Source organism: Lissotriton helveticus, chromosome 9 (genome assembly GCF_964261635.1).
Source record: "Lissotriton helveticus chromosome 9, aLisHel1.1, whole genome shotgun sequence".
NCBI lineage: Eukaryota > Metazoa > Chordata > Amphibia > Caudata > Salamandridae > Lissotriton > Lissotriton helveticus.
In genome coordinates, this window is record NC_136070.1 from 327,139,957 (window position 1) to 327,716,672 (window position 576,716).

The 576,716-nt window shown below is 46.2% G+C and overlaps 2 protein-coding genes and 1 pseudogene across 4 annotated transcripts in view; 1 reads left to right on the plus strand and 2 right to left on the minus strand.

The window, feature by feature from the left end:
• Positions 1-3,019: 3,019 nt before the first annotated feature.
• Positions 3,020-342,355, minus strand: PTPN21 (protein tyrosine phosphatase non-receptor type 21). 2 transcript variants are annotated; one of them, XM_078660016.1, is made up of 20 exons: positions 342,171-342,342; positions 308,618-308,928; positions 239,884-240,053; positions 231,468-231,565; positions 217,591-217,658; positions 217,109-217,179; positions 184,897-184,984; positions 181,753-181,841; positions 180,222-180,309; positions 170,978-171,057; positions 165,103-165,201; positions 164,303-164,363; positions 162,985-163,066; positions 114,855-116,338; positions 92,533-92,673; positions 89,313-89,534; positions 61,472-61,600; positions 33,990-34,224; positions 12,457-12,617; positions 3,020-6,203 (listed from the first exon to the last, which is right to left on the minus strand). In XM_078660016.1, the coding sequence occupies exons 2-20, from the start codon at positions 308,795-308,797 to the stop codon at positions 6,075-6,077; spliced, it is 3,675 nt and encodes a 1,224-aa protein (XP_078516142.1). In that variant the 5' UTR covers positions 308,798-308,928; positions 342,171-342,342; the 3' UTR covers positions 3,020-6,074. The 2 variants fall into 2 exon arrangements, with proteins under 2 accessions (XP_078516142.1, XP_078516143.1); XM_078660017.1 differs by lacking the exon at positions 165,103-165,201 and having other exon boundaries at positions 342,171-342,355.
• Positions 342,356-360,624: 18,269 nt separating this feature from the next.
• Positions 360,625-361,257, minus strand: LOC144783184 (uncharacterized; annotated as a pseudogene).
• A 29,627-nt stretch (positions 361,258-390,884) lies between these two features.
• ZC3H14 (zinc finger CCCH-type containing 14) overlaps positions 390,885-576,716 on the plus strand; it is a 319,723-nt gene continuing 133,891 nt past the window's right edge. Inside the window, exons 1-9 of one of the 2 annotated variants that reach the window (XM_078660018.1) lie at positions 390,885-391,064; positions 441,831-441,873; positions 450,907-451,021; positions 458,370-458,410; positions 463,705-463,894; positions 493,075-493,513; positions 534,230-534,405; positions 543,168-543,268; positions 570,438-570,725. In XM_078660018.1, coding sequence (XP_078516144.1) covers positions 391,029-391,064; positions 441,831-441,873; positions 450,907-451,021; positions 458,370-458,410; positions 463,705-463,894; positions 493,075-493,513; positions 534,230-534,405; positions 543,168-543,268; positions 570,438-570,725 — 1,429 coding nt within the window. In that variant the 5' untranslated portion in view covers positions 390,885-391,028. The remainder of the gene's footprint in view (positions 391,065-441,830; positions 441,874-450,906; positions 451,022-458,369; positions 458,411-463,704; positions 463,895-493,074; positions 493,514-534,229; positions 534,406-543,167; positions 543,269-570,437; positions 570,726-576,716) is intronic. The other variant, XM_078660019.1, reaches the window with a different exon arrangement.

Here is a 576,716-nt window from a genome sequence, read left to right on the forward strand (position 1 = left end):
CTTTGGGACCCTTCCACTGCCTAAGGGGCACGCTAGCATCTGATAGTGCTTTCACACACTACATAAGGCCACGCCCCATGCCCTGGGAAGACTGATAGCTGGTGTGCATTTTGTGAGATGAGCTGCAACAGTCAAGCTGGGAAGCTACTATGTACCACAGTTTAAATCACACTTTACTGTTCACTGTATGATAAAGACTCCACATGGAACTTTGTGAACCCTGTAGTTACTGTGTGTACTCTTGGGTAGTTACACTTGGTTTGCACATGACTACAATCACCAAAAGTTTATTTTTTATTTTTATGCTGCTTGTTGAATGGATTACCACAAGCAATTCAATTCAATGATATTATTGCTTTTAAATTAGAAGATCGCTGTTGAATAAAAAAAAATGAATTGTTCACATGGTTGATTAACCAGTTACAAGGCACGTCTCTATTTGTACTAGCAGATTAAAAAGCAGGACATGGTTTGTGTTTAGTATCCAAGAGAAAACATGCAGGTGGAATACCAATTAGGACAACCCAGCCTTCCATCTTTCTGTGGTCAATCAACTGTCACTCATTAACTTGGGGAATAGCCTCCCCAGTGTTTACACCACTTATAAATAGAGGAGTAGCATGAACCGCTATAGAAAAGTTAATGTTTGGATTGTAAGAGGCTTTTGAAAGTTAATCATGGCTGCTAATATATTAGGTGTATCAAACCGAGGATAATCTGGCTCCTCATTAATGATTGCAGAAATCGCAAAAACGTTGTATCACAGAATGAAATAGATGTCAGTATATTCTGCTAAGTTATAGCTGTGGTTTGTACTCGCAGGTGATACAACAAGAGGGGTGCTGAACTGTTCCTGTAAGAAGGGAAAAGTTAGGTAAATCTGGCGTGACCGGAGGTGTAGACATTACACCCTTGGGCATCCATTTTGTTGGATGTTTTTGCCTCACACACCCCGAAGGATGTCATGCTTCATCATCGGCGGTTGCTCCTCGTCGGGGGGCGGTGCAATCCCCGACGGGCTCACCTCTAAGAGGGGCACTTTGTACTCGCAGGTCATACTACTGCTGCGCAAGATTTCTGAATTCTCGGGAAACACCAGAATGACCAGTGATGCCCCTTGGCAACAACTAGAAAATATCACTAGAAGATTACATTTTATCATGCCAACAGACATATTGGTGTAATGGGACCTCATTTAACGGTACCAATTTAATGGCCTCTTCTGCTCAGTTTCTGCTATTTAATGACCATATGGTAAACTGAATTACTGTATTAGTCTAGCACATACCTGTCAATAACGCATAGTGAGATTTCTTTCTCAAACTGGTCCAGAAAATAATAATGCATTAATTGGGAAAAACCCTATTAAGAGAGCCAAGTGAGATACAGATGATCGCATACAGAAAGCATCTTTTGCACAGCAATTCCTTACTACTCTTCAATGGCATGTGACAAACCAGAACTCATTGGCCCTTGATTAGTGTTTGCCAGACTTCACGCTTGTTTATCAGTAATAGTCTGCTCATGTGGAATTAACAAATTCAGCACAGTGGGCAAAGGTTGTTTGCCAAATTTCAAGACAATCATGTGTATGTATGTGTGATGAGTTTGCATATGTAGGAGTGCGCAAATGCTCCTTCTTTTGCTTTTTTTAAAATTGGGAGGCGCATTTGGAAGTAGGAAGTTGAGGGGAAACAACCTTTACAACGCAACTTTTACAACGCACTACCATTACAACGAAACTTTCACAACGCAACATCCATTACAACGCATGCATTTACAACGCAGTCATTACAACGCATGACACTACAACACACATCACTACCACGCATGCCATTACAACGCAGTCATTACAAAGCATACCATTACAACGCATAGCATTACAACACATAGTACCCTTACACTATCCAACACTTACCCTACTGTTGCACCCCCTGGAGTTAGAATAGTAATTTTTGCCCCTACACTATCCAACACTTACCCTACTGTTGCACCCCCTGGAGTTAGAATAGTAATTTTTACCCCTACACTATCCAACACTTACCCTACTGTTGCACCCCCTGGAGTTAGAATAGTAATTTTTACCCCTACACTATCCAACACTAACCCTACTGTTGCACCCCCTGGAGTTAGAATAGTAATTTTTACCCCTACACTATCCAACACTTACCTTACATGCAATGTAATGTAATGCGTTGTAAAGGTATGCGTTGTAAAGGTAGTATGCGTTGTAGTGGAATGTGTTGTAAAGGTAGTTTCAAAGAATTCGTTGTAATGGCATGCGTTTCTAATGGTGTGCGTTGTAATGGATGTTGCGGTGTAAAAAATGCGTTGTAATGGTAGGCGTTGTAAAATTATGCGTTGTAACGTCATACATCCGAAGTTGAGTCTTGCATCCTGTTGCGCCCACTCTGAAAATTAAGTACGACTCAAGAAGTGAGGTGCACGATGTGAGAAATTGCTCTACTGCTCAGAAGTAATGACTATGCCGGTGGATCTATGCCGGCGCCTAGACATGCTGCTCTCGGATACTCACTGGTATACAGAGGGGAGAGATGGGTCGGCAACCACGCAGGCAAGCTTTGAAAAGGTCAGATGAGTTTTTTTAATCGCATTGCTGTTTTCAGCCGAAAATTGTCACCTGACCACAAGTTGAATTATAACAATTCTCTTCACCATTCAGCTTAACTTTTGTGCAAAAATAAATTAGAGGGTGAAGCAAATCAGAATTAATTCTGTAGGTACAGAAATGCGGTTTTAACATATTTTCCCCACCTTCCAAGTACAATGACTGCATTTTCTAGGCGGTTTTCACTGTCCATTTTCTCCTGTTGTAGTCGGGGTTAAGATACGAGGAAAAAGTGATAAGCCCGAGCACAAGTTTTCTACATTTCTATCCATAAATGAGGATGATTGTGAAGAAGTGGCATCGCTTTTTTGGATCTCTTAAGAAGGACTGCAAATTCATCAAGGCACCTTCTCCACAACTGTTTAAAGTCTGTTGTTTTCAGGAGGGCCCTTTTTTTTTTTTTTTTAAACAAGCAGCTGCGGAGCATCATGTTCAAAACGTTTAGTTTACCCTATTTTAGGGGATATACTGAATTGTTAATACGCAAGATTTTTTTTAAAACTGAACACCCATTTAAAGATTCCTTACGATATTTGTAAGAAGTTACGATGATAGAGTCGAGCGATTAAAAATGTAGAGTACAGAAGGGTCTAAATATTTTGGGACCCCATTCAAAAACCATATACGAGTATCCCTCATAAAAGTGCAAATAGGGCACATTCCTTTCTATTTGTACTTATTGCATATGAATATTATCACAATGTTCCCATTTTATTCCCAGTTCAGATGTTTTGGGGCCACCTCACAAAGGCATGTAAGCATATATGAAAGAGTATTAAGGGGCTACTACTTTATGTAGTTCAAAATGCCTTAGTGAATAAGCCTGTTTGTCCTTTAATCTTTTCATTTCCAAACGTGGTGTTTGTTTGGTGCCATATTTTAAATATGTGCATGGTCTCTTTTCAAGCAGCAGAATTACCAGATTGTTGGTTTTCTTTAGCAGATTGTCGTTGACTAGGTCACCTCCAATGTCTCTCATAGGTTTATATTATTATCAGTGGGGTCATCTCTCTTTTCCAAGACCTTTTTGACAGAGACTCATCACTTGATCGGAGGGCCTGAGGGGGACAGCCAACTACTGGTCCTAACTCATTGATTTAACCGTTAGTCAGTCATGGCGTCCCATAACACAAGTGCTATGGGAGCGCAGCAGGTTTTTGGGTCTGATAGTTGCACTTCATGGGCACTTCTGTTGTGTGCATTGCGCGGCTCAACATTTTCAGCCTACTCAATGAAAAAGGAATGTTCCCTCATTTTTGTAAGAGTTCATGGCCCCATACAAAAGAAATATCACATGGGTGCCCTGACTGCAGACTACATATAAGTGGACAGTTACCGCTCTCTATAAGGGTACCCTTTGGTGAAATTGCACGAAGGGTCCCTTGGACATCCTCAAATGGAGGCAAGCCAAAGACTACAGCCCCTGTGTAAAACAGAGAGGCTGGCTCAACCTCAAATCTGTCTTTTGCAGCTACGCTCCTTTCGTTGCATTTGCACACAATAAGGGTATGTACTACACAAAACCGGTTACATCATCGAGCGTCTGCAATCTGTGTTCCCATACTCAAAATGAGAAAAGAACTACAAAACCCCAGACCCAAACTGGTAATGGGGGGAAAAAAAGGGAGGGGGGAAGTATAGGATTAGCTTATGGTGGCCCAGGCTTCATGACATGGTGAGAGTTGACAGCTATTGAAAATATCACTTTAAGAAGAGAAGTCACTATAGATTATGGGGCACGTTAGTTTTTAAATTACTTGCTGTAGGAAAGAAATAATTTCAGAAGCACAATAACATACAATGACTTCATTTCAAAAGCTTAGAGCAAACTTGCATATCCCATAGGAAAATAATAACAAAAATGTCTAGGTGTGCCATTAAAAGTACACCACATTCACGCTTTCACTTCCTCTTTACCATTTTACTACTTACAAATATTCCTTTTTCTGCACATGTTACAGTCATCAGTTTAAATTCTTCAGCTAAGAAAATATTCAGCCCTAATAAGGCGGGATAATCTAAAAAGATAGACAATTAAAATCTGTATTTTTAGCTATATAAATAAAAGAGTCCCAAAAAAGTGCTTTTGAAAGAAGCGCCCGTCCACTTGATTTTAACTAGTAAAATCAGACACTCAGTTCAAACGGAGAAATAATACTGATACAACTGTACTTCATATCACCGTTCACGCAGATTCAGATGCTGCAGGGTTCCCTGTGTAAGAATCAATATGGAGAACCCTGCTCGAAAGTATGCGCTCATTGGCCTGCCACACTAGAACAGTCAGCAGAAATGTGTTGCAAGTGCTGTAGACCCAACCTTGGGTCTTCCATTTGTCTTTTGTTCTGCTACTCCAGTTTCATTTTCAAAAGTCACAGGAACAATTGTTTTTATCGCCCAAGCACTGCCATCTTGATCATGCTTGTCCTGGGCTACATTCTCCTTGTCCGATTCCCGGTTCTGGGATCCAGGATGCCATAAGTCACATTTTTGGATCCTGTTGTGCAGGAAGCCCGCCAAAATCCCCACCCAGGGGGGTGTTACTTATTTGGAGTAAGGCTCTATAGGACATTTTACAGCGAGTTGAAATTGTCAGATTTCTAAGCCAGGGACTGTGGCAGGGTGAAACACATCAGATGTGCTGGACTGCTTGAGGAATCCAGCCCCTTATAGACTTTTAGAGCTACCAGCCTGTTAAGGATCCTCTTGATGATGAAGTGCACAACTGTCTTTAAACAGCCTATTGACAACTCTCCCGATTTTCCTAAAAGGTAGCTGTACTCTGTTGTGGACCGCTGTAAAATTCAACTAAAGTACATTGTGATGGCCATCAGAGGAGCATCACTGGCTAACGATGGTGCTACCATTCCTAAGCTTTGGAAGCAATCCCACAGTCAACAGGAAACTGGTTATGTGTATTGTACTATTGCTGCGTAGCGCAAATGAAACCGCTCATCCAAAACGTAGATTTTCAAACTCAGAAATCTCACCAAAACTAGTTGATACATACCACTATCAACCTTTGTAGCTCACTCTTCATTTTACTGAAATGCCTCTTGACCAATTCAATCCTAGGTTTAAACAGATCTACCTTCATGTTCACTCGTAAGAAGATCTTTTGCATGGGAGACTTGAGTATTAGCCATTGGGCTTGAAAGAGTTAACATTAACGCATCACTGACTTTCAGCTAAAGTTAACCAGCTTCCAAGGTGTGGGAGATTTTACTACCGCCTGCTCCATCTTCAGATGTTTAGTGGAGCCGATACTTCAGACTCTGCACTCACGTAAAAGCAAGCACATCACACCAGCATTTGAGTGGCTCAAACATATTCTTCACTCTTTCAAAAATCCCTTGTTAAGAAATTGCAAAGTTGCCTGCCTCAGCCAATTAGCACGGTTCCATAAACTCCAACTAGGTGTAGGTCCTGTTGGATTTGGCGGTGTTCAAATCAGTCTGGAACTTTTGAGGAATTCTATGAGCACCTTGTAGACAAAAGTGTACTGGCAGATAATCTGTACCATCATCATCCGCTGTTGTCTCAGCATGTCCAATACTTTTGGGATGTCCAGCATCTGAAACAAGAGATACAGGAAAAGGGTTTAATATATCTACAACAGGATGATGAAGCGAGTGTCATGTGTCAACTACAGGATAAACAAAGGAGCCACTAAGTCATAGAACAGGCATTTTATCAGTGGTTAAGTCTGACCATGGAAAGGCCCCATTCTGTTGTTCCATGTTTGGAATCACTATACCCAGCACTGAAGAACAAAGGAGTTGATTTAGTGTAGGGCGTTCAACCAAGTACCAACTTGTACCACATTTCCCACACCTACCAAGTATGTCCAACGTAAAAGCATAACAACTTTTCCCATTGACTCAACTATTTTTGCCATTAGAGGTAAGGAGCAAGAAAGAGAGAGAGGGAGATCATGCCTTCCAACTAACTATTTGATTTTGCTTATTGGTCAAATAATATAACCATAGTTTGTGGTTCCTATTTCCCCCTGAAGTTCTTATTCTGCTCGTAGTTTAAGTGAAAGGTCTTCCCTCAGTTTACTTTTTGATAATGTATGCAAAAGGTCCTAGGTGCGCAGAAGTAGTCTTGTACCACTTATTTTCAGAATTTTGCAATTGTATTTGTAGAACACTTTATATCCCACTGCAAGTCTCTAATGTGCATTATTGGACAGGAAGCACGCTACCCTGTAGGGCAGTACTTGGTTGGAAGGGCGTTGTTTTTCTATGGGCATGTTTGGGAAATGGGCATGGGCGACCGGACTGGTGCTCTGGTCGTCCCTTGAGTTGCAGGTCATGATGGAGGAATGATGAGCGAGAGATAGGGAGTATTGGGTTAAGCTAGGTGGCCGATACATTCTACTCTACAAGCCCAATATTTAGTTTTTGGTGCTAACCGAAAAGCTACCATCCACCTCCTATGCTGTTTACAGCGATAAGAACACCTCCTCTGTAAATTTTGCAAGTCTAGATAGGAGAGAAAGGACAGTGATCCACCTTGATGGACTCATTGCTTAATTTGTAATATAAAAAAAAGTGCTAGTGCTCTTGTCAGGAGGCCTCTGCAGCTTGCACCACCCATTGCCACGACCAGTTGTGCCAATGACAGTAGCTACACAACTACTAACCAGCACACTGCTACCAGTGTGACAATTCAGACTATTCCCAGCCCCCAAAGCTATAGAAACAGCCTGGGAGTCAGGTATTAGTTGTTTTTAATGCATACTGAATTAATAAACAATTGCTGTTCTTCTCACCTCTAAATTATTTTTAAAAAAACAGCGCCAACAAGTTTCAGCTGCCAGAAGTGCTCATGTGACAATTATGTGTTGGTCCTTACAATTGAGTGTTTTTGCCGAGCAACGGAAACCACTGGCTCAAATGAAGCACTGGATGGACCACATTACCGTCATCCATTATGTGAGCTCTTGTCATTCTCTAAGAGCTTGTAATGCTTTAGGGTGTTTACGTTTGAAGATGGTGAGGGACGAGTGCATGATCTGCAGGGATGGACTGCATTAAAGTTCTCGAAGACCACCAGCTGAATGTGGAAGATTGCATTGTGTACAAAGTGTCTATTCTCTTGATATTGAGTGGCAATGGTTTAGGTGGACTGATGTCACTTGACTGACCGCAAGGACGCACTGCAGATTACCTGTTGTAATAGTTCTATAGATTCGAGCCTAGGTCAGGGACTAAAGCTCCGGTCTGTTCTAATAACCATCAGCCGACCTACAAATATTTCAAAAGGGCTGCCAAAGGGGATATCAATGTTGTATTGTAAGCACCGATTACAGCTGCCCATTGTAAAATTAAATATAGTTTTACTGTGAATGTTGGTGCACTCTTGGATCTTGTGTATTCTGCTCTCACATTGAGAGCTGTTCATTTTTTCCATGCCAATGCACCAGAACGGTTCTGCATTTTTATGTTGAGAACAGGCAGGTTATTTCCTGCTAAAACATGAGATGCTCTTGTATATTTCATATCTCAGCAGGCTAGATGTTTCAAAGTTTCGCCACCTGTAGTAAGAAAGTTGTTCCACCAATGGTCTAGCGATTCCCAGTTTCCTCCCCAGCTAATTCAGCAAAAGCCTTAAACATTTCTCCCTTGACCCAGTTCCATGAAGGTGCTGCTCCACTTGTCCGGCAGATTCTTAAGGCAGCGCTGCTGATCTTCTTTGGAAAGCGGTGTGTGGTCTCTTTTCCTAGATGTCTTGTCTAAGTCCCAGATAAGGAGGGCACAGTTTTCCTTGGTCACGAGAGTCATCCTTTCCTTAACAGCCTTCGACTGCAAGCTGATGTTTCTGCATCCAACCTGCGCACCCTTGTTTCAATATTATGCACTCTAGAGGTCTTCGGAATAAAAGGCTGTCACCACCATTTTCCACTCAGTGCTAGCAGTACACCAGCCAGGTCTCAACATACAGGAACAAGCAGGCAACCCAGGCAGAACACCTTATGGGAAATTAGGCTTAATCTGAAATTGGCATATCTCGAAAAATGCAGGAGGGGCTATGCACCCTGCTCCCCAACGCAGGCTGCAACATTTCTGTTGCAAAGGAAAGAGGGGACAGGTATCCTGACGAAAAGGAGATGAGACACTATAAAGCTAAGTGTCCAGCAATCACAGGGTTGTTCAATTTATGCACAAGTATTTCCTTAAGTCAACCTCCTTTGACCTTCCTCCTCAATAAAGCCCATCAATGGTGTCACCTTGAGGACTGCTAGGGGACGCTACTAGGATCACTGGTGAATTCTGCCCCAGGGCACGATCAAGATTCCATTGTCTTCTATATCACGAACAGCTTTTGCCCACATACAACACTGCCCTTCTCAAGCAAGGCCCAGAGAGCGTGTTATCAAGGCACTCAGTGTTTCACGGGCTCTTTACCGCTCCTCTCAGTATGGTCACCCACTCCACTGCTGCCATGCCTAGCTACCATGCCACTGCCTTATCGAAGTATAAATTGTGTGGAAATGGAGAATCACAGATTCTCTTGATGTAGATATCATCTGCTATGCTCCAACTCTCCCAGCTGCAGAATGGATCCGGATGTATCTAGAACCCCTTCCACTTCAATCAGGTCACTGAGAATATAGGAAATTACATCTACCTGCGCTATGAGACCCACTGTGCCAGAGCTCTAGGGGTATCAAGGCATTTTTCTTTCAACCCTGTGTCGGTAAGATGGTTGTCACAGTTACCAGGAGGGGGTTGGGTATCTGCCTTGGAGAATAAAGCCACTTGCTGCACTTCCTCCAGCTCAGAATCCCACCTCTAGGATGCTCTCTATTTCTCCCACCTTCAATGCCATGTGAGATCCGATGAGGCTTGTCAGCTGGCACTACTCAGAGGGAAAGGGCTCACTGAGCAGGAAATCACACCTCAGAGTTGCTCTCAAGACTCAACTATTGATTGTTATGGATGGATAGCTATTGCTCAGTGAAAACGTGTAGAAGTGTGACGGAATTCTTGGGATCCCTTACAGTCAGTCTTAATTCCAGTGTGCTCTGAAAGAGAAAATAGTACCTCTCATATGATAAGCTACAATGGACTCTCACAATAACTGACAGACATAACATTCTCCATCACGGTCCTGACAGAAAAACGGTCTAAAGTAGGCTCCTTAATGTTTCTGAATTGGAAAACGTATCATATTCTAGAAGCGCAAAGCATACAAATCTACAAGAAAGATAGACCTAGCTAAGAATTTGCACCCAATTCCTTTACTGCCACATAAATAAAATAAGAATACAAATTGAGGGGGAAGCTAACAGTACGTTTGATTAGCTTCTCAGTTGCATGCATCCTGCTATAAGAAGCAATAAACAAAGCCCAAATATCCTACAAATAATCTCCCACGAGTCACTCATGAATAAAACATGCACAAGTTAGAGCCTCAGCATGGGAGCTTCCCTCTGCCAGGAATGTTGTTATCTGCCGCATTCGGAGAACGCTTACATGATGGTAACTACAGTACAAGGCTCCTCGTGGTCGCAACCCCTGAAAGGAAATGACTGTGCAACATGGCCTGCGATTTGAGAAACTCTGCCGCTAAACATTTAGCCTACACATTCAAGAGATCAGGTCTGCCCTGGAGAGGGATCATCAACTTGGAAACTACGTTATAATCGCTACAAGAGGCTGCAGGGATTGTAACAAATGGCCTGTTTCTGGTTGGGGCCATCTGAGCACTCCTCTGTCGGCATCTCCAACTGATATTAACAGTTAGTTTTCTCTAGATATGGATTCCTTCATCTTGTCTGATCTGTGTTATATGCAGGTTCACATGAGTTTGCTTTGGTCTTCCATATGCCTTACTAGAGGTATCCTAAATCTAGATGCCACCTTCTTATCTCCACCTCAGAAGCTATGGTAGAAAGGTTTGAGGGAAGACTGTCACAGACACCCTGACTATCAGGTCTGTTAATGTAGAAAGACCTTAATATATCTGAATGTTTTTACCTCACAAACAAAGCAAAGCATCTGACATCTATGTGCCCTTTCTCGACTCTTATTGCAAATAACTCATCATATTGACCAATGCTAGTAATACATCAGCCCTTCTTCCTGTTGGCTTACTGGATGTACTGATAATCTCTTCCAGCACATATGTAAATAATTTTTGGGGAGCAAGGATGCCTGCACTTCCAACGACCCTTTTTGGTGTCAAGGGAAATTCCCTGACTGGTCATTTTATCTCTTTCCATGGTTATAGGTTATATATTGAGAAGTGAAAATAAGGACTCATTTTGAGGAATGTGCAGCAAAGGAATATTGGTGCAATCGTTGTTGCAGTGAATACGGTACAGCCTGTCCTTGTTTCATCTACCTTTTGAGAAGACAAACATAACTATAAGAGGCCAGGAAAATATATTCTCATACATTTTTGCTCAATTCATATGAAGCATTTTTCCAAACTGGGCACTGAACCAAAGATTCCCAACCACAACATAGTGCAAGCAGAACACTTGTGCGTAGCCCACATGGCTCCCCTGCATATGGTCTCAAAGGATACATGGTACTGGAACAAGATAGATGTTTTGGCTCTTTCTTCAAGCCTATGGCTGCCTTCTAGATGATACTTTTTGTACCGCTTTTGGCCGCCATAAGTGTGGCAGGGTATGCTCAGACGTGAGTCCCTTGCTCACTTTGCCACTGGATTCAAAGCAAGCCGGGCTGAAGACGGCTGTAATGCCAGAAACCGGTCCTCTGAACCTTGTTTCCGGTCCAGGGAAGGCATGGCTTGGCAGTTCGGGCTGGACTGTTCCCATGAGGCACAGGGTCAGACTGATTTGCATATGGCCATGTCTGAACTGGGGTGGCAGAGTGGGCTAAAGAACGGTGATGGATTAAACCCAGATCTTTTGACTGGGTGTGCGTGTTTGATTGGTTCAGATGTTCCATCCATCACCACCCCCTTTTGTACCGCTTCTAGATGATACTAGCATCTTTGTAGCACTCTCAGATAGATACAAGAGATGATCCTGAGTCCAATCAACGCCTGGTTTCCCTGCTGATGAGGAAAGGATCCGCCACCAGTGACAGAGGATATAAGGGACTATTCCCATCAATAGCAAAGTAATTACCTCCACAGCACGGCAAATGCTGTGGAAACATATACTGTCTGATATGCAGAAAAATAACTGATGTGTGCAAGACCATAAAGTAGTGAAGCCTGCAGGTGTGTGCATATTCTGATACCCATTCAAATGTCAAACTATTTGTACAGCAGGAGTTGCTCTAGTACTTGACCTAAAGCCAGGGCATCCCCTGAGCCTGAAAAAAGGCTGATCAGACATATTAGCACAGCCACATTTTAGTTAGAGCGAAAGCATTCTGAATGCCTACACCTCAACCATGAAACTCTCTTTCCATGGCCCTCAGTCTGTGGCAGACCTTGCATTGTGCTGACAAATACTCTCTACATGGGTATTCCAGACCAAGTCAGCAACCACCACATTACCCTTCAGCTGCTAGCAGCACTATTATTATGTACTTCAAAATACAACTGGAACATCGGTCACAAATGCATCACTCCTACATATAACTGCTCGTTACCCAGAAGCACATAACCAGTTAACCACTAATTTGTACAATGGCTTAAGTGTTTCAGAATGAGATCGTATGTGGTAATGACGGATACAGACACTGAGGTACAGTAAATTATCTAGCATCCTAGCAATTGCGGATGGTAAACTCAGAAACCAGAATTGGTAAGAAAGTTCCACATGTGTGATGTATAAAATATAATATAATTATTTGGCATATTTCAATCACATTAACAAAGAAAAAAAACGTCACCTCATTGTGCTCCAAGCAAGCAATCATGATCTCAGACAGAATAACGACTCCAGTTCTTCCAACCCCAGCACTGCAGTGTACCAGCACAGGTGGGTTCGGAGTATTGGGATCGGTGGTGCTGTTAGTGTGGCGACGCACTGACTGGATCTCTTCTAGGTAGGCTATGGGTACAAGTGTGGGAAAGGAAAGAACAATTGCATACATCAAAGCGGTGAAGTTTTTAGGATACAGGCAACAAATATTTCCTTTCCATAATGGAATGTGGAATTTTCACACAGCTGCTAAATGAGTAGGGACTGCAAGATGGTCCTTCGGTGACATGTAGCAACATCTTGCATTTCAAATGGCAACCATGCATGTCAACAAGTCATTGTTTATACTTCATCTTTTCATAAAGTTTGCCAGTTACACCATAATTTACCAAACCAGTAATGCCAGAGTCTTTGGTACAGATTGAGAATAAATAAATCTGCAGCTGAAGAAATATGTGTTAAACTGCATGCTGGTTACAGAAGGTTCACGATTAACAAGTTCCACCATTTTGCACAAACCAGATGCGGGCCACACATTTTTCACTGGGACTAGCTGCATTTGTCAAATTCTATGCCTCCTATTTTCTGCAGGGACGAGCGGGGTGACTATTATTTTTGGACAGAACAGCTGGGTGCATCCAGGATACTTTAGACACCAGCTGCATGTCTCGATGACATACATGAACCAGCTCTGGGCCTCCTTTCCTTTCTGGATGAGGAAGGTGAAGTCTTACAAAGCAGTCCGATTTCCAAGGTATGTGGCCTGGCAATCCAGGCAGGACTGTTACTGTAGGAGCAGGACCAGATCTGATTCGCATAAGGATATCGTCTCTCTTTAATACTCCTAACGGCACTGAAACAAAGCATGTGTATGTATTCCGAGCTCAAGAATATTCTAACTAGCATCATTTGCATCTGTATAGATAACAGTTTCTGACCCAACGCCCATCTGCACTGGAAGTGACACCACTGGATTTACCATCAACCATCTGCACAGGAAGTGGCATCACTGGTTTCCAACCAAAACGAAGCAGCCAAGCGAGATGACTCCTAGGACCTGCCTAATGATGCTGTAAATCAAATGCACCACTGGTGCACCAAAGGCAAGTTCATCCACATCTGAACCACGCCCAGCATCAAGAACCCCGGTTCTCCCCTACCCACTGGTACCCTGTGCGCTCCTCCATTCTCTGAACCCCGGCCCCCACTAGCCACACCACTGCCACAACACAGAAGGAGTGTTCACATACTTCCTCTGCAAGTCCTCATGCACTCTCCCACACGCACCAATCCCGCACAGACAGCACCCCACTGCTCACACAAGCTAGCTAGCTACCTGATCATGCTCTCACAGATGAAACCCCATCCAAACACGCCATGCTCCCCTACATGCTAAACATATGCTCGCTCACCAAACACCATGGATATATGGGACCTACTGCAAGGCCATGCTCTTAGCCTTCTGTTTCTCAAAGAAACATGGCTAAACCCAACCTCGGTATCGGACAATGCTACAGCCATTCCCGCCACCACCTACAAGATCTTTAGGTACGACCGTAAGCACAAGCTTGTAGGTGTAGTCGCCATCATATTCAAAGATACCATCAGCTGCACCACCTACACGGACACCCATACCAGCTACCTGGGACACCTCACATTTAAGATACGCATCACATCGAATATGCTACTTACCAGTATGCATCTGTTCTTGGCATGTATGGCTGCTGACATTCATATCTGTTGTAAGATTGCCGCCTAGTGTTGGGTCCGGATGATTGCACATTGTTGTCCTGGAAGAGTTTTTCGAAGTATCACGAGATAGGTGGCTCCTCCCCTGGACTACAGTGCGCATGGGCATCAACTCCATCCCCAGATTGTTTTTAGCCATTGTGGCAAAGATGGAGTGTAACACTGTGAGTGATGACCATGCTAAGAGTAATTGTAAGTGCTGCAGCCGCTACAGGCGCCGGGGAGGAGGGCGGGCGATATGAATGTCAGCAGCCCTACATGCCAAGAACAGATGCATACTGGTAAGTAGCATATTCGGTTCGAGGCATGTGGGCTGCTGAATTCATATCTGTTGCATAGAATACATAGCAGTCCCTCCATTAGCGGCGGCCGCCTGTGCCAGCTGCAGCAGTTTGAAAAAGTGTTTTTAGAACAGCCTGCCCTACAGCTGCCTGCTGTTTGGAGTGCACATCTACACAGTAGTGTTTTGTAAATGTGTGTGTGGTAGACCATGTGGCTGCTCTACAAATGTCTTCTAAAGGAATATTTCCAAGGAAAGCCATGGAGGCCCCCAACTTGCGGGTGGTGTGCCCCCTTGGGGGGATTGTTAAAGTGCGCTTTGCTTTTTTATAGCAAATTTGAATACACTTAACGATCAAACTGGCTATACCTGCTTTGGAAATGGGGTTGCCTTTGTGTTGTGCTGAAAAGGCAACAAAGAGTTGTTTCTTCTTCCTAAAATCTTTGGTCCTATCAATGTAATACATTAAAGCTCTTTTGACGTCGAGAGTGTGGAGCATTCTCTCCACCACCGATTCAGGATTTTGGAAGAACACAGGCAGTTCAATAGTCTGATTGATATGGAACTGTGAAACCACCTTTGGAAGAAATTTAGGGTTAGTGCGCAGCACCACTCGGTTGGAGTGAATTTGTATGAATGGCTCTTGGATAGTTAGTGCCTGGAGTTCACTAACTCGTCGCAGAGATGTAATTGCTATCGGGAAAGCCACTTTCCATGTTAAGAACTGAATCTCGCATGAATGTAGAGGCTCAAAAGGTGGACCCATCAGTCGGGTGAGGACCACATTAAGGTTCCATTAAGGATCTGGTGAGGTCCGGGGAGGAATGACTCGTTTGAGTCCTTCCAGAAAGGCTTTAATGGCAGGCACTCTGAAAAGTGAGAGATGCTGCCTGTTTTGGAGATAAGCCGCTATGGCGGATAAATGTATCCGAATGGAAGCATATGCCAGATTGCATTTGACCATGACGAGTATCTTTATTTACAGGTTGTGGCACCTAAGGTACCATGTATGTACACGCTGCCTAAAATTCACAAATCTAGAGCTAATCCACCTGGAAGACCTACTATTTCAGGTATTGGAGGGCCTACAGAGCGTCTCTCCCAGTATGTTGACACCTTTGTACAGACATATGTTAAAAATGTACCATCATTCGTAGAGGATACCAAACATGTACTTAACTTGATGTGTGACCTAGCATGGGATGAGAAGATGATATTAGTGACGTTAGACGTCGTATCTTTGTACTCTAACATAGATCATGAGTTAGGAATCGAAGCATTGGACTTTTTTCTAAGTAACAGATCAGCTGAATATTATGATCATAATCAGATGATTCTTTCGATGACAAGAATGGTTCTTCAAAATAATGTATTTCTTTTTGATGGTAAATGGTTTAGGCAGCGCCTCGGAACTGCGATGGGTTCCAGATTCGCTCTGTCCTTTGCAAACCTCTTTATGGGGTGGTTCGAGGCGGAGAGAATCTGGGGCCCGTCGGGTAAAAAATGGATGCAGCATATACATTATTGGGGGCGCTACATAGACGATTGCCTGTTGATATGGACTGGTTCAGTTGATGAACTTAAAGGTTTTTTTGATTATTTGAACGATAACAGGCTGAACTTAGAATTTACAACCAATTATGATAAGCACAGAATCACGTTCTTAGACATTGAATTATATGTACAAGAGGGTAAACTGTGTAGTCGCATGTATCGCAAGCCTACCAGCTGCAATGCAGTTTTGCATGCCCGGAGTTGCCATCCTATGAGTCAAGTAAATGCCATACCCTATGGCGAGATGGTGAGGGCAAGACGTAACTGTTCTGATGATAGTGAGTTTAACTCTAATCTTACAGACATATCACGGAGGTTTCTCAAACGTGGTTACCAGAGGAAGGTGGTTGAAAATGCCGTATTGAGAGCAAAGAAACTTAAGAGATCCAAAACTCTGGATAAAAAAACATGTGAGAATATTGACAAGGATAAGAGAGTTCGTTTCATTACTAACTACAGTACAGATAGTGCTCAATTGTATAATATTTTGAGAAAGCATTGGAACTTATTGAGGATGGATAAGGATTTACTTCCATTTATTGGAGACAGGCCTGGACTAACTTTTAGAAAGGGTAAAACTCTGTCTAACTATATTAGTCCTAGCTATCCTGTGAAAAGAATTGAGCCCAATTGGCTAACTGATACATCTAAAGGTTTTTACAAATGTGGCAGGTGTAGCTCGTGCACATGGGCTAAGACAAAAATCAAGACAATTACATACAATGGTACTGGTGATTATCATATAGAAATGTTTATCAACTGTGATACTACCTTTGTAGTGTATGTTATTGTGTGTTCGTGTAACCAAATATATGTTGGGAGCACTATCAGGAAATTGAAGGAGCGGATGGCTGAGCACTTTAGAGCTCTAAAGACAGGAGATACTCGCTATCCCACTGCTTCTCACATGGTTAGGAATTTTCATGAAAAGGATAAACATGTATTTACTTACCATGGGATCGACCACGTTAAATGTGATCCCAGAGGTGGTAACAGACAGCTACAACTGCGACGTAGAGAGGTGATGTGGTTGATGAAACTTAAAGCTGTGGAGCGAGGTCTGAACATAGATCATGAATTTGAGTACTTTTTGGGACATGACTGCTAATACATACTGTTATGATTTTCCCCCACCTCATTCTTAGGTGACCAGCTGTGATAAAGTGTCACTTAAATATTATTGTTTGTAAGAAGTATACTTTTGTTAGTTTGGATGTATCTGTGTTTGTTTTTTACAATTTTTTACAATTTTCCTCTTCACACTGTGTTCCCTTTTCTTATCTACTCCTCCTTTCCTTGGTTTGTACTCTTTTTGTTTTACTTATGATTTTATTGGTAATGACTTTCACCCTACATTAGTCCGTAATTTCAGGCACTTTGACATCTATTTGGTTGTTGTACATAGCATTGGAAACGGCAGCAAGCGATTTTTTATTTCGGCGGCATTTGCGTGATCTATTGAAGTAAAGAAAGGACTTGGAGATTGTGATACAAGCAGAAAATAGGTTGATGTGCGGATGGCGCTTTCCGCACTCCCAGTTAGATTGGAGAATTTAAATAAGAAAGCAAATAGTTTGTTTAAGTGGATAATGCATATATTTACATATTGTAAGATTATACGAAAGGTCGTGACCACTTCAAGATGGCGCGGGATATGGTTTGTTATATAAAGCCATTACAAGATGGCGCCTGTGCTGTACGCCGAAAGTCTAGATGACAAGTCCATGCCGATGAGCGGTAAGCATTAATCCGTAGCCACGGAGAGTGAACTAGAGTATATACTCTTTATTTACGTGTAGTCAGTTATGTTTTGGCACAATTCCGGTAGAGCTTAATTACTGAGGTTACTATTTTTCGTTTTTTCAGTTATGGACCGCTATTTTCAACACTATTCTTAACCTGATTAATGGGAGATTAAACTGACAGGTAAGATAGTGGTCGCAACCCTTACTGTGTGGAATATAGTGATCGAGTGACTGTCATAGCTAATACTGGTACTAATGGTTTTAATATAATATTTATTTGCAGCAATTTGCTGAACGAAACTTTGAACTGCCTTGTTATACGCGATTGCGTATGAATATTTATATAAGCAATACGCTTTACTTTGGAGGAAGGAAACTTTGATTCATGTTACGCGATCTACTCAATCTCTAGGTGGTGAGTCTTAAGTCGTTTTGTTCTTGTTACTTTAACTGACCTGAAAGAAGGGTTGATGATAGGGTGTTTATAAATATAACTTATTTTTATAGATTTTGAAATCTATTATACTGAGGACCTTAGAAAGGAACGGAAGATTTAGTGGTACGTTTGTTTTTGCTTTATACTGATGCCTTTGTGTACATTGGGATTCATACTATGGTACTGCCAACTTGGCATCCTGTTCTGACACACTTGGGAGTTTTAGGTTTTCTCTTGGTATTGGGTACCTCTTCTGCTATACCTTGTCTTGCTTCACTTGTTATTCGGTGACGTTTTTATTTGTCATATGGCTGATTTTTCTTTTGTGGATAGCATTATTGATGTATTTAGACCTAAACAAAGGTTATTGTATATGTTTACAGCCCTGAAGAAGTCTTATTGTCGTAGACTGACAAGACGAAACACGTGTTGGCTGTGTTTTTGTGAACTACTGTGGCATTTGGACAAAGGAATAAAGAAAAGAAGATTCAAGGAGAATTAATTTATTTTGTGGACTTTGATTGACATTGAGTGCTTGGTGGTATTTGGGATTATTTTTAGCCTTAGGCTATTTATGAGAGTCTCGGTAACAGACTCTTGCCCACCTTGAGCACCGACTTGACTTGTATTAAGATTTGCTTACACACGCTGAGCGCTTCTGCATAACTGTTACCTTTCTTGTTTAGATAACAAATGAGGTTGTGCATAGACGGGTAAGCGGGTTGGTGTTGTGGTCTGCACAATAAATGACAAACTGCTTCCATTTTGCCGCATATCATGCTCTGGTGGTGGGCTTCCTTGCTTCCCGTATGATATCCATGCAGTCGGGAGGCAAATTGAGGTAGCCAAATTCTAAGACCTCAGGAGCCAGATCGCCAGGTTGAGCTGTTGCGGATCTGGGTGCTGAATGTCGCCATGGCTCTGCGTCAAAAGCCTGGGAGTGAGGCGCAGCCTTTGATGCGGTACCACGGAAAGTTCTAGAAACGTGGTGTACCATGGTTGGCGTGCCCACGTTGGAGCAACCAGGATGAGTGTCATCGAGTGTTGCTTCAGCTTGCGTGCCACCAGCGGTATTAGAGGTGCTGGGGTAAAAGCGTACGCAAATTTGTCTGACCAGTTCATCCATATCGCATTGCCCTGCGACTGTGGGTGCGGGAACCTGGCGGCAAAGCTTTGGCATTTGGCGTTTTCCTTTGTGGCAAACAGGTCTATCTCTGGATGACCCCACTGCTGGAAGTACGGGTGGAGTACTGATGGATGTAGCTCCCACTCGTGCATTTGGTGGCTGTGCCTGCTGAGCAGGTCCGCCATCTGATTGTCCTTGCCTGGGAGGTGTTCCGCCATGAGGAAGACGTTCCTTTGAATGGCCCACTTCCACATGCTCTGAGCCAGATGAGACAACTGTGGAGAGTGTGTACCTCCCTGCTTCTGAATGTAGTACATGGCCGTCATGTTGTCCGTCCGGATCAACACGACCTTGTTGCACAGATGTACCTTGAATGCCTTCATTGCCATGAATATTGCCATCAGCTCTAGGAGGTTGATGTGCATCTTCTTTTGCTGCGTTGTCCATAGTCCCTGCACCGTGTAGTGGAGTACATGAGCTCCCCAACCCTGGAGAGATGCGTCCGTCGTTAGGATGATCTGTGGCACAGGCTTCTGGAACGGTTGGCCCTTGCAAAGGTTGTGTGGATTCCACCAATGCAGAGAGTTGTATGCACGACCGGTCACCAACACTAGGTCTGTTAACTGTCCGTGAGCCTGATTCCACTGACGTGCTAAGCACTCCTGAAGCGGACGCATATGTAGTCTCGCGTGTGGGACTATGAAGATGCAAGAGGCCATCATGCCTATCAACTGCATGAACACTCGTGCTGGAAGCGAGTGTTGCGGACTGAATTTCTGTATCAGCAATTGAATTCTGTTGATCCTCACTGAAGTTGGCTGTGCTTTGGCTGCCAGAGTGTTTATTGTCGCGCCCAGATACTGCTGCACGTGGGCGGGCTGAAGGTGTGACTTTGGGTAATTTAGTGAGAATCACAGATCGTGAAGAAGGTGAATGGTGTGGGACATGTTGGCGGCGCACTGCTGGGCCGACCGTGCTTGGACAAGCCAGTTGTCCAGATAAGGGTAGACGTCAACGTGTTGTCTCCTGAGATGTGCAGCCACTGTCACTAGGCACTTTGTGAACACCCTGGGCGCTGTTGTTACTCCGAAAGGGAGGACTTTGAATTGGTAATGCTGATTCTGAATGGTGAATCTGAGGTATTTTCTGTGTGACGGATGTAGCGGAATGTGAAAATATGCATCCTTTAGATCCAATGTGGCGAGGAAATCTCCCTGATTGAGCAACGGACGAACCTGCTGCAGTGTTAGCATGTGAAAGTGTTCTGATAGAATGTACTGGTTTAGGGGTCTGAGGTCCAGTATGGGTCTGAGGGACCCGTCCTTTCTCGGGATTAAGAAGTACAGGGGGTACACTCTTGTGCCTCTTTCTTCCACCGGCACGAGCTCGATTGCCCCTTTTTGCAGCATGACGAGTACCTCCTGCTGCAATAAGTGCAAATGCTCTGTGGACATAGGACGGTGTTTTGGGGGTATGTTGGGTGGAGTGGATGTTAACTCCAGACAATAACCGTACTGGATAAGCTTTATGACCCACCTGTCTGTGGTGATGGATTTCCAGACCGGCAGGAACTGTTGGAGTCTCCCCCCGACCGGTGTTGTATGGTCGGGGGGCAGTGATAAGGCGTCACTGTTTGTTGGCGGCAGAGGATCGGGAGCTGTTGTTTCCACGACCTCTGCCTTTGGCGCTGTTTCCGCGATAGCCACCTCTACTTTGTTTGGTGTACGTGCTTTGCACGCCACCCTTATTGTACTGTGTTTGCTGGGACATCTGGCCTCTGGAAACACCTCTATTGCCTGAGCGACGAAAAGAACCACCCCTGAACTGCTGCGACTGGAGAGCCCCCATAGACTTCGCAGTTTCAGTGTCCTTTTTGATTTTTTCTAGGGTGGTGTCCACCTCAGGTCCAAATAAGTGATCAGGGTTTACAGGCTGATTTAGGATGGTGGTTTGTATCTCCGGCTTGAACCCGGAGATTCTCAGCCAGGCCTGCCGCCGTAACATCACACTGGTATTAATGGCCCTGGCCGCGGTGTCTGCTGCGTCCAGTGCACACTTAATAGAAGCATTTGAGATGAGCTTTCCTTCCTGTATGAGCATCTCTGCTGCCTCTTTATATTCATCTGGCAAATGTTGTAACAGGGTCTCAAGTGTATCGTAATGTGCCCTGTCATATCTGGCTAAGAGTGCCTGAGTGTTTGAAATGCGCCAGATATTGGCCGCTTGAGCCGCCACCCTTTTCCCTGATGCTTTTAGCACTTTAGATTCCTTGTCAGGGGGAGGAGCATCACCAGTAGTTTGTGAGTTTGCCCTCTTCCGGGCATTGGAAACAACCAGAGAGTCCAACGGCAACTGGCCCTTGATGTAGGTAGGGTCCCCAGGTGCCGGCTTGTACTTCTTCTCAATCCTGGGGTTTATATCCCTGGCCCTTGTGGGCTCTTTAAAAATGTCTCCAGCATGTTTTAAGACACCCTTTAGCATTGGCAGAGTTTTTACGGTCCTCTCAGAGGTAGAAAAGGTGTCAAACAAAAAATCCACCTCAATAGGGTCAGCATGGAGCTGGACATCATGATTTTTGGCTGCCCTTTCAATAAGCGCATTAAAGGCCGCTGAGTCCTCAGTGGGCGATGTTTTCACTTTATACACCTGAGTGTCTGGGGCAGTTTGTGGATCTCCTGGGCCAGCAGCATCTGCCCATGTGTCATGTTGATCCTCAGGATCAGTGTCGGCAGGGTAGTTGTACTCATCATAGTCACCTTCCCCAGCCTCCACATCTGAGTAAGTGGGCGAGATAGGAGCAGTGTCCTGTCCACGTGGAGCTATCAGTTCGACAAGAACGGGTGAAGCCGTGGAATCCTTCTTCTTCTTTAATGGAATTGTGTAGGACTCCATAGGCTGTGCCGGGGTGATCTTTCGTTTGTAAATAGAAAGTTTACCCGTGTCGGTGTCGATGAATTGTTCAGACTGCTCCTCAAGCAGGGGTTGTCGATGCTTTGTGCCGAAAACCGCAGGTGTAGGCTTCGGCCCCGTGGACACCTTCATGGATGCCTCGACGACCGTCTTAGGTGCGAAGGCCTTCGGCACCAATTTTGGTGGCAGCGTAAACTGAATGGGCGCCGGCGACTTTTGAGGTATGGTGGCAGGCTTCGGCGTGGAAGTACCCTTCGGACCGACAGCGGAAGCTTTCTCAATAATGCGTTTCAACGATTCCGACACCTGCTTCGAGAAGGAGGCAGACCGTTGCGTCGACTCGACTGGTTCCTTCGAGCCACCGCCAGGCGCGGACTCGAGGGTTGTATTGCTTTTGGCCTTGTTCGGCCGACGCGCAGGATCGACAACTTTTTGAGGTCCGAGTCCTTTGTCTGTGTCGACGGCCCTTGGCACCGATTTCTTCGGGTCGACTACCTTGACCAGTGTTTTCGGTGTCCCAGTCTTCGGCTCGACACCCTTTATCGACCTCACCGGATCGACAACCTTTTTAAGCTTTGTCGGTGCCGATAGGTCAGAAGACTTCGAGCCGACCAAAGCAACACACACTTTCGGTTTCGATGGCGCCTCTAGTGCTTTCGGTTGTGTAGACCCCGAAGCTTTCTCTTTCGGTTTCGATTTCACCATTTGTGGCTCGTTAGAAGTGTCCAAAGCCGGGCCTGGAGGCGAGGCTGTAGAACCAGTGTAAGATCTTGGGTAAGGCCATGTGGCGATCCCTCGACCTGAGCCGTATGAATTGTTTCGACGGTTGGGCATAGCTCCTCGCTTGAGCTATCTTCCATGGGCCCCATCGTCGTCTCCTACCTCGTCGACGACTTCTTCAGTATCGAGCATTTCAACATCAGCGTCGTAGCTGGAGTCGATGTCCGCTGCTGGATTGGACATTGGCTCTTGATCTTCCTGCTCGTCTGCCTCTTCCTCCTCGGTATCGAAAATGTTCACCGGGTCAGGTGCCGTCTGCTGGGCCCCCTGGCGCGCCGCGCGCCTAAGTCGAATCGTCTTCTTGGAGCGGAAACGAGAACAAGCCATACTGTTGGCTTCATCGTGATCCGGCGACAGGCACTTGTTGCACACCGGGTGGACGTCGATGTGAGGATACTTCGAGTTGCACACGGGGCACCTTTTGAACCGGCTCCATTCCATGATGGTTCGTTGAATAAGGCCTCTGGCGTCGACCGGGCCTTCAGCAACGATGAGCCACGCGACTCCTCTGGATGTCCGACTCGGGAACTGAGCTGGAACAGAACTGGGCACCGATCGCAAGACAATACCGACGATATAGTAAAGGCCTTTGGGCCAAAAAGAAAGGTTTCTATTGATTCCGAACTTGAGTGATCAAATAAGCATCCGAACCCAATGGCGGAAAAAAACGATCTGGGGATGGAGTCGATGCCCATGCGCACTGTAGTCCAGGGGAGGAGCCACCTATCTCGTGATACTTCGAAGACTCTTCCAGGACAACAATGTGCAATCATCCGGACCCAACACTAGGCGGCAATCTATGCAACAGATATGAATTCAGCAGCCCACATGCCTCGAACCTAACTTCTCTCTGGGCGGAACTCTTGTATACAGACCACCAGGCACCCACAGGCAATTTCGCCACGGACATCATATGCTTTGTCGCACCTCTCATCATCAATGCCATCTCCTTCATCCTCCTCTAAGACTTTAACTTTGACCTAGAAGACTGCACCGACCCAAACTCCACAGCCGTTCTAGGAAACTTCGAAAGCCTTTGCCTCACCCAGCATGTTATTGAACCCACCTACACTATTGGACCCGATTTTCTCCTCGAGCAGCAACAATCACATTTGAGAAGCCAGGAACTATAATTTGGACACACCACACCCTCGTCAGTTTTAGAATACCCATTCCGCACCATCACTGAGCTAACCACCACGGAAACATCTGCGGATTCTAGAAAAGCATGTCTAAAGAGGAGTGGACTTTCACCCTTTCCAAGCACAGGCCTGACCACACCAGAAACTTGCTGAAAGCCATCAAAAACGTAAACAGCTGGATCACCGCATATGCCGACACCCTTGCTCCAATCAAATGCATCCCAATGGCAAGAGCCCAACCATAGGCCAGTTGATATACAGAGGAACACAGACTAACAAAACGTCACTGCAAGCAACTAAAAAGCAAATGGAGAACAAGTTGAGACATCGCAGATAAAGACATTTTCAAATCAGCCATAAGACACTAACCCCAGCAGATACAGAACACCAAGCACACAGTTCTTTCAGATTGCATTAAGGCCAGCATGAACAGCAGTTAGGAAATATTCGCCATCAAAGATTTCACCATGTTTTCTGCCGCCTTCAGCAACATCACCCCCTCACGAGACCTTTGCAACAAGTTCTCACAATTCTTTTGTAATTAAATCACCTCCCTATACAACAATTTCCACCCTCAACAAGACCCATTCACCATTGCCACTCAACTTCCGAGCATAGCCGATAAAAGGACCCTGACCTCGCGGCCTGCCATCACCACCGTCAAAAGCGCTGCCATCAAGACCATCCACTCAGGAGCTCCACCTGACCCTTGCCCCACCACACCTTCACCAAAGGACTCCTACTGATTACCGAAGTACTAACACCCATCTTTAAGGCCTCCATCGACTCAGCCACATTGTCGTTCACCTGGAAGCATGCCACCATCATGCCCCTGCGCAGGAAACCATCTGTGAACCCAGCAATGCTTTCCAACTAGAGACCCATCTCTTTCCTATCATACCAGACAAAGGTCTTAGAGAAACTAATCAACCGAAGCGTCACTGACCACCTGGGCTAATAACACCTCCTTGATGCCACTCAGTCCGGAAAATTGACCTATACAGAGAAAATGGAAAAATAAAGCTCTGTCCCAGGGCAAGTGGGAGACATCCGTACTAAGATTGCATACGTTCTGCTTATTTCACCAACTGTTCTGCTGCTCTAGTTGTTACCACACTTATGTGATGTAAATGTACATCAGTAGGCAGTATTTATATCTTGAAAAGGTTACGTATATCACTTCTCATGTCACCATTTAGTCCTGATCTCCTGTGACTACACATTTTCAGAGCAAACATGCACAGCACTAGACTGCACTTCTGGATTAATTTGAGATAAAAACCGTGCCACCCTGAAATCACACACAACACAACCAACAGTACACCTTTGACAAAACATTTCACCTATATCCAACATGAAGCTAATGTGACCTCCAGCTGGCTATCACAGTGCTCCCAATAACACTTACTACCAAAATAAAACAAGCACAAACATTCACACAGCCAGTATCTCTAGGCTTAGACTATGTTAATCACATGGCAAAGGGCATGTTACCCGCTTAAGCGGTTGATAAGCATTTGGTATATGTCCACTGGCATAAATCTCAGAAACCGAAAATCACACAGCCACGGCTTACTGAGCTGACAACTGCCCTCCAACCAGAAACGGGCAGCTTTGCAGAACATACGTTATACAAATGCCATCAACATAACATTTGTCTCAGAGAAAGACATGCCTCCTCAAAAGTTCTTTGGGAACCAGCTCCTAAATTAGGAGGTATGGGTATTTAAAAGAACATGCGAGGACATATAAAAAAAGTGGAGGGCCCATGAACTTAGGTTATTGTTATAAAAAACAAAGTACAGAATTTAGAGAAGCAAACATGTAGTACGTCATCTAGTCTAAAATGCTTTAAATTGCAGATTCAAAGGTGCTAGCTACCACAATGTACTGCACAATGCCGTTTGATAATTGACACAAATATCTATTGTGGGGAAAGTAAACATTTCTGCTGCAGCCTTCTAAAAGCCTTAGATTATATATTGTAGTGTTGACGCATTAGTGACTGTGCCTCACACTGTGCTTGGCATTCAGGTATAGTGGGTATGTCTGTGGCTGATTTAGGTGCTGTGTAAATGGGATTATACAATTATTGAGCTCCTTCCCCTGGCTGTGTTTCAGGTATTTAAAAGCACTGTTCTGAGTGTACTGAGTGTCACAATCTGAGCCTGGGGAACACCGATTATTATGTGTGTCCATGGAATAAACAGTCCCCATGGTCTCTGCCTGAAGACCACAGGGTGCATGCGAGAAAGCTTATGCTGTTTCGCCCAGTCTGTAACTGCATTTATTCAGGACTTACTACCCCGGACAAGGCGTCTCTATCCGGTTCACCTGTTGCTGATGGTCCTGGTTGTAGGTGTCAGTGATGCGCTCTTTTTGCTGGCTCTGGCTCAGAAGCTTCTCCAGCTGCTGCACTTGCGCCCTGTAGCATGCTCTTTAAGGCTGACCTCTGTGACGTCTGTGGGAGCGGGCCGCAGAAGAGATAAGTGTGTACGGCTCAAGTCCTGCTCCCTTTCGGGTTCATCTGAAACAGGGGAGCTCAGAGGGGACGACTAGGGGCTGCACTCTGTCACATAGAGGTCCGGCTGAGGGTTACCCATCCTGTTGGGGGGTCAGGGCAATGCTCCCCGGTGTAAGATGCCCGGGGAGAGGAACTTCGGCTATCCCATGACAAAAGCAGCTAACACCGGCAACAACAACCAGCGCACCTCCTTCATCAGAGAATCTACTTCCGGGTCAAAAGCATCCAGGAATGGATGGCAGCCTGCACCAACAGTAAACGTTTGCAGCCGATGCTGTAGTGTAAGCCTTGATCAACTAGAACGCGCACTGCACAGAAAACGACAGACAACAAGCGCTGCAAGGGTAACACGCGTAGCAGCAACATCAAAGGCGAGCACTGTACGTGTAATAAACACATCTGGCAGCAACAACTGCACAGATACAATATGACACTCATTTACATAGCCAGTACGATACAGATTGAGAAACAACGGATTATCATACGATGCCTTTTTTAGGTTTCGCCTGGCGTCCACTGCGCAGCAGTGTTCGCGCAGGCGAAATCTTTTGAGTTTCAGTATGGGGCTTTAACCCGCCTCTCTGTTCCATTGGCTAGCTCCATAAATGGAGGCGAGCCATTGGAACAGAGATGCGTCAAGTCATTGTCCGAGCAGATTCGTGGGCGTTCCAGTGATTTTTTCGCTCCCCGCCCCTTTAACAACGTCATTGCGGCGGTGGGCATATATTTATTTTTTTTCCGTCAAGTTTTGGTCTTTTTTGAAGTGTCTTTTGCCGGAGTGGGCTGGAATTACTTTGTATTTGCGAACAGGTAAGCAGCATTTTCTTATAATTTTCTGATCACTTTGTACGTCTACCCCGTCTCATGTCGTCTCCGTTTGTTTTACGTCTTCGCGTGTCTCGTTGCTGTCGTCTCTGTTTTTTTTTCTAGGTCTGGTGTCTCCGTGTATTGTTGTCCGTGGCTCGTGGCTGTCGTCTTTGTTTTCTGTATGTGTTCTGTTTCCCGCTGTCCGTGTGCCCATTCCCGCCCCCCCCCCCGCTGTCCGTGTGCCCGTTCCCGCCCCCGCCCTCCCGCTGTCCGTGTGCCCGTTCCCGCCGTCTTCCCTTTTTGGAGCCCCAAGCTCGCATCCAGCTCGCTCTCCGGGATCATGGTTCCATTGCAGGCTGGGAGAAGCCCCTCTGGATTTTGGGGGGCCCGTGGGCTATGAAGGAGCTGCCTTAACCGAGTTGCTTCGCTCCTTTTTGTTCTCGGCAGAGAACTATTGCAATCGTTTCAGCCGCCAAAGCCGCCAAAAGGAGACAAGAGCTGGGCACGCGCCCAGCATTCCTAATGGGAGAGGGAGCGACAAGTGCTGGCCACGCGCGGATTTGGTCGCGCTCACGGCCCAGGCGTCCCCGCCGCGCGCCGATGACTGCTCTCTTTCTGGCCGGCATCGAGAAAGTCCTGCCGCTGCGCGTCGCCTGCACTGGGCATGCTCAGATCACGTATGCTGGGCTCTGATGAGGTAACCGTCGAACAGTGCGACGCGGTGAGGTGCTGGAGGAGTGTCAATCAACACCGGAGACACCGGGAGACCGAAGCAGAGGCTGTCACCCCCTGCCGGGGCTGCCGACAGAAGCAGCCGTCCTTTCTTCCGAGGAGCGAGCGGCCTGATGTGGGAACGCTGCAATGGTCGCCTCTGATGGCGAGTGGCTGGCTAGTGGGCAAGGGGTGAGTGGAGTGAAGTCTGCGCCTAATTCACTGCTTAACTTGTAACGTGGGATCCTTTCCCGTGCTTCCACCAGGCCTAGTTTTTTTACCCCACTAAACTGGATTGCAACGAGAAGACGTACATAGTTTAAAAGACGACAGAGCAAATCTCAACTGGGCACGAACAAGGCTTGGTTGACATCAGAGGGTAGTCGGAGAGTAAATGAACGAGCGAAGGCAACGGATAATAATTGGAAACAATGAATCATGAACTCGCAGCAGTGGATAAATGGAACGGGTGGGTGGAGAGAATCAGCGGGGCAGGTTTTTGACTCAGTCCTCGCTGAGAAGAGCAGGGATAGCGCCTGGGCGGATGATGCAGGTGTTACATAAGCCTCAGGGTGCTCCCTGCTCCCGGAAACTCTCTGCCTCATGAGTCGTGAACCCCCTCCCAGAGCCGGTCCCGTCAGCTTCCTCACTGGCTCTGAATCACAACCGGGCTGAGCAGGAACACACCCATTACCTGTGCACTAGCAACTCACGGGCCAATGCACACGCACGCACGAACTTGGGTGTGTGTGTGGTGGGAGGCTGAGAGGACCACTGGCCCCATGTCATAGACTGGCAGGGAGGTGCGGGGTGGACAGGAACACACCCATTACCTGTGCACTAGCACCTCACGGGCCAATGCACACGCACGCATGCACTAGGGTGTGTGTGGGTGTGGTGGGAGGCTAAGAGGACCGCTGGCCCCATGTCATAGACTGGCAGGGAGGTGCGGGGTGGACAGGAACACACCCATTACCTGTACACTAGCACCTCACGAGTGCACGCACATGGGTGTGCGTGTGTGTGGAGGTGGGGGGTGGTGGGGCTGAAAGGACCACTGCCCTCTGGTGAAGAGACTGGCGGGAGCTGCAGGACCCAGGTGAGGGCAGGGAGGTGCCACACAACCACACACACAACCATACACACAACCACACACACACATAACCACAAACACGACACACACAACCACAACCACACACAACACCACACCATCAGTGCACACTTTCACCAAACACAGACACCATCAGTCATCAATGCACGCTTTCACGGGCACAAACACCACCAGTCATCAGTGCACGTTTTCACCAAGCACACAAACACCACCAGCCATCAGTGCACGCTTTCACCAAGCACACACACACCACCAGCTGTCAGTGCACGCATTCATCAGACACACACCACCAGCCGTCACTGCATGCTTTCACCAGGCACACACACCACCAGCCATCAGTGCACGCTTCCACCCGGCACACACACCACCAGCTCGCAGTGAACACTTCCACCAGGCACACACACCACCAGCCATCAGTGCACACATTAATTGTTAATGCATCCACAATTAACTATTGTAGCAATAGCAGTATGGCACACTTTACTTTTAAACATATTAATCTAAAGCGCAGCATGCCACCATTGCTACACACATTTTTTTGGCGTGTAATTTATAGACTTTTGTTGCAGTTGGTGTTGCAATATTTAGCAATGCCAATAGCTCAAACTTAACTAACCCGAGACCTATTGCATTCTAAATGCTTGTTTTTCTTGCTTCCTGCCTTTTGATTGTGCCCGTTCCCGCCCCCCCGCTGTCCGTGTGCCCGGTCCCGACCCCCCTCCCGCTGTCCGTGTGCCCGTTAACCGGCCCCCCCTCCCGATGTCCGTGTGCCCGTTCCCATAGGACTTTTTAAAAAAATTATTTGTGTTGTAATTTGATTCCCTAAGGCTGCTTCCTTAAGTCGCCTTGTGAAAGCTCCAACGTTCCCCCCCCTCCCGCTGTCCGTTCCCATAGGACTTTTAATTTTTTTTATTTGAGTTGCAATTTGGTTCCCTAAGGCTGCTTCCTTAAGTCGAATTATTTGTGTTGTAATTTGGTTCCCTAAGGCTGCTTCCTTAAGTTGCCTCGTGAAAGCTCCAACGTTCCCGCCCCCCTCCCGCTGTCCGTGTGCCCGCTAACCCGCCCCCCTCCCGCTGTCCGTGTGCCCCTTCCCATAGGACTTTTTAAAAAAAATATTTGTGTTGTAATTTGGTTCCCTAAGGCTGCTTCCTTAGGTCGCCTCGTGAAAGCTCCAAACCTGGTGGCTTAGGAAAGGCATCGAAGCAGTGGGTGGCCAGGATACCTCCATTGCCTGGCTCCCGCTTCTTTTAGGTAATCTTGATAGATTTACCTGAAATCAGGTCGGAACTCTTTCAGACTGACCTCAGCACATGGACAATGAGCGAGCAGACCAGGGTGTGAGGCCGGTGGGAGAGCTCACCTGGCAGAGAAAGTAGAGATGCATTAGACAAGGTGAATGGGTTGATGAATCCCTGCCCCCGGCGTCCTTCGGGCGGAACGGTATGTAATTAGCCGGTGTCGGCTCTGAACATGAGGTGGTGTGTATAGGCTGTAAGGTTGAAATAGGCGCCGCTCTTGTTTCTGCTGGTTTGTCCATTCGAGCAGGAAATTAAGTCTTATTTAGATACACGGTTCACTTTCAGATCTTTTTCGGAATTCTGTTTTTTTAAAACAACGATAACTTTGTTGAAACCTGAAAGGTAGGGGTAACACTATCTCACTTAAACTCACCTTTATTAACTAGAACAGTAGATTAAGCTATTGCCATTGTAAATGACAGTGCCATTTATTTATCTGTTTTCAAAACCAACACATACATAAAACTGTTGTCATTTACAATGCCAATAGCTCTAACTTTTTCAAAGGCGAAACCGTTGCATTGTAAATGCTTGTTTTTTTAAAGCTTTGCCAAAGCAAATGTCTGGCGTTAGTTGGCACTGTTTAGGCTGTGTCAATGCTTGTTTTGCTTAATCAAGGTTTTTGTGGCACATTATTGTGGACGATGCTGCTACGGCCTAGTGAACCAAAGAAGCACTGAAATACAAGCGTGGCCCCAAAAGTTAATTGCGAGAGGGGGGGCAGGAGGTGAGCCCGCGAGTGATGAGTGATGCGTGTGCTGGGGAGAGCAGGGCCCCTCCAAGCAGGGAGAACACAGAAGGGAGTGGGGGCCAAGCATGTGCTGCTGTCGAGAGAGGAAAGCCAGCCGGCGCCTCTGCTCGTAAGCGCCCGCCCGCGTAACCAAAAGCTCTAGACCACAAGCGAAAGTGCGAGGTAGCATTTTCTGAAGCCCACTTAATAAAAGTCTTGCCAGAGCAGAGCATGCGCTGGCTCAGGCGGGACCTAAAAAGACAGCCTTTAATGCATAATTACACATGGGCGACTAATACATTTTGACACATTAAAATCAATAGTCACAAGTGCACAGAAAAAAGAATTGTGTTAGGATGCCTCAAACCAGGGTACAGGCTTTTTTTACAGAATCGATCTGCTAAGCTTCAGACAAATGTATTGCAGACTCTCTGTAAGGAACAAGATGAGGTGTGACCAAGCAGTTAAAGAATACTTTTAGACTAAAACATGGAAGTACCCATTTTCGATACATGACTAATGAACGTTTGAGCCACTCACAAATAGCACTTAATTTGTTATGGAGAAAGTAAATTTACAGGTTTTATTAGGGCTGGTGAATAGACATTCAAGATGCACCCAACAATGTAAAAGAAGCCAGACGTAACTAAATGGTCTCAAAGGAAGGGGCACTTGGAGGACGAGAGCCACAGCAAACAATATGCAAAAAAATAGCAATTTAGTCTGACTCCTAGGTTTTAGAACGTATTCTTATTTATAATATACAATGACATTCTAGAACTATAGAGTTTTTAGGCACATTCTACTTTTTATAATTGCTCTCCTCTAAATGAGTGAACTTTCTGACACACTGGTCAACTCAACAGCTCCATTAAAGTTTCATGGTTTTGGTATGTGCGTCCTAAAATAATAGACATCCTAAACACTAGCCTGAGTTTGATTTAATAAGAAAAGTTTACTAGAGCGGCTCAGCACTATAAACTGGGTTTTAAAGAAATGCGGACATCATTTATTTTTGCACATCCAAAGGTAAAAGTAGGTAATTTCTAAAATTCCAGACAATTCTGACTTTTGTGATTTAGGGCCATATGTATCATTGAAATTCGCATTCGCAAAGGTCGAAATTCAGAGAATTTCGGCCTTTGCGAATGCGAATTCTCAAAGGTCCAAATTCGGAGAATTTCGGCCTTTGCGAATGCGAATTCTCAATATGGTATGTATCATGCAAATGTGGTGCACAATAAGGAATCGCACAATTTGCGATTGCGATTGCATTTAAGGAATCGCAATTTTAATGTATGAAGCAAAAAAATATTGCAAATTGACCCTAAGGATTCGCAAATTACCACCAACTTCAAGTTGGTGGTAAGTTGCGAATTCCTTTGAAAAAGCATTTTTTTTTAAAAACAAAAGGTGCCATGTGACGCTCATACATGCCCCTTAGGCATGTTTGTGCACCATATGCGCACACATGTCATTTTCAGGGGTGCAGCTGGGTGTCCTTTGGACACCCCTGCACCTCTGAAAATATTTCCCATTTGCTATTAGCTAATTGCCCATTTCCCGAAATGAATGGGAAATTATTCCTTAATTGCGATTAGCAATTTGCTAATCGCAATTAAGGAATTGTAAGAAATCTCTAAAAAGAAGCTGATTTCTACATACATACCATTTTGCGATTTCTAAATAGCGATTCCTTAAAACTCGCTATTTAATAATCGCAAATGGTGATGATGATACATATGGCCCATAGCCACAAAATTATTTCAAAAAGCAAAACACTGTTTTAACTAGCCAAGGAAGACCACGAGAAAGACAAACGGTACAGTGTTGTTTCTATAAGTTAAGTTATATAACTGGATCTCACGAGGCCCTGCATAAATCCTCTGTTTGAAACAGAACACCAAGTTTCCTAACACAGCAATGGGTTTTATTTTTTGGGGGAGTGCAACCAATCAACAATGTAAGCTCACTCACTTAAATAAGAGTAAATAAGGCCGATGGTACAGCCACTGAACCCTTTCGCACAATAAGGTTAGAATAAAATAGCATTTAAGTGGGAGGAGGGAGGTGTGAAGAGCACATCTTCCTTGCTTTAAATGATAATTAGTAACTTGCAGTTGCTTTTGACAAGAGTCATGTTATTTTGTGTACACTGCAATTCTTCATTTTAAACAACGGTTTTATGATCATTATAGACAAAAGCCAAAATCAATGAGTGAAATACATTCATGGGTTAAAGGTAGTCTTGTAAACAGCAAGAACAACTAAATTATTTTTCAAAAGTACAGCCCTTTGCGAGTGTAGGTTTTAAAATATGTCTCTCGAGAGCTTTGACTAGGCAAAAAAATGACCGAGCCAATGCCTAATTTGTGTAAGGCTTCATCTTTATGAAGTCCCCTTTAACTTCCCCCCTAAATAAACTTCCCATTATAAGAATATGGATGTTCTCTTGCTGCACTTGAGCCCCTCCAGTATATCCATCACAGCCTCCAAAATGAATGTTTGGAGCCCCGGCTTCCAAGCTCTGCTTACAGAAGATTACTTGAATGATAGATACATCTATTTCCAAAATAAAAAGCAAATGTGCAAACTTACAAAGAAAGCCCTTGATATCATCTGGGCAGCCATGCTCTGGCCAGTCCGTATACTGGAGATGCCATACAGTCCTCTCCTGACCAGTTAAGAGGTGTTTGATCTTCAGACCAGTGGTGGCATAGCAACCTGAGTCGGTACGAAAGCGAGTGGTGATCTTGAATCGCCCGTAAGTGACCGTGTTGTGCCTGGAGCCGAGCCTTGGCCAGTACCTGAAGCTCTTCTCTCGTCCACCCTCCTTAAAAAAAGATAAAGAAAATGTAAGTCATTAATGAAAAAAATGCTGTAAAGATTCGACTGTCAAAGCGGTCATTTTTAGAAGTCATTCTTGGATGGCTCAAGAAAGTTTACACAAACAACCTACAAGCTTCTGAATCCTGCAGCAGCTTCAAGTATAAGCCATTGTGTAGGCTACTGCACCTGCTGTCGAACTCTATTAGTAATCTGGTTCAGATCCAAGCAGGAACAAATTACCCTTTTACCCTCCAGAGCTCAAGGAGTATCACTGATTTTAGCCACGGTACACTGTCTTAGGAACTGAGGTAAAATGCCTCACATAAATGCTCATTATTGTCATGATGACTACACTTCGGATATGCACCTCACTTGAAATAAGAGAGTTCCCCGATCTTAAAAAAGCTACTCGGGGTGGGGTGCTTTGGAGGGGGGGTGGATACAAACTAGAAAGAAAGCTCATCCATACATCAACATTGAAAACCGAATGCCTAGTTCCAAGTCTTAGCTTCGGGTAATGTAGCCCTTTGACTGTTTCAAGAAAATGTAAAGCTTCTGAACGAATCAGATTCCTTTATAATGTTTCTCTTAGTCTGAACAGCTTGACTGTTCATTTTTTTTATATCTAGTCTTATTTCTCTTTTTAACGGCATGGTACTTGAGCAATACACTATATTATTTCCATGCTTTTGCTATCAAACGAAACACTAATGGGGTGATTTTAAATAAACAGTCTGGGATGACATCATCAGATAAACATTTCTATGTACGGCAAATGAGTAAATGTTGACCTTGTTCAAAAAGTATTCCATTGGATACACATAGGCATAAGCAGTATTCAATGCATGCCTTCTTTAGCAAGAGCACCAGCTTGTCTGCAACACGAATATCCGATACATGGGAACAGAATGTGACTTCGCTGAGCTTTTGAAGGCAGTACTTGTGAGAGATCTGCACGCTCACTGATCAAGTTTAACAACAACTCTATATTAAAGAAATTATCAAATGTACTTTTTTTTTAAATACTGCAAAAAAAAAAAAACTCAGGCGGTAACACATTTAAAACCGAACTATTTTGAGAATGAGCTACAAAAAGGCAATGAGTCCCATTCGATTCTCACCATAAGACAAAAGGGACTTATTCAAAATGTTCCTCGCTTTACTTCATTACGCTAAGCCAGCGGACATGTCCTGGCAGAGTACAGACCATCATATTTAGAGATCTTCGCCAGGGTTGTGGAGATCTGTCCCACAGCAGCTTCATTGGAGGTTTGTGTTCACCATGTTCACTTTACCCACTCAGCACAGTTTTTGTTTTCAAAACTAATCTTCCAAAGATCTAGTTTTGTTATTGAAAAACAAAAAATAAATGTCTCTTATACGCAAGGATTTTTCCCCACAGTACATTAGTGCTATATCCTGGCAGACCAGCTCAGGTACCTTAACCCATGCCTAAATATCTGAAGGCTATCATTAAAAGTATTCCACCAGAGGAGCCATTGCTTGCTCTGCCATCAGAAAAATGGCTGGTCCCCATCACTAAGTGGGGTAGGAGAGCTGCAGGTTTTGCTAACTGGGTATTCCAACACATATTTAGTAGCTGACCATGATATGAGAGGATTTTGAAAGCACTTATGTGCTGTTTTGGAAATCTGCTATTTCTGGTATGCAAACCCATATAGCTGGTGTAACCATTTTCTTTAATTTCTTGGGAGCCAATAGCTGCCTATTTCTAGATCTTCCTATTCTAAGACATGGCTACCTCTTGGACCACTGAGCAAAGCTTTATTTATATGCAATACCAAATAATAATGTTGACTGTTTTTGGTAGGTGTGTGGCTTTTAATAGAATGAAATTAATGAGTGCAATGTAGTGTAGAGGAGGCAGGAACTCATGGAAAATTGTGTACTAGAACTGCTAGGAGGCAGTGGAGGAAGAGATAAAGGTGTTCTCAATATCCCGTTTTAATAATGAAAAGGAGATGGGGATTTTCCTACTGGTGAACAGTATAGCAGTTTTACAAAAGGTTTTGTTGATCTCCGATTGCTTTATGTCGAATCTAACTATTATCTGATATAACTATCAGGTCATTTTGGACCTGGTGGAATAAAGATCAAGGGATTTGATTTGAGTACTGTGTGTCACCAAGCTGAAGGGTCATATTCTTTTCCGAGTTACATTTTTCAAATGAGATTCAGAAGAAAACAAGGCTTGGCTCATGCTTTTTCATTTAAACATAGTGTACAATGTGTACCAAATGTTGATGAATACACATCAGGTGTATTTAGGGGAAATATAGGGCAGGGTTAGTGTTCACCGCTGGACATAATGTACCACAAAAACTAATTACTTACCGTTAACACTCTTTGGAGTTGATACTCTATCTAAACACAGATTGCCCACCTTTAAAATTCCCAGTGACAGACTGGATCTATAGAATTCTCTCTACAATGATGCTTGCGTGGCGCTAGGCTGCGCAGTGTGGCTCTGTGGTAAACTCGTACTACCTCTGAAGTGACAGATCAAAGCCGCATATAGGAAGTGCATGGACATTTCTTTTATTTTCCTTCCAGGAACTTCAACATGGATCCAGCTCTCTGCTCCTAAATTTGTTGGCCTCCCTAAAACCATTGTGAAAAAGTTGAGACAGTGTGATACGGAAGAGGTCTCCCCTGGAAAAAACGGTTTCAAGCTGTGCCACGATTGAAGGAAGCAGATGTCAGTCACAGAACCTCATAACGGAGTCTCTGGCCCTTGGGCTCTGGTAAACGACACACATTTTTGTGTGAGAATGTGTCCTCCTCCACCCAAAGGCCATCAGGGAGCAAAATGAAGCTCTATATTGTCAAACGCAAGAGATCCCGCTCAAAGCAGCATTTCCGTTCTAAGTTGCAGGCTGCACCTGATCACAAGGCTGTTCCCACGCAAGGTTCTTCTCGAAGTCTTCAGGTAAAAAAATGCCGTAAGAACAAGAAAGCTAAGTGGGATTCCAACCATTCTCACCACTCAAAATCAGGCGAGAAGTTGCATGGACAACAATACAAAGGCCACTCGTTTCCAGATCCTAGCTGGGTACCATATCTTATCCCAGCACACCCCGATTTCCCCGAGCTGTCTGTTAGACTGGTCAGCCTTAGGATGATGTTGGCCCAAACATTTACCTTTTGCCTCCATTTTTGCTGACCTCGTTTTTGCTGGCTATAGAACTCTGTACACTTTACCAATGCTAACCAGTGCTAAATTGTAGTGCTTACTCCTTAAAACTTGGTAATATTGCTTATCCCCAATCAAGTCATAAATGTTCAACCTGCTGGATTACTTAAATTCATTATATGTAAAACATCACTGCACAACAATTTCCTATGTACTGTTGAGAAAATGATTTATATTTGTATAAATAGTTAATTCTGTAAAATAGCTGCATAAAAAATAATATTAAAAGTTTCCTTTTGTTTTTAAATATAAAACACATTGTAAACTCTAACTATAGTGTTCATGTGCCCTAGGCAACCTTCAGGGATCTATTTGAGTGCAAAAAGTGCAAAATGCTTGTGTTACAACATTTAAATGACTAATACCTAGGAAGTTGTCTGCTTGCTGGTTAATAAGCCACTTTAGATCGCTTGCGATGGAGAGGACATGGGTATTATATAATCATAGACACGCAACCTGCAGGCCGAATAACATCTCAGAATCTCGCCAGCCTCCCCACCTCAGAGTCTGAAGTGAGCAGAGAGGTGCTGATCCAGTGCTTTTCTGTGGAGTCTGACCAGTTCTCACACTGGTGGTACACTGAGAAGACCGGATGAATAGAATCAGTGAATGTCCCCATCCTGGAAAGAGTTTTTGGAGAGCTGGTGGAGAAACATAGGTCTGATGCTTCTCTGCAAAGCCTAACGCCACTGGCCTGACATAAAGGAGCCAACAGACTATGTCAATCGCTGGTAAGTTTGGGACAGTAACAGCAGGTGGAACCAAGATTTTTTGCATATTCCACATAGTGTATCCTTGTCCCTTCACGCCCAGGTCCGTGATTGGCAGGGCAAGAAGCCTCATGTACATGATTTTCCTATGAGCCAGGGCTGAGAGAGCTGGCTGAAGGTATGGCTGGTGTTTCCCAGGATATAGGAGGCATCCAATGCCGCTAAGATGGTTCTATAGTTGATCCTTCATATATTCCGTGGGGTTTTCATGACCGGCTCTTTCACGTCTTTCCTCTAGGATGACAACGGTAATGCCTGCTTGCGCAGATTGGCGGTCAAAATGTTCAGACAACTAGCTGCCACTGTGAGCGCCATAGGGAGCCCTCCTCTTCAAAGATTGTTTCAAGTTGCGATTTGAGAGTCGACTCCGGGGCCCGCCAGGTTCTAGGGTAGTATTTTACTAGGTCGCCCAGGCATGTGAGATCCAGACTCCCAAGGTCCAGCTTCAGTCTTATCCTTGCTCTTCTGGCCTGCTGAGCAGCATTTAAAAATGTTTTGGACACTGAAATTTGAGAGTACATCAGATGTTTTCCAGTGCGCCGGGCAAGGCTGAATAGCCATAGTTTAGAGCTGGGATTAGTTTTGCTCGCAGGGCTTTTAGGGCTTTTAGGTCTTTCAGGCTAAGATAAGTGGGCCTCTCAATAAGCCATACACCTACAAAATTGCAGTTGGTGATGGTTGTTATTTGCAGGTCTCCTAACTGCCAATTTGTAAATTTCTTGCCTGGATATTTACCAAAGATGACTTTATTGGTCTTTCCCTCATTCACCAAGAGTTTGTTCACTCGATTGTAACTATGGAGGGCACTGAGGGCTCTCTGTAGGCTTATTCTGGAGTGGTCTATGATTACAGTATCATTTGTATACTGTAGGATTGGGAGACCCACCTTGCCCAGCCTTGCGGTTATCAAACTGGCACCTTCAAGTGATTTGCCCAGGTCGGCCGTCTGCAGATTGAAAAAAAGCACCAACATGCAGCCTTGTTTAAGACCGTTGTTATTTGACAATTTGGCAGTTGTTGTGGTTGGACTTGTTTTTATCCGGACCCAAGTCCCCAGATAGAGATATTATGGCCATGAAAAGCTGGAGGGGAATCGCCCTATGCGGTTAATTTTTACCTCAGCTTACCTCGGTCTACCTGGGCAAATGCTGCAATGTAGTCGACAAAGCAAAAAAATAGTGGCAGTTTCTTGCACTGGGTGGCTCACCGAGACAAATATGCCACTGCTAAGATATTGTTCATTGTGGAGCTAGCAGGCCTAGACCGTTGTTATTTGTAACTTTGGCAGTTGCTGTGGTTGGACTTGTTTTTATCTGGACCCAAGTCCCCAGATAGAGATATTATGGCCTTGAAAAGCTGGAGGGGAATACCACATGCGGTTCATTTTTACCTCAGCTTACCCCTGTCTACCTAGGCAAATGCTGCAATGTAGTCGGCAAAGCAAAAAAATAGTGGCGGTTTCTTGCACCGGGTGGCTCACCGAGACAACGGTGCCAGTGCTAAGATATTGTCCATTGTGGAGCTAGCAGGCATGAATCCTGATAGGAAGAAAGGGAGAATGACGTTCTCAGAAGCTAAGGATTCCTGCTCTGCCAATAAAACTCAGGCATTGCCTTTTGCTTCAAGGCTCCTCTCCATGTGTATGGTATTGTTGGAATGGTGAAGGTGTAGTTAAACAGAGGTGTGAAGAGCCCAGCCTAGAAGACATGTAGATTTGAAGACGGTGGAGGGAATTCCATTTGGTCCCGGAGCCCTGTTGTTCCTAATTTTTTTAATGGTGTCTTTTACAGAAGCCTCTGAGGTTAAGGTGGCTTGTTGGTCCAGACAAAGTGAGGTTGGAGGATTGAGTAGAACTGCTTAACATAAGTGACCCACACGCGTTCCGCCACGCTATTCTACTTAGTCTGGGCAGAATTGCTAAGGTTGTTGATGTACTTCCAGAGGTGAGAATGTCTCTTCTCTTTTAGGAGGGTGACATTATTTAGCCATTCCACTTCGATTTTCTTTTCTCTCATACTATCTTATCTGTGGGCAGCTCTCAGAGCTGCGATCTTATGACTTTGATGATTTTTGCCGCCTCTACATCTGGCCGTCAGGGCCCTTCGGAGACTGCGCTTGGTAGCAAGAAGCTCCTTGAATGTAATGAGAGGAGGAGATGTTCTAGCGAATGTAGGAAGGTAGATCCCCGACTATGGTTGCCCCCAACTTTTTGCCTGGTGTTTTGCTGGTTTTCTGACTTAGTTGACCTGGGGCCCTGCTATTCAGGACCCCAGGCCTACTGCTCTCTCTGTAAAATGGATTCCATGTACCTTAGGTACATATCTAATTGGATACTGAGTCACCTTATCAGTCCCTGTACAGTGTACCTTAGGTACCCAGGGCATAGGTGTACCCAGGGCCTACCAGGGGCTGCAGCATGTATTATGCCACCCCTGGCTGGCCATCCAAATCTGACACAACTGGCTGCTTGACAGCTGGGGCAAGGTGGTGTAATCACCCTTTGCTTTAGATATAGTATTCCTATATCTAAACCTAAAATGGACACATATATTCCTATCAGTCACTCCTATGGCAGGCCTTAACAATCCTGAAGGCAGAGTGCATGGAATGATGTGAAATGGTGCTCTGGCATGAGCTGAGCCCGTTTGCAGCTTGCGGAACCAAGTCCTAATAGCTGTTCCATGATAACGCTATACCATATACTCTTAAGTGCATTATTTGCCTCGCGGTCATATGCTAACTTTGGTATAACATTATCAAAACATGTCGAGTAAGGTGTCATGCGAATTGGAATACTAACCCCTCGCCAATTCTGGCGACGGGGTTAGCATTCCACCATTCTAGAGGGACACGACATGTTGGTAACCTGTAACCCCGGTTAAAGTCAGACATAGCCTCAGCTCCACAAGATGGATGCTGCCACCGAGACACAAGTCTGCCCTCCTGCTGCTGGGAGTCCTCCCAGCACAGGAGGCAAGGACAAAGTGTTTCCTGCCAGGGGCGGTGCTAGCACCGTCCCAGACAGGATTTTGTGTATCCTAGGTAGGCAGGGCTTTAGAGGAAGGTGACTGCAAGTGGCACCCCGGTGCTCACTGTGCATAGGCCGGCTTGAACCAGTGCCAGGGACACTCCAGCCCCTGAGCTGGGGAAAGCCCGCCAAAGGAGAGGGGTGTAACCACCCCCCTCCTAGTCCCACCCATAGGGCAGGACTTAGTCGCGTGCCAGCCCCCTTTTGCAGGATAAAGGTAGGAGCAGGCCCCCTTCCAAATTAGATCAATCTTTGAATCCTGAACCGACTTTCTACGAGAGGAACTCAAGACTCTTCCTAAGATTTCTCCCTTGTGACTAAGGAGTAGTCACCCTGCAGCAGCAGGCACCAACCAAGCTTCGCGGTCTGCTGTAAGTCTCTCCTCCGGATCAAGATTGCCCAGCACGACGAGAACCGGCTTCCCTGGCACCTCTGACCTCAACCTGCATCATCAGCCCAGCTGTGATCCGTGGGTGTGACGAGACCTCGAGGGACCGGCCATCTTTGAAGACTGCACGACGCTTGTCCAGCACGACCACCGAGTGACCCTCGACTGAGTGCTTTGGGGTAAGAGAAGCCCCGACCCTGAGCAGCTCCAGCACCGAAGTTCAGCCCCCCTGCATCCACGAGATCTACGTGGGGCCCTTCTGCTCTTTGCTGCTCACCGCGTTGTCCAGGTCACTTGCCCGTTGGCTAGTGGCCCTCTTACGACGCTTCACGACGACAAACACCGCTGGTCTGGTTGCTCCAGACTAGCCCTTGCTCCCCTCCAAAAGAGGAGCACCCTGGACCCTTCTGGTCCACTCCAGACTCCATTTTAAGTCCACCGCGTGGGCTTGCATTTGCCAAGACTTGTTGCCCCAATCCTGGGTCCAGCGACGTCAACAGCAGAGACCTTCGTGGGACAGCTCGCACCTCCATCCTGGTTGCCGACAACGCCTCCTGGTCCGAGAGACTGCAGAGCCTAGCAGCGCCCACTCACCTGGTCGAGGTGACTTCGTCCGGTGCCATCCTGGTGCCCACCTAAATCACTGGCTAGTGATTCAGAACTTGGTCCCCTCTGCTTACAGGTCTTCTTCTTCCCTGATCCAGGCTTGGATCACCACGAACTTCTTCACTGGCCGCCTGCCAGCAACTTCTTTCTTCAGGCTCCTGGTTCTTCAACAAGGGTTTCCGACGCAACTTGAACCCTATGCAGCCGCAGCCCCTGGGCTAGGTAAAATGAGTACTCCGGTGCTCCAGCATAGTCCAACACCCTAAGTGTTCGGATCCACTCTTGTTTTCGACCCACCTAGTCGGGTTCGCCCGAGAACAGTAACTTTGTGATTGCTAGTATCCATAGACTTGTTCCCGCATTACGCGTGAGAGTTCCCACTCTGCACACGGCGTCCCTAGGCCTCCTGCTTCTAATCCAAGGGTTCAGCATTGTAGGCCTAGCGTTTCTACAGTCTAGAAAAGTAGTACTTACCTGCTAGTAATTTCGCATTCCACTTCTTGTGTATATGGTTTTTCGTGCCCCTCGGGCATTTGTGTAAATTGTGCGACTTTAAGTATTTTCGTAAGAGTTTTGTTGTGTGCTTAGCTCCCTGTCTCATAAAGAGCCAGGGTAGTCTTGTTATAAATAAATATCTGTTTATTTTCATAACAACTTGTGTGGTGTCCTTTCACTTGGTGTTCAAGGGGGCTAGACTGATTGGCAACATCCCTTTTCGACATTCGATTTCTGTGTTTCGCAAAAAGCTCCATTGGCTTCCCATAGCCTCTCGGATTAAGTTTAAGATACTTACTCTTGTTTTTCGGGCTCTCAACGGTACCGGCCCAGATTACCTGAGAAAGAGACTTACATTATCTCATTCTGTGAGAGATTTACGATCCAACAGCCTACGCCTTCTGGTGGTGCCACGCTTCCGCCGCGCTCGAATGGGCGGCAGAGCTTTTGCTGTCCTTGCTACGAAACACTGGAACGGCCTCCCCCTGGACCTTAGATTTGCCTCATCTGAAGCACAATTTCGTAACCGCCTGAAAACTTGGCTATTCTCCTCATCTTGATTTTTCCTTATCTCTGTGGACAGTCTTTTAGCGCCGGGACACCTCCGACGGAGGTAGCTGCGCGCTTTATAAGAGCCATAAATAAATAAATAAATATGTGATGGTAAAACAGCTGGCTTAACACGCCCTCTAGAGTTTAGCCTAAAGACTGCACGTGTCCATGCTACTAGGATAGCTGGTCTATCAGGTTGACTTACAACCAAACATCAATAAGGGTTGTTTGGACTGATACAAAGTGTTCACTAGAATAGTGAACATTATATATCAGGCCAACTTCTCACAGCGAAGGGATCCCTTCTCCAAGGATCCAAGATCATCCGCCCAGTGCCTGCTGAAGTTTAGCGATAAGATCCTTCCAGTACCCCGGGGTAATGAATGTCCTGAAAGATGTGTGCCAGCTCCTTTTTTTCCAATCCACACGGACAGTTTTCTGCCAAGATGTACAGACCATTTAGTCCTCGAAAGGCCCTTATTGCATTCTTCCTTGGTAGATTCCCCAAACAACAGTGATTGCTGCAAAACATTAGAGTCTAGCTGCTGGACTGCCTGCAGGGGCTTGTGATCACTCTTGTCCCTGTTGTCTACTTCAAAGCTGCAAAAGCTGGAGGGCAGTGCATTATTGAGAAAGATATAGTCAATCGTGGATATATTCCGGACGGTTGGAAGAGGGTCTCTTAAGGATTATGCAGCAACATATCTAGGACTCTGGAGTGGTACAGCCTCTGTGGTTGGCCTGGAGTGTTTGGGGGACATCCACAGGGCTCTGTTGTTAAAGTTCCCCACAATTTTGGGAGGGTGGGAAGCGTATTTGTTTGGCAGATATTCCACTATATGTGCGAGGGAACTTAGAGCCCTTTTTTCTGATGCAGTGCAGTGTTGACGTAAGAGTTGATTAACGGCAGTTAGATGGGCTGGAGTGTGTTCTTTAGCCCTTTGATGAGCAATGCTTGAAGGTCGGACAAGTTGGTGCATATTTCAGTGGTCTCTATTTTTCAAACATATTTAATGAAGATGGAGAGCCAGATGGCCGGACGTCGATGTTGCACTTTATTGCTGGGGAGTGAAATTCGTAATATCTTGCGAGCGGCACTGTTTCAGGGGCCCAAGTCTCCTGAAGACATAAGAGGTCTCCCTTGTAAAGATAGTCAAGTGCTGAGTTGGCCTCAAGGAGTTTCTTAAGGCCTGCCAGGCTCCAGGAAAGAACTGTTAGATGAGAACTGAGGCCTGCATCCCTGATGTGTTTACCTTTCGCCCTAATGTTGATAATGTTAGGGATGCCATCACGGGGGGAAACGAGCCGTTGGGCCCCAATGCCCAGGTTCAAAATCGGCCATGTGATTGCAGAAAAACACTGCCCTTTTTTCGTTTGTGTTGATTTATTCTAAAGGCGTTGAAACGTTTCTACTCAGCTGGATTTCTACCACACTGGTTGTTCCATTTAAAACAGATAGAGCTCCCTTTCTCTGGGAAGGAATGTTAAGCCCATATGGATATATCTCTGATTGATTTCAATTCCTTCATTCTGCCAACTTAGGTGCTATCTCGAGCATGGCGGCTAAGAGAGGTTGTTGGCACAGGCCTTGACTCGCTGTGTCACCTGAGAGACTCTAGACCTAACCTAGGCATGGTCATCGGATCGTATGTGAGCCAGGGATGGTGTGCTTAAGTAGGCGGAGTATATTGACACTATTTAAGAAGTCGTGTTACCCACTGATGTAATGTCTCGAGGAGTTAGCTCTATCTCCAGGGCACTCAACCCTGCCCTTGTGGTGGTTGGTTCCGTGGCATGAGAAGCACTTTGGGTGCAACCAGAGGTAGACAGAGCGTTTGTCTGACAGAGATTAGGTGCAGGTGTGTTTGTAGGGTCTTAGGTGGTGCCCTCTCTGATATGTGAGTTGGACTCCCAGGTAGCTTCAGCCTGGGTGTTAGCATCCACCTTCTTCTTTGTTATCGGGGGTGGGGCTGTGTGTTCTATGGGGCTGGGCTTATTCCAGAGTCCTGCCCTCCCTTTATATGGCTTTGTAGGTAGGGAGGTTTTGGGGTTGGGACCTTTTTCCACGGTGGCTGTCGGGTTGCTGGTTCCCGGCCTTGAGGCAAATATCACATACAACTGGGCGGGACATTTGCAGCAGGAGCAGGCAGGTCTGGGTGATTAGCAAAGACGCCACACTTTTGGAAATTTGAGCCCTTTTGTGCTGTTTTCTTAGTATTTTCTTGGCCTTCCTGGAGAAGGGCACGCCTGGCTCCGTTGGACAAGATGGACCCTCATAGTGCCCTTGCCTGCTGGCCGAGTGTTGGAGCTGCAACTTGGTTCACTGGAACTAGAAAGTAGATTGTGCTGTGTAAGAAAAGGCCATCTGTGCCATGAGTTAGCTTAGGACTGTCTATCAATTATTGGTTTGGAGAGTGGGCCTGCTGAGTTTACAGCCACCATACTTTGGTTGTGATGGGCTAGTAATAATCTACTACCTGCAGGGGTGCAGACTTTGCCCTCCATTGTGGCAGCCAGTTCGGACAAGACTGGGGAGAATGACCGCTTATCAATGATAGCAGCACATGAGCAGGTACACAACCATTCCTCTTGGCTGCAACAAATTTTGTTTTCTATAAGGTTCACCTAAGTGCTCAAGTCCACTAAGCGCTGTGCAATCGATTGGCATGCAGGTTCAATTGCGTGCTATTGACGAGCCAATAGTGGGGAGCGGTTCTGCTGAGACGGCCGCTGCAGCCCAGCGATCATAAAAATCTTGAAAAGTACAGTAGTGCTGACGGCATGGCACAGCACGGAGCTGCGCAGCGGTACACAAAGCCTGTCTCACCTCTAACAAACCGGAACTCACAACCCAGGTCGGTACATGGGCGGCACACCTTGCCCAGCCCAGCCTTGGGGCTGGGCAAGGTGCAACTGGAACTTGCACCCCAAAACAGTACGCCAGTCACCAATTAGCATATTTAACTTACTTATAAGACACTAGTAAAGTGCCACTGCATGGGCCCGGGGACGATAAATTAAATGCTACTAGTTGGCCTGCAACACTTATTGTGCAACCTACTTAAGTAGCCCTTTAACCGTGTCTCAGGCCTGCCATAGCAGCCTGTGTGTGCAGTTTTATAACCAACCTTTTGCAAACCCAAACCATCCCTTTTTACACATGGAAGTCACCCCTAAGGTAGGCCCTGGACAACCCACAGGGGATAGGGTGAGGTATATTTAAAAGGTAGAACATGTACCTTTACGTTTTACATGTCCATAGCTATTTAGTGCCTATAGCCTGTATCTGGGTCACATGACTGGGTGTAGCCGACAGTTGAGCTTTGTGTATTCCTCCTGGACAGCCACACACAATAGGAAGCTTAGGTGTGCCTGGATGAGCAATCACTGGCAGGAAGGGAGGGGAGCTGAGAACAGCACCACTTGCACTTCAATAGGTTGGGTCCTGCCTCCACACAAAGAGCTGCATACCCCCTGTAGTTAGTTTAGAGCCAGGACAGTGGAAGCAGGATGCCTGTGGACATCAAAGGAAAACCTCTAGAAACCTCTACCCCACTTCAAAGGTACATCTGGGTATACATACTGAACCTCAGACACTACCACTTCAATACACTTCAGGATTGTGGATACTCTGTCAGGAAGGACTGCTGAGCTGCTGAAAGGACTGTCATGATGGCAGACTAGTACTCTGAAATAACTGCTGCCCTGCTGTGCTGACCTCTTTCTTGGTTGAGAAGATACAGTAACTACAACTTCACACTTGAGCCCAGGACACCAGAGTGGCTCCAAGGGCCAGTCTTCTGGCCTCCTGATCTGAGCCTCAGGGACATAAAAGGTTCCCCAACATTCTGTACCAGCCCCTGGACTCAGCTGCAGCAGGTCCCTGACCCCCAAGAACTGCCCCTCAGGTTCTGGACTCTTTGTGTGGCTTGGGGAACTGAAATCAAACTTTTGGGCTCTTTGCGACTGAGAATGGGCCTGTTCACACAGAGACCTCGCTGCTTGCATCGCCATTACATGCGGAGGTCTGGCTGCCCTCTCTTTGTGCTACAGCATTGACTTCTAGCAGGGGACTGCCAATGCGGAGCTCCAGCACGTGCGACACTCTCCCTGCTCCTCGTGGCCCTGCCTGGTGGACCTGAAACCTGCTTGGTTGGCAAAGAATACTCTTTAAGGAAAGGGAATTTACGGTTATCCAGAACAGGTTACTATCGACACTTTATGCTGCCTGTTCTAAATCTGCCCAAGCCTGCTCCTGAAGTTCCTCTTTTCCTTCTGGCTAGCATCATCTTACAAGTCATTCATAGATCCTTGATGCTTTCCCTATTTCAAGGGTTTCCTGCAAAGCCTTCCTTAGGGCCTCATTTGCTCTAGTGCATTGGGAGCTGAACCACCCTAGGTCTGTTCTTCTCTTCCCTAGGTCTTTAGCTGGGATATTTAGACGTATGGCAACTGCTTAAGTTATTTTGTGAAAAGTCTCCCATTGCTCCATAATAATGTTTTCATGTGTTTTTGGCTCATTTACACCAGCCTATTTTAAGGTAACCTATTTCTCCTCACGGGTTTAATAAGGGCTGCTATTTCCAATACCTCTGGTTTATTATGGACGATATTTAGGGTGAGATTTAACACAGCTTAATTACTAAGCACAGTACATTACATTTTGAGGGTTTTTATCAGATTTAGGTATTTTGCAGTAATCATTATGTGGTCAATGGAGGAAGTATGCCCCAGTTACATCAAACATAGGCACCACAGATCCATTTTCTTTTATTTCCTGCTCTATCAATTCCAGATTTAGTTTATATACGAGCTTGTTAACGAGTCCCTATAGGAAAGAGGGGTTCAGTCCTGTAACAACCTAAAAAGCCACAAACTGTGATATTAGTGTTCTGATATTTACTCGTGTTGAAATCTCCAACCCAAAGGTATAGTACTTGGAACCCATCTTATTTGCAAATGTCTTCAGTTCCTCTCCCAAATCTATAACAATCATATTACGCGTATTGTTTAAAACAACGTTGTAAAAGGTAATTAAACTTACCTTTTGGTCTATACTCAAGTAAGCCAGTTAGAAATACGGGGATTTATTTGAAGTTTTCTTGACAACAATAGGTCATAAATTTGAAATGAGTATTGCCAAGCCCCCTTTGGCTCGTCCATTAACTGAGGAAGTGGCTGGTGTTAGGATGGAGACAAATCCATTTATATGAAAATCTTCCCTGAGCCAAGTTTCCTGCAGACATATTAGGTCGGCAGACTTTATAATATTTTGCCAAAACAGATTATTCAATTTTGATTTCACACCCACAACGTTCCAGGACTTAATTAACTTAATTATTAAATGCTCATTCGTGTTGCCTATACTATAGTATTAGAGACCCCCAGCCTGGACCTTGAATGGCCAAAGAGATCCTGAGTCTCTGGTCCCTACTAACATGCTACATAACCTCCTCCTGTCAGTCCTGGTCATCTAGATGGGTTACTGGGGCATATCTGTTTTATTGTTGCCAAAAAAAAAAAATGGCGCTTACAGTTCTGGTTCTGATACCCGCCCTGTTGTCTTTCACTTGTCTGATTGGCACTTTTATTTACAGTAATCTTGTACTAAGGTCTTTGATATGCTATATCTATGGGGTCTATAAAAATATCCTAGTGGGAGGGCTTCTGTTTTACTCATACAAGGGGTTATTTGAGCCAGGCTTTGTAGTAATAGCTCAACAATGAATGGTCTTCTGAAATTTACTGTTATGCAATCGACTGCAGTCTCTTTTTGGTGAACAGCCAACCATGGCATCCTCTTTATTGTGCACCACCTCCTGTGTCAGATCCTCCACCCATCTGGAATTTATTTTTATCCAATCCACCATCTTGTTTTGTAGTGCTGTGTAATCCTCACTATTTTCATTTAAAAGCACTGGCACATCCTTTAATATAATGGTGTAAGGGGTACACTCAAAGATAGTTTGTGGGAACCCTTATTAGAGCATTGTTTTTTTCCATGAACTTTTCGCTATGATCCTGGTTTGTCATTTATATTTTTGTTTGGTGAGCAAAGTGGATGCTCTGGGAGACTATGGGGGCATGTATTGATTCCTTCTCCCTCCCTCCCAGTTATACCGGACCCTCAAGCAGTTGGGCATATACCCCTGGGATTGTGTAGGATAGAAGTAGGTCCACAGTGTTCATAATACCTGTCCCCCGTTTTTTTCTTCTAAAATACTTTTTAAGACCATTATTTGTGACTCCATATCATCTAGAAAAAAATAAGGGGGCGAGCTCCTGATTGATGACGTCTCTAAGGGACTCTACTTTTTTCTATAAAAAGGTCCACAAGGTCTTAGTTAGAGAAACAGGATGCCATGTCTTCACATGTAGGTTCACATGTGGATTGGAATACAGTAGCAATGGCTTTCACTGGCCCCTGATTTTCTGCAGCAGCATGTCTCTGCTATGTAGACTTATGAACTTTATGACTTATCTTTAGCTCAAATTGGGCCCTTAGGCTGTTTGCTCTTTGATGGGGTTGGATCTGCGCCCTGTTTCCAGAGCACTTTAACATGTCAGGCATAATAATAGCGTATCTTGCAGGGATGAGGGTATTGGCTTGGGAATTATCCTTTTCTAGCAATGCATCTAACCAACGGCCAAGGAGAGCCTTCTCTCAGACAGTTCAATTTCAGCGTTAACTTCTCCCTATTGTTCTTTCTAACATACGATCGATCACAGTAGGTTTTGCGGGGGCTCTGGACAGGCGTTCCCCTTCACCCCCCCCCCCCCCCCCCCCCCGGCAGCTTTCTTTTGCCTATGGTCTTACTAGGTGAACAAACCGAGAACAAAAACAATATTTCCCCATATAATATATAAACACCAGTCATCAGATGATTTTAAGCACACAATGTCCAAACAAAAGCCTCTATTGGAGAGGCAAGATCCCACACCTTTGAGATGAAAGGAGAGCAAATTTTAAAAAAAGTGTTTCGAATTACCCCAAAATGGTTGATGTTGCGGGGGGTGAGGAAGGGGGCCCAGCCTTATCCAGTCTCAGACGGGTACAGACTGGCCTACCCTTTCCTTTGGGTTTAGCCCGGGCACGCCCCGCGCTGCGGAACTGTAGCACATTTTTAAGAGCGATTTGGTGCTCCAGGTGGTGACAGGGGATTGTAGTCCCCCAGCAGTGGTCAACAGGCCCAGGATTGCAAATCAAGTTAGGAGTTTGGCTGTAACTCCTGAAAATACAATATTTTCCTTTTAGGCAAAGATGCTTTATTAACAGAATTCTTGAACAAGCATTTGTTTATGCTAAAATCAAAACATTGGTTCTCCACTAGTTTCAACCTTGAGATTTTGTCTAGTTTCACAGCTCCTTCCTACTGTACTTCTGGGAGGGACTGTTCCAGGGGATTCTGGCCCATAACATAACTTACAATGAGCAATGACATCTATGAAGGCAGTGGAGAGACTTGCAATATTGATACCCTCCTATTCTAATGCAATTTTGAGGACATGTTTATGCAGGTGTTTCGACATGATCCACTCCTGAAATTGAGTATAATTACAACAAAAAACCTTCTTTCTCTGTGGTACATTGAATCCCTAAAGAGGGGGAAAAAATGTAGGAAATATGATCGTAAATGGAGAAAGTCCAAATCAGATGAGGATAAACTAATTTTTTAATCTGCATTAAGATAATACCTATACTGCAAGAAAGACCTACATAGGTGATAGAATAAACTCTGCCTGGGAATTCTTCAAAAGAGCTTCATAACTTTTTTAATGAATTCACCAATCTGACTGTGAGTAGTTCTACTGTCCCAGCATTCCAGGCTTTCTGTGATGATCTAGCAGTACACTTTGAACAAAAGATCTTAAACATAAACCAATCTTAAATAATGTGGCATTGACAAAACTAGCCCTTCCAGAATCTTAGCTAGTACTCAGCCTACCACCTTGGAGTTTTTTTTATCCTGCTACCATTAAACAAGTATTGGATCTGCTTAAAAGGATCAAAACCTGATCTCCTGTAGATTTCTGCCCCCTTTATATTATAGTCACCTTGGCTCCAATACGCCTTTCTCCTATCATAGACCTGTGTAACCTTTCATTTAATTTAGCAACCCTTCCCATTAAATGGAATGCCGCTCAGGTCAGACCCATTCTCAAAAAACCTATGGCTGACCCTACAGACTTGCAAAACTACAGACCAATATCATTGCTCCCTTTTCTCGTGAAAGTTACGGAGTCTTGGGTAAATCAACAATTGGTATCTTTTTTAGAATCCAACTCCTTGTTAGATTCCTCCCAGTCAGGCTACTGTGCCTTTGACACAAACAGACTTGCCTTAGTTCAACGGAATTTGGGTATTGTGATTCTTCTTGATCTATCAGCTGCGTTTGATACCATATCCCATTCAATTCTTATCCAGATTTTGGTGTCAGAGGTTGAGCTCTGAAATTGGTGGAAAACGTCTCATACAGTACAAATGGATCCTTAAAACTCTATAACTATGGTCTTGGATAAAGAGGTGCCAAAGGGATTGATTTGGAGCCCTACTCTCTTTAACATATATGTGGCTCCCCAGGCCAAGCTTATCTGGTCATGCAGCTTCGATATGATTTCATTCGCTGATGACACACAACTTTTCATCACTATGGATTCTAATACAGAATTTACCAAAATAAATTTAAAAATTGCGTGCTACTAACTGCCTTCTGGATGAAGGCTAATTTTCTTCAGCTCAAGACTAGTAAGACGGAAGTCTTACTCTTTGGGAAAGTCCCTCAGTCTAGTCTACCGACTGGCGACCATTCAAACATGGATTGTCCCAGAATCCCAAAAAACTCGTAAAACAATGTGGGTGTTCTCTTGGACGATGATCTTTCCATGAATTAGCATGTTAAATCTATCTCTGGGACCCGTTTCGGCCTGATGGGCATGCTTAGGAAAGCCTTTCACTGGAATCCTTTGCATTCAAGGAAAACCCTAGTCCAGGCGTTACTAGAGAGCCACATGGACTATGGGAATTCCCTTATGGTCGCAAGGAAATAAGGACTTTTTTCTAGACTTCAGGTGGTACACAACACAGCAGCATGCCTTGTCTGTAATCTTCCTTGCGATATCCCTCTGAACCTTTATTAAGTTCCCTACACTGGTTTCCAATAAAAAAGCATGCACTTTTTAAACTAATGTGTTTGGTTTTTTAATCATTGCATGGGAAGGGACCATGCTATCTTAAAAACATTTTGCAGTCATATCCTGGCACGACTGCTCAGATCCAGTGAGCTACCATTGCTACACCCAAAAGGTATTCGTACAGCCAGATATGGTGGTCGTTCTTTTTCTGTTTTAGCTCTCAAACACTGGAATCAGTTACCCTTACCTCTACGTTCTTGCACAGACTTACTCTCTTTTAAGAAACCCTTGAAAACATGGCTGTTTGATCTTCAATCATCTTATGGAATTGTGACCTGTACTGACTGCTCCAGCACAGAGTAATCCCCTCGGGAGGATTAGTGAGCCTAACATCTCTAAAATTAAATAAAATATGCTAAACTTTGAACCACTTGGTGGGGAGCCCGGAGTAATCTAAAGTGAAAAGGCTTTCAAAATCTCCTCTCTCTGATGCCTTCGAATAGCTGCAACAGGCTTTCCTATATATGCATAGATCATCATTTGAGGACACAGAGGATGAGCATGCCCCTGACACTATCCCCACTGAGGATGATAATACCCTAAAGGGGGGATCTAGAGGATGGGGATGTTTTTAACATGACCTGGAAGACAGCCAGTGGATGAACCAAGTACCAGTAGACCCTGGCGACAGAACAGTGGTCTCAAGCTACCCAGGTTAGAGAATGGGCCCTTTGGGAACACAGTTGGGGCCAAGAAGCCAGCTGATATGCTATGCCCTGATTACATTTACCATCCATACTCAGTTGAGTGGTATCCGGCAAACAAAGTGGCCCAATGTGTGGACAGCAGAGGAAGGAAACCACTAAATAGGTCAGGGGCCCCCAAGGGCAGAGTATCTGAGATATGCCCTAACAGGTAGGGTAGCTCTAAGTCCGGAGACAGATGGCCACTTTCATCACCAAATTTGTTAAGAATCCCAAGAAGGAGATCAACAGATCCTGGTGGGCTTGCCACATAAGCTCCTGGACACACTAGGCCCATTGACTAAAATCCTGGACATAGCCGATGAGGCAAAAGAGACTGCTAATTTAATATTTCTGGATGTTCTTTAGGGTTGGGCACAACCTGCAGTGTTTCCTTGGCAATGCAGAGTGTGCCATCTACACAGAAGCATCGTTCTCTACCGATTAAGAGTGATCCCAAACTAGGGGAGTTGGGCTACGCGGAGATAGATTAAACAGTAAAGGGAGGCCTTTTCGGGGATCCATTCATAAAAGAATTGAGTAAATTTGTAACTACCTTTTCCTCATTGGAGAAAGCCCAACAATCGACGAAACTTGTCTTCAGACACAAAGTTTCAGCGAGGGCCAGGGCAGGCAAGGGGTGCTTATTTGGCCACGCCTTCTACCCACCTTCCCACAGATCACAGTTTCAAAAGTCCCAATGGCAGGATCAGCCAAAATTTGGGGGGTACTTGCAAATTAGCGGCGGTGGCAGATGTGCATTTTGGGTAGCCAACAACGCACCAGGTGGACCTTCAGGTAAGGAGTGCCCATTCTTTCAAACTACAAACATGGGGAAGGTTGGCAGATTACCACGACAACTGGGAAAAAATAACCGGGGACCACTTGGTACTGCAAGCAGTAAAAGGCTTTCAGAAAGAATTCAACAAGACTCCAGAGCAGACCAAACTACCCTAGGACTTTGCATTCTCACAAGCAATGCAATGCTCTTGTAGACAAAGGGGTCATTCACCTGAATGTTTTTGTCAGCAATGTGTTTCTAGTCCAGAAAAAGGGCTAGCGCTGCCACCTGTCAATCAAACGGAAGGAACTGAATTGCTGGATGGTGCATCACCACTTCAAAATGGAGGGAATGCTCAGGAATATCCTGCTCTTCAAACACTGAACGGTAGATCTCAAGAATACCTCATATACCTCACATTCCCGATGTTCTACCTTACAGTCTCTATTTTCGGCCCACACAGATTTCTTCAGTTTGTGTGGAGGGGTCAACCTTACAAACCGGGCTTTCTTTGGCTCCTTTGTGTTTCACCAAAGATCTCAAGCCGGTGGTGGAACTGTTCAGGTCACAGAGCCAGAGGATCATCGTATAAGTAGACAGCATCCTGTTCATGAATCAGGACCCAGACCATTTGACTCAGGAGTTGGGGTTTGCGAGATCGGTCCTTCAGGATCCAGAATCCATAATCAACAATGAGATATCAGAATGCACACCGAAAAGCAATGTCATTTCTGGGATTCGTCAGAGATGCCGTGCACGAATCTCTGACTACCAAAAAGTCAAACTAGCCCTGATCCGCAAGGAACTCAGGAGAATGATCACGAGGGGCCAAACCTTGCTCCCATTCTGGCACAAATATTGGGCCTTCTGGCGTCTTCAATTGAGGGCGTTTTTCCACTATCTGGTCCTCCAGGTGCTGAAGACCTTGCACTTCAGGAGGGGCATCTCTTATGACACTCTGATAGCTTTAACACAGAAGGCTAGAATGGAGCTGCATCGGTGGTTGCACCATATCGATGCCTGGAATGGCAGACCCATTTTGGGGTCAGCTCCGGAATTCACAATAGAATCTGATGAGAGTTGCTCTGGCTGAGGAGCATGGTGTGGAGACACAGAAATGGAGGACCTCGTCGCAATAGGAATCAATACTTCACATAAACTCTTTAGAATTCCTACTAGGATACTTTTCAGTGAAGTGCTTGACAAGGGACAAGGTTTCCTGCTCAATCATGCTCTAGAAGGACAATGTGCCTGTAGTTCGTTAAATCAACCGGCTGGGGAGCACCAGGTCAAAGATTTTAGCAGAGTTGGCCAAGGAGTTTGGCAGCTGTTTGAACAGGATTTCAATCACAGCAGAATGTCTTTCAGGAAAGACTGGAATTCTAGGCACCTCAGCAACTCCAGTGTTTGGTAGTTGGATCCCGCTGTATTTCAGCTGATCAAGAGTCAGTAGGGCCCCGGTTAGATAGATTTCTTGGCGTCAAGGTTGGATCACCAGCTTCCACAATTTTTCTGCTGGAGGCCACACCCGCTGGCAGAAGCTCTCCAGAACTGGTGACAGTCTGTGAATAACGTGTTTCCCCCATTCTATATGATCACAAGACTTACAGGCCGGATCAAGAGGCAAAGAGTGAATTTGGTGCTGGTGACACTGGCATGGAGATGGCAAGCTTGGTTTCCAGCTCTTCTGGAACTTTCCTTGGATTCTCCAATCTGTCTACCCCGGATGGCAACTGGCACCCATTGGTGCAGATGGGCAATCTTCACCTCATGGTGTGGAAGGCGACAAGAGATGGTTCAGCGTCCCAGGCCTTTAGGACCAGACTACAGACATCATCAGAAAGGGATGGTCTGGCTCTATGGTCAAGAGATGTGAATTAGCGTGGTGCAGATGGTCCTGCTGGTATATGGGAAGAGGTATCAATTCCCTGGGGGAAGCTGTATATCAGGTTGTGAATGTCTTGTCAGGGAAAGGTATTGCCTACCTCGCCATTCATGCCTGTAGATCAACCATATCGGCAAGTCATCTCCCCATACTTGGAGTCTCTGTGGCAAGGAATCCTTTTGTCTATAGACTCCTAATGGGATTTGGCTCTCAGTTTCCCTTGAGCCAAGATATGTGCGCCTTTGGGACTTCAGTGTGGTTCTGAGGTTCATGAAATGCTGGAAGAGCAATGAATTTCTTTCTAGGAAGGAGTTGACTGGGAAACTGGCATTTGTACTCCTGTAAATGGGTGTCAGACATTCGAGCCTTTCACATCTCTGCTAGAGGGTATACACCGGTTGGAGTTTCGTTAACGGTTTCCAGACATACAAAACCTCCTACCAGGATTGTTAACTATCCTGTTTTTCTGAGCAACCCCAAATTGTGCATGGTGAAATGTCTGCAGGCTTATGAGAGATTGACAGGGGAGATGAGGCCTCAGGAATGATGAAACTCCTCATAGTATTTAAAAAAATATTCAAACCAGTAACCTGGCAACCATAGCATGTTGGATATAATGGATAATGAGAGAAACGTCCTTTAGGACGAAGCCCCAAACATGCTGTGCTTTCACAGCGTCACAAGCAGAAAGAATACATCTTCAGCACGCAGTCGCTCTGCACGCAAGTCATTATGACGACTTGCATTAGGGGGGCGGGGCGTAATGTGGAAGTGGTGTTGGAATTAAAGTCCAACACCTTCCCTACTGGTGCGCAGACTGGAGTTGGAATAGTAAATTTAAACTATTGCAATATCCAGCGCCCCCCTAAGGCAAGTTGTTAAAACGACTTACATGCAGAACAAATGCGTGCTTAAGACGCATTCGCTCAAAAGACGCAGTTCCTAAAGCATGCGTGAAAAACGCATGCAGAATTCCGTCATACATTCGGATAATGAGTGAAATCAGAGTCTCTATTGTCAGGGCACACTCTGTAAGAGGTGCTATGGCATCTAAGGCCTATGCCTTGAGGGGCCGCCTGGTGGATATTCTATGGGCAGTAGATTAGTCCTCCAATTCTACTTTTACTAAACTTTATTTCAAACCAGGGGTGGGAGTAGCATTGTTGGTTGTTGACAAGCTTTAAATTAGATTAATTCAAAGCCTTGAGTCCTGAGATAGAATGTAAAATGTCATAGCTAACATAAAGGAAATTTCAATTCTATTAAGGACACAGAGACAAAGATTATCCCACTCAGTGAGACGAGGACTCAAATCCTCCCGTTTAGACAACACAGGATGGTTCATTGAGGTGGAGTATATTTTCTTGTTGACGCATTGAAATGTTATGGGTTGCTGGTGATTGTCTTCTTGGAATTCAAGTAAGCGATATCACAACTGTCAAGCATTGTCAGGGAGCAATTGATTAAGGTTGTTTCTTTTCAGTATCTGAGCAAAATTAAGATTTTCAGTAGGAGATGGCCCCTCATTCCCCGCCACCCTTAAGAAAAATAGGAAAACACTAATTTCTGACTGCTGAACAGCTAAAAAAGAGTGTTGTTCAGAGTGGGAAGTTTAACATGGAAAAGATGAATGGTTATTGGTGGACTGTTTTATTGTTGGGATTCATGGGAGTGGTAGTCCCAGATTTGTAGTGGTTATATAATGATAGGCTGCTGAGATTATAAAAGCGAAGAAATACAGCACAATGCTTGCCTGATATAATTGAAACTTTCCTTCACGTTAGCTAAGAAATATTACATTCACCTCTGCTGCAGTCACAAGGGATTTACCTCCCAAAGCCACCCTATTAATGTAATGGGTGATCGAGCAGAATGTTGGTTTCTGACATTGGAGAAGAAAGCTTGAAGGTAAGGCCCACTAGCATCTCAAGCACATCTATGTGCAAGCACTGCTGTTACATGGCCCAAAGTACTTGCATCAAAATGTTGCCCAGATCGGCAACCAAGTCCAGTGAGGAGGTGTGGCCATGGTATCTTGTCCTTGCAGTTGAAAAGACGACCTACATCAAGACTGGAGGGGTTCATCCATCCAGACAGGTCCAGATGAATCAACTGGAATATCTGCACCTGAGCCTTGGTGTTGGTGCCCCTAGCGTCACAGGCACGGCAGGACATTCATTCGTCATCTGATAGTGAGTGGAGTCAAAAGGATGCATGAGGCTGAGTATGTTTAAGACCTGTAGGACCGGGAGATGGGTTGAGTATGAAATCTCAGAATTATCTCCCGAATATCCACAATCCTCTGTGAAGGAGGGAAAGGCTTCATGTGGGTCATGTCTAGCACAGCATGTTTGAAGGTCAACCTCTGTTTCTGACTGACGTGGGACGTTTGGGCATTGAAAGTAAAGAGCAGGTTGTGAAGTAGATGCTCCTTAACCAGAACCGTGGACTCCGCCTTCACCACCCAAGTCATCCATTTGCAGAAACACATGGCCTCCTGAATATCTTGGTAAAGCTGCTAGAGCTGCTAGCACCTTTGTGAAAAAATGAGGGTGCAATTATCAAGCAGAACTGCAAGATTGCGAACTGATAATGCTGGGACCTCATAGTGAATCTCAAATAACACTTATGAAAATAGAGAATTGGAAGTTGGAAGTGGGCGTCCTGAAGTCAGAGAACACCAACCAATCTGCACCTTCAGGACAAGCAGACCCTGACTCAGAGACAGAATCTTGAAGTAAAGTGAGCAAAATGCTGTGACCCTTACATGCAGAAGCACCAACTAAATGGCCCCTTTGTTCAGCAGGGAAAGAACCTCGCCCCCAGAATTGAGGTATGTGCCAGACAGCACGTCCTGCCAGACGGAATGAAGGAATGGACAGGAATGATGGGACTTAGCCCCTGGATGACCCAGCAGCCCATCATGATCATCACTCAATTGGGTGAACAGAAGGAGATCCCCCCCCCACACCTCAAAGTAAGATGGAGGTGTATATAGAGGGAGGAGTCTAAGCTGTCCTGAAGTAGCAGATCTAGCCAAGATTTGTGAGGACAACATATTTTGCCGCTGCTGACCTTTAGGTACACCTTTGGTGTGGAAAAACCAGTAAGTTTGTTGATGTGTCAGGACTGGATGAGAGGGTTACCTCTGCCACAATTGAATTGCTGCAAAACACTCTACATTGCTGCCTGAACTGCCGTACAGACGGAGTCCGGTCTAGTGAGCGGGCCGTAGCCCTGCTATTCTTGCAGCGCTCCATGGAGGAGTTGGTCTTGTCACCAAAAAGTAACTCCCACTGAAGGGCATGTTCATCAGAGTAACCTCAAATCCCCAGAAAAGCCAGCAGGGCAAATTTGAGCATGTTGGCGTAAAGTGATGGCAGTGCCTATTGACTAACCCACAGTTAGCTGCAGAATCCATGAGGCAATTCAGGATGTACTGAGAAATTTTTAGATATTTGAGGGGAGAAAGTGGTCCCAAATGTCCATCTTATGGTCTTTGCGACCTATGTCCGTCAAAACCATAAAACAGTCACACTTTTTTGTCGCAACATCAGTTACAAGCATGGTATTATTGACATCCTAGCTGAAGCACCAGTAGAGGCACAGTGATGGATGCTCATGGGAAAATTAACACAAAAAAGGATTATTTTGGCAAGGAGACTTGGAATGCATTTACAAAATAGATCTGTCACAATATTGAAAAGTCTGTCAAAGGCCCATATCAGGATGTGGTAAAACTCTAAACTGTCATACAGTGTACTTTATAAGTAAAACAATAAGTGCAAGGCCCCAGAAATTTTGGTTAGCGGCCAGCGCAATGAATATCAGGGGTGCTGAATACCAAGGCTGTGTAGTCCTGATTCCACCATATTCCTCTTTCATCAACCAACAGACACCGCCTGCCTCTTTATCCCACTCTTGCAGGCTGTTTTTCATCCCTGCTCTACCCTTTGCCACAGTTTTCTGTCTTTCTCTTCCTCCTTTTGTTTTTGTTTTCTCTCCCTTGCTCTGTGTAAAATCTGAGGAGGAAAATTACGTTTCAGCCCCAAAATTGTATGCCGGTGGGCCCCACTGGCAATCACTTGCTCAAACTAAGCACTGGTCATACCATTCTTTGTAAAGAGATATATACATGGTTTATGCTGCACTCATTTCTGCTTGTTTCACTTTTCTTCTATACTTCTTTTTTAATCTCAGCCACTGGTCCTTCGTTGTTTATTGCTCATTGTTTATTGCACGTTAATGAAAGCTCCTTTAGGTACCAGTGAATATTTATATATTAATTTATGAGAAATCAAATTAATTCCATGGATTTTGGAGCATGTTTAAGTATGGTTAGGTAAAAACTCTCACAAGTGGCATATTGACATGGCAGATGAGCTAGTGCAGCTATACTCTGATAAGTGACTTTCTCTGCTTCCATGCACCAGTGTAGATTCTTGCTCCAGTGTTGGTATCACCAGTCTGCCTCAGGAGTGTCTCATTTCGCCTTCAACAAAGCTTAGTTAACACGTTGTATCGTGTCTGAAAATCACAAAATTTAAAAGCAAATCTCATTGCGATCACCAGTCTTCAGTTCTCTTTTCATTTGGAGGAGCCATACATTAGAGAGAGATTTCCTCTCTGCACTCTTTCCCACCACATCACAAGACAGGCCCACTCAATCTGTGATAAAATGGAAAGGTTGGGGTAAGAGCAATAAAGAAAGGGATAGGGAGGTGGCTACTGGCCTCTCCCCCATGAGTAAAACCATCAGTAGAAATATGGTATATCTCCCCCCACCCCTGAATACAGACTTCCTCAGTTGGTCATAGCACATTTATCCATTCTTTAGAGTCATCCTGAACTGCAGCCACTATGGGGCTCTAATATAAAGGGTGCAGCTTAAGGTGACAGGGCACTTCGCAAGAGCATTTCAATATGGACAGGTAATTACACACCACTTGCACAGAAGTATCATCGCAAACACATTCCCTATCTTTCAAGACATGATATAATGCAAAATATACACTTAACTGATAAAGAAAAGGGAAAACAGATGCCAAAATAAAGCACCAGGGGTCAATACGGCTTGAAGAGCAAAAGGGCCAATGTCCGCCGTAAAAGTTCTCCAATTTTAATCATAGAGTCAAATTTGATGTTGTAGATTTAGTCTTGGATTGCTTATAATTTGCTGTACAGCACAAGCACATATTAAAATCTATTTTTGAAAAGTATGAGATTGGATCACATTATGATGCACTGCTGGTAAGAACACAGGCATTTTATGGACGTTATAATTGCAATTGTATCATTTTTAAAAGTAATTCAGAAAATTGAATAAAAGCATGTTAGTTTAGCATATTAAGAGTTATTAAGCATATATATAGTATATTTGTTTTATTTTAATGGATTGTGGCTGTTAATTATTTAATGTATGATATGAAGTTTTATAAGACTTTTTTCGTTAAAAACCAAATACATTTGATTTTGCAAAATCTACAATTTTATAACTTCTATGCTGTGAGAAACTTCCAACTTGTGTACCGTTCAACGAAAATGAGACAAACATTCAACACTCCATTTATTCTTTAATTTCAATGGAAAAAAAATCTATTTTTACAGCATAGTAACTCACACAAGATAAATAGTATACTTCATGAAAGGGTACTAACCTCTTCTGCAGTTACCATGGCAATGATGGCAACGCCTTGTTCCCACACCATTTGCCAAAAATCTTGACAAGTATTCTGTAGTGGGCCTTGTGTGGCAATATAGTCCCATTCTTCTCCACCAACCGTGACCTGGAAAAAGTTCAAGAAAAATGTATAACAGTGAAAGGTTGCTAGGTACTAAGTGAATGCATGATAAAGTGTAGCTTTTCTCTAAGATGACATCATGCTTTACTATACATGGAGAAGAACTGTATGTTCGGTCTCCATGTTCACTCGCAGGAAAATTATGTTGAATGTGATTCAGTCTGGATTTATTTTTTTAATAAATAAATTTTTATTGATTTTCATCTGTAACAGAACATAAAAGTACAACTAAAGCATCAGCAAATATCCTGTAATGACTTTGTCAACTATTTAAGAAATAAAGAAGATGTAGTCAGATATTACCAGTCAATTCAACATTTAGTCCATTATCTGAGTGACTGTAACCACTTACGGCCCAGCCCCACGGAAGTGAGCCAACCATGATCAACATATTTTATTACGTTTCCTGGGGCATTTCACATGGTGGGAGCAACACTCCATACCCCGCAACTCAGTTTTTATTTTAATTCCAATTTACCACCCACTGCTCCAAGGTATATGTGTTAATTAACGACCTCCTGAGATGCACTGTTGGACAAGTTAGGTACCTTAGGTACCTTTGGTAATTCTCTATCTAACAACAAATTCCTTGCCTTTCAAATTGCTCCAGACGTTAGACTAGATCCGGAACGTTTTCCAACAATTGCTCCTGGAGCCGGAAGGCAATGCACTTTGACTCCCCTGCGGCTTTGTCCCACCTCAGAAAGTGGATATGGATAGAGGCACCATCCCTGCGCACCGCCGTTAGTCTAAAAGTGACCCCTACTGTGCCCTAAGATGAGGAGCATCAGTGACAGATTGAAAACAGTGATACGGTGCAAAACCTAATATGGAACATTATTAACATTCAGCAGCCCAAGCCAAAAAAACAGTGAGGACGGTGAGGAATCTGTAAATAGAGTATTGCAATTACAGTATCCACCAAAAGGAGCATTACCAAAGCTAAGCATCTTATTCTTCTAATGGATACTTCTAACTGTGGATTCCTATTTTTTTAATAGATACCAAAGCAGCACCCCATGAAAGTTGGTGGGTGTGAAGAATGGACTTTACAACAGGAGTCCTGCAGGACCAAGCAGGCAAACTGAGCCTTCATGTGGAGTTAATACAAGAATACCATGCTGTGGACAGATGCTCACAAAAGAGAACAGCCTAGAAGATGTCATGCACCGGACCCACCCCAACTAAAGCAGTAGTGGCAGCTTTGGTTATGGTGAAATATGCCTGAAGGTGCTCAGGAAGCTCCTTCTGGGGAAAACAGAACGTATCTTGATCTAGACAACAATTCATCATACAAGGGTCTTTTTCTGAACAGCCCTTCCCTTGGCCACCTGATGCTCCTCAAAGAACAACTACACATAGGCTCAAAGGATGTGAACATCAGTAAAGTAAGAAACTAATCAAGGTCCCACTGCGACATAATAAAAAGGGCAGGAGAAAACATGTATGTAAGTCCTTTTAAAAATGCATTCCAATTGGTGACTTACGATCATCCAAATGGAAAAAGGCCCAACAAATAACTAGGGAGTCCTGTTTTAGGTTTAAACCTATAATAACTGATAAAAACCAACCAAAAGGAAAATAGCCCACTGAAAAAACACCTTCGCAACCACAAACTAAATGTCATTCAAAGAAAGGAAAAGGTGAGTGAAAGAGTCATTTTTATTACTTCCTGAAAGGGCCAATACAATGTAACTTTGTTATTCAAGGCAGCAGCAAGAAAGACTGGGCTAACAGTGATTACACTAAAATAATGTTTCTTCTTCCTTTTTTCAGTTGTGTGATCTTTTGGTCTACAGATGCAGGGTTTAGAAGCATGTTTTAGATCTTATTTGGAGAATCAGGAAATATCAAAATCATATTTGATATTTTAGCTATGTTTGATTATTTCACTGATGGGTAAAATGGCTGGTCTCATAAGAATCTTTCACAATATTTTGAATCACATTTACCCACAGACAGAGAATGTATAAAATCCTTTGATACATCAGCTCCCTTTTCTAGCGAGTCAGTATTGATAGTAGGTGAATTGCCATGCAAACCATGCGTTAAACATTCAATGCAAGGTGTAGTGACAGGTATATGTGCTGTCACCAAGATAGTGGTGAAAACCTAACACCAGATGTTTGTAAAACAAGGAATGCAGTGTCACTTGGAATGCTGCTGCAAAAAGTTCTTACCAAGTTCAACAAAGACTGGAGTGATATTGTTTGTATTTGCAGTAATTCAGCTATGTATATGAAAAAGTTGTGTGATGACCTGTCAAAATAGATACCTTAGCTGAAGTGCTTCCCCATATGAGATCCTTGCCACTTGCTAGATGGTATGCTGAAAGCATTGTTACAATCTTCACAGTTAATGAACAATTCTATTGACTTTGTAGTCCATTCCGGTGCACTGTTTCATTATGTGCAGGAACTAAAACACAAACATTTCTCATGTTGTACTTTGTGTGGCATCAAGGAAAGAGTCATCCTAATTGTGTAATTTAATTTAGCCAGTGGTTCTCAGTCCTAGAGGCATTGAATGCTACATTATCCATGTGGCGACCGTTTAAATAATTTTTGCTTAGTGATGATGTCAAAGGCAAGAAATGTGAGGATCTCTGGTGGCATATTGATAGAGATGTGAAAAAAGTACACTCTACTGCATTCTTAGATTTTTAGGAAAACATGACTGCTGTAGTGAGCATAATAAAAAAACTAGAGTCTGAAAACACCCTGGTCTACCAAGCGTTCAGCATAACTGGTGTAGATGTGAAACATCTCCTTGAGAGTAAGCTAGGTGACACTTTTAGTGACTGGTACAACAACATGTTAGAATTATTGCCACTTGGTAAGCAAAGAAATGTTGAGGAGCAATTCAGGAAATTTTATTTTTTACAGTGCATGAGAAATGGCTTGCAATGATGCATTGAAATGTCCCTTCACCAAACAGGGCATTTGAAGTCAATAAAGTCTCACTGAGGTACTCTGCACAAGTTCTAGATCCCTTCCATAAAGGGAAATTTTCTTCGGACTTTGAAAAGCACTGCTTCATAAATGACTGCTTCAATAACTGAGGGCACATGCACCCAGTTCAACACATATGTTGCGCAACCTATCCCAGAGAGTTGCAAGCTTCAGGTGCACCAGTATTGGCATGGAAAGCTGTGTCAGTGGCCAGAGTTAGCAAATTGTGTACTGGCTGTTTTGGTATTGCCCATCTCCAGTTCGGAGGTTAACAGGGCCTTTTCACAGATAAATGTTTACTTGGGAAGGAAAGGCTGAGTGTGCATGTCCAAAGACTTAGTAAAGAAGTATTGTATGGTGTACTACAGTAAGTTTGATTTGTAAAAATATATTTGGATCTCATATACCATGTACGCACACTGTCTAAACATGCACAATCAGTGCAGAAAGAAAGCGATAATAAAAGCGAAACATCCCATAAACACCGGAAAAACACTGTTTCTGTTATTTTTAAAAGCGCAAAAATGTGTTAACAGCTGAGAAACACTGTTTTTTAAGGTATTTAAAACACTGAAAACCCCCACCAGAATTTACTAAAAATAGAAACTGAAAACAGGAAAGCCTACAAATAACTTACAATGGCGTCCACAGAAAAACCTTGCAGAGCAAAAAAAAGAACACACAGAAGTACCTCAGTAAGCTTTATTAGCACTAGATAGACCAGACGGTCCTCACACCAAGCCACAAACTCTGCCAAGTGGCGAGAATAGATCAACTTGGTAAAATGATGGCAATAGAGAACATCCACCTTCTCTGCATTCAAGTCAAAATCACTAACCCAGTTCCACATGTAGAGGAGTTGTTTGTAGAGGTTCAGATGAAGAACCATGTTCTTTTGTGGTACAGTACATCCTCCTGAAGAGGATAACGTAGTGGAGGAATAATGCACAAGCTCTGTAGTTTAGAGTACCAGACCCTCCAAGCCCAGTTTGTTGCATTCAGGATGATCTAAGCCCAGTTCTTGCTGGCCATCATCAGAATTTATGTAAGCATCATTAGAGAAAAACTCATAAAGGAGTCTGTGGAAACTTTAGCACCCCTTTACCAGCAATGAATGAACCTCCTTCACAAGAATGGTGGCATGACCTGCAAACTTCTCAACAGAAATGGTAGAAACAGAAAGGGGAGTAAGTAGTTGCACGCCAGTCAGATAGAAAAATTTATTCTGCCCTCCATTGGCTGCACATGACCACTGTAGGGGGAGTCAGAGTGGCTTGTCAGTGGTCGCTGCAGATGGCAAGGAAGAAGACTGACCTTTCTGGTGTCCACAGCCTCTGCATCCACCACACCCTCAGGAGTAAAAAAAAACATTAAAAAAGTACAGTTTGTTGCACAAGCTGGGATGGTTGGATATGGGGTAAGAAGTCCCCAGGACTGGCGGACCACAGATTTCCCAAAAGTGCAGGCTGAAGTACAGCTGTCTTGGAACCGCTACTAAGACTTAGTCACTCTTGCCATGAAACAGCTTGGATGCAACAAACAGCATGTCTATCATGGACGCCTACAGGTCCCTGGAAAAGCTTTTGGTGTGCATCCAAGCATGATGCTGAATCATCAAACTCATGCCCATAGTGCAGCCAATGCAGTCTGCAGTGTCGAACCCAGCTCATAAAATAAGTTTTGTTGTATCTTGTCAATCATGGATTACCTGGGCAAAGGTACTGCAGAACTCTTCCCGGAAACTGGCCAAGAATTTGCTCACCACGATCACCATGGTCTAAAAGAGCACGATTTTAGTATCCTAACAAGCAAACTGCTTTGTGAGATCTCAAAGTCTAGCTGTGAGCGAGGAAAACCCTCTTGCTTAATGCATCAATGCAACTCTATTCACTGTCATGAGGGGAGAAGAAAAGGAACTCAATTCGTTTTGCTGGCCCAAGCAAAAACCACAAAGCTCTTGGGTGTCAGGTGCTACATTGCTCTGCCAGAAAGACTGGGTTACCAGGAGCAGAACCATGGTGCTTCCCAATGTGGTAACTCACTGGTGGTGCCAAACACAGCTTTGGTCCTGCTGCTGGCAAGGCCTTTGTCACAGTTTCAATGAAGGGCAAAAAGGGCACTGAAGTGGAAGAGCCAGACTAAAAGATTTCTGTAAGCAGATCTGCTTTGGTCTCCACAGTAGGTAACTGCAGTCCTGCATCATTACAGGCCACCACAGCAAAACATAGACCTTCTCCCATCAGCTGTCCCAATGGGGTGCCAAATTCTATATCAGAGGAGGTATCAAGGCTACTGGGATCCTGGACATTCAACTACAGGCCAGCATTAATATAGTGAGAAGGTAGCAAGTAGTCAAAACCACCTCCACACCATCATTGTCATGTAGGGCATTCTGAATTCCCTGAATTGCATCTGAATCACACCCAAAAGTGTCCTCAAGCTGTCATTAGTACATACGTCAAGGCACAGACACAACTGCAAAATGTTTCCATGTGCTGTAGTAGTCTCATAGCGAAAGACTGGCCGAGATCTAGTCAAACTCAATTTGGATCCAAAAGTGGCAGTGGGTGATGGATCCACAACTGGCATCCCCGGAGCAGAGGCCAACACATAATAGGCTTGAGAAAGTATGGCCTCTGACACTTGTGGGGGTGTGGTCTTGCGGTGGCAGGGAGCCAGGAGGATTCCTAACATGGTCAGATGGAGCCGGCCCCGGAACCGGAAGTCTGACTGCAGGCCCTGACAGATCTATGGGGCCAAAGGAGCCCCAAAGGGAAAAGGGACCCAGAATCTTCTGATAAAACTGCAGCAACGCCTCTTTGAAGGCTTTGACCCACTGCGGAGTTAGGAATGGGCGGGAAATTTGCGGTGCATCTGCCCCAGCTGGGGAACGGGTTTGGAGTCAGAAAACTGACGTGGAGTCAGGCCCTTGGAGTGTAAACTGAGTGATCTTTCCTTGGAACACGAGCAGCAGGTCAAAACTCCCACCTAAGCTTCATGTGCTTGAGCGGAGGCTTGTCTTTTGACTTAATCTTGGACATACCAGAGGACATTGACCTGGATCAGTTACGACCCTTAGACTTGGAACACGAATGGCCTTATTTCTTGTGCTTGGTGACTTATGGTTTCGTCGCCTCCTCCGGACTGGCCTTAAGATGCATACGGGAACATTTGTCGCATAACTTTGAATCATATTTTGACCCAATACAAACGTTGTGCGCATCTGTAACCAATATGTGCTTTCTGCATGTGGAGTATGGTTGGAAGCCTGTGGTCTTCAGGTGAGACATTTTCCCAGCAGAAAGTCCAATAAAAGATGTTTAGGGGGGCGGCAAATCATCAACAGACTTAAGGAACAGAGCTCTCGATCAACGTTTTAGAGTGCAGAAGTAAAAGAAACTGAAAACAGCATGCCAGGGTGGAATCTGAATAAGGCTGCTGCATGTTACTTATGGAGGAGGGGACAGGGCCACCACGGACTCTGATGGTGTCACCTATCAACATGTGGGAGCACTTACTTGAAAAAGTTCTGGATCCGGTCTAGCATCTGGGAGTAATTAAAAATGTGAGTAATCCGTAGTCAGAGTAGAAGAATTCATCATAAATATGTAAACATCATTGGTGCAGACATAGGCACAACTATGAACTCTATGAACTGGCAATGTGTTGTACCTCTCATAAAATATATTTGTGTGTGTCTTCGGTGCATAGTGACATGATAGTAAGCATCCTTTAAATGTATTGCATCAGTAGAATCACATATGGTAGTTGTGATGTTGAGCCTTTATCTTCTGACTAATCTGTTCAGTGGGTGGAGGTTCAGAATAGGTCATTGTCTGCAGTCTTTTTAGGGACTGAGAAGGTATGTAGAGTACACCTCTTTATTCCAAAGTGACATTGTTGATGGCTCCCCTTTTGAAAATTGTTGCAAACCAATCAACTTTTCCCAGTCCCTCTCCTACAATAAAACCCAATGGAGTATTATGGGAGAAGAATTCATATCCCATTAAAGCCACACTAATGGTCACCATCCAGAATGTATAACTTTTACATAAAAAGTGAACTTTCTGACTGAGCTATTAGATGGCAGAATTATGCATAAGGTAAATCTGTGAGAGGTTCACATGCAAAGCCCAGGATTTAGAGTTACATAAGGCTGATGAACAAAATAAAGTATTTTGAATGTAAATCTCTGTATGGTTTTTCCCTCCTCTGTTTGGGTCCATGTATTTATTTATTTTTTATTTATTTATTTATAGAGTTTTGTATAGCGCGGACAAGACCCGTGGGTATCAGAGCGCTTCACAAGGAAAGAAATACACATATCGACATTCAAATAGCATTGATAATAACAAATTGATCTGAGGTAGCAGGTACTATACTCAACGCTGTGATTAGATATGAGTGTTCCTATTATCTGTGCAATTAGCAGTAGTAGCTTAACATAGAAAGAAATGACATATAGACATTATATTAACATTAATAGTAACAAATAGATATGAGGTAGAAGGCAGTGTATTGTAGGGACGTGAATTAAATATATATACCCCTATTAAATGCCCAATTAGCAATAGATGACGAGCAGGCTGAGCTCAGGTCAGAAATATCACATCTAGCTCGGTGGGGTAGGGTTATAAGGTATTCAAGTGCATCGCAAGGATGAAATGGGTAGATAAATACAATGAGGTAGCAGTTATAATGTTTGACTGTGAGATATAGTTATAGGTGTCTAGTCTCAGCTTGAACACGGCAACAGTCATGTTTCATGACGAGGAGTGACCTCCATTCTTGTAGGTGACCGTCTCAGTCATCTTAGTTTTTCTATGTCGGGTATTTACTCATCAAGTGGCTCTTCAGTTCCCGTTTGAATGTCATGGTATTTTGAATCATCCTGATGTTTGGAGGGAGGGAGTTCCATATTCTGGGGGCCGCTCCGGAGAATGCTCGGTTGTAGGTCTTTTTCTTGTGGAAAAAGGCTGGTCGTAGTAGTAGTTCTTTTGCGCTTCTGGTTATTCTGTTACCTCCTGAAAGCTTAAGTTTCTTAGCCAGGTATCTAGGCGTGTTGTGGTGGACCGCTTTGTGTGTAATGCAGGCCATCTTCATTTGGATTCTGGCCTCGTAAGGTAGCCAGTTTAGTGCTTTCAGGTGCGGGGAAATGTGATCGAATTTTCTCGTTCCCGTAATGAGTCTAGCCGCTGCGTTGAGGCAGGCTTTTAGTGGTGCTGTGGCTGTTTTCGGGAGACCCGCTAATGTGGTGCAGCCGTATTCGATCCTCGAGATGACTAGTGATTGGATAGCCAGTTTTAGATCCGACTCTGAGATAAAGGGTTTCACTTTCCTTAAGTAATTCAAATGGAAGCGGGCGCTCTTGGCCATTGCGTTAATATGATCTTTCATGTCGAGGTTTTCGTCTAATATAATTCCAAGTGATTTGACTGAATTAACTAGGGTCGGGGTACAATTTAGCGCCGTCACCAGTTTGGTCCATTCTTTAACTTCAGATTGGCTCTTTGTCGGTGAAATTAGCAAGAATTCTGTTTTCTGGGAATTTAGTTTCAGATGGTTTATTGTTAACCATCGCAAAGCTCTCTTTAGTGTTCTGTTCATTAGGTCGATGTCCTCAAGGGAGGCTATTTTTATGTATAGTTGCGTGTCGTCTGCATACATATGATAGGATACCTGTGATTCTTGAAGGATCTCCGTGAGAGGTTCAACATATAAGTTGAATAGATCTGGGGAGAGCGTTGATCCTTGTGGAACTCCGATTGCATTGGGGCTCGGGGCGGAGATTGCTTGGTTAACCAGGTATCGTTGAGTCCTGTTCAGTAGGAAAGAATTGAACCATTTCAGCACGTTCCCTGACAGACCCATCCTGTCTTGTAGTCTGGTCATTAGCAATTCATGCTTTACCGTGTCAAAAGCTGATGACAAGTCTAGGAGGATCAATAAGCATGTTTGATTGCGGTCTAGGGCTTGTAGGGCGTCATCGACAATATGCAGGATCGCAGTTTCAGTGCTGTGACCAGTTCTGAATCCTGATTGGCAATCGTCAAGTAGCGAAAATTTAGCGATGTGTTGACTTAGTTGGCCCTGCACGCATTTCTCAATGAGTTTGGCCAGTAGAGGGATGTTGGTCACTGGTCGGTAGTTGTTCGGGTCAGTTGCGTCAGCCGTAGGTTTTTTGAGGATGGGCATTATCTGCCCTGTTTTTAGGCAGTCCGGGAGGGTCCCTTGTGTAAGTGAGGCATTTATTATATCGGTCCATATCGGAACTAGAGTGTGGCTGATTTCTCTTACACATTTTCCCGGTAGAGGGTCTTGGTAGTGGTTGTTTGGCTTAAGTTCCGCCAGCGTTTTGGCTATTTTTCCCTGGTCGTATAGTTCAAATGTGTCCCATTTCGCCTTATTTTTTGTTTGAGGACCCTCTGCTGAGACAATGGCCTCATTTTTAGGTGGAGGAAGGGTCATAATGTTCGTTGCTGCATTTGTGAGTTCAACTTCTAGCACTTTGGATTTTTCCGTGAAGTGTGCAGAGAATTCCTCGCAACTTATGGGTGTTTTTGTCTTCTCATGAACCGTTTTGGCCAGTTTATTCGACTGTAGTTTTAAAATCTCGAAGAGCTTACGTGGTCTATTTAATGCACTGTCCAATTCAGATCTGATAAATTCTTTTTTGGAGTTGATAATCTTTTTGTTATATTCTTTCCTTGTTTTTCTGAGGGCTTTCAGTTCAGGGGAGGAGGGATGCTGTCTCCATTTCCTTTCGGCCATTCTCAGTTTGCGCCTATCCTCATTCAGTGATTCATTGAACCAAGGGTTTTTTGGTTTCTCTGCGACTTTTTTCAGTTTTTGGGGCATGGAATCATTAACGATATTGCCAATTGAGGTTAGGTAGTGGTCAGTCATCTCATTAACATTCTGCTTATTGTTGGGTGGTTTCAGGTCTGTCTCACACCTTTCGACCAGTAGTTCGATATTCGCCTCTTTTGTGTCTCTGATCAGTTTCTTGAGATTGCGTGGTTGCACGGTCTTGCCCTTTTTCATTGTAGGTAACGCGAATGTTATGGTATGATGGTCCGACCAATCACATGGGTCTATAGCGAGGATTGATGCCTCATCCTTTCTTGAAATAATCCAGTCTAAGGTCGCTCCATGTGAGTGCGTGGGTTTGTTGCAAGATTGTATAAGTTTTCGCTCACTGAGGAAGTCTTTGAGCGAGTTGACCAGTTTGTCATTGCCGTCATCCCAGTGGAGGTTAAAGTCGCCCAGGAATATGTTATTGACCTCCGAATTAGAGTTGGTTGTTATGATCTCCATCAGTTGCTCGGTGAACTTTGCGTTCTCTCCTGGTGGGTGGTAGAATGCGTGCAAGTTGCAGTTTTGATTATTTGGTGTTCTCACCTTAATACCAAGGTATTCGCAGGATTCTAGGGGGTCAGATTGGAATTGGCAGACCTCAATCTCTGAGCGGTGAATGCAAGCTATGCCTCCTCCCACATTCTTTGGTCTGTCTAATCTGACGATGTTGTATTGTGGGGGTATTAAGAGATCCATGGTAGGAGAAGAAGATTCATTGAGCCATGTTTCGGTGAGGATGGCCAGGTCAATTTCCTTATTAATGATGAGGGCAGCTATGTCTGATGCATGTTTAGTCGCCGAGCGACAATTAAGTAGTAGGCAATTCAGGGGTTTCTGTGCTTTAACGAGTTTTTCGCTATCGGATTTGGAAGCTGTTAGCTGGATATGTTGTAAGTTTTGGTGAATTGCTTTCCTGTCATTCTTTCTGTACATTCTGTTAGAGTCAATAGGTACTGTTTTGATGTTCTCCTCCCTATTGCAGGCAGGTTGTTCATACGATTCGAGTAAGGCAAGAGCTTCTCCATTTGACAGGGGCTTAGTCCTGATAGGTCTGTTGGGTCTGAGTACCAGATTCTGGATGTGTGAGACCTTAGTGTGCGTACTTAATGCCATCTCCCAGATTTTCCCAATTGTCTGTGAGATTTTTATCGAGTTTTGTGTCAGGTTGCCTACGAGCTTCTGGAGCTCATATACTTCTTTCTGTGTTCGGGATGATTTCTTATGTGCGATAGGTCTGATAGGATGAGTATTGCCGTTTGCTCTTCTCCGTGAGTGGTCTGTTCTCACTGCCACACATCTTTTCTTAATAACCGTAGATTGTTTGTGATTTCTGGCTCTTTTCGAGATGTCGCCATTAGAACTTATGTTATGGGATGTGAGGGGTCTTTTTGTGGATAGGGAACTATGGGACTCAGGACTAGCATTCGGTGGAGGCTGGAGGAGGTCGAAATCATTTGTCTTTTTCGTTTCGTTGGCATCCATGTGGGACTCGCTTGGGGCTGGGGTACATTCTTCTTCAGGCGCCGTGGAGTTGTGCATTGGCGTCAGCGATACTTTCCTTGGGGCCCGGTTCTTCACTTTGTTTCCAGGAATAGTGGCCATTGTTATCCTTTCTATCTCATTCTCTGTAGTTACCATCTCGTTGTCGGTTACGTCTTCGGTGAAAGCAGATTGGTTGTTAAGGTTGTCGGTTGGAATGATGTCTCTAGTATTGGAGTCGTTGTTTTCAAACGTGCAGTCTGGTGGTTTCAAGTTATTTTGGTGGTTTGGTCTTTCAATGTATTCCTTCAAGTTTTGAAAGGTTAACTCGAATTTCTCGAGTTCTCTATTGCTTGCTTGTATCAGCACTATTCCCGTTTTGTACATAGTAATGCATAATTCTGTCTTGCTTCTTTTGGTTAAAGTGGTCGTTATCTTTATGCCATATGGTATGTTTTTTATAGATTTAGTGCACAGCATATTTGAAAGGGCGTTGCGCCATTTGGCTGTTTTGTCTGTGTAGAAAATAAGATCATTCATCATGATGCCTTTGACACTGTCAAAATATGGGTCAGAGAACAGTATGTCCGGGTTTTTTCTCAAGGTATAATGTTTGAGTTTTTTGGCAGCATTTTTGGATAGCGTTGCAGGGTATTCTATGCTCTTTGCATACGACCCAGTCGATCCTTGGTGACTACCATCCATTTTCGCTTCACCTTGGGGATATGCAGGGGTCAATTGAACGTTGTGTAGTGAGTAGTTCCCAGCTGGAGGATCTTGGTGGTTGTAACAGTGTAGTAACTATTTCCTATTGTTACGAGGTGGAGGTAATAGCTCCTTAGTGGAATAGTTTGCTTATAGTGATACACCTTTGTATACGTGGGAGCTATCGTAGGTTCAGTTGACTTGCAACATAGTTTTAAATTGTTCCTTTGTTCGTTAATCCTTATTAGTTATGCTGCTTTATTCAGGTATGTAATTAGTAAATAGTTGTAGTTAGTTAAGGGTAATTAATTCGATTCGATTCGATTCGATAAGTCTTTATTTCGAATTAAAAATTCATAAAAGACAAAAATACAATCGTACACAATGTATAAAAAGACACTCCAGCAATATAATATTATACACAAAATATTCCTAAGAACGAAAAGATACTTTAGACATATGTATATAAAAACAGATGGGACAAAGATAATTTGCACAAAAGTTAATACCACTAAGAACCATACAGGGTGCTATATACAGCTAAAAAAAAAGGACATTCAACATACAGGGATACCCAATTTCTTGGATCGGATCAGCCAGGCCCATCTTAAAAATTTTGCAACACCTACCACTACGGTTTCTGATCTAATAACACGAAGTTTGTGGAGTGCGTCTCGGAAGCCACCACTGTTCAGAGTCAAGCAGATCGGCCTTAACCACTTACTTCTTGGTGCACGGTAAGCAGGGCAGCCAAAGAAGAAGTGGCCAACACTTTCCTCCTGGACTGCACACCAGTGGCATTTATTTCCTGTAGACATGTCCCATTTTGCTGTAAAAGAATTGATGGGCAGAGTGCCAATTCGGAACTGGTGGTATAGTTTACGATCTAATACGCTTGTGATTAGGTCCCAATACTGTTCTAATGAGGGAACAGCCTTAAACACTAAAAAGGAGCCAGTTATGTTAGCGTCCAGGGATTGGTTTACAAGGATAGATTTTCTCCAGGCCCAAAAGAGTGCCTTAAACTCAAGTTTAGAGGGAAAAGTTGCCCCCCCTGGGTTGGACCAAAGCTCCGGGAGACCCATCAAATTCAATACATTTTTAACTACCCAAAACCATTGTATTTTGTGTGCCCCCCACATGAGTTTTACCTCCTCCAACTCTTGGGTAAACAGGCCAAGCTCAGGAGTGGTCCAGATGCGGCGCCAAAAGGCCACCACCCGATACTGGGCCATCTCGTCGATTGGTCTGCAGCCAAGATCCAATAATAGGGGTTTAGTTGGAGTGGACTGAGGGAGACTAACCAGATTCCGTAGGAACCTGTTCTGCGCAGTTGACAAACTGGAGAGATTCTTATGACCCCAAACTTCTGCTCCATAAAGGGTTGCGGGGATGACCTTCGCCTCAAAAATTTTTAACACAGGGCTAACACACCTAGTAAGGGAGTTCTTCTGTTCATGGAGCAAGCAGCCAGCCAACCTATTAAATTTAAGTTTGGACGTTTCCACTTGAGGGTTCCAGCTGAGTTGGTAATCTAGGGTCACACCAAGATATGTCATGACCCTAACCTGCTCGATATGGACTCCGTTTAAAGAAACGGTACACTTAGGGGGAGTTTTCTTGCAAAAAACCATAAATTTGGTTTTGTCCACATTTATTTGCAAGTCATTCTTGCTACAAAACTCGGAAAATCTATTCAGGGCTACCTGAAGCCCGGCTCTAGTTTTAGAAAGCAGGAGGGTGTCGTCTGCAAAGATCAACATGGGGAACTTTCGACCACCCAGCATGGGAGCATCCGACTGTGTGTTGATAAAATGTTGTGTAACCTGATTAATAAATAAAAGAAACAACGTGGGGGCCAGGACACAGCCTTGACGCACCCCACGTTGTACAGGGAATTGCTTGGTCACCTGCCCCTGGCTACCCCACCTAACCTGGGCATAATTGTCCTCATGTAGTCGCTGGACTAGGATCAAGAGCTCAGGCGGAAATCCCATGCGGCTAAGGGCCTCCCACAACTTCTTCCTTGGCACCAAGTCGAAGGCCGACTTGAGGTCAACGAAAGCAGCATATAACGTGCCGCCACCCAACAGGACCACTTTCCAAAAGAGTAATGTGAACCGGAAGACTTGGTCGACTGTACTCGTCCCAAACCTGAAACCCGCCTGCATAGGGGAAAGTATGTTATTTGAATCGATCCAATCCAGAATTCTTGCTAGGATCATTCTCGACACAATTTTCTGGATTGAATCGATCAAACTAATGGGCCGATAGTTGTTGGGGAGGGAACGGTCACCCTTCTTATAAACTGGCAGAATTTCTGCACCCTTCCATGAAGGAGGAATCTCGGCCCCTGCAGCTATGTTATTTGCCAGTAGGGTTATATATGGGATCCAAAGGTCAGGTTTGAGTTTAAAAACGTCAGCGGGAATAGCATCGATGCCAGGAGCTTTACCCGACTGAACTGACTCGAGAGCGAGTGCAGTGTCAGATTCCAAAAATAAAAGTCTGTCTCCTGTGTGTGGGGGTTGGCACATCAGTGTAGTTTCCATCGAAGGAACTGCCACTATATTTGGGTCATTAAACTGTGCGGAGTAGAATTCCACCCACAGTTGGGCGGAGACATGATTTACTGGAACCTGGGCGGCAGGGTCCTTTCTCCTCCTTATAATCAACCAAAAATCCGTTAGGCTGGGGGAGTCGCATGCACCTAGGAGATCAAGCCAATAAGAGTCATCCCATTCACGCTTAGCAGCCTGAATGGTACGCTTATAGCATTGCCTTGTCATCCTTATGGCATCGGAGTTCCGGGCCTTCACAGCAGCTAATAAGCTGCTGTGGGCATCTCTACACTTCTTATTGTACCATTTTTTGTAAACTCTGGTTTTAGCAGGCCTGGATGGTTTCGTGAGAAGGTTTTTAAGGGTCGAAAAACACTCCTCATGAAGGTTGGTGATTATGGGGTCTGCAATATCAGCAGAAGATAACAAAGACATCCTGCTCCACACGTCCCTTACCTCTTCCTCTATCTTTAAAATAAGTACGGGGTCCTCCAGAACTCTAGGCCATTTTACACGGCGCCTGTTATGGCACAGAATAACATCAGATGTTAGGATGTTAGTCCTCCTGGCAGGTGCCCCCATGCCTGGGACCAATATCCCAAGTGAAAGGGGATTATGGTCGCTCTCCGGGCGGGGCTCTATCGCCATGTCTTGTACAATGGACCAGCACTCAATTTTAATCAAAATATAGTCGATACGGCTTGAGCACAAGCCGTTATCGAAGGTGTTGGACCCAAGGCAATCGGATCGTGTACGCCCATTGGCGGCCCGTAGGCCCCATTCTAAACAAAAACCCAGCCAGTGAATAGCTGCCTCAGTACCCTTAACACCCTTTGCAATAGTAAGCGGGGGGATTGCCCAAGCAGTGTCCTCCTCAGAACCCACATCCTCTGCCAAGGAGGAGATGGGCTCAATGGAGGTATTTAAGTCTCCCGCTACAATTACGATCTGGTCGGACCCGAAGTTCTTAAATAAAAGGTCAAGATCGTCCAGGGCGTCTTGTTTTTTCCCACCCTGACAGCCACGGGCATAGACATCAACTAAAATGATATCTGGGGTGTTGGGTTTACACAGGCTGATACATAGGAGATCTGCACACGCCACCGGTGTTTCCCTACCATGGAAACCCAAATTATTTTTTATCCAGATAGTAAGACCACCAGAGGCCCTACCCTTGGGGCTCTTAATTGCGGGTTTTGAAAAATTAAAGTAACCCAACTTATACAATGGGACGGTTGACCAGGTTTCCTGGAAGATGACGATATCATATGAATCAATGAAGTTGGCCCAGTCGTCATTCTCCAGACGTCCCCGTAGCCCAGCAATATTCCAAGAGATGACTCTTAAAGGGCAATCCATAGTTAGTACACATGGTAACTGTACCACGCTCTGTACTACATTCATTGCCAAGACAGGAGTGTGTGCTGGATCTAAAGCTGTGCCCGGATTGTTAGGCAACGGTAGGCCGACGAGAGATGGACTTGGGGATGGAGGGCTCCGTAGGTGGGGCGAAATCTTAGAGGGAGATATGTCTCCAGACCACCCAAGTCAGTCCACCTCCTCCAAGCAGCCAAACCTATTAGAGGTTGAAAACCCTTGCCACCAGTTTGGTTGGTTTTGACCAACAAAACTATAAGTTGGGCGACTAACATTCCTAACGGTGGTCCATGATCCCTCACTCACTGGTTGTTGTCTGGGAGGGTAGAAAAAAGTGAGGGGCCTCACCACTATTGCGGAATTGGCCTCAAAGGATGGCCATGCACATAAGTGCTGGGCTGTGTGGGGATCAGAAAAAGAAACCACCACACAGTCTCCGGCTATAGACTTGTGAGTGCGGCCGATCCAAGGAACTCTCCGAACCATAAGTACACTGCTTCTTTGATGGTCGGGGAGCTGTTTGTTGGAATTCAGCCAGTGAATAACTTTATTTTTTAACGAAAGATCGTTCTCCTGGGATTGTTGATCCAACTCTGGGACACCGGCTAATATAACAACGTACGGCCCTGCTTCAGGCGGGAGGTCAATAAACCCTCCTCGAAAGTTGTTGCGACTGGCCTGGCGTGATGGATTGCACACTGAGGGCGGCCTGAGGGGGTGGTTGACTGGCACCCTGGAGTCAGTGTTCGACCTGTGTGCTGGTTTGTACGGAAGGAAGGGTTTGGGTACTGCAAGGCTAGGGGTAGGTACAATAGTTTTAGCAATGGTGGTACGAGGTTTTGGGATGGGTTTGGGTATTGACAAAGTCTCGGGAACGATTGGTGCTGGTTGTAAAGGAGATTGAGCGGGTTCTGTAACTAAGGGCTGGGGAGTGGGTTCGGTTGCACATAAAAGCTTAGCGTCCATTTCCTTGAGGCTCAGGCTAGCCAGGGTGACTATGGTCCTATCCATTTCAAGGAGGTTATTCTCTATACGAGAAAGCCTTAGTTCTAGGGGGGAGAGTAACTGCTTAAGCGTGTCCCATACTAGTTGCAGGAATTCACTATCACCCTCCCTGTCAGACACCGGGCCAGTCACCCGACCCTCCGGGATATTTGTACTATTCTGACTAGGAGAGATGATAAGAACATCATCTACCACCGAACTATGTGTTTCCATAGTAGCTTCCCCATTGAGAGCACTTGGAAACGGTTGGGGGTTAACATCCTTCGCCCCAAGAGACCCCATAGCCCGCCTGTTATTAAAGAATTTTAATCTTGCTATTCTGGCTTTTTTCCTTGCGTGCAAGGTTCTCGCAAGGCATTTCTTTTTGTGTGCTGCCGCTTTCTTAGCACTACAAAGACTTGCTGCTTGGGTTGCTTTGGGAAGGGGAAAGGAGGTTGCGATGCTAAAAAGGGGAGCAGGGCCGGTATTTAAATGAACTGGGTTGGGTTGGGAGATTGGAGGGGAATGTAGAGGAATGATGGGGGGAGCAGGATGCATCACTACCGTTGTTAATAACGGCCGTGGAGCGATTGAACGGTCAGGGGTACGGGCAGATGCAATATTTCCCAGGGATGATTTTTTGGAGCTAGCAATATGCGCTGACAGCCTTCGTGCAGCATCAAGTTCTAAAGAGACCTTGTGCTGCATTTTACTGATTTCCTCATCAATAGCCAAATTGGTTTTGACTAGGAAATCGTCTATGGACCTGTTGGAATTGCTAGCTGCCATAAGGGTCTTGCTCCGACTACCCCGTGAACACATATTACAGAGTACAGGTCAATAAATTAATATACACACAACAATAAAACTGTAAGATGTGCCACACAGGAGTAAACCCAAAAACAAATAAAATTAAGGGGGGGTGGCCCAGCCCAGCCCTCTTAGACCTCGAACGGCCTCAAACGGCCCAGTCTTTGCCCTGTCTTCGCCCGGGCTGCGTCCCGCGCTGCGGGAGTGCTAAAGCAATAAATAGGGGGGGCGTGGCAGCAGGGAGAGCGGACCGGAAGCTGTAAAATGGTCTCGCAGGGGCTCCTGGGCAATGGAGTCCCCTGCACGCTCGCAGCCCCGCTGACCGCACTCACCCGGAAGCCTGCAGCCCCTCAGCAAAGTCCCGGTGTGCAGGTAGGCGAAGCGGCACCCGCGGAGCGGGTGCGGCGAGATGTGGCTCCTTGTCCTCAGTTAGCCGCTGGGTAGGGAGGTCAGTCCCTGAAATGCCTCCAATAAGCCTCTGTTGCCTGGAAAAGCGTCCCGCCAAAGGAAAGGGTGAGAGAGGTTTTAAAGTGCAGGGGGCGGGGGGCGGCAGCAGGGAGAGCGGACCGGAAGCTGTAAAATGGTCTCGCAGGGGCTCCTGGGCAATGGAGTCCCCTGCACGCTCGCAGCCCCGCTGACCGCACTCACCCGGAAGCCTGCAGCCCCTCAGCAAAGTCCCGGTGTGCAGGTAGGCGAAGCGGCACCCGCGGAGCGGGTGCGGCGAGATGTGGCTCCTTGTCCTCAGTTAGCCGCTGGGTAGGGAGGTCAGTCCCTGAAATGCCTCCAATAAGCCTCTGTTGCCTGGAAAAGCGTCCCGCCAAAGGAAAGGGTGAGAGAGGTTTTAAAGTGCAGGGGGCGGGGGGCGGCAGCAGGGAGAGCGGACCGGAAGCTGTAAAATGGTCTCGCAGGGGCTCCTGGGCAATGGAGTCCCCTGCACGCTCGCAGCCCCGCTGACCGCACTCACCCGGAAGCCTGCAGCCCCTCAGCAAAGTCCCGGTGTGCAGGTAGGCGAAGCGGCACCCGCGGAGCGGGTGCGGCGAGATGTGGCTCCTTGTCCTCAGTTAGCCGCTGGGTAGGGAGGTCAGTCCCTGAAATGCCTCCAATAAGCCTCTGTTGCCTGGAAAAGCGTCCCGCCAAAGGAAAGGGTGAGAGAGGTTTTAAAGTGCAGGGGGCGGGGGGCGGCAGCAGGGAGAGCGGACCGGAAGCTGTAAAATGGTCTCGCAGGGGCTCCTGGGCAATGGAGTCCCCTGCACGCTCGCAGCCCCGCTGACCGCACTCACCCGGAAGCCTGCAGCCCCTCAGCAAAGTCCCGGTGTGCAGGTAGGCGAAGCGGCACCCGCGGAGCGGGTGCGGCGAGATGTGGCTCCTTGTCCTCAGTTAGCCGCTGGGTAGGGAGGTCAGTCCCTGAAATGCCTCCAATAAGCCTCTGTTGCCTGGAAAAGCGTCCCGCCAAAGGAAAGGGTGAGAGAGGTTTTAAAGTGCAGGGGGCGGGGGGCGGCAGCAGGGAGAGCAGACCGGAAGCTGTAAAATGGTCTCGCAGGGGCTCCTGGGCAATGGAGTCCCCTGCACGCTCGCAGCCCCGCTGACCGCACTCACCCGGAAGCCTGCAGCCACTCAGCAAAGTCCCGGTGTGCAGGTAGGCGAAGCGGCACCCGCGGAGCGGGTGCGGCGAGATGTGGCTCCTTGTCCTCAGTTAGCCGCTGGGTAGGGAGGTCAGTCCCTGAAATGCCTCCAATAAGCCTCTGTTGCCTGGAAAAGCGTCCCGCCAAAGGAAAGGGTGAGAGAGGTTTTAAAGTGCAGGGGGCGGGGGGCGGCAGCAGGGAGAGCGGACCGGAAGCTGTAAAATGGTCTCGCAGGGGCTCCTGGGCAATGGAGTCCCCTGCACGCTCGCAGCCCCGCTGACCGCACTCACCCGGAAGCCTGCAGCCCCTCAGCAAAGTCCCGGTGTGCAGGTAGGCGAGATGTGGCTCCTTGTCCTCAGTTAGCCGCTGGGTAGGGAGGTCAGTCCCTGAAATGCCTCCAATAAGCCTCTGTTGCCTGGAAAAGCGTCCCGCCAAAGGAAAGGGTGAGAGAGGTTTTAAAGTGCAGGGGGCGGGGGGCGGCAGCAGGGAGAGCGGACCGGAAGCTGTAAAATGGTCTCGCAGGGGCTCCTGGGCAATGGAGTCCCCTGCACGCTCGCAGCCCCGCTGACCGCACTCACCCGGAAGCCTGCAGCCCCTCAGCAAAGTCCCGGTGTGCAGGTAGGCGAAGCGGCACCCGCGGAGCGGGTGCGGCGAGATGTGGCTCCTTGTCCTCAGTTAGCCGCTGGGTAGGGAGGTCAGTCCCTGAAATGCCTCCAATAAGCCTCTGTTGCCTGGAAAAGCGTCCCGCCAAAGGAAAGGGTGAGAGAGGTTTTAAAGTGCAGGGGGCGGGGGGCGGCAGCAGGGAGAGCGGACCGGAAGCTGTAAAATGGTCTCGCAGGGGCTCCTGGGCAATGGAGTCCCCTGCACGCTCGCAGCCCCGCTGACCGCACTCACCCGGAAGCCTGCAGCCCCTCAGCAAAGTCCCGGTGTGCAGGTAGGCGAGATGTGGCTCCTTGTCCTCAGTTAGCCGCTGGGTAGGGAGGTCAGTCCCTGAAATGCCTCCAATAAGCCTCTGTTGCCTAATTGACTATCTCTGATTGAGATGGGTAATTGTCCTGAGATCAGTAGCCAGTACACGAAGTCAGCCAAGATTTTCCTGATTAATTCCTGCGAGGGGGGAGGGTTTTCTCTCTTTTCTCTTGAAGTTGTTATTCCCTTTTTCTTTCCTTGGTCCTATCTTTCTTTCTACATTTCTTCTTGAAGTTGAATGGTGCCTTTTGCTTCTCTTAGTCCCTTCTTTCTTTCCACTCCATGACTTGTGTGTGCATTTGCCATTCTCCTTATCAGTTAAGAGGCTTCTGGGAGTTCTCCTTTCTCTTGTGTATCTTAGTCCTTTGACAGTTTCCTTTGCCGAGTTGGGTGGGTTCTGGGAAGTATCTTTTCTCTTCCCCGGTGCCAGTCCTATTTCGATTCAATTGTAAGATTGGTTGGTCTCTTTTCGCTGTCTGTTCGGTCAGGGTTAGGGAGGTCTTCTTTCCCTGGCTCCGGTTGCTAGTCCTTTCTCCCTGTCTGTGTCTCCAGCGTGAGAACAGTGAGTGTAAGAGTACGAAGGTCCTATGCGGCCGCCATTTTAAGGTCAGGCGAGCCGCATTTCTTTAATCCCCGAAGCAGTGATTCCCCGTTTTCTTCCAAATGCCTATATTCGGCGAGTTGTGGTCACGGGGGGCTCCCAACTGGTGGTGCCGCGCTGGGGATGCGGAGGATCCTACCTTTTTGTCCGTCTCCGAGATCTCCCAGCTCCGCCTTCCGAGCTGGACAGTCTATGTACACGGGCACCGGAGCCTACAGACGGCCGCCGATCGTTCTCCTCAGAGTCCTCAGGCTCGCCTACATCCGTCGGGATGTCCGTTGTGGGTGCTGCTGATGGTCCGCCTCTTGGGGGTCGTCGGATGAGTCCGTGGAGAGGAGTCAGCCTCCGGTCAGCCTCGGAGTCCGACTTGACCACCGCCCAGGTAAATGATTCACTCCAGTGTCTTGCTTCATTTAAGTTCGTTTCGCTGATACAACATACAGCAGTGGTTCCGCTTGGTGTAGGGTCGTGGATTAGGGGATGTTCAGGGATTTAATCCAAAATTGGAGATCCCAAGCCCCCGGAGCTCCTCCCTAGGGCTCTCTTACCGCGGCCATTTTTTGTGGAGTATCTGTTTGGGTTCCCTCATCCTTGAGATTTTCACTATATTTTCCTCTTCCCTATGTCCAATGTAACTTCTGCTTATTTTCCTAAATAATGCTGGTGCTTTTGAATAAACTGCATTTAAGTCCACTTGCCCCTCTGGTTCCTTTTCACCATCAACCCCCTTTTTAACGACAGTTACACAAAGAGTGTTTTTGTGATGTTCAAAGAGTGTTTTTGTGATGTTCCTCACTCTGCACTTTATGATGGAGAGAGAAAAGTAGTAGATGTTTTAAATGGGTTCACCTCAGAACCATTTCTGAGTTGCACTTGTGCACACACAGTGTGAATATTTTTCAAAGTACTTACCACGGGGTACCGATGCAGAAAGACAGCTGTGCTGCACTACAAGGTAATATAGGCATCTAAAGCTCTACAGAGATGTTAGCCCTTGTCAAACTGCATTTTTGCAATACATTTTGTACGGGGTATGCTCAAAACGTAGCAGATTATGCATAGTTGCATTCAGAATGACAAAGCAAATTTTATGAACCACAAAAAAAAGGTAACAGAACAGAGGACATGCATGTAAACATTTTCACTGATTGAATATTTGATTAAAAATAACGTTAGCCCGCAATTTTATGTAATAATTTGTTTTAGTCTGCATGCACACTAAATGAATGTGGCAAAGATTGAAAGCTAGTGCTGGCCAAGTTCATAGGAACAGCCGAGGAGCCTTTGTTTGCTTTTCATTTTTAACCATTCTAACACTCTGCAACTGAATTTGATTGACATTGTAATACCAAAGAGAATACGGTTGACTTATATAATGTGCACACCAAAATTAGTAATCATTTTATCTATCTCAGATGGATCAACAGCTTACTCTAACCAGGTAGGATTAGAATCTTGGACCTGTTGGTTAACTATTTAGCACTAAGCTCATTATCATTGTCAGTTTTTTACTTATCTTTCACCAGCCTGCTCCTTTTGACAGAGATCTAAATTCTACATTAACGGCAGGCTTCAGACTCTATATGAAGACTGTGCCCTGTTGCTTTGGACTGTAATTTAAGCAGGGTCAGGAAGGTGGCATCTGTCATGTGCACCATGTCGAGACTCATGCAAGAGAAAACAGAACATAAAACGGATATTCACTTAATTAATTCCCAAGAAAATACTTTCTTTTTCCACTTTCATTTTGAGTATTTCATCATTGATTAGCTTCTATCATCTGCGTGACCCAATGGCTGCAAAAAATCGATTTGTTTCTAAAATTGAGAGTTCGCTGGAAAATAAAAAATCTCACCGCTATGGTGACCAACATTTTATTTGCCGCAATTCTATGTGTTAATACAATAATACGTGCATCATGTTTAAACTGAAAACCACAAACACAATTCGCAAAATAGGGCAACCCAGAGTTAAGGTGCTGATTCAGTGTTTTGCTTCAGTTCTCCAGTGTGGTGCATCCAAATCTTCCTCCACACTGGTATAAGAAAATCTAGTGCATCACAAACTCACAAAAATATTTTTTACATTAAAATGTCACTTGGGTGGGGGAGGGGGGGGGAGTTCATGGAAATTGAGCAAATGTCTGCAAAGAGTGTTGGAATTTCAATAACCTATTGTGGATACTAGAACAGTACCTCCTAAGTAAGAGGTCTGTCAGTGCCCATATACAGTGTTTTCCTTGGAGGGCAGGTGGGGCCTACTAGATTAGGGATACCAAAGTCATCTTTTTTGTTGTAGTCCACCAATGTCTTCCAATGTGCTACTTTTACACTAGATGGGGCACCTGAGGTTCCCTCATCTTACTCATGATCAGGGAGGGGAAAGGATCACTTGTCCTGCTTAAACCCTGGTTTTGCAGGTCGAAGGGGTGGTATCTCCCAAAATATGACCCTCATACACGTGTATGTTGGAAACTTTCTTTTAGCGGTATATACTGTGTCCCCGCTTAGATACACGTGCGTGCGTAATCATTGGATCATTTTTTGTGTGTGCACCCTCCACCAGGAGGTTTTGCCTTAGGTTTAAGGCAGTAGTGATCGTGGAATAGTGGGGGATTTGTGGTGGTTTCGTTTTTTTTAAAAATCCGGACAGCCAGAAGAGGAGAAGTTTAATAAATCTGGATTCGGACTGTAAGTAAAATCTTAGGTGCACCTTCGAATTATTGAGGAATTCAAGTGCATATTTTGTAGGGTTTTAAAAAGAGGTCAACATGTTTCAGCCTTGGGTAGTCAGTAGATCTATAGGCTTTCGTCAGGACCAATGGGGGTGAAAATGGTGAAAAAATATTGTGAGAAGAATAAAGGGTTATTAACCTGATTCTTCGTGAATTTTAGGCTTCATTGAACCTGTAAAAGAGAATAGACAAACATACATACACACACCACCAACAAACAGGGAGATAGGGTGGGGGAGACATATAATTATGTACAATAGTACCCCTGTAAATTCAAGGAACTAGAAAATGGCAATGCTTTTCATAGAATCATACTCATTTCAGGCGTCAACTCTCCCGTTCTCATGCTTCGGCGGGCAAAAGTGATTCAATAAATACTGTAGTGGGGTGCCCATAGTTCTAAAGTATTACTTCATCTTGTGCGTGGTCTATGGTGTAATTATGGCCGCCTCGTGATAGCGTATAAACACGCTGCATACATTCAGTGGATATTTGTAGGTGTATCGTATTTATACAGTCCAGCTGAATTTAGCATGCTTGTAGTAACTCTAAGGGTTCTGAATACGTTCGTGAATCATTATTTTGTAATGCTGAAAATTGTGACTCAGTGCGTGATGAGTACGCTATTATTGCTTACGGTAATGTGGATTGTTCAATTTGTTTTCGTACCTTCATTCGATTAAGAAATTGCTTCCTCAGGGAGTAAGGGCTGGACGAGTGAGGCCTTACTGTGGGTTTGTTAAGAAAAAGAAGTTAAGGTACGGGGTCTCTTACTTGCGGTTGGTGTGGCTTGCACGGGCGCGGTACCTCCGATTACCTTAGTGCCTTCTGCTCTGTCCTGGCAGCATGTGCTGACTCTGCCTCTGCTCACCCGGAACAGTGACCACTGCGTTTCCGGGTGAATATGTACTCTGTGACGGCCGTCATAGAAAAAATACTACGAGAATTACAACCGCCTAGTTTGATTTACACAGGGGTTGCGACTGCATGTAAATGAAGTGTATTTACAAAAAACGAAATATACGCTAAATAAAAGGATTAAATTAGGAGCTGCAATTATTTGTTATTTTTGCAGATAGTAATTAGAGGGGTTGGTTGAAACTACCCATAGTAACATTGTTTCTTTTAAGGAGCTTTGTATAAAAAGTTTTTTTTAAATTGAAAGTATGAGAGGAAGTGTGAAAAAATTGTGATTCACTACTAGATGTAGATGGGGGGTTGTTTTATGTGCATTGTCAGTCTGGCGGACCATTTGCGGGGAAATGATGGTGGTTATAGATCTTAGACCACTGGGGCGAGGGCACATTTAGCCTATTATTGAAGGCGGACTGAAGTAAATCATTTGTTGAGAGACAACCAAGGGATGGAATCGTTAAGACCAAGGGTATCTGTATGGAGTCTATGGACCCAACGTTGTTCCTTCTCAAACAGGATTCTGGCTGCATTCCTGTCTACTGTCTCTAGAGTCTCTAAAATTACCCAACGTAGGTCGTCTACTGTGTGTTTCAGTTCTTTGTAATGAGACGACATTTTGGTTGTGCTTTTCTTGCAATTTACATTGCTCCGGTGTTCACAGAGTCTCTGTTTTGCCTTGCGACATGTCATCCCAATGTATCTCATGTTGCATGGACAGGTAATCTTCGGTGGTGGTCGGGTGTGGACCAGTAGGTCTTTGATGTTTCTGCTCCTTTTGTTCGCGAATTGGTCCACACCCGACCACCACCGAAGAAAAAGAAACAACAACCAGGTCTATGGAACAATCCTCCAATAACCGGACACTACCCATGCGGCACCTGTGTAGCTTGCGCAACTACAGAACCAACAAAAGAATTGCAGTTACTCCCTAACTTCCTATGGAAATTGAAGAGACATACCAACTGCAATACTAGTCATGTTGTGTACATGATTACCTGTCCATGCAACATGAGATACATTGGGATGACATGTCGCAAGGCAAAACAGAGACTCTGTGAACACCGGAGCAATGTAAATTGCAAGAAAAGCACAACCAAAATGTCGTCTCATTACAAAGAACTGAAACACACAGTAGACGACCTACGTTGGGTAATTTTAGAGACTCTAGAGACAGTAGACAGGAATGCAGCCAGAATCCTGTTTGAGAAGGAACAACGTTGGGTCCATAGACTCCATACAGATACCCTTGGTCTTAACGATTCCATCCCTTGGTTGTCTCTCAACAAATGATTTACTTCAGTCCGCCTTCAATAATAGGCTAAATGTGCCCTCGCCCCAGTGGTCTAAGATCTATAACCACCATCATTTCCGCGCAAATGGTCCGCCAGACTGACAATGCACATAAAACAACCCCCCATCTACATCTAGTAGTGAATCACAATTTTTTCACACTTCCTCTCATACTTTCAATTTAAAAAAAACTTTTTATACAAAGCTCCTTAAAAGAAACAATGTTACTATGGGTAGTTTCAACCAACCCCTCTAATTACTATCTGCAAAAATAACAAATAATTGCAGCTCCTAATTTAATCCTTTTATTTAGCGTATATTTCGTTTTTTGTAAATACACTTCATTTACATGCAGTCGCAACCCCTGTGTAAATCAAACTAGGCGGTTGTAATTCTCGTAGTATTTTTTCTATGACGGCCGTCACAGAGTACATATTCACCCGGAAACGCAGTGGTCACTGTTCCGGGTGAGCAGAGGCAGAGTCAGCACATGCTGCCAGGACAGAGCAGAAGGCACTAAGGTAATCGGAGGTACCGCGCCCGTGCAAGCCACACCAACCGCAAGTAAGAGACCCCGTACCTTAACTTCTTTTTCTTAACAAACCCACAGTAAGGCCTCACTCGTCCAGCCCTTACTCCCCGAGGAAGCAATTTCTTAATCGAATGAAGGTACGAAAACAAATTGAACAATCCACATTACCGTAAGCAATAATAGCGTACTCATCACGCACTGAGTCACAATTTTCAGCATTACAAAATAATGATTCACGAACGTATTCAGAACCCTTAGAGTTACTACAAGCATGCTAAATTCAGCTGGACTGTATAAATACGATACACCTACAAATATCCACTGAATGTATGCAGCGTGTTTATACGCTATCACGAGGCGGCCATAATTACACCATAGACCATGCACAAGATGAAGTAATACTTTAGAACTATGGGCACCCCACTACAGTATTTATTGAATCACTTTTGCCCGCCGAAGCATGAGAACGGGAGAGTTGACGCCTGAAATGAGTATGATTCTATGAAAAGCATTGCCATTTTCTAGTTCCTTGAATTTACAGGGGTACTATTGTACATAATTATATGTCTCCCCCACCCTATCTCCCTGTTTGTTGGTGGTGTGTGTATGTATGTTTGTCTATTCTCTTTTACAGGTTCAATGAAGCCTAAAATTCACGAAGAATCTGGTTAATAACCCTTTATTCTTCTCACAATATTTTTTCACCATTTTCACCCCCATTGGTCCTGACGAAAGCCTATAGATCTACTGACTACCCAAGGCTGAAACATGTTGACCTCTTTTTAATACTCTACAAAATATGCACTTGAATTCCTCAATAATTCGAAGGTGCACCTAAGATTTTACTTACAGTCCGAATCCAGATTTATTAAACTTCTCCTCTTCTGGCTGTCCGGATTTTTTTAAAAAACGAAACCACCACAAATCCCCCACTATTCCACGATCACTACTGCCTTAAACTTAAGGCAAAACTTCCTGGTGGAGGGTGCACACACAAAAAATGATCCAATGATTACGCACGCACGTGTATCTAAGCGGGGACACAGTATATACCGCTAAAAGAAAGTTTCCAACATACACGTGTATGAGGGTCATATTTTGGGAGATACCACCCCTTCGACCTGCAAAACCAGGGTTTAAGCAGGACAAGTGATCCTTTCCCCTCCCTGATCATGAGTATATACAACGGAGACTGAAAGGATTCTCACTCTGCCTCCCCCACCCTTATGATTATACACGTTCCATCATCTTAGTCAGATGTTCTTCCTTCCCTTCCCCTAAGATTGCAGTGCCCTACCCCAGAATTTACCTTTATGTGCGAGGCATTGATGTAGCCAGTGTTGTTTTCTTTGGTTGGCACCAGCTCCACCCTGCAGTCATCATAGGGCAGCACATCCTGGTATCGGTTTCGTTCAGCATTTTCTGGGAGCCGGGCCGTTGAGCATTCCCCACCGTCCACTCGCTTTTTCTGGATATTTTCATACTCTGTAAACAACATTGAGTGCTCCAGTCGCTGCTCCAATAGCTTACACTGAAAGTAAGGGGAAAATCTTGTCAGCATCAACATCTTTCTCTTCAAAAACAAACCATTTTTCTATTTTTAGCGTTTGACTTTTAACTTGTTCAAGAAATGCTGATCTGAGAAAGTCATGTATTGTTTATAGTCTTCAGTGTATAACTGTTCTGAGTTTCAACTGTAATCACTGATGTAATAGGCAAAGTACAAAGCACATTTAGAAAAAGCAAGCTTATGCAACTCTCTTAAATCTGGGGTGAAGTTTCACAATATTAGGGGGGGGTGAAATACGTTTGCAATCAGAAGAATGTATTTTTTTACCTTGGTGTCTAATGACGTGGATTTCCCCCCATTTGTTTTAGTCACCATTCCTGTGGGGCTAGCTGGTATCAATTCTCAAGGTTTCATTTTTTTTTATTGAAGTAGGCCACGTGAAGTTTATTTGCACACTGCTTAAACCCATGAGGGAATGCAGTGCCCTTTATGGTGCTAAAACCCAAAAATATTATGGTAAGTGAGGAGTTCCTTACCCAGAGTGGAAGGGCGTGGCTTTCCAACCAATCACATTCAGCCTAAAAAGAGTCTTGAGGGCAATTTTATGTAAGTTCTATTCAATAAATCAAAAGGGATGTATCCTTTCCTAATGAAGAATAATTGCACTCCCATCCCTTCAAGCAGATGCATTCAAGAAGCTAATTTACGGACTGGAATGATAGAAGAAGAAACTGCCAGAATTGTCATTAATACATCACAAGGACTTGCAAGCCTCTGACTGAATGTATGATCATATCATCATACATGGTTTACCAATCATTATGGACCAGATGTGCAATGATACTGGTTGTAACAAATGGTCACAATTGGAGACCAGTCTTTTTGCTACTAATATCTAATTTTGCAAACTGACCTATGTACTATTAGGGCGGTTTGCAAAATTGCAAATCATAGTGGATCGCAGTCTGACCTACCTAATGATATTCATTATAAAGTTTTCAATTTGAAATTCACTCTAACTGGTCATAATCAGAGGACTGACAGCCTGCAAGGGTCAGCAGACCACTATCCATGTGATTGCTTTTAAAAAAGCTTTTTATTTTAAATGGGATTTTACTGTGCTTTTTTTTTTACAGGGTTTTTTTTTTTTTTACAAATTTGGGAAGGTGGATAGTTGTTCCCGGGACCACTGGCAACTCCCCCCTAAAACATGTATCTCACTTCAGAAAAGGGAAGGAGAGTCCTTAACCACTGATAAATCTAGAAGAGATATGGTATTTGGAGGGGATGGCCAAAACACGCACCTTCCAAATATTAATCAGTATCACATCGTAAACCCATTTTAGGAGTCTGTAAAACTTTACAAACTCCTAATATGTGTTTTGCCCAAGGCCAAAAACTTTTTTTGCTATTGTAAACTTTAAATCAAAAAAGTGTTATAAATTTGGTGCCAAGTGCTGCTCTGTAAGCCACCAACAGCACAGTTCTCCTTTCAAGTAACCAATTAATCTCAAGCATGGGCACCATAAGGCAAGGGCTTCTGCTTGAACCTGGTTGCCATCCTTAAACAGGTCCTCAGAAAAGCCAAAGTGCGTACCTTGAACATGGTGGCTAACATTAGCACAGAATACCCATAGCCCAAAAAACATATACCACGCAGGACATCGAACACAAACCAAATTGTAGTTACCATCCTAGAAAGGCAAGGAACCAGCACAGCAAAACCTAGAAATCAAAAGGATACAACACTGCTCAAGACCCTTGGAAGAAATGCTGCCTGATACTACACACTGGCTCTGTGTGCATTCAACACCATTGATGATGAAGTCCTACTAAACTGAGAGAAGGTGAAAGGCATGGAGGGCATCATTCTGGTCAGTGTAAATCAATGCTGGATATCTGCGCCAAGCAGATTAAATTATTATCCTTCTTGAAGACCATCAAGATCGTGTGCGGAGCACTTTTTGGTTCGCCGCTCTCCTTGGCCGTTTACGATGAGCACAATGGCTCAAACTATACTTCTACAAAAACTACTTTAATAAGTACAACAACACTACACAGATCCACTTAAAAGTCTAAAATGGATGTGGGGGATTGACAACAAATTGGGATTACTGGGCAAGTGTCCAGGTCTGGATGCAAAAAAGCAAGCTCTCAGATCCAAGAACAGCTATATATAGGGCCAATCATGCTCAGTCCAGCAAAACTCAATTCAACACTCCCCCAACCCCATACCAAATACATTGCGCCCCACCTCCCCCCACACACATACTTGTATACTATATAACATATGATTGCTTGGATCTTAGCTGGAGTGAGTCAGGGCCTGGCTCATTGTGTTAGTATCGGCACAGGCATCTGAGCCAACTCCGTGATCAAACAACAAACGCCCAAAAACACACTATAACGCTCCAGAGAACACATGTAAAAACTCTACACCGTTCACAAGGTACTACATGGACCCGCACAGACTACTTGATATATCTTCTCACTGTACCAGATCGTCGGATACAGGTTTGCATATTATAAACTACTTTCTCGTTACCCAGCCAAGTACTAGAAGCTGTGGGGGATAGATATCTTAGAACACCGGTAAGTACTGTTCATAAATTGCCAAGGAATCAAGGTTTCGTAAATACCAGGTGTCACTTCCATTATCAACCTCGAAAAGAGTTTGTCATAACCCCAAGTATTCGAGCCGTTGCCTGCAGCCTGAAAATATTTCTGAGGTCCATGTGTGATGTACTGTCCCAGTCATGTTTTTACTTTATTTGAATTCCATTATAATACAGACTACGAGCCCCAGAATTCAGGAGGAACCCCTGGACTGCATGAGCCTTTGATTGAATTCCAATATAACACAGGCTATCCAGGAGTCCCAGAGTTCCAGAAGAAAACCTCTGTATGAGCAGATCAGGAATGGACATGGTGAAAACCTGGCCTCTATGTGCCAACCACCTAACTACCTCTGGAGGCGGGAGCATGTGAGAAGACAGAGAGATCACGGGCCCCCACATACCCGTTCGTCGTTGGTCGCTTGGGCGGGCTCCTCCTTTCCGTCGTCTTCTAAAGGCATGCGCGACAACGTCAGCCCGTTCAGCGCCGCCAGCTTCAGAGGCCCCATCTTTTTCGCCTCAGTCCTGTTGTTTTTTTTCATGCCCTAAAATGACAAGAACACAATGCTGTAAATGTAATAGCGAACATTCTCCGATAAAAACGCAGCCTGGAAAGAAACAAAATTGTGTTGGGAGAGTTTCTGAGATCTTTTAGAGAAAAAGTGAGGTTCAAAGGGCCTGCGCGCACCATCCTGAGGCAGCGCGGGTCTGAGGGCGCACTGCCAGTGGCACACGGGTGCCAGGTGGGCAGCGCCCAGATGAACTGCAAACTGCCAGAGCGTCGCAGGAATGAACGGAATGTTAAATCCTGGTCCGTCTACATTCCTGTTCTGCCTGTTGGAAAAGGAGTTAAACGCCCAGCTCCTTAATTTTCGACATATGTTCAACTGCAATGCGTCACCCCACGCTAGGAAAATGTCTCCTAAGTAAACTCACAGACCCTTTCCTTCCAAACTTCAGACTGATTCCAGCTGTGGATAGCTAACGATTGATAGGCGTGGTTCAGTGTATTCGGAGCCCAAGCCATGATGCGAGGGTGGGTGTGCTCTACTGATCAAATTATAAATCGGAGGGCCAGGAGCAGGGACATCCGGGTTCTAATCTCGGTTTTCTACCTCACCAAGGTGTGGCATTTTGTGCAAATCAGCTTGCCTCCATATATGCTTTTTTTCCTTATCTGTGTCGCAATGCGAGCGCTTAGAAAGAGCCCAACTACACGTATGGGGCGCTATACAGACAACACGCAAGGCTATAGCCAGTAGATTGTGTGCAGTGAATGCACACAGCTAACTAATAAGCAGTCATGTGCACAGACTAACACGTATAGAGAGGTATAAAGGACAAAAGACAGGTCACCTATGCTCCCTGAAAATAAGCAACCATGCCAGCAGGTAAAATATACAGAGAGCAAAGGTACCTACACTCGGGCGAACAGATGAAGGAATATGCTTGCTGGATGAGTCAGTACATGTCTAAACTGATACAAGGGACATGTAGGATTTGTATTTAGTCCCTTCTACAGGAAATCACATTTCAGGTCTAGAAACACGTATAATGTCAACATTCTGTCAATCCTCATCCCCCTCCCACCTCCCCCCACCCCTGCTTACAAGAATCACATTTATGGGTGCCAGCAGACATTATACCATACATTAAAGGGCCCCTGGAAAGAAACGGATAGAGAGGCACAGCAAGGAGTGAGACACTACTAAACCAATCAAAAACACTGCCAACCCCACCTTATAGTATTGGTATAACTCATAACCCTATGGAAAGTTCTGTATTCTTCAGCCAGAACATGTACAAAAAACTAATATATAGTTTTACCGTTTTGCTATTTTTATTCAACAGAGTTCATTTTTTGTCATACAGAAGTCTGTAATTATGTCCAAATTTATATGAATTGCAACTTTGCAACACATGTATTACAAATCATGTCAAAACAAATATATGTAAATCGTCACAAACTTCCCGACATTCCACTGGCGCAAAAATATTGCGTTCACATTGAAACGGATACCAATCATACCTCAGTCATTCATAGTCTTTCAGTCTGAAACACATTAAAACAGCATAGCTTCTGGAACCAGCCAAGATCATAAAATGTGGGGTATGTTCCCAGACAGATTTTGTGGTACAATACTATAGAATTGACTATAATGAATACACTTTCGCCAGTAAGTTATACCATATACCAATAAACAAATCAAACAATTCAATATTGCAAGGATTGTGCGTTTTCCTGGTTCCTATTTAGGCTATTAGTGCAAGACATTATGACATCCCATGAAAGCTCGAGCTAGACCCGAGCCTGAAGCCTGGCTCAGCTCGAGGTCTCGTTGGATCATCGAGCCCACAATGAGCCGAGCTTTCAAGTTGCTTCTGCCTGCCACGCCACCCCACCTATACCCAGAATGTGGCCTTATAGCCTGTGCGGCAGACTTTGGAACTAGGGAACGGTTCAAATCGCTGGTTCAGCATCCCGTGATTCTGGACAAATCACTTACTCTCACAATGCCTTTAAAAAATGAATGTGACTTGGTGTAATGTGATTGGTCAAGTTTGTTCTACATAAAAACTGTCGAAAATGCACAAAGAGGTGAAAACAAAGCGTTTACATAAAAAAAGACACAAAAAGACACTGATTTGTACAAAGTGAAACCAGAAAACCAGGATAAATCACGCCTTACCGCTTAAATTGTGTGAGTTTGTGCAAATATTTTATTTCAGCCAAACTCCGTTTTCTTCATTATCGCTTAAAACACTTTCAAATCTGTGATTCCTGAATAACAGTTGTACAAAACATATTGTGTTTGATTTAGAGGACTGTATTTTTGTCCTATTATAATCTCGGCCATGTACAGAGTTTACGTGACAACTGCCTTGCCTCCTAGTTCTCAAATGGTTCATGTTTAAAGGCGGGTCATATTATACATGTTTGTTATATGGTTTACAAAGCAAACATTTTCCGGGCTCCGCTCGTGAACAAGCTCTAGGATCCGAGCCAGACCCTTGGCTCAGCACTTCCTGTTAATTTGTAGGGTCTCCCTCCTCTATTGCTGCCTTGAAGGCCCCAAAGCTAGGGAAGAGGGGGGCTAAAGACTCTTGGGGCAGTGCTGCGGCCGCCAGAGCAGGAAGTGGTCAGTTGCAGGAAGTGCAGCACATCCATGCTACAAAGGAGGGGGGCTTTTGTCTCGGTCAACTAACCCGACTCAACAGATCCACCTTGAATGGATGGCACAATTCTCATGCTAAAATCAACTTTTTGTAGATGTTGCATGGTGTTGAAAAACATAAGCACAACATTCCACTGCAAAATACCTGTAATAGTTTCCTACACATCACTCATATCAAAAAATAAATGGAAGGAAAACGTTTTTTAAAAACAATCTGCTAAAATACTTCAAGATCATCTAGGGAGGACTGTCAGCATGACAGAGCTGGCTCTATAAAGAGCTCCCTAAATCACTGGGGCCCTGGGCCAGCACCTGCTTTGCCCATGCCTTAAAACATCACTTTTGGCAAGCCAGTAGGAGCAGCACCTGGCCTGTGCCATGCCTGTCGCCGGGACCCCTAAAGAAGCAGTATGGCAGCCTGCACGCACCAAAACAACTATCTGCAGCTGGTAGACCATGAGCACGGGTTTAGTTTAGCAGAAGGACCCACACGAGGGTGATGCCTAGCAGCGAGCGCACTGGAGACAACCTCACTTGTAAAAAAGTTCCTGGGCACAGAGAGATCCCTAGGGGCACTGGAAAAGGACAGAGCCACAAAATGAGTCTGGTCTGAGGCAATAAAGCAGCCAACAACTGTATGCATCATGACCACACACAGAATTGCAAAACATAACTGAAATGGCAACCTCCTAGTGGACTGAAGATGGATCACAACCTCACCAGTATCTCTAGAAGGGAGCAGCATCTCCACGTTCAGGAGTCTAGCAAGAAGACAAATAGGCAGTGAGGGTGGTATTTCACCAAAGCTGGGACTGAGCTGACTCCAGATCTAAGGGCGTGTCGCTGGGTAATAAGAAAATCACATACAGAGAAACTGATGCCTGATAGTGCCACATCTCTGTGAAATTAGTTAAGAAACGATGGCAAAGGTAAACAGGGCAAAAAGAAGTAGCAGTGAATCACATGATCCCTTGCTTGTTGGAAATGACCAAGTCAAACACTAGGCCAAGCCCTGCAGTGGACATGATGTATAGCAGTGCTTACCAAACTTTTTAGAACCACAACCCAATTTTTAGAACAAACGTTTGCGAGTCACCTAGTTTTAATGGGCCAGAAGAGCGATTTTTTAATGTAACTACAGCATCGTGTGGTAGAACTCTGTCATTTACAGACAGCACATTTTCCATTTAATGACCCATGAAAATTAGTCTCGCTTGGGAAACACTGATGTAGTATCATGTGTATCGCATGTTACGAAAGATATTGTGGGTGGATGGGTCATAAGGTGGAGGAGTGTGGCTCAATGGTGGAGGAGTGTGACTCAATGGTTAGAGCGGCAGACCCTGATGCAGAGTTCTGGCCAGGGACCAGGGTTCGATTCCCGCCTCTGCGGGGTCTCGGGCTCAATTTCCTCGGACTGTTAATTCTCGCCTCGGTGCCTATTCTAATCACAGGCCCCACGCTGCAACTCTGGGCAATAGCTTGCTTAGCCTCCACACCGGCGCTAAGGATGCCTGGCTTCACCCTGGGGGTACCCAGGAGTGGACACTTCACAGGGAAAGCCAGGAGGGGTTCCACAGCGGTATGAGTATCAGCGCCAGGAAGCCGAATAGGCGACACCGCAAGGTGACCGTCTGGTGACAGTGCGCTCTATAAGTACCATGACATTTACATTTACATTTACATAACAAACTGAGCTGGAGAGCACTTATAGGATGGCTAACTTAAGAAAGTCATGGGGTCAAACTCTGGGCATTTTGACCAAAGGGTACTATTTGCAGCTAAAGGAAAGAATCATGGAAGCAGCCAGAGAAAATGAGGACTTTCAGTTTCTGGGTTTCACAATCACCCCCTATTGAGATTTCTCTGAAGGGACACTCCAGAAATGTAGATCATTTCCCCTGTCACTGGTTTAAGGTGGGCCAACAATATAGCTTACATAGATGATGGCACCCATTCAGGACCGTACTCGAGTGGATGAAGCAGATGCACAAGTTAAGCCCTTGGCAGAAGGAAAAATATATATGAGGCTTTGTGGATGAAACATGGTACTGCATGAGGAGTGTGCTCAAGCATGGACTCAAAATATCACAAGGTGGATGTGGCTGGAATAAAGTGATGGGAAAGAAGGAGTGGATCAAGCCATCAATGGAGACCATATGCAGGAACAGAAGGCAGCCATACAGCATGCTATGGCAGGAGGTATCCCCCTCCCCTCCCCGGTGCGACTAGGCAAGAGAGGACTCAAACTCCCTCAAAGCGGACAGTGCCAGAGAGGGCACAGAAACCATGTCTGATAGGTACATAGCAATTATGTGAGCTGCAGGGGCTCTGGAGTGGGTGGATAGTTTAATGTTTACTCATTTTTAAATGGTCATGAAACAGGCCAGCAAGATTTATTAACAGTATATCTTAAGGAAAAAGTTAGGGGAGTTACACTCCTCAAAATCACAAAGCATGGGTGAAAGAGGAAGATGAGGGGCTGGGAAATTATGCACTGTCAGTTTGAGGGGATAGAGGAGCCACGTGTGCCCAGTTCCATAGACTGTTTGGTAGTTTAATATCTAGGGGTCTACTGGTCATCTCTTATAACATGCTGTGGTTAAACTGACAGGTGAAATGTCTCATGACTGTCAGTCATGTGCTTAATTTGTAAACACATAAGAGCAGGGGTCCAAAGTTTTGTTCAGAAGCTGGTGGCCAGTTTAATCGAAGGTTGGGTGCTGGATACCAGGGGTGCGTAGTCCTCATCACACCTTAGGTGTCTTTTATCCACACCAGACACTCCTTGCCTTTTTATCTCACCCCTGCAGGTTCTTTTTCATTCCTGCCTTTTTCTTTTGTCAATGGTTATCCATCACTCTCTTCCTCCTCCTTACTGCCTTTCATGTCTTTTTCTCTCTTGCTCTAGGTATAAGTCTGATAAGGAAAAAGCACCCCTACACACAGCAGCAGAATGAGAATGACATCAGATAAGATATGTAGTGCAACAACAGAAAATTTTAAGCTTATTATTTGAGCCCATAACCATCAAACAATGCGTAGGGAGGGATCAGTGAGGAATCTGCAGCTAGAAAGAGAATGCACCAAAAGGAAAATGTTACTTACCCAGTAAGCATCTGTTCGTGGCATGTAGTGCTGTAGATTCACATGGCGCACATACTCTTGTCTTGTACTGTTAGACCCAGATGTGTGCAAGTTGTTTTTCTTTCTTTAAAAAATCTTTTGAGTCATAAGGTACTGTGACTCCTTCTCTTGCTGGTACTGGTCATGGTCATCAACTCCATTGTTAGATTGTTTTCTCACATGGCGGACGAGTATGTAATGTGAAGCAAACCGATGTACAGAGAGATTTCCATGCAAAAAGAGGAAAGTGAGATAGGTCACAGGTGTCTACAGAGGAGGGTGGGTGCATGTGAATCATTAGCACTACATGCCATAAACAGATGCTTACTGGCTAAGTTAACATTTTTACATTCTAGGCATGTGTGGCTGTAGATACACATGTTGTGCACAGACTGTAAAGCAGTCCTCCCAAAAGTGGTGGGTAGCTGTGGGAGCTACAGTACATTTAAAAAGTGTTCGGAGTACTGCCTAGCCAACCGTGGCAGGCTAGTACATCCATAAAGTAATGTTTTGTAAAAGCATGTGGTGTGGACCGGAAAGCTGCATTATAGATGTCAGCTATTGGCATTTTCCTGAGAGGCCACAGAGGTCCGTTTCTCTCAAGCAGAGAGGGCTCTAGGAGGAATCGGCAAGGTCCTCTTAAATTTAGCATAGCATGTCTGGAAGCACTTTACGATCCATCTCACAATGCCTGATCTGGATAGGGCCTTCCCTTTGTGTGATTTGGATAAAGCAACAAATAGCTGTTGTGTCTTTCTAAATGGTTTAGATCTATCAATGTAGTACATGATGGCTCGCTTAACATCCAAAGTATTAGGAGCCCGTTCTGCAACTGAGTCAGGTTGAGGGAAAGGGAGAGGAAGTTCAATGAATTGAATAAGGAGGAACTGCGATACCACCTTAGGGAGGTATTTGGGGATGGTACAGAGGACAACCCTATCACTGCGTTTCTACAAGAAAGGTTCTTCCAAGGTCAGTGCATGAAGATCAGTGACACGCCAGAGTGAAGTGATGGCAACCAGATATGCCTCCTTTCAAGAGGGAAACTGGAGGGGGCAGGAGTGGAGGGGTTTGAACGGAGGGCAAGTAAGACTTGGCAGTACCATGTTGCGGTTCCCTGTCAGGCTGGTGGGACCTGAGACGGAAAGATTCTCTTCAGGCCCCCCCATAAAAGATTAAATTCTGAAGAGGAAGATAGGTTATCTGTTCTGAAGATAGGCGGTTACAGCAGCTAGGTGTTGCCGTATGGAAGTGAAAACCAAACCAGGAGTCTGCATGTGAAGTAGATAACAGACAATATCCTGCACTTTGGTTGCTAAACAATCAGTGTGTTTTGAGCGACAGAAGTACACAAACCTCTTCCATTTGGCAGGATAACAAGCACAGGTAGTAGCAGTGCATGCTTCCTTGAGAATACTCATACATTAAGGTAGAAAATGAAGGTACCCAAATTCTAGGACTTTAGGAGCCACATCGCAGGATTGAGAGACCTAGGGTATGGGTGCATGATTTGTCCATGGTTATGCGTGAATAGGTCCAGCCTGTTAGGGAGCCTCTCGTGCAGAACCACTTAGGGTTTGAGCAGAGTGGTGAAGCAGGGGTGGTGAGCCAATGTGGGAGCCACCAGGATGAGTCTGAGAGACGTTTGCTGAAGCCTCCGAATCTCATATGGAAGTAGTGGGAGAAGAAGAAAAGCGTAGGCAAAAATCCCTGCCCAACTCATCCATTATGCTTTGCTACTGGAATGTGGGTGTGGGAACCTGGAGGCGAAGCTTGGGGATTTGCTTTTTTCTGTCCAGGCGAAGAATCCTATCTCGGGAAATCCCCAATGGCGGAAGTACTGGCGGAGGACTTAAGGGTGGATTTCCCACTCGTGGAGTTGTTGCAGCATCCTGCCAGGGTAGTTGGTAAGTTGTTGTCCACTTTCTGAAGGTACACCGCTAGCAGATGGATCTTGCGGCAGCAAGCCCAGCGCCAAATGCTCTGGGCCAGGTGCGAAAGCTGGAGAGATCAGGTGCCACCTTGGTGTTGAAGATAATACATGGCTGTCATGTTGTCTTTACTGATGAGGACAACCTTGCCAGTCAAGTGACGAAGGAAAACCTTCAACAGACAGTGAACAGCTAGCAGTTTAAGGTAGTTGATGATGTGACCCTGGTCACTGTCCACGCTCAGTGTGAACCTAGTCAGGTCCAGTAGGCACGCATTGCATCCTGTAAGGAACCTTACTATGGTTCCATGTGGAACTGGGTCAAGGAAAAGCCACCTCTACAACAGGTTGTTGATGTTCCACCACTGCAGGGCACGCCAATTTCAGCGGCCGATTAACACTAGATTGTTCCAATCGCCCTCCGCTTGAGTGGTATTCTGGGGAGAGTTTGTGTTTGCCAAGTGGAATGGTGGGAGAAGCCCCCCACACTCCCGGCAGGAGTGGTGTGTTCAGGGGCGGGAATGGGGGGGGGTGGTATAAGCCTGGGGTTTACAGGTGGTGATAGCTCCATAGGGAAGCCACCTTTACTTGTGCCTTTTGAGTGGTTTCCTCTGTAGGACCCTCTAAGGTTGCCCCTGGGAGAGGACTGTTGGGGCTGTGGATGCGGGCAAGACATGGAGGCCTCAAGGGAGGTGGTCTTTGAGCCTTCATGGCAGAGAGTGCATCAAAAGGAGCAGGTTTCGGAAGGGTACCCATTGCTTTCGCCATCAATGTATCTTTTTTTATTTTTTTCCAGCATCTGGTCAACCAGAAGCCCAAACAGATGTTGGCAAAGCATGCCTGTGCAGAAGAATACTAGAGTTAAACACCCTGCCAGCAGTGTCCGTGGCACCTAATACACAGCGGATGGTGATGTTGGAGATCCGCTTTCCCTCAGAGACAATCTCAATAGCCTTTTTCTGTGCTTCTCTGGGAGATGCTGCAAGAGCTCCTCCATCTTGTCCGAATGAGCACTGTCATATTGGGAGAGCAGCCCAATAGAATTGCCAATCCAACACTAGTTGGCCACTTGCACAGCTACCCTCTTACCCACAGCGTCTATGTGTTAGCTTTCTTTATCTGGCATCAGCAATAGTCTGTGAGTTGGCCCCTTTACAGAAGGTAGTGACAATCAAGGAGCTGGCTACAAATGTAAAGGGGGTCAGTAGGGGTAGTTTTCTACTTCTTGTCTATCCTGGGTGTGATAATGCAGGTGTGGATGGGGTCCTGACAGATGTCAGGGGTGTGACGCAACATGCCCCAAAGCTTGGGGAGGTACTGGGTGGAGTGGTGGGTGTATGACAGAGTCTCAAAATAGAGTTTTCCTCCAAAGGCTCAGTGTGGAGATACACCTTGTGGAAGAAAGCAGCCCTACCAAATAGTTAATGGTAGGTCGTGGAGTCGTCAGGAGGGAGGGTCAGGCAGGATACAGGTTGGGATTTGTGTCCATCGGTAGGTTAGCATCCTAGGAGTCCCAGGGATTGCTTTGCGGAGGAATGTCGAAGGAATGCCCTCCCCTGGCCCGCCCCCACCAATGTCTGAGCGACGTGACCCATGAAGTGTATAGGGAAGTGGGTAGTTTGGAAGAGTGGTGGGGAAGGGGAGTGCTGTAAAACAGGGTGAGTTGGTGTTGGGCGAGTGACAGGCAAAGGGCTAGTAGCCTTGTCCACTTTTGTGCACTGCTTAGGTGAGTGGAGGTGGCATGTCCAAGACTTCCTTGAAGGACAGCTGATGTTTTGAAGGCTGAAATCAGGCCCTGGAGGGCGGGCGAAAATCTAGCCCATGTGGGGATGTATCGCTGAGTGCCTCTGTAGTGTGTTGATCTCCTCTTGGAGATTATGGAGGATCAGCTCAACGGCACCCGAGCAGAGGCCGGGCTTGCTGGTCGGCGCCGAGGCTCTCAGCTTAGGTGCAGATTTCGGTACCGAAGGTAATGGCTCCAACGGTCAGGTAGGCTCTGAGGTGGGTGCGGGCAGCACCAAAGTTGGCCTCAGTGGTTTCTTTGGCACCAAGACAGTGGTTTCTTTGGCACCAAGACAGAACTGGATGCTACATCCAAAGGTGGTGTTTGGTGCTGACCATAGCCCGAAGGCAGTGGTGGCCCAAAAGCCTGTCTCTGGTGCTCCAGATCGTCTGACCAACCCTTGGAGAGGGGCTGCTCAGCTTGCAAGCGGTGTCAAGGGGGAGGGAGTACTACCTGCGCTGGAGGAAGATCCTCAATCTCCAAATTGCAGCCATCGGCGGGGAAGAAAGCTTCCTTGTCTGCAGCCAACAGCTATGGGTGCTCTTCCCCCTCAATGTTGTTGGGACTGAAGAGGTTTGTGGTGTCATCCCCGCTTCTACACAACTTCGAGACACTGAGCAGTTGACAGTCATGGAGCGTCTTCCTGGAGAAGAAGGAGCAGTAAGCGTCACAGGCAACCTCGTTGTGCTCAGGAGACAGTCACAAAATATACACTTGATGGAGATCTGTCTGAGGATATTTCACGTGGCAGCAGTGGAATGGCATCCGCTCCATCATCGTGGATGGGGGACGTGGTTGCAAGACAAGAGGAGGCCCGAAGGGCGAAGGTCCACATGGGGCCGAATTCAACCTGAAAGTCGCCTGGTCTTAGGTAGAGTTGTCGGCCAAAGACAAAGAGAAAAGTGGAACGCGATTGAGAAACCAGACAGATGGGGCGAAGGAACCCATGAAGACCGAACAGAGCACTGCTATGGGAGCACAAGTCCGAACCAGACGGCGGAAAGAAAACAATCTAACAATGTAGTCAATGACCATAAGCATTACCAGCAAGAGAAAGAGTCACAGTACCTCGTGACTTGAAGACTTTATCAAGAAAAACAACTTGCACACATATGGGCCCAACACTAGATGGCAGGAGTATGCACAACATGTGTATCCACAGCTACACATGCCTCAAACATATAGTTACCAAACATAAGTAACTTTTTCTTCTGATGGATACTTCTACCTGCAGATTACTCACCTCTTGAATACATTCCCAAGCAATACCTATCTACAGAATGGAGGGCCTTGATGGATGGTTATGCCAGAAGTCCTGTAGTACAGAGCAGGCAAACTGCCCTTCATTTCTCACCTCTCAATCCAAACAATAGTACATGGTAAATGTGTTAAGGTTTGATCAAGTGGCTGCTTTGCAGATGTCTATACAGCTATGCTCTCGCAACTACAATAAGGTATCACATAAACAGTACAATGACTGATGAGTATCAATGAAACAGAAGCAGATTCTTTAGTGTGTTCTTAGTCACAGCAAGAAGATGGTTTATTCTCTCCAGACTTGAGGAATGTCATACAAAGCCGACACGTGTTTCGTCGTGTACAGTTGAGTCAACACGACTCTTCAGGGCTTAGGGCTCAGCTCAATAATATTGATTGAGATTAAGTCTGGACTTATGTTCGTGTGCTGTTTAGATAGATAGGAGAGAGACACTGGTTACTCCGTTTGTGACTAATTAGGAAGAGTGTGTTTCAAAAGAGTCACGTAAGAAGCACTTTTGTCTGAGTATTCTGCCTTATTGGTTAGGATAAAATCTTCAGGTTCGTACCCGAGAGACGACGACCGGGAACCATAGGAGGAGGGATACCTTATCACGGCGCACCGCCACATAGGAAACGCACCCGTTTCTTGCGAGCCTTTCCACAGATGGATCCCCTCCCGGCTACCACCTGATACACACCAGTATTCAGAGTGTCTAAACTTGAAGATTTTATCCTAACCAATAAGGCAGAATACTCAGACAAAAGTGCTTCTTACGTGACTCTTTTGAAACACACTCTTCCTAATTAGTCACAAACGGAGTAACCAGTGTCTCTCTCCTATCTATCTAAACAGCACACGAACATAAGTCCAGACTTAATCTCAATCAATATTATTGAGCTGAGCCCTAAGCCCTGAAGAGTCGTGTTGACTCAACTGTACACGACGAAACACGTGTCGGCTTTGTATGACATTCCTCAAGTCTGGAGAGAATAAACCATCTTCTTGCTGTGACTAAGAACACACTAAAGAATCTGCTTCTGTTTCATTGATACTCATCAGTCATTGTACTGTTTATGTGATACCTTATTGTAGTTGCGAGAGCATAGCTGTATATATATGTTTAGTCCTTTGACTTTTTTAGACGGTTAAGGGTGTTTTTCCGCCTGCTCTTCACGCACTACACACAAACCTTTGACATCACACACTGTAACGTAAAAACTGAGGCAGTGCGCCCTAGAGATCTGAATTTCCTAAAAACCCCTTTCCAGTGTATGCTTTGCAGATGTCACCCATGCACTCCCCTAGCCAAGGCAGATGTTTAGGACTTTGCTCTCATGCTTTCCTATGGTTCTTTTTGGGCCATGACATAGCTGATTTTAATGCACAAAATAATCCCCCTAGCCGAAATCCTTTTCTGCACCGGTTTTCCTTTTCTGCTACCTACATAGCCTATGAAGAGCTGGTCATTCAAAAAGAAGGCCTTCATGCAGTCAATATAAAAGTTCACTGCCCTTTTCAGATTCTGCTTGGGCAGCCTAGTTTGCTCCTTTGAAGTACAAATTGAGAGAAAAGAAGGATGAAATAGTGAACGATTGAACCAGATGGGAAAAGGGTCACCACTTTTGCGAGGAAGCAGCTCTGGTTCTGAAGACCAACTTGTCAGGATACAAAGTGGTGAAGGTTTGCTTGATGCTCAGTGCTTGCACTGACACGCATGGCCGAAGTAATGTGAACTAGAAAAAATGACTGCATGGCTAATGGCCTTAAGGATCAACAATGAAGTGGCTCGAACAGCGCTCCCATAAAGGTGGAGGAAATTCAGGTGGAGGACCTGCCCATTTGACTGGGAGAGAAGATGCATCCTGAGGGGAGGACTGATCAAGGGGGCACATGGAGAGATACATATCACACCCTTCTCAGCCAAGCCAGAGCCAGTAAGATGACTTGAGGCAGGTCTTGGCAGATTTTCCTCAGAACTCGAGAAATGAACGGTATGGGAGGTAACATGTAGTGAAGAGGAAAGTTCCACTTCAACTGAAACACATGTCCTAAGCCTCCTGCACCGGATGCTGGAAGGTACAGATCTTTAGGCAATGTGAAATGGAACGAGTGGCAAAAATATCCACACAGGGCATACCCCACTGGCCGAAGATTCTCTTTGTAACCTCTGTGTTGAGAAGCCACTCATTAACAGCAAGATGATGCTGACTCAGGTCATCAGCTATGGTGTTCAACGAGCCTGTGAGATTAATCACCACAAGCATGTTCTGTGCTGTATGCCCAAGACCAAAGCCTAGGAAGGTCTTGACAGAGAGACTGGAACTCTACTACCTCCAGTTTGTTAATATACCACATCTGAACACACATAGAAGAGCAGAAACAACTCATGTACGTCCCGCATCCTCTGGGTAGTGGAAAGGTTTGGCCGAAGAGGTTATTAAGTATAGCCCTATAAACAGGATATGAGAAGGCTCCAGGTGAGATTTGGTACAAAAAGGGGTGGTGATAGACGGAGCATCTGAATCAATCAAACACTCACACCCAGTCAAGAGATCTGGGTTTAATCCATCACCGTTCATTAGCCCACTCTGCCACCCCAGTTCAGACATGACCATATGCAAATCAGTCTGACCCTGTGCCTCATGGGAACAGTCCAGCCTGAACTGCCACGCAATGCCTTCCCAGGACCGGAAACAAGCTTCCTAGTACCGGTTTCTGGCATTACAGCCATCTTCAGCCAGGCTTGCTTGAATCCAGTGGCAAAGTGTGCAAGGGACTCGCGTCTGAGCATACCCTGCCAACTTATGGCGAACAAAGCAGTACAAAAGGGGGTGGTGATGGACGGAGCATCTGAATCAATCAAACACTCACACCCAGTCAAGAGATCTGGGTTTAATCCATCACCGTTCTTTAGCCCACTCTGCCACCCCAGTTCACACATGGCCACATGCAAATCAGTCTGACCCTGTGCCTCATGGGAACAGTCCAGCCCGAACTGCCAAGCCATGCCTTCCCTGGACCGGAAACAAGCTTCCTAGGACCGGTCCTAGGAAGCTTGCTTTCATTAGCCAGTCGTCGAGGTAAGGGTATACATGAATCCCTTCCCTCCGCAGGTACGCTGCCACGGCCGCGAGACATTTGGTGAAGAACCTTGGTACGGATTTTAGTCCGAAGGCTAGGGCTGTGAACTGGTAGTGTTCTTTTTTGATGGTAAATCTTAGTAGATGTTTGTGCTGCCTGTTCATGGGAATGTGCAGGTAGGCATCTTTGAAGTCTATGGTGGACATGAAGTCTCCGTCCCTTATCTGAGGAATGACTTCTTGTAGGGATGTCATTTTGAATTTTTGTGTCTTTATGTATTTGTTTAGGAACCTTAGATCCAGGATGGGTCTTAGCGTTTCCTCCACTTTTGGTACTAGGAAATAGTTTGAGTATACTCCCTTGTTCCTTTCTCTGAATGGAACTGGTTCGATGGCCTCCTTTTGGAGGAGTTCTTGTGCTTCCTCTAGGAGTAGCGCTAGTTCTTTTCCTGAATGCGCCTTCCTTTTTGGTTTTCTGTTTGGTAGTTTCTTTTCCAGTTCTATGCAGTATCCAAACTGTATGATGTTGAGTATCCATTTGTCTGTAGTTATCTTCTTCCATTCCTGGAAGAAGTGTTTTAGTCTGCCTCCTACTGGTGTTACATGGTCGTTGATGTTTGGTCCGTGTAACCCTCTCTTGTTGATCTTGTTGTGCTCCACACTCGGAGGGGTTGTGTGGGTGGGCACGCTTTGCGTGACAGAGTCACTTTGAGGTGGGTTGTTGGCCCCCTCTTCTTGTCTGCCCTCGTCCATTCGCCCTCCCTCGAAAGGACTGGCCCAGAGGCTGGTACTGCCAGGTTTGTTTTTGTTGTCCCTGCTGTGCCCGATTGTCGCCCTGGTGGGCCTGCTGGAATGTCTGGTGTGACGTTCCTGGCTGGTTACCCTCCCTTCCGTTTGGTCTCCGTGTCGGGGTACCTCTTCTCATCCCTCTGAAGTGTAAGGCCCCCATGGACCTTGTGGTTTCACTTTCCTTCTTGAGCTGGGTGAGCTTTTCATCCACCAGTGCCCCGAACAATGTTTCTCCATTGAAAGGGGTGGTCAGAATGTTGTTCTGCCTGAGATCCTGAGCCAGGCAAGCCTTCTTTCTGTGATTCCTATCATCATAAGCCCTCCTGCTGTGTCAGCCCCATCCAAGGCTGTTTTCAGGCAAGCATTTGCTATATTTGTTCCTTCCTCCACCATGTGTGATGCTCTTGGTTGGTATTACTCGGGGAGGTGCTTGAGCAGCTCTCCGACCTCGTCCCAATGCTGGTACTGGTGTCGGTTTAGCAGGGCATTGGAGTTCGCCATGCGCCAGTCTACTGCTGCATTCTCTCTACTTTCCTCCCAGTTAGGTCCATCCTCCTACTTTCCATGTCTGGTGGTGGGCCCGATGTTGTTGGGACGTGTGCCCTTTTCCTGGCTGTTGCCGCAATAGTGGAGTCCGCGGTGACGGATCCCTGGATGTAGGAAGGGTCCTTGGAGGAGTGGTTGTATTTCTTCTCCGTCCTAGGCGTGACAGACCTGCAGGTCGCTGGGTCCTTGAACGCCTTCCTCCCTTGGTCCTTGACACTCTGAAGCATGGGGAGGAATGGACTCCTTGTTTGAGTGGGGAGCAGGGTCTCTAAGAGGAAGTCTGCCTTTGGTTTTTCCTCCTCCAGTTTTACACCATAAGCCGCTGCCGCGTTCCTGATGACTATGTTATAGGTCCCAATGTCATCTGGTGGCGAAGGCCTCGAAGGATACGTCCCCACGGGCTCTTCCGGGTTTTCGGCGTCGAGGTCCTGCCACTCCAGGTCCTGCGTCATCGAAGATGCCGAGCCGAAAGTCGTTCGCTGGTCATCGTCGCCTTCTTCCTCATAGTATAGGCCCTCTTCCTCTAGGTGTTCCTGGGGCTGGTAGTTTTCAGCGGTTCTTCGGCGTCAAACCCCTCTTCCTCTTCTATTTCGACGATCGTCTTCGGCGGTTTCGACGTCATCGTGAACCTTTTTTTTTCTCGTCAAACTCTCTCTTCCTTTGCAGGATGTTCTCCATTTCGGCCTCGAGGCTTCTCTTTTTTCTCTCCATCTCGGCGGCATGTTCAGCGTCGAGCGTTTTGGCCGATCTCTTCGACGTAGTCGCCGACATCGAAGCAACCTTCGGCTCCTTCTCCTTCGAAGTCGAGCGGTCCTTTTCGGGGGACATGCTTCGACGACCTTGACTTTTCGCCGGTCTTCGCGGGCCGGGAGTCCTTTTCGAAGGATCTGCTGGGCTGATTGTCCTTGGATGCAGCTGCGGCCGTCGAGATTTTCGGCGCCAGTGCTCCCTTCGAGGACTTAGACTCTGTTTTTCGAGAGTCTGACTCAGGCTTTCGAGAGACTGTCGGGGGTTTAGGGGTAGACGCCTCTCCTACCTCCTTAGATGTTTTCTTCTCGGTCTCTACGACTGTGTAGTCATCTGGTCCCTCAGCGATGTTGTCCTCTTCGTCGCTGGAGAGGCCCAGGTCCCGAAGCGACAGAGGTTGGCCTTTTCCTTGCATGGTGTAGTTGGCTCTTCTTTGTCTCTCTCTAACCCAGAGTGTCTTCGGGGTGAAGGCGGAGCAGGCGTTGCAGTCATTGCTCTCGTGGTCGACCGGTAGGCAGAGGTTGCAGACCGGGTGCTGGTCCTTCTGCGCGTATTTGTGGTGGCAGTTACGGCAGAATTTAAAAGGTGTTTTGTCCATTCCTGCGCTCAGGGGGCACCCTGTGTGCGCATTCTCCGTTGGGCGTCGAAGATCTCGAAGTTCTCCTCCTTCTTCGTCATCCCGACTTGGTGATCTTGTTCCTCGGTATCTTCTCCAATCTTCTCCGTGTAAAATTAGTCTTTTTCCTCTTCTTTCCTCCAAAAACTCTGGAGCCCTTCGGCGACGATCCAGACCCAACGGCGGAAAAAAGAATCTGAAGATGGCGCCCAAAGATGGGAGCTTCCGCAGGAAGCGTGCCGACATCACAGGAAGTACACCAGAAGGTGGGACCTCGATGCCCACCTGGGCTACAAAAAAAAAAAAAGAAAGAAAAGACTACGATTCCAGACCCAACCACTAGACCTCGGAATAATGCACAGCATAGTGAATCCAGAAAGATTCACACTGCAAAACCTGTAATCATCAACCTCCTAAATTTTGCGCCTACCACTTCCATCACTTCTGTGAAGACTTGTGTAGCTGAAGTCAGCCGAAGGGAAGAACCACAAATTGACAGTGATTTGTGCCCACACCAAAACTCAGATACTTACTGCGGGACTTCAGGATTGGTAAATGAAATTACACATCCTGCAAGTCGAGTGACCATATCCAGTCTCCAACTTTGAGTACCATAAGCACCTGAACAAGTGACAGTATCTTGAACTTCTTGCACAGCAAGAAGTTGAAGACTCTGAGGTTCAGAACGGAAGGAGACTGCCATCCTTATTGGAACAAGGAACTAACAAGATTAATAACCTTGATCAAGCTCCTCCTCTGGCACCAACTCCACAGATCCTTTCTGAAGCAGGGCTGCCACCTCTTGCTGCAGTAGGAGAAGGTGTTCCTGCAAAACGTCTGAACAGGTAGGGGGCAGCTGGAATGGTAGGGCATATCTCTTTTCCACTCTCGGTAGGACCACTGGTCAGGGTTATGGTCCTCCAGGACTCTGGAAAATGGGATACCCAGCCTCCGACTAGTCTCAAATATCTCTCCTGAAGAGAGTGGTTTCCCTGCAGTGGCTGAGGGTTTATATGGCCTCTACCCTTTCCAAGGCCCATAAACTGTCACAGAATGGGGTTTCCCATTTTGCTGCTGGGGAGGGACAGTCTGACATTAACCTAATCCAAGACCTCTCCCAAATCCACAAAACTTCCAAAACCCCTGAAATTTCTTCCTTTGAGGCTGTAGACCAAGAGAACTTATTTTAAAACATTCCAAGTCTGAAACCGAACAGTTTGGCACTTCCATCAAAATAGATTGCCTACCGGAGGAAAAACAGGTGTTTCTCTACCAGGCAAATCTGCTGACAGCCACAGATATGCCAAGTTTCCTGGTAAATGAATTTGCCATATATAGGCCAACTCTGGTTAGGAGTGGTATCTGTGGAAAGGCGTAGAGAGGGCCTGAGCTCCACAAGAGATTAAATGCTTCTCAGAGCTAGAGCTGTATTGGAAACTCTAACATGCATAAGTGCTGACATTGCGCGTTCTCGTGGTGGCAAATAGATCTAATCAAATACAAGGAGATGATGGACAGAGAGCTGAAACTTTTCAGACACTCACCTCCAGTCACAGATCTTGGTTGAATCCATCATCGTTCTTTAGCTCACTTCGCCACCTCCGTTTAGAACCAGCTATATGCAAATCAGTCTTGACCCGTAGCCTCGCGGGAACAGTCCAGCCTGAACTGCCAAGCCAGGTCTTCCCTGAACTGGAAACAAGCACCCTGGGACTGGTTCCGGGGTAACACCCCTCTTCAGCCAGGCTAGCTTGAATCCACTGGCAAATAGATCTAACCAAGGTTTTCCCCTATCACAGAAGAGACCTATCGCCACCTCCGGGTGAAGACGCAATTCGTCATTCGCAAGTTCGTCTGCCCTGGCTTTTGGAGATCATACCAGTTCCTGCACGACCTGGAAAATGTCCTGAAGTGCCACCCATTCCAAAGGTGCTAGGCTTCTTTGCACACGGTGCAAGAGCCCATCCCGCCCTGCATGCTGCAATACCACATGGCAGTGGTGTCCGATATGGAAACGAGACTCCGCTGGAGACAAGAGTCCTCTTCTCGCAGATTGCCGTCCGAAAACAGGAGCGACGCATCTGTCTCTACTCTGAGAACTGGGCGAAGAAGGGAGAAGGGAGAAGGGTCTGCCACCACTGCAGGTCTTTTGCAGTTCCTGATGATATCTGGACAAGGTTGGAGAGGTTCCTCTTAAGCTGTGCCCATTGGGACTTCAGGTCCCACTGCAGAGCTCGCATATGCCAGCGAGCATGGTTCCCCAGGAGGGCATGAGACCCAGCCGCCTTAGAGTCAGTCTCACCGAAATCAAGGATAGCACTGAAACATTGAAATCATAGCCTGAATATCAGGGACGTGCCGCTCCATAGGATAGGTGAGAAATTGGTCTGTGTCTAGAATGCTTCCAATGAAAGGGAGCATCTGGAAGGGAATCAGGTGTGACTTTTGCATGTTGATAGTGAACACCAACAAATACAGGCGTTCCGCCATAGTCTGCAGGTGGATGATGATCACCTGGGTCGAGCCTGCCTTCAACAGTCAGTCGTTGAGGTAAGTTGAAGACTGGAACCCCTGACCTCTGCAGATGGAATACAACCACTGCCATGATTTTAGTGAACCCCCCGGGGGCACTGGTGAGGCCAAAGGGGAGACAGCAAACTGAAAGTGCTCGGAGCCCACCATGAGCCACAGGTAATGTCTGTGGGCTAACAAGCCGGGTATAAAGAAATGTGTCCTACAAGTCCAATACTACCATCCTTTCTCTAGGGCAGACAGCATCTGAGCCAATGTGAGCATTTTGAATTTCTCCTTTTTCAGGAAGTAGTTGTAAGAGGGCAGGTCTAATATAAGGCACGGCCTTCGTCCTTCTTCAGCACCCGAAAGTACCGGAAATAACAACCACAACCTACCTCTGATGTTGGCACTCTCTCAATGGCTTCTTTGGCCAAGAGCCTGCACTTCCTGACGCAGCAGGGAGAGGTGGCCCTACGTCAGCCGCTCAGAGGATTGTGGCACGGGGAGAATGGTTTCTGTGAATGGGAGAGCATAGCCCCGCTTAATCATTTAGAGCATCCGTTTGTCATAAGTTATGGACTAATTTTTCAAAGCAAAAATTCCCCTGTGGGTAGACTTTACATTCGCATCAACGCTTATACACACCTCATACAATACACAAAGGAGAAAAGAGTAAAGTGCAAAAATAATGCATAAAAAGTGTACAGTTTATTTCAACATATATTAAAAGACACAATAGACAATATTAAAAATTATACAATAATCCATACAAAGTTGGAAACACAATAAGGAAAATGATTCCAATTCTAAATTGAGACAGATACACTAGTCCAAAACACAATCAGGCTCCAAACCATGTAATACTATCGTGATTGGAGTAGTTGTTTCACAGACCTAACGTATTGTAACTCAAGATATTGCATCAACGCGTTTCGGTGGGCATATATTTTAAGGAGCCAACACCTTCTTCAGGATTAAAATTTTGAATCCCACATACAAATCATATATCTCAGGAACGGTCGCACAGGGACCTCAACACTTCAAAGCTCTTTCCACGATACTATAACAAGGTTATCTTTGCCAAGTTTGAAGCTCCCGTATTTACTTGATAAGATCGGGAGTTTGTGACTATACATTTTTTTTATCCTCAGTCTGTTCTGATTATTATCCTCTTTAAACGCATAGATGGATTTCAAACGTCCTTAGCCGTCTAATAAGAACGGCGAGGTATGTTGCGGGCTAAATTATAATCCCGGTCCGAGAGTGAAGCAAGACCGCCCGCCATCTGCTGTGATTTCGTGAAAACGGCACGTCGGGTCTAACGCCTCGAGTGATCTATCACTCGAGGCGTTGGACCGGGATTATAATTTAACCCGCAACAGTGCTTAATAAGCTCCATATCATCATCATCATCATCATCATCATCATCATCATCATCATCATGAAGCTCCTTCTACCATAGCCACACAAGGTGGAGAGACTAGGCTAGTGTCCGGGAGGTGTCTGACCTTTGGCATAAGTTAGTTCCTCATACCAGTTATCCTTGGCCAAGGGTTCCTCTATAAGGATCCTCATATCCCCCTAATTGTACTCACTACAGCACCTCTCAACAAAGGGAGGTGTTGTCTCCATAGAGGAGGGTTTTGGTCCGGTCAGCGCCGGAGTATATGTCAGATACCGACAGTCTAGCTCCATATCAGAGATCGGTATGATCATGTGCTCGTGGCCGCCAAGGAGCGTGGGAAGTGCTGGGAATGATGCCACTGGAACAGACTCCAATGCAGGTTGTGACCTTGCGTCCGGAGCCAATCCAGATCCAGGAACTAATAACAAAGGGCCCGACTGGCATCAAAAGTGAACCCGCCTGAGGGAACCCAGTCAGGGCACTAGACAAACCTATTGGGCCCTGAGGCGCTCCCGAGGGGTCGGCCAACCCAAATATCAGAAGCATGGCCTCAAAGAACTCTTCCAACTGTGCGGGGGCTTCTCCCGGAAACTCTGTGAGGTGTGAAACAGACTTCGGCTCTGTGGGGGACGTGCAGGAGCTGGACCTAGATTCTCTTCGTAGCAAGACACTCTGAAAGCAGCAGCTGCAGATGAAACCTGCGCATCCTGTGTCTGCATTCACGTGAATTTTGCAGTTTTTGGTGGCATGCAGAGCAGTGGTGGCTCCTCCGCTATGGCGGAGGAGCGTCACCCCACTGCTTTTAAGCAGTGCAAAGTACAAAACATAAAATGATAATACCTTTAAGTTATTATCATTTTATGCTTCTTGCTGCTTTGCGGGTGGGCGGGGCTGGTCTGCTCTCGGAGCACGGGCGGAGCGGTTTGCCCACTCCTGAGTGCGCAATGACTGTTTTGTCGGTCCTCCTAGGCCACCCAAAACAGTCATGCGCACTTTCCCTGTTCTCCATGTAGACTGCATTACAGACTGCGTGTAGAACATGCCCACCCCTCCAACCCCTGGCTGAGCGCCATGTCACAGCGCTTAGATCAATCACAACACTGCATTGCAGCATTGTGATTGGTCAGAGGAGCCTGGCTGTGCTTCCTGTTCCTGAAGGTGGACGTAGGTGTGACAGGTTTAATAATGTGTGTTTATGTGTGTTTATAATTTAGTCGTCCTTCATGTAGCACATTTGTGTAATGAGGTAATGCAGGTACTAGACACCATACACAGAGAATGTGCTACTTAATGACCGACTAGTAGCAGAGTATATTGTGCACAGTACTGTTAGGTTTATTTTAGCACCTGGCTTACTGCTTTACATCTATGGGGTTAGAAACTGGAACTAGCAAACCTATTCGTAAGAACAAGAGCATTTGAATAAGGAGGGACCAGACAACGCAACACCCTAGGAAAGCTTAAAAGAGGGAGGCAGCATTACTGTGTGACCAATGGGTATCAGATCGACTCGCTGTGGAAACAAAGGTTAAGTATGAGAAGTGTCAACTGTTACTTAAACATACTACTGAATATCTGTGAGTCTGGATATTGTGGCGTGAATTAACACAACCTTTAACCTGTTTTTCATTGTTGAATGAATACTTGACTATAGTATAAATATTTAAAGGGATTAAACAAAAGTTTAAAACAAGAATAAAAGCATCAAGAGTGTCTTTAACAATAACCATGCACTAGGATCACTTTTACTTACTCCGAGAGGTGGGAGCCCTTCGACGATCATTTTATTCCCTGAAAGTACGTCAGAGACAGGTCTCTTCTTGGTGGCATCTTTCTTGACTCTGTACCTCCCAGACATTGTTAGGTCTGATTCTGATACAGATGGAGCCATCGTGCCCTCTCCTCTTCTTTGAAAATAGGTACCTGCCACTAAGTAAGCTTGACTACTGTCAACCAATGGTCTGGCCTCCGTTTCGAGGTCTAGAGTTGCAGGCATCTGTTCAAAGACTTGCAAGGAGTCACCTGTCAAAGCCATTGCAGAGCTGAAAGGATAAGGTGGTGCAGGTTCATCGGGATAGCTCCCTTTGATTGCAGGAATCTTTGCTTGGTCATTGGTAAGAGATATTTGTGGTGGCTGCACTTGGCTTTCCTCTTCAAGGTCTTCATCATCCTCGCTGCTGTGTATCAGCATGGTGGCATCTGAGAGAGATTTCTTGTGAGCATACTGTGCATTGCTGTGAGCCTTGTGTGCTTCCTCCTTTGTCCTTTCTACAAATACATTGGGCTGTGAGCTGGCAGTCTTCACCCATGGTAGTCCCACATCAGCTGCAGAGGCTGACATAGTCCTCTCTTTTATCCGTATACCTTCAAAGTTGTGCACTAAGCCAGCTATTTCTATGCTGTTTCTTTTCTGGAGCTGCAGCTGTCTGGCAGAAGTGAGGGGTTCGCTCACTTCCTGTAGTGAGTGTGCCACTGGCAAGCTGTCTTCCTGAAACGTCTGCACAGAATGATGAACTCGCCTGGTAATGAGATCTGGGTTGCTGCTGCTAATGTAAAGATGTCGAGAAAGATCAGGCGTGCTGTTGGCTGGTCTTGGGTAAGGATATGGATATGGGGGAGGAGGGCGATACACCTGGGTCTTCATGATGTTCTGAGCTGGGTAATCCTGAGCTTGATGTTGAACATTGGTCAGCTCAGGAACACTAACTGCTCCAACCACCGGACGCCTTTCTGCAGGATGGGGATATGGAGTCTGGCTGTGAAAACTATAATTCAGGTTGAATGGATAGTGATTGGCCTGCGTTGTAGTAAACGGTGCATGCTCCCGGATTTCAGGCTGGCTGTACACCAGTGCATCAGGCCTGCTGTAGGCATACGAACTGCCAATGTTCAAATTCCTCATTGAGTGGCTCTGTCGTTCTGTGTGCATTATGCCACGGTTCAGTTGCCTCATCACAGTCTCATAATCCGGAGTGGGCCGATAAGATGGTGGTATCAGAGCACTATGTCGATGTGTCGGAACATAGTCCGGCCTCATAACATCGCTTCCGGTTATGCTGGGATTAGATGACATGGGGGAGGGTTGGATATATTGCTGTGGGTTATTTAAAGAGTTGGTGCTGTGAGCACTGTAGACACTGCCGTTGCGGATTCTCCCATTGTAGTCATGAGGTGCTCTGTCCAGACTCGTCTGAGAGTGATAGTAGTATCCATTTTGATTGTTCACATAAAGATTGTCTGAAAAATCAAAGGAGCAAAACAGTTAGAATATAGTCAGACGAACAAAACAGCAAGCAGTACTTTTAAGCGATTACTATTTAGAAACGAGCAGAAGGAAAGTCATGCTGTAATGCAACAGTTATTCAATAAGAGTAAGTGCAAAAAAGAAACAAGCATTTACAATGCAACGGTTTCGCCTTTGGAAAAGTTAGAGCTATTGGCATTGTAAAAGACAAAATTTTTATTTATGTGTTGGTTTTGAAAACAGATAAATAAATGGCATTGTCATTTACATTGTCAATAGCTTAATCTCTCGCAAACTGTTTAAGTAACTGCCAGTGAACAGCACATGGGTTCATTATAAAATAAAAACAAAAAAATACTGATATAAAGATTATATTTTCTTTTAAAAAATAGAGTGACACTTGGGACGTCACAAACATCGTTAATGAGTAAGTAATTTGTATACATATAGTGCCTTTGCAATATGGTGGAAAGCAATACATGTCTTTGTGCAGATACAAAAACTGGAAAAAATAGAAAGGTGCTTTTAAATGTGTGGTTATTTAAAATAAATCTGGAATACTGTGGTTAGACCTTGCATATAAAAAAAAAAAAACAAGCAAAGATTAACCCCAATTATGTCAGTCTACCTCTTCGGACAGTGGAAACTAAGAATCAATGCAGCAATGTTGTGTACTTGACTTGGGGCACATAGATGATGCAGATATAACATATATGAATATATATAACGGAACAGCTGTTGCCTTTAACAACAACACATATGTAATACCATACATGGTGGGTAATGCACCCCTGTTTGGGCTCAGCATGCCCTCTGGTAGTGATCAATGCCTTTTAATGATGTGTTAGAGCCTCTCAGCTGTAACTCTTGTATCACACAACAAAGGGACATGGCCTTAAACATAAAGTGGAGTACCGGCAAGTGAGAAAGTGTGGTTAGAAGATAAAGCAGAGTTAGGCAGAAAAAAGGCAGTTCGTAAGTGTTCAAGTCCTAAAAAACAGAAGTGGGGGGACTCACCAAGTTAGGCAGAATGTGTGTGACTCACAGGAAGTGACATCACTGCATGTGAGATGACAGGAGGTAACATCACTGCGCATGACATTGCATGTGGTATCACAGGAAGTGGCATTCCAACCCATGACCTCACAGGAAGTGACATCAGATCTAAAGACCTCACCTATGTTCAGCAGGTCATTCACGAGTACATTTGAGTGCATTACAATATTCTTCCCACAGATTGCTGAATACAAGTTTCGCAGTAGGATTCTTGATGGCATGGTTCCTCTTCTTTGCTTTCCAATTGACCAGCAACACCACATCCTGCTGGGGCTCTCTTACACGTAGTCGCTCTTCCACATACTCTGCACCATCCTTTTCACCCAGCAAACACCCCTTTCCTTGCAGGAGGTTACACCCCTTGTACAAGGGGAGTTTCTGAGTTGCCATTCACACCATTTTATGATCACCTTGACTTTATATCAGCATTTGTTGTGTTTTTTGTACCCTGCTTGCACAGATGGAGATGAAAGCTCATAACCAACCTCATTATAAGAGAACCAGGTAGAGCAAAGAAATTGTCCCATCAAATAAAAATCCAGTACAAAAAGTGACTATTTTTTTTAACAACACTACATTTAAAACAGGAGACGTAAAAAAGCAATAAAGAAATGAAGTCTCCAGCAAGGCTACTTTTGTAGGCTAAAAAGTACATGCTGTAGTTACTTATAGGACTGTGCTGACTAACAGGAATGCATATGTACAAACAGGTCCAGGCTTCGCTTTGAGGCAGTCTGTCACCACCTTTCTAAACTCTTCCCTCTTCTCTTCCCCTCCACCTCCCTTTTACTCATCCTAAGCCCCCTCCTACTATTATGAGCTCTCCAAAACAAAAACAAAAAACTATTTCTAAATCCTTCCCTCATCTATATCTCCACTGTCATTTTCAACCCGAATAACAGACTAACATATCCACCACTCAAATTACTTTCATATTTCACTATACTAATTCACCACTAATCCTTCATAGGTTCCAGGGTAGTGTGCTACTCACCCAAAAAGCCCTTCAACACCCCCATCAGGGGTAGCATGCAAACCTCTCCCCTCTTCTATCCCTCACTATCCTTCTCAATTCAAATAACTCACTAACACATCCACCATTCAAATTACTTTCATAATTCACTATACTAATTCACCACTGATTCTTTATGGGTTCCGGAGTAGTGTGCTACTCGCCGAAAAAGCACTTTGACACCTCGTCTCGGGTGGTAAGAACTATATAAATACAATTACAATACAATACATACATGTCATGGTGCAGCAGGCCTTCCACCAGGCTGTGACACTGAGCTTCCATTTATACAATCTACTTAGCTAAGAATGAAAACTGACATGTATGACAGGCCAGACCAGGCCTCGCTTGAATACAATCAATGGTCGAAGGCATCTCCTGGGGCAGCAGATCTTCAACGTGCTGTGGAAATACCAAATGCAAATCTACAAACAGCTTGGCAAAGGGTAGGCCACATAGTCCGCGACCACTTCTGACATCTCTACATCAGTTTTATCAGTAAACGAGATTATTTTTACCTCCCCCTGTGGATCAACCCCGTAGCCCTAACATCCCCAGTAGTGCGTCGAGAACCTTCAAGATACAAGAATGAAGGTGGCTGATGGAGAGCCCCATCTCCGTCAAGGGCATTAGCAGTTTGTCACAAGAAAAAGTGATGTAAGTGTACCTCACATAAGAGCAGGAGCACTGGAATTATGTACCTCTGTGGTAGTGGCATTTTCCACATTATGTATTCGCTGCATTTCCCACATAATCCATCATCTATTGCATAATTTGCAGATTTAAAAAAAATGCTTTTAGCTCGAATGGGTCAAAAACAACTAAAACGCTACCACACTTATTTCAGTGCAGTGGCAGGACTTTCGTCGCAGAGAAGCAAACCACTTTATAATTGCCGATTGCAGTATGTGGGTGCTAAACTGATATTTCTAAAAGGTGAATTAAAACTGCTTCAGAATATGCCTCATGACGCCGCATAATTTTCCTTTTCTTGCTGCATAATATAGTGAACTCTGATGCTTGAGTTGGTCTTCCCTTGCCACTTAATTCCTGTGGGGCAGGCATTCCCTTTCAAGCAAATAGATTTGATTTAAATTGATTTAAATTGCCGATGGTTGGTGATTTTCAGGTAAAGAACGGGCATGCTAAGAAGGGGAACTTCGCTGAACAATGCGCCTCAGCCCCCGCCCAACAGATTTTAGAACCTTTTAACCCGACTGGGAAAGATGTGCGGTTAAAAGAAACACGGGAACAGCTGTTCATGCGTGCATGCATCGGCTCAGCCCCGGCTTCCTTCCAGTTTGAAACCCTTCGTAAAGAAGGTGCTGCAAGAGAGTCCCGATGAGCGCAGCGCCACCCGCGTTGAAGCCATGAGAGCACAGGTGCTCTCCTTGAACGAGGAAAAGTTTGGGTACTCAATCGGAGTAAATGAAAAGGTGCCGGCCCAATTTTAGCACTGGATACTTCTGCCAGAACTACCCACTTTGGAATTGAGATACCTGGTTCGAGTCTCAGCTTCGCCTCTTACATCCTGTGATTGTGGACGAATCACATACTCTCCTTGTGTCTAAAAGAATAAATAAACAACGTGCGAGGTCAAGTGCACTCCTCTTTGCTTTTTAACTCTTTATCGATTTAGTCCATGTTTACAAAAGATGTAAAAGAATAAATAGCCAGATCTCCTGTAATTTAACTAGTGCTCATATAAAGAACTCCCTTGGGCCCAGTTCCGCACTATTCGAAATTGCTGCATTTTGAGTTCCCGGCAGACCAGGCTCATCCATCCTCTGTGGAAGAAGGGGCCAGAGTTACCCGTGATGACCACGCCCACCGTCAGCGGTGCACAGCAGAAGTCAGCCTTCAACAAAGCACGCGCAGAAATACATAAATCAGTTGCTGGATGTTTACAAAGAACATTTCCGGTGAGGCCTCGTTCGACAGACACGCGGATGTTGTTTCTACAGTCTGCACCGTTAACACGTTTCGAGTAACAGCTTTTGAAGTGCTAAAAGATGAAATTCACCTCACTTGACTTTTCCATCACGTCCCCGTGTTGCTTTTGCTTTCTGTCCATTTTGTCGCTGTTTACTGCCATCTAGTGGTCGTTTATGTAAACGGGAGGCAGAGAAACGACAGCATGCGATTCCAGGGCTTGTAAAGTAAACAAGAAACCACGCATCGGAAACATTTAAAACAAGTCAGGTCCCGGGCCGGCCAGCCAATCACAGCGCGGCCCGGGGAATGACGTCACGGGGGTGTCCCGGGCCGGCAGCCAATGACAGCGCGGCCCAGGACAAAGGGGCGGGACTTAAAAAAAGCCCGAGAAACGCTCCCGAATCGCGTTTTCACGGGGAAAGCGTGATTGACAGCCTCTGTCTCCCAATGGCTAGCCTCCATTTATGAAGCTAGCCAATGGGAGACAGAGGCGGGATAAGCCCCACACTGTAGGAACATAAGATTTCTACTGGGCGGAGCTAGTGCTCCGGCCCAGGCGAAACCTAAGAAACAAGCCCATAAGATTTTTCTATCTACGCTCCTACGAACTAGCACAACATCCCCATCTCCATCAGGACTGACCCAACCCAGTTCCAATTAAGAAAGGAGTTGAACATGCAACTCTTTAAAGAACACTACAGTACAAAAAAGAGCTACCTCTCCACACACTTGTTGACTGTATCAATGCCTTTTAACCTGTACAGTACTCCACTGCCAATTGGCTAGGTTTGCACTATACAAAAACAATCATATATAGATACATACATGATTCTCTAATGGCAGCACCAGGGGTTCTGTTTAACCAAAGTAGGTCTGCTAAGCTGGACAACAGCCCTTTTCTCTTTAATCAGCTCTCACTGGGGCATACTCCCATTTGGAATTAATGATACTTCCCTCATGCTATGAGCTTTTGAGGTCACACTCAGACATGCTTTGTATTTCCAGCATTCATGACACATTGATAAACACTACCTAATGTGGCCTTGGATGTCTATTTTTTATGTAATATTGTGCTGCAACAACGTTTCAACCCTGGGAGTTTCTTGCTCATATGAGGTACCAGCAGATATCAAAAAAAGCAAATAAATAAATGTGAGCTTGTGTGGCGGATGCAGCAAACACTACACCTGTGCACTAACAAAACTGCATACAGGGGCAGGAGGAGGTGTCAAGAGATGTGTCACTGTGTTCAAGGGTGAGGCAATGTTTGGTTGGAATAGCATGATGTCTGCAGGAAACTGAAAAATCAGCCATGCTTTCAAAGCTCTTTCAAGCCTTCTCCATTAACCCACTCCCACACCCTGGTTCTGTAAATACTTGAAGAAGGTTTCTATGGTGCTTCAAACTTAAAAAACTTGTATAGGTAAGAGTAACCATGAGAACATATTTTAACATTATGCTTTAATATGTTTTTGCAATTAATTCTATGCAGACTACACACTCCTGCATATAACAAATATATTTCCTTTTTATATCTCAACATTTATATATTGCAGCTTTCACTGCAAAGAGTAGCGAGACAAGGTAAATAAATGATAATTTCAGATATACAAGGGAAATGCAAACGTAAGTAGACTAAAAATAAATTATACATAGCAACAGATAAAATCAGCATTGGCAAAGCAATATATCAGGTATGTATTTTCTGTCAGATTTTTCAGAAGGCAAAATGGTATGCTAACAATGTAATGAGAGAGAAACACTCCTTTAGGGGGTGGGGGGGGTAGCAAAATCCGCCTCTGTATGTTTTAAAGAACCACTATCAAAATGTTATTTTATAAAATCAAGCTGTCGGCAGCCAGACCTAAAAATGACCAACACAAAGTGAGCCAGCAATTGTTTTGTTGCATGGGGCAGATAACTAGGACTGTCTTGTCCAAACTAATATAATTTTAGTACATAGATTATGCTCTGCGTTGCTCACAGAGCCTGAAATAAAGCGGTCTTAAATCTCAACTTGCAAAGAGATTATCTATCATTAAGAATATAATCAGGCAGGGCTGCATCATGTCCTAAATCTAAGTATCAGTATCATGAGAGTTATATATGCTCCTCCTTACTTGTAAAAAGGCTGTATCCAACGGTTTATATTTATAACAGCAAAATATAGGTTAATCAGAGAGACTTAGCCAGTCCCAGGCAGTACTCAAAGGCAAAGCCCTAACCTTAACCCTGGAAAGCAAATTCCTTAGTAACACATTGTTCATCAAATGCAGACAACTTTCGCTTACAGGTGAACATTTGATGGGTGGCTAAGCCTTTACCTGAGGGTAGCTCAGCTCTGCCCTTGTTGTGGAGAAAGTGTATTGTTATGTAAGCAAAAAACATTGTTTCCGAATTCAAATAAAATTCAGATTGCCTTGATTCTTTATATAAATTGCTCATATATTTGAAACATGGAGGATTACACCCACATCAAGTTGACAAATGGACATCAAGATAGCATTTTCAATGCTGAATACTCAACTCAGTCAATAACTCAAGAGTACCTTGCGTATGATGTAATCTAGAGAAAGGAGTGATAAGTCTATATGTATATATAATATATGTGGAGGAGGACGGAGGAATTCCCAGCAACCTTCTTATAAAATAATTTCCTCTGCCTGAATTCGTTAGATATTGGTGCGCCACAAAGTCTACTATCAAAGATGCCTGATTTAGAGTTCGGCAGACAAGAAGTCAATTCAGTCCACCTAATTACAAGTAACATATGCTATATAACTGCACTTGTAATGAGGCAGAGGAGATATCCATAATGTTTGTGATGAATTAACCCGTCAGCCAAACTCTAAATCAAGCCTAAAGGCCACCAAGTTAGGTCTACAAACTCTTAAATTCGCCTCTATTTGTTTTTATTTGCCAAGTGCATTCTAATTTACTATATTATTGGGGCTGAACTTGTTCACATCAAACCTATATACCAAATTAAAAAATAATGTATTCAGAAAGATTCCATACGATCAACATAAAACAACAATATTCGAAAATATTTCATCAAATATTCACGTCTATGATCTTTTATTACCATTTCACATCAGCTTCATATATCATAAAATCTAACTAACATGGCACTCTTCCGATAAGCCATTCTACATTTCTAGGCTCTTAAATAATTCTGTATAGACACAAAAACGTATTGAATACAAACGTTTTTACGGCGCAGAAAAAATTCTCTTTGCAGGAACACACAAATTCATTCAATAGCAACTTCAGGTATACTCTCCCGATCTCCTTGCATTCAAATATAAAGTGCAAAGAAACAACAGGAAAGAGTATTAGCAAGAGTAAGTAGCTGCTGATGGATATTTCTAAACGTATATCCTGCACCTTTAAAAGATACCACACAGTATAACCCACAGTTGGGAGTATCGATATGGTGAACACCAAAACACAAAATATTCCAAGCGCTTGGCATACACAGACTTCGTGGACAGAGTCTGGCTGCAGGAATGGCATAGCACTTCAGGCAGCAAGTTATAGATATTTAAATGGTGTCCCAAAATTTCCAGGAATAGAGGTGTAGGTTGTGGAGACTCCGGTGAAGGACTGTGCCCTACTGCAGAGACAGTTGATCCTCCCCAACTGAAAGCAGGATTGGAAAATAAATGCTCAGGCTCAAGAGATCTGGGTATTCCACTCTCTTGGCACTTTCTGGGGCTATTAGGATAGCTTGGAACTAGTCTGTTCTAACTTTCTCATAACTCAAATCAGTGGCAGGAACGTGTACACGAGACTAGGTGTCCCACCACAGATAGAATTATTCTCCCAATGATCTTTTTGGAGGAAACTCCAGTGTGTACAAGCATCGTCATCGCACATTCTTGACAGTGGCGAACAGATCTTACCAGGGCATGCTTCACTCACAGATGCTGTGAGAAGCTGGCCTGGTTATACGATGTCCACTAATGTAAGTGAGCACCCTGCACCAGTCCAGACAACCCTTATGGTGATTTAAGAGGTCTTAGACAACTTTAGAAAGCTCTCTAAGTTGTAGCTGTGGAGGGCAGCCTTCAGGCTTAGTCCAGAAGGAGTGTAAAGCAGCTTTTTGTTTTACCAGAATGTAATCTTATATGTATAGATTAAGTGAAAAAGAACCACACAAGGTATTTATAAAAAGATGTATTCATTATATAATACTCTCTAGCTCATACAAATATCTCCAACCAGAGATATGTACAATACACACAATACTTTGCAAAGAAATCAAGTAAATAGCACGAAATACAAAGTGGACCCCAGGGGGGTACCAAACCATATACTAAGAAAGTGGTATACGAACCACGACTCGGGTCAAGACAATGTCGAGAGGACGGAGAAGTGCTGAGGACCCAAGGACACACCCAAGGTGAGTGACTGGGAACCCCACGGAGAGCGTGTGCAGTGTGGGAACACAACCCCGTTGCGATTGGAGTTTTAAAGAAAAAGGACCCTTCCCAGTGGACCTTGAAGAAACCCAGTGGAAGACAGAAGGTCGGAGAGCCACCCCACATGTAGATGGTAGCTAATTCCAATAAAGGGGAGCAAGGTAGGAGAAAGCTTTCCCGCCCAACTTTGATTTCCTGATCCGAGGGCCTGGAGGAAAGATTTGGTTCCAGAGCAAAGGTTCCTGGAAGGGACATAGTGGTGAAATTTCTCAGTGAGGTAGGAGGAGCCGTTGTCATAGAAGGCTTGTGGACAGTGCAGCAGGTCTTGGAACTTAATATGCTTGTGCACTGGGAGCCAATGAAGCTGTTGGAGGAGAGGAAGGGAGGCAGTTCTGGGGGGGCATTCAAGACAATGCGCACCGCGGTGTTCTGAACTACTTGCAACCTGCAAGTACCCATGTTACTTACACCAGGGAAGCCGGGTGCGTAGGTGTGAAGTGGTGACGGACACCGCTGTCGAACCCAATAGAGGACTTCAGGAAATTGCCGCTGCTGAAGAAGGAGAAAGTGTCCGGTGGAATCCGAAGGTGGGCTCTAGTTGAGAGGTACCTGCAAGCAGAGGGGACAGAGTCTACGTCACTCAGGAGTGACCAGGAGACTTGGAAGACGAATGCCCTCCGATGTCAGGTGTTGCGGCAGAGCTGACGATGACCTTGACTCTGTAGTTGTGAGGACCAGGCGACACTGAGGAAGAACAGGAGCTGTGCACGAGCTGTCCCATGTCGGATGTCGAGTGCTGAGGGGGTCGGTGTCTGGCGGGACCACCAACAAGCCTTGGCAAATGCAAAAGTCGAAGGTGTAATGTCAGGACCAGCAAGGTCCAGGGGACTCAACACAAGCAGGGGAGTCAGGGCAGGCCCGAGCAATCAGGGGAGCCGAAAAGAAACAAAGGTGACCCTCAAATGGACCCACAGGCCGGAGGCACTGGAGTCGCGAGAAGACCTCAAGCAGCTCACCAAAAGATGCAGGCCACGATATAAAATGATGCGGTGTGGCTGAAGATTCTGGTCACTGGAGATGCTCGATGTTGGGGCTACTTGGAGCCCACAGATCTGTTTGGAAGGAAGCCAACAAGCCTTTCCCATTGCAAGTTGACACGGTACACAGGGGTTCGGTTACTGCAGCCCCCAAGAGGGATACTGGCCTCAAACTCAGTGAAAGGAAAGGGCAGGCCCTCAAGAGCTGTGGAAAACCACGACCTGTGTTGCTTAACCTTTCGGAATCTTGAGGAGCTCAGGATCAGCAGACCGGTTAACTTAGTTGTGGTGCATGCAAATGCAGGGAAGTGACTCCTTCAATTCAAAGGAGATTCCTTCAAGTGTCTTTGATGCCCACAGGCCTTGGAAGGTTCCTGTATGGTGCACAGACAATGCAGCGGACTAAAATGGAAACGAGGTCGAGCCCAAACAAAGTCCAGAGTGCCCAGACAGTAGAAGAAGAAGTGGTATCTGATATGAATCTTGTCCCACCACTAATCGAGGGACCGACCCACAGGTAAGCCCTTAAGTATCCTCAGGAAAGGGTTCTGACGATTCAGGGGACCCTCCCAGGTGAGGGTCTGGGCAGGGGGGAGGTTACTCCCTTGTCCTTTGGCCAGTTTCACGCCAGAGCAGGAGCCAATGGCTCCCAGAGCTGGTTTGAACTGGACTATGCATGGGGATCGTAAATGTGCCCCTCAGGCAGACTGAGTGGCGCTGGCAAACACACCCACCCGGCCCCAATACACTAAGACCTGTCTGGGAGGTTTTCACACCTCCCTGTGACAGGATGCTTATTGTTGTGCCTTCCCCTGCTCGAGCTTGGCTCAGCAGCAGGAGGGCAGAATTATGTCTCTGGTCAGCAGCAACCATTTTGTGCTGTCCGGGTCTTGAAGGCTGGCACCGGCAACACTAAGAGCCTAACGGAGGGCTCTTCCAGTGCTTGGAATCATACCTCCTACACCATTTACGGTGTGGAGGTATGATTCCAACATGTTTAATACCAAACATGATAGGATTTGTGGCAGCCAACTTTGAGATGGTCATCGCGTAATTACGCGGTGCACCTCTATATGGTATATGGCTGCTTCACTTACAACTCAGGAGGATGGACTCCGTAGGTGCAGGAGTGTCCTGGTCATGCAGGGGCGCCCTCACACTTAGAACCAAGCACCCTGCCTTCAGGATTGCAAAGGCTAGCTATAGGGATGACTTATAGGTTTTAAGTGCCGTGAGCTTAGATATAGGAAACCTAGATCTTTAGTAAGTGGTGCTAGCACCATCTTACACAAGCTGCAAGGCAGGTTTGTAGTTCCATTTTGAATGGCCTCCCATGGCTGGCTTAGTGCATGCTTCAGCCCATGGGGGATCTCTGGGGTACCTATGTCCTGGGTACCTTAGTACCATATATTAGGGACTGATAAGAGTTCACCAGTATCCAATCTGGGATGTACCTAAGTACTGAACACAACAATTTAAGGGAGAAAGCAGAGAGACTGGGGTCCTGATTAGCAGGATCCCAGTCTGACTAGTCAATACCAGCTTAGCACCAGGCAAAAAGTGGGGGTAACCATAAAGGCAGATCCTACTTTCCTACAGATGCTCATTGTCATCTCTGGATGAAGAAACCACTTGTGGTCCCACTAGCAGCATTCTGCTCGATTAGTCGGCTCCACATTCAGGGACCCAGCTAGGTGGGTGGCTACCAAAATGATATTCTGCTGTTCAGCCACTTTCAGAGACACAGCACCTCCTGGCGCAGAAACCAGGACACCACCCGCCCTGCTTGTTGCAGTATCACATGGTATGTTGTGCTATCCTTTAGGACCTTAACCAACCTTAACTTTGAAAAGCTTTCAGGGCCAAACAGAAAACCTGATGCTCTCTGCTGGAGAGCAGAGGCCTCTGATCTTCACTTCTCCTAAACGACCCTTTCACAACAGGAGTGACAGTTATGCCCCTATAGCAAAGTCAGGGTGGGCAAAAGAGACCGACCTGTCACAGGTGTCAGAATGGTGTCAGGATGGTGCTTGTCTGCCACCACATGAGATGATAAGCAAGATCTGGAGAGTGGCAGAGAGGAAACCCTAGTGCTGGGTTACATTGCAGGGTCAGCATTTGCTATCTGGCTTACATGATAAAGAGGAAGCACAAAGCCAGGAGCCCAAAAAGTCTCAGCACCATCCTCACTGAAATCCATGACTGAGCCAGAAATGTCGGAATCAGACACAAATGTCCTGAACTGGCTGCAGTGGGGGAACGTCCTAGAAAGCCACGTTGTCCAGGACAGCCATTAAGAAAGGAGTCCTCTGCGTAGGACCAAGGTGCGACTTCGCCTTGCTGTTTTCCAAGCAGATGAAGAGGCTGGTGTAGTCAGGAGCTGATTTGCAATGGACGGTGGTGAGGTCGTATTGATGCCTTGAGCAGCAAGCCACCGACGTGTGGGAATACATGTATACTGACATCCTTAGATTAGCAGTAACCACTACCATCCCTTTCATAAAACGCCTGAGGAATCAAGGTAAGACTGAGGTGCAAAACAGTAAATTGGAAGTGTTCCGATCTCACTGTGAACAACAGGTAACATCTCTGGAACTGCAGGACTAGTATATGAAAATACATGTCGACTGGATCTAAAGCAGAGAGAAAATAAGCCAGCACGAGCATTCTGAATTTGGCCTCTTCAGAAAGGCATTAAATGGCAGAGATCCAGAACAAACCAGAGACATCTGCCCTTCTTCAGTACAAGGAAGATTAATGCTGCCAGTAAGCTAGGCTTGTGGCATGGCCCCTCAATGTATGTACTACAAATGGAATTTTCTGGCATTGGGTTAAGTGCTACGTCAATCTTTTCTCTGAAAAGTCTAGAGCTATTGAATGCTCTGACACCTGAAAAACCTAGTTGATCACATCTACGTGTGCATTCTAACCATTACACTGGTGTCAATAGAATGGCGTATGCAGTCCTGTGGTGTCCAGGACTGCATGCAACACATCATTTGATAATTAAGGCTAGTCCTGAGGTCATCTGTGGCAGTCAGCAAAATCTTGCTGGATGTACCTGCAAAAAAGGCACACAGCATATAGAGAATGTAAAGGTAGGCTAGCTAATGAAATAATTATCACAGACCTCAATAAGCTTTACCTCCCTAATCGGGGTTTGCCGGAAAAGCATTTCAAATAACTGCACAACAAGGCTTTCAGATGCTGTGTATTTTGTCAGAAGTCTGTGTCAGCAGGGGTTGGCCTGTGCTGCCTGGACGCAGGTCAGCAGAGAATGGCTAGGGCTAAGTAGCCATGTGAGAGTCTGGTATGGCCTCATTAAATTGAAGTAGAGGCTCATAAGAAGCCATGCCTGGCTGAAGAATTTCCATCAATCAATTGGTTTTACTTTGCAGAGCAAGCAATTGCAAATCTAGTACTTCTGCTTCTTTTAGCATCACTACAGAAAAAGAGGCAGATTGGCATGGTGATGAATCCAGCTCTGTCTCAGGTGAAGAATCCAGCACACTGGTTCTTTGCAAGTTTAAGTACAGCCCTTGCCCTTTTTCTTGGCAGTTATGAAGAAGATGGGTATGCCGAAGGGCTTTATTGAGATTACTGCACTACTTTACATACACCAACCGCTAGGCTTAAATTGAACGGCACACTCTCCCCCCAGTTTTAGTTGATGTGTGGACCAGGCAAGGCTGCCCGCTATCTCATTTACTTTTTATCATAGCGCTAGATCCCCTAGTTAGGCACCTACAAGAGAGATATCTACACAGAGGAATCCAATTTAAAACCGGGCCATTATTGATATCACTGTACGCAGATGACGTCGTTTTGAAAGTTCGGCAGCCACAAGGGAATTTAGAACCTCTAATTAGAGAAGCTATGCGATTCAGTGGGTTTTCTGGGCTGGGCATAAACTGGATTAAATTGGAAATATTTCCGTTGATACCCAGTACAACTAGCGGTCCCGTGCTATGTACTTTAGAGCAGCAGGTAGAGAGCTGAATTAAGCTCCCTCTTGTGCTGGCTGGGAGAGTGGCAGTTATTAAAATGATTGTGCTCCCTATATTCTTGAACCTGTTCCAAAATAAAGCCATTCCGCTCCCCAACAGTTTTTTTTAAACGCTCCGATCCCATCTTATCAGACTCACGTGGGGCGGGAAAAGGGCAAGGGTCAGCTGGGATACTTTGACTCTGCCATATGAAAGAGGGGGACTGGGGTTCCAAATTTTCAAACTATTATTTAGTGGCACAGTGCAGTTTTTCCCGCTCCTGGTATTATTCCGATGCACGCATACCCTACCCCAAGCTGGAAGCTGACCCAGAGAGCCCGACCCCTCTCAACTCTATTTTACCCAAGGGATTTCCCAGAGACCCCCGTGATATACAAATTGTGTCTACAACTTGTTGGGCCTGGCGGAAACTGGCGCTTGCGACTGGGGGGCGCACACTATATTCCTCGGCAATCTAGATTGCCAATAACCCGTGGGTGCCTATCCCTGAAGAAAAGATAGTTCAGAAGACACTCACTGCATACTCCTTGGATACCTTTGGTGATCTTTTCCTGGGTAGACATATATTTCACAGTGCAGAGGATGAGAGGTTCAGCGAAACATCCTTCTTGGATAATTTCACTCTTAATAGGCTCCGCTGCACGCTGAGAGCGCAAATCGCTGTTTCCCCTAGAGCCAGAATCATATTTATAATGGACGGCCCTGATTACTAGTACTGGGGAAACCATCTTGTTTCCAAACTGTACAAATCCTGCATGCCGGATGCCAAAGTCCGGGTGGTTTGGGAGAGGGATCTGGGGCACCCTATCGAGGACTCCCATTGGTCCCTCTGCTGTTCACAGATTAAAGAGGTTTCTCTGAATAGTCGACATTAGCTGCTTCATTTGAAGTTTCTGTGGAGGGCATATATGTTGCCTGGGAAACTTCATTCAATAGATCCCTTGAGGCCATATGTATGCCGCAAATGCGGAGTGCACTACGCAGACTTCGCCCAAATGTGTTTGGAATTGTGTTAAAGTAGGCGACTATTGGAGAGCAGTCTCTGCTATTCTAGCCCTTATGGCCGGGTTGGACCTACATCCCACCCCGGAAGTAGCCCTCTTGGGGTATGTTCGGAACATTCCTAAGCAGTTGCACCAATTTGCTTCTATTGAGTTACTATTAGCCAAAAGGGAAGTAGCCATCTCTGGGGGGGAACAAGTGTATCCCTACCACTAAGGCCTGGTTAAATAATCATATACTGTAACACAAATAATGACCTGTTTGCAAGCACATTACCAATGACATCCAGGCCCAAGGATATATGGGGCCCCTTGAAGACTTATCTGCTACAGACTGTGCCGGCCACCCCTTCACAACTGCCGCCTGGGATAGTCCCTACCGGAGTGGGTTGAGCTTTCCCCTATTCTTCACTGCAGGCTGAATAAGCAATGTATGGCATATAGTTTGAGGGAAAGCGGTTGTCCAGATGTAAATGGGGCGTGATGAAGTGAATTAATAACGAGAATGGATGGTATTGTACTGTGTCTTTTACAAATGCTGCATTGTAAACATGTACCAGATGGTTTGTTTGTTTTAGGACAAAATGGTAAAAAAGTAAAAAAAAAAATAAAATGGACAGCCCTTCATTAGTGGAATGGTGGAGGGGGAGTAAGGATTAGATTACTTACCCAGTAAGCATCTGTTCTTGCCATGTAGAGCTGTAAATCGACATGCTTAGCATACTGCTGCCATCTAGTGTTGGGTTGGGATGTTTGCAAGTTTTGTTTCTTAGAAGAAGTGTTTCCAGTCACAAGGTGAGGTGACTCCTCCTTTCGGAGACAGTGCACATGGGCATCGACTCCATTGTTAGATTGTTTTCCCGTAAGAGGGTGAGAATGTAGAAATTGAGTGGAGTAAAGAATTGTACATGCTTAGAACTAAGAACTCCAACAACTAGAGGTGACCAGGGAGGTGGGGGGGTGCATGTGAATCTACAAAAGGGGTGTTTAAGATAGATTGCTGAACCTCGGGTTTAAACCCCGAAATCATGAGCCATGCATGCCTTTTGAGTAGAATGCTGTTTTTTCTCTCTCTTGCGTAAGCGGCATCTACAGCACATCTAATAGATGAGTTAGAACTAACTCTGTACTTTGCTTTTGTGTTTGTCTGGTAGATATTGGAGCAGTTGCTCCATCTCATCCCAGTGGCCCTCTCGTACCTTGCTAGTATGCTGTGTGCGTTTGTGATGCGCCACTGATTAGTCACTTGAGCAGCCACTTGCTTACTGAGGCATCTATAAGCTTAGATTCCTTATCTGGGGGAGGGGCCACCAGATGTTTGTGAATTAGCCCTTGTGCTAGTACTGACACCACTAGGGAATTGAGAGGTAACTGTCATTTCATGAACACAGGATCAGATGTAGAAGGTTTATATTTTTTATCAACTCTGGGAATTAAAATACCTGCTCGCACAGGGTCTTAAAAGAGGTCACCTGCATGCCTAATCATGCCCTTTAGCATAGGGAGTGTTTGACATGACCTGTGTGTGGACCCCAGGATTTCAACTAAAATGTCTTCTTCTAAGGACGCTCTATATAAGGCCACCCCATGATACTCTGCTGCTCTAGCAATAAGTTCTTGATCAGCCATATTATCATCTGGGGGTGATGATTTTGCGTGGAAAAAAAAGGTCTGGTTCACTATCCCCTGGAAGGCCAATGGTGTAATCCTTCCATGGGTCTACAGGTAAAAGAGTGTCTTCATCAGTATCATCCCATTGAGGCTGTGTATGTGGAGATCCATGAGGTGTTATGTGTAAGGGATCTTGAATTGGTAACTCTAGAGAAGATGGAGGTGGAGGGGATTAAGAGGCAGAATAAGCAGGGCTAGTAGCCATAAAAAAAATTCTTTTCAGAGGAATTTTGTGTTTGACTGCTGTTTTGGCTGAAATATGTCCTGTATCAGGCAGGATATAAAGCTTCTTCTGTTTAGGATAAATCAATTTAGCCTTGAGAACATCTAACATTGGTTTGGGAGCCTCATTGAGGCTGTCCTTTGATTTTGGCGCTGAAATAGTTTTGCTTTTGTGAGCAGAAGGTTTCGGTTTCGAAGCATGTTTTGGCTTCGGAGCAGAGAGTTTTGGCTCCGAACCAGAATTGCCCTTGGCTTGACGGTTTGTTTAGGTGCTGATTCAGGAGGCAGGAGTCGGAAACATTGGTCTGTATTTATCTGTAAAAATCAGTAAAAACGGAAAACAGGGAGCCTTAATCATAATCAAATGAGGATCCAAGGTCAACTGGCCACCAGTCCTGACCAGAGAACATATTGTTCTTCCCAAACAGATGAATTTCAGTTTCAGGTGATTACATTCCAGCCAATAGATGATTTGGGAAAACAATTCTTGACATTTAGTTTGGAACCGAAATAATGATTTTCGAAGGACAGGATCAACTGAGTGTCATCCACACATGAAGTGTTGAAGATTCCAAATGGCTCAATGAAAGAGAGATCAAAGGGACTAATAAATGTTAAATAGTGTTGGGCTAGGCGGTGAGCCCTGCAGAAGTCCTTACTTTCATGATTTTATTCCTGGAACGAAATTACCAATGGTACCCACCTCTTTCCTATTTTCATGGAAGGATTGTAACCAAGACCAAGCCTGATCACAAATACAGATGTTGGCAAGAAGCTGAAGTACAGCGTGCGACGCGTTGTTCAACTCTGCTGTCAGGTCAAAAAGAAGAAGTATAGCATTATAACAATTGTCCAGCGTGATCTTTACTGATTCCGAAACCTCAAGAAGGACACATTTGGTGGAATGTCTGGGCCTAAATCCTGATTATGATGTGTGTACAATCTTATATCTTTGTAAGTAGTCAATTGATTTCTCATTTCCTAACTACATTTTTGCAGGGAGCAAGGAAATGGGTCTAAAACGATATAGGATATTAGGGTCTGCAGACTGTTTCTTCAGCAGAAGTTTGACCACAGCTAATTTCAAGAGCCCCATAGAATTTCAAACTCATGGGACATTGGTTTTAGCAGTCTGTCTGCACTGTATTTTAAGTTCAACATTGAACTGTCAGGGATCCCCTATACAGCACATTGTACCTTTTGCAATACGTTTGCACTTTAAATAGCCTGTAGCTAGTCACCTGTATCACAGGGCAAGCAAAATAAGGGGAAAGCCAAACATGATAGCCTTAGCCAGGTCAATGTACTTTACGTTATTACAATACAAAGAGCTATTGGGCCACTCTTTTTGCACTTTGAATACAGTTTTAGATGAAGTGTTTTACTATGTCCCAATTTAAGAATGAAGCTTATGCTGATCTTGCCCTTGCCAGCCCTATGCACTTTACGCTTTTATATTATATAGAATTATTGGGCCATATCTGCACAATGAATTAATTTTAGATGACGTGTTTATTATATCTCACTTTAATGAAATGTGTGATTATCTTGCTTTTTTAATGTAAAAAACGATCATGTTTTAAATAACTAAACAGTATAAATGTATTCATTCATTCAGATCTCCAGCACTGAGCCAGATGGTAATGAGGCACTTAAAATAGAATTCATAAAAGGATTTATAATATCCATGGCCTTCCTAAGTACTGCTAAGGGGCATAGATCCATAGGGGAGCCAGATTTGCAGAGTGGAATAGCACATTCGGGTTGCTGAAGAGAAATTGATTGAAACTCTGCCATTGGGGGTTTGGAACCAGAAGTGGCAGAAGATGGGCTCTGTAAACCCACTAACTTAGCCTTACTACCAACAAACCCCAATTGGTTCGATTAAAATTTTAAAGAGCCTGTCACACAGGATTTGAGATGTCTGAATTTCAGTCATGGACACTTTGTGAAGAAGAAAACTCTTCACAATCTGGAAGATCTTCTTAGGGTCACTGTTAACGACTTCAATTTGTGATACTGGTGCTGAGTGGGAGCCCAAGGCTGAAGGTCTGCAGTACAAGCACAGCTTGATCCTTCATTATTTTGCAGCACAACCTAGGCATGGCTTAGGCCAAAATGAGCTTGGGATCTGTAGGAAAAGGCCCCTTTTTGTGTTATCACCACCATTTCTTTTGACTGATGCTGCTGGTCTTTTGATTGTGTGCACGAGGACTCTGCTAACCAGGTCCCCAATACATGTACTGTGACCTGTAAAACATGTCGGAATTGGCTATACTCCTAATTGATATACTTACCTTACTCATAAGGCACTAGTATATGGTAAAACATGGGACTTAAAAATGTTTAGGCTCCAAAGACCTCTGGAGAACCAGGACAAACCTGCCAAATTAATCAAACTAAGGTGTGCTGGCACTGGGCTAAAGATTCAGGTTGGTCGCGCTTTGAGCTTTTCCACAGCAGCAAATCAATTTCAGCTGGGCATTGCAGAGATGGTGTCTGCCTCGTCGAGCCCCATTAGGCTACAGTTTCCAGCCTGACCCCGCTGCAGGAGTCCAAGCTAACATGTGAGTAAGACCAAATATAGTCACTGGGTGAATGCAACAAAAGTATTCGGCCAGCAAGAGACATTCTTTGGGCATGAATTTTGAATTTCTGTAGCTCAGAGCTTTCCTGCACAAATTAGCAGCTTTACTAGGACCTCACCAATGGCTGCCCGGCCTTGTGGGCTCTTTTCGGCCACAGCCTGCTGTCTTGCCCCACTGAGAATTTTTGACTTCGCTTTAAGAGAATAAGTAAGAAGGTAACATTTCTGACCGGGTCAAACCGGGTTTCTGTATCTGCCCCATGCGCTGCTGCTGTTTCTTCTAAATTGCACCTAGGTACCACTCAAGTGCAACCAGATGACTGGATAACAGGATGACAGATATCCAGATGTCTGGATAATTTTGGAGTTGTTAGAAAATTTACAACGTTGTGAGTGGAGCTCTGGATCCTCTGTGAAGGGCGTGGAAAAAAGTAACTCATGACAGCATGCAGGGGTGGCACTTAAATGTGGCTGTGCTCTGTCACTTCCAGGGCAGTGTGAAGTCACTGTGAAGCCAACAAATTTCCAGATTCAGTCTGGTGCCTAAGAATATTCTATAGAAGAGGAATCTGAGAATAAAAGTATCCATCTGAAATATATTTATTATATGAAGGTGTTTATGGCAAATCAGTAAGTTGATCCTGACTCAGACACATGATTAGATGCTTCCTTTAATAAAACTACTTCTGTTCTTTCCTCCACACTAACAGATTGATCAGCCGAGACATTTTGTCCAATACAATTTGAAACTGCTTCAGTGCGATCGATTTATTTTTAGATGAAAATATATGCGTTGACAGAAACTTGACGGAGAGGGTGACAGAACCGGAGTGCTGTTGACTTGGTTCAAAACCAGTAGGAACACCAGTAGCTCAGATACTACAAATAAATACTGAGAATAGAGTATTAGTGTACTCAGAAAAAGCGATAGCCGACACCTCGTCACATCACTTGCAAACGGTATACACTAGCAGAGCTGGACTGGACTGGATCGAGACGCATTGATATCCTACTTAGACATGGTAGATCTCCCGTCCCTAACTCCTGAGGACCAAGATATTCTGAGTGCCCCGATTGACAAAGACTAAATCATTAGAGCTATAGACCGTCTCAAAACTGCCAAGAGCCCAGGCTCGGATGAGCTCCCTGCAAAGTTCAATAGATGTTTTGCCCCTCAACAGGCACCTAGAAGTATATAATGAGGGTTTCGATAAAGTTAGGTTGCCGCCTACAATGGGGGAGGCACACGTGGCTATGATATTAAAAAAAGATAAAGATCCTGTCCAGCCATACTCATATAGACTAATATCGCTGTTGAATGTTGATATGAAAATATTAGGCGGTATTATAGCGGATCGTCTCCTCCCAATGGTGTCGCAATTAATCCATTCCGACCAGGTGGGCTTTATCCCTGGCAGGAGCACGACTTGTAACTTGAGACGACTGGCACGCATACGGCAGGCCCCTAGACTGATGGAGATGGACAGTGCTGTGGTGCTCCTAGATATCGAGCAAGCATTCAACTCTGTGGAGTGGCCGTATTTATGGCAAGTCCTTAGGCGAATTAGAGTGGATGGCACCTAACTTCAATGGATTCAGCTACTCTACGCAGCCCCCACGGCTAGAGTTCCGATAGGAAGAATGGTATCAAAACAATTATCACTACGACGTGGCACCCGACAAGGATGCCCGCTCTCTCCCTTACTCTTCACAATCGTGATGGAGCCAATGGCCATTCGATTAAGAGACACGACTGAGCGATGGCAAATACAGTTGGGGGACACCACTCACAAGATTTCATTCTATGCAGACGACACTCTAGTCTATATGTCACAGCCGGAACGATCCACTCCGGTACTGTTATCAGAAATGCAAAGCTTTGGAATGATCTCAGGGCTCCATATTAATCGTGCAAAGTCCAGGGTGGACTTTTGTTTGTTTGTTTGTGCCTTGTGGCCCGTCCCTCCGCCCCGCTCCCGCCTCCCTGTTGCCCCTCCCTCGCACTGATACTTAAAGGCCGTGACGTAGTCGGTAGCGCTGTGACCGCCCTGACTTCAATCAGCAGCGATCGCTCCACCACGCTTCCCCGACCTCTGGGTATCGTAGCGCTCTGCATAAGCTCAGATTTAATTTAAACCTGCTCGGCGCCTCACTAAGAGTGCAGCGCTCTGCTTCTCTTGCCACAATCATAGCGCTCTGCCTCTCTTGCCACAATCATAGCGCTCTGCTGCGCTTTTAACTGTCTGTGCATTGTGCTGTGCTCGCATTGACGATAATTCATTTTGTGCCTCCTAATTATTCATACCGCTATATTGGTCGCTATTCTGAATAGAGTATTATACTTCATACCTGACTGTGGCCCCTGTCCTATTGTCGCTTGCCTTTTGCTGCCATCTTGTTGTTGTTTGTGCCTTGTGGCCCGTCCCTCCGCCCCGCTCCCGCCTCCCTGCTGCCCCTCCCTCGCTCCGCCCCCCTCCACTTCCCACTTATGACAGTCACATCTACGCGCAGCGTCAACGCGCAGCGGTCGCGCCCCAGTCGCGCTGAAGGTGCGCCAAAGGTAAGCCCGTCTACGCCCGTCCACGCCTGGACCGCGCCCAGAGCCAGACCCCCTGGTCCCCGCTTCACCCTTCCTCCCCGCATTACATACGACGCCTCCTCCCTCTTTGCACTCGACCCCGGCCGACTCACTAACTGCGCCCAAGCAGCACCAGGACACACCCATGGACCCTTTACCTGCCACTCCTGCAAATTCACCTGCGTCAAGTCCCAAACCAAATCCACAAACACCAAACAGAGAGCCAACACCAACCACCTCAAATGCATCCTTCTCAACACCCGCTCGGTCCACAAACACGCCATCGACCTTTGGAATCTACTCGACACCATTTCTCCGGACATCGCCTTCCTAACAGAAACCTGGATGAATGCCTCTTCAGCTCCAGACATCACCATAGCCATCCCGGACGGCTACAAGATCATCCGTAAGGACCGCCCCATCCAAACAGGAGGAGGCATCGCCATCGTCCACAAGAACACCATCCGCATCTCAACCAGCTCAGATGACAACCTCGCTATCGCCGAACACCTTCACTTCCAGATCCACACCGACCCCAAGACAACACTCAGAGGCACCCTCCTCTACAGGCCACCAGGACCCCGTACAAAATTCAGCGAAGACATCACTGACTTTATCACCCCACACGCCCTCCCTTCGGAAGAATACATTCTACTGGGAGACCTCAATTTCCATCTGGAAAAGAGCAACGACAGTAACACCACCACCCTTCTGGACAATCTCGCCAATCTCGGACTCAAACAACTTGTTAACACCCCCACACACTATGCAGGACACACACTCGACCCTATCTTCACTTCCAGCAAGCATATCTCCTTCACTCATACCACACCCCTCCACTGGACGGACCACAGCTGCATCCACTTTATTTACAATAAGACCTCGGTCCACAACAACCCTCAACCAACTCTGCGAAGAAATTGGAACAAAATCACCATCGACCAGATCTCAACATCGCTTCTTCAAAAAAACCCAGCCTACTCAACGAACCCTAACCAAGCCGCCATCAACATCACACAATGGTTAACCCAAACCGCCGACAAATTAGCACCCTTGAAAAAACATCAAATCAAGCAAGGAAGCAAGAACGCCCCCTGGTTCAACGATGACCTTAAGAAATCCAAGAAGCTCTGTCGTTCCCTTGAGAAAACTTGGAAAACAGACCCAAACACTATCACCCAAGCCGCCTTAAAAAACGCCACCCGCAAACACCACCAACTAATCCGAACAGCCAAGAAATCAGCACTCAAAGACCGACTAGACAACAACGCCCACAACAGCAAGGAACTTTTCAACATCATCAAAGAATTCACCAACCCCACCGCCAGCTCTAACGACATCACCCCCTCTCAAGTCCTCTGCGACTCCCTTGCCTCATTCTTTCATGACAAAATCGCCGACATCCATAACAGCTTTGACAACCAACCTGTAAACCAGTCCACTCCACTCACCTCCGAACCGTTACCTCCTCCGAATATCCTTTTCGAATGGAACCCAATCACCACAGAAGAGACCATTCGCCTGATGAACTCCATCCACTCAGGATCCCCTACAGACCCATGTCCCCATCACATCTTCAACAAAGCAGACTCCATTATCGCACCCCATCTCCGAGATGTCATCAACCACTCCCTTAACTCCACCACATTCCCAGAAAGCTGGAAACACGCCGAACTCAGCGCCCTTCTGAAGAAACCCACAGCTGACCCCACCGAACTCAAAAACTACCGCCCCATCTCGCTCCTCCCATTCCCTGCCAAAGTCATTGAGAAAGCCATTAACAATCAGCTCGCCACCTTCCTCGAAACCAACAAATCACTCGACTCCTCACAGTCTGGCTTCCGAGCCAAACACAGCACCGAGACCGCCCTCATCGCAGCAACAGACGACATTCGAACACTACTGGACAACGGAGACACAGTCGCCCTTATCCTCCTTGACCTCTCCGCAGCCTTCGACACAGTCTGCCATAGCACCCTGATACAACGCCTCAGAAACATCGGAATTCAAGGAAAAGCATTGGACTGGATCATTTCGTTCCTCCTGGAAGAACTCAGAGAGTCCGCCTCCCCCCTTTTAAGTCAGAGGCCACCGAAGTCATCTGCGGCGTCCCGCAAGGATCATCACTCAGCCCCACCCTCTTCAACGTCTACATGAGCCCCCTCGCAACCATCGCACGTCAACACAACCTCAACATCATCTCCTACGCGGATGACACTCAGCTGATCCTCTCACTCACCAAAGACCCAACCACCGCCAAAACCAACCTACACGAAGGGATGAAAGAAGTAGCCGAGTGGATGAAGCACAGCCGTCTGAAACTGAACTCGGACAAACGGAAGTCCTCATCTTAGGCTCATCCCCTTCCACCTGGGACGACTCTTGGTGGCCAACGGCCCTAGGAAAAGCCCCCATACCGACGGACCACGCACGGAACCTGGGCATCATCCTGGACTCCTCACTCTCGATGACCAGACAAGTCAACGCCGTCTCATCTTCATGCTTCAACATCCTACGCATGCTCAAAAAGACATTTCACTGGATCCCCACCGAAACAAGAAAAACGGTCACCCACGCACTGGTTACAAGCCGTCTGGACTACGGAAACACCCTTTACGCCGGTTCCACCGCGAAACTACAGAAAAACTCCAACGCATCCAAAATGCTTCAGCCAGACTCATACTAGACATCCCCCGCACAGACCACATTTCCGCTCACCTGAAAGACCTTCACTGGCTCCCCGTCAACAAGAGAATAACGTTCCGTCTCCTCACCCACGCACACAAAGCCCTATACGAACTTGGACCTGATTGTCTCAACACGCGCCTTTCCTTTTACACCCCCACCCGCCAACTGCGTTCGTCCAACCAAGCCCTCGCCGCTGTTCCGCGCATCCACAAAGCCACCATGGGAGGAAGATCCTTCTCCTACTTAGCGGCCAAGACCTGGAATTCCCTTCCCATCCACCTCCGCCTCACTCAAAACCACCCAGCCTTCAGAAAACAACTTAAAACATGGATATTCGATAAGTAAACCTCCCCCCCCCTTCTCAAGCGCCTTGAGACCCTATGGGTATGTAGTGCGCTATATAAATTCTAACTTGACTTGACTTGGGTGGTCCCACTGGGTAGGATGGCTCAGATTTCACCAGCGTTGCAACCGCCTATTGAGTTACCTTGGGCAGAAGAAGAACGATATTTGGGTATCCATCTGGCACATACAGCCAAGGCATATCAAGAGTTTAACATTAGTCGTGTAATACAGGGTTTTAGGGGATTGAATCAATTCTAGACGGAGTTGCCATTATCCCTTATGGGACGCATTCTAATCATTAAAATTATTGGTTTGCCCCGTTGTCTGCACACATTACAACACTCCCTCTATCTAATTCCTTGATCTTACTTCCTCACACTCGAAAGTCTCGTCGGGGACCTACTATGGGGGAAAAAATGCAGACACGTGCGATTAACAATCTACAGAGAACATGCTAGCGAGGAGGTCTGGAGGTGCCCCGACTTGAATTTTATGACACGGCTTCCCAGCTGCAACATGCAGTCCACTGGTTAGATAACGTGGAAAACTGGGAGAAATCGTTATTAGCCGGCACCTATGATGGTAGCTCGTTGGCCGAGCTATTAATCGAAATATCCTTATATAATACAACATGTGGCGACAGTGTGGGAGGATGTGGTCAGAAAAGTTGTGCAACGGTAGCGTATGTACCTGTCATGCCCCTATGTGCGATATGACCCTTTGCGGCCATAGCAGACTATGTCTGTTCGTCGCTGGAAAGATGGCAGCTGACAGTCGTTGGGAGATCTCTATGTAAATGGACAATTCCTGTCCCGGGAGGAGGCAATGAGTCACCTTAGACCTAGGGATAGGCCAGTTTCTCCAATATGGTAAAATATCCAGTGTAGTGCGGGAGCTATGGCAGGGCATCCCAGAGGAACCCCCTTCCCCCCCACCAACATATTACATACTCTACTCTCCATGGCACGAGGTGGGGGCTCGTCTCACATCTTTATCGGGCACTTCAGAAACCTGTCCTCAACACCATTCCCACTTCAGCAGAAGTGGGACATGCTAATGGCGAAACCCTTGACTGCAGGTGAATGGAAAAGTATGTTTGAAGGGGTGCAGAAGGTTAGCGCAAATGCACGATTTAAATCCTCCAAAATAATGTAGTGCATCAAACTTATTTTACTCCACGTACATTACACGCAATATATCCAACCCGTTTAGATTGTCGTCCTAGATGTGGAGCCCGAGGGGCAGATTTCCTTCACATGATTTGGCACTATTCATTGTTACACTCCTACTGGGAGGAGGTATTGAGTCGTCTAGGAGAAGCAGTAGGTTGGACCATTCTAAAAGAGGTTAAACAGGTCCTGCTTGGACTATTGCCCACGCCCAAAAACAAAAAGCTAAGCAGACGCTATGTTAATCTGGGGTTTGTCTTAGCCAAAACATGTATAGTAATAACATGGATGCACCCTCAACCAGCGAAATTCACAAACTGGATGAGAGATCTAAGTGAATGGGCAACCGCAGAGATGGTGCGAAATTTCATTCGCAGCACCTCTGCGGTTGCCCATTCACTCATATCTCTCATCCAATTTGTGAATTTCGCTGGTTGAGGGTGCATCCATGTTATTACTATAGTAAGAAAGGATGGTAAGAAAGGATGAAAAAGTTGAAGAGGACCGACTGGCATGGCCCATGATGCTGATGGATCTGCAGAAAGGTCTCAGGAAGGGAAGGCCTGTAACTACATCAGACAAAATGTGTGGCACATAAATAAGACAACAATCCAGAACAAACTAAAGTAAATTTGTACAGGGTTGAGACTCTGGACCGACACTGAATGGGAAGGGATGAGGGAGTGTTCTAGGGGAGGGGGGGTTGTTTATGGTTTGTTATGTTTATTAGTGATTCACTGTATGAGGATACTCAAAGGATATATGATAAGATGAAAATGTTAGATGATAGAATCTCTGGAACTACCAAATAGAACGACCTGAGAACAAACCACAATGCAAATAATTGATGGAAAGTACACAATGTATGCTGACATTCTTGTTCCAGGATATATTTCAAGATGTATAAGTGTGAAATGCCAATAAACAAATAAACACCTAAAATATATAGCTGAAGAGCTCTAATTAGAGCGAAACACTGTGTCTGGGGTTGCTTTTAATCATTTCAGGTTGGCTTGAGTTGGTATTTTATCAATTCAAAACTGTAATACTGTGCCTGGAGTGATAAATGGCTTTTGTCATTTTACAGCTCGGCAAGGACAGCACTGCTAGTCCTATGCTTAAAGACTTTGCTGTGGAAATGGCAAAAGACTTTGTCCTTTTCTATCTTGGCGTTTATGGCACTGTGCTAATCCTATGCTTAAAGACTTTGATAGAAAAGCAGACATTTGAGGTGAGCAGATCTAGAGTGTTGCTGGTGTCGAGAGTGCTCTAACAGGAGCTGCTTTCCACCTAAACTTGAGAACTACCCAAAGTTCTCTCCTTCTTTTTTGCAAATATATATATATATGCATTATACTTTATTTAAGCTACACTGTGAGGTGAAATTATGGCTTATTTTGTACAAGAAAACTGATCAATTCTAGTAAAATTGTGTCTGAAAATACACTCAAGAATGTCTATGGGTAAACCTTAATGAGATTGTGGAGACATGTTGGTGGCATTTTCAAATTTAAATATTACACCATCTACATGGACCATAGCTTAAATGATGTGTCCAATTTCATTTACTATCCAAGTACCATCACCAACCAATATATCCCCATTCATGTCACCCTTTACTGACTTAAAAAAATTCTGTGCACTCTCCTTTCAGAACACACGTTTCAGTGATCAGCAACTTTTAGTGGAACATTTGCAGTACTACATCCATCTCCATATTTAGAATCATTAAGCCACACCTTCAAAGGCGATGTGAGTTCTATGAAACCAAAATTAATGGTAACTTTTTAACTATTGTGTACTCCACATTTAAAAGATACATATTAAGGCACTGGCCAATAGCAGCCGGCATGCCCTGCTCTGAATCTATATTGCACATCTCTAAGAATAACCTTATTTTTTGCCCAAGATGGATGTGCTGCATAATAACCTGCCCATCAACATTTTAGTGGAAGATAGGAGATATGTGGCTAAAAAAAGTGGTTGGCCTTTTCGCATCACAATTCTTACAAATTGGAGCTGTAAGCGACTGGTTCCATGTCAGGACCGGAGGCGAGGATTATGCTGTACTTTCTTTATTTCCACTTCAAGCAGCCTTCAACGATACAAAAGAACTATCACTCCCAGGATGCACAGGGCAGGTCATCCAGGGTCAACCAATCAATGGTAGGTAACTCTCATAAAAGTACACACTTCCATATCCTCTTCCTTTCCTGCTTCCAGCAGATATGTCGCATTCCATATTACTTAGATTGAACTGTATTTATGGGATGTTATGCCTGTTTTTCTTCATAGGTACAGGTTCGCTGACGCTTTGAGGTAGCGGGCGCCGTGGGAGCTCTTCCTAAAGTACGCTCCATTCTAGTTGTGTTTCACAGACTTTGCCGCATGCGTGCAGTGAGGCTTAAGCCCGCTAGAGGGCGCTAAAGAGTGTCAGAGCATCTCCTTGCTCAGCGGGGTACGCGTACCTGCCTGCCACATCAAAAGTGATCAGTTGCATCCCCGCGGGGCGCCTCGCCTCTCCAGAGTCGTCTGGAAGCCCGGACGCCCTCAGTTAACCGGTCTTCATTTGCCAATTTTAAAAACACAAACAGCCTGACGCCCGTGTGCGGAACATCACACGGATCTGTAACTTGCTCATGATCGCTTCACCGCGAGCAGCATAGACGATGCATTGCCGTCCTCGGCTGTTCATGGAGGTGGGCCCAGGTGTTCTATAGATACCCTCAAAGTGTTAGTGCGAGTCTGCCCCCGGAAAGCAAAGCTTTCTGTGTGCTTTGCGTGCCTATACCTAAGGCTGGTTTCCAGTCGCCATACCCTGCCTTTGGCTATTGTGTAAAGCACTGGTTGCAAGCCCAACGTGAGCTGGGCAGGTAATTCCTCAAGCATCTGAGGGCTTAGTTTCTGGGGTAATTGCACTATGGGAAAAGGAATGGAGAAGTGCACGGAGGAAGAATCACTCCAGGTTCTCCCTTTGAATGATAAGATCTGCGAGGCGGTAAATACCTCTATTCACCAAGGGGTGGCAGCTGCCAGGGGGCCTTCCGAGTGCCACATCATGAAGTTGGTGTTTGCCTGTCTCTCTCAACAAATGGACTCAGATGATGGTCACTCTTTGGGGGCCCCCTCCCTCACGAGAGGAGCGCCTAAGTGCAAGTCAGAATCAGGCAAGGACCTGAGTGCATTTGAGCGCCTTAAAAAGGCCTTTTTAGCTCGCCCTCGGCTGCGCCAGAGTCCTTTGCCGATGCAGAACAGGGTTTTTTCCCCCTTCTTGGACGCAGAGGAGGATGACTACCAGGGCGATTTTCCCGACACGGCTGGGCCCTCGCACCTCAGGTGCTCATCACTGACTCCTGCCACTGTTGTACCTCTAGACCAGGATTCCTGCCACATTTTAGATCCTGAAGATCTAGTGCACCCTCAATCAGCGGAGAGGGTCCCTTCAGGGAAGGTCTCCAAGTATATAGCTAGTCACCTCAGAAAAACTTTAGATAAGAAGTCAGGGTGTGCCTTAGGGCCGAGTGTCCACGTCCTCCCTTCCTAATAAGGATGCCTTGACGCCGGAGCTAGATTCCCACATGGCTACCTTTCTCCAAAAGTATATTAGGGACCACAAGAAAGGGATAGACAGATCCCAGGGTTCATGGCAGGACAAACTGTTGGACATCTGTGAGCCCCTCACAAAAATCCTAGACCTGGTGGAGGAGGCCATGGCCTTTGGGTCCCCGATCTCCTTGGATTAGTTTTCTGGCTGGGCGCAGCGCGTAATTTTTCTGGGCAATGCCAACTGTACCCTGTCGATGAAGCGCCGTCGCTCCCTGCTGTTTAATATTGACCCAAGTAGGGGGATTTGGCTTTCACTGAGGCTGGCGGGGAGGGTAAGTTGGACTTGATGGGAGCCGTTCATTAAAGAACTTGGAAAGTTCACATTTACCTTTGTGGACAAAGCGCAGGCATCAATAAAGAAAATCTTCAACCCACACACGTTTGTCTGGGCCGGTTATGGTAAGGGGCGTGCGGCTGGCCACTTCTGCACGCAAGGCCCTACAAGAGGATTTAGAAGATCGTAAGAGCAACCCCACCAAGGGGGATTTTCCCAGTTCTGAAAAGGTCACCACGGCCGCGGCTCCAGATCTTCTGCCAGAGGACAAGCCCATGCAGGTGAGAGTTTTCCCTTCTTCCCAACTAAAAGTGGGAGGTCGATTGTTTTTTTTGTCTGAGCTGTGGAACAGCTCACTTCCGACATGTGGGAGCTGCAGGTCCGCAGACAGAGGGCAAGGGTGGTGCTGGTCATGCATTTTGGAGATCGCAAGTATGGTTTCCAGTTCTTCTAGAACTTTCCTGGGATTCTCCAATTCGTGTACCCCGTGTTCCAGACCTACTAAGGGATCCTCTGGGCAATCACCACCATTAGTCCTTCAGGGCCGTATGCCCCTTTATGGTGTGGAAGATTTCAGGCAACGCTGGAGAGTCCCTAGACTTTTGCAAGAAGCTGAGCGAATGTTCAAGGCAGCCTGGGTGGACGGTACAAACAAACGTTATAGATCTGCATGGACCAGATGGGTTGGTTTGTGCCTTAGGAACATACATGATCCCATGGGATGCAAGGTGGTCCCCATCTTGAATTTCTTGGCATCTCTGGCAAGTCAAGGTTTGGCATAGAGAACAATAAAGTGCTAAAGGTCGGCAGTTTCTGCGGGTCATTTCCCTATTCTGGGGTCGCCTGTGGGAGAACACCCGTTGGTGTGCAAGCTGATGAGAAGCATTAGCGCAAGCTGATGAGAGGCATTCGCCTGGCTCTTCCTCCGTAGCCTCGGTACTTGTCACTTTGGGAAGTTAAAGTTTTAAATGTCTTTCTATCTTGAAAACTGAACAAATATTTCTCACAGTAGGAATTGTCGGCGAACCTAGCTATGCTCTTATGTCTTGTGTCCTGACACCGTGTTTTGGATGTGAAAACCTTGGACATCTAGGGGAAGACTTTTACACCCCAGGGGGTTACCGTACACATTTTTTGCCGTACAAATACAAATTGCAGAGTAATCTCTTACCGGGCTTTTGACAGGAATCCCAAATTATGTGTTGTACGATGCCTTAACAAATATGAGAGTATGACGGAGAAACTTGGTCCACTAGGTGAGCCGCAGTAATTGATCTCCTTCAGGAAACCTTTCAAGGCGGTAGCTCCTCCTTCCATTGCTCGCTGGATACACTGGGTCATGCAGAAAGCAGGTATTGATACCTTGCGTTTTGGAGCCCATTCAGTTAGAGGGGCAATGACCTCAAAAGCGTTTTCCCTTGGGGCTCGTTTAAAAGACATTATTAATGCAGCAGACTGGTCGCCCAACTCAATGTTCCAGCGTTTCAATTTCAAACCTGTCATTGAAATTGCGTCTTTGGTGGCGGAATAGCTTTGAATCAGCATAACTGTCCCCTACAGTCCTGATGTAGAATGACAAATCGGCTAGTTGACATGAAGGAAAGTTTAAATTCTAATAAGGACATGGAGGTGAGGATTTTTTTCCCACCCAAGGTTCCTGAGGCTCTTTGTTTTCCACCCAGTTGGCCTTGGAGGTTCTGGATCCTACTCCAGGGCATACGGTGTCAGTTCAACGTAAGGTATACGTACTTGCTTGCTTTTCTTCTTCGGAGGTATAAGTATATTTGCACAGAGTAGTCTATGGCTGTTTTGGGGTCCTTGTTTGATTTGTAAATTGATTCTTGCGCTATGCGGAGTGATTTTGACATGAAGGTTCGATTAGTTCGGGTTCATGGTTTGTGTCTGGTTCCTTTCAGCTGCGGAAGGTGCTCATACGAAATAAAGGATGATGGATGCGTGTTCGTCGCAGTCAAGAAAGAGGAAGAAGATATGGAAGCATGTACCTTTATGGGAGTTCGCTACTGTTGATTGGTTGACCCCGGATGACCTGCCATGTGCATAATGGGAGTGAGATTTTTTTTTATTTATTTTTTATTGTTGAAGACAGCTAAAAGTGGACTTAAAGAAAGTACAGCATAATCCTCGCCTCTGTGTCCTTAATAGAATTTAAACTTTCCTTCACCCCTACTAGGAAATTAGGCTGATCAGGATTGCTACCTGGATTGAAAGGAAAGAAAGCCCTTAACTATAAATTGCATCCTTTGATGTATCCCTACGGATATTATTTAATTGAAATCTTTGTTTACATTTATGCACAATTGTAGAATAAAAAAAAAGTCATACTGTTTGATAGACAGGCCATGTATGTGAAACTGGATATTGAGATGTGCATATTGATGAGATTTTGAATTATATGATAAAAGATCATTGTCGAGGTGAATCCATCTCCATTTGATTTTAACAAAAAATGTTTTAATGAAATATGTTACGTTTTAATATGAATTTAATGTAATAAATTGATTACAATATATTATATTTTGTTACATAGTTATTTTGAGTGAAGGTTTTGGTTCAGTGGATACTATTTGATTGACACTACTTTAATAAATTGAAGCACAGAGGGGTAATTTGTGGTGTATAACTTTCCTACCCAGTCCCTTTTGGCCTAACTGGGGTAACTCTCTTACTTTGTAAGGTTCCTACGGTTCAGCCCATACGAAAAATTGTTATCATACTAAACAGTTGTGGCACCAACCAGATGGCATAGTGGATTAGGGCATTAGTGGAGCAGCCCAGCCAACGTCGAGTGTTAACAAGAGCACAATTGGGTTTGGGGGGAGTAGAGGGAAATTTTAGAAGTTTCTAAAGAAAACTGTATGTGCAAAAATAACTAAGTTCTAAAAACATTGACAAAGCCAATAGATCTCGGATAGGCAAGATCTACTGGCTTTGCCAATGCTTGCTGTTAATGGACGGAATGAATCTATTGTGTTACATTCTTCTTTTCTTGAAAATGTGTCATAAAAATTTGGAAGTCATAGAAATGTCCCCTGAAACCTTTGCTGTAGTAGCTAGCTAATTCCCTTGATTGGGTGTCTGCTGGCATGGTGAAATTAGTAGTCAATGTCATTTTTATGCAGTAATTAAGGCCTTTAGGAAACAAACCTATTGATTTTTCCCCTCCGATGTGTCTTCTTTTGGAGAAAGATTTAGTTGTTTTCACTGTTACATTATCTACTTTTTCTATTATTTGCGATCTGAGTTGACTAACATCGTACACTTACAATATGCATTAGAATATGAGGTGCTGCAGAAACATTTTAATCCATAAGAAGGGTAAAGGCTCCCCTCAATTGTATGCATTTCGTTAGTTTTAATTTACAGATGAGATGCATCTCAGCAAGGCTGTACTAGTTTGGAAATATCAACACCAGTGTGGGGGTCTCTAATTTCCCCAGTAGCTCGGCGTAAGGCAGCCTGACAGTACACTTTATTGTTTATCGACAACTTGACGTGTACCAAAAGCATCAAATATATATACATATGTAAGCAAATATTCCCCACTAGCTGCAGTTCAGCTAACCTGCAAAAACCATGAAAAATGTTGAGGAGATGGATTGCTCTGCACTACATTTATCATGTCGCAAATGGGGAGAACTGTTGTAGGATTGCCAATCAGCATGCCATCCTTCTGATGAAACTTGATGAAAGCCACTTACCAGTTGAGGAGCTGGTGGTGGGTGTGTAATATGTCTCGAAGCGCTGTTGGATAGTGCACCATAGAAACTAAAGCATTTGTCAAACGGCACATTTTGCATTTGCACCCCAGCAGTTCAGTTTGGACATACTGTGCACGAATACTTGGTGTTGCACGACCGGGTTTAAACAGTTTATGCTGATATGCAAGCAGCTGGATCCAGTAAACATAAACTGTTTAAACCGGGTCGTGCAACTGCAAGCATTATTTGCGTTGAAGTCTGAATGAAACCAGGATCGAGTCTCTGCATCAGCTCAACATCCGGTGATTCTGGGCAAATCATGTAATTACCCATGTGCCTTTAACCGCATGCGCGCTAGCGATTTTCCCGCTGCGTGCTGCGTTTAAAAAAAACCCGCGTTACGTGACGAGCTCAGCTCGTCATCCGCGTAGCGCAGGTTACGCCCATGACGAGCTGAGCTCGTCATCCGCCCCGAAGGGGTTAAAAATGTAATGTAACTGGCGATAATGTAAAGCACTCAGTCTCCAATACCCTTGGGTTGGGTTGAGTTTGTGCTACAAAAAAATGCACACAAAATAAAGTACAAATAGTAGTTCAATCAGGGTTGTGGCCTGACGCCGATGGAGTGAGCAGCGGTGCTCGTGAGCTCCGGCTGCCGTTCAACATGATCCTGACCCCACACACGACCTAATCCATGACGAGAGCGTGGTCCCGGAGTCCCAGAACGTGAGTGAACTGAGGGGATATGTCCCAGGAGTGAGCCCACAAGTGAAGAGGCCGGGGTGACGTGGATGTCACAAAATGGCGGCGCGCATTGGAGCTGGGAGCCGCTCAGTGTAATCCATCATAGAGGGCGACAGTCAGCGACGTGAAGACGGGGAGGCCGGACCGCTGATCATTGAGACCTGCGACGACCAAGAGATTCCCCTGCTGCAATCCGGTGGCTGAGGTGAGGACCACAGGCGGACCACAGACCCGCTGGGACCTGGATTGGGAGCTCTGACCGGGGAGAAGAGATGACAAAAGCGCCTCGCCGATGCAGGCAAGTAAGGAACAGGATCTGTGCCCCCCCTCCTCGGCCTCTATAATGGACACACCCCGAGGGGGCTCACGAAGAAATAACACCAGGGTGATTGGTCTACCCGAGAAAGTGGAAGTGGCAAGCATGATAAGCTATCCCGAGGACTGGCTACGTAGAGCGCTGGCGCCAGAATGTCTCTCATCATAGTACGCCCTTGAGAGGTACCATCGAGCACTGGCGAGACCACCTGTCCCTGAAGCTCCTCCGAGACCAGTGATAGCAAGGCTCATACATTATAGGGACTGAGACCACATACTGGTACAAGCCCGACAGCAAGGAGATATCAGAGTCAACAATGTGGTAGTGTGAATATTTCCAGACTTCTTTAGGAAAGTGCAGAAGCAGAGGAGCTCCTTCCAGAGAGTCAAACTGAAGCTTAGGCAGCTCGTCTACAGGTACGCAATGCAATATCTGGGCACGGTGTGGGTGACCACACCAGAACTAACTGAGTTTATTGGCTCCCCGCAGGAGGCGTGGAACTTGCTGGAACGCCAGTGAGGGGTATCCCCGCCTCAGGAACAGAGACGATGCAGAGGACGAAGTAGGTGGTCCTGCAGCAGAGTGACTAAGAGAGACAACCTAGCACTAACACAAGCAGAGGTACAGATGGAGCGGTGAAGCGCAATGCAAGTGGTGGCATTGATTAGTGGAAAAGACCCGACACCCGCCAGCTTAGAGACCGGTGGGTCGGGAATGGATTTGGGATCGGAGCCGGACTTGAGTGTTTCTGGGACCCCAAACAATGACCTGCCTAAAGTGACACCGAGAACGGCTGACGAGATTATCTGATGGAGCAGGTTGGGGAGTGGGAGCTGAGCAAGAACGGGATAATATGGCAAAGAAGCGCTACCAAAGCATTGTGGGAAAATGTAAAGTGGCATTAGATACTGTAGCTGAGCCGAGTGGCGAGCTGGCAGGTGGATGCACCTGAAGGACCACCTACTCCACCTACACACCCTGTGAGGGAACTTTTCAGGGACATTGACTATTAGGTTGGATGGGGGCGGGGGCACCACCTACTTGTCCTGGTGAAGGGGCATTGGGAAAGTTGTTCTTTGGTAGACTTCACAATGAGGTAACAAGTCACTTCTCACGTTTTCATCAACAGAAGAGAGATAATGCAGCAGCTCAGTAAAGAAGACCTGGAGGGACATGGGGGGACGGAAGAGGGAGTAGGGGGTGGCTAACACATGGCAGACACTATAAAGTATAAGTGTCTAACTTGGAACATACTGGGTATGCACACCATGGCCAAGCGCTACAAGGTGTTCTCCTATCATAATAGAAGGGGAGTGCAAATAGCGGTCCTCCAGGAAACACAATTCACAGCCAAGGAAGGGCAGGCTCTCCAGAAACAATGGCGAGGGCAGGCATACTACACTACATACTCTGCTTACGCTAGGGGAGTATTGATTTGGATACAAGCTGAAGTGCCATTCCAGTAAATAGACACTTTGGTTGACCCTGAAGGCAGATATATAGTAGTGCGAGGGAGACTGGAAGGCCGAACGCTGAGCGTAGTGAATATATATATGCCCCCGATGTCGACCAGATACACTGCCTGGCCCAACTAACCCAGTATCTAGCCCCATACTGGACTTCCACAGTGATCATGGGTGGTGACTTTAATGCCTTAGCGGACAGCACTCTCGATGGATCCCACCCGCCACTGCGAGACTGTCCGACAACACGCGCTGCATGGGCGTTCAGAAAAAAGGCAGGGACAGTGGGTGGACTCTTGGAAAACCTTACACCCCTTAGTCAAGGACTACTCATTCTTTTAAGTGACCCACGCACGTCTAGACACATTCCTATGTACCCCAGACATACACTGCCAGATTCACATAGTTGGATACTTGGCCAGAACTATATCAGATCACAATCTTGTCCTAATGGGACTTAGAAGGACATATCCTAACCCTGTAATCCTTACCTGGAGACTCCGCCCAGAGGCAATGGAAGACCGTGTATTCAGAGAAGGAATCTGGGATAAGATTACACAGTACTTCCAGGATAATGATGGGACGGCAACCTCTCCCCTACCAGAGTAGGATGCCTTCAATATGGTGTTAAGAGGCCACTGCATAGCAGAGACTGCAGGGGTTAGACGCACGGTCACAACGGAAGTCCTGACAGCTGAAAAGGTGCTCAGAAATTTGGAACGGAGATGACCAGGACACTCAGAGCTAGAGACGGGACTTCAGGAAGCACGGGAGACGGTAGGCCGACAGACTGAGCGGCTGCGCTGTTTCGGTTATTGACAGTACCTAGATTGTGCGCATGCTGAAAGAGACAAGTCTGGCTCCTTACTGGCATGGCTGGCTAACCCAAATAGCAGAGGGTCCCCAATAGTGGATATCGAGGACGAGGATGGGAACAAACAATATACGCAGGAAGGGCTCAACAATATATTTGCCCAGTACTATGCCAGACTGTACCGCAGGGCTCCCCAGTGTGATGAAGAGATAGTAAGGGACTATTTAGAGGGTCTGAGACTGTCACGATTAGAACCGGGAGAGGCGGAGGAGTTGGGGCCGGCTGTATCCCTGCACGATGTGAAAGCAGCCATTAAGCACATGGCACATAACAAAACGCCGGGAGCGGACAGATTACCTTCCAAAATCTGCTCAACTTATACTGCGGATCTAGCCCCTAGAGTGGTCTTGCTGTATGAGGCAGCTAGAGAACTGAAAGTACTACCTGACACCATTGGAGAAGCCCTTATCAATCCGGTACTAAAACTGGGGTAGCTGGCTTACAACCATACAGCCTATAGGCCGCTGTCCATGTTGAATATGGACTAAAAAATACTGAGCAAGATAATAGTGACCAGGTTGTTATCGTATATGTCCAAGTTAGTTCATTCAGATCAGGCTAGCTTTATTCCGCAAAGGAACACAGCCATTAATATCAGACACCTCATGGCTATACTGGATGCAGGAGACTATGTTAAAGACGATGCAGCAGTGTTCACTGTCGATATAGAATGGCGCTATCTGTAAAAGGTACTGGGGCAGATGGGTCTGGGCGAGGGCTTCTTGGGATGGGTGAACTACTCTAAGCAGACCCGAGAGTCAGAGTGCGCACGGAGAAGGTTATCTCCCAGAGTCCGAGTGGAAAGGGGTACAAGGCAGGGATGCCCTCGGTCTCCACTACTGTTTGCCAGGTCCGGGAGGTACACAATGCCCATTTGCTCCAGAGGTCCTAGACCTGGCGAGAATACTATTACAACTAAAGCGACGACCACGCACAGACACTGAAGAGACAAAAATGGTGTCCCGGTGCTGGACCAGATGGCTGCAGAGCGCTCAGTGCGGAGTCTCCTACCCCCAGACTTACCTATGGAAGTGCTCAGGTACTTATTGCATGGAAGGAACTGGACGGGGCTTGACGACTGGCGGGAGCAATTGTGGTGGGAGACCTATTCTGAGATTGCCAGATACTTCCTTTTGAGAACTTTTGCATGGAGTTTGACCTACCCCAAGGCCACTTCTTGATGCACAGAGCCCTCACTGCAGCGTTTAAGAAGCATTGGGGCAATGGATCCATGGAGCCATTGGCACTAGACTGCTGGAGATATGTGGCCCTATCGGCAGGTAGAATTAAAACGCCTCCTGTATTTACAGGGCGGTCGGGAGTGACATTCAAAGGCCCATGGAATGGCTTCAGTGGGAGGAAGACCTGGAAGTACCGATTCCGGAGAAGAGTTGGAGGGCTATTGTGGCAAGGACCCTCAGGACATCAAGAAATACGCAACTTAACCCCTTCCGTGCTCATGACGAGCTCAACTCGTCATGAGGCACGGTCGCGCTGAGCTCGTCATGACACGCACGGCGCTCACACGCGGGGCTAATTCCCCCGTTGTGCCGAGCGTTCTATAGAAACGGGCATGGTCATGACGAGCTGAGCTCGTCATGAGCACAGCGCCACCGTGCTGCGTGACGAGCTGAGCTCATCACTAGCACCGTGGCGCTGCACGCGACCCCTCCTCCCCCCAGCAAAGCAGGGGAATTAGCCCCCACAGGGAAGGGGTTAAGTTGATAAATTATTATATCTTACACAGAGCGTACCTCACACCTCCATGCGAATCAGATGACCTCGCATATATATTAGCTAAGCGAGACATAGCTAAGAACTGGAAGTCAGCTTGGGGACCGAGAAAAGGGACTTGGAAAAGAGAACTAGAGAAGTGGGCAGGCGCCGAAGGCAAAATCCTGCTGAGAGATGCAGGACGAGGTATAGGCACACTGAAGACTGCAAGGGCTTGGGGGAGACTAGTAGATGACGTCCGGGAGCTAGACTCGAATGAGAGAGTAGCCAATTGTTTGCGCCCACTGTCGCTGGACAGAGATGAAAGCGCAATAGCCCAAATAGGAAAAGGCAAGCGGCACATGGCCACTCTAGCTACAGCCTGACCCCAACATGAACAATAGATGAGCTTGTAGACGTAATCATGCACTGCTAGAGTTAACAGGCTGTAATACAGAGACTCGTTTGGGAGTGAGGGGGGAGAGGGAGTTGATTAAAACTGCAATAGAACAGAGATGATGGCAATGTAAGTTGGGAAGGTACTTATATGACATGAATAACCTGATAAATGCAATGCAAAAACCTCAATAAAATCTGGTTAAAAAAAAAATTGTCATTCAATCACTGTGCAGCAGCGGACATAGATTAGTTAAAATAAATCAATTGGTACTTTATGCTCCACACAAAGGACCGAAAGTGATGCAGGAGTTCTTTAAATGGAAAAAATAAGTGCAGGGCAAACAAATGATGGACGGAATGCTGAATAAATCATACATCCACCCACAGTCAAGAGACCTGGGATAAATCCATCTTTCGTTTGCTCACCATGCCAACCCAGTTTAGACCCAGTTGAATCCAGTGGCACAGTGAGCAAGGGATCCACGTCTGGGCATACCCATCCCACATAGGGTGGAAAGTGCTAGGCAAACAAACGAAGGATGGAATGCTGAACAAATCCTTCTTTCACCTCCAGTCAAGAGATCTGGGTTAAATCCATTGTTCTTTTGCTCACCATGCCACCCCAGTTTAGACCCAAAAATAAGTGCAGGTACTCACCAAAAGGAGCGGTGAACTGGGGGTGGAGTTTGTGGCCAACATAAGACTTTCAAAACTTTGTATGCAAGAAATCTGCATGCACTGTAAGAATGTCTCAGTCCATGAGTTATTACACTAATAACCATTATATAGCACTAAGTATTAAGTGTTTATTATTGACCAAAATAGCCCTTTCTTAGCAACCTTCGAATAACAAAATATTGAGAAAAAAATAACAAGGTTCCAAACATATGCCTTGAAGTTAGGGGTGAGGGGGTGAGCAGAACTCACGGAGTTCCATTCTGCGGAATTCTGCAGAGTAACCTAAAAACTCCACAAGATTCCACAAGTTCGGCGAGCAGCGTAGTTCAGTACGATGTGCTGATTTTTAGTGCCAGGAGTTTGTCCCACACTGTTAAATCAGCACGAATGGCACCACTCTGCAACAGAGTGAGCTACTACGTTATACCAATCAAGTACATTTTCTACTCGAGCTGCTGCTTTCTTTACGCGAGCAGCAGCTTTTCAACGTGAGCAGTAGCAACCTGCCATGACCGCAGTCTAGAACTCGATTTTTTTGCTCACAAACTTAATATTGACGTGCCGCGCGTGAGAATAAACTCTGCCATGCAGCGGTTGGCAGAGTTGTTCCAAACACTGTGCTCCAAGCAGACCGCGGTGTGGGCAAAACTCCGTGAAATCCGCCGGAGTGGAGTTTACCACCCACCCCTACTTGTAGTTTGAATGAATTGCCTTGATGCACTAAGCTATATGATAAGGATTTTAACTTGTGCCCTGCAGGTAACACTAGGATCTTTTCAACAAAAATAGAAACCAACTGGGCTTTCTACATAAAAAAAATAATCTGTGATCTACATGTTTCATGCTGTGCTTTACAGAGACATTGACACTCTGCAATTTCATGCTGCGTCGAGCCTTTGAGGAGAATGCACACAGGTCTTTCCAGCAAGTGCATTAATCACCAGAGTTATTAAAGTGCCAATGTACCCAGGAACTGGCTGGTTACACAAAGCTTTCTGTATCAGGTGATACTTCGAAATGCAGCATGTTGTGCTCAGTTAAGCAAGCTATAATAAAGTTATTATCACACTTGTCTTGTCAAATTTTTGGGGGCAGAGTGTCAAAAAATAAATTCAGACTTTGCTCTTTATGATTCTGCCCACTTCTGCTGCCAACTCTTGGCCCTTGACCAATTAATTAAACTACAGAGTTAATCTGCTCCCTCATTTGTTTAACAAAGCTGATATATTCTTAAATAAATTGACACCACAAAAGTTTAACAATTTCCCAACAATCAATTTAAGGTCCTCAGTCCGGAAATGAAAAGGCACTTCCTGCACCCAGGCTCTGACGTTTCTGAAGTCTGAGGTGCTGCTGCAAATATTTCATTTCCAACCTGCGCTGCCAAGGTAGCAGGTGTAATTACTTCTGAATACATGAAGACTGCAACTTGGCTACTCTGGAAAAGATGGAGATGGACTGTTTATAGCATGCCATGTGTGGACTCCCACAAAACATTTGAGAAAGAGCTTGGTAGTTCCCAAGTGGCACTATGCTATGAGACATGTTCAATGTGTCCTTGATTTTTGCATTAAACAATTTGCATGCTGGAATTTCTTTAATCTCTTACATAGAAGAAGCAAAGGAAACTACAAATTCCAGAATACAAAGGTATGCCAGTTGTTATCCAAATCCATATGAAAGCGTCACACATTCCGTGGCGCCTCATGTCACATTTAATTTATATCTGGTTTGCCATCTGAAGCAAGAAGTTGCCATGTGTAAAACACTAAAAAGAAATTTATTTTGACTTTTAAGTAATTTTTAGGTCTTGCCTAGGCAGCGCTTGCGCTGTCTCTTCGAGACATGGTGTATTCAGGTATGGACTTGAATCTCCGTCCACTCCACCCATATTTGTCATTGGCTTGCATCACTGTCCTTTGTAAATGTTGACTTCTGATTTGTTAATAGGCTTATTAGTGCCTCCTTAGTTCCTCCCTGTCTTTTGTTGTTTCCTCCCACGAGGATTGGCACTCTTAAATGTGTCCTTTCTCGGGAGCTTTCATTAGCAGTTCAGAGAACTATTTACTTAATTAACGTACACAGCACTCACGGGAATCCAGCTTCAGCAAATGTGGCTGCTTCCTGCCTAACAGGCTTGGCATTTGTATTTTTTTTGCTTTCCTACTCATACGATGCTTCCAACAGCTCTGTTTCAGCAGTTCGCCCTCCCCTGTTATGCTTACTGTGTGGCCAGCTTGTTTATTTTGAATTGCGCCAGCTCTCTGCACCATTTGTTTCAGATGCTTTGTCTCCCACACCCACCAACACTGCTTGACGTTGTTTATTTATTTTAAATTGCTTAGATCCCGGCAGGAGATTAAGTGAGGCGATGCCGAGCCTTGCTGTGCGCCATGGCTAAAAGTAAAGAAAAAAAAGTGCTACCGTGAGGCAGCACTCCGCCTCACAGCACTTCTTTTCCCCCTTGTTATACAGTAGCTGCCCTTCATTACAACATGGTTAAAACAAAATTACAAAGTCATTCGCTACCGTAGGCGAGATCTATCGGTTTGCCAACACTTAATATTACAGCAGCAAGACCTAAAAAACCAAATGTGAACATTATCCACAATAAAATAATTTTTGTCATTAGTAAAAAGAAAAAACACGTTTAAGTTGCATGCGTCTTGGGAAAAAAAGCATTAACACTCTCATGCAAGAAGTTTCACACACCATTATGAACTTTAGAGAAATACCTTTTTGACCAACAACAATACAAATTAACCCAGCTCATGGATTACAGCAAAACTGATATTCCAGCTCCAAGAGCAAAATAAAACATCTCATCTTATGTACCTCGTTCCTGACCTGGAACATCAGTGTTATGCCAGACCTGAGACCAACAAACAGCTCTGCTGATGTAACTTGTTACTGAGCTGCAGCACCATGTACCTGAGCTTCAGCATAAGTGTTTTGCCAGCCCTCAGACCAACAAACATCTCTGCTGGTGCACCTCTTGCCTGAGCTGCAGCATCAGTGCTATGCCAGCCCTCCGCGTAAGCAAATTCTCTGCCAATGTACGTCTTGCCTAAGCTGCAGCATCGGTTCGATGCCAGCCCACAGACCAACAAACCGCTCTGCCAATGTACCTCTTGCCTGAGTTGAAGCATCAGTGCTTTGCCAGCCCACAGACCAATCCACAGCTCTACCAATGCACCTGTTTCCTCATCTGAAGTATCAGTGCAAATGAGCCCTCAGACAACAACCAGCAATAATAATGTAACTTGTTGCGACAGCAGCATCATTGTTCTACCAGGTCCGCGATCCACTTCAGAACTGTAGCACCAGTGCTATTCAGGTCATGGTATATTGTCTATATATTTCAGAACCACTAAACTCTCGATGAAGCAAACCAGTGGTAACTAATGCTCACTGTATAGAAAAAGTTCTTGCAATACCCACATGATAACTTTATGTAATTATGCATTAATTGAATCTATTAAATAGGGCTCCCCACTTGATCCATGCCCTCCAAAAATTGTGCACTTGGCTCCCAGGATCTTTGGAACTCAATTCACCAAAATCCTAAATGAAGTTATCAGTACCAGTGACATTCCCTCTGAATGGAAGATGGCATCAATCCTACCTTTGTTAAAAAGGAATGACCTCAACCCCCAGGAACCGAGCAGCTACAGACCTATCGACACACTGCCTTTTCCGGCTAAGTTACTAGAAAAGGCTTTGAACATGGAACTCATGTCATGTATTGACAATAATAATCTTCTGGATTGCACCCAATATGGCTTTAGAAAGGCACATAGCATAGAAACTTCATTGCTAACCGCATCAAAAGAACTTAGATTCATTCTAGACTGCGGAGGTCGAGCCGCACTGATATGGTTGGATCTCTCGGCAGCCTTTGATATGGTCACCCACACCATGTTTGTTGACCGATTAGCTGAGCGAGGAATAGGAGGCTCAACATTGAAGATGTTGACAGCATTTTTAACAGACCGAACGAATCATGTAGCAATGGGTGATTTTATCTCTGAACAAAATATGGGGTACCCCAAGGCTCCTTGTTGAGCCCCACTCTTTTTAAACTTTATGTTATCTGTTTGGCGAAAGTTATAAAAGCAGTGGGTTTCTCAGTGGTGTCCTATGCCGATGACACCCAAATTGTGGGTTCAATATCCAACAACCACAATGAAGCTGCACATAGGTTTAGTGCATGTATGGCAGAGATAGAACAATGAATGATAGCAAACTGCTTAAACCTTAATGCAGGAAAGACATAAGTCCTTCTTAATGGTATTGGTAAGTACTTCTGGTCACCAAGTTGGTGGCCACAGGAAATGGGGCCCCATTTACACCAGTACGTAAAGGAAGAAATCTAGGAATTCTCTTTGATGATAAACTTAACTAAGAAGATCAATTCAACGCTATTGCTTCATTGGTGTCCTTTACTTTGAAAATAATCCGAAAGATTTGTCACCACATTCCACTGGACCTTCAAAAAACAGTGGTCTCCACCTTAGTCTTAGCCAAGCTTGATTATGGAAATGTCCTGTTCATTGGCATCCGAAAAACAGCCCTTCAAAAACTACAGATGCTGCAGAATGCTTCTGCCCAGCTTCTAACGGAGCTGCATTATATACATAATAATACTTCCTTATCCAGAGATAAACATGGCTAAAACAAGGCTAAACAGCCTGTTGAATACAAACTAATTCCAAACTAGATAAATGTGGTGTGCTGGGTACCTAAAATATATTGGCACTACAATGTTGTGACAGTACTGTACAGTTGAAGCATCAACAGAAAAAAGGTGTGTGCTGTGTGTACAAAACTATGAAATTCTTTCAAAATAACAAAGAAATTTTGTATGGCCTTTGTGGAAAACAAGGGATGTTATTTAACGCTCTTCTTTGCTATACAACCCTTTCTACCACTGCCCCGTCAGTGCACAGACAGGGTTCTGGCAGGTACTTACATCGGACAGTGCGAAAGCCACAGTCTGGCTGCTTCTGGGAGCACTCTCCAAGTTTCATGGCTCACTCCTTGCTGTTGAAAATGGAGATAGTTGCCCCACTGAGCAAACAACTGGGACCCACTGTCATTGCTGACCATCTGTTGCCACGAAAGGAGTGGGGTGGTAGAGTTGTTCAAAAAAACTTTCCCTTCTCAGCAGACAAACACAGCGTCTGTTGGGAGAGTGATGGAATGGACACGTGCATTTAGGACCCTAAATAATATATATACTAATTTGTGGAACTACTGGCTAACTATGGTCCATGACCATTACCGCACCTTGCATGAAGAAATGAAAACCGAACGGACAAACAACGCATGGAAAAAGTGTTGCCACGCATGAAAAGAGATGGTAACGAAGGAAGCGTCCATTCAGAGTTCCAGCATACTCTTAAAAAAACAGACACGCCAAAGGAAATGCAGCTACCAAACCGAAATTATTTTTCTTCTCTAAATTGTCATTTGTGGACATTTCAAACTATGCTGCACGCGTGTGAATCTGACTTCATGTTCATTGTGACCTGTACAAATCAAGCATCAAAGTGGGAGGGTGACGGAACAGGCTCCCTCGAAATACAGCTTCTGACATTTGTTCTTGGCAAATATGACGAGATAAAACAAGATTTACAGGCCTGTTTACAATAACGGAGCAGACCTCAAAGGGAGTGGAAACTGAGCGGATCATGTGAATTGCTTTTCAATAAAGAGAAAAGTAGTTCCTCAAACAGTTGTTAATATGGTGACCAGTGGATTGATATAGTAGTTGGTCCCTGCTCTCAGGGAGGGCTAAACACAGCAAGAGGCATGATAAATGCATGTCATGGACAAATGGGGAGAAAGAAAAGAAGAGCAACGATGGGGCCAGCAAAAGGGAGACTTATAAGTGGGCTGAAGCCCACAAAGTATATATAAAATGTCTCGAAGAGACAGCGCAAGTGCTGTCTAGCCGAGACCTAAAAAAGTGTCCAATCTTGAACTAAGCAGGGAATGTTGACTGTGAAGGAGAGTAGTACAGTGGCAACTCATGGTCTTTCAACAGAACAGGTGTGAACCCTGCGCGCTCACCATCAAAATGTATGCAGAATGTAAAACAACTTTTAGTTCAGTAAAGGTATACTCCTATGAACCAGTACAAATAGGGTTTTTATGTACTATCCAGTGTGGAAATAAACTTTTGGACGGCTGGCAGAAATTCAAAAGCTGAGAAGATAGCTAGATTCTACTCAGAAGAAGAAGCTCGAAGAAGCAGAATGCTTAATTTGGGAAACCTGTGCATGAAAAGGTGATATTCCCAAAAAGAAAGATTACATACAGTTGATGCAACAGCGGGATATGCAACAAGAGAAGAAAGTGGAGAGGCAAACTGTCTTTGAGTTCTCTAAAATGCTTGAACATCCAGTTTCAAATGGCACAAAGACAGCCCAAATCATTTACGACTGAGCAGCTGATCTGCTTGGTTGTAGGGTGTTAAGAACATTTTTGATCAGGTAAGTTACAATTTCATCTATTTTCGGATTTGTCATTTTTATTTTTACTTTCAATACTTGATCTCTATTGAGCATACCTTGCCATGGCCATCTGCAAAAGATGTTGGTGGGTGGGGTGGTGGAAGGGGGTGTATGTGTGGGTTTTTCTCTGTTGTGTGTTGTGCAAAGGGTAATACATGTTCTGCCTATGTGGCTATGCCACACTGAGTGTAGGGTTATGTACACAGGTGGCAGTATGCCTGCTGCCTTGGTATGAAAGTTTACCATATATGTATATTTCTGTGTACGCACGTTTCACTGGACTTACGTTTTGTCTGTTAGTGCAGCTAGCTTTGTGTAGCCTGCGCACATTCGCACACTTGTTTTTTATGTTCTATTGACTGAGCATTTTCACCACTGATCTAATATCACTTTCACTGTGGTTAAACTGAAGCTCTTCTGCACCATTTGTTTTGTCGCTTTGTAAATGTAACGTACACATGTATTGCTAAATAACTATTAGTGATTACAATATCTTATAACAAGGGTTATTTGTTAACGGTCAAACTGTGACATCTGTAATTTTAAGTAGTAGCAATCTTTATTTTCTCACATTTGCATATACAACAGCGAGACATCATTTACCTTGGGAAGTAGTGTACGGTTCATTGTAGTGTCCATTGTAGTGTAGCTGAGGTGGAGGGATCATGTACGGCTGAGGCTTGGGCTAGAAAAAATTTAAAAAGAAAACAGGTTTATGACTGTGCAGGGCACAACGCCACTGCAGGTCACAAGTGATGGGAACAGAGAAGCATTCAACTCAACATCAAGTAAAACGTCAAAGCCATGCGACTCAGCAGCCACTTAAACCACGTCACTCTGCAACCAACCCTCCCCCACAGACACACTGCATACTATTGCAACCACATACACATCATGCAACCATCTACACTGCAAAGGACAGTACAAAGTACTACAAAAAAGCCATTGTGTTTTACTTTCGACTACAACCATATACACCACGTGTACATTTAATTGAGCCAACAACCACAAAGGACACATGTAATCCAACAGCTAGATACCCCACATGACTTCTTACACTGTATGTGATCCAGCAACCATTTATTTACCTGGGATGAGACTTCAAATACATACACTGCATACATGAGCCTTTAACCACTTACACAGTATGCAGACCTACAACCTCATGCAAGTATGAAATGATGCAACAGCAGTCACAGATGCAACTATGATAACCACAAGACTCACAACTGTTTTTAAGTGCTTCTCACAAGAACAGGTCAAAACAAACAAAGTAATTACTAACATAATTCAAGCTCGACAATTATTAACAAGAGATTGGTGTACGGACTTCATTTTATCCACACTGTACAGCTGAACAGGCAAACGGAACTTGAAGCAAAAACCTTTAAAATTACAATTCAATTCAATGTAGGTACCTTTCCAGTGGTAATCTCATGCTTTAGGACCAGACATGCAACATTATAAAAGCAGTTTTTATTTATAAAGTTGTTTTTGTAAAGGTAATTTTTCTTTTTAACTCAAGTATTGTTGTATCCAATTTTTATCAAAATGTTAAAATAGATAGAAGAAATCAGACAGCATCAGCCACCCAAGAAAACGTGAAATAACCAGCTTTTATTTTCTTTTATAAACAAAAAACCTTGGATGACAGGAAACAGTAAATGAACTGGAATGCGGCAAGAAACTGAGGCACAAGTGGTAAATTAAAAAACACTGATCTAACCTCTCAAAGCAGCACTATATCTAAAATCAGAAATGTCAATAAAATAGAGTAAGCAGGCTGTGTAGAGAAAGCTAAACGTTTTAAATACTAGCACTGCCCATTGTACATGGTACGATCCACTTGTGGTAAAAGACATGAATTTGCCAAAAAAACTAATAAATATTTCAGTTGCTTAAATAAAATGGCCTATCTTACCAGTGATATTCTAGACGAAGACCCTCGTCGGACAGGATTTACAGAAATAGTCTGGGTTTGCCTATAAGGAAGCCACAAAAACAGAACCTTAGTTCAGGTCATTTTTAAATTTGCGACTATTAATATATACCAGTTTTCAATTCTGGAACCAGGTACAGTAGGAAAACAATGTGAGATTTACGGCCAGAATGTATGTAAATAAACCATGTAAACAGACTTTGTTAAAAGGTAAGTAGTGATGCACTCAATCTATTCACTGCTCTGCCTTAGTGACACAGTTACAAAGTGGCCTCCAGCTTTGGGATTAATGAAATCAAAGAGGCGTTTCATTATCTTGCTACTTAAGAACACTTGTATCGAGACCTTTGAGCAGACATTTTGTTTTGCTTCATAAATATTTGCCGATAATATATATGTTTTGATTGCACATATAGTTATAGCCAACTCGTAGATCAAAACCTCTGTTGCATCCAGCCTTCATAGCCAAAGATGTCCAATAAATGTGGTCTGTTTTTAAACAAATGTGAGAATCATTTTTTATTTTAAGTAAAATTACACTCTAAATTCTTGCAACGAATTCCAATGTGTCAACGGGAATGTACAATTAACTTATTTATATACTAGCTATGCCAGCAAATTGGTACATTGCCTTGTTAATCGTCCATGTGGCCCACACAAAGTGCAAAATTTTGTTTAAATCATAGAATAGGTTTATCAAGAGAGAGGCACCTCAAGTTCAAGAAGGACAGTTATACATAATAGACTCACAGTTAGAATGACAAAAGATTATTCTGGCTCACCCCTTGGGAGGAGAAGGACGAGACAGAATTGGAAAGCGTGGAAAGGAGAGGAGGAGGAAAGATTTCGGAGTGCCTTCCACTGGAGGGCTTTCGGAGTCTCTGAGGACAGGAGACATGTAGAAAAAGTTAAGAACTGAAGATTGCAAATTCATTCAAATGTGATAGGTAGTGAGGTCACAGTTTCCTTGCCAAGACGAAGAGAAAGCATGCTACAACTCTATAGTAGTCCTACATGTTAAGTATATTTTGTGAATACCCAGAAAGACAGAACTACAAGGACAACTACTGTAATTGAAACCATGGGTCCCAACAGGTGGTAATGGCTTTTGGAATTTAAAAGGTTTTTTAACTAGGTTTATAACCTACTACTAACTTTATACCATTTGTAATACTGATAAAGACAAATGAAATTCAGAACAGCAAAAGTTACAATGACACAGAGCACCAAGGCCACAGTAACAGAATAAGCATTACAGAAGACAGGTGATGAAAGCAAACTTTGAAGTGTAGCTGTAGCTTGAGGCAACAAATACAAGTCTTGCGGGATACTTTGGAAGTTTAAAAAAAGGAAACTAAATCCAACGTTATTACCAATGACGTATTGGATAGTAGCTCAGCACCATGTGCCCCCACAATTTGTTTCATATTTCAAGGTCCCAACTTTGAGTGAATGTATTTAACTCGAAGCACATTACAGAGGTAAACTAAGTGGTCTTCTGAAAAACGAAGTCTAGCTCTTCCAATCATCATTACCAACTACAAAAATCTCACACAGTTTTGTTTTAGGTAGATACTTCTCTATCTTGACATTGACCATAACAATATTGCAGGTTTTAGCTATACAGCCTGTGGTCATATACAACAAAATAAATGTTTGGGAAAATCACTACTTTTCATGATAGAAGATTAATGAGCCGGAAGCACTACATATTAATGCTTTATTACAAAATAACCATTAGTGTCCAATATCTTGAAGTCTGCGGCATCTGTCCAGCTGCAGAATTATGCCCACACCAAACTGCTTCTTAAACCATTTCTAATAAAGTATTTTATCCAATTTACTAGGCCATCTGCATCCTTTGTGTACATCCCACAGTTAACGTTTTTCATTTGACAAAATACATACTTTCCCCACAAAGACTGTCTGACGTTTGATAGATCCTTGCCTTCAACTATGTTTAACATCTAGATACATAGTTCCTACGCCCCCATTTGAAGATTAGATGCATGTCAAAGATGCCAAGTCACATCTGTGGCTCTAGGACAACTTAAGAAGAAAAGGAACCTCTGAAAATGTTAATTGCATGGTTTTCAAAAGATTTCACAGTGTGATGTTTCCTTCAGGTCTTCGGATTGCAGTGCACATAGGACAAACATTTAATTACAGTTTGTAAGTGTTTTTTTATACAACTGAGCGGGAGAAACCATGGACCCTCTTTTGTTGCGGTCTTAAGAAATACTCTGAGTTTATCAGACTCCAAATATCTATAAATGCAGTCTCTTGGAGCAAAATAAGTAGATAGGAGTACTGATTTGGGCGTGCTGTGTTGTCTCGGGAATTGAAGAAAGGGTGGGGATAGATTGAAAATGCACAAGTATGGGAACACCTTGTGGCTTGTGTTGACCTATATGTTGATATAACAGCTCCCTGATATCTCAGAAGGATTTAGAGGGTGGCAATAACTGACCCTGAATGAGTTTAAGGGTGGGACTTTGAACTACTCAACTTTGAAATACTGGACATTAGGGCGGTCTGTATTTGGCAGCTTGACAGGGTATAACTATAGGTAGGGATGTTAGTTCTGTTGTTATTAACTGCTACTTGGAAGTGGGAATTATTTAAAAAGTTGTTGCAATATGTTTTACACTCTGTATTAATCGTATCTACTAGCTTTCAAAACCATCTATTATTTGAATTTACATACTTAATTTTCAAGCTAACTTTTTAATTATCACATATATGTATTATTTGAAAGCTAAATTTGAAACTGTTATTTATTATCTATTTATTATATGTATTTGCTTGATAACCTTTTTCTGTGGACTTGCAGCTTCTGTTTTATGTTCAATATTAAAAATAATAAAATAATTTCAAATTGAGTACTGATCGACTTAAATCACTCCAACATCATCTGAAAAGTTCAAGCCAACATCATCTGAAAAGTTCGAGGTATGCTGGTTATCCAGTTCCTCAGGCAAGTTAGTAGTTTTGTTACTCCTACCAAGGTTCACACACTAGTTATGTATTTCAGGCAAGATTCTTAAGTTCCACAACAATGTGAAAGTTCTTCATTAGCATTCTGTTAGTGAGCATCTTACTAATCATCACAGACGTCTTTTTGACAAGTCTCTCTCTATGTGAAATGTTATTTAACATGATATTAATCACAGTTTGATCTAAAAGGACATATGAACTTGTCAATATACAGGATCAATTGTGTCTTGTTTGCAAACCACCATTCATTCAGTGGTTGGTGGTCAGCTGAGGAACAAGCAAGAGTCTAAAATCCTATCTCTAAAAGCTCTCAGTCCAATAACAGGTTTGGCAAGTTAGCGCCTATTAAAAACAAAAAATGACAATAATAAGCTGTGGTAACAACGTACACTGATAATTTAATTTCGGACATGAATCACTAGAAAAAGAGATCACACCTGCGACAGAACAGTCAAACATTTATAAAAATGTTTTCCGATTTGTCGTTCATTAACATTTTTTCACTGAAGCATAGAAATGTAAATTTGCCTTAATTTTCCTAAAATCTCCAATTTGCTTCATATATTGGTGTCAACATGAACTTGCTATCGACCTGATGCTTCCTTTGGAAGGATACCAGACATTCAACTAGAAACTCCTTACATTCTTGGATCACCCTGACAGGAAAATTCTAGGTGCTAAAACTTTGGGGACCAATCTCCAGATCATAGCCTTCTTCCAGGATATTCTCCCTCGAAATTGTCATCAGCATGATCAGAGGAGCCATGAGGGATGGTGGGGTTGGGACAAGTGGGTCTTTTGACCTAGCTGCCCTCCCTTCCTTGTGCCTCATCTTCACAGTCATGACAGGTGACAACTTACTAGACATTGCATCAGTCAATGTCATGTAGCACCAATGTCAGTGTATTTTTTCACCTCCGCGTAGGCTGGTGCCATATTATTTGCTGGCTTCACCAGCAGGCACGATGCAGTTCAGTGGAGAGGCAGAGTGGCATGGCACGGCCGACAGAGACACTATGGGAATCTTGGGAGGCTCTTCGTTTTCTTAGGATTTCCAACGGTGGCCTACCACTTGTCTCTAAATTCCAGAATTCTCAAAATACAGAAACTTCAAATCAGGGCATCATGTTGCCACCTACATTGTAAAATGCTGTCTTGCCCCATTTGGAAGGGGCCAAGGAGAAAACAAGGCCTACTAGGCCCCAACTGTGGTGGCTGAGGTTGTTCACCCTCACAGGTGATGCAGCCGCTCTCTACCATTCCTGATTGATTGGTTAAATTGCCACTTGTGTTTTGGGGTCCTCCCTAATATGGCTCTACAAACGCGGCCAAGTACGACTTTCCACACACGGCTCTTCAAGAGGGTGAGCAGTCACTGGCTTCTCAGGGAGGTAGTATGGGTGAAATGAGCTCAAAACTGTAAATCAACCAACAGACACAGTAACCTCAATGTTCAGACCAGTGCAATAAAACTTACGACAATAGGACAGCTCTAGACTTATTTTATTTCACTATCCTGTGCACTACACAGCTCTCACACCCGCACGCACCCTATTGCTTCCTCAACAGATCTCCACCAAAGATCCCTGTTTACGGGTGCCCTTCGGACATTGCAGCGCCGGCCTGATGAGGAGCATGGCCTAATGATGAAGCATGACATCTTTCGGGGAGTGTGAGGGCATCACTAAGAAAGACCTCCTTTCCCCCTCCCCTCTCACTACCTTTGATACACAATTCCTACACTGTCCCCTTTTCTTTAAACATTTCTTCAGGGACTGAAGCCAGGTCACAAGATGGCTGCCAACACTTTCTGGCTAAAGTGTTGGCATCCAATCAGATCTCAGCACGAGAATGGGAGGGTTCAGAGAGATATATATATATATATATATATATATATATATATAGATATATATATATATATATACATACATACATACATACATACATATATATATATATATATATATATATATATCCCTCCGATCTCGTGCGGAGATCTGACTGGCTGCCAACACTTGAAACGAGTAAGGGTTAGCAGTCAGCTTGTGAGTCGGCTTTCAGCTGAGTGACAGTAAAATCATTTATTAAATGGAAAGAGGGAAGGATGGACACACCCTGACCCGCCTGGGACTCTTGGGGGAGGAGGACCATAAAAGCGTTTTTTGTTTTCTCAAATTTTTGGTGGAAGACGCGTAGGATCTGAGACTACTGCAGAAAATTTAAAAAATTTAAATAAATAAATCAAGCGTGGGCTCTTGCACTTATTCATTAATAAGCCCCCCCAGTGGGCCAGTTTCTGGGATTATTATACTATTAATATAATAATATATAATATAATATTAATATAATAGGAGGGGGGAGCACAGGGATCCCCCATCTCAGGCTATTCAAAGCCCCGGGGACCGTCACCTCCCATGGTTATATTCCACCTCCCTGAGGCACATATTTAAATTAAAAATAATGCAGGGGAGGCCCAACGGCCTCTCCTACAGCCTCGGGGCCTGCACCCTTCCGGTTGCACAGGTTTAAATAAAAAATAATGTGGTGAGCCCCGAGCCCCGAGGACCGCCACCCCCGGGACTAAATATTGTAAAGCAATGTGGGGGCCACACAGTCCTCCGCATGCTACAGGGACTGCCACCCCCAGTGCAAAATGTGAGCAATGAAGGGGGTCCATCGTGGACGACCGGAAATCAAATCCCGGGGCTAAAAATCAATGGTGGAGGGGGGCCGCAAAACGCCCCTCTGAGAGCCATTAATGGCCTTACTGGTCCCGCCAGGCCAGAGCAAACACTGCTTCTACTTAAAAAAGTGCAACAGGCCAAATTTCAAATAACAGGGATTTACCTTTAAGTCAAAAATTTGATATTTTCTTCCCTCAGATCTCCTTTGCAAGCTGTTGCTAATTATCATTGTAGGGTTACCCTTATCCTCAATTTCTATCAATTTTTACAAAGGTATGCCATTTATAATTTAAATTAATGCATAAATATCTGTATATAACATCACTTGTGCATTGATGACATACTGCTCTCTTCGAGAAATACCACTCTTAAAGACGTAGTAAGAGTTGCCTAAAATTGAAGCGTATATTTTACAGAACATTAAAAATGGAGAAAACACTGCAGCTGGTATGAGTCCAACCTCTGACGTTCGCAAACAAAAGTGCTCTGAATCTAGTACATGCTTTGGCAAACTACTAAATAAATAAATATACATTACATAGACACATACATACACTCACAAAACAGTCTGCCTTTACGATTATAGCTAACCTACCAGTTTTTTTGTGGCCCAGTCCATGTTCCCTTAAAAAGAATTTCTAGGCATACCACTAACTCTTGACGTAAGAGTGTGCCGCCATACTGTGTACTCTAGTGTCATTGCAACACCAACTGTGACTGAAGAGAGGTGTCTTGATTTGGAAACTTAAAGGACCAGTGAAAAGTTGATCAAATGGTCAACAAATATATGGATAGGCACGTGGTACATAAAACAAGAGAAAATAGAGACAGCTATGGTAAAAGAGGGAACCATGTAGGTAATAACTAGGCGAGAATGAAGCAGTGTACCAATAAACATATAGACAAAAATATGGTGCAGCTGAGAAGAAAGAAAATCAGTTTATATTCTCCAGACCCATTCGTAGTGATAACTTACAGGCTGCACTTGTTCAGTCTATAAAATTTGTGCCTGGCAACACACATCCTCCACACGTACTTGGAAGTCTCCATGTCATCCTAAAAAACAAAAAAGGAAGCTTACATTACATTAAGAATAAAAAATAAAAGCAATAGTTGTGCATTGGTGAGTAACTACTTGCTTAAAAAGTACCATGATTAGTCTAACTATTTTGAAATACACCATATATGGAGAGTAGTACTCCACGCAGGTGTCTAGGTCTGTGGAACTGCACCTCGACAAGAATGAGAAAAAGTCAATAAAGAACTGTGTTGGAGGAAGGAAAGGTCCAGCTGACCATGAGGGAATATTTCTCTTCTATTAGAAAAAAAGACAGCAATTATTTTGGTTTGTTGATCTAGTGAAGTGAAGACTGTCACAAAACTAGTTTTGCAAATAGGACCCATGGTTAAACGTCCGTGTGAAAAACTGCCTCTTTTGACATGGTAAGCACCCATATTTTGCCTGGTAATTAATGTGGTTTCTATTGTAGTGCACTGGGTCCCTGCCAACCAGGTCCCAAGTGGCAGGGAACCTTCCCGAAAACATAGCCACAATTGGTACTTCTCCCCCCTGTAAGTCCCCAGTAAATGGTACCCTAGGTACCTAGGGCCTGGGAGTTGAAGAGGGTCCCCCGGGAATTCCCCCCTCACTAGGACCATGTCACTGTCCTTGCAGCTTGTGGGAGAAAAAACAACAAAGTCGACATGGCACCCTGCGTGGGTGCCATGCCAGCCAGCACTGCCTGTGGGTAGATATGCCTCTACAACAAATAAGTTCAATCTTAAATATTGTAAGTTCCAGGGAAGTCATAAGAAGTACATGTGCTGGAAACTCGACAACTAGTTCCCCAGCACCATGATGACTTCACTGAATCCAGGAGCGTTTGATACCAAACGGCTCCTTGTACTAAATCCACACTGATGCCAGTGTAGAATTTATTAAAACATGTACTCAGAAGGCACCCCAGAGGTGTCCCCTAAAAATCTACTGACCCTGCTGTGGGCACTGACTGGCTTTAGGCAACCTGACACACTGACATGTTTCGGGACCCCTGGAGGAGAGAGCCTTTGCTCTCTGGCACCATAATCAATGCACATCGTGGGCAGAGGTGTTGCAACTCCTCCCACAGGATGGGCCAGTGCTCCAATGAGACACTTCAAAGGCCTGCCGTCTTTGTAATGTGACCCCCCCCCAGTCTCTTCTGCTAGCAGGTGCCAGCCCCCGGTATACACACCCACGCTGGGTGGGAAAACCGTCAGGAAAACACAGAGAGACTAGGAGGTGTGCCCACCTTTGCCAACTCCACTCCTCAGGTGGAGGAGGTGAAGTTAGGTACACTTTTCAGCCCCCTCCATCTTGAAGAGGAGGGGACTCCTCCAACCAGGGCTAGGTCAATGCCCCCTCCCAAAGGAGGGTGGCTTAATAGTGGGTGTAGTCAGCCCTGTCTACTACTCCCCTAAAACACCACTAAATGTAGTATTTAGGTGGCTCCCCCAGACCTGGAAACTAGATCTGCGATGATCTAAGAAGAAAGAAGACGTCACTGAAGACAACAACTACCATAGCAGCCTTATCAGCCTCCAGCTTCGACAAATTTGCGGCCTGTCTTGAAGCCAGCGACCTCTGAAACCCTGGAAGGACTGCTGCCTTCGAAAAAGACTCCAATTTCCTGTGGACAGCGAAACTATCCAGAAGAAATCTACTCCAAGGGCTTCAGATCCAGCTGGAAACACAACTTCTGCCCACTCTGCACCTGATGCCCATCGCCTGAGTCTGAGTGGCTCACATGTCCAGTGAAGTCTCCCAGCAATCCTGACCTCGAATCCAGCGTTGGCTGACCTTGCCTGGCCTCCACGACGGCACCTGCCGTGTGATTCCTGAAGCTCCCACTGACTGCGACTGGCTCCAGTAAGAAGACGCTGACGTTAAAAGGCACCCCTGCACCCGAAGCCCCTGGGCCTTGGTGAGCTGAACTGACGGCGCCCCTACGACCCTCTACACCTTCACGCACCTCTGCTGTCATTGGTCTCCCTTCTGCAAACTTGGGTGCCACACCTGCAGCCTGTTTGTCGACAACAGAATCACCATTATAGAGCATTGGGTGCCCGACTCCGTAATAGCACCCTGCACGTGGCTGTCCTTGTGCCGCTGGAAGTGTATGTTTGGTGCTGCTTTGTTGTCCCCCCGTGCTTGTTCTAAGCCCCAAAACTTGGCCCCTGCAACTGATCTACTTACTTGCAAGCAGTGTGGCTTCGAGCACCCCCAGTCTCCACTGAAACGCACTGGGCCGAATTCAGATTTGTACCCCTCCACCCGGCAGCCCCTGTGCTGCTTGTGGTGCAGTTTTTGTACTTACTTAGCCCTTGCCCCTTGCTGACCTTTGGTACCGAAGACTATAACTGTTTAACAGCAATATTGTTTTCCCCATGGGATAACATTTATCTGTTCAGAAATTGCACTGTCGACTTTTGAAACTGAAAAGTATTTTTATTTAAAAACATAGTTAACTTATTGCGAAGATCTTGGTCTTAAAATAAAGTTAAAACAAAGCTTATTTTTCTAAAATTGGTGTAGATCTCCTTTTTGAGTTGTGTCTCCTTTATTGCTCAATGTTGTGCAATAAACGTCTTACACTCCTCTGTGTTAGGTCTAAGGCCGCTTGCCCACACTACCATGAATAGAGCCCTTTGGGTTTTACACTGAGCCATGTACACTTTCAAGAAACCCCAGGACTCTGTGCACAGTATGACCACCTAGTGGCATACCACATACAATCCCTAATGGCTGAATATATTTCACAGATAAATTGTATTGCTCACAAAGACCTTTTTGTAATGACAGTGCCTTGAAACAAGGGTGCTGTCTGCCTGTGCTTTGTTGATCAAGTGAAATCTCTTGATAAAAGGCAGTCAGGTGTGGAGTGGTATCTAGATTATAAAGAAGGTCCTGCATTGGAAATTACACAGGATAGGTTTGTATGATTTATTTCGTCTTACCACATCACTGAAACTATTTAGTATTAGCTCCATCCCAGTAGTTTATTACACAAAACGCACATCAATTACACAACTTTGACAAACCCACATTGGGTGAAATGATTCAAACAGAGCTATCTTTATGAGACATGTTAATTCCTCACCTTCCTTTCACTATCTGCACCCAAATCTTATTGCCCAGGTAATTTTTCAAAGCCTTTTAATGTAATGGCTATGAATGGAACATGAGCTTTAAAACTACCTGTAAAAATGTTTTTCTTCAAAGTAATCCTACTTGTTCATGCATTCTACTTTTTTGGTGTGGAACTGAGAATTTCAATAAAGCCCTCATGACGGATATTTTAGGAATGGCAAACAACTAACTAGGTATCAATATAAGAGTTCTGCGGCCAAAGATTAAAAAAATTAAAAATTTGCATTTCCTCCACAAAATAAAATGAAAAAACACTTTTCACCTTTGTTTGAATGGCTTATTAACAAGAATAACTGCTTAGCATAAGATTTCCAGGTGCTATATATCAGATAAAGTACAGCCTTTCATACGAAAAGGATAGAAAGTTTGCAAATATGAAGACTTTTAGAGAACATCTCTAGTGCACAATTAAACACATCGAAAATCAGTTGGATATTTGCTGCAAAAGTATATTATAATCAGTTTCATACAAGTCAGATTTAAAACAAAAACAAAACCCGCTGTAGTTCAGAATGTGTAGAGACCATGCAGAGAGAGCATATCTTTTCTATAATGTTCTAAAGTGTGCAAAGATTTTGCCAAGTTAACCTAAACATCTCTTATCTGCTTATTTCTGCTCGTGTAGAAAATAAAACAGCAGGAGGAAAAGTCTAGCTTCGTTTTCATTTTTTTTACACTGCAGCTTCAACTGTCCTTTCTTTCCCTTTGGGTACCAGCTCTCGCAGCAGCACTGAGACGGCAGAACTCAACTGTAACAAGTTATTACAGTTAACATCTTTTTTATTACAGGTGAATGGATGCGTCACAACTCGCCTGTAATAAGGATATTAGACGCAGGCTTACAGGTATTGCAGGATTCCATCAATTATTAAAGATTGAAGGACCAAACTGGCAGTTTACATTTAATTACATATTTACATCAGAAATCTAGCATTTATTTGGTTGATACAGAAAGCCAACATTATTGTATTTATAATTGGAAAAACTCAGCCCCTCAAAATAAAAAAACAAGCGTCCTGTGGCGGACATGCACATAGTTAGTGCAGCAGAATGGAATTTAACAAAAACTAGTCTTCCCAAACAAGAGATACCAGGAATGGGTTCTACCAAGAACAGCAGTATTGATAGATGAAAACAATCTATGATAGCTAAAGTGGAGTAGTAAGATTGGAGATTCTCCAATCCCCAGGCAATAGAGTGTGTCTGGGCTTAATACAGGGACAGGAATACAGAATAGGTCTGTGACACGTCAAGATTTTTCTTAATATATAAATTCAGACACGGGGCACATAGACTGGAGTATCAATAAGACTAAAAAGTTTACCACATAACACCTTATCACCTCACATATTGAAATAAAATCATTAACACACACAAACATAGTCAGAAAATATAATAAACTAGACATTAGGGCATCCATCAGCTCTTGGTACCATCAGCCAATTACTACACATATACATTAGTTGGCAAGATACATCAGGTCCAACTGAGAAACTAGGTAAGTAATTTGGTTCAGATCTCCAGTCTCACCCAGCAAAAGAGTTACAACTCTTTAAAATTAACATACTTGCTCTTTGCCGCGCAAATCCTGAAAATCGAATTAGAAACCTGAATGTAAAGGAAGTGTTTCACTATGAGGCACACAACGGTCTGTCTGCATAACATTGAAGTGTATATTATCAGTTAATAGTTAGGATTTCATTTTTTGTATAGCACCCTAATGTTGCCTTAATTATTAATAATGGGAAACATAAATGTAACTTCTGGAGAACAAAAGTATTTCTGAATGGTCAAGATGCCATTCCAGAACATTGGTTTTGCAGGGTAATTACATGCAAGTATACAGGGAAATAATCTGCAAGGGTTGGCCAATAAACGCTCTAGAGATACTCTATCCGTCACAAATAGGAGGAGGCATCCATCCTTACCCTAGTCACTTTTGGGGGGTGTTTTAAAAACCATCTCATTGGTGACGTTGGCCTCATTTCCCATCATACCAGTTCCATTGGCAGCAGAGGCACCACTGCAGACCCACACATGCCAACATGCATCTGTGACTAGGAAAATACAGTAAGTGAGCAGATTTAGGTATCTAAAGACCTTCAGGACAGAACTCGGAAGCTTGTTGGAAGGACCAAACCCTTTCTTCTACATATGCAACGGTCAATGATTATTCAAAATTGTAGGAAGTCATTCTACACCTTCATATACAGACTTGATGCTAGCTTTGTCAAAGAAAGCAAGCTGATTCTTCACGGAGAAGGCCCGACAAGGCTCTAACCAGTATACGATTGCTTGCATTTTGATTCAGTGGGTGCGCAGCCACGCAGATCCAGCTAGAGTGGAGTAGGTTGAAGCCGGATTTACATTGGGTTTCTCTCTGGAGTGCCACAGGGAGCAAATAAACACTGGAATAGAATGGGGCACAGAGAAATATGAACTGCGGCTGAGATTAATTTAAGCGCTCCAGAGCAGATTTGGCAGTGTTATATTCACTATTGAAGGGTTCAGAATTTGGATTAATCTGCAAGAGGAAGGTAGTAAGTAGACTTGTACATAAAAACTGACAAAAGTGGTTAGCCCAACCGCAAAGTACTTATGAAAGCACTGTTGTTCAATGTATCTGAAAAGCCCTTAAGTGCAAAGCATATTTTTCTTTCCGTTATTTCATTTATGATAGAGGAGATTAAACAGATTATGCTTCAACAAGACAACGTGAACGATATTTTGCACAATAGAAGCATAAATCAAAGATTTAAGAGAAAGTAAGTAAAGTCTTATAAAGCACATGAATGCCGAGGCGTCTTGGCGCTGAGAGGGCAGGAAGGTAGGGAAAGTTAGGAAGGTCTTGGTCATTGTTTACGAGGGAAGAGCCAGATTTTAATCTGTCTCCCGAACTGAGATCTAGAAGAGAGTAGCCTGATGTTTAATGGTGCGTGCCGCGGCATTCTGCAAGGATTGTAGTGTGGACAACTGACATTTATTTATACCCAGGTACATATCGTTATAGTAGTCCAAACGGGAAAGAATGAGGGCTACCACCACAGTTTTCCTCAACTCCATGGGTAAGAAGGGCAGGATTTTTCGGAGGAGCAAGCAGGCAGAGGTCAGCTGGTTTATTTGTCCTGAGGAGTTAAGTTGGGCATCCTACAGGATTCCTAGGTTCCGGACTTTGGTGGCTGGAACCGGGCATGGACCTGCCTCTGCGGGCCACAATGACTGGATCCAGATTGGAGGTCTATTACCAAATTCCATGACCTCTGTCTTATTAGTGTTCAGTTTAGATAGTTCTTATGCATCCAGGTCATAATATGGCCAACACAGCTATGGAATCTGTCTGCAATTGGATCTGTTGTTGATGAGATAGATATCATGATTTGAGTATCATCTGCATATGATACAAGTGAAAAGCCATGGTCCCTGATCAGTTTGGTTAGAGGGGGAGACATACGTGTTAAACAACATTGCAGAGAGTGCTGACCCCTGTGGTACTCCATCTGGCAGGTAAAAGTTGTCAGATTTCAAATTGTCCCAACAAACCCTTTGCCCTCTGTCAGAGAGGAAAGAGATGCGAAGGGCAATGGCGGTGTCTCAAATACATACTGCCTTCAGCAGTTGCGTAAGAACAGTATGGTTAACTGTGTCAAACGCGACTGATATGTCCAGTAGGATCAGAATAGCCCTCCCATCCATCAACGTATTTCTTCAGTGGCCATAATAAGTACTGATTCTGTGGAATGGCCGGACCAGGAACCATGTTGGGTTTGATCTAAGAGTTTATTGTTTTCTAAGTAATCTGTGGGCTCTGAATTAACAGCTTTTTCTAGAACCTTAGCTGCAAGGGGCAGACATGAAATCGGGCGATAGTTGGCCACCTCCAGAGGATCCAAAGAAGGTTTCTTTAGGATCGGCCTTACACATGCCTTCTTCCAGGAGGTCGAGAAAACTCCAGTACCAATTGCAGTGTTCAGAAGAGGGGTAAGCAACATACTGACTGTATTTGAGACCCCATGGATAATATCTGGTGGACAAGGGTCCGTGGGGAGCCCGATCTAATTGAAGATAGAAGGTGGTTTACCATGTTAGTGGTCAGGGGGAAAAAACTAGTCCGGATACATGGTGCAGAGGATACCTCCACCCCGGGTGGAGCCTGCAGGGAGGACGGCCCTGTATTCAGGCTCTCTAATTCTTGGTATATTTTTTTAGACCTTCGACTAAAAGAACGTAGCTTTTTTGTTGCACAGCTCTTGATCCGGAGCGAAAGCGTCGCCTTGTTGGAGTTTGGATAGTGTATTAACCGCCTTGAAGAGTTCTCTAGTATAATTTTTAGCCCCCTCAATTTTACTGGTATAGAAGTTCCTTTTGGGTCTAATAATAGCTATTTTGTAGCTTGTGAGTGCTAGATTATAGCTCTTTTTGGCTGGTGTACTGTAGTCCACCCTCCATATTTGTTCGAAGCAGCTGCAAGTTGCTTTAAGAGTTTTCAACTTGAGGTTGTGCCATTGGGCAGTGGGTTAAGACCTGAGTTGTTTAACCGTTTTTTCTGGGGCCAATTGCTCAATGGCAGACCTAAGTAAATTGTCATAGCTATCGGCCGCAGAGTTCGGGTCTGCCCCCAGGGTAGGCATGCTGTTATCTAACAGGATTGCTAGCTTGTCGGCTCTTAACTTGCGCCAGGACCGTGTCTTGGTCGGCAGAGGTGGGGGTAAGAGCGAATCTGTGTTGTGCCCAACCGGTAGGTTAAAGAAAATAGCCAAATGGTCAATCCAGGTAAGTGGCAGGATCCTATCAATACTGATCAACAGGTTATTGGTAAAGATCCCATCCAGGGTATGTTGAGCCTTATGAAAGGCTAGAAAATAGATAGTGCAGATACATGTATTGTTTATATAACAATTTTTAGGATGAAAAAAAAAGACAGAAAACAATAAAATGGGGAATATATACATTCATAAATCTCCGTAAAGTGATGGCAAAGGTCTTCAAAACTGTATCTTTAAATCCCAGCCAGAATTTCAAGAGGGGACTTCTATGTTACACAATGCAGTGGTGCTGGTACAGATGGCTCAAAAACCCTTCAAGACAGAACACTACTGAAGGATTGTGGGTTTGTGAATTTCTCCAACACTTTTAGAGATCAGCTTTGTTGTGGAAAATGCGGTCACTGTATGGTGTTCCACAACCACTGGTGTCATTATTTATTGATCTGCCTGAAATCCCTTGGACGATGGATAGGTCCCTCCAAGGGTGGGATGAGGAAATGGCTGAGTAGGTTCAGGCTCAAACAGTGATGCGTTCTATGTAAAAAATGTATATTTCCAGATCAGACTTTGGGCTTGATCTAAAGCGCAGCGGAGAAGCATCTCTGTCACAATAGTATCTTGACAAATGGAGCCTACTACGGCTTGTCAAAGTGAGTGCTCCAATGGCCCAACATAGTTTTTACTGTTGCTTGCCACCAGGTTAAAGCCCCAAGGGGGGTGGAGGGTTATTAGTTTTTGGTTTATCGAAATCAGACTCCTGCTTTGGGAGTTTTCTTTTGAAAAACAAAAAACATCTTAAAAGCTTGACGGATGCCAATCAATTTGACTGTACTGCCCATCAGATGTCTCTCACATTGACGCGAACCGATTTGAAGGTAGTACCTGCCAATGACTAAAGATGTTGGTCAGCCCAGCGGACATCTCCAAGTGCGGGAACAGGTACTTTGTCAGGGCAACAGCTTATTTTACTCTGTCGTCCTGAAGTACAAAGCGTACTCCGTACTCTAAATCATGCCCTTTGTAGTTAACCTAGGACTGCAACGGTTTCTTTAAAGTCATTTTCATAACATCTCAAATGTAAGGATGAAATTCTGTAATTAAAAAATTACTACCAGCCATGCAGACTCTTTCCAAATCCTAATCATAAAAACACCAGCTACCAACCCCAAGTACTTGATGTAGATTATAATGTTCCTAAATCAAGTTATTGTCCTAGAGATTGCTATTATGTCTTTGAAACCAAGTAGGAAAAGAAAAGATTCACTCACTGTTTGGAATTGAATGGTTTCCTCCTTGCTTGCAAGCTCTAGTGTAAAAAAGGACTTGTTGTGCGACATGTTCGCAATGTCATGCCACCTACAGACAGAAATGGTGAGACACAAAAGAAATAAAGTGCGTTTATATTGTTAGCAAAGCGCGGGATAACCAAATTTACTGATACTGACTGAAGTTGGGGAAAAATATTTCAAGTATTTTTGTTTTGAAAGTGTGTACTATCAAATAATGTATTGGCAATATCCTTTCATATATCTTTCCTAGATTTCATGTATGGAATAGGAGATTAAACAAACTATGCCTCAAATAGAGAATACACCAAACATTTTGCATTTAGAAACAAAAAAACATTTCAATCAAGACAATCCTCAGAAAACAGGTCAATATAGCCAATAAAAAATTAGCATGAGTGCATTTTTTTTTTACTGATGATAGGAATTGGCAGCAGTGCTTATTCCCCATCACTCAGTTTTCAGAACTCAGGGAATATGATAACGCAAAGGAGCTTTGGATAGAGAATACCATGCTATTCCACCTGACCATTTAGGAAAAGTGCAAAAATGACTGTTCGTCGTGGAGCCTGGGTACAAATAGGGATAGAGGTTTTCAACGACTTGAAACTACATCAGCCCATTTCTGAATATATACAGACCTGCCTGTTCTGTTACCCATGCCCTTTGGAAAACACTTTTCATGCCCCAAACAAATGCGATGTCCTCCCAAATATGTGTAGTTGCCTAGTTAACTCTACATTAGGAAAGCAATTCGGGTCATTTATAGAGCGATACTTGAGAAATCATCAACTTGCGGAGGGGTAGCTGCAGGGAGGTTTGTAATTTGGGGCCAATCATTTGTGATTGCACATTAAAAGTAAGCCACTAACATTGTAGAAAATATGTGCAAGGAAATCTAACTAATTACCAAAATGCAGCATAGCAAATATACTTGAAATATGACTATGCCAACATCTTCCAGCAAATCTCAGGAAGCTTTAAACAATAAGAAGCGTTTGTAGGGGAAGGGATCCAATTACTAAAATGACAGCAAAGTGACAGGGGACCATGTTGCTGAGCATGACAGTAGAGTCTAATATTGTTCCACGAAGGCCATATCTATGCCATAAATCAAGGATGTCTACAAGTTATATACTTCTATTTTCCAATTCCAAATGAAGATTTTTTACATGGTATGGATCCAGTCCTCCTCTACAAACACGCCTGTGATAAGTACTAATAAAAATCCAGTCAAGAGTAACCAAAATAAATCGAAGATGCACTTGCATGGGATATATTAAATAACTTTTCCAGGCATAATGTCAAAGACCCAGTATATAGTGGTAGCAGGTAAATGTTAATAAGGGAGCAGTCTATCTCTGAAACACGTCCAAATATTACTTTACAAACCATGACTAAGTCCTCTTCGAACAAATACGCAATTAAAGTACAGAACTCCTCTCCAAACTCAAACCACCCTGCAAAACTCATCCAGAGCATACATGTATTTTTTTATTGAGATTTTGCTCACCAAAACACCACAGGTGGTCTGCCATTTTTGTGCTTCACAAAGATGCCATCCAAACATGCTCCGATACAGATGTCGTATCCTCGACTGTCCTATAAGCAGCAACAAGAAAAATTGCAAGAACATAAAATTAAGTGGCTAGTATGACATCATAGAATACAAACTAAGGCAAAATCCCTCCAAATTACAATGTAATGCCAGTAAAACATAGTTCCATTTCACTACCAAAGAACAACTGTGATTGCCATAAGACCTTCAGACCAGTACCAGCAAAAGTAGAATCAGGTTTAGTTTGGGAGAGTGGCTGAATATGGATTCCTACTGAGTTAGTATGGAAAATGTAACAGGTGTGGGTGTGGACCTGGAGACTGTTGTCACAGCCAAGCACTTGGAGCAAACAAGCTCCATTACCTTCGCCTAAATTAAGGTATCTTTACCGTAACTTTACCATAACTTTGAAGAAGTACCCATTAATTCTAGTCAGTAAGTATTTATTGACTTCACAACAGCTTTTATTAAATCAGCTTGATGAAATTATAGGAGGATTATTTGTGAATTGTAACATACATTAGTCAAACATCCATGAAAAAACCTGCAGTAATTAAAATGCTTCAAAATAGTCAACCCTTCGAAATCCCTCGCTCTTATGAGATTGCAGTTGGATGTTTACCCTGGCACTCATCAACAAGTGACTGGGATTCTCCCTGAATCTATGTGTTTGCCTCATTGAGCTTCTTTTGTGCATGAAAGTAGAGACAACTGTATCCCCAAATAGTTACTTACTTTCTTTATGGACTATATCTGGGACACATCACATCGGTTTATTACCTGCAAAGGTCTGCTGTGCTGCAGAGAGCCCTGTGTGTTCCTAGGCTTTCCCTTATGATACACTCCTAGGAGTCCCACTTTCAGTGACTGTTAATTTAGGGCAGCTGATGTGGGGGAATTTGTGAATTAAGCTGCTGGGCTATCCAGAACGTAAGGAAATGGCAAGGAGGAAGAAATATCTACATCTACCCAATCATAGAGAACTTCATATTACCCTATTAACAGTGCATAGTCCTGTCTTTAATTCATATACCTTATTCAAAACAACAAATCACATACCCCAGACACATTTTTGGGAAAATAATCATCATTATTTTTGTTTCTCTTTTAAAACATACACACATATATACAAACAACATATACAAACAACATTTACATCACAAATCAACAAAAAACTAAATTCATTAGTTCCCTCTACCCCCTCAATTGAAAATTAATCAGTGCTTACAGACTGAGGTTGTCTATGCACACAAGGTTACCACCCCTCTGAAGACCTTATTTCAAATGTGCTTTCAATCATAGGAATTTTTTGCCGACTTCTACCATTCAGCCTGGGCCTGCAAAAAGGTGCATTCATTCTGGGAAGCAGTCACAAACACTATACAACTGATGTTGGGATTCCCTATATCGAGGGCCGGAGTGGGAACCAAAACCGGCCCTGGCAAAGTGCTCGGCCGTCAACCCCCCCCACCCCTCCTTCCCATTTGGGAGGGGGGTGTTGGAGGTGCCGCCGAGCTCTTTGTTGGGGCCGGTTTTTGGCCGATTTTGTTACAGTGCTGCAAAAACGGCCCTGTAACAAAATCGGCCCCCAGGGGCCCAAAACCACCCCCACCCGTGCGGCGCACCGGGGGGTTGCCCGGTTCCCGCTATAGCCAGTCTGGCCCTGCCTATATCATGTACACCACAAGTATGTTTACTGGGCACAGTTAATGATATTAAAGACTCTCATAGGAAGTTGGTTGCAGTGGCACTACTGATAGCCAAACATAGAGTTTCCATATGCTGGGGTGGCAGACCAGCACCAACAACTACAAACTGGATACAAGACCTGGTTTATTGTCGAGCTCAATTCACATGTTATGCCGAAGTATTGCCTAGTACCGCCAAACCTCGTGATATTTGTGGCCCTCTCACTGCATACCTGTTGACTATAACTGATGTCTGATTGTTCATGTCATTAATGTACTGTAATACTATGCTGCCACATTAATTACCTGCTTGATTACTTTCCAGAGTTTGTCTGTCTGTAAACGTCATCTATGTTATTGTCGATGTCTCCTGCCACCCTAACCGTACGAACTGTCAATGTGTCATCAATTGCTACAGCATAATTATCTGTATATGTTCTTTTGAAATTGAAAATAAAAAAAATACAAAAATCATTAAAAAAAGAAAAATCATAGGAATTTTTTTGTCAATTCCAGTTGGACTCCTCTTGTCATAAACTGTCGACGTGGACGCGTTTCGGCCTTCATTTACATCTTGGCCTCTTCAGGACAAGGGTAAGAGAACAAACTTGAGGCAAACAAAAATAACTGACAGTAAGCCTCTGGACAACTCAATCGGACCTTTGGCAATTTCCAATAACCCAACCACTAGTTACATCCCCTTAAAATCGGGGTAACAGGCAATCTGAAGTTAATTCACCAACACGTAAAAAAATGAACAAGCTTTTTCACTCCACTGGTTGCCTAAAGTCCTAATGCCACTCGCGGCATGCTAAATACTTTACTATAATGCACTTTAGGGAGTATCAGGCATTCCTCATTATATCTGATTCATCACAGATCTAGAGTCTGGTCTCCATTCAATCCGCCAGCAACTGCTATCCAGAATGGGCCATGCAGAATAAAACTTCATTTTTGTAAACTTCTTGATTTCTTCACCTCATTCAGAGGTTCTCATTCCTGCCTGATGATATCCTAAAATTAGAAGCCCTTCCACGTCCGTCTGTCCCCAGCATGCATGATCGCCAGTGGCAATTATACACAAGAAGCACACGTCTGGCCCTCTAGGCGCTGAACGTTAACATTGCCCTCTGCCACATTTCTGAAAATATGTCTCATCAACTTCCCAAAGCAATACAAATACAGCACATCATCAAAAAACATCCAACCAAAATCCTCCACTCTATACTGCAGTCATGAACAACCAATACACGCTTTGTTTATTTGTGAATGCATCTGCATGAAAGCATCCCAAATCAAAATAACAGTGCCTCAGAAACAAACTGTGGACAGCATTGTGCTGTAGAAATGCAAATAGCAACAAGGATACCTGCAAGCATACTGCACAGCCTTAAAAACAAACAGGTTATACCTTTGCAGGGTAGCTTTCTTCTCCATAGCCATCCATCCTTTCTACCTCCTGCATGTATAACATTTCTGTCTCAGGTGGAGTGAGGCCCCTTTAAAAGAGGAGAAAAGTCACATTTAGCATTTATTGGCTCTTGAAATCAATTAAAACTGTAATCAAGGTCGACATTGTGTAAAAGTTCTGGTATTAGATTGCGCTTATTAATTGGGTTCTAAGCACTCACGCTTGGTAAAAGCAACAGAACTAAAGCACAGGTATACATAATATCATTTAAGTGGGGAAATCTGGATTAGAAGTCTACTCGCTGAGGGTAGTTACTTAACCAGGAGACCACATCTGAGCAAGAGAATGTTTAGGCATCAACAAATAATCAGACAAAACGAATACTGTTTGCTCTAAATGACCAAATAAATCCGAGAATTTATCGGCCCGCCTACTTTACCAGTTTTTTACATGCAAAAGTATTCATGGTGCCTAAAAGGTCTCATAGCTAGCTATATATTGACTCGTGTGAATCCCTGAAATAAAATTGGTGGATACCGGATATAACACTTCACTGTAAGACTTCATAAGCACTGTATAACTCAGAGGCACAGAAGGCCCATGATACTGATTTTAAGTAATGAAACAAGATCCAGATTTATGTTATTGTGTACTGGCACTGAGAAATCCGAAAGGGTGCGTATAAATTAAATAATAAATAAAAGAAATATTAAATGTTGCTTGGCCGCTGATGTGGTTCTCCAGGCAGCTGTATTCTTAAGTACTATAATTTCATTAAAAAGGAAAGTCCTTGCAAATAGCCATTCCAAATGATTTTACAGCACACAAAATAACAGATACATGTTAATACATATTACCTACTGGCGGTCGCCAGTAGGTAATTATAGTTAGGACCTAGTTTTCATAGGGAAATCGTTTTTTGACTTGCTAATAACTTTGACACCATTTAATGAACCTTCACAAAATTTTCCCAAAAAGTACCCTCCTGATTCTAGTTGTACTTGGAAAGTTTTGGGGTGACCCATCAAGGGGGGGCGAGAAAAAGAAGGTGTGGGCGGGGGGCATGTTAAAAAAAAAAAGTGTGACTCCCATGTTAATTCCCATAGAGATTTTACACCCTACTGCAGCCCGAACTGCTGAACGGAATTACACCAGATTTGGCAGAAAGCTAGCTCTTTGCCCAGAAAGTGCCTTTTTTGTTATTTGGTGTAAATTTGTTCAGTAGTTTTGGAGATATTAAAGGCAAAGCAAATGTGTATATCTAGAGGCGCAGACCCTCCACAAATCTTACCGACCTCGTGCAGAGATCAGATTGGCTGCCAACACTTCACCACATTTACCTCTACCCAGACCCCTGGCTCATCGTATGGCCCGGCCTTGCCCTGTCCCTCCCCTTCCCCCTTTCCCCCCCCCCTCCTCTTTTCCTTTCCCCCTCCCCATTCCCGATTCCGCCCTTGTTATGTGACTAGATCAAGCTCGATTCCACCATAACGAGCCATCAACTTACAATCTACCTTGCCTATCACTATGTACGGGTATATGTAATCAATATAAGACCCCAGTCTTTTTATCCCCGCACTCAGTTATGTGATACTTAAATTATCGATTGCACGATCATTTGGGATCTTACTATCGTTTGGGATCACTAGGCTTCCAGGTTAAAAACATAACGCCTACCCTCCCAATATGGCCGACAGAAGTTCCACTCAATCCCTATAGATCGTAGCAAACGCTCTACGCTACCCTATGCGCATGCGCGGATTCTGATTGCGTGACCACGCCCACCATGGCAATCGCCGGAGTTTGGAGACGAGGGTACAAGTACGCTACACCCATGGCGACCTCGTTACCAGTCGCTCCGGATCCCGCACGGATTCCACATGGGGGTAGGTTAGCCGGCAGAGACCGCACGCCGTTTGGGTAAGTTTCGTTTGAATGGTGTCGGCTCACCAACGGGTTGAGCTTCATTGAAATACTCGTCGCTTCCCGTGCAATTGCATGCTGTGGGTTTGTGTGCAATCTGAGACAGGCTAACCTGGGGCACACGGGCTCTATCAGGAGATGGGGACCTTACTATGCTTCTCCATTTGGTGGATGTTATATTGGCAGGGGAACACAGGCGTTTCCTCCCCTCATACTCTCACGTCTACACTCCCTGTTGACGTTGCAGACCCTGGCGAGGCTCGTGGTTCTCCCTGCCAATCACCACTAAACACAGGAGAGGCTGTACCTCCGGAATCCTCTCCTTAAGCCTAATTCTGCTACAGTTACCACTCTGAGAACTGGACATTGGACATCAGCAGTGGAATTGGCTAGGGTAGCCCGGTTGTGAATGTTCTTTCCCAATAACTGAATACCGGCTCCCATTTAAGGAAACCAATTGTTCCTTTCCCCTTCCCTTACTGGGGTCCCTGACTCCTTTGTGCAGGTCCCACAGGAGCAGACTGCGGGGCACCTTAGGGACACACTTAGGGTAAGCACCTTTGATCCAATCTTCTATTGTTGTTTGACTCGGCTGAGTCTTTTAAATACTTTAGTGTGTGTGTTCTGTATATAGTGATATGCACCTAGGCTCAAGAGGAGAATCATGCTGACACTTTTCCTTATATGTTCTCCCTCTCTCTAGGTTGTACCTCTGGAGGCAGGACCGATTGGCCTGCCCACCACAGACCAAATAAATAAAGGTCGTATAAGTTTTTAATTCACTGTGTAGTACCTGACACCAAGGTCCTGAGAAATTGCTAGATTAGCATGAAACATGTCGACCTAAACAGAGGGTTGTAGATATTTTCGCCACCAACATTGCTAGCGTCTATCTCCCCTCCCACTATTTTAATCAAGGGAGCTAGCCACGCCATTAAAAATCCTTGTGGACTAACTTACCTTTTTTATTCAGTACCACTTTCCCACGACTACACATTCTTCTGCCCTCTCACACGCATGCACCATATGGCTGGAACAAAATATCTCCGCTAAAGAGCCCCTTCGCGGGTGCCCGTCAGACATTGCAGCGCCAGTCTGACGAGGAGCAGGACCCATATGATGAAGCATGACACCTAGCTTGCTGGGTGTGTGAGGGTTCTAGTTCCCAAGAGGGAAATTTCCCTTTCCTCTTTCCCTCTTGGTCTTCTCTGTCTACGCTTTACACACACACACACACCCCCTCTCTTTAGTCCTACTGGGGAACTTTGTGCTTCCTTTTTGTTACTAGTGTCTTGGACGTGCACACTGGACCCCAATAAAAATTGTCCTCCCGAAGTTCCCCTTTTTTGTTAGAGTATTGTGCACGGGATCTATCCCGCGGAACCATAGAGGCTACCTACAGGATTACCTTTACTGAGAGGACCACTGAGGCCCATCTGCTGACAATCCGTCATCAAGGGCCCTTACATTCAATACATCCATAAGTAATCTACTCCTCTTTCAATACCCCTACCCAATATGGAGGATGTTCCAGGGTTGAGTTTTGATGAGGAAGCTATAGCCGAGGCATTGAGAGCAGCCCCCTCACTCTCTGGGGTAGGAACTGTGACAGCCTCAGGCAGTACTAATGAAGATTGGACATCGCTCACTACCCTTAAAAAAGAATGGCTCCGGATCACCATCCACGGGGCCATGATGACAGAATATTTAAGAGCTAAAATAGCCCCCCAGGGTTTAATTGTTAACATTGTACCCAGACTCTTCCTTGAAGATGGGCAATTCAAGGTAGACTGGTGCCAGGTCTCCTGGAAGTGCACCAAAGATATACTGTTCCTTATCACACAAACAGCTAAGAGGCTGGCAGATGCCCTTATGGTTAGAATCACTGCCATGGAAGTGGCTATTAGGGGAACAATGATTAAAACCCCGTTTGCGACCAAATTAGCTTAAATTAACCAAGAACTCACAGAGAATCAGGATTTCCTACTTAAACAGAAGATGACCAAACTACAAAAGGATATAGCTAAGTTTGATAAAGAAAAAGTCTATCCCTACTTAAAGGATGGGTATACCAATAGTAGAAACAGCTACTCTTGTGACGAAAGTACGGACAATGGCAGCCGGAGGGGCTCCTCCGGCAGTGACTCTAGCGGTAGCTATCCGACTAAAAATAATCGCAACCAGCGACGTGGTAATTGGAATCAAGGAAACAACAATGGACCTTTATTCCACGGCCCGCCACAACTGATGCAACCCTGGCAATACCCCTTTTTCCAGCAGGGACCGCCCCAATTTTACCCTTTGAATCCCCCTTTTCACGACAGAGGAAGAGGGCGCAAGCGAGGGCCACAAAAGGGTGTACAGTGGCAGGATCAATCAGCCACAACACCGGTGGAAACCAGGAGCACGACCCGGGGAAGGAGAGTCTGATTGTGAACCTCTCGGACAGGATACTCACCTCCACTGAGACCAACATTCTTGAAAAAGGTCTAGGCTATGTCCCTACCCCTAAACCGGACAGCTTTAATGAAATGGTTGAGCTGAAACAGTTATTCAGGAAGGTTCGCCTCCGTTCCTTTTTTCAAGACAGACCAGACACTGAAACAACAGATACTGGCCTACGGAACCCCTCTACTTTCACCGCTACCGATAACATGGTTCCACATGCAGTGCTCGCTTTTGAGGGAGTTGTCCTGAAGAGCCTTGAAAACAGACCTGAGACACGTTGTTTCAACAACCTAAGCCCAATGGAAAGACAGGCTGTCCTATCCTTAGGAAATGACACCTCGATTGTCATCAAACAGGCAGACAAAGGGGGCGCCACGGTCATCCAGAACAGCAAGGATTACGATGTGGAGTGCAAACGTCAACTGGCCAATCACTTACATTACCTCCCCCTCACTGTAGATCCAACTAAAAGACTCACAACTTCCATTACTAGCCTTATTGTGGAGGGCGAGACTAATGAATGGATCACAAAAAATGAGGCTGCCTTCCTTCTAACAACTGAACCTGTCACACCCTACTTCTATACCCTCCCAAAAATTCATAAGGGCACGTCACCTGTCCCGGGGAGACCTATAGTTTCTGGAATTGGCTCTCTACTCGAACCACTCTCCAAATTTTGCGATGCCTTCTTGCAACCACTAGTCAAGAAAATTCCATCTTTTCTCCAAGACACCAGAGATGTACTCCGTTTGATAGACAACATTGAAGGGAGAGAGGGTGTTGACCTTCTGCTAACATTAGATGTGGAAGCACTATACACCAATATTCCACAACAAGCCACACTTGAAGCTGTAGAAGCCACCCTCCGACAAGAAGAGTGGTCTTCCCCTACTCCGATCTCCTTCATCATGGCATGCGCCAGTATAGCCCTCACCGAGAACTTTTTTCAATATGGGACCCAATTATACCACCAAATCCAAGGGACTTCCATGGGTTCAACTTTTGCTCCTAGCCTAGCCTGTATTTACATGGCTACTTTTGAGGAGAGAATAATCAGAACATCACAGAACCCTTTCCTGGGCAATATAACACTCTGGCGTTGTTTCATTGACGATATCCTAATTTTCTGGAGGGGAGATCGTATGTCATGTGAGGCCTTCTGCACTTGGATCAATGGACAAAATCCCTATCTTAAATTTACTGGGACTATCTCCGAGACCTCTATCCATTTCCTAGATCTGAAGATCAATCTAGAGGCTGATGGTCTTAACACCACACTTTATCGCAAGAACACAGATAGAAACAGTTTACTTCTGTACAACAGTTACCATCCTAAAGCCTTGAGGGACAATCTCCCGTTTGGACAATTTCTTAGAATTCGCAGAAATTGTACCACTAACACTGACTTCAGAAAGGAGGCTTCCACCCTACAGCATAAATTGAGAGACAGGGGTTATCCTACTAGGTTGATCAAAACCTCCTACAAAAGGGCGGCAAACAACCCAGAGAAACACTACTGGAGACTAGAATGAAAGACTCGGAGGATGTGATCACCTGCGTGACCTCATTCACAAATAACTCTGCCTTCATAAAGAAGACTATTAATAGACATTGGAACATTATCAACTCTGGGGGTTTGAGCTTCCCCTGCCCCAGATTTGTATTCAAACGCACACCCAATTTGAAAGATGCACTGGTTCACACAAGACCTAAAAAACAGAATACTAACATTCAGAGCACCCTATGGGACCTCCCTCCAGTAGTTGGCCATTTCCCTTGTGGCGGTTGCACAGTATGCCCGCAAACCAGTGTCACCAAAGAGATCCAGTTATCTAACACCTTTACCTGGCGATTGCAAAGGCATACCAATTGCAATAGTGCCAAGTGTATTTATCTCCTCACCTGTCCCTGTGACCAGCAGTACATTTGGATGACAATGAGACAAACCAAACTGCGCATTCAAGAACACAAAAGCAACATAAGATGCCTCAAAACGCATACCAGACTCTACCAACACTACACACAAATGGGCCATACAGCTGACAGTATCCGCTGGCTGATCCTTGAATGCCACCCAGGTATCACCAAAGAAGGCTTGTTCAGGATTGAACAAAGGTGGGTTAATCGCCTTAAACTGGATACACTGGGCCTTAACGACGCCGTACCTTGGTCATCTTTTAGCAACTAGACCATCTCTTTGCAATTAGACCATTCGAGCAACCTGCATTCACCACGTTTACCTCTACCCAGACCCCTGGCTCATCGTATGGCCCGGCCTTGCCCTGTCCCTCCCCTTCCCCTTTTTTCCCCCCCACCCCTTTTCCTTTCCCCCTCCCCATTCCCGATTCCGCCCTTGTTATGTGACTAGATCAAGCTCGATTCCACCATAACGAGCCATCAACTTACGATCTACCTTGCCTATCACTATGTACGGGTATATGTAATCAATAAGACCCCAGTCTTTTTATCCCCGCACTCAGTTATGTGATACTTAAATTATCGATCGCACGATCATTTGGGATCTTACTATCGTTTGGGATCACTAGGCTTCCAGGTTAAAAACATAACGCCTACCCTCCCAATATGGACGACAGAAGTTCCACTCAATCCCTACAGATCGTAGCAAACGCTCTACGCTACCCTATGCGCATGCGCGGATTCTGATTGCGTGACCACGCCCACCATGGCAATCGCCGGAATTTGGAGACGAGGGTACAAGTACGCTACACCCATGGCGACCTCGTTACCAGTCGCTCCGGATCCCGCACGGATTCCACGTGGGGGTAGGTTAGCCGGGAGAGACCGCACGCCGTTTGGGTAAGTTTCGTTTGAATGGTGTCGGCTCACCAACGGGTTGAGCTTCATTGAAATACTCGTGGCTTCCCGTGCAATTGCATGCTGTGGGTTTGTGTGCAATCTGAGACAGGCTCACCTGGGGCACACGGGCTCTATCAGGAGACGGGTACCTTACTATGCTTCTCCATTTGGTGGATGTTATATTGGCAGGGGAACACGGGCGTTTCCTCCCCTCATACTCTCACGTCTACACTCCCTGTTGACGTTGCAGACCCGAGGGGTATGGCGAGGCTCGTGGTTCTCCCTGCCAATCACCACTAAACACAGGAGAGGCTGTACCTCCGGAATCCTCTCCTTAAGCCTAATTCTGCTACAGTTACCACTCTGAGAACTGGACATTGGACATCAGCAGTGGAATTGGCTAGGGTAGCCCGGTTGTGAATGTTCTTTTCCAATAACTGAATACCGGCTCCCATTTAAGGAAACCAATTGTTCCTTTCCCCTTCCCTTACCTTCCCTAGGTCCCTGACTCCTTTGTGCAGGTCCCACAGGAGCAGACTGCGGGGCACCTTAGGGACACACTTAGGGTAAGCACCTTTGATCCAATCTTCTATTGTTGTTTGACTCGGCTGAGTCTTTTAAATACTTTAGTGTGTGTGTTCTGTATATAGTGATATGCACCTAGGCTCAAGAGGAGAATCATGCTGACACTTCTCCTTATATGTTCTCCCTCTCTCTAGGTTGTACCTCTTGAGGCAGGACCGATTGGCCTGCCCACCACAGACCAAATAAATAAAGGTCGTATTTCCACAGCAACCGGAGGTAGTTAGGACTGATCCATCCACTCGCTTGGCTGTGACCCATCCTCCTTTTTCTGGCTTCCAGCTAGTGACAGAAGACCAAGTCAGCATGCTAGCTGCCAAGATCAAATCGGGCTCTCCGCTCGATCCATGCCCTCCTGATATAATGAATCAACTTCACAATACCATTTCGCAGCCGCTCACCACTATTTGTAATGCCATCTTCAAAACAGGTGTCTACCCAGAGATCTGGAAGAAGGCCATCGTTAAACCTTTGCTCAAAAAGCCTTCCTTAGACCCCACTATTAAGGCCAACTACAGACCCATTGCATGCCTTCCCTTTCCCGCAAAAATCGTAGAGGCCATCATGAACCAGCAGCTCTCAGAGTTCATTGAACAACACGAACTCTTGGATGATACGCAGTTCGGATTCCGGAGGGGACACGGAACTGAGACAGCGCTGATAAAGGCCTCCGATGAAATTAGAGACATCTTGGATTCGGGAGGAGCAGCAGTGCTTATTCTGTTGGATCTCTCGGCGGCCTTCGACACGGTCGACCATGCCATCTTGGTCGACCGTGTTGCAGCCCTGGGGATTAACCACCTGGCCAAAGATCTTATAGCTTCTTTTCTAGCTAACCGCAAACAGGCAGTTAAATTGGGCAATTATTATTCACCGACTTCTGAACTGCCATGCTGGGTCCCCCAAGGATCCTCGTTAAGTCCTGCGCTTTTCAACATTTATGTCGCAGACTTGGCAAGGGTCATAAAATCTCATGGGATGCGTTTAACTACCTACGCCGATGACACCCAACTTGTGCTGGCGGTGCATAAGAACGGCCCAATGGTGGCAGCTAAGTTTCAGGAGGGGATACTGGAGGTACAAGCATGGATGCACAGTAATTGCCTAAAACTGAATGCGGAGAAAACGGAGGTTATGACCTTTGGTAACATCTCTCCAGAATGGTCCCCGACGTGGTGGCCTACCCAGATGGGTCCTCCCCCGGTCCCAGTCGCAAAGGTCAGGAATCTTGGAGAGATCTTTGATAAACACCTATCTTTTAAACATCATGTAAACAAGGTTGTCTCAGCTGCCTTCTTTATGTTGAAAAAGATAAAGAAACTGCTACCGTACCTACCAGCATCAGCTGGAAAAACACTAATCACCACCTTGGTGTTTTCCAAGCTTGATTACGGAAATGCCCTCTTTTTCAACACTCATAAATACATTCTGAACAAGCTCCAATCTGTTCAAAATATGGCAGCTAGAATCCTTCTCAACATTCCTAGGCGCCAGTCCATCTCGGCAGCTATACGCCATCTTCATTGGCTAAGAGTGGAGAGCAGGATCAAATTTAAAGCCTTATGCATTGCCTATAAGGCCATTCATCATACTGGCCCGAAGTATCTAAATGAGGCATTTCAGGTGTACACCCCTATAAGGAACTTAAGATCAGCAGCTAGTTGTCTACTATCTGTTCCCCGAACAAGAACTACCACCTGGGGTGACAGACGATTCCTGGTAGCAACTCCCAGATTGTGGAATTCACTCCCCTCACATATCAAAACCGCCCCAACTCTTATTTGTTTCCGTAAGGCCTTGAAGACTTGGCTCTTCAATCAATAAGTTTGTGTGCTGATCACTGTATCCTAAAGTATCTTACTGCGCCTAGACACCCTAGGGTATTAGCTGCGCATTAAAAATCCCATAAATAAATAAATAAATAAGTTTTTAATTCACTGTGTAGTACCTGACACCAAGGTCCTGAGGAATTGCTAGATTAGCATGAAACATGTCGACCTAAACAGAGGGTTGTAGATATTTTCGCCACCAACATTGCTAGCTTCTATCTCCCCTCCCACTATTTTAATCAAGGGAGCTAGCCACGCCATTAAAAATCCTTGTGGGGGAGGAGCCAAGATGGCGATCGAGATGGCTGCGTAACCGCTCGGCTCCGTGAGCCTCCTCACCCCGCACATACATCCTGGCACTTATCCTGAGCTGCAACGGCATCTACATGTAGGCGAATAATCTCTTTTACTTACCACTTGCTCCTGAGGCTTCTGCTTGCTGCAGACCCGTGGGAGTGTCCCCGACTGTTTTGAGGCCTTCACGGAGCTGGGACCGGGGTTTCGAGTGTGGAGAGTGGCCGGCCGCGACTGCAACAACAGCGGCCTCTGGTGATGGTGAGGACTCGTCCGGCGGGAACTAAAGTCCTGATTGCCGACGGCGACAGTGCCGGCCCAGCCCAACTGGCGGAGAACCATGTGGGGAGTGTGATGTGGCTGGTCGAGGGCGGTCCATGACTTTTAGCCCCCCATTCCGGGCCCATTACCGACTTTACCCGGAGTCAGTGTGCTGCCCCCAGGGTGCGGCGGAGTTTTTAGCCTTTTGGTGACTCTCCGCTGAGAAACCTGCCGTGGCTTGTGAGATTCCCGCTGTGCATCCTGTTCCTCCCTGATGTGAGACCCGTTCCCGCGGTGAGGTGGAGAAGGACGAGGCCGGAGCAGCTAAGATGGCGGAGAGCGCCCTCGTACGCACACCTCACCCGGGCAGAGAGGCCGATATGCGAGAGAGTCCTGGGGTCTGGCGACACGAGAGAGAGCGCCTACGTTTGTGGAGACACCGATAGCCCCGGCCCGTGACATCGCTCTGGATTGCTTTGTTGTGTTTGGGAGTGACTCGTTGGGGCCCTTCTCTATACGGCGGCGGAAAAAACAACATCGATCTATAGTTTGGGTTGCCCCGGCGGCGTTTCAACAAGTGTCGGATTGTGTGTCTTACTCCTCCTGGCTGGTGAGACTGTGTTCTGCCTGGGGGATGTTTCCGGTATCTGTATTGCCACATACGGAGTTCCGCCATGAGTACTTGACTGGGATTGGGGGGCTGCGGTCCCATGGAGTATTGGCGCTTCCCGTACCGCCCGGTTCGGTTGGGCCCACCACATTGTACTGTCAGCTGCTTGATGCCTGGCCGTATGTGGGTACTATTGACAGAGCAGGCCTGGGATGATAACGTTTAGGATGTGATGGACTATATTGTCGGCTGACGGTGTTTTGGAGAGACACTCCACGGGGATGTTACTGTTTGACTTTCTGATTCTTGCTTACTGTGGCTCTTCTGACTATGCTTCTGATGTATATTGTGCGCGATGGGTGAGGGTGGGGCCGGGTGGTCTGACTGATGGCCCTTCTTCATATTTTTTCCTTTCCTTTTTCTTCCTTTTTTCTTCTATATTTTGGGTTTTTCTTTAGGGCGATAGGCACGCTGCTGGAGGGGGGTAGGCCGTAGCCTTCTGCAGGGGTGCAGGGGTGCAGGGTGGGGGGTAGGAGTAGAGGGTTGTTTATTTGTCCTTCCTTTGTCTCTATGGCCCTTTGCTTTCTCTTTTTCTGGGTGTCGTCGTCTTCATGTTTCCTACAATCTGTTTTGTTCTTACGGGCTGGGGTGCTGATTCGACATGACGTGTATGTGTTGCTTACATTTATCCTGACTCGTATGCCTTGCCCCCGTGTCCTCAAGTGTATTCGCCCTTATTGCAGATTTCTGTTTCCTGTTGCTGTTGTGGGAACATGTGTGACCGTCTGGCACTTCTTCTGATATTTTTTTTGTTTTATTTTTCTTCATTATAAAATTAACCTTCTTAACTCCTGCTTATTACACTGTACGCTTAAATACGAGTCGTATCCTGGATATTTACCTGCTCCGGCCTTTGGACCGCCGTTTCTTTTTATATTGCTTTGCTACCCTTACGAAGTGTTTAGCGGCCGGCCGGATTGGTTGTAGGCCCATGCTTGTATTAACGTGACGTGATAATAAAGGTTTTACCAAAAAAAAAGAAATCCTTGTGGACTAACTTACCTTTTTTATTCACTACCACTTTCCCACGACTACACATTCTTCTGCCCTCTCACACGCATGCACCATATGGCTGGAACAAAAGATCTCCGCTAAAGAGCCCCTTCGCGGGTGCCCGTCAGACATTGCAGCGCCAGTCTGACGAGGAGCAGGACCCATATGATGAAGCATGACACCTAGCTTGCTGGGTGTGTGAGGGTTCTAGTTCCCAAGAGGGAAATTTCCCTTTCCTCTTTCCCTCTTGGTCTTCTCTGTCTACGCTTTACACACACACACACACACTCCCTCTCTTTAGTCCTACTGGGGAACTTTGTGCTTCCTTTTTGTTACTAGTGTCTTGGACGTGCACACTGGACCCCAATAAAAATTGTCCTCCCGAAGTTCCCCTTTTTTGTTAGAACACTTCAACCAAGAAGTGTTGATAGCCATTTTGGGACTCAGATTCAGCTGAATCCCAAACAAAAACTTTAAAAAGAAAAAAAAGAGAAGGGGGCAGGGTAGGATAACCCTGACCCCCTAGACTTGGTGCTCAGATCCCCCAAGGACCCACCTGGCCCAAAAGGCAATTTTACTAAGGTTTTTGCAGTGAAAATCAAAACGGATTTGCACAAAAAAAGGCAGTCTACCGTGCTTTTTGTATTTCGGCCCCTGGGTGGGCAGGGTCCCGGGGTCATATTTTAATACATATTTTGGGGAGGGGACTACAGGGCCCCCCCTCTCCATGGCACATATATGTTCTGGGGCTCGTCACCTCCCTGGGGTAGGCCCTGTAATAACAAATATAGAGGGGGATGGGGGTACGGCCCCCTACTCCTGGAGCCATTAATGGCCCTGGGGACCCCAGAAGGCTGGCTTTCTGTGTCCTGCGGTGCCAGCTGTTTGCTCTCGCTTGGTAGGAACTTTAGCAGCTCCCGCAAAGCAAGAGCAAACAGTAAGTCCGCTCCCAGCAGGCGGGTTCTGGAAGACTGATCCCGCCAGCTGGGAGCGGACTGTTATTCATTTTTCCTGTCCTCTGTCAAGGGGGCAGGAAAACAGATGAAAGGATAGCTCCCAAATGCATGAAGCAGCATTTTGTGTGCTTCCTGCATGTGGGAGTCATGAGGCTCTGCCCGCTTCCCCCCAGAGCTGCACACTTGGCCAGGCCCCAGGGGATGGGATCTATCGGGCCAAATATTGGCCTGTGGATGGGGGCCGCACGGGCCTCCTCCCCTTCAAAAACCAAAAATGATCCTAACTTCTTGGGCTTGGGAGAAGGCAAAGTGAGTGGTTTCTTTCGTGTTGTCTCCTGGTGAAAACAGAGTCCATGGTTTTACCTTTTAATTACCCTGAGTATGCAAATGCCTAAAATCATCTGCAAGCTCTGCCCGTTTGGCCCCAACCCATTTTTCTTAATAGTATGCAAAGATCTTCCCACCTTTTCACACGCTGATGGTCAGCTCACCAAAAAAACTGAGTTCTTGATGCAGAAGAATAGGAGGACATCACCATTAAACATAGAAGCACTTACTTCATATAGTTAGGAGGATGTACCCCTCTTTTTACTCTTATCCTCTTCTCTGAGGATGAGGATTCAGGTTATCACAGATTTATGCTCGAGGAACAATCATTTCCGAAATTACATGCAGACAAGGTCACTGGAGACATTTCCTTATGGTCCATTATGCAGCTGTAGTGCAGAACAATGACTAATTATTTGCCAACAAGGCAGAACTTACCAATTAACCAGTAGAAAGTACACCAGCTGGGTGGACTTTTTTGCAAAACTGTGGACTCTTGTTGGATAACGGGGCAGGTGAAGTTTTGTTATGGCTCAGTCAATCGCACAGCTACTGACAGAACCACACAGACACTCAGACACCCACACAAGCCCAATCAGCAACTCTCACATAAACTCACAGAACTACACAGCCAATCACTCACACACACCCACCCACTTAGACCCCCATAAAACCACTGACACACCCACTCACAGACCCATATAGCCACTCAGACATCCACTCAAAACACTGATACAGACAGTCACACAGCCACTCAGATGACATATGTTATAAATAGTATCACTCAGTAGTACAGAAAGAACAGTAATTTAACTAATGCAGTAGTTTAGTATATATCTTTACGTTTCAGAACGGTTTACGAAACACTCTCACTGGATGATGTCATTAATGATATCATTTGAGAAGTCATCAGTGATGTCATCAATGGTGTCACGGACCATTTCATGAGGGGTGTAATATGTGAGGTCATAAGCAGTGCATTGCAGGGGGCAAAAGTTATAGTTGGCTCAGGTTGCATAACTGCTGAATTCCATGGTTTTGAAATTAAATCTGAGCCTAACTATAAGTCCCTGTAACCTTTTATTTTTTTTGTCCAGTGAATATGTATTGTACACATACACACACACACACACACACAAAACCTTTCACCTTTGCTAATCACTGGTAGAAACATTTTTACTGTCTCTACATAAAAAATGGCTCTTCAAAGAACTACATTTTGAGATCTAGAAACAACCATATTTAAGATCTCGTGCACAGCTTTGAAAGAGTGCTGAAAGAGGTCACCCACCTTTACAGGGACACTTAATAGAGATCATATGTATGGACTGTTCAAAGATCTAGTGGTCATTACTGAATACTTGTGGTTGAAAAGGGGCGTAGGACCTGGCTTGTCCAGTGGGGTTATCCCCAGACTTTTTGCTTTTGGGCCTCCTGTTTTTGTTGGTTTCATTACTCTGGGCACTTTACCACTGCTAATCAGAGCTAAAAGCATAATCTCTCTGTGTAAATTGTTATTATGGATTGGTGCTTCCATTATTGGCTTGTTTGATTTACTACCAAGTCTCTAGTACAGTGCACTGTGTGTGCCCAAGCCCTGTAAATCAAATGCTGCTACTGGGCCTCCAGCACTGATTGTGCCATCCAAACCCACACAAACAGCCATGCAAAACGTTCTCAGAATTGCCAGCACAGTGTCTGCACACAGTTTTTATTGCCATGTCGACCTGGCAAGTGCACCCACTTGCCAGGCGCTAACCTTACCCTTTATTACGTGAGTCACCTCTAAGGTAAGCCATGGGACCCCTGGGGGCAGGGAGCAGTGCATGAGAAAGTGTGGACTTGTCCTGGTGGGTGCGACATGTCCGGATAGTGAAATAGAGATTATTTAGTTTTTCACTATTGAAAGTCTATCTGTCCCATAGGCAAGAATGGGAGTTTATTTATAACATCTTAGAAGTATAACTTCCCATTGGGACAGGAGAAAAATATGAAGTTTAGTGTGCCTGAACTCCGAATATAAAAATGCATCTTTTAGTAAGGATGATTTTTAAATTGTGGGTTTGAAAATACTACTTATAGAAGTGGGTATTTTCTTACTTAGCCACCCTGTGTCTCTCTGCTGGTTTGTGGATTGCCTGTCTGGTTTTGGAGTGACAGGGGCTGGGGATGTGCCTTCTTTCAGACAGCCACTGGAAGGTTGATGTGCATCCTGCCTTTCCTGAATGAGTCAGGGCTGGTCTGAATAGACCTGGGATACATTTAGAGTAGGGGGAGGAGATTTCCTTACACCTGAATGGACCTGGTCTGGTCTGCCTTACACAATGCTGTCTCTACCTCCTGCCGGGAAGCTGGGCCAGGGAGGACAGGTTTTGACTGAGCAGAGAGCCTCTCTCTCTCTCATCAGAGAACAAAGAGAAATGGGCTATAAATATTGGGGTTCAGGCCCCAGCACTTTAGATTACTTCTGGACTCAAGAGGAACCTCTGTCAAGGAAAAGAGCTGGGAAAGCTGTAGGAGAAGTACGGTCCCTTTCAGTGTGCTGTCTGGGGTTGCCCTGCAGTGGCTGTTTCTGCCAAGGAGAGGAAAAAGACTTTGCTGTGTGCTGTTTATCCTGTTTGAAGAATATCTCCAAGGACTTGAAGTAGAGCTTGCCTCATGTTCTGAAGTCTCAGGGACACAAAGACGTCACTACCAGCTCCCCTGAACTCCTTGCTGGGATTTCTGACCTGCCTCTGGAGGTTGTTCCTGCTCCTAGGAGCTGGAAAAGAGACGCAAATAAGATAAACACTACGCATCCGCACCCGTTTCCGAAGCATCGCCGCTGAAGAAACCAATGCAGCGGCTGCCTGTGGCTGGACGAACGATGCGACATTGCAGCCGCCTCATCGAGAACAGACGCATCCCTGATACCCACGCATCTCACTGGGGTGCCAAGTCAACAATAACGCCGTGGCTGCAGTTAGAAACAGACGCATCGCCTCCCTGCACAGTCAGAAACCGACACACCACCTCCCCTTCAATAAGGAACCGACGCATCACTTCCAGTGTGGCAGTAAGGAACAGACGCATCACCTTACCCAAAGAACTAACGCATCATCTTCCTTAGATGTAAGGAACAGACATTACCTTTACTGCAGCTGTTTTTGTTTATGATTGTGACACATCCAAGTTACTTTGTGTTGAAAGTGTAGCATCTATCGATTGCTATGGACCGAACTGTTTTTACCTTCTAAGAATCACATTTTGATTATTGTGTGTTGGATTTTTTTGTCATTTTGGTCTTGTTTGGTATAGATAAAGATTACTTATTTTTGTAAACTGGTGTGGCGTCCATTTATAGTGTTTTCACTGTATTATTTTGTGTGTGCACAAATGCTTTACACATTACCTATGAGATAAGCCTTTCTGCCCGTGCCAAGCTACCAAGTGGGGGAGCAGTGGTTATTTTAGAAGTGCATCCCCCTTATCTTGAATAGGAAGAAAGGTTCCTACTTGGACAAAGGTGCAAACGCTTGCCAACTAGAGAACCCCATTTCTAACATGGGGCTTTTATGAAAATTATGAATTCATCACCACCATAATGTTCTGTCACTATGTTGCATCTAATGGGTATGAACTGAAATCATGGATCCATCATGGCACTGACAATTCGAAGATGAGCAGCTGTAAATCATATCCTACGCCTGTTTGAAGCAGCTATCCATTATCATCGTGCAATTGCTCCACTGCTGCATCTGGTAAAGCTCAGTTATCATGTCTGCTTCACAGCTTTCCTCCAGCAAGGTACTGATGACACAAAACGGATTGCCAACAGTCTTATTACCCACACATGCAAATCAAAAATAGCTGTAATTACTTTCCCATTCATTATGAATTCTAAGCTGCGGCTTGGGCCCATAATTAAGGGGGCAGATAATTAACAGCCAATCTAACATGCAAGTGAGTGTAACAAAGAGTTACTTACCTTCAGTAATGCTTTTTCTGGTGGATACTCCAACTGCAGATTTCTCTCCTTTAGAATATCCCCCAGGTGGCAGATATTTTGGGTTTAACTTTGTTTTATTGATTTCCAGGCAAATGAAAATGCACATTACTTACAATGGACAATCCTGTGTTTCATCAACTTGGTCTCCCCCCCCATCCAGCCCAGCCACCTCGTATCTTTGAGGACCCTGGTGTGATTCTTAGTGCATTTGGCTGCCAGAGTAGGGTAGGGGCCCGACCCTAATAAGCAGTATGTAAGGCCTAGTAGAATAAAAACTCCCAACAACCCCTTACCCACTTCCCAGCCCCCCCACCACCACCGAACCGGTGTGCTGTATCCATGCCTTGTTAGGTTACTGCGTGAAAGGTCCATTTCATGTCACATATTAGGAGGCCACTACCGCTGGCTGATCGTCGGTGAGTCGAAGGAGGCGGAGGTATTTCGGACATGTTACTTCGTTGAACTCTAAAGCTAACAGGGATAGTAAAGAGCGCCAGATTGTATTAAATGAATCTGCTGAGTGCTTGAGGTTGGCTTGGATTCTCTCCATACCGATGATGTACCATAACTTGTGCAACCATCCCGTGTGTATCGGTCGGGTCTGTGTGCCTCATAGAGAGAGAATGTGTTGGACAGCTGCTCCCATCGCCTGGCCCTTTTGTTTCCCCTTGACTGACTTCAGTGGGTATGTAAGAGTGTTGGGGAGCCCCAGCAATGTGTAAGCAGGGAAGGAAGGTATTTCCGTCTCAAATTGTTTGTCGGTGTCGTCTAGGACAGCAGTCCAATATCCCGTCAATTCCTTACAGTCCCAGAGTAGGTGAGGCAGCGTACCCTCCTCATCATAGCCCCGCCAGCAAGTCGGGCTACGGTCAGAATTACCTCTATTCAGTCTGACGGGTGTCAAGTACCTGTAAGTTGCCACCTTGACCGACGCTTCTCGGCTTGCTATGTTACGGGCCGTATGGTTTGCCCTGAAGTAGATATCACACCATTCCTTCTCTGAGAAATCTCTGCCCACATCCTGCGCCCATTGCTTCTGCCCGGCAGTGGGCACAGAGGAAGCCGGTGGACGAAGCATATTGTAAAGTTCAGAGATTATCTTTTTGTCCGAGTATTTGGTTATAAGCCATTTCTGGTCCGTCATTAGTTTTCTACCGACCAGCAGGCGCATGTCGTGGTGCAGGAGCCAATGACGGATTTGGAAGTATTGGAAAAGTTTCCGTTCTTTGATCTCATTGGCTTGTGGCACGTCTGAGAACTTGAGGAACCCCTCTAGAGCGAAGAGGTGCCCCGCCAACTTGCAGTCCGAAGACCTCTATTGCGAGAACGCTCGCTCTTCTAGCCCTGTTGGTAATTCTGGTTTATCAAACAGGGGTATTAATGGTGAGTGGAACGATGTGAAACCACGTTTAACCACTACTGTGTCCCACACTCGCATTACTGTGCGTGTGAGTGGGAAGCCCTTGAGGTTCGGTGGTCTATCTGAATGCTTCAAAAAGGGCACCTTCCAGAGGGATAACTTCGCCAATGCCCTATCTTGAAACAGCCATTTCTTTTCAGACTAGGGCCTGCTCCATTCTACCAGATGTCTAAGTTGCGTCGCCCAAAAATATTCCAAGAAGTTTGGAACACCGAGCCTCCCTTCGTCAGGGGGTCGGTACAATAAATCTTTGTGCAGTCGAGGCTGCACTCCCGCCCAGATGACGTGTTGCACCGCTCCTTGCAGCTTGTGAATGGAGCCATGTCGAGATGGTCTGAAAAATGTATAACACTTTAGGCACTATGAACATTTTAACAGCAGATATGCGGCCAAGGAGCGACAGGGGGTGCTTCTGCCACTGACTGAGATCCCCCTGGATTTGTGAGAGGAGTTTAGTGTAGTTTTTTGCAACTGTTTGCTCAATGAAAGGGGCCAGGACTACCCCCAAGTATGGGATCGTGGCTAGGGGTTGGATTTCTCTGTACTCCCTGTGCCTTCCCGTGTGTAGGTTCTCATTTAGGCCTGGAGGCAGGATCATTGATTTCCCCATATTTATTTATAAACCGGAAAAATACCAAAGGAGGTCAATTCCCGAAGGAAGGCTGGCACCGAATGCTCGGGTGTCTCCAAGGAAGCCAAAATATCGTCCGCATACAGACTGATTGTGTGCCTTTCTCCTCCGAAGGGAATGCAGAGGATATTAGGGTTGTCTCTTATCCTTTGTGCTAGGGGCTCCACGTGGAGCGCAAAAAGAAGAGGCGACATCAGGCATCGGTGCCTCGTACCCCGTTGGATGTCGAAGGGCTGTGAGATTGTCCCGTTGACCTGTATCGTAGCTCTGGGCTTGTCGTGGCAACTCGCCAATCAGGCCCTGAACTGATCCCTGATGCCGAAATGGGCCAGGGTTTTGTCCAAGGAGCTCCAATCGACTCTGTCAAATGCCTTTTCTGCATCGGTCAACAGTAAGGAATATGCTACTTACCAGTATGCATCTGTTCTAGGCATATAGGGCTGCTGATATTCACATCTTATGCATTGATCGCCGCCTGGTGTTGGGTCCGGATGATTGCACATTGTTGTCCTGGAAGAGTCTTCGAAGTATCACGAGATAGGTGGCTCCTCCTCTGGACTACAGTGCGCATGGGCATCCTCAGATTGTTTTTCGCTATTGTGGCAGGGATGGAGTATGATACAGTATGTGATGTCTGTGCTAGAGAGTAATTCTGAATGCTACAGCTGCTACAGGCACCGGGGAGGAGGGAGGGCGATGGGAATATCAGCAGCCCTACATGCCAAGAACAGATGCATACTGGTAAGTAGCATATTCCGTTCGAGGCATGTGGGCTGCTGAATTCACATCTTATGCATAGAATGTATAGCAGTCTCCTCTTAGCGGCGGTTGCCCGTGCCAGCTGCAGTAGTTTGAAAAAGAGTTTAGAGTACAGCCTGTCCTACATCCGCTTGCTGTTTGGAGTGTACATCTACGCAGTAGTGTTTGGTAAAAGTGTGTATGGTAGTCCATGTGGCTGCCTTACATATGTCCTCTAGAGGAATGTTTCCTAGGAAAGCCATGGATGCCCCTAACTTGCGTGTGGAATACGCTTTTGGGGGAACTGTTAATGTGCGTTTAGCTTTTTGATAACAGATTTGTATGCACTTAACAATCCATCTGGCTATACCTGATTTGGAAATGGGGTTGCCTTTGTGCTGTGGTGAAAAGGCAACAAACAGTTGTTTAGTCTTTCTGAAAAGTTTTGTCCAATCTATATAGTACAGGAGAGCTCTTTTGACGTCAAGGGTATGTAGAGCTCGTTCTGCCACTGAATCTGGGTTAGGGAAGAATACTGGCAGTTCAATAGCTTGGTTGATGTGAAACTGGGACACCACCTTTGGCATAAATTTAGGGTTTGTCTGCAGCACTACCCTATTAGCGTGAATTTGTATGAATGGCTCCTGAATAGTTAGGGCTTGCAGCTCACTAACTCTTCTGAGTGATGTAATCGCAACTAGGAAAGCTACTTTCCACGTTAGGAATTGTATCTCACAGGAGTGTAGAGGTTCAAAGGGTGGTCCGATTAGTCTGGTAAGAACCACATTGAGATTCCAGACAGGTGAAGGAGGGTGCCTTGGAGGAATGATACGCTTGAGTCCCTCCAGGAAAGCTTTAATAGCAGGTACTCTGAAGAGTGAAAGGTGCTGCCTGTTTTGAAGATAAGCTGCCACCGCAGCTAAATGTATACGAATGGAGCTGTAAGCCAGATTGCATCTGTGTAAATGTAGTAGGTAAAATATGCTGTTCTGAGTAGATGCATCTAGCAGATTTATGTCATTATTTTTACAATAGATGACAAATCGCTTCCATTTCGCCGCATAGCATGCCCTGGTGGTAGGCCTCCTTGCCTCTTTGATACTATTCATACAGTCGGAAGGCAAGTTGAGGTAACCAAACTCTATGACCTCAGGAGCCAGATTGCAAGCTTCAACTGTTGCGGATCTGGGTGCTGAATGTCTCCATGGCTCTGTGTTAAAAGGCTGGGTGTTAATTGCAGCCTTTGATGTGGAAACACGGAAAGTTCTAGGAACGTGGTGTACCATGGTTGCCTCGCCCATGTTGGAGCAACTAGGATTAGTGTCATTGAGTGTTGTCGCAGTTTGCTAGTAGTATGAGCGGGGCTGGGGGAAAAGCGTACGCAAACCTGCCTGACCAGTTCATCCATATCGCATTGCCCTGAGATTGCGGATGTGGAAACCTGGCGGCGAAGCTTTGGCATTTTGCATTTTCCTTTGTGGTGAACAGGTCTATTTTTGGGTGACCCCACCGCTGGAAGTACGGCTGCAGCACTGAGGGATGTATCTCCCACTCGTGCATCTGGTGGCTGTGTCTGCTGAGCAGGTCCGCCATCTGGTTGTCCTTGCCTGGGAGGTGTTCCGCCATGAGGAAGATGTTCCTCTGAATGGCCCACTTCCACATGCTTTGCGCTAGATGGGACAACTGTGGAGAGTGTGTCCCTCCCTGCTTCTGTATGTAGTACATGGCAGTCATGTTGTCCGTCTGGATTAACACGACTTTGTTGCACAAATGTACCTTGAAAGCTTTGAGCGCCAGACAGATTGCCATCAGTTCCAGTAGGTTGATGTGCATTAGATTCTGCTGTCTCGACCATAGTCCCTGCACTGTGTAATGGAGGACATGCGCTCCCCATCCCAGAAGAGATGCGTCCGCCGTCATCACTATTTGTGGTACAGGCTCTTGGAACGGTCGTCCCCTGCAAAGGTTTTGTGGTTTCCACCAATGCAGAGAGTTGTATGCGCGACCTGTCACTAACACTAGGTCCTTCAATTGTCCTTGAGCCTGGTTCCACTGCCGTGCTAAGCACTCCTGAAGCGGACGCATGTGTAGTCTCGCGTGAGGGACTATGAATATGCAGGAGGCCATCATGCCTATCAACTGCATAAACACCCTTGCCGTGAGGGAGTGTTGTGGTCTGAATTTCTGAATGAGTAACTGAATGCTGTTGATTCTGGTTGAGTTTGGCTGCGCCTTTGCCGCCAGAGTGTCTATTGTGGCTCCCAGGTACTGCTGGACGTGGGCGGGCTGAAGATAAGACTTTGGGTAGTTTAATGAGAATCCGAGGCTGTGTAGGAGGTGAATAGTGCGGGACACGTGACTGGCACATTGCTGGGCTGACCTTGCTTGGATGAGCCAGTCGTCTAGATAGGGGTAGACGTGAACATGGTTTCTCCGTAGGTGTGCAGCCATTGTCGCTAGGCACTTGGTAAACACCCTGGGGGCTGTAGTCACCCCGAAAGGCAGTACCTTGAACTGGTAGTGCTTGTTTTGGATGGTAAACCTGAGATACTTCCTGTGTACTGGATGTATTGGTATGTGGAAATACGCATCTTTTAAGTCTAGGGTAGCGAGGAAGTCTCCCTGACTGAGTAATGGAAGAACCTGCTGTAAAGTGAGCATGTGAAAATGTTCTGACAAGATGTATTGGTTTAGGGGCCTGAGGTCTAGTATTGGCCTGAGAGACCCATCCTTCTTGGGGATTAAGAAGTACAGAGAGTACACCCCTGTACCTTGTTCCTGTATAGGGACGAGTTCTATGGCCCCTTTTTGCAGCATGCTGATAACTTCTTGCTGCAATAAGTTTATGTGCTCTGCGGACATAGGACGGTGTTTTGGGGGTATGTTGGGTGGAGTGGATGTTAGCTCTAGACAATAACCATACTGAATGAGTTGTCTCACCCACCTGTCTGTTGTAATGCTTTCCCAGACTGGCAGGAACTGTTGTAATCTGCCCCCGACCGGTGTTATATGGTCCAGGGGCAGCGACAAGGCGTCACTGCTTAGTATTGGCGGAGGATCTGGTGTTCTTATTCCCTCGTCCTCTGCCTTTACTGCTGTTGCCAGGGTATCCACCTCTGTTAGTTTAAGTATAGGTGGTTTGCGTGTTCCCTTTGTTGTATTGAGTCTGCTGGGACGCCTGTCCTCTTGAAGCTCCTCTGTTATTGGAGCGACAAAAGGAACCACCTCTGAATTGTTGAGACTGCAAGGCCCCCATAGATTTGGCTGTCTTTTTTTATTTTTCTAAGATGGAGTCCACATCAGGCCCAAATAAAAAATCAAGGTTTACAGGCTGATTTAATAAAGTGGTTTGAATCTCTGGTTTGAACCCTGAGATACGCAACCAAGCATGCCTTCTGAGCATGACACTAGTGTTGAAGGCTCTGGCTGCAGTGTCAGCTACGTCCAGCGCACATTTAATGGATGCGTTGGATATGAGTTTCCCTTCCTGTATTAGTGTTTCTGCTCCTTCTTTGTAGGCATCAGGCAAATGTTGTAGCAGTTGCTCCAATGTGTCATAATGTGCCCTATCGTATCTGGCTAATAGGGCCTGTGTGTTGGAAATTCTCCAGATGTTAGCTGCTTGTGCAGCCACCCTCTTCCCAGAAGCTTCTAACACTTTAGACTCTGTCTGGAGGAGGAGCATCACCAGTGGTCTGGGAGTTGGCCCGTTTATGGGCATTGGAGACAACCAAAGAGTCCAAAGGCAACTGTCCCTTAATGTATGTAGGGTCCACAGGTGCCGGTCTGTATTTTCTTTCAATTCGGGGGTTAACAACCCTTGCTCTGGTGGTCTCCTTAAAAATGTCTCCTGCATGTTTGAGGACATCCTTTAACATTGGCAATGTTTTACCTGATTTTTCTGAAGTTGAGAAAGTGTCAAACAAGAAATCCTCCTCAATTGGGTCAGCATGCATGTCCACATCATGATTATGTGCTGCCCGCTCTATTAGTGCGTTAAACGCCGCTGTATCTTCTGTGGGTGAAGTTTTTACAGGATAAGAAGGAGCATCAGGGATAGGTTGTGACTCCCCTTGGTCAGCATTGTCTGTTCAAGTTTGAGCCTGGTCATCTTGATCATTGTCCGCAGGGTAACTATATTGTTCGTCATAGTTGTACCCTAGCTCCTCAGTAGAGCGTGTGGGTGAGTACGCATAAGTGTCTTGGTCATGGTACTGCACACTTTCAAAAAGGACAGGGGATGTGGAAAAGTCCCTTTTCTTTTTAAGTGGAATTTTATAGGATTCCAGTGGATTTTCCGACCTGATCTTTCTTTGACATATAGTAAGTCTACCAGTGTCAGCGTCGATATGGAGCTTTGACTGTTCATCATAGGATGGCTCCTGATAGAGAACGCTTGCTTCTTGAGGATGACTCCTCTTCCCAAGTGTAACAGTTTTGGAATGTTCGATCCCTGTTGTCGGATCCGTTCCCTTAGGTCGTGCTGTTGGGGGCAGTCCAAATTTTATGGGTGGCTTTGGGCCTGGCATCGACAGGGCACCGACGGACTTTGCTTTGTCGTCGTGCTTTTTACCTTGCGTCGACTTTGGTGCTTGCGTCGGAGGTGCGCACTTCTATATGGATTCGATTTGCTCCTTCGAGGCGCCTTTGGCTTTCGGCTCGAGTGCTTTGACGAGCTTTTGTTTTCCGACTCGGTGCCTCGGTTCGAGGGCCTTTTGAGAGTCAAGTCCTTTGTTTGTGTCGCTGTCCGTCGACGCCGACCTTGTTGGTTCGACGTACTTGGTGCCTGTAGCTCACCAATCTTCGGATCGACAGCCTTTGCGGTTGACCTTTTCGGGTCGTCGACACTTGTTTTCGACGCCGATTTCGATGTGCTTGCACTCTTCGATCCGATGGCTGACTTTAGCAGTTTCGGTTTCGTTTTGTCTTCGATACCTTTCGGTTTCGCTTTCAGTTGGGCGACCGATGGCTCATGTGAAATATTCTTAGCCGGGCCGAGACGCGGGGCTACAGAATGCTTAATATGATCTTGGCTAAGGCCTTTCGGCGATGCCTCGACCGGAGCCTTGGAAAGTTTAAGAGTGTCTTGTTTAGGCCCAGTACCCACTGTTGGGCCTGGTTCATCACTCGAGTAGTCATCGACGGCTCCGATGGGGGACACGTCGTCCCTTACCTCTTCGATGTTTTCATCTTCAACGACGTGCTCCTCGTCGTCTTCATAGTAGTTGGAGCCGTGCTCCGAACCTGAATCCGACGTCTGTTCTGGATCCTGAGCGTCGACGATCTCATCGTCGTCTTCATCGAAGATATTCACCGGGTCGGGCGCTGGCTTCGGCATTGTCTGTCTTGCTGCACGTCGGAGCCTAAGCGTCTTCTTGGACCGGAACCGAGCACAAGCTAGGCAGTTGTCCTCGTTGTGGTCGGGTGATAAGCACTTGTTGCACACCAGGTGTACATCGATGTGCGGATATTTTGAGTTACAAAGGGGGCATCGTTTGAACGGGCTCCGTTCCATCGACGATCGGGCCTTTGGTGTCGTAAAGGCCACGCGACGCTCTTCGACAGCCTGCTTCGAAAGAAACTGGAACAAGAACTCGGCACCGAACTAAAGGAAAATACCGACGACCCCGAAGGCCTTTTGGCCTTGAAAAAAAGTTTCCGAACTGGAGTTAAGAAAAGTACATCCGAATCCAATGGCGGAAAAATACAATCTGAGGATGGAGAGAATGCCCATGCGCACTGTAGTCCAGGGGAGGAGCCACCTATCTCGTGATACTTCGAAGACTCTTCCAGGACAACAATGTGCAATCATCCGGACCCAACACTAGGCGGCGATCTATGCATAAGATGTGAATTCAGTAGCCCACATGCCTCGAACCAGGGCATTCATCTGGTGTGGTGGGCTTTGTCGAATAGATGCATGATGCGTTTGGTATTATCGCTGCTCTGTCGATTTGGTATAAAGCCAGACTGGTCTGGTTCAATGATGACAGGCATACGTGAGGCCTAGTCTGGCCGCTAGAACCCCTGTGAACAACTTCAAGTCCAGATTAAGTAAGGAAATCGGCCGGTAGGAGCCACATTGTGTTGCATCCTTCCCAGGTTTGGGGAGGACAACGATATCAGCAGCTAGCATATCTGGGGGAATAGATCCAGGGTCCTGGAAGGAGTTAAAAAGGCGAGTTAAAATCGGGGCCAAGAGTGGGCAGAACGTTTTATAAAACCCAGTTGAAAATCCATCCGGCCCTGGTGATTTCAGAGGTTTGAGACGGGAAGTCACACCTATTACTTCTTCAATCCTAATTGGTGCATCAAATGCTTCTGCCCCAGCTGCGTTCAAAGCCATCGTAGCAGCATGTTAAAGGTGTGCCCCACCCTCCGAATTCAGTTTCGGATCTTTACCATATAAAGAGGCATAGAAATCCTGGAAAGTTTCAGCTATCTGATCATCTTGTTCCACCCTTTTTCCCATGGTACTGTGAAGGGCCAAAATTTTGGAGCGCTGGGTGCCGGCTCTAAGTTTACTCGCTAGGAAACATACTGTTTTATCTCCCCCTATATGATATGAGTGTTTGATCTCCAGAGCCTCGTATTCCACTCTGTCAAGATCCAAACTTGCTAGTTGCGCACTGGCTGCTTTCAATTGGTGCCATACTCTAGGAGTGCCTGTTTGACTGTGCACTCTTTCTAGTTCCACTACGCTTGCCGTGAGCAGTTCTCTCTTTTCTTTCCGTTCTTGAGCTTCCGCAGCGGAAATAGCTATCAGTTCGCCCCACACTACAGCCTTGAGTGTCCCACATATTACCGCCAAAGGTGTCCAGAATGTTGTTTGTCGAAAGATAGTCAGTGATGCATTTGTGGAGCTGTAGGGGTACCCCTTTTCGTTGAAGCAAGTTCTCCCGTAATCGCCACATCCCCTTCAGTCTATGAGTCGGGGGCATGTCGAGTGTCACTGTCACTGCGTCATGGTCAGATAGCGCAACTGAGGTAATGTCCACCGCCTCTACCAATTCGTTTAGTGCGGTAGATGCTATAAAATGGTCAAGTCTGGCATATGTGTGGTGTGCATTGGAAAAGAATGAGAATTGTGTGCTCTGGGGATGAGCCTCCTGCCAGATGTCCTCCTGCCAGATGGCTACCAGCCACCTGTGTCCCAGCCAGTCCCTCCCATTTTTTGATAGGGCTCCCTTTTGGCCATAGCGTTGACCTGATCTGTCTTTCTCCTAGTCCATGACAAGATTGAGGTCGCCTCCCACTAATATCCTCCTATCTTGGGAACTAAGAACCTCCGGCATGGCTCCTTAAGGAAGTTTTCTTGTCCTGAGTTGGGAGCATACAGGGACCCCACCACCATGGCAGCCCCGCCCACCCATATCTTGTATGCCAGGAGCCGGCCCTTTACTTCTGCCACTTTATCTCCCACTTTGCCCCGAAACTTTCTGGCAAACAATATAGCTACCCCTGCCTTCTTGTCCGTTGTAGAGGAATAAAACTGTTGGGGAAAGGCGCGGGACCTCATTCTGTGGCAATCTTTGGAAAGGAGATGGGTTTCCTGCAGAAGGCACACCGCCGCCCGAGTTCTCCAAGTAGGACCGAATAGCTCGCCTTTTAACGGGATTATTTATCCCCTTCACGTTAAGGGTGATCATCTGAAGAGTGGATCGCGACATGATGTGTTCACGATTGGTGTCTGCGGTATCATTCGAAGCCTACTCCCTCCATTTGTATAGCCATACCCCTGGACCTTGGTTCTGTCCATTAGTAGCTCTGGCCCTCGTCCTGGTCCCACCCCACTCAGCACACCGGTCCCCATTCCCCCCTCCTCCCTCACCCCAACAACACCCCCTCAACCATTTCAGAGCACTGTCTCCCCTGCTCCTGTGTTCTGCTCCAGGTCCGCTTCTTTCTCACCCGCCCCCTCTTCTCCACTTGTGCGTCCCCCCTCTACCCCAAACCCCCGGGTCTTCCCCATTCCCTCCCGAACCCCAACTGAACAGTCCAAAAGTTTTACCATAGTCCAATGCCCATCATCCAAGAATGCGGACATGTGGGGAGGAAAAAGTCGGGGTGTACGTGTGACCCAAGTGACCTGGGCCAGCCCCAGCCCCCCACTCCCAGCCAGTTATAGTTCGGTGCTGTTGTATCCCATTGTGCAGATCAATGTCTGTCTGGTGATGTGGTATCTTTTGACACCGCTTCCAGGGCTGCCATTCTTTCTTGCGTCATGGTTGCGGAATCCGGCCATGATTCCAAATTAGGTGAGCGTCTGCGGCCTACTTTCTGCCATCCGTCCCCTAAAGATCGTCGTGTGCGGCTGGGTGACTCACCCAGACTCTGATGTTCTAGTCTAAGGATCGCACATGTTTCTTGGAGAGATTGCAGTTGGTGTAATTTGCCGTACCACTTAAAGATCAAACGGAAAGGGTGACCCCAGGAGTAGGACACTCCCTTTTCCTTCAAGAATGTTGTCACCGCCCTGAACGCTTTCCTCTTCTGTAAGGTGATGGAGGCCAGGTCCTGATAGAGTGTTACGGAGTGACCTTGATACTTGAGGGGTTGCTTCAACCTAGCTTCTCGTAGTATGCATTCCTTGAGTGGGAAGTCCGGCAGGAAGGCCAGTATGTCTGGCGAGGGGGCTGGCGTCCATCTTGCCAAGCCCAACCTGTGCGCTCGGTCAATGCGGATGTCAAAGTCAGAGGCCTCTCCCAAGATCACCCTAAACATGCCCTGGAGGTATCGGGCGACCTGGTCCCCCTCCTCTTTCAGCAGGACCCCCCTGACGTGGATGTAGTTACGCCTTGACCGATTTTCGAGGTCCTCTGCATGGGCCTGCAGGTCCAACTGTTGGTCTTTTAGGTGTATAAGTTCCTGCTGTAGTTGCTCTATTTACTCACTTTTATTTTGTTCATGGTCTTCTATAGCGGCTACTCGCTCCCCGATCTCGTTCACATTGTGGTGTATCTCTCTCACCTCTCCCGTCACTTCCTGTTTGAGCTTTTGAAAATCCTCCCAGAGCGTGCTGAAGAGCGTTTCAAGAAATGCGCAGGTGATTGGCACATCCCCTTCTCCTTGTTCTGCTTGTGAGTGAGGGACCGGAGACGTTCAACCCCCTTTCTCCGCTGACGTGGAGCCTTTGGCAAGCATCTCTTTGAGTGATCTGTCCCCTTTCTTCCTCTCTGTGGACATCTTTGGGCCCCCGACCAGTGGGAAATCGGCCCCTGCTCTTGACCAGCATGCGCGTCACAGGGGCAGCACCGCTGGATATAATTTGATTCAGACTGAGTCTTGACTTAATTCAATTCAGTTCTTTTCAAGCTCTGCCTCCCTCCGATCCTTGTTGCACGCACAACTGCTCTCTGGTGTCCCCAGACACCTCCAGCTGCTGTTCTCTGTGTCCCTTCGTTCCTCTGGGCTCAGGGGGACATGCAAACTACCAACACTGTGGCCCTCCCACACGTGCGTGCACCCAGGTAGCACTAGCCTTGCTCACAGCACGGTGATGGAGATGTTCATCAGGGGGCCCCGCCGGCCTGCCTCACCTTTGTCACTGGGTGCCCCTCTTGAACTCCCGCCCTGGCGCTAACTTCCAGTGACTGTTGCTCAATCCTCAAGGGCCTGCTAGGTATCCCTTTGGTGGTGATGGTGGGCACTACTCAATCCGGTCTACACTCCCCTTATGTCTCCCAGGTGGGGATTGTCGTATGCCGTTCTTCACACGCCCTCAAATTCCTTCGTATGCCCAGGAGGGGAGCCGCTGGCCTCTCGCGGCTCCGCTCAGCCGCCTTTGCTCTGCTGTTGCCGTTGCGGGCACTCACCCGGCGTTGGACAGGGCGACACCCAGACCTGCTCCTGCCCCCGCTGATATAAGGCTCTGTCACTCTTGCCCGCTTCACTGCACTTCGCATATCCCGGCCAGGGTGCCATTTCTTTTGTTGCCGGGACGGCCTTGTTGGATGTTGCCCTGGAGCGACTTTCTGCTATTTTTGCTCCCCGGTGCGCCGCTACACCTCCTCCCTCCTTGCTCCCTCCTGGGTTGTGGCAGTGTTCCGCAGGGGGGCCCGCGGGCCTATCCTGCCACCACCGCCGCCAGGCACCTCTTCTCTTCCCGCTTTGGCGCTAACCACCCACGGCCAACTCCCGGTCTGCATGGGCTCGTGAGGTGGCTCCTTGACGGCTGTGCTGGGCGCCCCCCGACTCGGTCTCTACTTTTCTTGCGCCTCTCCCATGGAAATTGCTGTGCACCGCTTCTTCGCGAGGGTGCCGGACTCGCGCCTGGGAAGGCCCACGATCCGCACCCTCGATTCCACCCTGCTGCTCAGAGGGGGATCGCTGGCCCCCGGCGGCACCACTCCCGGCCGCCTCTGCTCTGCAGTCGCCGCTGCGGGTACTCACTCAATGCTGGTCAGGGCCCCACCCATGTCCACCGCTGCTTCCGCCTGTGAGGGGCCTTGTCTCCCTCACCCATTCCGCAGCTTTACTCGGCTCCCGGCCTGGACTCCATTTCCTTTAGCTATCTGCCGGGCCGTGTATTTTGTCATTCGGGAGTGAGTGTCGTCTACAATCGCTCCCAGGGGTGCCACTTTGCTCCCTCCTGTTGTACCACTGTCAGTGGAGCACAACTGGGAAGCTAGATCAGGAATTTGGCTGGATTAGGGGGCCAGGAACGAGGGCCTACAAGCCCTACGACCGCTCAGATCGCCATCTTGGCCATGCCCCCGTGGCAGATATTTTAAAAGCAATGCCCCTGCATGCAGGTGGGTAGCATTGTGCAGCTCCATGTTGATTTTGCTCCTCGATGGAGCTACATGTAAGTGCCACCCCTGCAGTTCAACATCAGTTGCTGTTTTGACTGTCCCCTCCTTTGGACGCAGTGCGCAACAATAAGAGATAATAGTGGGCAGATATCTAAATTGGGACCTCTTTCAATGTAAAATAGACAATTCCACAGGACTGTGAGGCAAGGGGATGAACCAGCAGTTGGATACAGTAGCCCACCCCCCAGAAAGAGCTTTACAGAAAGTAATTTGTTCTGATAGATACTTATAACCACAGATTCTGCACCTTTAAGATAGCAAAACAGAAGCTCCCAAGGTGGTGGGTTTGTGGAATGCCTCACATCAAAATTTCCTGCAAGACCAAAGGGGGGTATTCAATTAGGACATTGCTGTACGGAACCAAATGGTCCCATACCTTGATTGCCCACAGAAGCAAAGAATATCAGCATTAAACACCTGGTCTGTGTTATTGTCCATTGCTGATGTGGAAGGAAAAGCCTACTACATTTGGCTATGACGCTTTATTCAAGTAATCCTTTGCCAATCCAAGTGAGAAAAGACCTTGATTCCTATCTTAGTTAAAATATGCAAACTAGTCCGTGTTCATGTAATGTGAGATAGAAGTATCTGCTAGAACAAAAGAAACAAGTTCACCACCTGCATGACCGAAGTCGCTAACTGGATGAAAGCCAACTGTCTCAAGATCAACACCAACAAGATAGAAGTAGTGATCTTTGGCCTGAACACTTTACCATGGGACTCCAACTGGTGGCTAGTCAAACTCAGACACACACCCATACCCAGAATCCACACCAGGAACCTCGGAATATTAATTGACGCCAAACTACATATGAACGCATAGGTCAACGTTATCACTGCATCCAGCTACTGCACCCTGAAAATGCTGAGGAAGATCTTCAAATGGCACCCAGGCAACATTAGAAAAAGTATCACTCATACCTAGTTACTAGCAAGTTGGGCTATAGGAACACCCTCAACTCAGGGATCACAAAGTAACACAGTAGAAGACTATAAACCATACAGAACTCGCCAGTCAGTCTCATCCTCAAGTTCCCACACATACAGTTGCATCTCCTACCACCCACCATCCAGACACCTCTGACCTGCAGGACTCCTACTTGCACACATCCCACACATACACAGAACAAGGTCAGGAGTAGTATTCTCTTACATCGCTCGTAAAGCCTGGAACAACTTCCATTCCACATCAGAGCCTCCCTCTTCTCTTCTTGAATTCCACAAGAAGCTTAAGACCTGGCATTTCAACTAACCAACCTACCCTAGGCAGGGCTAGGCGGACACACCTGCTCAGCGCCAGGATACCCTCGTGGGTGATAGTGCGCTTTACAACTACACATAATATCTTTCTGGAGGAAAAATACTCTGATTTATTACACCAACATGCAACAGGCTATCTATGTTGAAAGCCTCTTTCAGCTTATAATTACTTTAAATATCAAGTAAGTATCAGTTTGAAAAGGCACATACATCATCCACCCTTCTGACTGACTTTTAGCTTTTTGGGGTTATTATTCTTACCTGAACTTTTGATGGAGCAGTGCCACCTTTTGAGTAGCTTCTTCCAGGACATTTTCATCCTGTATCCATCCCTAAAGAGGATAGATCATTTTATATGAGAAATCTATTTGGAGCTCTTTAACACCATTGTTCTATGTAGACAAATACGTATAGTACATCTGTGAAGTTTGATCATTTAAAAAGCATGCCACTCCACAGGGCAGCCATGTAGTTTTTGAGATAAAATGCACAAAACCTATTCCAGGAGGTCTACGTTTCTGTAAAGAGTAGATACAGTTGAATTTAGGTAACCATATCCGTTTTAGCAGCATTTTCTGAAAGGCAGATAATCTACTCAGAAATCTGCAGAACTCCTCAAGTGGTTGTGGCTTAGATACACCATTTGAGGAGGGAAAGAGTCACTCAGGGAGGCCATCCTGCTCATATTTACCACCTCTCCTTTTCGTTGCAGTAATGTGAACCAAAGGAATGAAAATTCTTACCACAGGAAACAGGGCAAACCGTTGCAGGAAATCCTGCGATTCATACTGATCAAAGTCGCCAAACTCAGCTGTGGAAGAAATTAATGCATTACTAACAGGGCTTCTATTAACTACATTTCTTCTGGTTTCAAAAACAGATGATGCAAGTTTAGACATAAACATTCATCACTGGGATCAAGCGCAAGACAAACAATTGATTTCTATCGCCGCTGTCAGATTCTGAGAATTATAAACTAGGTTCCAAAAAAGGGTTATTGGTGCTGTCAATTCTTTCTTGCAAACCATTCCTTCCCACTGCACTTTCTGACTACACCCAATATCATAAGTGTTGAATTTGATACTCTGTCCAGGGTCATCCCCAAACGTCGTGCCTTCACCCTCCTGTTGTCTGAACTTGCTTTTGTTAGCTTTCAAGACTCTGTGCACGTTACCACTGCTAACCAGGGTTAACATGTTTGTGCTCTCTCTTTTAAACATGATGGAAATGGTGTGCACCCAATTTGCACATAAAATTTACTTATTTCTAGTGAGATATATAAAAGTTTTGGCATCAAGATCATCAAAATCATGTACGTACGTTTTGAGATAGAGATGTTTATAGTCGACACCGTGCAATTTCCAGAAGCAGCAATGTTATCCAATGGAGGAAAAACATATACTGCATACACATACTTCACAGTGACTTAAGAGACGAATCATCATGTGACTATGGGGCATTGTTCGAAGCAGCACCAACAGGTCACCTCAGGCAGCACTGGGGCAACTGGGTGCAGAGGTGCTTTACAGCATTGGGTAATGTAAGTCAACGGGGATCAGTCCAGTTGAAAAGAGGCAGCAAGCTGGGACTGGGGGACCAGTCAGGCTTAAAGAACTAGCGGGCTCAGGTCACATGATGCTTGGGGACATGGGGACACCTTTGGTCCTCTCTTCAACAGTCTGGGGAGCGGACTGGTGCAGAGGTGTTCTAAGGAGTTTGGTTTCTGTCACCGAGACACCTGCGGTAGAGGGGGCATGCACAAAGCCACGAATCCACTTTGGGCAAATCCAAGGTGGGCTTCTTCTCTGGAGGGTCTGGGGACCACGCTGGTACCGTTGGCCCACTTCAGCTCGAGCTAGGATGGTGTAGTGGTGCTTTCTGGTGTCAGGGTGATGCAGTCCAAAGACCTCACAGGTCTCTTGGGGTGCCTGCAGGATGTAGGAAAGCAGCTCCACTGCTCCACAGTAATTTCTGGGTCTTGGGTGATGTCTGGAGGTTGGAGGCACAGCAGCTGCAAGATGAGTTGTCTTTGGCATAATTGTTGAGGACATTGTCAGGGTTGGCACAAAGTCATTTGCTGATATTATGTTCTTGAGAATAGTCAGCATCTGTCTTCTTCTTTCAGGTCAGTAGGATCTCATTTCCTGCTGCTAGGGGCTCCCCTAAACACTAGATTTAGGGGCATAAGGAGAGTGTAGAGTAGCAGTCAATGGGGTAGTTAACCCAGGTATCACTAAGCCCCCTACATGGTCACTTCCTGTATGGTGTGGGCATAACCCTGTCTCAGAGTTCCTAATTCTGCCAGGACAAATATGGCAGACTTAGAAATGTTATGTCGACATCAGATAGTCCAATTTAGGGGTGGAACTAGCCTGAGGGTGCACAAGTCTCTCAACCTACTAATTGTCCCATCTCTCCAGGTGTCTAAAGGGCAGGGTGGCATCACCTCTGAGGGACGCCAGATGCGCATACCAAAGGCAGTGAACTCTTTGAAGTTCCCTGCCTTGGAATGCTCATTTACAGGTCATCCTGCTGGAAGGAGCGTAAAACACCCTCTGTGAGTGCAGACTTTATTCCGGAACTCCTGAGAGTGTGGGCCCCCACCCGTGGGGTTCAGAAACTCACCTGTGATGGCAGGCTGGTCAGAACCAGTCAGTCAGCACACTATTAATTAGTAGGTTTTCAGGGGGCACCTCGAATGAGCCTTCTGGGTGCATGTATTAATAAATCCATCACTGGAGTCAGTTATTAAAATAAGATGTTTGATACCAAACATCTGAGGTTTCAGTAAAGCCATCATGCAGCTAAGGAACTAGTGTTTCACCAGTGTCCAGCACATGCAGTTAAAATGGCTTCCCTGGTCTCTTATATTGGCAGAAATTAACTGGCCAGCACAGGGGCTTAGCTGTCCATAAGTCCACCAATGTAGTATAGTGATCCCTGCCTTAGGGCTGTAAGGCCTGCTGTAGCGGTGACTTACCTATACAGCATGCAGTGTCTGTAAGCATGGTATACAGGGATGTGTGCCATGTTGTGTTTTCACTTTTGTATGCACCAAGAAATGCAGCCTGCAATGGCAGTCTGCATGAGTTAGGTGAGGGGTCTCTTAGGGTGGCACAATACATGCTGCAGCCCTAAAGGACCCTCTTCCATACCCCCGCCCTAGGTACCTGGGGTACCATTTACTAGGGACTTACAGTGGTGCAAAAGGTATTGCCAATTGCTGGAACAATTGTAGAGTGTTAGGGAAAGAGATCTGGCACTGGGGACCTGGATAGAATGAACCCAGTGCTCTTCCGGTTATAATTGCATATACTACCATGCAAAAAGTTGGGGTGATCATGTCAAAAAGGTGCACTTTCCTACAAGGCTTAGGAGTCTGTGCTCTTGTAGGTCTCTGCTGAGGATTTGTTCCTCTTGTTGCTAGGCCAGCATTATGGTATTGTGACAAATTAGCGATTTGCAATTATTGGATGTTCATGGAGCAGGGCAGGTAACTTAATTTTGCAAGCCTTTGCTAAGAATGGAGAGCTCTGCTGGTGATGAGGCTGACTACACTCCTCATACTGGTACTGAAGCATAGTAGAGAAGTGGGATTATCTTGGAGACTGTAAGTAGAAAGGGTACTCAAACCTACACCAGAGCCTGGGTCGGCATCTTTGAATGCGTATTGAGCTGAAGACAGACAACAGAGTGTACCAGAAAAGAGCCAATTTCATGAGCAAGGGTGACTATCTCACAAAAAAAAAGACATTGAGAACCCACTCCTGCCTAAGCAAAGCAGAAGTCTCACATGGTCTTCATAGATATTGATGCTGCTTGCTCATGGATAAGGGAGTTCGTTGAAACAATGATCTTACCTCAAATCTAGTGCACAAGTTTAGATGGAGAGTTATCATTGGCACACAAAGTTGATGCAATTAGTGGGGCTTGATATCCTTTCTCAAGACAACAAGGTAGAGAAAAAGGAGGACTTCTCTTTTGCACCAAGTTCTGCTGATCGAGTAAGGATTCCTAAGGGAGGAATGAAGATTCCCTGTATTTTGTACAGCTGAAGAGAAAAGAACAAACCCATGTGCTCTACACTAATCGGGATTAAAAATCCAGCAAAACAGAGGCAGCCATATGCTCAAGGAAGGCGAAAGTGAAGGATTTATTTTCTCAAGTAGTGGAAGCTGAACCTGCAGCAGCAACATGCTCTATGGCAATTCTGGGCCTGAATAGCCAGACAATCATGGATGAACTCACAAGGAAGACAGAACTTACAAAATGTGCATTTGATACTCTGAAGTCTGTGCAGAGATGTAATGCTTGACAACAAGGAGGGGATTCGCAGCTTAGAATTCTGGGGTTACCGGTAACAAGAGCCGCACCTTCATAGGTTCGGACACTGGAGAAGGTTATGAGAGTCAGGATGGAGTGTATTGTGGGGGACTCACAAGTGTGAAAAAACTAAAGTGGATGGCAATGGGGCAGGCAACACAATACTGATTATCTGCAATTCTCCAAAGGGCCAAGAGGCCATAATGAGAGCGTCAGATTAGAGTACAGCAGGAATGCACGACAACAAATACACCCTTTACACAAATGTTTGCCACTTGGTCAGTAACAAAAAAAGAGCTAACGAAGATCAGAAATGAACTTCTGACGAAAGGCAATGAGTAATCTAGAAATGTCCTGTTAAACTGAAGGTGTCCTATTAAGGGAAGAGCTTTGTTAGGTGGCTACAGTGGATATGTGCATCTGTGGCTTCAGCCTCACTGTGGGGAGTGGAGTAGAACTGATCTTTAGTAGTCAATGTGGTTTTATTCCGGGGGACAAGGGGTTAGAGAATGTTTGGTTAATGTTTATGTAGCTATCGCTTCTGAACTATTTCTGTTATTCACTCCTTTCCCCCTATGAGTAACAAGTTAACTATCAAGTATGATAATTAGGAGGGGCGTGGCCACGCAAGCGTCTAAGAGGGCCGCTTGCTGTTGAAGCTCCGTCGGCTGGCACAACATCTCCGGCATTATCCAGCTCATCCCCCGACATCATTGTTAAGGAAACGGCTGCGCTGTGCGCCTGAATCAATCCTGATGCCAACGAACCGAGTCTGGGGCTCGGAGGTGCTCGCAATCCCCGTTTCTGACACCGGTGCTCTGTGACCGCGGAGAAGAGGGTGTGGCGACTTGGGCCCTGCCGGCGACGCTGGCGGATCGGTGAACCGCCTGGATGGGAGGTGAGTGGGGGCCTGTGGCTGCGGAGTCACAGCCGGTTGCGGACCGGCTATGGTAACTCCCCCCCTCCGATACGCCTAGAACGGGCTCCGAAGACGGCTTGGTCGACCACGCCCGTCCCGCACTACACGCACTCACCATTACCGGGAGGCTGCATTGAGGACAGGGACAACTGTATGCCTGGCTGCATAGCATAACAAGTGCAGGGGCATAAGGGACAGTGGGAGGGGGGAACCTTCTGGAGCCTGCCTCACACACGCAGCGAACCGGCCGCCCGGCTCCGTGGCCCCTTCTCCCCTCTCCCCCTGTGACCTGCTAGCTACCATACGGGCCTCCGATGCCGGGCGCCCGCCGGATCCTGCTTTTGGACCTGTGAGCGAGCCGCCACCACACGACGTCCCTGAACAGAGAACCTTCCACTGCGGACATCTCTTGACTCCTGCTGTGACGTCCCGATGCAACACCCTCCATACGTCACCACTTACCGCAGACAGTGGCTTGGCATATTACGCACTTTCATTGCGGCCCCATCGATCTCTGGTGGACCCAAGACTGCACATTCTTCCTGCTCTACTGGTCCTCCGGGTGGCCATGTGAGCACAGCATTGGCAGGGATACAAACTTACAAACAGCCCTGGACAGAGATATCCATCTGCGCAGCCTGAACTACACGCTACACATTGTGCTCTCTCCTGTCTGTTATGCCGGCTGTGACCTGCGCTACGGTAACAAGTATCCCCTCCTCCCACTACTGTGCACAACTTGCTTGACTTCTTGTGGTATCTGGATCTGCCAACTGCGCTCAGGGCCTGTCCATCACTCTGCATCCACATTGCACCATTACGCCGCGGCATGGGCCGCAAAGACCCTAAACAGAGAACCTTGCCCTTTGGGAAACTAGCAGACGGAACAACTGAAGAAACCCCCAACATGGCAGACAATGCTTAGTGTGCGGACCGAGTAGACAGCCTTCCTTCATAGTCTGCATCGATGCTTTAGGAAAGAGAGCGGGTTTTAAAGCCCTTGATGGGAGATTTGACGCATTGGACAAAAGCTTTGCTGACATGGGGGCCAAAGTCCAAGCAAACGATCGTCGCCTGGATGTCGTAGAGGTCCACGTCTCAGACATCGATGACAGCACGGCGCAGTCCTTGAAGCTCCTGGACGAGGACCTGGAAGCGCGAAGCCGGCGCAACAACATTCGTATTTTGGGCATACCGGAGACTGCTACTACAGGGATGATGGTCTTATTCGTGGAACACTTACAATCTTACTTGTTTGGTAGTGAGGCCTTCACCCCGGGATTGGTCATAGAACGTGCGCACCGGTCCCTTGGTCCCAGGCCTAGCCCTGGCCTCCCTACGAGACCCATCATTGCGAGGATCATGAATTTCCGTGATCGAGATTCTGTACTGCGCCTTGCCCGGGAATAAGGGGACAACATCTGGCAGGGCTCTACACTTTCCTTCTTTCCGGACTTCACGGTAATGATCCAAGATGCCCGCCGCAAGTTTAATGGGGTGAAGGCCACCCTTGGAAACTTGGGATTGAAATATGGAATGCTATACCCTGCCAGGTTAAAAGTTGGTGTGGGATGCCTTTCCCACATTTTCGACAATCCGACAGAGGCGCAGGAATTTTGCCACTCTTACAAGCTGAACAATAATGGGGCCAAGACAGGGGGGGGTCCCTCTCCTAGGCATAGCGGCTCTGATGCCAGTATGGAACTTTTGTCCAATCCGGGGACTGGTTGTCATGGCATTATTAACCTTTCATCCTGAATGTGTTGTAGTAACTGATAATGCACACTATTCTTCTGTTGTCATAAGTTGGTTGTCCAGCCAATGTGGCGTTGCCACCCCTCAAGGTGTACACCTTGTTCTTGTTTCGTTTTTTGCGGAAGTGCCCTTCTAGGGGTTCTTCATACATTCGGAAAGTTATTTGGTACTTCCAGTTAAATGTTTTGTCATGGTATTGCCTTACTTGGGTCAGGGTGAGGTGGGAGGGAAATTCGCGCTGTTTACGCATTTTCAATTATTCTCGTCAATGGTCACTCCCACACAATATTTTCTTAGTCAGCAATTTATTCACGTATTTCTTAATGTACACTCACTATGGCACAACTGGACTGCTGGACCCTCTGTATTGTCTCTTATGTCCTGGATCGTACAAGGCCTCAATAACACCCGCAAGCAACGCCAGGTGCTAAATTATTTACTGCAACATAATGTTGACATTGCCTGTCAACAGGAAACACATTTATCCAAAACCGACTCAACCCGCATGGCAGCTAGTTAGGGGGCGCACAGATACTTCGCTAATTACAGTGGTTATGCTAGGGGCGTTGCCCTCCTAATTCATAAGAGAATCCTTTTCAGCCCCGGCAAAGTGGTAGAAGATGGTGAAGGCCGTTTCCTTATTGTCACAGGCACAGTCATGGGTCAGTTTATGGCCTTGATATGAGTCTATAGCCCGAACGTCGACACTCCCGATTTTTCCCCTCCCTACATGTACACTCAAACCTAGCCTAATTATAATGGGAGGATACTTCAATTTAATATTAGATCCCAGTCTAGACTGCACCTCCTCATCCCCTGACTCCAAGCCACGTTCACGCCGTGCACTACAGGATATTTGCACACAGCTCTCATTAATAGATATTTGGCGAAAACACAATCCTACTTAAACTCAATATACTCCTTACTCTGGCTACCATAACACATGGACCAGGATTGATTACTGGCTAGTTTCCCTGGCAATTGCTGGCTGGTTCTGGGCCCTGGAGACATTGCCACCAACGTATTCTGATCATTCACCGGTAATGTTTCGTCTAAGTGTCCCTCGCCCGGAAGGCTTTGAGCAGCAGTGGCGGTTCCCATGCAATGCCCTGCAAGACAAAGTCGTTAATGCTGAGGTGCGTGAGGCCATCAAGGACTATTTCGCCATTAATTCAGGGTCGTTTGATATTTGGCTGGTCCTGTGGGAGGGTTTCAACGCATACATAAGGGGCGTCTGCATTGCTAAAAGCGCTGGCATGTTAAAAGACTTACGTACCACACTTGCTCGTATTGAACTGGACATATCGGCTCTAGACACTGAGTTACTTTGCAAGCAGTGCCAGGAAACTAAAGGACGACAATTAGCCCTTTTAGTCGAATTTTGCGAGGCCGCAGATAGGGAATTGTTGTATTTGGAAAAATATCAATCTGCCAGAAGATACGGAGAGGGCGAGAGGCCTGGTAGAGTGCTGGCACAAATGCTCCGACCTCCATACAGTAGGGCATACATCACTGAGCTGCGCACACCCTCCAATCAGCTAATCTTCCCTACCCCGGAGATTCGTGACACTTTTCTGGATTATTTTAAGGCCTTGTGCGCTCTAAGATAGGGCGTGACCGAAATGCTCAGGAAGATTATTTATCTGAAATCGCACTGGCATATCTGGAAAAATATATGTTAGACTTCCTAGCGGAGCCCATATATGAAGCGGATGTTGTTTGCGCGATAGAGGCACTCCGGGGCTCATCGGCCCCCGGCCTGGATGGATTTACCGGAGACTTCTATAAGGCTTACAAAGATATCCTTGTACCTCAGTTGATAGAAGTGTACGCAGAGGTGCTCAAAATGCTAATTCTTCCCCCCACACTCCGCAAAGTAGTTATTATTCTCCTTCTGAAACCTGGCAAAGACCCCTCCTTATGCAGTTCCTATAGACCCCTCGAACTCTTGAATCTGGACTATAAAATATTGGCTAAGGTAATCGCCAGCCGACTATCTCAACGAATGGAATTTATTACATCCCAGCGCAGTCCGTATTCGTTCCACACCGTTCCACTTTGCTAAATCTCGGAACTCTATTTGCTGTCATACACGGAATAGACTCGAAAGTCCCTGCCGCAGCTGTACTGTTAGATGCAGAGAAGGCCTTTGATTCTTTAGAATGTTCCTTTTTTCTCTCTGTAATGCGCCGTATGGGGATGCCAGCAGACGTTGTAGCCACTACTGCTTTGTTATCTAGCAGACCCACGGCGAGGCTCCGTATAAATGGCACACAACCTCAACCCTTTTTGCTGACACGTGACAGGGATGCCCTCTTTCACCCCTTTTATATATTGGGTATGGATCCGCTGATCCGACATTTTCAGGAGCCGCATCTCCACCAGGGATTACAATTTAACACAGGACCCTTATTAGTCTCATTTTATGCAGACGACACCATTCTTTATGTGCGACACCCGCAAGAAGATCTTAAGCCGATCATCAGAGAAATACTTAGATTTGGCCGCTTTTCAGGGCTGGGCATCAATAGTCACAAATCTGTAATTTTTCCGTTAACGGCTAGCACGACTCCATGGGGTTGTGAATTCCTCCATGAATGGTGTCATGATTCATTGAAATACCCAGGTATTCACGTGCACTTAGACACTGCTAGTATTATCAGCTTGAATTATGGACGTGCTGTAAACAACTTGGAAACGCTGGCTAAGTCTACTGTTATCAATAGCGTGCAGGGTCGCAACACTCAAAAGGATAGTACTCCCCAAATTTTTGTATCTTTTTAATAACATTCCCATACCACTCTCTAAGAATGTCTTTTTACAATTACGCACACACCTCATTCGATTGGTATGGGGGGCAAGAGGCTTCGGGTCCGCTGGCAGGTACTTACTGTTCCCTGTGACAAGGGGGGATATGGAGTTCCTGATTTCCACTTGTATTATCTAGTGGCCCAGTGTAGCTATGCATTTGCATGGTATCACCCGGATGCGCAAATTCCATTTTTGAGACCAGAGGCTGATCTTGTGCTTCCTCGAAAGTTGTCCACTGTGCTGCCAAAGGGCATCCCTAGAGACCCGTGCAACATACAAACCGTTTCCACCACTAGTTGGGTGTGGGACAGATTACGGAGACTGCTAGGTGCTACAACGCTGTATTCACCAGCCCTACCTCTCCCGAATCCTCTCTGGCTCCCTATTACAGGTGAAATGCTTGTACAACACACGTTAACCAAATTTAGCATTACAATGATAGGGGATTTATACCCAAACAACCATATTTCTTTGGTGACTGATAAAGCTCGATTCATGACATCTCCTTTATGGATAACTTTGTAATGCAACAAATTCACTCGGCATTGTGAGTCACGTTAACCACTTACCCAATTGCACCGGAATCTATTGCCCCACTCACATTGATAATTGAGAGTGAGAAAGGCACCCACCGCATTTCCAAACTGTACAGGCCCTGCTCTAGTCTGAGGCCGGTGAAAGATGATAGGATACACACAGCATTGGAACAAGATCTAGGCCGTCCCATCACGGACGATCAATGGGAAAAGTGCTGCCTGGTAACGAGAGAAATCTCCCTCAACAGTAGACATAAGCTTATTCACTTTAAGTTCCTCCGCCGACTCTACCATACCCCCGCCATGGCGCACAAAATTGACCCCTCCAGATCTCACCACTGTCTGAAATGTTCCGCCCATACGCGGACTTTGCGCATATTACATGGACTTGTCCCAAACTACAGATATATTGGGAACAAATTCACAACACGCTGAGTGCCATGACAGCACTGATGCTCATCCCCACACCAGAAATGGCACTCCGGGGGTACACTGTTAACTTTCCTAAAAAGATCAGGAGATTTGCGGCCCTTGGGTTACTACTAGCTAAACGTGAAATAGTGCTACTATGGGGCCGACGAACTGCACCTACCTTACAGGGATGGTTACATAGCCTGGCTTATTGCAATGTAAACTGTGAACTCTACGCTAACCTTATGTCTGGTTCTTCGCACACCAAGGACATCTGGGGCCCAACTAATTGAAAAGATGAGCCAGGCTCCTGCCTCTCAAGTAGAAAGTGGTATAGTCCCGGTGGGAGTGGGATGATGAGACATGACTCATTATTTGACACACATCCACAACATTCCATATGTACTGTGTTGTGGGTCTTTCAAATCCTGATGATATACGACATGGACTGTGTATGGATGGCCGCTGCGGTCTCGGGAGATGGGGAGGACAGACTAAGGGGAATGCATCAACATGTTCCGATACTGTGAATATCATGCCTGCTGTTGTGTCTAAGCTCCATTTTATCATATTGTATATATGTGATCATTTCTTCATGTTACGATATCTGACAGTGTAAGAAAATTTGAAAATAAAGATTAAAAAAAGAAAAATATCATAATTATCGTGTTCTGGCATGGAATTGTATTAAACTTAACTATAAGGGTCTACTATTACCAAATGCATACCCTCAGAAGGAGAGCAGCCAGCACCTTTGTAACACTCTAGATGGCTTTCTGGGTGCAGTATTGTATCTCTGAATCTTTGAGAACCGGTTCCTAGCATATTAGCTACTACAGGTGTTAAACTACCTCTATGGGTATCAAACAGGCTTGGTCCAGTCTAGACAAAACTCCAGACACTGTCTAACATCTTTTGAATTCTGGGTTGTTTTCACATCTGAGAATGGTTTCAGATAAAAGAAACAAAGCATAGTTTCCTAGTCATTGTGGAAATCCGACAGAGCGTTCGTTAGTAAACATCTACATGAAATTGGTGTGTACTGACCAAAAGTGGAGCTTGCAAGTGGCTAATTCAAAAGCAGAGTGAATCATCCTTATAGCAAGGTTTGATAATGGGGTCTCTAGCGTCTAGAAGACTGGGTACTGCCATCCTCGATATGCTGTACTCCAAAAGCTCCCCACCCCCCAAAACAGCAACACACTAGATAGTCTCTGGATAGACTCTTGGGGTATAATAACCTTTACGTCATGGGTGCAAGCCTGTAAATTAGTAAACATAAAGGCAGAAAAACTGATGCAAGTAGTTTTGGTCCCCTCTTTTTTCATCCAGGACATAGGTGTGTGTCTCCTGTGGTTGAAAGGGGAGCTTGTCCTGGGACTTTCTCTCGTCTAGAATTAGTTGAATGGTTTCCTTGTGCTTTAGATGTCCTGCAAAACTAGTTATATCTTGAGATGGGCAGCAGAGTTCTTCCAGATGCAAGAGGTCATGAGCTCGATAATCCCCCAGGAGTCAAAGCCAAAAACACAGTACTTACCGTATTTTCCGGCGTATAAGACGACTTTTTAACCCCTTAAAATGTTCTGGAAAGTCGGGGGTCGTCTTATACGCCGGGTACAAAATTTAAAGGTATGTTTTCAGGCGTTTTTTACATAGCGCGGACTTTACCCGAAGGTGTCAGAGCGCTTTACAGTAGGAACAGTATTGATAAAAGAGGAACAATTACAAATGAACAAATTACAAAAGCAAACGTTAAGTTACATGGATCAAAAGTGACAATAGTGAGCAACCAAAATACATGAGGTAGCAATCAGTACATTCCTGGAGAAAAAAGTGATAAGTGTGCAGGTTACAAAAGCGTACAAAGTACGAGCCAACTATGCAGAACTGCGTTGGACTGCGCTGGAAGTGGGGGTAGTCTTATACGGCGAGTATAGCACGAAACCTACATTTTATCAAGCAAAGTAGGGGGTCGTCTTATACGCCGGGTCGTCTTATACGCCGGAAAATACGGTAGTTGCAAAAAGGGCCAACATCACATGAAGTCCCAACATCTGTCAGGTGGAAGGAAGACCCTTAATAGAAGATCCTTCAGTCTATTCCAAAGACCAGTTAAACCTGGAGAAGATTCAACTGGACCTAATAAAGGCAACCCCTCTGCAACCTGAGCTCTGATCTATCAATCTTTTAAGTCGGGCTACAGGCTCCTACTGCCACCAATAATGCAGACAAGTAGCTACTACCTCCATGGCTTAGCGAAGATGCTGAGCTAATCTAAAAGGTGAGCATTTTAAGTTAATCATCTTTGGGAGAGAAAAACTGCAAAAAGAAATGGTAATTCTTGAAGTTGATCGCCAAAATAGATGACAGGATAAAAGGGAAGCCAACAGGCTTGCTCAAGCGAGGGTTTTGGACAAGTGTCAATTCTGTGCAGCTTTAAACACGCAGGTGATTTCCTGAAACTGAAAATGACAGGAGATTTGCGAGTTTCAGACAGAAGGTGCAGGAGAGTGGGCTTTAGCCTGTGGTGTACAAGCACCTCTCCCCAAAAATGTTTACCATTGCAGTATAAGTATGTACCGATGCATGTTCCATTCGGCTCTGGAGGTTTCATTAATCTAGCGGAACAGGTCTTGATGTGCAACTACTTAGTTATGAACGGATTCCCTTATCTTTCTACTTTGCAGTAAAATGATGAAAGCATATTTTTTACAATATTTCGTCTTCCATAGATGGTTATTAAGTCACACAAATCAATCTTTCCAGAAATGCACTTTTACAACGGAAATCACATATATGCTTTTCCTGCAGTGTAAAACTGTAAACCTTCGATAGTATAAAAATGCAGTAAATCAAACAAATCAATTTATTGTATAAAGCAATTTAGCAAGGCAATTTGCAATTGTACAACACATTCCTATTAAACTACAGATTTCAAAAATTTTAAAATCCCATCATTAGGTAACATTGCATCCTAATCTTCTCCATAGGTGTACAACAGTTGTAAAAAGTCCTCTACCTAAGCTGTAGGCAAAAGTCACTACCAAGAGAGCCTTCAATTACTGGTTTAGCCCGATGCAGGGGCAATATTTAGGGAAGGTTGTACATGCTTGATTCAGAAGGGACGTTGCATCCAACAGGGATCACATATACACTTAAAAGTATGGATCCTTTCGAAGCCTAGTCCAGTATAAAATTGGTCAGAAAGAAATGTCAGCGATGCAATTGATTACTTCACTGGACTAACGGGTAGCATTCCCTAGGATGAGTAATGTTCTCAAGAATGCATATTTGACCACTTGTGCATAGGAACGATCTATGCATCTCATTGGCTTTGCCCAAAACATTGCTGGTTGCTACAATGTTTACCTGGTACACCTGCAATATGAGGCTCACTGACTTGGCACCAACTCTTCCTAAAACTTAATATGGCACTTAAATTCTGTTTTAATATGTCAGGTGATTCTTTCTGCTGATTGTTTTTAAGTAAGCTTCCAATTAAATCAAGCCCTCAAATAACCAAACAAGTTACACATTCAAGCTTACTGTTATTATTAAAGGTCTCATAAATCTTGTTCCTACTCCAATGTACCATGCATTTGATTTGAGATCTATCGGTTGATTAGTCAAGGTAGGACAGAGTTAGTCAGATGGCTTACAAACCAGATATGTTAAATTTTGGTCTTTCAAAGTGACTATTGTATCTAAGAAATCTGCCAACTCTTATCATTCAGTCCTCTTTTGTACCACTGTCACAAATGCAAAATCAATTTGGTAAATCTCACCTTTAATTACTTTTAAGCCATACATCCCAAAGACAAGTCTTCATAGCAACAAAATATCCAAACTTATTGTTGTCACTTGCCTTGTACAGCTAACCCAGCCAGCTGCACCGCTTGATCCAGTGTACATGGAATGTTTCCCTCCAAGACATCTTTTTTTAACTGCAAGTAATACTGGTACCTACATAAAGAAATTCAATGTTAGAGCTCCGTTTGAAACAAGGCGCCTTTCCACAAACTACTGTTCCGTTCTTGCTGTAGAAGCATCTTTCTGCAAGTGGTGAACATGAATCTAAAACAGAACCATGCACTTTGAAAGAGGATAAGTGGAAGATATCCAAGATCCTATTGCAAATAATGAACTTTATTAAAGAAACGAGCTCATGGGTGGAGGGGGCAAACTACATCAATAATGGCTGGTTTATGATAAAAAAAATCAACCTTTCTCATGAGACGTGTATCTTTAGGAAATCCAGAGTTAGGACATGATGCTCTCAATATATAAGCAGCATGAAACAACTGAAAATAACGTTATTTTGTTTCTGTGTTAAGGGATGAGGCATTTAAGGAGTGTAGGAAATATGGCTATTCAGCGTGGTCACTACTTTTGCTGAACCCTTTATTTTTACTGGCTTTTGAACTCAGAAAAACGTTTCCCCTGCTAACCAGTAGAAAAGAGCCTGTGGCCCTATTTAAACATTGTCAAATAGGCATATTACTAATTAGTATATTCAACTTACCTATAAGTCCCTAGTATAAGGTACAAGATGTACCCAGGGCCTGTAAGTTAAATGTCACTAGTGGATTGCATTACCTATTGCGACATCCACTACAGTTATCGTGTAAACATGGCGTCAGGCCTGCTAGTGTAGCAGGATTGTAGCAGTGTAAAAACTGCAATGTGACCTGCAAAAAACACTTTCGACAGGTCAAAACCTCCCTTTTAAAAATGTATAAATCACTCATATGTAGGCCTTTTTGCCTACAAGGTAGTGTGCATAGTCATTGAAAGTAGAACATGTGCACATTTAATGTAAACATGTCATTACAGTGACTAGCACCCAAAAGCCATTTTACTTTGATAAGCCCAGATGTCCTATACAGAAAAGCACTGAACAGATTACAAATCCTAATAAAGTACCTCCGGAATAGGACTAGCTAGAAAAACATTAAAAACTATTTTTAACAGTTAATAAAAATACAACTCAATGGTGAAGTTGGATGTTTCATAAATATTAAAGAAAAGTAACTTATAGAAAGTTACCTTTTTCATGCCTGAAGTTTGTGGAGGCTAGATTTGCATTTGCTCTTCCATTCGTGCCAGCCAACAATAAGCATATGAATAGGTGTGAAAAAGATGCAAAGTGCTTCCCAGGAGCCAACAATAGGTTGGCCCGAATGAGCAAATGTGGCTTCTCTGAAATGGAAAGAAAATGCTGCGAGTATTCACTTTGACATTACAGTGTCAAATCTTGCTTGACTGGTTTGCTGGGTTTACATATAACACTGATGGTGCATTTAAAAGGAAAGTAAATAATTATCAAACAAATTCTTGTGTATACAGTGTGTGGTTGCTGGAAAACCTTACTTTAGTTTTACCAGACTTCTGTCTCTGAGTTTACTGTGGGTACATTGACAGCCCTAAGCTGGATTTTAGTGTTAGATGTGGGAAGAATAGAAATGCCATAGTGCATGCCCCACATACAGCCAGAGCCCACGTTTAGTGTGGTGGAAGACTTTCACCATCTTGAAAATTCCAAAAGTGGGCAGGGTTGGCCCCAGGAACTTTTACTCTTTGCTTTGTGAGTGTCCACACTGTCCAGCGGTCAGTGAAGAGGTTGAGCTCAGGTTAAATTAGTGACTTTAAGGGTTCACACAAGGGTTGTGATTAATCTTTGGGGTAGGTAGTCACTGTAAAGGGTCGCCCCCTCCCCCCCGGGCTCAGCGCTACTGCAGGAACGCCCATACGGGCGGTATCACTAACCAACAGCCAAAACCGGCTACACCTCTCTCTGTCTCCCTGCAGGCACCGACAGCATCCACGGAACACAGCGGACCGGAAGCGACCTGGATTGACCCCGGAAGGGCACCGGCTACCGACGGACCGGAAGTGACCTCGCCTGACCCCGGAAGCCGTTTCCCAGGAACCCAGTCGGATGATAGAAAAGCCAGCGACGCGGAGGAGACAGGGTTCCCAGCGGTGGACTCGTGGCAGGAGTTGGCGAGACGCGGAGAACCGACGGCGGAGTCTGCAGGAGAGAGGACGAGCCGAGAGAAGGAGGAAGAGGAAGACGTCTGGTGCGAGGATTGGTGGCATCCTCAGGAGGCGGCTGGAAAGCGGCCGTAACTCGGATGAGAGTTACGGCGGGGCACGTGAGTGAACTGTTAACATTCTCCGTGTTTACCCTTCCCCGTGTAGATAGTGTAATTAGTGTACAGCTGTTCTGCATGCACCAAAGACGCGCACCCCACTGTATATTATAGACACCCTCCACTGTACATTATCCTCCACCCCACACCCCCTTTTTCACCCTGTCCCTATATCCGGTCTGGTCTCTTCCCTTCTTTCCCTACCCTACCGCCCTCCCTCACGGTCCGTTTCCGCCCTCACACTCCCGGGTGCTGGTGTCAGTCGATCGAGTTCCATGTACATAGGAACTAACTGCCCTGTGTCTCTTTCCATTATCTCCGAGGGACGCCCCAAGGCCCGCAACCCGGAAGAAGCACCCAGCCCAGCAGTGGACATCCTGTCTGTGTTCTTACCTGCGGACGCTCCTCACAAGGGACCATCCCGAACCCCAAAGACTGTACCTAAAAACCGTGCACCAGAGCTTGTCTTTGTGAACTGCAATAAAACTCGTGCTAGCCATAGCCCATTTCATCCGGCCTCCACGCCTGTTATTCCGGCCCGCACAACCCCACACATCACAAGTGGTGTCAGAAGTGGGATCGCCAGGAAGCATGGAGGCCGCCGTCAAACAGCTTGCAGAGGGCCAGGAACTGCTCGGAAAACTGATGGAGCGGTTCCTCAAGACCGCCGAAGATGACCGGGGACAGCTGCACGACGTCCTGAAGGGGCAGGGCACGGCCCAGGACCAAGCGCTAGAAAAGCTAACGACCGTCATGGGACAGCAAAGACCCATGGCCTCTCTCCCCTCTGTAGTCCTACAAAAATATGTGGCTGGCGAGGATCCCGACTTTTTCTTCACCAATTTTGAACGCCTCGCCCAGGCCGCTGCCTGGCCCGCGGATCGTTGGGGTCATTATCTCGGGCCCCTCCTGACAGGTGAATTACAAGCGGCATACCAGCAAGCAAACATACAGGGACAGACCCCTTATGCTGACATCAAGAAGTGCATACTGGAACGTCTCGGGATAGACGATGAAACATACCGGGTGCGGCTCCGTCAGGCCAAGGAGGGACCGCAAGAGAATCCCAGGGCGTTGTCATATCGCATACAGGACTTGGCCGACCGTTGGCTAAAACCGGAGACTTCCAGCAAAGCGGAAATCATGTCCAAGGTCTATCTCGAACAGTACCTGGCCTCCCTGCATCCCGCCACACAGAAGTGGGTCCGCCAACACGCCCGGTTGACTCTCGACAGCGCCGTCGAAATAGCAAGTGCCTACAATAGAGCCCAAGAATCCCAGCGGGCGAAGGACGAACATCCCTCCCACCTACCCCGGGGCAACCCTCTCCGACCCACAAGACCCCCTCCGGTGGTCCGGAAACCAGAACCAGCCCCTCTGATGCCCTACCCTGTCATACCGAGACCCCCACATCCGGGTCCCCAATGTTATCACTGCGGTGGATACGGACACATAGCCCGCATATGCCCCCAGAAGGAGGAACCCATGGAAATAGGGCTGACCAGGAATTACGTATGTCTCACCACGGAAACATCCCCTCCACCCTTCCATTGTCCGGTACAAATCGAAGGGCACAGGATGATGGCGCTCGCAGACACAGGGTGTCGCCACAGTGTTTTGCGGCCACAAGAACTTCCTCATGCAGTGGGACCCGTGACAGGAACAGTGGCCATCAAATGTGTCCACGGAGACACGAAAAGCTATCCAACGGCCCAAGTACGGGTGCAACACCCAACCGATACAGGAACCCTGCTGACAGTAGGGCTGGTACCCAACTTACCCGAACAGGCTATTCTGGGGAGCGACTACAGCGGTCTACCCCATCTCCTACAGGACACCACAGAGTCCCTGAAGAAGTGGTGGGCGGAGGCCCCGTTCTCCCATGACAACCCTGCCTCAAAGGGGATCCTCAAACCCTTCAAGACCAAAGCCCAAAGGAAAAAGGAGAAGAGAGGATTCGCCCTGGCCTGCCCCACCCAGGTAGACCCTCATCCATGGGAAACCGACCGTGAGTTCCGGGCAACCCAGCAAGAGGATCCCGTCCTGCAGGACGCCTGGGGGCGTGCATTACCAAACGAAGATCCCTTACAAGTAGGTCCTCACTTCTTCATAAGGAATGGCCTTTTGTATCGGAAGGGGGGGACCCAGGCACCCGCTCAATTGGTTATCCCGGGGCTGTTCCAAGAGAAGGTGCTGTTTTTGGCCCACAGCCACTTGCTGGGAGGACATTTCAGTGACGTAAAGACGGGAGAAGCGATCTTGGAGAAGTTTTACTGGCCAGGCGTGTACGCCCAGATCAAACGTTACTGTCGGGAATGCCCGGTGTGCCAAAAGACCAGCCGATACCGGCCACCGCGAGCACCCCTCCAACCCCTACCTCTGATTGATGTCCCTTTCACCAGGGTTGGTATGGACATCATAGGCCCCTTATTACCCTCCAAAAGCGGCTGTAGATACGCCTTAGTGTTAGTGGATTACGCCACGCGCTTCCCGGAAGCGGTGCCTCTCCGTCAACCAACCACCCAGAACATCGCTAAGGCGCTACTTTCCATTTTTTCAAGGGTGGGTTTCCCGCGGGAGATCTTGACCGATCAAGGCACGCCCTTTGTCTCCTCTCTTATGCGACAAGTCTGTTCTACTCTGGGGATTAAACAAATAAGGACTTCCGCCTACCACCCCCAGACAGACGGCTTGGTGGAGCGCTACAACGCCACGCTGAAGACCACCTTGAAAAAACTGTTGGGCCTCGAAAGCAGAAGGTGGGAGGAGATGCTTCCATTGGCCCTCTTTGCCATTCGGTGTAAAGCACAAAGCAGCACGGGATATTCACCCTACGAACTGCTGTATGGTCGGGCCCCCCGGACTCTTTTGGACATGGCTCGTGAGGCCTGGGAAGCCGAGCCAGACCGGACCCGTCCTCTCCCTGAATATGTCAACAACCTGAAAACACATTTAGGTGAAATCAGAGAGATAGTAAGACAGAACCTGCTGGCCGCCCAAACGTCACAAAAACAACAGTACGACAAGGGAACCAAACCCCGGTCCTTCGCTCCCGGGGAGCTAGTACTGTTACTCCTTCCTTCCTCGGACCACAAGCTGCTGGGGAAATGGCAGGGTCCGTTCACGATCACAAGACAAGTGACTCCGGTCACGTACGAAGTCCAAACAGATGCCAACCGGGGGTCCGCCCAAATATACCACGTCAACCTCCTGAAGAAATGGGAGGGGCCTCGTCCCGTTATGACTGGTGTTAGCCCCCTCCCGTTCGAGTGCTGCTTTGACGGAGGGTTATCGGCGTGCATGAAACAGGACCTGTGCCGATCCCTGTCACCTGTACAAGCAGTGTTTTCATCCTTACCAGGACACACCACGGTCGTGGAGCATGCCATCCATACGGAACCCGGAAGAGTGGTCCGGCAACGACCATACCGTGTCCCGGAAGCCCGTAGGGCAGTCATAAAAGAGGAAACCAGTCAGATGATAGAAAAGCCAGCGACGCGGAGGAGACAGGGTTCCCAGCGGTGGACTCGTGGCAGGAGTTGGCGAGACGCGGAGAACCGACGGCGGAGTCTGCAGGAGAGAGGACGAGCCGAGAGAAGGAGGAAGAGGAAGACGTCTGGTGCGAGGATTGGTGGCATCCTCAGGAGGCGGCTGGAAAGCGGCCGTAACTCGGATGAGAGTTACGGCGGGGCACGTGAGTGAACTGTTAACATTCTCCGTGTTTACCCTTCCCCGTGTAGATAGTGTAATTAGTGTACAGCTGTTCTGCATGCACCAAAGACGCGCACCCCACTGTATATTATAGACACCCTCCACTGTACATTATCCTCCACCCCACACCCCCTTTTTCACCCTGTCCCTATATCCGGTCTGGTCTCTTCCCTTCTTTCCCTACCCTACCGCCCTCCCTCACGGTCCGTTTCCGCCCTCACACTCCCGGGTGCTGGTGTCAGTCGATCGAGTTCCATGTACATAGGAACTAACTGCCCTGTGTCTCTTTCCATTATCTCCGAGGGACGCCCCAAGGCCCGCAACCCGGAAGAAGCACCCAGCCCAGCAGTGGACATCCTGTCTGTGTTCTTACCTGCGGACGCTCCTCACAAGGGACCATCCCGAACCCCAAAGACTGTACCTAAAAACCGTGCACCAGAGCTTGTCTTTGTGAACTGCAATAAAACTCGTGCTAGCCATAGCCCATTTCATCCGGCCTCCACGCCTGTTATTCCGGCCCGCACAACCCCACACATCACAGTCACCCACCCCAAATAATTAACCAAATTCTTAGGTTAAACTAATGTGCTTAGAAGCCATCACTTTTCACTGAAAGTCTCACAAATCCATCACTCTCCCAGTATTATCTTGATGGGTCGAGCTGGACAGTGCAGCTGCTGCCAACCTCAAGCGATCAACAGGAAAAGGGCTTTAGAAAGCACTACTGGAGAAGGGATTTGTCTCTTCCTACATGTTGCTTCTCTAAACTTCAGCATTTGATTGGTCAGAAGCCGAGTGTTCCCCTGAAACAGAGTGCTTGTATAACAATGTATGCAGTGCTTGAAAGTTTATGCTCAATAAAGTAGGGTTGAATCGCTTATAGTGACAGGCCTATGTCATTTGTCAGTGTTACGAAGTCATCCTGTGTGCTCCGTGTGCTCTGTGCACCTTCATTATTTGCTGACTGAAAGACTTTAGAGTCTTGGTGTTCATATATTGAACGCCTTGCTGCAATCACCACACTGCCCAAGCCTCCCTAAAATGTTTATAGTTTTAATTAAATATATGGGTGAAACCTCTCGATTTCACATAAGAGAGGACTAACAAACAATACTTTGGCTATTTTGTATTTTTTCTTATGCTCAAGCTGACGCCAAATGTTACATACTAAGGGAAAACATTTTTTTTTTCATTTCAAATTAGTTCACAAACATGGAGTTCCTAGTGGAACCACTGCCACATATAGAAAAACATGTTAGGACATATTCACAACTCTGTTGGCTTTTTCCTGCAACTTAGCTACATAAAAACTAAATGTATGATTCTAAATTTTCCATACCACATATAGAATCAGGGTACATTGAAGGTTCAGAGTGTAACATGACCCTAGAATACCCACAAGTATGTCAACTTTAATTATTATAAAACTTTACAGTTGAGAAGGGAAGAAGTTATCAAGTTGTTTAGCGAAACAGGAGTCTGTAACATGTCTGTAATAACATGTTTGTAAGAATTCACAATTATTAGGATTTCCTATTATGTATACCAACAATAAGTTGGAGTAACTCTCTCCAGGGTGGGAATACAAACCCCAACACCCTCACATATCAAAGGACTGTAGAGACAGAGGTTACAAAAAAGAAAGGATAACAGTGTAATGTAAATTTATAATAGGATTAGTCAAACGTCCACTCGGGGCAATTCATCTGACATGAATATGGAGGAGGAAGTACATTACTCCCAGAAATGTACAGTTGTAACTTCCTATGAGCACTTTGTAATTCCCAAAAAGGTCAGAATTCTACTCCAAATGTAGGAATGAAGTTAGGAAAGTACATTTACGTTTTTACGTTAAAAGGTGAAAAAAGCGTTATTTAAAAAGTATGTTTACTGGGTGCTTAGGTTTCTGCTCGAATGGCCAATCCTAGAAAAACATACTCCTTTGCACCACACCTAGCTAGAGATCCATCACTAGAATGCTTCTTTTCAGTACAATTTAAGAGCGTTTGCAAACAGCTGCTCTGGAGAAATGTTATATCTTTTGAGCCAAGTGTCCGTAACAAATAGCAAACATTGGATGTATGACGTTACAACGCAGGCTATTACAACGCCTGCCTTTACAACGCGGTTTTTACATCGCATACCATTACAACGCATAGCGCTTTTGGGTGCTGGATAGGGAATAGTTTAATTTACTATTCCAACTCCAGTCCCCGTGGACACTAGGGAAGGTTATTGGATAGTAAATTAACCTATTCCCTATCCTAGAGCGCCCCCCAGAGCAATGCGTTGTAATAGTTTGCGTTGTAATGACCGCGTTGTAATGGTAGTGCGTTGTAAAAGTTTCGTTGTAAGTGATGTTTACCGCAAACATTCGCTTACAGTACAAAGAAAGAACACAGTAGCTGTTGTGCTCACCTGGTAATTTCCTGCTGTAGCTGGGAAACAGAAGGCACATAAAACACCACTCCAAAATACACTGTGGGCTCCACCGCATACTTGTCCAGCTGCTTTTTCAGGGGTTTATCTAAATCCACCCAGCGCCGCAGGTTCTGCTTGTTGTAATACCACAAACTGAAGTAGGTAACCTAAAACAAAAAGAAAGAATGATGACGCCAGGTATACAAATCATTAGGCTACATCAGGCAGCACTCCAGCACTAATAAATTATCAAGTCAGGCAACATCATAACTAGTGTATTAACAATTTAGATACGAATGACACTACTATATATATTCAAGAATGGCAATGCTAACAACCATGTTAACAGAAGATAGGTAGATGAGCCCTTAGTGCATGATCAAACCAGACCTTGATTAATAGCATGGATCAAGACAACAATCTTTCCCTGAACAAGAAAAATAAGCACTGCTAGGGCAGGAATGTCCCCTGCATGGTAAACAAGTATCTACCCGTGCTATGAATTTCCGACTGCAAGTGAAACCAGTATCATGAATTGTTTGGCCCTTGTGTCACACTGACCTAGTATGGACCCAGAAGCCTATGCCTGTCCCTAAAAATGCAAAGGCCAGGACCTATTCTGTTACCTGGAGGGGCGCAACATGCATGCCCTTGGAGTAGGCAGTGGACATACCCTGGATGAATCCTATGAAGTGGTGACAGCAGAACACCATGTTTCTGAATCTACAGTGTGACCAGACCTTTTTCCTATCAGTAACCACTACGGACCGCATTTTAGTAAAGTTCCGCTGTGATCTGTAAATCAGAATATTGAGCTTATAGCTCATGTGCATGTTGGTGCAGTGAGTGTCACTTGTATGGTAGGACCACTGTGTGTGTTAGGCGAGTCTGAGCATTGGAGGCAGTGGGATCCATTTTGGATGACCCTGGTTTAGTATGGCACAAGATGGGTGATGAGGACCTCCTCCACCCTTCAGTGAAAGTGTCTTGCTTCACTCCTGTGGCTTCCAGGTGGAGATCCAGACTCTAAAAGTGAGAAGGATGGAGACAGGACTACATTTAGAAATACCATGAGAGCCTTGTTAGCAATGGACTACTGATTAATTCTTCCTGACCCCTGTCATTTGGTAGGTGGTATAGGTGAGGGATGGTACTGCAGTTTCTAATGACAGTCACATGCAGAGATCTCACACTTCATTGTGCCCATATTTTGGATAATCCTGCTTGGAGTCAGAGCAAATGCTACCTTCGGTGCAAGAGAGCAATTTGCCCAAAAGATGGGTCTGGAGAGCATCCTAGAATTGACATTTGAGAGAGAACCAACACAAACCAGTTCTGAAACTTTAGACCGAGGATCCACAGGTCCAATCTGGAAAATGGGCATGGAAGTGCGATCCAAACCAACCCACATTGTCCCAGTTCCAAGTTATTCTTGACCAAGAAAGGGAGTGCTCCACTGAGTACTCAAGGAGCTGTTGTGCAACCAGTACAAAAAGCACAGAGTGGCAACAAAACAAATTTCTCGTGCATAAATGCACACCACAATCAGATCCAAATTCTTCCTTGATTTCACAGTGATGATTCTTTAATCATTACTTTTCGCCACATAGAATGTAAAGTGATGTTTCAAAACAGCCAACGCGTTTCGCCCCATAAGGGGCTTCTTCAGGGCAAGTTCCGCAACACTCAAACTCATTGAGTAGTTCACTTGTCGTCCCAAAAATAGTGATGTGTCAATACTTAAAATATGTGATGCATCAATCCATACAGTAAGGATGTCTGCAAAAGAACGCTTCCGACAATTTTCCTATTGATTAGATTCGCATTCGTTGTATTCTTGGATCGTGACGTTAGCGGTTCAAACTGTGAAAAAGTGTTTCCAAAAGCTCCAATATTCTTATTGGGTCAATGCGATGGTTGACTCCAGAGAGGCGTAATGGACCAGCCTAGCTGTGTATCAGCATTCCCTCACGTTGACTATATCAAAACACAACGGCTCTTAAGTATCCCTTACTGCCGCTTTCTTCTTGTTGAGTTTACTGTTGTGTAACCAGAACTGGTGTCTCTCTGACAGTCACTCTACCAGAGATGAAGGGACATATCCTGAGGTCATAACTTTCTACTGGAGAAGCTGATGATTTGCCTAAAGAGCCTAGAAACCTGTGGCCTGCTGAGAGGGATAAGGAGTGTGCATGAACCTTCTGGAGGGTAGTTAGTCCAGAAGAAGCCAAGTATTTGTCATGACTCGCTCCCTGTGTTCTCTTGTCCACCACCAAGGGGCTGAACTGTGGGACTCTCCAGTGTTCTAATAAGCTTCCAGACCCTCCCCTTCATGTACATACTGCCTTCCAGCCATTTGGACACTATTTCGGAATTGACATCAATTCCCAATCCATGCCGAGTTTTGTGGAAGCCATCCTGCTCATGCCTGAAACTCCATTACCTAGAATTCCCTGATCACTGCTTTGTCTCCACCCCTGCAGGCCAAGGATGGGTGGAGAAATTCAGCTCACCTGTGGCTGCCTGCTGCTAGCCTGCTCACACCCGATGCATTTAATTACAGTGAGCTCTTTTAAGCCCCAGCTCCCTTCAGTCCAGGGTTGGTCATTGTAGGTGTGCTCTGGTGAGACCAACCCTTGTTTCCAGTATTTCCTGAGCTTTTGATATCCTTGTTTCCAGGGTTTCCTTAACTTTAGTTATTCCTTGTTCCTGAACTGCAACAGTTTTCCTACTTACTGAATTAGCGCTGCCTTCAGTGCTACATTGACTCCTGAGCCTTAGCATTCCGTGTTCTTGAGCTACAGCAGTTTCCCTTGTTCCTGAACTAGCACTGCCTGCAGTGCTACCTTGGCTATTGAGCTTTTGCTAAATTCTTGTCTTGCTCCAGCACAGCCTTCAGTGCCATTTTGTTTTCTTGACTCCTGATCCAGCACTATTCTAGTATACCCTTGTAGTCTCCCCTTCTGTATATCCTTTTCCAGTCCCTGCTTTTCTTCCCATTTCCTTGGTTCCCGTTCCTAGTTTGCGCTCTTTCTATTCTGCTGTCTTGCTTCTATTACCTTGTATGTTTGTTACTTGCTTTCTGCCAAATGTGCCCTGTGATTTCCTTCCTATCCTGTTAAGCACTCCTCCTTGCTAGCTCCTTGTCTATTGTCTATTGTGCTTGTGTTTAGTTCTACCCCATTGCTGTTACTGCCTTGAGTGTTCCTGTTTGATCGTCAGGATCCGTGGGCACAGCGGACTACCTAGGCGGTGTTTCTTGTTCACTGGGAATATTGTCTTTGAGTTACATGTATAACATCACCATAGGTATAATCACACAGACCTTGCCTTTGCATGCATATCCTACATGTGGGTATTTGCAGTCACTATCTGTAACAGCAAGTGTGGGTGAGGAACTTATTGAGCTTCAGTCTCACTGTGTAGAGCTCCTGAGTGCTTTAACCCACACTCGTTGTTATTGTTAATATTGTTTTATATATGTGTATTGCACATCCGTACTGGGTGTAGTGATTCTGATTGCTGACCCGCTTCATGAGCGCCTGTCCTTTCTGAGTCTTAGCCATCTTGTTCCTTCATGCAGGCTTCCCCTTAGATTGGATCCCTTTTTCTCTTCTGACTTCCTGTGTGATCCTGGGCAGCGCTGTACTCCTCTTTCTGTGTGCATTTTCTATCCAGTTCTCAGTCCTTGCCCAAGTCCCTGACTGTGTCCCAGACAGTCCCTGACAGTCCCCGACAGTATTTTCCTAGTATGAGAAGCATCTAAATAAGATTGCAACCCAAAAGAGAGAGAACGAGGGTGATCGTGCTAGGAGGAGTTACCCCCTCAGTCTCTCTTTGCAGTTCACAAAATAGATTAATCTAAACTACACACAAGCATGTCTTCCTATGATGCCCAGCTGCCTGTCAAGGCTCCATAAACTGGTGGTTCTGCTGCCAACAGAGAGAGGAAAGGTGCATTGCCGCCAACACAGAGTCCTGTTTTCCACTGTCAATTGCTTAAAGTCTGTTTGCAGCCGCCTTTACCAAAACAAGTACTGACATGTAGTTCGAATCAGAGTCCGTCCCGCGGGCCCTGACCCAAGCAAGGATGCACTGTGGCCTCTATAAAGAAGAATCATTGCTATAACAAAAAGAATACTGCCCATATCCACTGCAAAGCCCAAGCTGCCAAGCCGCTAAACCACAGGGCTTATTCTGAATCCATTAATGAAAGACAGAATGCCGCCATACCCAAGTGACTTCATTTGCCTTAAAAATAAAAAAATTTAAAAGAATGAAAAAGACCTTGTACTGCGTTGCTTTTGAAACAGTGATAATCTTTACACCATCTGCACCGTAGTCTAATCCTATAATGAGTACTGGGGATTGTAATAGCGGGATCTCGACCCTAAGGGAGAGGAGACTGATTACAGAGGAAAGAGAGGTGTGTAGCACCTCACTGTTAGAATGAAACTTGTGATAACCCTGTATAACTTACTCGTCTAATTGTATAAAATTAACTTCTGCTGTGAGATTAAAGATTTTCTTTTTCCACAAAAGGTACATACTGGGCTGGTCATTATGTTAATGTGACTGGTGGGTGGCTAGTGGAGTCTGTAACTGTTCGCCCTTATTACCTTGAGACTCATGAGTGGAAAGGGTGATACTCGGCTATGTTTGCACAACCATAGTAGGGTAGACACCAGTACAGCATAGGAAAACATTCTCACGTCACAACGGGATCCGACAGGCACCTTCACCAATAAACTAGGATTACTCGAGTCCTATTTACCTCTACAGTAGTATAGAGAAGATACCTGCAAAACATTTGGATGATTATTCCTGGCATATGTTCACTGGTGTATGATCAAGGCAGGTCTCTCCACTAAGGCAGTGCAAGAACAAGGCAAACAAGTTAGCCACCCATTTAAGAACAAGGGAGTCACATGGCCACCAGTACATGATCATCGCAGTAACCAATAACATTAGTGTAATCATGATCTGCAACCCCACTACACATTATCAAGTCACCGCTAATATATGATCCTTCAAGCCATGTGCATCACTAGGCAGGATCAAGTTTGGTACTTGCACTAACCATTACACAATTTTCAAGTTTGTAGTACCTCCAAAGTAAGTATATATTTATGCAGCGCCTCCAGTCCTGATGCATAATCAAACAGTAGTCTAGCACTAGTGAATGACCAATAAAGACATCTTTTATCCAGAACTAGCATATAAGCTAGCCAGGCACATGCACCACCAGTGCATGTCCAAGACAACCACTTCCATCATTAGCTTACAAGCCAGATAGACAGCTTTTATCTATCTCAAAACCAGACAACCACATCACTTTTGTATGATGATACAAGCACCAACACCAGTGCATGTCCCATTCAGGCCCATATCAGTGTATTTTCATCATCACAATAGCGACTGTATGAGGAATGTAGTAAAGACAACAATTAGTGTTTGATTAGGATGCAACCCCGTGCAATATAAAACGTTCTATGGACATTGGAAACACGCTTTTGGCAAACTCTGAAGCCAGAAGACAGCAGAGAGCGCATTACGCTCACTAGGAGCTTTACAGCTCGATCTTTTAATAATCCCGATTTTATTTGTGTTAGGTAAATATTTTGACTTGTTTGCTCTGTTGCTCTGTTTTTAAAGCGCCACTTACCTGCACATTAAAAATTAATAAACACCGTGTTGGGGCGGCTCCTTTGGCCATTTGAGAAGCTAGCAGCTTCATTTCACTCGTTCTACATGACCGACTGCCATAGCGGCGGCCATCTTGGGTGGGGGCTGAGGCTCTGCACGGTCTAGTCGTCATAAGGACGCTAGACCGGTATTTAAGCCGACCATGCTTACGCGCAGCGGTCACGCGCTGCGGGATCGCCAGATCATCGCCGGAGTCACGCCAGAGTCCAGCCCGTCTGCGCCCGTCCGCGCACGGGCGGGCTCGGGGGCTTGGACTCCTGATCATCGTTATTCTTATACGGCGGAAGAGCTTCACCGTTTAAATAATGGTCAGCTGTTACTTGATCAAGGTACTATTGCTAGGCTAAAAAATTATGCCATACTGCAGCCCTACAGTAGAAGTTCTAGAACCCAATATCCAGTACTAAAGATAGCCAGTCTGAACACTAGGTCCCTTCATAGCCATCATGTGGAGATCTACACCCTACTTCAGGATAGAGACCTGGATGTCTTGACACTCTCAGAAACCTGGATGGGTGAAAACTCCATGCCGGACATCATTGCTGCCCTTCCTAATGGCTATGACGCAATATGGCAGAACCGTGCTGGGTCGGCACGGGGGGGGTGGAGTAGCGATTCTATTAAAAAAAACCCTATCTGTGGAGAAACTATTATCAGAAACAGTGGATCTAGCTGATCTGGTAGGAGTAAAGATCTCCCTAAATAACTCCTGCTGGGTGATTCTGTCGATTTATCGTCCGCCTAACTCATCGCCACTTTTTAATGATTTATTTGCTCCTATCATATCAGACCTATGTACAAGATATAAGAAAATCGTGATACTAGGAGATTTTAATTTGCATTGGGACAGCCCTCAAAGGGACTTGCCAACCCGCCAATTGGACACTATTATGTCCGCCTTGAGTTTCAGTCAACTCGTAGAAGTACCCACACACATCAAGGGTCACACTCTTGACTTAGTGTGGACCACAGACCCAAATGTTCTTCTTGGGGATGTGGTTCCCTGTGTCTGGACTGACCATTACTTGGTGACTTGTGAGGTAAATGTTAAAGACCATTTAAAGCATCTACCCCGGGGTAGTAGAAGGATCCGCAAATGGATCGAGGTTGATTTAAAAACCTTAACCTCGGTGTTCCCGAAGACAGCTTGTCTGATGAATTCAGATAAAAACATGGATGTAGAATATGCGGACTTAACTCAGAGCCTGAACAGAGCTATTGATCAGATAGCGCCGGAAAAAACTCAGTTAATAAAGGAACCTGGTAAAGAGGCACCATGGTTTACCCCACTATTAAGGGAACAAAAAAGAAAACTTCGAGCTCGGGAGAGAACCTGGAGGAAAACTAAACAGGATATAGCAAAGAACCAATATAAAGACTCACTCCATCTGTATAAAAAACTTATCTCACAAGCTAAGGCGGAATATTATGAGTCTCGCCTACAGAAGGCTAGGAATACCCAGAAGGAGACCTTTCAAATCCTGTCGGAGCTAAGTAGAAAACAGGAGAATTCTGAGTCTCCCATAAATTGTAACACCTTCCAGGGGTATTTCTTAGAAAAAGTAAAGACCATTATCCTGGAAATTAAGAATAGTATGGCGAATAGTGACACTATACATTCTGAGGCCCATACTCCTGTTCCCTGCTCTATAGCAAAGTTCCCTGAGCTGGATGAGCTAAGCCTAGAGCAGCTAATGGGAAAAACCAAATCTGGTTCCCCAGCGGACCCTTGTCCCCCGAATGTTTTCCGGGTGGCACTGCCGCTACTGAAAGCCCGGATTATCTCTCTCCTCAATAGGTCCCTAGAAACAGGGTATTTACCAAGCGATCTCAAGGAGTCGCGAGTTAGACCCCTGTTGAAGAAACCAGGCGCAGACCCGGCTGTCCTAAAGAACTACAGGCCGATTTCCCAGCTGCCTTTCCTTGCAAAGGTCCTAGAGCAACATGTGCTGAAGTCTCTGTCCCTGTACCTCGAATCCCATGGCTTATTGCATGAGCGACAGGCGGGGTTTCGAGCACACCATAGCACCGAGCTAGTGATGCTCTCGATGCTAGACGAACTGAGAGGCATGGCTGACAGTAAAAAAACGAGCGCCCTGATTTTATTAGACCTGTCAGCGGCGTTCGATACCGTCAGTCATGACCTGCTCCTGGGAAGACTGGAGGCCTTTGGGATCAAAGGCTTGGCCTTCAAGTGGCTGCAATCCTTCCTTTCGGGAAGGACACAGAGGATACAGCTGGGGGACTCGATATCTGAGGTGGGGTTTTTAGAGTGCGGGGTACCACAGGGCTCCGCACTGTGCCCACTTCTGTTTAATCTCTACCTGCAGCCTCTGATTACATCCTTGGGCCGAGATGGGCTGTAGAGTCTTCAATTATGCTGACGATACTCAGCTTGTGCTGAGCATCGATAACACAGGGACAGCACAATTTCAAGCTCAAAACATCCTGAGGTATACCGTAGGGTGGATGACGGCAAACCTACTAAAGATCAACCCGGATAAGACCGAGGTATTGGTAATTCCATCTACCACCTCACCGTGGAGTGATCTGTATTGGCCTGCAGAGCTTGGAGCAGCCCCAAAGCCCAATGCCAATGTAAAGAGCTTGGGGATCAAACTAGATTGTGATCTGTCAATGTGCAGCCAAATCTCCACCGTTGTTGGAATCTGCACGAACATCATCAGACAACTAAGAAAGCTAGTCCCCTTCCTCTCTCATTCTATGATGCGCTCAATTGTAGCAGCAACCGTCATCTCACGGATCGATTATGGGAATGCCTTGTATCTTGGCCTCCCAAAAATACTGACCAACAGACTTCAGGTCGTAATGAATGACGCCGCACGATTGATCTTCGGACTGCCCAGACGAACAAAGGCCTCCCCTCTACTTCAAAACCTTCATTGGCTCCCTGTTAAAGAGAGGGTTGAGTTTAAGAGCCTTTGTATAGCACATAAGGCGATCTACGGCCATGCTCCGGCCTACATCAAAGCTCGTCTGGAAGTATATAATCCAAAGAGAACACTTAGATCATCGGATTCTCAGCTATTGGTCTGCCCCCGCTACAAATTGGTGACCAAGGGAGGGAGAGCCTTTTCTGTTCTGGCCCCCCAGCTGTGGAACAAGCTGCCTGAGGGGCTACGCAGGGAGGCGAACCTCTTACGGTTTAGGAAATCATTGAAAACTTTGTTGTTCGGAAGAGCCCTGACTGCAATGTAGCCTGTAGCTGTGTCTATCTGAAGAGTGAGCCAAGTTGTTGTAATAACATCGATTTCCAAGCGCTTAGAGACCTGCAGGTGATTGGGCGCGTTATAAATCAAAAATAACAATAACATAACAATTACTGAACGGTTCTCCATTCAACTTCTATTCCATTTTCTATCCAGAGATACAAGACAAAAAGTAAAACCGTTGATTGTGCAGGACTTGCAGTTTTAATGGTGGCTGGGTAAACGAACGATAGACCAGGTTCTTGTTATCCTGATTTGCAGCTGAATGTGACTACAATTCAACAGATGGTGACCAAGAGCAACTGGGACTCTACTCTGGACGCCAGAAATGTTGAAGTGTTGGTTGTGCCTCTCTGGGATGGGGAAGCAGTTTTGGAAAAGCATAATGTTTCCCCATGTGCAACCTCTCTTCTATCTACCCTCCAAGGGCCTTGATAATAGGCAGTCTCTATACTTACAATGTCTTCTTCAAGCCAGAGGGCACCTTTTCGCACTAGCCATGCCCTTCTCCTACCAAGCCATTAAAAGATAAAAGTGACAGTGTGTGCTGCAGGTTCCTAGCCTATGCTCCTTTCACAAACTGTGGTCACTACCAAGTGTCTCCTCCCTTCATAAAACAAGATTTCAATCATTCCTGGTCATCCTATAAATGAAATGTTGCTTCCATTCTGGCACTGAAGTGCTTTCCGACTTACCATGCCATCACCACCTTTCTGCCTATCCACAGGTTTGGCACCTCCGAAAAGATGCCCTGTAGACAGTTTTTGCATCAACAGACCATGGTTATGTTACATCTTAAAAGCTTAGGCAATGTGTGAAGTATATTAACTATTAATTCAATGTGTCTATTGTGCAGGCCGTGTATACCAATCCCCTACTGCATTAAGAGGCATGTAGTACAACTAGGGGAAGAGGTTAAATGGAGGAACACTGAGTCACAAAAACATCCTAAAGAGGAGACCTTAAACAGAAGCTCAAATAAGTGTGGTCTAGCCTTCTGAGACTGAACAATTAACATGCGCCTAAGTCATGCATGGCTTTCTGTAGGTGAGATAATCGACAACCATCCTAATAGGAAAATATATTTACTTACAATCATTACTCTAGTCTAGGTAATGTTACACAGCGATGGCAAGCAAGGAGGTACTGCTCATTCACAGTGATTTAAATACCCCCACAATTTCACATGTACAAAATGATCGGTGTTAACCTTTAGTGCCACGCAGAAAAGCCTCAATTATGTCACGAAAGGGAGTAGCAGTGAGTCACTCAGTGGAGTCACTGACATTTCAGGATGCTTACTTACCATGGGCTGTTGCTACAAAAGGAAGGTCGAGTTCTTTTCCCCTGGATCAACAGGGCAAAGGATTGTGGAGAAGACGATCACAAGATGCATAACCAGCAGAGGGGGCAAAAAGGTAAAAGCAATAGAATGTGCTCCCCAGAACATGTGAGAAAGAGTAAAAGGCAAAATTAAATGATTATGGTGAAACAAAACCGAGTTTATACCCCAATCCAACTATTTATTTGTTCTAGAAAGACTTCTTTTAATTTCCAAAATAGGGTTAACACCTGTACAATGGTAAACAAAGGAAGTAAAGTGCATCGAAACAGGAAACGGTTTAAAAATATACATTCCTTCAGGTGCTAAACCAGTGCAGCGACTTTTAGGAAGGGCGGGGTGGGGGTGGTCAGGGCGGTGTGATGACTTCATATGCCACTTTGTACTTTGGGACTTTGTCGTAATGTTTACACTCTGTTTAAAATGTGGTTATAGACCAACTAACATATGAATCAGCAGGCCAAAAATAACACAGGGAGTTGTCCCTTTGCAAAAAATATGCACCAGTTATCTTACTCATTATGTTTTCTTGGTGATGCGAGGAGAGCTTAGAAAAGCTTTCACTGCAGCTTGGAGTACGGCTCTTAAAACATGTATTGCTCAGAGACCGATTATTTAAGGTATTTACACACCTAAGAATCACTGAGGTGTGCAAGCACCATCATTTACAAGTTCATATCTACTTTCGTTATTTACAGAATGTGAATTTCAGCTCGTACACTGACATTCTCACATGGGAAATATGTCAGGAATTTCTGTCAACAAGTAATTCCATACTGGAGCATGGGGGAGTTGTGAGCTTTTCAAGTTGAGGTCACTTGCCAGAGTTCAACAACCACAAATTCACAACATTGTGGGTATCACCACTTTGAAAGCTGCGGGACTTTACCAACTATAAAACGATCAGTGATTTACTGCGCATAGACGGATAGAAAGTCAATTTAGTTGTAAAGGAGGTTTAGTACAGGCCCCGCACCTGCATTTTAGATCTCTTGCATGTTTTAAAGTATATCGTAATACCACGTGCATTCAATCAAACACTCTACAGCAGGTTTAATTGATGACCGGCAATCTCAGAACCATGCATGACGCACTAACCAACAAGCTACATTCTCCCCAGTTTGTGTCAAATACAAAACTACACAACAAATAGTCCAGTCACCCAAACGGGCTAAGTGACCATAGCAGTGGCAGACGAGTAACATACAAATATCAAAAGAGAAATAATGTATGCAACGAAAACGTTTGCCATAATAGAACTATACTAAATAACCTTAGGTCTAAAACTATATGAAATCGGCTTCAAGTTGACAGCGATTCTATCCTTAACATAGTTGCTTCTTACCATTTAGGCAGCATTGCAAGCCACACGGTTCTTACCCAAATTGGACAAATTTCTGCACTTAAGATGGCTTACCATCGCACTGTATCCTTTTTAGGTCTCAGCCTGCGATGGCTGCGCTTGTGCAATCTCGCTGGCGAGACTTAATGAGATAGAGAGAACACCACTAGCGAGGTTAAGCCCCGCCCCTCTTTTCCATTGGCTGGCCTCCTAAACAATGGCCAGCCATTGGAGAAGAGGTCCTAGTGACGTTCTTCTTTCTCTTTAAGCCCCGTCTTTTTCAGATTGACTTCCCCGACTTACTGCTGGCGTAAAATGTTTCTTATCTTCTTTATGGGTCCAGATGGGCCCATAAAGAAGATAAGGTACCTTTTACTCCAGCAGGAAGTCGGGGAAGTCAATCTGTAAAAGACGGGGCTTAAAGAGAAACTTCTTTCATGTTAGTAAAATCGCGGCGCATTATACCAACATGAAAGAAGACAGCCTGCAGCTGTCAGCAGTTCTGCTGGTGGGAGAGGAGCGACGGTTCGGCGAGGCCGGCCCTGAGGTGATCGTGGGCTTTGCGATGCCGCTGCGGCCCTCTGCTGTGGAAGAGAGGCGTGCTGGCCCTGCATTGTGTGCAGTGGAGCTGCCGTGACACCTCTAAAGTGCAGCTCAGAGTCCTGGCTGGTTCCGGTGCACATTGGCTTGAAGCGCCAAGGCAGGGTCACAGCGGCGAATTCGCACTGCATGTGGGACTGAAGCAGTGTAGCCACCTGCCATCCCTGCCAGTGTTCATTCCGTGACTCTTAACACAAGACTTTTTGTGTGCGCGAGAGTGTGTGAGAGGCGAGGGGGCGGACGGTCTAGCGGCTCTCTTCAGTGGGGGATGATTTATCTGGAGGAACAGTGAGGAGGAAGAAAGGATATCGACGCTGAGGGACGGACACCGCCCTTGCAAGCCCCCCGACACTCGGCCACCGCCCGGGGGCCGCAGTAGGGAGCATGCTGGTCTTGCTCTTCTGGATTTTGACTCTCTCGGACACTCTGTCTCAAGGTAGGACCCGAACTTCTGCTGTCTTTTGTGTGGGGATGTGCTTTGTGCTCGAGTCTGGCCGACGTCCCCGCTGCCCGGCCGGGGGTAGAAAAGGCAGTGGGTGCCCCCGGTAAAGGGGGGGTATGGAGTGTGGGGGAGAGAGCCTGTAGTCTCTGAGTTCATGTTTTTCCACTAGAAGTGCCGCGCATCATGTGCTCGGTGTTAGACACGAGCTGAGACAGCCACAGAAGTTCACACCGATGTCTGGGCGCACATCGCTTGGGGCCGCCTTCAGTGCGCTGAGAGTGTGTTTAGAGCCTAGAGGAGGGGGTAGGAGCAGCAACGTGTCTGACAACCAAGTCACTTATTTACAGATCGGTTGTTGGGGGCATTGTATCCGGGCTTAGGGGGGTATATTTGGATTGGGGAGGTCAGAATGTTCCTAAAATGTAGTATTTCTGCTGTTAAGTGGTTTGATGGAGGGAGTGATGTTCCACTTCCAGGAGACTTCAGTGTGTGCCCAGAATGACCGTCTCTGTGCGTTAGATCTGTTTGGTGGCAGGGGGGTCACTCGGACCAATGGAACTCGAGAAAGGGGGCATGTTGTGCCAGTTTTCAAGATTTCGTGCTTCCCTTATTGTGCGGGTGCCAGGCTCGGGCGGGCTCCCTAGAAGAGGCCCCTTGAGGGTCCAGCGGTCAGTCCTGGTTCTCCGAAGCAGTTAGTGTCTTTGATATTGCCTCCCCGCTTCCTGTGTCTGTTGGGTGGGAGGTGGCGAGGTGGCAGGCCACGACAGGGTCTGAAACAGAGCGGGGTTGCCTTTACACGTGAAACTTTGCAACTCTTTTGCACGGCGAGCACTGATGGGTTAGGAGATGGAGTCAACGCTTGCTTTTGTAATTTGATCACTTGTAATTTTCTCCCCATGTATAACTACTGTTCCTATTGTGAAGAGCTCGGACACCTTCGGGTAAAGTCAGCGCTATATAAAAACGCATAAAATTAAAAAAAACACTGCTGATATCCCCACACCGGTGTCTCCAGCACAGGTGTGGCGTCCTGCATGCGGCCTGCAAGGAGGAACGCTAGGAGCCAGCTACGCTGCATTAAAGGTACATGCAGATCGGAGACCTCAGTCCGGCCTACTCCCTGGGTGCAGGCCGCTCCAGGTCCGTGCCCAAGCTGCACCCAGTCTGGAAGTGGCAACTGCCCCAGAGCGGCAAGCGGCCCCTCCCCTACCTATAGGAGTGAGCAATCCCAGGAGTCTGGAGCAACCGCGGGAACGAGGCGTGGGAAAGTATCCTCAGCGTCCAGGGAGAGGTAGTGAATTTACCCACCGGAGTGCGCACAGCCCCCGGATACAAGCAGTTGCATATAGCCTTCCGCGCCAGGTACGGGCACCTGCATCCCCAGCCAGCGCAGCCAAGGCGTCCGAAGCAGCAGTGACCATGAACCGCAGCTTCAGCAGGTCGCAGAACCTGCGCTTCCTGGAGAGTAATAGCACCGTGGAGGGGAAGAGTAAGGTGAGTGGGTTCAGCTCTCAATTGCACTGAGGTACAGGTACTCTCTTTCCGTGCAGCTCCTGCAGTGTGGAGACTGGAGGCTGCGGTGTAAATTATACCTGGGAATCCCTGGAATGTCAGGTGCCGGGGCAACTAGTACAAGCTCTCTTTCCCCACTTTGGACCTAACCCCTTCCATATGCGCCTCTGTGACAGGATACAGCAGAGCTGGAGACTAAGATCTCAACATTCTGTATGTTTCTACATTGTTATTTGCAAAGTATCAGTTTGCTTGATAAAGTTCATTGAATAGTGGGGTCTGTCCATATTTGTTACTTGCTGGTGTTCCTGGAGTACATGGTTTCTCAATTTAATTTTGCACAACATAGGCTGTTGCTCAAACATGGAACAGAAGATTGATTGGTGGATATACTTGCCTTTTGTCCTCAACCCATTTCTTTGTTGGTAGCTCCGGCCGCTTTACTAAGTCACTTTTTTTGGGTAGACTAAGTCTACAGTATTTACATTTAACTTTTGTTGCTGTAGGATGAGCGTGTGGGTGGCGGTGGTGTTACCAGTCTCAGTTCACAAGTCACTGCTGTCTGTCAATCCTCTGCACTGTGAAACGTTTGCATCGCTGTATTTGCATGTATGGGAATCTGCTGTTTGGTTCAGGTTTAAGTCATATGTCCCTCACACAAAATTACCACAAACACAATCCATTTAAGATGGAATCGATCCTGTATTCTAACTTTTTTCACCAGTCAGTCGCCTCTCACGGCCCACATCACTGTTAGTTTGCACATGCTGTATTCGTATGGCTCTGTCTATTACTTTCCCAAACAAATTTAATGCATTGCCCGCCTTGTGTAACATGCTGGTGCATTGCAGGAAGGTGTCATATGTTCTCCGTTCAGAGTAGGCACGTTTAATGTTTACTTTAGGGACGTCTGGTAGATGCACTTGTGTGTGTGTGACGCCGTGCGTGAGTAGGCTATGCACAAGGTATTGGATGGCATGGATACTTGTGGCATTGTCCCTTGTTTGGTGTGTGTATGTGAGGGTGCGCACATGGCACCTGACTGTGTGAGTAGGACGTGCAAAGGGTTATGAGGGTTGCATCTGTTGTGTGCTATGTGAGAGGATGTGCACATGGCACTAGACGGTGTGAGGAAGCGTGCAAAGTGTTGTTGGGGTTGTATCACTTATTTGATGTATGAGAGGATGTTCACACAGCACTGGTTGGAGTGAGTAGGGCATGCAGCTGGTTCTGGAGGCTCTATCCCCAGTGCTTAATTTGAGCCAGTGGTTTCCAGTGCTTGACAGGGGCACTTAATTTATCAACACCGGCACGTCTGACAGTCTGCAACATGGCGGCGCTCATTGTCTAAATTAGAGATGAGCGCACGTTGTTTCTTATTTCAATAGAGCAGACCTTAGAAGTAACTAATACCTGCCACCCAAGCCATTCTTACAGTTGTGGAGACCCGGAATAGTCCTAATTGTCTCACTTGTAAGAGCGTGGTGGTTAGTAGTTGTGTTGGTACGGTCTTTGAAAGCGCAGGCAGGGGCAACGGGAGGTGCAAGCTGCAGTGGCTTCCTGATGAAGGCCCTAGCACTTACTTATTTTACAAATTTAGCACCGTCTATCCCTCATCTGGCGCGGGAGAGGGTGTGCACAGGGTGCCCTATGGTGAGTTTTTGAGGCTTTGCCCCTCGTCTGGTGTGTCTGTGCACAGGTCATGGTGTGAGTAGGTCAATGAAAGGGTTATGAGGGATGTACCCCAGGTCTAGTGTGCGCGCAAAGTGCACTAGATATTGTTAACTGGGCGCGCACGGGGTTTGGAAGGCTGTATCCCTTGTTTGGTATGTAAAAGGGTGTGCACAGGGCACTGGCAGGTGTGAGGGGCTGTACACAAGCTTCTGGGGGGCTGTACTCCTCCTCTGGTGAGGGGGAGGGTATGCACATAGCTTTAGATGGTGTGAGGAGGCTTTGCAGAGAGTTCTGGATGGCGTGTAGCTCACCTGTTGATTTGATTTGGGTGTTAAGGTGGTACTGGGTGGTGTGAAGGCATACATTGCAGACACATCTGGAGGATGTACGTAGAGCGTATCCATTTTTTAGGCTGAGAGAGTAAGCTATTAGCATTGTAAATGACAATGCCATTTATTTATCTGTTTTCAAAACCAACACAAATAAAAATGTTGTCATTAACAATGCCAATAGCTCTAACTTTTGCAAAGGCGAGACCTTTGCATTGCAAATGCTTGTTGTTCCATATAGGGAGTCTTACCAGCACACATTATAGGGAAGAAAACCAGTTGGATAACAACAATTCCTGAGCGGAAGGCACCCATCATGAAATTTGAAATATGTCCTCATTAACAGATTTGACCTGGTGACATACAATTGTGTACACATATCACTAGCCAAATGCAGTGAGCACTTAAGTAGGGACATCAGGGGATCTTTTAGAAGTCACCTATGCGATTGTAACATGTTTATATGTTTATCGATTGTTTTTGGGCATCTATCTTTAAAGCCTTTGTTTCTAACTGATCTGACCTGGTGATATAAATTGGTTTCACAAATAACTAGTCATATGCATTGAGCAATTCAGTAGGAACCCTTGGTTGTTTCTAGATGTCACGGATGAATGAGATTGTAATAGGTTGATAAGTCATCTGTGGCTTCGGTTGTACAGCAAATTAATTTGTATAGCTAAACTTATTTTGTAAAGTGATGTTTTGATGGATTAAATTTGTGGGTTTTAATGATTTTATATTGTATGGCTTATATTCATAAGCTGAAACAGTAAATTATTAATACTAATAAAATCGGATTGGAATTCCTTATGGATTGCAGAGCTTTTTCCCATACAAAAAACATTTTTATTACGATCAGTTTATTACCTGACAACAACTGCCCGCTTGAGCAATTACAATCCTAAAGGTGCCAAACAGAAGGTTGTGAACGATAGGAAAGCCCTTGATTTGTGGCAGGCTACTAACGTAGGTAGTTTCTCAAGTTTTTTTAGGTTTTTATTCCTATAAAATACATATTTAAAAACAAACGGTTGCTTCCAATGGTGTACTATTAAACACACTGCATAGCCTGGGAACAAACTTAAATTCCTCCCAGACACACAAAAGCAGAACTTTTCATATTCTTGATTCACTTTTTTGCCCTTGAATAGAGCAGGGCTCCCACCAAGCCATAGCAAACTGCAGTGTCCCGGAGACGGGCACCACGGGATATTGCTGGAGCCCCTGGGGGTGGCTGTCCTCATGGCCATCTACGACTCCACGAAGGGGGGAGCGCAGCCCCTATCCCCCAAAAATTAATTCCATGGGGAGGTGGTGGTCCCCGGGTGGCATGGGGAGGCTGGAACACCCCCCCCCCCCCATCCATTATTTGCAAATATAGCCCTAGGGAGGTGGAGTCCCCCGGGGCTGCGGGGGGGTAGGGCAGTGTTGCCCCCACATTTCAGTCAATTTGCCTCGGGGAGGTGGCGGTCCCTGGGGCTGCGTGGGGAGCCGGAGCCCCCCCACGCATTAATATTTAATATAGTCCCGGGGAGGTGGCGGTACCCAGGCTGCGTGGGGGGGCTCCCTGGGAGGTGACGTTCCCCAGGGCTTTGGGGGGGCCCATGCGAACCCCGATCATTATTTTTAATTGGTCCCGGACCTGGCCTGAGGTAACGAACTATAGCGCACGCTCTCGCCATGCACTGCTAATTACCCCACACATTACATCACTCCTGACATCTTCAATGACATCATTGATAATATATCTCTGCAAAGAAATTATTGATCAGAAAACTGTGCATGTCACTGAAATTTTCACCCAACTATAATATTACATGAACCTTTAATCTCCTTCAACTGCCGTCCTGCAGTTCATCCGATTTATTCCACCTATTGGGGTCGGTGCTCGGCAGTGGGTGCAGGACCCATTTAACATTTCAAAGTGGAACTGTGTCGTCTCCAACACAAGAAAGAGCACGCACTCCAAGATGTGCTCAAAACCGACCCATTTTGGTTTCACAGAATCTTTGAGAAAGGTTTCGGTGAAGCTGTAACGTGTTGGTTTAGAGCACAAATAAATAGTTTGAAACCCTCCATTGGTGTGCCACTTCCGGTTTGCCACGGATCAAGGTGATGACAATTCTGTGCTTATTTTTGGCAGAACCGCGGACCGTTGCAGGCACCACCAACGTTAGGCCGATTATCAGCGTTACTGTTGACTATGTATACATTTCCCACTGAAAAAACAATGGTTAATGTAACGTTATAGTTAGGTGAATGGGTCAGTGACAACTAACGTTTTGAACAAAAAAAAAAGAAAAAACACAAGTTTACCAGTTCTAGTTAGTGGAGCTAAGTATAACTTGCATGATAGCCATGCACTGCTTATGACCATCTCATATTACATCACTCATGACATGTTCTATGACATCACTGATGACATATAATGAGTGGGCTAGTTTGTTATATAGTCTACAAAGTGGTGAATAGCTACCATATTTCATTTCTACCAAATTTCGTACAGCCTGTGTCCAGCTAATGGGTGTAAGTGTTTACAAAATGCATGTGCTCATAATGCACCATAGGTATGCAGAGGTATTAAACATGTTATAAATCTTTGCATTAAAGAGTAACTCTGTGTGCTGGTGACAGTTGACTACTTGTGTTCCATATGTTCCAGACAAGTTTAAGTACTAAATACTAAGTACTGTAAGCAGCCTTGAGTTATTAGACCAAATTGCCACAGCAGGACAATTTCTACATGACAAAGAAGACTGCATGCACAAGGTACTAACCTATGTACATGTGCTTCATTTGCTTCAGACGATGGGCTATCTGTTACGTTTTCACCGTATGAAGGCTGCAAATAGTATAATCTTTTGCACCTTCAGTTATTTTAACCAATGGCTGCTGCTGTCGGCCAACGGCCGTCGCGAGCGCTACCTCGGTAGTGCTCCGCACATCTGTTGGCCGACGCGGCCCCACCCGTTTCTTAGAACGTTCCGCACTGGCGCGGAACGTTCAGCGCAGCCAACGGGTTAAGCAAAAAGTATCTTTTTTAACAAGTGTTGCATAGAGTCTACACTGCTCTTGGCAGATACTTTAATATTCTGTGGTGTATTTCTCATGACAGTTTCACTGTCTGCAATGAGTATGGTACAGAGTAAACCCAATTTTTTACTCATATCAACTTAATTTTCTCAATGTAAGTTCGGTGACTGTGAGGGGTTTGATTCAGACATAAGGTGTCCATAGTAAGGCATACATTTTTAAACAGAAGTCGAGTATCTTGAGTAACTTGGCTTTCTCTGAACAGTTGTATACGTATTGAACACTGTGTGCAATGAGGGTTTCCCAAATATCTGTGGTTGGTTGTTAAAGTAAGCAAGGCCACCCTTGAAGTGTATGGTAGAAGGAAGTGCTTAATTTGTACTGGTGGTTTCCGTTGCTCGGCACCTGCACTTAATTGTCAATACCAGCACTTGTGACAGTCTGCCAGAAGGTGGCGCCGGCTAATTTAGAGATGACCACAACAGCAGTCAATTATTAATTCAATATACATTAAAAATGACTATTTCCTGCCGGCAAAGACATTATTATAGCTTTGGGGCCCTGAAATAGTTAAAACGGTCACATTTGTAGGAGTGTGATGTTAGCAGTTGTGATGTTACTATCATTGGCAGGATGGCAGGGAGAGTATGTCGTGAAGAGAGCATGTCGTGAAGAGAGCCCTGGCTCTTATTTGTTTTACAAATTAAGCACTGGTATAGGGTCAATGTTGCACATATTAAATGCTTGTTACACCTAAGGGACTTGTATCTTTGATGGCATTAATGATGCTACATATTATTCTGAGCTATTTTGTACACACTTTCAGTCCTATAATGCCATACTAGTTTATAGAACATTGTGTACAAAAGAAGCTTGGATGATGTAATCGGTGATGTCATGAATGATGTCACAGAACATGTCATGAGTGATGCAATATGGTGAGGTCATAAGCAGTGCATGGTGGGGGTGAAAGGTATAGTTATTTCTACTAACTGTAACTGGTACATTTCAGTGTTTTTTTTCCATTCAATATGTTTTCACAGACATATTCACCTAACTATAATGTTAGTTTAACGTTTGTTTTTTTCAGTGAATTTCTAGGGTTTTTAACGTAAAGTAATATTTTTTTGCCATACGTAAAGCAAATTCCTCTCCGGCGCCGTGAGGGGTTGCAGGGTGTCCCCAGGGCTTGGTCTGTGGCCATACCCTTCGGCAAACCTCCCCACAGGCAGCCAACCCCACACGGTGCTCAGCCCTCGGCCAATTCATAGCAGGGATTGGCAACAGGGCCTGGCCTGTGGTCAACCCAGCAGAGCCAGCACCAGTGCTTACTACTAAAGGTGAAGGAGTGGTACCAAACGGACGGAGCTTGTAAGTGATTTAGCACCTTTGCATACTCAACAGCAATTAAAAGGAAGCACAGTGGACTGTGCTCTCGGACCAGGAGACGAAAAGAAAGAACCCACTTGTCTTGGACAGACACTACAGAAGAGATTGTGCCCCACTAAATCATCAATGCATTCACCTCCATCAAGGATTTTAGATCGTTTTTCAACATGCAATTGTAAAGAAAGCAAGCACACTGTCAATCAGCCTTGAAAATGGCGGAACACCATTGCATCCTACTAATGTAGAAGGGGTGGGGTCAAACAGGCGGAGCTTATAGGGGATCTGGCACTTTTGCATACTCAGCAGAAATTAAGAGGGAGAATCGTGGACTCTGCTCTCCTTTCAGACCAGGAGACAAGAAAGGTCCCACTCGTCTTTGACAATCACTACAGAGGAGATTGTGCTCCAATAAATCAATGAGGGGAGCCGCGCAGCCTCCCACCCCCAAGTCTCATTAGGGCCTGGTGAGTCAACCCCATGGGCTGCATTTTTTTCAAACGGGAGGGAGGCTGCTCAGCCACCCTCCCAGAGCCTATTTGGTCCCAGACACCTCAGTCCCCGGGGCCTGAGTTTAATAAATGTGGGTGCATTCATGCCCACCCCTGGCACCCACCATACACAAGGTTTGGGGAGCCCCAGGGCCCTCGCAGCCGGTTCCACAGGGAGCAGCTATTTATGCTGCCCCATCTTGGTGGGAGCTATATCTTGATCCGTTTCCCTGCCCACATAAGTGCGGGCAGGGAAACAGATTTCAAGTCTGGTCCGAGATGGGGGGCATTTCTATTTTATTTATTTATTTTAGGAGTTTTATATAGCGCTGACCTGACCCGGGGTATCGGACTGCTTTACAACAGTGTTTCATCAGAGATACTTAATAAAGAAATATTAAACAAACGTTCGGAAGTCCAGGGGTGCTGCGTATTCTTGAGGTAGTAATAGAGTCTTGAGGTGGCCTTGTTGTATGCATTGTTGAGGTAGTTCAAGGGTCCTGAGGAAACCTCGGTTTTGGCCGATGTAAAGCAGGTGGCGCGGAGCCAAAGCGCAACGGGGATAGGGTTTGGCGTGGGGGCGGGCGTTAACCCTTCGGGTTGGAGCGGTTGAGGAGGAGGGCTTTAAGGTGCATTTTGAATTTTGTGACTGACGGGATCGTTCTGATGTCTGCTGGGATGGAGTTCCAGATTTTGGGCGCGTTTCCCGCGTAGCAGCAGTTGATTGTTTGCGTGCTCTCATGGGGATGAGAAGGAGGGAGTTGGAGCTCCTGAGGTTCCTTGTCTGACCTGCCCTCTTGAGCTTGGCGGCCAGGTAGTCCAGTTTCCCTGTGTGTAGGGCTTTGTGCGTGAGGCATGCCGTTCTGAAGTACGCCCGCTGATCAATTGGGAGCCGTTTTAGTTCTCTTAGTGCAGGAGAAATGTGGTCATATTTCCTGATTCCAGTGACCATTCTGGCTGCTGCGTTGAGGGTTGTGTTGAGGGGAGCTTGGTGGGTTTTAGCACTGCCGGTTAAGGTTGCGTTACCGTAGTCGAGTCTGGATAGCACCAGGACTTGGGTGGCTTGTTTGAGGTCTTTGTTAGGAATGAATGGTTTAATCTTAGAGAGAAGCTTCAGGTTGAGGAAGGCGGTCTTTGCAGAATTTTTGATCTGTTTGGTCATGTCCAGTTTAGGGTCCAGGGTGATTCCTAGTTATTTTGCGGAGTTAGCCAGGGTGAGATTGCCGTTTAGAGTATCCAAAGCTTTAAGCCATTCTGCAATTTGTTGGTTCTCTTCTTTGTTGGAGATGAGGAGGATCTCTGTTTTATCCTGATTAAGTTTAAGGTGATTTAGGGACAGACAGTGATGAATTTCTTTTAAGGTGTTGTTTAGTCTGAGGATGTTATCTGGGGAGGAAGTTTCCAGAGAGATCTGGGTGTCATCAGCATATAGGTGGAAGGGGAAATTAGCATTTTTAAGTATGGAGGTGAGGGCTTCCATGTATATGTTGAACAATTGCGGTGAGAGCACTGAACCTTGGGGCATACCCCTGCTGACGGGGTGAAGGTCGGAGGTCAAGTTTTTGATTGTTATCCTTTGCGATCAGTTGTGGAGGAAGGAGGTGAACCAGCGGAGGACCATCTCATCGGCACCCACCCTTTCTTGTATGGCCTTGATGAAAAGATGGTGGTCTACCGTGTCAAAGGCTGCTGATAGGTCAAGGAGAATGAGTAGGCAGCAGTGATCATTATTGAGTGACTTGCGAATATCATCTGTGATGTTTAGGATCGCCGTCTCGGTGCTGTGGCCTTTTCTGAAACCCGATTGGTGGAGATCAAGAAGGTTGATGTTGTCCATATGCTGAGTCAATTGTGATAGGATGCATTTTTCGAGAATTTTGACCAGGAGGGGGAGATTGGAGAGGGGTCTGAAGTTGTTCAGATCTGTGCAGTCCAGGCCTGGTTTTTAAAGTTCTTACCCACTAGAAGCACACTTTGTGTTTCCTCTAGTTTAGCTGGAGTTTTAAAAATGCTCTCAACAGGCGGGAGCAAACAAGTTTTGATGCCCGCACTGGTGCGGTCAGGGAAACTGCTGTGTCCCGTAGGTGGACTCCTCATCCCCATATTTAAGGAACCAGGAACCAGGCCCCAAGGGATGGAGTACCAGGGGTCAAATATTGCTCGGGAAGGGGGCCTCACACCCCCTCCACCTTTTTTTAATGGTACTGCTGGAGGCACACAGAATGATAGCAAAAATAGCTTTTTTTTGCCTGAGTGGGGGTCCTGGGGCCCAAGGGGGCAGGTTATCACTACCCTGCCCCCTTATGTTATTTTTTTTTTTTACTTCAGGACAGAGGATTAAGTCCCTGAGTCCTGCAATGGCTGCCAGCAACATTTTTCTGACGCTGCTCGCAGCCAAGCAGAGTGCTTGCTCACTCGAACGTATGACTCCCACTGGAGCAAGATGGCCCAAGGGAAAAAAGCATTGGCAAAGCCAATTGGTTTTGCCTCTCTAAGATTTATTGGCTTTGCTAATGTTTTTTTCAGCTATGATGTAAATGGCTGAAAGTAATGTAAAAAAGCTTCATGACATAGCCAGTGTTGTCTGCGTTATAGCGCTTTTTTTCTTTTTCTTTTCAGTTATGCTGCACTGAAGCTACCGCTGCTGTATAATATGGCTAAAAAACATTGACAAGGCCAATAGATCTAGCTTAGGCGAGATCTATTGGCTTTGCCAATGCTTTGTATGGAAAGCCATATGGTAAGTTCTAAGTATTTATGTAGTGTTTACAAATGGTAAGTTATAAGTATTTATGTAGTGTTTACAATATCTGAAGTGCTAATATTATAGATTGGAGAATGCACTTGACAAGGTGTTAGATTGTCCAAATGCAGGAGAATTGTAAAACCATACAAAACTGTGAAAATTAGCCATATAAATGCTCTGCATGTAACATAAGTTGTGGGTAGACATAAAAAACTCCATTAGGTTACAGCTTTTATTACAGTGATGCCTAAGGCTATGTGTTACATTCGGTGGAATGATTACAAAAGAACCAAAAAAGCACTCCGGACTGCTTGTTTAGTGGTAAAATATAGCAAACAATCGGTGTCCAGTGTGATCCTAGACTTTTTGGCTCCTGTGCCAATGCACCCACTTAACCATTCAAATCATAATCCTAGTGCCTTCAAGCCAACTGCACTTGAGAGTGCTTGTTTAGAAGTAAAATATAGCATTAATCTGTGTTCAGTGGGTTTCTTCGAGCTTTTGGCCCTTGTGCCACTGGACCTGCTGCACCATTCAAATCATGACTCTAGTGCTTGAAAGATAATTGCACTTGTGACTGCTTGCTTAGTAGTAAAATATCACAGTAATCAGTGCGTAGTAGGTTTCCTAAACCTTTTGGGCCCTGTGCCATTGCACCTGCTGCACCATTGATATCATGACCCTAGTGCCTGCAAGGACAAATGAGGAAATAGTTTATATCTAGCAATCCATGTGTTCTGAAAAAGGCACTGTTGCAGATGGAATTCATAATTATTGTGTAGCTAAACAAACACCAAAGCTTTCTTAAAACGTGCCTTTAAACTTATCCAACTGTCTAAAACAAGTTGCCACAGAGGTCATAAACAAAGCATATGCTTTACACAGCAAAGTGAAAACCAAGCATTGTTAAATTGTGTTACAATGTGCCTGGCTCTTTCCTGTGAAATGTTCTTACACTGTGCTTGAAAGTGAATGGTTCACAAACAGTGTAAATTACCCAAGATCACCATATGTTAGGCTGACACTGAAATGCAGTTTTGTACTTTGTTACTGAAAGGCAGTTTCACAAAGTAAATGGACTTAGCAAAGAAGAGGAATTTTGCAAAAAAACGAAATACCTTTTGCGAGGGCTATATCTAAAATATTAATTAAAAAAGGGGGGCACCAACAGACTCCATGGAGAAAGTATGCTGGATTCCGCTTTCCTATAAAAACTCTCACTTTGAAGTCTGCCGAAAGCAAAATAAGCCACCTACGAAAACACAGTGTGACATTTGACCTCAGTCTTTGATTACCTAGCAAATGTGACGCAATAAGAAAAAGATTTAAAGGCTTGTTTATTACAGAACACGAGTTTGTGGAAGGATTCTATAAACACGGCTTTAGCATGGGAAGGTACGCACTCAAGGTGCACAGCCTAAAGCAAATAAAGCCAACAAAGGGAAAGGTAAAAAACGCGAGTTATAAACCACAAAGCCACTAGCAAGCCATGGGCAGAATACATTTCCAGGTGAACTTTCTGAAAGTCCCCAAGATGTCTTTCATATAACCAGACAGCTGTGCTGTATGATAGACGGTGACCTAAAAAAAGCTCCCTGGGCCAATCAGAGAGCTGGCTCTCCAGCAAGACTCTCAGTCTCTCTCGAGTCTCTCGCGGACCCAACTGTCCAGATATACAATTATTTTTAACATACACAGTGCAGCGACAATCAGGAAGCAGGCACAGATGCCATACTGGATGGAGAGCATTCACCTACAGTCTTCTGAATGCTCCAATAGAGGAAACAGATATCAGATGGGCTAATAAGCACAGGAACACAGGAAAAGCACCAGGAAATGACGGGCAGTCAGTTGCATTCTACCAGACCAATGTGGATTTGCTGTTGATGCCATTGCTAACTATGTATAAGGAGTCGTTTGAAACAAGAGTATTAACAGCTTCACTAAAGGAGGAAACTATAGTAGTCTTGCCCAAACCGGAGAGGGACCGCACTGATTGTGAATCATATTGACCATTGTCGACGATAAATGTGGATGGTAAAATATTGGGGAAAATATTAGCACAACGCCTAGTAAAGGCAACAGAGGCGATAATACATGCTGATCAGGTGGTATTTGTGGGCGGACGCACCACCACTAACAACATCCGAAAGGCATTCTTAATTATGGAACAGGCTGTGCATAGAGAGCAACCAAGTGCAATTGCAATTGTTAGTTTAGAAACCTGCAAGCTTTTGATACATTTAATTGGGTATTTATGGAACACACATAACAATGCTATGCCTTGGGGACAGAGTACTTGTGATGGGTAAAGCTACTTTATACTATGAGCAAGGCAAGAGGGAAATTAGGTAATAGTGTCAGACAGTTGGTCAATAGAGAGAGGGTCTCGGCAGGGCTGTCCTCTCTCTCGACTGATATTGCACTAATTATAGAGCCACTGGCTCAAATTATACGTATCCAAAACGCAAACTATGATATAATGGTGGTCAGTAAGCGGGAAATCATCTCGTTATATATGCTGACGATGTACTGTTAACACTGACAAATACGATACCACATTGCCAGCTGTACACAGTACATTAACGTGGGTGGGGGCGCTCTCGGGGTTCCGGCTAAAGGCCGACCAATTGGTGTTGTATCCTATGCAGTCGTCTGTAGCAGGGGAGGCACGCCTACAAAACATTAAGATCCAGACGGCCCCAGTGAAGTACCTCGGAGTGTATTTGACCTCAGATTGCAATGAAGCATAGAATTCTAATGTGAGCAATTTACTGACACCCCTTAGGTAAAGTGTACACAAGTGGCTGAGGTTCCCGATGTCCTTAATGAGGCGTATCACAATTAGCAAAATGATCAAGCTACCTCAAGTGTCATATGTATTGCAACACAAGGCGATGTGCATACCAGGATCTTGCTTCCACAAACTGGAAGAATTGCTTCAATTGCTCTGCTGGGGGACAGGAAGAGCATTGCTAAGTTTGGAGGTACTGAAACTACTGTGGGATAGTTGAGGGTTACAGGCATCAAATGTCAAGGCCTATTACTGAGCAGCTCATTTTCAGCATTCCATGCCGTGGTTTCAGGAGGTGGGGCACTGATCCAGTGGGATGTTGGTGTGTTGTTTTTTACAACCAAGGACACTACTAGCATTGTCCTTAGTCTCTTACAAGAAACAGAGAGCTACACCATTACAGGTTAAGACCCTACTATATATATGGGGACAAGCAACTAAAAGAAAAGGGGATGAGTACATTTATATGAAGCAGCTGATTCCCTGGCACTCTGAAATTAGCCTAATGATGCCATCTTTTCTGTGACAGAGGGGAGAGTGATACCTCACATGACACGGGAGACCTGTTTGAAGTTGGTCGTATGGTGGGCGAGGCGGATTTTTGTGATAAATGGGGGGTAGCTGGTGGATGCTTCCTGGTATATGCTGGCTTGGCAAAGGCTTTTCGCAAGGTACGGGTAGGGTTTCAACAAGAACCGGAAACACGTGTTAAACCAAACCCTCCCAGACATGGGAGGTGTGGGCAAACTCATCACTCAAATGTACTCATTGTTGCTACCAGGCACAATTACCCGTATAACTACACTGAAGACACAGTGGAAAGGTGATATGGGCACGGAGTTAAGGGAAGAGGACTGGGCATCTATATTGGGTAACTGCAGTTACACCTAATGCAAGACTAACACGTATACATTATAGGTACGTACAAAGGGATTACATCACGCTACAGTAGCTGCACAGACTAGATTCCTCCAGAACAGTATCCCGAATGCAGAATCACAGAAGGATCTTATATTCATATGTGGTGGACATGCCCTGGTGTGAGCGCTTTTTGGGGTAAGGTAATTCAGACTTTAAGAATACTAACCGAAATGCAAACACAGCCAATGATACAGATGTGCTTACTGGGACTAATCCCACGTCTTGCACACACTAAATATGTGGAGACGGTATTGGAACTAGGCCTCACTGTGGCAAAGAAGTGTATAGCACTATGGTGGATGCCCAAACGACTGCCCACACAAAAGTAATGGTTATGGGAATTTGCGAGAAAAGTACAAGCTGATTGTGGGGTATGCCACAGGTTGACTTACAACGGAGTGGAACACGGAGGAAGGATGGAATGGAACTTGGTAGAAGTCCGGGTACAACAGGAAATGGGAGACCCTGAACTAGGACAAGATGTGGAGGGGGAAGTTAATCAATCTCTTTAGATGGGGGGACGTGGCTAGGAATGCAATCCTGGCGGCGGCATAAATGCAAGGCTCCGTCATGGTCCCGACTTAATCCTGTTCAGAACCGAAGTGGGGCGTCCCTAAGACCCGCAAACAAGGGAAAGAGGAACAGCTTACTCCTTGGCATCCGACTCACCCACGGACAGGGCTCTGAGAAGCCGTAAGGCCAAAGAGAAGAGAAGCTATCGAGCCGGCGTGGGCCCAGTGCCGCCATGGGAGAGAGGCCTCGACTAAGGGACCTGGATACAGTGCTAGACTGCGGTAACCTCCACGGCAGTTGAGAGTGGGCAGTGGCGGTGCTGGAAAGCATGAGGCGGGGAAGGCGGAGCGAAGAGCCCTACATAGGCGACGAGAACCCCGAACTTCTCGGGCCTTGAACAACAGAGCAGAGAAAGCGCCTCCCCGGCTGAGAGCAGACGGGCGCGGCGAACAACGCGGACAGCTTCCCAAGCCCGACTGGGACACCATCAGGCCAACGGAGGAGGCCAAGACACCAGAATAAAGGCGGAGAGGTGGGGCATCTGGAGCCCAGCACGGCCACGAGGAAGACAGGAACTGGGGGCCCCAAGGTGAGTGAGTGAGTGCGGCGGACGGTGATTCTAGTAGTGGCCCTTCCTGGGGGTCCGTGACGCAGCGCCGAAGAACCCGGACCCCGAGAACGCAGGTGGTGAGGAGACGGGCCAGGAAGGGAATGCTGGGAGAAGACAGAGCGGCAGCTAGCAAAGGCCAGGAACAGCAACCGAGAAGGGCGCAGAAAGGGAAACAGACCTCCTCTTTTTCTTTAGAAAAAAAAAAGACACAAAAGCAATCTGGAATAAGGAGCCCCAACGCCCCGATGGCGCAGGCCCTCGAGGAAAGGCCAGAGTGACTTGCTGGCCAGGTGTGGTCGGGCAGCGGAGCAGTGGAGCTGAAGGGAGCCCTTGTAGTCCTGGCACAGGGGGCTGAGAAACACCTGTCCCTAAATACTGAGCCCTCAGAGCCGAGTTCCCATTATTGGGAGGCAGGGGGAACACGGAATCGAGCGGAGTGAAGGAACCAGAGGCCCCACTTGATCATAGGAGCTGGGAAAGACATTCCTAGTGGTGCGGCACGGAGGCCACTGCCTCTCCCTACAAGTTATCATCAAGTGGGCTGAGGGACACAGACACTTTGGGAGCACCCGGACAGCGAAGACGGTGCTGGGAACGGAAGAACACTCTGCTGGTTGTCCACCCCAGGTAGCTGGGAAGTTCCACGACAATGGGGAAGACATTGGTGGAGTGTGTCCCAGCCCTCGATGGACTCGGAGAATAGCACCGTGACCAACGGGCAGAAGACCTAACTGCACCCTAGGGCAGGACCGACGCTGGATTTCCGGAAGTCAACATACCGCGCCAGAAGGGCAAAGCCTGGGGTATTCTGGCCAACACCCATGAACCTTTCCCACAGCATAGTGAACGTGATATTGGGGATCCAGAAGGTAAAGACCTGTCACTACACCTTCATTTGGATAAGAATCTGGTGGCGATTACAGACACCAAAACGGAGCTACAGCAAGATATAGGGGCTGTATCAGTGGGGCTGGGTTTGCTACAGGCCGAAAACAGTAAGATGGCGGACAGTGTTACAGATGTGGAAAACTTCATTACTGAGCTAGTGCTGGATCATAAACCGGGGGCTGCACAGATAGACAACCTTACCTTAAGAGTGGCGGAGCTGGAACGGCGAGCTGAAGACAGGGAAGGGCGGAACAGAAGCAACAACATACGAACAGTGGGAATTCCTGAGAACACGGAGGGCACAGACATGCTGTAGTTCCTTGAAAAATGGCTCAGGGATGAAATGCCGAATGGTACTCTATCTCAGTTCTTCGCCTTGGAGAGGGCGCAAAAAATACCAGGGCGGGCGCCGGCAGCGGGGTGGCCCCCACGACCAGTGGTTGCTAAACTTCTACATTACAGGGACAGAGATGCCATATTAAAGCAGTCAAGGACCCATGGCCCATACATACTAGGGAACAGTAGGTATCAGTGTTCCCAGACTTTACTGCCATAGTTCAGGCACAAGGAGCATCATTTCTAGAAGCCAAGAAAGCCCTCAGTGAGGCAGTGCTGTAGTACTCACAACTGTTTCCGGCGAAACTCAGGATTATTTTGGACGGTACTACGCACTTCTGTAACACGCCGGACGAAACATGGACTTGGCTAGACGCATATGGAAAAGGTACACCCCTGCCCAAACTACAGCCAGGCCCCAGAGGGGAGAAACTAGGCACAAGGAATACGCTGTGCCAAGAAGCCGAAGGCGCTGCAAATGCCTACAGTTTACCAGACACAACAGGAAAGGGAAGCTGAGCTGAAAGCGGTGGCACAGCTCATGTCATCCAGGGAAAAAGATCAAACCAGAGACTCCTCTTGGAGTGACTGGCCCACGAGTCCATTTCGGATGATAACTCGAGGAATGACTCAGAGCTGCCGGAACTGACCCCACGTACAGCAGATGACATTATATAACATTATAGGACAAGGACACGTGGGATGGCGCGGAGTGACGGCAATCTGAGCGCAGGCATGGCGTTCCACTGTGAAGTGGTCGAGGAATAACCCGAGCACATTGTGCAGGACCTGACAGATTTAATACCTATTCCTAACTTACTTGACTTCTTTCCCTCCCCAACAGAGTGAACCGCCACTGGACCTGGAGGCGGCGTTCTGACTGGAGCGATGTTTATTTACAGGTTTGGGCAGCTGACGGTTGTCAGTCTGCTCAGGGGATGGGGAGTAGCACATACAAATGGGGGAGATGTGGGGGTCAGGGGGGGATTGATGACATGGACCATGGCCAGAAACCATAATCAAGCCAAAGAGTTTAAACTCTTGACTTGGAACATTAGGGGTATGGGTCCTCCTTCCAAGCATTACAGTATTCTTAATTATATAAAGTGCAGAGGTGCACAATTAGTGATGCTCCAGTAGACTCACTTCACAGGAGTAGAAGTTGCTAGGCTTAAGCACAGGTGGCGTGGCCAACTGTACGTGACAACGTATTCAGCATACGCAAGGGGGGCACTTGTGTGGATCAAACCTGGGGTGCCTTTTCGTATGTCAGGTAAAATAATTGATCCAGATGGGAGATATGTGCTAGTAAAACGCAAGTTGAAAGGAAAAGAGATAACGCTGGAGAGTATTTATGCTCCGAACCAAGATTAGGTTCCCTTTCTGATGCAACTTTCAAAACCATTGTCAGGAGTGGCGGCTGGTGACCTAATCCTGGGGGGTGACTTCAACTGTGTATGTGACCTGGGTATAGATCGATCGACCCCCCCATTATGGGGTACAACAGCGGCCTCAACAGCTAGGGGCCTAAAGGGTTGGATCAACGGGTGGGAGTTAATGGATGTCTGGAGATTACAAAACATACAGAGAGAGGGAATACTCCTATTACTTATCCCTTTACGACCTACATACCAGACAAGACATTGGAACATCCATTAAAGAAATGGCACGAGGAAAGACACCCGGGCCGAATTTTATCACACTTTCGTGGCTTTATTAGCCCCGAAAATTAAGCAAATGTATGGTGCGGTATACGTCAGGGTAGCACTAGTGGTCCCATTGCCTAAATCCAAAAAAAAGAGGTAGTAGGCACTGCAGACTTTAGGCCACTGTCAATGCTAAACCTTGACATTAAAATCTGACATTAGGGGAGAGGGGTTGGCCTAACGGCTAAGGCGCTCGACCTCGGACCTGGAGATCTGGGTTCGAGTCTCGGTAACGACGCCAAAAACCTCCTGTGATTCTGGGCAAATCAGTTAATCTGCCCGTGCAAAAAAAAAAGAAAGTGTGTCCTCATGTAACGTAACTGCTGCTATGTAAAGCGCTCTGATACCGGATTCGGTTCGGGTCTAGTTCGCGCTATATAAAACTCTGCAAAAAAAAAAAAAATACTTAGCAAGGTACTGGCAACTCAGCTCCTGCCCTGATGCAGCAACTAGTCCATACCAATCAAAACGGGTTTATCCGAACGCTCTTGACATCTAACAATCTGAGGAGGCTCTACCATGTGCTATTCCACAGGGATCTGGAGTGGTGCCGTGATGCTGTAGGGACGACCGTAGACCTGGAAAAGGCCTTCGACACTTTGCGATGGGACTTCTTATTCATGCAATCTTTTAATACCCTTCAGAATAGTAACTTGCATAGCGGGTAAAACCATTGACTTGCTGTTGTGTTTATTGGCCAAAAAAGGTGTTCCAAAACTTTATTATCAGGCGCGACAGTAGCGAAGTCCGGATGACTTGGTGGGTTAAAGTGTGTAGACTTAATGCGCTCATGCACCCACTTGCCAATGAATTAGAATTTTTAATTTTCAGTGTGATTAATTGAATTATGAATATGTACCGAGTGAGAAAAGTTTGACTATGTAAACATGAAGTCTGTTCACAGTATCTATTATTGAAAGGTCTCATGTTTGTTTATTTAAACCGTTTTTTCACTTAAACAAAGTTACTCGTGAGCAAGGAGTGTCGGCTCCGAAAGTTGGTGTGCCACCATTAAATAACGCTTTGCAAACATTTTGAGTCTGCGGCATGCGGTTTCTTTGATACTACAAGATATGTATATATGATCGAACCGAAGAAAAACGAACAGCAGACCCAGGGGTGCAGGTGAAGTTCTTTATTAGGTGAATACAGCAACAACAGCCAGCACGACGCGTTTCAGCCTCAACGGAGGCCTTGATCACATGACGCCTAGAGAACAGATTGGCCGACTTTTAAAGTGCAAGTGCTAAAAAAAGCTGATGTTTGATTGGTGGCAATAGCAATTATAGGCATGGAAAATATACTACCACAGTGGTTCACGTTGAGGTATGTTGGAAACTTGTTCATATTAACGGCTAATGCCTAGCACCAGTAAAACTTTTGCAATGATAATTTAAACAAATAAATATATACATAAATGCAAAAAAATATAAATATATAAATACATAAATACATATGCAAAAATAATTACCAATATCATATCATATGGGCGGCTATCACCGCACAGGGAATATACATACAACGCTAATTTCGGTAAATATGTTTAAATTCCATGATGAAAAAACTGCTAAAACAATACATAGACCGACAATAGAATAAAATCATTATCAGTTGTATGTTCTCCAATATAATAGCAGTGGGGTGCCATGAGATGTTCACTACATAATGTAAAATGCAACCATGATGGTGAATCTCCAACCTTGCATGATGCCAAGCCTTATGCCTACACTCAATAAATGTATATATAACTAACCGTGATGTGCTCAGTGCATATGAATATAGAAAAACGGGTTTAAAAATTGATAAGATTATATCATTGAATGTCAGGTTTAAACAGTATACTCAATGCATACTAATTAGTGCATATATATACACACACATATAAATAAACACACACAAATATATACCAACAAATATACATACATATACACATATACATACATATACATACATATACACATATACATACATATACACACACACATATATATTTGGTCGATCTATTATGAGTACTATTGGATGCATTCAGTGGATTTATCCAGTTATATTTATTTAGAAGAAAGATATATTCTTCAATTTGTTTTTAAACAAGCTAGCTACATTTTGCACATATTTATGATCTATTTATGTGTATTGAGCGCGCATTGTTTGAAATATAATAATGAATGCATACAGGGCTTTTAAATGTGAACAGCCACAAAAATGTAGTCTGTTTTCTCTGGTTATGGCCATGTGACCTGTGATGGTGAGAAGGGGGTGGTCACTTCAGTAATAAAATAGCAATGGCGTATAACCTAGACTACACGTGAACAAGGGCTTGTTGCTCGAAACGCGTTGTGTGTGAGGTTGAATAAAAAACATCTTGCCTGACGTCCTGTGGGGTCTGTGCCTCCTTCTTCGCCACCGCCGCTGTGTGGGGATTGGAAGTTGCGGGAGCAGACTGTCGTGGATATTGTTACAGAGGACGGTTACCTCCGTTTCCAGACTCCCCCCCTCGCAAGCTGGCGGCCGCCCATAACCGGAAGTGTAAAAGGATCCGTGGCGGATTATTGGTAGCTGCCCCCTACGTTTCGCCGAAGACGAACAAACACCGGTTTTAGGACATGATCAACCGGGTCGGAGGACTTGAGGGAGAGCGTCGGCCAAGGGTGAGTGAGTTCATGCGAAAATTCGTAGGAGAGGAGAATCAGGAACGTGTGGCTTTAGTGCAGCTAAAAGCAATTGGGCTTTGCAAGCATAAAGATTTAAACATTCAAACAACCCACTATGTCTGCAGCAGAGATGAGAGAGAGGGAAATGGCGGCAGAGGAGATGTTTGACAATCTGGCAAGCATCTCATGAAATCCTGCACATACACCTAATACGGGACACGATAAAGACTTAGATGCCAAAACTCTTTTGAGAAACCTTGAAAAGAAACGAAAGTTGGAAATAACAAAATGGTAGGAGGATAGGTCGCGCTCAAAGTATGCTGAAGTTGGAAGAGTGCCTAGGGGGTTGCGAATCCTTTTGGCGCCAAGTTTCGATAAACCCAACCTGAACATGTTACGCGAATGGGGGGAAAGCAACTTGGACGGCTCTATGAACTTAGTCAACATTTTGATTAAGTATGCCAATATCGATCGCCTAGAGATACTTAAAGAAATTCATGAAATTAATAGAGAATTGGATAAGCTTGAAATATCTGAACAAATCACGAAATTAAAAGAGCCCATGCAAGAGAGACTGAAAAAACATGAAGAGAAAATTAAGTTCAGAAAAGCCAACAAGTTCGCCCGTGATTTGGCGAACTACTAAAATTGACAGATTTTTACTTTTTCACGCAAGTTTTATTCAGCAAAAAGCCAACAATACAGTGAAAAAATTAAAAGCAACGTGGCTGGGGCCAGCGTGCATGCAGAAAGTAATGAAGATTGTTCGAGTGTGGAAACAGTATTACTGACCAGCGAATCAAGTGCAGAATTAGATCAACCCCGTATGAGAAAAACAAAATTAAGTGTGGGACAAGAACCTGATTTTTTTAGTCAAGGAGAGACAGCAGACACTTCGGCCCAGACAAAAGCGGCCAGTAGACATCGTAGGAACGTGACCAATGCAAAAGGCGCAACAAAAATACGAAAAAGAAATCGCAATGGCAACAGAAAACACAGCGCTAAAAGATAACAGTGTTGTCAATCTATCCACAGTGGTACTTACAAAGGCAGAAGAACAACTGTTAGCCCTGATTTCAACTATGCAAGAACACGTATTGATGTATATTGTTATATCAGAAAACTTAAGTTAAAGAAATTCTTTGCTCTCAAAACTTGTAAAGAAAAAAACTGATACAAATGTGGGCAGGAAGAAGAAATGGACCCAATGTTGGCAGCCTCAGACATTCCTAATTTGCATGAACTTAATGAAGAAAACGATTCACAAACTTCACAAGTGGACATAGATATGGTCACTCAAGAGAGATTAGGAAAAATAAATCATATACAAAAAGGAGCTGGGATCAGTCCCTTTAAATCTAAATCTTGTTTTGTACCCATCATGCCAAAGGACGCTATCGATATATTTCACGATATGATCACCAATGATTTGAAAAAATTAAATTACACTGTGAACAAGAACAGAAAGCAGAGAAATGGGTTTTTAAAAAAACAAGCATATAATAATTTGGTGAAAAAACTTGGTGAAAATCATGATGTTATCAGAAAATCTGATAAGGGGGTAATTTGGTATTGTGGCCAAAGAAAGATTATATCTTGGAAGCACAGAGGCAGCTCAATGAGGGAAGCTGCTACATAAAGTCGAATACTAGAGAATATGAGAAAGCTAAAATAACACTCCAAAAACGTCTGGCACAATGGAAAAGACAAGGCCTTATTTCCAATGAGGAATATAAGGTTATGTTCAATGAATTACCGGTATTACCTGTATTATATCTGATCCCGAAAATACACAAAAATATTTTTCCAGTCCCCGGTAGGCCAATTATATCGGCAATAAATAGCTTAGGAGAAAAAGTTGGCCAATATATAGTCTTCTTTTTGCAAAACTTGATAAAAGATTTGCCAAGTTATGTAAAAGATACCGGAGATTTTCTCAAGAAAGTTGAGGATTTAATATGGACAGATGATCTATATTTAATCACTTTCGATATAGAATCTCTATATAAGAGTATAGATCACACACAAGGAGTGAGAGCTGTAAAACATTTTTTGGATACCAGGTCAAGTGAATTCTATGAGCACAACAAGGTGATTCTTGAGCTGATTACCTGGTGCCTGAATAACAATTTCTTTCTTTTTGACAAAGATACTTTTAAACAAGTGAGGGGTGTGGCGATGGGGGGCCGGCTTCTCCCCCAGCTATGCATGCTTGCATGTTGGCTGGTGGGAGGAGCAGGTCCTCAAGACCACCCATCAGACGCTCTTTGAATCCCATGTCGTACCATATTTAAGGTACATTGACAATGTTTTTTTGTTATGGAGAGGGAGTGAGAATGAAGAATATTGCTTCATAGAGGAAATTAACAACAATTCCTTAAATATTAAATTTACTTCCCATAACACAGATTGATTTTGTAGATGTAAGGCATTAATGATGGAAAAATTGAAAGTACGTTATACAGAAAACCAACTTCCGGTAACATTACATGCTACTAGTTCCCACTCTAAACACCTCATTGCTAGCATACCAAATGGAGAAATCCTTATATGCAGCAATGAGGTGGATTTCAACAAATGTCAGACTGATCTGGTGAATAGATTACAAGCCAGAGGTTATACTGATAACATTATTGGTGACGCTATAACTAAGGCTAATACACGATCTAGGACAAGCCTTTTTGTAAACCACAATAATGAGGAAGAAACAGAATCTCCTATAACATTCAAAAATACAAATACCCCCAGACAGATTACAACTTATTGTAAGGAGGAACGTAGAATAAGATCCATCTTTAATAAACATTGGCCAATAGTACTCACAGACAATGTTTTCCGAAATAAGCTGACGGAAACCCCCATAATCACATTTAGAAGGGGGAAAACTATGGGCACTACTCTAGATAAGGCTTCTCCAGAAATAAGGAAGGCAGCCTCATGGTTACAACCTATAAAGGGATTTAGGAAGTGTGTGACCTGTAGGGCATGCAAGTTTGGCCGCAACATGATTCATTATTCTACCCCATTCAGTGAAACATCTATTCCTATTCAAGGTAACTACAATTGCAAAACCGAATATGCTGTGTATGTTCTGAAGTGCACCTGCAGCCTTAACTACATTGGAAGTACGAAGCTGCAGGTGCACGTCAGAATTTTACAGCATATAAGGGCCCTTCTCCACAGTGATCCAGCATATTCTGTGGCACGACATTTTAAGCAAACTCATGCAAATGATATAAATTGCCTTTCCTATTATGTCATCAATGCCATCCCTAAATCTAGAAGAGGAGGCAATAGGGAACGCCAGCTTAGGCAAATAGAAACTAGAATCATCTTAGAGTTCGATAGTAAATGGCCCAACGGATTGAATAATACAGAAGACATGCATAACTTTTTATGAACATGATGGCGTTTATTCGTATTGTTCTGCATAAAAGTCTTTGTTGTATTCATGAACTGTATCGAATCCTGTGAACCTCTTTTTGTTCCCTTTCTCTCAAGATCTGATTTTAGCATAATGGAATTGTTTTAATGAGGACAGCAATGATCCTGCATCCTGCGTTTCATCAGGTCTATAGACTGTTTCCCATAACACAAAAGTTTATCGCAATAAATGCATAGAATTTTAACTTTAGCAAAGTCAGAATCAATTTGTGGGTGTGGACTGCTTGCTGAAAATGCTGCTGCCGCAGTTGATGTGCTTGGTGCAGTAGCAGGTGGATTCTCGTGCAACCTCAGTCTTGCAGCTCAAGCAAAGTTCTTGGGGTGCAAGTTCTTCACGTGTCGCACCATATTTGCTGTGCCAAAGGAGTATTTTTTAGATGGATCACCCCTTGAAAGAGTTGTTTGGCAAATTTTACAGGTTACTTTTGGAGCATTAACCTTTTTTTGTCCTTCGGGAAAAGTAAAAAACGTCCAAATTAGAGCTTCTTTCCTCTTCTTTGGACGTTCTTCAGGAATGAAATCTTTCTCTAAAGAACTGCTGGAAGATGACTCCATTGCTCTTATTATGGTGATCGTCCTTCTATTTGAGAAGATTCTCAGAAGAAATGCTTCTTCTTAGAAACTCAAAGTCGAATAATTATAATGTGACGGAACTTTCAACAGTCGCAATAGCAAAAGTTATGAACCAATCAAATCTCTACTTTTAAAGTCACATGCCTTTGCGTACGCTTATGATGCGCTTACGCAGCTATTTCGATACCAGAACGCATGATGTTCTACCGCGATTTGTGTAATTGTTTTTAAAAGTAATATATGATTATTACAAGTATTAAAAAAATTCATAGTTATCCCAAATGTCTGCCCTTAGTATGTACATTAAATACATAAATAAATGTTTTAAACCAAGTAGAAACATTGCCCCCTTTCGCTTACAGAACGCCGTACATGACATCACATGCTTTAATGTGACGCGTAACGTCAAAGCATATTCGTACCGTATGCGTGGGTACATGCTGAGTATGATAAGCAGTACAAACTATGGTGCGATCACCCTCTCAGTGACAAATTAGATCTCAGGGCGCGCTAAGGAGAATGATTAGAAGTGTTCACTCATTGCGGATCCGATTCTGGGCCTGCCTCTGCGTACATTATAACGCCGCCCCCATCTCTCTCTGTTGTTAATTGTTAGGGCACACACTTGCACATGGGCGGTGCACGCCCGCCCACACTACCCACATGCTATCACCTAGCATGCTAGCTATCACTAAGCCTGGAAACCAATACATTACCCAATGGGATGTCCCCCAGGGCCGTCATTCTAGCAGACCGCGAAAACGCTACCAATGACGACCCTGAGCTTGGTTTGGTCAGCCCCCGCGGTTCCCATATAATGCGGGCACTGACGTGAGCACGCTCTCTTTTGCCTGCCTGTTCTGCGGTGACAGACAGACTGTCGAAAACACCCCAGACTCAGCGAAACCGCAGCCTTTGAAGACACGACAAAAGACGACAGAAGCAAAGGTAAGAGAAGACGTCACAACATCAGCCTCCACTGTAAATTGTATATGCATAATGCTATTTTTTTCTCCTTCATATGGCTTTCCTACTCCTCAATGGTTTTAAATTGTGCTTACATAATTGAAATATTTCTTTATAAGTCACAAGGTACTATACACCTCTAATTTTAAAATTTGGCGTGCTTAAATTTCTGTGTCGTATTTCTGTACTACGCCACGTGCTTAGGCCTCTATTATTATGCGTCCACGATAGTATTTTTTTTCTGCGTCACGAGGCCGTCCCAGGCCTGTATTAAGTTATTGATCTTCCTTTGTTTGCTGAAGCTGCAACAGTCTAACTACGGAATATTAAGAAGCCACATTAAAATTCACTTTTGATAGTACTTACGTAACTCAGTTTACAATGACTAATCAAAATGTCCTTTTGTTTCCTTCAGCAAACATCCTTCAGAAGCAACCACGGCCTATCGAGCAACAGCAATGGAATTGTTTCCAACGTATTGAATATACTTTGACGTATAGAAGCAGAGTTCAAGCCGAGTGGTGAACTCCGGTGGCCGCACTGTTTATACAAGGTAAGCACAGCAGCCTAGATCTACAAAGCCTTCATAGCAATGCATTAGAAATAAGTCGGCATAACAGGCGTCAGTAAAGCAGTAGTCACTTCCATATAGACACCACTTGAACGCGGCACTATAACAAGTGAAATGTACCAGGTACACTACACTCGCAAAACTGTGGTGTAACCTTTATTTGTGAAAGCAGAGAGGGCCACATTATCAAGCCTTGGCAACAAAATTATCGCCACTTTATCGGCAGCAAAGTGCCGCTAAACTGGCGAAAATGAGTTTGATAATATGCTCTATGGCATTCCAATCGAAGCTCATGTTAGATGTGAAGGACATCAAACATGAGCTTCGATTGGAATTCCATAAAGCATATTATCAAACCCATTATCGCCACTTTAGCGACACTTTCCTGCCGATCAAGTGGCGATCGTTTTGTCGCCCAGGCTTGATATTATGGCCCAGACTGCGTAGTGTACAGCAGCTTCTCTGTAAAATCTATAATTACCTCCGAGCAGTGACAACAGATAGGATACAACAGTCTGACAAACAGATCCACAACCTTATTACGCCACTTTTGAGTCACTTTTAATATGGGTAAAGTGATGCAAGGAGCTAGTAAATATCTGACATTTCAAGAAAAAATCTCAACTCCAGACTCTGCGACACAGTTTTAATGTTGTTTTCTCTCTCTTTCTCTCTCTCTCACTCTCTGTGACATCATTTCTCTTTCTCTCTTAAACTTATAGACACTGCTGTCTGCTTGGACGTGTAGAAGATTTGTTCAAATGAAGTTGTGAACTCCACTTTCTTATGTGTTTGGCCGCAAGGTTTATACAACGGTAAGCACAGAGGCCTAGATCTACAAAGCCTTCATAGCAATGCATTAGAAATAAGTCGGCATAACGGGCGTCAGTAACACAATAGGCACTTCCATATAGACACCACTTGAGCGCGGCACTATAACAGAACTGGAATATACAAGTCACACTGCACACGTAAAACCGTAGAGTTACCAAAACTTGTACGGGAATATTATCAAGAACGGCGATACAATAATCACCGTTTCAGCGGCAGGAAACTGCCGCTAAAGCGGCAATAATTGGCTTGATAATATGCCCTTGTGAATTCCCTTAGTAGCCCAGGTTAGCACCAGAACCTGGGCTGCTATGGCAATTCACAAGAGCATATTATCAAGCCCATTATCACCGCTTTAGCTGCAGTTTCCTACCGCTAAAACGGCGATAATGTTATCGCTGTTCTTGATAATATGCCCCGTAATGCTTCAGCTCATTTACTCACATCTACATAATTCAAAACTCTAATTTTCTTTTTTCTTTTGCAGATTACCAATCGGACACCTTTTGGAATCCATTTCACAATTTGTTTATAACTTTGTTTTTTAAAGTTATTTTTCTAGTTCTAATATAGTTATAATTGAGTTTCGTTTATATTTATTGTTTAATAAAAGTTAATTAAAAAAACGACATACTTCTTTTATTTTGTGGGGGAGGGGTATGACGGTCCACAATAAAAATAGTGTTGAAATACTATAGTAAGATAGTCAAGACTATGATTGAAAACTACTGAGTTCTAACTAACAGATATAATAAAAACAACGGTGAAAAACAACTAAAATGGCGGTGGACGGAGTACGTAATCAACGTTTGGCGCCTCGGCACTACCTTTTAAATAAATATAGAAAAAATAGGCTTATTAACACTGTACAAAGTACAGCAGCGGATGACACACACGAACCGGGAAAAGAAAGCGACAGATTTACTACCTGAAATAAAGAATGGTTTGCTTGTTGACCTTGAAGAAAAAGAAAATGTGGGCTTCGAAACGACGCTGCTCATGCGTAGAGAGTACAACTGCTACACAAAAAAAAGGAAAGCTTTACATACTATCATAAAAATGAAGGAGCATATTATCAACAAAAGGCGATACATTATCGCCCCTTTTATCGAAAGGAAGCTGCCGATAAAGCGGCGATAATGTGCTTGATAATAGGGCCTTGTAACTTCCCATACAAGCCCAAGTTCTGGTGTTAACCTGGGCTGCTATGGTTATTCACAAAGGCATATTATCAAGCCCATTATCGAACAGAACTCTACCTCTCTGCCAAATTTTGTGTAATTCCGTTCAGCCGTTCGGGCTGTAGCCCTGGCTAAAGGTTCCTATGGAAAATTGCATGGGGAAAACACGTTTTGGGACCCCCCATTTTTCTCGGTCCCCACTTGACGAATCACCCCTAAACTTTCAGGGAAGAAGCGGAACCGAGCAGGCCATTTTCTTTGAGAAATTCACGAAGATTCGTCCACCGGCGGCAAAGTTATTTAAAATAGAATGTTGTGGATTTCCTATGGAAACTAGGTCCTAACTATAACTATCTACTGGCGGTCGTCAGTAGATAGTTATAGTTAGGACCTGAGCGCGGGGTGGAGCGGCGGACAGGCGGGGAGGAAAGGAGGACAGGCGGGGAGAAGCGGTGACGAGCGGCGGTGAAGTCAGGAGCACGGGGAGGAGCGGCGGCTCAGGTAAGGCTCCGGGACACGGACAATGTCGGGGCGGGAGGGGGCCGGGACCGGGGCCGGGGCGGGCGGTTGGCCCTGAAGAACAGCGGCTGAGGTAAGGCTCCGGCTCCGGGACACGGACAATGTCGGGGCGGGCGGGGGCCGGGGCGGGCGGTTGGCCCTAAAGCCTCATTGCCCCCGGACGACATCGGGCGGGCTGCTAGTATATATATATACATACATACATAGATACACACATATATATATATATATACACACACACACACACACACACACAATTATTTTATGAACATTATTTCTCAAATACTACTGACAGATTTAAACCAAATCACAAAAACCACAATCTGCGGACCAAGATCTAGCTTCCTGCCAAATGTGGTGTCATTCGGTTCAGCAGTTTTTGCAGTGGTACTTCTTTAAAAAATGCATTGCGGTTTTAGGACCCCTCTTTTTTCTCAGCCCTCACTTGACAGATTACCCCAAAACTTTCCATGCACAAACTAGGAAAAAAAGAGCACTTTTTGGGAATGTTTTGTGGGGATTCGGCAGATGGTGCCAAAGTTACTAACAACATAAACAAATACATTTCCTATGGAAACGATGACCTAACAATACCTACTCAGTGGCGACCGCCAAGAGAAGTTCTAGTTAGGTGAAAAAAAAGTCCGTTAAAACATACAGTTTTAAACAAACAAAACCACTGAAATTCAACAGTTAGTTAATTCAACTAATTATAACTCATGCCCTAAAGTAACTATAACTTGTGCCCCCGCCAGACACGGTGTGGTCATCAATGATGTTATTTCATATGTTGCAGTGATTTTATCAATGGCGTTATAACACATGGAAGGAGTGATGTCATTTTGGAGGAAATTAGCAGCGCATGGCGAGGGTACGACGATAGTTACTTCGAGGCGTGAGTTATATAACTGTTGGATTTCAGAGGTTAGTTAATTGAACATGGCTTGTTTCAACTGACATTATTACCCAACTATAACGTCTATTTAACCTTTGTATTTTTCAGTAAATGTATACCCTTTTTTTTTTTACTACAATGTAAGATATTATTACCATACCCAACTATGACATTACTTTAACCTTTGGCCGTACTCCCCATCCCCCTCAGTTGCTTTTAAAATAGCCATCCCTGGGGGATGGAGAACCCAATGCCTTTCGCGGCTCAGGGAAGGGGCTGTGCAGTCTCTCACCTTTAATTTAGAATCTGCCTAGGCAAAGGGGATTCCCGAAGCCTGAGGGAGTATCTGGGAAAAGTGTAATGGACCTCCTCCCCTCGTTCGGCTTGTGGTGGCGGGCCAACAACCACCCTTTTAAATTGTTTGTGCCACTCCCCAAGGTCCTGACACACGCCAGTGGGTTTTCTTAGTTTATTTAAAGCATGGATCCACTGCAAATTTGCAGTTATAGTAGAAAAGAATTAACAGGACCACCCTCATACCCTGCCCATGGGTATGGGGACAGGGAATCGAGTCCCTGAGTCCTAAGTCCTCATCTCAGTTTCCTCATCACACATCCACCACTGTACTCCACACATGCTACATTCTCCTCTCCTTTCCTTGCCCACCAAACCAGACACCTCACCAATCAGCCTCCATCCTCATTTAAAGATTGATTAATAAAACGGACAGTTGATGGTGTCCTAACATGTACACTACCCTTGGCATTTTTGGACATCCCATGCCTCACTCTTCTCCAATTATGTCTTCCGAAGTACTTAGCAAAGAACTGCAGGATGAAAGGACCATATGTAGTTTCCCAGACTAATGGAGAAAAGAATGAATACTACTGAAAACAGCAATCTACTAAAGGGCAGCTTCCCTCTGTACACACGTCTTGGGATGGTTCTCTAACTCGAGTCGTGGGATGGTTCTCTAACTTAAGTGATGTGCCAAAAAAGTGAATGTTCTCACATTGTGCAAACTCAACAAGATCCTCATAGTTTAGTTTGCAGTTGCACAATTTGGTAGAGACAAGGAAAATATCCCTCTAAAGTTATAACAATGTTTTTGGCATTCAGTATGTTGCTTGAACATGCAAAACAAGAGACAAGACGCGTTTGGCAAAACAGGAACAGTTTGTTAAATTAAACAGAGTGGTCGGCAGAACAGTTAAAGGAGCAGGGTCTGAGGACTGTGTCAATTTACAATCGTTCTGCAACCTCTTTTTATACAATTCATCGTAAAGAATTTCTGGTGATCCATGTATGGTAAGGAATGTTAGTTGCTGCCCTCGGAGTCATAAATTAATTGTCTAATGGAGAGTACAGGTGGGCCTTGATCTTGCTTAGACACAATGTGGCCAGTGAGCAACTAGTCCAGATGTCTAGCATGGGGAGTGTGTGATCACTGTATGTAATGTGTCCCGATTGACTATATGTTCCTAACTCATGTGGTATCTGACTTTATGGTGTTTTGGGACCATACCCCTCCAGAAATGTGTGCTTCATTGGGGCCAATCTCCCTCATCCATTGTAGTGTCGCTGCGCCTATCCGTGGAATTGATCTAAGATTTCCTGTTTGTGTGTTTGTCTGCCGGCTGCGTGCCAACCCACCTTTGACCTGTCAATTAGTGACCTCGGGCCGAGGTCTCAGAGCCTGCCTGACTGCATATATGCGAGTCAGGGTTGATGTGGAGTTCACAATGGGCAAATTTCTTAACAAAGACGCGATTTTGCCTTCATCGATTACTGTCTCGTTTTTCATATTAGCATCGACTTTTTCTATATTAACAAGTATTTTCTCTATTATTATAGCTTTTACATTCAATCATTTTTATTACGTGGTAGCAAGGACTATTATAGCTGTTAAAGGTTTTTATTGGTTCTAACTACAGTTAGTACTCCATTATGGATTTGGATGCTTCAGAATTTCTGTTTCGCTTAAAATGTGGTGTATGCATTTAGAAATAATGAACTGTAGGGGGCGTGGCTTGGACGGCAGGAGGAATGGCCGCCTGAACCGAGTGCTCCGCGGAAAAGGGAGAGCGAGCTTGGTGCTTACATCGCTTCCAGCGGCGAGAATCAAGCCAAAACCCAGGATCCGGTAACTGGACCCTAGCAGCACACTTCAATGCCCTGATTTCGGGCCATGTTCACTTTTTAGAGACTTTGCGGGCCTTTGGTCGACCACGCGTCTCTCGCCCGGACTCTGCCCAAAATGGCGGCGCCCTGTCTCAACTACGGCGCCTGACCCTCGAGTGTACCGGAGGTGCTCTCACTGCATCCTACGACCTCCCGCCGGCGATACAGGTCACACAGCCCTGGATAGACCCCAACCAGCGGTTGTATGTCGGAAGGAGGTGAGCGAGTGATCGGCTGTGATCGTTTCTTCCAGCTCCACGCGCCTGACCCTAAAATGGCGGCGGCGCCATCAGCGAGCTTCTCGAGGAGAACACACACCGACCCACGGTGAGCTTCGGGGCCCCTCACGTTCCCATCCACCAACATCCTCTGCCACAACAGTGCCTTAACCCTTTCATGAGCAGATACAAACAGCCCTACCTGCCACGTCTACCTATAGTTGCCTGTGCCTGTGCCTGTGCCTATATGATTAAGCCCATGGGGGGAGCAACATCCGGCCTCATTGCCACAGGTCTACCACAAGTCTGCATCAATACCACAGGGAAGCACTAACGCCCGAAGAGGGAGTCCATACCCAAGTGTACAGGTGCAGCACACCTCACTACTATGTACTGTTCGACGTCTATGCCCTGCTCTTCCTGATTTTCAGTGTGCCAGGTGTGCTAAAGTGCTAAATGGCGGTGGCGCTGATAGTGATCCCCACGAGGAACGTGCTCACAGACCCTCGATGAGCGTCAGGGCCCTCCACAAGCCAATCTGCTGCCATCTTCAGTCATCTGTTAGCCTAACCTAGTGCCAAATGAAGGTATGTGCAGCCCTACCTGCTTCGCCACTTCTGTCGTTGATGGCCAGTGTCTGAGCCCATATCACTAAAACCACGTGGGGCTTCCTGTCCGTCCACATAACCACAGGCAGCACTGACAACCTAGGAGGAGCTCTACTTCCACGATCTACAAGAGACTCTGGTCCTGTCCTCCTTTTGCGTGGGTGCCAGTCACGACAGCCAGCAGCGTCTTCCTACAGTATCTAAGATCTGGCTGGCTCCTCACAAACTGCCATCTCTAAGCACGTAGGTGCCCGGCCTCGTCAACAAGCGGTGCCCTTCTACAACGATTAAGTTCGAGCAGGCTCCCAACGTGGGCGAACTCAAACCAGGCAACAATGGCAAATACAGAGGACAGGAATAACCCTAAAAAAGTAAAGCCTGGAAGTCTGTTGGACTCACCCATCAAAAGTAAGGCCGACATGGCAGCCAATATAGAAATGATCCTAAGAAAGATGGCAGATCTACATGAACTTTCCAAATCTACCAAATCCAACACCGACTCGATGCAACTGGAGCTCACTGCCATCAGAGCAGATATAAATGTGATTAATATTGGCTTGGGCGCAGCTGAGCAACGAATAAGCGACGTGGAGGATATATCGAAACAATCAGTCGCCAAAATCAAAAGTCTAGAAAAGATCACGGAAGAGATGAAGCGTCACAATGCAGAGTTGGAGGACAGGAATAGGAGAGGCAACATCAAGATCTTTGGTGTGCCAGAGAATTCCGAAAAAGATGCGGATTCCTGCGTGGCTTTCCTCGAATCATGGATTCCCATGATAACCAAATTGACCTTCCCACACGGCCTTGAACTGGATAGGGCACACAGGATCCCCACCTTCATTACCAAGAACTCCAATGGCCCTAGACCACTGATCTGCAAACCACTTAGATTTCAACATGTAGAGCTGATCCTCCAATTCGCGAGAAGAAACCACGCCATCACATGGGAAGGCCATAGAATCATCTTCACACAAGACTACTCTAGAGACACGGTATCAATCCGCAAAGGGTTCCTGGAGCTCAGAGACAGGCTAAGATCCAAAAGCATTCCTTTTTCTTTTGCTGGACCAGCGAAATTCAGGATCGTCGTCAACGGCCATCCGAGATACTTCACAGACCCCAAAGCCCTTGCAGCTCTTCTGGAAGATCGTCAGGAACAAGAAATGGACCTAGCGTTAGGCCTCTCGAACAAGAGGAAAACTTGATATCATATGTTTTCACACGCAGTCAGGCTCATTCTCAGTCTCGAGCTCAAGTGTAAAGTGTCATTGTCGTGCTTTATTGGTGCTAGTCATTAACTCGCGGTTTCAGGTCTCCACATGTCTCCACAGGTATCCTCATCTGTAATGTGAGTAGGCCTTGTGCCCCATGCATTATTATTATTACGTGTTTTACTCACGTACGTTGCATCTTCATGTTATAGGCTACGTTGATTCCTCTACAATCTAGTTTTAGCAATTTGGTTTGTGCCCAGATAGAAGGAGGTAACTTTGATGTAAGAATATTGTTCAATATTGCTCAGAAAATGCTCCTATGTGCTCACCTTCACAGGACAGTTACAATGTTTTGAAATTCTAGATTACAGAGTTAATGGATTTGTCGTGCTTTATTGGTGCTAGTCTTTAACTTGCGGTTACAGGTCTCCACATGTCTACACAGGTATCCTCATCTGTAATGTGAGCAGGCCTTGTGCACCATGCATTATTATTATTACGTGTTCTCCTCACGTACGTTACTTCTTCATGTTATAGGCTACGTTGATTCCGCTACAAACTAGTTTTGCAAATTGGTCTGTGCCCAGATAGAAGGAGGTAACTTTGATTTAATAATATTGTTCCTTATAGATCAGAAAATGCTCCTATGTGCTCACCATCACAGGACAGTTACAATGTTTTGAATTTCTAGAGTATAGATTAATGGATTTATAGAGTTATTCATTCCGCCCACCGTCAGGGATGGGTGTACTAGTTGACATATGTTCATTTGTACATTTCTCAAGCTTTATCCCAACAGTGTTTTATTTTAAGATTGGAAGCTTCTAGTTATCTTCTATGTATCCCATAATTCCGCCTTGCACGGGTCTGCCGTCGCACTCCCGATGTACGTTTTTGGGGGGAGGGGGGGAGGGACAGAGGGTGGGGGTGGGGAGTAGGGGGGGGGGGTAGGAAGGGGAGAAAATGGAGCTGAAAGGGTTCAAAGAGCCCTAATGTCCTTTCTGTACGTTCTATGCTGTTTTGTTCTTAAGGTTACCTATGTCACAAATGTCAATTGTATTTTGTTACAGTCCATTACGAGTCCACACATTGTCCCACATGTTGTGCAGCAGGGGGTTTTATCCACTGCCTGCCTTAGATCACAGCGCACTATCTCAACGACGTTCCTCATCCCCAATGGCTAAGATTAACTCGTTGGCCGACGACCTCACAATAGTCTCTTTCAATGTTAAGGGCCTAAACCACCCGGTAAAAAGGAGGAAAATTCTTGATTATATCACCAAGTCAAAGGGTGACATTATTTTGCTGCAAGAATCCAAATTGTCCGAGGAAGACCTACGGTTCCTTAATATTCATTGGGCGTCACACATCCTGTCCTCACCAGCTTCCCACAAAAAAGGAGGGGTTATTACCATCTTAGCGAAAAAAGCAAACCTTACTCTAATCTCACACTCCCACGACGAAGTAGGCCGGCTGTCCATTACTAATCTGCTCAGGGAAGATGACCCTATTCATGTTCTAAATATATACGGCCCAAACGCAGACGACCCAGAATTCTGGGAATCGGTCTCTCGGTCCCTAGAACCTATCCCTACTGATGATCTGTTGATAGTGGGAGGTGACTTTAATCTCCCCCTGGACCCGATCCTCGATAGGCAATCCAAATGTGCCTTCCACCCCTCCCGCTCACATGACGCCCTCCTTCGCATATGTGACAGATACCACCTGAAAGACTCGTGGCGCCTACAAAATCCAGACGGTAGGGATTACACGTTTTATTCTGCACCTCACAATTCCTATTCACGTATCGACTTCATATTAGTTTCAAGCCCCTTCACTCACCTTATAGAGGAGACAGAGATAGCCCCCAAACTAGTCTCTGACCACGCATGTATCAGAACCAAACTGGCTGGTTCCAGATCGATTTTACCACCAAGGAGATGGCGATTCAATGACGAGACACTTACAGATCCTGCAAACAAATTATTAATATCGGATGCCATTGAGGATTATCTCTCTTTAAATGACACCCCCGACACTACACCTACCACCCTGTGGGATGCTCTGAAGGCCACAATCCGCGGGACCATCATCACAATCAGGGCAAGGGTAAACAAGACACTCAATAAAGAGCTAGAAGCTCTAGAGCAGCAGATTACCACACTCGAAACCCAACACAAATCCAACCCGCTCAACTCTACCGTCTTTGATACTTTGACCAAGAAAAAATATGAATATAACACCATCACCAGCAAACGGGCGGGGGTATGGGTTAACCGTTTCAAGGCCCTGAAACTGTGCGAGGGCAACAAAGCAGGGAAACTGTTGGCCTCCTATCTCAAACACAAACAGAAACTGACTACCATATCATCCATTAAAGACTCAGGCAACGTCACTCACACCAAACAGTCTAACATCCTTGACACTTTTAAAAAATTCTATGAAGACCTCTACAAAAATGACAAGGTACTGGATGAAACTGCCTGCGCAAATTACCTCTCTTCACTTCACCTCCCGAAAATTTCGGAAACTGACAAAGCCCATCTGGATTCCCCAATCTCTGGTTCGGAAATCAAAGCAGCGATTAACACCCTGAAGAACAATAAAGCCCCCGGCCCAGACGGCTTCACTGCACCCTTTTTTAAGGCCTTTGCGGACCAAATTAGTCCCCCACTCCTAAAACTCTAACTCCTCTGCAAACAATGGCGGTGTTTCTCCATCAATGAGCGAAGCCACAATAATAGTACTGCCAAAAGAGGGGAAGGACCCACTACTCACTAAAAATTACCGTCCCATATCCTTGATAAATCTGGACTGCAAGATTTATGCTAAAATCTTGGCGAGCAGACTAAACTCCATTCTCCACAAAGTAATTAGCCCCTCGCAGGTTGGCTTCCTAAAGAACAGGACGTCCAACGACAACACTAGACTACTATGCCACATCCTAGAAAAGGCAAAATCCTCTTCCGCGCCAATGGTAGCAATAACCTTGGACGCGGAAAAGGCATTTGACAAGGTTTCATGGTCCTTTCTGCGCCAGTGTATGTACGCCTTCAATCTGGGCGATACCTATACCAGGATGGTGATGGCCCTCTATTCGGCACCTTCGGCCAGGATTGCTATAAACGGCACCCTCTCGGAACCGTTCCGTCTCTACCAAGGTACAAGACAGGGCTGCCCTCTCTCACCAGCACTCTTTCTCTTAGCCCTTGAGCCCCTCATTACAGACATCAAACTTAACAGAGACATCGCGGGTATCTCCTTTGGGGACACACGAGTCAAGTTAGCTGCATATGCAGACGATATCTTGATTGCGACCGAAAACCCTACTACCTCCATTGCTGCCCTAATGACCTCGATAGACAGATACTCCTCCCTCTCCGGATACAAATTAAATAGGGATAAATCCGAAGTAAAACCTCTAAATGTCCACACTTCGAAAGAGGTGCTGGGCGACTCCGGCCTTCTTTGGCAGACAGGAGTGATTAAATATTTGGGAATCGAATTCACGGATGAGTTATTGAGTACCCTTAAACATAACGAAAACAAAACCCTGAACAAAATCAAAAATTTGCTGGACGGTTGGTCACCCCGTTTCATCACCTGGTGGGGCCGTATCGAAGCTATAAAAATGATGATATCCCCCATGGTTAACTACCTCGTCACGATGCTCCCACTCGTCCTCTCCAAAGAATTCCATGCTAAAGTAGATAAACACATCTCGGCGTTTCTATGGCAGGGTAAAAAAGCGAGAATTAGCTTAAAAAAACTTCGATTGGATAAGAAACTGGGAGGAGTTAATCTGGCGGATTTTAAAACATACCAAATAGCCTTCTTAGCAAAACAGGGGTCTTACTGGATATCCTCCCAACCGGACTATAGCCCAGTATGGCTGTCTGTAGAAAAAGCGATACTGAAGGGGCTCAGCCCCAGCGCCCTACTCACTGTCAAACCCAGCCCCAACCTAGGTCCAGGTCTAATCTTCAAAAACACGAAAATGGCTCTCTTAAAAGTCAGTAAATACTTACCACATCAATTCCGAAATTCACAGTGGGAGTCTTTATGGCACAACACAACCATCACATACAAAGGGAAACCCCTCAATTACCACGCCTGGATAGACAAGGGCGTCATATTCCCCCACCAACTCGTCGGAAACGCGCTACCCCTAACCTTTAAAGAAATTCAGGATAAGTTCCACCTCAATAATATTGAATTTTATAACTTCCTACACATTAAAGTAGCTCTAGCAAAGGCTAACCTGAAAGATGCCACTCCTTCCCTCCTAGATTTATTCCCCTCCCTTAACAAACAAGGACACCAAGTCTCTAGCTTGTACAAATTAATGCGTCCGCAAGCGTCCTCCCTAAATGCACCCATCCAACGATACTGGGACTCATTCTCCTCCGTACCGAACTCGGACACAATTTGGGCCAGAACGTGGGAATCCACCACCCGCCACAAAATATGCCCTACACTGTCTCAAACCAAGTTCTGGCTTCTACATAAAGCATTCTGGACTCCCAGGAGGTTGTTTCTTCATAAAATCAAGGACGATGACACGTGTTGGAACTGCTCAGGGGTGGGAGGAGACCTGGAGCATCTAGTCTTCAAATGCCCCTGTGTTATCTCGTATTGGGACAAGATCTTTGGTTTCGTGAAGGAAGTCCTCCATATTACTCTGCCAAGAGTATTCTCGTCGCTTGTACTAGGTTTTGCCAAAGCCGTCACTCTCAATGAAAACGATAAAGCCCTACTGGACCTGCTGCTGACGGCTGGGGTTAAAATCATACTTAACAACTGGAAAAGCACGAACAAAGCCTCCTTCCCTCACTGGTTGAACTGGGTATTGTACTTGAGAGGTGCTGACAATATATCCTTGACCTCCACCCCGTGGAGACCCCCATCGAGGAAAATCTGGTCCTCGCTAGACACTCATTTTGATGCATACAAACCTCCTTGAATCTTGTCTACAAGGTCCTAGAGCGTGTCATCACACAATGTTTCATTCTGATTGTTAGCCAGTCTATGTTTTTGTACATTCTTAACCACAGAGTGATGACTCCAGCTCCCACATGTACTACAGGTTTGGTTTACGAAAATGTACATCTTATGTAGCCTCTGCACTAATGGGGTGGTGCCTATCTCCTTCAAGGTCAGGCTATACATGACATCAGGTATCATCGGAATGTATGTGGACATTTTAAGGGGATTCTTATGTAACGTGATGGACTCATTGTTTTATGGACTCAATTGCATTATTGGTACCAACTTTCTGTATTCCTATTCATGTGACTTATTATTGTTTCAACGCTCTGTAACTATTCGCACTGAACCGACTATTCCTGTACTGATGAATCTCTTTTCAGCTCCTAATAAAAATCTTTTGAACTCAAAAAAAAAAGAAATAATGAACTGTAAAATCCATATTTAGCCTCCACATTGCACAGGTTAAGTACCGCTGGTTTAGAGGCAGCTTCGGATCACCATGAACCCTTTTACAAGTACTCTGACAGCACATAGACTCGCTAGACATCTGAATAATGTACGTACGCTACTAGTTACATTGCCAAAAATCCTCCAGTAAGTCTTAGTCATCAGCCCTTGGGCAAATTCTAGCCTTTTGTGCTTTCAATTTTCTTTAGCTTTAGAATCACATCCACATCTCACTACTCCTTTACACAACAAAGTGAGCAATGAGAAAGGAATGAGGCAGGCATTCCACTGCCTTCTCAACCTCTGTTTGTTTTGGCAGTCATTGAGTTCCTGTCCAGTAACTTGAATAGTAAATCATTTGTGGATGAAACAAATCGCAGAATGTGCTTTTTTCTTTGGTTTAAAGAACTGGCTTCACAACCTAGTCTGGACTAGGTCACCGTTTTGCCTACCAAAGAAAGATGTGCACATAAACATCTGATAGGGCAATTCAACAGTCATAGTCCCAAATTAAAGAGGTCTCTATACTTCAGGCCACAATTCTGGCTGAATCAGTCAGTCATACTTTCAGAGTTTGGTCCAATAAATACCAGGATGCTAAGTAATAACAGAAAGTACTAGTCAAGTAACAATTCAGAATGGGCTCTAGATATATTACATTTTATATTACTTAGGGAAGCATGCAATTCCTTCATATAAATCTGTTCTTATTCTTTTTATTACAGTCCAACTGTGACATCACTAATTGCCTGCAATGAGAAAATGGTGTGACTGCTCAAGTTTAATAATGTGCTACAATTTAATTGTGATACCACAATGCCCACAGCCAGACCAGAACACAGTGTGAAAGGAAGGTAGGCCAGGGAACAGAATTTCCACCGTTTGTTAAACCGTGAAAATGAAAATGTGTTTTTTGGTCTCCTGAATTTTTTTCTCTCAAATAAACAGAAAAGAAAGGAGAGATTTAAGGAAGAGTGAACTTTTCTGCATGGTGATAATTCATCACAAAAAGCAAGAACCTCTCTGCATACTACCACACATAATGAACTATAGCTATTTTTGAATATGACCTACATTAAATTCCACATATTTTTGCAACATAGTAGCTGTATATTGGTGTGTTTAAATTCACACTAACAATTTCCATATTTTGTATACATATTTGTAACCATACTTATTGATATAAATGAGCAAGAGACTGATCATTTCAGCTTTTTTTGGGAGGGAGGGTAATGGTATGGTTTATATGATAAAGAATAAAATATCTCCAGTCGTAGGTGAAATGGATATTGCAAATTGGGCCCTATTCCTCTATACTGTGTCAGAACCCCTCAATGACTTACAATAAACTAATAATGTACGCCAGAAAGTTCCTAATCCCACATAATACAAGGCTTACTGTAATAGCTCTGCATTTCTTTTTTTTACCTGAGACCTCTGATGCCAGAACTTGCTGATATTAAGAAAAGATATAATTAGTCATCTGTAATCATTTACGATATGTGCCTGTATTCACCAAGGTGCTCCAACAGTAACAGAAACAGCAACCACACAACCCCACCTGCCATTTCTCACTAACTGAGATGTCATTAAGTCAAGCCCTCAGTCAAGAGCACTGCTAGCTGACATTTTTGTACATTAACTTTTTATGGTTTCTTTTGTTTTATATAGCGCAAATTCGACCCGAAGGTATCAGAGAAATTCACCTGAGCACAAGTTGCGTTACAGACAGACACAAAATACTTGCCAATGTAGCACTAAAGCCGGTTATTAAAATCACTTTTTACATCACTAATCAGTATTTTAAAACCATTCATATCAATTACAATTTCGTTGAAAAACTGTTAAAAATGGTAGTGAGCAAAAGAGATTCATTTTCTTGTCTTCAATAGTGGTATTTTTTTAGGGCTCACCCCTCGCGATGCACTGCGCAGCAGTGCTCACGCAGGCGAGTCCTTTTGTCCGGGGTTTGAAAACGGACCCTGGAATCGCACACGCTCGTGCGTGTGTTTTTCCCTTTGGGTTCCGTTATTGGGCTTTGCATGCACGCAATAGGCCAAAGGCGGGCGCATTGCTCCGCCCATGGCCTATTGGTGTCTGTTATGCGCACCAAAGCCCGTATGTCTTCAATTATCGTGCCCAGACACGGGCGTGATAATTGAAGACATATGGCTCGCAGTGGCGCGCGCGCACCACTCGCAGGCGTATTTTTTTTTTTTTACAACAGCGATCGCTTTAGCAATCACTTTCATTGCTGCTTTTATTTTTTTATTATGGCAAACAATCGTTTTTCCTGTTGTAAACACAAGACGGCAAAAGCCAGATTGTGTCGGACAATTGCAGGACCTGGGATTTGTATAAGCCTGCTTGTAGCATTTGGGCTCCAGCCTTGGGTTACTGAAATCTCCATTCGGTGCTTGCTTTTCACAGAAGATCAGTTCGCTTTCCGGTCTGTTTTAAGGCAATTTCGAAACAATTGTAATGCACAAAGCGTGACTTACCCAATATTTATCGTCATGGTTTTGACTGCTTTATTCTATTCACGATCAGGTGTCACACACATGGCCTTAAAAGGCCACACAAAAGCAAACCTGTCAACTGGAAATGTCACCCATATGCAAACTGAAACCTTGGCAGCTATGCTCCACATATGAAGGTGGCACACTGATAGACATGCAGATGCAATGACGTGTGTACTGTGACATGTACAGTCGTCCCCAGAGAGTCTCCAGCACAGAGCGGGCAGGGGTATTCCCATCAGGATGACAGGTTTGCGCACGCTTGCAGGCGGGCTGGCTATTCCATTCTCATTCGCTCAGCGTAATATGAAAGCAGCCCCCCTCCGGCCTCTTCCACCGAAGTCTTCGGACCTCATAAGGCTGCGAAAGATACCATCCTTCCCTTGCACTGCACTCTGGCAGGTGTCATAGGAGAAGGAGGATACTGAGGGGCATTTGGTAGATCCTGAGCACAGACTTGTGCTGATTGGTTTCATCCAAGCTCGTGCGCAGTCTAGAGTGCTCAGACACCTCGAAGGACAAGGCGCCACACCTCCTGCTGTGCATCAGCCATGGACCTCTGACCCGTCTAATTTCAGAGGGATACTAAGTGTAAGGGTATTTAAGCCAGAAACAGCTTGACAGGCAGGGTAAGAATTATACAGCAGAAAGTGCTTACTTTTAATGTAGGGTAGTAATAGGGTCATTACATATTGGTGGTATTGCAAGCGGGACTCAGTCATCATTGCTTTATGTTCACTCTATTGAAATTTCTGCATTGCTCAAGAGGTGAGCAGCTCACCTTGGTAATCTAAGGCTCGATTCACAAAGTATGCTATAATTAGGCGGGTTTTTCTTTTAGAGCTGGGCTGGCTATTCTGCCACTATGGAAAAGGCCCTCTCTCTCCCGCAAAACCTGGTTTTGTTTGCCCTCGTCAATTTCCTCCAACTCCTCCCACGGTTTTAGTACATAAGACAATTAAAGAAGACGGGTGAGAGTGGGTGCCAAATTTAGTCTCGCCCAGGGCGCTTCTGTGTGAAGGCCGGTGCTGTGAACATGGACCAGTTTAACAGAGAAGGGCCAGGCTGCCTTATGAATTGTAAAGCAACTCTAATGAGGTATTCCAGTAATGCCCCATTAATTGTGCAACGGTTCTTCTCAGATGTGCCCGGACTGCTCTCTAAATGTATATATTCTTTCTGAGAAGTGCCCGGCCAGACTGCCCCTCACAAGGTAGAGACGTGCTGGCATTCAGATTCCGCCCTGCACAGCCCTCGTGATTCAAAGGCCTCCGTTTCAATTTGCATCTCTCAGACTTGGGTGAACGTCCTACTTACAGCAGCGATATGGAGCGGGTGCTCGTACAAACCCCAACTTGTAATTTGTGCCACCATTAATTACCAAGAAGTCTTTGGCGGGACGCCCATATTTGCGATGTATGGGAAGAGCTGTGATTCCAGCAGCGAGAGAGAATGGTTTCTTCCCCTCATACTTCCCAAAACTTGCATCCCGCTCCAGGAGGCCAGAACTGTGCCCCACCCTGAGCTGCTCGCCTCCCTGGGGTAGGGGGCTGAGGCCCATTTAGTGAGCGCCACCGGGGCGGGGTTTCACCTCAGATAGCTCTGTACCTGGGGAAATCCCAGATTTCTGTCGGACAGGACAGGCCCAGGATGTATCTCCACGACAGAAAGCGTTCAGGTACGTTGACTGGAGGGAGACATCTTAAAATCTCTGAACTCATGGATGAATGTTCGGGTCTCGGAGCCAGGTGAGGTGCATGGGCCAACCAAGCCCACGCTGTCCAAGACAGGAGTTTCATTTTATTATAATTTGTAAATACAGTAGTTGCTGTTGGTGCCTGCCCGTGCCTTTGTGTGCAGTAGAAACGTTTGCCGCCCAGTTTGTGCAATGGTTCCCCATTTACTCTTCTCGAATCCCCGTTTACGTTTTTTTTTCTACTTTCCACTCTAGTAGTAGGAGTGATCGTGAATTTATTTACTTTTCTAACGAGTTTTACAATTTAAAAATGACACGCACCCAGTAAATTCATACACTCCAACAACTATTTACAGATACATTTCACTTCAGGCGGGAAGGAACTCTGGCAGTACAAGTTTGCAGAGGCGGATTATCTTTATACTCAAACAATGCGTTTATTTTATTGTCCTGTTTTAAGTAGAAAAAATGGTAAAATCCACGTGTGAAAGATGTGGATTATTCGTATCCAATAAATTGTGATTGTCCATCTCAGTGTGCACCTCACGCCAGACTCCGAAGACCTCGGAGTGAAGAATATCTCCACAGAATCGAGGTAGAACTCGTATCACATGGTCTCCTCTGCCTTTAGATACGCATTTCTTTGTGATTTGTTTTATATTTTTTATGTAAAATATTATAAAGAATGGGATGAATTCGTTCTATGCCCTTTGACGCAGTTTGAGTAAAAAAACGAGAGAGACACTCGGTCTTTGTTAAATAGTTACCAGACACCTTTGTTCTATTTGTCTACAGCCCTGACTTTCATCATCCTCAAAACGGCATTCTGGGAGATGTATTCTAGCCCCGCTCAAAGAATCAAGTGGATTAACTGAAAGCAAGGATTTGTAAAAACACATTACATAAGTGGGTTTGTTCTAATGATAGATTGTCCTGTATCATTGAAGACTAACGTGTAAGTTTTGAGTAGATTTTAGTTCCAGGGTTTTGCGTTGCAGAAACATGTATAATGTACACCTCGAGTACATATATATATTTTTTTTTTATATATTTTTTTTATTTATTGCAAGAAAGAGAAAAAACAAAGAAAAATCATATCTTGTTATACATATATCATTTCATAAGTATCTGGACATAAATTAACCATTAAATACAAGCAGAGGGTTACAATACAGATATTCACCAATATCTAAATCATGACAGTGATGCCAATGTGCAGGACTCTCTAAGCGATTACATGTATATCAAACGAACGTTCCCCATATTTTTTCCCTCCCTTTCAATGCCTTAGGGCCCCTACACTTAGCCAATGAGAACTCCATTGTATGTATTTTGTGAATAAGATTCCACTATTCCATGACACTAGGAGGATCCTTTGAGATCCAAGTCCGCGCTATGACCAACCTGGCGCAGGCAAAAACAATAGATATCAAATCTTTATAGTTACTATTATTATCTTGTATATCTAACAATATCAAATGTGCAGAGAGAGTTGGTAGTGTTATTTGCCTACTGTTAAGAACCGCTATTATTCCTTTCCAAAGTGATGTAAGTTCAGGACACTGATAAAGCATATGCTCTATACCAGCAGCTTCCATGTTGCATTTTGGACATTTAGTATGCTCACTAGCAGCATTTCCAGAGGTCCAGCTAGCAATTCTTTGATTCAGAAAAGTCTGTCCCTGGCCCAGTGCATCATGGGAACAGGGCAGACCAAACTACCAAGCCAATTCTTTACCAGAAAGGAGACAAGCTTCCGGGGACCGGTTTCTGCCATTTCAGGCGTCGTCGGCCCGGCTTGCTTGAATCCTGATGGAGCAGTGAGCAAGGGATTCATGTCTGAGTATACCCTGCCACACCTATAGTGGCCAAAAACGATTCAGAAAAGGGGGTGGTGATGAACAGAGTGTCTGAATTAAGCAGACCACTCTTACCCAGTCCAAAGATCAGGGCTTGATCCATCACCGTTATTTAGCTCACTGCCCCATCCCAGCTCAGAACCTGGCTATATGCAAATTAGTCTGTCCCTGGCCCAGTGCATCATGGGAACAGGGCAGACCAAACTACCAAGCCAATTCTTTACCAGAAAGGAGACAAGCTTCCGGGGACCGGTTTCTGCCATTTCAGGCGTCGTCGGCCCGGCTTGCTTGAATCCTGATGGAGCAGTGAGCAAGGGACTCATGTCTGAGTATACCCTGCCACACCTATAGTGGCCAAAAACGATTCAGAAAAGGGGGTGGTGATGAACAGAGTGTCTGAATTAAGCAGACCACTCTTACCCAGTCCAAAGATCAGGGCTTGATCCATCACAGTTATTTAGCTCACTGCCCCATCCCAGCTCAGAACCTGGCTATATGCAAATTAGTCTGTCCCTGGCCCAGTGCATCATGGGAACAGGGCAGACCAAACTACCAAGCCAATTCTTTACCAGAAAGGAGACAAGCTTCCAGGGACCGGTTTCTGCCATTTCACCATCAAGATTCAAGCAAGCCGGGCCGAAGACGCCTGAAATGGCAGAAACCGGTCCCCGGAAGCTTGTTTCCTTCCCAGTACAAGAATTGGCTTGGTAGTTTGGTTTGCCCTGTTCCCATCATGCACTGGGACAGGAACAGACTAATTTGCATATAGCCAAGTTCTGAGCTGGGATGGTGCAGTGAGCTAAAAAACGGTGATGGATCAAGCCCTGATCTTTGGACTGGGTAAGAGTGGTCTGCTTAATTCAGGCACTCTGTTCATCACCACCCCCTTTTCTGAATCATTTTGTCCACCATAAGCGTGGAAGGGTATACTCAGATGTGAGTCCCTTGCTCATTGCAACATCAGGATTCAAGCAAGCCGGGCCGAAGACGCCTGAAATGGCAGAAACCGGTCCCCGGAAGCTTGTTTCCTTCCCAGTACAAGAATTGGCTTGGTAGTTTGGTTTGCCCTGTTCCCATCATGCACTGGGACAGGAACAGACTAATTTGCATATAGCCAAGTTCTGAGCTGGGATGGTGCAGTGAGCTAAAAAACGGTGATGGATCAAGCCCTGATCTTTGGACTGGGTAAGAGTGGTCTGCTTAATTCAGGCACTCTGTTCATCACCACCCCCTTTTCTGAATCATTTTGTCCACCATAAGCGTGGAAGGGTATACTCAGATGTGAGTCCCTTGCTCATTGCACCATCAGGATTCAAGCAAGCCGGGCCGAAGACGCCTGAAATGGCAGAAACCGGTCCCCGGAAGCTTGTTTCCTTCCCAGTACAAGAATTGGCTTGGTAGTTTGGTTTGCCCTGTTCCCATCATGCACTGGGACAGGAACAGACTAATTTGCATATAGCCAAGTTCTGAGCTGGGATGGTGCAGTGAGCTAAAAAACGGTGATGGATCAAGCCCTGATCTTTGGACTGGGTAAGAGTGGTCTGCTTAATTCAGGCACTCTGTTCATCACCATCCCCTTTTCTGAATCATTTTGTCCACCATAAGCATGGAAGGGTATACTCAGATGTGAGTCCCTTGCTCATTGCACCATCAGGATTCAAGCAAGCCGGGCCGAAGACGCCTGAAATGGCAGAAACCGGTCCCCGGAAGCTTGTTTCCTTCCCAGTACAAGAATTGGCTTGGTAGTTTGGTTTGCCCTGTTCCCATCATGCACTGGGACAGGAACAGACTAATTTGCATATAGCCAAGTTCTGAGCTGGGATGGTGCAGTGAGCTAAAAAACGGTGATGGATCAAGCCCTGATCTTTGGACTGGGTAAGAGTGGTCTGCTTAATTCAGGCACTCTGTTCATCACCACCCCCTTTTCTGAATCATTTTGTCCACCATAAGCGTGGAAGGGTATACTCAGATGTGAGTCCCTTGCTCATTGCACCATCAGGATTCAAGCAAGCCGGGCCGAAGACGCCTGAAATGGCAGAAACCGGTCCCCGGAAGCTTGTTTCCTTCCCAGTACAAGAATTGGCTTGGTAGTTTGGTTTGCCCTGTTCCCATCATGCACTGGGACAGGAACAGACTAATTTGCATATAGCCAAGTTCTGAGCTGGGATGGTGCAGTGAGCTAAAAAACGGTGATGGATCAAGCCCTGATCTTTGGACTGGGTAAGAGTGGTCTGCTTAATTCAGGCACTCTGTTCATCACCATCCCCTTTTCTGAATCATTTTGTCCACCATAAGCATGGAAGGGTATACTCAGATGTGAGTCCCTTGCTCATTGCACCATCAGGATTCAAGCAAGCCGGGCCGAAGACGCCTGAAATGGCAGAAACCGGTCCCCGGAAGCTTGTTTCCTTCCCAGTACAAGAATTGGCTTGGTAGTTTGGTTTGCCCTGTTCCCATCATGCACTGGGACAGGAACAGACTAATTTGCATATAGCCAAGTTCTGAGCTGGGATGGTGCAGTGAGCTAAAAAACGGTGATGGATCAAGCCCTGATCTTTGGACTGGGTAAGAGTGGTCTGCTTAATTCAGGCACTCTGTTCATCACCACCCCCTTTTCTGAATCATTTTGTCCACCATAAGCGTGGAAGGGTATACTCAGATGTGAGTCCCTTGCTCATTGCACCATCAGGATTCAAGCAAGCCGGGCCGAAGACGCCTGAAATGGCAGAAACCGGTCCCCGGAAGCTTGTTTCCTTCCCAGTACAAGAATTGGCTTGGTAGTTTGGTTTGCCCTGTTCCCATCATGCACTGGGACAGGAACAGACTAATTTGCATATAGCCAAGTTCTGAGCTGGGATGGTGCAGTGAGCTAAAAAACGGTGATGGATCAAGCCCTGATCTTTGGACTGGGTAAGAGTTGTCTGCTTAATTCAGGCACTGTGTTCATCACCACCCCCTTTTCTGAATCATTTTGTCCACCATAAGCGTGGAAGGGTATACTCAGATGTGAGTCCCTTGCTCATTGCACCATCAGGATTCAAGCAAGCCGGGCCGAAGACGCCTGAAATGGCAGAAACCGGTCCCCGGAAGCTTGTTTCCTTCCCAGTACAAGAATTGGCTTGGTAGTTTGGTTTGCCCTGTTCCCATCATGCACTGGGACAGGAACAGACTAATTTGCATATAGCCAAGTTCTGAGCTGGGATGGTGCAGTGAGCTAAAAAACGGTGATGGATCAAGCCCTGATCTTTGGACTGGGTAAGAGTGGTCTGCTTAATTCAGGCACTCTGTTCATCTGAATCATTTTGTCCACCATAAGCGTGGAAGGGTATACTCAGATGTGAGTCCCTTGCTCATTGCACCATCAGGATTCAAGCCCTGACCTTTTCTGTAGCAATTCTTTGAGGCGTATAGTAAATTTGAGTGACCGTCCTATAAAATTGTAGCCTTAAATTTGAAGATTGGACCACTTGATTTATTTGTCTCTAGCGACTCTGCAATCTGGTTGGAGTTGATATTTATCCCTAGTCTGTTGGTCCATTTATCCGCCATTTTCGCGCGGTCTCCTGCCCTGCCACTATTTAAACAAGCATAACTTTTGCTAATAAGTGATTTAGTATAGCTAGCATAAATACATTTTAGAGTATCCGAATGTTCTATTCTCTCGATTTTCATTTTATTAACCAAAAAGTCTTGAATCTATACATATTTAAAGTACATAACATCACTAATTTTATAAAGTATTTTTAACGTACTGAAGCTCAAGAGGCCATCCGACCCATATAGATCGCCTAAAGTATTTATGCCATGCCCTATCCATTGCATGCCAGCGCCATCAGAAAATATGCTTGGCATACCTGGGTTCCCCCAAATTTGTAGCTCAGCATTGTAAAATGCAATCTTATCAATGATCATAATTTGTTCCCAAATTCTTTTAATATCTTTCGCGGTCTTAAACTTGACCCTCTTGTAGTAATTGGGGTCATGTACACGAAACAAAAACTGGTTACTATCCAATCCTAGCATGAATTGGTGAAAGAATAGGGAATTCTCTTTTGACAGAAGACTACGTATGCGCTGGACAAAAGTTGCAAAAAAATACATTTTAAAATCCGGGAAATTTAATCCTCCCTTTTCTATTGAGAGTTTCAGTGTCGCAATAGATCTACGGGGTTTTTTATAGCCCCAAAAGTAGCTACTACATATGGCTTCTATTTTCTTAATGTATAGATTGTTCAGTTGTAAAGGAATAGACCTAAATAAGTACAATAGCTTTGGTACAATCTTCATTTTTATTAGATTTATTCGTCCTACCAGACTAAGTGGTATTTTATGCCAAATTTTTAGAGTGGCTATTATCTCATTAAATAAAGGGTCTTAATTCAGTGCTATAATTTTCTCTATATCTGCAGTAAGCTGGACTCCTAGATAAATAGCATTTGGACAAAGCCCCAATATTGGTTGCATAGGTTTATAGTTGGCAATTACTTGAGTTTTACTCACATTTAACTTATACCCCGATAGGTCCCCAAATTTGCTTGCTTCCTCAAATATCTCAGGGATAGTCAGTACTAGATCGGTGGTAAAGACAGCTATATCATCAGCAAAAGCTGTGATTTACAAACTCTTGCCTCCATGCTCTACTGGAATTATATTATCTTGAGCCATAATGCATTCAGAAATGGCTCCAAAGCTAAAGCAAAAAGCAGGGGTGATAGAGGACACCCCTGCCTTGTCCCCCTTTTGATAGAAAAGTTAGCCGAGTTGGCTCCTGCATAGCTAACTATTGCCGTTGGTGATTCGTACAAAGATCTGACCCATCCGAGATATTGCCCCTGTATACCAAATGCACTCAACGTTGCCCACAGATACTCCCACCCCACTCGGTCGAATGCTTTCTCCGCATCTAACATAACCATTCCGAGTGGGGTGAGGGTAGCTGCGGCAACATTGAAGGCAGTCACAGCAGTATTAACATGGGTAGTGGTGTCTCTCCCCACCACAAACCCATGCAGCTGGCAGTTAACCAAATCTGGCATAATAGGAGCGAGGTGGTTTGCCAAAACTTTGGCGAATACTTTCGCATCCGTATTAATTAATGAGATGGGCCTATATGACCCCCGTTCCTCTGGCGGTTTGTTCTTTTTCAAGAAGAAAACTATTTTTGCAGTACGCCATAATATTGGAGCACTTCCTGTTTGCCCCATAGAGTCTATCACCAACTGAAAAAGCGGGAGTAGTTCCTTTTCACAGATCTTGTAGATCTCTATAGGCAAACAATCTTCTGCGCAGCCTTACCAGAAGGCAGTGCTTGTATAGCTGTCTCAATTTCATTAGTTGTAATCTTAGAGCCAAGTTTTTTGATTGCTTCCACATCTATTCTTACGGATAAATGTTTCTCTAAATATTGTCTAATTTCATCGGGAGTAGATGAATTTTCTGGAGTGTATAGGTGGCAATAATATTTAGCAAATTGATCTAGAATCTGCTCCGATTTTCTATATTCTTTAGAATCTGACCCTTTTATTACTTTTATTATAGTTTTAGCTTTTTTATCGGCTACCTTGTAGGCCAAAACTTTGCCAATTCTATCACCCCCTTCATATTGTGCCAACTTGTATTTATGTATTTTTGCACTGTATTTTTCCCTGAGGGTTTTTTTTAATGCCGCCCGCAGTGATACTAATCCTAATCCTAGCTCTTCAATATTAGTTTTACCCTGTATTATAGCATCAGACAATCCTCGAGTACTTTATTACGGCATCAGCAGAAAATGTGAAGAAGTCCCTGGGGATTCTGAATATTTAAGGTCCGTGGCTTAACACTTTTGTATCCCATGTACCTTTTTCTTGCTATGCTTAATAGTCAATAATTGGCTGAATGTAGAGCAGCCTTTGATTCAACCCCTTGCTCCTGACTGGATATTTTTCTTTCCATATGCCACTTACCTGCTTCTGATTGTATCTTCAGATCTCATAAGCTGATGTTTGCAGAACAATGGCTGAAGTGCAGATGTCTATGGGGCTTGATTTTCTTTGCTATATTTGGTCTTACTATTTGACCGAACATCCAGTGGACTAATTTTTAATCAGGGTTAGAGGGACAGGCAGGAAAGAGGTCACGAGTTTGGAGGGGGGTCGAATTGGGGTGTTTATAATACAAGGAAGAATGTACACAGCATTAAGAAAAAAGGCATGATTGAAACACTGTGTCTGTAGTATTATGTACCTGGAGTACATACTACCTCGTTGATATTCCACACTGTCTCTATTTGGAAAATGTTAATAAAAATATATTAATAAAAAAAAGAATAAAATCTTCAAATGTACGCAACGTGATACCGCAAGTCCACTCAAATGTGGTAAAAAAAATATGGAGTACGGAAGGGGCTATGAGATGGACCGATGATAAATCGATTATATATATATATAGCATGAAGTAATCCATCATGCAAATAAGTCCGTAAAAAGGCACCACATTATATCCCTTAAACTGTGTGCTCACAGAGATCATGTGCCCAACCTTTCGATACATAGTTAGGGAATATTGTATTGCATTCAGAACATGTACTCAAAGTCACTTCTTCATGTTTAAAATTTGAATTAAGGCTTAGCAGATTCACGTTACATTGTAAATGAAAATGGAAGAAATTAGCATTTTCTGGAAAGACAAAAATCCTAAGCAACACTATGGGCTACGCTGTTCGGTGTTATACTGACTTTAAAGTCAAAAGAAGACCTGAAATGCACTTTACCGCTGATGATTGAAATGTGGTGTATTGGCGGGATATGCTTTTTCAGTGAAATGTGGCAAATATTAACTTGAATTATGCAATAAAACTACACTGAATTAACAAAATAAAATGCTCAATGACTGAGCAAGTTGCATTTTATTTCTTTTGGAAGGTGTTCATTATAATTGAACTAACCCCACAGCTAATACAATACCAAAGAGTTCCCTTCCTTTTGCTTTCTAATCCGGTCTATTTCAGATTTATGTATGGTAGAACACACATACACTGGTACTCGAGAATCAGATACTGCTGAAAGCTCACAGAAGCCACATACCTTCAATTTAAGCACCGGCTTTAAGGTTGCAGTAAGGATGAACATTCAAAACTCAACATGCTTGTAAATGCACATCTCTAATGTGGAGGCCAATTTAGGGAAATACATATGACAGTTTGAATGCGACACAAGCAGGGCTCCATTAAGAAATTAGGTCATGCAACGTTCATATTCGGCTGGAAGTTTGCACCTGGTAAGCACAAGCAGGTCCGCAGAATCTCTGATTTGGAAAAAAAGGGGAGCAGAAGTCACCCGGAGAGAAGAGAGCCACTCAGGGCATTGGTTCACTCTGGAGGCTTTTCCACTCTTCTTTCTCACCTAGTAGATGCAGCCTCACATAACCGTAATCACGCTCTTGCACATGGTACAAGGCATTAAAGGCTAGGATGCACTTAAATCTTAGATGAGACAGAGATGCAGCAACAGCATTTGAGTCTTGTGTGGGATCCTGGTCTTCAGGCAGTGAGTCATTAAAGCTGTGCTTCAGAAGTTATTGAGATGCGCTATGCCAACTTCTCAGCCTTTCAGGCACTTTACTTCCTTTCCTCAGTCATTAGCTATAGTAAGTCTTTCTTCTTCAGTCCAGGTGTCTCATGTCAACTTCGATAGAAGGGCTACCAAAGCATTGTACCCTGGTCAAGCCCTTAAGTCTGTAATGGTGTACAGAGATTTGCTTCAATCATAAGGTGCACAGAGATTTGCTTCAATCATAAGGTGCACAGAGATTTGCCTCAATCATAAGGTGAACTAACTTTCTGGCTTACAGTCAGGCAAAACACACTTAGATTCTCTGGAGGGAACCAATTTCAGTTATATCTTCCTTCTAGTGCAATCCAGTCACATGAGAATGTACAATAATGCCTACTGTTGCTGACTCCATCGTGACAGCAGACATCCCATAATGCTCGCAGATGATGTGTAGCTCTTCAGCAAAACCCACCAACCGAATCCAACATGGTTGATCTGGCTTCTTCTCTAATGTCAAAGGATTCAAAAAATTGGCAAACAGCACATCTTTTCCTCCATATAAGAGCAACAGCCATGTATTGGATTCAGTCTTCGTGAAGGTGCTCCAACCGACAGACCTGCCCAAACTGTCAATTCAGTGGGGATGAACACAATGGATTCCTCTCTATTACAGTAAAGGTTTTCTTGATCTGATCTGGAAGCACAACAACTTATGTGGCAGTGGCATGTGCATAGAAATTGGAGAGGAAGGAGCACAGGGACACGCAGGGGCATAAGGGAGGCAGCTGCCTGAAAGGTAATGCTGTCAAATGTGACAGCCAATGAAGCTGAATGTGCCAATGAACAGGGGGACTACGGCCATAACTCTTCCTGCCCCAATAAGAACATCGCACATATAGTTCTTATGCTAAAGGAAATGGGGTGGTCCTAGTACATGACCGACTGCAGGGACAAACCCAGGAGGGTGAAAGGTAGCCTCCCCAACCTGGGTGGCAGTAAAAATGCCTTAACTCTATGACTATCAATCAGCTGCTACCAACTCAATCATGTCAGTGCCTGGAAATCGGAGTATGGATTTTTAGAAAGTCACAGGTACAGAGCAAGCCCAGTCAAACTGGTAAATACAAATTATTAGGCTTGCACTTTTTGAAAACCAGCATCTCGTTTTGTTTTTCTTTTTAATCAAGAAACGTTAACGCTTATTAAAAAACTAGAAAACATACTCGTCATTATTGAGGGAACCATTTGTTTTGTTTTTTTACCAAGGCTGAAGGAGAGAAACAAGAATGGAAAAGTAAGCAACAGAAAAAAGCATTCCAAAACAGGAAAAGAAGAAAAGAGCCAGAGAAAAACGGTTATCGCCTGACTAGTATGTAGACTTTTCAATGCAGTTTTCCCATGTCGTTGTCTTCCTCTCCTGTAACTCGCTGTGAGAAGTTGCATTACGGCTGGTGCAGGTAGGAAATGTAAATAAAACAATGTAAATTATAAATAACAGAAGGGAGTGAAGCAGGCGTCTGATGGCACACTGGTTACAAAAAAAATAACCAAGAGATTACAGGTCATGCTAGGCACCCCCATGAATAAAAATAAAATGAGTGATGCACATTTAAAAAAAATAATAATAATAACAGGGAAAGGGGATGGAAGAAAGACCACTTCTTGTATGCCGGTCATAGCGGTGAAATCTGGCTTTGTTTCTTACTTGAGGGCAGCCTCTATGACAGCAAGGGTCATCCCCAGCCCTAAACGTTACCCGACTCCCTTCCCACAAAACAGAAGGTTTACAGAAGAAAGGCAGAGCGTTATGATATAAAAAAAAGGAGTTGGATGGTGGGGAGAGAGGCGAAAATGCTACACGGTTCTCACTGGTGTACTGTGTGCCTCAGTGACATCTGCGTGCTGACAAGTCCTAAAACCCTCTGACTTATACCAGTAAACCATGGGGTTTGTCTTAAAAGGAGATGGTGATTTCTTTAGCACTTATTTTCACAACAGGCGAGGAAGAGAGGCAGATGGAAGAATATTACAGTGAGAGGGTAGGTCTAAGTGATCAAGCAAGAGAGATAAAAAGAAAGAGAAAGAGCAGCAGCCCATGAAAGAAACAAAGTGCACAAAAAAGAGAAAGAAAACAACAAAACAGAAAGCTAAAGGAGAGAAGGCGGTGAGAAACAGAAAGTAGTGATGTATATGTTCTTCATTAAGTGGTGCCCCACAGATTCCCCCTCACCTCTCGGAGCTCAAGTCTCTGAGCCACAGCCTCCAGGCACTCCTGGCCCACACTCTCCACAGAAAGAGTAAACTCCACAAACTCATTGTTCAGCAGCTGGATCCGGGTGACTAGGCAGCTCTTGCTGGATACCGTGTACCTCCGAGTCCGCTTCAATTTTAACCCGAAAGGCAGCGGCATCTTCTTCAAACCACAAAATATATGTGTGAATAGTTCAGATGAAATGAAGCATATGCAGCCTAAGCCATCTCGTCATCCTGCTGCCATCAGGAAGAGATTGAGGAATTCGCGTGTAGGCAACATCAAGGACCCTGTAGGGAAGAGAAGATGTGGTAAATGGCAAAACTGCGAGAGAATTGGAGAACTGGCAGGCTTTGATAGGGCTCACATGCTGCACCTCTGAAAATCTAGTATGGTCCTAAATAGCTAATTGTTTTATGAATCATGTTTTTCCAACAACTTTTAGAATTGTTTTGGAAACCAGACTGAACGTCCGATTCACACTTGAGACCCAGGGTGTACTGGATAGCCTGTACACTAACACATCATTAAGATTCAAGACAACTGCTTCGTGATTATATGCTGAAGCGGATTTGTGCTATTCACATACAGGTAACCTAACATAGCAAGCTATTTTCCAGACGTGTGCCCTATAACCTTGTACGATGAACGTGGGCTACGAAAGTACAAGCATTCTTATAGTCTCAAGAACCATGCGTTACCTGTCACATATCTCCTGCCCCATAAATTCCACCCCAGAAATATACAAAATGTTTACAGTATGTGCATATCAACAATGGGAAATGTGTGCCAGCATCACTACAATTATTCATCTTTCTATTATATATCATGGTGAACTAGGCAATCACCGAACAGTACAAAAGTTCCACCATGGAGATCTGGAGAAGAACTTAACGGAAAAACCTAAACACAGGTGCACTCAGTACCTGGAGCATCACAGCCCGTACCAACCATTCACTGCTCCATCATGCATAGCTCCTCATGCTTCACTGTAAATCGCTCAAGTAGTCCCACTATTATGGTGCCCTATGGCACTACCTTGAGGACTAGGTGAACGCAAGTTAGTCAGAGGTGTTGTCGGAAACTTGGCCCGAAATTCAGTGTGCACTGTAAATTATATATTGATGGTCTTTTTAAGAAATGCATTTCTTAGAATGGGATAATCTGGAGCACGTGTCTGAAGAGATCCTTTATGATATCAACAGCTGTCCCAATACCAAGCACTCTAGTTAAAAATCCATGATAAAGTAATTAAAAACTAACTTTTTCCTCTGAATTTGGGAGCGTCACACACTGTAGATTAAATGGTCATTATACACGTCAGACTCGTGTGATCGCTAATTGAGTGCCCCTTCCCCCACACCCGGTAACAACGTGAGTAACACCTTCACAATGTATTTATTAAAAGTTAAGTGCTCACTAACACAGAAGGTGACATCTATGTAAAGCCCTGAAAAACAAAACATTGTTCTGCTGTATTCTACCCATGGCCATTCACTGCGGCATCTGAAGCCTGCTCAGAAGACTTTACTGCTGTGTTAAGAGGAACACCGTGTTTCGGTCGAAGTCTAAGGACAATTTGAGGACATGCGGAAAGCTTCACTAGCAATACATTTGCCGATTACTTTGTGGTTTACAACTCATATTTGCTTGCTTTCTATTTTCTGGCCCTATTTGCTTTAGGCTGTCCAGCCTGAGTTCGTCCCTGTGTTGCCCAAACCCCATTAACTGTATTCTTCCACCAGTCCTGGATTTCTGTAAACAGACCTTTAAATTGTGTTCTTATCTTGTCACATTGTCTGTGCATTCGAAGACAGAGGTCCAATGTCAGGCAGGTTGGTGTTTACTTTTCTATCTCCGACTTTAAAGGGATTGGATTTATGTGACAATCATGCTGGCTAAGGGGGGGGGGCTGAGGAAGGCTGTAGGATGTTACACAACAACAGATTTAAATGCAGGTAACTGAACTATGCAGATATTTCAGAATATATCAGAATTAGGAGAGCACAAATGAAGCTCGTTGGTAATTCTGAAGTGTGGTGGAAACAAATATTTTAATACGATCAAAACAAATCAGTATTCTACGTATATTTCCACACATCGTTTGTGCGCTGTATACTTTTATCTGTAAAACTGTATGTCTACGCAAATGTAATGGTCACTGCAATTAAAGATGTGTTGTTCGTAATGGCACCAAGCATTACACTCCACACAATGCCAATGCACTTTACCCCCCCACTAATCTACTATGCACCACTTCACTTTGCAACACTGCACTCTATGCCATTGCCCTTTACTCTGTACCACTCTATGCCAATCAAATCTACTCTACCTTCTATGCCACTCTGCGCTGCACCCCTTTATGCCACTCTACTCTACACTGCTGCCATTTACACCACTCTACTCTAAGCACTGCACTCTAAGCCAACTACTCAGAAACACTGCCCTCTATGCCACTATACTCCATAAAATTCAACACCACTGCACGCTACAGAACTCTATTCTACTCTGTGCCACTGTATACGACCTCACTGTGCCACTCTACTTTGCACCACTCTACAAGACTGCACTCTCATGCCACTGAACTAAACGCCACTCTATTCTGCTCTTCTGCACTCTACAACACTGCAAGCTACCCCACTCAACACCACTGCACTCTGTCACTGCGGCCTACGCCACTCTATTATTCTCTGCACTACTGTTCTCCATGCCACTGCTCCCTGCACCAATCTACTCAGTGCCATTGAATTTAACCCCACTGAACTCTACGCCACTGCACACTACACCACTCTACACCATTTAACTCTACGTCCCTGCAATCTATTCCACTCTATTCTACTCTACGTCCCTGCAATCTATGCCAATCTATTCTGCTCTACGCCGCTCTACTCTACGCCACTCTACCCCAAACCAATGCACTCTACGCCACCAAACTCTACACCATACTACTCTGCACCACTGTACTTTACACTACTTCACTCTAGGCCACTCTACTATAGGATGCTCCACTCTGACACTTTACTCCATTAAACTCAATTCTACTCTACAATACTGTAATCCAGGACGCTCAACGAAACTCCCTCTAAGCCACTTCCCCTTATTCTATGACACTACTCCACAACACACTATGCCACTCGACCCTACTCTCTCCTACACTACTCCACTCTACACCACTCCACTCTACACCACTCCACTTTACACCACTCCACTCAGCTCTACACCACTCCACGATCCTCCATGCTACTCCACTCTATGCCCTTACACTCTGTGACACTCTACTCCCTCCATGACACTCAATGGCACTCCACTCAACTCCACTGTCCTTACCCCCACTAACGTTTAGCAACATTGAACAGCAGCCACGCTGGTGTACAACATGGCTAAAACATTTTGGCAATGCAACAAACAGCTTTTGCTGAGGCTAGACCTTAAGGCTTTGTCAATGCTTGTAACTCTAAATTGCCACAAAAGTCACTAGCTGTTCTAAGAAGAACTGCAAAATTCATGTATTATGCAGTGAAAAGTCAAGCAACATTCTCCAAGTGTAAAATGGATTAAATATGGATTCAATAACCCGCAACAGTAAAGTACTACCACTGCCATATTTGCATCGTCCAGCTAATGTACTTTGAAAAAGTTAACAAAATAGTTAGATTTGTATTAGTTATGATGCTTTTCTAGGTGGCAGGTACCAGTATGAGCTTGCCACCCACACTCTACCCTAAAGAGAGCCTTTCCGTTAATAAAGGCTGCCATGAATGGACATTGTGCTTCCTACTGCTGTAAAAGTGTGCTTCTGTATAGGACTTTAGGGATGTCATCTGAGGAGGGACTGAGGAAATCACAAGAGTAAATTATGGTGTGGTAATTAATAAATTAAGGAAACCGTTCAGGCATTGGGTCATTCCGTATCTATCTCTTATGGCAGAATCAAACTTTTTAAAATAGTGACACTCACTTGATTTCAAAATTATTTTTTAATTTGCCAGTTATAATGACCAGGCATTTTTATATAAACTGCAGACTAAAGCAATGAAATTAAACTGGGCTGGGAGACTGCCTTGTGTGCAATGCTTAGCCATGACACTTCCCCAGGAAAGGTGGTGCATGGCAGCTCCCGACTTTTAGAGTTGTATTACTGGGCAAGCACACTTCATTTTATGTGGCTTGCAGGTATCATCAGGTACAGGCAAAGCAAACCACAGCAGCCCCTCCTAATTTACGGTCAATGCTATATAAAATAAATAGGCTAACAGCATAGATAGTGCAAGCACCACTTGGTGTAAATTTGCAGTACATGGAAGTCCCCATGGGTTCCTTCCATTAAAAGATACCATCTGATATATTTTTGCTGTCAAAATGGTACAAGGGACAAGTGGTTGACTTCACCTTATTAACATTGGGTGAACTATTACTAGGGTGTCACTTTCTATACTGTTAGACCTGCCATCCTTGGTGTGTTTTCCCCTGACTTTTAGCCTCTACCTCCTGTATTTTTGACACGGTGCTGGATTTTGTTTTTGCTGGTTTAGATGCATTTGGGCACTTTGCCACTGCTGATCAGTGCCAAAGTGCAAGTGCTCCCTGTGTAAATTGTTATGGTGATTGGTTATCCTTGATTGGTATATTTGGATTACCAGTAGGTCCCTAGTAAAGTGCACCGAGTGTGCCAGGGCTAGAAATTCAAATGCTACTAGTGGGCCTGCAGCACTGATTGTGCCTTCACATGGGTAGCCCCAAAAAGATGTCTCAGGCCTGCCACCGCAGTGCCTGTGTGCAGTTTGATAACTGCCATGTTGACCTGGCCAGTGTACCCACTTGCCAGGCCCTACCCTTCCCTTTTCTTACACCTAGGACACCCCTATGGTAGGCCCAAGGTACCCCCTGGATAGGGTGTAGTATATGTAGAAGGTAGGACATGTACTAGTGTGGGTAACATGTCCTGATAGTGAAATACTGCCAACCTCGTTTTTCACTATTGAAATGTTATCTTGCCCATAGGAAAGAATGGGGAATGCTGTGTAATATGTTTACCTGCATATCTTCCCATAGGTGGGAGATAGAACATTGGATTCTGGTATCCCTGAACTCAGAATTTAATAACACATCGTTTAGGAAGGATGGTTTTTAAATTCTGTGTTTGAAAATAGCACTTTTAGAAAGTTGCTCTTTTCTTGTTCAACCGTTCTGTGTGCCTCTGCCTGTTTATGGATTGACTGTCTGGTTTGAGGGTGACAGGGGCTGGGTGGCTTCAGGAGTCTGGGTGAGTCAGCTCTAGGCTGAATAGATTTATCTTCATTTGGAGTGGTGGGAGGAGTACCACCTAGGCCTGAATAGGGCAGTGCCTGCCTTCAGCAATGCTGGCTCCACCTCCTGTGGTCCGTCTGATGGCCCTGCCCCACACTGACAAAGGAAGAAGTTGTGCACTGGCAGAGTGCACCCATAACTGGTTTGGACTGGGTCCAGGACCCCTCACACGTAGAGAACAAAGACTTTTGGGGTTTAAATATGAGAGCTGAAACCCCTGAACTTTAGACTACTTCGTGATCAAGAGGAATCCCTGCCTAAGAAGATCAGCTGAAGAGACTGAGGAGAGAGAAGTAATGCCCTAGCTGTGTGTCTGGGGTTGGCCTGCAGTTTGCTGTTTCTGCTGAGGAGAGGATCAAGGGTCTTTGCTGTGTTCCCTGCTTGAAGAAGAACTTTGCTGTGTGATGTGTCCATCTGAAGAAAAGTGGCCAAGGGCCTGAGAAGAGCTGGCCTCCTGTTTTACAAGTCGAGGCACAAAAGGACATCACCCCCAGCTTCCCTGACTTCCTTGCTGGAAGTTGTGACCTGCCCTGAGGTGCCTGTAACTGTGTGTGAGGCCCTTGCTGCTGGGAGCTGGAAGCGCAACGCAGCGAGGGAGAAGCGTGACACCGCCGCAGCAGCAGCCACCGCCGCATCGCCCTTGAAGCATGTCGCCTCTGCCGCTGTTCTCCGTCGCATCACCGGAGAAGAGTGTTGCCAGACTTTCGCATCACTAAGGAAGCATGTCGACGCTTCAGCTGATCGCCATCGCATCCCCGGAGAAGCATGTCGCAGGGCCGGTCACGGCTCAGGAAACCACCAATTTCGCCATTTGGCAGTCGGGCATGCACGCATCGCATCCACGTTGTCGCAACGCATCGAGGCGCCATCTTGTCGCATCGCAACCGGAGCGCAGGATAAGTCAACACATCGCCTTCTCTGCGACCCTTTTGTTTGTTCTGCGTTACGCATCTAAGGTACTTTGAGAGAAAAGTGACGCATTTACCATCTACAAGTTTATTTTTGCAACAACACTTTTTAAAGACATTCTACTGAGTATCTGTATGTTGGATTTTTGTCCTTTTGGTCTTGTTTAGTTTAGATAAAGATATTTTATTTTTCTAAACTGTTGTACATTTGTGACGCTTTCACTGTGTTACAGTGAGTATTGGTACAAATACTATACACATTGCCTTTGGGATAAGCCTGTCTGCTCGTGCCAAACTACCAAGGAGGTGAGCAGGGATTATCTAAAGTGTGTATCCCCCTTACCCTGACTAGAAGAAAGTGTCCCTATTTGAACAAAGGTACCTACCTCTGCCGACTAGAGACCCCCAGTTCTAACATATACATAGATTCATCCATCCAAGTAATAGAGGTGCCTACCAATACAGGTTTAAAGGAATGATGGGGCATCACTGATATGCCAGAATATCTCTGACTTTCTAAATGTTATCAACTGAAGGAGATGGAAACCTAGTTCAGCACTTACACATGAGAGCTATGGAGCTAGGTTCCTCTACAACCAAGGAGGGATGAAAGAAAGAGCAGAGGATGTACAAGCACATATGAGCCATAGTAAATAACATACACCAGCTTCTTTGTTTTACTTATTTACTTGTATATTATACCCCTATCCAGTCACAGGAAAATGTGCCGTCCTTAGTTGACCTAGTCCAGGATGTGTACAGCAACATTTTGTTTTGCTACACATAGGTTTGTTACACTGGTCAACTGCTGAATTCTGGGTGCAAGATGGCGCACGGGGTCTTAGAGAGAGAAACCTGTTTCTTGCATTGCACAGTTATGGGACAACCCAAGCAGGAAATTCCTAGCTATGCTATTTTTTTCTGGCAAAGCAGAGAACGGCAACAGCTTGGTGCAGAGGTCAACTCCGAATATGTGAAATCGTGGATACGGGACATAGTATATGGCAATGAATTGCCACCCAAACCTCAAATAGGATGTAGAGGCATCTGAGGCCCAGTGCATGCATACTTGCTCACAAAGAACTCTGGAGATGTTTTACACATAACAAGGATTTGGAAGTGTTTTACATGAATTGGTCATCAATCTGTGGTGACTTGCTTACATTTGTAAGTGAAAATCAATTCTGGCTGTCAGCAAAGTACAGCTGTTCATTTGTTGCCTCATCTAACTTTACTGATGATGATCTATATTATAACTTGGCACTAAGGTCACATGGGACATTAATGTACACTAATTAATTTAATTTCCCTTTAAACCCAAACAGTATATTTTCTGCGGTGCTGAATGCCCCATTGGTGTACCATGTGATGACTTCTTTATACTGTTGCTATACATTTGCCAACATGGAAGACTACTGTAGTAATGACAATTTTTAATTTATTTTTTATGAAAAAGGATGCTTATACTAGTTTTGAAATATTAAATATGTCTCCAAGTTGAGTGGTTTGTTAACCAGGTGTTAATATAGTTGGCTAGAATTCCTCTCGCCATTCCACTTACTTTGCAATGCTGCCCAGTTAAAGAAAGCAGGAAAAAAAGGAAAACACACAAAGGCCAGAATGAGGAGGGATGATAAGCCCCCGGGCTTTTCTGGGCGAGCTTACTCTGAATGGCAGCACTTCATTTCAGCTTGTACAGAACACAGGGGCCAAGCTCTACAGATGGGCTGGGCGGGAACAAATGTGGTTTACAGGGGAAAATTTGCAGTGTGGTGAGCTGGAATAGGAAAGGGAGGTGGGGAATTAAAATGCACGAAAACTCTACACAGTGGAACAAATAGTTCTATATTGATCATGGATTTTCGTGGGGCAAGGGACTTTTACATAGCTTTTTACTACAAAGCACATTCTCCAAGCAGGAGCTCTATCTCTCCAAAGCAAAGTCGGGGATGGTGAAGACAGGTATTTTTAGGTTAAGTCTAGAGCCAGCGCACAAGCGCTGCTCTGCGAGGCATGTTGTAGTCTGTCTGTGGCTTTTGAACACACCCACCACACGCCCACAGCTTTTCATTGGTTGCTTGCTCTGCCTTTATTAATTCCGTAGTTTTTTGGGGTGAATAGTGTGCATTTGTCCTGCCTTGTGGGTCTTTTGTTCTCGCCCTGCGGACTGCCCCTGCTACATGGATCCTTTCAGCATTGGCAATATGTTTTCTTAAACTGCACTACTTTTTCTTCCTGCCCTCTGCTTTGCGCTGGCTGAAAATCAAAAATAAATGCTGGTGCCAAAAAGTACATGCTGGTGGTCACCACATGCAACCATCTGCACTGCACACGTTGGGCATGGAGTGTCAATATAAAGCCTTGAAATTAAGTGAACTGTGTTTCATAAATGAAATTCAATAAAAACGCACACGCGGTACGCCACGGGTACTATTATTCGGCATCCGGTTCTTGTTTTCCCATGGTCTCATCCTACTGGTTTCCGTGTACAAAATCATCTCCCTAATTGCTGTTTGAGCGTGCAACAGCTCACAGTGGTCAGCACTTCAATTAACCTTACTCTGTACTGAACTACTGAACGGTGATTTATGTCTCGAGAAGTTTGTACTCCTGCTACGTCAGTCACGCCCAGACACAGAACATCGCCTGAGCCAGCTGGTTATTGGTTTCCAGCTTCTCTGTTCCTGTAGCACTAAAGAAAGAAGAGCTTTAAAGGTTAGTTGTCAGAGCACGTGGTCTGCAGTTCCTAAAGGCAGCTCTGTTTCTCTGTTGCTGCCTCTCAGGCTCTGCAGGCACCTCACTATGCGCTGCCAGCGCTGCATGCTTTATAACGCTTTTTTATTTTTCCAGTGCCAGTATCTATCCCTCCCACCCTGCCATTGTGCACCTCTACCGGTTGGCAAAGTCAATAGATCGCCCATAGGCGAGACCTATCTGCTTTGCCCATGCTGGTTTTTTTTAGGTTTTTTTTTTAGACCTCTTGGCTGCGGGGAATCACCAAGAGCTGAAAGGTTTTACCTTTTGAAATTAACTGCTGACTTGTGTGCAAAACAGGGGATCGCTGACTCATTTCTGAACTATACACAATGCTTGCTCCTGACAATGTGGGAAGGCGCAGAAGAGGGCAGTTAATGTGGGAGACGGAATTGGAGAGAAACTGGTCTGACAAAGAATGGGCCGACATACATTTCCGGGCACACCACACAGCGTACAAGCTACTATCTTACTGGTACTTTACGCCAGTTGGGATAGGACCAAATCAGAGCTTTGTTGGAGGGGTTGTGGGATGCCTGGGACTCTAGTACACCTGTTATGGCATTGCCCCCAAACTGCAGCGCTATTGGACTGAGGTGGTGGATAATGTTGATGAGGCCATTAACACATCTCTCCCTAGATTCCCAGGGTACACTCTTCTAGGGCTCCCAAACCCTCTGACCTTTCCTCTCCGATCCGTGAGGGGCCAACAGATTGCATTAGTGCTCTTAGTTGCACGACTAGTTGATTCTTGCACATTGAGGGACGCAGACTGTGCCTGAATTAAATGCGTGGCTGCAAAAACTATGGCTGGTCCTGGACATGGAATGGTTGTCCTTGGTTGCCGACCACAAGGTAGAGACATATGTAGAGTTATGGGCTCCTTTCCTACACTTGCTTTCTAAGGAACCGAGGGAGATTACCTGTCCCAAATTCTTACAAATCCTTCCCTTCTTACCACAAGACCCTACTTAATTTGTTGCAATGGTTGAGACTAGGTGATGATGTGCAGGTCCCTGTTTCTGTCACTTTGCTTTTGGGGGAGGGGAGGGAGATGACTGGTGCGGAAGGGAGGGTGGGGTTGGGGGTGTGTTATTTTTACTGCTTTGTCTTTTCTATTATTCATCTGATAGGTCAATGTAGATTTAGCAAAAATTAATGCAAACCACGCTGCCGGCCTCCGGGTTGTAGGCGCACAGCTGTGTACACACGAGTTAAGTGAGCGCTGCCAGCCAGTGGTTGTAGGCGAACAACTGTGTTCCATGATCGGACTCTCCTTTACTAATAAAAAGTTTGGTTCCATAAAATTAACTGCTTTGCCCCCAAAAAGTCTGTCAAAGTATTGCTGAAGCAAGCGAGGCTTTTGTCAGCCCATGAGGACCTACACTTCATTAACATCAAAAAGCACGCAGGTCTGAAAATTCCTTTATATCAACCAGTATCTCTTCTGGTGTATTTGTTACTTCCTATATACTTTACTGTAAAGTAAGAACTAATGCGTTTGAGATTCGGCTTAATACCACTCAAAGTATACAGGTACAGCTGTCTGACTGGCACCTGGGACGTTTTCTGTAGGGGCTGTGGTTTTCAGCAGGAGTCACTTGTACATGTTTTATTTATGTGCCCTTTATTAACTTAAGTTCACCCAAACGAAATTATCGGTTTCCAATTTTCAGGCATTTGAGCATTAGGGCCCGCAAAACATCTGTAATTAAATATCCGAAAGTTGCCTGATGCCAACTAACGGGAAGATTAATTAAGTTTATGACAACAGCCTCGTTAATGCCCCAAGATGTTACAACTTGAAAGCAAAGCCCATAACGCAATGCCAGGCATGGTCCCCGCCAGGATGGGCCAGGCGGTCCTACTGTTATTCGGAACTAGCACTTTAACTCTAGTACACATAGGCTGAGGGTTATGTCTCTTCTGCAGGCTCTGTTTGGCACTTGGACTTCTTATTGTGAGTTTGTTCTAGTATCCTACCGATCTGCCGCTGATGCTATTATGAATGGAGCCGCTTCCTTTGTTATATTATTAATCATGTGATAGTGTGTACTTTTGTTTGTTAGTGGTATCTTTTATAATCTGCATGATACTATTTTTTTAGGTCGAGCTGGCGTTGGAGCGCGAAGCGCTCCCGCCAGCGAGACTATAGTCACCTTCCTCCCTGTCAAGGGAGTAACAGCTGTGAACGAGCCCGATACAGACCTGGGCACGAGCCGACCCAGGTCTGTGAACGTGCTTCAAGGTTGAGCAGCTTGTGCACGTTTGTTGGACGTCAGGCGCTGCAAGCCCGCCAGACCAATTATCCCAGCATGAAACTCTACTTCCTGAGGCGCCACAAGACCAATTATCCCAGCAGGAGTCTCCACTTCCTCAACAATTATCACAGCATGAGACCCACTTATCACAGCATGTCAACTGGCGCCCCAGGCTGCTGGAGCACTCAACTATAATTAATGTGCAGTTGAGTGCTCCAGCAGCGTGGGGCGGCTCTCTGCATGCTGTGATAATTATCACTTTGGGGCCTCATGCTGTGATAATTAGGGCGGCATGCTCTATTTGCAGCACTGAACATTTTCAAAGAAGGCCAAGCAGTGACATTCATTGGAGACACTCACCCTCACACACCTCCTCACCCTCACACACCTCCTCACCCTCACACCCTCACCTTCACACCCCCTCACACACACCCTCACATACCCTTACCAGCACAGCAAAGCACAACACAGCACAGCAAAACACAACACAGCACAGCACAGCAAAACACAACACAGCACAGCACAGCACAGCAAAACAACACAGCACAGCAAAACACAGCACAGCACAGCACAGAAAAACACAACACAGCACAGCAAAACACAGCACAGCACAGCACAGCAAAACACAACACAGCACAACACAGCACAGCAAAGCACAGCACAGCAAAACACAGCACAACACAACACAGCACAGCAAAACACAACACAGCACAGCAAAACACAACACAGCACAGCACAGCACAGCAAAACACAGCAAAACACAGCACAGCAAAACACAGCACAGCAAAACACAGCACAGCACAACACAGCACAGCACAACACAACACAGCACAGCACAACACAGCACAGCAAAACACAGCACAGCACAACACAGCAAAACACAGCAAAGCACAGCACAGCAAAGCACAGCACAGCAAAGCACAGCACAGCAAAACACAGCACAGCATAGCAAAACACAGCACAGCAAAACACAGCACAGCGAAGCACAGCACAGCACAGCAAAACACAGCACAGCAAAACACAGCACAGCACAACAAAACACAGCACAGCACAACAAAACACAGCACAGCACAACAAAACACAGCACAGCAAAACACAGCACAGCACAGCACAGCACAGCAAAACACAGCACAGCAAAACACAGCACAGCAAAGCACAGCACAGCAAAGCACAGCACAGCAAAGCACAGCACAGCAAAACACAGCACAGCACAGCAAAACACAGCACAGCAACAAAACACAGCACATCAAAACACAGCAAAGCACAGCACAGCAAAGCACAGCACAGCACAGCAAAACACAGCACAGCAAAACACAGCACAGCAAAACACAGCACAGCAAAACACAGCACAGCAAAACACAGCACAGCAAAACACAGCACAGCACAGCACAGCACAGCAAAACACAGCACAGCAAAAGACAGCAAAACACAGCACAGCAAAACACAGCACAGCAAAACACAGCACAGCAAAACACAGCACAACCAAGCACAGCACAACCAAGCACAGCACAACCAAGCACAGCACAACCAAGCACAGCACAACCAAGCACAGCACAACCAAGCACAGCACAACCAAGCACAGCACAACCAAGCACAGCACAACCAAGCACAGCATAACCAAGCACAGCATAACCAAGCACAGCATAACCAAGCACAGCATAACCAAGCACAGCATAACCAAGCACAGCATAACCAAGCACAGCATAACCAAGCATAGCATAACCAAGCATAGCGTAATAAAGCACAACAAAACATAGCATAACAAAAAATAGCATAACAAAACACAACAAAACATAGCATAGCAAAACAAAACATAGCATAACAAAACACAGCATAGCATAGCATAACAAAACACAGCATAGCATAGCATAACAAAACACAACATAGCATAGCATAACAAAACACAACATAGCATAGCATAACAAAACACAACATAGCATAAAACAACATAGCATAGGATAGCAAAACTAAACAGAGCATAGCATAACAAAACAAAGCATAGCATAACAAAACAAAGCATAGGATAGCAAAACAAAACATAGCCTAACAAAACATAGCCTAACAAAACATAGCCTAACAAAACATAGCCTAACAAAACATGGCATAACAAAACATGGCATAACAAAACATGGCATAACAAAACATGGCATAACAAAACATGGCATAACAAAACATGGCATAACAAAACATGGCATAGCAAAACATATAATAGCATAGCAAAACATAGCATATCAAACACAACAAAACATAGCATAGCAAAACATAGCATAGCATAACAAAACACAACACAACACAGCATAGCATAGCATAACAAAACACAACACAACATAGCATAGCATAACAAAACACAACATAGCATAGGATAGCATAACAAAACAAAGCATAGGATAGCAAAACAAAACATAGCCTAACAAAACATAGCCTAACAAAACATGGCATAACAAAACATGGCATAACAAAACATGGCATAACAAAACATGGCATAACAAAACATGGCATAACAAAACATGGCATAACAAAACATGGCATAACAAAACATAGCATAGCAAAACATATAATAGCATAGCAAAACATAGCATATCAAACACAACAAAACATAGCATAGCAAAACAAAGCATAGCATAGCAAAGCATAGCATAACAAAGCATAGCATAACAAAACATAGCATAGCATAACAAAACATAGCATAACAAAACATAGCATAACAAAACATAGCATAACAAAACATAGCATAGCAAAACAAAGCATAGCATAGCAAAACCTAGCATAGCATAACAAAGCATAACAAAACAGCATAGCATAACAAAACACAGCATAGCATAACAAAACACAACATAGCATAGGATAGCAAAACTAAACAGAGCATAGCATAACAAAACAAAGCATAGGATAGCAAAACATAGCCTAACAAAACATGGCATAACAAAACATAGCAAAACATATAATAGCATAGCAAAACATAGCATAGCAAACACAACAAAACATAGCATAGCAAAACAAAGCATAGCATAGCAAAACATAGCATAGCATAACAAAGCATAACAAAGCATAGCATGGCATAACAAAACATAGCATAGCATAACAAAACATAGCATAACAAAACATAGCATAACAAAACATAGCATAACAAAACATAGCATAACAAAACATAGCATAACAAAACCTAGCATAGCATAACAAAACACAACATAGCATAGCATAACAAAACACAACATAGCATAGCATAACAAAACACAACATAGCATAGCATAACAAAACACAACATAGCATAGGATAGCAAAACTAAACAGAGCATAGCATAACAAAACAAAGCATAGGATAGCAAAACAAAACATAGCCTAACAAAACATAGCCTAACAAAACATGGCATAACAAAACATGGCATAACAAAACATGGCATAGCAAAACATATAATAGCATAGCAAAGCATAGCATATCAAACACAACAAAACATAGCATAGCAAAACAAAGCATAGCATAGCATAGCAAAACATAGCATAGCATAACAAAGCATAACAAAGCATAGCATAACAAAACATAGCATAGCATAACAAAACATAGCATAACAAAACATAGCATAACAAAACATAGCATAACAAAACATAGCATAGCAAAACAAAGCATAGCATAGCAAAACACAACACAACACAGCATAGCATAACAAAGCATAGCATAACAAACACAACAAAGCATTGCATAGCATAACAAAACAAAGCATAGGATAGCAAAAAAACATAGCATAGCATAACAAAACAAAGCATAGAATAGCAAAACAAAATATTGCATAGCATAACAAAACATAGCATAACATAACAAAACATAGCATAGCATAACAAAACAAAACATATCATAGCCTAGCAAAACATAGCATACCAAACACAACAAACATAGCATAACAAAACATAGAAAAACAAAGCATAACACACAACCACACACAAACACACACACACAACCACGCACACATAACCACAACCACACACACAACCACAACCACACACAAAACTATCTATCTATCGCCCTCACTCTATCTGTCTATCGATCTATCGCCCTCACTCTATCTGTCTATCGATCTATCGCCCTCACTCTATCTGTCCATCGATCTATCGCCCTCACTCTATCTGTCCATCGATCTATCGCCCTCACTCTCTGTCTATCGCCCTCACTCTCTGTCTATCGCCCTCACTCTCTGTCGATCTATCGCCCTCACTCTATCTATCGCCCTCACTCTATCTATCGCCCTCACTCTATCTATCGCCCTCACTCTATCTATCGCCCTCACTCTATCTATCGCCCTCACTCTATCTATCGCCCTCACTCTATCTATCGCCCTCACTCTATCTATCGCCCTCACTCTATCTATCGCCCTCACTCTATCTATCGCCCTCACTCTATCTATCGCCCTCACTCTATCTATCGCCCTCACTCTATCTATCGCCCTCACTCTATCTATCGCCCTCACTCTATCTATCGCCCTCACTCTATCTATCTATCTATCGCCCTCACGCTATCTATCGCCCTCACTCTATCTATCTTTCTATCGATCTATCGCCCTCATTCTATCTATTTATTTAGATACTGATCGCCATCACTCTATCTGTCTAGCTATCTATCGCCCTCACTCAATCTCTCTATCGCCCTCTATCTATAGCCCTCCCTCTATCTATCTATCGCCCTCACTCTATCTATCTATCGCATCACCACAGCATCACTCAGCACCACCACAGCATCACTAAGGGGCACAACAACATCACTATGCGCTACCACAGGATCATTGAATGCCACAGCATCACTAGTCGCCACCACAACATCTCTCAGCCCCACCACAGCATCAATCTGTGCAACCATTCAACAACTGGGTCAAATATGTTCTCTCAATGTTTCAAGCTTTATTACAAATGTCACAAAAAGAGGTTAGTATTTCACTTCTGTTCTTGGATTTTCGTCACAATAAAATACACTGAACATATTCTTCACAAAAGTTATTTACAAAAGTTTAAGCTATTGCCATTATAAATTACAATAACTTTTATTTAAGTATTAATTATTAAAAAAATTCAAAGCCATTGTTATTTGTAATATCAATACATCTAAGTCACGTGAATACAACACATATTGCATTACAAATGCTATAGGTGTCACAAGTTATAACTATTGGCATTGTAAATGACAAAGCTATTTTTTTTGCTATTTTCAAAACCAACACATATATAAAAAATGTGTCATTTACAATACCAATAGCCCAAACTTTCCTAATGCGAGACCTTATGCATTGCAGATGCTTGTTATATACTGGTGCTCTTTTTACTGTAATGTTTGTTATGATTTAATTAATCGTGCAAATCGGAAATAAACTAAAAACTTTGAAACTTTAAAATGAAATGACTCACTTGACCGACTGTGAGGAGAGAGCTGAGTGGAAAAGGCTAAGTTAAGAGCTCCCTATGAGCAATACTGGGAAAAACCTTTCTGACTGCGGAAAGAGGTCTCAAGCTATACCTTCAATCTTTGGGTTCAGAAAGCTGCTGCAGTAATGGTGATGATCATTTCTTACCATCCCCCATGCTATAGGTTTGAGGCACTGCCACTGAAAACTAATTGTCCCGTCTTACCTTCCCTCCAGTGGCTGGATAGTACCGCACGTACCATAGCAGAGAAGACAGATTGCCTGCCTGAAAGAAAACCAGTGGAAAAACTGCTGTCTGTCCATGTTGAACTTTTAACTTGTGGCTGGACAGTGCCAAAGGTTCCGCTGACAGATGAAGCAGTTGCAGAAAAAAAACTAAAGTACCAGTTCCAATATGGAAATTTTGCTGTAGCCTTATAATTGAATTGTGGATACCTCTATTCCAGATGTAATTATGGACTGAGGTCTAAGAAACCAGTTCCCATGATCTGAAAAATTTTTAAAAGGTATTTTTTACTCAACCACTCCCTGATTGGGTAGTGCTGCTGCAAGCTGGCAGAATTCGGAGTAATTGTTTTGTGTGTTTCTGAAGACTCCTTTTAAGTGGTCAGAGCAAGGCACTGGGCAGAATGGCCACTTTTGCCTAGGCTCCTAACACTGTTACTGCACTTTGGCTCCTGTGATGTGTCATACGGCTCATTTGCCATAGGTCGGGGACTGTAGGTGAGGTGAACCCAATGGAGCAGTGATTGTGATCACTAGAAAAGATAGAGAACCCACGGTTATTGTGCGGTCTGTGACTTCTCTGTAACCGTCATGAACCAAGATGGGGACCGAGAAGAAGGGTAGTGTTGCGGAGACCAGCAGGCCTATGAAAGATATGGGCAACAGTGTGTGCTCAGTGAACCAGAAGTAGTGGAAGGGGACACCCCCTCTCTTCGTACACCGCAAACTACACAGCTTCCTTTTACAAGCATGCATCTTGATGGCATGTTGCATCACCTTGAGAGTGACAATCAATAGATCATATGACCGAACTAATACAAAATCCACATTTCAGACTAAAATCAACCTTAAATAATATTTGTTGATTTTCTCCTCCACTTCAGAAGAGTTTAAAAAAAAATCATCTTGTAAGGAACACATAGACCACCCTTATCAATGAAACTCACAAATGCTCCTGGGTGCCTAAGTAAATGGGAAAGGAATACTGGTTCCCTCTTCTGCACACGATCTTGAACAGCCCCCGCCCATCATAAACTACTCTGTAGATTTCCAGCTAGGTTTGCGCTATGCAAGCCCTACATACACAAGGGGCAAATACCAAGGATAAGTACTTATAGAGAGATAGGCAAATTAATGTTTTGCTTTGAACACCACATCCATTTAGTCTAGGTAAAATAAAGGACCCTGGCCCTATTAACATCCAAAACACTTTATAGATCTAGCTTAATATCGCAGCGGTCATCATACTTTGAGATCGACAGAAAAATAAATCTTTCAGAAGTACTACTGAGCAAGGGGGCATATGCTCCACCCACATGTTGGATGTCTTGAACACAACATTTGATTGGGCACACATTGTGCTTCCACTGAAGAAAGAGTGCTTGGATTGCACCATTAGCCTTGTAGAAAACCTTATGCTCATTACAGTAGGTCTCTATTGGTAATGGTGGCAAGCCAATTATCACGGGTTTGAGCCTGATTGAATTATTATGTAAAATTACGATAAAAGGCAGCAGGCCTGACATATATTTTTATGAAATGCTTATTTTAAAGTCACTAGGCATTTCAGGATTGATTGTTATTTCTATGTATTAAAGCCTGCAGAGAAGTATTTTGTAATATGAAATCTCACAGATTAATGTTGTAGGCAAGAGTTTTGGTGTTAGCTATCCCCTGTGACAAACCGCGGTGGTAGAAGATTTTCACTCCAATAATCCTTGTTAGGCATTTTTTTACTAATGTAATTTTTTATACATATGCAATTTTATGAAGGTATGGTTGCCTTGAGGGAAAGCTGCTGCTCGATACAGTATGCCCAAGTTAGTTATGGCCTTAGTGGTTCACTGGGAAATGTTATGTCCAAAGTTATACGCCTGATCTGTTCATTATGAGACATTATGATAAAGGCAGTAGGTCAGGCTTATATATTGTAAAAAGTGCTTGCTAAAGCCAATGGACCTTAAACAGTTTTATGACACTAAATTACAGGTGTAGAGTGGTATTTTGTTAAATGAAATCTCACAGATAATTTTAGTGTGTTAAGTGTTTTGGTGTTGGTCCTCCCGACAATCCCAGGTGGTAGAAGATTTGTACTAGGATAATCCTTGTTGGGTCTTTTAGAGAGGGTGTTTTTATAATTTTATAACTATATGCATGTTGACTACCAGCCTAAGCACACGTCTATAGGCCTAACGTTGGTTATGGTGTTAAGCAGATTAGAAAGACTATAAGCTTTATTTGTTCCCTGCACTGCTTATGTTAGATTTGGCATGTTTATCTGTTTATTATGAAAGTTAGGAAAAGCCAGTAGGCCTCACTTATACATTGTGAAAAGCATGCGTTAGAGATAATAGGCTTTGCTTTAAGGGTGGATGTTATTACATTATACCTGAAGGTTGCCTTGTGGCAAAGGATATACTGTAAACAGCAGGCCTGAGTTGCCTACTGTGAAAAGCCAAAGATAAAGGGTCCTTGCTTGATTTGTTCATTGGAAAATTTTATTTCACATGTCATAGGTCTAATCTGTTTATTATGAAAAGTTATTAAAAAAAAAAGAAGAACTAATTTATTTATTATGGAACACATAAGCTAAATGTAAATAGATTTTAAGGGAAGATGGTTAATTAATTGTGTGAATACCTGCAGTCATGCATTTAGCTCCAAGCAGTCTCACAGACTACCTTTAAGGATAAGAGTTTACGTGTTGGTTACACTTTTGACAAACCCTATGCGTAGAATATGTGCACTGTAATAATTCTTGTTAGAATCTCTTCGGGAGGCTGACTGGCTTAATTGTATGTCGGGATATTAGATTCAAAACAAAAGTACAGACTATACACAGTGACGGCTGCTCCTGGGAAGCAGCAGTGGGTGAGGAGGGGCAAACAGGGGGGTGGAGGAGGGGGGTAAAATAAAATCACTTACCTGCCTGCAAACCGGCTGGCCGCTGCCTCTTCTCAGTCCTCGCCATACTCTTCCTGGCTTCTTCTGTGCAACCATGAAGCACACGGACTCCCCATAGCCAATCACAATGCTGCAATGCAGCGTTGTGATTGGTCTGAGTGCTGTGGTTTGGCGCTCAGCCAGGGTATGGGAGCTAGGGCATGTTCTCCACCCAGGCTGTAATTCCCGAGATGGCCAGCCAAACATTCATGCACATTTACATAGTGCCCAACCCTCTCCCCCTCCTCTGAAAGCAGAGCGGATCTTCCCACCCTGCCAAGACGCCACAGCAGAAACAAAATAATGACGTCAAGTTATCATTTTATTTTTCCTTTTTTTCACTGTGAAAAGCAGTGGGGCGACGCTCCTCCGCCTTAGCAGAAGAGCCACCACTGACCATACACATACATCGAGGGGCTTGGAGTCAGCCCTCGTTTGCTATTAGTCTGTATAAGTCTAGTTTACATTCTGCCTCCTTCCCTGACTGGACTGGTTCTCTTGCTCTGTGAGTAATTGCATTTGTCTGAACTCAGGTGAACAACTGCCTGAAAAAGTGAGCTTTGGTGCCAGGGCTAGATGCCCATCCTTCCATATTCCATGTTCTCGTTTGATAGGTCCCCTTTCATTTTTTTAGCTCTTGCCTTTTTATTTTTTAGAGTACACTACAACTCTCGAGTAAGTGCAAATGAGCTGCTTGCTTGCTGCACAATTCATCTGCAGTGCACTGCATCCTGCACGACCACTGCCTCTAAAACAGGCAACCATCATGTAATGCTGTTGTGCACAGTGTATCCTTGTTTATCATCCCAAAATGGCCAACATGATGGATTTAAACGTGGCGGCCATGCTAGAAATTTAAAACAGTGACACACTTCATACAATATTGTTGCAAGATGGTCACTCGCTGCTAGGTTTAATTTTATTTGTTAATGTAAGCATATGGCTCCTATGTTTAGGCAGCAGCATGTTTTCTTTTGTTCTACTTTTGTATTTGTTTTAATATGATTGTATAAGAATCTTGTACTGACTTAATGCGGGATTTGTTGTTTTAAAATGACCATTAATGGAAAATGATTTGCCAATCCAGACTTCTTGCCTGAGCACCATTGACTTGGTTTCTTATATCATGTTATTACAGCACTTTCAATGCAACCAATATTTAGCAGTATTCTAAAACGTTTCAAGGATTTTAAATATCTGTGCCATCATGAAAAATCACTCCACTGTGAACTAATTTAATGTCTTTCGTTAGTTTACCAGAGACAACTTGCAATGTTAAAAAATAATAGCACGACTCACAATCTTTGGAGGGGCTTGGGCTATCAAATAGGTCTGCATTCAGCATCAAGACCTGAGGCTTCACTAGCCGTTACCAGACCAACCTCCATTGCGGGACACATTTTGAGCAGCATCTTTGCCTCCCCTAGATATCAGTTACCAGAAACTAACAGTGCTTTTTTGACAATTTCCTCAAGATTTTGGGGTTCTTGCTTATGGGGACACAGATGTTCACAATATGCCCCAATAACAATTTATTAGCTAGTAATGCGTAATAGTGGTGAGTGAGGAGTATAAAGCACTGTTAATGGTTTCAAGCCTGACCATTAATGGAAAGAAGATTTTTTTCATAACATTTCTTTGGGGTGTTAGAGGTACACATTATGCTACAAGCCCCCTTTGAAGAAGCTGGCCTGAAATCTGGTGTACTTACAAAAGCACTTAGTGCATATCCATCTACTACTAAGAAGTCCTCCAGAATGGCCGCCACCACGCATGCCAAGTGCGACAAATTTAATGATGCCATTAAATGGCTGGGCTGATCCAGGCAGGTTGCTATGCATCCGAAAAAAGTCACACGACGTATTTATATAGCTGCAAGCAACTTTAGCATCGCAGCCGGCTTAATTCAAGAGGATAAAACAGAGCTATTTTTCGATACTGTTCCATTCATCTCAACACCTCATTTTCTGAATTACTTTACTTTGCAGCAATACACCATATTTATTTTGTTTGATTTTGCCACCTGTAGCGGAAATACCAATCTTTGAACAAAGGCAATTCTAATTCCGAATTCACACACTTTTGACAAAGCAAACTTTTTAACACAGACACAAGCACAAGCTTCATATTAATAACGCATTCCATGGCACCTAGCCCATCAGCCTGCCTGCCAGATGCTGTTATTCTTAATCTGTTCTTCAAACTGAGGAGGAAACTTCTGGAGCATGCTCATATGGGAAAAATAAGCGACCACCATTACCCTGCCAAGACTTTTAGAAATCGAAATAAATGCCAGCTGAACTCGCTCATCTTTATTTAGATGGCCCACAAGTCACAGTTGCCACAGAAAATAATGTAGGACTTGTGCAACTCTTTCGGATGCATGTTTGGCTGCAAGCATAGTGAAGGGAGAAACAAATAGGCTTTAAACTAGATGTTCTGTTGGCCGTGAAAATATGAAAAATGTATTTAGCAGCTTCACATTTTAAATAGAATTGTTAAACATAAGAAACAATAGAAGTACATACACATTGGTAGTTGGTCAACAAAGAACCGACGTAATCAGTTCAAATGTGGATTTACTTGTTCCAGTGGTGTGGACAGCATCAGCACAGGCAGATTCCTCTGTATACACCATATCTGGTGATCAAGTGATACGAACAGCAGAAATAATGCTTTGGAGGCATGAAGCCATAAATGCAAAGTCAGGGGAAAACAGCTCCTACTGGGAAATAAGAAAAGGAAATTTCTTGAGTACATTTCAGACCATTTAAGAAATATAATTGGAGATAAATCTATAAAGATGGGTTTCAGGGCGTGCCCAGAAACTGAAATAAGGTTTGCTGCTCTTAAAAATGTTCAAAAGTGGATTGCTCTTGTTAACAATCCGTCTTGTCTGGCACCTCTGCACCATTGACTGCTTGAAGGAATACAATGTGCTTAGATCTGACGAGTGCACAAAAATGCTCCTACATCAAATGACTTAAGCCACAGAGTTGAATGGCAAGAGAAATTCTAACGGCTAGCTTTCAGAACTATATTTTATTTGCCTAATAATTAAATCCTGTTCTTCTTAACTGAACCTCCAGTTTATTGTGCGTTATTTTTTGTATGGTGGTATATTTGAGTTTATAAATCTTCTCGCCTCTTAAAGTAAGTTTTAAGTGCTTGATTTTGTTGCATTGTAGATTCAAGTACCTGGAGGCAGTATCATAGTTATTAAGTTGTAATGCACCAGGACCTGTGTCCCTGGGGCACGAGTTGTAATCAACCGTGCCCACCTTGGTCACCTCCTTGTAATCACTGATTGTTATTGAATCTGTCTGGTCTTCTGCTCTACTATCTTTGTTGTCCCCACTGCAAAGCTGTGCAGGTCAGTGAGGTAGGCACCTTGAAATAGACTTACAAACCAGTTTTCTTAATTATTTCCACTCTAACTGGAACAACGGATCAACCCAAGTTTTTGAAACATTTCATGGTGCTAAACGCTAGCTCACACAAAATCTTTGTGAGTGTGTCCATTCAACAGGCTATCGGGTGTCTGGCAGATGGGATTCCGGTACACCATCACTAAGGGTGTTGGAGGGGAAGGAGGAGAGTGGCGGTCACAGACCAGGTACAAGGTCAACGTTTATCAATTCCTCCACCTCTAGCAATATTAGCTTGCTTCTTTGTGATTCTGGCTAGCAGAACTACAAGTATAACATGGCTCCTGGGGGATGTCACTACCTCGATGTGTCCAACATGCAGAGACTTCTTAAGCTAGGCCTTTTACTGGTCTTCCATTCAGTTTCTAGGCCTGCTTCTCATCCCACTGGCCATGGCGAAGGTACCAGTACTCACAAAGACTGCCACTAGCAAGGTCCTGTCTCTGGTAAACATACAATTTAGTCTGCTATACAGTCATCTTCAATTTCTAGATGATTCTTACAATCGTTAACCAAGACAGTCAGTATTAAGTTAATTTTGGGGGTACTGGTGAATGCTAGAGCCAAACACCCTTTGATCACTGGTGGGGGTGGAACATTTCTGCTGAAATGTGACACCATTACAGAAGACTCACTGATTGATGAGTCCAATCTGCAAGCACATGAAAAGCCTGATAAATATTTCAACTGGGAACAGATGCAAAAACTCTCTACTGCATTGCAGGAATTCTTCTGCTTGACACAGCATTCATTCACTTCTGTGTCTAACAAACAGGATTGCAATGCTTTCTCTATGGTCGTCTGTAAACGGCACCTGTTGCCATGTAACACATACAGCAGCGCAATAGGGTGGGTGGCTGAGTTGCCACTTCTGTGCCAAAACAAAGCACTCGCAGTGCTGACAGATATTTCAGGGGCATGGGTCATTTAATGTTTGTGGATACGCTATCTTTAGAATACAAACAATGCTGACTTTATTTTGTGGAGAGAAATAACAATAACTTACACTGATTTAGAAAATTGCTCGTGTCCCAAACAGCAACAAAAACATGACACTGATGTAATTTGTATTACTACCCCAGTTGACAAATTCAGTTGACCACTCACAAATGGTTTTTAAAGCTCACAGTTGTGGCATGTCTGTGTTTTTTAGCACATTGGACAAGTATAGACTAGGTTAAAATCAAATCGAATCCCCACACACATAATGGGAGACATATACTAGTTAGCGAAATAATACTAACCACAAACACTCAATACCAATATACAGCTTGAAAATGCAACTGCAATCAATTAGAATGTTTTAATTGCCTCCATGCCAATTCATGATATGCCCAAAAAAATCATGTACAACTAGGAATATCAAACTGAAACATTTGAAATTACTACCAGAAGCATCTTCCGTCATGTCAAATTTAACATGATGAATGTTAATATACATCTAAACAAAATTATACATGTTATGTTTGTCTCTTGCTAAGAGTCACTAGTGTGAACATCACATTCTAAATTTTGTAATTCACTACTTTGACACAGTGACACTGGTTAACAAAGGCTGGTACCCACTTTGCCCATGTCATAAAGAAACTCTAAACACCTGTGACCGGCCTCTCTGAGAGTTTATCAGAGCTGGATCTTTGCTCTGTCGGGGGCAAGAAATCCCAGCTTCGGGAAGGGAGGGAGGTTGGGTGGCAGGAGGCCAGTTTTTATTTATTTAAAACATTTGAGACAATCAGGAGTAGCATAATGTGGGGTTCCTCATTTCTCCTTTGCGTAGCAGATGAAAGTAAGGGCAGACACATTTGGGGGCCACACACAACTTAAAATTATAAATGGGTAACAAGTAACAGTGATGTTTTTCACTCTGGGGGTTCCGAGTGACAGCATAGACCAGAGGTTCTTAACTTGTGGTCTAGGGACCACAGGGGGGGGGTCCACAAACCCTACTCAGAGTGTCCACTCCTGCTTAGAAAATTAAATAATATTAACCACAGATTAAAAAGTTTATATAAATAAAGAAGCGAAATTGAAAATGTTAAGACAGTATGTGAATGTTAAGAAATCTAACTGGAGGCTAAAAATTAAGTTATTGATAGATTAGAAACAGATTTATATATTGATTATCAATACAGTCAGTCAAAGTTCTTTATTGCGATAACTTAATATCATACAAAGACAAAGACAATGGCACAAAAAACAACAGATAACATAAGTAAAAAGAAGCAGATTAAAAACAATTAAAAAACTATTAAAACTTTAAAAAAGAGCATTTCAGATAAAAAGCAGTGTACCATGTACATTTCATTAGGACTTTGCAATTGCGTAGTGTAAAAGTACATTAATAGTAAAGTACATGATAAAGTGCAGTATCCCAAGGAATAATCCCCGAATGATTGATCTACTAAGATACACAATTTAATCTAAAATTCATTAACCTGAAGTTGCCATCAGCCCGACTAATTAATAGGCAAGTCTGCACTCTTGAGTCTGGTATTCCTGCTTCTTATTGCTCTTACCAGGAAATTTGCCACAAAAAACATAATCCTGGGAGTTTGCAACATCTGTAGATAAATAAGGGCAGGTCGGACCAGAATGAATCCCGCTTCCTTAAGTATAGGAACGAGAAACTGTCTCCGGACATCGTTATAATGGCTACAAAACATTATAAAGTGCATTGTGCTCTGATCTGAAAAAAGATCACATGAACATGGCGGGGCCTTTTCCGGGGTACTCCACTCAGAATAAAAACCCAAGTTAAAATGAATTAGGTTAAATCTAAAACGAGTTAAAATGAACCTGTGATAAGAGTTAGTCACCACATTAAGGTAGTTGTCAGGACCACTAGGTATAGCCAGCAAAAGGCTGGCCCTAACACAGGGTTTCCGTAGCTCGGTTTCCTCCCTCTCCAAGGAAAGAAGATCTTTCATGGCAGCCTTGGTGAATACAACATCATTAGGTGTTATAGAGTCAATGGCTGTATATAGTTCAGGCCTCCCCAACCTGCAAAAACTGTCCTTAATGTACTTTAACCATCCAATCTTATGTACCTTATCCAGGGTCAAGCAGTCCCTTATTATGGAATGGTTTAGGGAAATTTCAGGATTAAGCCACAGCTTAAGCCATGCGATTAATGGGGCTGTTCTAACCATATCGCTAATGAAGCCTTCTCCTATTTCCTGGTGGACAGTATAGGATGGGGTTGACTGCGGGACGCCCAAAACTAATCTGAAAAATCTATTTTCCGCGGTCTGTATGGGGTCAACTCTTTTATGCCCCCAAAGGGAGCTCCCATATGAAGCTACAGAAATACATTTGGCTTTGTATATTTTACTAATAGCTTCAAAAGGCCTTCCCCCTAGTCTTTTTGAGAAACCATGAAGAGCAGAGGAAGTTCTAGCCAATATTGCTACTCTACTTTTTACATGAGGGCCCCAACTACCTTTGTCATCAAAAGTGATCCCTAGATAGGGGAAAGTAGTAACCCGAACAAGTTTTTCCCTTCCGCAAAGAAAGGTTTTATGGGCGGATTTCCTTGAGGCCAAACCCATAAGCATAATCTGGGATTTTTTTGCGTTGATTTTCAGGTCTAAGGAACCCATAAAGGATTCAAAAGCATCCAGCAACCGTTGTAGCCCCACTCCTGTTCGTGCCAGAAGCACCGCGTCATCCGCGTACAGGAGAACTGGGATACCCTGTCCCCCCGCACGTGGAATATCGCAGGTGACCCCTCTTAGGGCGGGCTCTAAAGCATTCACATACAGCGTGAACAATAAAGGTGCCAAGATGCATCCCTGACGGACACCTCTTTCCGAAGCAAACACTTCAGTACATCTTCCATCAGTAGAGACTCTAACTTTAGCAGACAGGCCAGAATGCAGGTCGGACAGTAAGCTAACTATAGATCTGTCCAGACCCATCTCGACCAGTTTACCCCAGAGCTTAGATCTATTGACCATATCAAATGCAGAGGAAAGGTCCATGAACCCTAGGTACATGGACCCATCCTTAGCTCTGGTGTATTTCTCAATCAGTAAGTGGAGATTGAGGCACTGGTCCAGGGTGCTTCTCTTGGGTCTAAACCCGTATTGCACATTGCTCAAGATATTATTCTCGGTGGCCCATGTATTCAGTTTTGCTAATAGAACTCTCCCCAAGATTTTAACTGAGGAGTCTATCAGTGAAATGGGCCTATAGCACACAGGGTCCTGCCTATTGCCTTTTTTAAAAACCGGAATAATAGTCGAAGTTTTCCAGGACTTCGGGATGTTGTCGCGGTTTAAGGCATTAAAAACCCTGCAAAGCAATCTTGACCAGAAGTTGGGGAAACATTTAAAAGCATCGGCCGGAACACCATCCGGTCCCGGTGCCTTTTTTGTCAAAGTTCGACTAATGGCATCTAAAATCTCCTCAACTTCAAAGTGCAGGTGGTTACCCAGTGTGATAGTAAACTCTTCATAAGCACTATTCTTAGCTAAAGACTTGCCTGAGTATATCTCTCTGAAGTGTTGGATCCAGTCCTGATCTGGAATGTTTGCTTCCAGAGGGGAGTTATCCTCACCTGTGAGAAGGGGTTGATTAACAATTCTCCAGAACTCCCCACTATTTTTTAATATGGCTGAATCTGTAAGTTGCGCCCAAGCTTCATCTTTAAGCTCTTTCTTTCTGGCTGCAATAGCTTTTTTATATAAAGCCCTGCTAGTCCTAATAAGGTCACGATCCTTTGGATCGGATTTGAGGGCGTTAAGGAGCACAGAGTGTGCTAGGGAACAACTGTGATCAAACCATCTTTTAGGAGGTTTCGTCTTAATCTTGCTGATCACAGAGAGCCTACCACTTATCTTACAACATATACTGGTAAATGCTAGAATGACATCCCCATCATTAGCATCATTCGATAAGCAGACCCCAACCTCTTCCTCAGAGTCTAACAAAAGTTCCTGAATGAATGGTTCTGGGGTAATACTGTCCCATTTGAGTCTGCGTCTTTGGTCCTTAACTTTAATTGGTCCATCCATAAAGGTTGAACCATGGATGCGTCCTAATAATCCACCCTCTCCTATATCCAGAGAAACTGGGTTGTGGTCGCTAAAAACAGATATCACAGTTCTATACATAAAAACTTTAGATAAAAAACATGCAGAAATAAAAATATAATCAATGATAGAGCCATTGTCTGAGCCCTTAAAGGTAGGGGCCCTATCCTCCTCCCCACAACTAGATTCATAGAGGTTCCATCTAGCAAGAAAGGTTTCTAGACATTCCCCCTGCTTATTATGCGCCAGATGAACCATTGCGCTGTTCGGGGGGGATTCAACGTCATCACAAACACATGATAATAAGCACGGATGAATATTAAAATCCCCTAAAAAAATAATTTCAAATACGTTAACATCCACACTATAGACTGACAGGAAATCATCCAATCTACCGAGACTATATGACGTACAATCGGCAGCATTGGGGTTATAAAAATTAATAAACAGAATGTTAGGAGACTCATTATGAGACAATTCAACGATAAGGCAATGTTCTGAACCTGAGGCTAATACCTTAAAACATCCCTTGATATCAAGTTTAAACAGGCTAATCAAGCCCCCCTTAGCCCTTCCCGCTGAACTAGCCACGGCAGGGATACTAAAGTAGCTGAAGCCATCAAGAGAAAAGGTGTTACTAGTGTCCCAGGTTTCCTGCAAGGCGATAACGTCATACGTGGATATGAAATCTAACCAGGTTGCATTATCTGCCTTTGTCTTAATGCCAGCAATATTCCAGGTAAGGATACTAAAAACAGGCACGTTAAGCCTAGGCTTTACGAGTTGTTCTGGCTGAAGTCAATCATTATGGTCTAAAAATGAAAGGGGTGCAAAGCGATTGGATAGTGGGAGGGGTTGAGCAAAAGGATTCTGAAACCCTTGGGGTACAGGATGATTCACTGTATTACGAGTTTGTTCAAAACCCCATCTCTGATGTGTATCGAGGTTGGAATCCCAGGCAAAAGCTGGTGTTTTAGGGTATGTGACATTCTGTTGTTCCCCATAAAAAAATTTAAGTGTCAATGGTACAACAGAACCCTGCCTGCGTTGTGGTGGGAGTAAGTTAATTAGGATGTTGGGTAACACCCCTGTGTGAGTAAAACTTACTGCTACGCAATCCCCCTTAAATTTTTTGGGGCGATTGCCCAGCCATGAGACCCTTTTGGCTGTTTTAATTTCCTGGGCCAGCTGCCGCCCTCCCCCTGGAGCTAATCTCATGTTTGTTGTTAGCCACTGTAGGGCTTTATTAGACAGGGACGATGGAAGTTCCTCAGTACCAGCTTCTAGTGGTGGAACATTCGCCAGAACTAGGACGACTGGGGAGGCTTCAACTATAAATTGAAGTGGATCAGTTGGCTGGTCTTGAGCAGGGGGTATCTCAACCGTTAAGGAGCCCTCTCCTCTACTAGTACCTAAACTACCTAAAGGTTGGTCAGAAAGCTGGGATGGTGAATTACTAAGGGCCTCAACAGGAATCACCCTCTCTTGATCATCATCCTGACTTCTACTCTTGCCCATATTTACCACAGCTATCTTAACACAGTCAACCCCCTCAGTTAATTTGTTCATCTGCCCTCCCAATTTTTTAATCTCGGATTGAAGTTTATCAATTTTTGAAAGCAAAGGCTTGACGATGGTTTTAATTTTCACATCAATTAACTCAATGAGTCTATCGAATAAGTCCTCATCAATGATATTGGTAGACTTTGCACGCCCCCCACGAGTCTCCTTAGGGGGGACTTTAGGGGTATTGACCCTCTTCCTCCTAGTCCCAGATCTCAGACCACCTCGCCTAGGTGGATTTTTATTTTTTCCGGAATCCGAACAGGAGGGAAGTTCAGTGATAGAGGTGTCATCATCAGTAGGGGATGCAGGAATTTCCTGGTCCTCATCGCTGACCACTTGATTCCCAAGGTCCACTAAGAGAACCTCAGAGCCAGGTCCAGATAGTACGTTACAGGTCATAGGACCGGATTCCAATGGTTTCGGACACATATAACTTGCATCAGGGAGGGTCTGTAATGAGACTATATCATCCGGTAATGAGATTAGGGAGGGGGATAGACAACGTAAGTCAGGTGACTGACTAAGACCCAATGATTCTCTCCTATGGGAGTTGATTTTTTCCACAGTCTGAACCAAATAGTTCTTGATATTATTAGCTTGTAGGCCTTGGTTCTTTTTCGACATTGTGGTTAATGTTGTGCAGAGCCTAGGCAACTAAAATAAAAATATAAAAATACGTGGGACTATAAAAAATAATACAGTCTTACTTGGACCGTTGATTGCCTCTTATACCTCTGACAGGGATTCTGGCCCTGCCCCTGCCTCCTCCTGCCGATGAGGGCCGTAGAGGGCCCGCCCTTTGCCCGGGCTTAGCCCCGGGCGTCCCGCTCGCGTCCCGCGACGCGGGGGTACTCCTCCTTTTCAAAGCCTCTGTTGGCGCTCTCTGAGCGCTGCCGCGTCACTCGGACGCGCCGCCGCGGTGCCTGCCGGGAGTTGGAGTCTCCCGGAGCGGCGGCGCGGAGTCGATGGTCCCCTGACTCTTGGCGGTGGCGGCGGCGTGGACAATGGCTTCTGCCCACCTCGGTGAAGTCAGGTAAGTGATTGTGACTCTCGGCAGTGGCGGCGAATTCCTAGCGTTCTCCCCCGCTCTGCCGGGGTACTCCTCCTTTTCAAAGCCTCTGTTGGCGCTCTCTGAGCGCTGCCGCGTCACTCGGACGCGCCGCCGCGGTGCCTGCCGGGAGTTGGAGTCTCCCGGAGCGGCGGCGCGGAGTCGATGGTCCCCTGACTCTTGGCGGTGGCGGCGGCGTGGACAATGGCTTCTGCCCACCTCGGTGAAGTCAGGTAAGTGATTGTGACTCTCGGCAGTGGCGGCGAATTCCTAGCGTTCTCCCCCGCTCTGCCGGGGTACTCCTCCTTTTCAAAGCCTCTGTTGGCGCTCTCTGAGCGCTGCCGCGTCACTCGGACGCGCCGCCGCGGTGCCTGCCGGGAGTTGGAGTCTCCCGGAGCGGCGGCGCGGAGTCGATGGTCCCCTGACTCTTGGCGGTGGCGGCGGCGTGGACAATGGCTTCTGCCCACCTCGGTGAAGTCAGGTAAGTGATTGTGACTCTCGGCAGTGGCGGCGAATTCCTAGCGTTCTCCCCAATATCAATTATTATTATTACTATTGATTATCAATACATTTTAACGTACCAACTCATGATCAATTGTTGCACTTTATCTCTCAGCCCCTTTACCCTAATATTCTAAATGATTTTTACATATTTTGAGGGATTTTTGCACATATTCTAAAAATGTATGCTTTGTTGTGGAGCATATAAATATGTTCGAAGAGTCGTGCACAGAAGTACTATTGTAGATATTATATAAATCTTTTTCTTCATAAATAGTGGATTTTAACCTATCAACTCTTGATGAATTATGCACTGTCTTTCTTGATAGGGTAGAGGATATTTCACTTTTTAAGGGATTGTGGTGCTTTAAAAATTTATAGATTGTTGTTTTGTACTTCGTCAAGCTGGAAGGTGCTTTTGTGCAAACATGTACTATTGTATTATTAAGATAATTGTTTTATTTTGTTTCTTGTCCTCAGCAGAGGTTTACATCAACTGTTAATAAAACTGAATTGAGTGATGCGTGAGAGCAGTGAAAGTGCATCAAACATAATATAGTATGGACAATAAGTGGCCTCAACTGAATTTAAAAAGCTCCAACCTTCCCATAAAAATTGTGACTTTTGTATATTTGTTAGTGAATTAAATATTTCATCACTGGTGTATTAGTTTGATGAATGCTTATTTCTGCATTCTTGTATATTGTTTTGTAGTACAAATAATCGAAAATGCGTAGGCTGGAGTCCCTAGCCGCTAGTAATGACTCAGTGACGGGTCCCTGTATTCCAATAATGTAAATGTAAATGTGCGTATACTTGTAAAGCGCACTGCCGCCCCATCTCGGGGCATCCTGGTGCTGTATACCGCTGTGGAACCCATCTGGCTTTCCCTGTGAGATGCCCCCTCCAGGGCACCCTCAAGGTGAAGCCAGGCATCCCAGTGCTGTTGGGGGCATTGTGGAGATTAAGCAAGCTATTGCCCAGAGTTGCAGAGTGGGACCCATGATTAGAGTAGGCACTGAAGCAAGAATTATCGAGTCCGCGGACATTGAGCCCAAGACCCTGCCGCGTCGGGAACTGAACCCTGGTCCCGGGCCTGACCTCTGCTTCAGGGTCTGCCGCTTCTAACCAGAGAGCCACACTTCTCCACTCTAACCAGTGAGCCACACTTCTCCATAATGATTCAGTGTGGGGTCCCTTTGTTCCAGGAATATTAAGTGGGGGTCCACAGAAGTCAAAAGTTTAAGAACCGCTGGCACAGACAACACGAGCTTCGCTCTTGTTGCATATTTGATGTCACTCAAAGCTACTCATGAAAACCATCCCCATTATTCAGTGCTACCCATCTATAATCCAATATGTTGGTCACAATGAGTACACACTTTTCTTAGATTGCTTTTGAGTGCAAACTAAAATACAAACACCTAAAGTTACACACATTTTCAAAAGCTTCATAAATCGTTACACATTGTATGACATGGAACATATGAACCTCCAGCCACTTAAGTCAGCCTATGCCCTAACAGCTACAGACCTTTATCGTCTGCAAGATTGCACGTTAAGGTGTAGCCTATCAAAACAAGTAGTACCGGTGCCGTCTAAATTACTCTAAAAATTAGCAGACTTATTGTGTCAAAAGAATAACCCGTAAATACATTAGGGATCTCATGCTCAAATAACTGTTAGTCAATGTATATATATTGTTTAAAGGATTCAATAAATGCTTGATTACAATAGTAAAGTCGCATACGGTATGACAAGGAGACACAAATACACATAGGCAAGTGCATCCTGACAATGTTCATGTAAAAACTCCATAGATACACTATGAATGTTTTTGGATTGCATGCTGCAAATGCTGAAGTATAAACAAACGCACACACTGTTGCCGTAACATCGGATAATCACCAGTTGCAGTCGGGCAGTAGTAAAAGCTCTTTAAATAGATAAACAAAAGCTCTTTAAATAGATAAACAGACTAGAATCAGTAAACATATGCAGAATCGCACGACTTTACACCAGGCTCCGCTCTTCCCTGGCTTAACTCTACTTTTGATTCGGTCAACACAATATCCACAAAAGTGACTGTGAGAAACGAACTAAGAACAGGACTTGTGAGTAATCACGCAGAAATTCTGGCAGCTCTGTGTTTACCTGCTCTGCCCCACTGCTGGGACGAGTTGCACTTGTCTTCTCCCGCCGTGTCGTGGGAAATCTCCTACAGGGCTCCTCTCCGATGCTTTTTTTTTCACCCCCTTTCTGTCACTCTGTTTATGTGGAGCCGCGTTTTCACTAAACCATTTCACCACCTCCTCCCAGTCGGACTACTTTTTACAGAGGCATAAGCTCACTTCCTGCTTTGCTTGAAAAAAAATATTCTCGGGACATCCCTCCGCTAGGAAGAGAGAAAACATACTGGGGCTAAAACACAGCCTTGAATTGACGGGTAAACACAGCAGCCATCTTGGAGGTAATCATTTCAAGCCATACGATATACAGTTCAACAAAACACATTCAAATTATTGAAAACAGTTCAGAAACGTTAAATACCTCCGTGTTTCAACTCCTAATAAATACCGAGACAGTGGCTAAGAAATACTGTGCACACCTTTTTAATTCGCGCTTGCAAATTCTTGTTACGAAAGGCGACCCAAATTATTATTTCCATTCTTTTTAACATTCTCAGAAATTATGTACTCTAAGAACATCCAAATTTTGACACTCGGGCAACTAAATTAGTCGCAAATATTGTTTTAGAATGTGATTCATTTTTCTAGTAGTATTAGTTCTCATTCATTTTCTCTAGTGTTTTGAATAGGGATCGATTAATTGAAGTTCAGTTAGTAAAGGAATGATGTTTGATGTTGTTGGGAGTGGTGGATATGTGTGCCTATTAGTGGGGTGAAAGGGTTTGAAAAGAGGGAAGTGTCTGGAAAGCATGTTTAGGAGGGTATAGTGGACAGTAGGGTTGGGATTAGTGCAGAGAGTGAAGGGAAAGGAAGAGGTGAAAGGCTGTTTTTTCATGATTTTATTTAACTTTGTTCTTAAGTACAACCCGGTAAGCAATGTTGGCATCACTCCTTTTGAAGAGTTGAGTCTGCTATGTACAATGTTGGCAAGACTCCTTACATTTGCTAGATTACGTTACGTTTATTACAGACCTATCAGCAGCCTTTGATACTATCAACCACAAACTCTTCTGAACATTCTAAAACAAAGAATGAGTTTTGAAGGCACAGTCCTCAAATGGTTCAATTCATTCCTTTCGGACAGATCTCAAATGATCAAAATAGGAAACGCTCTCTCTACTTCAATGTCTCTTGGACAAGGCGTCCCTCAAGCCTCTATTCTCGCCCCCACTTTATTCCATCTCTACATGGAGCCATTGGGAAATCTCCTTAAAAAAGCTGGGATCCACTGTTACCTCTATGCAGATGACACCCAAATCTACCTTAAGGTGTCTTCCGCACACAGCATCTCAATCCTCAACACCACTATCAACTCCATCCAAAATTGGATGTCAACTCATCAACTTATTCTGAATTCTTCCAAAATGGAATTCCTTCTTCTCTTTAACCTCTCTTTCTCCTCCTCCTGTTCAACTTTGGATGGACAATCTGAACTTACTTAACAACAAACCCATCGTTGTCGACAGCGTTAAATCCCTGGGTGTCATACTTGACAATCGGCTCAATCTACAGTCCCATATCAATAACAATGCCAAGAATGCATGTCACCAACTACACCTTCTCTGGAGGGTTTGGTGTTTCATTCCAGTACATGATCTAAAAACCTTGGTCCAATCACTGGTTCTCTCCAGATTGGACTACTGCAACTCTCTCCTTGCTGGCCTCCCCAGAGCCCACCTTTCCCTTCTTAAATCCGTCCTCCATTCAGCGGCATGCTTCATATATGGGGCCAAAAGATATGAACACAACACACCCATACTGTCTTCTTTTCTCTGGCTTCCCATTGAAGCAAGGTCAATTTACAAGACTGCTTGTATCACCCACAAAGCCTTGCACACTTCCACCTCTCGCTATCTGGAAAATAAACTCAAAATCTCAGGCGGCTCTAGGCCTTCGCGCAATGCTGAAAAACCACTGTTCTTGACCCCTACTTTCAAAAGGGAAAGATGTATTGCTCAATCCTTTTCAGGCAATGTGGCTAGAATCTGGAACTCACTATCACCAACCCTCCGAACCACAGCCTCTATACGGACCTTCAAAACAGATCTAAAATCTCTTCTCTTCATAAGACACTTCCAGGCTTAATATAACACTCTCTCAAGACTGCTTGGCCTTCATTTGAACACAACACTGTAAATATGTCTCCTATATATGTATTAACCTATTTCTTGCACCTCTTATTTTATCTTTACCTCTTTAGTTAGCCTGATTGTATTTGTTACTTGTTAGTCTGTAATTCTCCTTATGTAACGTTATTGGTTCTATTGTAAAGACACCTTTGGGTAAAGTCTGTGATTAAAACTGCATTAAATAAATAAAAATAATAAAGAGACTTGTTTAGTGTTATATTGACTCTAGTGTGGCCTGACAGTGTTGTGAGAGTTCGGATACATCCACATCATGGTTTTGCGCACTCCATCTCAGAGCAGAATCTGTTTTCTGATTAAGTTGAATTATAAGAAATGTTGATGTTGTTCATATGTTGCATATGTGTGCTTGTTTGGGTGTGTTGTAAATGTTAGTGATAGTTGGTGTGACTAGTCAGAGGTCTTTAGCAATTCTGTTACCTGCTATCTGGGGGTATCAGTATCAAGACTGTTGGCAGTATGTTTAGGAGATAGTTACAAGTAAGGTATCCTGCCACAAGGGTCCATGTATCCATTTAAATGAGACTTGTTGTGGGGTGTTGCTTTGGTTTTGTTTCAGTAAGTTCTGTGTTGTCATATATTGTTCAATAAAGAGTGTATTGCTTTTGAGTGGTTGGTGAGGTCTAACTAGGTGTACTGTCATACTGGGACAGATATGTATGCATTGTTCCAGTGCTGTAATGCAAAATGTCTGGGCTCCGCTACAGAACATGTTGAGGCTCCCGGAGTCTCCTAAAGCTTACAGATAATCATTGGGCTTTAGGGTTTGGGGCGCCATGGAGGGCTGATCCCCCATCCGCTGTAAGGGCTGCAGGGCCTGTGTTGTGCCCCTTTATTATTGTATTTTGAGGGAGGTTATGATTCTTTATTAATAATTTTGGCACTGTTGTGAGCTTGGTGAAACCCAATTATGTTGAATAGCTAAGCTATGCTGTCAATAATATCTGGATAGTCTCTATGCAGAGAGGTTCGGCAATATTTCCTTATAATGTTAATGAGCTCTATTTTGCAACAATCTTGTTCCAAGAGTGTTTTTCACCTATAAAAACTAGTTCTAAAATCTGAGCGCAGACGTGTGAATGGCAGAAGTATTGCAATTCAATGCAATGCAGTTCATATTTTTCTGCAGTACATATGTAGCATGAGCTAAATTAAGGAACTACCATGTCTGACAACAACTGTAAAGCGCTTAGGGACCATATGGTTAATCTGCTTTCTGTTAAAAATAGTATTAAAACAGTGTTAGTGTTATTTATAAAAGGATCCAGTAATTGAAAAGTGCCACATTGAACCAGTGTAAGTACGTTGATGTCCTTAAGCCTCGTCTCCTCTTCTAATGTGAAGTTTTCGTCTGCATCGCTGCCTCTGGAGCATCTAATTTCATTTGCATATCTGATTTCCCCGCCCAGGCTCTTGTTTGGCGCGCTGAGGTGTCTCCTCTCACAGCCGGCCCGGCCGTGCGGAAGGATCTGACGACGGCGTGTCTGCCCAGCCGGCCGGGCCCATGATTACCTCACTGGGCTGGAATGTCAACAATGCCACTGGACAGCTGCCTCAGTCTCGATGAGCCACGCCAGAAATAGGGATTGACAACAAAGCTGACACGCTTTATTTTTTGTAACAGTAACGCGCAACTCTATTTCAAACGCTTTGCATGCTACTTAAAACCTTCTTTATTAAATACGCTGCTTTATTTATCGCTAGAAGCTCTCTTCCTTCGCTGGGCTTGATTTTTTTCGGCATGATTCATCACCTACGATACATTTTCTGAATGGGTTGAATGCGTCTATTTTGAACTTAGATGTCAACGGGCATTCAGTTTTCAGTAAAAGGTGCACTTTTTTGCCATTTATAAACTGCAGATTATATCAATTTTATTTAATGAAACATTAAAGATTGCTTTCCAGTTTTTAAATTACCACTTTCTAAGCTTTGAAAAGTTCTTATCTGTGTTTATTTCTTAATTAGCATCTTGTAGTGCATGGAACAGAAAACGGAAAAGTAGCTTCAGAGCGATGGTTTTTGTAGCAAGAAATGCAGTGCATTAGAGTCTGCTATTTATTGCGTAGCGTGTTGACTTTGAGGGTGGGTGGAGTGGGAGGTGGAGGGGAGGGGTCACACATTTGGCGCTTTGAAAAAGGCCATAAATATATAAAGTGTTTAAGCGTCAACTAAACTAAAGCTCCCTCTCAGGCTGTCCACCTTATATTTAGCAAAGTTGAGTGCCAGGTTGACATATGGTTTTGTTACACTGTAGCGTCGCGCTCTAGTTGCCGCACGCTGCGTGATGACGCAGCGAGCCGCGGCCATCTTGGGAGGCATTCGATAGAAGTTCTCCAAGAGCACCGGACGTCCCGGCGCTCTCTTGTTGTAATTAATAAACGCATATACTCCTAACTTCACCCCTGCCTCCAGTAGCTCATTGGGGGGGTGGGGGGGACAGCATCATTACAGTGGTGACGAGGCTGGGACCTCGAAAAAACGGAAGGAAGTACGGAAAAATAAATAAATAAATAAATAAGAAAATCTGACTCACCAGAGGCAGTGGTGACACCACGTGGAGCAGCAAAGGAGGGGTACCATAGAAACAGCAGGAGAGCGTGGCAGAGGACAGAACCACGACGTGCGGGCAACCAGGGAGAACAAACTTACCCAGGTTCAACTAGCAGCACACGACAGCGGTGGTGCAGGAGGCTAATCCCACACGGGCACCCACCATCAAAAGGGTAAGGAGGAGACAGGAAATGGCAGACACCACACCAGAAGGCCGTCGCCTGTCGCTGGCGCCCAGAAAACACCCAGGGCCCTGGCAGAGTTAGGGCAACACAGAGAAGGGGGTGCTTCGGTACCCCAGCCGACCCAGACGCACGGAGAGACTGCAAGCGCGCCAGGCAGCCCAAGGGGACAAGAGACAGAGCCAGAAAGACGTGCCAAAATGAGCGCACAAGCGTCCGCACTAACAACGCCAATCCCGTTCTTACCCAAACCGGGGGAGCCCTTAATGAAGTGGGAGGACTGGAGAGAGTATTTTAGGAATTACATAGAAGCCCTGGAACACGAGAATGGATAAGCATACCCCAGCAAGATGAAGAAAAGAATATTACTGCACAACTTGGGTCCAGAAGGGATTAGGGTCTTCCAGAATCTTGTACCCACCCCCAGGCAAGCTGCAGACGACGATGTGTTCCAACATGCGATAGAAGATCTAAACAGCCACTATCGGCCAGCAATATGCACGGTCATAGATAGATACAATTTCAAACAAAGGAAACAGGAAGTGGGCGAATCAATAGACCACTATGTAGCTACACTGAGGAAACTGGCGATCACGTGCAAATTTGGTATCTTGAACGATGAATTTATAAAAGATCAAATAGTCATGCACACGACAAACAAGACGGTCCAAGATAAACTATGGGTGAATGGAGATGCAACGCTTAAGGAAGTGATTGTCATGGTGAAAAAAGCGGAACTATCCAAAAGGTGCGCTGACGCAGCCAAAGGAGAATCCACTCCGAGGCCCATGCTCAATAAAGTCGATGATGCAGAACCAGCAGAGAGAAGCAGAGCCACGACTACAGAAGGGAAGGCACCAAACAGGTGGACAGTAAGACCAACACAGCAAAGAAGACAGAACAAAGAAAGCACAAACACGTGCTACAGGTGCGGAAGCCAATCCCATGCGGCGCGCGACAAACACTGTCCGGCGTTCCGAGCGAAATGCATGTACTGCGGGATAGTAGGACACTACGAAAAAGTGTGTCACCGCAAGATGAAGAGACCAACGGTGAAATACGTGACGCATGAACCGGAGGAGGAAGAAGATAGAAAACAGGACGAAGAGGACAACGTACTGTGGGTTGTAGAACAAGTACTAGGTATTGACTGTAGGCGCTCCAGGAAACCACAATGCGACATGGTAATTGGAGGGATACCGATTAAGATGGTGGCGGACTCGGGCTCCCCGTACACCATTGTCCAAAGGACTCTGTGGAGCGAAAACTTTAAACCCAGTCTTGGACCGCGTCTAGAACCTCCGGACATAAGGCCAGTCACGTACACAGGGGAACCCATTCCGATGGTAGGATTCCGAGTCTTAAAATTCGAGTTCAAAGGCCGATGTGCTGAGTGCAAGCTGTACGTGGCGGAGAAGGGCCCGTCGGTCCCTGGGTGGATTGATCAAGGCGATTTGGGAATCCAATTGAACCCAGGAGGAGACACGCAAGTACTAATGACCAGCACAGAGCGGCAACCGAACTTCGAGAGGATGAGAAGTTAATTCCCCAATGTGTTCGGAGGAACGGTGGGTAAACTAGTGAAATTCACGCACAGGATAGACCTTAAGGAGAATACTACGCCGGTATCCCACAAAGTGAGGAACATACCCATAGCGGTCAGGGTAGCAGTACAACAGGAATTGCAGAGACTGGAAGACAATGGGATCATTGAACCCATAAATTGCTCCGAGTGGCTGGCTCCGCTGGTGGTAGCCATGAAACCTAATGGCAAGGTCCGTCTTTGCGTGGACCTTCGCGAGCTGAACAAGTGCATCATCGTGGAGAAATTCCCGTTGCCACGAATAGAAGAGATTCTAGCAAGGACGAAGGGAGTAAAGTGGTTCTCCACCATTGATCTCACCTCAGCCTATCCTCAGATAGCACTGCACCCCACGAGCCGGAAGCTGACATCGTTTATAACACCCTTCGGATGCTACCAGTTCTGCCGCATGCCCTTCGGCTTAGCGTCAGCAGCAGCTGTATTTCAAAAACGTATGCATAAATTGTTCAAAGACATAGAGGGAGTACAGTACTTCCAAGAAGACATACTGGTGATGGGCAAAGATGAAACCGATCACAACAAGAAGCTGGCCAAAGTGCTCCGGGTTCTGGAAGGTAATGGCCTCACGGCTGAATGGGATAAGTGCCGGTTCGGAATGACATCTTTCACCTATCTTGGTCACGAGATCGGGGATCAAGGCATCACACCCAAACAAGCCAACGTCAAGGCGATATGTGAAGCCCCAGCACCAAAGAACAAAGAAGAGGTGAGGTCCTTCTTGGGGATGGCTGAATATTACAGCAAATTTGTGCAACACTTCCCCACCAAGACACACCACCTGAGGCAGCTCATAAAGGACACAACTTCATTTGCATGGACAGAACAGGCACAAAAGGACTTCGACACAATAAAGGAAGACATCAGCAAGGCCATACCCCTTCAAGGATAGGACCTTCAGGAGCGGTCCATATTAACGACAGACGCCAGTGAAAAAGGACTAGGAGCAGTCCTTATGCAGGAAAGGAAGAATGGAGAAATGGAGACGCTCAGCTTCACGTCCAGGTCCCTATCTCCAACTGAACTGAAATTCAGTGTAATAGAAAAGGAGTTGCTGGCAGTGGTGTGGGCCTTGGGGGAAGTTCCGCCAATTCTTGTGGGGCACGAGGTTCAAGCTCAAGACAGACCATAAACCCCAGGTCAAAGTACTCACGTCAAGTGGCCATGCCAGCGCAACCCCCCACATTGCCAAGATGACTTTGAAACTGTTAGACTACAGGTATGATGTGGAGTACATCCCAGGGACAAGGAATAAGGTAGCTGACTATCTCAGTAGAGCCTCAGCGATGGAGGAAGCTCCTATCGGTGCAGACGAGAGTGAAGTCCTGGTGGCTTTCACAGAGGACCCGGAGAGTGTGATAAGTGGCCAAGAATGGACAAAAGCTTATGGAGATGATCCAGACATAGGAGAAGTTAAAGAATTCCTTCTACAAGGATGGCCGGAAAAGAACCATCTACGGGCGGCACTCAGGAAATGTTATGAGGTGCGAGAGGAACTGTCCATAGGAGATCAGGGGATATTCCTGTATAAAGGGGACAAAGCAGTTCCCCAAACGACATTGATACCTCACCTGCTAGCCATACAACACGAGGGGCACCTGGGAATCGTGAAGACGAAGATGTGAATGAAACAGATGTACTGGTGGCCAGGAATGGACATCCAAGTGAAGAGACATGTAAGGGAATGTGACCAGTGCCAAAGAGCGGATAAGACTCAAATACCCTTCATCGTTAGGGAAATTCTCCAACCCTACGAACCCCTGGGAGGAAGTGTCGATAGACATTCTCGGGCCTGTACTGGACACCCAGGGTACTCCAAAGTATGTGTGTGTCCTCATCGACAGGTATTCGAAGTGGCCTGAGGTGCACATACAAGAGGAGATGGACACGGAAACAGTCCTCCGATTCCTCACTGCTACATTTCTCAGGGAAGGCATACCCCGATCCATTTTGAGTGACAACGGACCACAATTCACCTCGGAAAAATGGTACAAGTAAATGGGACGTAACGGGATCAAGACGAAACACACCTCCATATACCATCCTGCCGGCAACGGTCTAGTGGAGAGATTTAACCGGGTCATAATGGGATCTATACAAGCTGCCATTGCGATGGGCAAGTACTGGGAAAAAGAAGTGCAGAGCATGTTGTGGGCTTATCGCATTACGCCCACCAGCACAGGGTATAGCCCGTTCCAGATCTTGAGAGGGCGTGACCCCTTCACCAAGGACAACCTGGCGTGGAAGGAAAAGACAGTCACCAGTAAGTGGTCCCCGGCAGTGGTGCAGCACAACTTGGAGAAAGCCCAAAGAATATACACCGAACACTACAATAGGAGACAAAATGTGAAGGAAGCCTCTCTTGAAAGAGGGGAGTGGGTCAGAGTCAAACTGGCCATGCTGAGAAGGAAAGGGGACAGCAAATACAGCCAACCCATGCGAGTAAAGGAGGTGTATGATAGAGCAGCTTTGCTTAGTGATGGAAACGTCTGTTCTCAAGACCGTATGTCCAAATGCAATAAGATTTTACAGTGGACCAATGAAGAAGAGCAAGAACATCACAAGACCAAGACCCACCCGCTGTTGAGGAAGCACAGTGTGAAAGAGAAACAGACCCTGGGGCAGAAGCGAGCGGCACGGAGTTCAAGAATGAAGACAACCCCATTGCAGGAGAAAATCAGGAAGAGGTCGGTGAGACCCTGAGGAGAGAGAGTCCTCGGGTAATTGATGACAGGCTAGCAAACCCGGCAGAGGGCAGCCCCAGGAATGCCTCCACCACTCCAGTAAGACGTAAAAGGACAGGCAGAGCAGTTGTAAAGCCTTCCAGATACAGAGACAATGAACTGGGAGATGGGAGGTAAACTTGTTTGGTTAAAGGACTGCATATTTTCTATTGTGATGTAAAAGGAGGGAGATATGTAGCGTCGCGCTCTAGTTGCCGCACGCTGCGTGATGACGCAGCGAGCCACGGCCATCTTGGGAGGCATTCGACAGAAGTTCTCCGAGAGCACCGGACGTCCCGGCGTTCTCTTGTTGTAATTAATAAACGCATATACTCCTAACTTCACCACTGCCTCCAGCAGTTCATTGGGGGGGGTAACAGTGATAGAGATCGCAGGTCACCCGGCCAACAATTTCACTATATACGTATCGGGCCCATAACCAAATTTTATTATATACGTTAATCAGGTGACCTTGCACTCTACTACCAGTAACCCTGAGTCCTTTCCTATTTATTTCTCGTGTACCCGACTTACCAATCCACCTTTAGGGGTACCTATGACCACAATGGATCAGGGAGCTAGCTGTGAAAGAAAGGCAGACAACCAAATACCAACATATATTCTTATACTTTCATTAAATGACCACAGACTACTGGGAAGTTTTAAAGTTTGATCTAGAATTCAGATTCGGAAAGCATACAGTTTACAACTAAAAGGCAATCAATAATCAAAATAACGAACAGCACATAACCATAGAGAAAGTAAATCAGGGCAACCATTTATGAGTCTATAGGAAGATAAGGACATGAGAAATGCCAAACAGATTTCAAGAATGGAACTTAAGAAAGTATAACTATGAACGGGCAAGTTTATGCACGTACTAGAGTTTCACTACGGGGAAATACTCCAAGGTTTGGATAAGAATTTGGGAAATCCTATACATCTATAGGAAGGGTACAAATTGGCACACGCTATAGTTCTAGAAACCTTACTTCAATCAATTCGAGAGGAGAAAAATTATAAACCACATCTATATTTTCATAAACGGTATGGAGAATTGTGCTTAAAGGAAGGGTAACATAGGAACATGCTAAAAAAACAGCAATAACGTATGAGCTTTTATTCAGTAGCTTTGCGAAAGCATGGAAAATCAATTATGCGTAAGAGTATGTCTTTATTAAAGCAAAAGACAGAAAATAGAAAGTGCAGTATAGAGTTTCAGCACTATATATTTACCTAGAATGGTGTGAGGACCAACCCTGGCCACGGATCAGTCAAGGACAGGAAAAACCCCAAGGAAAGACAGTCATCAATGGGACAGCAGGAGCAGAATGGACACCCCAGGACAGGGCAGGAAAACCAGATTAGGATCAGGACAGGACCACCAAGGCACGACCAGCACCCGCAGTTTGGAAGCAACGCCTGCGCTCCACCCTCTCTGCAGCTATCGGCCAGAACCCCGAATGGGTTTGCGAACTCCCCAGCAAAGTGCTCCGCCAGCACTTAAGGTTCAGTAAAACCTCTTGAGTCTATGGTATATTTCGGACAGAGTGCTCCGCAGCGCTCTGTATTCAGTCACCTATTGAGTGCGTTGGGTCAGTGACAGGTCAGCTATTCGGACAAGTCGGACAATTTCTCTAGCTAAACCTAGGCTAGTTATACTGTTTTCGGGTCAGTGTACCACCCCCCAAATGTTGCAAGTGTCAGAATCCCCAATTTCGATTGGTCCCTAAGTAGGATAGGTCAACACACCAATCAGAACAAACTTCTACAATACCACATTTGCATGTTTTTGGGACCGCCTAGCAAATTTGGGGTTCCCATGAGATACTCTACAGAATACAATGAAACCTATTACAAAGTATCTATTGCAGAACAGTTAGCCGCTTTGGCTGGGTGAAGGTGCATCTTCCCAGGCACATCTTGGCCGCCACCTCTGGTGGGACTCGATGATGAGCCCCCTCGCGGCCATCGCACGCCAACACAACCTCAACATCATCTCCTACGCTGACGACACCCAGCTGATCCTCTCCCTGACCAACGACCCCACCGCCGCCAGAGCCAACCTTCACGAAGGGATGAAAGACGTAGCCGAGTGGATGACGACCAGCCGCCTGAAACTGAACTCAGACAAGACGGAAGTCCTCATCCTGGGATCCTCAGCCTCCGCCTGGGACGACTCCTGGTGGCCCCCCGCCCTGGGCAACGCACCCAAACCGACAGACCACGCACGCAACCTGGGCTTCATCTTGGACTCCTCCCTCACCATGACCAGACAAGTCAACGCCGTCTCCTCGTCATGCTTCAACATCCTGCGCATGTTACGGAAGATCTTCCGGTGGATCCCCACCGAGACCAGGAAGACGGTCACCCAGGCCCTCGTCACCAGCCGACTGGACTACGGCAACGCCCTCTACGCCGGAACCACCGCGAAGCTCCAGAAGAGACTCCAGCGGATCCAGAACGCCTCAGCCAGACTCATCCTCGACATCCCACGACACAGCCACATCTCCGGACATCTGAGAGACCTGCATTGGCTCCCCGTCAACAAAAGAATCACCTTCCGTCTCCTCACCCACGCACACAAAGCCCTACACGATCAAGGCCCGAGCTACCTCAACAACCGCGTCAACTTCTACGCTCCCAAACGCCATCTCCGATCAGCCAGCCACGCCCTCGCCGCCGTCCCCCGCATCCGAAGAACGACAACAGGAGGAAGGTCCTTCTCCTACCTGGCCACCAAGACCTGGAACTCCCTCCCTCCCGACCTGCGCCTGACCCAAGACCACCTCTCCTTCAGGAAGAAGCTGAAGACCTGGCTCTTCGAGCAGTAGCAGCACACCCCCCCCCCCCCCCCAGCGCCTTGAGACCCTCTGGGTAAGTAGTGCGCTCTATAAATATCCTTGATTGATTGATTGATTGATGGGCAGTTTGAGCAGAGGACAGTAAAGGTGGTCATCACGTCCTGCTAACATCGAGTTCCGCAGCAGGTATTGCCATTTACACTCCCCACACTTTCACCGACCTGAGGTGTTTCAACATAAAGCACCCTGGGAGTTGTAGTGCTGGATATTGCGAGGACTTACAACAGGTGTGCTACACTGCTAAGGGGAGGAGCGGACCGATGTCAGCTATTTTATCAAGCAGGAAAGAACTTACACTGATGACTGTATCCGGTGTTGGGCGCTGAGGAAGGCGGAAATGCCGAAATGCATTCGCCGCAACTGGATCTGTTTGCAGCTCAATAAACCCGTTTGACCTGTTCCCCTCTGGGCTCCTGCTTCGTCTTTTTAGAGGAAGTTTTGTGGCATATTTTCTGTGCAGGCCAGAGGCACAGTTTAGGAGCCCCTGCAACGCTAAAGGGTTACGGCGCAACACTGGCAAAACGCTTCACAGCATCGACGCTTTTCCGAAGAGGGAATCAGCCGGTACCCGCCACGTTTCCAGAGGGTCTCGAGCAGTGAGGTATTGTACCTCATCTTGGGCATGGTGCCTCGGCATTTCAGCCCCTGCTTATTTGACTCCTTGGTGATGGGGCTGTTGCAGTACGGAGGGGACCTGATGATGGGCAGTTTGAGCAGAGGACAGTAAAAGTGCTCATCACGTCCTGCTAACATCGAGTTCCGCAGCAGGTATTGCCATTTACACTCCCCACACTTTCACCGACCTGAGGTGTTTCAACATAAAGCACCCTGGGAGTTGTAGTGCTGGATATTGCGAGGACTTACAACAGGTGTGCTACACTGCTAAGGGGAGGAGCGGACCGATGTCAGCTATTTTAACAAGCAGGAAATAACTTACACTGATGACTGTATCCGGTGTTGAGCGCTGAGGAAGGCGGAAATGCCAAAATGCATTCGACGCAACTGGATCTGTTTGCAGCTCAATAACCCCGTTTGACCTGTTCCCCTCTGGGCACCTGCTTTGTCTTTTTAGAGGAAGTTTTTGTGGCATATTTTCTGTGCAGGCCAGAGGCACCGTTTAGAAGCCCCTGCAACGCTAAAGGGTTACGGCGCAACACTGGCAAAACGCTTCACCGCATCGACGCTTTTCCGAAGAGGGAATCAGCCGGTACCCGCCACATTTCCAGAGGGTCTCGAGCAGTGAGGTATTGTACCTCGTCTTGGGCATGGTGCCTCGGCATTTCAGCCCCTGCTTATTTGACTCCTTGGTGATGGGGCTGTTGCAGTACGGAGGGGACTCGATGAAGGGCAGTTTGAGCAGAGGACAGTAAAGGTGGTCATCACGTCCTGCTAACATCGAGTTCCGCAGCAGGAATTGCCATTTACACTCCCCACACTTTCACCGACCTGAGGTGTTTCAACATAAAGCACCCTGGGAGTTGTAGTGCTGGATATTGCGAGGACTTACAACAGGTGTGCTACACTGCTAAGGGGAGGAGCCGACCGATGTCAGCTATTTTATCAAGCAGGAAAGAACTTACACTGATGACTGTATCCGGTGTTGGGCGCTGAGGAAGGCGGAAATGCCAAAATGCATTTGCCGCAACTCTATCAGTTTGCAGCTCAATAAACCCGTTTGACCTCTTCCCCTCTTGGCTCCTGCTTCGTCTTTTTAGAGGAAGTTTTTGTGGTATATATATATATATATATATATATATATATATATATATATATATATATATATATATACAACGTTGGATTAGAATACGCGCATGTCCAATACGCGCATGTTTTTAATCATAAGGCCAAACAGACCCTATCGATTTGGTTGCTGCACAATAACTACAAGGGACGCAGGGACGCATAGAGACAATAGTCTACATATATTAGGATGGACAGGATGGCATACCGGGAAGTGGTTGGAGGGAGGGGGGAGGAGTTGGTTCACTTTGCAACATTAGCATGTGTTTATATATACACAACGTTGGATTCGAATACGCGTGTGTACAATATACGCGTGTTTTTAATCGTAAGACCGAACAGACCCTATCGATTTGGTTGCTGGGCAACTACTATAAGGGACGCATAGAGACAATAGTCTACATATATTAGCATGGACAGGATGGCAGACCGGCATGTTTGTGGAGGGAGGGTGAGGAGTTGGTTCACTTTGCAACATTAAGAAAGGACGCATAGAGAAAAGAGTCTACATATATTAGGATGGACAGTTGGTGTCAGGATGGCAGACCGGGAAGTGGGTGGAGGGAGGGGTTGGTTCACTTTGCAACATTAGCGCGTATTTATATATACACAACGTTGGATTCGAATATGGGCGTGTACAATACACGTGTGTTTATAATCGAAAGGCCGAACAGACCCTATTGATTTGATTGCAGCGTAACAACTACAAGGGACGCATAGAGACAATAGTCACAAAACATATTGTATACCCACAAGCATTGTGAAATGAAACATATTAGAAACGTGCGCTTACTCTTTTCTTTCTCTTCCATTTAACCAGACTGAGCCACAGCAACGAGTGGCCGGGTACAGCTAGTATTAAATAGATTGATGTATTTAGAGATACAATCGTATCTCTAAACAAATCAATGTATTTAAGACTGGGCAGTCTGTCCCAGGTTGTCTGACCCGATTCGCTCTGAAGCAGGAGCGGAAGCAAGGCAGTAATCAACTTTCTGAACTGTGATGCACTACGCAGGGCTTACTGTTCTAAAGCCCTTCATAATAAAGCATTGCCATTGTAGTCTATGGCAGTAACCACTAGCAGCCAGTGACACTTTCAGCATCATGGTTTCGGGCGCTGGAGTCTCCATCCCTTGTCGAGCAGCCGTCTGTCATTCACAGGCACAGATCCCACCTTTTCCCATTCATCACATGTAGGAGTGGATGCAAACACGTTTTGGTGCCTTGTCCTCTGTAATGGTAAGCGTTAGAATGCTAATCTTCTGTTATGTATATTGTTCTGAGACCCCTCGCCATTCTAACCTCCGCCACTGTGCATGTCACTGGCCTCGTTAGAAGTGGAGCTGCTGCATTTGTTCCTCCGTGAAATAGATCCACAAGACGAGCAGGCCAGGGTTCTTGTTCCCTTGTGCAGTTGCTCCAAATATAATACTCAAGGGCAAAGCGAGAGAGCGATTAGATGTGTGGCTCAGTGGTTAGAGGTGGCAGACCCAGAAGCTGAGATCGGCCGTGGACCAGGGTTCGATTCCCCGCCTTGGCGGGTCTCGGGCTCTAAAAATTCCACAGACTCGATAATTCTCGCTCCGGTGCCTACTCGACTCACGGGGTCACACTCTGCGACTCTGGGTAATAGCTTGCTTAATCTCCACTACGGCCCCTCGCGGCGGGATGCCTGGCTTTCACCTTGTGGATACCCTGCCGGGGTATCTCACAGGGGAATACCAGGACGGGTTCCCTAAGCAAGCGCTTAGATACCGTGTCGGTGATTTGCGCTATATAAATACATGTACATTTACATTTACATTTACATATGTGCTTACAATAGACAGTTATCTGCTGTCTGACATTAAAATTGTCCGAATCATCATGCCCTTAATAACATTAATGCCAAAAACAAGGATCGATTTACAATGAGTGTTAAAAACATTAAAGCAATGCATGTCAGCAATTTAGTTCCTCTCCTATTTCAAGTTTTACTTAATCTTGCCTCCCTCAAGAGTTAGCAATTTAATCATGTTGTGGTTCTTTCTGTATTTTTTCCATGCATACGTTGAGCTGTGCAGGTGTTTATGAGGGGCTTTGATTGGGAGCTCTAAAGCTGAAGCCATAGCAAAGTGCCTATCAGAGGGTTGACCTCTCTGCAGAGCATACAGAACAATGGTCATGTATTCCAGTTGTAACTGCAATTTTGTGAAAATGTGTGTGAAGGGAGTGCACAGATGGCAAAAAATTCAGGCAAAAGCAAAGGAAATACATTGCTTAAATGTGAATGGGTGCAGTGTATGTTTGGAAGTGGTGAGGTGAGGGAGATGCATGGAAGAGTGAGAGGGTGCTGAAGAGGAAAGAGAGGTAGTTGAAGATGTGCAGATGGACGAGATGTGCAGAGAAAAAGGACATGTATATCTAACATAAAGGCCAAAACTCCTTCCACAGGCCTCAGCATAATTGAAATTTCAGAATTGAAACAAATCCTTGTTCTTACTCATTTATTTTAAACAGCTAACAACCACTGACAAAGCCAATCCTACTGACAGGTTTTAGGTGCAGATCAGTTGTTGTGTTATATATCTGGATGCAATTACATCTCAGAAAGAAACCAAAGTGCATGTCGGGTAACACACTATGGGAATCACAGAAATATATTTTACATGTTCCCTTTTAGAGAGTCAACATATTTTTCATCCCACTTAAAGACCTGCTTTCACATATGACTGATTGCAATAAGCAGCTGTGGGTCCTTCCCGAAGCCTGGTGATAACATTTTTTGCCAAAGTTGATGCTGCATGAAGTGCAAGACACTGGGCATGCATACATTATAAAAGGTTGAGGTTGTTACATTGTACCATTTGCCCATTACAGTAACTGTCATTACAGTAACTGTTGAACATATTAATGCAGTAAGATATAGTTCAATTGTGTATGGGTTTAATATTTCAAAACTATATGTTTCCACTCCTTTATAAGCCTTGCTTTATCACTGAATTAATTTGCTTTAAAATGCACCATTTGGCAATCTTTTTTTCAATTTTTGTCTCTGGAGGAGAATCCAGCTTGGACTCCACATTTGTCCATTAAGCTTGCCCACGTCACTCACTACATAAAAGTCATACCAAACTTTTATGCTCCACCACTTTCAAATGTCACAAGTCACCACTGCAGATGCCAATCACTTGAGTCTTGAAGATGTCTGGAATGCCAATCTGCAATGACATTCAATTATCCAGGGAGGTAAACTGCTCTGACTGAGAGATTCATTTGAAGACAGTACTCCCAAAGGTTTTTGGTGAGATCTGCAAGAGATTTGGATCTTGAGGTGGTTTATATACCTGACTGCTGACAGATTGTTCATCTGTAAGAGGATAGTGCATTATGACCTGTCTTTGGTAGAAGATTGGATGGCAAAGGAACCTGCAAGCATCTCTAAATAGTTGTTTTGCAAGAATGACTCCTGACTTAACCATGTACCTCCAGTCGAGAATTGACCACATCTTGCACTCCAACCTGTCTGACTTACATCATACTCTAAGACAAGATCTGTGGCAGCAGAGAAAATTGTTCTCCTGTTCCAAGCGTCTAAGTGAGTCAGCAACCAAAGAAGTTCCTCTCTTGATTCTGGATCACGGGAAATGGGATCTCAATAGGTTAGGCCTCTGCGGAGATGTCACATTTATAATCTTTGACGGCTCCGATAATGAAGCGGGACAGGAACTATTGCTTGAATAAGCCAGAAGACCCTCAAGGTGAGCCAGAGATCTGAGGGAGAAATAAGTAAGGGATAAGGAATGCTGAATTCCTGTTTTATGAGAGCCACCTTGTGTTGAGGGAGTTGGGGGGTAGACCAACAGGTATCTATAAAGAACCCTAGGATCTCCAGACGTTGAGAAGTAATCAGTGCAGAAATCTCGATATTGATAAGGAAACCTAGGCGAAGTCGAAGGTCTCGAGAAAGATGCAAGTGTGAGAGAAGAACACTTTTGTTCTGGGCCATGATCAGAAAATCTTTGAGATGCGTAATTATTCTCACCCCCTGTGCCCTGAGGAAGGCTACAACAGATTTGAGAATCTTGGTGAAACACCAAGGAGCTGATGATAGGCCGAAGGGAAGAGATTTGAAATAGTAGAAGGAAGGACACCATTGAAACCGGAGATAATTCCTGTGTGTGGAATGAACCAGAATAGTAAGGTAAGCATCGTGAAGATCCAATATTACAAGCAAGTCTTCCTGGAGCAATATATCTCTGAGGTGGTGAATAGTCTCCATCTTGAAGTGATGACACATCATGAAGATATTGAAAATGTTTATGTTTATTACAAGGCGAAATGTTTTGTTCTTTATCTGTACCAAGAGGATGGTACTGAGAAAACTCATGGGGCCGGAGTCTATTATTTGTTCGATAGCTTGTTTTGCAAAACGAGACTGAATTTCGTCCTGGACCAGAAGGAATTGATCCTGAGAAAAATGAAGAGTACATGGATGTTTTAACTGCACAGGGGGCTGGCAGAGCTCTATGTAATACCCTTGAACCGTTTGTTTTACACAGGGATCTGTGGTGAGAGAAAGATAAGCATTCAGACAAAGAGCTAACCTGCCTACTACAGGAGGAAGGTCAGAACTGGAAACTCTTGCCTGAGTATTGCTCTCCTTTATTCCTATATCCCCTAGACCGGAAGACTCTGGATCAACAGTGATAGAATTTGGGTTTGTAACAAGTGTAGATGTCAACTTGGGTGCATTGCTCGAATGAGTCTCTGTTAAGGGATTGTCCCCTTGAGCAGCAACGGACAGCAAAGCGACTTCTGCCATTGCCAACCCTGGCAAAAACCAGAGAAGAAAAACTTTTCTTCAGGGAGAGCTGGGCCTTGTCCATCGTGGCAAATGTGGAGACATATTTTCTGAGTTCTTTAATAAAGGAATCCCCATACAGGAGGCCTTCAGCAAGTGGACCTTCTTCCTTACTGGAAAGACTGCTAAGATTGGGTTCTATTTTTAATAACATTCTTTTTTGCCTCTCTTGCGTAATGTGAGAGTTGGCATTGCCCAAAATGCATAGAGCCATTTGGGTCCAATTAGAGTGGGTATTGGAATCAACTTAAGTGCCCTCAATTCTTGCCTCTTCGACAAGCTCCAATATCCTGATAAGGGGACCAACCAAGTCTCAAATCCTGTCCTGGCAGTTGGACCAGGCTCTGTCAACCCCTTTCTTCTGAAACTTTCTGAATTTTGTAAAAACCATCAACATGTTTGGATCAATGACAAGAGTAGCCGTGTGTTGTTGAGAAGCGACGGACGGGGACATTCTGACTTTAATTTATTCCTAGATTTATCTAGAGCATGTCATAGATAAAATGAAACATACTCAGACATATGCTCCAAAGGGAACTTCTCTGCTGGAGTTTACCAATTGCACGTCTGGAAAAACCAAGATATCATGTGGTTGCATAAAAATTGAATTCTCCCATTTACAGAAATGATCAACCCATTAGAAACCTGCCGCTGTCTGGGCCTCCTAAAATATAGAATAAAAAAATATAAAGGATGGGGGAGCAACAGAGGCTCCAGGTAATGCAGCTGAGTAATGAGAAGTATGGAGAGGGGAAAAATGGAGGTGGACGTTGTAAAAAAACAAAAAACAAAGACAATCCATAGCAGCCTACATTTATTTCAAACTGAATATTCAATCTTTCAGTGAGATGCAGAATTCGAAGAGGGGCAGAAGAGGAAGAGAGCGCGGCTGTAAAAACGGAATTAAACCCTTCATCAGAGAAAACAGGAAGCCAGATAGACTCATATTAAAGAAATGACTTCCAAGCCTGAAAACGGTACGGTACAAAAAGAAATACGCTGTACAAATAAAAAACAATAGCCATTTACTCGGATAACATCATTATAAAGGCAACTGCATATCCGGAAATTCAGTGGGAATGTTACAGGTAGCAAAATTGTGAAGGACATGAGATGAATGGGTGTCCTCTGAGGAAATATTTGTCACAGCATGAAATGGAAAACTCCAGGGAGAAATCAATCATAGAGCTGGTGTAACAGAGGAAGTCTTCAGGAATATGCAGTATAGGACACGAGACCATAGCATGATTACATTTGGACAACAAATAGGAAGATTGTTGTATTACTAAAACTTGAGCCAATCAAAACACAATCTTTATAGACACCAATATTTCAATCCCAAAATTGATTGTTATAACAAAAAACAGGCCAGGGTAGAATTATAGGAGGGTTTAACACCCCCTTGTTGTTTAATGAATATGTGTATGGTGCTGTATTAAGGCCACATTACCTACAGGCTGATGTCAGTTGTAAAGTCTATGAGAGTTTTGTGGCACTAGTGGTGAACTAAACACGCACAGCAGAAATCACTACTGATACATATAGGAGACAGATCGAGCTTAATGGTGTCAACGCGGGAAGGCTTGGCTTTGGCAGCCGGTTGTGTCAGCTGGAATGAATGTTGCTGCCTCAAGAGTCCAGACCGGATGAGCTATGTGTTCTAAAGAAAATAAAATGTCCACAAACACGCAGTTACACATTTGAGACATGGTATTGAAGGCGACCAAAAAGTCAACATAAATGAGTATAACCAAGAGTTTGAGATACACGAATGTAAACACCATTCTGTTTGAGAAGAACAGGTCCCTAAAAGACTTCATTGCATTTTAAAGCGCTCAGTATACCACAAACATGACAGAGTGCATGTGAGGTTTGCACAACAACAGTGCAGTCTTTCTGTTTGGACACAAAAGCACCCAAAAGTAACGAATGATGAGATGTCTGAATATTTAGATACAGCCACTCAATTATATCACATCACACGGTGAACATGATCTAGCAGTTTGGATTGAGAACATCCGAAATGTTGAGCAGATACGTGCAAGGTGTAAAGAGCACTATAGATGGCAGAAGGAGATAGAAACACTGCGTTCCTGGCAGTGGTTAATTTGTAAAAAAAAAATATATATAATAGAAGTGCTCGGGCTCTTGTCAGGAGGCAGCTTGCACCCGCCCATTTCTCCTGTTAGCGCCACCTAAAACGGAACCAACTACTAAACATGAAAGTGGGGAGAGGGTCTGGCAAAATGGCCAAAGCTGCCGACTTCGGAGCTGTGGGTGGGGGTTCGAGTCTCGCCATCAGCTCAATATCCAGTGATTCTGGATGAATCACTCCACGGGCCAACCATATATTAACGTGTCCTTAACTGAGGCTCATGAAAAGTGCAGGAGATGATACATAAGTGCCGGTGTTCAGTACCTGAGCACCAGGAACCACCGGCTCAAATTAGGCACTACACAAAGTGCTAAGGCCAAGTAAAACCTAAGAATTACTATTTTATGAGAAATGGATGACGCTGACCTATTCACCTAGAAGTATCACATCTTCCTGCCTCTGTCTGACTGCAGGCGCTGCTTTTAATTATCCCACATGTTTCCTTGGTTTTAAGCATAGTTTTCATGGACCTTTAATATTTAATTATGATGGGCATGGCTCGGAATGGGAAGTAGTTTACACGCAAACAAAACATTTTAAGTAAACGCCCAACTCGCCTGGTGCAGCAGTCTGCCTGTTGCACAGTGTGCTCTGAGGCAATAGTACCTTGCTTCTGTGGCACATAAGCACACTAGCTATTTTCACCATACCACTACACCAAGAACCAGCTGCCCTCACAGTGAAAGTGGAAAAGGATTGGGTTTTCCTTTGACAAATAATACACTGACAGATGTTACAAGACCCACAGTTACTCTCGGTAGTAATGTGTCCTCATTTTCTCATTGCCTGGAGGCAGGCGCCGCTCTCGCATCAGCTGGCAAAATATTAGTGCCGGTGATGTAACTGAGAGGGGTGTGCATCACCGTGTGGACAGAGCCTGCCCCTCCCCCCCGGAAGTGGGATCAGCAAAGTAAGTATCAAAACTACTGGTGAGAAGCTTCCTCTGATAAAGTTTCCATATAAAAGGACTGTAAAGATGCACCTTGTACATAGGAGGCAGACACCTTGTTGATTGGAAGCAGGGTATTTATTTATATTTGATTAGCTTGCACACAGAGCGCCGAGCGTGTTCCTTCACACAGCTCCGGCACCCGAATGATCGCGATTGGAAGCGCGATCCAAAATGGCCACCGTTCACGCTACGTCGTCACATAACGTGAACAACTAGAGCGGCGACTCTACATATCTCCCCCTTTTTTGTCCAAACAAGAGGTGCAGTCTATGGGGGTATTAGAGCCCATCGCCCATTTTAAAGTCCCGGAATCTGGACGGTCGCACCACCATGCGCCTGCCTCTGGTGCACCTTACCGGAGTGGATGTAGCCTCCTTCTCAGCCGGAATCGTCGACTCCGCCTCCTTATCTTTGTGGACCGACACTCTCCCCTTGTCCGCTGGTTCTTCCTCTCTTTGTCTTGCAATGTTCGTATGTGGGGTACTTTCACCTTCTGATCCCCATCCTGTTTCTGTGCTGTCCTCTTCTCTTTCCTGTCTGTCTGTGCCATGTCCCGATGTGCCTTGGTCCATCACTTCGGGCTCTCGTGCCTCCGCGGTCCATTGCACTATTTTATTACATCGAGCCATGCGATCCTGGGACCACACATTCCCATCACTCAGCCTGGCCGCTCGGCCTAGTACTTCTCTAACTTGGAGCGGCCTGCTATATTTGCTGTCCCCTTTCCGTTGAAGTGTGGCCAACTTGACTCTCACCCATTCACCTTCTTCCAACTGTGTGTCCTTTACATTTCTCCTCTTATTGTAATGCTCCGAATATATTCTCTGGGCCCTTTCAAGGTTAGCTTGTACCACCACAGGAGACCACTTTCTGTTCACGGTCTTGTCCTTCCACGCCCTGTTGTCCTTTGTGAACGGATTTCTTCCTCTAAGGATCTGGAAGGGACTGTACCCCGTTCCTGTGGGGGTGATACGATACGCCCATATCATATGTAGCACTTCCTTCTCCCAGTCCTTCCCAATCATGATAGCTGCTTGGATGGAGCCCATCAGGACTCTGTGAAACCGTTCCACTTGTCCATTCCCTGCCGGGTGGTATATGGACGTGTGTTTGGAGCAGACCCCATTTCTTTCCATGAACTTTAGCCACTTGTCTGAAGTGAACCGCGGACCATTGTCACTTAATACACATTTGGGGATGCCTTCCCTGAGGAAGATGGTGGTAAGGAACTTTAATATGGTATCCGTGTCCATCTCTTCTTTGACATGCACTTCTGGCCACTTCGAGTATCTGTCTACTAGGACACATAGGTATTTCGGGGTACCTTGATCATACAGGATGGGTCCCAAAATGTCAATGGGGAGCTCTTCCCATGGATTTCTTGGTGTGCCGAATTTTCCTATGGACGGCCTCAATGGCGTCATGGTCTGATCGGCTTGTTGGCATTGGCCACACTCCCTCACATGTCGTTCCGTTTGCGTGTCCATTCCTGGCCACCAGTAGCCAGGTCCTCAATTTTGTATTTCCTATCCCTAAGTGGCCTTCGTGTAGTATGGCCAACAGTCTGGGAATGAGTCCTTCTGGGGGTACCACTTTGTCCCCCCGGTACATGAAGATTCCCTTATCGTCAAGTGAGAGCTCTTCTCTCACTTCAAAGTACTTTCTCATATCTCCGCTCAAATGTTTCTTTTCCGGCCATCCTCCTGTGACGTACCCCTTCACCTCTTGGAGGCTCTTATCCGCCAGATATGCTTCTTTCCATTCTTGGCTGCTGATTACCTTTTCTGGGTCCTCCATCAATGCCACCATTTCATCCTCTTCTTCCTTGCCTCCTTCCGCCTGTTCCATTGCTGATGCCCTGCTCAAATAGTCAGCAACTTTGTTCCTGCTACCTGGGATGTACTCAACATCATATCGATATTCTAGCAGTTTCAGAGTCATTTTTGCTATTCTCGGGGTAGCACTCGCATGCCCACTGGACGTGAGGACTCGTACCAAAGGCTTGTGGTCTGTTCTCAGTCGAAATCTTGTGCCCCATAGGAACTGGCGAAATCTACCCAAAGCCCAGACTACTGCCAGCATCTCCTTCTCAATAACACTGAACTTCTTCTCAGTGTCCGTCAGGGCCCTGGATGCAAAACTGAGGGTCTCCATCACACCTCCCTCTCTGTCTTGCATAAGGACTGCGCCGAGTCCCTTGTCACTGGCGTCTGTTGTTACTATCGTCCGTCCTTGTGGGTCGTACCCTCTGAGGGGTATAGCTTGAGTCACATCCTTCTTGACGCTTTCGAACTCTCTCTGAGTTTCTTCTGACCATGCAAACGCCGTCTTTTCTCGCGTCAGCATCCGCATGTGGTGGGTTTTTGATGCGAAATGCTGTATGAACTTGCTATAGTACTCGGCCATGCCTAGGAAAGACCTGACTTCCTCCTTGCTGGCTGGCGGCGGAGCATCACAAATTGCTTTGACATTCTCCTTCTTCGGAGTGACCCCTCGTTCTCCAATTTCATGTCCTAGGTAGGTGACGGATGCCATGCCTAAGTGGCATTTCTCCCATTCTGCTGTCAGCCCTTTTTCTTCCAGCACTCTCAGTACCCTGGTCAATTTGGCATCATGGTCCTTTTGATCGCTTCCCATGACCAAGATGTCGTCTTGGAAGTATTGGACCCCTTCCACATCTTTGAAGAGACGGTGCATGAGCTTTTGGAAGACCGCTGCTGCCGACGCTAACCCAAATGGCATTCTGCAGAACTGGTAACATCCGAAAGGGGTGATGTCAACCTCCTGCTCTCCGGGTGTAATGCTATCTGGTGGTATGCTGACGTCAAGTCGATGGTGGAGTACCATTTCTTTCCCTCCGTCTTTGCCAGCATTTCCTCGATGCGGGGCAACGGGAACTTCTCTACTACGATGTTTTTATTCAGCTCACGGAGGTCCACACACAGCCGGACCTTGCCGTTTGGTTTCATCTACACCACCATGGGGGCCAGCCACTCCGCACACGTGATGGGTTCAATGATGCCGTTTCCTTCCAAATCGCGCAGTTCTTGTTGCACCGCCTCCCTCACGGCTATTGGTACATTCCGCACTTGATGCGATACTGGTGTGGCATCTGTCTTGAGGATGATTTTGAGTGAAAACTTCTCCAGTTTCCCCACTTTACCACCGAACACTTTGGGGAAGTCTCTTTTCCACTGCTCCAGGTCTGGCCACTGTTCTGGTTCCGTCAACAGTACCTGCACTGCTCCTCTGGGGTCCAGTTTGATCCCTAAATCTCCCTGGTCCATCCAGCCGAGTACCGATGGACCTTTCTCCGTCACGTACAGTTTGCAGTCGGCGCTGCGTCCCCTGAATTCGAATGTCAAAGGCCGGTAGCCTGCTATGGGGATGCGGTTTCCTAGGAATGTGACCGGTCTGATGTCCGGTGGTTCAAGATGTGGGCCTAGGTGGGGCAGGAATTTCTCTGTCCATACTGCCCTTTGTACCAACGTATATGGTGAGCCTGAGTCGGCTACAATACTTATTGTCACGCCTCCTATCGTCATGTCCAGCGCCGGTTTGTTCGATCTCCTACCGCCCACACTCAAAACCTGGTCCTCAATGCACAGTATCTCATCTTCCTACTCTTGGTCTCTTCCTTCCCCGACTTCCTGGTCCATGTCAACGAATTTCACCGTGTTGCGGCCATTTTCTTTCGACAAACCTTCTCATAATGTCCCATCACACCGCAGAACATACACTTAGCCCGGAAGGCCGGGCATCGTTTGTCATTCGCCTCGTGGTTCCAGCTGCCGCATATGTAGCATGATGGCTTGCTCCCCTTTGACTGCCTTCCTGGCGGACCTGGCTTCCCTTGCCACTTGTTGGGTCCTTTGTAGTTGGAGCTTGTGTTCCTGTTCCCACCTTTCGGTTCTTCGTCCTCTGTTCTGTTGACCATAGGCTCTGCCGCCACTTCCCCTTTCGCCGCCTCCGCACACCTGCGTGCCAATTCTGCCTTCTTCACCATTGCAATCACCTCTTTCAACGTGGTGTCACCACACGACCATAGTTTGTCCTGCACCGATTTCATTGTGGTGTGCATCACTATTTGGTCCCTGATGAAGTCATCATGGAGTCCACCAAACTGACACGTGGATGCCAACTTCTTCAGTGCTGCTACATAATCGTCGATAGACTCGCCCGGTTCTTGCTTCCGCTGTTGGAAGTTGTACCGGTCTATGGATACTCAGACCGCTGGTCGGTAATGTTCGTCGAGTTCCTCTAGGGCGTGTGCGTACACGTCGTCTTCACTCGATTGCCGCTGCTTGGGTACTAATTCTTGAATACTCTGATCCCCTCCGGGCCCAAGTTATGTAGCAAAATTCTCCTTTTCCTGACGCTCGTGAATGGTTCTTCATTCTCATCCTCCAGGACCTCAATGTAGTTAGTGATGTATTCTTTCCAATCCTCCCACTTCATCAGGGGTTCACCTGGTTTCGATAGGAATGGAACTGGCGCCGTCGCTGAAGAGGATTGGGCGCACATGGTTTCCCGGCCTTTTGGCGCAACGTTCTGAGATTTGGGGCTGCCCGGTGCGCCGTTCTCTTCATCTCCACCCGGTCGGGGCTGGGTCCCGTCCTTCTCACCAGAGTCGGTGGCCCCTGGATCCGCCAGCGCTACTGACCGGCCAGGTGGTCCAGCAGGGTGAGACGCCTGGGACACCTAGCTGTCTGCATCACGTGGTCCGTCGCCGTAGCGCCCCTCTTGGCCCCTGTAGGACATCCAGTATGTGGTCTCACCGTATGAACCGCTTCTGCCGTGCCCTTTGTGCTCCCTGCGTGATCCCCGACTTCTGCAGGGACTCAGCCTGACCCCCGGCCTCTCTGGCTTGTAGAAGTGTTGTGGGGAGGTATCTAGGGTTCAGTGTGCCTCTACAGTGGGTCCTCTTCGTGTTCCAGGTCACCTCGTCGCCATTGTAAAGATGCACCTTGTACATAGGAGGCAGACACCTTGTTGATTGGAAGCAGGGTATTTATTTATATTTGATTAGCTTGCACACAGAGCGCCGAGAAACCGGTGATGGACCGGACGTAGACGCCGACACTCGATCCAGGGCTGCAGGCACGCTACTACGCGACCGCTAGGTAACTACTGCTTGAGATTTTCAGAGCCGCTGACTTACTCAACTCAATAGTGAAAACGCGCACACTAACTAGACTTTTGTGGACCTGTTGGTTTGTAGTTTGTTCCAGACGGCTTTTTGGAGGCATCCCCTTTAAGACGCATACATATGAACAACAGTATAGAGGGTGAACCGCCAGCATTGGGGTAAGCGTTTTTTAGGTTGATGCATTGTAATTCCTAACTTAATGGTGATTAAGGCAGCATCAGTAGTATCTAATTCGTTTCTGGCTATTTGCAGAATACGACTGACGTGGATAGCGTATTACACAATTTTTCAAACTAGACGGGCATGGTGAGTGGTCTGAAGACCGTTTATACATTAAACTGATGGGAACCGGTTGGTGTTTAGATACCTGTGGCGCACGTGGGGGGTTACTCGGGTGCTTGTTAAGACAACACATTGATGGTTAAGGTTTGGGAGTTTTGTTTACTCACACTCAGTTTTAATCTTTTGAACACTGGCACTGGATCATTAGTCTCACACAGTTGTTTGGTGTTAGTCACTTGTTCAGCACATGATGTCATTTTTAGACGCACTGAGAAATTGTAGCTAAACCTAAATCTTAAATATGTACATTGCGAGAGTTTTGATTGTGATATCATATTATATTACTTTTGTAGTGCCCTGACAAGGAACTGACGTACATGTCATCAGAATGAATATTATTTTCAAGATTAAGTTATATGCCCCTGAAGAAGGGTCAAAGTGACCCGAAATGCATTGGGAATTTTCTTTGTAAATTATCTTATTGTTTCAATGTTATGTACAGTGTGGAACTTACCACTGTTTGCTTCTTGTCTTGTATATTGAGTACAGCTTGAATGACTAGTACTGAACAATAGTAAAAAATTTTTGGAAAACATGCGGAAATGTATGGAATAATGTAATTTATTTTTTATAATGATTTGGGACCATTTATGTGAAAGTTGATTTACATGCTTTGAAACCTAAGGGACTAAGGGTGAGCTCCCGGACAGACCTGGTTGCTGCCAAGCCTCTACAGGGCTTCTTTCCAATCCTCCCACTTCATCAGGGGTTCACCTGGTTTCGATAGGAATGGAACTGGCGCCGTCGCTGAAGAGGATTGGGCGCACATGGTTTCCCGGCCTTTTGGCGCAACGTTCTGAGATTTGGGGCTGCCCGGTGCGCCGTTCTCTTCATCTCCACCCGGTCGGGGCTGGGTCCCGTCCTTCTCACCAGAGTCGGTGGCCCCTGGATCCGCCAGCGCTACTGACCGGCCAGGTGGTCCAGCAGGGTGAGACGCCTGGGACACCTAGCTGTCTGCATCACGTGGTCCGTCGCCGTAGCGCCCCTCTTGGCCCCTGTAGGACGTCCAGTATGTGGTCTCACCGTATGAACCGCTTCTGCCGTGCCCTTTGTGCTCCCTGCGTGATCCCCGACTTCTGCAGGGACTCAGCCTGATCCCCGGCCTCTCTGGCTTGTAGAAGTGTTGTGGGGAGGTATCTAGGGTTCAGTGTGCCTCTACAGTGGGTCCTCTTCGTGTTCCAGGTCACCTCGTCGCCATTGTAAAGATGCACCTTGTACATAGGAGGCAGACACCTTGTTGATTGGAAGCAGGGTATTTATTTATATTTGATTAGCTTGCACACAGAGCGCCGAGCGTGTTCCTTCGCACAGCTCCGGCACCCGAATGATCGCGCTCAGAAGCGCGATCCTAAATGGCCGCCGTTCACGCTACGTCATCACGTAGCGTGAACAACTAGAGCGGCGACTCTACAAGGACCAGCCGGAAATTCGTTTAGCCACCCAACTGCATTGACTGACTACTATAAAAAAAAAGTCACAGTAAGCATGCCTAATATAAATTAAAGCCCAGCGTATCGTGAGTGGTATGCACGTGCATTGTAAGGGTAAAAAAAAACAGTGATCTCAGAGGGATGGTGGGGGTGGGTAAACAAGGCACAGGAAACACGGTTAACTGAAATAAATAACCGCGTTCCGCAAGTGGTGTGCAATGTGTGCGTACTGAAAGGGAGAAAAAAAAACAGCAATCTCGGAGGGCTGGTGGGGGTGGGCAAACAAGGCACAGGAAACACGTCTAACTTAAATTAAACAACAGCGTCCGGATTGCTGTCATGGGAAAGGAAAAACAAACCCGACTGTGACGGGGAGGGTATCGTGGGGATGGACATGAACACAGAAGCGGACTGGTGGTCCGCCGCCCCTCTTTTACCTTCCTCCCTTTCCTATCAACAGCCACCTGATTCCCCCTGGGACGTCACGGAACAGGAATCATGCTGGCCGACCGAGACAAGGACACACGGCCCCTTTAACTCGGAACCCGAAGATCAGGCTCCTCCCCCATTCAGCGTGAACAGCACGTCAAAAGCGAAACGGAACCCGGAAGCGACGGACGGCGTTTCCCTGGAGGCAAACGTACGTGACTGGAGTAGCAAGAGTGGAGTGAAGACGGGAGGAGACCTTGAGGCGAGAGGAGAGACCGGGATCGGAGAGTCCAGAGCAGCTGTGCAGAAGCCAGGAGGCCAACGTTTCCTCGCATCGCCCCGCCACGCTCCCACGGGAGGAGCGTGGCTCCAAGAGGTACGGGGCCGAGTGGCGGGCTGGGTGGGATGTCGGGTCCAACCTCCCGACTAGTTGTATAGCCCCTTGTACAGTCCTGATACCTCGTTCCCCTCCTCCTCACGAGCACCTACCTCACGAATTGTAGATACTGCACCCGAGTACCGGTTTCCCTCACCCCCGGCCCTGATCACATAGCTTGGTCCCTGACTGTGACCTGACCTACCCTTTCTCCTTCTTTCCCTAACGCACCGGACGGAAGCCCAGACCCAACAGTGAAGCAAGCTGGAGCCACCCAAGAAGTCGACCTTTGACCCGGCTGCATTTGCCCGAGAACGGATCACAAGTCAGAAGAAGAGATCCTACATAAAAATAAAACCCTCGCTTAAATCACTAATTAATGAGTCTGCCTCTCTCTTGACTGTTACCCCCTCAGTTGTACCTGTTGTGTCAGCCTCCTATCCTAGGTCGCTACCCCCACCGGGACAACTGGTGTCAGAAGTGGGATCACAGCCCCTCTGCAACAAAGAAATGGACACCCTGATTGAGCACATAATCAAAGGCCAGGAGAAGCTCGAGTGGGCAGTGGAGAGACAATTATCTTCGGCTCAGGCTGACAGAGAACTATTCAAATCGACGATCACTGCCCACATTGAAAGCCTGAAGAATGTGCCGCCTCCACCCCAGTCGGTATCCAGTGGAGTCCGCGTCCACACCCCCCATCCATCAGGCATTGCACTCCAAAAATATGTGCACGGAGAAGACCCGGACGCATTCCTGCTAAATTTTGAAAGGGCCGCCCGAGCGTTGGGGTGGCCCGAAGAGAAGTGGCCCTTTTTTCTCGCTCCCCTCCTCACGGGGAGGCCCAGTCAGCCTACCAGGCTGCTAATCCCTTGGGGAATACCCCTTACACGATCATCAAGGAGGTTACTGGATCACCTGGGATTGGATCAAGAGACCTACCGCGTGAGATTTAGGAAAGAGCGAGGGATTCCGGGGGAGAACCCCAAGACCTTATTCTTTAGGTTGAGGATGGCCGCTGATAAATGGTTAAGACCGGACTCCTGTACGAAAGAAGAGATCTCCACAAAATTTACCTGGAGCAGTTCATGGAAGCCCTCCCCTACGCCACCCAGCGGTGGTTGCGCCAACATGCCGGACTAACCATAGAACAGGCCATCGAGATGGCTGCGAACTATGCCAGAGCCCAGCCCAGAACAAGCGGATGGGAGAATGAGAAAACGCACAAACAACTTCCACCCCTCAAAATGGAGAAAAAGCCCAAATCGGGGATAGAAGTGTCGAGACCCAGAACTGCGGGGATGTTATCCCCTCTGATGAAAGGACCACAGTGTTTTGAGTGTGGGGCCATATAGCGAGGATGTGTCCCCGTAAGCGTCCCGCGGAGGAACCGATGGAAGTGGGGTACCTTCCTAAAACTGTCATTTACTCCGCGGAAATGGGCACCTCGTTCTACGTAGGTATGAGGACGAATGGGGGGCGTGGCTTGGCGCGCGGCAAGATGGCAGCGTAGTTGAGCTGCTCTGCTGGCCACCGCAACGATATCCTTTAATATCCTTCCCAAGGGGAGCCGTTGGTGATCGTCTGCGGTGAGGATTGCGTTGGGGGTGTTCTCCTACGCCGCTGGTGAAATCTGTGGGACTGGCGAGTGCCGGACGGCGGCGCAACCGACCCCGGTGACACAGACTGCAGCGCGGCTGGGGATAGTCGGCGGACCGGTACGAGCGGTGCCTGGAGGCCGACTGCCTCTCCCCGGGACACTGGCGTTGTGCACATAGAGGCGGGGAGCAGTGAGGAGCCGGCGGTGAGTGTTTCTTCTGTCCCCGGTTCTGAGGCCGGAGTGCGGAGGTGGACCTCGAGTTTGGGAGACGCCGGCGTGGGAGACTGTGGCTGGGTGGCCCTGAAAATTGAGCGGCCTGACCGGCGGAGGTTGCTGGGCCGAGTGTAGGCCGAGGAGCCGGAGCAACTCCTGCAGCGGCTGCTGGACACTGCACCTCCTGCTGCCTTTTAACGAGCAAGTACCTGAGTGGTGCACCTTGGAGTGAGGCAGGCACTGCGCTGTGGTCGACGATAGCTGAGCCAGGCACATGAGTGTCCCCCTGGTCGAGTGGGAGACCGTCTGGTCCCGCGGACTGTGTGTGTGGGTGCGAAACTGGATATTACGCTGCGCCTCTTCAGGCTTGGGGGGGCACCTACGAGGACTTTGCTGCATCGGCGCTGTGACATGGACAGCTCATGAGGGAACGGATCCTCTCTCCTTGACACGGTGGGAAGACTCGCGGCGCGGGGGCTGGTGAACTACGGGCCGTGAAGGAGCTGCGCGCCTGCATGGTGGGCCCCACCACATTGTCCCTTGCATAGACTTACTGGAGTCCCGCTCCAAAGGCGTTGGCCCGGCGCCACTGATTGCTGCAGGGATTCTTCTTACGCTGTGGACACTGGTGGTAGGTGAGAGCCCTCCTGCCTGCTGGGGTGGATCTGGGGGGGTCTGGCGTCGCATGACCCGTGATACCTTGTATTGTATTGTAAGGGGTGCTTATAGAGCGCATTGACACCATGGGTTTCCTGGCGCTGGATGGACATAGAGAGGACAGAGGAACTAACCAGATTGAGGGAAGAGCCAGGTTTTTAAGGACTTACGAAAAAGAGTCAGAGAATTAGAGGCTTTGAGAGAAAAAGGAAAAGAGTTCCAAAGCTTGGGGGCCAGGTGTGCGAATCTCTGGCCTCCAGATCTGCAGAGCTTGTAAGAGGGGACAGTCAAAAGGTGAAGATGAGAGGATCTCAGATTCCGGGACGGGCAGTAAGGTCTAATAAGAGATTTCACGAAGGCGGGACAGGGACCGGTTAACGATTTGAAAGTAAGGCAGCCGATCTTGAAGGCCGTCCTTGCGGTGACAGGGAGCCAGTGGAGTTTGGCAAGGAGGGGCCTGGCGGATTGCCACTTCGGGATCCCTAGGGCCAATCTCGCCGCTTGATTTTGAACCACTTGCAGTCTAGCCACCGATGTTTTAGGCAGACCGTGATAGATCGCGTTAGAAAAATCTAAGCGGGAGAGGACGAGGGCCATGATGACCTGCAGGAGGGCATCAGGTGTAAAGAGAAATGCCACTTTCCTGATCCTGCGCAGCTGGTAGATACAGGACGAGACCACCGTCCCCACCTGTGGCCCAAGGGATAAACCGGAGTCAATTGTGACCCCTAGACTCTTCACCGAGGCCACAGGGGTGGGAGGGGGACCAAGTTCCGCCGGCCAGAATTGTGGCCCCCAGGAGGTGGTGCTCCTACCGGGAAGGAGGAGCTCCGTCTTGCCGGGGTTCAATTTTAGCTGGTTGTGGCCCATCCACTGGAGAATGTGGGACATGACTGCCTGAAAATTGGGAATAGCAGAAGGGGAGTTAAGAGGAAAAATGAGTTGCAGGTCGTCCGCGTAATTAAACACGGTGACGTCCCACTGCCTCAAAGAAAGAAGAAGGGGGCGAAGATAAAGATTGAAAAGAAGAGGGGATAGAGAAGAACCCTGGGGGACCCCGCAGGGCAAGTGCTCCCTGGGAGCCCTGAAAGTGCCCAGGCTGAGGGTTTGAGACCTGCCGGTCAGGAAGGATTTGACCCAGGCCAGCGCCAGGCCCTGGATGCCAGCCTGCTCGACACGGTGGAAAAGGATGTTATGATCCACTGTGTCGAAGGCGGCAGACAGATCTAATAATACCAAGGCCTGGGGGGTACCCTTGTCAGCCCCGTCTCTCAAGGCATCCAGCACCGCCAAGATCACTGTCTCCGTAGAGTGGCCGGGTCTGAAGCCAGCCTGGTTGGCCTCGAGAAAGTTGGAACTCTCGATAAACTGTGAGAGACAGGTAGTGACGTGGGCCTCCAGGATTTTAGAAAAGAAAGGTAAAAGGGAAATAGGGCGGTAATTCGCTGGGACAGCGGGATAGGCCCCTGGCTTCTTCAAGAGGGGCACCAATACGGCTTCCTTGAAGGAGCCAGGCACCGTACCGGAAGAGAAAGAAGAGTTTAACAGCGGGAGAATGCAGTCGGGTAAGGAGTGGCAGATGTCCCGAAGTATGGACGGGGGGCAACAATCGTCTGGGGATCCAGACTTGATGCGGGTGGCAAGAGTGGCCAGAGAAGTGGGGTCTAAGCGAGGGAATTGTGTGAATGAAAAAGTGTTGTGAGGGGGGGGGACAGAACCAGCGCCAGGAGAAATGACTGGAATGGTGTCCTTAATCAATACAATTTTTTCGATAAAATAGGTGCTGAGAGCGTTACATGCTTCCTGTGTGGCGGCCTGAGTAGGGAGCGTCCTGGGGTCGGAGGTAAATTCATTAAGGACTTTGAAGATTTCTTTAGATTGGCAGGGGGCAGCTAAAATTTTTCCTGAGGCATAAGCTTTTTTTGCTGTGAGAATGGCAAGTTTGTACCTATGGCGGGCGGCCACATAGGCATCTCTACTTAGGGGGTGGTAATCTCTCCTCCACTTGCGCTCAAGTTGACAGAGTTCCAGGTGGAGGGATTTGAGATGGGGGGTAAACCATTTATGGGAATTACTGTGCCGAGATTGGGGGAACTTGGTTAGGGGGGCAAAGATGTCACTGGCTGTCGTGAGCCAGTATGCTACCAACCCGTAGAGCTTATCGGTACCGGTGTCATTGGGTAGCGAGGGACAAGTTTGAGACAGGTGGGCTAGCAGTTTGGGGGGGGTCGACAGCCTTCCACTTGCGGGCCATACCACCCTCCCACGGGGGGACCCTAATCTGGCCAACCGCCGATATTGTGGTGTCGATCATAGAGTGATCCGACCACACACAAGGTGTTATTAATGGGCGGGAGGACTTGACCCCATGGATCCAGATGTGATCGAGGATGTGGCCGCCCTTATGGGTGGCAGACCTGACTAGTTGAATAAAATTCAGGCTCGAGAGACCCTCGAACAATTCGGAAGCATGCGGGCCAGCGTCCTCGTGCTGAAACCAATAATTAAAGTCACCAATGATGACGATACGGGGGGAGGAGGTAGCAATGTTGGTGAGTTGATCAATGAAAGCTGAGGGAAAAGACGGCATAGGGTGGGGGGGGGCGGTAGAGTACCATAAGGGTGACTGCCCCTGCCTCAGTCCCGAGACTGAGGACCAGGGTGTCCACTTCCGGCAGGATCATAGCTGCGGAAGTAATATTCTTCAGATCCTTCCGTATTACCGCCGCCACCCCTCCCCCAGAGCGACCCCCTGGACGGTTGGTATTCAACAGAAAGTAGTCTGGGGGTAGTGCAGCCAAGATGTCAGGGAGTGAATCATCAGTAAGCCAAGTCTCTGATAACAATAGGACATCAGGACTCTCAGTTAGAAGTAAGTGCAAGATGTCGGCTTGGTGCTTAACCATGGAGCGGGTATTTAGGTATAGAACCCGTATCTGTGACTCGATGGGAGCCGGAGCCATAGATGCTGGCGTCGACACAAGATGAGGGGATGGGGTGCCTGCAATGCCAAGGGATGTAATGCGAGTCCAGGTGTCGAGGGAGAGAGGGCTGGCGAAGGCATGTAGGCACTTAAGAGCGGAGGGAGCCTCTGGTGCCGGGCCGGAGGGCTGAGCAGTGGTGACTCAATCTGTGGCTGGGTGTGGATTGGATCGTGGGCTGGAGAGGCGGGCGGCAATAACGTTGCGGAGTGCCGAGCTTGGGTCTTGTGGAACCGCCATGGGAAAACCGGACAAGGTGCAACCCAAATTATCCTTCGAGCTCTGCAAGGGCGGTAGGCAGACCAACCAGATCCCCCTGGGTCTGCCCGGGACTCCTCATCGCCGGGATCCTCCATGTTGGAGACACCACTAGTGGCCATTCAGGCGAGCTTGCAGGCGATCGATGACAAGATCGAAGCCCTCAATGTCCGCATGGATCAATTTTCGGCCAAACTTGACAAACAGGCCACGCGGCTCGGTGAGGCGGAACAGAGGATCACGGATACGGAGGATGGATTACAACAGGTAGCGGGTAAGACATCGGAGATGGTCAAGCTCCTAGAAATTATTCAAGCTAAGAACGAGGACATCGAAGCGCGCTCTAGGCGCAACAACATTCGCGTACTAGGGCTGACGGAATCGACAAATGTGGGGAGGCTGGAGGACTACGTGGAGACCATGCTGCGGGAGATCTGTGGCACTGACAACCTGTCCCCCATGTTTGCGGTCGAGAGAGCCCACCGTTCCTTGGCAGCTCGCCCTCCTCTGGGTGCACCACCGCGGCCTATAATTATACGGCTATTGAACTATAGAAATCGGGATACTGTGCTCCGCATTACACGCCAGAAGGGCAAGATCGTCTATCAGAACAACCCGCTGTCCTTCTATCCTGACTTCACTGCTCAGGTGCAGGCTGCGAGAAAAGAATTTCCCTCTGTAAAGCAGCTACTTCAGCGAGAGGAAATTCCCTATGCTATGCTCTACCCCGCCAGGCTCCGCATTGGGGAATTCGAAGGAGGGAAAATATTTGCCACCCCCAAACAAGCGATGGCGTATGCTAAGACTCTTCAGAAACGTCGCAAATCACCGGATGTGACTTCTGATATGGACGACTGAACATGGTTGTGCGTTGGGCCTCGCGTGGGAGTGGCGCCTGCTGCTCTCGAGGTTTGCTATGTCGTAAAGATGGAGCGGGAGGGGCGTTTTGTTTTTCAGCTTCAACATTAGACCTTCTCCATGGGATTGCCTTCCCTGAATGTCTTCTAGCATGGTGTAGGGGATGGCGGGATTGCAGGCCTTAGCACCACTGAGAGTACTTGTGCAGGACGGTTGTCTGACTCATCAGGGAGGATTGTTAGTTTCACGTCAGCTGATGCGCTCACTGGGCATAGTTTGTTGCTTGCGGGGGCCCACTTCCGCCATGTGCCGGGAGTGTGCATTGCCTCCACTGCCCCCACTAGGTATGACCCAAATGCTGAACTGTTTGTTGTGTTCTGATGGGAGGGATGGGGGGGGGGGCACCATGGGCCTTTGGCAGGTTGGGGTTGCCGAGGGGGGAGGGCGGTCGGGTCTCCTTATCTGCTTTAGAGACTTACTGTACATTCTATACACCTGTTTGCATTATTGGTATCACTCTGGAAATGTGTTGTGACACACAGCGACGCTGGTTTGTGGTTGACCAAGAAACTCCTAGATGGCGGGTGAGAGGTACATATGCGTCACCTGGAATGTGAGGGGCCTCAACACACCCAAGAAGACTAGGCAGGTGCTCGCCCAGCTAGATAGACACGGGGTGCAGATTGCGCTTCTACAGGAGACGCATTTAACCGCGCAAAATGATGGATCCGTAACACACAAATGGGCTGGATATCGACTGGCCTCCTCTTACTCTAACTATGCTCGCGGGGTCCTCATACTTATCAAACAAGCATTTGCAATGCAATAGGTCTCGCAGTTGTGAGAGTTTGAGCTAATGGCATTTTAAATGTCAATGCCTTTTATTCAGGTGTTGGTTTTTAAAATATAAATAAAAGGTATTGTCATTTACAATGCCAATAGCTTAATCTCTCACAAATGCGAGACCTATTGTATTGAAAATGCTTGTTACTGGTTTAACCTTCTTACCCGTCAGTCAACATAGCTATTGACATAGCAGTCATGAATGATAGCATTTAGAATTACTAAAAAATAACACAATTTCCGTTTTAATTTCACATTTAAAAGTGAACACAGACAGGAAACAAAACGGTTTTCTGTCTGTATTTATCTGTAAAAACAGTTACAACCGAAAACAGGGAGCCTTACACATAACTAAATTTAATGTAAATTCAATTAAGGAGCGTCACAGGCTATAAGATGGATCCGAAGCTGCTTTCTGCATAAGAAATCTGACACGAGTCACTCTATCACCATATACAGAAAGTAATACTTGCCTGCCAATTATTTCAATAAATCCAAACAGCCAGTTAGTTAAGTCCCTACCACTGAATAAAGTGACTATAAGCAAGGGTCTAGGTAGTCCCTCTTTTGAATATAAAGTACATGGAATGGTGATTTGCCCAGGGTCACACAGTTAAGTGTTGGGACATAACGACATCCAAGATGGGGATTAAGCCAGGGCCACACCGTTTCAGTGTGGAATTAGTGCGTAGAGTACAGAGGCCATATTACGTACATTTTGCAACAAAATTCACATTGACTGACACACAACAGGTCACCGAAATACAATCACCAGCAGCAAGATAACCACACCAGGAAGGAAAAGATTTTAATATCAACATAGCTTACCCGGTTATCCTATATATTCTTATCACAAAGTGGCCACGCCTAGACTGCCCTTTACTGACGCTGTGCCATGTCTATAGTTATGTACTGCAGTGACAAGCTTAGGAAATGGTGTGAAAGTGCGAGTGAGAGATACACAAATGTTGGAATCCCGACCGTTTCACATTCATAATAGGATAGTGGTACTTAAATTTAACAAAATTCAGATTTTGTTTTAAATTACATAGATTCACTACGCAGTAGACTTGGTAGAGAGCAGTGAAGTATTCAAAAATCCGGAGTTTCGGTCAAGGGCTAAATCAAGATTAAAATCCAAGTTGCAAATTCGGCAAACCGGGTACCTAGCCGCCTTCTTTCATTTCGATATGATTTAATTCGGCAACAAACATAAAAGTAAACAAGACTCACCATATATAAAGAATATATAAAGACGGTTTGTTCATGAACAATGGTGATTGGCCCATGCTGCCGTTTTTGCTGGGGTGCACGACGCACCTTGCAGTTAAAATGATAGCTGACCAGAGAGGGAGCATGTCTTAAAGGAGTTCTGCCTCCTGATTGGCTGTTTAAATAAACCCGGAATAGAAACCTGTGGTGCGCGCGCACCACAGAGGAGCCGCCGCGGGAATCGAAACCAGTGGTGCGCGCGCACCAGAGGAGCGGGGGCAAGGGAGCGCGAAGACACCGAGACGAGGTAGGGGATGTGTGTGTAAGCGCCGGGGGGGGTTCCCTGTGTATGTGAGTGCGTGCGTGTGTGTATGCTTGGGCGGGGGGGTAGTGTATGCTCGGCGGGGGAGTGTATGCTCGGCGGGGGGGTGTATGCTCGGCGGGGTGGGCGGGGGGGTGTATGCGCGGCGGGGGGCTGTATGTGTTGTGAAGAGCCTGCCGGAATCGGAGCACGTGGTGACGCACGCGACCTGATCCGATTCCGGCAGGCTGCTGCGTGCGCGTGCCAGTCTCTTGTCCTCTCCTATTTAGTCCTTGAAAGCCGGAATGATTACAAAAGTCTCGCTTTGCGACAGCAGGCCTTTGGCCTGCAATCGCAGAGCGAGACCTAAAAAGGGATACATTTCCATCCCCTAGACTCATGCACGGACTGGGAGGGTCGCTGGGCAGTTGTGAGAGGCACACTGGGCAAGACAGCTGTCACTATCGTTAATGTGTATGGCCCTGTGATTGATGAACCAGCGTCGCTGTCCTCCTTGTTTCAGGTGCTTCGCTTGTGGCCGGAGTCGGCCTTACTGATAGGGGGAGACTTAAATACACACCTGGACCCTCGAGTTGACAAATCAGCGTCAGCGAGCAGCCGTATGTTAAAAACTGCTGCTTGCATACGACAGTTTATGGAAGAGATGGGTCTGGTGGACGCCTGGCGTCTGAGACACGAGGGTGTTCTGGAAGGCACACACATCACACCTTCACATAACACGTGGTCCCGATTGGATTACTGGCTTGTAGATAGCTCAACCAACGGCTGGGTCACTGAGGCCTATGCGCTTCCTAGGACACTCTCGGATCATAATCCGGTCATGCTTAAGTTTCAGGTCCCACACACTGTATGCCCCCCCTTCACATGGCGGTTCAGGGCGGATGCGCTGCTGGATCCAGTATTTGCAGATACCCTACATAAAGCTATTGTACAATACTTTGACCAGAATGTAGGGACGGTAGAGAGTGCGGCCACTCTATGGGAAGCATTCAAGGCCACTATTAGAGGTGTGTGCATAGGCACAACGGCTGGCATTCTACGTGACTTAAGAGAGCAGCTAATGAACACGGAATCCAAGTTGCGAGACTTGAAAGCCTCATATGATGCACTCCCTTCACTAGATACACTGGCACGCATTCGGGAATACATTGAAGAGCATAAAACTCTGGCGGAGTCGGAAATGAAGTACATCTCAAAACGGCATGTGGCGAGGGCATATGGGGAGGGAGGCAGACCAGGTAGAGTACTGGCCAACCGTCTCCGGGAGCGGGAGAATGCACCCCCCATAGATTACATTGAAGATGCAGACGGCACTAGGCATCACACCACTGAAGCTATACTGGGGCGTTTTCATACATTCTATGAACATTTATACACCTCCCGGGGCGACACTCCTTCCTCGGACATGGCGGACTACTTGCAGGACACAGCCTGTGCCTGGTTATCGGATGCACATAGGAAATATTTGGATCTGCCTATTGATGAGGCGGACGTCAGAGAGGCCATACTTGCCCTGCCGAATAAGAAAGTGACTGGCCCAGATGGGTTGACGGCGGAATTTTACAAACGGTACGCCAACCTCCTGGTTCCCCATCTCTTGGCCATGTACGCGGAGGCGCACGAGGTAGGATATCTCCCCCCGACGTTGAGGCAGGCACTGATTGTCACTCTCTTAAAAAAGGGCAAGTCCCCCTCAACTGTGAGTCCTATCGTCCGTTGTCCTTGATCAATATTGATGCTAAAATTCTCGCGAAGATTTTTGCCACCAAACTCCACCCATTGATGCGGATGCTTGTCCTGCCCGACCAGTCCGGCTTTATACCAGACCGCTCCACGTCTTGGAACCTTTGGACGAGTTTCGCCATGTTCCATGTCCTCAACCCCGATTTGCATGCCGTGGCTGTGCTGCTCGATGCGGCTAAGGCTTTCGATTCGATCGAATGGAGGTATATGTTCTTTATCTTGCGCAGGATGGGCTTCCCCCAATCTTTATCCGTTGGATACAGATCCTCTATACGGATGTCTCGGCACGGGTGAGGGTAGGTGGCTTCACCTCTGACCCACTGACTATACAGCGTGGTACCAGACAGGGGTGTCCCCTTTCCCCTTTCCTATTTGCTATCGTGTTGGAACCTCTGCTATGTCGTATCCGACAGCAGCATAGGGGAGCAGCGCTGATTTTTCATAATAGGCCGGTGGGTATCTCTGCTTACGCGGATGATATGGTGGTTTATGTTCGGGAGCCGCGCACCTTCCTGTCGCGAGTAATTCGTGAGTACGTCCGTTTTGGCCTATTCTCCGGATTGAGCATCAACTGGGAGAAGTCGGTCATAGTTCCCCTTACGCTGGCCACCCCCGCTCCCACGATGGAGTACCCTCTGATATGGTCTGAAGAGCCGGTCAAGTACCTTGGTATCTGGAGCCACAGAGACCCCGCCGTTGTCATACGTGAAAACTACGGGAGGGCCTATACTGATTTGGTGCAGCAGGTGGATCGCTGGGCTCACCTGCCTTTATCATTGGCGGACCGCATCGCAATTATAAAAATGGTGATACTTCCCAAGTTTCTGTACCTTTTCTGTAATATCCCCATTCGCTTAAATAAAACTTTTTTCGCGACGTTACAAACGCAGCTACTCCGCCTGGTATGGGGTGCGCGACCTCCACGTATAAGCTGGAGCACCCTTACATTGCCATTTGAGAAAGGGGGTTTTTGTGCTCCGGATTTTCACATTTATTACCTATGCTGTCTGGCACACTTTGCGTACTTCTGGTTCAGACCACATGGTTTCATTCTGCATGTGGCTGTGGAGGAGGGGGATGCAGGAGATACTCCATTATTGAACATAATCACACATACTCATAGACACACACCTAGAACGGAGATCAATATAATTGATGCTACGAATTCAGCCTGGCAGGAGATAGGCAGACGCACTGGTCGCCTGCCACTATATGCACCGAGCATGTGCATTAGTGGACATGCTGCCCTCTCAGTGGCACAAGAACCTGGCCCAATGCGAACGCTCGCTGCGGCTGGCATCTCCGTAATGGGGGACTTGTTTGTGGATGGGACCTATATCACTGGTGGGGACCTGAACTATACAACTAACTAACTGTACTCCCTTGTTCACATACACGTGTTATAGATTGCGTAGGGCTGTGCGGGACCATTACCCCACTTTTCCGCGGGAGCCTGTCGCCTCTCAATCCTTACAGCTGGTCATTACTGCGGCTACTAGAAAGCATTTACTCACTAGACTATACAGAGCAGTGTTTTCAGAATTGGTCCTTCCAGGGGATGGTAGCTTAGCTCGATGGAGCAGAGCACTGGGTATACAGTTAACTGAGGAAATGTGGGCCCGGATCTGTTCCACCACGGGCAAGCTCTCGTCTAACAGTAATTTGCGTATTATACACTTGAAGTTCCTTCATCAGTCCTATCACACTCCCACTAAGCTCTGCAAAATAGGCTACAGAGACACTGATTGCTGCAGGAGGTGCGGGCTGGCTGGGGCTGACTTTCTACACTTGGCTTGGCAGTGCCAGGCTGTACACTCCTATTGGATAGCGGTTCTGAAAATGTTAGCTGTCATGACAGGTCACACTTTGGACTGTACGCCCCTTCTAGGTCTTCTAGGACATACTTCTGAGGTTAAAGGGGTGCTGGGCCGTTTTGTGCAGGTGGCCCTGCTGCTGGCGAAGCGGATGGTGCTGTTCACGTGGGATGGGAAGCGCTGCCCTAAGGCGTCCCGGTGGCTAAAAGTCTTGATCTATTGTCAGGAACAATTGAACACATATTTGGAAGAACTTCCTGAGAGCTCTAGTCCTAAGGACATCTGGTCACCGTTGAGAGAATACCTGCTAGCGAGCGGTGAACACGAGGACGCCACTGACGCTGCTGACCAGAGTGAGGTGGGCCCGGCTCAGTAGATGCTTGTTGCCACACTGCCTGACTTTGGAGTTTTAATCATGGTCGCAGTCCGGTGTACATTGCATGACCTGTGTGGATAGGTGCATGTTTTTTGATATCGAATGTCTTATTTGCAGAATGTGGGGACTGGGAGGGGGGGGCTTGTTTAATTTGCAGTTTGTTCTCTGTAACTGAAAAGGTCTCTGTATCTTGTAATGACGCTGCACTCCACTTGCTGTCAATAAACAGATTTAAAAAAAAAAAGTATGAGGATGAATGGTTTCAGGGTGAGGGCACTCCTTGATTCAGGATGTCGACAGTCCGTAGTACAGGAACGGTTTGTCCTTGCTCGCCAATACCTACCCCAGACAGTGGTACACATACGCTGCGTACACGGGGACGTGAAACCCTACCCCCTCGCCTCCATAACCCTTATTCTCCAGGACAGGGCTCCATGTAAGGTATGTGTGGGGGTGGTGGATTCCCTACCGGAAGACATGATCCTTGGAGTAGACAACCCCGACTTCTCGTCCCTCTTTAGGGATAGCTTAGCCTTCCCCAGCCCTAAGGTAGAGGGACCCACTCGGGCCTATCTCACCCCGGAACCATGGGCAGCAGATAGGAGCTTCCGCTTCGCCCAAGGGGAGGACCGGACCTTGTATAACGCCTGGGAAAGCGCTCATTCCAGTCAAGAGGCCACCTCACAGACGTATCCCAGGTTCGTTATCCAGAATGACTTGTTGTATAGGCAAGCTCAAGACAATAGCAGTCTACAGTTGCTGGTTCCAGTCTCTTTCAGGGAACAAGTGCTCTTCTTTGCACACGCACACCTCACCGCGGGACATCCCGGAAAAGAAAAGACTACCGATAGTATCATCAGGCATTTCTTTTGGCCGGGTATATATAGGGATGTGCAGGACTATTGTGCCAAATGCGAAATCTGCCAGAGGCGAAACGTTAGGCGTCCCAGTGCCGCTCCCTTGCAACCGATGCCCGTCATAGACGTTCCCTTCGAGAGAGTCGGCATGGACCTCATCGGACCCCTGCCCAAATCAGCGAAAGGACATCTCTACGCCCTGGTCATCGTGGACTATGCCACTCGCTTCATTGAGGCGTTCCCCTTGAGGACCACCACCACCTCTGCTATCGCTGAAAAATTCATAGAGCTGTTCTCCAGAATTGGCTTTCCTAAAGAGGTGGTGACAGACCAAGGCACCCCCTTCACGTCCAAACTCATGAAACAGGTGTGCAAAACCCTAGACATAAAACATCTGAAGACCTCTGTATACCACCCCCAAACTGACGGCCTCGTGGAAAGATATAACCAAACTCTCAAGTCCACCTTAAAGAAAATGTTATCATCCGAAGGACAGAACTGGGACCGGCTACTGCCGCTGGCGTTATACGTCTTAGCTTAGCCTGTTCGTCTTTTGAACTCCTGTACGGACGCCTCCCTAGGTCGTTACTCGAAATGACCAGGGACATGTGGGAAACCGAGGAGGCCCAAGAACAAAAGAACATGCTAGAATATACCACTGAACTGCGGACAAGGCTCGGCAAGTTAAGGACCTTGGCACACACCAGTTTGGAGCACAACCAAGAAAGATACAAGAGGAACTACGATAAGGGGAAGAGGCTAAGAAGAATAGAAGTGGGCAAGTGGGCCCTGGTGCTGCTACCCTCCCTAACTGGCAAGAATAAAGCCGAATGGCAGGAACCCTTTCAGGTCATAGAAACAATAGGCCAGACTATCTACAGACTCCGTCTATCTTCCACGAAAACCCAATGTTATCACATCAATCTATTAAAGGAGTGGCTGGGACCAGCCCCAAAGGGGAATCACTTGGCGGTACCATCGGCCCGAGAATCCCCTTCAACACTGGAACGTCTTGTGGTAAACCCGAGCCTGACGGCCCCCAGGAGAGCAGAACTACAGATCATCCTGGGTTCGTTTTCGGACATCTTTTCGGATCTACCGGGGAGAACAAGACTCGTAGAACACCACATTGAGACCATCCCAGGAAGGGTAATAAAGCAACGCCCTTATCGGATCCCAGCTGCCCAACGAGAGGCAGTAAAGAAAGAAGTTCAGGAGATGCTAGCGTTGGGAGTGATACAACCGTCCCAGAGCCACTGGTCCTCACCCATTGTGATGATACCGAAACCTGATGGATCCAAAAGGTTTTGCATGGATTTTAGGGCCCTGAATGCGATTTCCAATTTCGACACTTACCCTATTCCTAGGGTCGACGAATTAATTGAAAAAATCGGGGACTCCTCGTATATCACTACCATCGACCTCACGAAGAGATATTGGCAGGTGCCTCTTCGTGAGGAAGATCGGAAGAAGACTGCCTTCGTCACTGACGAAGGACTCTACGAGTTCACAGTCCTACCCTTTGGCCTCCATGGGGCCCCGGCGACCTTTCAGCGCCTCATGAACACGGTCCTGAAACCTTACTCGTCCTTCAGCTCGGCATATCTAGATGATATAGTGGTTTACAGCCGTGATTGGGAAGAACACTTGAGCCATCTGAGAATTATACTGACAGCCCTCCGAAGGGCTGGTCTACACATCAATGTAAAAAAATCCAGAGTTGCTTTTACTAGCGTCAATTACCTGGGGTACGTCTTGGGGGAGGGAACCATCGCTCCCCAAAGCGAGAAGGTACGGGCAATCGACAAAGTCCCCTTTACTACAAACAAAAGAGATCCAACAGCCTTCCTAGGCCTAATAGGCTATTACCCCCGGTTTATACCCCGGTTCGCGGAGGTAGCCGCACCCTTGACAGACCTACTGCGCAAAGAAACAAAAACACGAGAACTTACACAGCCCTCACAGGGGGCCCTACAAGCCTTCAGTCTTCTGAAGAAAACAATGACATCCGCCCCAGTGTTAGGGTCCCCAGACTTTACGAAACCTTTTCTATTGGCAACAGATGCCTCCAACGTGGGTATAGGGGCTGTACTGTCCCAGATAGGCATGGATGAGCTAGAACACCCTGTGCTATATATCAGCAGGAAACTATTTCCGAGAGAATGTCGATACTCCACCATAGAGCGGGAGGGACTGGCCATTAAGTGGGTGGTGGAGAGAAATTACGATACTATCTAGAGGGAAAACCATTCATCCTCCATACAGACCATGCCCCCCTGAAATGGATACATCAGAACAGTAGCCTTAATGCCCGGGTCCTCCGCTGGTTTCTGGCGCTACAACCGTACTCCTTTACTGTGGTCCACCGAAAAGGAAAGGATAACGGGAATGCAGACTTCCTGTCCAGAGTGTTTCCTCTCCCCGAACGGGAGAAGCCAGGGGGGGAGGTATGTGACGGGGAGGGTATCGTGGGGATGGACATGAACACAGAAGCGGACTGGTGGTCCGCCACCCCTCTTTTACCTTCCTCCCTTACCTCTCAACAGCCACCTGATTCCCCCTGGGACGTCACGGAACAGGAATCATGATGGCCGACCGAGACAAGGACACACGGCCCCATTAACTCGGAACGCGAAGATCAGGCTCCTCCCCCAATTAGCGTGAACAGCACGTCAAAAGCGAGACGGAACCCGGAAGCGACGGACGGCGTTTCCCTGGAGGCGAACGGAGGTGACTGGAGTAGCGAGAGTGGAGTGAAGACGGGAGGAGACCTTGAGGCGAGAGGCGAGACCGGGATCGGAGAGTCCGGAGCAGCTGTGCAGAAGCCAGGAGGCCAACGTTTCCTCGCATCGCCCCGCCACGCTCCCACAGGAGGAGCGTGGCTCCAAGAGGTACGGGCCGAGTGGCGGGCTGGGTGGGACGTCGGTTCCAACCTCCCGACTAGTTGTACAGCCCCTTGTACAGTCCTGATACCTCGTTCCCCTCCTCCTCACGAGCACCTACCTCACGAATTGTAGATACTGCACCCGAGCACCGGTTTCCCTCACCCCCGGCCCTGATCACATAGCTTGGTCCCTGACTGTGACCTGACCTACCCTTTCTCCTTCTTTCCCTAACGCACCGGAACCGGACGGAAGCTCAGACCCAACAGTGAAGCAAGCTGGAGCCACCCAAGAAGTCGACCTTTGACCCGGCTGCATTTGCCCGAGAACGGATCACAAGTCGGAAGAAGAGATCCTACATAAAAATAAAACCCTCGCTTAAATCACTAATTAAGGAGTCTGCCTCTCTCTTGACTGTTACCCCCTAAGTTGTACCTGTTGTGTCAGCCTCCTATCCTACGTTCCCTACCCCCACCGGGACACCGACAAAGTAAAGATAAGAGAGAACAAGCAGCTGTGTCTCTGTGAGAGACAGAGGGAAGGGTATGCTCGGGGAGAGAGACAGAGGGGAAACAAATTGTGCTTACCAAGTAATTAAAGGCCATAGTCAAACGCCGCTAGTAAAAGATCCAGTCCGGGTGGGTGGGGCCAAAAGTGGACAGGACGGTAACAAGGAGGGACTAAAAAGCATCCTTAACAATAGAATGCCAGTGTTTAGCCTAAGCTATGACGCAAGCCTTTGGGAAGAGGGGGCTGGGCTTCAAGTCCCCTTCCGAAATCGTATTGATTACAAGAAGCTCTCGCATGGCGAAGGCAGCGCATGCGCGCTGCTAATGACAGACGAGACCTAAAAAAAGGGAGGCAATGCCGCTAAAATTTGCTCCACAGGCGATGAGGGGAAAAAGCAATGTTCTGGGAGGGAAGCAGCCTAATGGGAGTCAGAGCAAGGCCGGAATGCCCACCAACGGAAAAAACTCTTGAGGTAGAACGCTGTATCGTAGAGAGCACGTGTGTAGGAAGGAAACTGTTCAGAAGCAACACTAGTGAAATACACTGTAAACCACAATATCTCAAAATCATACAATAATGTAAATAACCACAATAAAAAAGAAAAGTGAGCATGGTACTTATTTTTACTGCGAGTAAAAAGAAAAGAGGATTGGTTGCACTCAGTCAAGACAATTATTAGGTTACTCGACCTCTTAATGGTTGTTGTATTTGAACACATCACTCCAGCTCTCAACTGCATCAATTTGGCTTCCCATGGAAGGAAGATGTATCTATAAACTGACCTGCATCACACACAAAACCCTTCACTCTCCTGCCCCCAACTACCTAAATAACAAACTGATAAGAGCAGGTCAATCCAGATCGCTGAGAAGCTCCAACTCACTCCTTCTTATTCCTCCGAAACCGAAAAAGAAAACCACCCAATACCGATCATTTTCTGGCATCGCACCCAGGATATGGAACGCTCTCCCTGGAGTCCTTAGATGCAATCCCTCCTTCTCCTGTTTCAAAAGGGACCTGAAGCTCCATCTCCTAAACAAATACTTTCATGACCAACGTCAACTTACCTAGACTACTAGATCCGAGTTGTCTCCTCTCTCCCCTTGACATTCAAGGATAGTGAGTAACCGGATTATGTCATTCTCACCTTTTCTTTGTATTGCTCTCCCCCACCGCTGCAATGCATATTTATCTCCCATGCTGTATTTTTTCTTTGGTCTGCCTCCTTACTGCTGGCCTACTACGCAATTTAATGTCCTTCTGCTGTTTACTGGGTGTATGTAAAGCGCTCTAATACCTACGGGTTAAGCTAGCGCTACATAAAACTTTTAAAATAAATAAATCATTGTTTGTAGTCCTTTCACCAGGTTTCCTGGGGATTGTAGTTTTTTCTTTTGCTTGGCTGCTGTGAATAAAATTGCAAGAAAAGATAGCATAATATGAGCCTGCTGTCTTGTAATAAAATCATTGCCTCCCTGTCCTTAATAAAATCAAACATTTCTTTGACAATAACTAGGAAATTTTACATTTATAAACAGCTCTGCCACGTTTCCTAGTTCCATGTCTGATGTGCTACTCCAGTACAAGTTTTTTCTTTGAATTCTAGGACTGCTAGTCTTATTTATTTCATTATAAAACAGGAACACAAGTCCCAGAATACAAAGTAAAATTCTGGACTCAGCCATCGCGCATAGACATGGGAAACTTGGCAGCTATAGTGTTCGCATGTCACGTCACCCAGCACTTAGCTTTAATTCACTTCGTTTTGACTGTCGTTTACTCACAATTTATATTTACTCACAATTTATAAGCATAAAAGTTACGTGACATCCAAAAGAAGTCGAATACGCACACATTTATTCGCATTACGTGGGTGGAAGACCCAATCCAAGATGGTCGCCAAAATTGACTCATTCAGAAAGTGCAGGTTTGCCGATCCCAATAGCGGCACCACTTTCGCCGCTCGTCCTTCTTCACTGTTTTATGATTCCATCCCGTAGAATCTTGAATTGTGACGTTCCGATGCGTGTGACAACACCAGTTTGGAGCTTCGTGCCCAGGAGAGGGCGCACTGAGCAGAGCTGGCTGTGCAGGCTGCCCCCGGAAACAGCTGAGCAGAGCGAGCATTCGGCATTTGTAATTCTGCGAAAGGTTGCCTGGGAAATCCGGTTGAGGGATCGACCCGGAGTGTGCCCTTTTAACCGGCAATATGGAGATCGGGACTGAGATCAGCCGCAAGATTCGGGTAGGTGAAAGTTTTTCTTCGATTTCAGAGAGCAAAGGAGACTGTGGGTAGGAGATAAAGTTACACCGGTTGAATGTCGGGAAGGTAGCTTGGTAGAGAAAGATGCCGGCGAGAGGCTTAGGAGAAGCATTTATGTTCTTCACCTCACTGAGTCTACTCTGAGGAATTTAGGTAGCTGACCTGGCCTTGCAGGAACTATGTACACAATTTATGCAATATGGACGTTTTCTTGTTTTGCAAATCTGAGGGGTTTTACTTGTCCGTTAGTATTGAGTGATCGCTGTTCTGACGTCCGCTGGTACAGTGCATTATATGTACTTTAGTGCATTCCTAATATACGCTTTGAAATATAAGATTTAACATGCAAAGTGTTTTTAGCCTAAAAGGCTGGACTAGAATACTTTTTCAGACAAGACGTGAGCCGCCTAATACCTGTTCATTTTGTCCTTACACAGAACTTGAGTGAACTGGCATCTTTATGCTGAGGAAGGGCTGGAGTAGCAGCTGTTCTCGTGATGTGATGAATGTATTTTTACTTTGCAGAGCGGACTCATTTTGTATGGTTCAAGGAGTAGGAAGTAAAGTGCATCTGCCGTATAGTAATGCAATTATTGTATAACTCTGCTTGCAGAAAAGCTTGCTAAACCTAAACAAGCATTGGAAATGCAATAGGTCTCGCACCATTAGAGTTAGTGCTTTTAGAATTGTTTATGGTTTTTTTTTGTAAATGTTTAGCATTTTTGTTTCCTGTAGCCAATGCTAAAGTATTACAAATAAAAAAAGCCATAAACATTTCTAAAAGCTCTAACTGAAATGGTCTGAGAACTATTGCACTGTGTGAGGGTGAGGGTGAGTGTGAGTGAGGGTGAGGGTGAGTGTGAGTGAGGGTGGGTGAGTGTGAGTGTGAGTGAGGGTGAGTGAGGGTGAGTGAGGGTGAGGGGTTGAGGGTGAGGTGTTGAGGGTGAGTGAGGGTGAGTGAGGTGTTGAGGGTGAGTGAGGGTGAGGGTGAGTGAGGGGTTTTGAGTGAGGGTGAGGGGGAGTAGTTGAGGCTGAGTGAGAGTGAGGGTGAGTGAGGGGTTGAGGGTGAGGGGTTGAGGGTGAGTGAGTGAGGGTGAGGGGTTGAGGGTGAGTGAGGGTGAGGGTGAGTGAGGGTGAGGGGTTGAGGGTGAGTGAGGATGAGTGAGAGTGAGGGTGAGTGAGGGGTTGAGGGTGAGGGGTTGAGGGTGAGTGAGGGGTTGAGGGTGAGTGAGGGTGAGTGAGGGTGAGGGGTTGAGGGGGAGGGGTTGAGGGTGAGTGAGTGAGTGAGAGTGAGGGGTTGAGGGTGAGTGAGTGAGGGTGAGGGGTTGAGGGTGGGTGAGGGTTTGAGGGTGAGGGGTTGAGGGTGAGTGAGTGAGGGTGAGGTGTTGAGGGTGAGGGGTTGGCGATTCTAAGGTGGCCCCTTACTGCAAAACTGGTTGCGGAAATCCTGGTGCATGAGCTGGACTGCTGCTGGGGCGCATTGGTGCTGTTACAAGGGTGTAAGTGCAGCAAAATCACCCGATTGAGCGCTGGGCGCTGCGCATCTAAAATGACGGCAGCGCACTGAGGGGGAGACTTCCACCGGCTGCGGCAACGGGAGATGTGCACTCTGTTTGTGAGCGGCTGGGAGGCGATTCGGCGTGCAGACTCACAGCGGAAAACTGCGGAGGCGGCAGTCCTGGGGGAGAAGTCTGGAGGGCGAGATCGCCTTAACCTTCCTGTGGTGCACTACGCTCCCAAGATGGCAGTTATGGGATGCGGGCGGAGGCCTGATGCCGACGAAGGTGAGAGGCAGACCGAGGCGGTGAGGCGAGGAGGTGCTGAATGCTGGAGTTTCTTTGTAGCTCGGGACCTGGTTCAAGCAGCTGTAGGGACCACCAGCAACCAGGTTTGATGTCCTTGCGTGGCAGGCCGCGTTGTTTGGGGGAGCACGTTTGGGTGAGGTGGCGAGCCTGCGAGTATATTGAAGTTACAGTAGGAGAACGGGTGCGTTTGCCTGTGCTGGATTTTATTCATGCAGTCAGGATTAGCACGGTCGGGCAACTCATGTGTGGGATAAGAGAAGGGCGATCCAGCACCGGGCTAAGGGGGAGCGTGGCAATTACAGCACCGGGCTAACGAGGACAGATCCAGCACCGGGCTATGGCAGAGGAGATCCTCCGGACCGGGCGGGGTAAAGAAAAGGGGAGCCAGCAAGAGGATAAATAAACGGAGACCTCGCAAAACCGAGTTAAAAAGGGGAGAACGATATATCAAGCACTGGAGGTAAAAAGGGGGAAACATCGCGAAGGTTAAAAGGGTAAGATTTAGTAAAAGCGGTGCAAGTTTGAGTAAGAATAGATCATCCAGGGCAGCTAAAGGAAACAAGACGGAGGGAAGAGAGGGGAGGGGGGAGGAGAAATGCGTCTCGGCCGGAGCAGGGGGCGGAGCAGGGAGAGCGGGCTTTGGAATGTAATTGACACGGCCGGCCGGTCGTGAAACTGAAAGCATGGCCGGCCGGCCGTGAAAGCCTTTGATGCGGCAGGGGAAATGCGAGACGGCGGGAAGGGGAGGGGGCGGAGCGGGTAAACAAAGACGGACGTGCACGCGCTTTTAAGCTCAATGCGCATGCGCATTGAGCTTAAAAGTCACGGGCACTGCAAGGAATCGCCACGATTCCTTGCAGTGTGGATAAAGAGTGGATAAGTCCCAATACTCTCGCTTGCTCGATGCGCATGCGCATCGACAGGCGAGACCTAAAAATGAGTCAATGTGATTCCATAAATAATAAAGACTGCTCTGCATCTTGAGGACACTCGCTGTGTAATGAGGCAATGTGTAGAAAGGTGTTGGACCTGGCCTTTTTTGCAGGGTTATCCCCAAACTTGTAGCTTTCTTCCTCCTGTTTTTGCTGGTTTTAGGACTCTAGGCACTTTACCACTTTCCTGAGCTAGAGTGGTGGGTGAAGTTGTCACTGACACCTGAATAGGGCTGCACCTGTCCTCACTCAAAACTGTCTCCACCCCTGTTTGGAGCCAGGTCAGGAAATGGCAGGGTCTTGTGTACTACAAAGCCTTTCCTTTGAAGTTGGCCTACTTCATAGATAGAAAGGGGTATACCTCTGGCACCCTTAATCCCTTGCATGCTCATGACGGCCCCGGCCGTCATGCATCACGGTGGGCATGTGCGGAGGACGGCCGTGGGCCGTCCGATTCCTGCCCACTTTTAAAAACGCCCGCACAGCGCGATAATTCACTGCTCATGGAAGATGTTAAATCAGGACACGTCTGGACTGTGGGCGTTATGCCAGGAAAAATAGCTGGATGCTGTAGTAGGGTCTGCCACTCTGCCTGTTGTTTTGTTGTGCTGGCGTGCTGCTGCTTCTGTCCTGTGAGTGAAAGGACTGGACTTTGCTTTCTACATCCTGCTTTCAAGGTTCTCCAAGGGCTTGTGCGTGCTTGCCTCCTGTTAAGAAGTCTCAGGGCCTTCAAAGATTTTACCTACTAGTGCCTGGGCTCTTCTACTGAGAGTTCTAACTTGCCAAGTGGGCCAAATCCAGTTTTTGGGCCCTTGGAATTGTAACCTGGTGATCTTAAGGAGAAAATCCACACACCAACTCCCAGCGCTGTTTTCTCGACGCTTCGCTGCAAAAGATTGACTCATTGCTGCTGCCTGCACCGAAGCATCGACCATAGCTTTTACCGTAGGCCCAACTCCCTGTGCATTGCGTCAGAAGAATCACTGCAGTGTGATTCCCGAGCACTGTCACCGACGCACGTGTCAACCTCTCTGACACAGCACCAATTCACAGCTGAAGAAAAGATGCAGCATCTGCCTTGCAGCTGTGAAATCGACTTTGCGCCTGCATCGCCGCTGTCGCATTGACGTAGCGTATCTGAATTTTTGACGCCGTGCCCCTCAACTCCGACTCTTAATTGGCACCCCGCCACAGTAAGGAGCCGAGGCTGAGTGTCCGGAAACTGACGCATCGCCTCCCCTCCCTAGCAGTAAGGAACCGACGCATCGCCTCTTCTGCCTATCAGTAAGGAATAAACGCATTGCCTCCCCTTCCTTGCAGTAAGGAACTGACGCATCGCCTCCCCTGCCTAGCAGTAAGGAACTGACGCATCGCCTCTCCTGCCTAGCAGTAAGGAACCAACGCATCGCCTCCCCTGCCTAGCAGTAAGGCATCGATGCATCTCTGCCTCGCTGTAAGGAACAGATGTATCGCCCCCTGCCTAGCAGTAAGGATCCGAGGCATCACCTCCTCTGCCAATAAGGAATCAACGCATCACCTCCTCTGACAGTAAGGAATCAATGCATCTCCTCCTCTGTCAGTAAGGAATAAACCCATTCCCCACCCTCCAGTAAGAAAACAATGCATCACCTCCCTTGTGTAGTAAGGAACTGACACATCCCTTTGTTTTTCCTGCTCTTAACCTCTCCTGCGCATCTTTGTTTTTTGACGCACCTAAGGTAATTTGTTTTTAAACGGACGCATCCATTGATTTGTATGGACTAAATTTGCTTAATCTGTTAAAAGCTATATTTTGACTTGTATATGCTGGATTTTTTTGATTTTGGTCTTGTTTTATTCAGATAAATATTGACTGTTTTTAGGTCTCGCGCCTAGCAGTGCAGTGCGCAGCACTACTCGTCAGCGCGAGACATTTAGTATCTAAAAATGGGGTTTCAGAGAGTGGCCTAGGAATTGCACACGCTCATGCGTGTGCTTTTCCTTTTGTGCCACACAATTGGACAATGCGTGCCTCTTGTAATGAAAGAGAGCACGCAATAGGCCAAAGGCGGGCGCATAGCTCCGACCATGGCCTATTGGTGTCTATTGCGCCCACCGCTGGCATGTGGTTTCAATTATCGTGTCCAGACACGGGCGCGATAATCGAAATCACATGTCTCCCTATGGCGCGCGCACACCACTCGCAGGCTTCTTCTGTTTTTGGATCCATTTCAGAAGCAAGCAACTAAATGAAAGAAGGAAAGAGAGGTGGGCTGCTCGCGTGCACCACTCGATGTTGTTTTTAAAGAGCTGGAGTAATCCTAAAGTAGAGTGACTTTAAAGATTGCACAAGTGCATAACATTACACCAAAAACTTAAACGGACAAACATTGTTCGATTCCTTGAGCCAGAAAAATATATGTGGCCCCTTAATCCACAGCCTTGTCCCCAAAATGCAAAATAATCAATGCAGGTCTCTTCTGTGCCTAATGAATAATTCTGCTTTGATCATCCCCTTTTAGCCTCTTGCACAGTATGTTTTTTGTCTACCCCGACCCCCCTCGACCGTCGCGCTCTGCTCGCAGCAGGGCCATGCTTTGTTAATTGATAGCGGAATTGTTCGGCCTGGTTCCCAGCTAGAGGTCTTGACAAAATACATGTCAAGGAAAGAAAATGTAACTTTTCACAGTTGCTTATCAAACGACAGTTAACAAAAATACCCACCAAAATGCTTCAAATTCCTTAGCCCTGATCCTCTGTTTGCCAAGTGAAAGGTGCAACTTGATGTAGCCGGGCAGGAGACCTCGTGCGGGCGCCAGATAATGCCTTTTGTTGCTTGAATACCGGGAAATCTCAGGCAGGCAGTTCACATTTCCCCCTCTGCTGAACCTGCTGAGCACAGACTTTTTTAAAAAAAATTTTTTTTTTTAAGCCAAGCCCTTAATTACATTGGCCACGTGTTGGACCTGGGCCTCTTGGCAGGGTCATCCCTAAACTTTCTGCCTTCCTCCAATACTCTCTCTGACCTGTTTTTGTTGGTTTAATGACTCTGGGCACTTTGCCACTGCTGACCAGTGCCAAAGTGCATATGCTCTCCCTACTGAAAAGTGTACATGTGATTGATGTCCATGATTGGTTCATTGGATTTACTACTAGTCCCTAGTAAAGTGCACAAGGAGTGCCAGGGCTTGTGAATGCCAATACTGCTAGTGGGCCTGCAGCGCTGGTTGCGCCACCCACAGAAGCAGCCTTAAAATGTGTCTAGGGTCTGCCATTGCAGAACCTGCGTGCAGTCTGGTACTGTCACCCTGGCTGGGCAAGTGCACACACTTGCCAGCCCCTAAACCTCCCCTTAAACTTCATATTAGTCACCCCTATGGTAGGCCTGAGGGCAGGGTGCATTGTAAGGATAAGGTAGAACATGCCCTGATGTGTGTGGCATGTTCTAATAGTGAATTACTGCCAAATTCGTTTTTCACTATTGTAAGGCTACCTGTTCCCTTCTAGGCCAGATGGGCTGCTGGAATTATTACACTCTATAATCCCAGCAGGCTCAGGGAACATGGTAGAAATTCATGTTTAGTATGCCTGAACTCAGAATAATAAAATACTTCTTTTAGTAAAGTTTATTTTAATATCCTGTGTTTGCAAATGCTACTTTTAGAAAGTTAGCATTTGCTTGCCTAACCATTTCAGCCCGCCTCTGCTCTTGTGTGTATCTGACTGTCTGAGTGTGTGAGTGACAGGGCTGGGAGTTGACAGGTTGTGAATAGCAGGATGACACCTTAGTGGGTGGTGGGAGTTTCCCCTGAATGATGCATCAGGCTGTGCTCTGCCCCCACAATGCTGGCTCCGCCCTCCTGGGGAGCGACTGATGACTCAGCCTGCACCTGGCCCAGGAAGGACCGAAGCTTGTCAACAAAGTACTCAGGCTGCCCCTGTCTTCACAATGCCGGCTCCGCCCCCCTGGGGAGCGGCTGATGTGCCTGCCCTCACACTGAATACAGAAGTCATAAGTACCCACAACAAGTACTCAGAGACTGAAGCAGTTATGCAGAGGCCCCCCTGGCCAGTGAGAACAAAAGAAACTGTGTATAAAAGTAGGAGCCCTGCTCCTTGTAAATTAGATCCAGTTTGCGCAAAGAAGAAGCTCTGCCTGAAGAGAAGGACCCTGGAAGCTGCGAGGAGAAGTACTGACTCTGACCCCAAGAGACTGGCCTGTAGTGGGTGCCTTGCTGCTGAAGGAGAGCAGGAGAGGAAGAAGACTTGCTTTAAAGACTTTGCTGCTTTGTGCTCTAAACATTCTCCAAGGGCTTGATTGAGCTTGCCCCCTGAACTGAACCCCAGGACCAGTGGGTTCTCCTGTGCTTTGGCTCGTCCCCTGCCTGAGGCCGAGTATTTCCTCCCGCCGGAGGTGAAGTCTGCCCCCTCTAGCCCCCTCCTAGGGCCGTGGTACTCGGGAGCCAGCCTGCCCTCTTGCCCTTGAGAGCCTCGCTCCACCCGGAGTCGCTCTCTGCCCCAGGGCTAAGGCCGGCCGCTCCTCTACCCCTGCCTGCTTCACGGAGCCCTTGAGGAGACTTCAGCCCCTCCCGCCGGAATCCCGGGACTCGAGCAGCCTGGACCCCGTGCATCTGATTGCACCGGCTGCCCTGCCTTGCTCTGCCCCCCAGGAGAGGCCGCACCCCGCACTGTGAAGGGTGCCTTGCCTCCTGGAGATCCTCCGCTGTCAGAAGGGACCCCTCTGCACTGACAATTCCTGAAAGAAAGCATTCCTGAAGGTGCCTTGGCCCCAGAGGCTCCTCTCACCCCTCCCTGCTCCTCACTGCAGCCGGGAGCCCGGGCTCCTCTCATCGCCTGCTTGCTGCTCTGCTCCGAGCTCAGCCCCCACCTCTGGAAAAGGCCCAGGGTTTCTTCGAGGCCCTCTCTGGTCTCCATTCCAAGCCTACCGCGAGATGCGTGAGAGTTGGTAGGGGCCGAGTCAGTTTCACCCTTGAAGGCAGGAGAGGCGCTGCAAGGCGCTCCGAAGGCCGGGGAGGGTCCCAAAGCCCCAGAACAGAGAGAGGCTTTCTCTTTGAAAGGAAAGAACACTGAAAGAACTGTTTGGGAATAACACTAAACAAAGATTGCTTATTACTGAGAAAGAACTGTGGCAACTTAACCTAAAGAGTAACTGGAACCTGCATTTGAAATAACCAAGACTGTATTTACAAGCCTGCTTGAAATTTATATAAAGAGAATATATTTTTACAAATACAGTTTGGTGTCATTGTGTGGTGGGTTGGTTGTGACGGTGTAATATTGCAAATGTTTAACCTTACATGCCCCAGAGATTAGCCTAAGACTGCTTAAGCCACACTACCTAGAGGGTAAGCAGAGGTTGTCTTGAAGGTAACCCTCAGCCCTGACGAGGAAGAGAGAGGCCCTGATTGTCGCCAGTATTGCACTGCGCCAACCAGAGACTCCCCCTTCCTACACCACGCCTCTTTGAGAGACCCTCCAGTTTTTCATCCCACTTAAAGCCCTGCCCATAGATTAATTTGATGCACTACATGCAGAATTCAAACAGGGCAGCGACCACTAAACGCTCCACGCCTCGGTGGGTCACATGACATGCCAAATACTTTGCAGTCCGTGACTGCTCTTTCAGCTCCCTGTTTTATTCAACATTTAAATATGTTGTGACATTACCCGGATACTTCCATTCCCATTTGATGGCACGTGAGGGGGTGTCTTTTGTCATGGATGGGCGCAATGGACCGAACCCTTACCTACTGAAATTTAATTTCAAGCAACCTGAAAAGTTTTTTTTATTTGCTATAAACCTGTTTTGTTACATTATTCAAGGGTGCTGTTAAAAATCAGCCATTTCTAGAAGGTCCCCCACAGTTTAGAAGAACCCGGAAGACATCGAAAATTGTATTAGGTCCGATTTCTCAGACATCCCAAGACCTAATATGTACGAAGGGCAGTTTAAAGTAAGGAAGCTTTCCCGGAGGCCTATATTGTGAACACGGGGTACATTATAAAGGGGCCAGTTTCCCAGTCTTTGTATGTTTGTGTACGAACCTGGCTGAGGCAGGGGAGTGTTCCACGGGGTCAAAGGTAAAAGACACATGATTGGAAAAAGAGTTAAGGGTTGGGAGCTGAAGTGACCGGTTACCGTGTCCTGTTGTAGTGTTCTTTAGATGCACGTTTTTGGGTCTTTACACAATTGGAGCAGGGCTATCTGGCCTCCTGGGTTCAGGGCTGTCATTCATAGCTTGATCCTTAATTGGAACGTGCACTTTGAAAGGCACACCTATATAATAAACGTGGCTGTATCGTTTTCTTTCTGCTGAATACACAAATCTGTTACTATCTGGTTTACTCTGACAAAGCAAGGGCAGTGCCCATCAAACGGTGAGCTTGTGCGTCAACGTAAAACAAAATCATTCATTGTTGACCATTCATGTTTCGAAATAGGATTTCTTGAATAGTTTTTCATCCCGATAAAAGCAGGACTTAAACCTATGCTTTTTTTTATTGGACGTCGTATATTATGTCAGCATCTACACAATGAGTGGTAATTTGTTGCTCGCACCTTTCCATCACTATTCGAACTTGAGTTAGTTTAATGGGTGGGTCTAGCTATCGTAACTAACTCCGAATAGCATGATGATGATTCTAAACCGTTGCTTCCATAATTGGCTAGCCTGTGTAAAGCTGAACATGTTACACGTTTGGTTTTTGAAAAAAAAACTTAGCAGGTGCTCTGACCTGAAACTACATTTTTTTTCTGGCTGTTGTCTTTTGGAATTTGTAAAAGGACTGAACATGTTAAGAATCTTCTGAATCTGATCCACATTGACCACTCTTCTAGTGGTTCTTATGGTTATTGCCCACTCTGTTCAGCTATTGTAAATTCATACTTCCTTCCATGTGGTTTGCCTTAATACATTAAATAACAAAAAAGATCTGTAATCTGGGAGGCAAGTAGACCCAGTGCACCCCAAAGAGGGTTCATTTTCTTGTCTAGTGGAAATACACGATGTTACCATTTCCCTGACCCCCATTTGTCCTCTCGCCCCTAATGAGGAGTGATTATGTAACTTCCATTCCCAATTCATAGGTCTTGAAGCAGAAAAAGAACTATCAGCTCAGTAGATGGTCACAGGAGGTCCTCTAGGTCCTCGTGTGCTTTTCAGCTGGTGAGTAGGTCCTTCTGCACTCAATATTACTTATAGGCTTGGACCTATGTAACAAAAGTGCACATGGAAGCTTCCTACTGGATCAGATACTTGGCATTCACAAATTAGATGCATTTTAATCATTGGCATTACTCCTCCATTTAGCACATAGAAAAAAATTGCACTAAATGCCCTAATCTACTGCATGTTGGCCATCATCTGCTAATAAACAGCCATATTGAGCAAGAGTTCGCCATGACGTGAAATCCATTTTTAAAAGTGGCAAATGGTTTCTATTGTATGCAGCTACTAAATGTGTTTATTTAAACATAAATTGTGCCCTCAGCAGAAAAAACAAGGGAAATTCTACTGCTTATAAATGATAGTACTTCCAACCAGTAATTACTAATGATTATTTTCAAGATGCAATTAGACATTACTCGTTCTCCATTCACTGTACGTCCAAAAAACTGTTATCAGCTGTGTAACGTGAAAACTACTGGTACCGTGTCAAATAGAATTTCCAACAAGGTTCTCTTTTCACCGTAATCGGATTGTCATTCTTATATCTTTAGTGATCTTGGTTTACTCTACTGCCTGCCTGTATTGGGGCTTTCTGTTGGAAATAATGAGTTCATGGGTCTGCACCTTTCTTTTGAGAGCTTTAGTTTCACTTAGTAAGAAACATCCAGCTGATGGTTTTACATCTAGCATTGTTTACTGATTTGTTTAACTACAGCCTTCTCTTGCCAAAGCAATATAACCCTTTTATGTTCATATGAATTTTTTATATCTATCTATTATTATATTATACATACAGGTCTTCTTAGGGATGCAACTGTCAATGGTTGAGCTTGGATTGATTAAGTGGCAGGTAACACTGACAATTTGATGATTTATTTTGATGTGTTACAACGAGTCTTTTGGGGCTATGTCATCAGCCATGTCATCTGTGGCATATCAGGATTTTTCTTCATTAAGGACTAGATTTTTGCTCAGCAGTCTCATTTGTAGCAGCTCTTGCGCCACCTGGGAGCACTCGACGGTGAAAATGCAGTGTAGAAACTTCTTTTTATATCTCTAGTTTGATATACGTGGCGCTTTTGCTTCTGCTATCGCAGCAATACATTTTGAGTCGATTTCATTTACATTTACATGCTGCTTTTGCTGTTCTAACATTAGGTTATTGTTTAGGGCAACTCACAGGACATATTTAACTAGTGTTTGTTTTCGCATGTTTTTAAGCAGCGCTTTGAACGTGCAACTATATTTTTATACCATTTGTTAATAAATATTACCCCACTGCACACATAAGAACAAACAGAGGCAACAGATACCAATTGTTATTGGTACCTTCTGCAATGCTTTACAAACTGTAGTGTACAAACAGATACATTTATGTGTAACTTATGAGTTCCGTCATATGTTTGTGTGCGCTTGTATGTGCAGGGGACAGCCACATGCAACATCGGTCTATTATTTCTTACCATACGTGTACTAATTTTTTTAGGTTCCTGTTGTGCTTTACGTTGTTCCCGCCCCTCTCCAGTTGTCTGTGTTCTCCATCCTCCCGCTCCTATTGTTGTCCACGTTCTCCATCTGTTTGCAGCCCGTTGCGCCTAACACTTTAACAGAATGGAAAATAAATGAATTTTGTAATGTAAATACTTCTACTTCTGATTTCTGAACACAATATCTAGACGCTGCGGCCCTCTCTCCCTTCAGCGATTCGCACACGTGCCTTTTCACATGCCTCCTGGCACCGGGGTCTGAGGCAGCGCAGGCTCCATTGGCTGCCGGCAGAGCGAGTTCGGACTTCGTGACAAGATGGCAGCCACTAGCGCCGCCGACCTAAGCCGCCGCTGATGGAGAGATCCCGCAGGACGTGCAAGGACCATAGACGTTTCCCCATCGAGCTCCTTCTCTCTTTCCTCCACCTCCCTGTAGATGTGGAGCGCCAAAGAGCGGCCCTGAAACCGCGCTCGTCCGGGAAGTAAGAGGAAGATAAAAGATCTGCGATCGGGGGCTGGCAAACGGGACCTGCTCCTTGTGTAGGTACCTAATGACCATAACAGGGCAGCCCTGAATAACTTGGCCTGGGCCAGAGACACCTGTAAACTAACACTTTTTGTATGCAGCAAGGCTGTGCAGCCATCCCTCCTTCCGGTACGCTGATATGTCTACCCACTGTTTGAGGTTAAGCAATATTTACAGCCCCAATACCTGTGTAGATAATGTAAGAGTATTAAGGGCTTTGGGTATGCAGAGTTGCAGACCTCTTAACTAAGAAAGAGAAAGGCAAACGCGTATCATTGTTCAGACTGGACTTATGCTTTCCCCTAATTTTGCTGTGTTGCACGTATGCTTCCTTGTATTTTGTGTTTATTTGTGCATTCACTATAAAAAAAGTCAATTCAGTTGGTTTTGGCTATACTTTTTCTTTCTCGCGATGGTGAGGAACACGGATGTTATGTATTGTATTGCATCCATTACCAGTCTATTTTATGAATACAAAAAGTATTTTTTTTTTAAAACATGAGGGACTGCCTCTTTATGGTTTAAATCTTTTTATTGATTTCAAAACAGGTATTAAAACAAGACCCTCGGCTCCTCAATGACAGTTCAAAAGAGACAACAAGGTTGCGTTACAGGTTCAGAAGAGAGCTTAAAACACACTGGTTCCTTCATTAACGAGCTGGGCGCCTTAGTCTGGGTAGGGGGCTCTGGGATCTCTCACTTGCCATAGCGCGGGGACACGCCGGTGGGCGTAAACAGGCGCTTTACAAGCTTCCTTATTATTATTACATATCATTGCCATGGGCAATAAGCATAGAACGGGCCCACAAAATTAACAAGGGAAATATCAAGTGGAAAAAGATAAAAACCACCCACCCCTCGTCCACCTTTCACTAAAAAGAGGAAGAGGAAAATAAAAAGAGAAGTAGCCTGGTGTTTAGCGTCGTCTTCTACAAGCTTTCATGGAGTCGCTACTTGGAATCTGTGTGTCCGGGAGGCGAAGCAGTCGAAGGTACCGGGGACATGTTGGCTTCCGGAACTCAGACACCAACAATGTCAAGAAGGGCCGCCACAGCTCAGGGAACTCCGACCCCCTACCGGCCAGCGTAAGCGTGAGCTTTTCCATACCCAACACCAGCCAGAGTCTCTGGAGCCAGCCAGATTGTGTAGGGAGTTGGGTGGAGCGCCAGTTTAGGGAGTTGGGTGGAGCGCCAGTGTATCAGGATGTTTTGTATGACCGCCCCTAGGGCGATTGCAATCTGTCGACCCTTCCGGGATTTAAGTGGGTATGTCATATGTCAACGGGTTGGGTAGACCTAGAAGGATATATGAAGGGAAGCCTGGGAGCTGTGTCTCGAAGTGTAGGTCTATTTCGCCGAGAACTTGGGACCAATATAGTTGTATGCAGGTGCAACTCCAGAGAACGTGTTCCAATGTTCCCACCTCTCCGCGTTCCTCCCAGCATAAGTCGCTCCGTCGGGGGTCGAAGTGGTGTAAGCGCTCTGGCGAGTAGTACCAATAAGCGGCAATCTTGGTCAAGGTCTCTGTGAGGCCCATATGGTAGGCCGAGTGTCTCGCCCTGTGGTATATGCCTTCCCATTCCTTGTGGCTTAGTGATCTTCCCAAGTCTTTCCAAATGAGCACGACCCGCGTTATGTGTGTATGTGTTATTGGCTAAAAGCATTTTATAAAGGTCCGAAAAGATTTTCTTGTCAGAGCTATGTGTTATAAGTCATTTCTCATAAGGAGTCAGGAGACACTGTGCCTGTGGTTTGACTTGTGGGTGTAATGCCCAATTTCGGATTTGGAGATATGGCAGACGTTCTGCTTTTGCGATACCATAGTGTTCTTTGAGTTGTGGGAATGGAATGATGCCATCTAAATCAAAAAGATGGCCTAGGGAACTGCATGGGGAAGAGCGCCAAGCCTGAAAGGCCCGAGGGTCAGTGCCAGGGTGAAAATCTGGGTTGTCAAATAGCGGTGTGAGGGACGACGGAAAAGTGGTCAGCTGTGTGGAAACGTTAGTGCGGTCCCAGGAGTCCATGATGGTGCCTGTGATAAATGAAGCATACAAGTTGGTCGGGCGATGATGTTTGCAGAGAAAGGGAAGAAGACCCTGCAGTGGTCTGCCCGCTACTGTCTGGTCTTGGAACAGCCAGTGTTTCTCTGACTCCAGCCGCTGCCACTCCACCAGGTATCTAAGCTGGGCAGCAAGGAAGTATAGTTGGAGGTCTGGCACCCCCACTTCCCCCTTTTCTGGTAGAAGAACTGCAATCTGATGTCGGGAACGGGGTTTGCGGCCGTGCCAGATGAAGCGTGAAAGATCCGCTTGGGTCGATAGAATCCAACCCAATGGTGGCCTGAGGGGAAGGGTCTGGAAGAGATACAGGATTTGGGGAAGAATAGTCATTTTGGTAGCCGCAATCGTGCCCAGCCAAGACATTGTGCAATGTTTCCACCTATTTAATTCCGTGCGTATGTGAGTGCGGAGAGTAGAATAGTTGATGTCAGTAGTAGCCTGGATAGTGGGGGCAGGCTAAATGCCTAAGTAGGGAATTGCGGCAGGTGCCCATTGCACCGGGTGTTCCTCCTGGAGGTAAGTGAGGGTGTGCATGGAGAGGGAGATGTCAAGAGCCATGGCTTTGTCCATTTTAATTTTAAAGCCTTGACCCTCGCGCAAAGCTGTCCAGTTCAATAAAAAGGGAGCACAGGGCTGTGATCGGATCTGATAAGGATAGCAGGATATCATCTGCGTATAGGCTTATGGTGTGAATGTCTTCCCCGAATTTAATCCCGATTATGATAGGGTGCCGTCGAACTCTAAGCGCCAGAGGCTCCATATAGAGCGCAAAGAGGAGAGGCGATAGAGGGCACCCTTGTCTAGTGCCCCTCCCAATGGGAAAACAAGAGGATGTATAGCCATTGACTCGGACCGTCGCCATAGGAGAGCGGTAGCAGGTCAGGATCCGAGTTCGAAACTTCTCACCAAAACCAGTAGCCTTCAGGACCATCTCCACATATGGCTAGTGCACCCTATCGAAGGCCTTCTCTGCGTCGATGGCCAGAAGCATATACTCGCCCTGAGTGCGAGATGCTTTTTCTATCAAGTGCAGAATACGCTTTGTGTTGTCGGTAGTCTGCCTCTGCGGGATAAAACCGGCTTGATCTGGTTCAACTAGTTGGGCCATATATGGTGCCAGGCGGGCCGCTAGGATGCTAGTGTATAATTTAATATCTACATTTAGTAGAGATATAGGTCTATATGTGCTACATGCTGTCTTGTCTTTCACAGCTCTGTAAGAACAACTATTGCCGCTTCCAGCATCTCTCCCAGGATAGTGCCTGTTTGTTCGATGGGGGATAATCTAATTGGCTGCAGAATGACTTGTAAAACGCGGCCGTGTAGCCATCGGGGCCGGGTGATTTACCTAGTTTGAGGCGGGAGATTGCTGAGAGAACCTCCTCTGTCTGTATAGCTCTGTCTAGGTGGTCAGCCTGTGCCTGGGAAAGGGAGGGCATGTGGGCCGTAGCTATATAGTCAGCGCTATGTTGGGCATCCAGGGGGTCTCCCGTGTAGAGGTCTGCATAGACGTCGCGGAACACCTCAGCCCTAGCCGCATAATCAGAAATAGACTCACTCCCGGGCGTCCGATTAGTCTGGACTCCTTGGCGTTGTCTGGCCTTGCATAGCTTATTAGCGAGGAGACGACCACATCTGTCCCCCGTGTAGTAGGAGTGTCGGAGTGTGAGAGCTGCATACTCGGTTCTGTCCTGATCTAGGGCTGCAAGCTGTTTCCTTTCCACACATAGCTGACGCCAAGCACGGGAAGCCCCCGTTCTCTGATGCAGCTGCTGGAGTTCCGAGGGGAAACAACCATTACAACGCAACTTTTACAACGAACTACCATTACAACGAAATTTTTACAACGCAAAAACTTTTACAACGCATACCATTACAACGCAGGATTTTACAACGCAAGTACTTTTACAACGCATACCATTACAAGGTAAGTATTGGTAAGTATATAATTATTTTTAAAATATTATACGTTTGGGTTTTTGGGTAAAGGGGTATTTTTAGGGTTTAGGGTCAGTTTTCAGTTTTTGGGTAAAGGGGTATTTTTAGGGTTCAGGGTCAGTTTTCAGTTTTTGGGTAAAGGGGTATTTTTAGGGTTTAGGGTCAGTTTTCAGTTTTTGGGTAAAGGGGTATTTTTAGGGTTCAGGGTCAGTTTTCAGTTTTTGGGTAAAGGGGTATTTTTAGGGTTTAGGTTCAGTTTTCAGTTTTTGGGTAAAGGGGTATTTTTAGGGTTCAGGGTCAGTTTTCAGTTTTTGGGTAAAGGGGTATTGTTAGGGTTCAGGGTCAGTTTTCAGTTTTTGGGTAAAGGGGTATTTTTAGGGTTCAGGGTCAGTTTTCAGTTTTTGGGTAAAGGGGTATTTTTAGGGTTCAGGGTCAGTTTTTAGTTTTTGGGTAAAGGGGTATTTTTAGGGTTCAGGGTCAGTTTTCAGTTTTTGGGTAAAGGGGTATTTTTAGGGTTCAGGGTCAGTTTTCAGTTTTTAGGTAAAGGGGTATTTTTAGGGTTCAGGGTCAGTTTTGGGTTTTTGGGTAAAGGGGTATTTTTAGGGTTCAGGGTCAGTTTTGGGTTTTTGGGTAAAGGGGTACTTTTAGGGTTCAGGGTCAGTTTTGGGTTTTTGGGTAAAGGGGTATTTTTAGGGTTCAGGGTCAGTTTTGGGTTTTTGGGGTACAGGGTTAATTTGTAAAAATAAATTAAAATTATATTTAAATTAAATTAATTAAATAAAATTAAATACAATTTAATTATATTTTAATAATTTAAAATAATTTATATTAAAAAAATATTATATACTTACCAATACTTACGTTGTAATGGTATGCGTTGTAAAGGTACTTGCGTTGTAAAATCTGCGTTGTAATGGTATGCGTTGTAAAAGTTTTTGCGTTGTAAAAAATTCGTTGTAATGGTAGTCGTTGTAAAAGTATGCGTTGTAACGTCATACATCCGTTCCGAGACCCTCTGGGTGAGTTCCGCTCTCTTGCGGCTCCTCTCCAGGTTTTGAGCAGAGGATATGGCTATGAATTCTCCCCTTATGACCGCCTTTAGTGCTGTCCATTGGGTCGCTGGGGAGGTGTCCGTATAACCGCGTTAAGGGTGACAAAGTTAGTGATGGCCCTCTGGATTTGCTCGATCACCGTTGAGTGGTGCAGTAGGGTGTCGCGTAGGCGCCAGTGTCTAAGGGGCTGTGGAGAGCGCGGCAGCTGGAAAGTGGCCAGGACCGGGGAGTTGTCTGAGAGTGAGGCCGTCAGGATTTCAGCGTCTATTGCATGGGCCTGGAGCTAAGAAAATAGTCCAATCGCGCATAGGTCTTGTGGGCCCCAGAGTAAAAGGTGTAGCTACGAGTGCGTCGGTGGAAGTGACGCCAAAGGTCTGAAAGCCCCAAGTCGCGGATTTGTGTCTGCCCCGTGGGCGGAAGTAGGCCTACTTGTGTCGTCCTCTGACTGGAACGATCCATATCGTTATCAATCATTGGTTGTTTTTGTTATGCTGAAAATCTTAATGAAAAAAAAATGTTGAGGTCCCCTCCCAGCAATAAGTGTTGGTCCGAGGCTGCGGCCGCCTCGCGGAGGGCAGTGAGGAGGAATTTGACCTGCCCTTCATTGGGTGTGTAGATAGGTCCAACAACAAAGGTTATACCCTCTAGCGAGAACTGGTATGTGGTTAAGCGGCCTCTAATCTCCGCCTCCTTCTGCAAGATCGGGAAAGGAACGAGAGACCAGTATGGCCACTCCTGCCGACTTTGAGGTGTTAGAGGAGAACAGTTGTGTAGGGAATGTCTTAGACCTCATTCTGTGGTGGTCTTTAGAAAGGAGATGAGTTTCCTGAAGAAGGTATATATCTGCCTTAGTGTTCTAAGTAATGAAGAACATCTCTACGTTAAATTGGGTTGTTCAAACCCCTCACATTGAGGGTGAGGACTTTAAAGGAATCCTATTGCATGACACAGCATCCAGAGAGTGGGTCAATACATCACTTGACAACCTCATTCCCAAGAAACTGTCCAGGCCCAAGCGCGAGCATTCCCACCCTTGGTACTCTGTGGCACTGGCCGAACAGAAAAAGCAATGTAAGCTACTAGAGCGCATCTGGAGACGATCATATGACCCTCAGGCGAAAGCCAACTTCAGATTCGCTACCAAAGCTTACCATAAACTTATAAAGAAAGTCAAAGCTACCTATTATACGGACCTGATCAGTGCGAGCGCTAATCGATCGAAAACCATCTTCTCTCTAGTGAAGGACATGACTAAACCACCAGAGGATCCTAACTGCACGATAACATCTGACTTGCAATGTGAAGAGATTGCTTGCTTTTTCGTAAGCAAAGTCCAAGGGATTTATTACTCATTTGAATCTGATGGGTCCGCTTCGACTCCTCACCAATCCCCAGACTCTCCAGAACTTCCCTACTCTCTTCACTCCCTCCCTTCCATCTCACAGGCTAATATGGAACTTCTGTCTGGAAAAGTCAAGTCCGGGTCTCGGGAAGACCCCGTTAAACCTGAAATGTTTAAACTATATCAGGATTCCATTCTGGCGGAGGGTCGGGAGCTGATTAATAGATCTTTTCAGTCTCCCACCATCCCTAAATCATGGAAACACGCCAAGGTTGTTCCTTTACTAAAAAAGCCCACCTTGGACTCTTCCAGGCCTGAAAGTTTTAGACCCATTTCCCTGCTACCTTATTTGGCCATGGTGGCAGAAACGCACGTGAATGACATCCTGACCAACTACTTGGAGAGCAATGGGATTTTAGATGACTCACAAAACGGATTCCGGCCTAACCACAGCACGGAATCCGCCCTGCTGGCCGTCACTGAACAACTAAGGGCATCACAAGATCTGGGTGGTACGTCGGCTCTAATCCTCCTGGATTTGAGTGCGGCGTTCGACACAGTCTCCCATGGGATTCTACTCAGGAGACTATGGGAGATCGGAGTCCGAGATGGTGCCCTGGATTGGTTCGCGTCTTTTTTATCTGACCGTTCCTTCCAGGTCCATGCTCCACTGTACTCATCCAGCAGGCTTCCGCTGAGCTGCGGTGTTCCGCAGGGGTCGATGCTCATCCCTACGTTGTTCAACGTGTACGTCCGCCCTCTAGCAGTGTTGGCCAGAGAACGTAAGATCAAATTGATTTCATACGCGGACGACACGCAGCTTATCTTCTCCTTCTCGAAGGACATTGATACGGACCAAGCCAAATTTCAAGATGATATTCTGGCCATCTCTAGATGGATGACCACGAATTGCCTGCAGTTAAATTCATCAAAAACGGAGGTACTCCTGATTGGTAAGGCAACACACAAGTGGGATGATCACTGGTGGCCCACGTTTGGTCCACCTCCCATCCATAAGAAGGAAGTAAAAAACTTGGGCGTGATTATGGACGACTCCCTTTCCCTAGAATCCCATGCAAAAAGAGTGGCTGGCGTGTGCTATGGTCGCCTACGGTCGCTCAAACCAATTTTGGGCTTCTTTGAACCACCTGTACGCCAGACAATTGTCCGAGCCCTTGTTTTATCGCATATAGACTACTGCAATGTCTTAATGCTGGGCTCTAATCGAACAGCCATCAACAGACTCCAAAGGGCCCAAAATGCAGCCGCCCGCATTTTGTTCGCCCTACCAAAATACTGTCACACGTCCCATATTCTGCGGCATCTACACTGGCTTCCGGTAACACAACGTATTCAATTTAAGTCCCTTTGCCTAATTCATAAAATCCTTCACTGCTCTGGCCCCTGAGTTCTACGAGGTCTGTGTTCTTCCTATGTCCCTTCACGTGCCCTCCGCTCGGCGGACCTTCATCTTACCTGCACCATCAAAATCCAAAGGAGCAGAGCTGGTGGCCGCTCCTTCAGGTATTTGGCCCCGAAACTTTGGAATTCGGTCCCCCCGGAGGTGCGTGCTACAAATAACTACCTGTCATTTAGAAAACTTATCAAAACTTCGTTGTTCCCTTCTACCTAGGGCTCCTAAGTGGCGTTACACGTTTCCCCCTTGGTTTAGAGTTCGCCTTACTTTCACGCTGTTTGCAAGCGCTGGGACGCCCCGTCACTGGGGTAGCGATGCGCTCTATAAGCATTTTTAACATTAACATCAGAGAGCCTCGGTTGTGGTGTGGTGCAGTGTGTGCAGCTGGCCATAGTGAGCAGTATGAAGCAAGTGGGCTGACCATCCAATCGTAAAGATAGACCTCTCAAAAAACCCTGGAGAAACTGTCAACAAATCAAGTGTCCCAGCTAAGAGGGAATAAACCAAACCATGTAGGAAAACCAAGTTCTGAAAAAAATGTCCGCCATCCCGGAGCAGCCGGGAGGTCGTCAATGTGGTGTTCATAGTGTGACCAAGGGGAGAGGTCCGGTTCCCCCCGCCGCCCACCAGAAGTCAGAGTTCCATATCTAGGGACAAATAGGTGTCAATCGCTCATTCGGCGTTGGAGCTCGGCCCAGCCAGGGCGTCAGTGGCGGAGGCGAGTGCATCTTGCTGGCTTTTCGCTATGTCCTTTTTGTTAGGCTTTCGGAACCGTCGTCGTTGATTTGGTCGCTGCCACCCTGAAGGCGAAGTCTCCGGTTCCGACCCAGCGTCCTGTCGTTCATCTTCTTCACTGGGCACCGCAAGGACCAAGATTCAATGAGGGAGCGCATCTGATGGAGCTTGCCTTTAAAGCAAAAGATGAGGCAGAACGGATGCCCCAGGAGTATGGGATGTTTTGTTGTCTGAGGAGCTCTCCCACTGGGCGAAACTGTCTTCGGCATTGGAGAGTAATCAGAGCAAGGTCCTGGAGAATGCCCTTGATAGGAGATAGGGTGAAGGGACCTTGCCTTTTTGATAATGGCCTCCTTGATTTTAAAGTCTTGCAAGCAGACAATGATGTCAGCTGGAGGAGCGTTCGGTGTTCGAGGTGGGCCAACCCTGTGCGCCCTATCCAGGATGATGTCAGTGCCAGTAGGAGCTGCCAAGATGTGGAGGAAGAGACCCTCCATAAAAGCAAAGAGGTCCTTGGTGTCGTCCGACGCCTTCACATCCCAAATCCTGATGTTGTGCCAGCGTGACCTGTTTTCCAAGTTCTCCAGGTGCATTTGGACATCTAAATGTTGATCCTGCAGGCAGAGAATTTCTTGTTGGAGCATGGTCACCTCCGTCACCGTAGTGTCGCTCTTGTCCTCCAGAGTTGTGACCCGTTCTCCCATGCTATCCATATCTCTGCGGATTTCTCGCATCTCGGCAGTTAGTTCCGTTTTCACAGTTTGTATATCTGCTCTGAGAGTGTTGAAGAGCAATTCCAGGAATGCCTTGGTGATAAGTTCATCCCCGGGGTCGGGCGGGACTACGGGGTTGCCATCTGAGAGGATGCAGTCGGTAAGTTGGGGATGGACTGAGCTCTCCCAAAGATATCCTTTAGGGACTTCTGTTTCCTTGTTCTGGCTGAGGACATAGTCGTGGGGTCCTTGGTATGAGATCGGTTCCAGGGTATCGCTGTCACGCTCCCCCGGACTCGAGAAGAGCTCCAAGTGCCACTTCCCACCGTGCTCTGGGGAGGGCCTCATGTCTCCGTTCCTCCTGGACTCCTAGGCCATCTCCCACGCCCTCAGATAAGATGTCCTCTGCCCGAGTCTGTAATGGAGGGCCCACGCCCCACCGGCACTCGCCCCAGACTGCAGGAGATCCGCAGGGTATGTGAAGTGCGACCAAGGCAACTATGGGGCTCTCCAGGAGTCGGGCAGTCTCGTGAGCTAGGGCTACGGTAAAGGGAGGCGCACTCCCCGTTCGTGCGCCCAAGGGATCGCCTCCTTACCACTCCGCCAACTCGGGGCGCCAACGCTCTATTCTTTGCGTCTATGGCCACTAGATCAGTTCCAGATCCCAGCTCGAAGCCAAGACCGAGTGCCAAAGGAGCTGCATGCATGCACGTTCTCAGCTGTGGAGCGCCCCAGGGAGTCACCAAAGGGAAGGATTACGCACTCCACGGGGGCATTATCACTGCCCAGTGCCTCCAGGCTAGCGTGGCTGTCTCTGCGGGCTCCCAGCGGGCCGCACAGTCCGCGATGGTCCCTCCCGGGAGTCAGTGCTTCAAGAAGCAGGAGTGCGCGGTGGTTTCCCCCGGGTGTTCTGTGGATAGGTGTCGCCTCTAGTCCTTCCTGTAGAGGCCTGCAACTGCCGCCGGGTTCCAGTCCCCCGGTTCCGCCTTGTTATGCCGCGTGCAGTGGCTCCCTACCTCTCGGTGCCAGCACTGGTACAGCTGCCACTTGGGGGGCATTGGTACAGCTGCTACTTGGGGGACCCACAGCCCTTCCGCCCGCAGCGTCCCCTCCACGGATGCGGCCTGCCTCACTTGCTGATGGGTGATGGTCGGTCCCGGAATGGCGAAGCCTGCTGGCGGCACGATCACAGGAAGGCAGTCCGCCGAGGCGCCAGCTCAGAGCCAACTCATAGGCCCAACCACCAGTGGCCCAAACCAGGCAATGTCTCAGGCCCCGCTCCCGACGGCAGGGCCGGCAGGTTCAGCCATAGCTCCCGCTGCTCTCAGCCGCGATATCCCAGGTGCAGAAACGCTGCGGCTGGAGCAGGAGAGGGGGAGGGCTCACCGCTGTCTCCGCATGCCGTGGCCTGTCGACTGCAGGTCTCAGACTGCATCGGGCATGCTCAGGGACCCACGCAGCCTGGTACGTCCGCTCCTCACCACGGCATCAGCCCCCAAGGATTTGGGGCCGAGTATGCAGTCATAAACTGTGGCAGAGGGCTCCCCTCATGTCCGCCCCCCGGCTGAGCAGAGGCCAGTGCGGGAGAAGCTGGCCTCAGCGGACCCAGTTACGGGCCGCCCCTGTCGCAAGGCTTCTGCAGCGCTGTGTGCGTCGTGGGTCAGGCCACTCCTCGTGGCTCAGACAGTAGGTGCCTGCGGCCGACTGCCGCTGCACCGATGACGGGAGCGGGACGGGGGACACTTTGCTGCCAAATTCCACCTTCCCTGGCCCTCCTGGAAGCTGGTTGAAGCTAAGTACGGTGGACGACGGGCAAGAGCTCCGTAGTTCGCGTCCTACCTCGCCGCCATCTTGGCCATGCCCCCGGGACTGCCGCTTTAAAATTTTAAAGTAATTGGCAGAACCTCCTGTGTGTTCACGGCAAAAGTCGCAACAAAAGGGCATGAAAGCATAGAGTTTATGTGATAAACCTTTATTGAACATATGTACTTCTCATCATTTTAAACCCACTGCTTAGTTGCTGATTGCTATGTACTATATTTTTTGCATTTTTAATTCCTGTGGTTTGTTAGGTCGAGGACCGTAGGCTGCGCTTGCGCAGTCTCCGCTCCGAGATTTTATGTTTCTTAGTAGGGGGGCTTGAACCCGGCCCTCTTCTCCATTGGCTGGCTTCCTAAATGGAGGCCAGGCATTGGAGGAGAGGGTCGTCACTCCGTTCAAGCCCCGTCTTTTTCCGATTCGGGGGCGTCTTTTTTCGCTTCTTTCTTGTTTTCTTTCTCTCCTCTTCCCATTGGCTGGAAGGTAAAATTCCAGCCAATGGGAAGAGGAAAGAAAGAAAACCACGCCCCCGAATCGGAAAATGTCGGTGCTTTGCTGAAGCCATTTCTGCCCGACCGCCGCTGGGAGAAGTATGCTTGCTCTCCTGCACCCTCGTTGTTTGTGCTTGCTCTCCTGCCCCCCCCCCTCCTCGTTGGTTGTGCTTGTTTCTCTAGCACCCGTAAAATATGGCCAAATCCCGTATCCCTAATCATTCTGCAACTATTTAATTGTAAAAGGTCTTCGAGGCATTTTCATCCTGGACCTGCTCGCATTGATGGCCACCATTTTTTGATCGGCAGCGGCACCCGGCTCTAACGACGCTTATCGATGCAGCTGATACAGTGGGACCGGGCCCTGCAAGGCAGCGAATCCCTACCTGCTGGGCCACCCACAACGAAGAGAAGACGGAGCACTCCGCAACCTCCCTCGGAACTTGGGAAGCCTGCAAGACATGGCCACCTGCCCGGGAAATAAAGGATCAGTGCACCGGGCTGTGGCATGAAGTAGACTGGGCAGCAGCCTTGCAGGGGGCACCGTGCGAACAGAGAAGGACCCGGTGTGTCGCCCTGGCCCATGTTTGGGGGATACTGAGAGATTGGACTGCCCTAGAAGACTAGCTGACGGTTGCCTGACTTCAAGAGCGCGCCCGTGAACTGAGTTAGGGGCCCCGTGTTGCGTGCAATAGAGACGGCCATGTGAGCGGCGTCTGCAGCTCACATGCCGTGCGGACGATGTACGTCATAGGGTGTGACCTTCAGTATCCTGGGGGGGGGGTCGTGGGAGTGCAGGTCAGAGAGGGCGGGCTCATATATGTCACAGGGTGGGGTGAACTCTTCAGGACCCTTCTGGGAGTGTGTGTGGTGCCTTATGTCATAGGGTGGAGTGACATCTGCTGTATTCTGGGTGTGTGTGAGATGGGGGCTGTATGTCATAGGCCAAGGGTGTCCTCTTCAGCATCCTGTGGGGGTGATGGGAGGGGGCTGTATGTCATAGGGTGGGTGACCTCTTCAGTATCCTTCTCGGTGTGTGTGTGGTGGGGGCTGTATGTCATCGCTTGGAGTGACTATCTTCAGTATCCTTCGGGGGTCGGAGTCTTCGTGGTATGGGGGGGTTGTAATTCTAGACTGCAACTGGTATCTTCAGTGCCATTTGCACTAATGGGGAGGGGCTTAAGTGAGTCACTATATAAATGCAGAGAGTGAACCTGTATGTATGTGGGTTTTGGTGGTCTCAGTAAAATATCTTTGACATAGGTAGACTTATCTGAATCTGATAAGTGGCTAGGGTGGTACCTGTTAAAAACTTGCTGGGCCCCTAAGGCGATTCATCACGGTAGGAGCAAACCCATAGGATATTTGCATTCTTCAGGTTGTCTGTCTAACGTACTATTGATAAGGGTAGCCATAACTGAAGTTCCTGTTCGGTTATATGACTGATATTCTGAGGATAAAAGCCTGTGGTGGCGTGCATTCTTGGAGTGTTGTGTGTAAATAGTCGCTAGGATTGGCAGAGCTGACTTCCCCGCGTGGTATGTGTCACACGTCCTAGGGTGATACCTGGTATTCCTGGGCGGACCAAACCTCCTCAGAGTCTGTCTGTTCGACTTTTGGGTAATTTGCGGTTTGACAGACGCAGGCTTATTCTGTTTGAGGTCAGGTTATTACTTGCGGACCTCTGCCTTTATTTAATTGCATCTGCTGAGGTAGAGAGGTGACCGCTCCCTGTGTTAACCCTGTGGGTTTCGGGTGGCTGTCAATAGAGAGAGTGTGCGTAGGTACTGCACATAGAGGTTGTGATGACCACGCATCGAGTGGGTTTGTGGGGCATTTGTTTGTAGTCTAACTGAGCTCCAGTAAACTCGTTTTGAGTATCTGGTAGGGCTCAGGTTCTTTTTTTAAATTTACTGCCTTGCATTTTTTATGTTTCACACTTTGCTATGCTATAATAGACTTGTCATGAATCTCAAGTTGTGACGTCATGTAGATCATCTGAACCTTTTTTCTTTGCATTATGGAGTTGTAGTTCTTTTTTCGTACTTTGAAAAGCTTTTCTGCAAGTACTAAAGTGCAAAGAAGCAAACGTCTGTAAAAACTCCACACGAACAGCTGTTTTGTAAGCCAACATTGCTTTATATGCTGACATTTTCAAGTTCAAACTTCTAATAAGATGCGCAAAGCAAGTCATGGAATGCTTAATGGTGCTGCAAATAGATGCCAGGAGTTAGTTATGGTGTCAGACGCAATCGTGTGTGTGGTTAATAAGCCAGTATCTACAATTTGTAGTACTGTTGACAGTTGTTACCATGGTTCACATGCCTTTCAACCTTTTAATTTTTGGACACTTTTCTACAATTTTCCACACTCTGCATAGATGTCCAGTAGCGTAAATTGAAACTGTTTTCAAATATGACTTTTCAGTAAAGTTAAAGTGTAAAATGATTCCAATTCTAAGCCGATTGTAAAAGTTCTACCCCCTTAGTACTGAAGTTACCGCCAAACAGCAAATGCTAACTCAGAATTCTCAAATGAAAAGAATGGCTTCTGTCTTTAGGGGTTATGTACACATCAGTCCTTCTTCATGGGGGACAGTGGTTAAGGCAAGAAGGGAAGCCTGTTGAATGCTTCGTACCATGGGATGGGGAACGTAACTATTGTATGCACTATACATCCTACGCAGATCCACCTTGAAATTTCCGCAAGATTATAAAAGCCAGCAAGCAGCTGGGACCTTTTTAGTTTGAAACCTAACTTTAATACTAACTACCTCTCTTGACTTGAATATTGTCTGATGGTTACTGCTTCATATAAAGTCTGCATTTTTCATTTGCTTTGGTCATTTTTTTGTATTCTGTATGGATTTATTTTACGGCGGAGCAGTTGTTCTTTGGCAAGCCTTAGTGCTCAGTTTCACTCTCCATATGTAGGTCTCGCCTACAGACAGCTTTTAGCCGTCGTGTTTAGACTTTGTAGACAATAGCACTAATTACAGAGGCTTTGGTTCAGCCAGTTAATTGGCTTTCTTGTCGGTGTCATCATATTTCATGGTTTTCCTTTCCGTCCTTGTGCTTGCTCCTCCAGTTGACGCATAGGGTCTACTCTATGACATCATTTTGGTTGGATGGCTTCTATTTTTTCACAGGTCCACACCAGGAAATGGAGGTCATGTGTGGCTCTGTGTGTGGCTCTGTCTGCGTCTGTGTGTGGGTGGCTCTGTGTGGGTGGCTCTGTGTGGGTGGCTCTGTGTGTGGGTGCAAATGCAATAGGTCTCACATTTGCGAGAGATTAAGCTATTGGCATTGTAAATGACAATGCCATTTATTTATATGTTCTAAAAACAAAAACATAAATAAAAATAATGTCATGAGCAATGCCAATAGTTCTAACTTTAACAATGCCGAGACCATTGCATTGTAAATGCTTGTTAATACTGTTCATGTGACACAGTAGCAAATGCTTTTAAACAAGTACTTCTGACACTCCTCTTCCTGGCCACTTGTCTCTGATTTGAGCTCTCAGGAGAGTCTTATTATAAGCAATTGTACCTAGGATGTGTTGTTTTAGGCAGTGCAAATGTACTTTGTAGAACTAATTATTGCGATTTATTGCTGTCATTCTTTTCTTGATCATCAGAATTAGCTTTATTAAAAGCTTTCAGCACATTACTTTTCTCATACAATGATATACAACACTAATAATTAAAAATATAATCTTAAATCATAAAAGAAGACAGAGTTCTTGCATTTGTACATTGTATACATTACATTCCCTTGTGGCCCAAAGAACCCAAGAATATATATTTCTTTGCATTTTCAAAGGAAGAGAATAAGGCATATATTTTAATAAATACAATTCTCTAAAAGAAAGCACATGTTTTATGTGGATTTGCACCCTAATAAGATGCCATGCTTTCAATAGGCCTTGTTTGCGCAGTAAGCCAATGGTCTTCACGTCAAAGTTTTCTAACATTATGGTGGGATGACCTGTCTAAAATGGTGACCCCACATTTCAAAACTCTCTCCTCTTTTGTTTCGTTTTATTTGGTGCTACCCAATACTTGGTTTTAGGAGTGAGCTTCTTCCACACTGCCCAGCTTTTTGCCTGGTATCATGTCAATATTTTTGCTGTAACTTTGTCACTAAACAAACAAGACAATTCCTTAATACCTGGCTTGAAAACCTTGTTGGTAATGGCCCATGGTGTTGTACCCCAGCCCCCCTCCTTATCTTCACATAGATTTGGACAACACATCATAAATTGAATGAGGTCCTCCTGGGATTTGCCTCCTAAAACCCTTAATTTTGTGACGTTTTAGTCAAATAATTTCTTTCCCAACTGGTCCAATTTGCTTGAGTCCCACTCCTGGAAAGTGAAAAAAGTCTGCACTTTTGATAATTTCTTAAAGTTAATTCTTGTTGTGAATATAGTGATACATGTAACAGGTCTGTTCGCAAAGAAATACCACATTTTTCCAGCGCCCAGAGAGCTAACACCAGGTGTAGATCACTACTTTCTTTAGGTCGAGCTGGAGCCAGCGTGCAAGCACTGCTCTGGCAATCTGTTGTAGGTAGAGTACGGAGGAGAAGCTTAGCCCACATTTTTCATTGGCTTGTGTCTTTGCTCTTCATAAATGCTACAGTCTGATACCTTAATAGGCTTGTTAGTCCCCCCTTAGTACGCCCATGTCGTCATTTGTATCCTCCCACAGCTACTGGCCCCTTTACTTTTTAAAAAAAAACAATTTTTATTGATTTTGTGCACACAATATACATACTTGATTCATAGACGTCTCTGTTCTCAGCATGTACAATGATGCAACTTCAGTTGCAAACCCAAACAACAATCCCTAGCCAAAGATTCCCACCTCCCCCACTACCCCCACCCCCCCCTTGTCAGTGTGCCTCCATCCCCCCACTACGGCTTGCCAGAAATTTCCTGGATGAAGCAGGCGGTTCCCCCCCTCATACCTCCCCCATTCAATATCCAGACGGAAGCCCAGGTATCGCCCAGGGCTGCACAAGACCTCCACTCAGTCCCTGAACCCAAGTGACCCATGCGATCCGCCCTCCCCTATAGCTTAACACACTGTCTAGCTCCCCTCCTCCACAACCCCTTCCCCCGCACCCTCCTGTCCCGTGTCCCCCTCCAGGGTCGCCGGCGCGCCAACCTCTCCGCCATCATCAGCCTCCAAAAGTGACTGTAGGTCCGTCACTAGCGCATTCCACGCCCTGGCCGTATCTAGCGCCTTATCGTTGGCCGTGCGCCTAGCTAATTGCAATCTAAGAGACCCTTCGCTAGCAGCCCATTGCAGGAAGCACCCCCGCCACCTCAGGAAGTTAGGCCCCCCTCTAGATTTCCAATGCAGTGTAAGTTCCCTCTTGGCCATTATCAACCCCAGATCGTAAAATTTGCGGGTAACTCTAGTGGCAGGAGTATGGGGAAACCAGAGTAGCAGGCATGCCCCCACGTCTGCGTCAACCCGGCGACCTGTAACCGCATTCAAGCAGGATAGAACATCAATCCAGTATGTGCCAAGCCCTGTGCACGACCAGAACATATGCTCAAAGTCAGCGCCTTCCGTGGCACAGCGGGGACATATCGATTGCGCACCCCCGAAGAGCCGTTGAATTTTGGCCGGCGTCCAGTATGCCCTATGCAGAGTGTAGTACTGAACCAGCTGGAACCTAAAATTGCGTGTGCCCTTCCAGGCCCTGCGGACAAGCTGAGGCCAGGTCGTCTCCGGTATCTGCCGACCGATGTCAGCCTCCCAGCGCTCCCGCAGCCCGTCAAGGGGAGGAGATTCAGCCAGCGCCAGCCTCCTGTATAGGCAGGTGATGGCCTTATAAGTGCCAACCGCCATCACGACATACTGGCAACCCAGCGATGTGGGCGGTTCTACCAGCCCCATCCTCCAGCGCTTCTGAATCCCAGTCACCAAAGCAGCATGTAGCAGGAAGTCACCCCTCGGTAGGTCGAAGGCCTCCCGCAGGGCACAAAACGGCAGCAGGGCACCATCCCTATACAAATCCCCTAGCATGTGGACCCCGGAGTCCTCCCAACTGGCAAGCGCCGACCAGTCCCCGCCATGCGGGAGGGCCGTGCACATGCCCAAGGAAATCTCCGGTGCATATGGGACGCAACATTCCACCCGCCTGTGGCCACGTAGCCAGCACCGGCGAAGGGTCCGCTCCTCAAGAGTCAGCTGCTCCAACCGAAGCTCCTGTTGGAGCACGATGAAGGACAGGACATGGCGCTGCACAATCCGACCCTGCGGGCCGTCCGGTCCTCTAAATTCCCGCGCCACAGCCTGCGTGAGCCACTGTAGTTGTGCAGCTAAATAATACCAATCGAAGTCCGGCACCGCTAGGCCACCCTCCTCTCGGGACCTAAGCAAAGTATTCAGGGCTATACGTCTCCTGCCAGAACCCCAGATAAATCCTATCACCATGGATCTTAACGTTCGGAAGAAGGAAAGTGGTATCCACACCGGCAGTGTGCGGAAAAAGTAAAGCAGGCACGGAAGGACCACCATTTTCAACAACGCAATTAGTCCTGCCACAGACAGTGGAAGGGTGCGCCAAAACCCCATGCTGCCTCTGATGCCCCTCATGGCCCTACCCACGTTCCCCTCATAAAGGAGCGAATGGGTGTGATAAATGTGGACTCCGAGGTACTGCAGGCAATCCGGTTCCCAGCGCAGGCCATCGAGCACCTCAGGCTGGACACAACGGGAGGTCAAGGGAAAGAGGCAGGTCTTAGACCAATTAACACGGAGGCCCGACAGGTCCCCGAACTCCTGGAGCAAGGCCCGTGCACCCGTCACCGACGTTTCCACATCAGCCAGGTACAACAAGAGGTCGTCGGCATACAAGGAAATATAATGCACGTCATTGCGCGATGTTACCCCCTCATAGTACCGACCCTGTCGGGCCCACGCCGCCAGCGGCTCAATCGCCAAAGCAAAGAGGAGCGGGGACAATGAACAACCTTGGCAGGTGCCCCTTTCCACCGAGCACGTCGCAGATATCGAGCGGCCCGTACGGACCCTAGCAGTAGCAGACTCATACAGCAGCCTCGTCCAGCGGACGAAGCCTTTCCCCTGCCCGAACCGAAGAAGCACGCAGAACAAATAAGGCCATTCCACACTATCGAACGCCTTTTCGATATCCACCGAGAGCACGGCCGCACCCGCGGGGCCCCCCCCTTCAATGTCCATGACTCTTATCAGGCGCCGTATACACGTCGAGGTGTTCCTAGTGGGGATAAAGCCCGACTGATCCGGCTGTACCAGAGAGCACATATGGGCCGTCAACCGAGTCGCCAAGATCCTGCTCAACACCTTATAGTCCACCGTGAGCATCAATAGCGGGCGATATGCCGTCCTAGTCGTGGGAAGGCCGCCCTTCTTCAACAACGGCACTATGATCGCCTCACGTGCTGACACCGGCAATCTGCCCTGTTCCCAGGCCTCCCCATATACCTGGTGTAATCGGGGTGCCAGGAGATCCACATACGCAGCATAAAACTCCACCGGGAGGCCGTCACCCCCCCGGCGTTTTCTTCCTGGCCATATGCTTAATCGCCGCTCTGATCTCCCCCAGCGTGATAGCCGCCCCCAGCGCGGTGCTCTGCTCTGGGTCCAGCCGCTGCAACCGAGCCTCTTCAAGAAAGGCATCCAGTGCGGCCGGGTGCGCCGTCATTCTGCTCCGATAAAGTTCAGCGTAGTAATCCCGGAACTGAGCATTGATTTCCTGCTGCGAATGGACCAGATCACCGGTCGGAGTAGTCAGCGACAATATCGGCGTACCCCGAGTCTCAGGATTGGCCAGCCACGCCAACAGCGAGCCGACCCAATCCCGCTCCGCGTGCGCTTGGACCATATATTCCCGATAGTCATGGCAGCGGAGCCTCTCCACCTGGGCGGCCACCCGCTCTCGAGCCGCTAGCACTTCTTCCCTATTTCCCCCCGCCACGTGACCGCACCTCTCCGCCTGCCGCAGAACGGCCTCCTCCCGCTCTACATCAGCCAACAGCGTCCGGCGAACCACCGAAGAGGACGAGAGGCACGTGCCTCTTATCACCACCTTGAAGGCATCCCACTCAATCGCTCGAGTGGTTGCAGTACCCGAGTTCTCAAAGAAGTAATGTTCAATGCAGTCCTGCACTTCGGTGCGGAAGACAGGGTCCTCCAACGCCAGCGGGCTCAACCGCCACGTAGGAACCGGCTGCTGTTGTCTGGACCAGAGGACCGTAAGCAGGCAAGGGTTATGGTCCGATATGGTCCTCGCCAGGTACTCGCAGTCGCGTGTAAGTTCCTGGGCCCCACCCGAGCAGAGAAAGGTGTCGAGACGCACATGTAGGTCATGTGGTGCAGAATAAAACGAATAGTCCCTATCGGTGGGATGACACGTCCGCCACGCGTCCACGAGCCCCCACCGTTGTTGCCAGTCCCTCCGAGCCTTGGCCACTCTGCGCACCACCGACCGAGCCAGCGGCGGGTGGGAATGGTCCATCTCAACGTCCGTTACAGAATTAAAGTCCCCTCCCATGACCACGTGCCCACGAACATAGGTGTCAACCTCTTCGACAACACGGAGAAGAACGCAGCCCAAAGTTAGGGGTATAAACGCAGCAAAGCGCAACATCCCGGCCATCCAACCTCCCCAACACTGCCACAAACCTCCCGTCCGAATCCACCCTCGTAGTCAAGGGCTGAAAGGGGATACCCGCCCGCACCCAAATCAGCACCCCCCTAGCATGCGCAGAATAAGTAGTATAGAAGAGTTGCCCTCTCCATCGCCGCTGCAGCGCTTGTCCTTCTGCCAACGTTAAATGCGTCTCCTGTAAAAAGGCCACCTGGACCCCCCTACGGACTAGGTATGCGTGCACTTTGTATCTCTTCCTCATGGAATTGAGCCCCCGCACATTCCAGGTGATGCACTTCAATTCTAATCTAGCCGCCATCAATGGGCACATATCGAAGTCCAATCCCCAACAGTCCCATCGGCACACTGACAATTCCCACAAACTCAAAAACCCCGTAACAGCCCCAACCAACCCCAATCCCACCCACCCCCAGAACAGGCATCAAACAGTTGTCACCCATCCAAACCCAACCCCCGTATACGAGGGAAACTCTGGAAGGTACCAGAGACTCACAAGTTATGTGAGATCGAGGGGGTGACTCCCCACCAGCCGGCCGGACAGCCAAAGGCCCGTCACGCCAGGAGAGGTCGATCCCGACCAAGAGTAGACTACCTCCCATCCCCCTCCCAGCAGCACCACCCTCCCACTAAGGAGGCCAGGGGCCCTGCGTACTCCGGCATTGACCCCAGGTTGCAGAGAACAACTTCAGTCCCATCAGCCCAAAAAGCAGGACCCCATCAACCCAAGATGTGCCATCACCACAGGCCTAGCACACCCCCTTACTGTCCACCGCTCAGCTTCCTGGGAATCACTCATCCAGCAGACCATCGGCAGTCTGCGGGGTGATCTGAGGCAACTCCCCAGTTTCCTTGTCCGAACCCCCATCTGAGGCGCCTGGCTCCGCCTCATCAGAGCCCAACCGGGAACCCGAGTCCACCGCCTGGGTGTCGGGTGCCGCTCCGGAGATGTCCGACACCGCCTGTAGGGCAGCCCTCCTCTCCTGGTCCGTCTGTGAAGCCGAGGGGGACCTCCTGCTCTCTCTCTCCTCCGATTACGCCTGCTTCTGCGTGGTTTCGGCCGATCCTCAGCAGTCCCCGTCCAGGTACCTGTGCCATCCTTGCCTGCTAGATACCGCTCCAACCACTGCCAAGCGTCGTCCAGTGAGTCACAGAACGTCGCCACTCCATCCACCAGCACCCTCAGGCGAGCCGGGAACAGCAAAGAATACTGCACCCCCTCATCGCGGAGAGCTCTCTTGACAGCGACGAAGGAGAAGCGGCAGCGCTGGACCTCCTGGGAGTAGTCGGGAAATATCGACACAGATGCATTGTCCACCGTGTATGGGCCAACCAGCCTGGCCTGCCGCAGGATAATGTCACGATCGCTGAAATGGAGCAGCCGAGCTATCACTGGTCGAGGGGGTCGGCCCGGGGCCAGGGGACGAGCCCGGACCCTATGAGCTCTTTCCAAGGTGTAGAAGTGCGTCAAACCTTCAGGCACCACCACGTCCCGCAGCCAGTTCTCTAAGTACGCAACCATGGCGTCCCCTTCAACATTTTCGGGCAGACCCACCACACGGACATTATTGCGTCTGTTGCGCCCTTCCGCATCGGCCGCTCTCCTTTCCAGCTGCTGCACCCTGCGAGTTAAGTCCTCCAATGTGGCATCCGACGCCTTCTGGGCCGGCTTCAATGTCCCTATTACCAGTTCTGCGGCCTTGACACGGTCAGCAAGCTTGTTATGGTCCGCCTTCAAAAGGCCAAGGCTCGTGGAGACCTGAGCGATGTCTTGGCGCAACGCCTCTCTCGTGTCCCCTATGGCCTTAAGGATTTGGTCCATCTGTTGCTGTTGCAACCCCGTCGCCTGGCCGTCCGTCGACCGCAGCTCATGGGCGTCAAGGGAGTCTTCAGCTTGGTCCGGCGGCACCGCCCCGCCCCCTTCCGCGGCTTCCCCATGGATAAGCACCGGTATTTGCGCCGGCACCAAGTGCTGCAGGTCCGTCCCGATGTGCACCCCAGAAGAGGGTGGGAGCCGTCTTCCCGCAGGCCGGCCAGGCGAGATGTTGGGGTCGCACACGAAAAAGAATAGACGGCCAGCAGGCGCAGTCGAACCCCAGGCACTCGGCGCCCCTATGGGACTTCCTCCGCTCCAGGCCCCCACAACCGTCAGCCAGAACCACTAGCGATACCGCACCACTCCGGGCCTCTCGCGATCGCCGGTATGACCCAATGTCAGATCCCGGGACTGCAGCAGAGCGGTCCCAAGTCCCCACTCAAGGCTAGATGGCCGCCCCGGGGAGTCCGTGGCGCTCCCAGCGCCCTGTGTCCTGTGGCCTATGGCGCTGGCACCAAGATCGCCGCCGCTGAAGTCCACTTTGGGCCAATTAGGGGTCCCTCATAAACGTTCCTGGATCCTCCGCAAGCACCGCGGTCACCGGCCAATCAGCAGCACCACCACTGCTCGGCAGGCCCCCAGTAGGTCAGGGACCCCCCAGCACCTGGGGGGGTGCCACTCCTCGCCGAGGGGTGCCTCCGTGCTCAGGGTCCCCTCCGGGCCGCTCCGCTCCGCGAGTCCGCAATGACGACGTCACAGCACCCCTCACTCCGGTGCTTCGGCCTGTCCTTTCCTGCCCGTCGGGCTCCCAGCTCGCGGCCCCCAGCACCCGGGACCAATGATTTCCCCAACACCGTCCTCCGGTCATCCGCAGGAGTCCAGTCGCCGATCAGCCCCTCAGAAATCGAGGCCGGGGATCGGCCGTGGGTTGTAGGCCCTAACAAGATGGCCGGACGTCGCCTACGCAGCTCCCTCTGACGAGCCGAGTTTCAAGCAGCCGCAGGGCCCAGCTCACATCAGATCGGCGCTAGAGTGCACCGCTACGGTCAGGGATCAATCCTGGGCGGTGGCGCCGCCAGGGGGGTCCTCGGTCAGGATAATCACCGAGACCGACCCGGAGCTCAGGGCTCAGGCGACCATGCTCGGCAGTGTCGTAGCCACGCCCCTACTGGCCCCTTTACTTCGGTTGTTACACGGTAGGCGTTGTTTAGTCTGGTGTTCGCCCTCTCCCAGGCCACGGATAACTCCCAGGTGCTTCATTCCTGTCTATCCAAAGTCCACTCTTGGATGGGGGATTCAGCACTAAAGCTGAATGGCTCAAAAACAGAGATAAAGCTGATGGGAATGAAAAATCCCTCACTCCCCTGCTCGGCCTGGCCTAGTTGCCTGGGACCCCCTCCCAAACCCAAGGCCGAGATTAAGAGCCTGGGCATTTGGTTGGAGCAAGACCTCTCCTTCAGGACCCAGGCCTCCAAACTAGCTGGTGTCTGTTTTGGCCTTCTCCGATCGGTGCGTAAAGTGCTGCCGCTGATTCCATTTCCATCTCGGAAGCTTTTGATCCAGGGTCTGATTATATCCAGACTAGATTTCAGCAATGCAATCTACCTGGGTGCCCCTGAGATCACTCTGAACAAACTTCAACAAGTTCAGAATGCGGCGGCACGAATGCTCCATAACATCCCCATGTCACGATCGGCCAAACCCGCACTGAGGGCGCTACACTGGCTGCCAGTGCGAGAAAGGGTCAAATTTAAATCTCTCTGCCTTGCACACAAAATCTTGCAAGGCAAAGGCCCTCCTGCCCTCCAAAAGATGGTGACCCCGTATAAAGCAAGTAGAACTTTACGCTCTGACAAACAACATTTAATCGTGGTCCCCAGGGTCAAAAAGGCCCGATCAGGAGGGAGGAGATTCTCCGTACAGGTTGCAACCCTTTGGAACTCACTCCCCCTTGGTTTACGCTCGGAGCCATGTCTCCTACGTTTTCGTAAACAATTGAAAACTTTTCTTTTCTGCTAAACTGCTTTGCCTCTTTTCTGTCTTTTTTACTCTCTTTGGTGAAGCGCCGGGATGCTCCAGGGTAACCATGCGCTGTACAAAACTGTTTAATAATAATAATAATAATCATGGAAAAAGAATTGTGTAAAACTTTTTTGGGCACGCACAAGGATCTGCAGATCCAACGCAGCACTCAGCATGGTCCCTGTGTAAATCTGCAATGGATCCAGACCCCAATGAAAAAAACACATACACCCACTCACAGAGCCACTCACATACTCTCACACCTGCACACAACCACTCACACACCGGTACAGACACTTATACACCTGTATAGTCACTGATACATCCACTCAGAGACCCAGACAAACATTCACACACCCACATAGGTACTCACATACCCATTCACACAGCCACGTACACACCCATACAGCCACTTACACACCCACACATCAGCTTGTACACCAAAACCACTGACACACTCACACAGCCATTCACACACCACTCCTTCATCCACCCATTACATACTAACACTCTCACACTCCCATACAACCACTCACACACCGATTTACCCACACACCTACCCATACAGTAACTCACACACCCATACATTCACTGATGCATTCACTCAGAGAACCACTCCCACCCCCACACAGGCACTCGCACACCCACAAAGGCACTTGCACACTCATACAGCCACATAGGCCCTCACACAGCCACACAGGGCCACGCACAGCCACAAAGGGCCCTCACCCACTCACACAGGCCCTTGCACATCCACTCACACAGGCCCTTACACACTCACTCCACACCCATGAAGCCAGGTATACCCCCACTTGCACACCCACACATGCAGTTGCATACCCACTCAGGCACTTACACACCCACTCAGGCACTTACGCATCCACTCAGGCACTTACGCATCCACTCAGGCACTTACACACCCATTCAGGGCACTTACACATCCACTTACACAGCCACATACACATCCATAAAGCCCCTTACACACCCACTCACAGACCCACGCAGCTACCTAAACACCCACCCACTCACTCACCTCTGCAGCAAAACCACTGACAGCCCCACACACACCCATATAGCCACTCACACCACTTGTACACTGTTCATACATACACTCTCACACACTCTCTCACACTCACACACACACACACACACCCACACAGTCACTCGCACACCCATATGGTCATTGATACATACACTCGGAGAACCACCCACTCACAGCCCACACAGGCATTCACACAGCCATGTGCACTACATGCGGGGGTTGGCCTTGCGTACCATGGGGTTGGCTGCATGTGGGCAGATTGGCTGCTGGCAAGGCCCTGTGGAGTTGGCTGCATGCTGAGGTTTGGCCGCAGGGCGTGGCCTCAGGATGGGTACTGATGCTAACCTCCGCTGCGCATGTACTTTGGGTGTAGTGGGCGAATGTTGGATTAAAGTATGGTAATTAAATATAAAGGCCTTGTGTTTAATCCCCCAGTGAGCATGAGCAAAGACGAGGCGCAGTAGGGGGTTGGCTGCATGCATGAGGTTTGGCGCAGGGCCTGCAACCAACCCCCACTGTGCATGGCCATGCATGGATTACTGTGTGGTAATTAATTGTTACTTTACCTTAGAAAAACCCTAGAAATTCACTGAAAAAAACAAAGGTTACAGGAACATTATAGTTAGGAAATAGAATTTAAAAAAAACCTTAGTAATTCACAAAAAAACAGAGGTTTCGAGGCGTTCTATTTGGGTTCAGGTTTTACTCATATAAAAACATTAAAATTATACAGTTCTAGTCATCTCTAATAACTATCATTCATGCCCTAAGGTAACGATAACTCACACCCTCGCCAAGCACTGCAAACTATCCCATATATTATAAAGGGATGTGGAATTCCTATAGTCAGGTGCCCAGGACATATTGTTTGTCGTCAAGGGCAACAAGTTATCACGTATATTGTGTCCTTGGGACAAGTGGGCCTCACCCACTACAGCACAAACCCTTTCGCTGCCCGTTTACAGTACCACATTATGGATCAGGGAAGGACATTGTCTGCAGTTAAGGTAATATTTGTGTCCATGTGTAAATACTGTTCAAACCTGTATGTATGGTTCACTAGCACAAAACCTTTATTATTAGGGTGAGCGCTCCCAAGTAGATGTTGTAAGCTCAGTCTGCACTACTGACCGTGGCTTTAATATAAAGATTTGTACACGTTTTCAAAGTATAGCAATATGAGACTATCTCTGAGTAGATGAGTAAATAAATATTTGCTTTCAAATAAAATGTTCATAAAAAAATGCAAGTATGGAAGAAAACATTTTGATAAACTACTGTAAAATAATAGGTACCATTTCTTTGCAGCATCAATTAGTAAAATGTGTTGATTATGCTTGTATTTCCCAAAAATATTCACAAGGGAATATCAGTGTAACTATTTTCACGAAAATTATGGGAAAGAAAAATATTCACAAGGGAAAATCAGTGTAACCATTTTCACGAAAATTATGGGAAAGATAAAAATAAACAAACATTGGCAAAGCCAGTAGGTCTGAAATTGGTGGGCAGCCTTTTGGTTTTGTCAATGCCTGTCATGTTTTGGCATGGTTTTTGTAGAATCTTATTGGTGTGGGAGCTGTTGGACCCTCCATTATACCAAATATTGGCAAAATAAAAAATTGTTTTTGGTCTTTAAAAGCACATATTGACACAGTAGTTCCTGTCAATAAACAAAACTACTTTGTGTGCCGATATGCTCCTTGTGAAAAGATTAGAATACTGTCACTCACAATTAAGCTAGCCAATAGACAGAGTGAAACAGACAGAATTTTAATAAACACAAAATGTCATGGTTAACTCCAGACCTAATTAGGGGCCCAATTATTAGTCTCAAAAGTGCATCCACTGGAACGCTTACCGCGGGGACTTATGTAGTTCTCCCACAGTTGACATGGCCATGGACAGGGCACGAGGAGTAGATGTGGCACCCCTTTGAATATGCGCTTCTCTCATGAATCCAATCCATGTATACCTTTTATTTTTCTTTATCGGAGGAACTGCTGGAGCTGTTGATATGGACTGTGCTCTTGAATATTTGATAGTGTTTTGTTGATTTAGTTGCTAACTTCGCCTTTGTAAAGCTTGTGCAAAGGAAATTGTGTCTTGATGCTATGCTTTTTCAATAAAAATGTATTAAAAAAAAAAAAGTGCATCCACTGTATCTGTCCTAGCATTAAGTGCAGATTTATGCATTTCTTAAACTCGCATAACTGTGCAAAAGTAGGCCAAGAAATAGTACTCCTAGAAAATATTTGTGATCTGCATTTTAGCATGAACAAAAATATGAATCTGTAGATGTGCTCATGCAAACAACTCAACAGGTTTTCGCAAGTTCACTTTCCCTCCAACCACCTTTTTAACAGACCAAGTAGAAGTTTTACATCTGCCATTGTCAGGCGTAAATTTCCAACCTTTCTCAGTATAGTAAAAGATTAGGGAAGAGTTCGTGAAAACCCTTAAAGCATGCAAGTTAGTAGGTTTGCACATATTCAAAAGGGCATTTCATCCCTGGAACTATTGGTTACCACTACCTTCAGCCCAAGTATGTAGATCTGCTTGGCAAAATTAGGGAACTGCTAGTATTCAAACCCTACTATGGTATGAGCCCTGGCATAACCCGAAAAGCTATATCACAGCTTTTATATAATGAGACTGCTGCCATAATTTATCGCCGCCTTACATGGCGCAAAAGGGACAAGTGGACTTTGTTACAGGACATGTAGATTTATAAAGCAAATTGTGCCATGGACAAGTAGATATTTTATTAAACTTCACACCCCTGATTACATCACTCATGAAATCGGCTATGACATCATTGATAACATCACTGCAACATTTAATTAAAATTATTGATGAGAAAACTGTGCATGGCGGGGCGCAAGTTATAGCTACTTGAGATAACTATGCTGAATGTCTATGGTTTTGTATGTGTAAAATCTGAACGTCCCTGTAACCTTTGGTTTTTAGGTGAATTTCGAAGTTTTTTTTTTAAATTCTATTTCCTAACCGTAACATCTCTGCAACCTTTTTTATCCCAGATATATATCTGAGCTAAATATGTATGTTGCATCTATTTGGGGCTTTGTGACATGCCCGGGAATGTCGCAAAATAATACTTCAAATATTTTAGTCGATTTGAACTCTGATAATACTGCTGACATTTTCTATGATCGATCTGTTTTGGAACATATTTGGTACAATATCCATTACATAATTTTTGCATCATTGGATCCTATGGCTTAATGAATAAAAATGTTCTCTTTCCTCCCTGATTCCTGTCTCCACTTACCTGCTGAAAAATCAGAGCGCATTCTCGAGGAGGGTAAAAGGAATCTTAATCTAAAACCGACATCTAGGAGAACCTAAAGAAGCCACAATTGGGTATGTTTCCTAATACTCCTGGGGGAATGGAAGAGGATGACACAGCAGATTGCGTAATTTCTGCCCAAGGCAACTTTGGTGCGAATGTAACTGCAGATGCCCCAGAAAAGGATAATGAAGAATCCTGGCACCTCACTCCAAAAAGATAATGTAAGAGGATTCGGACGCAGAAGGACTATCTGACTCCTGGGTTTCCACCCCACTCGTTCAAGAAAGTTTTGATGCTAAAGGAAATGTTCATCCTCCTGAATGGCCGCATACATCCAAAGCAGACTTTGGAAATCTTTCCTGTTTCAATGCATTATAAAGTTGTTCCATAACAGAGTTGTAAATTAAAAAATACACAGACAAATCGCTACGCAGGAAGAGGAAATCAACATGGTAGAATGGAAAGCCATGATTCATCTGTAGACCAGGCTTTAATGGAGGACCCACAAAAAGTGAGAATAAATACCAAGAACAGCTGGGTATATATCTCCAAGAACAGATACAGGAAGTGGGCAAGTAGGCAGCAAATACTACTTAACAACTTAAACGGGGGTAAAAGAAGAACACGACCTTCAAGATGGGAAAAGGAAAGACGCTCCTACAATGGGGTGCGGGTGGGGGACACCTGCGCGGGAGGAGATAAAATCAGATGGCCTTCTGTTCCCAATTCCCTTCCAGGTGAAGTCATGCTGACACGTCACTACAGGATGAAACAAGGAAACCCCATTAACGAAAGCAAACAAAAATAGGGATCGAATTCTGGGGGACCTCTAGAGGAAGGTGCCTAGGAACAGCACACAGGGGGTCTCCATGGAACATGAAGCAGGATGAGGTACACAGTAGACACAATAAGTGTATGGGTGTGTTTTGCTCTTCAATCATTAAGAAAAGAGCCCCAAACCTCCACAAATATTTGCAAATTGTTAATTAGCTTAGAAATAAGGCGCTCCAAGCATGCCATGTCATACATGTTGTGCAGCCTGATCTGCAATGTGGGAATAAGAGTTGATTTCCAGAGTCACAGAATTGCCAATGTAACCACCCCTAGGGATGTGGAGAGGCATCGATTCACATGCTGAGTCACAGAAGGGAGGTCAGAAGTATTATATAGGAGCAGTAGCCAGGCAGTCAAAGCCTGTCTACTCTGAGCTCTTTCCTCATATGGTCCCTCACCTGAGACCAAAAGGCTCTCAGCCGGTTACATTCCCATAAGATATGGACTGTATCGCAGTCCCTTAATCCACATCCCCAACACTGTGAATCCACACGAAGACTGGCATTGTGCAACCTTGCTGGCCACAAGTGCCAGAGGTTAAGGATCTTAAAAAAGCTACACTTAAGCTGCACTTCTTTTAATCCTTTCTTGTACTGTGCCAGTAGAATATAACATTCATCATTCAAGAATTGCATGTTAAAGACGAGTTTCCCACCAGATGCACAGTGATGTGGATGTGAGAGAGGAAAAACAGGAGTCTAGCAACGTGGCATACAATCCTGTCATAGCCCCCCTAAAGTTTTCCAAGTGTGGCTATATTGTTTAATGGACGAGCTAGGGAGATCAATTTGCGCCTTCCCCAGGATAATTGATAAGGAGTGGGACAATTGATTGTATCTCTATAGTTGGGAGGATGGAATCGCAAACTCTGTCTCAAGTAGGGGAACGATTTGACAGAGCTGGCAAACCAAATGGACTAGTGACTTCCCCCTCCCCTCCTCCCCACACCTACTGCATTGTTCCAAAGTGGGGCTTTAGAGTGAACATGGCTCAGGACTTGCACCAGACTATGAGCTTTATGCCACATGAACTGGGAAGAATTAAGGGTTGGGTTGATGAGAGGAGTAACCAAATGCCTCAAAGTGTAATAAATGGCAGGGTCCCCAGATATCTGCAGTATGTGACGCTCCAGCAACACTCATAAGTTCATGGACCTGGAAGTAGGCAAACAGTACACGGAGTGGGTCAGCTGTTGTGCCAACCAATATTCCTCCAGCTACGGGAGACGTAAGCTGCTATTCTCTGATGAGGAGTGGAGCATAGCCCCCTTTATTCTTAGTCTATCCGACCCCCAAATTACCGGTAGATCGAGCGCTGCATGCTCCGGAGACGGGAGACTGATATGAGGGACATCATTCCAAAGATGCATCTAATTTTGGTGAGGGCGTTCATCTCGATCTGAAACCTACCCCACTGTGACAGGTTTGGGCAGACCACCTTTTAAAATCGTGCTCCATTCGATCCAAAATGGGCTGCACATTGCCCAGAACCACGTTTTCCAGACCCGATTAATATGCACCCTGAGATATCCGAACTGAAGCCACTTGTGTGGTAGGCTATCCTGAAAAGCCCTCAAAGTGGATGGTGTTAATTTGTAGGGCCTCACATTTCTTCCAGTTAGCTAATAACCAAAACCTGGGAAAAAGAGTCCAGTTGAGAAATCCGGGATGGCTGCTGAGGCTGAAAATGATCATGTCAAGAGAATGTCATCTGCTTAGTAAAAGGTATTACTCTCACCTGGTTGTGTGAATACCCTTAACGTTTTCATTCGATCTATTTGCAATCACCAGATGCTCCAGAGCTAACAGGAACAATAGTGGGGACAAGGACACCTCTGTCTGGTGCCAGGATGGATGTCAAAATACAGACAGGAGAAACCCTACATGTGACGGATGCAGTAGGATCACAGTAAAGGCCCTTGATTAGTGTGAGAAAGTTGTGACCTATGTCCATTTCCTCAATGGTCTGAATGAGGTAACCTCAATCGACACAACCAAAAGCCTGTTTGGCATCCAAGGATAGGATGACCTTCTCTTCCACCTCGTCCCTCACCTGTTACATAATATGCGAGAGAAATGATTGGCCGGGGAGCATGCGAGGACAAAGCCCACCTGAGAGGAGTGAATAAGAGGTGTGAACTTTATTCAAACGTGTCACCAAAAAGTTTGCCAAAATCTAGAGCATTCCAGCCCCAAGGTTTAGGCAGCACTGAGATTCATGTCCCGAGAAACTCAGCAGAGAGATGCCCGATATCTAGGGACTCATAAACCGAGACCAAGATGGGGATGGTCTGGGCTTCGGTAGCTTTATAAAATTTAACTGGAAAGCCGTCCTCACCAAAAGTCTTCCCTGTGGGCACGTCATCGATTGGCGAGGCGATTTCCTCTGCCATGATCGCTCCAGATTCACAGATTGTGTGGGCATCCGCTTTGGTAGTTGTAGGGTGTCAAAAAAGGTTGATTCTATGTCTGAGGCCGGGGACGTTCGTGACGTGTATAGGCGTTCATAATATTTCTAAATTTCTTCCACTTTTGCAATTAGATGGGCGACGAGGCAAGCCTCCCGGTCTCGGATAGCCGGGATCGTTCTAGAATAATCTTGTTGGTGGAGTTGGAAAGCTAACAGCCTACCCATCTTTTCACCCCTTTCTTAATGTTTCTTTCATATGTAAAAGAAGCCTTTCTCTGGCTCTGTGGTACAGAGTATGTTCAATTGGTATTTAGCCAGTAGAAGCTCACGGACGTGTCCGGAGAGGAAGAGTAGGCAGCAGTTTGGGACCCGATCCATGCTTCTGGTTGCCATCTGGAGTGTGAAAGCCTCCGTTGGGTCAGAGACAAATATCTCATCAGCATACCACAAAGCACAGCATTCACTGTCCCCCCACAATGCCTGTGCCGAGGTATCCGAGCCCCTATTATTCTCCAAGTGTCTTTATAAGTATAAGCTTTTTGCCTCTGAATCCTTATAATGGGAGGTGTTGAGGTGCCAAGGTCGTCGGTGGGTTGTATGAAACCCAGGTCTAAATGCACCTCTACAAGGTCCAGATCAAAGACCCAGCAGGGGTTTATTTTCTCATCTGTTAAATGTTGGGCCACTAAAGGGGTATAAAGGAAGTAATCAATCCATGCAATCAAAGCAATGCCTTTACTGAGTGGTCTAGCTAGTGCCAGATACCATTTTGGTCACAGTGCGCTCTACAAATATACATTACATGCAAAGTCCAAATGTTAGGAGTGGTGAAGGTTTAGCCTTTAGCTCGAGGGTGCAAGAGTCTCCAAGGGTCGCAGAGAGCATGATCCTGTATTAGGTCTCATAGGGCATGCCTGTCCCCATCATGATGTATGTCTGGCCTTCCAGAACGGTCCAAAAAAGGGTTATGTATCATGTTCTATTCCCCTCCATTGATGACTCTAGAGGTGCCAAATGATGTCAGCCAACTACTGATCTTTGAAAGAAACCCAAACTTAAATGTCTGGGGCATCAGTGAGCCCACAATTACAGCCATCCCCTGTATTAAGAGCTTGGAAAACACATAACTACCATTGGTGTCTGAACAAGTTTGGAGGATTCTATACGAGAGATGTGTATGCAGAAGTATAGCAGCGTCCCGTTTAATAAGTCTGGTGGCTAACTGCTATGTGAGCCACTGGACAAACTGGTCAGCAGAGTGGCACATTTCTAAAAGTTGCCTTTCCTTAAAAGTGACCTAAAATTTGACTTGGACATAAAGTCTGGTTTAATGCCATAATTAATTTGATACCTTGAAGTACCAATTTTAGTAGTCCCATTCAGAAGATACCCGAGTTGAGAGGTCAGGTGGTAACCCTATGTTAGTCACTGGAGCTACTGACTTTACCACAGCAAAAAATACAGTCTGGAAGGATTGCGATAAAGACATATAAAAAGTATATGCCCTGCTTACTGAAATACAGTTCCCTTGCTTGGGGCTCCATAGGCCTTCCTCAGGGGAGACTTACATATATTATTAAAAGAAGTGGGGGCTTTGCCATTGGGTTGAATGGTATAGTTGATCTAGCAGTCTAAAACCTGCTCTTCCAGGTTGCAGTGTTAGACTGAGAGCCATTTTGTACTTTGTCACAGACAGGGTGGCACAACCAGTGCTGCTGCCCTGAGGGTGACACACTGCCTTGCCTATGTACTAGAGACTTATAAGTAAGTCCGCTTATGCCAATTGGGAGTAGCCAATTTAACACACATTTTGTAACGGGTTATAACACTGGCCCTGAGTTCTGGTCAGCAGCCCTCAGTGCACTCTCACAGTTGATAAACAAGCAGCATCAGTCCAAAATTTCGGGAGTGATCATGCAAGAAAAGGAATTTCCTTACACCTCACAGGATATCCATTGTTGTATCCTTCTACAAATGGACAGTGTCTTGGCAGTCCAGTATGTGAACCATCTGAATCAGACCGAACTCTTCCTTATTAGTAGACATTGCTAAATACTTTTGGCACTGCTTCCTGACTCACAGCATATCTGATCTGGCAATGCATCGCAAGGAGAACAGTGTGGAAGATTGGGTTTCCGTCATCACAGCGATTCCAGTGAGTGGCATTTGAATTAATCTTTGTTTGCCATTATAATGGAGAAATGAGAACCATGTCAAAAGGAACTTTCTGCATCTTCTCCGACTTTCTAACAGACTTTATTTTGCATTTGGAGTCTGGATTCATTTGCAGTGGTAATAGATTCCTTTTTTCAGCACTGAGAGGGATTCAATTATGTCTTCCCTCCCTTTCCCATACATTTGAGTGTATCACTGCAGATCATAAAGTAGAGAGCATAAGGCATCTCATTTACTACTTTGTGGAGGACACCGAGATGGCTTCCAGTCTTAAGCTTCCTTGAACAACACTGGATTCTTCCAGTTTTTCTGACTCTTCTCGAGGACACAGAGGGATAACCCATCCATTCATCTTTTAATATTTACTGCCTGGAGACCTTCTGGAGGCTTTGACAAGAAGCAGAACTTTCTAAAAAAGTTCTTAGTCTCATTGATAAGGCCTTGTCCTACTTGACTCCCAGATCAGCCACTTGCATATGGATATGCTGGAAGGTGGAACAGGATTTCAACCTCGTGACTACAGATGTAACCTTTGTGGTAAATTTCCTGACATCTTCTGCAGCTGAGGCCTCTCCTATAGAAATGTGAATTCCTATCGCTTGGCTATGCTGCTGGTCCCATTCCTGTTGGAGATCCCCCCCACTGGTGAACATTCTTTGGTTTCCAAATTGTTGCTGGGGATTAGATTTTATTCTCACCCTCAACTGAGATTCTTTGATCTACGGGAAGTCTCTGTGGCGCTGATGTTTCTCCTGTCTTGGCATGAGAACAAGTATCCAAGAAACAACTTTCAGCTAAGTTGGCTACTCCTTTCACTTGCCTCTTGTAGAAGAGTGCAGGCATTCTTTGAGCGGGACTTGCTGGTAGGTGTTTTACTCCAAAAGCAATTACCTTTCTTAAATCTATGAGAACAAAGTCCATCCAGACAAGTATCTTTCCCAGCATTTTAAGGAAAACAGTAATTGTGTGGGGTAAACCTATAAGTCTATGAAAGTGTGAATTCTGACCTCAGTTCAACAGCTTCTGACCAATTAATTTTTCTTTATCTTTTTTGCTCTTTAAAAAAATGTAAAATTATTATTCAAGTTTGATCTAAAATGTTCATTTATTCAGCAACAAGTGATTAGTTTACTGGTATCCTAGACAATTGAAGAACGTGCTGTGGGCATAGCTGACTATATGAGATGGCAGACACAGATGATTGGCCCCTTGACACAGTGCTACACAATCCTGCTAAATCCTTCACATACAGTCCTCCTCAGATGCCGCTGTAGTGTCCAGGGAGGTTCAAGTCCCTGGGGAAGAAGGAATAGTTGTGGTGGTCTCCCCAGCTGCTCATGCTCTCTCTGCTCTCACTGATGCCCAGGTCGATCTGACTGGGAACTTATGATGCAATAAGTCATGCTGACTCCTGATTGATTACAGGACAGGGACCTTTGTTGTGCTGTATTGTGGTGCATGGCTGTTGCTGCAGATTCTGGGTGTTGGCAACTGCTGAAGTCCACTCTAAGAAACCCCCTCTTCCTGCACTGTTTGTTCCCAACAGCATCACATGGGTCTTCCTGAATGAAGTCCCCATCTTCCATCCCACACAGTGGAGGTCACTGGGTTAGCTGGCCTGACGTGTGTTGTATAATAGCTTTTGATATGACAAACCAATGGCTCTTCTTTGAGGCAGCTGGGAGGTCTAGTTATGGTACATCCTACATTACTTTTGAAAGTGGAGGCCTAGGAAGTCATAGTAAATCAATCAACAATGCTGCAAACATGACCGAAGGTAAGAGTAACATGCTCTGGTGGATAAGGCAAGGTAGACAAATGTGCCAAAGCTGTGACTGAGACAATCCTTCAGCTGCTGTGGGTCATGGCGTGGCAATGGATACCACTATGCTGTCTACAGCCCAGATACTACAAAGTATCCAAGATACCCGACCCTCCGTGGAGGGTAAAAGTGGAGAATTTGGTTTAGATATCACTGTACATATCTTAAATCCCTTGAGCTGCACATTGTTATAAACCATCAGAAAAGCTGGGACCTCAGTCTGACCACCAACACCCCTATCACTCCTATCCCTAAAGTTAAAGTAAGAGACTATTTGGGAGGCTGGCATACACTTCCCTTCCCGTAATGGGCAGAACAGCATCAAAAAGGTAATGCTTCCAAGACTGCTTTACTCAGTCCAAAATTACCTTCTACAGACTTTGAGTTAAATTTCAGGCATGTGCACACCTAGTTTGGGCTAAACAAACAGCCTGGTGTGCTCTTCCTCAAATGTGTCCAGTTGGTTTATGATGGCAGACTGGCATGGCTGATTTTCAACTATACTTCTGATGCTCAACTTGTCCTGGTCAATGGCTGGCTTTTCAGAAGGAGTGATGACTGTGCAACACTTTTAGAACTTGATTTTTTTAAGGGCTGAACCCTGATGGGCTTACTGTATAAAACTACGGCTCCCCTCAATTACAATGGTTACTCTGGGCTGCTGTTGGGGGACTCTCTTTTGGATTGGCTGGACAGGGCAAAATAATGCTGGAGACCGCCCTGTGGTGTAGTACCAAGCTGACTCTCATGGCCTCACTGGAAGGCTTTAGAGCTTGGAATCTTCAAGCATGGGAATGTATACAAAAGAGACCAAATAAACTCATTGTTATGTTAGGATGTTATGTTAGGATGGTTTTATATAGCGCTCGGCTGCTCCGGGACGGCGCTTTTAAAAGAAATTGAGAGCGGATGGCAGGGGCGGACAAACAGAACATAAGACTATTGGACAAAGAGCCAGGACTTAAGCTCCCTCCTGAAGCCCAAAAGATTAGTGTTCAATCTCAGGGAGACAGGCAGAGAGTTCCAAAGCTTAGGAGCAAGATAGCGGAAGGAACAACCACCAATTCGGGCTCTTCTGACAGAGGGAACTTGTGCCAAGGCCAGAGAAGCTGACCTCAGAGTCCTAGACGGCAGATAGAAAGCCAGTCGATTTCTGATGTATTTTGCTCCTACGCCATGGAGACACATTATGAGACCCATTTACAGCTTCACACATCTCTGGTCTATAGATACCTACAATTATGGCGTGTGTTAAACTCTAATATAATTGTCACATCTCCTGGAGTTTAGCACTTCAAAAGCAAACAATTATTTTACTTTGAGCAGAAGTGGCACCTCCTGTCAGGCGTAATGGAGTCCCCCGCATTTACCGCAGTGCGGGGGGGCCCTCATGGTTTCTTGTTTTGGAGATGACCCCCTCACCCTCTTGCCTTGCTGAACGTGTGCCACGGCATGGAATAAGGAATTGTTAAACACTGGGGGAAAGCCACACTGCTTTCCCGAGCAGGCCCTTGCAGCGTAGGGTGATGGCAACCATTCAGGGGGCTCCCATTGAGCCCAAGACTAATGAATGTCTGTGCAATCTGGAAGACGCCGCGGCCCCTCATCACATTCTGCAGTGGGGTGCATCATTTTAGGTTACACCACTGCCTCCCTTATTTATAGATGAGGTAGTCATATCACTAGACACACTTTTATGTCTCTGAGCACAATGAGAATGAAATCAAAATGCTAGAAGAGGACAGCGGACAATATGCCTTTTAGAAATATTCATCCGCCATCAACTCATCAAATTAAATATTTTTCAACCTCATGGTAATTTGCTCCCCCTATTTGCGAAATCGCAATTTTTTAAAGTTTCATTTATTGCATTTAAGGAATCGCAAAATGCGATTCCTTAAATGCAATCGCAATTTGAGAATTTGCAAATATTTGCGAATTCTCAAATTGCGAGGGCCTTCACCCTTCATGCATTCCAAAAGCAGATTTTGCGATCGCAAACGGACGATTTTTGCGATTCGCACTGTTTGCGATCGAAAAATCTTTTGATGCATGTGCCTGTAAGACCCTTGGGTCTCTTCGACAGAAGATGACCATTTAGAACTGGACCAGGGTTTGTAAAGCAGGAGGGTAAGCGACTTGGGACGTCAAAGATATTAGTATAACAAGAGCCAAAGTGGATTTTTGTTTGTGGAAGGTTATGGGTTTGTTGTTTAAGTATGTCTGCCTCAAGTTATGTAAAATAAAATTCAGTAAAAACTATGGATACGTAAATTTATTGTACAATTGTTGCTTTATTAAAAGTTATGTTAATGTGTGTCATAATCTGATCTGCCTACTGCCTAGCTGAATAAAAATACCTTACAAAAAGAAAATTCTAATTTGTTAGCTTATTATTTTTTTTTAATAAACTTTATTATTCGTTCTTTTCATTTGTAAAACATTACAAACATGTAGAAAAAAAACAAAGGGGAAAGATGGGAGGGATGGGGAGGAAAAGTCCAGGGTAATCTCAATATCAATAACAAACCTGCAAAAAAATGTGAGCACCAAAGGTAATGGAGCCACATTGCTCCATAGGCAATGCAATATGATCAGTAAATCAAACATGAAGAGAACCATCAAGCCAAAAAAGTCAACATGATGATTGGTTATGGTCACACGTCAGTCCTCTATCAGATGACAACAAGCACTCCATATGGGCTTGCCGCAGGAGAGTGGGTGCAGTGATGATCGGATTCACCTTGCCCTGTCTCTCTTGACATGCATTTTAAAGGGTGCCCTAATGCGCTCAAATTTAGACATTGTGTCCGCAACCAATGCAGTCATTCGTGTCATAGCATAAATGTGCCGTATCTTAGTCCACCACAAAGCTGAACTAGGCTGGAGAGGGGAGCTTATGTTTAATATAAAGTTGATTGACCTTCACTCCAGAGTAGATTTTACGCGCTTATAAAAAGATTCGCTTACGTGTTAGTTTCTTTCCGCCTCCAAAACTCGCATTTCAGTTTCAACCATGTTAATGTTCACAACAGTGTGCTGATAGAGGACCAAACACGCTGTTGTGTCATCTGAGAGAAACATCTTTTTGAGGAGGGAGTGAAAGACACGATTTTCTTTCTATGCCCTTAATTTGTATCATTATTTTTTCATTCTCCTTAGGGCGCCATTAAGGGAAAGCTGCAGGAGCTGGGTGCATATGTTGGTAAGGGAGTTATTATGCTCCGGTTGTGTTGCTCTGTTAATGATGTGCTGTTGTTATGCTGTGATAATTAGATTGCCCCTCTGGTACATAGCTGCATCACCAATATGCTTCTGAATTGTATTGCTGAAATAGAACTGTACGTTTATGTATAAATCCTTGCACATGGCGGCCCCTTTGTCTTCTCGCTGTAACAGTAAGTTGCTGACCGAGGTGCTCAGTGTAAACCAGAAGACACTTTTTTATTGTCAGATTCTCAGAATTGGTTTGTATTTAGAACCTGTCCCTAATGTATAAAGAGGAGTTTTCAAACCAGATTGTACAAAAATCATGCCAACTGGCTTGCAAACTCTGTTTTCGGTTGCAACCAATGTACTTCTCATTTCTGTCACAAAATGTGTATACACAGAAGATTACAAAACCTCCGGTCTCATGACTATTAATGAGACAGGGTGGATTTTGACCACCTTCTACAAAAGCCAGTGAACGCAGGGATAAATGCTTGCAAGGAATAGCAGACCTTTCTCCCATTTTTGCAAATAGTATTTTTATGTTTTACAACTGCCATGTTAAACTTGATTGAAATACCCCTATCCCATCCCTCGAGATCATTGTGGAAAAACCTACGTTGCAGCTTTTCTTTTTTCCGAATGAGTTGTCACGCCATCTCTACGACTCGCAAACAGTAGGGTGGCCTCTTTCATGCCCCCCTCGTATTTAAAATCCATATGGTTGCAGAAGCCGTTAGACAAAATGGAAAGGCTTTTCTGGATCGCAAAATGGCTTTTGTACATTGCACAACGGCATTTTGCGGTCAATAACCCTATGTTTTGCTATTCTCAGGCTTTGCAACCGCAAACTACCTTTGTACATATAGCACAGTCTCATTCAGTTTGGTACAAGAGTTTAAAATAATAATGCTTTCTCTGTTCGTGTGATGGTCCTCAAATAGTGTCAAAATAGCACCAAGTGTTTTAAGGGTGATCAATCAAGAATTCCATATTAAAAGGCAAAGCATTAAAAAATGTAAGTAGAAGTAGGTAAGGATCTTGCAGAGAGGAGGAGTTCACAACAGGTAACGATAGCACAGAGTTTGGGAGATGAGGGGCAGTGCGTTTTGTTAGAGATATACTGCAGACACTGATGAATACAGGCATCTGTTGCGATAAGGCACAGCATGTTATATATCCTTCAACCAAGTGTTAGGGCTGGGGAGGTATAGAGAGTGCTCATCCTTTACGGTAAGTACAAAAAAAACATATATGTTGACACAAAAGTAATATTCCTGCAAAAAGAAATTTTCAATCACTTTTTAAAATTAAGATATTTAATTTTTTTTTCAGCACTATTTATTAAACTTAGATAGTCATAGAGCAGATGTTAAGTATAGCCACAGTTTTGACAAGTGAACCAATTATGAATTACTTTTCAATGTTCAGCTCAAACCATCAGTGACCTATTAAAATTCTGCACCATTTTCCTTTGTAATCTTCCTTTCCCAGCTGCATCCGCCACTCGACTGGAGGGCGAGTTACAAATACCGCCCCTGGGGGTATTCCATTAGCCCCACACCCAGTCCTACTTCCGGGGGCCCCCCTGCTTTCTTAAACTATCCTTTCTGCTAACATGCACCAGTCCATGCCTCGTTCTCGGTCCCCTAACGTTGGCGTCTCCACCGCTACCCATTTCCTGGCTATATTTAGTTTCGCAGTTGTCAGTCCCAGGGTGACCTACAGCTGCTCCATGTGAGTTGTGAGCTGCCTCCCACAAAGGGATTAGACATACTTTAGGTCGCGGATGAAGATCCCCACCACAAACTCCTTGCATCTTAGACACCCAAGCCGTCCAATAGAGTTTGATGGCCGGGCATTCCCATAGTATATGGTAGAATGTACCCTCCTGCCTGCAAAGCCTTTTACATATAGCGTCGTCCCTTCTTCATATTTTAACCAGAGTACCACAGGAAAAATAGGATCTATGAATTATTTTAAGCTGTATCAGTCTCAGTCGTAATGCTATGGCTACTTCCTGTGGGAAGAGAGCGCTTCCTGCCAATCCTCATCTAGGTACCCTAAGTCTTCCTGCCAAACTGTGTGAAGTTGCGAAAGGGAGTCTGGTAAGTTATCTATTATTTTTTGGTATGTCACTGAGATGGCCCTTCAGTCCATGCAGTCTGTTAGGAGTCTATCTTCCAGGGGGAAGCCTCTGGTAGGTCTTTGTCAGATGGGATGACTGCCATCCAGAGCGTGTTGTATTTGTAGGTATCTAAATGTCTCTGCGTCAGCCATTTCGTATTCTTTCTGTAAATCAGAGAATACGACTGTTTTTCCCCTTGCCCACAGGTCACCACCCTTGAAATACCTGTGGTTTCCCATTTATCAAAGCCCGGGCAGGAGCTGAGTATGCCCAACCTCTCAGCCTCCCATTGGGGCATAGCTTGGGTCACTTTGTTGTGCCATCTCAATCTCTGTCACTTGATACCACAGGGCGATTATTTGGTCTGTTGGGCCCGTGAGTGTTGATGTTTTGGGTTTGTGTACAGGGCCCTTCTATAACCCCTGGAGCCCACCAGCTATCTATCCATCCAACATGATGGCTCGTTGTGTGGTAAAATTAAGATATGTAATTAATGAGTTTTGACAGTTTAAGTCTAAAGACGGTGAGCTAGATTCAATAAAAGTTAGTCACAAATCAGGACTTAGTTTAAAACACTGCAAGTGTTGTCAGCACAGAGGTTATTGCCTATTTTGCCATCAAAAAGAGATCACATACAAAATATGGTTGCATCGGCCTCAAAATAGCTCCTTATCTTGAAATGTAAAGGCTTAACTGTCCCAAAAGAAGTGTCTGCACAGAAGAGGTGCAAACAATGTTAAGGTTGAAGGCGAAGTGATGTTCATGGGCAGGTGTTTCAGGCTCTGGAATCATTTTATAATAATTTCTTCAGGTGGCACTTTGTTTAGTCTTCACCTAATGAACATTGTCATGCCCCTAAGGTACTTCTTCTAAATAGGTGCATTCAAGAAAGCAGTTTTGCCAAGTGTAAATGAACATTAATATATATATATATATTTATATATATATATCTTGAGAAATTGATTAACTGCAGGAAGTCCCAAAAAGTTACCTAAATATGGACCGCCAAAGGTAAATATAATTTGTCACCGTTTTGAACATGCACACTGCTCCTCTCCCATTGAAAGTCATATAACAGACACACAAATACATCCATGTTCATGAAACCAATCCTATTTGCTTTATCATTGCTTATTTCTTTTTCATGCTGTCTTCTCTCTCAAACATGTCACTTCCTTCTTACATGTTTCCAGAGTTGCAAACTTTGATACATTGTAAAACCTTTTCAACATTTGCAAATGTATAGTTGTAACGAAAAATGCATAAATGCAGAAACCAGGTATGCAAATATAAGTTTAGTAGGAAACCAACATTGACGCCCCTCCACCCTTATATCAGCAAAATGCCAATTTGGAGAATTTAGCTGGGAAAAAAAACACTTTTTGTGGAATAATTCTGTCAGGACCAGAGGCAATGATTATGCTTTACTTTCTTTATTTCCTTTCCAGCAGCTTTCAATAAAATAACTCAAAAAATATATTTCCCATTGTGCACTGGGGAAAGGTCAGAAACAGTGCACCAATCAACAGTCCAGGATGTCCACAAAGGTGGGGGGGGGGGTTCGGGGCACGGATAGCTTCCTCTTTCTTTTTCTGTTTCAAGCAGTTAAGTACATATTTTCCTTATCACTATTTTTATGGTGCTTTTACTGTTGAATATACTTTTTGTTGTGTCAATTTAGGCCCTGACCACACCTCACATTAATTCGGGGCCCCAGGAGCGGCATTCACACAGGCCTGTGAAGCCATTGAGCGCGTCTGTGCGATAAGCACAAGGGCTTACTAGAGGGTGCACTTCGAGTGTGCCCGTCTCGTTGGCCTGGGAAGGCGCACTCTCGTCAGTATCAATAGATCTGACAGGCAGCACCCTGCGGAGTCCCTGTCTGCTCGAGCTACCTGGAAGCCCAGATGCCCATGACTCACATGTCGGTAATTAATTGCACAGCCTGATGCCTACGTGTGAATGGGTCTGTAATCCCTCAAAACACCACTCCTGACCAGTGCATATAATGCACTTCGACAGCGCAATCTCCGCTCCCTTTCCCCACCGTCCCTGGCCGTCAAGGGCAGGGCCCTGGCGTTTCTGGCGCCTGGTGAAGGTAGGGTGAGTCGGCCCAGGGCAGAAGCCTGCTTTTCAAGATGCGCTCAGTGCGGACAAACTATTGACTGTTTCAGTTGCCAAAAATGTACGCTACGCAAACGTGCTCCCTATTGTGTCTTTGATGAAGTATTACGTTCAGAGGTCTCAATTGTGGTATTTACCCCAGCCTGACAGGTTACTAAGCGCATTGCACCATTGGCCATTGCAATTATATATTAATTTAAGGGGGTCATGCAGAAGACTACACAGAGGATGAGTCCTTACAGGTCCTTCCTCTAAATGACTAGTTTTGTAAAGCAGTGGATGTCTCCATCCACCTGGTGTTGGTTGCGACCATGGGACCTTTCGAACGCTACATTATGGAAATGGCCTATGCCTACCAGAACTCCCAGTCCCTAAGGTCAGAAATTATTCTGGGATGAATTTGAGGGCCTTTGAGTGCCCAAAAAGGTCTTCCTGACTCGCTCAGACTCTGGCGCGCACAGCGCCCTAGCAGACATGACCGACTTATATCCCGCCCACCTCGCCCCCCCACAAGGCCTGGAGGTGGCTGACTCCCAGGGTGATTCAAATGGCGGGGCTAGCCATGGTGTCCCACATTGGTACCAGCCCCTGCAGAGCTGATGAATGATCCAGAGGGTCCCTCTAACATGCTGACTTCTTGAACCTCGCTTGGCAGAGTTGACCACTTCCAGTAAGGTTTCTAAATTTGTTGCAGGGCACCTTCAAAAGCCCCTAGAGAAAGAGGTCCGAGCCTGCCTTAGGGTGGAGTGCCCTCGCCTCGCCTCGCTCTACCGGATAAGGTGTCAGCAACCCTAGAGATTGATCCAAGAATGGCCACATTCCTCCAGAAATATATTACAGACCCAAAGAAGGGCATTGATAGATCCTGGAAGTCTTGCCAGGACAAATTAGTAGACCTCTTTGGTCCTATTATAAAATTTTGGAGCTGGCAGAGGAAGCCAAGGCCTTGGGCAACCCTATTTCCCCAGAGAGAATTTTAGATTGGGTGCAGCATGTTGACGTCTTTTTGGATTGTGCTCTCTCAACCAAGAGGTGTCTCTCCCTCCGCTTGAACGTTGACCCCAAATTGGGGGACGTGGCCTCCTCCAAGGCAGGCACGGTGACTTAGGGAAATGCTCTTTGTGGAGCCATTCTTTAAGGAGAAGACCTGGTTCGTAGCCACGTTCACCTACTTCGATAAGACGCAGGTCTCCATACAGAAAATAATTCAGCTCCGAATTTTTGTTGGGGTGGAATGTGGCAGATCTGTCTGAGCAAGGAGAGTTCTTCCAGGCATGACGAGGGCACCACAGCCGCGGTTCAAGAGGTGCCTCCAGAGGGAAGTTCCGGGCCTCAATGTGGTAGTTTCCAGGCCTCAATGTGTTAGTTTCCTCCTTTCCACAAATAAAGGTGCGAAGCTGGTTGGCACAGTGTGAACACAATTGGGGCCAAATTACTATAGATGTGTGGGTCCTTCAGACCATCAGGGGCTTTCATATAGAGTTATACGAATTCCCGGTCCAGGAGTCCCATTCTCGCTGTTTTTTTCAGAAGATCAGGTCACCTTTTAATAGATCAGGAGGTGACCGACCTGCTGCAAAAAAGGTGAAGTTTCCACTACCTGCCTCCACCCACGAGGTTTCCTCAGCAACATTTTTTTGTGTGTATTACGCGGATGGTGGTCCACACCCTGTAATAAACCAGATGGAGTTCAGTCAGTGGTTGGTTTACCGCCACTTCAAGAGGGAGGGTATTCATCTTCTGCGCGATCTCCTCTGACCCTGGCGGACCCCATTTTTCCCCCCACAGTGCTGTTTTCTGCTGTTTAAATAGAGAAACCAAGTATATAAGTTTACAACCCCGTCTTTCAGTCTATCCTCCGCTTCATGGTGTTTCACCAAGGACCTCAAGCCCCTAGTGGAAACTCTTAAGGGCGAGGGGCTTTCGCCTCCTCTATCTTGTCGATCTTCTTTTGGACCAATGCTTGTCGCGGCTGATGTAGCAGTTGCAGACAGCGGTTGACCTTCTGCAACGTCTAGGGTTTGTGATCAATGAATGGAAATCTCTCATAGTGCTGTTCAAATAGATGAGGTTCCTCGGCTTTGTCATAGATTCCATAGCACAGACTTTAAGTCTCCCCTCTCAGAAAGTTTTGAAGATCCGCAAGGAGCTGAAGAGAATGTTGGCAAGATCCACTACTTCATTCTGGCAGGTAGTCAGGGTGGTAGGCCTTCTGTCGACCTGAAAACAGGCGATTTTTACGAGGCCTCTCCCATACAGAGCCCTGCAACGCTTTCAACCTCAGACAAGGTCTGCAGTACTTGGAACAGGCACCCTTAACAGACAAGGTGAGGGGGAGATGAGATGGGGGTTGGATCACATGGAGACGTGGAACAGACAAGCCATATTCTTCTCCAACACGGACATTGTAATAGAATCCGACGCCAGTAAATCCGGGTGGGGAGCTCGCTGTGGGACTCGTTTGCAGGAGGAAAATGGTCCGCAGACGAGTGACAACTCCACATTATTGATTTCCGGCACTGCTGGAGACTCCTGGGCATTTTTCATGAAGCAGAGGGATTACTGGCAGCAGCATGGGCTGACGGAACAAACAAACGTTACTGATCTGCATGGGCCAGATGGGTTGGTTGGTGTCTTTGAAATTAACAGGATCCCAGGGGGTGTGTGAGGTGGTCGCTACTGTAATTCTTGGCGCCTCTAGCTTCACAGGGTTTAGTATGTTGTACTATCAACTAATAAAAGGGAAGCAATCTCTACAGGGCACGTCCCGGTTCAAGGGGCCTCTGTGGGCGAACACCTTTTGGTCTGTGAGCAAATGTGGGGGATTCTTTGACTCTTCTTCCGGAACCTAGGTACTCCGCCTTATGGGATGTTAACAAGGTTTCGCGCCTCTCCATTCTTGGCAGCAAAATAACCATTTGTCGTGTAAGGAATTGTTGGTGAAACTCGCCATGCTTTTGTGCCTAGTGTCGTGTCAGAGATTGTCTGACATGCGGGCTCTGGATATTTCGGGAAGGGTCTTTACCCTGCAAGGGGTCACTTTCCATATGTCTTGGCGTACCAAGCCCAATTCTAAAGTGATGTCTTATCCTGCTTTTGACAGTTCACCCAAGTTATGTGTGGTCCGATGTGTAAAGGTTTACGAGAGCATGACGGAAGAGCAACGTCCACCAGGCGAGTGTCAATTGTAAATACTTCTCGGGAAACCTTTCAAAGCAGTCACTCCTCCCTCCATGGCTAGTTGGATCTGTTGGGTCGTGCAAGAAGCGGGCATTGACGTCTCGCAATTTGGCGCCCATTCTATTAGAGGAGCAATAGCTTCTGAAGCTTTTCCTTTGGGACTCGCCTGGAAGACATTATCAATGCAGCAGACTGGTCTTCGAAAACCATGTTCAAAAGGTTCTATTTTAAGCCAAGTGTTGAGAAGGCGTAATTGGTGGTGGATAAGCTTTGAACAAGCACAATCCTCGCCTCCGGTCCTGACATTGATTGATACATTTCCTAGTAATCATGAAGGAAAGTCTCAGACATATTAAGGACATGGAGGCGAGGATCGATCCCGCAAAGGTTCCTGAGATCCTTGTCCCCTGCCCAGAGGGTTGTAGAATATTAGGATTTTTCACTGTATATCCACAGTTGTATGGTAGAAGTATTGCTTGTTTATTCTTTCCAAAATAAAGGTTTATTGCAATTGTGCATGTTTGCAGAGGCAGTTGCTTAGCCTGTGTACTCTTTTATGGTAAACGTATTATCAGCCTTGCTTTTTCTGCATGTTTGCTTCAGCGTGTCTGTTGCCTTAACTTGCGCAATACAGGAGGGTTCAGATTCATTCTTCTTGTCCTAGCTTTTTTCAGGTTCCGATGGTTCTAAAGAAGAACTATGGAAAATGGTGGAAGATCCTGTCTCAGGCAAAACAGAGGAAGCTATCCAGTGGGCTTCCGCCTTTGTAGACATCCTGGACTGTTCATTGGCGGATTGGTGTTGACCTTTTCCCTGTGCACCATGGGAAAGATCGTTTTTGAGTTATTTCATTGAAAGTTACTGGAAAGCAAATAAAGAAAGTAATGTACAATCCGCGCCTCCGTGTCCCTAATAAAACAAACTTTCCTTCTTGATTACTAGAATTTTTTTCACTCTGCTGCAGAACTTTGGTAGTAATTCTCTTATATTCGGTTGTCTTTTTAAGCCATGAAGTTGCTCTCTCACTCACTGCTAATCTCACTCCACTCCCAAACCCATTGAAGGGGAGATATTCTACAATGAAAGAGTTTTGTTAATGAACCTAGCATGGTATTAATCATTAGTAGTTTAGGAATAATCAAATTACTATTAACCTTTTACGGATATCCTCAGGAATAACTGTAGACAAAGATTGTTGGTTTGCCATGTTGTTGGTGAGGGACTCTTTTCTTCATTGCTTCCTTTACAGTGCTTATAAGACCTTAGACAACAGGAATATTTTGATTTCAGATTATTCTGCTAAATATTTCTTTATGCCACTGGAGTTAACTGTCCAAAATGTATTAGATTCTCTTTGTTTACTTATCATAATGGAACACTTCTGTGGTTTGTAGAGGGTCATACCCAAAATGGTATTCTCTATGTCCTTGTTGCCAGTTAATTGACTGCTTTTGGAGAATCACTTGCTTACATAAACTAGACTGGAGCTTTATTCTCTTTGTCATATATTTATGAGAGTATGAGCAAGCTATTTAGTGAGTTTAGTGCCATAGTCAGGTGATTGTGCACCTTCATAGCTCTTCTTTTTTTCCCCAGACGAAGAACTCCCTGACTACATCATGGTCATGGTGGCCAACAAGAAGACTCAGGAGCAGATGACGGATGATTTGTCACTCTTTCTAGGAAGCAGTACAATCAAATTTACAGTTTGGTATGGTCATTGAATTACGGAAGTATAAATGTTTCGCACATGAAATTTCTTACTTGTAGTCAAATTTCTAAAAAGGCAATTGTGTGCTTTGCACAGTAGAAATTGTTTGTTATTGCAAATTGTGAAGAAAGAGGTTTATTATATGATGTGGTTGCTAACAAAATTAACTAAATCCACCAGAGGGTTCCTGAAATATAAATTATTAAGCAAGTAATAAACCACTGCTTTTTATTCAAATCAAAAACAAGCATTGGCATCTACTGTGTTTGTGGTTACTTGGAAAATGTTTGACTACTCCGGCAAGGACCAAGTCCCAGGGACCAATGAGACTTGGCAGGACAGTTACCCTGCAGTCTAATCTGTCTCCAGTCCAGTTCCAGGCTCTGTGAGCGAACCACCATAGACATCAATGGATTGGTCCTGATTCCAGGATGTGGAAGGATGCTGTGGATGCTGATCTGGCAAAGGACGGAGGGTGGGAGATCATCATGGGGCCATTCCTAGTTCCACAAACCCAGTGAGGCGATTTTTGCCACAGGGGGTTGATGTGCCTCAGTGTCTCGTTGAAGCCCAGCCATAACCTGTTGTCACTTGTCTGCTGGTCTCTGGCTACAGCAAAACCAGCGGTTCTCTTTAGCTGAGGATAGTGTTTGTCTTTGTTGACCAAACTGCACTCTTATGACTCTCCCTAGTCCAGCAGACTTGGGTGCAACTTTTGAGGGTTAAGACTTTGTCTTCCAGGCTGCATTTCAACCAGTCAATGGCGGTCAGTCAACAAGGCAGGCTTCTTAAGCTTTTGTGGCCCTGTAGCTGTAACAGCCGTAACAGGAAATCAGCTAAAAGACTCTTGAGGTCACTTCTGTTTGGGGCTTGTGGATAGCTTTTCGACCAGGGCACCACAGGCGCAGTCCTCTCTTTGGCCTGAACCTGCTGAACCATGGTCTAGCAGTCTTTGGTGCAGTCTCTCTTCACCGGGTCCAGGTAACAGCAGAGCAGTCTTTCTTTGGTCCTTTCTCCAGTGCAGCCGTGATCTGAAGTCTGGGTGGCAGGGGTGCCGCGTTAATGTCCAGAACGTGCCCTTGGGCTGGTGGGGGTGGGGGGCGGGTGCAGTGTCTACTAGACCATGGGCTATCAGCCCCCTCCTGCCTGATGACAACTTCCTGTTAAGTATGGCTTCTAGCTGTCCCAGAAGGCACTATTCTGTCCATTCTCAGTATGGCATACCCCCCACCCCCCTCCCCCCGCCCCTCCACCCTCGCAGTGTGTGAAGCTCAGTAGCCCATCCTAGAGATGAGGCTACCTAAGGGTTACACACCTATAAAAAAAACTGGTTTGGCAACTGTTTTACCCTCTCTCTACTGAAGCCAACCCTCTACCAAAACAAAAGAGCAGCCCCTCTCGTGGGTGTCCACCATGTACCTTTCAAACGCTGATTCCCCTTTGAAGCTTGCCTTTTGGGCTCACACCCTATTCGGCCTTCCTTCCAGGAAGAGATAACACCTCTTTCAACGGCATGTCCTTTGGGTTACTTCCTGAAAGTCATTCACAGCTCTCCCCAGGATGGCAGAAAGCTGTCCCGTGGCCAAAACCATAAACTCGCTGGAAAACTTGGAAAACAAAGTGGCAACATTCTAAAATTGTCATTTATTAAAAAGTTGGATTAAATTCGACTTGGGCATCAAGTCGGGTTAAAGTTAACGATTCATTTGATACCATGAAATAACAACTTTAGTAGTCTCATTCAGAAGTTAGCACTACTGAGTTGACAGAGTGTAACTCTGTGCTCGTCAATGGGGCTACTAGCCCTTCCGCAGTAAACACGACAATGCAGGGTTTGTACTCAAAGGAAATGTAAAGTTGAGAAAACACATGTCCAACTTTTAAATTAATCACCCTGCCTTTAGGGCTCAATAGGCTTGCCTTACGGGTGGCATATAAATATTTAAAAGGAGGGTTTGGGCTTTGCAATACTTTCAATAGCAAAGTTGAGTTAGCAGTCATAAACTGCTCTGCCAGCCAGCGGTGGTGGGCTGGGAGTTATACTTTGTTTTGTCTCACTTGGGGTGGCACAGTAGGTGCTGCAGTCCACAAGAGGCAGTTTAACTTACAGGCCCTGGGTACCCCTAGTGCCATATATTAGCACTAGGGGTAAATCCAATTGTGGGTGAACCAATCGGTCATATCGGTCTTTTAAGGGTCAGAGCACTGGCACTGAGGTCTGGTTAGCAGACCCCAGTACACCTTCAGAGTCGAAAAACAGCAGCATCAGTCCAAAACTTCCGGTGATCATGAAAAAGTGGCCTTTCCTAACACATATAAAGTATTTTACACTGAAAAGGGACTTTTTATTTCTTTGTCACGTTTTTTTTACATGCTACTTTATTATGAGTGAGTCAGGTAAATTGAAGGGCACAACCTAACACTAGAGAGGTTAAGGAGTTCTTATTATTTGTAAATGCCATCAGACCGCATTTGCTTGTTTATGCAAGCATTGTTTGTAAATGAATAATTATTGAAAGAAACTGTGATTTTACTAAAACCCATCTAATTTATCTTACCCCAATCCCGGCCAGAACCCGCCACACAGAAACCTGCAGATCACAGAATGATGTATTTTGATGAAGCACTAGGAGTGTCTAAAGCCAAAAAAGTACATATTTTTCTGTCAAAGGATATATCATGCAGGTTTGCAATTGTGAGACCTTGATCTGTAGGTTGGATAATTAAGGGAGCACACACCCTAAAGCTGTGTGATGCATTTATTTTTTCAGACAGTTTGGGGAATGCAATACTTGGTGCAGCAGACACCCAATAGGATTGTAATGGATTACTTTAGGTGACGACCACCATGCGTCTTTCAGATTTGTGATGTCTGTGTGCTATTAGTGTGTGAGATTATAGAAAATCATTGATGGCTTACAAATTAGGTAGGCTGGAACGGCACCAGGAAAACAGAATAGTATTTTGAGTATTTGACAACAACTTGTAGATTAGTACGATTGTTAAAAACACTAAAATAGAAAAATACACGTGTTTCACCCCAACAACTAGTTGGATGCTCTGTGGTTCTCTGGGCTCTGGTTTTAGATGAATAAATGAACTATTTTTTTGTCCTTTGCTTTTTATTCACAACTGTATGTATGTTTGTTTGTTAATTTCACATTGTGTAACAGGTTCAAGTTTATTGATGTTATGCAGCAGCACTGTGGCTAAAGTAACCAGAATTCACACATGCAGTGATGTCTCTCGGCAGACGAGCTGGATACTTTCAGATCTGATGTTGGAGAAGACATTTTGCTTTTACTAAAATTATATATATAGTATAGTTAAAGGAGATTTAAGCCAGCCCTCTTCATCAGTTGATTTGTTGTTGTCATTCACCTTTTTCTTCTGCCCCCGAGAGCAGTGGGACAGATCATGTTCATATTGCTCATGTTAGGCATTGACTAACCAAGTTGACTGACCGCATTCTGTTCTTTCACATGGATTTTTCACACAAAGTAGTTGACATGGATTACTATGGCAATTTTTTATATATATACTTTCGATTTTAGACATTCTTTTTATATTGATGAAGGCTTGGCAGCTCCACAAAATATAGTCAAGTCAAGTCAAAAAAGGCTTTATTTCGACATATAGAATATCTTTAAAAGCATACATACAAGTAAAATTCATTTCAAAGCATTTAAAGATAAAAACGTATTTTAAAAAAAAAACCCTTGCATGATCTAAGTCTGCAATTTTTACTATTATTTTTTTTTTTATTTTAGGGGAAGAATATTTAAATTACCTAAAATAGGCATGGTTATAGAACAGGCCGTAAAAATAAAAACATAATTAAACAATTTGTCTAAGTCTTTTTGACCGAATCCGCCATGCCCACCCAAGATACTTCGAGGTGGCGCATGCATAAAAAGTGCGAGTGTCTGAAACAAGAATCCTTAGTGCCTCATTGCAATGTCTAGTTCCCAGTGTACGACACAGGGGTTTTAACCATTTCATCCTTGGAACTTTATAGGCAGGGCACTCAAATAAAAAGTGAGGGACAGATTCATGGCGCTGTGGGCAGAAGGGACACCATGGAGCAGTCTGGTAGGGAATTTTCCAGTGGCTAGTAAGATCCTTTACAGGGAGAAGACCAATTCTAAATTTAAAATACAGGGATCTTTCCCAAGGGGCTGAGATTATGTCCAGATACAGTTCTCTAATGGGGACATCTTTGGACTCCATAAAATTTCTGGTCGACTTACAGATCGAGGCAGAAGAGTTCCTTCTACTTACCACCCAATTCCAATAAAGCTGTTTTATCGTTGATTTGGGCGGGGCTGACTGTTGGTGCCATGCTTCTTCCAGCCCCAGATTGGTGAGTAGTGCTTTAATATCCGTTAGCCACTTTATTTTCGCCCAACCTGTCGATCTCATTATCTCCCGCAGGCCATCCGCATAACTTGAGAGCTCAGGGACTCTCCAGATGCGGGCCCACAAAAGCAAAGGACGTAGCTTTGCTAGATCTTCAATCGCCCGACAGCCCATGTCCAATTGCAGTGGCAGGATGGGGACAGAAGGACCAAGGGACATCAAGCTTCTCAAGAAGGTGTTCTCAGCTCGAGTAAGATCTTTCGAGTTTGACATTCCCCAAAGTTCCGCCCCATACAGAGCGGCGCTTACTCCTCTGGCCGAGTAAATGTCCAAAACTGCAGCTATAGGTTTAGTTGAGGCAGCTCTCTGCTCTTTCAGCAGGGTCCCGGTTACTTTTTTCAAATTTAGCAGCATTTTGGTCAGGTGCTGGTCCCATTTCATAGAATCTACCAGCCGGATACCCAGGTAATCGAAAGTCTTGGTCCTATCCAGAGCAACCGAGCCCAGTGTTGGAGGAGGGCCAAGTTTTTGCGGGGGATTCAAGATAAGATACTTTGTTTTGTCTGTGTTTATACAAAGTCCTCTTTGTTTACAAAAGTCATCAAAACCAGAGAGAAGCTGTTGTAGGCCCATTGGCGATTTTGACAGAAGCAAAGTATCGTCCGCAAAAAGCAGGGTGGGAATTAAGCGACCTGCCAAGCGAGGTGCATCTGCTGATATCCTTGACAAGTGGTCCACCACCCCGTTAACATAGAGCGAAAAGAGTGTTGGGGCAAGAACACACCCTTGCCGGACGCCTCTATTCACATCTATTCTTGAGGTCTTTTGACCGTTCGGACCCCAGCGAATTTGGGCATAGTTTTTTTCGTGGAACTTCATGATCAAGTAGAGCAGGTAAGGTGGCAGGCCAAGATCACTAAGAACCTTCCATAAGTTATTTCTGGGAACCAAGTCGAAGGCCGTCCGGAGGTCGATGAAGGCAAGATATAAAGTGCCCTTCCCAATCGTGACGACCTTCCAGTGAATCATGAATAGCCTTAACGATTGTTCGATTGTTCCTGTACCAGTTCGGAACCCTGCTTGGAGATCCGAAAGTATCCTGTTTTCATCTGCCCACTGCTGTACTCTGGTTAGGAGGACCTTGCCTGCTACTTTTTGCGAACAATCTATCAGGCTGATCGGCCTGTAGTTCCCAGGGTCTTCTCTTGAGCCTTTTTTGTGCAGAGGGACCACTTCGGCGGCCATCCAAGAGGCGGGCAGTGGAGCACCCACCATGGCGGCGTTCAATACTGATGAGATTAACATACTCCAATCGCCTAAGTCTGCACGAAGCAGGTCGCCCGGAAGCCCATCGGGACCAGCCGCTTTGCGCGGGGCGAGAGATTTTATAGCACCTTCCGCTTCTTTCTTGGTAAACAGACTTTCATCATAGCTCTCGTCACCTCGAGGGATCTGTGGTAATGTGAAATCCAACGCTTCAGCTACTGGCGCTGTATACAGTTTCGAAAAATGTGAGTACCAGAGATCCTCAGTTATGTTACAGGTGATGACTGTATCTAGGGGTCTATTTTTCTTGCGAATTAAGTCCCAGAAACCTTTTGCGTTTTTTCCACCACTGGCGATACGGAGTTCCTGCCAAAAGTCATCTTCCCAGTCTCTCCTTGCTGTTTTAAGCTCCGCTTTATAACTCTTGCGTTTGGTGGCTATTAAGGTTGCATCTCCACTTTTTACAGCCAATATCAGTGCTCTCTTTCTAGCTCGACACTCCTTCGAATACCAACCAGGTTTGCCCTGCCGCTTATCCCGGTTGGTGTTTCCCTTTTTTACTTTGGTCTTAAATAGGTCCCCAATTGACAGCGAGATCTCGCTAAACATTGCTGTAATCCGATTTGGGCTGACAGGCTCATTTTCTAAGGTGGCACAGGCTGTAGAAGTAACAGCTTTGATACATGAAAGTTTCTCTTCATCTATTGCCATCTACTGTGTTTGTGGATTACTATGGCAATTTTTTATATATATACTTTCGATTTTAGACATTCTTTTTATATTGATGAAGGCTTGGCAGCTCCACAAAATATAGTTTTACCAAAGCCAAGACAAAACACGCATTGACAAACCCATAAGGCTGACTGCAAACACTAGATTTAGTGGCTTTGCCAATGTTTTTTTCATTGGGCCTGCAAATATTTGCTTCCTGTTTGGATACATGGGGCCATATACATGTTGGCCCAGATGTAGCCAAAAATCTTACATGAAGTTGTACCAAGATTCTGGAGCTCTTTTTAGAGGTCTTGATTTTTTGTTTAAAAAAAATAACCTGTAAGGGAAGATTTGACCTGGCAGATATTGCATGTTGTATTTAACGTACTCTTTTTTCATATGTGAACAAGTCACACCAGCCTGTATAGCAGAGTACTTTACCACATAATAGATACAACAGCACACAGTGTCATAAACTTACACAAATAACTGAAAACATAGACATGCAGCATACATAAGTTGAAGATGACACCATAAACTAGTCCACTTTGTGCATGTCACATTCACATTCCATAAACACGTGCATGGCTATTCGTACAATGTATGAACATATCAATATTGATGCCTGGGAAGCTGATTTTACAAAAATCCCTATGTTTTTAGAGTATTGAGGGGACCCCTGAAACCATTTAAAGGGTGTTGTGTTCTTAGTTGCTTGACATCACTCTGACTCAAAGATCTCATGCATAGCTTCCTGCTTCCAAGCCTATTCTATGCAGCTGCATTCTTTAGTGATCTGCACACTGAATATCTGCCACTTGCAGAAGGAAAAGAGGCTTTTCCCTGTTTGTCTCCAATTGGGATGCTGATTTTGTAAGTAATTAAAATAGCACAGATTATTTGTCCTGGCAAATCTTTTGAGCTCTGATCCACAGATTCTATGGTCGCTCAGTGCATTGATTGCAGATAACAAGAGGGAGAATTATGTATTTTGTTTTCTGTTTTCTAGGCTGCATGGAGTGCTAGAAAAACTTCGATCAGCCACTTCTGGTGAGTTGAAGATGGCAGGGACAATAACCCTGCTTGACTGTAAAGCGGCAAATCCATATGTGATGCTTTCCTATGTTCTTAAACCATGCACAAGGTTTTGTAAAGCCAGTCTTGTTTCATTTGTACTTAGAACCCAATCCCTTACTCATTCTTTCTTAACTCTCATTTATGTATTTATTTATCGTACATAGCATAAACTCCAGCCAATTGAGTCCAAGCTGTACATTGCATAACGAAAAGAGCTAGGCAAGCACGTGGCGTCATTCAACTATGATTGCAATAACAGTACCAAAGTAGTTAATGTTGAGGTAGGGCTGATATAGAATACAAAGAACGAAGGACTCATTAGACAGTGGGTGATTAAAAGTTGTGAGGATGCATTCATGAATGCATGGAGAGTCAATGTATATAAACATCTAATGACTGATGTAGAACATGGAGATGGTCAATGATGTAAGTGTTTTTATTAACTTGTATTGGGAAAACACAGAGTAAAACACAGTAGGAACTGTTAAAGGCACTCCAGTTTTGAAAAACCTCTGCACTTGAACCAGCAGTCATTTGTTCTCTAGAACTCCTGCCTTTATTTACTTGTACTCTGCCTCCCCTTTATGTGATCAACTAATGCCAAGTGGCAATAGTCCACAAAACAGACTTGGATTGATCTCCTCAGTTCCAAATGACATAAGCTTGAAAATAGAGAGAGGATGGAGCAAAGAAGGTTCAGAGAACGGATAGGGAAGTAGAGCGCACTTCTTCGCATTGTAGAAATAACTTTTAGCATCAATTAATAAGCAGAAATTCTGCAGCCGACAAACAGGAGGGCGAACCTCTCTCACACATTGAACAAGAACTGCTCATGCCTGAGTCCTGTACAGAGGACTAGTTCTGCATTCATGGGGCCGGGAGGTAGATTGGCCCATCATGAGCTTTGACTTTCTTGTGTGGTGGTTGCTACAATGAAATCATAAAAATATCTGCTGCTTTCCCATGGAACTAATTTGTGATATGAGGTTGAGTAAACCATTCCAGGTTGCTAACGTTACCAGTCTGGAAGCCGACATCAACAAAGATTTAAAAATACATTTCTTGATTTTGGTATATATTCTATTGAAAATGTGTATGGGGGAATTATACTCTGTGGTCGATATTGACCACCATGCTTAAGTTGCTGGTTAAAGAATCAAGTTTATATCCAGCGTCAGCCAAAATGGTAACTTATTCAATTGCTTGGAATATCCTATGGTTATTAGATGGGAATATATTTGCTTCATATGTTTGGAAGTCGTGGGATTCATATCCAAGTTTCATTTGCATGCACTAAAACGGTTTCAAATACAATGCGAATATCAGTGATGAGAGTGTTTAACCCAATGGAGGTAATGCAGAGATTGTTTCATCATATTTATTTAGTTGCTCAGGAAACGGAAAAACTCACGGATGTTGCCTGGCACATGTAATCATATTCATTTTAGTTTGTGTACCCTCGTTTTCTTTCATCATGTACACTGAAAAGGGGAGCACATTGAGTGTGAAGGGTCCCAACAACTATTACCTTGTGATTAAGACTATTGAATATTGATAATCAAAAATCTACGAAATCTCTTTTCCAGGGGCTTCGAAATTCTTAATGGTTTTAACATGCTACTTAAACAACACTTGGGAAACAACATGCACGTTTTTTTTCGAAACAATGAAAGAGATTGAAATGCTTTGTTTTTACTGTGTAATGTATATTTAGTCAAGGGATACCTCTTTTAGTATTGAGCCCTTTATTTGACCGAGACTTTTGGCTGGTATGATGCATAGAAGGGTTACATCTTTAGTGACCTCTGGAGTAGACCCTACGTCTGTCACAGCCATGCTTTGGAGTCTTCGACAACTTTGAGAAAGCATGCTATTATTATGAACATTGATGAGAGAAAATGATTACACCACTATTGATAGGGAGGAATATTGCCACATCAAAATATGCTGTACATTATGTTTTGTGTGGGTGATGATATTAAAGATAAGAAAAACAAGATCCATGGATGACTAATTGAGAAGAATCTGAAATGGGCAATAGTGTAGCAGGGATGAAGTGGAAGGTGAAGAGTACCATTTTTTGGAGGAGGAGGAGGAAACAGCGACTTGTCGAGAATGCTCAAGGAAGTATGGGCGAGTTTGTCTTCATTCTCTTCCATGGCCCTCTCTCTCTCTCTCTCTCTCTCTCTCTCTCTCTCTCTGTCTGGTGGCAGTCCCTTCTGCTTCTTCTATCCATCAAATAAGCAGTGTGTGCTTTGAGTCACATTGTTCTGTTACAAGGAATAATGGAGAGTTTCGACAGGCCTCTCTTTTCATCGATCTTTATAGAATCTGAAACTGAAAGATTTCAAAGTTTGCTAAAGTGTTGAAGTTAAGGCCTAGAACTCTTTATCCTGGGTTGGCAAAGACCAGTTGTCTCCAGCTTGACCCTCTGTTGCAGGATTGTCTGCTTCAGTTTAGTTGCATAAGTTGCCTCCTTAGAACATAGGTGTCAAGGATCAGAACAGTTATTAAATTTCCATTGACGATAGCAACAGAATCGATGCTCACTTTACCTCCAAACTGCCCTTTGCCTTCAACCACCCTCTTCTGTTATGCCAACAGATTGCATAATCCTGTAAACAACCTTTACAACGCAACTTTTACATCGCAGAGCCTTTACAACGCAACCATTACAACGCAAACTATTACAACGCATTGCTCTGGGGGGCGCTCTAGGATAGGGAATAGGTTAATTTACTATCCAATAACCTTCCCTAGTGTCCACGGGGACTGGAGTTGGAATAGTACATTAAACTATTCACTATCCAGCACCCCAAAGCACTATGCGTTGTAATGGACTGCGTTGTAATACTTGTGTTGTAAAGGCATGCGATGTAAAAGCATGCGTTGTAATGTCATACATCCGCATAATCCAAATGGCTATAATCACTTACAACAGGTTTGCAGGCTTAACAGCCTAGGACTAGAGGTATAGGTGTCAGACATTAGTTTAAAATGAAAAATTAGAAAAATCCATTGTATGTTTCTCTGTGATAGCATGTGTCTCAATAGGATATATCTTCCATCGATGCATGAATACTTTTTACGTCTGTGTAATAATGCAAATTGTTGGAATGTAACAAAGCTATGATTTTATAAATTCTTAACACAACGCAAACAATAATGTGATTTCAAATATTTAAAAAAATAAAGTTAAGTAATCATTACTTTGACACCCTACAGGGAAATGAGCGAAATTAATTGAGCATTTAAAATCCAAAGTTGGATCTAAATTACTGTAGTTAAAAAAAGAAAAAGTGTCCACTAAATCACACTTCCTTTGGGTGTTGCCCAATATTGTAGTATTCTTATCCAGTATCATTGATACTGGATGAGAAAATTTAAGTTGTTTAGATAATGCAGACTGCAAACCTAGCTGTCCCTTGGTTTAGCGAGAACGTGTATTATTATCACTAAACTCCATTGCCCTTGTGTCAGAAAGAGGAAAGGCTGAGTGGTCTCTGCTACAATTCATACCTTGACTACAGGTTGCAAAAATATTACTTCAAGAACTTTAGAATCTAACCAAACAATTTATTTAAAAAAACAAATATTAAATATGAACACACTGTGTATGGCACAGACAGTCAGTTGTAATAATTTCAAGTTGTGTAGTATTGGAAACGTGTGATACTTGGACATAAAACGTTAAGCAGTGAAATGACCGAAGCATGGCTACCTATATACTTATAAGTATTTGTATAGTCTTCCAGGGTCCAAAAAAGCCAGACCATGCTTTTACTAAACCCATTAATAAATAAATATGATTATTCTCATGTTTCATCCACTCATACTTTGATTTGGACTGGTGAAATTTATTGTCCTTCCAACACTCAACAAAGTATCTTGAGTAACTGCATCTGAAATATATATTTTTTTAAAATAATATTTTGGCCCGAATTGCAATACGTCAGACCCACTAGTGTGGATCTGTGCAGCACTGAATATATAAACAAATAAATGGAAATTAATTTAACCAGCACTTATTTAGGAATACTTGCACTCCTGTTTATATACAGCTGTTTAAACTTTCTGTAATCTAAGTATTAAACTCTGTTCATAAGTTGGTCAAAGGACCCTTGACTATACCGTTGTTTGCCTATTTGAGTTTCCACGAAGTCTTAGTTATACAGCCACTCTAATAGAACTCTTTGATTGGCAACCATACTCATTATTGTCAGGTCTGGTTTCATAGACCGAGTCCAGAGACAATTGTTCCACTTTTGGGTAGGTTTAACATATGTTTTAAAGTGTCCTATTTTCCTTTTGATCTACTATAGTTCCATGTGTTGTATATTTTGAAGCACTTTTCTGTGGTATAGCTGAAAAGGAATAAGTTCTAATTATTCTGCTTTTGGGTACCACCATTAAGTTGCACAGTTTGTTTGGTGCAACCTTCTGATCCCAGTTGCCTTTACAGTTGCTTAAATGGTTTTACAATTGTCAAGTGTGTGTGTGTGTGTGTGTGTGTGTGTGTGTGTGTGTGTGTGTGTGTGTGTGTGTGTGTGTGTGTGTGTGTGTGTGTGTGTGTGTGTGTGTGTGTGTGTGTGTGTGTGTGTGTGTGTGTGTGTGTGTGTGTGTGTGTGTGTGTGTGTGTGTGTGTGTGTGTGTGTGTGTGTGTGTGTGTGTGTGTGTGTGTGTGTGTGTGTATATATGTATATATATATATATGTATATATATATATGTATATATATATATGTATATATATATATATATGAGAACAACATCCAGCTCATACAGAAACATCCATGAAAACAGGCGCGGACTTCAGGCTGTCAGGATACGGCATTAGTTTAATGTCATAGGTCACCCTCAACCCATGAGACAAGAGATATATATGTGTTCGTGTGTGTGTGTGTGTATATATATATGTGTGTGTATATATGTATATATATGTGTGTGTGTATATAAATATATATTAACCAGGTTTATTGAGTTTTTAAGCAATTGTAACAAACAAGATGTGCAATGTAAAACACCACCGCTCAGTCTTATACATTGTTTCCTTAAACACATTTCTGTTTTAAGCATCAATAAGCATTTAGCAAACCAAGGCCCCGCCCTTATTTGGCTCACCATTTCGCCCAAAAGTTAGTGTATTTCTGTGGGCAATCCTGTGCCGCATATATAGGCTAACCTAGAGTCTATTTTGCAGTGCACTTAATTTGTAGGTATTTTATGCTATGATTGTTTGACAATAAGAATATATTTGTTGGTATTGTAGATCCCAACAGTCAGAAGTCAACCGATGCCATCATTTTTGAGAGCAGTATGCCCTCGAATAAGAACGTCTCTGCCAGCAGTGAAGATGGAATGCCTGATGATCCAGGCCTTTCCATCTCTCTGACCCAAGTTGAACATCTCGATCCTCGTGTATCTACCAGCTCTCTTGGGCAGGGTGCCTCTTATGTCAGGTAAGACAGCAAGTGATCCAAATGTCAAAGTAATGACCCACACAACATAAAATCTAAAACAGTTTTCAAATGTGAAGGGCCTCTACTGCAAAAGAAAGTGTTTGATTGAAACCTCTGGCTTGTTTCCACCAAACTGAGTTCTGAGTAGAAAGTCTAAAGTGTGTAGAGACCATAATAAATCGGAGAGCTGCTTGGAGAAAAGAGCTTTGTATATGGAGAACACAATGTATATTACCCATGTATGCAGCTTTTACCCACCACTGATGGTGCTGCTAAGAATATGACATAAGTTCATTTCCGTGATGGAGATTTCTCCTTGATGGGAACAACAACAGAACATTGTAGTCATGTGGGAACGAAGAGGTCTGATAAGACATTGATGGACATTGGCAGGTCTGCTCTAATTGCTTAAACAGTGACTGCTGCTAAAGTAAGCAACCACATTGACCCCATGATCTTCATATACTATCTCTTCTATTAACTCAGAGAGATTTGGCATTTCCTCTGTTATTGAACTATTCCACCAGGTTTTGCATGTGGCTTTCTTCAAACTATCCTAATGATGTTACTCTGCATGTCTTCATCTCAGATATCTGAGTTTAAATTCTTTTGTAATGCCAAAGGCTGATGTTGTTGTCCATACCCCATTTCACCTTCATCTGATGTCTTACGATCAGACACAACTCCACTTTTTTGACAATTATACCTTAGTGTACACAAAGCTATTAGAAGAAGTGAAAAAGTAAAATGTTCCTGGCCCTCCCTCATAAAGAGTAAACATCTAGACCCAATCTTGAGTAAGTCTGGAACTCCCAAAACACAGTCTTCTTCCAGGGAGACAGCACCACATTTCAGAACACATGAAACTCAGATAGTACAACATTAAGAGGTACTCCTGTTCCTAAATAAATATGAAGGGCACAGTCAGCACTGCTCCGAGACTTGAGAAGATTTCTGCTCTGCTTCATACATGGTATGCCCTCTCCTTCCTCACATTGAGGGCTTTCATAAAGGTGTGTTTGAAATTTTCCAAACTGTGGTATCAGAACCATCTGACATTCCTGTGCTGTCAAGTTCGCTTTCTTTCCTGCAGTAGATCTATGCTTGTGGCTTGTACCATGAATTGGGATTACATGCATTCTAATTTCCATGCCCACTGGGCCTCATAGCATTGGATCTTTTTTAACACCTCACTCAAAGCTAAGAACAAGACATTGTTGGACCTGGCATCCCCCTAACCTTTTCCCTTAAGGCCCCCTATTTTTGCTGACCATTGGTCTTTGCACACATTACCACTGCTATCTAATGCTAAAGTGCTTGTGTTCTCTCATTTCAAATGTTAGATTGGCTTATACCCAATATGCATATTTAATTTACTTGTAAACCCCTAGGCTTGTCAATTAGATGTTACTAGTGCGGCTGCAGTGCTTAAGGAGCTTTATAAAGAATGTTTCAGTTCTGCTATTGCAGCCTCCGTGTATGTGCAGTTTTAAACTACCTTTTGATCTGGTGAAATAAAACTCTTACCATGCCCAAATCTATCTATCTATCTATCTATCTATCTATCTATCTATCTATCTATCTATCTATCTATCTATCTATCTATCTATCTATCTATCTATCTATCTATCTATCTATCTATCTATCTATCTATCTATCTATCTATCTATCTATCTATCTATCTATCTATCCTGAACTGCAAACTTCAAAATAATTCTTCACCACTGCAAAGCCTACCTCTCCATTAGGATAACATTGGAGTTACCTTATTACATGTTATAAGTGTATTTTCAAATGGGAACAGGTAACCAGTTTGTGTTTGATGTCTCCAGAATTGTAATTGAAAATCCTAACTTATGGTGCAGTCGGATTTTAAATTTCAGTTTTGAAAGTGCCAAATTAAGAAAGTGGGCATTTTCTTGCCTTAGCCATTTGGTGCCTGCAGCCTGTCTCTGGGTCAAATGACAGGGTGTAGGGGGAGCTTAGGTGTGACTGGATGGACCATCACTGGCAGAATGGGAGGAAGGAGTTGGACCCAGTCCCATTTTCACTTGAAAAGGCTGTGTCTTGTTTCTACCGAAAAGGCTGCATACCCGCTGTAGTTAGTCTGGAACCAGGGCCAGGAGGGCATTGCTCCTGTGTTCTTCAAAGGTATGCCTCTAGAAGCCTACCCCCCACCTCAAAGGCACGACTGGACGTCTACTATTCTTTACACTCCAGGAGCTGTGGATACTCTGGCAGAAAGAGGGACTACTGTGCTGCTGAAAGAACTGCCACTCTGCTGGACTGATGCTCTGCTTAGCTGACCCGCTGCCCTCTTTCCTGGGAGAGAAGGACTGGACCTGCATGTCTTGAACCCAGAGTGACTCCACCGGCTAGTTGGCTGGCCTTCTGCTGTGAAGCCTTAGGGACCCAAAAGGCTTCCAACAACCTTGCACCTGGACTCTGCCATCTCTGAGTCTACCCTGCCAAGTGGTGTCAACCCAGTCCTCGGCCCTTGGAAGTGAGCTAAATGTGCGGTGTCAGACTGGGTGGGTCCAGCAGAACTGATGCATCATGTCTGCTGCTCTGCGCACTACAGGGCAGCAGACGATGCATCCTTAGCTCAGGCACTCGCATCCCTCATCAGCGGCAGCCTCGACGATGGTGACAAACTCCATAACGCAGCCTCGCCGCTCCTTGGAAATGACGCAGCGCCTGACTGTGCACTGCATCCCTGATGCCGGACTTCCCATCACAAGCCCCATCGACAGGATTCTCGACGATGCTGCAGGCCTTCGCATCGCAGCATAGCTGCATCTCAGTAACTATGCATTGCTTCGGCTGTGCGACCCATCTTCGCCACAGATCCTCAACGCTCTGTAAACCCGGATTTAAGGTACTTTGCTCCGCGGACCTAATTGGGTCCCTGTAGTCGGTCTGCACTCCATAGTGATCAGCCTGAACTTGTGACTTCGTCCCAGTCCGGCGCGACCATCTATCCACAGTTGGCGCTTTGTGCTTTTTGGCTCCATTTTTTACTAAAATCTTTAAAATTGCATATTTTCTGTTAAACTGACTGGATCTTTGCCGTTTTGGTCTTATTTTATTTGTTAAACAAAGTTCTATTTTTCTAACGTTGTGTGGGATGCTTTTAGTGTGGTGTTTACACTTAATAATTGTTTAAAGTGTTGCACAAAAACTTTGAACATTGTCTCGAATTAAGCCTGACTGCTCTGTGCCCAGCTACCTAAGGATTGAGCACAAATTAATTTAGGGATGGTTTGTGGCTCTTCCTGACAAGGATTCTTGCATGGCAACAGCGTCGTGGTTATTCTGAGCTACCTAGTTTGGCGCTCAGAGAGGGTGTTGGGAGTCTGTGCATGTTCTTCACCAATGCTGTGTAATACAGCCAGGTGGAGAACATGTTAAGTGCACATGACTATTTGGTCAGCCCAAGAGAGCTAGCCAAACAGTCATGCGCACTTAGGTACACATATTTCCTACTCCCCCTGCTCTGATAATCCAGTCCTGCCCCACCCTAAACTGGCTCAAAATGAAAAATAAAATGATAATAACATTGTGCACTTATCATTTTCTTTTTTGCACTGCTGAAAAGCAGTGGGGCAACACTCCTCTGCTTTTTTGCACTGCTGAAAAGCAGTGGGTGACTCTCCTCCACCTTATCGGAGGAGCCGCCGCTGCCATAAACACAGTCATACTCTGCACGTTAGCCTTGACCAGTCATAGGAGGGAGATGTGTTCCAAGATGCTTCAAGACATATTTGTGGAATGGGAATGGCCACAAATAGGTTGTTTTTGACTTGTCAAAGGTGGACGAGTATTTGCTTCCTTCACTTGAGCGCAGATGGACCCGTAGGAGATAATTTTTTCTAAATGAGGATGTTCAGCCCACACTGTCATCCCAGAGATTCCATTGATTTACAGGAAATAAAGAACAAGTTGGAAGTGATACTTTTTACCCAGGACTGGTAAGAAGCATATGGCCTTCTCATCTGTGGAACCATATGTATGACCACAATGGAGATTTCCAATGAAACAGACTCTTGTAGCCCAAGTAGGCAATTTCTTAGTTATTGCAAGGCCTATTGAATGTGTTTCTTCATAATTTATGTGTTGTGCCATCCTGGGCTAGCATAATATCCACATGATAACCCTTTACCTGATGTAGAGTATTGCTTTGGTAGTCATTGAAAGATAAAGTATCAGTGGTAAGACAGAAACTTCTTCCACTGAGATTAGATTGTCTTCTGATGCCTGTCACTCCCCCCTCCTTTGTGTGCGTGTGTTTTTTCTTTTTAATCTCAATTGAGATAAAATGAACACAGGTTTCCTCTCATATAACGTCTCTTTTGTAATGGCTGCAAACCACACATCTGTCTATTGCTCTTTTACAGTGAAAAATGCAGTCCTTTTTGCTACAGATCTTCAGATTCATGTGTTCAATTTCTTCAGCATTCTCAACTTTTCCTGGAAGACATCTGCTACATCACCTTAATTAGTTCATTTTATGCTTATGGTCGCCATCCCCTTTTTTCTGTTCAGAAAAATAAGATACTATTCCTAGTTGAAATTGTAGATAGCAAAACTAGTAATATAATGTGGACCTACAAAACATTATATTGCACAATAGTGATGTTTTTCTTTGCAATGCATGAAGAATGGCCAATCAGAATACATATTTGGGTTTATGGTTTGATTTTTGGCAGTCAAGGAAAGCTCAAGTGCATACTTCACTAGCTCTGTAGCTATTTGCCCCTGAGATAGTAGACACTTCTATGGCCTTACTTTAATATTTTATTCATTATTTTCAGCTTTGGGAGGGTGCTGTTATTCCAGAACAAATAACACTGAAACATTCTACAACAGAGCAACTAACTTGAGCTGCACGGCTTGCCTTCCTCTAGGTAGTTGCTTTGAAGGAAACCTTTAAAAAAAATACAAATAGGTTACCCAATTTCATCATTTATTTAAATTACATTTGCTCTGCCTTCTGTCCCTTCACTATTTTTACTGTAGCATAATGCTTGGCTCCTTCTTGCCGCAAAGATATGCTTTCTGTAGCTTGAAGGGATGTTCTGCAGATCAAAAGTACTGTTCCATGCTAACACCTCCCTAATGGTGTAATTATGACAACAGCTGTGATTATTTCTTTTTTTTTACTCCTAAAGCTTCCAGAGTCTTTCGTTCCTCATCCTTTAATAACATAAGTGCATACCCTTTCCCATAGGGATTGAACTGTGTCTACTTGAGTGTTGTGAATATTCTGACATGCTGCTTTTCACGTCCCACGGATTCTGAAGCTCCTTTCAGCTATGTACAGACCACCTTACAATTCACTAATAAGTAACATAGTCTCCTTTTGTCAGTCTTCCACTTAGCCCTGTCCTGTCAATGACCCCTTTCACTTGCCTTTCTATCCCAGTTCTTTACTCTTTAGCACCATATTAATTCTTCTGATTTGAAATCCATAGCTTCGCTTTTTCTTTGTACTGTCTCCTACTCATTACCTAATTAAGTGCCAAATTGTAGAAATCCACTTTGATACCACAAACATAACCTTACCTAACTGATGGATATAGGGAAATGAGCTTAAATCGATTTCTCGGCGGATATTCTTGAATGTGGTGTAAATCATGATATTTGAAAATTGCTCATTCTGCTAAAGTTCTCTTATCTGCCAAAATATGTGCCACTTAGAAACAAACTAATCCCCTTTATCAAACTACTCTGTGGTTTGAAAAAGCAAATAAAACTAAACTGAATTGTGCATTTGCCAGAAAAAGATTTACAAAAATCTTTCTGTTTCCATTTGCAACAGTTTCTAAGCAACTGTATGTTTGAAAACGCAAAGCCCCCTGTGGTGCTGCATTTCTTTTTATAATAGTCACTGCTGGTTAAATGTGGTGCCTGAGGGACGCAAGCGACCGCAAAACACATTGCGTTGATGAGACCCACTTTGCCCAAAAGGGACTTCCTTTAAATGAGAATTGTAGCATCTTGCTCAATTATTGTAACGAACCATTTTAACTAACTGTATACAGGTGAAAAGACAAAGAAGCTCCAGGCATTTATTTTCCATTGCTAGTTACATACATTAATTTAAGGCCAGTAGAAATATATAGTCTTTGATGATTATGGTGTACTATGAGACTTTTTCAAATAATTTTTATGTTTGTGTAGGAGTTTATGGATTTTTGGGGTTGAACGCAAGCTTGTTCTGAATCTTTTTTTCTTGCTCCTTTTCTTATACAATATAACTAAGGGCTATGTCAAGAATACTTTCCCTCCAGGAGCTGCATTCTGCTATTCAAGCTGCCTGTGGCCTTGGAGTGTTTTTCCCACTCACTTGACACAATTCTGTGTCTGACCTGAACGTGAGAGCTGATTAGGGTGGGAAGCTTGTTGCATTGCACAGTTGTATTATGAAGTGTGAGTAAAATACAGGCCCCTCTGTGATCCACCAGACATAAGTTGCCAACCGCACCTTCACTCCATGAAGTGCAGGCTGTCATTACATCAGCTTATAGTCTTAAAATAACGTTCTACTTTGCCTGTGCACTAACTGGGGCAAGGAACATGGTGTCCTGCTGCCCTTTCCCCTTTTTAATAGGAAATACTGTAGAGGTCCTAACATAGACTTATTTGGATACCTCAGCCAATTTCGGTAACATCAACAAGAGCTCTGCCTGAAGGTGTGTAGGAAAGTGCCCCTTTTTTTATATGGACACCCCCACATTTTGCCTGGAATCTTATGCAATGTTTACATGAATGTACTGGGTTCCTGCTATCCAGGTCCCCAGTGGTAGATCTTTCCCTAAAACTGTACAATCGTTCTCCCAATTGGCTATACCCTTAGCACCCCTTGGAAGTCCCTAGTAAATGGTCCCCTGGTACCTAGGGCAAGGAGGCTAAAGATGGACTCGAAGGGCTGCAGCATATACTGTGCCACCCCGAGATACCTCTCCTCACCAACATGCAGGCTGCCATTGCTGTGTGCCATGGTGCAGAGAAAAGTGAAGACACAACATGGCACACCCTCTGTGTGCCATGCCTGCAGACACTGTATGCAGTATAGGTAAGTCTAAGGCAGGGTGCAATATACTACATATGTGGACACATCTGCTTGAGCAGCTATGCCCCTGTAATGTATAAGTCGATTCTTCGATATTGCAAGTGGAGGGGGAAGCCATTTTGAGTATATATGCTGAAAACTGGTGTTTGTGTTTACGAGTTCCCCAGCTACATGATAGCAAACACCTCTAGTTTCATTGAAGCTATCCAACATCTCGTATTAATAAGCCCATTCCAGTGATGGATGTATTAACGCATGCACCCAGAGGGCACCTTAGAGGTGACCCCTGAAAACGTAGCGCCTACCGGTGCCACCTGCCACCACAGACCGGTTTAAAACACCCTGCAGGTGAGACCCCATGCTCTTTCAGGGCAGAAACAGTCTGCTTCGGCCAGAGGTGGTGGCACCTCCTCCAATGAGGATGACTAAGTGATCGGCAATTGAAGGCAGGAGGCGTCATAGGCCTCTGCCGCCTTTGATATGCCACCCAAGGCTTCCCCAGACAGGGGAAATGCCACCCTGTGCCCTGGGCCCATTTGGCACCAGGACAGGCGGGGAAATTAGCAATGTCAGGAGGCGTGTACTCCTATGAGGCCAGTGGCGGCTCCTCCGCTATGGCGGAAGAGTGTCGCCCACTGCTTTTAAGCAGAGCAGTATGAAATATAAATGCTAATAACTTTGGGTTATTATCACTTTATGCTACGTGCTGCCTTGCAGGCGGGTGGGCGGGCCTGCTCTGCTCTCTGAGCAAAGGAGGGGTGGTTTGCCCACTCCTAAGTGCGCGATGACTGTTTGCACCCTCTCGGGCGCCCCAACCAGTTATTTGCACTTTACCTGTTCTGAGAACATGCCCATCCCTACATCCCCTGGCTGAGCGCTGTGTCGCGGAGCTCAGACTAATCACCGAGTTGTGATCGTCAGTGGGGTCTGGCTGTGCTTCCTGTTCCAAAACTAGGAGAGCAGGAGCAGGGACAGGGTCAAGACTGATTTGCATATGGCCATATCTGAACTGGGGTGGCTTGGTGAGCAAAATAATGATGGATTCAACCCAGATCTGTGACTGGGGGTGAATGTTTTGCCATTGTGCAACATTCCGTCCATCATCTTGTGTATGTTTGCTGTTCACCCTATGTGGGAAGGGTATGCCCAGACGTGGGTCCCGTGCTCACTACGCCACTGGAATCAAGCTATTCAGGCTGATGAGGGCTGAAAGCCCGAAACCGGTCCTTGGATGCTTGATTCCAGTCCAGGGAGGACCTGGCTTGGCAGTTCGGGCTGGACTGTTCCCATGGGGCACAGGGTCAAGACTGATTTGCATATGGCTGGGTTCAAACTGGAATGGCATGGTGAGCAAAAAAACGATGGATTTAGGCCCAGATCTCTGTACTGGGGTGAATGTATGACATTGTTCTGCATTCTGTCCATCAACTGTTGTTTTTAGGTCTCGCCTTAGCGAAAGCGCGTCTCGCTGCGAGAACTATAGCTGTCGGCTCAGCCGACAACGAGTGGAGACAAGAGCTGGCCACGCGCAGCATTTTGCAATAGGATTAGGTCGCGCGCGTGAGCTTCTGCCGTAGACAGCATGGCAGAAAGAATCGGATCACGACGCGCGCCTCGTGAACAGTTCACGTGACTGTGTCTGGTAGGCATTAGGTTTCGGTTTTAGTCAGCGTGCGTGGGAAGGGCAGCGGGGAGCAGGGGGAGTCTGCAGAGGGGCGCGCGGCGCCGATAAACAGGCTGGCTTTGCCTCCTCCCGCCCGCTGTCCGTGTCCTCGTTCCCGGCCGCTGTCCGTGTCTTTGTTCCCGACCCCCTCCCGCCCGCTGTCCGTGTCCTCGTTCCTGCCCGCTGTCCGTGTCTTTGTTCTGTGGTTCTGAAGAATATGGATCCGTAATAGTACCAGACTCGAGAATAAAAACTTCGTCGAAACAGGACGAATCTGGTATCAAAAGACCGGAAATGACGAGTACATCAAGTACATGTATTTTCGGCATATTCGAGCGACAATTTCACCTCGAAATCGTCATTTACCTTCTGAACCCTTAGTTGCATGTTGCCCTCTACATAGGCCTTAATCCAGTCGAATTTGATTCCACAAGGACACATACTCCTTAATCGACTTCTTCCTGACCCCAGTACAAGTTAGAACCATTGCCCCAGGCCGAGCTCGTTAGGTCAGTTCCCTCCCAGTGGCCAAGCAAGATAGTATCTAGGCCCAACCAGCCATAAAGCCATTTCAGCGCGCACACCTGCCATATCTCGCTCACATCTTTCTCCACTCCTTTTCCTCACTTATTTTATGGTGGGGAGGTGACCATTTTTATTAGGGGTCCAGCGATATCTGATGAAATGTTGGGCCTTGCCGGATGATTTGTTATGGGCAGCACGACGTGAAATATGTACATGTCATTATGACTCTGTTTTCCTTTTGTAATCAGTAACCATAAATGAAATACCACGCACCCAAGGAATGTTTCGCCAAAGGGTAAATATTGTGTATAAGAAGAGAAGCCTAACTTAGTGAAAGTGTGCAGTCTCCTGAATATACTGGTATTGTACTTCTAGGACCCTGTCACCTTGGTTGCAGCCAATAAAACGAATCTTTGACTTCACCTGGAAGACTCTGAAGTTTCTGTGGGTCTGACTCAGGAGAACCTGAGGTCTCTGGTGTGTTGATCCCCTGGCACCGCTGGGTTACCGGTTCTGTACCGGTTCTTAAAAACCCAGTACCTCATTTGGCGCCCAGCGTTGGGGCGATTCCAGTGGTACCAATCAGCCTGAAGATCGTGAGGAGCTTCGTGTGAAAATTCCGGAGGAGGGCCCACCACCTCATCGACCCCTGCATGTCGACGTGGTCCGAAGGTCTTTACTGCGAGGTTCCCCGCTTCTCGACGGCTACAAGGACTGCTGCCCTGGCTATCGCCCTGATGTTGGACCCTTGAAATTTTCGGTAGAGCGAAACGCTGAGACGAGTCTTCTGGTGAAGCCATCGATAATTTTCAGTTAAGTATAAGTGGAGCGTCTCCTAGTCCTTAGTTGGACTTACTTTGTGATATCTTAGAGATACATAAAGGTTTTTATTGGTTCTTGCAAGTACCATAACCGAAGGACTCGTGTTTTCACGAGAAATATCGTAATCGATAAATCCTTTGAAGTTTTGGAACTAGACTAGAGAGAAAGGATGCCTAGTCTTAGACTCGGGAATTGGTTTTGTCTTGGTAATAATAGGGACTCCCGATTGGAGGACTCATGTCCGGTTCCTCCAGTTGGAACTCCGACTTACGAGCTGTATGTTAAACATGGGGTAGGCCCCATCGTTTACAACGAGGTATGGATTAAATACACTAGGAAAGATGGTGTTTTAAAATGGCCCCAATATGGTAGCTTTGATTCTGAAATTTTAGACAACCTTGAAGTTAAACTCTTCAAAAAGAAAGCCCGGCCGGCGATGTTTGACTCTTTCCGCATATGGCGCAAAGAAGCCAAACAAAAAGAAATTAAATTAGCTAAGAGAAATAAGAGAGAAGAGGGACTTTCAGTAATGCAAGCTGCCGTGCAGTTTAAAGATAATGAGGAAGAGCAGATAAATGAACAATTGCACAGGCAACGTAAAATGGCAATAGATAAGTGCTATCCAGTTTTGCCGTCTCTTCAGCAAGGGACAGCAAAAGAACGTGAAAAAGACCAATTAATGTCGCAATTGTTAACTTCGCCACCGCCCTATGCGCAGAATGCTACAGCACCCCCGCAACCTTTGGTTGCACAAGCTGCGCCTCTGGCTCTTCCACAGCACCCACCAGCTGTTCTTCAACTGGCTCCTACTTCTTCGGTGCAGCCTCCTCCAGGCCCACCGACCACTTCTGTTGCTCCTGTGTTTTCTACGATTTTGCCTACTGTACTTTCTACAAATGCCCCTTCTATGATTTTGCCTAGTACCACATCTATTATTCCTCATACCTCTTCTGCCATCTCTGCATCCGCTTTACCTCACCCCGTTCTTTCATCTGTTTGTTCTTCCGTTTCACCTTCCCTTCGGCAGAAAATGGCCAGTACTGTTACTAATCTTCTTTTACCCCTTTTCGGGTCGCCTGCTACGACCCCTAACATAGGAAGAAGACAGTTGCGAAGTCAACTGCCCGATTATCAAGAGAGAGATTCCCTGAATAGTTTAGCTCGGAGATGGGTCATGGACACTGCAAAATATGATTTACAGTCTGTCATGGAAGTTTTCCATCAATGGGAAACAGCGACACAGAGATATGTGTTCGAACAGATGTGTGTTTTTCTTTGCGAAGATTTAGAAGACAATGATCAGGATTGCCTCCCACAAGAGATGTGTCGTATAAGGTTTAAGTTTAGTCTGGGTATGATTGTAGGTCCCGAGGTGGAAGAAGCAGTTGAAATGCTATTATCATATCGAAGTAAGGGAAGTAGTTCTGGGTCACCATCAGAATCTAGTGCATCTAGTAGGAAAAAGGCACGACAATACCCTATGAGAGAAGTTCCCCCACAGTGGAGAGAGGGTGACGCGACAGCTGTCCCACCTGTCCTGCCCCACTTTCACCGAGTATGGGTACATGTTCCATGGAAGCGAGCTGAAGTTTTAGCACTCAAACAAACGCTACCAGATCCGCGTAAAAATCCTGCAGGCTACTATAAAGAATTGTCGCAAACTGCTGGATCATGTATTATGAATTTAGCAGATATCGATATGTTATTCGGGAACGTCGTTCCGCACCCTTTATGGGGAAAAATTCGTCATGAAGATCATGACCAGGAATTAGGTGACACATGGGCTAATATCACTGTTGCAGATGCACGACAAGTTGGTGGTGCCAAGCCTGAGCCCCTGATAGCGGAATTACCTGGTAGGATAGTAGATTACATGAAGACAATAATGCCTGCAATACGTGTAAATTGGGATAAGTTATCTGCATGCAAGCAAAAGAAAGAAGAAACTGTTTCAGATTTCTTCACCAGATTTGAAGAAACATTCATTGACCACAGCGGTCAAGATATGACCACAGAAGGTGGCCAGAGATTGTTTGTCGATAAATTTGTGCACAATCTATTTCCAGACTTGTGTAGAAAATTGAAAGATTCAGAAAGTTCTTGGGCAGTCTCATCTTCAGCCCAGATATTAGCTACCGCACAGTACTACGAGAATAGAGACAAGGATGAGAAAGACAAAGTAGAGAAGAAAACTAGAGAACTCAAAACGAAGGTTTTGCTACAGCAAGCCTATCCTCCACGTGGTGGTGGTAATAAAAATAATAATGGTCCGAATCACTACCGGAACACTTTTCAGCAGCCTCAGAGAAACTTGCAGAGATTCGATTACAATCAAAACCGCGTAGGTCCCAATCAGTGTTTATACTGCAAACAAGAAGGTCATTACAAATATGACTGTCCTGCCCTGCCACAACGAACAAACGAATTTTCTGGTGTAAGAGGTCGTGGTAGTCAGCAAGCGCCCAGAGGTAGAGGGCGTGGAAACACCCCTCAGGACGCACGTCCCCTTCCACCACAAAACTCTATGAACAGGTTTGACCAGCAAAATAACGTACCTGACAGGACAGCTCAATACTACGTCGATGAGTATTACACAGAAAATGAGCAGTGGGAGAATAACGATTGCTAGGACAGCCTTAGACAAGGAGAGGGAGTCGTTTCAGTTCCAGTAGATCAGAATGGACCTTACGTTGAGGTGATTACATCGGGTGTGTCAGAACCTTTTCTGTTGGATACTGGTGCTACAAAGAGTTCTATTATGCACTCCAAACTCCCCGGCGCACCTTTGTCTGGCGAAATGAACGTTTCCGTAGGTTTTTCTGGCGCCCCGGTTAGAAATCCGATTTCTGACCCTTTATCTCTTTCTGTTGGTCCTTGTGAATTCGAAGCACCCCTTATTTTGACAACAGGTTGTGGTGAAAATTTGCTAGGATTAGATTTGCTAAAAAGATTGTATGCAACTTTGTACTGTTCTCCCTCGGGAGTACAACTGACGTTAGGTAAAGTGGTTTCTCCCATGTATTTGTCGAGAAATACGCTTCCAGCAGAATTGGCACTCCTTCCGGATGTTCTTTGGGCTACTGGTCCGAATGATGTAGGTCTTTTAGAAATTCCACCATATGTTGTAACATTGAAGTCAAATGTCAAAATGCCACGAATTCCCCAATACAGAATATCCAATGAGGGCGAAAAAGCTTTGCTAGCGATTGTTTACGAGTTGATTGAGAAAGATGTAATTGAGGAAACACGAGGAAATGTTTGCAATAGTCCTGTTCTGCCTGTTTTAAAACGAACTGACCCTTCTCAGCCACCTGTGTATAGATTTGTGATTGATCTTAGGGAAGTAAATAAGATAGTGGTGCCACAATTCCCAGTTGTCCCCGACATTACAACATTATTGACTATGATTCCAGCCTCTGCATCCTGGTTTTCGGTGATTGACCTGAAGAATGCTTTCTTCAGTATCCCGATTGCTGAGGAAAGCAGGGATATTTTTTCCTTTAGTTTAGGTGGTCGCAGTTTCCGCTTTAAACGCGCTCCTCAAGGCTACTGTGAGAGCCCCTCAATATACAGTCAAGCTCTGAAAAGCCAGCTCGACGCAATGGTTATGCCCAAAGGTTCCACTCTCGTACAGTACGTGGACGATTTGCTCATAGCCGCGGATACTGAGAAAATATGTAAAATGGCCACGTTCGAATTACTGCGTCATCTATGTGATCTACATCACAAGGTGTCACTTTCCAAGCTCCAATATTGCCGACAAGAAGTGACCTACTTAGGCCATCTCTTATCGAAGGAGGGAAGGAAACTGACCCCAGAAAGAATTCAGGCAATAGCGAAATTAAATGTGCCAAGAACGCAGAGAGAAGTACGCGCCTTCTTGGGCATTACATCATACTGTAGACAGTGGATTCCAAATTTTTCGTTATTAGCCAAACCCTTATTGGCACTAACGTGTACAAATACACCCAATCCCATTCCTTGGTCCGATGAGTGTCAGAAAAGTTTTCTCGAATTACGCACAGCATTATGTTCGGCCCCTGTGTTAGGTAACCCCAACTACAGTAAACCTTTCACATTATACGTCCACGAGAAGGAGGGTTGTGCATTGTCTGTGCTGACTCAGTTATACGGAGATAGACAACGGCCATGCGCCTATTTTTCGTCAACTTTGGATCCGGTAGCACGAGCATTGCCAAGTTGTCTAAGGGCCACAGCAGCAGCAGCTGTTTCTATTCGACAGTCGGCAGGTCTAGTAATGAACAATACACTAATCGTGATGGTCCCGCATGCAGTAGACACATTGTTAAATAGGACTAAGACACAGCACTTAACTAGTGCTCGACTGTCCAGTTATGAATTGACGCTACTAGCAAGCCATGTGCACATCAAAAGGTGCAGTACTCTGAACATAGCCACATTGTTACCAATTGCTGAGGAATCGGATGCTTCGGAACAGCACGATTGTTTCCTCAGAACGGAGGAGGAGACAAAAGGGAGAGTTGATCTATTCGATACTCCACTCGCTGAATGTGATGGTACATTATGGGTGGATGGTTCATGCTTTAAACTCCCAAATGGTAACGTGACTACAGCGTATGCTGTCACAACTCTGCACACAATCGTTGAAACTGCGCGAATACCACATGGTTCGGCTCAAGCCGCCGAACTCGTGGCGTTAACGAGAGCATGTGTGTTATCGAAAGGAATGAAAGTGACTGTCTATACCGACAGTCAGTATGCTTTTGGAGTGGCTCATAGTTTTGGTCGATTGTGGAGAGAGCGTGGGTTCCTGACTTCGCATGGAGCTAAGATTCAGCACGGTCAGTTGGTGAATGAGCTTCTTGAATCACTGACGTTGCCCCTGAAAGTAGCAGTTGTAAAATGTAGTGCACACAAGAAAGTGATCGATGATGTTGGTCGAGGAAATGCATTTGCTGATGAAACTGCTAAAGAAACGGCAAAGAATGTGATGAGCCGAATGTATGTTGCGAGCCCAGAAAGATGGACTGGTGATGTTGGAATATGTGAAGACACGATAGAAAGTGTGAAGTCCATCCAAGCTGAGGCCACGGAGAAAGAGTTAAGCACGTGGAAAGAAAGTACAGGGAGAATGGATGTAAATGGTTGTTGGATTGAATCGACAGAGCAACAAAGATGGATGTTACCCGATGCATATGTGCCTGCAGTGGTTACAATGGCTCATGGGATGGCCCATATCAGCGCGAAAGGGATTTGCGAGTTGTTGGCCCCAGTGTGGAAGAATTCAGGGATTCCCAAGTGCGCAGAGAATGTTGTCAAGAATTGCATGGTATGTCTGAAACACAATCCTGGTAGGGGAACCCCAACTCCAGCTGGTCATTTCGCACCTCCTACGTATCCGTTCGAGGTCTTGCAGCTAGATTTCATACACATGGAGAGGTGCAACAACTTAAAATATGTGCTCGTGGTTGTTTGCGCCTTCTCAAGGTGGGTAGAAGCCTATCCCCTAAGGGACAATACTGCCTTGTCCACAGCGAAAGCCCTTGTGAAAGAGTTCTTCCCCAGATTCGGAATGCCTAGAATGGTCTGGTCGGACAACGGAAGTGAATTTGTGGGTTATGTGATGAAACGAGTGTGTGAAGGGCTAGGCATTAGTCAGAAGTTCCACGCTGCAAATCACCCCCAATCAGCTGGATTAGTGGAATGTTACAATGGCACGCTTAAACTTAAATTGGCCAAAATCCTAGCGAGCACGGGTCTTAAATGGCCCGACGCTCTACCTTTAGCACTCCTATCCACCAGAATGACTGTGCATTCGCGAATGAAACTCAGCCCCTATGAAATAATCTTTGGTCGTCCAGCCAACATATGGGGAGTGCCTAGGCCCACGAAGTTGGGCGAGCTGCAACACCCCATTTTGCTCGACTATCTGTATGAATTGACGGCTAAATTGCGTGTTTTATATCAACAGGTCCACAACACCTTGCCTCCGGTTTCCGAGACACCGGGTCACTCCATTGACCCTGGCTCCTGGGTTCTGGTCAAGAATTTCCAGAGGACAAGAAACGACCAGCCCAGATGGACTGGACCTCACCTCGTCCTCCTGTCTACGAGGTCGACCGTTAAAGTGGAGGGGAAGGCCAATTGGGTCCACGGGATCCATTGTAAGAAAATACCTTTCCCTCTGCCACATGACCAATGGGTCCGGACAGGAGGCACTGACTCAAAGCGCACAACTGATGAACGCGTGAAAGAAGCTAAACGTGATTGTGACAGTAAGAACATTTTTCAAGAAACTACGTCGCCATCAGAACAATTGAACTCTGTGGAACCTGAGCTACTATTTCCGGACCAGACAGCACCCGGGAAAAGACGCTATAATTTGCGACCGAGAAAAACAGACTAAAGTAAAAATGATTCATTTTTTGATCCGAGAGAAAAACCTGTGGACTAATAAAATAATAAGTTTTTCCTTCCAAAATGCTATTTTGAAAATGCAGATTCTCCCATCTAGGTAACTTGCTTATTTTTGTTTTTTTTCGAACCGCCATCCGGGTTCCGCTGCTAGGGTCGCGGTTGATTAAAGACTTTTGGGTGCAGCTGGCAACAATAGGTTGCTGGTTCCAGTTGGTCGAAGGGAGCCACCCTAGACTGACGGAAGCATCCTTTAGCAGAAACAACCTACCGCCGCGGGCAGCACCTTAGAGAGGATGGAGTTTCCTGATGTGGAGAGAACTGCCAAACAAATGAACTTTAAGCAGAGACTTTTGAGAACAATGAGAAAGAAATTTTTTATAATGATGTGTATTTTTATGCTATTTAGCGTAATGGTGTTTTTGATAAGCTATGTTCTATTCTCTTCTCATATGACATTCACGCCTACTACATCGCCCATACCTCCCCCTACTGTTTCCTCTCATTCTTTCCACTCTTTGCCTGACCACGAATCAAATAGGAGATTAGAGTTCATTAATAACTCCTTCGTTCAGCTATTACACCAACACCAACTTGTAATGAATACAACCAACTGTTGGGTGTGTGGCCTCATGCCCCACACCACGGATAGAGGTATCCCCTATTTGGTCCTGCCATTTAGTCACAATGGGTCAGTATGGGCATATAGGACAATGTTCATATATGCACGAGAAATCCAACCCCTACGTTCTGTAAAAGACAACCTCAAGACTAGCGCCCTAGTGAAGGGTATAGTTGACATGATCAAGGAAGTGATTTCTTACGAAGATACCCCGGACGATGAGATACTTGCATATGTAGGATGGAATGTGACCGGATATGGCACTACATTAAGTGAGAAACAGCAAGCCAAGAGATCGTCCCCTATCTGGATCGTACCCCATCAAGGTTACCTGTGTCTGCAAGGTATTGGTAGGAATCCCAGAGCTCAGCTAGGGAAGAGTGTCTGCACAGAAACATATGTTTTTGGATCTCAGACTTCCCCTGACTTCTTAGCCGCAAAGGGTACTTATTTCATCTGCCACGATAGAGCCTATACATGGTTGCCCCCTGACTTCTCGGGCTCATGTTTTGTTTCATTCCTGTTACCTCCCACCTACACAGCAGCGGCGGATTACCATCGGACAAGGGTAGTTAGAGGTGTTTTGAGTAAAGAAGACACTGCGGGTCAAGAATTTGGTGACTTTGCAATGGGTATTCTGCCGTTCTGGGGAGCCATGGTTAACAGCAGAAACATAAGGCAGTTGACAAGGGTAGTTGAATCCACCGTGATTGAAACTGCCGGTGCCCTTAGTAACCTGACTTCTGAGCTGCAGTCGGATCGACTGATGATCCTTCAGAACCGGGTCGCTTTGGATGTAATACTTGCGGACCGGGGTGGAGTATGCAAATTGATCCAGTCCAGTTGTTGCATTTTTCATTCCAGATAATGCTCCAACAGTGTACGGGGCCATCTCCAAACTACATAAGATTTCCGAATCTATCCATGTGGACAAAGGAGATTGGTCATTAATGGGGTGGTTCTGGGGGCTGATATCTGCCTGGGGATGGAAAATTCTGATGGTCATTGGGATGGTCTTGGCCATTCTTTTCCTGTTCTGTCTATGCATACAGTGTGCTCCTGCAATATGTGGCCTCTGTGCTACATCATGTGTAAGGAAGCCTGTGTCAAGACACGAACTCAGCACTAGAATGATGTTGCAGCAACATCTCAATGACTTTAGGAATATAGATCTGGACTCAGATTAACATGAGGATAGATTAATTGCCTATGTAAGGGCAAAAGGAGGGTCTGTGGTTCTGAAAAATATGGATCCGTAATAGTACCAGACTCGAGAATAAAAACTTCGTCGAAACAGGACGAATCTGGTATCAAAAGACCGGAAATGACGAGTACATCAAGTACATGTATTTTCGGCATATTCGAGCGACAATTTCACCTCGAAATCGTCATTTACCTTCTGAACCCTTAGTTGCATGTTGCCCTCTACATAGGCCTTAATCCAGTCGAATTTGATTCCACAAGGACACATACTCCTTAATCGACTTCTTCCTGACCCCAGTACAAGTTAGAACCATTGCCCCAGGCCGAGCTCGTTAGGTCAGTTCCCTCCCAGTGGCCAAGCAAGATAGTATCTAGGCCCAACCAGCCATAAAGCCATTTCAGCGCGCACACCTGCCATATCTCGCTCACATCTTTCTCCACTCCTTTTCCTCACTTATTTTATGGTGGGGAGGTGACCATTTTTATTAGGGGTCCAGCGATATCTGATGAAATGTTGGGCCTTGCCGGATGATTTGTTATGGGCAGCACGACGTGAAATATGTACATGTCATTATGACTCTGTTTTCCTTTTGTAATCAGTAACCATAAATGAAATACCACGCACCCAAGGAATGTTTCGCTAAAGGGTAAATATTGTGTATAAGAAGAGAAGCCTAACTTAGTGAAAGTGTGCAGTCTCCTGAATATACTGGTATTGTACTTCTAGGACCCTGTCACCTTGGTTGCAGCCAATAAAACGAATCTTTGACTTCACCTGGAAGACTCTGAAGTTTCTGTGGGTCTGACTCAGGAGAACCCGAGGTCTCTGGTGTGTTGATCCCCTGGCACCGCTGGGTTACCGGTTCTGTACCGGTTCTTAAAAACCCAGTACCTCAGTTCCCGCCCCCCTCCCGCCCGCTGTCCATGTCCTCGTTCCCGCCCGCTGTCCGTGTCTTTGCTCTCGCCCGCTGCCCTCTCTTCACACTGAGCTTCTATAGGAAGTGCACACAGTGCAGGAGGCGGAAACAAGGTCACACGGTACGTCTGTCTGCTGGCTGTGTGTGATGCTTTGCTGGCATCATTCTGTGCTGCTACAGACGGACACACAGTCATACGGTGCTTCTGTGTCCTTGCTATGGGATGATGCTTTGCTGTGCTGGCCTCATGCTGTGCTGCTACAGACGGACACAAGGTCACACGGTGCTTCTCTCGTGGTTGCGTGATGAAGCGCGGCCGTGTCAGCGCTCACTTGGCGCTGTGCCTCTTCAGCAGCCCATAGGGTCCATCTGTCTGCTGGCCGTGTGATGATGTGCTGCTTTGCTCTCTTCACACGGAGCTTCGACAGGAAGGACACGCACAGTGCAAGAAGGAAGATGGACACAAGGTCACACGGTGCTTCTTCTTCCTGTCCAAGTAGGCTCTCTTCACGCTGTCACGGGTAACAGAAGGTGCTGCAGGTGGCAGGTGGGCGCAAGGTCACACGGTGCTTTTTCTTCCTGTCCAAGTAGGCTCTCTTCACGCTGTCATGGGTAACAGTAGGTGCTGCAGGTGCCAGGTGGGCACAAGGTCACACGGTGCTTCTCCTTCCTGTCCAAGGAGCTCCCTTCACGCTGTCACGGGTAACAGAAGGTGCTGCAGGTGCCAGGTGGGCACAAGGTCACACGGTGCTTCTGTCGCTTGGTGTACTGTATACTATGTCCTTTTTGAGTCTCGCCCTGGCGAAAGCGCGTGAAATGATAGGTCTGCCGTTTTATGCCACATTTCCTGCCATTCCCTGTTTCCCACCCATGTTTTAAAGAGTTTTATTGCTGTGCCTATGAGTTGTGCCTCTCTGCTGTTTCTAGGATTCTGTTTGTTGGAGACTAGTCACTTGTAGGGCGTGGGAGTTCTGTGGCTTCATTCACAAACCATATTTCACACCGAAGTTTAACATTTGTGGGCTCAAACACTATGTGCGAGGGTACATTCTGAGTGCTGACTCATAGGAACAGTATTTGCTGAATTTAGCTCCAGAAAGTGCATTTCTGAATGAAGAGGTAAACACTGATCATCTCACACATTTGTGGATATTGTCTGGGGCGTGGGCGCTTTAAAAAACACAAGACAAAATTTCACCCCGAATTATGAAATCTTCTCTCTTCGTAAAGTTGGTAATATATTCCAGACTTTTTGAGGGAAGTGGCTTCCTGCAAGTTCGGTGCAAGGTTGAAGCCGCACACCATTTCACCTTCTGAAGACGGATATTTAGCTTGGAAAGGTCTTCCTGCTGTTAGGATTCACTCAGCGTGAGGCTATGTGGTGTAGTAAGGGGACATTGACTGGCACAGCCTTCAGTGGTCACAGGTAAGCGGCCATGCACCATGCACTTGTGATTCCCTACCTCCAGATGTGCTGCCTATAAGAGGGCACAACTTCCCGCTGCGTGACACAGTGTGGCTACTCAGAGGTGTAGTTTACAGGAAGAATTTTCTCACTCTGACCTGATGGAATACCCCTTTTTTAGGTCTCGCCCTGGCGAAAGCTTACAAAAGCACGTTCTCGCCGCAAGTATAGCGCAAACTTTACCCGCAGGTATAAGAGCGCTTTAAATCAGCATGCTTATAACAAGCAAGACTAGCACTCTATATTACTGCCAACTTTGCTTAGCATAAGCAACAGCTAACCATTCACAAACAATGTTTATATACCAATTGCAAATTAAAGAAAAAAAATTAATGCAAAGCATTGTAATTTACAATGCCAGTAACTCAAACTTTTATTTTTTTATTTTTATTTATCGGGTTTGTCACAGAAAATGAAAACCAAAAAAGAACATGTCACACTTCAGTCATAAGCACTATACAAGATATGTATACAGTATGCGGTCCAAGATCCAAATTCTGCAAGTAACACAACATCACAGAAGCATCATACATAATGCATATAAACATCAAAGCCTAACTGTTAAAATGGCATATGTTGGAAGTTAGGAGTGGATCACGGTGCCAGGGGTCTGTTTAGTTAAATCGGGGTTTGCACGTAGGTACTCAGACAGTGGGTCCCATATGTCTGAGGGTTTTGATGTGGTCGGCAGCTCCTCTGCGTAAAGCAGAAAATTGTCCTTGCAGTAGGCAGCGTCCATGAAACAGTCTTTAATTAGTGGGGCGCGCTTGCTGCCCCAGTGCATAGAAAGTCTGCGTTTCGCCAAGAGTAGTACTATAGCCATGAGTCTCTTTCCTTTCGCCCCGAGGGGAACATCCAAGCCCAGCAAGCCCACCTTAGGGGTACATGGAATGTCACATGACAATAGCTTTGTCAGATGGGCGATGACATTCACCCAGTACTGCTGCACCTTATCACAACACCAAGCTAGGTGCGCAAAGTCCGCGTCATCTACATTACATCGTGTATACTTTGCATCATCACGTAGTTTGATTTTGTACAGTTTGAGGGGAGTATGGTATACCTGGTGTATATATTTATAATGAATAAGACGCAGGTTACCGTTGGGGGTGAGAAGTGTGGTTAGTGTGCAGGCAGTCGCCCAATCTTCCTCTGTAAGGGGGGCAGTTAACATTGCAGTCCATTTATCTCTCATCGGGGCGGTGTCAGCGCCTATCTCGTCTTGTGCTTGCCTGTATAGTTTGGAAAGAATGTGAGCCTAAGTCGGTGTGGTGAGCAGTAATTGCAAAGAGTCTAGAGTTGGGGGTTCATCAGGAAAGGAGGGGTATAACTCTCGAGCCGCGGCTCGTAACCGATGGTAGAGGAAACGGAAGAGCAGCGTTTGGTTACTAATATATATCAGATCCTCCTGGGTAATGAATGAACCATTGGGATATAGGTCCCCTAAAGTCGAGAGGCCCACCTGTTCTAGGAGTGCCATGTCATTCCTTTCCCTCGTGACTGATAGGTTGGAGTGCCATGCCAGCGGGAGACTTGGTGCATAGATAGGGGATTTATGATCCAAGGAGCTGTGTCGTTCCCATGCATGAGTCATGGTGTGGATTGTGTTTATCTCCCGTATTGCAAGATGCGGCCTAGTGTATGATAAAATGCTCGTAAGGGGTATCGGGCTGGCGTCGGCATCTTCAACAGCTAGATGTGGTAAATACCGTACCGGATGGTGCCAGTAGTACACAAACTGTGCTTGTGCGCATAGGTAGTAGAGGTAGGCATCTGGTACCGTGAAGCCGCCTGCGCTATATGGGAGAGTAAGGGTGCAGAGACTAATCCTAGCTTGCTTTCCTGCCCAAATTAGCTGTACAAACGCTGCGCGGAGTCTGGCAAAGACTGAGGAGGGAGGAGTGATCGGTATGTTGACAAACAAGTATAATAGCTTCGGGAGTACCACCATTTTTAGCAAGGAGATTCTGTCAGCTAGGGACAGAGGGAGTGTTTTCCACCTTTGTATCTGCATTTCTATGTGGTCGACTGCCGTGCCATAGTTATGTCAAAGGACTAGTTCCGTATCTCTGTGCACCCATATACCCAAGTATTTAAGTGGATCGTCCTGCCATACAAGAGGGAAGTCTAGTTGCGGAGGACTGGTGCATTCAGTTAATGGAATCATCGCAGATTTGTTCCAGTTTATATTAAGGCCTGACTGTCTACCAAACTTCACATATTCCCGGAGAACAGGGGATAGATTAGTGTCTGGGTCTCGGAGGTAGAGGACCATATCATCCGCATAGAGCGAAATACTGATAGGCCGGAGGCGGAATCTGAGCGCAGTGTGAGCATATTTTTGGCGGATCTTACATGCCAGCAGTTCCAGCACTATTGAGAAGAGTAGTGGGGATAGTGGACATCCCTGCCTGGTGCCTCGTTGTATGGGCATGGGCTCCGAGACATATCCGTTAACTTTTACTCGGGCCGTGGGGTTCGTGTACAACAGTTTAATCCAGGTTAGCATACGCAGGGGTAGGCCAATCTGCCTCAGTATCACAAACATGTACGGCCACTCCACCGAGTCAAAGGCCTTGGCTGCATCTAATAGCACGGCCACTGCGCTAAGACTCTGGTTCAATTGGTACATTAAAGCAAAAATTGTGCGCAGGTTGTGTGTGGTGGACCTGTCGGGGATGAAGCCTGATTGATCAGGTAGCACAATCGTGGGCATGAGTGGTTGCAGTCTTACAGCAATTATTTTCGCTAGTATCTTTACGTCCGTGTTTATTAATGACAAAGGTCGATAAGAATCCGCCCTGGATGCGTCTTTATCAGGCTTTAGTAGTGCGATTATAAGGGCTTCCCGCAATGTTTGTGGGAGAGTGCCGCTGTTATGGGCCTCGTCATACATTTCGAGAAGGTGAGGAATAATATCCTCAGCATATGCCTTATAAAATTCCGCCGTAAACCCATCGGGGCCCGGCGCTTTCCCATTTGGCAGGGACTTGATAGCTGCGAGCGTTTCCTCCTCAGTTATGGGTAGTGCCAAGGATTCACGGTGTGCGTCCGATAACCACACCAGTGCCACGTCCGCAATGTATTCTAAGATTTCAGGTTCTGTGGCCATGTGCTGTGTGGTGTAGAAGTCACGATATGTGTTAACAAACGTGTGTAGGATACTGGGAGTGTCAAAGTGCAGTTGTCCCTTTTCATCCTCTATTTGCGTAACCAATTGTCGCTTATGTTGCATGCATATCTTCTGCGCTAGTACACGACCCGGTCGGCCTCCCTCTCCCAACCTGCGCGCCCTGTGTTTCTTGGATGTGTATCTTATTTCATCGTCCGCCAGTTCGTTATATCGTGTGATCGCCTCGCGTATGTCAGCCAGAGTCTTATTTGGCCTTCAGCTGTCGAATATCGCTCTCACATTTTTGCAATTGTGTTCTGATATCTTTCAAAATCCCAACAGTAGTGCAGATACATATTCCTCGGAGTGTCGCCTTAAAAGCCTCCCAAATGGTGCCAGCACTATCTACAGACTTGCTGTTGACAGCGAAAAAGTCCTCTATGGCCTTGTGTAATGCCTCTTTATAGAGTGGGTCTATAAGTGCTGCGGCATTGAACCCCACGTAAACGGGGGCGGGATGTATGTGGGGACAGCTAGGGATAGCACCACCGGATTATGGTCCGATAGCGTTTTAGGGAGGTGTGTGACATCCATGGCCCACGTGGAGGCCTGCTCGGATAGTAGCCAATAGTCAAGCCGCGACCAGCTGGCATGCGCTGCAGATGAGTGTGTGCTTTCTCGTAGGGTTGGATGACGGTCTCTCCAGACATCGTGTAGATTAAATTCTACGATGCCTTGAAGGAGAGTGTCCGCCGCATGTTTATGATGTTCAACAGTGTCATGTGAGCGGTCCAGAGCAGAGTCAAGGGCTACATTCAGATCTCCACCCCAGAGCCATTCTACCGGTGGATGATCGCGCAGCTTGGCAAACAAGGACATATAAAAAGCAGGATCATCGATATTGGGTTCAAATACATTGACAATTCCCACTCTAGTGCCCCGTAGTGTACCGGTAACAATAACAAATCTGCCTTGCTGGTCTATGTCTGTGCATTCCAAGCGAAATTGAACCCCTGTACGTATGAGGAGCGTCACACCACGGGCATAGGAGTAGTATGTGGCCGAGACAGAGTGCTCAGCCCATCTGTAACCTAGTGTCTTAGCCTTGCCACGGAGAAGGTGCGTTTCTTGTAGGAGTGCCAGGTCTATGGCGTGACGATCCAGATAAGCAAAGACCTGCCTGATTTTCTTAGAGCTATTAAGGCCCCTGACATTCACCTTAAGTGCCTACCCATAACCTTTCGAGCATTGCCATTGTACATGTAGGTACACTGTGTTAACTAAACTGATACATGAGTCTCTAGATCTAGAAGCACTTATATGACAGAAGCATAGTGTGACAGCCTTAGCCACAACAGAATTCCCTCCCCTACCCGCCACCCACTTCGCCATCCCAAACATGACGAAGCCTTCTCCCGGAGCAGTCTGCTCGTAACAAGAAAAACAACAGGTCGGCAGAATACTTCTGAACATGGGTCCTCAAACAGGACAGTTAGATCACACAGGGGGGGACCGGTCGCAGCCCGCTAATGACCCAGCATGGATATGCTGGGGGATCAAGCGACTCGCGTTAGTGCGAGACAGTAACAGTTAGGTCTCAGAGCTCATGTCGGAGCGTTCAACATTAGATATCGTGCAGTCTTCCAAGATCAGTTAGATATAACCTTCCAAATAAAGTTCCATCAAAAAGTCTCAGCCATGTAAGTGCGCATAGACAGTATATGAAGGATACAATAGGAGGTGCAGATGAGCATTCATGACCTCCGCCACATGGCCCCTGCGTTTTGTGGGTTACCGAAAGCAGAGAATGGCAGTTATTCCGCATCTGAAGGAGGGGTCCTGCTCGTGTTGTTGACCACGTGGTGATTTGCGTCTCAGCACATGAGGATGATTCGCTTGCAAATATTTAATCACTTCTCGAGGTGTGTTGCAGATCACGCTTGTCCCATTCAGAGTCACCTTTAAGTGCGCTGGATAGAGCATTGCATAGGGAACATCGTTATCTCTCAGCTTCCGTTTGATATCCATGTATTGCTTCCTAGCTTCCTGTACCTGAGAAGTGAAGTCCGGGTAGATGGAGATTTGCATGCCTTCATGCGTGAGAGTCCCGAGTTCACGGGCTTTCCGGAGCGCGGCATCTCTATCCCTATAGTTTAGCAGTTTGGCAATGATAGGGCGCGGTTTAGCTCCAACCGCCGGTTTTGGCGCCAATGTGCGATGTGCCCGCTCCACTATGAATACCGCGGAGAATATGTCTTTACCCAAGATGGTGGTCAGCAGAGTCTCTACATATGCTTCCATGTTACTTATATGAGTCGTCTCTGCAATTCCCAAAATGCGCAGGTTGCAGCGCCGCGAGCGCGCTTCTAGGTCCTCCGTTTTGGCCGCCAAATTTTGCAGGAGTGCATCCACCTTTTTATGCTTTAGTTCAAGCTGTTGCGTTGCGTCCTCAGTGTCCGATATCCGGCGTTCCGCCATATCCATGTGCTCAGCCTGTTTATCCAAGCGCTCCGACATGCGGTCCACCCGGTAAGTTAGGGAGTCAATCTTTCCGTCTATGTTGGCCAGGGTGGACTGAATGGCGGTGAACACAGTCTGAACATCTATTGGTGACTGAGCCGTTGGGGAGGGCACGGTATCTCGGACCGGTGCCTGGCGGTCAGTGGGCGGTGTGGGCATTTTCCACTGGTTGTCGAATTGAATTTTCGTTTGTGTTTTTTCCGGTTTGCCCATGGTGATGTCGAGAGAGGCAGATGGCGGCAGGGACCCAGCAAGTCGATGGTCTCTGGTCAGTGATCGGCTGTGGCGCGGGCTAGAGTCAGAGCGACCCCCACAATATCCGTCGGCACCTCCCAGGCTTTCAGAGCCGGTAATTGAGTGTAGAGCTGGAGAGGAGCAGCAGCTTATTGCGACCTATGCAGCAAGGCCCATCCAAACTGGCGCGTTGGCGGGCGGCAGGCCCAGCAGATAATCAGAGTGGCGTAGTTAGCGCGTGGTGATCAAAGCCGGTCACAGTCGAGTCTTGTGCATGGGGGCCCCCATGCAACCCACGGTAGAGTGAAGATGCAGGATAGTCAGGATCGGGGCACAAGCAGGGTACAGGCGCCACCCCTGTTATATGGGAGATGTGTGCTATTTAAGTCCAACAGGCGCGACAGCGATTTCTCACCTCCGTTCCGACATCGCCACCTCAGTTTCTCCACAGCGCGGGGGTAGTGCGGGACAACAGGATCAGCCCCCAAGTGGGCCCCGGCGGGGTGTGATTCCGAGTCTCCGCGGCTCCTTTAGGCCGTCTCGGCCTGCATCACGCCTCTGCAGCCGCGGGCTCGCGTAGCAATTATGTGGCCACGCACGGTCGGGGAGAACGCCGCGCCTCTCCCGGTACGTGTCAGAGCCTTCACCTTGATGTCGGCCGATTTTCATTGGGATTGCGGCAGCCTGTAGCGGAGACCTCCCGCTTAGCAAGCAGGCATAGTTTGTCGACAGTAGCTCATTGAGACCCAGGATTTCTTGTAGGATTATGGCTTGATCCGGAGAGCTCGCCTACAGCGTGGCCATTTCCAAGCTCGGCTAGCTCCGCCCCCGCCAGTAACTCAAACTTTAATGCTGCGAGACCTATTGCATTGCAAATGCTTGTTGCATTTGTCACCCCGAGTGGGACGGGTATGCTCAGACGTGAGTCCCGTGCTCTCCATGCCACTGGAATCAAGCTATCCAGGCTGATGAGGGCTGAAAGCCCGAAACCGGTCCTTGGATGCTTGTTTACAGTCCAGGAAGGACCTGGCTTGGCAGTTCGGGCTGGACTGTTCCCATGGGGCACATTGTCAAGACTGATTTGCATATGGCTGGGTTCAAACTGGAATGGCATGGTGAGCAAAAAAAACGATGGATTTAGGCCCAGATCTCTGTACTGGGGTGAATGCATGACATTGTTCTGCATTCTGTCCATAAACTGTTGTTTTTGCATTTGTCACTCTAACGAGGTCAGCTTGTGGCGTCACATCAGTGCATTAAAAATTCTGTTTGCTTTTTTTTTATGTTTAGAAATTTGTGCGGTCTTGTTTAATTTCTTTACTCTGCAGATGTCCTAATGCAGACGTCCTTCATGATTCAGATCCAGTGAACACATTTTCTCACTTGGGGATCTACTGAATTGATGCATTATTGAGCTAGTGTCCCGAAATGGCAAAAAGCCTTATGTCATGACATGTTATGACATATATTTCAATGTTTAGGCCCACTCAATGTGATGAGATAAGCTATAACTTTTCAGGAGGTGTGGTTTGCCATCCTTTGTGACGAGCTTAAGAGTTCTTGTGTGCACAAAATATAAATGTGCTGTTTTTTTGGCTACTGTAGCTTGCTAAAGCTCTTTTACAGCACTCAGTTGCTATTGTTTTGGTCTTAAGCACTATACAAAAGTTTTCAGTGATTGCTTCTGTATTGCAAAGGCAGAGAGCCTTAGCATTGGTAACAATATTTAATGCACATTTAGTGTATGTCATCGTTCAGGAAGTGGTGTTGCCTCATAAGCAATTTATTAGCTTTCTAGAATTAATTTCATTTTGGGCTGTTTATACAAAAGAACGCAATCCCTTTGATTCTGGTTACGTGTTGCACAAGTTAATGGAGCATACTGACGCACACAACTTTCCTGATGCAGATCAGGTAATGTGCCCGACTTAGTCACTGGCTTAATCGATTAAAATGTGCCAAAAATGCATTTAAGCCTGACTGTTTACCACATGGAAAGAGATGATTGGCAATTGAAATGACAATGCCCTCTGTGTAGCCGTGCCCACTCCCTTGTATGCTATTTAAAGTACTCTTTTATTTATGTATTTATTGAAAGGTTGCTTACTAGTTTCGAAATGGTATTTATGGTATCCAAAAACGTATGTGATTGGGTCAGGAAATGCCGCTAACCCCTACTTCAATGTTTGCTTAGAAACAAAATGCCACTTGAGTATTTCATGTTCTACCAACAAACGATTTGGTTGCCAAAGAAAAGATTCCCTTTTTGTGTTCTGCAAGTTATGTCAATATATAATGAATGCCTAGGTTCGCTTTTTGGTCACAACACATTAACTCACTGTTCTAAATGGCAGAAGAGGGGGTGTGCTTATATTTTTTTTAGGAGGCGCTTTGTAAAGTTTTTAATGTTATGTCCTCCCGGGTCATTTGTTCTTGCTTTTGTGGTGTTTTGTACCACCTCAACTGTGGTGGAGAATTTCTTTTTTTGTTGAGGGACATCAGCATCGTTCGACGCCGAGTCATTCTCTGCTCGACCTTTACATGATATGTGCTTAGTTGTAATATAATAAAGTGTATTCCTATCATGATAAAGTGTATTGTAAATTTTACTTTCTATTTCTTTAAGTAGGCAGCATTCAGAGGATGGTTCTACATCTCGCCTTACATCTGCTGTGAAGCCCATGAGAGACTTGTTACCATCTGAGGCAATCATAGACATCCAGCCCAATGCGGATGACCTCATTGATGAGGACCTAAACTATGTACCTGAGAATCCAGCCCTGCCTCAAACGAAACCCACCACGTCCCCAGTATACGGCTCTTCCCGGCCCTCCGCAGCACTTTACAGACCACCAGGGAGCAGTCAGCAACATTACCAGAGCACAGTATTTGTGACTCGCTCACAGAGACTGCCCCAGGCGAGCGTCCAGCCGGATAGGGTTGCAGATTCTCAAAACTGCCGCTCTCTTGAGACCATTAAGCAGTATGACCCAGAAGGATTTGGCCATGCAGCTGAGGTGCACCGAACCACCACTAAATCCGGTTTAGAAAGGGATGGACGTGAGGTTAGTACAAAGTTGTAAACTTTCTTTACCTTTCAGAATGTTAAAAAAGGACCTTTGAGGTCTTTTGCAGATGAGTGTATAGCTGTTAATGCATTAATGAGCTTTGCAGAATTCAATGATAATATCCCTTAGTTTCCCTGTACTATTACAGAAGATAGGGAAAAGGAAAATAGTTTTTTCCTATATCTCAATCATTGCACTACTGGCTACTGTTTTGTGAATATTTATCATGATTGTTCAGAACCTTAAATGCTTTTCATTTCCTTTATCTAATTTGAGAACACAGTGCAATACATAATCTGCAGACCGCAGTTGTTTGCTCTCGCAATAATGTTTGTGATAGGACTACTTACTTGTTTTATTTTTCTTATCAAATATCCCCTTTTTCTTAAACCTTTGGCATACATGCTTATACGTCTGCAGTAAAACGCCTTAAAAACTTGGATGGTATGTTTTGTGGCACTGAGCAGATTATTACTTTCACACAATAAAAGCCAAAATGTCTTTGGGAGCCCAAACGTATTGTAATGTAATTACATTTATATAGCACTTACAACCCCTGACAAGGCGTCGAAATGTGTGAATGACAATTCCTCTACCAACCTATAAACTTCTGGTCAGATTCCCTTACTCTGCCCAATTTCTTCCACCTTAGTATGAAGATGTTCTGCAGAACAGCTACTCGTAGCTGACATAGTATTTGCTTCTTACCCTTAAGTTTAAGTCAGAAGATCCTCTCTGGTCTGTAGGCTCTTCACTTATGTTCCTATCTTACTGCAGAAGATTGCTTTAAAAAAAAAATACAGATTTGTATGGGCAAAGGAACTAGAACACCAGTAACACTACCTTTCATGAGTTGGGCAAACCCACTCTATAAATATAAGTAGCGAATGCAATTGTCCATTGTGGGAGGATGTACAAAAGTTGATGCATTATGTGCAAGTTCTTTTCATGCTTTATGGAAGTTAAGTGCTTCATAACTGCGAAGCAGAAGGTAATTAAAAACCTTTTTGCAAACCACAGATCCCATTGATCTTTTTTATTTCTGGACAGATCATTTGGACCAAGGAAATGGTCCCTGAGTTAAAAGGAGATGTGGGCAGGTGTTCTCTTTAAAAGATCACCACTTTGAGGTGCTAATATGTAGTAACACTGGAAAGCATACAATTAAAAACCTTTTTGCAAACCACAGATCCCATTGATCTTTTTTATTTCTGCCCAGATCATTTGGACCAAGGAAATGGTCACTGAGTTAAAAGGAGATGTGGGCAGGTGTTCTCTTTAAAAGATCACCACTTTGAGGTGCTAATATGTAGTAACACTGGAAAGCGTACAGAGATTCTCATGCTACTTAACACCAGGTACTATACTGATGTGCACCGCAGTAACATTAGTGATCATGTCTGGTTCTGTTAGCACAGTGTAAGATGATGCTGGGTGGAGGGGGAGGGAGAAGGGGGCTGCTTTCTCGGTAGACAACCAGGACTATTCATTCGTTTTTTCGTTGACCAAATAATTTTTCCTCATTTTGAGACTTCTTTGGAACCCCCTTAGACGAAAGAGTGACGATGAAAGCTGTTAACAGGAAACTAGATTCCCCCAACCACATTTAATTCACTTTACTACCACAGGGAACAGGATGCATGTGCCTTCTTCAGATTCCTCCTGAGCCCATACAATGAGATGAGACTGATAGAAATGTAACAAGCCACTGACAGGGATACATTGATAAGTGGTGAGCAGGGAATGTCTGAGGGAGGAGCATGTCAAGGTGGATGGTGAGGAATCTAACTTTTTGGGGTGGGGGCAGGAATAGAGGAAGGTTGGCAACATATTGTTGGAGGTATTGCCATTCCACTAACATAGCCTCGGATTAATTTTCAGGACTTTACGTTTTTAGAGTTATCTGACATTCTGAATTCAGCAAAGCATAAGTTCACAACCAGGATTTGGTCTAATTTTGTGCTGAAGCGATAGAGGCAAGGATGTCCTCATTCTATGTTTTAGACATAATTCTGCAGTATCTTTTCTCAGGCATTGCCTACGCAAGACCTATGCAGTAACAAAACTAAAGTAATCCATGGTACACAAAAGATCACTATAAACCACCATTTCACATTTTTTCTTCATATGATTTATACATTTAGAATGCAGCATGTCTTAAGAGTTGTTATTCTAACATCTATTTTGTAAATGGTCTTTATTTTTTATGTTTTAAAACATCTGTTATTCAGCGCCAAGATACCTTTGAGCGATTGTGCGCTTTACTAATGCACGTTGTATTATTAAGTTTTACCAAATCATACAATTTAAGTTCAGCACAGTTCTTTTTGCCACATACATTTTTCTTGAGAAGCTTCTAAAAAATTTCCCCAATTCCCCCCAAACTCCATCTTGCTTTTGTCAACCCTCAAAGACTTTAGTTGGACTGCTCCATTGATGCCCTCAACCACTATGCCATCTGGTCCATCTGGTTAGTGCCACAACAGTTTAGTCTGATAGCAATACTCCGTATGGGGTGGTCCGTAGGGATACTTCAAATCAAATCAAAGATAGCTTTATTCGGTATTTGTACAAAAAAACCATAAAAGCACATTAGTTATAAATACTCTACTTCCATATCCTACATTAGGCATATTATTTCTCTAGACATCCTAATAAAAGATATTTCACAGATTCCATTAGAAATATTAAAAAGCGACTTAAAACAGTTAAAAGGTTAAAAGAGTTAAGCAGAATGGACCAGGGTAGTTTGTAATGTACTATAGAAATGTAATAAGGTACAATATAATACAGCATACAAACAATTTGTAAACATTTGATCCTCGTCCCTCTGCATCTTACTGCATACTTAAAAAGAAAAGCGACAGCTGAGGAGGCCTAGGTAGTTTGTGTTGTACTATACTATAAAGTGTCATAATATACAATATAATACAAACATACAAACAATTTCCAAACATTAAACCATCGTCCCTCTGCATCTCACTACGTACTTCAAAAAGGCAACCGCTGCGTGTATAGTAGGTTCATCTTGTAATAGATAGAATCTAATCAAAGCTGGTTTACATTGCCTCAAACCCCAAGTCTTGAGAATGGGTAACAAATAGCGCTTCCTTCCCCACTCGTAGTATTTGCAAAAGAAAATGCAATGAATGTTTGACTGGGTTGATATGTCGTCGCAAGGACATTTGATTAAGGAGGCAGACCAGTCATTTATGACGGGGAAAGATATCAGTCTATAGAAACAGTCTGTTCTCATTCGTGTCAGTAGCATTCTATGATAGCTAGAGAATGCCAATTCCAGGTAGGGATGTAAGCCTGGCCCATGGGAAATAAGACGGTGGGAAATCACCGTAGATTTGTTAGCATCGGTAAACCACCGCCTGTCTTCTAATAACCTAAGACAAATTTCCTTTAAAACTTTCTTGGGCATTTGCGTACAAGTACTTGGTGTCGTATACAGTTCTGGATGGCCAATAGAGTATAACATTTTTTTTATGTATGATAGCCAGGTGAACCTAGTAGCAGCTGATTGATTCATGCAGTCTTGGATAACATCCCTACTGAAAGCTGTCTCCTTGGAGGACCATATTTTGTGCCACAACATGACTGGGGTTATCTTTATGATATCTATGATGTGGACTCGGTCTAATTCTTTGTGGCATACGGTCGTAGAGATGGATCTTGGGACTGCAAGCAGAAACCTAAAAAAACCATTTTCTAATGTTTGAATTTCTGTGCAGTCGGCCGTCCCCCATATGCCTGCACCATATGTTGCAGTTGAGACGCACTTCGCTGCATAGATCTTAAGCAGAGAATCGACTGGTTTCCCCTCAGTCTCTTTGCGAATTGTTTTAGTGCGCCTATGGTGCGGGTGAGGGCCAGGCTGCGAGAAGTAATGGCTGTGGACCATGTGCCCCTATTGTTAAAAGTAATGCCTAAGTAAGTGAATGTTTTTGTCACGCCTATCTTTGATTCATTCACGAAGGTTTTGCAGTCAATTTTAGTGTTGTTTGTTGGGGTGCAACACATAGTGAAAGTTTTACCCACATTGATCTTCAGCCCTCTGTTACTCATGAAGGTTGAAAAGCCAGTTAGAGCCTTCTGCAGGCCTATCTGGGTACGTGACATGATGACGGCGTCATCGGCATATAAGAGTAGTGGTACCGATTCGCCGTTAATTTTGGGTTAGTCAACTTCCAAATTTGTTAAAAAATCTGCTACTTCGTTTACATATAAATTAAAAAGAAAAGGGGCAAGAATACAGCCCTGCCGTACGCCCTTTTCTATGGGGAACTTTTTAGTTAATTCTCCATTTTTGCCATATCGTACCGTGGCACCTGCATCTCTATAGAGTTCCTTAATGAAATTCAAAACATGTGGATTTATCCCCATCTTAGTCAGGGTGTTCCATAGCAGATTGTGATCCAAGCAATCAAAAGCCGAGCTTAGATCGACAAACGTCAGAAACAGATTCCCTTTCTTGACAGTTGTATATTTATTCATAATCCGTGTCAAATTAAGGCTCTGCTCGACCGTGCCCAGGCCACTCTTAAAACCATATTGGAGTTTAGAAAGAACCCCTTTACATTTGGCCCAGGCTTGCAGTTTTACCAATAAAATCCTGCCTGCTACCTTCATCAGGGAGTCAAGGAGTGAAATGGGTCGATATGATTTTGGATCCTGCCTATCACCTTTTTTGTAGATAGGAATTACAATTGCTTCGTGCCATGTGGCAGGGAAACCTGTTTGACTGTAAGTGTTCAATACGTTTGTCAAGAGTGGGGCCCAGAGTTCTAGATTTTCTTTGAATATGTCAATAGGTATTCCATCAGGCCCTGTGGCTTTTGAATTAGCACTCTCTCGTATAGCTTGCTCTCTCTCTAGAGGAGAGAAAGTAATGTTCAGAGGAAAGGCACTCATAGTGGTTGGTACTTCAGACTGTGATGGTGTATCAGGGGGTTGCGAAAATACATGGTGGTTTAGCGTCGCTAGGTCACCATTTTTTTTATATAAAGCGGTGAAGTAGCCAACCCATACGTCTTCAGGTATTGCCATCTCCAGGGAGTCGGTCTTATTCTCCGCAAAGAACGGGGCATTTACTTCCCTCCAAAAAGAGATATTATCCCTAAGGGCTAAGGCCTTAACTAAGGCCTCCCAGGCTGAGATTTTGAGTTCATTCTTCCTATGTTGTAATGTCTTTTTATAGAATGATCTCGCAGCTCTAACTAGGCTAGTATCTTTTGGTATGATTTTTATCGCCTGTAAGAGAGCCTTATGGGCTTTAGTGCAGGCCGAATCGAACCATCCGCTAATCTAGATGTCTCTGCGGCTTTTTGTTTCCTTGTTAGTTTATCAGTTATTGTGGCGGCAATCTTATCATATGCCACTCTGGTCATGTGGGGGTTAGGGTTTTGCTCTAAGCATGTCATGAAATCCTCTTGATTTTTGCTGATAAGTTCTTCTAGAAATCTTTTGGGGTCGACCTTGGCCCATTTAATTGCATACCCATTTTTTCTAGACAGAGAGATGTTGTGGCGGTATAGACTTACAGGTATACTTGTTTCTTGGCTGTCGGGGCTACTAACGGCAAGGCTGACGCCTATTGGGAAATGGTCGCTCATGGCTAGTTCTTCAGTTTTAAACCCTTTTACGATGCCCTGATGATTATTCGACATCAGCACAAAATCTATCACGGTACCTGCCCCTCTGCCGTGAAATGTAGGTTGAAATGCGACCATAGGCTCGGTGAGTTCATTGGCATATCCTAAGTCCCAATCATGCATAAGTTGGTTGAACAAATTGCCAAATACAGTGTGTTCAAAATGCGTGCAGGGTTCCCCTTTTAGGTTTGTTATGCCGCAGATTTTTGAATCACCGTGGGGGCATAAATGGCAATTGAAGTCTCCAACTATGAGGATGCAGTCAGTTTCCCCTACTCCTTTATTGGGTTTCGCCTGCCGAAAGGCTGCGCTCTGCGCAGATTTTCAGCGCAGGTGAAATCCTTTGTTGACTATAAGGAGTTCGGGAATGGAGGCTAGCCATTGAGTGCCGGATCTGTCCGTCAAGGCCGGACCAGATTCGGGGGCGTTCCCGAGATTTTTTCCCTGGGCGGAGTTACGTTGTTTCCCGTTCCCTCCCCTTTCCCGCCGTCCGTGTCCTCTCCCGCCCCCCTCCCGCCATCCGTGTTCTCTCCCGCCCCCCTCCCGCCGTCCGTGTCCTCTCCCGCCCCCCTCCCGTCGTCCGTGTTCTCTCCCGCCCCCGAATCTGGTCCGGCATTGAGCCGGCACCCGCCTTCCTGCTCCGGCCGTCTTCTGCGTCTCTCCTCCCCCTTTCCCGCCCCCTCCCGCTTGACATTTTTACCTTCCGATCAGCCGCATGGAGAGCGAGCAGGCAGCGGACTTCGCTGGAGGAGGAGGAGGAGGAATAGCTGCCCACATCCCGGAGGAGAGGATGAGCACCCAGCCATGGAAGCCGCAACCCGTTTGTGACGACAGTCAGGGCGGCCCCATCAGCGCACCTTCACAGGGGGAGGCCCCCGAGGCACAATGTCCCGGACCCCCGGACTGGGCACCTCCCGGAAGCCCCGAGGCCAGCGGCGGCTCCCTGCTCCCTAGGCAGCGGGAGCATGAAGAAGCCCCGGACAATTCCGAGCACAGCCCCCCCGTCCGGGGCCTCTTCGCTGAACATCAGCGCCGCCTCTCCCAATCCCCTTCCCCTCAGGGCTGTCCCACTGCCCGTCTACGAGGACTCTCACACCCCATCTCCACCTGCGGCCTCTCCTCATCATAGCCACTTAGAGCCCAAGACCACCGTTGAAACCTCTCAGTCTGCAGAGACTGCCTTTCAAGACCCCTCGTTCTCCGAGGCTTGTCCTCGCATACCCCTACCCCCGACGGCTGTTTCGTCAGGTTCCGAGCTTGCCTTGCCCAACCCCTTGTCGCCACCCTTCACATTGCCCTCCCTCTCCACCTCGCCAAACCCCTTGGAACCCGGATCTGCCCCGCCCAGCCACTTAATCTCTGCAGATGTTTCATTCAAGCCCCTGCCTGTGGCTTCCCTACCCACCCTCTTGCCACCCGGGGCCTCTTCATCCACCTGTCATCGTGAGTCCCCAACCCCCCCCTCCACACCCTGGCTTCGTTCACACCGCATGGCCTCCTGTAGAGAACAGGATCTGCTGCATATCTGTCGTGTCTGCCCAAGGGCGCATCCAGCTGAGAACTAGAGCGGCCGTGAGGTGGTGCCGGTAGTCAGTCCGCACCCGGACTTCGAGTCGCACCCAGAGGTCCCTGTTGAAGGGGGCGTGCAGTATATCTGCACCCCCGTGTTTGTGCAGTGTATGGGCACAGTGAGGTCAGCGTGAAACCGGCTGCAGGGACGGACGATGCAGACACGAAGTACGCCGCCGCTGCAAAGCCACCACGGTGGGGGAGGGACTCTTTTTGTGAACAAGAAGTCGCGCATCTTTAGGTTAGAAAAGCTGACGTTTTTTTACACGCCATGGTTTACTGCACACGCGATGACTAAACTTACGCAAACATCCCCAAGCGAGGCCTGCATTTTGAATAATGGGCATCATCTGGAAATGGGCATGTTCTGCAAATAATTATGGCCACCCAAAACGATGACCAGGAAGAAGAAGAGCATATTGATGTCTGAATATCAAACACCAGCGCAATAGAACATTCCGTGCATAAGCGCATGATTTAATGTAAAGCAGGTCGGCGCTGTTGGATGTTAATGTCAGTGGAATGCCTTACAGGAAGGGGGCGCATGCTGCGGGCACATCTCGGAAACGCAAGACTATTTTTGTGCAATGCTGAACGTGTCAAAATTCCGCTTCCCCTATCGCCCTCAACTTCCGTAGTGTTTCTGCTTGATGCCTACTCTGAGACCGACCTCTTGTATCTTGTGCACGGGTAGGGTAAGGCATGTAAACGGATTTATTTTTTTTTATTTTTTTTTATTTTTTGAAGACGTTTAATATTGCAAAAGAAGAAGTGCAGTACATATAGCAGAGCCTACAACCCTGCGGGCCGGCTGCAAGAAATCCGTGAATTGTGGGGGTATAGAGTTACAGGGGAAGGCATTGTGCATCTTCTCACTCGTTGTCCGGCATGCTTCTTCACTGGCGGATTAAGTATACTCTTCACATTTTGCACACGGTCTGTTCTATAATTGACGTCTCATTTTACATTTTTCTATAATTCAACCAGTAACTTTACAACATAAAACAGGGATGATCATATCAGTATGTCCCAGTGTGTCTGTGTTGCCAGCGCCGTGCCACATATCATCTGTGCGCACGGCACCAACGTCCCATCAACTCGCTAGGCATGCGTCGGTGGCGCCTCAGTGAAATGTGGGGTCTATAGCTTGCGTGTATGCGTAGCTGCGAAGCTGGTGTGGAACAGGTCCGGTGAGCGGTGGCATCCCCCCGGCCGTCAGCTCAGTGTACGGTGTGCGTGGCAGACACATGCGCCGCCCCTGTTGCATTTTCGGTGGGTGCCACCCGCTCCCGTGTTCCTTGCCGAGTGTCCAGTCAGTGGCGCTTGACCGCCGCTGTGTGACGGTGGGTGTTCACGCAACTGGTGAGAACAGGAGTGCGAGATCTTTAACTTGGGGTTACGTGGGGGGGGTCGGACATGAGGAGGGGGGGGAAAGTGTACTCGTGGGGGCTGGGTCAGGGCAAAGTTGCTAAGATCTGTGTTCGAGCTATTGTGTGGTGGAGGGTCCTCGTGTGTGCGGCCGATTGTTGGTCGTGGCTTGTGTGTCGGGGGGAGTCAGTGCTGCCCACAGTAAGGGGGGGGGCCAACGCGGCACGTGGTTTTGCCTACGGTGTCGCCGCTCGTGGGGCGTCTATCCTTCTCAGCTGTCTCTGTGTGAGCCCCCTGGCCTCGCCTTCCCCCCGCAGGGACCCCAGGATATCATTCCAAACATGTGCGATCGGGAACTGCCTCAAACCCGCAATCTCCTCACTTCGCAGTGCCGTGCCCTCTGCTCTGGCCCAGTTGAGAAAGGATGTGTACCAGTGTGCTGGGGTTGGCGGGTCTCTACTTTTCCAGTGCCTGGTGAGCAAGCGCTTGGCCGTGATAAGGCCTAGGTCCCAGAACCGGGCTAGTGGTTTATTTTGTTTAGTTCTCTTGTATAGCCCAAGAACGCATGCCTCCCACGTGTTTGGTAGCCCCGGGCCTGTGCTGTGCGTCAGGAGCGATGTCACCTCCCCCCAGTATGTGGACAGAGTCGGGCAGCTCCAAAGCATGTGCAGAATGTCGGCATCCAGCAGGTCGCACCTAGGACAGGCTGTGGTGTCTGTCGCGAAATACTTATTTATTCTATCTGGCGACAGATATGCCTGATGCAGTATATACAATTGAATAGTGCGGAAGCGGGAGTTACGTGGGATGTTCACAGGGCTGGTTAGGACCATTTTACATTCTTTGTCTGTCCACCCCCTCCCCCGGTGGGTCGCCCACTTGTCCCTGATCGGTTGCGTGGACCTCTGAGTGTGCATGAGGAGCGCCTGTGCCAGCCAGTGAGTAATGTGTGCTCCTCTGCCCATAACATGCAGGTACTGGATCAAGTGATGAATTTGTGGCTCCTCCTGGATGTCCCCCCAGGACTCCGTGTACGCCCTCACCACTGACGCGTGGAGCAGGAATTGTCCCGCTGGCAGGCCAGTGCTTACTGATAGTTCCGCAAAAGGAAGCAGGCCCCCGTCCGCGTAGAGGTCTCCCATTGTCTCCACTCCGGCGGCCACCCAGGGCTCCATGTTGCGTGGCGACACCATCCCATTCCTCCGGGGGGTACCCAGCAGGGGAAGGGCGGGGGCATACGGCTTGACGGACTTCGTCAACTTCAGGCAGCGAAGGAAACATTTGCGGGCCACGGCCACGTGCAGGGGTAGGGGGCGAGGCCCTTTGGTCAGTGGGTGAAACAGGGCACACACCTGTGGGTGTGTCCATTGGTAATCCGCGTTGGCAGTGTCGTCGAGGTGTGAGTCGCTAAGCCAGTACGTGACCCACTGCAGCTGTGCTGCCAGGTAGTATAACTCCATATTGGGGACCGCCAGCCCCCCCTCCGCTGTCGGGGAGTACAACTTCGCCAGGGCTACTCGTGGGCGCCCTGTGTTCCAGATCAGGCCTCGGAGCATCACCTCCAGTTCGCGGAAGATCTTTGCGGGGACATATAGCGGGACGTTTGCAAAGTGGTAGAGCAGTCTCGGTAGCGCAATCATTTTAGACAGAGCGATCCGGCTAGGTACATTCAACGGCAGGGTCCTCCAGAAGTTCATCTGGGCCCTCAGTGAGGACATGGCGCGCCCCAGGTTGCCTTCCAGTATATTCTGCGGGTCCCTATAAATGTGGAGCCCGAGGTACTTGAACGTGGTCGGGTACCAGGTGAGCCGGGCGCCACCAAGGTGCAATTCGCATTCCTCTAGGTCCGGGCTGAAGGCGTATACTCCGGACTTAGCCCAATTGACTCTGAGGCCCGATACCCCCTCAAAGGTCCGGAATATGTCCGACAGTGTTGCAGGCACCGTCGTGAGGTCTCGCACATAGAGTAATAGGTCGTCCGCGTAGAGCGAGACCGTGTGCACCCCGTCCGCCAGTGGGATCCCCCATTCCACTCCCTTGTCCCTCAGTAGAGCCGCCAGGGGTTCGATCGCCAGGGAGAAGAGAAGGGGCAACAGGGGGCAGCCTTGTCTGGTACCCCTGCGCACCCGCACCGTCTCCGACAGCAGCTTGCCCGTCCGTACGCGGACGTTCGGTCGCTGGTAAAGCAGTCCGACCATGTCCATAAAGGCGTCCCCGACGCCGAGTTTGTCGAGCACCGCTCCCAAGTACGGCCACTCCACCGAGTCGAAGGCCTTCTCCAGGTCTAATACGAGGCATCCTGACCTCGGCCAATGCAGTGTGGCCGCTTCCTGGACCCGAAAGAGACGTCGCAAATTACGGGAAGTGCTCCTCGCCGGCATGAACCCGTTTTGGTCTGCATGTACCAGTGCCGGGACCTCCAGGGTCAGGCGGCGGGCCAGCAGGGAGGTGAACACTTTGTAGTCCGTGTTCAGCATGGCCAGAGGCCTGTAGGACCCCATGCACGTGCCATCCCTGTCTGGCTTCAGCAGTGAAACCAGGGTCGCCTCATTTAGTGAGTTTGGGAGCGCCGAGTCCTCAATCGCGTGTGTGTAGAGCTTGAGCATCTCCGGGACCAGTACGTCCGAGCAGGCCTTGAAGAACTCGGCAGGCAGGCCATCGGGGCCGGGGGACTTGCCGTTGGACATTGCGAAGATGGCTTCCCGCAATTCCTCTTGGGTGAATGGGCCCCCTAAGTCCTCCTGCTGTGCGTTCGTCAGAGAAGGCAGTTGGATGTCAGCAAGGAAACCCTCTATGGTGGCCGTTGAGACCCTCAGCTGTGACTTGTATAGGGCCTGGTAGTGCCCCACAAATGCCTGGTGTATCTTGCTTTGTGTGTACACGATTTCCCCTCCAGTTGTCCGAATGGCGGATACTGGTTCCGTGCGGGATTCCTGTTTGACCAGCCAAGCCAGCAACCTCCCCGGTTTGTCGCCATGTTGGTGTACCCGCGCTGAGTGGGCCGCGAAGTTGACGTGCTTCAGTCTCTCTAGTAGCGCAGCGTGTTCCTCACGGGCCTCCCGTAGCCGGTCACTCGCGCCGATCACTGCCTCCCGTTCCCAACGGAGCAGGTCCGCCTCCACCGTGCTTAGGTCCGCTTCCAACTTTTTCTGTATGCTCCCTTGTGTGCCCAAGCAATGACCCCGTACCACCACTTTGAAGGCGTCCCACTCCACACTAGTGGAGGACGCCGTGCCCGAGTTGTCATCGAAGTACTGCGCTACTCGGGCCTGCAGGGCGTCTCTGAAGGGTGCGTCGAGCAGCAGGGCGGGTTGTAGCCGCCACGCGGGTATGGGTGGGTGTGGGCGTTCCCATGTTATTGCCAGCGTGTGTGGATTGTGGTCTGAATGTGTCCGGCCGAGGTATTGCGACTCAGTAATGTGTGGTAGCATTTCCGTTGTCACCATGAATCTGTCCAGGCGGACATGTAGCGTGTGTGCCCCCGAGTAATATGAATATACTCTGGTGTCCGGGTTGTGCGCGCGCCATGCATCCCTGAGGTCCCACTGTGTCGCCCATCTTGCGAACGCCTGCGCAACCCCCAAAGAAGTAGCATCTGGCCTGGGCGGGGTCGAGCGGTCCAGCGCAGGGTCTAGCACTGTGTTGTAATCACCTCCCAGTACCCAGGGGATTCCGTGCCAGGGCGCCAATTTTTCCGATAGGTGTGTCAGAAAGCTTCCCTGGTCTGTGTTTGGAGAGTAAACGGACGCCAGAACTACTGGCTGTCCGTCCATCCGACCCTTCACCAGTACATACCTCCCCCCCTGGTCTGTGAGCACTTCAGACATTGTGAAGGGGGTGCCCGGTCTCACCCACAGTAGCGCCCCACGTGCAAACGATGAGTATTCCGTGGCGTACAACTGACCCCTCCACCTGCGCCGCAGTGCAGCTACCTCCGCCCCACATAGGTGTGTCTCCTGCAGGAGTGCGATTTGTACATGGTGCCTTTTCAAATAGGAATATATCTGGTATCTTCGCGCAGGTGTGTGCATTCCCCTGATGTTCCAGGTGCATATCTTAATCGAAGTCATACTAGCGGTGCATACTCCTCCCCCTCCCTCGTACAAACAGCCGCTCCACTAGAGGCCCTCCCTTCGCCATCCTCAGCATGTCCATCTCCACCCCTCGTAGTACACTTTGCATTGATCAGGTAGACATTAGGTGGGGAAAAAACAATAACCAACATTAACCAACTGTGGGCAAGACCCACTGAAATACCAAAGGGACCGTGGCGAAACGGGCCACCGTCCATAATCTCAATTGAGAGGGACAACAATTCCAGTCTAAGGGGCAGTGCGCATAAGCACAGTTGAGGCTAAGAGGAAGTTGAGTCAGTTAAAGGAGTTCCGGTTCCATCCCCGAGCCTCTAGGTGCAGGCCGTTTGCTGGCCACCGGCTGTGGACCGGCACACGATGTGACTCAGGTCCCAAGGAGCCCCTTTTGTGTGGACCCCGGCTATTTGGGGGGAAGGGTCGCAGTTCTGTGCGAGCTCTCGGCCCCAGTCAGGGAGGGCACCTCTCCCCCCCAGGCCACACCTGCAGCCAGCCAAGGATGAGCACGGGTCAAGGGGCAACCCCACCATCACCAATCCCATCAGTCTTCAACGCCATCGAGGCAGTACTCACTGTGTCTGTGGTCCGCAGTTCATTCGGCAGGCAGGTGGGGTGGAGGAGCGCACCCCCAGCTGCACCTGGCGCCAGTAGCGCTTCAGCGTCTCGTCGATCATTGCCACGTCCCCCTCGCCTGGACGGTCCTGTTCCAGACTGCTCTGTGGGGCTAGTGGATCAGGTCTGAGGTTTGCGGCGTGACCACCGGCAGTTCCACAGAGATCTGTGAGTTCGGGATCCCGTATATGGCTTCATCGTCGTCGCTGGGCGCTGTCTGCTGTCCGTCCTCGGGGTGTGATTCTTGGGAGGGTGGGTTGCTGAGCTGGGAAACTTTCCGCATCGCGTCGCGCTGTTCCTGGAGCATTTGATCCAACGGGGGAGAGTGCCGAGACCCTCCCTCTGCCCGTTGGGACGGTTGTGTTCCGTGCCTCCGGCGGTGTCGTGGGCCGCGTCGCCTGGACCTTGTCTCGCCCCCCCGATGGGTCTTGGGTGCCGTGTCCGTGCCTCCGTCCAGCCACTCGCTAACCTCCCCGGGGGTCCCGAAAAAGTACGTGTTGTCCCCCGCCACCACTCTCAGCTTTGCGGGGAAGAGCAGTGAGTATTTGAGGCCTGCAGTGCACAACCTCCTCTTAACTTCCAGGAAGTCATGTCTCTGGCGCTGCACCTGGATGGTGTAGTCGGGGAAAAACATGATCGCCGCGTTGTCTATGCGGATTTCGCCCATTTTCCTCGTTTCCCGCAGCACTGCGTCACGGTCCCTGTAGTTCAGTATCCTGAAGAGCAGTGGCCTCGGGTTGGCGCCGGTCGTGTAGGGCCTGGTCGGCACTCGGTGCGCTCGTTCTACGACAAAGTGGGGCGAGAGCGTGCCTTCTGGCAACAGGGTCCGCAGCCAGTCTTCCACATGTTGGGCAGGGTGGTTCCCTTCCCATTTTTCCGGGACTCCCACGAGCCTGACGTTGTTGCGTCTCGCCCTCCCTTCCGCATCCTCGGCCCTGTCTTCCAGGAACTCCACTCTGTTCAGGAGATCCTGCACGTGTTTGTCCGTTTGGGTGAGTCTGGGCTCTATCTCCTTCACTGAGCCTTCCAGGACTTTCGTTCGGTCGGACAGCTTCCTGTGGTCGTCTCTCAGGAGGGTCAGGTCCACGGCCACGCCGTCTATCTTGGACTCCAGGGAGGTCCTGGTCTGCTGGAGTGATTGTTCCATTCGCTCGACGGCCGCCAGCACGCTGTCTAGTCTCGTGGCCAGCTGTTCGGCAGCCATTTTGTCGAGCTGCTTGTTCGTCTTCCCCTTCTGCGGGGCCCCACCAGTCCCGGTGCGGGTCCGCACCCCTCCTGACATGTGCGGGTGTGAACGACCAGCAGATTTGTCGTCTCCGCCGCTCTGGTGGCTCCTCTGGGATCACCCCCGGCCTGGGTTGGGGGTTCGCTGGTCCGAGTTCCTCCCCGGCCGCAGCTGGCGTCTTCGCGGGGGAGGGCGGGGGGTCCGTCGGGTCTTCGCCCCTCCGTGGCCCAGCTCCGCCACGTAGCCCCAGATGTAGCGGGCGTCCCAGTGGTCCGGGTGTCTCGTGTGAGGCCGGTCGCTCCCTCCTGGCCCTCCCTCCTCCCCGCACGTGTGCCTGTGCGGAGGGGGGCGGGGGGGAGTTCGCAAATGTCTTTGCGTGGGTCTTCACTTCGGGGGGGGGGGGGACCCCCACCGTGCCACCATCCGCCGATTGCGAGCCCGACCGGTGACAGTGGCGGCGAGTTGCGTGTGGCTTCCCTGCCCCGGCCTCTCCGTGCCTGCACCCTTGCCCGTGACTCCCGGTCGGCGCTCCTCGGTCCTCCCAGGTGTATCGTAGGCAGCGCTACTGGACTTGTGGCGTGAGTGCTGGGCGCTGGGTCCTCGGTACCTTCCGAGCGGTAGCGGGTTACTGGTGGTCCTCGGGGAGCGCGGGCCAGGCGCGGTGGCGAGCTGTGGGCGGCCTCTCCCCCCCCGGGCCCCCCGCGCCTGCCCGCGAGTCCGCAGCTCCCCGGGCAGCGCCTGGCGTCGGGCCGCGTCCCAGGGGTCTCCCGACTCTCCCTCTCCTCACCGGGCAAGCCGCGGTCCTAGGCTGCGGCGCACACGCTGGACTGCCGTGGCTCGCCGGCCGGGGCAGCGGCAGCGAGGCTGGTCGTTGCTGGTGCGGCGGCAGTCCACTGGCGGCCCTCGAGGAGTATGGGCCGGGGCCTTCACGCTTGGCCCAAGCCTCGGTCTCTCGTGACCGCACCGCCGGTCAGGTGGCCACAGGGTCCGCAGGAGGGCCGTGGGACAGGCCGGGGTCCGGTCCGACGGAGCCTCAGGACAAAAGTCGGCCTGGCTGTTGGGATGGTCTCCGCGGGTGTCCGCCTGCAATTTCCAGCGGCCCCGATGTAAATTGGCGGATAACTGGCTCGGGGAAGGGGAGCTTTTCACAGAGCTCTACCCGAGCACGTCCTCCGCCATTGCGTGCTTAGCCACGCCCCCATGTAAACGGATTGATCATGAACATTCAAATGTTACATTTCATGAATCTTGTGTCTAGTGTGAAGGCATTGTGACCATGTAACATCGTGCTTACTTTTTAACAGTATTATTTTCATCCTAATTCACCCATTTTGTTCCAATAGATTTAGGCCTCATGCTTGATTTCTCTATTTTTTTTATTTAACATAGCCGGTTGTTGTCACAACACCGTAGTATAAACATCTTTGGTGGCAGCATAAATCGATTATTCCAGATGCTGGTGTTTGGTGATTGATCCAGGTCAGACAAACTCAAAGGGCCTTCCTCATTTCGGCACACAAGTGGGCGGTCTTAAAAAAGACAGCAGCTTAAGTTGGCCTCGTCTTTGCCTTTTAAAGAGAAACACAATGCATATGGGCAGTGTTTATTTACGAATAACATTAGTGTGGGAACTATGGAGGCCTCCTTTCAAAAAGAAAATACCGGCCATCTGTTCACTTTTTAACATTCTGCAAATGCCCGGACAGGAATCCTAAGTAAAACTTTACATAAAACCGTCTGTATAATATTTTACATGGCCTTTTTGTTTTTATTTAATTTAATTATCAGTTGGGGGTTATTAGGACAACCGTACAGCACACTGAAGTGTAGCTCAGCTGCTGTGCAAGGGTTAGCTGCTGCTCAGGGTTTAGCTGCTGTGTGTGTGGCTCTCTGTATGTATGTGTGTGGCTGTGTGTGTGGCTCTCTGTACGTGTGTGTGTGGCTCTCTGTATGTGTGTGGCTGTGTGTGTCGCTCTCTGCATGTGTGTGTGTAGGAGAGACAGCAGTGTGAGAGACAGCAGTGTGAGTCTTCTAGGGAGAGCATGGTGTGTGAGAGGCAGCAGTGTGAGTCTTCTAGGGAGAGCATGGTGTGTGAGAGGCAGCATTGTGTGAGAGACCGCAGTGTGAGACCTTTTATTTATGTTTTGGTTTTTGAAACAAATAAAACGCATGGTTATCTGCAATATCATTAGCTCAAACTCGCGTAAATACGCGACCTATTGCATTGCAAATGCTATAGGTCTCGCATTTGCGAGAGATTAAGCTATTGGCATTGTAAATGACAATGCCATTTATTTATTTATTTATTTATTTTCAAAACCAACACATACATAAAAATTGTCATTTACAATGCCAATAGCTCAAACTTTTCAAAAGGCGAAACCATTGCATTGTAAATGCTTGTTTAGAATAGAGGTCAACTCACTTATAAGTGCTTTAGCGTCCTCTTTTTTAACGTTCTTGTATAGATTGATCAGAAGAGTACGCCGCCCTTTCCCTTTTAGCAGAAAGCCCTGCAGCAAATTACGTTCTCTATTTTTAGGTCCCTCTACTTCGTATGTCTTCACTATCAGGTTGGCCAGGTTGGAAACATGCATGCACAGGCCTCCAGATCCTCTGCCTCGGTTACCCTGGGTGGCAGGAGTATAAAAAGTACTGAAACCCTGTAAGTAAGTCGCCTCTCGATCCCAACACTCCTGCAGACATATTATGTCATATTTATCTGCAAATGCTAAGAAGGTTTGGTCCTTGGATTTATTGGAGAGGCCTGCGATGTTCCACGATGTTAATGTCAGACTAACTCTCCTCTTAATCTGAGGTGGGCGTTCTTTTAATTGGGGTAGGTTCGTGTTGGTGAGTGCATTTTTCTCTGATTTATCCAGAGTATCGATGGGTATATTATCACGGGGCAAGGTATCAATATGCTCCTTAATGTCTGTGGTGGAGAAACCCTCCACAGTTGGTTCCATAAGTAGATGTTGAGAGAATAACTGGGTCTGAGATGTTAGCAATTTACTCGGAGTGGTGGAAATGGTTGTCAGTATGGGGCTAGTATGGAAAGGCACCTGATTATCATTATACAATTGATGTGCTGGATCTGAGACCACAAAAGCTGAAAAAGAGCTAGGTGCCTGGTAAACCCCTTGTGTATACCCTGATGGTCAATCAACCATTTCTAAACAGTCGTATCTGTTTTTTGTGGGGAAACCTCCCCACCCTTCTGAGTTAGAGTAGTCTCTTCTAGGGAACCAAGGTCGTGATACCCATTCTCTAGACCAGTTTCTATTTCTCTGCCTATTCCAATGGCCCACCTGGTTCCAGGACCTGTCTGGACCCTCTTCCCAGTTCGAATGTTCTCCGTAATCACATAGATTCGAAGGTGGGTAAAAGAAGGACAGGCGATGAGTGTCAATCCCACCCTTCTTGTCCAAGGCAGGCCAGGAGCAAATATAGTCCACCATAGAGGGATCGTCAAAATTGACTATAATGCAGTCGCCCTGAATGCTTTTTTTGGATTCTCCAACCCATGGCACTCTGCGAATCGTAGAGATTCTGCTAGTGTTTGATGGTTGAAGAGGTCTATTTTGACTCAACCATTGCAAGACCTTGTTACGAAGGGACCAGGGACATTCGTCTGTGTTGTCCGACAGCTCTGGGACCCCGGTGAGGATGACAGTGTATGGGGTCGCCTCAGGTGGCAAGTGTGTTGGACGTCTAGGCCTCCCTCCCTTCCTCCCTGCACCCGATAATTTTAGAGGCAGCCCCTTTGATGGAATAGGTAATGTCGCTTTCGACTTAGCATCCTGAGTTGGGCCTTTAGATAAGCCCGTGGGAGCCTGGGGGTTCTGTGAGACATGATTTGATTTTGCCATCCCGCCTCCTATGGTGCTTTGTGATGTATCCTGTGCAGGGGTCTGTTGCCAAATTGCAGTTTTTGGGTTTGGTACGGATTTCACTTGAATGTCAGATTGTACTTGTTGAGTTAATGTACCAGTGTCGTTAGTTTCCCCCCCCCCCCCCTGTGATAAGCGGGCCTAGTGTTTTCTGAGAGAACGGTGGAATATTCAATTTTGCTAATTGTTTCTCAATATTCATGAGACTTTTTTCCACAGGATGTAAATAACGTTTGAAGAGTTCCCCCACGTTTTTTAGAAGCAATTTGTTATTAGCTGTGCATGAGTTGCATGTATTGCATGTACCCCCCCTTGCCCCCATGCCAGTTAGAATCTCAACTACCCCCGTGGTGTTAAGTTGGGGGGAGTTATTGTCAATTTTGGATTTGACAGAAGAGGGATTTGGAACATTTTTTTGAATATTCTTAGAGGGTCTAGATATAAGGGTGTCCTTTTTCCCCCCCGCCCTTTTTGCAATTGCTCCCTCCCTTTTACCCTTATTGCTTATAGTTGGCGTTTCTGCATAGGAGTGTGACAAGTGTAAATCAGGGTTTTTTTCCAAATCATCACTGGATTGTAAATCAAGAGACAACTGGGTTGCAGAAAGATCCACTACACTAGGGACCGTATGTATCTCTACAGTGGTTTCTGGTGGAAGTAACAAGGGGGTAATCTGCCCCTGATGGATGGGGGTTTTGGCGGCAGCAAGGAGCCCCATAGAAGATCTTCTAGCTACTTCCAATTCGTGAGAAACTCGGCGCTCAAGCAGGACTATACTCTGGTCTATTACCTCGTTAGTACGGGTGATAAAAAGGTCTATGGGGCCTGTAACCTGTGCTGTGCTTAGCGCCATTTTGCTTCTAGTGCCTCTAGTCATGGTATGACAGGGTCTGCTATAGTTTGGTGAATAATGGTAATAATGAGGGGACACAAACTGAAAACGTTACTTCACAAAAGTCAATACCGATGAACTAACAGGAAGTCCGGAAAACAAAATGAAATGCAAGGGACGTGGCCCAGTCCAGTCTTACCCGGTCTTTAACGGGCATAAATGGGCCCGCCCTTGGCCCGGGCTTCGCCCGGCGTCCCGTGTGACGGAGGTGATGCTGTATTTGAGCGCCTCCTGGCGCGCAAAGCTCGCGGTATGTGCCGCTTTGAATTCTGGGGCTTGTGGTCTCTGGTCCGTCCCACGCTCCACTCGGCAGCCAGACGTCGTGGTGGGAAAGGCGTCAGGCGGCGGGAGGCGGGCGGTCAGAGCCCCGTGCAGGAGTCAGCAAGATGCTCTCAGAAGGGTCGAGGTACAGCAGGTGAAAGACAAGGCAAAAGGTATTCCCCCCCTCGACCGGGGTGATGCTGTATTTGAGCGCCTCCTGGCGCGCAAAGCTCGCGGTATGTGCCGTTTTGAATTCTGGGGCTTGTGGTCTCTGGTCCGTCCCACGCTCCACTCGGCAGCCAGACGTCGTGGTGGGAAAGGCGTCAGGCGGCGGGAGGCGGGCGGTCAGAGCCCCGAGCAGGAGTCAGCAAGATGCTCTCAGAAGGGTCGAGGTACAGCAGGTGAAAGACAAGGCAAAAGGTATTCCCCCCCTCGACCGGGGTGATGCTGTATTTGAGCGCCTCCTGGCGCGCAAAGCTCGCGGTATGTGCCGCTTTGAATTCTGGGGCTTGTGGTCTCTGGTCCGTCCCACGCTCCACTCGGCAGCCAGACGTCGTGGTGGGAAAGGCGTCCGGCGGCGGGAGGCGGGCGGTCAGAGCCCCGAGCAGGAGTCAGGAAGATGCTCTCAGAAGGGTCGAGGTACAGCAGGTGAAAGATAAGGCAAAAGGTATTCCCCCCCTCGACCGGGGTGATGCTGTATTTGAGCGCCTCCTGGCGCGCAAAGCTCGCGGTATGTGCCGCTTTGAATTCTGGGGCTTGTGGTCTCTGGTCCATCCCACGCTCCACTCGGCAGCCAGACGTCGTGGTGGGAAAGGCTTCTGGCGGCGGGAGGCGGGCGGTCAGAGCCCCGAGCAGGAGTCAGCAAGATGCTCTCAGAAGGGTCGAGGTACAGCAGGTGAAAGACAAGGCAAAAGGTATTCCCCCCCTCGACCGGGGTGATGCTGTATTTGAGCGCCTCCTGGCGCGCAAAGCTCGCGGTATGTGCCGCTTTGAATTCTGGGGCTTGTGGTCTCTGGTCCGTCCCACGCTCCACTCGGCAGCCAGACGTCATGGTGGGAAAGGCGTCAGGCGGCGGAAGGCGGGCGGTCAGAGCCCCGAGCAGGAGTCCGCAAGATGCTTTCAGAAGGGTCGAGGTACAGCAGGTGAAAGACAAGGCAAAAGGTATTCCCCCCCTCGACCGGGGTGATGCTGTATTTGAGCGCCTCCTGACGCGCAAAGCTCGCGGTATGTGCCGCTTTGAATTCTGGGGCTTGTGGTCTCTGGTCCGTCCCACGCTCCACTCGGCAGCCAGACGTCGTGGTGGGAAAGGCATCAGGCGGCGGGAGGCGGGCGGTCAGAGCCCCGAGCAGGAGTCAGCAAGATGCTCTCAGAAGGGTCGAGGTACAGCAGGTGAAAGACAAGGCAAAAGGTATACTTCATTCATCAAAGGAGTCAATTTATAGTTAAGGGCTTTCTTTCATTTCAATCCAGACAGCAATCCCGATCAGCCATTTTGTACTCCATGCAACCCACTCTTTCCCTCCGCAATCAAAGCAGTTGCAAGTCTGGGAGTCCCTCAGCTCTGTTAACATTGCCGCCCTTGCACATACATGGTCTACCTTGTCATCCTTCCTAGTGTGCTTCCTGTGCATTTTCCCGGCAACCACCCACTCTGAAATGTTTTTGAGCCAGTCCCTGTAACCTTGGGGTTCCGGAGCCAGCCATCACATTGGCTACTCGGTGTTTAGCTAATGCTAGACCAAGGAGCATAAATTTCCTACTCTGCTTCCTCCATTTCGGTATTGGGAGCAGGCCCAGCACTACCAGTTTGAAAGTGAGTTGAACCTTCTACCCAATGGCCATATGAAGCCTGTCGACAACTTCCTGCCAGAACGGTATAATGGACCTACAAGCCCAAGCTGCATACATAAAAAACTGCATCCTCCTCCCTACAGTGCAAACCGCTCGCTGCATAGGAGGGATCTATTGTGTGAAGGGTTTTAGGCGTGAAGTTCAGCTGATGGTTGAAGTTTTATTGTATTAACTTAAATCTGGTTTTGGACAAAACCATCCGCCCGCTTCCATGCACCTTCTCCACTCTGCAGCTGTAATTTATTTCCCTCCCCTCCCCATTCGTCTAGTATTGTTAGCTGTGACACCGGTAGTTCATCTCGGAGGGCCCTATGCCTCATAGATTCCAATAGTCTCCCTCCCACCATGGCCAGCATCGTTACAAATGTCTGCTATGGAGCCGGGGCTTCAGGTAAGCACGTCCATAGCTTGCTTGCCTCCTCGTTTGTATGCCTTCTTCTTGTGTGCTGCGGCCTGGGACTGTGTCAAGAGCCAGGCGACTGCGCCTCCGCCTTGGGGTCAGTGGCAGCTACCCTCAGTTCTCCAGTACCTCTGTTCTGCTCCTCTGTCAGGGCCCGATGCCTCGCAGCCCTCTCAGAAGCACTCCAAACGAGTGCAGCCTACAGGGGCTGCACCACACTGAACGCCTGGCCTATCTCACGGGGCCAAGATGTCTGAGCCGGCAGCATCGGTTGCCGCTCTGTGCGCTCCGCTGCTACTTGACCGCCTGATCTGCTGTGGCTGCACTCCAGGTCAATCGGTGTGGCTTTATGTGATGTTTGTCGACGTCTGTGGCAACCAATGCTTCAGGATGTCAATAGGATAGGTATTCGCCGACTGGAGCTCCACGAGGAGAGTCTACCTGACCATCTTGCTTGGCCACGCCTTGAGTTAATTATTCTAACATAGGTAAAAGGGGCCCTAATGTGGTCCATGGAAATTGCGCCATTGTCTCCCCAAAGCTTGCTGATCTTTCTACTGCCACCATGACAGGAGTACACTACGCTCTCTGCGGACTTGCACCCGCTTATATGTACCTAACCTGTGACTGACTGATGCAGCCCTATCAGTTTTTCAGTAGTAAGTGAAGACTTCACTCTACAGTTTCAGTATTGGTCACTGACTTCACCCCCTGCATTCCTGGAACCCAGTAGGTCCACCAGCCCCGACAAGTGCCCCCCCTCTTGATATAATCCAGTAGGCAGGAGGTGATATCCGCTGGGTAGTCCTCCCTGCTCAGCACCATATTTTGTGTAATCTGGTGTTGCTCAGAACAAAATAGCTTCATCCACACTATTCCAGTATCACTGATGAAAATCACAGCACAGGATCTCTAGTATGGTACTCTGATTGGAACTTATACCAGAGAGCTCAGAGAGAGTGCACCCACAATGCCAATTTGCTTTAATCCCATACATTGATGTTTAAAAAAATGAATGTTAACTGTTCTTACTGCCAGCTAATGTGGTTCCATTGAGCTTCTTAATAAGATTCTGACTCCTGAGAAATTAGTGAGTTACTGTCACCATTCCTCCTTGCATAGCTTTGGTTTAGTGGCAGGTTACTCAGTATGGGTTTAATTGTATCTGAAATGTTGGGTAGAGCCCACAATACCCGTTGCTTTTGTTTTCTACTTTTGAAGTGACTTGCTTTTTGACCTTTGCTGTAGATACACATGCTGTGCATGCCCCTGCCATCTAGTTTTGGGCCCGCACGTGTGTAAGATGTTTCTCTTCAATGAAGTCTTTTGAGTCAGGAGGTCTAGTGAGTCCACCAATTGCTGGTAATAAGTGCATGGGCATCGGCTCCATTGTTAAATTGTATTTTCTCCGCCATAAGGTTCAGTTGTTTATTTATGAAGTTTTATATAGTGCGTAAAAGAAAATTTTTGGTATCAGAGAGCTAGCTGTACAATGGGAAATCACAGAGTATACAAAATGAAGCACATAGAATCTCAAGGGTGAAATCACGAACTAGATCATTTTGGGTAACTGGGCGTTATAATGAAGCATACATAAGGTTGTTATGATAGGAAGATTGGTGAAGAATACAATTGGTAAGGTCATACAGATGGTTGATAGCATAACAAACATGGGAAGCAATAAAGAGAAAAGTTACCAGGAGCAACTAGATTCACGTCGGTAAGTTTGAGAGGCATCACATCAGTGGGGAAGGAAACTATTCAATAATAAGTTATACTTCTTTTTAAAGAGGGTTATTAAAGGGTTGGTCCTGGTCTCTGGAGGAGGAGAGTTCCACATTTGTGGGGCAATTTCAAAGAAGGCTCTCTTGTAGGTTTTCTTGTTGTTGAATTTTTGGGGCTTCAGCAGTAGGGACCTTGTGCAACGAGAAGATCTATTCCCACCCGATAGAGCCTGTTTCTCGGCCAGTAAGCATGAAGTTTTGTGGTGAACAGCTTTGTGTCATGCAAGCAATTTTGAGATGAATCCTTGCCTCATAAGGTAGCCCGTTCAATTATTGGAGGACAGGTGTGATATGATCACTTTTCATTTTGCCTGTGATGAGCCGAGGAGCCGCATTCAAGGTAGCCATCAGAGGTGCTAGTTTTATTTTGGGTATGCCCACAAGGTAAGCACTCTCATAGACTAGTGTGGATATGACAAGTGTTTGAGCCGCTGTTTTGAGGTCTGGAGTAGGAAGCAAATGTTTTAGTTTCTTTAGTGCGTGAAGTTGGTGATTGGCCCCCTCTGATGGAGGCGTTGATTTGGTTCTGCATGGAGAGGTTATTATCCAGGAATATTCTTAGGGATTTTGCTGATTGTATGATATGTGGGGTGCAGGTGAAGGTGGTTAAGATGTGGTAGCCATTCTTTGATGTTAGAAGTGGAATTTGGTGGAGAGATTAGGGGAATTTGAATTTAAGTGCTTTACGTTTGAGGTGGTTATGGCTCAGCCAGTGTTGTGTTGAGGGTGCTGATGTCTTCGGGTAAGGCAATTTTTATGTAAGGTTGCGTTTCATCAGCCAAAATATGGTAGGAGATGTTATAGAGTTTGATAATTTCGGTCAGCGGTTCCATGTACAGGTTGCACAGAGTGGAGGAAAGAGTTAAATCTTGTGGTACGCCAATCGTGACTGGCATCTGGTTGTATAGGGTGTGGTTGACCACGACTCTCTGAGATTTGTTGTGTTGAAAAGAGGAGAACCATTTTGACACAGTGCCCGAGACACCCATCCTGAATTCTAAGAGGTTCATGAGAATCTCATGCTTGACTGTGTCTAAGACAGCTGATAGATCAAGTAATATTAGTAAACAGGATTTGTTCTGATAAAGTAGACTTAGAGCGTCATTGACAATGTGGACCATGGCAGTTTCTGTACTATAGCCAGGTCTAATGCCGGATTGACATTAGTCGAGGATTTGGAATTGCTCGATGTGACTGAAGAATTGCTGATGAATACATTTTTTCAGGAGCTTGGCTAAAGTTGGGATGCTGGAGATAGGGTGGTGGTGTTAGGATCTGACTGGTCCGAGTTGTTTTTTTTTTTTTTATTAGATGGAGTAACCTGACCACATTTTAGATAGTCAATTAGCCTTGTGTTAGAGAGGCGATGATAATCCTGTTCCATAAGGGGAGCAGGAGATGTATAGTCTTGTTGAGGAGTTTGGAGGGAAGAGGGTATTTGAAATGGTTAGAGTATTTTAGGGATTTCAATAGTTTTAAGATGTCACTTTCATCAAACGTCTGAAAGATGGACCAAAAGGCATTGTTTTTAGGTGTGGAGAGATGGCTTCCAGGGCATCCTTCCTGAGAGATGGAGGTGAGATGTGGTGGGGCTTCGATCAGTAGGAGTTTCCCGGCGTTCTGGAGATCAATGTCGATTAACTTATTTTTCTTGAAAAAGGAGGAAAATGTTTCGTAATTTGGTACAGGCTTAATGTCTGAGGAAGGCAAATTACATTTTCCCGTTGTTTGGTTTTTGACAATTTCAAAGAGTTTTTTGGGTCGAATCACGGCTTTGTCTAGTTGTTGTCAAAAATATGATGCTTTGGAACTTCTAATCCCCCTATTGTAAGAGCTCCGTCTTTGCCGCAAAAGTTTGAGGTTGGTCGGGGAGGAGGTCAGTCTTTCTCCAGATCTAAGGGAGCGACATTTCTCATTAAGGCTACAGTTGAACCATGGATTAGATCTTTTGATTGGGACTCTCCGTAATTTGAGGCAATGGAGCCCATGATGTTGAACATAGAGTTAATGAAGTGCTCTGTGAAGTCTTGTTTGTCAAACAAATCAGTGGAAGGGAACATGGAATTGTTACTGATAACAGACAACCAGCCTGAGTTAAAATTATGGGTGTCCATGACCCAATGTTTTGTTTTCACCGGTTGACCTTTGTGGATGGTTGCCTTTTTACCTATGGAGAAGGTGATGCAGTGGTGATTGATCCAGTCTCGTGGTCAGATAGTCAATTTGGATGGTGTTCTCTTTAGTTATGATTAAATCTAAGGTGGCCCCTTTATTATGAGTAGGACTGTTGCAGGCTAGAGTCAAGTTGAGGTCATCGAGGAAGGCCTTTAAACATTCCACTAGCGGTTCCTCGTGTCGTTCCATTGAATGTTGAAATTGTCAAGAAAAATCTGGTTGTTGTGTTGTTGGTAGAGATGATCTCCGTGATTTGTTGGTGAATGTATGGTAATGTGCAGTGTGCGAGTTCAGTTGTCTTTGGTTGAAATGTAGTTGGGTTATGGTAGCGGCGGAGCGCAGATGACAGACTTAACCAGGGTTTAAAAAAAAAAAGTGATCTCAAGCTCACGTTCCTCTTCAAGGCACGACCTTGCAGTGGCCCTCTTGAATTGAAAATGTGTCCTACTGAGCTCCAGGTCGATGCCATGCTGGGTATTGTCTTGACCAATTCGTATCCTCTAGAATCGTAGGTACTTACAATAGTCATGTCTACTCTTCATTTCGAAGCCTCGCGCATCCTTCATTCGACTTACGGTCAACACCTGCTGACACCCCTCATCGGTTCATCGGGACCATCCGGTTTATGGATGGAACACTACAGTGTTCCATCCATAATGGAAAGTTCTCCATTCCTGTGCTGCCTGAAGTGTCAAGCCAAATACCAGTGGACAGACCTCTATCAGGTGTGTAACCTCTGTCTGTCCTCGAATCATCACAAGGCCTCCTGTTTGGCATGCCTTGCATTCAGGAATAAAATGACCCTCTGACCCGCTGCTTCAGTGACTCAGCAGCAGACGGTTGATACTCTGGACCTGTTCAGGGACCAAGACATCAAAAGCGACCTGCGGCTAGGGACTTCCGTGGCCCAGGTCTTCTCTCTGGAGGAGAGTTCTGTCTTCTACGCCTAAGCATATGAGCCGCCACCTGCCAGAGTGCTGCATTAAAGTCAGCGGCAGTAAGTAAATACTTGCCGTCTCCCAATTCCCTCTACACCATTCATAAGCAGAGCACCACCCTTGAGGGAGTCGAGCTTTGAGCTCACAAGCCTATCATGAGGCTTCCAGTCCGCCACTGCCACAAGGCTATGGTCGTCACTGAATCACTACTTTGGACCTGGTGCCTTCCAAGCTCTCAGCACGAATTCCTCACCAAATCTATGACCTTTGCCTCCACCACCTTGTCAGCTTTGGTATTGAAACCATCCTCAAAGCCCACCTCAGAGTCCAGACATTCAGAGCCGAAAAACGGGATGTTGCCGGCAGGCTAGTGACCATTTTCTGCACTGAAACGACAGGTGTCTAGGGCAACTTCTTCCACCCCTTTCGAGGAGCAAGAGCAGCCCATCCTCAGATGTCTACAATAGGAGCTTGATGACAGGCAGCAGCGCATTTTCATCCATCCAGAGACTGGATGGAGTCTAGCTCAGCCTCCCCTCAAGGCAAAGGACTCTGTTCCACAAAAGTCCATTTCTTCTTGGGTGGAAGTCTTTAATCCACCCCCAGAGATGGCGCCTTGACAGAGGCATCTTTTTACCTCCTCCTCTACCTTGTCTCACTCCACCTCATCCTTCTCCTCTTTTGCCTTCCCCTTGCCACTAGCACCAGTAGACCCCTCCCCTGATTCTTCTCGGGGATCTCTTCATTCTGGTTCTGGGGTAGACAGCCTTAGGTCTCCATATGACCCATATGATATGCCCTTTAGACACACATACTCATGACGACCCATGGGACAACTAGCACATAGATCCCCTGGGGATATTGACCTCTACCCTGCTACGCCATCCCCACCAGACAACACTACCTCATATCATGAGGTCGTACAGAGGGCATCTGTCTTCCATAAGGTGGAAATGCATAAGCAGTAGGAGAATGACAAACTCCTAATTGAAACCCTCTCCTCCACCAAAAGGTCCATGCAATATTTACCCATGTTAACGGGGTTGCCTAAATTTGCTCCCAACATCTTTAAAGAGCCGGTAAAGTCCTGAGTAATCACACCTAGGATCTATAAAAATACAAACCATCCAACTCCCACCTGACTCACTGGTGGTGCACACCGCCCGTAAGCGTGCCTGCACCTATTACATGAGTAATGCACCCCCTCCCGATAGGGAGAGTAAAAAGAAAGATGTAGTAGGAAAACACGTCACTGCCCAGTCTCCTGCACATTGATGTATCGCCAGTTCTGTGGGTCTACTCCTCCGGTATGATAGGGCACACTTGAATGAAATGGAAGAGTTGCTTCAACCCCTCCTGAACCAATCCAGGAAGAGGGGTCAGGAGCTTGTGGCAGAGAGTAAAATTCTATCCAATACCAATATTTGATGTACCCTCAATGCGGCAGACACTGCTGCCTGGGACAATAAGACTAGTTTCTTCCTTCGCCGATACACCGGGCTGCTTATTTCTGGCTTGAAGCCAGAGGTTCAGCATCATCTGGTCAACTTTCTCTTTTGATGTGAGCACCTATTCTGCCCTCCAGTTGACCAGATGCTGAAAAAAGATCGAGGGATACAGAGACTGCAAAGGATATGGCTGCACTAAAAGCATTATCTACTTGTGGCTCTTTTTGCCACTCACAATACAGTGGAGGGTCTAAAACCACCACCCGAGGCATCTACTTTATTCCCCAGGCAGGTACAGACACCCTTTCTGGGCTATTACAGGGGAGGGGACAAAATCAGAGCCAAATGGGCAGCACCTGTAAAACATTGACTCCCTTACGCCCCCCCCCCCCCTACCCTGACCACATAAAACCAGTTGGGAGAACGCTGCAAGGTTTTCTGTCTCGCTGGACCAAAATCACCTCAGACCAGTGGGTTCTCGACATCATAGCAGAGGGGTGTTCTCTAGAATCCAAACTAACCCCACCAAACATCTTGCCCTGCACACATAAACACTCTCTAGAACATCAGTATCTAATTCAAGAGGATATGAACACATTACTCAGTAAGGGGGCCATAGAACCTGTGCTACCACAGCACCGCAGTAAATGGTATATTCCCTGTACTTCTTCATGCCCAAGAAGGATGGGTCTCCAAGACCCGTTCTCAACCTGAGGCAAATACATCCTGTCAGAACACTTTCACATGGTAATACTCCAGGATGCCCTTCCACTACTACAGCAAGGGGACTTCATGACTGCCCTCAACCTGAAGAATGCCTACTTCCACATTCCCATCAAACCTACACATTGCTGGTTTCTCCGGTGTGTGGTAAGTGGTCAGCATTATCAGTTCAAAGTAATGCCCTTTGGGGGCAACCACAGCCCCCCAGGGTGTACACAAAGTATCTTACCGTGGTAGCCGATCACTTCAGAAGAAATAGCGTCCAAGTCTTCCCTTGCCTAGATGATTGGCTGATCAAGAGCGCAACAGCATATCAGTGTCTAGCGTACACGCAAGTCACCATTACTCTCTTACACAACCTCTGCTTTAATGTCAATACCACACATTTTAATTTGCAGCCACTTAAGATCCAACCTTTTCTAGGGACTGTACTCAACTCTGTCGCAGGGAAAGCATACCACAGTCCCACAAGGATCCAAGCTTTCCAAACGCTGCTCCCTCTTTTTCAGCCAGATCAGCAGGTAACTGTCAGAAAGGTCATGTGCCTCATCGGCATTGTAGCCTCCTGCGTTGCTAAAGACCCATGTGCTAGGTTGAATATACTGCTGTTGCAGGAATGCTAGCCGCACAGTGGTCACAGGTGGAGGGTTATTGGGAGGATCTAGTGTTTATACGGGGCCCCACTCATCACTCTGCAGAGGTGGAATGCCACAAGCCTAATGCAAGGACGACCTTTTCTAGACCAAGTGCCACAAATAGCCATTTCAACAGATGCCGCTCTTACTGGTTAAGGGGAGCGCACTTACAGGAGCTGACCGTTTAAGGGATGTAGACTCCATCAACAGGATCTTCACATCAACGAGCTGGAGTTGCTAGCTATACAGCAAACCCTCAAGGCGTTTTTTCCCTTGTATCCAACGAAAGGTAGTACTCGTACGTTCAGACCACACAACTGCCATGTTTTACCTTCAGAAACAGGGCGGAACACACACTCCGCAGTTGTCTCAACTTGCCCAGGGCATCTGGTGGTGGGCGAACCATCACAGAGTTCATCTACTGATAGAATACATACTGGAAGTGGACAACGATTTTGCATTTCTCCCCAACAGGATGCAGCAAAAAATCCACGAATGGGAACTGCTCTACCATGTCCTACTCCCATACTTCTGCCGTTGGGGTTCCCCAAATAGACTTCTTTGCCAATGCCAAAAACACAAAATGCCTAAGCTTTGCCTCCAATTTCCCACATCCACAGTCCATGGGCAATGCACTATGGATGAACTGGGCAGGGATATTTGCCTACGCTTTTCCACCTCTCCCACTTCCATTTGTGATTCGGAGGCTTTGGGAAAGCTCCCTCACTCTCATCTTAGTAGCCCCCACCTGGGCCAGGCAGCCCTGGTTCACCACTCTACTCGACCTATCTCCAGTGCCCCATGAGAAACTGCCCAACTGACCGGACCCTCAGGATAAACTCCAAATTCCTTCCTAAGGAGATCTTTAGTTTTCACCTTAATCAAAACATAGAACTCCCAGTGTTCTACCCCATCCGCAGTCAGTAGCTGAACAAGATCTTCACACATTAACCCCTTGGCCGCGGCGGTAATTCCGCCGTGGCGCTAGGGGGGATCGGCGCGGCGCCGCCATGCCTGTGATGGAACCACTCCGTCACGAGCCGCGTGCTGTGCTTGTGACGGAGTGGTTCCGTCACGGCCCTCCATGCTCAATAAAACCGCCGCACAGGTGCGGAATCGCGGCAGCGTGGGCGGGGTGGCCGCGCTGTGACGGAACCACTCCGTCACCAGCACAGCACGTCCGTGGCTGGTGACGGAGTGGTTCCGTCACCAGCACAGAAAGGGTTAAAGTCAGATGAGCACTCATGTATTACATTGACTGAACAAAACCCTTTCCTTAAGACACAGCAGCTCATTGTCTCTTTTTCCAAACCACACAAAGAGTGTGATGTCTCAGAAGGAGATATAACACGTTGGTTGGTCAAATGCATTCAGACCGGTTATGTCAAAGCTAAAAGGGCTTTGCCTAAACCGCCCGAACATCACTCAACCTGCAAGAAAGGTGTCTCTGTTGCTTTCTAGGGTAATATTCCTATAGCTGACATATGCAAAGCGGCTACATGGTCTACTCCAAACACTTTTACCAAACCTTATAGTGTGGATATCTTAGCTTGCAAACAAGAAAACAAGTTACTTACCTGTAACTTTGGTTCCCCAGTATTTGTAACTTTCATAGATTCCCATACTTTGTATCATTCCCCGTCGTCGGAATGGGAGCCTCGGTAAATAAAAAATATCAGTACCATAGGTACGAAAGAGAAAATTAGGCTTAGGCCTCATCTCATTTTGTAGCATAGCCACCTCTTTGTGTAAAAGAGCCCAAACTTTCGCAAGAACCAATCAGAATAGCCTCACCCAATAGAACCTTCCTGAGAGAGCCTCAGAGCCTCAGATTTTCGTAGCCGTTGTGCAAACAGCCACTATCTCAGTAACAAGGCCGAGCTTTCCCAGGGGAGGCGGGTGGGGGCATGGGAATCTATGAAAGTTATCAATACTGGGGAACCAAAGTTACAGGTAAGTAACTTGTTTTCTTACCCCAGTATTGGAACTTTCATAGATTCCCATGCTTTGTATCAGAATAGCTATCAGTAAGTCACCAAAGCACATTTTGTTACATAAACATTATTGCATGACACAATGGCAATGCTCACGGTAACAATGAAAAAATGTTATCATAAGAAGAAGCATCACCAACACAAAATGTGCTACATAGGAAGGCGGGATTGTAGGGAAAGCTCACCTCTCACTGAAAAAGATTCCTGAGGACTGCTTGTCCAACAGCATCGTCGTCCTGCCCTGTAGACTCCAGGCAGTAATGCTTCGTGAAGGTATGTGTACTGATCCACGTCGCTGCCCTGCAGATGTCTCTGATAGGGACTTCGGAAAAAATAGCCACCGAAGATGCCACTGATCTTGTGGAATGTGCACGGGCTTTTCTTTCAAGGGGCTTGCCTGCTCCTTGATGGCAGAACTGAATAGCGTTGGAGATCCAGCAGGAAATACTGGCTTTGGTTATAGGAAAGCCCTTCCGCGGTGCACTGTAAGACACGAACAGTTGTGAGGATTTTCTAAAGGACTTCGTGCGCTCTAAATAAAATTTCAAACACCTCTGAACGTCCAAAGAATGCAATGATCTCTCTGCCGGAGTAGTAGGCCGTGGGAAGAATAATTTCAAAATCAAAGGTTCATTTAGATGGAATTCAGAGGGCACCTTAGGAATGAACTTTGGATTTGTCTGAAGGATGAGGACATCTTTCTTGAATTGAAGGAAAGGTTCCACTATTGACAGCGCCTGAAGTTCACTAACTCTCCTAGCAGATGTCTGCGCCAAAAGGAGGGCTAGTTTCCAAGAAAGGAATTTAAGGTCCGCTCTGTGAATGGGTTCGAACGGATCCTTCATTAGTTGAGCCAACACCATATTAAGTTGCCAAATTGGCGGCGGAGGGCGGACTGGAGGATACATCCTAAACAGGCCCTTTAAGAACTGCTTGACAATTCTAGCAGACCAAAGAGAAGGACCTGAAGATGACTGCCGGAATCTCGAGATGGCTGCTAGATGAACTTTCACCGAAGAATGAGCCTATCCAGATCGAGCTAGAGATAGGATATATGGTAAAATTTGGTGTGGAGCTGACTTTAAGGGTGGAGACGTTGTCTTTGACACCATAGGCAGAATCTCTTCCATTTTGCTTTATACGTCTTGTTAGTGCTTGGTGCTCGAGCCTGAGACAAAACCTCCCTACACTCCTTGGGGAGATTTAGATGTTGGAATTCCCTGTATTCAGGAGCCACGCTGTCAAGTGAAGTGAAGTCGGATCCGGATGCAGAACCTGACCCTGAGACTTCGATAACAGGGACGGAACTAGTCGCAGGCGAATGGGATGATCCCGGGAGAGCAGGAGGAGTTCCGTGTACCAGAACTGGCGGGGCCACGCCGGTGCAATCAGAATCATCTTGCACGGTTCCGCTTTGATCTTTCTGAGTAACCTCGGTATTAGGGGTATTGGCGGAAAAGCGTAAAAGAATGCGCCGTACCAGGCAATCGAAAGTGCATTCCCCAAGGATCCCGGATGGTGATCCTAGCTTGCGAAGAACCGGCATTTGGTGTTCTCCGGAGACGCAAAGAGGTCTATGGACGGGGTCCCCCAGACCGAGAACACCTCCTCCAGAATGGACTGATCTAACTCCCATTCGTGATTGGCTGCTTTTTGACGGCTTAATGCATCCGCTGTGACGTTGAGCGAACCTGCCAGGTGTTCTGCTCTCAGAGTGACCTTGTAAAAAATTGCCCAATCCCAAATTCGTTGAGCTTTGTGTGAAAGAGTTAGGGACCGTGTCCCCCCCTGCTTGTTGATATAGTGCATGGCCGTCGTATTGTCCGTCCGGACCAGCACAAGGTGATTTTGAATCCTCGGGAGAAAAGCTTGCAAAGCTAGTCGGATGGCAGTCAGCTCCAGCAGGTTGATGTGGGACCGGCGTTGTTGTGGATCCCAGTGCCCACTGACTTGCAGCTCCTGGAGCACTGCTCTCCAGCCTTCTAACGAGGCATCCGTGGTTAGGACCATAGGAGATGGAGGAAGCCTGAAAAACAGACCCTCTGCGATGTTGCTCCTCACTATCCACCATTCGCATGCCTCCTTCATTTCTGGTGTTATCAAAATCTTGTCGTTGAACGAGCCTTCTGCTTGGCGCCATTTCTTGTCGAGTTGCTCTTGCAGAGGACGCATACGCAGCGTGCAATGCGAAATCAATGGTATACAAGATGAAATCGATCCGAGCAGAGACTTGTAGAGCCGTGCGTACTGACAGGGATCTCCTCTTTAGCACTTGGCGAGCCGAGAGCATTAACTTGTTCTGACGCTCGTCTGAAGGATAAGCTTTGCACTGTTCTGAGTCCAAAATGGCCCCTAGGAACCTTGTTGACCTGGATGGTTGCAGAACTGACTTGCTCCTGTTCAGTTGAAGGCCCAGGAGATCGAACAATTGGATGCAAGTTGCAATGGCCTTGGAAGTTTCCTGGAAAGAAGGAGCTTTGACTAGCCAGTCGTCCAGATAAGGGAAAACTTCCAGAGACTGTTTCCTGAGGAAAGCTGCCACCGGGGCCAACACCTTTGTAAAGATTCTTGGTGCAGATCGAAGACCAAACGGAAGCACTTTGAATTGGAAATGGCTCTTGCCTACTGTGAAGCGCAAATAATGCCTGTGAGCTGGGTGGATCGGTACGTGGAAGTACGCATCCTCTAAATCCAGGGTCGCCATGAAATCCCCTGGGTTCAAAAGACGAAGAATATCCTGGAGAGTGACCATCCTGAAGGACGGTTTGATGAGGTAGGTGTTGAGCTCCCGTAGATCTAATATGGGGCGCCAAGTCTCTGTAGTCTTGCGAACCAGGAAGAACCTGGAATAAAAACCTTTTCCCCTCTGTGAGAGAGGCACCGGCTCTATTGCCCCCTTGATGAAAAGTTGGTGGGCTTCGAGACGTAGCAGTCCCAGATGTTGAGATCGACTGGCGCCTGGAGCTCTTGTTGGAGGAAGATCTTGAAATTCCAACGTATGGCCACTCTGAACAATATTCAGCACCCACTGGTCTGATGTTATACTTTTCCAGCTCTCTAGACAAAAAGATATCCTGCCCCCCATTGATGTCCTCGGGGAGGAAGGAACAGTAGTAAGAGCCAAGAGGCCGCTATTGCCTCTTGGAATTGTCGCGTCCTTGACGATTCTGACGTCCTCTCTGAGATTGACGAGAGAAAGAAGCCGACTGGCCCTGGCGTTGGTTAGAATAGTGCGGTTTGTATGATTGTGAGGATTGCGAAGAATATCTCTGTTGGTTGCCACCCCTATAAGAGGAGAACCCCCTTCCTCTTGCTCCTCTAAATGGGACCTTACGGTAATTTAGAGACCCCAAGGACTTTGCTGTGTCTGTGTCCTTTTTAATACTTTGAAGGGCCTCATCGACATGCTTCCCAAAAAGCATTTCTCCATCAAATGGAAGGTCCAGGAATTTGTTTTGGACTTCTTGGCAAAACCAGGTCGCCCGCAACCAGCCTTGTCGTCGTAAGACAGCTGAACCAGCCAGAGCACGAAAAGCCGTGGAATCTATGTCCATAGCACAATCTATGACCTCTGACGACGATCGTTCTCCCTCCATGAGCACCTTTTTGGCCTCCTATCTTGATGATTCTGGCAGCAGTTCCATAAACGGGGCTAAGTCACACCACATCTGGCGATCGTACCTGCCCAAGATGGCCAGAGCATTCGCCGTTCGAACGAGGAGACTGGCCATAGAGGATAATCTCTTGCCCACATTGTCTAAGTGCCTTCCTTCCTTGTCCGGAGGTGTAGTAAGAGGCGTGGAAGGATTCTTGGATTTACTCTGTGCCGCTTGCGATATTACAGAATCCGGTTTAGGTTGTCCAAGGAGGCACGCTGGACTGCCGTCAGGGGCCTTATATTTCTTCTCCAGCCGGGGAAGAACAGGAATGACAGTGGCCGGGTTCTGCATAACCTTGATTCCTTCCGTCCATACATGTTCTATTATAGGAATCGATCTGACTGACTTTTTGTATGGTTCTTTAAAGTCATAAAGGAAACAGTCTGACTGCACTGTTGTGATTGGCAGACCAAATCTTTTAGATGCCCTCTCCATGAGGTTATGGAAACCCCCAATGTCAGCCGGAGGAGAAGTAGCATCGTCCTGTCCTGTGGCATCAGTATCCGGATGGTTACCATCATCATAATCCAAGTCAGGGTCATTTATAGGATCCCCCTGAACGTCCTCATCTGAAGACACATCATGCACCACCTCTCGAGATTCCTCACTGGTGTCAGGTTCCACAGCCTGTGGGACCACCGTTGTCACGATGATTGCAGATGTCGGGGTTACAGTTGGAGAAGAAGGGCGTTCCGATTGAACCGCTGGTGGATTCGGAAATCTATTTCTATAGTCTTGCAACATTAATTGCAAATCCGAAACCAGGGAGGCTGGCATGGCCACCATCTCCTGACCCAAGCCTCGAGGAGGTTGTTCCTGCTGAACATACTGGTGTTCATAGTACTCCTCAGTATCTGTCTCTTGACATTTCACATTCAAATCCGAGGGACTATAGTCATCTCCATACTGGATGTCGTCACCCTCTTCCTCAGATTCGTCATCCAGCAGCATACTAGGTGGCAGAGATGTAATTCGCCTTGGAGAAGTCCTCTCCGGTGTAATCTGCCGCTTCCTTGTGGAAATCAGAATTTTTTGAATCGTCGACGGAGTCGTCGTCGAAAGAAACGAGGAAGCCAATGCCGTCGAAGGATTCGTCGAAGGATTCGTCGACGGACCCGTCGACGCTGGAAAGGTCTTCGTCGACTGAGTTTTCATCGTCGACGGTGGATTTATCGTCGACGGCACCGTCAACGAGCTCGTCGTCAGCAACATCACAGCCATCGTCGACGACGTCGTTCTCGTCGTCGAAGCGGCCGTCGACAGTATCTTCGTTGACATGATCGTCAAGGTCGAGAAGGTAGCTATCGTTGACGAACAGGAAGGCGTTTTAAACGTCGACGCAGCCAAGAAAGGTGTCATCGTCATCACAGCCGCTGTCGATGATCCCGTCGACGGAGCTATCGGCATACTCAAATCCTTATGAGAAACAGTCGACGACGTACCTGCAGATCTCTTCGTCGACGGACGCTGTTTCTTGTCCTGCTTGGTCTCTGGAGTGACCGTAGAGACTTTCTTCCCCTCCTTCTCTTTCTGGGAAGATTGTGAAGGAACATAAACCTCCTTTCTCACCTTCTTTGCTGTGTCCTTCTCAGCAGCCTGTCCCAGCCTCTCCTTTTCACCTCGGTGAGCAGATTTCATGGGACTAACCCTAACCTATCAGACATCTTATGGTGGGCTTTGACAGGGGGCTCAGATGAAGTAGAGGGAGGAGACCTACCCCTCTTTTTAGATCTTCTGGAAGAAGCCATCGATGCAGAATCCTCCTCATCTGAAGACAGTACTTCCTTCCGTGCCTTCATCTTCTCTAGCCAGGTCAGCAATCGGCCCTCCCTGTCTCTCAAAGTCTTCGTTGAAAAGGTCCTACAGATTTTGCAATCTGTGGCCTTGTGGTCAGGATACAAGCAATAAATGCAGTCTTCATGCTTGTCTTCCACAAAAAGCCTCTTTTTTGCACAGGTAGCACAAGCCCTGAATAAAGCCTTCTTTTCTTTGTCAGCCATTGTAGAGTTTGAAGAAAAAAGTTTGAAGAATAAAGTTGAATTGAAAGAAAACTGAGCAGAGCTCAGTGGAGACTCCCTTGCACAACGTGCGGTAGAAAATCTGAGGCTCTGAGGCTCTCTCAGGAAGGTTCTATGGGGTGAGGCTATTCTGATTGGTTCTTGTGAAAGTTTGGGCTCTTTTACACAAAGAGGTGGATATGCTACAAAATGAGATGAGGCCTATGCCTAATTTTCTCTTTTGTACCTATGGTACTGATATTTTTTATTTACCGAGGCTCCCATTCCGACGACGGGGAATGATACAAAGCATGGGAATCTATGAAAGTTCCAATACTGGGGTAATCTAGTGTTGGCTAGGCTGTCCTTACACTTTTAAAATCTTTTGCAACATCCTCTGGCTAGCCACCGCTTTAGGGAGGACTGCTTTACAGTCTCTGCACAGCATTTGTATCTACATCTACACGTGCCACAAACAGAAAATGTTACTTACCCTGTAAACTTGTGTTGCTGTCATGTAGTGCATTAGACTCGCATGTGCCCACCATCCTCCCTGGAAGCCCTTTTATTGTTGCAGAAAGGTTTTCTTTCAACTTTAATCTTACTTTGTATGGTCTTCTTCTTCTGCACACTATGCTCCCTATACATCCCCAACCACCATGCGGGAAAACAATCTAACAATGCAGCCGATGCCCATGCATCACACAAAACATTTTCCAGGATCCCATCTTGTTCTAATGCAAAAGAACCTCCAGTATAATATCTTGCATAGGTGTTCACACAACCTAACAATGGAGCCGATTCCCATGTGCATTACCAGCTATAGGTGGAGTAACCATATCTGGTGACTCGAAAGACTTCTTCCAAGAAAAACAACTTGTATACTTCCAGGCCCAACACTATGGTATAAAGGGGTATGCACAGCATATGAATCTGCAGCACCACATGCTACAAACAGATGCTTACGTGGTAAGTAGTGTTTTACATTTGTGTCAGGGTTCTCTAGTAAGGACGCTTAAAGGAAACGCATGCAAACTTGGAAGAAGCATGTTAATGTGAGTTTTTAATAGGATCAACATTGACTGCATATTTTAGACTCTACTTTATGGGTAGGCGAAATAAGGTAGATGGCTTGATCTAAATATCTGTCAAGAGAATAATAGGGTACTGTACTCGCAAGCCTATGACTTGCTCTCGATTCAGAGTTTAGACAATATTCCCTTACATTTCTGAAAGCCCCACAAATTCCCTACTGCAGAGAATATTGTCATCTTCTAGATCTAAGAAGAATATGCACACTGAAGACCTACTGTGTTCTGAGGCTGTAAGTGACTTCTATTTTCTGCTATGGTATCCTTCCCAGATTCAAACGTTTTGAATATTAATTCCTTGATGCTACGGATTTGACATCCTCCTCAATGGTAGGGAGTATTTCAAAGGTTGTGAATCTAGACTGGGTACAGGTGAAACTGATGACGATTATTCTGTATAGTAGGTCCGTGCCATCCAATTTTTTTGTCATGATGAGCAGTCAAGATACTTCACAGGGAAGTTGTTGGTGATTAAATTGCTTTTTAGTGGTTGCATTATTGGAATAATCTATCACTTCAAATTGTTTTTCTCCATGTGTGCAGATCAACAATTTTCTTTTTTTGAATAGGAAATATTTACAGTATTTTTAAGGAATCCAGAACATCAACCTGTTTGCAGCTTTGTTATCTTTCTTACTGATTTAAAACATATGTATTTAAATAATGATTTTGTATAGGTTCATCTATGTGCAAACCTTTGTTTTAAACTTACTATAAAACAAACACTTCTAGTATTGATCAGTGCAGACCAGTGTATGGGTTATACAATTCTTTATTTTAGGTTGATAATACATTAGTTAGGCAAAATAAATCCCTATTTGATATCTACTTAAAATACACACAAACAAATCATTTTCCCGGATCCCATCTTGCTCAAATGCAAAATAACGTGCATTATCTTACCTTGCTTAGGTGCTCACTAATGTATCTTGTGCACTTTCTAAAGTTCACCCCTGCCTTACTGGCATGTTATCCACATTGTTAATTTTCCCAGATGTCTTATTTCCTGCTGGTGAACAAGTGTCTAATGGAAGTATGCACACTGCCAACCAAATGCCTAACACCTTTAAGTGCCATCTCAAGATCGTATCCAAGCACCTGCACCAGAGCGTAGCATGCTCCTGGGGGCACCACTGAGCCTTATAAAAAGGCCTTTCCTGTATAAAGCAAATGTCCATATATGTCCCCCACACTGATCTTGAAGGGGGTACAGGTCTCCTCCATTGGCGAGCTGTGTGTTTTTTACCGATCACTAGACCCATCTGCTACTGGACCTCTATAGGTATGTAAGACCCTCATCATAGACTATGTTGGGTAAAGCAATTTTGGGAGGAAAATCCTGTAGGCTGCCCAGTGCCACTCCCAGATCCACATGTAGAGAACTTCAAAAGGGAGGGAGCGCTACACAGCTCCAAATGTTTTGTAGAAAGAGGCGTTTTAAAGCAAGGACAAAGTGTGCCATTCCCCAGGATCTCCACCTTCCAAAGAGTCCCCTGTCACAGCAAACTCTCTCTATATTTGGTCACTGTCAATTTGATTTCTCTACCTAAACCTCTCTCCCTCAATACCTACCTTGCCCTCCAACTCTGTCTCTCTACTCACCATTATCTTAAGGATTTTTGTTGTGACTGGCAAAATATATTTCAACTTTTTGAAGAACTTGTAATTTAGCATTGATTGGCATCATGTAGGCTTGATTAAAAAAGAATTGCGTAAGAAATTTCAAATTTGTTCCTTAGATGGGCCCTGCAAATATATCTTGACCGGGGCCTGAAAATCCCTTAGATGGCACTGTGTGGAAAGTCACCCTCTGCTGTATTGCAACAGAGGCAGTTTGGATTAACAGTCCTGTTCTTTCGGCAGAGCCTATGTAGCGTCAAGTAGATACAATACAGGTACGTAAATTGGATCAGGAGAAATTGCGCTGAAATCGCAGGTACCTGGGAGCCCATCAAACTCATTGCCCATTGAAAATGATTAGGTTGCCTAAGGTTGCACTCCAATTTCGCCTACAGAAAAGGAAAGGAAATCTGAGTGTTGTTGACCAGTGAGTTTTATATGGCTGACGCTTGATCCCACTGAGGGAGCTGGGTCATAATCAGATTGCATTACATCAGGTCAGCTGTCATGGGCAAATATGACAGAAGTGCATGTCTCAGCTGTAGGTTTCTATAGACCTTTCTAACCTACATTTACTCTGCAGGTCATCAACAAATGTTTTAAGCCTTTATTACCAATAATATGGCCAGGGGATGTTCTGCATAGGGTGTCCCACCCCCAGATAACCTGTACCACTGCAGAACATAGTCAGCCATCATAAAGAATTAAGTTTAAAATAATGTAGGGGAGACAAAGACCACAAATATCTAAGTAGTGCAATAGAATTTGTGCTCTGATCATGCACAGTAATTTATTTGTCAGTCACATTGGTGCATTACTGCCGGCAGGAAGGCAACTCCAGGAAGAGAAAACTGCAGTCTATCAGTTCTGTGGTAAAAGTGAAGACATTTGACAGTGATGGTCAAGAAGAGGATGAGGATGATGAAGAGGAAGATGATGACCGGGGGTCACGGCCAGCAAGCCTTCCCAGCAGCGTATCTGTCCCCGCTAAGCCTGAAAGGAGGTATGTCAATCATAAGAGAATCCTACATAGTATTGTTACAAATGTGTTTACTTGTATGTATGTTGCTTATCTGCTTAATCTACAATGTTGAGTTGTTGAAGTCATTTTTAACACAAAATGTTGCAATTTACCTTACAATACTGCATGGATGTGAAGATTGCCAAGTAAGCAGACACACTAAGAAGAGACCGATGAACAAGAAATATTTTACATTTAGAGAACAAAAGAGAAATCCAAGCATCGGGAAAAGGGCATGTCGGAGAGTGGTACCTGAGAGCTGAAAGTATAAAGGAGCTTTCGGAGCAAAGACCAGGAGAAGATGGGATGAACTGAGAGTTGCATGTTGTTTTGCCAGAAGGACTGTATCATTAAGGAGGGCTGACACCAATGATGTATATAAAAGGCAGGGAAATTCGAAGTGAAAACTTGCAATGGGAGCCTGCCAGCTTTGGAAACCAGGAGGACTGGGGACTAGGTCAGGTGTGGGTTATTCACACAGCAAAATTCCAGAATAGTAAAGGATTCTAACTTTAGGAAAACCACGGAAAATTGGAATAGTATGAGCGGGAAACAATACAATAAACCGAAATAATTAGATAATTGCATGTTTGTAAAGTAAGCATGTCTATGCGGTTTTACAAAGTATTGTATAAAAATTGTGTCCCACCAGTTGATCTCACACGTTGTTCACACAAAGGCCCGTCTCTTGTAATTTCATTTAATATCTGTGTATTTGTTCTGAAGTCTTACTTGTTCTCAAGTCTTACTTACTTGACAAACAATCTCAGATTACTTTATATATTTTTGTCGTTTTCATCATTATCAACAGAGTTGTTCTTTTAGAGACACTCAGTGCTGCTAATCAGGACGGTCAGACCAACGGCTGTACATGTTTTTGATATATAGCGTTAACATTAAAAAAGGGCATATTTTCCTAACAAAGCTGCACATTGATCATAATGTAGTGTATTGTAGTATGTTCCTAGCCTGTGTGCTGTTGGTACACATGGTTTTCGTACTCCTGCCATTTAGTAATGGGCCCGAACATTACAAGTTGTTTTTCTTTGAGTCAGCGATGTAGAGTGACTCCTTTCTTAGTTCATAATGCGATTTTGCACCTACTACACACTTAACCTGATTTCTTTTTTGTGCCAATGGGTTTGGGCTTTTTAACATATGGCTCTAAAAAGGTCACTCTTGCTTTCAGCGACTTTGGACCTTGCTTTGGTTCGTTGGTTCGGGAGGAAAACTACAGTTGCCTTTGCTTGGATTCACACAGTCTACTCCTTTCACATCACTCAATATAGTCTCAACGCCTCCTCCAAAAATGTTGACAGAGGAAGAGGACTCCCTTTCGGTTCTGCCCTCATTGTAATGCAAAACACTCCTGGTTCAATCAGCACGAGGAGTGCAGCCTGTGTCTCCCTCCTGAGCACCAGGAGTCCAACTGCAACTTTTTCTTGACCTTCATGTACAAAAAGACACTGAAGTACAGGAGAGAGCGAGAGATGCTGGTGGCATTCTAATATGCAATCGATTTTACTCTCGGTCTCTCCATACTTCTTCAGGGAGCAGGGTCCCCTTGAATTTGAGGAAGAGTTTGCAGGCCCATCCCGGGCACCACTCGTAGAGAGCACACACAGCCCCGAGAATGTGTGGTTGGATGTTTGTGACCAGGAACAAGATCACCCTTTTGCATCTACCCTGGTGAGAATGTATATAAAGAAGACGCAGATGTCTTCGAGTACTGATCACGGACACGGGGCAAGGACACACCATCAGAAACAGTCCTATGGTGGAGAAAAGCACTGCTCCTGAGGGAGTCCAATATCAAGCCTGGAAAACCAGCCCAAAAAACTGCTGCCGTTCCACTGGCACCCTTAAGTCCTTTTTAAGCGCAGTGAAGATTTTAGACTTGAGACAACAGCCATGCGCTGCTTTGATGCCTTTGTGGTCCAAGGGCCCCAAGCCTTTATCTTTGGAGCTGAAAGCATCACAGCTAAGGTCTAAGCAGAAGTAAAGGTCGAAAACTCACTCTGCACCCAGTTCAGAAGCTTTGGAGGACCCCCACACTTGACAGACTGGTGCAAGAGGCCAACGCTGGCAAAAAAGCCTTAGTATTCACCTCAACGCTGGCAAGAATTTTGGCAAAGCCTCTACAGCCAGAGCTGGTTTTCTCACTTTCTCCCATTTCAAGAAAAAGAAGACCTACTTTTGAAGAGGAACTTGAGAAGGATGTTTCTTGGCACCCAGAGCCTAAGAAACGCAAGGACAAAATAACAATACCTCCACCCCTGCCTAACACACCAAGGCAGGCTCTGTTTGCTTGACATCTGCCTTCACCACCTTTTTCACTTTGTCTACACACACTACTACCACCTAGGCTAGTTTCACCATTACCTCCTGCACCCCCTCCACCAGATTGGCCAGAGGAGTCGGATTACTCCTTCTCAAAACCATACAGCCCATGCAAGGAAGGGACAATACGATCAGTCCATAGGCATATAGATGGGCAATATGGTAGGAGGGTTGTTGATCTATGGGAAGACTCCAGTGTCGACCCCCCTTAGGCTCATGGCAAAAGAGCCATGCTCAGCCAAACCATCGCAACCAGACAACATACCATGCTGCAATACAGCTAGCTGCTCTACAGCACAATGTTGCATTTCACGTCATTGAGAATTGCTTAGTCAAGATCCTCTCTAAGACTGAACGTAAAGTTAAGTTCTTACCTATGTTAAAGGGTATGCTAATGGCAGCCCCATACAATTTAAAGGACCTTGTCCGAGCCAGAGTATTTACACCCTGTATTAAAAAAAAAACAAAAAAAAACCAATTCAAGAACTCTCCTGTGGACCCCCTTTACATCACAGGACACACTGCCAGAAAGAGGGCATCGGCACAGTGCCCAGGAGAAGCCCTACTCCGGAAAAAGAGAGAAAGCAAATAGATGCTGAGGAAAAGCGTATCATAGCTGGTGCTGCAATGCAGTGGTGCATAAAAAGCTCTGTAGCATCACTCTACATTACAGATAGATTCAATTAGAAAAAGGTTGAGGCACTAATGCAGCATCTTTTCGGCGACTACAAGAAGAAGTGTGAGGAGCTTTTTGCAGAGGGGAAGTGATCTCCAATACAAACATACATTGCACCCTAGATGTGCAGACACTGCTTCATGTAATATCAGTATCAGAGTCTTGCTCCATAGGCATGCCTGGTGCCTAGAATACGGCCTTAAGCTGAAGGTGCTACAACACCTCCTCAGCATTCCATTCAATGGCGGGCATCTGTTTTGTCCACTGTTCGATGAAATGTTGGAAAAAATAAAGCAAAATACTGATATTGCTACATTTATTGGGTCCCTTCAAAGAAGCACCTCAACAGGCTCTTTTCACAGACTACACCCATGAGGGGGCAGAAAATCAGCCACAGCACCCAGCCCCAAACATGCCATCGGCAACAGCAGACCTTTCTTGCACCCCCAAAACAGGGGTTATTCAAGGGGCAGCTATATGGAAGACAATGGTGGGGGCAGCATTAGAGCTGGCTCTGGAAAGGGAGACTCTGCCCCCTAGCACTGACTCGGCCAAGCCTTCTCCCCATAACATAACACCTGTCGAGGAGAGGATAAATGATTTCCACTCACAGTGGGTGGAAATCACCTCAGACCGATGAGTGCTTGTAGCTGTCCAAAAGGACTGCTGCCACGATTCCACCCCACCCCACCCAACATATCAACATGGCAAAGAGTATTTAGTCAGCAGCATCTCACGCTTTTAGAAGAGAAAGTTCAGGCCCTCCTTCAAAAAGTTGCCATACGGGGATGGGCTTATACTCCTTGTACTTCTTCATCCCCCAAAAGGATTACATTCTACAGCTGTTGCTGAACCTCAGGCTGCTCACCCAATTTATCCTGTCGGAGCACTTATATATGATCACCTTACGGGATGTAATCCCATTGCTTCAACAAGGAAATTTTATGACTAAATTAGACCTCAAGGACACCTGCTTCCACATCCCGATTCTTCCAGTACATCAACTGTACTTCTGGTTTGTGGTAAGTGGTCATCGATACCAGTTCACAGTACTGCCCTTTGTTGGTAACAACAGCCCCAGGGTCTTTATGAGTTGTCTCTCTGTTGTGGCAGCCCGCCTTAGAGGGGGCGGGGGGGACATCCATGTCTTCCCTTATCTAAACAACTGTCTGATCAAGTGCGGCAGCCGGAAGCAATGCTTAGCACACTCCCAAACATCACTCAATCTTCTGCATAATCTAGGGTTTAGGTTAACACAAAGAAATCACATCTACAACCTCATAAGGTCAAACCATCCTTAGGATAAGTCCTAAATTCTGTTTAGCAGAGAGTGCAGGCATTCCAAAAGCTGCTCCCTCTTTTTCAGTCTACTCGCCCCTTACCAGTAAGAACTGTAATGAAAATGCCTGGGATTATGGCATTATGCATAACAACTTTCCAATACTCCAGATTACACTGCTCTCCTTAAAACAATGCCTTGCCAGTCAAAGGTAACAAGTGGAGGGTCAGTTGTAGGATCAAGAGTTGGTAAATGCCAGCTGTCCACGCTCTTTGCAGTGGTGGAATACAAACAACTTGTTGTCAGGCAGGCCTTTCTTGGACCCTCTTCGGGAAGTGACCATTACCACCAAAACATCGCTCCGGGGATGGGACGAACATCTTGGCAACTTAACTGTACAAGGTACATGGACCCCTCTTCAGCAGAGGAGGCACATCAGCTACCGGGAGTTCCTAGCTATTTCCCTGGTTCTCAAAGCCCTTTACACAGCGGTCCAGTGCAGGTGTCCTTATGAAGATGGACAACATGATGGGAATGTATTATGTGCAAATACAGGGTAGCATATGCTCCCTCTTGCGATCTACAATTGCACAACAGATTTATCACTGGGCAATTTTGTTACAACTTACAGCTCCTAACGTAATATCTCCCAGTGGTAGACAATGACTTTGTGGACCTGTGAAGCAGTTTGCATCAACAAGTCCATGGGGGGAGGGGGAACTCCACCTTCAAGTCCTGCAACATTACTTTATCGGGTGGGAGAGCTGAACAGTTCACCACTCATAAACAGGCAAAGTGCCTTAACTTAGTCTCCAGGTATCGTCACCCGCAGTCCAACCACAATTTATTATGGATGAACTGGTCCGGGATATTGCGTAGGCATTTCCACCTCTCCCACTCATCCTATACGTGATGAGGAAGATGAGGCTAATATTCATGACCCTCCATCTCGTTGCACCAACTTAGGCCAGAAAACTATGGTACTCAATATTGCAAAAGATATCTATCTGCCCACATGAGAAGCTCCCCATCAGGTCTGACCTTATCACTCAACATCAGGGACTAATCAGACAACTGGACCCCAGGAACCTAAATTTAACAATTTGGCACCCAAGGTATTTGAATTCAGATACTTAAAACTCCCACAAGAGTGTATGGTTATTTTGCACAAAGCACTTGGACTTACCACTCATGAGTGCTACTCTAATAAGTAGAAGCAATTTGCCTGCTATTGCCTTGCAAACAAGCTCTATCCCTTTAATGTAAAGGTACAAAGGATATCATTTGAATCTTCAGAAGGCAGTGCTAGCATGTACTTCTGTACACCTCCACCTAGCAGCGTGTTACATTGACCGGACAAAATATTTCCCTACCACTACCCAGCTCTTTGCTACTTATGCTAAGTTATACAAGCATCGGGCAATTTCTAAAGCAGGTATTGCAAGATGGATTTTAAAGTGCATTCAGACCGGTTATGCTAAGGCTGAGAGAGTGCCCTTGGTACTTCATGGGGCACACTCTATGCATATGAAAGGGGCATTCTTGGGTAACACCCCCTTAGCTGAATTATGTAAGGCAGCAACATGGCCAACACCACACCCGTTAACACAGCATTACTATGTGGACATAATATCATAGAGCAGGCTATGGTTGACCAAACAGTGTTGAGAACTCTGTTAAAAACATCTGCATCATCTGTCCGCCAGCCACTGCTGGGAAGAAACTACTTAGTAGTCGATACAAATAATTTGTATCTGCAACCACCCATGCTACGAATGAAAAATGTTATTTACCCAGTAAGCATGTGTTCTTAGAGCTGTAGGTTCAAATGCACCCTCTTTCCTCCCCTTAAGTGGGGACTGATTGCATATGTTTTCTTGCACTAGCTACAGCGCACATAGCGTATATATTATATATATATATATATATATATATATATATATATATATATATGCTCCGTTGTCAGCTTTCCTCCGCTGTGCAGGAGATAAGGGTTGAGCTTGTTCCCGTGCGCATTGTGGTCTAAAGGAGGAGTTACTATATATCCCGTGACTCAAAGCATTTTCGAAGAAAAACTACTTCATGTCTAGAACGAACACCAGATGGCAGGCATTTGGAAAGCATGTGAATCTGCAGCCCTACATGGTACAAACAGATGCTTACAGGTTAAGCAACATATTCCTTACATTACATGTATAACCCCCACAATGCTGTGCATGTGAGCACTACAACGCCAAAATGTTCACATGAGTGTATTTTTGTATTACATATAAAGATATCGCTAAAAGCCAGGGGGCAGCTACTTTAGAATGTGCATTTACCAGTGAAATAATTGTTGAAATATACTGTTTTCAATGTATTTTTTTTTACTCACTACAAAATTAACATGAATAGAAGAAGGCGGTGTTGTCAAAAACCATAAATGCCATAAAACCAGAAGCCATAACTGTAATTCGGAGAACTCGGACTTTTGGAAAGCATGCTTGGTGGGGAAGAAGAGGCTTCTTACTTGTCCTCCTTTGTAAAGTTTCTTCCTGGGCTGTGTTCAATATGATATTTATTTATGTCACAGCTTCTTAGCTGCGTATGTTGGTGGTTTCTCTGCAAATGTCTTTGTCAACTGCGAACATACCACTCTTCCTTTCCCTGTTTCTTAAGGAAGACTATACTCTGAACACAGGCACAGGCTCATATGCAGCCCATCCAGCAAGCTAAGATGGCTATTTTCTTTGCATAGAAAACATGTGCCCTGTGTAGCAACTTGGTCTTTGGTACCAGCATCTTCAGCCCTTATGATGGGCTCCTTTGGCAAGCCTCCCTCAGCAACAACGGCAAAAAAGAGAGGTCTTGCTTCTGTTTTGCCATCGGCGTAAACACCAAACTCCTACTTCCGCTCGTTTCAGAACTAGGGGCACCGACGGACAGAGCGGGGCCTCATACCCCCGAGCGGTTGCCGGGTGAGGTGAGGTCTTCATCCACACAAAGCTGGGAAGAAGACATGCTTCTCTCCCTCCAGTGGATATTTGAGCGTAAAGTTCCTGGTAGATATGTAACTTTTCCTAAGTACATTTGATGGTATTTCTCATTTTACACATCACCTAGAGTTGCAGTAGCTTTTCCATATCTGAGGTCCTGAAGAAAGCCGGGGCTATTCCCCCAATAGGCTGAAACATGTCGACCGCCCTGCACAGCGCCAGATGGTAGTCTCACTACTTGGCGTGATTTTAACTCTTGACACCTAGACTTCTGTCTGAACGCTCTTTGAGTCTTAGTAGTCAATTTTATTTATCACTATCACTTGAGCACTGCACTTTATTAATACCATTTTTGTAGGACATAAAGGCTAGAGTATTGACATCCATTCCCGCACCGACACTATATGGTCGGGCGTGGTATTGAATGATCATCAATTCCCACATGACGTAAACTCCACCAAAAGGGTGGTCTGATGGGATTTGTTCTAGCCGATGTCACTCAATAGCATTCGCTCACACATGCATCCAACTGCTTTACAGTCACTAGTATAGCTACACACCTTCCCCAGACCTGGTCTGCTCTGTTGTGTGTTTTGTAAACCTCCCTCAGCAACAACGGCAAAAAAGAGAGGTCTTGCTTCTGTTTTGCCATCGGCGTAAACACTAAACTCCTACTGACTGGACGGGTACCTAGCAACAACAACCTCCTGCTGCTACCACATCTTTCATCTGCCCTAGTGTCCCCTCCCTGAAAGCATGCAAGACACCAAAAGCAAAACCATGAAGGATTGAAGGGGGCTGACACAAGCAGACAGCACTCAAAAGGCTGCCTCTGCATGGGCTCTCATTTCATGTAGGCAGAAAGGTAGTTTTTTATAGAGTACTTGCCATGCAGCTCTACCTCCTGTCAGCCCTCTTCAGGGCTTGATTGCTTTTTATTTGTTTTTTTTGTTTGGCTCTGCCTTCAGCATCTCACAAATGTGTGCTGGTGCCAGAAAAACAACGGTGGTACTAAAGTCATTAACACCTGTGGTGACTTCTGTGGAACTTCTTTATCGCTTTGATGGAACATGAAACTGGCACCCGATTGCATCACTGTTCCCCGTCAGACAGTATTGCTGGAAACCATTCTGGATCCAGTCTTGTTACTGGTGAAGGGTTTCATAAAATAATTTTTATAGGAGACTCTGTATCCATCAGAAAGAAGGTTACTAAAGGTAAGTAACTTATTTTTTGAAGCCTATTTAGTAGTCTGACACCTATTTTCTGCCTGTCGACCATGCCAACAGTGATTTGGATAAAACTTCAACCAAATTGTAAATGTTTTAAAGCTATCTCTTAGTAAGACCCATCACAGAGCATGAAAAAACAGGTCAAATATACCAAAAATGTATGTTTAAAGACAATCATATCAACCTTACTTTGAGAAATATTTTTTATTAATCTAAAGACTTTTACATATTTACATTTTTAGACCTACGTTACCACCTTACAAACAGGCCAATAAGAATTTGATATTGAAGGCCATATCCGAAGCCCAGGAATCAGTAACAAAAACAACCAGCTACACAACAGGTGATTTGTTATTATGCTTTGCAGTGTCTTTCATTTTATATCTCTTGCAGCTCTGATTTGTGTTTCCTCCTGTCACCTGTGTGATGTCTTGGCAATCCATTTTCAGAATCTGGACAGTGGGTCAGCATACAAAGCAAGAAGGGGCAACATAGATATTAAATGTGATGGCAGTAAAGCAACTATCCAAATCAACATTTGTGAGGTAGAAACGGGCCCAAGGTGACTTCGCATAAACTGGGGATAATGGAACTCCAGGAGTGAGACATTCAAGAAAAGTTAAGTTTCCAGCATGGGCGAAACTGGGAAACACACATTCAGTGAAAAGGGCAGACATGGGGTGCCGAAAAAGAAATGACAGTTGGAGATAGCAAAAGAGCGGAGTAAGACTAAGAAATACTTCAAGCTGATGGAAGATCAACACAATTCCCCTATTATTTGTGCTCCAGAATGTCTGTTTTTGAGAAATATGAATGCCACGTATTCAAAGATATGGACTTTACCTAACTATCCACATTGGTGTAGCTAAACATACTCTAAAGCCTAGCATTTGATAAGTCTTCCTTGATAAATAGTAATCTGCAATAATCAAATTATTTTTAGTAGCAGCCACAATCCACACAAGGTTATCCTGTGTTCTTCAGATCGCACCCATACAGTTTGTGAACAGAAAACAAGAGCAAGCCAATGCGCAATGTGTTCTGTGCTCAGGTTGCTGTAGGCAATCTCTGAGAATTCGCGTGTGAAGACACTTAAGGCCTGATTATGAGTTTCGCACGCCACCACCCTGCTCCGCCAAACTCACCCGCTGGCTGCCCTATTAGGAGTTTTCTCCTGGTCTGGGGGGCGGTCTTTTGGCGTTCCAACGGCAGAGCCTTTCAAAAAGGCACTGCAATGGAGACATCAAAGCCTTTCCTGCATGCATGGACTGCGAAGTTCATGCCGTGCAGAAAAGGGGGTGCATGATGCACGCAGGGGGCACATCATGTGCCCCCCCTGCATGCATCCCTTCGGCCTTAAGACACCAGGGGGTCCTCTTTGTGTTTCCTCACTGCCACGCTAACAAATGCAGCCTCCTCGCTGTGGTTAGGGTCGCAGTGAGGAAATTTGCTTTGCTGTGCCGCAGTGACACCGCCAAGCATATTGCCACCTCAAGACCGCTGCACCAGGGATCACGGATCCCTGGCGGCTGCATCGGTCCACTCACGGTTCGACCAATCTACACGTAAAACGGCGGTCAGACCACTGGTGCGGCAGTCCCCAACCACCACTGCACCTCTACCACTGGTTCAGCGGTCTGATGGACCGCCAAACTCATAATCAAAGAAGCGGGCCCCCTCCTTCGAGATCACGCGGAGGCGAGAGGGGAACAACAGAGAATATGGCAGCTCTAGTTCCCTCAGTTGCCTCTTCACAGCCATGTACGTGCTCCTCCTTTTCTGTACTGCTGCCTTGTAGTCCGGAAAGAACATCACGCGGCTGTTCCCCACTTGCAGATCATCCAGCTTCCTGGTTTTGCGAAGCACCACGTCTCAATCACGGTAGTTGAGGAGCTTGAAGAGGAATGGACGAGGCCGGGCTCCGGGTCAGGGCTTCTGCGCCGGCACCCTGTGTGCTCTTTCTACTACAAAATGTGGGGACAACACCCCTCGGAGGTAGGAGATCCCGTAACCAGCTCTCCGCATACCGCTCTAGGTCTTTCCCTTCTTCGCCCTCCGGAAGCCCGACCACCCGAACATTGTTGCGCCGGGAGCGCCCTTCCGCATCCTCCATGCAATCCTCCAGCACATGAACCCTGTCTATAATGTCTTGGAGCGCTGAAGCATGATTTTGCACCACAGGTTGCAATTCCTGGAGCGACTGACACTGCTTGGTAACTGACTCTGACAGCTTACGGTGGGCAGCGTGAAGAAAAGAAGAGTGAAGTCAGACGTGACCTTGTCGATCCGGGCCTCTATTGACACTTTAGTTTGCTCCAGCGTAGTGCCAATTCGCTCCACCGCTGCCAGCACATTTTGACTGCGAGGGTCGCGGTCGGACCCATGTTATCGTTCTGTTGTCCGTGTGAGGAGTCTAGTCCGTCAGACGCCTGATGCTTTTGCTGGGATTTATCCCTGAGTCTGCCCATCACCAGTTGCTGCGCAGTAGACATCCACACCTGTTAGTGTCCAGCACCAGTCCCTCGCCGAGAGTCTAGGGGAGAAGTCACCTCGCTGGCCAGGCCGTAGCGCCAGCAGCAGCGGGGGGAAAACTTCCTATCCTTGCCCAACGCCAACACCGCCATGCTCGTGCCGAAAAGATAAACGTCGAATCTGGGGGGGCCCCAGACGATAGACCATCTTCACCGTACAGTTCAAGGAGAGCGCGTCACCTTCGCCGGCCCCAGGGGCCCCCTTGCTGACTCCCCCTCCTCCGAAGACTGCACCTGCTTGTCCCCAATGACTCCGAACAGCAGAGGCCTCAGCGCCACAGGGGCGGATCCAGCCCAGCAGCACAGTCTCAAGCGCCTGCAGCCTCTGTGTGTCCCGCGTTAGGAGTGGGTCACTGAAACGAAAATGGCGCCGGCTCTAAAATGGCTCCCAAGCTCCAGTGCGCCTTAATTATGCAACCCAAACCAAAGAGTCACACAACAGTGTCCCCGGGTGGTGCCTACCCGGCTTGATCACAGGTGTCGCCAGTGATGAGTGGCCCCCACAGTGCCGAATCTGACGCAGCACGATATCTCCCCGCCGTGCTAGCCAGGAGGCCTCCGGTCTGTGGCCAGGCCGTGGGGGAGACACCACGAAATGCCACAGCGCCTGGTCAGGTGCTCCCCACAACCTCCGATGTGACAGCCCCCAGTCCCAGGTACTCTCTCAGGGGCCCAGTCCAATGTGGGGCGGGCCAGGCACAGGTCCCAGGCCCAGGCCTCACTCCTACCTGCCTGTGCTGGCGCTACCCAACACCATGCGCTCTTCAGGCCCCAACGCCCCGTTGTCGGGCCCTCCGCCAAGGCCTCAGGACTCTGCTGCCACAGGGCTTCAATCTCCTCTAGGTCTGCCCCGGGTCCCGCTCCTCACCGTGCAGGGGCTGCGCCCAGTAGCTGCTCCCGAGCCTCAGGCGAGTTGGCAGCCGTGCCATCTGCGCAGGCGAGCCATCTGCGGGTCTTCACAGGCCTCGGGCCCCAGGAGGGATCACCAGGCCTCTGCAACCATGTGCCGCGGGAGCTGCTGGGCCCTCCGCCAGTGCTGTCCTGCCCTCCAGCCTGTCACCACACTCGTTGCCGCCGCCCGCCAGGCCTCGGGCAAAGGCTCCGCCTGGGCCCCGCCGTCGCAGCCCACTGCCCGCCAACCTCCCGGGCTGCTCTCCGCCTCTCGTCTCCCAGCAGCGCTGGGTCACAGGTCCTCCGGGGGGACACCGCTCGGCTGGACTCACAGGACGTCAGGCCCAAGGCAGCGCCCGACTCACTACAGCGGCACTCTGACTCGTCAGGGGGCGGCAGGCCTCGGGGCACGTTTCGCGCCTCTCCCCCGCGCTGCCTCAGTCGGTCGGCAGTCTCCACCGCCACAGCTTTGAGCCAGGATCTGCTGGGCTCCACAGGTTCCCCGCTGTGCCCCACACCTACACCTCACTGAGTGGGCACAGCAAACACCTCTGCAGGGGAATTTCCAGGATATTAGGGGGTCTAAGGACGGAGCTCTAGCAGTTCACATCCACCATGTTGGCTGGCTGGCCACGCCCCCCAACATGTTTTTCATTTATTACCTGTAGTGAAGTTATGTTGTCAATTGTTCCAAGCTTTGTCCTAAACCCGGCAACATTTTAACCGCATCCACCCAATCATTAATTTGGGACAAGAGGCATTTAGCAAAAACTTTACCCACTGCGTCAAAGAGTCCAATTTGACAATAGTTGCGTGGAGCATTTCGGCCTCCTTTCTTAAACAGAGGGACTATTATACTCCCCTTCCAAGAGAGGGGAACCATTTTGTTTGCATAGCAATACTTGAACACCGGATAAAGAATTTTACTCCACAGTATACTATTTTGTTTTAAAACTGTGATTGGTAATTCTTCCGGTCCATCGCTCCAGAGGAGCGCATCCCCCTGATCGCCATTTCTATTTCTTTTTCAGATGGCGATCCATATGATGAGGGGGTCTTCCTTTAGTGCGATATACTTAATTGCCATTCCATTATCTGCATATAAATCCTGAATAAACCTAACCCATTTATGCTCTTCAATGGACACAGGGAGTGGTCGAGAGCTAGCTCCACATCCCTCCCTGATAAGAGACCAAAAGGTTCTGACTTGACCTTTAAATGCTGCTTCTCTCTTTTTTTTTTAACTTAACCTTTACCCTCCTCCTTTTTAATAATAATATTCTACGATCTCTTTCCGATGAGTAATTCAAGTACTGTTCCCTAACTAATTTATTTATTTTGAGGTTTAACTGCAGGAGGGGTCTGGGGACTATTTTAGTGCTTTTTCTTTGATTCACCTTCTTTGCAATTTCTACCGCTTGATTCATAAATGCATTAAAACTAGCAATTTCTGTTCCATTCCAACTAAGCAAGTTCTCTACGGTGACCTCTAAGACACTGTCAAGGCCCACGATGGCTTTGTTATCCCAATGCAAAGCTAACAGATTCACCATTTAATGCCCATGGATCATGCAAAAACAAGTTTAGATTTATGAGTTAGTATTTAATGGTCACTACTGGAAGAATTAGAGACCTTTAGGTCTTTTAATAAAAAAAAGGAGGAACTTCCCACTATCACATAGTCTAAGATAGATTCTCCACTTTAAGTTTTACAAGTAAAGGTTGCAGGTGTGTCCGAAGGAAATCTTCCATTTACTATAATGCCATCAACCTTCATTAATTCATTAATAAGCATTTCCCTTTCTTAGTTCTTATATTTTGTGGAAAGAGCGCTTGTGGGATCTGCATAGATTAATCTTTTTCTTTATTTCGGAATCTATCCAAAGTGGAATTAGAGATTTTACAATTCAGATCCCCTACCAGAACTATACGAGGGGGAAGTTCTACATCATTAACTTTTTTTAATGTAGGAAAATACTGCTTTTAACAGAACATCATGGGAGGCATCTGGCAGAATATAGGCATTTCTCAGCAATAGTGGTGGAATTTTTGCATGATTATCCAGATTATACAACATTATTGCCCAAAAAAGATCGTTAGGATCTTTATAGTAATCGTAATTCCATTTTATCTCTTTGCATGTCCCCTGCTTGACGGCGTTGCTTTATAGTCTAGAGTGAAATAATCCTTACATAGCAGTTCCTCTGTACACCAGGTCTCCTAACGACAAATCTCGTTTGCATCTAACATACTTAAATGTTGTAACTTCTCCCTACTATTCTTTATTCCGGCAGCATTTCAAGATATTATTTTTAGTTTGTTGCTAAAAGGATGGCTGTTGTAGATGATTACTGTCCGATCTGCTCGATAATACACTGGGTAACCAATTCCATTTTGGACTCTCTTCTTTAGAATTCCATTGAAAGGAAAGGGGGTGCATTCTTTAAGTTTCACTTGTCTACCATTTTTAGTAATACAGATTTTTAATTCCTCTGTTTCATACAAGCAATCTACACTATCTGAAACTGAGTGAATTGACAGATACCTATTGTCGAGGGCTCTAATTCGAGTTTCTCAAATAATGGAATGACATCAATCCCACTGCTTTGTAGGCCTTCTGACCATTGTAATATAAGATTTGCAATAACATTGGAATTAAACCTCACCCTCAACTTATAACCAACTTCTGTATTTAAAATTGAGACTAAATTTATATCACTACTTTGTATAAGTTTCAAACTTTCGATCTCCGAAAGGCATTTAAGAAGCAAACTCCTATTTAATATTAAATCTGTATCAAATAGCGGAATAAAATCTAACTGGAGTGTGTCCATACTTTCCCAGAGGAGTTCAACACCAGTTATCTCTGGTTTACCTCTTATTTTTTCAGTTTCGGGGAAGGGGACAGCCAGGGGGTTAAGTACTGATGAGAAAAGGTTAACTGGCTTCGACTGCTCCAATGTTATAGGTAATGGAAGCACCTCTATTGTGGCTTTAGCACAATCTCCTGTGGAGGGCGCAATATTCGAGGGGGAGGCCTCATTGACCATCATCGACCCTGTTGTTAGATCTTTATTTTGAGGGTTCACAAAATCAATTTCATCCTCCAGCTTCATATCTCGTGATGTATTTTGCAGGAGCTGAGAGGAAGTCTCCGTACTAACTGAAACCTCTCTGTTTTCTTTAAAACAAATTCTCCTTTGCTTCTTTTTTGAGAATCTTCGTATTGATATCCTCTTTTTCCCTCTACTCTTTTCCTTTTTCCCCATTTCTCCCATTTTTTTTCCAGGTGTGAGGCTCCTAAGACATTGTCTTTCTCAACACCGAGTTTTAAAAATAGTGAATACTTCCTGATCTATCCTTTTAGTTGAGCCCACAGAACCTTTTACTTTTTGAGCTGAATCAGAGAAAACCTGTATGGGTTCTGGTACAGGTTCAGAGGTCCTCTCTAGCATCACAGCTTTGTTCATTATCTTATCAATTTGGGGATTGCCATCATGAGCTGTACCGGTCGATTGACTGCTAGCATCATCAAGTATATTCTCTTAGAACCTCTTCTACTTTTACTTCCGCTTCTACTTGTTCAGTATGTACACTTGAACTAGTCTCCCTCTCCCGATTACTTTTTAACAATACCTTTAATATTTGAGTTACAGTTTACAACAAACAGTCAGAACCTCCAACGAATTTTACATGTAGCGCTAGGATAGAGTATAATAAATGTTCAAAGCATACTGATGAATCCGAGACTATTATATCCTTCCTTAAAGTTAGACTGGATTGGGTATCACTGATATTTAAATCGGGTCAGAGAAGGATGTGATTGCAAAAGAGAATAATTAGATTTATTAGAGGGGGTACTACTGAATAATTTTAGTCCTATAGGAACTGCTATTGCTGGAGTATTTGCTAGTTCCATATTCTTGCTAGTATCGTGAGAAATATACCTCCTGCAAAGCTCTAAATCCAAATTGGGGAGAGTAAAATCTTTATTTTGGGCATCCTCTGCTAAATAGGGACCAAGGGACTCTTCTATGATTACGTGTGGTGTGTGTGGTGTTCTATGTGGGACTACGTCTGCCGGCTTGGGAGATGGTAGAGTAGATCCTAAGGATACCAGAAGGACTAGAGAGCCAGACAGATCCCCAGGGCACTGTACTGGATGCTTCTGGGATTCTAGGGGCTCTCCTCCTCCATGCTTACTATCAATAGTATGTGATTCTATAACCTCAACCATATCAACCATACCAGTGACAGTATTAACAATATTAACCACTACTCCATCATTCCCAGTCACATTATCTCGCCCATTCCAAATGGTTGAGGTATTTGACTCAACTTGAAGATTTTTTTTCCTTTTCCCATAGACTAAATAGTTGACTTTTTCCTTCGACAGCATGCCTGAGATATCCTTGTTACGTAAGGGATTTGATTTAGTTTTTGCGCAGGTCCTACCCACAAGTAATCGCCGTGACTTACGTTTTCTTGCCGTCATTTTATTTAGAACCTTCACAAAAAACGCACTGCGTAGGGAATGAGTTTCAAATATATTTTCAATTATATTAGTTATATTTCTTGTAAACCTAATCTTATTCTTATACGTTTGTAACAGAATTAATTACAGTCTCATAACTTCAGTCCAGAACAAAATATCTGTCTCTACAGCAACTGGAGCCAAAACTGTCCTTCTCGGCTAAAAAATAAAGGATCCAAGGACAAGGGACAAAGCGTTACACCATAAGTAAAACAGTTCACAGACGAAGACCAGAGTCACCAAATCAAAGGAAAGGAGGACCAAGGGTGACCAAAGTCAGAATGCACTGTGATAACCTGCGTGCAAGTCCACACAGTGCTAACTGCTACTGACCACTACTGCTATTTGCTACTGACTTTATCTGCCTGGTCACACTTTTTGCAGGGTCACAATTATTACGGGGTGAACATAAGGTCCAAAGGGTAGGAAAGGCATCCATCTTCCAGCAGCTCTGGCTTCAGGTCTCCGGTTTCAGGTCTCAAGTCCGCCTCCGCTCTAAAAAATTGCACTGGTGGCACAGACACAGACACAGCCCAGGCCCGTTCCACCTTTGAAATTTTCCAACTTTCCAATATCATGCCATCCGCAGTCTCTGTTGCTGTCTCTGTGGGTGTAAATGTTAATAGCCCACTAGGCTCTAACTCAGGCGCTCAGGGTGCCTCCGGGGCCCCCCTTACGTAGAAGATGAAGGTATGGGCAAAGGGCAAAGGAAAAGATAGGCAGACAACCGCACTTCGAGCTCTGCGCTCTCTCTGTGCTCTCTTCAGAGGAGGCCTTCTTCCAAGTGCGCTGGGTGCGCTACGTCTCGTCAATCAGTTGTGCAGCCAAGAAAAACACAAGAAAAACACAGCCTCCCAGCAAAAGAAGGGCAAACCCGGGGCTCAACCAAGCTCAACCCGGCACGAATGACTGCTCTCCTGGGTGACAGCAAGTTTCGGCGGTCGCGGAGCAGATAAAAGATCAAAGAAAACTGTCCCCGCCTCCGCCACTAGCTCCCTTGGCAAGTTGAAAGTGTCGAGAATGTTGGCGTGGAAGCATGCGGAGAGTAGAGAGTGGATGACTCCTTCGCAGCAGCTTCACAACACTGCACTGTTCAAATTCAGCTCCTCAGCTCCCGAGCTGCTCGCCTGTTGGACTCTAATGGACTCTGCTGAGGCGAGATGAAGAGCCAAGCTCAGCTGGGTGCTGTATCGACCGCAGGGGGCCGTGGATGGCAATAAAATGTCTCACGGCACTGGGCAAGATCTTTGTAGCCTTTTGATGGTCTTTGTGCGTCTCTGTGCGGCCACCGTGCACTGTGCAGGGGCCACGGGCAGGCTCTGGGAGGTTCTGCAGCAAATACGGGCCAACTCCGCTTATTCAGCAGCGTTCGCAGAGGACCATAGGGCTGGGAACTGCAACAGCAAACCAGCAACTCAACCGTGAGAAGGGGGTGCTCTGGGGCACAGAGCACGGGGGTGACACGCTGCAAAGTCGGCAGCAGGGATGGCGAGAGACGCAGGAGCCGCGGGAGCCACGGGAAGCTGGCAGCAAGGTAGTTGTACAGCATCCTCCTCGCCGCTCACTGCAGCTCGATACTGCCAATAGCCAACGATGAGCACAAAATGATTCAAGAAACTGTCCGTCAAGCTGTTGTCGTTTGTATCCATACAGTATTGTTCTATCAAATGGCTCCATAAAGTATATTTTAAAGTGCTAAGGTAACCCTTTTAATGGTTAAAGGGGTATTCCAAAATTATCCAGCCTGAGAGCTTCGTACCAGGATTTTATTTGGCGACTCCCAAGGTGTATATATAGAGTGTGCCTTATCGATATACAAAATCTCTTCAAGGCTCTTTCTATATGACATCACCTTAAGGGTTGACCACGTAAAAAAATAAGGGGTTTAAGGTCAGCTAGATCCCCATTCCTCTTAAGCCTTATATCGAAGCACAAAGGCATAATGAGAATGTTTTGGGGCAAATCAAAAAGTAATCTTAGAGATCCATTGCATGTCAGATCTTTGATGTTTCTTGTTTCCTCAATGTCTGCCCCATACAGTGATGCGTCTTGGCAAGATAGACCCCAATTACCGGCAAAACTGATCTTGATGTTGTGGTTTTATATTTCTTGACAACTACCGAAGATCTGTATAACACTATTGTCCCACTTTTTTGTATGTGTGATTTCCAAATATGCACGTTATCAACACTAATTCCAGGTTAGTTAAAACGATCTACCTTTTGAAGACAAGTGCTCTTCATCACGAGCCCACATCTGTAGGTTTTGCGTGGGTAGAAAATCATATAGTTTGTTTTAGATGTATTCATCTACATACTGCAAAGGTCTCAGAACTCAGTGAATTTGTTTAAAAGATTCTTCAATCCCACTGGGGTTCTAAAAATCAGAAGTGTGTCCACGAATAAGAGAGCTGGAATTGAGGTTCCCTCTAATTTCAGATAGTAGTGTGTGAATCCAATAAGTTAGCTTATAACATCATTTACATATAAAGAAGACAAAGTTGGGGCAAGTACACATCCCTATCGTACCCCTCTGCCAACAGGAATGCGATCCATGAACTCTCCTTTTCTACCCCAACGCGGCTTGCACACAATTATCTTCATTTAGCCTTCTAAGGATATTTAGTAAATGTGAAGGAATATCCATTGACCTGAGGGTGGAACACAGATGTTGCCAAGGAACAAGAATGAACGCCACTCTCAGGCTTATACACGCCACATACAAATGATCTTTTGTAAGCCTCCTGTATTTCCACATGATCGGGGTCAATGGGAATATCTGGTCTATTTAATTACCTTTAAAATGGTAGCCTGCTTGCAGGGTAGAGAGTATCTGGGATTTGGTCATCCAGTCCAATAGTTTATCAAGTGTTTGACGACAGAATACTTTCTGCAGACTGCCGATCAGATTGATGGGAAAGATAAATCCACTGCAAATCCATATCACCCTTCTCAAAAAATGGGAATGATTCCTGCTGCAAACCAGGATTAGAGAAGGCTATCCCATGACATAATCCTGTTGGCACTTCTTAAAAATGGGAGTGATTTCGGCTGCACACCAGGAGTCAAGAAGGATATGCCCTTGACATAATCTTGTTGGACAGATTATTAATATAGGGGCCCCATACTGCAATCTAAGAGTGTACAGATTCCCAAGAACCTTTATTGGGCCCGGGTGCTTTCCTGGGTTGTAGAAATGTTATGACTCTGACGGTCTCTTCCAGAGGAAAAAAAAGGATGTTGTGATCTACGGGTCGAATTTTATTTTGAGCATGAGTGTCCTCTAGAGCAGTGGTGGCAGCCACTTGTGGTATCCCTGTGATCAACTCATGGTCAGAATATAAACCAGCAAAGTGTTTTTCCCCATACTTGTGGTTGTATAAAATACTTGAGTGGACTAGGAAACGTAATGCTGCCATGGGCTATGATGTGCCAAAGGGTAAATGCGTCTTTTCTTTTCAATGCTTCCAGGAGGTCAGATCAAATTAGTTCGAGACAATTCTGCCTGGAAATGGACACTGTTTGTTTGTATCTAGATCTAGCCTCTCTGATCCCCTCTCAGTCGTGTGATTTAATGGCCGTGAATAATAAGGAACTTGATCAATACCACATGTTATTCTTGGCCATTTTGGATTTAGGTGCTTAAATCCTCTTTGTGCACAGATTTGTTTAAGCCTTAAGCAAAATAGTGTTAGAAGAATGGGATTTCATTGTACGGTGTTCAGCAATGGGGCCTAAGAGGGGGCTAAATAGATTATTGATTTGTGTAAGAATGTTGGATTTGAATATCAGATTTTGCTATTTCAGTGATTTTCTGTTCTTCCCAAGGGTTAAGCGTATTCTGGAATATTTAAGTTCAGCTGTGGCATCTGAAATTGTTACCTCTCAGTGATAATTTTAGGACATTATGATCACTATAAGTTTTTTGTTTTATGCTAGAATCTACCACGGTAGGCCATAATTCCATGTCCAGGATGACATAGAAAAGGTGTATGATCTGTATGTGTCAAACTTAGAGCGCCTATCGCATGTCCTAGTCTATGCAAAAGAGTTATGGATGCTAAATAGATGGCTGGTGCCGCCCATGATTTAATTGGGTCGGCATCTAGATTTTCTATGCCTCTTCCTTCATCCTCTGGATGAGTAAGAGTGTCCATGCATTCTAATAGCTTCTGTGTTACATTGAAGATGAGCTAATGAACGTTTTTATTTTTTATTTTAACGCTGGATAGATGACGGTTGAGTAAAAAATTGTGTTGCCAACTCCTTATCTTTTTGCATAAAGCGGTTATAGATATTGTAGTAATTCACCACTAAGCCATTGCTCCCTGGACTGCCAAGCCAATAATGTCAGGGCTATCTATCACCAATTTTTAATTGCTCACCTAAGGGTTATTTTATCCCAAATTAGAATTCCGCCTGAAGGACGACCAGTTCTGCATGGGGATTCTTCATAGCTGTAATTTGTGTAACCCGATCCAAATAGCAGTTTTAGGCACCAAGTTTCCTGCAACAATATTATGTAAAGTTGCCCATTAGGGATAATTAATGTTAACTTGCACACCTGCCACATCCCATTGCAACAACTGTAAGGTTGCAAAATCCCCATTACGATTGGCCGTTGGATCCCTACTACTTGAATTAAGGTTACATGGGTCATGCGCCCTTGGCTGTCACTGGGTGGTTATGCTCGGAGACTTTTTCTAATACGTTACTTTCTTCTGGATAGTTGGCATTATCGGAAATGGAGTGTCGGACACAGAGTTAAGAGGGGGGTTTTGGCTACAAATAGGGATATGCTAACCCGGCAAATAGTGCTCTGTATCCACTTCTAAGCTGGAATTTGGAAGTCAATCTACTACTGCTAGTGATTGGCCAAGTGGGCTTTTTGGGAAATGCATCCTCTGCTTCCTGTTGTTACATGGCCATAGAATGGCCTTAGTGGATACTCCCTGCTGGATTTGACTAGTTTGACAAGTGTCCATCCTATTTGAAACTTCATCTACTGGAAATGTTATATTTCTTTTAAACTGTATGCTTGAGTCTGAGCTCGAGTGTTTTTACTTATTTTCACATCCTTTCAGCATTGAAAATGGGTAATTCTAGGCAGGTATTTACCTTGCTTGGCTTCATTAGGAAAGTGCTGCTTGAACCTTGACGCACAGTAAGTTATCTACCACATACATATTAGTTAGGGTGATTCACTGATAAAAACTAAAAGTGATGGATTGCATTAATCTTAACCACAGCTAATTACTCTGGGCAGCATAAGAAGTGCTTTGTTTCACTATTTGCTGCTAGAGATGGGCACCAGCCACGAGTGAGTTAACCTTGGCCTTCCCAAAAAGAACAGCCCACCCAGAACAACAGTGGGCAACATTAATGAAGTAATTCTCTCAATCATCTTTTGATTTTCTCTGTGGGATGGGTGGGCCCAGGCCATGGTCTGTAGCTTTTTTTAAAAACCTTTATTTTCAGATTTTGGAAAATACAAAAGGCAACCCCCCCCTCCCACATAGGCATCATTAAAAAAACAGTAGTACACAGGTCGATGGACTCATTATGGCACTCCACGGAAAAAGACCACATCTGTAAACAAGAAAGTCCATGTGACAGAGAAGCATCACCAACAGTACATTACAAAACACGTGAGAAATTCAGGTCAGGTCCTATAGCTCGCACCCTACAGACAGGTACTCATATACTTTCATCCTCCTCCCCCACCGGGCCTGAGTCCGGAGCAGAGAACAGCTCGCCACTGGTCCCCTCCGAATCAGATTGAGACTCTGTGCCAAACCCTGCCATACACATGGTTCGCCAAACCAACATGTCTTCCTGCAATTTGTCATCTTTTCTGGAGCACTGCATATGTGTTTCCTCGGCTAGTACCCACTCCCTCACATCCTTAAGCCAAATGTCAACCTCAGGGGCCCTTTGTCCCATCCACGTAATAGCGACCCTACGCCTAGCTAAAACTAGCATCAACTGCAGCAGCTTATAAGGGAGTTTCTGTTTCCTGGGCTTAGGTACCAAGCCCAACAGACAATGCAAGGGGGACAAGTCAATTCGGAGGCCGGTAGCGACCGCTATACGACCCACTACCCCCGCCCAGAAGCTCCCCACCAGGGAACATTCCCTGGCCATATGTAGGAATCCCACCCCTCCCGCGCCACACCTGGGGCAATTGTCCTGTCTGTCCGTCGAATATCGGCTCACCGTTTTGGGGGTAAGATAGGTGCGATGAAGAAAATTGAAGTGAACGAGCTTGAAGCGAGCATTACAAGACACTCGCCTCGTCAAGGTCCCTATGCGTTTCCGCTGACCTTGGTCCATGGGTGCACCCAGGTCCCCTTCCTAGGCCGCCCATGACTGCGGGACCAAGGGGGGGGGGGGCTGAATCGCGTTTCATTGCCGCATACAACAAAGTAATCAATTTACGTCCCCTGCCACAGGACAATATGATATGAAGTGTATGGGTCGTCTGGGGGGTCTCCGGACACCGCGGCCAGATCGTTCGTACAATGGAGCGCAGGCCCTGGTATTGAAGAAATTGCCCTCCGCTGAAGCCAAAAGTTTCCTCCGCCTGCTCATAAGTCAGGAAGCTGTCCGAGGGGTACAGGTCCGCAAGCAACTCACAACCCCCGTCCCTCCATGCACGGAAGGACATCTGGCTCTCCACCTCCACCATAGGGGCCAAGATCCAAATGGGCTTCCTATGAAAGGGCGCCGAGCGCAGGACCCTCTCCACGAAACGTTGCCATACACTAGCTGTGTGCCGCACCACATACGGTAGCCCGGGCGGAGCCCCGGAACCCCGCATCAGTGCCTGCTGAAGCTCCTGCGCCGTGGCCCGCCCAGTCAGCAGTTTTGTCTCCCACGTATCAGTGTCCGCAAACCATCTGGCCGCCGGAAGGAACTGTGCCGCATAATAATAAAGGTCAAAGCGTGGGGCCTCCAAATCTCCCTCCTCAAAGGAGCGCACCACGGTGCTCAGGGCCACCTTGCTACACCGTCCCGCCCACAGCAGGGACGTGAGCAGTGAATTGAGCGTTCTAAACACCCTCGGCGGGCGGGGGCACAGCGAATTCTGAAGAATATACAGCATTCTTGGCAGCATCACCATTTTGGCAATGGCCAGCCGCCCCATGAGGGAGAGTGGCAAAACATTCCAAAATGTTACCAACTGACGCAGCGAGGCAATCACTCTGTCCGCATTGCGGGCGAGGGACTGATCCTCCGTCGGGGCCACGTGTATGCCCATATATCTAAAGCTGGTCAGTTCCCAATGTAACCCCAGCTCCGGTAAATCCTCCATGCGCACAGTGTCAAATCCCGAAAGCGGAAAAATCAGAGATTTATTGCGATTGAGCCACAGGCCCGACGCCTCCCCAAAGGAGTCAAGGAGATGTAACAACCTCGGAAGGGCCTCTCTAGGGGTGGACCAGTTGAACAAAGCATCATCCGCATAGAGCGACAGAACACAACAGGTGTCCCCTACCATGATGCCCCACTGATTGAGCTCAGTGCGAATCTTAACCGCGAAAGGCTCTATAGCCAGGGCGAAAAGCAGCGGCGACAAGGGGCAACCCTGTCTGGTTCCCCGTCCCAGCTGCCACTCCTCCGATCTCGCTCTGCCAAGGCGGACCCGGGCACTGGGGGAATTATACAAAATTTCAATCCAGCGAGCGAAGTTGGGTCCAAAGCCCATCTTCCGGAGTACCTCCTGCAGATAGCCCCAATCAACCGTATCGAAGGCCTTGGCCACATCTATAGAGACCAACACTGTCTTCTCTTCCCTACCGCTCACCTCGTGCTGTATCAATCAATCAAACAATTTGTATAGCGCGCTACTCACCCGGTCGGGTCTCAAGGCGCTGGGGGGGGAGGGGTCCGTTACTGCTCGAAAAGCCAGGTCTTGAGTTGCTTCCTGAAGGAGAGATGGTTCTGAGTCAGCCGTAGGTGGATGGGGAGGGAGTTCAATGTCTTGGCCGCCAGGAAGAAGAAGGATCTTCCTCCGGCGGTGGCTCTGCGAATGCGTGGTACGGTTGCAAGGGCGAGGCTGGACGATCGCAGCCGGCGGGTAGGCGTGTAGAAGGTGAGGCGGCTGTTGAGGTACTTGGGGCCCATGTCGTGGAGAGCCTTGTGTGCGTGGGTGAGGAGTCTGAACGTGATCCTCTTGCTGACGGGGAGCCAGTGCAGGTCTCTCAGGTGGACGGAGATGTGGTTGTGGCGGGGATGTCTAGGACGAGTCGTGCGGAGGCGTTCTGTATGCGCTGGAGTCTTTTCTGTAGTTTGCCAGTGGTTCCTGCATAGAGGGGGTTCCCGTAGTCCAGTCGGCTGGTGACGACTGCCTGGGTGACCGTCTTCCTGGTTTCGGTGGGGATCCATCTGAAGATCTTTCGGAGCATGCGCAGGGTGTTGAAACAGGATGACGAGACGGCGTTGACTTGCCTGGTCATCGAGAGGGAGGAGTCCAGGATGAAGCCCAGGTTTCTTGCGTGGTCCGTTGGCTTGGGGGTGGTGCCCAGGGCAGGGGCCACCAGGAGTCGTCCCAGGCAGAGGGGGATGATCCCAGGATGAGGACTTCTGTCTTGTCTGAGTTCAGCTTCAGGCGGCTGTTCTTCATCCATTCGGCGACGTCCTTCATTCCCTCGTGTAGGCTGGCTCTGGCGGTGGCAGGGTCGTTGGTGAGGGAGAGGATCAGCTGGGTGTCGTCGGCGTAGGAGATGATGTTAAGGTTGTGTTGGCGTGCGATGTCTGCGAGGGGGCTCATGTAGACATTGAAGAGGGTGGGGCTGAGCGAGGATCCTTGTGGTACGCCGCAGATGACTTCGGTGGCCGTGGATCTGAACGGGGGGGAGGCGGACTCTCTGGGTTCTTCCGGCGAGGAACGAGATGATCCACTCCAGTGCCTTCTCTTGGATTCCGATGTTGCTGAGGCGCTGTATTAGGGTGCGGTGGCAGACTGTGTCGAACGCTGCAGAGAGGTCCAGAAGGATGAGGGCAGCTGTTTCCCCGTTGTCAAGCAGGGATCTGATGTCGTCGGTGACTGCGATGAGGGCAGTCTCGGTACTGTGGTTGGCTCGGAAACCGGACTGTGATGGGTCGAAGGATTTGTTTGTCTCGAGGAAGGCGGCGAGCTGTTTGTTGCCGGTCTTCTCGATGACTTTGGCAGGAAAAGGGCGGAGAGAGATGGGGCGGAAGTTCTTGAGGTCGGTGGGGTCTGCTGTCGGTTTCTTCAGGAGGGCGCTGAGCTCGGCATGCTTCCAGCTCTCCGGGAAGGTGGCGGTGTTGAAGGAGAGGTTGATGATGTCCCGGAGTTGGGGTGCGATGATGGAGTCGGCCTTTTAGAAGACGTGGTGGGGGCAGGGGTCGGTCGGGGATCCGTATGTGGTTTAACCGTCTCAGGTTCATCGCCGTATTACGGCCCAGTATAAAACCGCACTGGTCCTGATGCACCAAGTGTTCCATGTGTGGCGCCAGCCGAGTAGCCAGCAGCTTGGTCAGTATTTTAACATCCGTGTTGATCATAGTGATGGGGCGATATGAGGAAGGGTCATGTTTGACCCCCCCTGGCTTGAGAATCATACAGATCTCCCCCTGAGCCATGCTCCTCGGAAGAACTCCCCCCTCAAAGGCCTCAAGATAGAACTGCAACAGGAATGGCGCCAATCTTTCTTGAAACTCATAATAGAACTCCGGGTGTAATCCATCACTCCCCGGTGATTTGGCGCTCGGCAAGCGAGCCAGCGCTCCCTGTATCTCCAATAGAGTCAGGCCCGAGTCCAGGTCATCACGGTCCGAGTCCGAAAGGGTCGGCATGAGCAACCCCTGCAAATAGGGGCGATAGGTGGCCGCCGAAATGGCTGGGTCCGCCTGATACAGTAGCTGCAGATGGGACTGAAGGACCTCAAGGAGGGCCCGTTCTGAATAAACTATCGCGCCCGCCTGGTTGCGTAGGGCAACAATACGTTCGGGTGACTGCTCCCGTTTCAGGATCCAGGCCAAAAGCCTCCCCGACTTGTCCCCTTCTCGGTAAAGGCGTTGCCTATATGGCCCAGGGTGTACCTGTCCAACCGATCCAGGACATCATGTACCCGGGCTCGAGCCGCTTGTTCCTCCCGCCGCTGGGGACCACTAGGGTCGACCACCAATTGGGCACTCGAGAGCGTCCTCCTCCCTCTGGAGGTCGCGAAGGAGCTGCTTTCGAATTCCATAGGTAAGCCCCATACAAGCGCCGCGCACCACTGCCTAAAGGGCCTCCCACCTGGTAGCCAGGGACAGCGTCCCATCTCGCCAGTTGATATCCGTGTAGTCCTCTATTGCCTTATCTACATGCGCCCTACCCACCTGGTCACGGAGGATGTCCACCAGGAGCCTCCAGGTGCGAGGCCGAGCCACCGGAGATCCCCACCGAACGTCACAGGTCACCGGGGAATGATCGGACAAGAACCGGGCCTGGTGCGTTACCTCTATCGCCAGGCTAGTCCCGGCATCAGCCACCACGATCCTGCCGAGACGGCTATGCGTATTGTGCGTGTTCGAAAAACAGGTGCACAGCCACTGGGTCGGGTGTTTCAGGCGCCAGGTATCTACCGCACCCACATTATTCATAACCTCTCTAAGCTGCGCAGTCATGCGGGGTTTAGTACCCTCCCTAGGGGGGACCTATCCAGGACCGGATCAAGGATACAGTTAAAATCCCCGAACCAGAGCAACGGGGTCCCCAGATCATGGATGAAAGTATCTCGCAACTCCCCAAAGAATGTCCGGTCATCAGTGTTGGGTGCGTAGGAATTCAATATGACCAATTCCTTCCCGTCCAGTGTAGCTCTGAGGAGCAGGTACCGCCCCTGAACGTCCGCCTCCATGTATTGCATGGCGAACAGCACCCCCGGTGCCACCCAAATCAGAACCCCTCTAGCATAAGAGAAGGACGCATGAAACAACTGTCCACGCCACTTTTTCCCTAGCTTTTGTGCCCCGTCATCCACCAGGTGGGTCTCCTGCAGACAAGCTATAGATATTTTATGTCTCCGGAGGTAGGAGAGGACCCTATATCGCTTGGTGCATGTACCCAGCCCCCTTACGTTCCAACTCATAAACTTATACCCCATGGGTTCGAAAAACGTCTACCCTGTCGTATCTTCCCTCGCACAGAGTAAATCTTCCCCAGTGCCCGACCTGTAATACAAATGATGCCAAAAACATTACCCCACAACTTCCCATTCAAACAACCCCCCCACCCCCCGCCCACGAGCAAAATGTCAGCAACAACCACACGCGCCACTCTGCCCTTACCCTGCCGGTGCCAGGACGTGCACAGCCACCCCATACGCCTAAGAAGGCCAACCCACTACAACAACAATGAAAACTGTCCCCCCCCCCTCCCCCACCCCCCCCCCCCACCAAACCCATTGTTCATACCAAAAGTCCAGGCTCGACAGTGCGACTCAAAACCATACACATTCACTGCAATAACCCGGAACATGCTCTCGCCCCCCCACATGTGAGGCCCCCTAACTAAAAGGAGACTCCCCCCCCCCCCCCCCCCCATCCCCAGTGAATCCACCCCGGGGAGGCCATCCCCAGCTAACTAGCCCACATACGGCCACCAGACTGAGTCACCCATCAAACATAATGCTCAATGAAATATCCAAGTCTCTCTCATGAGGGAGCCCCAGCCCCCGGGGATCCACCCGCCGCAGTCTCCGGGACCACCGGGGCTGACAGCGGCGCGGCCTCAGCTGTTACCAGAAGTGTATCTGGGACCAGGATGTCCTCTTGTTCAAGAGGGAGCACAGCCCCCAGGTCATCAGCCACTTCCACCGGTCCCAAGTGCAGGGCTCCATCCTCGACAACAAGAACTCTGCCGCGCCCCTGACTGTCCGCCGCCCCGGATCGGCGCCGCTGCCTGCTGTTGCGTCTCTGCCCCATCCCCATCAGGGGCCCCCTCGCTTTCCCGGAGGGAGATCATCACCCCGGATCTCCAGCCACTCCCAGACATCGTCAGGGGCCTCGAAGAAGTGCGCCTTTCCCTGCGACAGGACCTTGAGCTTGGCTGGGTATAGGAGCATGTATTGCAATTGCATCTCCCTGAGTTTCTGTTTAACCCCCAAAAAGGACTTCTGCTACTCCTGTACCTGCTGGGTGTAGTCTGGATAAATGGAGATCCTGCTGTTCTCAAACATGAGGTTGGCAGACTCCTGTGCTGCCCGCAGGATACAATCCCTGTCCCGATAGTTTAGGATTTTCGCAATGATGGCTCTGGGGGGGGCACCCGGCCGTGGCAGTGGGACCAACGCCCGGTGGGCCCTTTAAATCACAAAGACCTCCGAGAGACCCCTTGGGCACAGGTGAGTACGAATCTAGTCCTCTAGGAAGCGTTCTGCGTGCCCCGCTTCCGCACGTTCAGGCACTCCAAGGACTCGAATGTTACGGCGACGCGCCCCTCCTTCCGCGTCCTCCGCCTTCCGCTCCAGGGCCCCCGTCGTGGCAGTCATATGTGAGACCGTCTTCTTGAGGGTGGCCACCTCACCCTGCAGCTGTTCGATATTTCCCTCTGCCTCAGTCACCTTGTCCGCCACCTTCCGCAGGTCGGCCCGCAAAAGATTGACATCTATAGACACTGTCTCTATTTGGCGTTCCAGTGCGGAGTGGGAGCCCTGAATTGCTTTCAGGAGTTCCGCCCGGGAGGGCTCCCCAGGGGCTACCGCCCCCTCGTTGTGGCCCGACTGCCTCGTGAGCCCGTGAGACGGGAGGCGCGGGGTGGTGTATTGTGTTATAGTGTTGGGCTGTGTGGACCGAGACGTCTTGTCCTTGCGCATCTTGAGCTCCAAACGTGGCTCTCTCGGATCCGGAGGGGGGGCCTACTCCAATACAAAACAGGATTATCCGACCACAGGCGGGCCGCAGGCAGTGACAAGCCCCTACCACACCATCCACCTACTGCAGAGATCAATGCGCTCACAAACGCCGTGGAGGCGCCCGGTAGCCCCGCCAATAATAGACCCGCCACTGGGCCCAGTCCGCGAGTGAAGGCACAGTTCCAGCTTCGCCTTAAGGCGCTCTCAGCAGGCACCCCCTCACCAGTCCGCTGCGGCCGGTCCGTGGACAACCGGTCCACCCCGTAAGGGCGTCCGGGGGGGGGGGGCAATCTTCGTGTCAGAGATAAAGTCCTGCCAAGTCAATACAGGATACAATGTCAGGGTCTGCAGGGACACCACTCCAGCGGGCCCCCAGGCCCCCCACCAGATCGGCAGGCACCCCCAAACAGGGCACAAGACGAGGACCCCCAGAGGTATGTCCGGGGGAAGAAGGAGCCCCCGCCGCAAGCGGCCGGGCCTGGCACCAACCGCCACGGGGCCCCAAGGCAGTGTAGGTCCGGAGCATCCAGGCCGGTCACCGCCAACAGCGCAGGTCGAGACACACTCTCTTCCAGCCACCCCCCGACCCGGGGGGCGAGCAAAATACGGGTGCCAGGCGCCCAGCAGGCTCGCTGCGGCGACAAGGGTCCAAACTGGCCTCCAAAACCCGGCCACAGTATCCCTTGGCGGCTCCCACCCAAGCGCGGGGTTCCGCCCGCAAGATGGCGCCGGTCACTGCTCGGAGGTCCCACTCAGTCTTAGATCGCCTCCTGGCGCAGGTGAGTCCGCCGCCTCCGCCCCGCACAAGTGCACCCAAGTTCTGGGTCCCGGACGGGCCCGCAGCGGCCCCAAGGAAGCCAAATCCAGTATGCATGAATCCTTAGATGTGTAAAAGGCGTCCATCTATCTGCACGTTTTTCATCAACTTCCTTCAAGTTCATTTGGTCTATTTCAAAAGTATTTTTTCTCAATCAGGGATTCATCCATCCTAGGGCATTATCCTATTGAGGTTAGGAGAGACTACTCTTTAGATGGAACAGAGTAATAATAGAGCTACAGGATTCCCTCATGGATGGTTTGCATCTCTTTCCACCCTTACTACATTTCTAGAGATATGTCGTTCCTTTCTAGCCAGAGCGTAGCAAAGGTAAGGTAGCTCAGAGGTGAGAAGAGATATCCTGATCTCTATACCAAAATGTATTTTTTTTTCCTTCCAAGTAACTTTATTGGTTTTTAATTTTTGTATACATTGAAAGCACGGGTGCAAACGTATACCAGAGGTAGGTGGTACAAAAGTTGTATAACAAGAGCCAAGCAAGCAATAACATTAGGCCAGAGACAAGTCCTACTCTAGCAGTGACATTTTCAAAGTTTCTCAATTGATATTGCAACTCTTGTTGATGGCTTGCCTCGATAATGTATTATCTGAGGTTTCCAACTATGGAGTACTCTAGAGTTGGCAATTAATTTGAAGCTTGCAAAAAGAAGAGGAAAACATTAAGGGAGCTTGGGAGGAGGGGGGAGGGGCAAGTTGTGCCTTCGTCTATGATGTTCTATATAGAGCTATCGCTTGCAGCCAAGGATAATGATCTGCTGTGTAGGGAACTAAGCAGCCCAGGAAGGTGCTGGTATATTGTGCAGATTCCTACTATGATGAAAAAAGACAGAGGGGACTCATGATGGCCACTTGTGATCCAGAGCGGATTATACAAACATTTCTCTTAAGCACATTAGTCTCAGGCAAACTTTCCAGATTTATAACCGTTGGAAATAAATGGGGCTTGTCAATGTAGACAGCATATTTGATTGATGAAATGCAATAGCTATAGGGTTGCTAGAATGAGAATGCAAGAGGACAGGACATCTCTAAACTGCTCAGGAGCATCCTTCGCGATCCACAACACAGAAATCCCAGAAACCTGTCTGTACACATTTAATACATTAGTTTGCAGTCTGCTCAACTACATTTCAAAGACTCTAACTTACTGATCAGTACCCATTGCTCTCTTCAACCACTCTAATTCCTTCCCCTTCTTGCTGATTATCATTTCTGCTGCATCCACTGTCTTACTCCCCCCCCATCTATGTTTGCTTACTAGCTAGTCTCTCACACTACTGTGTGCATTCTAAGCCCTTAACAAAATTCTCATTCCCATCTGTCTTCTCTCACACAATTCTGTATCTCACCTCTGCTCACAGTTGCCTCACATGTCTCCTTTCACCATTAGTTCTTCCTCTTACCCACTGTAATACCATTTAGAATATAACATTTCCCAACTATCCTGAGGGAAAGTTTGAGCACTATCAACAACTTGGTGGTGAAGATTATGAATCATGTTCTTTGGGGTTTTCTAATGCAACTCAGCAGTTCTAACAAAGCTTCAAACTAATGTATAAAGAATAAAACTTCAAACTAATGTATAAAGACTACATCTCACAAGCACAAAGAAGATTAGTAAACCATCAATAAATCAATCAATCAGTACTTGTAAAGCGCACTACTTACCCGTGAGGGTCTCAAGGTGCTGGGGGAGGGGGTGTCGCTACTGCTCAAAGAGCCAGGTCTTGAGGAGTCTTCTGAAGGTGAGTAGGTCTTGGGTCTGTCGTAGGTGGGTAGGGAGGGTGTTCCAGGTCTTGGCGGCGAGGAAGGAGAAGGATCTGCCGCCGGAGGTCGTTCGTTGGATGCGGGGGACATCGGTGAGGGTGAGGCTGGCGGAGCGGAGCTGACGGGTGGGGGTGTAGAAGCTGAGTCTGCTGTTAAGGTAGGCTGGTCCGGTGTTGTGGAGTGCTTTGTGTGCATGGGTGAGGAGCTTGAAGGTGATCCTCTAGTCGACTGGGAGCCAGTGTAGGTCTCCCAGGTGGGGGGTGATGTGGCTGCGGCGAGGGATGTTGAGGATCAGTCGGGCGGAGGCGTTTTGGATGCGTTGCAGTTGTCCCATGTGTTTGGCTGGGATTCCTGCGTAGAGTGCGTTGCCGTAGTCCAGCCTGCTGCTGACGAGGGCCTGTGTCACTGTTCTTCTTGTTTCGGTTGGGATCTACTTGTAGATCTTGCGGAGCATGCGGAGGGTGTTGTAGCAGGAGGAGGTGACGGCGTTGAGCTGTTTCGACATGGAGAGGGAGGAGTCGAGTATGATTCCTAGGTTGCGTGCATGATCAGTGGGTGTTGGTGCTGTTCCCAGCGTGGTCGGCCACCAGGAGTTGTCCCAGGCTGAGGGGCACGGTCCGAGGATGAGGATCTCCGTCTTGTCTGAGTTCAGTCTGTCTGCTGCTCCTCATCCATTCGGCGACGTCCTTCATTCCCTCGTGGAGGTTGGTTTTGGCAGTGTGCGGTTCCTCGGTGAGGGAGAGGATGAGCTAGGTGTCGTCGGCGTAGGTGATGATGTTGAGGTCGTGCTGGCGGGCCGCTTGTGCGAGGGGGGCCATGTAGACGTTGAACAGCATTGGGCTGAGGGATGAGCCCTGGGGTACGCCGCAGATGATGTCGGCGACTTCGGATCGGAAGGGTGGGAGTCGGACGCTCTGGGTTCTGCCGGTGAGGAAGGACGTGGTCCAGTCGAGGGCTTTCTCTTGGATTCCGGCTTCTTGGAGGCGTGTCTTTAGTGTGCGGTGGCAGACCGTGTCGAAGGCGGCTGACAGGTCCAGGATGATGAGGGCTGATGTTTCGCCGTTGTCTAGTTGGCGCCTGATGTCATCTGTGGTGGCGATGAGGGCTGTCTCTGTGCTGTGGTTTCTTCTGAATCTGGACTGGGATGGGTCTAAGATGATGTTGTCCTCAAGGTGGCTGGTCAGTTGCATGTTGACTTTCTCGATGATCTTCGCTGGGAACGGGAGCAGGGAGATGGGCCGGAAGTTCTTGAGGTCCTTGGGGTCCGCCTTGGGATTCTTGAGAAAGGCATTGATTTCGGTGTGCTTCCAGCTTTCCGGGAAAGTAGCTATCTCGAAGGAGATGTTGATGACCTTCCATAGTTGTGGTGCGATGGCTGCAAACATCTTATCACAGTCCATAACATTTAGGACATAACCCTCTGAAATTCCCCCCAATTTCTCTGTTTTATAGCTGATAGCAACAAAAGTACTATTGTTCTCTGTTTGGTATGGAAGTGTGAGATAGTGATTTGCTCTGTGTCTTTGATCTGTAGTGCTAGCTGACAGAATGTGGGTGCTATGGCATGTGACACGGATAATTGCGACTTTGTGACTTCTGTAGTTAGTGTTTAATTCAGGGTGCTGGCTCAAGTGGGGTACTTGTTGGTCTCTCTTTTTGAGCTTCTGCTGTGCAAGTAACCAGTACCCTCCTTTCCACTCGGTATTCAACTTTGCAAGCAGGCCGGGTACGGATGCCGCCAGGGTACAATGCATAAGGGGGCTCAAGTGAGGAGGGCAGTCTGGAATCCATGGTGCACCTGATTCACATTCTGGTTGTGTGGGTAGAGAAACCGCAATCTTTTTTTCAACGTTTTTGAGTGTGTAACAGCATTTATGCAGTGCTGACACTTGTCTAATGCTGATTCTGGCTGTTCTTGTTTTCCGCAGCTCTTCTCTTCTCTTCCCTGATCACTCTGCCTCCCTACCAATCACTGTAGCAAGGAAAGCTGTTCAGGCCTAAATGTTTGTATACAAGGGTCTTGTTTCAGGAGGGGAACGGGAGGAAAGGGTCGGGTATTAGCAAAATATTCTTCTAAATACTCATTGGGCTATCTCTCTTGGTAGATCATAGCCATGTGACTTAGTCAAGCCTTGTGTGTGATTTTTGTTTTCCAAGTTATATGCTTTATTGAACACCACTAATTCTGTTGCATTCTCTCCTAGTGACCCTTGGGCTCCAAACACCATGTCCTTTCTAGAATCATTGATCACTTTTCGTTATAGGAAAGCTACAGAATTTACCTACAGCCTTGCCCAGAAAGTCTTTAGTCTCAGACATGTCAGGTCCTCATGGGGCATCTCTTGCAGTTCACTTCTTAGTGCAATTAAAGAGGTTGCCCTATCTACCAGAGAGCTAGAAGGCAATTATGGCGTATGAAAATATAATCTTCGGATTGGCAGATAAAAGCAGTGGTTGGTGTGTACTTGGGTAGATTGAATTAACAATCTAAATTATTTGAATGCATAATGTACTCATTATTTTTGACTAAACATCCTGGCTCTTTAATTTTGAGATTCTAATGTTAAACAGTATTAACTAGACATCACTTTAGCTGGAAGTAAATGCACGTAAGGTTTACATGTAGATACTTGATCGCAAGTGGCTTTATACTTGATGTTGGTCTCTTGTGTCAAAACCTCACCATGGTGATGGAACATTACTTTAACTAACATTCATGGGAATTATATTACTGATTAGAGTTGACTTTAGGGGTTTAATCAGAGGGGAATGAATCACTTTTCCTGTGTGTTACCAGGGTCAGGTGTTCTGATCGCCTTAAAAAACACTCCTTCGCGAATTAACTGTGTGTGCGGTATATCTTGGTTCTCTGCAGGAATGGTTACGTGAAAAGCATCATCATCGGTTGTTGGTTATGCTTTCCTCCACCTGGAGGAGGACCAACTGGTATTTACAGTAGTGATTAGAGAACGTGAAAGTAAGGGTGCAGTGTCATTAAAATTACCTCCATCTGTCGATCCAATTTGTATTATGTCGAAGATGAGGTAAATGTAAAAACAAGGTGATGGTGTGGCGCTAGAAGGGCTACTGATCTATCACACCTGTTTGTGACTGTTCGACGTGTTTCATCCCATGTGTGCCCAGTAGGTTCTGGGGGCTTTCTTCAGGACCAAAAGATCCCACGTCGTCTTGTCGTAAAGTGCAGAGGTAAGTGGTGCACCAACCCTTCTTCGCACACTTACGAGTTGTAGATGTGACTGTCTCTACAACTGAAATAAAAAAGACCATAAAGAGAAAACATAGCAGTACATACCAGTCTCATTAAGGCTATTGTGTTTGCAGTTATTGCTTGAGGTTCAATTTTTGAACTTACTTATTGTTACTGGGAAGAGAATTCACGGAAAAATAAGTAGAACCATACATCAAATATAGTTCTGGTGGACAGATTGTCTGTACGATAAAGAAGTGTATAATGACATGATAATAGATCATGCTTTCTCCTATGATGCGTGCGACTGTGTTGTGGGGCAATGCAATGCCTGCTTTGGGCCAGAGTATGCTGATCACCTTAGCGGTACTTTATGCAGCAAGTTGGTGCATTGTTGTGTGAGCGCATTGCACAATTTCAAAGCGAAAATCTTTGTGGTAATATTGTTAATCGTCAGGGAATGCCCTTTCTTAACCACTTCGACGCTAATGACAAAGCCAGCTCGTCATGGGCGTTACCTGCCCTGCGCTCATGACGAGCTGGCTTTGTCACAAACAAGCCATTTACTCCCTTCTCAGCGCAGGGCAGGTAAACGCGGTAGCGCTGAAGGTGTTAAAGGGAGTATATAAAAACAATAGTTCTACCATTTTTTGCAAGACTATATTTGATACTTTTGTTTAGCGCTAGTTGTGCTTATAGACCAGTTTATACGGATTAGTATTCTACTGAATGAGGCTGATACTGTTCCAGTTAGGAAATTATTTATTTACTGGTATAAAGATGTTAATTGATACAGTACCAGTAATGTAACTTTATCTTTGCAATATCACTTCACTGTATTGATCATACTCCTTTCTCCCTGCTTTTCTTTTTTTAAGTCCCACAGAAGCAGACTGTCCCTGTGGCTCCGAGAACGCGCCTTCCCCAAGATGATCTTGTGAAAGAAATGATTCGTGCCCAGAATGCATTATCCAGGCCCAGCTACATTGCACAGGCTGAGCTGCCAATCTCCAGCTACAATACTCATACAGAACTACCAGCTTCTAATTATCTGACACAAGTCAAGTCCTCAAAGACCAACTATCCGACATCAACAGATGACTCCAGACCCAGCTACCTCACCCAAGTTCAACCACTAACAGAGTCTGTTATAGAAAGGCTTCAAGGTAAGCTATGTTGTTCTAACTATTCTAGTCTCACACACCATAAGCCAATGCAATTGTTGTATAGTGTAGCTTGTTGAGGTAATGAAAATCTAGCAAGATGCTGTGGCTGTTGTGTTTTATGAGGAGCTTAAAAGGAGGGGTATCCATTTTATTTAATGTAAAAAAAAATGCTTAAAGTTTTAAAAAGCTTCAATTTAATTGTGGGTCCTGCCCTCTCTTTTCTGACATATTGGTTCCCTTTTCGTTTTGTCTAGAACCTCTCACTTGTAGGATCCCATAAGGATCCTCTCCTAGTCTCTTAGCTCTGCTATTTTTTAACACATAGGTGTCCTATGCCAATTCTCATTTCTGTTTTTTGCTGTAAAAATTGTGGACCAATGGATGATGCTCCTGTTTTATTGTGCATAGATGAGGGAAATGTTGCTTTTTCATTTTTTTCATCTTGGTAAGAAAAACAACTTTATGAAACTTGTGCCAGTGAACCCATTCCCGAAATGTTCAAATTGAAGGTCAATTGTTTTTATATCAAATAATTTCCCCAAGGATCAAAAATGTTTTATTCTGTCCCTATTTGTTGCCCATTTTGCCACCAATTTCATTCTCATCCTACCCTTCTCCTTCAAGCCCTTATCTTTTCTTCTTACCCTTTTTGTTTCAGTTCACCAAATCCTTCTTTATTATTCCCTGGCACCTCCCAAAACCTATTAGTGTCACCTCATTGTCCTGCTCTACCCCAGCTCTTGTTATGTTTACGCTCTACTTTTTAGCTGTGCTTTGGGGCATAGTCTATCCTCCTTCTTTATTCCTGCTTTCTTTTCAGGGCCACAATCGTAGGAGCAATCAAACCCATAACTTGCCTTTCTTTTTACCTTCTTACTCTACTTTTAAAAATAAATTGCAGAAGCTTTACTTTCTTAGATAGCTAGGAGTTGTAGGTAACATCTGTGCAGTTTTTTTGTTGCAGCGTGTGAATTCAGTAACCCGTCTGTGATGGTTTTAGGCTTGTCTAGATGTCAAGATCACACTCTCTTCAAATCCAGGGACTTTTTCCCTAGCTTGATCGATTTCAAGATGGGTTACAACATAGAACAGTCCCTTTTGCTGATTATTAAATAAAGTGGAAATTCCAGCCTCAATTGGACGCCTTTATCACCTAAAATACTCATGAGCAACACAGCAGTTATTCTCAGTGAACTTTTTGTACATTTCTTGCCCCCCGACATTGGTTGCCAGTAGGAACCCACATAACCTTTCAGTTTACGAATTAACTGTGGCTTTCCTGATGAAGGTGCTGTAGTCACAGAAACACATGTAGAAATGACACAACAGGATCCATCCATGATCAAAGCTACTAGCTTGTCTCCTATTTTTAGACATAAATGTTATCCTAATATATTTTTTCTTGATTGTTTTGCACATTGTTGATCTTTGTTAAACATTAAAACATTTATGATTGTTGGATGAAAACTTTATTGCTCAAATTATCCTCAGTGAAGATATGGACGTCGCCTTCCATGCGGAAACCTGGCTCATTGATCATTCAACACCCATCCTGACTTACTCTCCCCCCGGTTACTCTATCATCTGAAAGGACAGACCAAAGAGAATAGGAGGTGGATTAGCAATAATCTTTAAAAGCGAACTCCAGCTCTCCCTAGTCAAAAACACATACTTTGTAACCTTTGAATACTTAGGAGCGGAACTTAAGATCCAAGATGCTCCCCCAATACATCTACACAACATCTCTCACCCTCCGGGTGAACCTCTTCGCTGAGGAACTATCTGACCTTCTTACTCAATTGTCACTTTCTAGCTCTAAAAATCTCTTCCTAGGAGACTTAAACCTTCACTGGAACGTGCACGAGGACCCTAATATCAAACTTCTCAATAACCTTCTTGAGATTAATGACCTCAAACAACTCTGCCATCCCCCAACCCACTCTAACCGGGCTACTATTAATGCCATCACTGCAAACAATGATTTGGCATCCCTATCCAACATCATCCCTGTCGATTGGTCTGACCACCACCTCATACTGTTCTTGCTCTCCCTCTTAGCCCCGCCCCCCACCTAAAAACAACAAAACCAAAATGTCTACCAGAAACCTTAATCTTATCCCCCCTGGTGTACTGGAGGCCAACTCCAAGCTCAACTTAGTTGCACCCCTCCCTCTCTTAATGCAAATGAGCTCACTGAGCACTATAATAAAACTGTCTCCGAGGGTTTAGATCAACTGGCACCACCCAAACTAAAAACTCCCAAAAATATCCCTTCCAAATCATGGTTTAACTCAGACCTCAACAATAAAAGAGGTGCTCTCAGACTGGCTGAAAGAACTTGGAGACAACACCATTCCCCCTCCAATCTCGTCATCCTTCGTACCGCTAGATCTACTTACAAGAAACACATTTTCTTTGAAAAGGCATCCTTCTTTTGTTCACAACTTGCCCATGCCAAAAATAGACCCAGAGAACTGTTCAACATTGTTAGAAACCAAACCTCCCCCGCCCCCCCTCCACTTGACGGCCTCCACCAACAAATGTGAAGAAATTGCTAAATTTTTCTCTGAAAAAATTGCCATAATTGACCAATCCTTAATTTTAACTCAGATCCCTCCCAACCCCCAGTATACCCTTGTTACTACTCCAACACCCTCCCCCCTGATTCTGCCCCCTGCCTCGCCCACACCAACTTTCAATAACCCCTCAAGAAACCTACCCTGACAAAATACAGCTAAAAAATAATGCCTCCTGGCAGAATTTCCACTCCGTTTCCGAACTAGAAGTCTTTAACATCCTGTCCAAATTAAAACCGTCCTCTCACACAAAAGACCCCCTCCCGTCTACCATCGTCCAAGACCTTAAGCACGTCATTGTCCCTTATTGGACCAAAATCATCAACTCCTCCCTTTCCTCGGGGTGCGTCCCTGTCTCCCTCCAACTCTGACAGGTCATGCCCATTTCTAAAAACCCTAAGGCTGACCCCAACGACCCTAATAACCTCCGCCCCATCTCAAACCTCCCCATTCTTTCAAAAGCCCTTGCAAAATGTGCCTTTCATCAATTGGATAAACACATTGACACTTGCAACCTACTTGACCCTCTACAATCCGGCTTCCGTAAAGCCTGCAGCACTGAAACTGCATTGCTAAATATAGTTGATGACGTCCACAACGCCCTGTATAATGGTGAGACCTGACGACTCATTCTCCTAGACCTCTCTGCGGCATTCGATACAGTTAACCATTTAACCTTACTCAATACACTTAAACTTCGTTTCGGTCTTAATGGCACTGTCCTCAACTGGTTCACCTACTATTTCCAACTCCGAACTCAGCAAATCAAAATCCCAAACTGCCTCTCCAGCCCCACTCCTGTCTCTCTTGGTGTCCCCCAAGGATCTATCCTCTCCCCTGCTCTATTCAACTTATTTATGGAACCCCTTACCCTCATACTTTAACAAGCCGGTATTAACTATCACCTGTGTGCCGACGATACCCAACTGTACTATAAAATAAAATCCCACACAGATGTCCTACGCATTAACACCGCCCTGGCTAATATACAAACCTGGTTCTACTCAAATCATCTCAAATTCAACCCAAACAAAACTGAGATAATTCTTTTCTCTCCTAAAAACAACCCACTCCCCATCCAAACATGGATCTCTGACCTTAATGCCCTAAACTGTTCGCTCTCCTTATCCGAATCAGTAAAATCCCTTGGCATCACCATTGACAGGAAGTTAACGCTCAATTCCCATGTAAACAAGCATTTACAATGCAACGGTCTCGCCTTTGCAAAGGTTTGAGCTATTGGCATTGTAAATGACAACATTTTTATTTTTGTGTTGGTTTTGAAAACAGATAAATAAATGACATTGTCATTTACAATGCCAATAGCTTAATCTCTTGCAAATTCCACACACACCCACACAGGCCCACACCCACACAGACCCACACCCACATAGAGCCACACACACACAGCCACACACACACACACACACACAGCCATACACACACACACACAGCCATACACACACACAGCCACACACACACACACACAGCCACACACACACACAGCCACACACACACACACACAGCCACACAGCCACACAGCCACACACACACACACACACACACACACACACACACACACAGCCACACACACACACACACACAGCCACACAGCCACACACACACACACAGCCACACACACACACACACAGCCACACACACACACACAGCCACACACACACACACAGCCACACACACACACACAGCCACACACACAGCCACACACACAGCCACACACACACACAGCCACACACACACACAGCCACACACACACACAGCCACACACACACACAGCCACACACACAGCCACACACACACAGCCACACACACACAGCCTCACACACACACACACACAGCCTCACACACACACACACAGCCACACACACACAGCCACACACACACAGCCACACACACACAGCCACACACACACAGCCACACACACACAGCCACACACACACAGCCACACACACAGCCACACACACAGCCACACACACACACAGCCACAGCCGCACACAGCCACACACAGCCACACACAGCCGCACACACACACACACACACCCACACACCCACACACACACACCCACACACACCCACACACACACACACACACACCCACACACACACACCCACACACACACACACACAGCCACACACAGGAGGGGGCTGGACGGGGGGTGGTGAGGGAGCGGATTGTGGGGGTGGACAGGGTGAGGGAGAGGGCTACGGGGCGGCAGTGAGAAGGGGGAGATCTGCAGGGGCTGGACGGTGTGCGAGGGTTGGTGGAGAGGGAAAAGCTATCAGGTGTGGACAGTGAATGGAGGGCGGTATGCAGGGACCGGACGATGGGGGTGTGTATGCCGGGAGCATGGACAGTAAATGAGGGCAGACCCTAGGGACCGGGAGTGCAGCCAGCATGTGAGGGGAGGGATGGAGAGGGCTGGAGGGTGAGTGAGCGAGAGGACTCTAGGAGATGGACATGGTGAGGGAGAGGGCTGGACGGAAGGTGGTGAGGGACCGGACTGTGGGGGTGGACAGGGTGAGGGAGAGGGCTGAGGGGTGGCAGTAAGGAGGGGGGGATCTGCAGGGGCTGGACGGTGAGCGAGGGTTGGTGTGCACAGCTGTAGGAGACACAAGAGGTGTCTACAGACTAGGCGTTGATTCGAGGTCCTACAGCCATTGGGCCCTGACGCCTGTGTTCATAACCCTCGAGCAGAGGGAGGGGCCAGGGCAGGTGAGGGCACGGGTCCAGACCTCGACAGACGATCACTTCTACTCACCCGCCTTGGCCACCTTCGGGGGCGCCTTGTCCCTGGCGGGCTCCCATGCGCTGCACACCAGCGGCCTGTGGGGGAGCAGCGGTGGGCAGGCCTCCAGCCCGGCCCGCAGCCGGCCTCGCTCGACCCTCAGCACCTCGCTCCTGCCCGGCATGTGGAAAGCGATCATCAGGCTGTTCCAGACGTAGCAGGGGAGCCGTGGGTCCCTCTCCAGCTGCTGCTCCCCGCTCAGCCCAGCTCGTCGCACAGGGACTCGGGACGCCAGCTCGAAGGTGCCGTCCCTGGAGCCCCGGTTACAACTGGGCGCGCTGGTCAGCATGGCCCGGAGCTCGTCCTGGGGGAGCTCGGACACGGCCTCTGGGCTGGAGGGTGGAGGGATGGGTTGTTCCGGGGGAAGCGGAAATGGAGCCCGCAAGGCTCCTCTCTTGTCTTGGCCGGCCCCGCCCACCGTCAGGCGCGGGCGCCGGCTTGGGCTCCTGTTTTCCTTTTAAAAAAAATTAAATACAAAGCCCCTGGCGAGGTGGGCACCCGCTAGGGGTATGAGAATGTCACAAAGTCCGGGCGAAGCGGAAATGGAGCCCGCGAGGCTCCTCTCTTGTCTCGGCCGGCCCCGCCCACCATCAGGCACGGGCGCCGGCTTG

Coding starts and splice junctions, on each gene's coding strand:
- PTPN21 (XM_078660016.1), bottom strand. CDS start 308,797: ATGCCGCTGCCTTTCGGGTTAAAATTGAAGCGGACTCGGAGGTACACG. Junction 231,566..239,883: donor CTACAGCAGGAAATTACCAG/GTGAGCACAACA, acceptor TTCTTTATGTAG/GTACCAGTATTACTTGCAGT. Junction 184,985..217,108: donor CTGCTCCATCAAAAGTTCAG/GTAAGAATAATA, acceptor CCTCTTTTAAAG/GGGCCTCACTCCACCTGAGA.